This window comes from Salmo salar, chromosome 02, assembly GCF_965601325.2.
Source record: "Salmo salar chromosome 02, fSalSal1, whole genome shotgun sequence".
NCBI classification, from domain to species: domain Eukaryota; kingdom Metazoa; phylum Chordata; class Actinopteri; order Salmoniformes; family Salmonidae; genus Salmo; species Salmo salar.
The window spans coordinates 7122774-7699489 of record NC_138292.1 but is presented as its reverse complement, the minus strand read 5'-3'; the positions used below and the strand labels follow the sequence as shown (position 1 = coordinate 7699489).

The following is a 576716-nucleotide window of genomic DNA, read 5'->3' as shown; positions in this document are numbered from 1 at the left end:
CTCCCCACACGCTGACACATACTGGACTCTACCCACACACTGACACATACTGGACTCTACTCAGACACTGCACATACTGGACTCTACCCACACACTGACACATACTGGACTCTACCCACACACTGACACATACTGGACTCTACCCACACGCTGACACATCCTGGACTCTACCCACACACTGACACATACTGGACTCTTCCCACATGCTGACACATACTGGACTCTACCCACACGCTGACACATACTGGACTCTACCCACACACTGACACATACTGGACTCTACCCACACGCTGACACATACTGGACTCTACCCACACACTGACACATACTGGACTCTGCCCACACACTGACACATACTGGACTCTACCCACACACTGACACATACTGGACTCTACCCACACGCTGACACATACTGGACTCTACCCACACACTGACACATACTGGACTCTACCCACACGCTGACACATACTGGACTTTACCCACACGCTGACACATACTGGACTCTACCCACACGCTGACACATACTGGACTCTACCCACACACTGACACATACTGGACTCTACCCACACACACTGGACTCTACTCACACACTGACACATACTGGACTCTACCCACATACTGACACATACTGGACTCTACCCACACGCTGACACATACTGGACTCTACCCACACACTGACACATACTGGACTCTACCCACACACACTGGACTCTACCCACACACTGACACATACTGGACTCTACCCACAAACTGACACATACTGGACTCTACCCACAAACTGACACATTCTGGACTCTACCCACACATACTGGACTCTACCCACACACTGACACATACTGGACTCTACCCACACACTGACACATACTGGACTCTACCCACACACTGACACATACTGGACTCTACTCACACACTGACACATACTGGACTCTACCCACACACTGACACATACTGGACTCTACCCACACACTGACACATACTGGACTCTACCCACACGCTGACACATACTGGACTCTACCCACACGCTGACACATACTGGACTCTACCCACACGCTGACACATACTGGACTCTACCCACACGCTGACACATACTGGACTCTACCCACACGCTGACACATACTGGACTCTACCCACACGCTGACACATACTGGACTCTACCCACACGCTGACACATACTGGACTCTACCCACACACTGACACATACTGGACTCTACCCACACACACTGGACTCTACTCACACACTGACACATACTGGACTCTACCCACATACTGACACATACTGGACTCTACCCACATACTGACACATACTGGACTCTACCCACACGCTGACACATACTGGACTCTACCCACACACTGACACATACTGGACTCTACCCACACACTGACACACACTGGACTCTAATCACACACTGACACATACTGGACTCTACCCACACACACTGGACTCTACTCACACACTGACACATACTGGACTCTACCCACACACACTGGACTCTACCCACACACTGACACATACTGGACTCTACCCACATACTGACACATACTGGACTCTACCCACACATACTGGACTCTACACACACACTGACACATACTGGACTCTACCCACACGCTGACACATACTGGACTCTACCCACACGCTGACACATACTGGACTCTACCCACACACTGACACATACTGGACTCTACCCACACGCTGACACATACTGGACTCTACCCACACACTGACACATACTGGACTCTACCCACACGCTGACACATACTGGACTCTACCCACACGCTGACACATACTGGACTCTACCCACACGCTGACACATACTGGACTCTACCCACACACTGACACATACTGGACTCTACCCACACGCTGACACATACTGGACTCTACCCACACACTGACACATACTGGACTCTACCCACACACACTGGACTCTACTCACACACTGACACATACTGGACTCTACCCACATACTGACACATACTGGACTCTACCCACATACTGACACATACTGGACTCTACCCACACGCTGACACATACTGGACTCTACCCACACACTGACACATACTGGACTCTACCCACACACTAACACACACTGGACTCTAATCACACACTGACACATACTGGACTCTACCCACACACACTGGACTCTACTCACACACTGACACATACTGGACTCTACCCACACAAACTGGACTCTACCCACACACTGACACATACTGGACTCTACCCACATACTGACACATACTGGACTCTACCCACACATACTGGACTCTACACACACACTGACACATACTGGACTCTACCCACACACTGACACATACTGGACTCTCCCCACACGCTGACACATACTGGACTCTACCCACACACTGACACATACTGGACTCTACTCAGACACTGCACATACTGGACTCTACCCACACACTGACACATACTGGACTCTACCCACACACTGACACATACTGGACTCTACCCACACGCTGACACATACTGGACTCTACCCACACACTGACACATACTGGACTCTTCCCACATGCTGACACATACTGGACTCTACCCACACGCTGACACATACTGGACTCTACCCACACACTGACACATACTGGACTCTACCCACACGCTGACACATACTGGACTCTACCCACACACTGACACATACTGGACTCTGCCCACACACTGACACATACTGGACTCTACCCACACACTGACACATACTGGACTCTACCCACACGCTGACACATACTGGACTCTACCCACACACTGACACATACTGGACTCTACCCACACGCTGACACATACTGGACTTTACCCACACGCTGACACATACTGGACTCTACCCACACGCTGACACATACTGGACTCTACCCACACACTGACACATACTGGACTCTACCCACACACACTGGACTCTACTCACACACTGACACATACTGGACTCTACCCACATACTGACACATACTGGACTCTACCCACATACTGACACATACTGGACTCTACCCACACGCTGACACATACTGGACTCTACCCACACACTGACACATACTGGACTCTACCCACACACTGACACACACTGGACTCTAATCACACACTGACACATACTGGACTCTACCCACACACACTGGACTCTACTCACACACTGACACATACTGGACTCTACCCACACACACTGGACTCTACCCACACACTGACACATACTGGACTCTACCCACATACTGACACATACTGGACTCTACCCACACATACTGGACTCTACCCACACGCTGACACATACTGGACTCTACCCACACGCTGACACATACTGGACTCAACCCACACGCTGACACATACTGGACTCTACCCACACGCTGACACATACTGGACTCTACCCACACGCTGACACATACTGGACTCTACCCACACGCTGACACATACTGGACTCTACCCACACGCTGACATATACTGGACTCTACCCACACGCTGACATATACTGGACTCTACCCACACGCTGACACATACTGGACTCTACCCACACGCTGACACATACTGGACTCTACCCACAGGCTGACACATACTGGACTCTACCCACACACTGACACATACTGGACTCTACCCACACGCTGCCACATACTGGACTCTACCCACACGCTGACACATACTGGACTCCACCCACACACTGACACATACTGGACTCCACCCACACACACTGGACTCTACTCACACACTGACACATACTGGACTCTACCCACACACTGACACATACTGGACTCTACCCACACACTGACACATACTGGACTCTACCCACACGCTGACACATACTGGACTCTACCCACACACACTGGACTCTACCCACACGCTGACACATACTGGACTCAACCCACACACTGACACATACTGGACTCTACCCACACACTGACACATACTGGACTCTACTCACACACTGACACATACTGGACTCTACCCACACACTGACACATACTGGACTCTACCCACACACTGACACATACTGGACTCTACCCACACGCTGACACATACTGGACTCTACCCACACGCTGACACATAATGGACTCTACCCACACGCTGACACATACTGGACTCTACCCACACGCTGACACATACTGGACTCTACCCACACACTGACACATACTGGACTCTACCCACACACACTGGACTCTACTCACACACTGACACATACTGGACTTTACCCACACACTGACACATACTGGACTCTACCCACACGCTGACACATACTGGACTCTACCCACACACTGACACATACTGGACTCTACTCACACGCTGACACATACTGGACTCTACCCACACACTGACACATACTGGACTCTACCCACACGCTGACACATACTGGACTCTACCCACACGCTGACACATACTGGACTCTACCCACACGCTGACACATACTGGACTCTACCCACACGCTGAGACATACTGGACTCTACCCACACGCTGACACATACTGGACTCTACCCACATGCTGACACATACTGGACTCTACCCACATACTGACACATACTGGACTCTACCCACACGCTCACACATGCTGGACTCTACCCACACATTCACACATACTTACACTGACACCCCAACACACACCACATACTGGTCTCTACCCACACACTGACACATACTGGACTCTCACCACACGCTGACACATACTGGACTCTACCCACACACTGACACATACTGGACTCTACCCACACACACTGGACTCTACTCACACACTGACACATACTGGACTCTACCCACATACTGACACATACTGGACTCTACCCACATACTGACACATACTGGACTCTACCCACACGCTGACACATACTGGACTCTAATCACACGCTGACACATACTGGACTCTACCCACACGCTGACACATACTGGACTCTACCCACACGCTGACACATACTGGACTCTACCCACACGCTGACACATACTGGACTCTACCCACACGCTGACACATACTGGACTCTACCCACACGCTGACACATACTGGACTCTACCCACACGCTGACACATACTGGACTCTACCCACACGCTGACACATACTGGACTCTACCCACACGCTGACACATACTGGACTCTACCCACACGCTGCCACATACTGGACTCTACCCACACGCTGACACATACTGGACTCCACCCACACACTGACACATACTGGACTCCACCCACACACACTGGACTCTACTCACACACTGACACATACTGGACTCTACCCACACACTGACACATACTGGACTCTACCCACACACTGACACATACTGGACTCTACCCACACGCTGACACATACTGGACTCTACCCACACACACTGGACTCTACCCACACGCTGACACATACTGGACTCAACCCACACACTGACACATACTGGACTCTACCCACACACTGACACATACTGGACTCTACTCACACACTGACACATACTGGACTCTACCCACACACTGACACATACTGGACTCTACCCACACACTGACACATACTGGACTCTACCCACACACTGACACATACTGGACTCTACCCACACGCTGACACATACTGGACTCTACCCACACGCTGACACATACTGGACTCTACCCATACGCTGACACATACTGGACTCTACCCACACGCTGACACATACTGGACTCTACCCACACACTGACACATACTGGACTCTACCCACACATACTGGACTCTACCCACACGCTGACACATACTGGACTCTACCCACACGCTGACACATACTGGACTCAACCCACACGCTGACACATACTGGACTCTACCCACACGCTGACACATACTGGACTCTACCCACACGCTGACACATACTGGACTCTACCCACACGCTGACACATACTGGACTCTACCCACACGCTGACACATACTGGACTCTACCCACACGCTGACACATACTGGACTCTACCCACACGCTGACACAAACTGGACTCTACCCACACGCTGACACATACTGGACTCTACCCACACGCTGCCACATACTGGACTCTACCCACACGCTGACACATACTGGACTCCACCCACACACTGACACATACTGGACTCCACCCACACACACTGGACTCTACTCACACACTGACACATACTGGACTCTACCCACACACTGACACATACTGGACTCTACCCACACACTGACACATACTGGACTCTACCCACACGCTGACACATACTGGACTCTACCCACACGCTGACACATACTGGACTCTACCCACACGCTGAGACATACTGGACTCTACCCACACGCTGACACATACTGGACTCTACCCACATGCTGACACATACTGGACTCTACCCACATACTGACACATACTGGACTCTACCCACACGCTCACACATGCTGGACTCTACCCACACATTCACACATACTTACACTGACACCCCAACACACACCACATACTGGACTCTACCCACACACTGACACATACTGGACTCTCACCACACGCTGACACATACTGGACTCTACCCACACGCTGAAACATTCTGGACTCTACCCACACGCTGACACATACTGGACTCTACCCACACACTGACACATACTGGACTCTACCCACACGCTGACACATACTGGACTCTACCCACACGCTGACACATACTGGACTCTACCCACACGCTGACACATACTGGACTCTACCCACACGCTGACACAAACTGGACTCTACCCACACGCTGACACATACTGGACTCTACCCACACGCTGCCACATACTGGACTCTACCCACACGCTGACACATACTGGACTCCACCCACACACTGACACATACTGGACTCCACCCACACACACTGGACTCTACTCACACACTGACACATACTGGACTCTACCCACACACTGACACATACTGGACTCTACCCACACACTGACACATACTGGACTCTACCCACACGCTGACACATACTGGACTCTACCCACACACACTGGACTCTACCCACACGCTGACACATACTGGACTCAACCCACACACTGACACATACTGGACTCTACCCACACACTGACACATACTGGACTCTACTCACACACTGACACATACTGGACTCTACCCACACACTGACACATACTGGACTCTACCCACACACTGACACATACTGGACTCTACCCACACACTGACACATACTGGACTCTACCCACACGCTGACACATACTGGACTCTACCCACACGCTGACACATACTGGACTCTACCCACACGCTGACACATACTGGACTCTACCCACACGCTGACACATACTGGACTCTACCCACACACTGACACATACTGGACTCTACCCACACACACTGGACTCTACTCACACACTGACACATACTGGACTTTACCCACACACTGACACATACTGGACTCTACCCACACGCTGACACATACTGGACTCTACCCACACACTGACACATACTGGACTCTACTCACACGCTGACACATACTGGACTCTACCCACACACTGACACATACTGGACTCTACCCACACGCTGACACATACTGGACTCTACCCACACGCTGACACATACTGGACTCTACCCACACGCTGAGACATACTGGACTCTACCCACACGCTGACACATACTGGACTCTACCCACATGCTGACACATACTGGACTCTACCCACATACTGACACATACTGGACTCTACCCACACGCTCACACATGCTGGACTCTACCCACACATTCACACATACTTACACTGACACCCCAACACACACCACATACTGGACTCTACCCACACACTGACACATACTGGACTCTCACCACACGCTGACACATACTGGACTCTACCCACACGCTGAAACATTCTGGACTCTACCCACACGCTGACACATACTGGACTCTACCCACACACTGACACATACTGGACTCTACCCACACGCTGACACATACTGGACTCTACCCACACGCTGACACATACTGGACTCTACCCACACGCTGACACATACTGGACTCTACCCACACGCTGACACATACTGGACTCTACCCACACACTGACACATACTGGACTCTACCCACACGCTGACACATGCTGGACTCTACCCACACACTGACACATACTGGACTCTACTCACACATACTTAGCCCATCTTAGCTCAAACAACTACCTCTTCCCCTAATTTTTTATTTATTTATTTTGCTCCTTTGCACCCCAGTATTTCTACTTTGCACACTCATCTACTGTCAAATATACTCTTCCAGTGTTTTAATTGCTATATTGTATTTACTTCGTCACCATGGCCTTTTTATTGCCTTTACCTCCCTTATCTCACCTCATTTGCTCACATTGTATATAGACCTATTTTTCTACTGTATTATTGATTGTATGTTTGTTTTAATCCATGTGTAACTCTGTGTTGTTATATGTGTCGAACTGCTTTGCTTTATCTTGGCCAGGTCGCAGTTGTAAATGAGAACTTGTTCTCAACTTGCCTACCTGGTTAAATAAAGGTGAAATAAAAATAAAAAATAAAAATAAAATAAAAATACTTACACTGACACCCCAACACACACACACACACACACACACCACATACTGGACTCCACCCACACGCTGACACATACTTACACTGACACCCCAACACACACCACATACTGGACTCTACCCACACGCTCACACATGCTGGACTCTACCCACACATGCTGGACTCTTACCACACACTCACACATACTTACACTGACACCCCAAGACACACAAACACACCACATACGCTGTTGCTACTGTCTTATCTATCCTGTTGCTGTAAGGATCTATGTGTAGCTGGTGCAGAGGAGTCAGGCGCAGGACAGCAGAGATTAGTAAATATAGGTAACTTTACTCAAAGTCATCAAATACAAGAGAATTACTAAGCCCACAATACGGACCACAATACAACAAACAATCACTCACAAACAAACATGGGGACCAGAGGGTTAAATAATAAACAGGTAATTGGGTGAGTGAAACCAGGTGTGTAAGACTAAGACAAAACAAATGTAAAATGAAAAGTGGATCGGCGGTGGCTAGAAGTCCGGCGACGTCGACCGCCGCCCGAACAAGGAGAGGGACCGACTTCGGCAGAAGACGTGACAGTTGCCTAGTAACGTGACCCTAACCTATATGTACAGTACATAACTACGTCTTACCCCTGCACATCAACTCAGTACTGGTACTCCTTGTATATAGCCATGTTATTTTCTACTCCCTGTATATCGATAGCCATGTTATTTTCTACTCGTTATTGTTATTTGTTATTCACTGTGTATTTATTTAATCCTCGTGTCACTATTTCTATTTATTTTTGATAGTTTTTATCTTTTAACTCTGCATTGTTGGAAAAGGACCCGTAAGCATTTCACTGTTAGTCTACACCTGTTGTTTATCAAGCATGTCATTTTTTTTTTAATTAATTGATTAAATATCTTATCCCATCTTTATTTCCCTTAACTGTGCTCTCAGTATAGAAGCCTGGCAGTGTTGGCTGTGGCCAGAGGCAACAAGGATGGCTCTTTCCTCATGTCCAATGCACTTCAGAAGTTGAAAAAAGGGCAGCGATGTGTCTCTTGGAACCCTTTTCCCCTTGACCACTGGACTGGTGAGCAATATGCCTGTCATATGATACAAATGAGATATATGATTGGAAGATGCTATGTAACATAAAGAAGTACTCTAGGTTTGAGATGACACACGAGCCATGATAACATCAGAGTCCTGTTTTATGAAGTGGGATGTTTATTTAAGGCACCCGCCCTCAGTTGAATGCATTCAGTTGTACAACTGACTTGGTATCCCTTGGGGATATTGCATCAGAATAGAAGGTTCTGGATAATATGAGCCTTTGATTGAAATAACTGAGAGAAGAAATATATTTGATTAAATAAAAATGTATATCCCAAAATAGTTGTCTGATTTAACCCTTATCAATTAGTGATCCTGTTAGGGCTGCTAATAAAAAGTCAAGCAGCTGTCTGTCATATATGTTTGAAAAATTACGGCAGTTGAGGAATGTTGGGACGGGGATACAGAAAGGTGGATTTCTGAGGAGGAATTTGAGGAAGATGGTGATAAAAAATGGAGATTGGGTGTTGAAGAAGGTTGGTGTCAAGTGTGAACAGAGTGAGCTGCGTTCTGGATTGTGTTATTTCATAGTTGTGATGGCTTCCCTATTATTCTACAATGTAGAAAATAGTAAAAATAAAGAAAACCCCTTGAATGAGTAGGTGTGTCCAAATTTGGACTGGTACTGTGTGTGTGTGTGTGTGTGTGTGTGTGTGTGTGTGTGTGTGTATATATATATACACAACATACTACCGCAAAGTAGGTGGCGACATGCACGAACAAAATGTGTGAACGCCATGATGCCAAAGAAGAAGAAATGACACGCGAGATCTTCCTACTTCTCCCTCTAGGCTTCCGTATTTCCAAACGTGTTTGAAACTCGAAGGGTAAAATATATTCTAACCTGCCATCCTTTTGTCAAAATTTATAAGAAACTTTTTCTCTCGCTGCCTGTGTAAGTTCTCTCTTAGGTATGACTCTTGGGATGGAATTATCATGCTAGCGTAGCGTTATTTTACGAGTAGCCAGGCTGCAAGGCCCTGCTAGCTAGCGTTGGTAGCTACGCTAGCTGCCATGTAGCTACCTAACGTTAAATTGCGACGTTTTTATACTAATTCAGTTTTTAGTGTATGGTGTATTTTGCTTGTGCATTTTCTTAGGTAAATAAAACGCGGACAATGTAGGTGTTCAGCTGTGAACTAACCGGCTAGCATACACAGTGGCTAGCTAGCTAACGTTAGGAACCCTGCTATGGTGGGCTGTGTGCTAGTTTCCTCAAGTAATGGCATAACTTTTGGTTTTTCTAGCTAGTTTCGCGTATCCTGATTGTTCTAGCCAGATGTGTGTCTTGCACTGGTTGCTTTGTGACGGTTCTCTTCTCTCCATTTAACTTGGCTTAAATGAAATGTCGCCGTCCAATTATGTTAATGGTCGATGATTATGAAACCCTGAATCACAGTGTGCGACTGGGAATGGACATTTTTATATCGCGCGCCGTAAAAAGTTCTCTATCTGGTTTACACAAATTATATTTTTAAATGTGTCAGTATATGTTTGCGTTAAATCGACCAATGGCCTGTGTGTGCTCGACATTAAATGTATTTTGTGGCATGACGTTGTTTTGACTAGTATCAGTCACAGTAGGGTACCAAGTTTAACTCTGCTGGGTGCGGGCTGTTTCTTTTTGATTTGTGCAGCAGAACGACCAATCATGCTCAAGTATGCCAGCTATTACTCTTATGCCTATGGTGCATTTCCAATAGACTTTACCCCGGTGTTTGGACTGAAGTCATAAGACTTGTTTTTTCCACCTCTGAGGCCTGGCCCCAAAAAATCTAAAGGTCTTGGGCCGTGAACCTACTCAGACTTGGGGCCAGACCTGGGAAAGTTTGACTTGTTTTTTCCCGAACATGGTTAACACACCTCACGAAGTAACTGTTCCAAGTCCTTAGCCGTAGTGATGGAAACACGTTCCTTATTAGTAATACACCAGGGTGTATGGACTGGAGTAACAACACTGCCGTATTGGAAAAGCCCATATCTGACTCTCTGTGGACTGATGCATATCAAAGAAAAGGATTAAAGGCACGGACAGAAAGCACGGGGTGGCACAATTCTATCCAGGCGGAGCGGTCGGTGGTTCTCGTGCACATGGAAGCCGCTCAGCCAGAGAAAATAGGATTCTGCTCTTATTTTTCAAGGGGTGCCGTTGTTCACCAATCACAGTAGAACATGTAGCCTGCGTGGTGATACATCAACACTTACGTCCAACAGCGGGATCAGCTAACTTGCCTGCTGGCAAACACTTGTCAGTTTAGAGTCACGTTTAACAATACCATTCCCCCCCCCCACTAATCCATTTTTGGATTTATCGTTTCTGTTGCGTGTAAATACTTTATGAATGCTTATGGCGTTATAGCGTTTCTTCATTCGTACGTCGATAATGTTTATTTCGTTGCTATGGTCACAGTCTTTGGAACAGCTGCCGGAGACACTAGCCGCTTTGATTTCAGGGACAAGTGGTGTACTCAGAGGGGTACTAGGCCATATTCCGCTGTCCGAAAAGTGCTTAACTATGTCCATGGCTAATGTCATGCCCATCTTTATCAATGATGGTGTATGGTATGTCGAGATGTAGGCCTAATGATTGATGGGTTATTGCTAGATATTAAGTATCTACAGAAATTGGTTAATGCTGTGCCTTTCGGTTTTTTGTGGTTTGGGTATTCTGATGGTCTGAATACATGCCTGTTTCTGATATAGATTGGAGAGTTTCTGGCAAATGCACGATTTCATTCCAAGGACGCAGAGAAGAAATACTTTTGTATATATAGTGTATGTGGACACACCTTCAAATTAATGGATTTTGTCATTTCAGCCACACCCGTTGCAGACAGGTGTATAAAATCGAGCACGTGGCCGAGCAGCCGCACACGAACCTAAGATCACCATGCACAATGCCAAGTGTCGGCTGGAGTGGCGTAAAGCTCGCCGCCATTGGACTCTGGAGCAGTGGAAATGCTTCTCTGGCGCGATGAATCACGCTTCACCATCTGGCAGTCCGATGGACAAATCTGGGTTTGGCGGATGCCAGGAGAACCCTACCTGCCTCATTGCATAGTGCCAGCTATAAAGTTTGGGGGAGGAGGAATAATGGTCTGGGGCTGTTTTTCATGGTTCGGGCTAGGTCTCTTAGTTCCAGTGAAGGGAAATCTTAACACTATAGCGTACAATTTCATTCTAGATTATTCTGTGTTTCCAACTTTGTGGAAACAATTTGGGGAAGGCCTTTTCCTGTTTCAGCATGACAATGACCCCGTGTACAAAGGGAGGTCCATACAGAAATGGTTTGTCGTGTGGAAGAACTTGACTGGTCTGCACAGAGCCCTGACCTCAACACCGTTGAACACCTTTGGGATGAATTGGAATGCAGACTGCGAGGCAATCCTAATTGCCCGACCTCACCAATGCTCTTGTGGCTGAATGCAAGCAATTGCCCGCAGCAATGTGCCAACGTCTAGTGGAAATCCTTCCCAGAAGACTGGAGGCTGTTATATCAGCGAAGGGGGGACCAACTCCATATTAATGCCTGTGGTTTTGGAATGACATGTTCGACGAGCAGGTGTCCACATACTTTTGGTCATGTAGTGTATATGTGACTTAACGAAGGAGAATATTGCATGAAACTTGTGAACTTTTTAACACTTGATTGAATTGAATAGTTGTAACGTGAAGCCTGGAATTGTAGATTGGAAGCCTGCCATTATACTATGGTGAAGGCTCATACCTGATGCATTTAATGTATGCACAGCTGATTTGAGATGGAACAATCCGTGAAAGGGACATCCAGTTTAATGGTTGAACTTTGTCACTCCTGGAGACGACATACTAATCTTTCAGATGTTAGAATCTCCGACCTACCGTTGTTGCCTGTAGGCCTGTACATTTTTTTTAGGGTGTTTCCATTTTGTAGTGGCCTAGGTGTCGTATTGGGACCTTCAGATTTGTGCACAGCGTAATCCTTTCAGAACGTTTTCAGTTGCTGTTTTCATTCTCAAGGTGTCACCTGTTTTGGTGATGTTATAGTGGAATGGTCTGGAGAGCATTGGTGAGCTGGACACAGGACTGTTCTGCAATAATGCTATTATGTACCCCTCTGTCTACAGGTGCTGTTGTTTGTGCTGTTGTCGGAATGGCGGTGGTCATCCATTTACAGGGGCTCAGAATCACTGCAGGTTCTGAGGACGTTCGCCATTTCTTCACTGGCCTCAAAATCCCAGATGGTGGGGTGCACATTATTGGTGGGGAGAGTGAGGAGGCTTTCATAATCTTTGCTTCCGATGAAGACGCGAGGCGGGCGATGACCCGTTCGGAGGGATCCATCAAAGGTTCTCCGGTTCGCTTACGGCTGAGCAGCAAGTCAGAAATGCAGGCTGTTCTCAAGCAAAGTATAAAACCTGAGGTGACCAAAAAGAGGCCGTATAAGGAAGGTTCCAGAAGACCGGAAAGAGAAGGCAGGAATGAGGAATCTAGAAGAAAAGAGCGCGTGGAGATGGGCAGTAGATCAGTGTCTTACAGTAACGTACGTAGTCACGCCCGAAAGCCTTTCTCACAGCCAAGCAGTCAAGATTACTTGTATTTGTATATGCAAGACATGCCTTTTACTACGACCGAAGAGGAAGTGAGAAGATTCTTTGACGGATTAGTGGTGGAGGACATTATTATGATGAGAAATGACCGCGGCCAACAAAATGGGAAAGGAGTTGTCAAGTTCGAATCCAGACGGGATGCTAGAGAGGGTCTGAAAAGACATCGGCAATACCTTGGAACGAGGTTTGTGAAAGTCTATGCAAGCTCAGAAAAGCAGTGGGTTAAGGCAGGTGGTGCTAGGGAACCTCCAGACCGTGCTAGGTCTTACTCACCAGTGGCCGACAGGTCTACAAAGTCCAATTCTCCTGCCAATGAGGAGTTCTGTGTCTTGGTGGAAAACCTTCCCTACTTAGTGGAGAAGAGGGACATAAAGGAGATCTTCCATCATGCAGACCTCAAGTATGATCAGATCCTTCACCTCCTTGACAAGTATGGGTCAGAGACAAGGTCCGCATTTGTGCTGTTCAGAAGCCTGAGGGACTACGGTGCTGCCTTGACTCTTCACAAGCAGAAATTTCTGAAACGAATTGTGTACATCTCTCCTATCTCGAAAGAGAAAATGGTCGCCATGCTAGAATCTGGGGGAAATCTAATGGATGGTGCACCACCCTCTAAAAGGTCTTACAGAAGATCTCAGGAAAGGCTTCCAAGAGAGACCAAGAAGGATGTGTATGAATCTGATAAGATTTGCCTGTATGTGCGAAACCTGCCTTTCGACGTGCGCAAAGTTGAGATTGTGGACTTCTTCCTAGGCTTCAGGATCTCAGAGGAGACTGTTGTTTTGCTGCTTGACCATAAGGGCAATGGGCTTGGAGAGGCTTTTGTGATCTTTCAGACTGAGGAGGAGGCTATGAGGGCACAGTCTCTGAATGGACAAGGGTTTCTTGGAACAAATGTCATCCTGAAATGCATTTCTCTGGCTCAGATGTGTGAATTTGGTGGTGGTGAACCTGCAGTGACAGAGCAACAGATGGAGAGAAGCTCAGAGAGGTACTTGGCCAGGAACAGTGAGGCGATGTCCCATCTGGACACTGATTACAGGGTCAACCCTGATATAGGCCATCTTCCTATGAACGACCTGCAGGTTCATATTGATGGAGGCAGCAGTCTGGGTCTGGATTCTCACATGATGGAAAACCCTGTTCTGCTTGATAACAGGGGCAATGGCTCTGCTCATAGACATGAAGGCTATGGACCTTCTGCACCGCAGCAGTTTGATGATCCAACATCCTTGACACTGGTTAATATGCCTTTTTCTATCAGAATTGAAGAAATCTATAACTTTTTCTATGGATATCGTGTCATTCCTGGATCGGTCTCATTGCAGTATGACAATGGAGGGCGTCCCAAAGGCTCAGCAACGATTATTTTGGAATCTCGCTCGGAAGCGTTAATGGCAGTTGAGGAATTGAGTGGAAGACCAATAGGCAACAGAAAAGTAAAACTAGTTCTTGTGTGAAATTTGTCCTCCGTATAGAACATAAAATAACCTTTTTGGGCTTTAAAATGTGACGTTTTAGGAAGAACAACTCGGACTGTATTTGGTTAGTTTGGTGGTTCCAACAGATGGTGACTGAACAATTTTTGATTTTAAAAATACTGTGTGTGTGTGTGTGTGTGTGTATAGCCTTCTACTCCATGTGTAACGGACAAACCTTTTGTCTGTTTTTTCCCCCTTAAAGAATAACAATTGTTTTTGTATTTTGCCCATCGCTTGCTTGCTATGTAGCCTGTTTCTGAAGCTTTTTCTTTTAGTGAAATTTGCCTGAAATTGTATTTTCTTTAACAGCTGGGTGAAGGTAGAACTTAAATTTGCAACTATTATTTGTTGAAATGTTTATTGCATTATATAGTGTAAAAGTTGTCCATTAAACTTAGTGGAAATTCTTTGATTAAAATGCATACATGTTCTCCTTTTGTCGTCATCTAAGATGTTTTGTTGTATGATAAATTCGGTATTGCCCATGGTCCTATATATATTTTTTCCTGTGGTCTTTGGACTCGAATGCCATGTTATTTTGCTTTAGCTGGACACACACACACTCAAATGGTTAAGTATCTATATATGTTAGGTATTCCCCAACTCATACGCCAAGTTATGCAGGATTTAACACAAGCAAAGGGTGCGACTGTCTGCATTAACTCCCTTTTTATTTTATTCTGATGCAGATGTATACATTTTGGTTGTCAGGAGCAGTGAGAATAAAACGTTTAGAATGCAGGAGACTTTCACACTTAACTGAGAATCTGTGAATTGCACCTACATTACTTCCAGCTACCCAATTTCCAGAAGTAACCAAGAGTTGGACTACGGTGCACCATGTTAACTATTCTCACAGAAATTGTTTTCCACTTTAAACCTTGAAGTAATAACTGGGTGGTCGGTAGCCTAGCGGTTAGAGCATTGGGCCAGTAATCAAAAGGTCACTGGTTCGAATACCTTGGAGAAGGGCCCTAAGAATAAGAGTTGTCAAGAACTTCGGTTCATTCTGCTACCGCATGGTAAGCTTGGCCTCCCGAGTGGCGCAGTGGTCTAAGGAACTACATCTCAGTGCTTGAGGCATCACTACAGACACGAAGGTTTGAATCCAGGCTCTATCACACCCAGCCGTGATTGGAAGTCTCATGGGGCGGCGCATAATTGGACCAGCATCGTCCGAGTTTGGCCGGTGTAGGCCGTCATTGTAAATAAATATTTGTTCTTAACTGACTTGCCTAGTTAAAGGTTAAATATATATATTTTTAAAAGCGCCAAGAAGGGCACCAAAAGGCTCCTGAACAGCTTCTACCCCCAAGCCATAAGACTGCTGAGAAACTCGTACGAACACTTTCTCACATAGCACATGCTGCTGTAACTTTATCCTGATTGCCTAGTCTCTTTTACCCCTACCTACATGTACATATTACCTCAACTACCTCGTACCCCTGCACATTGACTCGGTAACGATACTCCTTGTATATATATATATATATATATATAGCCTCGTTATTTTATTGCGTTACTATTTACTTTTTTGTGCTAATCCCCCTTTTTAACTCTGCATTGTTGGGAAAGGGATCGTAAGTAAGCATTTCACGACAAAGGTGTCGATGTGCCCTTGAGCAAGGCACTATACCTTAATTTGCTCCAAGGGCGCCGTACTACTATGGCTGACCCTCTAATACAACACATTTCACTGCAATATACAAAAGTATATTTAAGCAATAAGGCCAGATAACTGAACAGACAGATTTGCCTTTGAAAATGTGCAGCATAACTAAGTTATTTTATCAAACAAGTATTGTAACGTGAATATACCGATACTTGAACGATAAAGCAGAAAAACTCCGTTTGTTATCAGTATGATATTCTAAGAATTTGTTCTGCACTGATTTCAATATGGAAAGATTGCTTCCGTACCCCGCCCGTCCCCTCTTTCGTGAATTTCGTTGAAAACGTTACTTTGCTGCGCGTCTCGTGTTGAACCTTTTTGGGGGTAACGACAGCAGAAGCAGCACCTCATCAGTGTGGCATCTCTCGGATGGGAAGGAACCCGTGTGTCGCCGAACATACAGGGTCAGGTAAATATGACCTAGAGACAATAATGGAAGCCTGCCAGGGTTTTCATAGTGAACAAAACTCGAGTAACTTTTTTTTGCCATGATAAGTACGGTCAGCATTATTCGAAAAAATGGCCAACGAGATAACTTGGCTAGCTAACGTTAGGTGGCAGCCATGGCTATTTAGCCAGCCGCCTAGCGGTGATGGTAATGCTAGTGCTAAAAGTTTTCACCGAGATAATGCATCAATTTAGTAGCTATCTCACGCGAAATGACTGTCACAACTTAATAACTAACTTAGTTAGCTAAGTTAAATTGATAAAACCCATAAATCAAAGTTGTTAAAGCATAGCTAGTTTCTCTAACGTTATCGGTTGGATTTCTAAGGGGTTTGTCAGTGCTAGCTAGATAGGCAAATTCAGCAGGAATTTACTTTTTGGAATTAGCTAATCAGCTGACTGGGAGAGTTTTTAGGGTAGTTTATCTCAATCTGTCAAATTATTTGTTGCTAGTTCATAAAAGACAACATTCACATCTTATGTAACTAGCCCAGGTCAAAACTTCCTAGAATAATAAACTTGTATCACCTTTTTATGGGGGCAAAATGAATCAATTCAAGTCAACACTTCAGCTTTTGCTATTGCAGTGCTGATGAGTGAGTGATGAAAGACCTGAGGTCATGTTTTTATAAAATGTGGTGGGTGACACGCAGCACTTTGAATTAGCTTAAGTGACAATCTGTGCTGTCATATCATACAACTGTCTCTCATTGTAGCTTGACAATCGGAGCAGGCAAGAGCACAAACAGATCTGGGACCAGACTAACTTTAAATAGACTTGACCATGACAAGTTAGATGGCTTCATAACACTTTGCTGTTACAGGATGGAGGTGTCAAGGAGGCGGATCTTACAGAAGCACCTGCAGCCAGCCAGACCACTGCGGCGCTGCAGCACTGACCAGGGTAAACTAACTGGACTAGTTCACTCTCTCATGTTCAACCTACACGTCTTGCTACTTTTTAAGTCTTTCTTGACCCAATTTTATGAAGTGTGATCCTCACAAACAGTCATGGACTAAGAACAAAATGAATGAATGTGTCGGCTAACAGACAGTATTCAAGATCGGATTCCCTACCTACCCTTCTACCCAAAGTGTGTTCTTGCTCCCTCCCTGTTATATTTAAAAGCATAGGATTGGTGTAGGCAAAGGTTGTCCGTTTCTACGATATTTCTTACTCAAGTCAATTCATTTTAAGTCCTTGAGGGGAAGTGAGTGAGTGAGTGAGTGCACACTTCAAAGAGAAGGGTAGAGAATCAGACTGCAGCCAGTGTCCCACTTTCTCTTTATACAGACCCCTGCTTTAGAAATGCTGAGCCATCTGTGTGTGGACAAGCAGGAGAAAAAACAGTGAGTGATGCATAGTTTTACCCAGAAAACTGACAATTACTTGCTCGGATAAGTAGTTAGTCTGTAGATAGTCTATAAGATTAATCTATTTCTTGCATTGACCATGTTTTTATCCTATGGAAAGATTAACAGTATTGGAGTGGAACAGTTTTTTGAAATCCTCCATCTCCAAACTCAGACTCTACAAAAAGACTCCACCCCAACTAAAGGTAAGCTATCTATCTATCTATCTATCTATCTATCTATCTATCTATCTATCTATCTATCTATCTATCTATCTATCTATCTATCTATCTATCTATCTATCTATCTATCTATCTATCTATCTATCTATCTATCTATCGAAGTGTGAGTTTCAATGTTTGAATTACTTTAGTCCATAGTTGTGTCCCAAATGGCACTCTATTCCCTATAGTACACTACTGTTGACCAAGGCTCAAAGGAAGTGCACTATATAGGGAATAGGGTGCCATTTGGGACACAGTCGACATGTTATCGTGTGTGTGTGGATGTTGACTGATTCAAGTGATTCTCTCTCCTAGTGAGGATATCTTACACTAGAGACTTCCTGATTCAACTGGCCAGTTCCCCCATTGCCAAAAGAAAACCGGACTTCTTACCAGAACATCCTGTTGTTTTGGAAAAGGCGGTAGCTCGTCATTTGTCTCATACTCAGTTATAGCTTGTTTAGTAGTTCATTTATTCAATCAGAGCAAATTCAGAAGTATCTCCTTTTGATTTACCTTTCGTATCACTTGCCAACCTGCTCTGTATTTTTACCTTTAACCTGTTCTCAGTGCCATAGCTTAACATGGCTTATTGCAAATTCCTGATATTGAATGTTCATTCATTTCCACAGAGAGAACCTGGTGTGCCAAGGTTGGAGAAGAGGTCTGATGAAAACAATGAAATGTAAGTAAAAATACAAGTGTGTCAATGAACATGCCTGGTGCGAAGATGCATTTGTAAAGAATAACTACAGTATTAGGTGAAGATTTTGGAGATTCTGTGAAATCGGACAAATGTTTTCCTTTACCACAGCTTCTGTAGAAGTCATTAAAGCTTTTTTTTGGTGCAATATCAATTTTAACACAATTTTAGAAAACATGAATGATTTATTAATCCTAAATGTTTGTGTGAATATTTTCTTGTTTAGGTTTGCCTAGGCTAACATGGAGCTGGGAAGTCTGGTTGCTGCTGCTGCTTTTCAACCCACACACCACTACAACTTGCTCTGCCATTGAGTGATATACCAACAACAACAAAAAAATCCCAGTTGAGCCCAGAACACCACAGGCATGGGATGCGTCCCAAATAGCACCCTATGTCCTATTTAGTGCACTACTTTTGACCAGGGCCGATAGGGTTCAGATCATAAACGGCCATGACCATGAGAGTTGTAAGCGAAGGGTATCATTTTTTTGTTTTTTGTTCCTTTGACAAATGTTGGTTCATGGTGGACACAAACCTGAAAATGTACCGTAACCTACATGTTTTAAATTGTGTGCTTCCGTCTAAAATAATAATGAGTGGTTGAATGATGTGCCTTAATGCTAACAAATGCTTACATATGGCATAATACTAATAACGCCTCAGTGGAGGCCATTGAATAACCTTACAACGACCTCCAAGACAAACACTATATTCATTTAACCCTTTCACTTTTTGATATTTATTTTACCTTTATTTAACTAGGTAAGTCAGTTAAGAACAAATTCTTATTTTCAATGACAGCCTAGGAACAGTGGGTTAACTGCCTTGTTCAGGGGCAGAACAACAGATTTGTACCTTGTCAGCTCGGGGATTCAAACTTGCAACCTTTCGGTTACTGGCCCAACACTCTAACCACTAGGCTACCCTGCCGCCCCATGTTGGAGTATGGGTGTTTTAGGTTTGATATTGTTACTGAAGTTTGATTATTGACTTATATCAACTAACTGAATGTTGAAGTATAGGCTACTGCCTGCTGCATAACATGTCTGTATTCCCCCATTGAAAACTGTTGCTTGAAATGATTAGGCTTCTAAGCCTGCCTTTGCACACTATCCTTCTGAGGGTCAGTCCTGTAGTCACATCAAATGGTACATCTCTCTCCCACTTCTCTGAGGGTCAGTCCTGTAGTCCCATCAAATGGTACATCTCTCTCTCCACTTCTCTGAGGGTCAGTCCTCTAGTCACATCAAATGGTACATCTCTCTCCCACTTCTCTGAGGGTCAGTCCTGTAGTCACATCAAATGGTACATCTCTCTCCCCACTTCTCTGAGGAAACGTGCACAGGCTTGACGTGCACATAAGGGATACTTTATTATGCAACTTGTGTTCGGAGACTGTTGTGGTTGTAGTGTGGAATGGGAAAATTGAGCGCCTGTTTATTTTTGAAGTGTATTTATTTGATTTATTCTTATTTTGTTATGAGCTATTTGCCTATCGAGGCTTAGTCATGATGGCGGGCTTCATTCCAAGATTTTGGCTGTTTGTTGATACAAGGCTGAGAGGACTTTCCTATGCTAATGTAAAGGGACAGTGCCAAAGTGTAACCATGTATTTTCAGCGATGCAGTAGGTTAAATAAGTGCCCTCCCCAATTGATTTTGACTTTCAAGTTGCACATTGTGAAGATAGGCTATTTAATTTAGTGTACTATGGTGCACATCCTCTCCTTGCTCCAAGACGTATGAGCTGATCTGGGATCTGCCCTAATAGCCCTGTACATTTCTCTGCTCTTATAAAAAAAATCATATTTGTATGACAAATGTTGTCTTGTGAAGTGTCATTTTACATCAAAAGCAGCTCAAATGCTGACTACCTCAAATTTGAACCTTGCATTATCAAAATCTGTAAAAATGAAACCTCGCCGTGTAATCCAGTTTACATGTAAGACTAAAACAGCAATTTTAGTCACACTGCGTAAACGAGAAACCAGAGACAATAACCATTCAAGTGGTTATTCACTAGTGTGAAAACTGCGCCAGTGGTGCGCACAGATCCTGTGTAACATCTCCCCTACTTGCGTTTTGATGTTCACGAGTTACGTCTACAGTGAGTCCAGTTACATGCACACAATACGATTATTGTGTATAGTCAGATTAATATAATAGTTCGTTTTAAATCGTTTACATGTTTTGCAAGAACGATTTTCCTAATCATGTTTGCATGGACGCATCTGAAATCAGGCTACCTGACGGGACTTCAATAAATTCCAAAAATTGCCAATAAACGTTCTACCACCGAGATCATGTTATTTTTACCAAGTCTATTTGATTCTGAGTTGGGACATAAAGTTTGTATGTGAACTATTTGTAAATTGCATAATTCCAGAGTCACTCGCGCATAAGAGGTGGGTTGCGCTACCGGTGCTAGCACATGCGCAGATCAGATACTCCGATTAAACTGTTTAGAGGTGATGATAATTCGAAAGATTGCTAAAAAACAAAAAGCAGCGTTTAATCGGCGTATGCTTCTATTTTGACTTTACGACGATTAAGATAAACAGATTAAAGTGTTTACTTGACTATTGCCATACTCGGCCAACTGCCACAATCCGTTTAATATCGAATTATTAGTGCGCATGTTAAGTACGCACTAGTGACACCTTCATATACAGTCAATGGCAGGGTCATCACTAGTTACCACAGCCACAAAGTCATAATTATGGCTAAACTCCGCCTATTTCTCAAATGTATCTTCTTAAAATCAGATGTTAAACCTAAACAGCACTGCTAACCTTTTAATGCCTAACATTTAAATTAAGACCAAAAACTAATTTTTGTTTTCATGAATTTTTAAGATGTACACAATTTTGACTTTGTGGCTGTGGTAACTTGTGACAACCCAATGTCACTGACAAGTTCCTTAGCACAGCTTTCAATTACTGCATCTTAACATTTTACTACATTGCAGATAGGTATTTAGGAAACGGGGCGCATCTAACGCAGCATCGTGCATATGCGAATCATCCACCTGCTACAGGTAATCTACATATATTCAATCGCTGTTTCTCTGACATATACCAGCCGGCATATTTTTGGTAGTAGTCGATGTTAGCCTACAGACTACGATATGGGATACATCACATCCTCGCAGAAACCGATGTTCGTATCACTAACTGGACCAGTAGTGAAGATATTTATGTCTGAATTTGCCAAATCCAACATTTGGAAATCAAGTTAATTTCATGTGTATGTTCCGGTGGTTGGGCTTCTTCCTTCTTTCAGGAATATGGCACCAGGACCAGGTTTCAGTGATGAAAAGAATGAGACATTGTGCGAGAGGTACAGTAACATCTAATAAGTCATGGTTGGACACGTCATTGTCTATAACTATATCATCAAAGTGATTTGATTAGTGTTGTCGTCTGTTCAACGTCAACATGAGAAATAACACCCTAATAAAGCTTTTACTTTTGTACTGTACATTTGACATTGACTTTTGACAGTAGGCTAACCACTCCCTTTAATCAGTGGACTATATTTGAGTTAATTCGTAAAATCAGGAAACGGCAGAGAGGAGTGTCATCCAGAGAAATTGACTTCCTGCACAGAAGCACGTACCGTTGAGCATTACATTACACCATACAAGGATAAAGGAAAATGACTCACAACCAGGCGATTATATTCTATTGACATACAGTAATACGAAGACAATGAGGACATGTTGAACCAAAACCAAGTATGCTTTATGAACACGGGCCCAGAAGTTTAGGAGGTAGTCAAATAAAAGACTGATCTTCCCTAAATGTTCTTGTATGATTAATTTTCTTAGTGAAAGCACTGTCTATGTACATAACCCACACCTGGATGGGATGAAAGAAGACATTCTCTACCACTTTAACCTGGGGACCTCCACACACAACCTGCCTGCCATGTTTGGAGACGTCAAAGTAAGATTACTGATTGATTCATTAGGATACTAGCTAGATTGCATCAGTAAATGGACATTCATAACATCTTATTTCCTGCATTCAATATGGTAATCTTTTCTGTATTCATCACACATTGGGCTGGTTTACCAGATACAGATTAAGCCTAGTCCTGGACTAAAAAACCCTTTCAATGGACGTTCACCATAGAACATGTGTTTTAATCCAGGACTAGCTTTATTGTATTGTTGTCTCTACCTTCTTGTCCTTTGTGCTGTTGTCTGTGCCCAATAATTGTTTGTACCATGTTTTGTGCTGCTACCATGTTGTTACCATGTTGTTGTCATTTGTTGCTACCATGCTGTGTTGTCATGTGTTCCTGCCATGCTATGTTGTTGTCTTAGATTTCTCTTTGTGTAGTGTTGTAGTGTCTCTCTTGTCGTGATGTGTGTTTTGTCCTATATTTTTATTTTTTATTTTTAATCCAAGCCCCATTTCCCGCAGGAGGCCTTTTGGTAGGCCATCATTCTAAATAAGAATTTGTTCTTAACAGACCTGCCTAGTTAAATAACGGTTAAATAAAATAAAAAATAAAGTAGGATTAATCTGGGTTCAGGAAAGCAGCCCTGTATTTCTATTGACTTTTTGTATTCCTTCCCAGAACGTTAACATTTACGTTGTCTGCTCTTATGTTCATGCCTCAGTTTGTGTGTGTTGGGGGCAGTCCCTGGAGAATGAAGTCCTTCATAGAGTACATTGCTGGAGAGCTGAGTCTGGAGGACCCCAAGGCTGAGTACCCCAACATCTGTGCAGGAACTGACCGCTACGCCATGTACAAGATTGGCCCCGTGCTGTCCGTCAGCGTACGTGAAGAAATACAATACCACTAGCCATTTTCAATCACTTCTGCTTTATTATAGTGTCACTAGATGTTAGTAGGTTTAACACGGGTTTCAATCACTTGTAGTTTATTATAGTGTCACTAGATGTTAGTAGGTTTAACACAGGTTGCGTCTCAAATGGTACTCTATATTGCACTACTTTGGACAAGGGCTCTGGACAAAGGCCGTCACTAGGTAATATGCTGCTATTTGGGATGTGTTAGTGTAGCAGTGTGTTCTGCCGAACAGACTGAATTGAGTGGCTTAATCAGTGTTGTCCTTCTAACACAACTGCGTTGCCATGAACTAGTGCAGACAAGGTCGTCACGCTATCTGACGTGAGACTGTGGTGGTGTAATGTGGTACATCTATGACATGACGTGTCTCTCTCTTTGTTTTTCAGCATGGCATGGGTATCCCCTCCATCGCCATCATGTTACACGAGCTCATCAAGCTCCTCTACCATGCTCGCTGCACTGATGTTACCATCGTTCGCATTGGGACCTCCGGTGGATTAGGTAGGCCTAGAGAGTTTTCTGTCTGGTTGTACTTCTCAAGTGCTTTGGATTTGATATTAATCCTTTCTGATTAACCACAGCACATCTGAATCCCACTGTAGTCAAACTAGTAATAACACTAATATGGGGTGTTTAAATCAATCAATTAAAGTCCTTTGATTAATTGAAATATGTGTCCCAAACGGCACCCTATTAACCTTCATTTAACCAGGCAAGTCAGCTAATTCTTATTTTAAATCACAGCCTACCCCGGCCCTGTGGGACTCCCAATCACAGCCAGATGTGATGCAGCCTGGATTCAAACCAGGGACTGCAGTGATGCCTCTTGCACTGAGATGCAGTGCCTTAGACCGCTGCGCCACTCGGGAGCCCAAAAGTATGGCCCAAAAGTAGTGTACTTCATAGGGAATAGGGTGCCATTTGGAACACAGACATAAAACAAGCCATATTTGCTGTACATTTTCCATCCACTCTGTTCCCCCTTCTCTCTCCAGGCCTCGAGCCTGGCACGGTTGTCGTCACCAAGCAGTCAGTAGACGCCACCTTCCTGCCCAGGTTGGAGCAGGTCATCCTGGGGAATGCTGTGGTGCGCAGCACGGACCTGGACCAAGGTCTGGCTGAAGAGCTGCTCCAGTGTAGCAAGGACCTGGGTCAATTTGAGACGGTCATCGGAAACACTATGTGTACAATGGATTTCTATGAAGGTGTCGGTTATTATACGCTACTTCACTTTTCTGCTTGTTGTCTGCCAATCTGTCTTTTTTTAAATGTTATGCTGTGTTAACATGATACCTGATCTGTCTGTGCCCCTGTCAACTCCATTGCTGTCCTTGTAAAGCCCAACATGTTAGGCATGACAATGAGTGAGTTGGCATGATGGCACAAACAGACTGGCCCTACTAGAGTTACTGTGTGTAGCTAGCTGGTATTTTGTGTGTCCAGGACAAGCGCGTCTGGATGGGGCCTTCTGCTCCTACACAGAGAAGGATAAACAGGACTACCTGACCAAGGCCTATGAGTCTGGGGTTCGAAACATCGAGATGGAGTCTTCCGTGTTTGCTGCCATGTGTAAACTCAGCGGTCTGAAAGGTACACCACTGGTGTAGTTGTAGCTATCCATGATGATAGTACAAGCCATATTAGCAGTGTTATTCACAGACATAAAGCTTTTTTAAACAAATATAAAAACCTTTGACTTTGTATGCATTAAAGATGAAATAAAGATGCATATATATTTGAATAGATGTATTAAATATATGTGTTTTACATCATATTCATTCACTTGAAGGTCCTAATGTTGAACCTTTTAGTAGGATCAAAGTTCAGTATTGTGTTGCTGGTAAATAAATAGGCTGGTCCTTGATCTGTTTGTATTGTCATGCCAACTGTCTCATGTTTGAGGAGTTGGCATGATACTGTAGCAGACTGGCACTCAGGACTAGTAAACAATCACTCTCTGTCCTCTGTCTCTGTGTCCATCTGAAGCGGCCGTGGTGTGTGTGACGTTATTGGACCGCCAGAAAGGTGACCAGCTGAGCAGCTCTCATGAAGTTCTCCACAGCTACCAACAACGTCCTCAGATACTGGTCGGTCACCTGATCAAGAAGATGCTCCAAGCCTCAGCCTCTAGCAGAAGCTAGGCTCTTGCATTTTAGCATTCTGATGTTATGTGACTTATGAAAGGCCTCTTGTACACAGGGTATACAAAACATGAAGATCACTTTCCTGATATTGAGTTACACCCCCCCCCCCCCCCCCCCGACAAAAAACGGTGCTCCAGGCAACTACTTCCATAACCCGTTCAAAGGCACATTTGTCTTGCCCATTCACCATCTGAATGGCACACATAGACAATCCATGTCTCAATTGTCACAAGGTTTAAAAATCCTTCTTTAACATGTCTCCTCCCCTTCATCTACACTGATTGAAGTGGATTTAACAAGTGACATCAATAAGGGATCATGGCTTTCACCTGGATTCACCTGGTCAGTCTGTCATGGAAAGAGCAGGTGTTCTTAATGTTTTGTATACTTGGTGTACGTGTAATTTAGGGCAGCACTGATTCACAGTCATTCATTCCATATAGCCTGGCTGCTTTCACTATGGACTTCGCAATCATTCTCAATAGCAATCATTGACCGTATAGAAGACAATATATATCTACAAAATCTATTGTTTCTGGATTGTAGTTAAGTATAACCAAATTGGTATAGTAATCATGAGAAACATCAAACACACCTCTTACTTGACACTACCTCTGTTTTATACCAAATAAACCAATGCTGGGTGAAGTAAAGTAACTTGTTCCAAAAGTTGTTGCTTTGTGTAACATTAGAAAATATATTATACACAGTTTGTTTTTTAAACTCCTTGATCTTTTTTTAACCCCAAGCCTTTAAGATGAAATGTTTTGTTTTAATTCACCAGTATGTATATTTTAGTTTTATATGCTGTAGCTATAGTAACGAGCAAGTTATGAATATTAAAGATAAGACTTCTCTGTACCACTTTAGCTACTTTGAAGACTTATCAGCACTGCATTGTACTGTACTATAAAATGTTGCTCTGAAACCATAATCATACATTCAACGTGTAGTCCTGTTACTGAGAAAATATGTAACTGAGTGCTTTTAATGTCAGCTAATGAGCAATAAAACCACAAATACTGTAAATATTTCAGTGTGATTAAAATGGGTTTATGTCATCAACATTAGGAAGCAGCTAATGGGGATCCTTAATAAATACAGATACAGAAGCCGTCCCTGTAGGGGAGGTTTCCCGGACACAGATTAGACCTGGACCTGGATGTAAAAGCAAGATCAGTGTAGAATCTCCATTGAAACTATCTTTATAGTCTAGGACTAGCTGTGTCCGGGAAACTGGCCCATAGTGTCGGGCAGGCCTTGGGATTTCTCTCATGCATATTTCAATTGATTGACATTGATCATTGATTGAATCATGCCCCTAGCAGCATTGCCTTGTCTCATTGATAAATGCACTAATTCTCTATACCAACATTGTGATGATGCTCCATGTTTTCTCTTTTTGGCTGTGTCTGAAGCCATTCTCAAAGTCTGGTAGCCTATAGCATACGTGAGCTAGGGGCGCGTTCAACTGGGACCTGTGAATGTGTTTAGGTCATGAATGCGTTCCATAGGTTTATAAAATCGAGCACACAGCCATGCAATCTCCATAGACAAACATTGGCAGTAGAATGGCCTTATTGAAGAGCTCAGTGACTTTCAATGTGGCACCGTCATAAGATGCCACCTTTCCAGCAAGTCAGTTTGTCAAATTGTTGCCCTGATAGAGCTAGCCTGGTCAACTGTTCAGTAAGTGCTGTTATTGTGAATTGGAAATGTCTAGGAGCAACAACGGCTCAGCCGCGAAGTGGTAGGACACACAAGCGCACAGAACGGGACCGCCAAGTGCCGATGCACGTCGAGTGTAAAAATTCTCTGTCCTCGGGTTGCAACACTCACTACCGAATTCCAAACTGCCTCTGGAAGCAACATCAGGACAAGAACTGTTCGTCGGGAGCTTCATGAAATGGGTTTCCATGGCTGAGCAGCCGCACACAAGCCTAAGATCACCATGTGTAATGCACGACCTCACTAATGCCCTAGTGGCTAAATGGAAGAAAGTCCCCGCAGCAATGTTCCAACATCTAGTGGAAAGTCTTCCCAGAAGAGTGGAGGCTGTTATAGCAGCAAAGGGGGGGACCAACTCCATATTCCATGATTTTGGAATGAGATGTTTGACCAGCAGGTGTCAGCATACTTTTGGTCATGTAGTGTATTTGTAAGTATTTAAACATTTCAAATAGAATACTTTAGACGTTTTTCCTCAAAATATACCTCTGTAATATTTTACATTTTACTATGCCTATTATATTGCTGTGGATGGAATGTCTGATCTCGATGAGAGATGCGCGTCAAAGGACGGAGGGTGGCCAAGCAATCTGCTCGTGCGCAGAGACGCTCATAATTCAACCACTCCCATCTTCCAGCTCGCTCCGCACCTCTCATCCTGATCTCAGCCCCCGGTCTTGTCTTTTTCGCTGACTCAGTGCCTTAAAACAACATTTTCGCCCCTCTGACCATAGCTGCAACACCCACAGACAGCCATGGCCAAAACTGCAATTGGTAAGGATGCGAGTACGATTTTTCAGCATTGATAATTGTTAGAGTTTGTTATAGGGATGGAGGCTGAGATCTGTGCGGACACCTGCATCATCCTCATTATTTTATTACAGTATATGGGCCCATAGGGACGGCAGACAAAAACTGCTCTTACAGATTGGACATTTTATGGATGATATGATTTTATATCAAGTGTAAGATTTATTCTGGTTAAGATGTTGGCGCGATAGTTTTTTTCTTATTTATAGCGGTTTTATTTACAACGCTGCACCTACTGCTGGTGATACGGCGGCGGCTCTAGAGGAAGCATAATGCAGAGAGACCCCACCCAATACGCCGGTCTGACTACCATTTCAACACAGTCTGACAGGCTGAGATATAATTCCTTTTTTAATTTATGTACTTTTATGAGTATACTCTTATAACGGTTATATCGCTTGTTTGAGCTCGAATATGATAGAGAATGAATTTTAGGTGAATGAAAGGGGCGTGCTGACAATGCATTGAATTCAGTGGTCATTTGTTGTGCTACAATAGTTAGTCATGTATTTGTTACCATAATTTGGCTGATATGTATTTAGGATCATTTGGCAGTTTTGTGTGTTTTATATTACAGTAAATGTGGGTTACATTAAAATATTAAACAAAAAGTATAAATGAATAAGGGCCTTGTCATTAATATCAGCCATGATATGCCAATGCAAAACAATAAGGCCTAGAGTATTTTGTTTTAGTGAAGGATTCTACACTGAATTAAACTGTTATATGTCAACATAACACACAATAAAGGGGGAGAGAAAACTATTTGTTGCTTTATGTCTTGACATTTTTCTGAGTTGTTTCTCAGTGGAACTGTAAAAGTGATTGATTATCCAAAAGAATTGATTCTCTTTTCTGTCTAGTCGGACAATAGAATTAGCCAACATTTAAAAGTCATAGGCCTACTTCCTGTTCTCTGATCTCTGTTTTACCTAGAAATATTTGCTCTTGGGGTTCCATAGTGCCGGAATGTATTCTATGTTCAGTAGGCTATGTTCAGTAGGGCCTACATTCTATTATGGAATGGAAATGGATTCATGCAGTTCCATTGGATCTTAGTGATTCTGATGACATGTGGCAGCAGGCTGTTTTGAGCAGTGGGCCGCCAGACAGCAGGCTGGGAGAGTGGTCAGCCCTGCAGCAATGGGCTGCTCCACACGCTGCTGGCCTTTGCAGCAGTTGGCTAATCAGTATTGACAATCTGCAGTCTTCTTCGGACAGAGCTCTTTCTCTAGCTCTCTGATGCTGTACCTTAGTGAAGTCAGGCCTACTAGGACCTAATACAGTAGGGTGATAGTTAAACAGTAGGTATTCATTTTGGTGTTGGTGTTGAGGTAGAGACTTTGTGTGTGCCATATGGAGCCCTGATCCAAAGCGAGTAGGGTGCCATTTTGAATTTGGACACAGCCTGTCTCTTCTAAATCCTTCCGTCACTATTGAAGTGTTGACTTCCTCGTAATAATGACAATTAAAACACTATTAAGAAAGAGTAGCATCTATCCTTTAGCTAATGCCCATTAGCTTACTGTTATCAGATCATGATAGAATTCATTAGTAGCGCTCAAGTTCAACAGAAATTCATGATCAGTTATGGGCAGCTCTGGCAAGGATTTTTATTATTTTACCTTTATTTAACCAGGCAAGTCAGTTAAGAACAAACTCTTATTTACAATGACAGCCTAGGAACAGTGGGTTAACTTCCTTGTTCAGGGGCAGAACGACAGATTTTTACCTTGTCAGCTTGGGGATTCGATCTAGCAACCTTTCAGGTGACTAGGTCAACGCTCTAACCACTAGGCTACCTGCCGCCCCAACCACTACCCACTAGGCTACCTACCTGCCGCTTTAATACTGTCAGTGTGAAGCAAGCCTGTATGAATGTCATAAGAATTTTCTATCCTAATGATAATAATTAACAATCAATAAGCTTTGACTAATTCCCAAGGTTTGTAAGACACTGGGTTAATAATAATTAGGCAAAGACTCAGCATCTGCAAAAGGTTCGTACAGTTTATTCAGAGAACGTTCTGAAGTACATTACACAAAGATGTTCATTTTATGCTCCCTCCCTGCTTACGCACATACCTACACACAAACAATAGATATCCTACGCACATACATACACATGAACAGTAGGTGAATTGTATCCCTCCCCAGACTTCTCACCACTGTTAATCACTACCCAGCGCTGTCTGTTCCTTTCCCCCGAGATTAGGGGGACCTTGAAGGTTACTCCCTGTTTTCTCCTAAGTCTCTCCAGGTCGGGTCACACACATGTCTACAGTTCCCTTAGGCCCACTAATACACACACACATTTCTCTTCCTTCCGGGTCTCTACTAGACCTTATGGGACTTACATTCAGTACTTTAATTATTCATTACACATGCTGCATAACTACTAATTACTAATCAGTTACGTTTCAGGGATGGATTCTTTATTAATTTACTTTGATTATATAATTTCCTTATCAATGATCAATGAATGTTCTGTATGGGCCACTCTGGCTCGGACAAGGCTTTAATACTTTCAGTGTGAAGCAAGCCTGTATGAATGTTCTGTATGGGCCGCTCTGGCTCGGACAAGGCTTTAATACTGTCAGTGTGAAGCAAGCCTGTATGAATGTTCTGTATGGGCCGCTCTGGCTCGGACAAGGCTTTAATACTGTCAGTGTGAAGCAAGCCTGTATGAATGTTCTGTATGGGCCACTCTGGCTCGGACAAGGCTTTAATACTGTCAGTGTGAAGCAAGCCTGTATGAATGTTCCGTATGGGCCGGTCTGGCTCGGAAAAGGCTTTAATTCTGTCGGTGTGAAGCAAGCCTGTATGAATGTTCTGTATGGGCCACTCTGGCTCGGAAAAGGCTTTAATTCTGTCAGTGTGAAGCAAGCCTGTATGAATGATCTTTATTCCACAGTCAATAAACAGCATAATGACAATGTTATCTCCTATAGGTGCCATTATAGTGACTTTGGTTGTGTCTAAAATGGCACCCTGTTCCCTATAGTGCTTTACTGTTGCACTATATAGAGAATAGTGTGCTAAATAGCACTATATAGAGAATAGGGTGCTAAAGCACTATATATAGAATAGAGTGCTAAAGCACTATGTAGAGAATAGTGTGCTAAATAGCACTATATAGAGAATAGGGTGCTAAAGCACCATATAGGGAATAGAGGGCCATTTTGGACTCCTCCACGTAGCAGTGTTAACAGTCTGGTGTGTTTCTATTCCCTCAGCATACAAAGAGAAGATGAAGGAGCTGTCTGTTTTCTCCCTCATCTGCTCCTGCTTCTATCCAGAGGCACGCAACAAGCTGGTCGTCTGTGAGTTCGAAGGTAAGAACCAGGTCACACGAGAGGTAAGAACCAATCAGGATAGGAAAGTTACTACAGATATTGCAGGAGTTAACTCTTGAAATTAGACATGTCTGTCGTAAGGACAACTTGGTTGCTGATTATCTCCCAAGGGTGGGCAGTTAATACGTTTTGCGTTTAGCCAGTTTGTTGCCCTGGCTCACAATTTGTTTTGAGTATTGTCTTGGTTGAGCTCGTTCCAAGGGACGAGAGTTATAGAAGCGTACGTGAGTTTTTCAAAAACACGTGAGTTTTAGGAAACTATAAGAAAAAAAAAGAGGAAAAATAAGATTGTAAAATAAAAATAAATAAAATAATATGTTCCAGTTTATATATATGTATATATATATATATATATATATATATATATATATATATATATATATATATATATATATATATATATATATATATATATATATATAATACCAGTCAGAAGTTTGACACACCTACTCATTCAAGGGTTTTTCAACAGGACAATGACCCAACACACCTCCAGGTAACCTCAAAGGCAAAGGGTCTCTACTTTGAAGAATCTTAAATATAAAATATATTTTGATTTATTTAACACTTTTGTGGTTACTACATGATTCAATGTGTTATTTCATAATTTAGATGTCTTCACTATTATTCTACAATGTAGAAAAGAGTAAAAATAAAGAAAAACCCTGGAATGAATGGGTGTGTCCAAACTTTTGACTGGTACTGAATAGATGGTACTGTACTGGTACTGTATATATGGTACTGTACTGGTACTGTATAGATGGAAATGTACTGGTACTGTATAGATGGTAATGTATAGATGGTACTGTACTGGTACTGTATAGATGGTACTGTACTGGTACTGTATAGATGGTACTGTACTGGTACTGTATAGATGGAAATGTACTGGTAATGTATAGATGATACTGTACTGGTACTGTATAGATGGTACTGTACTGGTACTGTATAGATGGTACTGTACTGGTACTGTATAGATGGAAATGTACTGGTACTGTATAGATGGTAATGTATAGATGGTACTGTACTGGTACTGTATAGATGGTACTGTACTGGTACTGTATAGATGGTACCGTACTGGTACTGTATAGATGGTACTGTACTGGTACTGTACAGATGGTAATGTACTGGTACTGTACTGGTACTGTATAGATGGTACTGTACTGGTACTGTATAGATGGTACTGTACTGGTACTGTACTGGTACTGTACTGGTACTGTATAGATGGTACAACCGCTGGTACTGTATAGATGGTACAACACTGGTACTGCACTGGTACTTTATAGATGGTACTGTACTGGTACTGTATAGATGGTACAACACTGGTACTGTATAGATGGCACTGTATAGATGGTACTGTATAGATGGTACTGTACTGGTACTGTACTGGTACTGTATAGATGGTACTGTACTGGTACTGTATAGATGGTACTGTATAGATGGTACTGTACTGGTACTGTATAGATGGTACTGTACTGGTACTGTATAGATGGTACTGTATAGATGGTACTGTACTGGTACTGTATAGATGGTAATGTACTGGTACTGTATAGATGGTACTGTACTGGTACTGTATAGATGGTACTGTACCGGTACTGTATAGATGGTACTGTACTGGTACTGTATAGATGGTACTGTATAGATGGTACTGTACTGGTACTGAATAGATGGTACTGTATAGATGGTACTGTACTGGTACTGTATAGATGGTACTGTACTGGTACTGTATAGATGGTACTGTATAGATGGTACTGTACTGGTACTGTATAGATGGTACTGTACTGGTACTGTATAGATGGTACTGTACTGGTACTGTATAGACGCGGAGTGTTAACTCCTTTAGTTGGCGCGCCCTGTTTTGATTTCTAGACAAATAAAATCCTTTAGTTGCTTGTATTTTGCTCCACTTTTTTGGTTTGCTTCCTGTCTTGAAGTTTGGTGTTGGTTTTCTTTTGTTTGCCTCTTCTTGGTGAATTTAGTGGGTCTCATGGTGGGTATCTTTCATGTTCCAGTTGTTGTTGCTAGTCAACTTTCAGTGGACACCCACATGAGTGCATTTCAGAACCCCTCCTTAAACTCCACCTGTTTCGTTTTGGTTGTTGGTCAGGGACTCTTTGTTCCCCCTTTTGTTGGAGTGACATTTTTGGTTTCCTTGCTGGGGAACGTAACACAACACTTTTTAATTCCAATGCGTCATCTTTCAGATCAAGTCAAAGCATTGTAGTCTGAATTTCACTGTACCTGATGCCATTTCAGCTCAATCCAGGAGCTGGGCCCTATATTGTATTTGTGGATATTTATTGTTTTGGATGTCCTCCTGAACTGAAGAACATGACTTTATTGTCCAAAGTACATGGATGTCCAACAGAGAACTGTCTCATGCTTAATTCCAACCCCTCAGAAAAACATCCACAAGACACACATGAAATGAAGTGGTTTCACATGCACCCATCTTCCCATATCTTTTGGACATGTCCTATATTACAACCCTCCTGGACAAACATAATCTCTAATCTCTACATAATGAAGTGGTTTCACATGCACCCATCTTCCCATATCTTTTGGACATGTCCTAAATTACAACCCTCCTGGACAAACATAATCTCTAATCTCTACATAATGAAGTGGTTTCACATGCACGCATCTTCCCATATCTTTTGGACATGTCCTATATTACAACCCTCCTGGACAAACATAATCTCTAATCTCTACATAATGAAGTGGTTTCACATGCACCCATCTTCCCATATCTTTTGGACATGTCCTAAATTACAACCCTCCTGGACAAACATAATCTCTAAACACAATCTCTAAATGTCTAAAAGACATGTTTAAAGTGGACATCCAAATAACATAACGTATCTCAGAATTTCTCCACAAGCACTCAACAATACTGACAAACTGCTCTCTAAAATCGTTTTAGCCGTGAGTAAGAATGCAATAGGAAGACACTGGCTATCACCTCAATTACCAACCATCCTGAACACAGAAGACCAGAACCCAGAACTTAGAAGACCAGACTCCAGAAGACCAGAACCCAGAAGACCAGAACCCAGAAGACCAGACCACAGAAACAAATTATAAACTTTTTCACTTGTTTTCAGACATGGAGGTGAAGCCAATCAACAAGCGGGCGTCGGGCCAAGCCTTTGAGGTGATTCTGAAGCCCCCCTCCCCGGTGTCAGATGCGGCCCACAGCATCGCTTCACCCCCCAAGAGGGAGGTGTCCCTAGAGGACATCCAGAAGAAATTGGAGGCAGCTGAGGACCGGAGGAGGGTGAGTAGTAGAACTATAGAACTAGAATGATAAAACTGCGGTACACTAAGAAAAAAGATCCCAAAAGTGTTCTTCGGCTGTCCCCTTAGTAGAACCCTTTTTGGTTCCGTGGTTCTACCCGCAACCAAAATGTCTGCTGTCTGATAGCACCTTTTTTTCCTTAGAGTGTATAAAATTCTAGATCTTTGAGTAGGCAACCCAAGGGCCCTGCATGTTGATATAATAATTAATATCCATATAATTAGAATCAACAGAACAGCTGTCCCATTCAAGTTCATATTCCGTGGTGGATGGATCGGCAGCCATATTGAATGTACGAGTCAAATTACTGTGGTCTGAGGTGCTTTGACCATTCTAGTGATGCCAACTCTATGGTGACATCCATGGTCTCTCTGTGGTCCAGTCCCAGGAGGCCCAGGTGCTGAGGGCCCTGGCAGAGAAGAGGGAGCATGAGAGGGATGTGCTGCTCAAGGCCATGGAAGAGAACAACAACTTCAGCAAAATGGCGGAGGAGAAGCTCACCATGAAGATGGAGCAAATCAAGGAGAACCGGGAGGCCCACCTTGCAGCCATGATGGAACGCCTGCAGGAGAAGGTGAGAGAAGACTGGCCAGCAGTACTGTAGTAGTAGTAATGGAGTAGTAGTAGTAGTAGTTGTAGCAGTAGTACTGTGTTAGTAGTAGTAGTAGTAGTAATGTAGTTGTAGTATAGTAGTCAGAGTAGTAGTATAAATAATGTAGTAGTATTGATGTAGTAGTAGTAGTAGTAGTAGTAGTAGTAGTAGTAGTAGTATTAGTAGTAGTAGTAGTAGTAGTAGTAGTAGTGTAGTAGTAGTAATAGAGTAGTAGTAGTAGTAGTAATAGAGTAGTAGGTGCAAGGGAGTAGTAGTAGTAATACTGTAGTAGTAGGAGTAGTAGTACTGTAGTAGTAGTCATGGAGTAGTAGTATTAGTACTATAGTAGTAATAGTAGTAGTAGTAATGAAGTAGTAGTAGTAGTAGTAGTAGTGGTAGTAGTGGTACTGTAGTAGTAGTAGTACTGTAGTAGTAGTCATGGAGTAGTCATAGTCATAGCCATGATGGAACGCCTGCAGGAGAAGGTGAGAGAAGACTGGCCAGCAGTACTGTAGTAGTAGTAATGGAGTAGTAGTAATAGTAGTTGTAGCAGTAGTACTGTGGTAGTAGTAGTAGTAGTAGTAATGTAGTTGTAGTAGTAGTAGTAGTAGTAGTAGTAGTAGTGGTGGTATTAGTAGTAGTACTATTGAAGTAGTAGTACTGTAGTAGTAGTAGTACTGCAGTAGTAGTAGTAGTTCTGTGGTAGTAGCAGTAATGGTGTAGCAGGGTAGTAATGTCTTAGTAATGTAAGATGGAGCAGATCAAGGAGAACCGCCAGGCCAACCTGGCAGCCATGATGGATCGCCTGCAGGAGAAGGTGTGATCTAGAATTAGAATGATAGAACTACAATTAAAATAGAGTCTTCATTCTAAGAGACCACTAGGGGTGCATCCTGACTGCATATGCTATAGCTCTAACTTCCTGTCCAGTGTGGATATCAACTTCCTCCTCTCTATCTGTGGTGTCTGTGTCCTGTGTTTCAGGAGAGACATGCAGCCGTGGTGCGCAGGAACAAAGAGCTGAGGGAAGAGCTGACAGCGTGAGCCCCACCTCTCCCCAACGTCCACCAACCACGTCCCTCCACCCAGCCTCACCCCTGGAAACTCCACAGCAGACACCAAGCCCTGGAGAGTGGAGGACTTCACTACCAACACACTACATCACCCACCTGACCCCTCCACACACACACACACACACACACACACACACTATCAGTATTAACAGTATTTTTAAATGGATAATTAATGATTTACTTTTTTTCGAAGGGGAAAAAATCAACATGAAAACATGGGTATTATTTTGTAAATACTTCATTTTTGTATCTATCTTGATGGGTAGACTAGGCTGATTGAGCGCAAACAAGTGTATCAAATGTACTGCGTTGTACAATTTCAAATGTTTAATTTGTTATCTAATTATTTATTGGTTCTTGAAATTTGAATGTACAATAATTTATTTGTGAAAGTATTTTTTGGTGTTGTGAGTTGGTTGTTAGCTGGCGTTTGTATTGTTTTCTGATGATGTCAGTTTCTGTGTCTTTGTGAAGAATGTTAACAGGTCGTGAACTCAGAATCCTGACAGCGCATCCCATTTTATCACCTCACACACACACACACACACACACACACACACACACACACACACACACACACACACACACACACACACACACACACACACACACACACACACACACACACACACACACACACACACACACACACACACGCTATGAACGCACATTAACAATCTGCCAAACTCTCGGCTTAAAATGTCCACATGTCCTGAAAGGATCTTGAGGTAGCTGGAACAAGAGAGGTGATTGGTCCTCTTTAACAATGTGTCTCCAGAAGGATCAACTGTTTATCACTTCCTCCAGACTGACCCCTGACTATATATGGCACCTGTTCCCTATAAAGTGCACTACTGTTGACCAGAGTAGTGCAGTTATAAGGGTATAGTGTTCCATTTGGGATGCAGGCCAGGTGATTAACTTTAGTTTACTCTAGTCTGATATGTCCACTGAGTCTGGAGACTTGAATGTTATGACATCATAGAGCCACCATACATGACATCCTGGCCAGTAGAATGTTCTAAAGCCCCCTTTCCTTTATCTTGATAGACTAACAGCGACACACGTTCACTCTAAGTCTACGTGTGTGTGTGTGTGTGTGTGTGTGTGTGTGTGTGTGTGTGTGTATGTGTGTGTGTGTGTTTCAAGTGAGGTGTCATATCATCAGCGTCCTCTCTCTGGTAGTTCCATAGACAGAGAATGGATGCTCCACATTCAGCCCACTAAAATGACCCTTTTTAGATATGTCACAACGATCTGCCAGCATCCTTCACAAGCTGACTACTACAGTACAAGTGTTCTCCCTCCATGTGTCTCAAGCTTCGCTGAATAAAGCTTTGGGGTTCTGTCAACATGACATGTACCATCTCATTATTTTCTGTGCTAAAGACAAGGAAACATGTAAACTGCCAAATAAAAGAACCAATGACTTAAACATATTGAGTGGCGTTGATGTTTTAGGAATGATTGTCCTGCTGTCGATAACAGACGTTGAGTAGGCTACTGTAAGTGATGTCAGTAGAACAGGGTTTCCCAAACTCGGCCCTGGGGACCCCAAGGGGTGCACCTTTTGGTTTTTGCCCAAGCACTACACAGCTGATTCAAATAATCAACTAATCAATCAGCGTTGATGATTTGAGTCAGCTGTGTAGTGCTAGGGGAGAAAACTGAACGTTCCCTTGGGGGCCCCAGGACCCAGTTTGAGAAACCCTGAAGTAGACTATCACCCTTCTTTTATTTCCTTTTCTTTTTAAATGCCCCCGATTGTAGCTGATTATTGGGACAAACAAAACAATGTAAATCACATTTGTCTTAATCTGGATTTATTGTGTTGAATGTAGAGCAACACTAGCAGAGTGGAGTTTGGTCCCACATCAAGGCATCAGGGACTGTTTACAGGCTTGCTGGGTTAGGTACTGTAACCCTGGGTTACTGTAGAATACATGGTGGGCAGCAAACCAATCAGGGAGGAGGAGGCAACTACCCATTAACCGAAAATGTCCGAAAATGGCTGATAAACAGAATTCTTTAATTGTTCAAATGTATTTCTGAGCATTCTTGGAATCTCTGAAATAACTTCAACTGCATTCTCAACTTCCTTCGCAATTTGATCTTCTATGGGTGGAGTTGTGTCGGGACAGAGATCTTTCTTTGGATCCACGAACGTCGCTGGTGGCAGACTGAGACAATCCACCTGTTTCTTATAGAAGTCCAGTTCAGTAGCAGTGAGCTCCCTTCTCCTACTGTAGAGTGTTAGAGAGGTGTAGGTCTTCCCATCCTCATCCCATCTCTCCAGGGTCAGGAGGCAGTCTGAGCACGTTGTCAGGAGAACCTCAGTAACAGGGATGGGGATCACTGAGGTCCATGTGCTATTGTCATGCAGAGTAAAGTTAGAGTCGATCCTGGAGCATCCGAATCCAAAAGCATTTTGATGCGAAATACCGAAGCCATAGAACTGGGCGATGTCAAGAATGTTGTTCTGGGTACTGACTGGGACAGAGACCTCTATCCAGGCACTGTGTAATAAGGTATACAGTATTTGTTCCCAGAAAGGACGGTCTGAACTCTCAGCAATATACACCCACTTCCCCAGAGTCTGCAAGATGGAAAGGCAGATAGACAATAACTGGGTTAGCTGACACAAACAACCCTGTCTCCCTAACCATGGGTGGACAGACAGACGACGGACAGACACACACACACATAGACAGACAGACAGACAGACAGACAGACACACAGAGACAGACACACACACAGAGACAGACACACACACAGAGACAGACACACACACACAGACAGACACAGAGACAGACAGACAGACACACACACACAGACAGACAGACAGACAGACGGACAGACGGACAGACGGACAGGTGGATGGACAGACCGACAGTACAGTTCAGTAGATAGTACCTGAGTGACACTGCTCAGCTCCAGTGGTCTCAGGAGATCCTCACAGGTTAAAGGGGCCGCCTGGGAGCCACTCACTGAGAGAAGGCCCAGGACAACGGTGACACACACAGCCAGCATCATATCTCAATATGTCTCACTCACTATAATGAATCTCCCTGTGTCTCTGTACAGTAAGTCTGTCTCACTCTACCTGTTGATGTTTCAGTAATGCTAAGGATAGTTCAAGTCTTTTATATGATCTAATGTTTGCTCTCCTCTGCCTTTCATGGTACAACAGATCAGCCAGTACAATGAGGTCGTTCTCCTATAGCTCCTCCCACTGTCCTGCTCTGCTGTCTGGGTCACAGTTCCACCACTGTTGCTTAATCTAAAAAGACTCCTAATCTCCTGTGGACAGACTACATCATTTAAAATGAGTATCTACAGCAAATAAGTAACATTTTAGTGCTGAGTTCGTGAAATTAACCTATTCTTAAACAAAACTTGAACTGAAGGGTCAACATAACATACTGACTGTAAAAACAACCTGAACTCAGGAGTCAACGTAACATACTGACTGTAAAAACAACCTGAACTCAGGAGTCAACGTAACATACTCTGTAAAAACAACCTGAACTCAGGGGTCAAACATAACATACTGACTGTAAAAACAACCTGAACTCAGGAGTCAACGTAACATACTGACTGTAAAAACAACCTGAACTCAGGAGTCAACGTAACATACTGACTGTCAAAACAACCTGAACTCAGGGGTCAACATAACATACTGACTGTCAAAACAACCTGAACTCAGGAGTCAACGTAACATACTGACTGTAAAAACAACCTGAACTCAGGAGTCAACGTAACATACTGACTGTAAAAACAACCTGAACTCAGGAGTCAACGTAACATACTGACTGTCAAAACAACCTGAACTCAGGGGTCAACATAACATACTGACTGTAAAAAAAACTAAAATTAAAAAACGAAATGTCTTAGTAATGTAAGATGGAACAGATCAAGGAGACTACCACACATTCTAAGAGACCACTAGGGGTGCATCCTGACTGCATATGCTATAGCTCTAACTTCCTGTCCAGTGTGGATATCAACTTCCTCCTCTCTATCTGTGGTGTCTGTGTCCTGTGTTTCAGGAGAGACATGCAGCCGTGGTGCGCAGGAACAAAGAGCTGAGGGAAGAGCTGACAGCGTGAGCCCCACCTCTCCCCAACGTCCACCAACCACGTCCCTCCACCCAGCCTCACCCCTGGAAACTCCACAGCAGACACCAAGCCCTGGAGAGTGGAGGACTTCACTACCAACACACTACATCACCCACCTGACCCCTCCACACACACACACACACACACACACACACACACACACACACACACACACACACACACACACACACACACACACACACACACACACACACACACATCACGTACACAGACACTCACTCACACACACACACACACACACACTCACACACACACACACTCACTCACACATGCACACAGACATTTCTACACACGCTATGAACGCACATTAACAATCTGCCAAACTCTCGGCTTTAAATGTCCACATGTCCTGAAATGATCTTGAGGTAGCTGGAACAAGAGAGGTGATTGGTCCTCTTTAACAATGTGTCTCCAGAAGGATCAACTGTTTATCACTTCCTCCAGACTGACCCCTGACTATATATGGCACCTGTTCCCTATAAAGTGCACTACTGTTGACCAGAGTAGTGCAGTTATAAGGGTATAGTGTTCCATTTGGGATGCAGGCCAGGTGATTAACTTTAGTTTACTCTAGTCTGATATGTCCACTGAGTCTGGAGACTTGAATGTTATGACATCATAGAGCCACCATACATGACATCCTGGCCAGTAGAATGTTCTAAAGCCCCCTTTCCTTTATCTTGATAGACTAACAGCGACACACGTTCACTCTAAGTCTACGTGTGTGTGTGTGTGTGTGTGTGTGTGTGTGTGTGTGTGTGATGTGTGTGTGTGTGTTTCAAGTGAGGTGTCATATCATCAGCGTCCTCTCTCTGGTAGTTCCATAGACAGAGAATGGATGCTCCACATTCAGCCCACTAAAATGACCCTTTTTAGATATGTCACAACGATCTGCCAGCATCCTTCACAAGCTGACTACTACAGTACAAGTGTTCTCCCTCCATGTGTCTCAAGCTTCGCTGAATAAAGCTTTGGGGTTCTGTCAACATGACATGTACCATCTCATTATTTTCTGTGCTAAAGACAAGGAAACATGTAAACTGCCAAATAAAAGAACCAATGACTTAAACATATTGAGTGGCGTTGATGTTTTAGGAATGATTGTCCTGCTGTCGATAACAGACGTTGAGTAGGCTACTGTAAGTGATGTCAGTAGAACAGGGTTTCCCAAACTCGGCCCTGGGGACCCCAAGGGGTGCACCTTTTGGTTTTTGCCCAAGCACTACACAGCTGATTCAAATAATCAACTAATCAATCAGCGTTGATGATTTGAGTCAGCTGTGTAGTGCTAGGGGAGAAAACTGAACGTTCCCTTGGGGGCCCCAGGACCCAGTTTGAGAAACCCTGAAGTAGACTATCACCCTTCTTTTATTTCCTTTTCTTTTTAAATGCCCCCGATTGTAGCTGATTATTGGGACAAACAAAACAATGTAAATCACATTTGTCTTAATCTGGATTTATTGTGTTGAATGTAGAGCAACACTAGCAGAGTGGAGTTTGGTCCCACATCAAGGCATCAGGGACATTTTACAGGCTTGCTGGGTTAGGTACTGTAACCCAGGGTTACTGTAGAATACATGGTGGGCAGCAAACCAATCAGGGAGGAGGAGGCAACTACTCATTAACCGAAAATGTCAGAAAATGGCTGATAAACAGAATTCTTTAATTGTTCAAATGTATTTCTGAGCATTCTTGGAATCTCTGAAATAAAATTAACTGCATTCTCAAATTCCTTCTCAATTTGATCTTCTAAGAGTGGAGTTGTGTCGGGACAGAGATCTTTCTTTGGATCCACGAACGTCGCTGGTGGCAGACTGAGACAATCCACCTGTTTCTTATAGAAGTCCAGTTCAGTAGCAGTGAGCTCCCTTCTCCTACTGTAGAGTGTTAGAGAGGTGAAGGTCTCCCCATCCTCATCCCATCTCTCCAGGGTCAGGAGGCAGTCTGAGCACGTTGTCAGGAGAACCTCAGTAACAGTGATGGGGATCACTGAGGTCCATGTGTTATTGTCATGCAGAGTAAAGTTAGAGTCGATCCTGTAGCATCCGAATCCAAAAGCATTTTGATGCGAAATACCGAAGCCATAGAACTGGGCGATGTCAAGAATGTTGTTCTGGGTACTGACTGGGACAGAGACCTCTATCCAGGCACTGTGTAATAAGGTATACAGTATTTGTTCCCAGAAAGGACGGTCTGAACTCTCAGCAATATACACCCACTTTCCCAGAGTCTGCAAGATGGAAAGGCAGATAGACAATAACTGGGTTAGCTGACACATACAACCATGTTTCCCTAACAATAGATGGACAGACAGAAGACGGACAGAGGGACAGACGCACGGAAATGCATACGGACGTACGGATGTACTGACAGACAGACAGATGACAGACAGACGGACAGACATACACAGACAGACGGACTGACAGACAGATGACGGAAAGACAGACCGATGACGGGCCAACAGACAGACAGACAGACAGTACAGTTCAGTAGATAGTACCTGATTGACACTGCTCAGCTCCAGTGGTCTCAGGAGATCCTCACAGGTTAAAGGGGCCGCCTGGGAGCCACTCACTGAGAGAAGGCCCAGGACAACGGTGACACACACAGCCAGCATCATATCTCAATATGTCTCACTCACTATAATGAATCTCCCTGTGTCTCTGTACAGTAAGTCTGTCTCACTCTACCTGTTGATGTTTCAGTAATGCTAAGGATAGTTCAAGTCTTTTATATGATCTAATGTTTGCTCTCCTCTGCCTTTCATGGTACAACAGATCAGATGTCAGGGACATTTACTGTTTGTACTGTCTGGCAGAGGAGGCTGGTATGAGGATCTATAGGAGGACGGGCTCATTGTAATGGCTGGAATGGGATAATTGGAACGGTATCAAACACATCAAGAATATGGAAACCATGTTTGACTCCGTTCCATTTTACTACATTCCAGCCATTACAATGAGGCCGTCCTCCTATAGCTCCTCCCTGCTCTGCTGTCTGGGTTCACAGTTCCACCACTGTTGCTAAATCTAAACAAGACAAAGTCCCACTCCTAATCTGGTGTGGACAGACTACATAACATAAAATAAGTATCTGACACAATTATGCAACATTTTAGTTCTGAGTTTCTGAAATCAAATCACATTTTTATTTGTCACATGGGCCGAATACAACCGGTGTAGTTGTATTATAGTGAAATGCTTACTTACAAGCCCTGAACCAACAATGCAGTTTTAAGAAAAATAAGTGTTATGTAAAAAATTGATTAATAAAAAATAGAAGTAACAAGTAATTAAAGAGCAGCAGTAAAATAATAATAGCAAGGCTATATACAGGGGGTACCAGTACAGTGTCAATGTGGAGGCTATATACAGGGGGTACCGGTACAGAGTCAATGTGGAGGCTATATACAGGGGGTACCGGTACAGTGTCAATGTGGAGGCTATATACAGGGGCGGTACCGGTGACAGAGTCAATGTGGAGGCTATATACAGGGTGTGTACCGGTAGCAGAGTCAATGTGGAGGCTATATACAGGGGGTACCGGTACAGAGTCAATGTGGAGGCTATATACAGGGGGGTACCGGTACAGAGTCAATGTGGAGGCTATATACAGGGGGTACCGGTACAGTGTCAATGTGGAGGCTATATACAGGGGGTACCGGTGCAGAGTCAATGTGGAGGCTATATACAGGGTGTACCGGTACAGAGTCAATGTGGAGGCTATATACAGGGGGTACCGGTACAGTGTCAATGTGGAGGCTATATACAGGGGGTACCGGTGCAGAGTCAATGTGGAGGCTATATACAGGGGGTACCAGTACAGTGTCAATGTGGAGGCTATATACAGGGTGTACCGGTACAGAGTCAATGTGGAGGCTATATACAGGGGGTACCGGTACAGTGTCAATGTGGAGGCTATATACAGGGGGTACCGGTGCAGAGTCAATGTGGAGGCTATATACAGGGGGTACCAGTACAGTGTCAATGTGGAGGCTATATACAGGGGGTACCGGTACAGAGTCAATGTGGAGGCTATATACAGGGGGTACCGGTACAGTGTCAATGTGGAGGCTATATACAGGGGGTACCGGTACAGAGTCAATGTGGAGGCTATATACAGGGGGTACCGGTACAGTGTCAATGTGGAGGCTATATACAGGGGGTACCGGAAAAGACTCAATGTGGAGGCTATATACAGGGGGTACCGGTACAGTGTCAATGTGGAGGCTATATACAGGGGGTACTGGTACAGTGTCAATGTGGAGGCTATATACAGGGGGTACCGGTACAGTGTCAATGTGGAGGCTATATACAGGGGGTACCGGTACAGAGTCAATGTGGAGGCTATATACAGGGGGTACCGGTACAGTGTCAATGTGGAGGCTATATACAGGGGGTACCGGTACAGAGTCAATGTGGAGGCTATATACAGGGGGTACCGGTACAGAGTCAATGTGGAGGCTATATACAGGGGGTACCGGTACAGAGTCAATGTGGAGGCTATATACAGGGGGTACCAGTACAGAGTCAATGTGGAGGCTATATACAGGGGGTACCGGTACAGAGTCAATGTGGAGGCTATATACAGGGGGTACAGGTACAGAGTCAATGTGGAGGCTATGTACAGGGGATACCGGTACAGAGTCAATTAAATTGACTATGCATAGATAATAAACAGAGAGTTAAAGAAGGGGGGGCAATGCAAATAGTTTGGGTAGCCATTTAATTAGCTCAGGGCTGCCCAACCCTCTTCCTAGAGATCTACCGTCCTGTGGGCTTTCAGTCCAACCGTAATTGAACACACCTGATTCTACTAATTAGCTGCTCAACAAGACCTTAACTAGCTAAATCAGATATGCTAAATTAGGGTTTGATTGAAAACCTACAGGACAGTAGATCTCCAGGAAAAGGGTTGGGCAGCCCTGGATTAGCTGTCCAGGAGTCTTATGGCTTGGGGGTAGAAGCTGTTTAGAAGCCTCTTGGACCTAGACTTGACGCTCCGGTACTGCTTGCCGTGCGGGAGCAGAGAGAACAGTCTATGATTAGGGTGTCTGGAGTCTTTGACAATTTTTAGGGCATTCCTCTGACACTGCCTGGTATAGAGGTCCTGGATGGCAGGAAGATTGGCCCCAGTGATGTACTGGGCCGTACGCACTACCATCTGTAGAGCCTTCGGGTCGGAGGCCGAGCAGTTGCCGTACCAGGTAGTGATGCAACCAGTCAGGATGCTCTCGATGGTGCAGCTATACATTTTTTTGAGGATCTGAGGACTCATGCCAAATCTTTTCAGTCTCCTGAGGGGGAATAGACTTTGTTGTGCCCTCTTCACGACTGTCTTGGTGGGTTTGGACCATGATAGTTTGTTAGTGATGTGGACACCAAGGAACTTGAAGCTCTCAACCTGCTCCACCACAGCCCCGAATGAACCCATTCTTTAACAAAACCTGAACTCAGGGTTCAACATAACATACTGACTGTAAAAACAACCTGATCTCAGGGGGCAACGTAACATACTGACTGTAAAAACAACCTGATCTCAGGGTTCAACATAACATACTGACTGTAAAAACAACCTGATCTCAGGGGGCAACGTAACATACTGACTGTAAAAACAACCTGATCTCAGGGGGCAACGTAACATACTGACTGTAAAAACAACCTGAACTCAGGGGGCAACGTAACATACTGACTGTAAAAACAACCTGAACTCAGGGGTCAAACATAACATACTGACTGTAAAAACAACCTGAACTCAGGGGTCAACATAACATACTGACTGTAAAAACAACCTGAACTCAGGGGTCAAACATAACATACTGACTGTAAAAACAACCTGAACTCAGGGGTCAACATAACATACTGACTGTAAAAACAACCTGAACTCAGGGGTCAACATAAGATGTAGACTGTAAAAACAACCTGAACTCAGGGGTCAACATAAGATGTAGACCGTAAAAACAACCTGAACTCAGGGGTCAACATAATATACTGACTGTAAAACAGACAATAATTGGGACTGTTACGTGTATTTGCTGGGTATGTGGCTAGATTATGAGGTCAGTCTGTAGACCAACACCCAGTGGGTTTTGTTGACCAGAGGTATGAAACCAGGTGCCTCCCGAGTGGCGCAGTGATCTAAAGCACTGAACTGCAGTGCTAGCTGCGTCATTAGAGATCCTGGTTCGAGTCCAGGCTCTGTCGCAGCCGGTGGCGAACAGTTGGCATTGTCCAGGTTAGGGGCCGGCAGGGTCCCATCGTGCAGTGCATCCACGCAGTGCACGCTGACACTATGTGTATGGTGTTTCCTCTGACACATTGGTGCTCCTGGCTTCCAGGTTAAGCGTGCATTGTGTCAAGAAGCAGCTTGGCTGGGTTGTGTTTTGGAGGACACGCCTCTCGACCTTCGCCTCTCCCGAGTCCGTACGGGAGTTGCAGTGATGGGACAAGACTGTAAATACCAAATGGATACTACGAAAAAGGGGAAGATATCTTTTTTTATAAAAAGAGGGTATGAAACCATAGTGGTAAACACTACTTCTGTTACGAGAAACAGGAAGTTGGCTCGGGACAGAGATCTTTCTGTGGATCCACGAACGTCGCTGGTGGCAGACTGAGACAATCCAACTGTTTCTTATAGAAGTCCAGTTCAGTAGCAGTGAGCTCCCTTCTCCTACTGTAGAGTGTTAGAGAGGTGTAGGTCTCCCCATCCTCATCCCATCTCTCCAGGGTCAGGAGGCAGTCTGAGCACGTTGTCAGGAGAACCTCAGTAACAGGGATGGGGATCACTGAGGTCCATGTGCTATTGTCATGCAGAGTAATGTTAGAGTCGATCCAGGAGCATCAGAATCCTCTGATCCGGAATACTGATGCCAAAGAAGTCTACGTCCTTTATCCAGGCACTGTGTAATAATGTATTCATTATTAGCTACTAGGAAGGACGGCCTGAACTCTCAACAATGGACACCCACTTCACCAGAGTCTGCTAGATGGAAAGGGAGAGAGACAATAACTGGGTTAGCTGACACATACAACACTGTCTCCCTAACTATGGGTGGACAGACAGACGGGCGGATTGGTGAACAGATGGACAGGCGGACGGACAGATGGACAGGCGGACGGACGGACAGACGGACAGGCAGACAGGCGGACGGACAGACAGACAGACAGTTATAATGTTTACTCTCCTGTGCCTTTTATGACACAACAAGTCAGGTTCTAGGAACATTTGCTGTTTGCTCCGTCAAGGTTTCCAGTTCTACAACGGTTGCTAAATCTAATCATCCCAAAGTCCCATTTACCCATTCCTGATCTCTTGTGGACAGACTATGTTACATAAATCGAGTATCTGACGCAATTTTTGTTCTGGGTTTTCCAAGATGAACCCATTCCTAAACGGCAAACACAGAGTGCAGTTGTTTCCAGCAGGGGGCAGTAAAACTTTTTGACTAGCTTATACTGAATTTAATTGTATTGACAATACCGTATTGCATTGAATAAAAGGGGCTTTTCAGATTCCTATAGTGCCTTTATTGAAGTCTTAAGTCTTGTGAGTATCTTGATCTGGTGCAGCACTTGTAATTCCAAGTCCAACATCCCAGTATTCTGAAGTCTAACATCCCAGTATTCTAAAGTCTAACATCCCAGTATTCTAAAGTCTAACATCCCAGTATTCTAAAGTCTAAACTATTAGTATTCTAAAGTCTAACATCCCAGTATTCTAAAGTCTAACATCCCAGTATTCTAAAGTCTAACATCCCAGTATTCTAAAGTCTAACATCGTAGTATTCTAAAGTCTAACATCGTAGTATTCTAAAGTCTAACATCCCAGTATTCTAAAGTCTAACATCGTTGTATTCTAAAGTCTAACATCCTGTCACGCTGGACAATACTGCCGCCCGCCGGAGGAGATAGAGGCAGCGAAGGCAGAACGGCGTTTCTGGGACGATCGGCTGGCTCGGCAAGAGGAGGAGAGGCAGCCCCAAGATTTTTTTGGGGGGGGCACACGGAAAGGTCGGCGGTGCCGAGGATGGAACCAGAGCCAGTCGGGTGAAGTTGGAGGTGAGCGAAGGGCGCGAAGCAGAGACAGTGAAGGAGTTGATGGGGTGATTGGAGGAGAGAGATATGAGAGAGTTGCTGTGTTGGTGCATGAGGCACGACATTTGCCCTATGGAGCGTGTCCTCGAATTGATGTCACCTGAGTCAGCTCTCCATACTCGTCCTGAGGTGCGTGCTAGCCGTCTGGTGAAGACTGTGCCAGCCCCACGCACCAGGCCTCCTGTGCACCTCCCCAGCCCTGCACGTCTTGTGCCTGCTCCCAGAGCCAGGCCTCCTGCATGTCTCCCCAGCCTGGTGAATCCTGTGCCGGCGCCCAGAGCCAGGCCTCCTGCATGTCTCCCCAGCCTGGTGAGTCCTGTGCCTGCGCCCAGAGCCAGGCCTCCTGCATGTCTCCCCAGCCTGGTGAGTCCTGTGCCTGCGCCCAGAGCCAGGCCTCCTGCAAGTCTCCCCAGCCTGGTGAGTCCTGTGCCTGCTCCCAGAGCCATGCCTCCTGCATGTCTTCCCAGCCTGGTGAGCCCTATGCCTCCTCCACGGACCAGGCCTCCAGTGGGTCTCCCCAGCCTGGGGAATCCGGCGCAGCCAGAGTCGCCCGCCTGTCCTCCGGCGCAGCCAGAGTCGCCCGCCTGTCCTCCGGCGCAGCCAGAGTCGCCCGCCTGTCCTCCGGCGCAGCCAGAGTCGCCCGTGGCGAGGGACCCCGCTCTAGAGGTGCCACCAAAGTGGGGCGAGCCAGTGGTGGAGCGGGGTCTGCGTCCCATTCCAGAGCCGCCACCGCGGAGGAATGCCCACCCAGACCCTCCCCTATAGGTTCAGGTTTTGCGTCCGGAGTCCGCACCTTTGGGGGGGGGGGTACTGTCACACCCTGACCTGAGAGCCTTTTTTATGTCTCTATTTAGGTTTGGTCAGGGTGTGAATTGGGTGGGCATTCTATGTCCTTTTTTATATGCTTTGTATTTTTTTGTTTTTGGCCTGGTATGGCTCTCAATCAGGGACAGCTGTACATCGTTGTCGCTGATTGGGAGTCATACTTAGACAGCCTGTTTTCCTTTGGGGTTTGTGGGTAGTTATTTTCTGTTTAGTAATTTGTTACCTGACAGAACTGTTTGGCTGTTGTCTTTTGTTTATTTTGTAAAGTGTTCTCTTTTTACATTAAGTTTCAAAGATGAGCACTAACCACACTGCGCCTTGGTCTACTCCATTCAACAGCCGTTACACATCCGAGCATTCTAAAGTGTAACATCCCAGCATTCTAAAGTCTAACATCCCAGTATTGTATAGCATGCTGTTTACCACCGTAATAAGAGGATAAGTTATTGTTTTCTCACCCAGGGTGGAGTCAGGTGCCATCTAGCAGGCCGTAGAACCCCCAGATACCCTGTAATGAACATGAACTCTCCCTGGCAGTCACAGAGGAGGCCTTTCTCCCAGCGTTTCATCAACACTCCAGTCCCCTATTGATGGGGCCAACAGTGGCTTTATATACTGTACAAACAGCAGCTAGGAGCCGCAGCACACTGACTCATTCTTCTTTGTGTGAGAACGTAGGGGGAGGCCCTGTCTGCTCCTTTGTGACGGTGTCTGTCAACAGTGTAGTTGTGCAGTTGGAGGCTGATGCCATTGTGGAGGCCAGTGCCTCTTATTGACTCAGGGCCTCGCCAGGCTTGTTCCCAGGGCCCAACCTGAGGGCTCATGAATAATGGAGACAGGATCCTCGGGGGCAGAGGGAGGTTGAGAGGAAGTTTGGCACACTAGTCACTATTTAGTGCACTACTTTTGACCAGGACCCATAGGGAATAGGGTGCCATTTGGGACAGAACATTTGACGAAGTGGGGTTATTTCAAATCTGAAGCTGCTGGTTTTAACTTTTTAAGCACATGAGTAATGGTGGGGTCACGTTCACTATCAGTGTGTCTGTTGCAACCTGGAGTCAGATAGCTGCAGTGGTCTGTGTGTATGCAGTGTATTTATGCATGTGCGTGTGTGCGTGCTCGGTGTTCATGCGTGTGTGTAACATACTATACATCTGGATGTTGATGTGCAGTTCCTTGCATATTCAAAGAGCTAAGACATCCCAAAGATTTGACAGTTGAGAAGCTATTTTTCCTTTCTGAGAACTCAAGGCAAGTTTATACAGCCTTTCACTTCAAATCAAAATCAAATCAAATGTATTTGTCACATACACATGGTTAGCAGGTGTTAATGCAAGTGTAGCGAAATGCTTGTGCTTCTAGTTCCGACCATGCAGTCATATCTAACAAGTAATCTACCAATTCCACAACAACTACCTTATACACACAAGTGTAAAGGAATGAATACGAATATGTACCGGTACATAAAAATATATAAATGAGTGATGGCCGAACGGCATAGGCAAGATGCAGTAGATGGTTTAGAGTACAGTATATACATATGAGATGAGCAATGTAGGGTATGAGAACATTATATAAAGTGGCATTGTTTAAAGTGGCTAGTGATACATTACATCATGATGGCAAGATGCAGTAGATGGTATAGCATACAGTATATACATATGAGATGAATAATGTAGGTTATGTAAACATGATCTAATATAAATAATATAAAGTGGCAAGTGATAAATTGATTACATCAATTTTTCCATTATTAAAGTGGCTAGTGATACATTACATCAGGATGGCAAGATGCAGTAGATGGTTTAGAGTACAGTATATACATATGAGATGAGTAATGTAGGGTAAGTAAACATTATATGATATAAAGTGGCTAGTGATAAATTGATTACATCAATTTTTCCATTATTAAAGTGGGTGGAGTTGAGTCAGTATGTTGGCAGCAGCCACTCAATGTTAGTGATGGCTGTTTAACAGTCCGATGGCCTTGAGATAGAAGCTGTTTTTCAGTCTCTCGGTTCCAGCTTTGATGCACCTGTACTGACCTCGCCTTCTGGATGATAGCGGGGTGAACAGGCAGTGGCTCGGGTGGTTGATGTCCTTGATGATCTTTTTGGCCTTCCTGTGACATCGGATGGTGTAGGTGTCCTGGAGGGCAGGTAGTTTGCACCTGGTGATGCGTTGTGCAGACCTCACTACCCTCTGGAGAGCCTTCCGGTTATGGGCGGAGCAGCTGCCGTACCAGGCGGTGATACAGCCCGACAGGATGCTCTCGATTGTGCATCTGTAAAAGTTTGTGAGTATTTTTGGTGACAAGCCAAATTTCTTCAGCCTCCTGAGGTTGAAGAGGCGCTGCTGCGCCTTCTTCACCACGCTGTCTGTGTGGATGGACCATTTCAGTTTGTCCGTGATGTGTACACCGAGGAACTTAAAACTCTCTACCCTCTCCACTACTGTCCCGTCAATGTGGATAGGGGGGGTGCTCCCTCTGCTGTTTCCTGAAGTCCACGATCATCTCCTTTGTTTGTTTACGTTGAGTGAGAGATTTTTTTCCTGACACCACACTTTGAGTGCCCTCACCTCCTCCCTGTAGGCTGTCTCGTCGTTGTTGGCAGTCAAGCCTACCACTGTAGTGTTATCTGCAAACTTGATGATTGAGTTGGAGGTGTGCATGGCCACGCAGTCGCAGGTGAACAGGGAGTACAGGAGAGGGCTGAGAACGCACCCTTGTGGGGCCCCAGTGTTGAGGATCAGCGGGGTGGAGATGTTGTTACCTACCCTCACCACCTGGGGGCGGCCCGTCAGGAAGTCCAGGACCCAGTTGCACAGGGCGGGGTCGAGACCCAGGGTCTCGAGCTTAATGACGAGTTTGGAGGGCACTATGGTGTTAAATGCTGAGCTGTAATCGATGAACAGCATTCTTACATAGGTATTCCTCTTGTCCAGATGGGTTAGGGCAGTGTGCAGTGTGATTGCGATTGCGTCGTCTGTGGACCTATTGGGTCGATAAGCAAATTGAATTGGGTCTAGGGTGTCAGGTAGGGCGGAGGTGATATGGTCCTTGACTAGTCTCTCAAAGCACTTCATGATGATGGAAGTGAGTGCTACAGGGCGGTAGTCATTTAGCTCAGTTACCTTAGCTTTCTTGGGAACAGCAACAATGGTGGTCCTCTTGAAGCATGTGGGGACAGCAGACTGGGATAAGGATTGACTGAATATGTCTGTAAACACACCAGCCAGCTGGTCTGCGCATGCTCTGAGGACGCGGCTGGGGATGCCGTCTGGGCCTGCAGCCTTGTGAGGGTTAACACGTTTAAATGTTTTACTCACGTTGGCTGCAGTGAAGGAGAGCCCACAGGTTTTGGTAGCAGGCCGTGTTAGTGGCACTGTATTGTCCTCAAAGTGAGCAAAAAAGTTGTTTAGTCTGTCTGGGAGCAAGGCATCGTGATCCGCAACTTGTCACAGCAACCACTTCCTGATCTGTGTGGACTGAGGGTTTGTCCTTTTCCCATTCACTTCTGTGAATGTTATTCTCCTCTTCACCTATGCCCTTCCCTTGTCCCTGCTCTGTGTATAGAGGAGTAATCCTTCCCTTGTCCCTGCTCTGTGTATAGAGGAGTAATCCTTCCCTTGTCCCTGCTCTGTGTATAGAGGAGTAATCCTTCCCCTGTCCCTGCTCTGTGTATAGAGGAGTAATCCTTCCCTTGTCCCTGCTCTGTGTATAGAGGAGTAATCCTTCCCCTGTCCCTGCTCTGTGTATAGAGGAGTAATCCTTCCCCTGTCCCTGCTCTGTGTATAGAGGAGTAATCCTTCCCCTGTCCCTGCTCTGTGTATAGAGGAGTAATCCTTCCCCTGTCCCTGCTCTGTGTATAGAGGAGTAATCCTTCCCCTGTCCCTGCTCTGTGTATAGAGGAGTAATCCTTCCCCTGTCCCTGCTCTGTGTATAGAGGAGTAATCCTTCCCCTGTCCCTGCTCTGTGTATAGAGGAGTAATCCTTCCCCTGTCCCTGCTCTGTGTATAGAGGAGTAATCCTTCCCCTGTCCCTGCTCTGTGTATAGAGGAGTAATCCTTCCCCTGTCCCTGCTCTGTGTATAGAGGAGTAATCCTTCCCCTGTCCCTGCTCTGTGTATAGAGGAGTAATCCTTCCCCTGTCCCTGCTCTGTGTATAGAGGAATAATCCTTCACCTGTAGACCAGGACCTTCCACCTAATCCTACAGGATTACTCTAGATGCTTTAGTACTTACTGCCTTTTATTTAGTTATGACAGGTCTGTGTCAACAATGTTACCTTCTCAACCCACAACGTGATGGAAAAAAATCTTTGTCCGGGGAAAGCCACTTGTCTAAACAGATAACTCTGAGAACGACAAATGTTTTTTATCAAATCAAATCAAATCAAATAAATTTTTATATAGCCCTTCGTACATCAGCTGATATTCTCAAAGTGCTGTACAGAAACCCAGCCTAAAACCCCAAACAGCAAGCAAAGCATGTGAAAGAAGCACGGTGGCTAGGAAAAACTCCCTAGGAAAAACTCCCTAGAAAGGCCAGAACCTAGGAAGAAACCTAGAGAGGAACCAGGCTATGAGGGGTGGCCAGTCCTCTTCTGGCTGTGCAGGGTGGATATTATAACAGAACATGGTCAAGATGTTAAAATGTTAAAATGTTCATAAATGACCAGCATGGTCAAATAATAATAATCATAGTAGTTGTCGAGGGTGCAACAAGCACCCTCTTTATAAATGACAACGTTGTGATTGATTTGAGTTGGTATGAAAGCAAAGATTGCAGTATGATTTAACCACAACTATTTATAGGAAGAGCCATGTTGCCCATATCTGGGCATGGAGTGCTGCCAATTGTGGAATATACACATGGCCTTGGCCTGATCTACAGATCACTTTGCATCCTAAATAACTCATTATTATATGAAGATCACAGTCAGTTACCCTAAATGCATCATGTCAGCTGTAAAGTCGAACAAGCCCACTTTCTCTCACAGGCATGGAGAATGTCCTTGAGATGTTGTTGCCAGCTCTGAGCTCCAGCAGGGGGCATGTGTTATGGTCCGTGCTCCCCAGTCTCAGCCATCTGTTGTCAGGCTCACACGGCCTTGGGACCTGCCCTCTCCTCACAGCCTCCAAGACGGGCGGCTGCTGCATGAAGGGGGACAAGATGCTCGTGTGTGTGTGTGTGTGTGTGTGTGTGTGTGTGTGTGTGTGTGTGTGTGTGTGTGTGTGTGTGTGTGTGTGTGTGTGTGTGTGTGTGTGTGTGTGTGTGTGTGTGTGTGTGTGTGTGTGTGTAGGGGGGGGGGGGGGCTGCTCCTCTCACTGAGACACTGCTTGTTCTGTGTCCATAACGCTGGGAGGTGCTGCAAGCTGCACATGGGACACTGCACTCACAAGGTTCCATTTTGGATGCAAACACAGAGAGCAGAGCAGTGCAGAGCCCCATTCATGAAGTGGAGGAGAGCAGGGCCCCAGTTATGGAGTGGAGGAGAGCAGGGCCCCAGTTATGGAGTGGAGGAGAGCAGGGCCCCAGTTATGGAGTGGCGGAGAGCAGGGCCCCAGTTATGGAGTGGAGGAGAGCAGGGCCCAGTTATGGAGTGGAGGAGAGCAGGGCCCCAGTTATGGAGTGGAGGAGAGCAGGGCCCCAGTTATGGAGTGGAGGAGAGCAGGGCCCCAGTTATGGAGTGGAGGAGAGCAGAGCCCCAGTTATGGAGTGGAGGAGAGCAGGCCCCAGTTATGGAGTGGAGGAGAGCAGGCCCCAGTTATGGAGTGGAGGAGAGCAGAGCCCCAGTTATGGAGTGGAGGAGAGCAGAGCCCCAGTTATGGAGTGGAGGAGAGCAGAGCCCCAGTTATGGAGTGGAGGAGAGCAGAGCCCCAGTGGAGGAGAGCAGAGCCCCAGTTATGGAGTGGAGGAGAGCAGAGCCCCAGTTATGGAGTGGAGGAGAGCAGAGCCCCAGTTATGGAGTGGAGGAGAGCAGAGCCCCAGTTATGGAGTGGAGGAGAGCAGAGCCCCAGTTATGGAGTGGAGGAGAGCAGAGCCCCAGTTATGGAGTGGGGGAGAGCAGAGCCCCAGTTATGGAGTGGAGGAGAGCAGAGCCCCAGTTAAGGAGTGGAGGAGAGCAGAGCCCCAGTTATGGAGTGCAGTCGGAGGAGGAGAGGGCTTGTCGTGAGAGTAGAGACGTGTGTACTTCCCTTTAATGCTCCTCTCAGATCTGCAACAGTAGGCCGAGATTCTTGTGATGAAAAACAACTGCTACAGTACTTAGAGAGTTGACCCTTGACCCTGACAACATGGGAAAGTGCCCCCTCCCCCAGCTGCTTGTTATATAAAGACTGACTGGCTCTGCTCTTGCCCAAGTCATGAGAATCACTGATAAATCACTGGGCGTGAGGCCTCCCACTGTCCCTCTGTCCCTCTGTCCCCCTGTCTCCCTGTCCCCCTGTCCCCCTGTCCCCCTGTCCAGCTGTCCCTGTCTCACATGGTAAAGACAGGGGCTCTTACTATAGAAGTCAACACTTTATCTTATACTTAAGATGTGCTCAATGTTTGTCTGTTTTGCAGCTGTATATCTTATACAGTATATCTTATATCTATTCCATAAACAAGGGATTCACTTTTCTATGTACAGGGTGTCTGTCATTACTATGATCCTCAAACAAATGTCGCACACATCACACACACAAAAAAAGTGGAAAACCCCTCCAATACAAAATTTGTTACATTTACATTTACATTTACGTCATTTAGCAGACGCTCTTATCCAGAGCGACTTACAAATTGGTGGATGCACCTTATTGGTCTGGAAATCAGGATATTGCAACACAAGACATAATGTGACAGCCAACTAATTTAATGTGACAGTCCCCACCCCCTGTCCCCCAATCACCCTCATCCTCCCCTTTCACTCCCTGCTGGGTAGTCAGCAGTCAGCCATGGGCTGAGTGAGGAGCACAGATGCGAAAGCACAGAGTGGTGACCCTAACTGTGGACTAATTGGATGGGTAGAACACTTACCTTTCATTAGACATGTGGCTAGTGTTAGACCCTGACAAACAACCACCGACCAACCCCACCATCTCAACAGATGACTGCACTTAATAATACATAACCAACACATTTAGGTCGGCAGGGAGGGAGGAGGAGGGGGAATGTCTGTGTTCTAATAACATAGTGTGATGATATGGGGGGTGTCTGTGTTCTAATAACATAGTGTGATGATATGGGAGGTGTCTGTGTTCTAATAACATAGTGTGATGATATGGGGGGTGTCTGTGTTCTAATAACATAGTGTGATAATATGGGGGGTGTCTGTGTTCTAATAACATAGTGTGATGATATGGGGGGTGTCTGTGTTCTAATAACATAGTGTGATGATATGGGAGGTGTCTGTGTTCTAATAACATAGTGTGATGATATGGGGGGTGTCTGTGTTCTAATAACATAGTGTGATGATATGGGGGTGTCTCTGTTCTAATAACATAGTGTGATGATATGGGGGTGTCTGTGTTCTAATAACATAGTGTGATGATATGGGGGGTGTCTGTGTTCTAATAACATAGTGTGATGATATGGGGGGTGTCTGTGTTCTAATAACATAGTGTGATGATATGGGGGTGTCTGTGTTCTAATAACATAGTGTGATGATATGGGGGTGTCTCTGTTCTAATAACATAGTGTGATGATATGGGAGGTGTTTGTGTTCTAATAACATAGTGTGATGATATGGGAGGTGTCTGTGTTCTAATAACATAGTGTGATGATATGGGGGGGTGTCTCTGTTCTAATAACATAGTGTGATGATATGGGGGGGTGTCTCTGTTCTAATAACATAGTGTGATGATATGGGGGTGTCTCTGTTCTAATAACATAGTGTGATGATATGGGAGGTGTTTGTGTTCTAATAACATAGTGTGATGATATGGGGGGTGTCTGTGTTCTAATAACATAGTGTGATGATATGGGGGGGGTGTCTGTTCTAATAACATAGTGTGATGATATGGGGGGTGTCTGTGTTCTAATAACATAGTGTGATGATATGGGGGGTGTCTGTGTTCTAATAACATAGTGTGATGATATGGGGGGTGTCTGTGTTCTAATAACATAGTGTGATGATATGGGGGGTGTCTGTTCTAATAACATAGTGTGATGATATGGGGGGTGTCTGTGTTCTAATAATATAGTGTGATGATATGGGGGGTGTCTGTTCTAATAACATAGTGTGATGATATGGGGGTGTCTGTGTTCTAATAACATAGTGTGATGATATGGGGGGTGTCTGTGTTCTAATAACATAGTGTGATGATATGGGGGGTGTCTGTGTTCTAATAACATAGTGTGATGATATGGGAGGTGTCTGTGTTCTAATAACATAGTGTGATGATATGGGGGGTGTCTGTGTTCTAATAACATAGTGTGATGATATGGGGGGTGTCTGTGTTCTAATAACATAGTGTGATGATATGGGGGGTGTCTGTGTTCTAATAACATAGTGTGATGATATGGGGGGTGTCTGTGTTCTAATAACATAGTGTGATGATATGGGGGTGTCTGTGTTCTAATAACATAGTGTGATGATATGGGGGGTGTCTCTGTTCTAATAACATAGTGTGATGATATGGGGGGTGTCTGTGTTCTAATAACATAGTGTGATGATATGGGGGGTGTCTGTGTTCTAATAACATAGTGTGATGATATGGGAGGTGTCTGTGTTCTAATAACATAGTGTGATGATATGGGGGGTGTCTGTGTTCTAATAACATAGTGTGATGATATGGGGGGTGTCTGTGTTCTAATAACATAGTGTGATGATATGGGGGGTGTCTGTGTTCTAATAACATAGTGTGATGATATGGGGGGTGTCTGTGTTCTAATAACATAGTGTGATGATATGGGGGGGTGTCTGTTCTAATAACAGTGTGATGATATGGGGGGTGTCTGTGTTCTAATAACATAGTGTGATGATATGGGGGGTGTCTGTGTTCTAATAACATAGTGTGATGATATGGGGGGTGTCTGTGTTCTAATAACATAGTGTGATGATATGGGAGGTGTCTGTGTTCTAATAACATAGTGTGATGATATGGGGGTGTCTGTTCTAATAACATAGTGTGATGATATGGGGGGTGTCTGTGTTCTAATAACATAGTGTGATGATATGGGGGGTGTCTGTGTTCTAATAACATAGTGTGATGATATGGGGGGTGTCTGTGTTCTAATAACATAGTGTGATGATATGGGGGGGGTGTCTGTGTTCTAATAACATAGTGTGATGATATGGGGGGTGTCTGTTCTAATAACATAGTGTGATGATATGGGGGGTGTCTGTGTTCTAATAACATAGTGTGATGATATGGGGGGTGTCTGTGTTCTAATAACATAGTGTGATGATATGGGGGGTGTCTGTTCTAATAACATAGTGTGATGATATGGGGGGTGTCTGTGTTCTAATAACATAGTGTGATGATATGGGGGTGTCTGTGTTCTAATAACATAGTGTGATGATATGGGGGGGTGTCTGTGTTCTAATAACATAGTGTGATGATATGGGGGGTGTCTCTGTTCTAATAACATAGTGTGATGATATGGGGGGTGTCTCTGTTCTAATAACATAGTGTGATGATATGGGGGGTGTCTGTGTTCTAATAACATAGTGTGATAATATGGGGAGGTGTCTGTGTTCTAATAACATAGTGTGATGATATGGGGGGTGTCTGTGTTCTAATAACATAGTGTGATGATATGGGGGGTGTCTGTTCTAATAACATAGTGTGATGATATGGGGGGGTGTCTGTGTTCTAATAACATAGTGTGATGATATGGGAGGTGTCTGTGTTCTAATAACATAGTGTGATGATATGGGGGATGTCTGTGTTCTAATAACATAGTGTGATGATATGGGGGGTGTCTCTGTTCTAATAACATAGTGTGATGATATGGGGGGGTGTCTGTGTTCTAATAACATAGTATGATGATATGGGAGGTGTCTGTGTTCTAATAACATAGTGTGATGATATGGGGGGTGTCTGTTCTAATAACAGTGTGATGATATGGGGGTGTCTCTGTTCTAATAACATAGTGTGATGATATGGGAGGTGTCTGTGTTCTAATAACATAGTGTGATGATATGGGGGGTGTCTGTGTTCTAATAACATAGTGTGATGATATGGGGGTGTCTCTGTTCTAATAACATAGTGTGATGATATGGGGGTGTCTGTGTTCTAATAACATAGTGTGATGATATGGGGGGTGTCTGTGTTCTAATAACATAGTGTGATGATATGGGGGGTGTCTGTGTTCTAATAACATAGTGTGATGATATGGGGGGTGTCTGTGTTCTAATAACATAGTGTGATGATATGGGGGGTGTCTGTTCTAATAACATAGTGTGATGATATGGGGGGTGTCTGTTCTAATAACATAGTGTGATGATATGGGGGGTGTCTGTGTTCTAATAACATAGTGTGATGATATGGGGGGTGTCTGTGTTCTAATAACATAGTGTGATGATATGGGGGGTGTCTGTTCTAATAACATAGTGTGATGATATGGGGGGGTGTCTGTGTTCTAATAACATAGTGTGATGATATGGGGGGTGTCTGTGTTCTAATAACATAGTGTGATGATATGGGGGTGTCTGTGTTCTAATAACATAGTGTGATGATATGGGGGGTGTCTGTTCTAATAACAAGTGTGATGATATGGGGGGTGTCTGTGTTCTAATAACATAGTGTGATGATATGGGAGGTGTCTGTGTTCTAATAACATAGTGTGATGATATGGGGGGTGTCTGTTCTAATAACATAGTGTGATGATATGGGGGGTGTCTGTGTTCTAATAACATAGTGTGATGATATGGGGGGGTGTCTGTTCTAATAACATAGTGTGATGATATGGGGGGTGTCTGTGTTCTAATAACATAGTGTGATGATATGGGGGGTGTCTGTGTTCTAATAACATAGTGTGATGATATGGGGGTGTCTGTGTTCTAATAACATAGTGTGATGATATGGGGGGTGTCTGTGTTCTAATAACATAGTGTGATGATATGGGGGGTGTCTGTGTTCTAATAACATAGTGTGATGATATGGGGGGTGTCTGTGTTCTAATAACATAGTGTGATGATATGGGGGGTGTCTGTGTTCTAATAACATAGTGTGATGATATGGGAGGTGTCTGTGTTCTAATAACATAGTGTGATGATATGGGGGGTGTCTGTGTTCTAATAACATAGTGTGATGATATGGGGGTGTCTCTGTTCTAATAACATAGTGTGATGATATGGGGGTGTCTGTGTTCTAATAACATAGTGTGATGATATGGGGGGTGTCTGTGTTCTAATAACATAGTGTGATGATATGGGGGGTGTCTGTGTTCTAATAACATAGTGTGATGATATGGGGGTGTCTGTGTTCTAATAACATAGTGTGATGATATGGGGGGTGTCTCTGTTCTAATAACATAGTGTGATGATATGGGAGGTGTCTGTGTTCTAATAACATAGTGTGATGATATGGGAGGTGTCTGTGTTCTAATAACATAGTGTGATGATATGGGGGGGTGTCTCTGTTCTAATAACATAGTGTGATGATATGGGGGGGTGTCTCTGTTCTAATAACATAGTGTGATGATATGGGGGTGTCTCTGTTCTAATAACATAGTGTGATGATATGGGAGGTGTCTGTGTTCTAATAACATAGTGTGATGATATGGGGGGTGTCTGTGTTCTAATAACATAGTGTGATGATATGGGGGGGTGTCTGTTCTAATAACATAGTGTGATGATATGGGGGGTGTCTGTGTTCTAATAACATAGTGTGATGATATGGGGGGTGTCTGTGTTCTAATAACATAGTGTGATGATATGGGGGGTGTCTGTGTTCTAATAACATAGTGTGATGATATGGGGGGTGTCTGTTCTAATAACATAGTGTGATGATATGGGGGGTGTCTGTGTTCTAATAACATAGTGTGATGATATGGGGGGTGTCTGTTTCTAATAACATAGTGTGATGATATGGGGGGTGTCTGTGTTCTAATAACATAGTGTGATGATATGGGGGGTGTCTGTGTTCTAATAACATAGTGTGATGATATGGGGGGTGTCTGTGTTCTAATAACATAGTGTGATGATATGGGAGGTGTCTGTGTTCTAATAACATAGTGTGATGATATGGGGGGTGTCTGTGTTCTAATAACATAGTGTGATGATATGGGGGGTGTCTGTGTTCTAATAACATAGTGTGATGATATGGGAGGTGTCTGTGTTCTAATAACATAGTGTGATGATATGGGGGGTGTCTGTGTTCTAATAACATAGTGTGATGATATGGGGGTGTCTGTGTTCTAATAACATAGTGTGATGATATGGGGGGTGTCTCTGTTCTAATAACATAGTGTGATGATATGGGGGGTGTCTGTGTTCTAATAACATAGTGTGATGATATGGGGGGTGTCTGTGTTCTAATAACATAGTGTGATGATATGGGGGGTGTCTGTGTTCTAATAACATAGTGTGATGATATGGGGGGTGTCTGTGTTCTAATAACATAGTGTGATGATATGGGGGGTGTCTGTGTTCTAATAACATAGTGTGATGATATGGGGGGTGTCTGTGTTCTAATAACATAGTGTGATGATATGGGGGGTGTCTGTGTTCTAATAACATAGTGTGATGATATGGGGGGGGTGTCTGTTCTAATAACAGTGTGATGATATGGGGGGTGTCTGTGTTCTAATAACATAGTGTGATGATATGGGGGGTGTCTGTGTTCTAATAACATAGTGTGATGATATGGGGGGTGTCTGTGTTCTAATAACATAGTGTGATGATATGGGAGGTGTCTGTGTTCTAATAACATAGTGTGATGATATGGGGGGTGTCTGTTCTAATAACATAGTGTGATGATATGGGGGGTGTCTGTGTTCTAATAACATAGTGTGATGATATGGGGGGTGTCTGTGTTCTAATAACATAGTGTGATGATATGGGGGGGTGTCTGTGTTCTAATAACATAGTGTGATGATATGGGGGGTGTCTGTTCTAATAACATAGTGTGATGATATGGGGGGTGTCTGTGTTCTAATAACATAGTGTGATGATATGGGGGGTGTCTGTGTTCTAATAACATAGTGTGATGATATGGGGGGTGTCTGTGTTCTAATAACATAGTGTGATGATATGGGGGGTGTCTGTGTTCTAATAACATAGTGTGATGATATGGGGGGTGTCTCTGTTCTAATAACATAGTGTGATGATATGGGGGGTGTCTGTGTTCTAATAACATAGTGTGATGATATGGGGGGTGTCTGTGTTCTAATAACATAGTGTGATGATATGGGGGGTGTCTGTGTTCTAATAACATAGTGTGATGATATGGGGGGTGTCTGTGTTCTAATAACATAGTGTGATGATATGGGGGGTGTCTGTTCTAATAACATAGTGTGATGATATGGGGGGTGTCTGTGTTCTAATAACATAGTGTGATGATATGGGGGGTGTCTGTGTTCTAATAACATAGTGTGATGATATGGGGGGTGTCTGTGTTCTAATAACATAGTGTGATGATATGGGGGGTGTCTGTGTTCTAATAACATAGTGTGATGATATGGGGGGTGTCTGTGTTCTAATAACATAGTGTGATGATATGGGGGGTGTCTGTGTTCTAATAACATAGTGTGATGATATGGGGGTGTCTGTGTTCTAATAACATAGTGTGATGATATGGGGGGTGTCTGTGTTCTAATAACATAGTGTGATGATATGGGGGGTGTCTGTGTTCTAATAACATAGTGTGATGATATGGGGGGTGTCTGTGTTCTAATAACATAGTGTGATGATATGGGGGGTGTCTGTGTTCTAATAACATAGTGTGATGATATGGGGGGTGTCTGTGTTCTAATAACATAGTGTGATGATATGGGGGGTGTCTGTGTTCTAATAACATAGTGTGATGATATGGGGGGTGTCTGTGTTCTAATAACATAGTGTGATGATATGGGGGGTGTCTGTTCTAATAACATAGTGTGATGATATGGGGGGTGTCTGTGTTCTAATAACATAGTGTGATGATATGGGGGGTGTCTGTGTTCTAATAACATAGTGTGATGATATGGGGGGTGTCTGTGTTCTAATAACATAGTGTGATGATATGGGGGGTGTCTGTGTCTAATAACAAGTGTGATGATATGGGGGGTGTCTGTGTTCTAATAACATAGTGTGATGATATGGGGGGTGTCTGTGTTCTAATAACATAGTGTGATGATATGGGGGGTGTCTGTGTCTAATAACATAGTGTGATGATATGGGGGGTGTCTGTGTTCTAATAACATAGTGTGATGATATGGGGGGGTGTCTGTTCTAATAACATAGTGTGATGATATGGGGGGTGTCTGTGTTCTAATAACATAGTGTGATGATATGGGGGGTGTCTGTGTTCTAATAACATAGTGTGATGATATGGGGGGTGTCTGTGTTCTAATAACATAGTGTGATGATATGGGGGGTGTCTGTGTTCTAATAACATAGTGTGATGATATGGGGGGTGTCTGTGTTCTAATAACATAGTGTGATGATATGGGGGGTGTCTGTGTTCTAATAACATAGTGTGATGATATGGGGGGTGTCTGTGTTCTAATAACATAGTGTGATGATATGGGGGGTGTCTGTTCTAATAACATAGTGTGATGATATGGGGGGTGTCTGTGTTCTAATAACATAGTGTGATGATATGGGGGGTGTCTGTGTTCTAATAACATAGTGTGATGATATGGGGGGTGTCTGTGTTCTAATAACATAGTGTGATGATATGGGGGGTGTCTGTGTTCTAATAACATAGTGTGATGATATGGGGGGTGTCTGTGTTCTAATAACATAGTGTGATGATATGGGGGGTGTCTGTGTTCTAATAACATAGTGTGATGATATGGGGGGTGTCTGTTCTAATAACATAGTGTGATGATATGGGGGGTGTCTGTGTTCTAATAACATAGTGTGATGATATGGGGGGGTGTCTGTTCTAATAACATAGTGTGATGATATGGGGGGTGTCTGTGTTCTAATAACATAGTGTGATGATATGGGGGGTGTCTGTGTTCTAATAACATAGTGTGATGATATGGGGGGTGTCTGTGTTCTAATAACATAGTGTGATGATATGGGGGGTGTCTGTGTTCTAATAACATAGTGTGATGATATGGGGGGTGTCTGTGTTCTAATAACATAGTGTGATGATATGGGGGGTGTCTGTGTTCTAATAACATAGTGTGATGATATGGGGGGTGTCTGTGTTCTAATAACATAGTGTGATGATATGGGGGGTGTCTGTGTTCTAATAACATAGTGTGATGATATGGGGGGTGTCTGTGTTCTAATAACATAGTGTGATGATATGGGGGGTGTCTGTGTTCTAATAACATAGTGTGATGATATGGGGGGTGTCTGTGTTCTAATAACATAGTGTGATGATATGGGGGGTGTCTGTGTTCTAATAACATAGTGTGATGATATGGGGGGTGTCTGTTCTAATAACATAGTGTGATGATATGGGGGGTGTCTGTGTTCTAATAACATAGTGTGATGATATGGGGGGTGTCTGTGTTCTAATAACATAGTGTGATGATATGGGGGGTGTCTGTTCTAATAACATAGTGTGATGATATGGGGGGTGTCTGTGTTCTAATAACATAGTGTGATGATATGGGGGGTGTCTGTGTTCTAATAACATAGTGTGATGATATGGGGGGTGTCTGTGTTCTAATAACATAGTGTGATGATATGGGGGGTGTCTGTTCTAATAACATAGTGTGATGATATGGGGGTGTCTGTGTTCTAATAACATAGTGTGATGATATGGGGGTGTCTGTGTTCTAATAACATAGTGTGATGATATGGGGGGTGTCTGTTCTAATAACATAGTGTGATGATATGGGGGGTGTCTGTGTTCTAATAACATAGTGTGATGATATGGGGGGTGTCTGTGTTCTAATAACATAGTGTGATGATATGGGGGGTGTCTGTGTTCTAATAACATAGTGTGATGATATGGGGGGTGTCTGTGTTCTAATAACATAGTGTGATGATATGGGGGGTGTCTGTGTTCTAATAACATAGTGTGATGATATGGGGGGTGTCTGTGTTCTAATAACATAGTGTGATGATATGGGGGGTGTCTGTGTTCTAATAACATAGTGTGATGATATGGGGGGTGTCTGGTTCTAATAACATAGTGTGATGATATGGGGGGTGTCTGTGTTCTAATAACATAGTGTGATGATATGGGGGGTGTCTGTGTTCTAATAACATAGTGTGATGATATGGGGGGTGTCTGTGTTCTAATAACATAGTGTGATGATATGGGGGGTGTCTGTGTTCTAATAACATAGTGTGATGATATGGGGGGTGTCTGTGTTCTAATAACATAGTGTGATGATATGGGGGGTGTCTGTGTTCTAATAACATAGTGTGATGATATGGGGGGTGTCTGTGTTCTAATAACATAGTGTGATGATATGGGGGGTGTCTGTGTTCTAATAACATAGTGTGATGATATGGGGGGTGTCTGTGTTCTAATAACATAGTGTGATGATATGGGGGGTGTCTGTGTTCTAATAACATAGTGTGATGATATGGGGGGTGTCTGTGTTCTAATAACATAGTGTGATGATATGGGGGGTGTCTGTGTTCTAATAACATAGTGTGATGATATGGGGGGTGTCTGTGTTCTAATAACATAGTGTGATGATATGGGGGGTGTCTGTGTTCTAATAACATAGTGTGATGATATGGGGGGTGTCTGTGTTCTAATAACATAGTGTGATGATATGGGGGGTGTCTGTGTTCTAATAACATAGTGTGATGATATGGGGGGTGTCTGTGTTCTAATAACATAGTGTGATGATATGGGGGGTGTCTGTGTTCTAATAACATAGTGTGATGATATGGGGGGTGTCTGTGTTCTAATAACATAGTGTGATGATATGGGGGGTGTCTGTGTTCTAATAACATAGTGTGATGATATGGGGGGTGTCTGTGTTCTAATAACATAGTGTGATGATATGGGGGGTGTCTGTTCTAATAACATAGTGTGATGATATGGGGGGTGTCTGTGTTCTAATAACATAGTGTGATGATATGGGGGGTGTCTGTGTTCTAATAACATAGTGTGATGATATGGGGGGTGTCTGTGTTCTAATAACATAGTGTGATGATATGGGGGGTGTCTGTGTTCTAATAACATAGTGTGATGATATGGGGGGTGTCTGTGTTCTAATAACATAGTGTGATGATATGGGGGGTGTCTGTGTTCTAATAACATAGTGTGATGATATGGGGGGTGTCTGTGTTCTAATAACATAGTGTGATGATATGGGGGGTGTCTGTGTTCTAATAACATAGTGTGATGATATGGGGGGTGTCTGTGTTCTAATAACATAGTGTGATGATATGGGGGGTGTCTGTGTTCTAATAACATAGTGTGATGATATGGGGGGTGTCTGTGTTCTAATAACATAGTGTGATGATATGGGGGGTGTCTGTGTTCTAATAACATAGTGTGATGATATGGGGGGTGTCTGTGTTCTAATAACATAGTGTGATGATATGGGGGGTGTCTGTGTTCTAATAACATAGTGTGATGATATGGGGGGTGTCTGTTCTAATAACATAGTGTGATGATATGGGGGGTGTCTGTGTTCTAATAACATAGTGTGATGATATGGGGGGTGTCTGTGTTCTAATAACATAGTGTGATGATATGGGGGGTGTCTGTGTTCTAATAACATAGTGTGATGATATGGGGGGTGTCTGTGTTCTAATAACATAGTGTGATGATATGGGGGGTGTCTGTGTTCTAATAACATAGTGTGATGATATGGGGGGTGTCTGTGTTCTAATAACATAGTGTGATGATATGGGGGGTGTCTGTGTTCTAATAACATAGTGTGATGATATGGGGGGTGTCTGTGTTCTAATAACATAGTGTGATGATATGGGGGGTGTCTGTGTTCTAATAACATAGTGTGATGATATGGGGGGTGTCTGTGTTCTAATAACATAGTGTGATGATATGGGGGGTGTCTGTGTTCTAATAACATAGTGTGATGATATGGGGGGTGTCTGTGTTCTAATAACATAGTGTGATGATATGGGGGGTGTCTGTGTTCTAATAACATAGTGTGATGATATGGGGGGTGTCTGTGTTCTAATAACATAGTGTGATGATATGGGGGGTGTCTGTGTTCTAATAACATAGTGTGATGATATGGGGGGTGTCTGTGTTCTAATAACATAGTGTGATGATATGGGGGGTGTCTGTGTTCTAATAACATAGTGTGATGATATGGGGGGTGTCTGTGTTCTAATAACATAGTGTGATGATATGGGGGGTGTCTGTGTTCTAATAACATAGTGTGATGATATGGGGGGTGTCTGTGTTCTAATAACATAGTGTGATGATATGGGGGGTGTCTGTGTTCTAATAACATAGTGTGATGATATGGGGGGTGTCTGTGTTCTAATAACATAGTGTGATGATATGGGGGGTGTCTGGTTCTAATAACATAGTGTGATGATATGGGGGGTGTCTGTGTTCTAATAACATAGTGTGATGATATGGGGGGTGTCTGTGTTCTAATAACATAGTGTGATGATATGGGGGGTGTCTGTGTTCTAATAACATAGTGTGATGATATGGGGGGTGTCTGTGTTCTAATAACATAGTGTGATGATATGGGGGGTGTCTGTGTTCTAATAACATAGTGTGATGATATGGGGGGTGTCTGTGTTCTAATAACATAGTGTGATGATATGGGGGGTGTCTGTGTTCTAATAACATAGTGTGATGATATGGGGGGTGTCTGTGTTCTAATAACATAGTGTGATGATATGGGGGGTGTCTGTGTTCTAATAACATAGTGTGATGATATGGGGGGTGTCTGTGTTCTAATAACATAGTGTGATGATATGGGGGGTGTCTGTGTTCTAATAACATAGTGTGATGATATGGGGGGTGTCTGTGTTCTAATAACATAGTGTGATGATATGGGGGGTGTCTGTGTTCTAATAACATAGTGTGATGATATGGGGGGTGTCTGTGTTCTAATAACATAGTGTGATGATATGGGGGGTGTCTGTGTTCTAATAACATAGTGTGATGATATGGGGGGTGTCTGTGTCTAATAACATAGTGTGATGATATGGGGGGTGTCTGTGTTCTAATAACATAGTGTGATGATATGGGGGGTGTCTGTGTTCTAATAACATAGTGTGATGATATGGGGGGTGTCTGTGTTCTAATAACATAGTGTGATGATATGGGGGGTGTCTGTGTTCTAATAACATAGTGTGATGATATGGGGGGTGTCTGTTCTAATAACATAGTGTGATGATATGGGGGGGTGTCTGTGTTCTAATAACATAGTGTGATGATATGGGGGGTGTCTGTGTTCTAATAACATAGTGTGATGATATGGGGGGTGTCTGTGTTCTAATAACATAGTGTGATGATATGGGGGGTGTCTGTGTTCTAATAACATAGTGTGATGATATGGGGGGTGTCTGTGTTCTAATAACATAGTGTGATGATATGGGGGGTGTCTGTGTTCTAATAACATAGTGTGATGATATGGGGGGTGTCTGTGTTCTAATAACATAGTGTGATGATATGGGGGGTGTCTGTGTTCTAATAACATAGTGTGATGATATGGGGGGTGTCTGTGTTCTAATAACATAGTGTGATGATATGGGGGGTGTCTGTGTTCTAATAACATAGTGTGATGATATGGGGGGTGTCTGTGTTCTAATAACATAGTGTGATGATATGGGGGGTGTCTGTGTTCTAATAACATAGTGTGATGATATGGGGGGTGTCTGTGTTCTAATAACATAGTGTGATGATATGGGGGGTGTCTGTTCTAATAACATAGTGTGATGATATGGGGGGTGTCTGTGTTCTAATAACATAGTGTGATGATATGGGGGGTGTCTGTGTTCTAATAACATAGTGTGATGATATGGGGGGTGTCTGTGTTCTAATAACATAGTGTGATGATATGGGGGGTGTCTGTGTTCTAATAACATAGTGTGATGATATGGGGGGTGTCTGTGTTCTAATAACATAGTGTGATGATATGGGGGGTGTCTGTGTTCTAATAACATAGTGTGATGATATGGGGGGTGTCTGTTCTAATAACATAGTGTGATGATATGGGGGGTGTCTGTGTTCTAATAACATAGTGTGATGATATGGGGGGTGTCTGTGTTCTAATAACATAGTGTGATGATATGGGGGGTGTCTGTGTTCTAATAACATAGTGTGATGATATGGGGGGTGTCTGTGTTCTAATAACATAGTGTGATGATATGGGGGGTGTCTGTGTTCTAATAACATAGTGTGATGATATGGGGGGTGTCTGTGTTCTAATAACATAGTGTGATGATATGGGGGGTGTCTGTGTTCTAATAACATAGTGTGATGATATGGGGGGTGTCTGTGTTCTAATAACATAGTGTGATGATATGGGGGGGTGTCTGTGTTCTAATAACATAGTGTGATGATATGGGGGGTGTCTGTGTTCTAATAACATAGTGTGATGATATGGGGGGTGTCTGTGTTCTAATAACATAGTGTGATGATATGGGGGGTGTCTGTGTTCTAATAACATAGTGTGATGATATGGGGGGTGTCTGTGTTCTAATAACATAGTGTGATGATATGGGGGGTGTCTGTGTTCTAATAACATAGTGTGATGATATGGGGGGTGTCTGTGTTCTAATAACATAGTGTGATGATATGGGGGGTGTCTGTGTTCTAATAACATAGTGTGATGATATGGGGGGTGTCTGTGTTCTAATAACATAGTGTGATGATATGGGGGGTGTCTGTGTTCTAATAACATAGTGTGATGATATGGGGGGTGTCTGTGTTCTAATAACATAGTGTGATGATATGGGGGGTGTCTGTGTTCTAATAACATAGTGTGATGATATGGGGGGTGTCTGTGTTCTAATAACATAGTGTGATGATATGGGGGGTGTCTGTGTTCTAATAACATAGTGTGATGATATGGGGGGTGTCTGTGTTCTAATAACATAGTGTGATGATATGGGGGGTGTCTGTGTTCTAATAACATAGTGTGATGATATGGGGGGTGTCTGTGTTCTAATAACATAGTGTGATGATATGGGGGGTGTCTGTGTTCTAATAACATAGTGTGATGATATGGGGGGTGTCTGTGTTCTAATAACATAGTGTGATGATATGGGGGGTGTCTGTGTTCTAATAACATAGTGTGATGATATGGGGGGTGTCTGTGTTCTAATAACATAGTGTGATGATATGGGGGGTGTCTGTGTTCTAATAACATAGTGTGATGATATGGGGGGTGTCTGTTCTAATAACATAGTGTGATGATATGGGGGTGTCTGTTCTAATAACATAGTGTGATGATATGGGGGGTGTCTGTGTTCTAATAACATAGTGTGATGATATGGGGGGTGTCTGTGTTCTAATAACATAGTGTGATGATATGGGGGGTGTCTGTGTTCTAATAACATAGTGTGATGATATGGGGGGTGTCTGTGTTCTAATAACATAGTGTGATGATATGGGGGGTGTCTGTGTTCTAATAACATAGTGTGATGATATGGGGGGTGTCTGTTCTAATAACATAGTGTGATGATATGGGGGGTGTCTGTGTTCTAATAACATAGTGTGATGATATGGGGGGTGTCTGTGTTCTAATAACATAGTGTGATGATATGGGGGGTGTCTGTGTTCTAATAACATAGTGTGATGATATGGGGGGTGTCTGTGTTCTAATAACATAGTGTGATGATATGGGGGGTGTCTGTGTTCTAATAACATAGTGTGATGATATGGGGGGTGTCTGTGTTCTAATAACATAGTGTGATGATATGGGGGGTGTCTGTGTTCTAATAACATAGTGTGATGATATGGGGGGTGTCTGTGTTCTAATAACATAGTGTGATGATATGGGGGGTGTCTGTGTTCTAATAACATAGTGTGATGATATGGGGGGTGTCTGTGTTCTAATAACATAGTGTGATGATATGGGGGGTGTCTGTGTTCTAATAACATAGTGTGATGATATGGGGGGTGTCTGTGTTCTAATAACATAGTGTGATGATATGGGGGGTGTCTGTGTTCTAATAACATAGTGTGATGATATGGGGGGTGTCTGTGTTCTAATAACATAGTGTGATGATATGGGGGGTGTCTGTGTTCTAATAACATAGTGTGATGATATGGGGGGTGTCTGTGTTCTAATAACATAGTGTGATGATATGGGGGGTGTCTGTGTTCTAATAACATAGTGTGATGATATGGGGGGTGTCTGTGTTCTAATAACATAGTGTGATGATATGGGGGGTGTCTCTGTTCTAATAACATAGTGTGATGATATGGGGGGTGTCTGTGTTCTAATAACATAGTGTGATGATATGGGGGGTGTCTGTGTTCTAATAACATAGTGTGATGATATGGGGGGTGTCTGTGTTCTAATAACATAGTGTGATGATATGGGGGGTGTCTGTGTTCTAATAACATAGTGTGATGATATGGGGGGTGTCTGTGTTCTAATAACATAGTGTGATGATATGGGGGGTGTCTCTGTTCTAATAACATAGTGTGATGATATGGGGGGGGTGTCTGTTCTAATAACATAGTGTGATGATATGGGGGGTGTCTGTGTTCTAATAACATAGTGTGATGATATGGGGGGTGTCTGTGTTCTAATAACATAGTGTGATGATATGGGGGGTGTCTGTGTCTAATAACATAGTGTGATGATATGGGGGGTGTCTGTGTTCTAATAACATAGTGTGATGATATGGGGGGTGTCTCTGTTCTAATAACATAGTGTGATGATATGGGGGGTGTCTGTGTTCTAATAACATAGTGTGATGATATGGGGGGTGTCTGTGTTCTAATAACATAGTGTGATGATATGGGGGGTGTCTGTGTTCTAATAACATAGTGTGATGATATGGGGGGGTGTCTGTTCTAATAACATAGTGTGATGATATGGGGGGTGTCTGTGTTCTAATAACATAGTGTGATGATATGGGGGGTGTCTGTGTTCTAATAACATAGTGTGATGATATGGGGGGTGTCTGTGTTCTAATAACATAGTGTGATGATATGGGGGGTGTCTGTTCTAATAACATAGTGTGATGATATGGGGGGTGTCTGTGTTCTAATAACATAGTGTGATGATATGGGGGGTGTCTGTGTTCTAATAACATAGTGTGATGATATGGGGGGTGTCTGTGTTCTAATAACATAGTGTGATGATATGGGGGGTGTCTGTGTTCTAATAACATAGTGTGATGATATGGGGGGTGTCTGTGTTCTAATAACATAGTGTGATGATATGGGGGGTGTCTCTGTTCTAATAACATAGTGTGATGATATGGGGGGTGTCTGTGTTCTAATAACATAGTGTGATGATATGGGAGGTGTCTGTGTTCTAATAACATAGTGTGATGATATGGGGGGTGTCTGTGTTCTAATAACATAGTGTGATGATATGGGGGGTGTCTGTGTTCTAATAACATAGTGTGATGATATGGGGGGTGTCTGTGTTCTAATAACATAGTGTGATGATATGGGGGGTGTCTGTGTTCTAATAACATAGTGTGATGATATGGGGGGTGTCTGTGTTCTAATAACATAGTGTGATGATATGGGGGGTGTCTGTGTTCTAATAACATAGTGTGATGATATGGGGGGGTGTCTGTGTTCTAATAACATAGTGTGATGATATGGGGGGTGTCTGTGTTCTAATAACATAGTGTGATGATATGGGGGGTGTCTGTGTTCTAATAACATAGTGTGATGATATGGGGGGGTGTCTGTGTTCTAATAACATAGTGTGATGATATGGGGGGTGTCTGTGTTCTAATAACATAGTGTGATGATATGGGGGGTGTCTGTGTTCTAATAACATAGTGTGATGATATGGGGGGTGTCTGTGTTCTAATAACATAGTGTGATGATATGGGGGGTGTCTGTGTTCTAATAACATAGTGTGATGATATGGGGGGTGTCTGTGTTCTAATAACATAGTGTGATGATATGGGGGGTGTCTGTTCTAATAACATAGTGTGATGATATGGGGGGGTGTCTGTGTTCTAATAACATAGTGTGATGATATGGGGGGTGTCTGTGTTCTAATAACATAGTGTGATGATATGGGGGGTGTCTGTGTTCTAATAACATAGTGTGATGATATGGGGGGTGTCTGTGTTCTAATAACATAGTGTGATGATATGGGGGGTGTCTGTGTTCTAATAACATAGTGTGATGATATGGGGGGTGTCTGTGTTCTAATAACATAGTGTGATGATATGGGGGGTGTCTGTGTTCTAATAACATAGTGTGATGATATGGGGGGTGTCTGTGTTCTAATAACATAGTGTGATGATATGGGGGTGTCTGTGTTCTAATAACATAGTGTGATGATATGGGGGGTGTCTGTTCTAATAACATAGTGTGATGATATGGGGGGTGTCTGTGTTCTAATAACATAGTGTGATGATATGGGGGGTGTCTGTGTTCTAATAACATAGTGTGATGATATGGGGGGTGTCTGTTCTAATAACATAGTGTGATGATATGGGGGGTGTCTGTGTTCTAATAACATAGTGTGATGATATGGGGGGTGTCTGTGTTCTAATAACATAGTGTGATGATATGGGGGGTGTCTGTGTTCTAATAACATAGTGTGATGATATGGGGGGTGTCTGTGTTCTAATAACATAGTGTGATGATATGGGGGGTGTCTGTGTTCTAATAACATAGTGTGATGATATGGGGGGTGTCTGTGTTCTAATAACATAGTGTGATGATATGGGGGGTGTCTGTTCTAATAACATAGTGTGATGATATGGGGGGTGTCTGTGTTCTAATAACATAGTGTGATGATATGGGGGGTGTCTGTGTTCTAATAACATAGTGTGATGATATGGGGGGTGTCTGTGTTCTAATAACATAGTGTGATGATATGGGGGGGTGTCTGTGTTCTAATAACATAGTGTGATGATATGGGGGTGTCTGTGTTCTAATAACATAGTGTGATGATATGGGGGGTGTCTGTGTTCTAATAACATAGTGTGATGATATGGGGGGTGTCTGTGTTCTAATAACATAGTGTGATGATATGGGGGGTGTCTGTGTTCTAATAACATAGTGTGATGATATGGGGGGGTGTCTGTGTTCTAATAACATAGTGTGATGATATGGGGGGTGTCTGTGTTCTAATAACATAGTGTGATGATATGGGGGGTGTCTGTGTTCTAATAACATAGTGTGATGATATGGGGGGTGTCTGTGTTCTAATAACATAGTGTGATGATATGGGGGGTGTCTGTTCTAATAACATAGTGTGATGATATGGGGGGTGTCTGTGTTCTAATAACATAGTGTGATGATATGGGGGGTGTCTGTGTTCTAATAACATAGTGTGATGATATGGGGGGTGTCTGTGTTCTAATAACATAGTGTGATGATATGGGGGGTGTCTGTGTTCTAATAACATAGTGTGATGATATGGGGGGTGTCTGTGTTCTAATAACATAGTGTGATGATATGGGGGGTGTCTGTGTTCTAATAACATAGTGTGATGATATGGGGGGTGTCTGTGTTCTAATAACATAGTGTGATGATATGGGGGGTGTCTGTGTTCTAATAACATAGTGTGATGATATGGGGGGTGTCTGTGTTCTAATAACATAGTGTGATGATATGGGGGGTGTCTGTGTTCTAATAACATAGTGTGATGATATGGGGGGTGTCTGTGTTCTAATAACATAGTGTGATGATATGGGGGGTGTCTGTGTTCTAATAACATAGTGTGATGATATGGGGGGTGTCTGTGTTCTAATAACATAGTGTGATGATATGGGGGGTGTCTGTGTTCTAATAACATAGTGTGATGATATGGGGGGTGTCTGTGTTCTAATAACATAGTGTGATGATATGGGGGGTGTCTGTGTTCTAATAACATAGTGTGATGATATGGGGGGTGTCTGTGTTCTAATAACATAGTGTGATGATATGGGGGGTGTCTGTTCTAATAACATAGTGTGATGATATGGGGGGTGTCTGTGTTCTAATAACATAGTGTGATGATATGGGGGGTGTCTGTGTTCTAATAACATAGTGTGATGATATGGGGGGTGTCTGTGTCTAATAACATAGTGTGATGATATGGGGGGTGTCTGTGTTCTAATAACATAGTGTGATGATATGGGGGGTGTCTGTGTTCTAATAACATAGTGTGATGATATGGGGGGTGTCTGTGTTCTAATAACATAGTGTGATGATATGGGGGGTGTCTGTTCTAATAACATAGTGTGATGATATGGGGGGTGTCTGTGTTCTAATAACATAGTGTGATGATATGGGGGGTGTCTGTGTTCTAATAACATAGTGTGATGATATGGGGGGTGTCTGTTCTAATAACATAGTGTGATGATATGGGGGGTGTCTGTGTTCTAATAACATAGTGTGATGATATGGGGGGTGTCTGTGTTCTAATAACATAGTGTGATGATATGGGGGGTGTCTGTGTTCTAATAACATAGTGTGATGATATGGGGGGTGTCTGTGTTCTAATAACATAGTGTGATGATATGGGGGGTGTCTGTGTTCTAATAACATAGTGTGATGATATGGGGGGTGTCTGTGTTCTAATAACATAGTGTGATGATATGGGGGGTGTCTGTGTTCTAATAACATAGTGTGATGATATGGGGGGTGTCTGTGTTCTAATAACATAGTGTGATGATATGGGGGGTGTCTGTGTTCTAATAACATAGTGTGATGATATGGGGGGTGTCTGTGTTCTAATAACATAGTGTGATGATATGGGGGGTGTCTGTGTTCTAATAACATAGTGTGATGATATGGGGGGTGTCTGTGTTCTAATAACATAGTGTGATGATATGGGGGGTGTCTGTGTTCTAATAACATAGTGTGATGATATGGGGGGTGTCTGTGTTCTAATAACATAGTGTGATGATATGGGGGGTGTCTGTGTTCTAATAACATAGTGTGATGATATGGGGGGTGTCTGTGTTCTAATAACATAGTGTGATGATATGGGGGGTGTCTGTTCTAATAACATAGTGTGATGATATGGGGGGTGTCTGTGTTCTAATAACATAGTGTGATGATATGGGGGGTGTCTGTGTTCTAATAACATAGTGTGATGATATGGGGGGTGTCTGTGTTCTAATAACATAGTGTGATGATATGGGGGGTGTCTGTGTTCTAATAACATAGTGTGATGATATGGGGGGTGTCTGTGTTCTAATAACATAGTGTGATGATATGGGGGGTGTCTGTGTTCTAATAACATAGTGTGATGATATGGGGGGTGTCTGTGTTCTAATAACATAGTGTGATGATATGGGGGGTGTCTGTGTTCTAATAACATAGTGTGATGATATGGGGGGTGTCTGTGTTCTAATAACATAGTGTGATGATATGGGGGGTGTCTGTGTTCTAATAACATAGTGTGATGATATGGGGGGTGTCTGTGTTCTAATAACATAGTGTGATGATATGGGGGGTGTCTGTGTTCTAATAACATAGTGTGATGATATGGGGGGTGTCTGTGTTCTAATAACATAGTGTGATGATATGGGGGGTGTCTGTGTTCTAATAACATAGTGTGATGATATGGGGGGTGTCTGTGTTCTAATAACATAGTGTGATGATATGGGGGGTGTCTGTGTTCTAATAACATAGTGTGATGATATGGGGGGTGTCTGTGTTCTAATAACATAGTGTGATGATATGGGGGGTGTCTGTGTTCTAATAACATAGTGTGATGATATGGGGGGTGTCTGTGTTCTAATAACATAGTGTGATGATATGGGGGGTGTCTGTGTTCTAATAACATAGTGTGATGATATGGGGGGTGTCTGTGTTCTAATAACATAGTGTGATGATATGGGGGGTGTCTGTGTTCTAATAACATAGTGTGATGATATGGGGGGTGTCTGTGTTCTAATAACATAGTGTGATGATATGGGGGGTGTCTGTGTTCTAATAACATAGTGTGATGATATGGGGGGTGTCTGTGTTCTAATAACATAGTGTGATGATATGGGGGGTGTCTGTGTTCTAATAACATAGTGTGATGATATGGGGGGTGTCTGTGTTCTAATAACATAGTGTGATGATATGGGGGGTGTCTGTGTTCTAATAACATAGTGTGATGATATGGGGGGTGTCTGTGTTCTAATAACATAGTGTGATGATATGGGGGGTGTCTGTGTTCTAATAACATAGTGTGATGATATGGGGGGTGTCTGTGTTCTAATAACATAGTGTGATGATATGGGGGGTGTCTGTGTTCTAATAACATAGTGTGATGATATGGGGGGTGTCTGTGTTCTAATAACATAGTGTGATGATATGGGGGGTGTCTGTGTTCTAATAACATAGTGTGATGATATGGGGGGTGTCTGTGTTCTAATAACATAGTGTGATGATATGGGGGGTGTCTGTGTTCTAATAACATAGTGTGATGATATGGGGGGTGTCTGTGTTCTAATAACATAGTGTGATGATATGGGGGGTGTCTGTGTTCTAATAACATAGTGTGATGATATGGGGGGTGTCTGTGTTCTAATAACATAGTGTGATGATATGGGGGGTGTCTGTGTTCTAATAACATAGTGTGATGATATGGGGGGTGTCTGTGTTCTAATAACATAGTGTGATGATATGGGGGGTGTCTGTGTTCTAATAACATAGTGTGATGATATGGGGGGTGTCTGTGTTCTAATAACATAGTGTGATGATATGGGGGGTGTCTGTGTTCTAATAACATAGTGTGATGATATGGGGGGTGTCTGTGTTCTAATAACATAGTGTGATGATATGGGGGGTGTCTGTGTTCTAATAACATAGTGTGATGATATGGGGGGTGTCTGTGTTCTAATAACATAGTGTGATGATATGGGGGGTGTCTGTGTTCTAATAACATAGTGTGATGATATGGGGGGTGTCTGTGTTCTAATAACATAGTGTGATGATATGGGGGGTGTCTGTGTTCTAATAACATAGTGTGATGATATGGGGGGTGTCTGTGTTCTAATAACATAGTGTGATGATATGGGGGGTGTCTGTGTTCTAATAACATAGTGTGATGATATGGGGGGTGTCTGTGTTCTAATAACATAGTGTGATGATATGGGGGGTGTCTGTGTTCTAATAACATAGTGTGATGATATGGGGGGTGTCTGTGTTCTAATAACATAGTGTGATGATATGGGGGGTGTCTGTGTTCTAATAACATAGTGTGATGATATGGGGGGTGTCTGTGTTCTAATAACATAGTGTGATGATATGGGGGGTGTCTGTGTTCTAATAACATAGTGTGATGATATGGGGGGTGTCTGTGTTCTAATAACATAGTGTGATGATATGGGGGGTGTCTGTGTTCTAATAACATAGTGTGATGATATGGGGGGTGTCTGTGTTCTAATAACATAGTGTGATGATATGGGGGGTGTCTGTGTTCTAATAACATAGTGTGATGATATGGGGGGTGTCTGTGTTCTAATAACATAGTGTGATGATATGGGGGGTGTCTGTGTTCTAATAACATAGTGTGATGATATGGGGGGTGTCTGTGTTCTAATAACATAGTGTGATGATATGGGGGGTGTCTGTGTTCTAATAACATAGTGTGATGATATGGGGGGTGTCTGTGTTCTAATAACATAGTGTGATGATATGGGGGGTGTCTGTGTTCTAATAACATAGTGTGATGATATGGGGGGTGTCTGTGTTCTAATAACATAGTGTGATGATATGGGGGGTGTCTGTGTTCTAATAACATAGTGTGATGATATGGGGGGTGTCTGTGTTCTAATAACATAGTGTGATGATATGGGGGGTGTCTGTGTTCTAATAACATAGTGTGATGATATGGGGGGTGTCTGTGTTCTAATAACATAGTGTGATGATATGGGGGGTGTCTGTGTTCTAATAACATAGTGTGATGATATGGGGGGTGTCTGTGTTCTAATAACATAGTGTGATGATATGGGGGGTGTCTGTGTTCTAATAACATAGTGTGATGATATGGGGGGTGTCTGTGTTCTAATAACATAGTGTGATGATATGGGGGGTGTCTGTGTTCTAATAACATAGTGTGATGATATGGGGGGTGTCTGTGTTCTAATAACATAGTGTGATGATATGGGGGGTGTCTGTGTTCTAATAACATAGTGTGATGATATGGGGGGTGTCTGTGTTCTAATAACATAGTGTGATGATATGGGGGGTGTCTGTGTTCTAATAACATAGTGTGATGATATGGGGGGTGTCTGTGTTCTAATAACATAGTGTGATGATATGGGGGGTGTCTGTGTTCTAATAACATAGTGTGATGATATGGGGGGTGTCTGTGTTCTAATAACATAGTGTGATGATATGGGGGGTGTCTGTGTTCTAATAACATAGTGTGATGATATGGGGGGTGTCTGTGTTCTAATAACATAGTGTGATGATATGGGGGGTGTCTGTGTTCTAATAACATAGTGTGATGATATGGGGGGTGTCTGTGTTCTAATAACATAGTGTGATGATATGGGGGGTGTCTGTGTTCTAATAACATAGTGTGATGATATGGGGGGTGTCTGTGTTCTAATAACATAGTGTGATGATATGGGGGGTGTCTGTGTTCTAATAACATAGTGTGATGATATGGGGGGTGTCTGTGTTCTAATAACATAGTGTGATGATATGGGGGGTGTCTGTGTTCTAATAACATAGTGTGATGATATGGGGGGTGTCTGTGTTCTAATAACATAGTGTGATGATATGGGGGGTGTCTGTGTTCTAATAACATAGTGTGATGATATGGGGGGTGTCTGTGTTCTAATAACATAGTGTGATGATATGGGGGGTGTCTGTGTTCTAATAACATAGTGTGATGATATGGGGGGTGTCTGTGTTCTAATAACATAGTGTGATGATATGGGGGGTGTCTGTGTTCTAATAACATAGTGTGATGATATGGGGGGTGTCTGTGTTCTAATAACATAGTGTGATGATATGGGGGGTGTCTGTGTTCTAATAACATAGTGTGATGATATGGGGGGTGTCTGTGTTCTAATAACATAGTGTGATGATATGGGGGGTGTCTGTGTTCTAATAACATAGTGTGATGATATGGGGGGTGTCTGTGTTCTAATAACATAGTGTGATGATATGGGGGGTGTCTGTGTTCTAATAACATAGTGTGATGATATGGGGGGTGTCTGTGTTCTAATAACATAGTGTGATGATATGGGGGGTGTCTGTGTTCTAATAACATAGTGTGATGATATGGGGGGTGTCTGTGTTCTAATAACATAGTGTGATGATATGGGGGGTGTCTGTGTTCTAATAACATAGTGTGATGATATGGGGGGTGTCTGTGTTCTAATAACATAGTGTGATGATATGGGGGGTGTCTGTGTTCTAATAACATAGTGTGATGATATGGGGGGTGTCTGTGTTCTAATAACATAGTGTGATGATATGGGGGGGTGTCTGTGTTCTAATAACATAGTGTGATGATATGGGGGGTGTCTGTGTTCTAATAACATAGTGTGATGATATGGGGGGTGTCTGTGTTCTAATAACATAGTGTGATGATATGGGGGGTGTCTGTGTTCTAATAACATAGTGTGATGATATGGGGGGTGTCTGTGTTCTAATAACATAGTGTGATGATATGGGGGGTGTCTGTGTTCTAATAACATAGTGTGATGATATGGGGGGTGTCTGTGTTCTAATAACATAGTGTGATGATATGGGGGGTGTCTGTGTTCTAATAACATAGTGTGATGATATGGGGGGTGTCTGTGTTCTAATAACATAGTGTGATGATATGGGGGGTGTCTGTGTTCTAATAACATAGTGTGATGATATGGGGGGTGTCTGTGTTCTAATAACATAGTGTGATGATATGGGGGGTGTCTGGTTCTAATAACATAGTGTGATGATATGGGGGGTGTCTGTGTTCTAATAACATAGTGTGATGATATGGGGGGTGTCTGTGTTCTAATAACATAGTGTGATGATATGGGGGGTGTCTGTGTTCTAATAACATAGTGTGATGATATGGGGGGTGTCTGTGTTCTAATAACATAGTGTGATGATATGGGGGGTGTCTGTGTTCTAATAACATAGTGTGATGATATGGGGGGTGTCTGTGTTCTAATAACATAGTGTGATGATATGGGGGGTGTCTGTGTTCTAATAACATAGTGTGATGATATGGGGGGTGTCTGTGTTCTAATAACATAGTGTGATGATATGGGGGGTGTCTGTGTTCTAATAACATAGTGTGATGATATGGGGGGTGTCTGTGTTCTAATAACATAGTGTGATGATATGGGGGGTGTCTGTTCTAATAACATAGTGTGATGATATGGGGGGTGTCTGTGTTCTAATAACATAGTGTGATGATATGGGGGGTGTCTGTGTTCTAATAACATAGTGTGATGATATGGGGGGTGTCTGTGTTCTAATAACATAGTGTGATGATATGGGGGGTGTCTGTGTTCTAATAACATAGTGTGATGATATGGGGGGGTGTCTGTGTTCTAATAACATAGTGTGATGATATGGGGGGTGTCTGTGTTCTAATAACATAGTGTGATGATATGGGGGGTGTCTGTGTTCTAATAACATAGTGTGATGATATGGGGGGTGTCTGTGTTCTAATAACATAGTGTGATGATATGGGGGGTGTCTGTGTTCTAATAACATAGTGTGATGATATGGGGGGTGTCTGTGTTCTAATAACATAGTGTGATGATATGGGGGGTGTCTGTGTTCTAATAACATAGTGTGATGATATGGGGGGTGTCTGTGTTCTAATAACATAGTGTGATGATATGGGGGGTGTCTGTGTTCTAATAACATAGTGTGATGATATGGGGGGTGTCTGTGTTCTAATAACATAGTGTGATGATATGGGGGGTGTCTGTGTTCTAATAACATAGTGTGATGATATGGGGGGTGTCTGTGTTCTAATAACATAGTGTGATGATATGGGGGGTGTCTGTGTTCTAATAACATAGTGTGATGATATGGGGGGTGTCTGTGTTCTAATAACATAGTGTGATGATATGGGGGGTGTCTGTGTTCTAATAACATAGTGTGATGATATGGGGGGTGTCTGTGTTCTAATAACATAGTGTGATGATATGGGGGGTGTCTGTGTTCTAATAACATAGTGTGATGATATGGGGGGTGTCTGTGTTCTAATAACATAGTGTGATGATATGGGGGGTGTCTGGTTCTAATAACATAGTGTGATGATATGGGGGGTGTCTGTGTTCTAATAACATAGTGTGATGATATGGGGGGTGTCTGTGTTCTAATAACATAGTGTGATGATATGGGGGGTGTCTGTGTTCTAATAACATAGTGTGATGATATGGGGGGTGTCTGTGTTCTAATAACATAGTGTGATGATATGGGGGGTGTCTGTGTTCTAATAACATAGTGTGATGATATGGGGGGTGTCTGTGTTCTAATAACATAGTGTGATGATATGGGGGGTGTCTGTGTTCTAATAACATAGTGTGATGATATGGGGGGTGTCTGTGTTCTAATAACATAGTGTGATGATATGGGGGGTGTCTGTGTTCTAATAACATAGTGTGATGATATGGGGGGTGTCTGTGTTCTAATAACATAGTGTGATGATATGGGGGGTGTCTGTGTTCTAATAACATAGTGTGATGATATGGGGGGTGTCTGTGTTCTAATAACATAGTGTGATGATATGGGGGGTGTCTGTGTTCTAATAACATAGTGTGATGATATGGGGGGTGTCTGTGTTCTAATAACATAGTGTGATGATATGGGGGGTGTCTGTGTTCTAATAACATAGTGTGATGATATGGGGGGTGTCTGTGTTCTAATAACATAGTGTGATGATATGGGGGGTGTCTGTGTTCTAATAACATAGTGTGATGATATGGGGGGTGTCTGTTCTAATAACATAGTGTGATGATATGGGGGGTGTCTGTTCTAATAACATAGTGTGATGATATGGGGGGTGTCTGTGTTCTAATAACATAGTGTGATGATATGGGGGGTGTCTGTGTTCTAATAACATAGTGTGATGATATGGGGGGTGTCTGTGTTCTAATAACATAGTGTGATGATATGGGGGGTGTCTGTGTTCTAATAACATAGTGTGATGATATGGGGGGTGTCTGTGTTCTAATAACATAGTGTGATGATATGGGGGGTGTCTGTTCTAATAACATAGTGTGATGATATGGGGGGTGTCTGTGTTCTAATAACATAGTGTGATGATATGGGGGGTGTCTGTGTTCTAATAACATAGTGTGATGATATGGGGGGTGTCTGTGTTCTAATAACATAGTGTGATGATATGGGGGGTGTCTGTGTTCTAATAACATAGTGTGATGATATGGGGGGTGTCTGTGTTCTAATAACATAGTGTGATGATATGGGGGGTGTCTGTGTTCTAATAACATAGTGTGATGATATGGGGGGTGTCTGTGTTCTAATAACATAGTGTGATGATATGGGGGGTGTCTGTGTTCTAATAACATAGTGTGATGATATGGGGGGTGTCTGTGTTCTAATAACATAGTGTGATGATATGGGGGGTGTCTGTGTCTAATAACATAGTGTGATGATATGGGGGGTGTCTGTGTTCTAATAACATAGTGTGATGATATGGGGGGTGTCTGTGTTCTAATAACATAGTGTGATGATATGGGGGGTGTCTGTGTTCTAATAACATAGTGTGATGATATGGGGGGTGTCTGTGTTCTAATAACATAGTGTGATGATATGGGGGGTGTCTGTGTTCTAATAACATAGTGTGATGATATGGGGGGTGTCTGTGTTCTAATAACATAGTGTGATGATATGGGGGGTGTCTGTGTTCTAATAACATAGTGTGATGATATGGGGGGTGTCTGTGTTCTAATAACATAGTGTGATGATATGGGGGGTGTCTGTGTTCTAATAACATAGTGTGATGATATGGGGGGTGTCTGTGTTCTAATAACATAGTGTGATGATATGGGGGGTGTCTGTGTTCTAATAACATAGTGTGATGATATGGGGGGTGTCTGTGTTCTAATAACATAGTGTGATGATATGGGGGGTGTCTGTGTTCTAATAACATAGTGTGATGATATGGGGGGTGTCTGTGTTCTAATAACATAGTGTGATGATATGGGGGGTGTCTGTGTTCTAATAACATAGTGTGATGATATGGGGGGGTGTCTGTTCTAATAACATAGTGTGATGATATGGGGGGTGTCTGTGTTCTAATAACATAGTGTGATGATATGGGGGGTGTCTGTGTTCTAATAACATAGTGTGATGATATGGGGGGTGTCTGTGTTCTAATAACATAGTGTGATGATATGGGGGGTGTCTGTGTTCTAATAACATAGTGTGATGATATGGGGGGTGTCTGTGTTCTAATAACATAGTGTGATGATATGGGGGGTGTCTGTGTTCTAATAACATAGTGTGATGATATGGGGGGTGTCTGTGTTCTAATAACATAGTGTGATGATATGGGGGGTGTCTGTGTTCTAATAACATAGTGTGATGATATGGGGGGTGTCTGTTCTAATAACATAGTGTGATGATATGGGGGGTGTCTGTGTTCTAATAACATAGTGTGATGATATGGGGGGTGTCTGTGTTCTAATAACATAGTGTGATGATATGGGGGGTGTCTGTGTTCTAATAACATAGTGTGATGATATGGGGGGTGTCTGTTCTAATAACATAGTGTGATGATATGGGGGGTGTCTGTGTTCTAATAACATAGTGTGATGATATGGGGGGTGTCTGTGTTCTAATAACATAGTGTGATGATATGGGGGGTGTCTGTGTTCTAATAACATAGTGTGATGATATGGGGGGTGTCTGTGTTCTAATAACATAGTGTGATGATATGGGGGGTGTCTGTGTTCTAATAACATAGTGTGATGATATGGGGGGTGTCTGTGTTCTAATAACATAGTGTGATGATATGGGGGGTGTCTGTGTTCTAATAACATAGTGTGATGATATGGGGGGTGTCTGTGTTCTAATAACATAGTGTGATGATATGGGGGGTGTCTGTGTTCTAATAACATAGTGTGATGATATGGGGGGTGTCTGTGTTCTAATAACATAGTGTGATGATATGGGGGGTGTCTGTGTTCTAATAACATAGTGTGATGATATGGGGGGTGTCTGTGTTCTAATAACATAGTGTGATGATATGGGGGGTGTCTGTGTTCTAATAACATAGTGTGATGATATGGGGGGTGTCTGTGTTCTAATAACATAGTGTGATGATATGGGGGGTGTCTGTGTTCTAATAACATAGTGTGATGATATGGGGGGTGTCTGTGTTCTAATAACATAGTGTGATGATATGGGGGGTGTCTGTGTTCTAATAACATAGTGTGATGATATGGGGGGTGTCTGTGTTCTAATAACATAGTGTGATGATATGGGGGGTGTCTGTGTTCTAATAACATAGTGTGATGATATGGGGGGTGTCTGTGTTCTAATAACATAGTGTGATGATATGGGGGGTGTCTGTGTTCTAATAACATAGTGTGATGATATGGGGGGTGTCTGTGTTCTAATAACATAGTGTGATGATATGGGGGGTGTCTGTGTTCTAATAACATAGTGTGATGATATGGGGGGTGTCTGTTCTAATAACATAGTGTGATGATATGGGGGGGTGTCTGTGTTCTAATAACATAGTGTGATGATATGGGGGGTGTCTGTGTTCTAATAACATAGTGTGATGATATGGGGGGTGTCTGTGTTCTAATAACATAGTGTGATGATATGGGGGGGTGTCTGTGTTCTAATAACATAGTGTGATGATATGGGGGGTGTCTGTGTTCTAATAACATAGTGTGATGATATGGGGGGTGTCTGTGTTCTAATAACATAGTGTGATGATATGGGGGGTGTCTGTGTTCTAATAACATAGTGTGATGATATGGGGGGTGTCTGTGTTCTAATAACATAGTGTGATGATATGGGGGGTGTCTGTGTTCTAATAACATAGTGTGATGATATGGGGGGTGTCTGTTCTAATAACAAGTGTGATGATATGGGGGGTGTCTGTGTTCTAATAACATAGTGTGATGATATGGGGGGTGTCTGTGTTCTAATAACATAGTGTGATGATATGGGGGGTGTCTGTTCTAATAACATAGTGTGATGATATGGGGGGTGTCTGTGTTCTAATAACATAGTGTGATGATATGGGGGGGTGTCTCTGTTCTAATAACATAGTGTGATGATATGGGGGGTGTCTGTGTTCTAATAACATAGTGTGATGATATGGGGGGTGTCTGTGTTCTAATAACATAGTGTGATGATATGGGGGGTGTCTGTGTTCTAATAACATAGTGTGATGATATGGGGGTGTCTGTGTTCTAATAACATAGTGTGATGATATGGGAGGTGTCTGTTCTAATAACATAGTGTGATGATATGGGGGGTGTCTGTGTTCTAATAACATAGTGTGATGATATGGGGGGTGTCTCTGTTCTAATAACATAGTGTGATGATATGGGGGGTGTCTGTGTTCTAATAACATAGTGTGATGATATGGGGGGGTGTCTGTGTTCTAATAACATAGTGTGATGATATGGGGGGTGTCTGTGTTCTAATAACATAGTGTGATGATATGGGGGGTGTCTGTGTTCTAATAACATAGTGTGATGATATGGGGGGTGTCTGTTCTAATAACATAGTGTGATGATATGGGGGGTGTCTGTGTTCTAATAACATAGTGTGATGATATGGGGGGTGTCTGTTCTAATAACATAGTGTGATGATATGGGGGGTGTCTGTGTTCTAATAACATAGTGTGATGATATGGGGGGTGTCTGTGTTCTAATAACATAGTGTGATGATATGGGGGGTGTCTGTGTTCTAATAACATAGTGTGATGATATGGGGGGTGTCTGTTCTAATAACATAGTGTGATGATATGGGGGGTGTCTGTGTTCTAATAACATAGTGTGATGATATGGGGGGTGTCTGTGTTCTAATAACATAGTGTGATGATATGGGGGGTGTCTGTTCTAATAACATAGTGTGATGATATGGGGGTGTCTGTGTTCTAATAACATAGTGTGATGATATGGGGGGTGTCTGTGTTCTAATAACATAGTGTGATGATATGGGGGGTGTCTCTGTTCTAATAACATAGTGTGATGATATGGGGGGTGTCTCTGTTCTAATAACATAGTGTGATGATATGGGGGGTGTCTGTGTTCTAATAACATAGTGTGATGATATGGGGAGGTGTCTGTGTTCTAATAACATAGTGTGATGATATGGGGGGTGTCTGTGTTCTAATAACATAGTGTGATGATATGGGGGGTGTCTGTGTTCTAATAACATAGTGTGATGATATGGGGGGTGTCTGTGTTCTAATAACATAGTGTGATGATATGGGGGGTGTCTCTGTTCTAATAACATAGTGTGATGATATGGGGGGTGTCTGTGTTCTAATAACATAGTGTGATGATATGGGGGGTGTCTGTGTTCTAATAACATAGTGTGATGATATGGGGGTGTCTCTGTTCTAATAACATAGTGTGATGATATGGGGGTGTCTGTGTTCTAATAACATAGTGTGATGATATGGGGGGTGTCTGTTCTAATAACATAGTGTGATGATATGGGGGGTGTCTGTGTTCTAATAACATAGTGTGATGATATGGGGGGTGTCTGTGTTCTAATAACATAGTGTGATGATATGGGGGGTGTCTGTTCTAATAACATAGTGTGATGATATGGGGGGGTGTCTGTGTTCTAATAACATAGTGTGATGATATGGGGGGTGTCTGTGTTCTAATAACATAGTGTGATGATATGGGGGGTGTCTGTGTTCTAATAACATAGTGTGATGATATGGGGGGTATCTGTTCTAATAACATAGTGTGATGATATGGGGGGTGTCTGTGTTCTAATAACATAGTGTGATGATATGGGGGGTGTCTGTGTTCTAATAACATAGTGTGATGATATGGGGGGTGTCTGTTCTAATAACATAGTGTGATGATATGGGGGGTGTCTGTGTTCTAATAACATAGTGTGATGATATGGGGGGGTGTCTGTGTTCTAATAACATAGTGTGATGATATGGGGGGTGTCTGTGTTCTAATAACATAGTGTGATGATATGGGGGGTGTCTGTGTTCTAATAACATAGTGTGATGATATGGGGGGTGTCTGTGTTCTAATAACATAGTGTGATGATATGGGGGTGTCTGTGTTCTAATAACATAGTGTGATGATATGGGGGTGTCTGTGTTCTAATAACATAGTGTGATGATATGGGAGGTGTCTGTTCTAATAACATAGTGTGATGATATGGGGGGTGTCTGTGTTCTAATAACATAGTGTGATGATATGGGGGGTGTCTCTGTTCTAATAACATAGTGTGATGATATGGGGGGTGTCTGTGTTCTAATAACATAGTGTGATGATATGGGGGGGTGTCTGTGTTCTAATAACATAGTGTGATGATATGGGGGTGTCTGTGTTCTAATAACATAGTGTGATGATATGGGGGGTGTCTGTGTTCTAATAACATAGTGTGATGATATGGGGGGTGTCTGTTCTAATAACATAGTGTGATGATATGGGGGGTGTCTGTGTTCTAATAACATAGTGTGATGATATGGGGGGGTGTCTGTTCTAATAACATAGTGTGATGATATGGGGGGTGTCTGTGTTCTAATAACATAGTGTGATGATATGGGGGGTGTCTGTGTTCTAATAACATAGTGTGATGATATGGGGGGTGTCTGTGTTCTAATAACATAGTGTGATGATATGGGGGGTGTCTGTGTTCTAATAACATAGTGTGATGATATGGGGGGTGTCTGTGTTCTAATAACATAGTGTGATGATATGGGGGGTGTCTCTGTTCTAATAACATAGTGTGATGATATGGGGGGTGTCTGTGTTCTAATAACATAGTGTGATGATATGGGGGGTGTCTGTGTTCTAATAACATAGTGTGATGATATGGGGGTGTCTGTGTTCTAATAACATAGTGTGATGATATGGGGGTGTCTGTGTTCTAATAACATAGTGTGATGATATGGGGGGTGTCTGTTCTAATAACATAGTGTGATGATATGGGGGGTGTCTGGTTCTAATAACATAGTGTGATGATATGGGGGGTGTCTGTGTTCTAATAACATAGTGTGATGATATGGGGGGTGTCTGTGTTCTAATAACATAGTGTGATGATATGGGGGGTGTCTGTTCTAATAACATAGTGTGATGATATGGGGGGTGTCTGTGTTCTAATAACATAGTGTGATGATATGGGGGGTGTCTGTGTTCTAATAACATAGTGTGATGATATGGGGGGTGTCTGTTCTAATAACATAGTGTGATGATATGGGGGGTGTCTGTGTTCTAATAACATAGTGTGATGATATGGGGGGTGTCTGTGTTCTAATAACATAGTGTGATGATATGGGGGGTGTCTGTGTTCTAATAACATAGTGTGATGATATGGGGGGTGTCTGTGTTCTAATAACATAGTGTGATGATATGGGGGGTGTCTGTGTTCTAATAACATAGTGTGATGATATGGGGGGTGTCTGTTCTAATAACATAGTGTGATGATATGGGGGGTGTCTGTGTTCTAATAACATAGTGTGATGATATGGGGGGTGTCTGTGTTCTAATAACATAGTGTGATGATATGGGGGGTGTCTGTGTTCTAATAACATAGTGTGATGATATGGGGGGTGTCTGTTCTAATAACATAGTGTGATGATATGGGGGGGTGTCTGTGTTCTAATAACATAGTGTGATGATATGGGGGGTGTCTGTGTTCTAATAACATAGTGTGATGATATGGGGGGTGTCTGTTCTAATAACATAGTGTGATGATATGGGGGGTGTCTGTGTTCTAATAACATAGTGTGATGATATGGGGGGTGTCTCTGTTCTAATAACATAGTGTGATGATATGGGGGGTGTCTGTGTTCTAATAACATAGTGTGATGATATGGGGGGTGTCTGTGTTCTAATAACATAGTGTGATGATATGGGGGGTGTCTGTGTTCTAATAACATAGTGTGATGATATGGGGGGGTGTCTGTTCTAATAACATAGTGTGATGATATGGGGGGTGTCTGTGTTCTAATAACATAGTGTGATGATATGGGGGTGTCTGTGTTCTAATAACATAGTGTGATGATATGGGGGGTGTCTGTGTTCTAATAACATAGTGTGATGATATGGGTGGTGTCTGTTCTAATAACATAGTGTGATGATATGGGGGGTGTCTGTGTTCTAATAACATAGTGTGATGATATGGGAGGTGTCTGTGTTCTAATAACATAGTGTGATGATATGGGGGGTGTCTGTGTTCTAATAACATAGTGTGATGATATGGGGGGTGTCTGTGTTCTAATAACATAGTGTGATGATATGGGGGGTGTCTCTGTTCTAATAACATAGTGTGATGATATGGGGGGTGTCTGTGTTCTAATAACATAGTGTGATGATATGGGGGGTGTCTGTGTTCTAATAACATAGTGTGATGATATGGGGGGTGTCTGTGTTCTAATAACATAGTGTGATGATATGGGGGGTGTCTGTGTTCTAATAACATAGTGTGATGATATGGGGGGTGTCTGTGTTCTAATAACATAGTGTGATGATATGGGGGGTGTCTGTTCTAATAACATAGTGTGATGATATGGGGGGTGTCTGTGTTCTAATAACATAGTGTGATGATATGGGGGGGTGTCTGTGTTCTAATAACATAGTGTGATGATATGGGGGGTGTCTGTGTTCTAATAACATAGTGTGATGATATGGGGGGTGTCTGTTCTAATAACATAGTGTGATGATATGGGGGGGTGTCTCTGTTCTAATAACATAGTGTGATGATATGGGGGGTGTCTGTGTTCTAATAACATAGTGTGATGATATGGGGGGTGTCTGTGTTCTAATAACATAGTGTGATGATATGGGGGGTGTCTGTGTTCTAATAACATAGTGTGATGATATGGGGGGTGTCTGTGTTCTAATAACATAGTGTGATGATATGGGGGGTGTCTGTGTTCTAATAACAGTGTGATGATATGGGGGGGTGTCTGTGTTCTAATAACATAGTGTGATGATATGGGGGGTGTCTGTGTTCTAATAACATAGTGTGATGATATGGGGGGTGTCTGTGTTCTAATAACATAGTGTGATGATATGGGGGTGTCTGTGTTCTAATAACATAGTGTGATGATATGGGGGGTGTCTGTTCTAATAACATAGTGTGATGATATGGGGGGTGTCTGTGTTCTAATAACATAGTGTGATGATATGGGAGGTGTCTGTGTTCTAATAACATAGTGTGATGATATGGGGGGTGTCTGTTCTAATAACATAGTGTGATGATATGGGGGGTGTCTGTGTTCTAATAACATAGTGTGATGATATGGGGGGGTGTCTCTGTTCTAATAACATAGTGTGATGATATGGGGGGTGTCTGTGTTCTAATAACATAGTGTGATGATATGGGAGGTGTCTGTGTTCTAATAACATAGTGTGATGATATGGGGGTGTCTGTGTTCTAATAACATAGTGTGATGATATGGGGGTGTCTGTGTTCTAATAACATAGTGTGATGATATGGGAGGTGTCTGTGTTCTAATAACTTAGTGTGATGATATGGGGGGTGTCTGTTCTAATAACATAGTGTGATGATATGGGGGGTGTCTGTGTTCTAATAACATAGTGTGATGATATGGGGGGTGTCTCTGTTCTAATAACATAGTGTGATGATATGGGGGGTGTCTGTGTTCTAATAACATAGTGTGATGATATGGGGGGTGTCTGTGTTCTAATAACATAGTGTGATGATATGGGGGGTCTCTGTGTTCTAATAACATAGTGTGATGATATGGGGGGGTGTCTGTTCTAATAACATAGTGTGATGATATGGGGGGTGTCTGTGTTCTAATAACATAGTGTGATGATATGGGGGTGTCTGTGTTCTAATAACATAGTGTGATGATATGGGGGGTGTCTGTGTTCTAATAACATAGTGTGATGATATGGGTGGTGTCTGTTCTAATAACATAGTGTGATGATATGGGGGGTGTCTGTGTTCTAATAACATAGTGTGATGATATGGGAGGTGTCTGTGTTCTAATAACATAGTGTGATGATATGGGGGGTGTCTGTGTTCTAATAACATAGTGTGATGATATGGGAGGTGTCTGTGTTCTAATAACATAGTGTGATGATATGGGGGGTGTCTGTGTTCTAATAACATAGTGTGATGATATGGGGGGTGTCTCTGTTCTAATAACATAGTGTGATGATATGGGGGGTGTCTGTGTTCTAATAACATAGTGTGATGATATGGGAGGTGTCTGTGTTCTAATAACATAGTGTGATGATATGGGGGGTGTCTGTGTTCTAATAACATAGTGTGATGATATGGGGGGTGTCTGTGTTCTAATAACATAGTGTGATGATATGGGGGGTGTCTGTGTTCTAATAACATAGTGTGATGATATGGGGGGTATCTGTTCTAATAACATAGTGTGATGATATGGGGGGTGTCTGTGTTCTAATAACATAGTGTGATGATATGGGGGGGTGTCTGTGTTCTAATAACATAGTGTGATGATATGGGGGTGTCTGTGTTCTAATAACATAGTGTGATGATATGGGTGGTGTCTGTTCTAATAACATAGTGTGATGATATGGGGGGGGTGTCTCTGTTCTAATAACATAGTGTGATGATATGGGGGGTGTCTGTGTTCTAATAACATAGTGTGATGATATGGGGGGTGTCTGTGTTCTAATAACAGTGTGATGATATGGGGGGGTGTCTGTGTTCTAATAACATAGTGTGATGATATGGGGGGTGTCTGTGTTCTAATAACATAGTGTGACGATATGGGGGGTGTCTGTGTTCTAATAACAGTGTGATGATATGGGGGGGTGTCTGTGTTCTAATAACATAGTGTGATGATATGGGGGGTGTCTGTGTTCTAATAACATAGTGTGATGATATGGGGGGTGTCTGTGTTCTAATAACATAGTGTGATGATATGGGGGGTGTCTGTGTTCTAATAACATAGTGTGATGATATGGGGGGTATCTGTTCTAATAACAGTGTGATGATATGGGGGGTGTCTGTGTTCTAATAACATAGTTTGATGATATGGGAGGTGTCTGTGTTCTAATAACATAGTGTGATGATATGGGGGGTGTCTGTTCTAATAACATAGTGTGATGATATGGGGGGTGTCTGTGTTCTAATAACATAGTGTGATGATATGGGGGGGTGTCTCTGTTCTAATAACATAGTGTGATGATATGGGGGGTGTCTGTGTTCTAATAACATAGTGTGATGATATGGGAGGTGTCTGTGTTCTAATAACATAGTGTGATGATATGGGGGTGTCTGTGTTCTAATAACATAGTGTGATGATATGGGGGGTGTCTGTGTTCTAATAACATAGTGTGATGATATGGGAGGTGTCTGTTCTAATAACTTAGTGTGATGATATGGGGGGTGTCTGTGTTCTAATAACATAGTGTGATGATATGGGGGGTGTCTGTGTTCTAATAACATAGTGTGATGATATGGGGGGTGTCTGTGTTCTAATAACATAGTGTGATGATATGGGGGGGTGTCTGTGTTCTAATAACATAGTGTGATGATATGGGGGTGTCTGTGTTCTAATAACATAGTGTGATGATATGGGGGGTGTCTGTGTTCTAATAACATAGTGTGATGATATGGGGGGTGTCTGTTCTAATAACATAGTGTGATGATATGGGGGGTGTCTGTGTTCTAATAACATAGTGTGATGATATGGGGGGTGTCTGTTCTAATAACATAGTGTGATGATATGGGGGGTGTCTGTGTTCTAATAACATAGTGTGATGATATGGGGGGTGTCTGTGTTCTAATAACATAGTGTGATGATATGGGGGGTGTCTGTGTTCTAATAACATAGTGTGATGATATGGGGGGTGTCTGTGTTCTAATAACATAGTGTGATGATATGGGGGGTGTCTGTGTTCTAATAACATAGTGTGATGATATGGGGGGTGTCTGTGTTCTAATAACATAGTGTGATGATATGGGGGGTGTCTGTTCTAATAACATAGTGTGATGATATGGGGGGTGTCTGTGTTCTAATAACATAGTGTGATGATATGGGGGGTGTCTGTGTTCTAATAACATAGTGTGATGATATGGGGGGTGTCTCTGTTCTAATAACATAGTGTGATGATATGGGGGGTGTCTGTGTTCTAATAACATAGTGTGATGATATGGGGGGTGTCTGTGTTCTAATAACATAGTGTGATGATATGGGGGGTGTCTGTGTTCTAATAACATAGTGTGATGATATGGGGGGTGTCTGTGTTCTAATAACATAGTGTGATGATATGGGGGGTGTCTGTGTTCTAATAACATAGTGTGATGATATGGGGGGTGTCTGTGTTCTAATAACATAGTGTGATGATATGGGGGGTGTCTGTGTTCTAATAACATAGTGTGATGATATGGGGGGTGTCTGTGTTCTAATAACATAGTGTGATGATATGGGGGGTGTCTGTGTTCTAATAACATAGTGTGATGATATGGGGGTGTCTGTGTTCTAATAACATAGTGTGATGATATGGGGGGTGTCTGTGTTCTAATAACATAGTGTGATGATATGGGGGGTGTCTGTTCTAATAACATAGTGTGATGATATGGGGGGTGTCTGTGTTCTAATAACATAGTGTGATGATATGGGGGGTGTCTGTGTTCTAATAACATAGTGTGATGATATGGGGGGTGTCTGTTCTAATAACATAGTGTGATGATATGGGGGGGTGTCTGTGTTCTAATAACATAGTGTGATGATATGGGGGGTGTCTGTGTTCTAATAACATAGTGTGATGATATGGGGGGTGTCTGTGTTCTAATAACATAGTGTGATGATATGGGGGGTGTCTGTTCTAATAACATAGTGTGATGATATGGGGGGTGTCTGTGTTCTAATAACATAGTGTGATGATATGGGGGGTGTCTGTGTTCTAATAACATAGTGTGATGATATGGGGGGTGTCTGTTCTAATAACATAGTGTGATGATATGGGGGGTGTCTGTGTTCTAATAACATAGTGTGATGATATGGGGGGGTGTCTCTGTTCTAATAACATAGTGTGATGATATGGGGGGTGTCTGTGTTCTAATAACATAGTGTGATGATATGGGGGGTGTCTGTGTTCTAATAACATAGTGTGATGATATGGGGGTGTCTGTGTTCTAATAACATAGTGTGATGATATGGGGGGTGTCTGTGTTCTAATAACATAGTGTGATGATATGGGGGTGTCTGTGTTCTAATAACATAGTGTGATGATATGGGGGGTGTCTGTTCTAATAACATAGTGTGATGATATGGGGGGTGTCTGTGTTCTAATAACATAGTGTGATGATATGGGGGGTGTCTGTGTTCTAATAACATAGTGTGATGATATGGGGGGTGTCTGTGTTCTAATAACATAGTGTGATGATATGGGGGGGTGTCTGTGTTCTAATAACATAGTGTGATGATATGGGGGGTGTCTGTGTTCTAATAACATAGTGTGATGATATGGGGGGTGTCTGTGTTCTAATAACATAGTGTGATGATATGGGGGGTGTCTGTTCTAATAACATAGTGTGATGATATGGGGGGTGTCTGTGTTCTAATAACATAGTGTGATGATATGGGGGGTGTCTGTGTTCTAATAACATAGTGTGATGATATGGGGGGTGTCTGTGTTCTAATAACATAGTGTGATGATATGGGGGGTGTCTGTGTTCTAATAACATAGTGTGATGATATGGGGGGTGTCTGTGTTCTAATAACATAGTGTGATGATATGGGGGGTGTCTGTGTTCTAATAACATAGTGTGATGATATGGGGGGTGTCTGTGTTCTAATAACATAGTGTGATGATATGGGGGGTGTCTGTGTTCTAATAACATAGTGTGATGATATGGGGGGTGTCTGTGTTCTAATAACATAGTGTGATGATATGGGGGGTGTCTGTGTTCTAATAACATAGTGTGATGATATGGGGGGTGTCTGTGTTCTAATAACATAGTGTGATGATATGGGGGGTGTCTGTGTTCTAATAACATAGTGTGATGATATGGGGGGTGTCTGTTCTAATAACATAGTGTGATGATATGGGGGGTGTCTGTGTTCTAATAACATAGTGTGATGATATGGGGGGTGTCTGTGTTCTAATAACATAGTGTGATGATATGGGGGGTGTCTGTGTTCTAATAACATAGTGTGATGATATGGGGGGTGTCTGTTCTAATAACATAGTGTGATGATATGGGGGGGTGTCTGTGTTCTAATAACATAGTGTGATGATATGGGGGGTGTCTGTGTTCTAATAACATAGTGTGATGATATGGGGGGTGTCTGTGTTCTAATAACATAGTGTGATGATATGGGGGGTGTCTGTGTTCTAATAACATAGTGTGATGATATGGGGGGTGTCTGTGTTCTAATAACATAGTGTGATGATATGGGGGGTGTCTGTGTTCTAATAACATAGTGTGATGATATGGGGGGTGTCTGTTCTAATAACATAGTGTGATGATATGGGGGGTGTCTGTGTTCTAATAACATAGTGTGATGATATGGGGGGTGTCTCTGTTCTAATAACATAGTGTGATGATATGGGGGGTGTCTGTGTTCTAATAACATAGTGTGATGATATGGGGGGTGTCTGTGTTCTAATAACATAGTGTGATGATATGGGGGGTGTCTGTGTTCTAATAACATAGTGTGATGATATGGGGGGTGTCTGTGTTCTAATAACATAGTGTGATGATATGGGGGGTGTCTGTGTTCTAATAACATAGTGTGATGATATGGGGGGTGTCTGTGTTCTAATAACATAGTGTGATGATATGGGGGGTGTCTGTGTTCTAATAACATAGTGTGATGATATGGGGGGTGTCTGTGTTCTAATAACATAGTGTGATGATATGGGGGGGTGTCTGTGTTCTAATAACATAGTGTGATGATATGGGGGGTGTCTGTGTTCTAATAACATAGTGTGATGATATGGGGGGTGTCTGTGTTCTAATAACATAGTGTGATGATATGGGGGGTGTCTGTGTTCTAATAACATAGTGTGATGATATGGGGGGTGTCTGTGTTCTAATAACATAGTGTGATGATATGGGGGGTGTCTGTGTTCTAATAACATAGTGTGATGATATGGGGGGTGTCTGTGTTCTAATAACATAGTGTGATGATATGGGGGGTGTCTGTGTTCTAATAACATAGTGTGATGATATGGGGGGTGTCTGTGTTCTAATAACATAGTGTGATGATATGGGGGGTGTCTGTGTTCTAATAACATAGTGTGATGATATGGGGGGTGTCTGTTCTAATAACATAGTGTGATGATATGGGGGGTGTCTGTGTTCTAATAACATAGTGTGATGATATGGGGGGTGTCTGTGTTCTAATAACATAGTGTGATGATATGGGGGGTGTCTGTGTTCTAATAACATAGTGTGATGATATGGGGGGTGTCTGTGTTCTAATAACATAGTGTGATGATATGGGGGGTGTCTGTTCTAATAACATAGTGTGATGATATGGGGGGTGTCTGTGTTCTAATAACATAGTGTGATGATATGGGGGGTGTCTGTGTTCTAATAACATAGTGTGATGATATGGGGGGGTGTCTGTGTTCTAATAACATAGTGTGATGATATGGGGGGTGTCTGTGTTCTAATAACATAGTGTGATGATATGGGGGGTGTCTGTGTTCTAATAACATAGTGTGATGATATGGGGGGTGTCTGTGTTCTAATAACATAGTGTGATGATATGGGGGGTGTCTGTGTTCTAATAACATAGTGTGATGATATGGGGGGTGTCTGTGTTCTAATAACATAGTGTGATGATATGGGGGGTGTCTGTGTTCTAATAACATAGTGTGATGATATGGGGGGTGTCTGTTCTAATAACATAGTGTGATGATATGGGGGGTGTCTGTGTTCTAATAACATAGTGTGATGATATGGGGGGTGTCTGTGTTCTAATAACATAGTGTGATGATATGGGGGGTGTCTGTGTTCTAATAACATAGTGTGATGATATGGGGGGTGTCTGTGTTCTAATAACATAGTGTGATGATATGGGGGGTGTCTGTGTTCTAATAACATAGTGTGATGATATGGGGGGTGTCTGTGTTCTAATAACATAGTGTGATGATATGGGGGGTGTCTGTGTTCTAATAACATAGTGTGATGATATGGGGGGTGTCTGTGTTCTAATAACATAGTGTGATGATATGGGGGGTGTCTGTGTTCTAATAACATAGTGTGATGATATGGGGGGTGTCTGTTCTAATAACATAGTGTGATGATATGGGGGGTGTCTGTGTTCTAATAACATAGTGTGATGATATGGGGGGTGTCTGTGTTCTAATAACATAGTGTGATGATATGGGGGGTGTCTGTGTTCTAATAACATAGTGTGATGATATGGGGGGTGTCTGTGTTCTAATAACATAGTGTGATGATATGGGGGGTGTCTGTGTTCTAATAACATAGTGTGATGATATGGGGGGTGTCTGTGTTCTAATAACATAGTGTGATGATATGGGGGGTGTCTGTTCTAATAACATAGTGTGATGATATGGGGGGTGTCTGTGTTCTAATAACATAGTGTGATGATATGGGGGGTGTCTGTGTTCTAATAACATAGTGTGATGATATGGGGGGTGTCTGTGTTCTAATAACATAGTGTGATGATATGGGGGGGTGTCTGTGTTCTAATAACATAGTGTGATGATATGGGGGGTGTCTGTGTTCTAATAACATAGTGTGATGATATGGGGGGTGTCTGTGTTCTAATAACATAGTGTGATGATATGGGGGGTGTCTTGTTCTAATAACATAGTGTGATGATATGGGGGGTGTCTGTGTTCTAATAACATAGTGTGATGATATGGGGGGTGTCTGTGTTCTAATAACATAGTGTGATGATATGGGGGGTGTCTGTGTTCTAATAACATAGTGTGATGATATGGGGGGTGTCTGTGTTCTAATAACATAGTGTGATGATATGGGGGGTGTCTGTGTTCTAATAACATAGTGTGATGATATGGGGGGTGTCTGTTCTAATAACATAGTGTGATGATATGGGGGGTGTCTGTGTTCTAATAACATAGTGTGATGATATGGGGGGTGTCTGTGTTCTAATAACATAGTGTGATGATATGGGGGGTGTCTGTGTTCTAATAACATAGTGTGATGATATGGGGGGTGTCTGTGTTCTAATAACATAGTGTGATGATATGGGGGGTGTCTGTGTTCTAATAACATAGTGTGATGATATGGGGGGTGTCTGTGTTCTAATAACATAGTGTGATGATATGGGGGGTGTCTGTGTTCTAATAACATAGTGTGATGATATGGGGGGTGTCTGTGTTCTAATAACATAGTGTGATGATATGGGGGGTGTCTGTGTTCTAATAACATAGTGTGATGATATGGGGGGTGTCTGTGTTCTAATAACATAGTGTGATGATATGGGGGGTGTCTGTGTTCTAATAACATAGTGTGATGATATGGGGGGTGTCTGTGTTCTAATAACATAGTGTGATGATATGGGGGGTGTCTGTGTTCTAATAACATAGTGTGATGATATGGGGGGTGTCTGTGTTCTAATAACATAGTGTGATGATATGGGGGGTGTCTGTGTTCTAATAACATAGTGTGATGATATGGGGGGTGTCTGTGTTCTAATAACATAGTGTGATGATATGGGGGGTGTCTGTGTTCTAATAACATAGTGTGATGATATGGGGGGTGTCTGTGTTCTAATAACATAGTGTGATGATATGGGGGGTGTCTGTGTTCTAATAACATAGTGTGATGATATGGGGGGTGTCTGTGTTCTAATAACATAGTGTGATGATATGGGGGGTGTCTGTGTTCTAATAACATAGTGTGATGATATGGGGGGTGTCTGTGTTCTAATAACATAGTGTGATGATATGGGGGGTGTCTGTGTTCTAATAACATAGTGTGATGATATGGGGGGTGTCTGTGTTCTAATAACATAGTGTGATGATATGGGGGGTGTCTGTGTTCTAATAACATAGTGTGATGATATGGGGGGTGTCTGTGTTCTAATAACATAGTGTGATGATATGGGGGGTGTCTGTGTTCTAATAACATAGTGTGATGATATGGGGGGTGTCTGTGTTCTAATAACATAGTGTGATGATATGGGGGGTGTCTGTGTTCTAATAACATAGTGTGATGATATGGGGGGTGTCTGTGTTCTAATAACATAGTGTGATGATATGGGGGGTGTCTGTGTTCTAATAACATAGTGTGATGATATGGGGGGTGTCTGTGTTCTAATAACATAGTGTGATGATATGGGGGGTGTCTGTGTTCTAATAACATAGTGTGATGATATGGGGGGTGTCTGTGTTCTAATAACATAGTGTGATGATATGGGGGGTGTCTGTGTTCTAATAACATAGTGTGATGATATGGGGGGTGTCTGTGTTCTAATAACATAGTGTGATGATATGGGGGGTGTCTGTGTTCTAATAACATAGTGTGATGATATGGGGGGTGTCTGTGTTCTAATAACATAGTGTGATGATATGGGGGGGTGTCTGTGTTCTAATAACATAGTGTGATGATATGGGGGGTGTCTGTGTTCTAATAACATAGTGTGATGATATGGGGGGTGTCTGTGTTCTAATAACATAGTGTGATGATATGGGGGGTGTCTGTGTTCTAATAACATAGTGTGATGATATGGGGGGTGTCTGTGTTCTAATAACATAGTGTGATGATATGGGGGGTGTCTGTGTTCTAATAACATAGTGTGATGATATGGGGGGTGTCTGTGTTCTAATAACATAGTGTGATGATATGGGGGGTGTCTGTGTTCTAATAACATAGTGTGATGATATGGGGGGTGTCTGTGTTCTAATAACATAGTGTGATGATATGGGGGGTGTCTGTGTTCTAATAACATAGTGTGATGATATGGGGGGTGTCTGTGTTCTAATAACATAGTGTGATGATATGGGGGGTGTCTGTGTTCTAATAACATAGTGTGATGATATGGGGGGTGTCTGTGTTCTAATAACATAGTGTGATGATATGGGGGGTGTCTGTGTTCTAATAACATAGTGTGATGATATGGGGGGTGTCTGTGTTCTAATAACATAGTGTGATGATATGGGGGGTGTCTGTTCTAATAACATAGTGTGATGATATGGGGGGTGTCTGTGTTCTAATAACATAGTGTGATGATATGGGGGGTGTCTGTGTTCTAATAACATAGTGTGATGATATGGGGGGTGTCTGTGTTCTAATAACATAGTGTGATGATATGGGGGGTGTCTGTGTTCTAATAACATAGTGTGATGATATGGGGGGTGTCTGTGTTCTAATAACATAGTGTGATGATATGGGGGGGTGTCTGTGTCTAATAACATAGTGTGATGATATGGGGGGTGTCTGTGTTCTAATAACATAGTGTGATGATATGGGGGGTGTCTGTGTTCTAATAACATAGTGTGATGATATGGGGGGTGTCTGTGTTCTAATAACATAGTGTGATGATATGGGGGGTGTCTGTTCTAATAACATAGTGTGATGATATGGGGGGTGTCTGTGTTCTAATAACATAGTGTGATGATATGGGGGGTGTCTGTGTTCTAATAACATAGTGTGATGATATGGGGGGTGTCTGTGTTCTAATAACATAGTGTGATGATATGGGGGGTGTCTGTGTTCTAATAACATAGTGTGATGATATGGGGGGTGTCTGTGTTCTAATAACATAGTGTGATGATATGGGGGGTGTCTGTGTTCTAATAACATAGTGTGATGATATGGGGGGTGTCTGTGTTCTAATAACATAGTGTGATGATATGGGGGGTGTCTGTGTTCTAATAACATAGTGTGATGATATGGGGGGTGTCTGTGTTCTAATAACATAGTGTGATGATATGGGGGGTGTCTGTGTTCTAATAACATAGTGTGATGATATGGGGGGTGTCTGTGTTCTAATAACATAGTGTGATGATATGGGGGGTGTCTGTGTTCTAATAACATAGTGTGATGATATGGGGGGTGTCTGTGTTCTAATAACATAGTGTGATGATATGGGGGGTGTCTGTGTTCTAATAACATAGTGTGATGATATGGGGGGTGTCTGTGTTCTAATAACATAGTGTGATGATATGGGGGGTGTCTGTGTTCTAATAACATAGTGTGATGATATGGGGGGTGTCTGTGTTCTAATAACATAGTGTGATGATATGGGGGGTGTCTGTGTTCTAATAACATAGTGTGATGATATGGGGGGTGTCTGTGTTCTAATAACATAGTGTGATGATATGGGGGGTGTCTGTGTTCTAATAACATAGTGTGATGATATGGGGGGTGTCTGTGTTCTAATAACATAGTGTGATGATATGGGGGGTGTCTGTGTTCTAATAACATAGTGTGATGATATGGGGGGGTGTCTGTGTTCTAATAACATAGTGTGATGATATGGGGGGTGTCTGTGTTCTAATAACATAGTGTGATGATATGGGGGGTGTCTGTGTTCTAATAACATAGTGTGATGATATGGGGGGTGTCTGTGTTCTAATAACATAGTGTGATGATATGGGGGGTGTCTGTTCTAATAACATAGTGTGATGATATGGGGGGTGTCTGTGTTCTAATAACATAGTGTGATGATATGGGGGGTGTCTGTGTTCTAATAACATAGTGTGATGATATGGGGGGTGTCTGTTCTAATAACATAGTGTGATGATATGGGGGGTGTCTGTGTTCTAATAACATAGTGTGATGATATGGGGGGTGTCTGTGTTCTAATAACATAGTGTGATGATATGGGGGGTGTCTGTGTTCTAATAACATAGTGTGATGATATGGGGGGTGTCTGTGTTCTAATAACATAGTGTGATGATATGGGGGGTGTCTGTGTTCTAATAACATAGTGTGATGATATGGGGGTGTCTGTGTTCTAATAACATAGTGTGATGATATGGGGGGTGTCTGTGTTCTAATAACATAGTGTGATGATATGGGGGGTGTCTGTGTTCTAATAACATAGTGTGATGATATGGGGGGTGTCTGTGTTCTAATAACATAGTGTGATGATATGGGGGGTGTCTGTGTTCTAATAACATAGTGTGATGATATGGGGGGTGTCTGTGTTCTAATAACATAGTGTGATGATATGGGGGGTGTCTGTGTTCTAATAACATAGTGTGATGATATGGGGGGTGTCTGTGTTCTAATAACATAGTGTGATGATATGGGGGGTGTCTGTGTTCTAATAACATAGTGTGATGATATGGGGGGTGTCTGTGTTCTAATAACATAGTGTGATGATATGGGGGGTGTCTGTGTTCTAATAACATAGTGTGATGATATGGGGGGTGTCTGTGTTCTAATAACATAGTGTGATGATATGGGGGGTGTCTGTGTTCTAATAACATAGTGTGATGATATGGGGGGTGTCTGTTCTAATAACATAGTGTGATGATATGGGGGGGTGTCTGTGTTCTAATAACATAGTGTGATGATATGGGGGGTGTCTGTGTTCTAATAACATAGTGTGATGATATGGGGGGTGTCTGTGTTCTAATAACATAGTGTGATGATATGGGGGGTGTCTGTGTTCTAATAACATAGTGTGATGATATGGGGGGTGTCTGTGTTCTAATAACATAGTGTGATGATATGGGGGGTGTCTGTGTTCTAATAACATAGTGTGATGATATGGGGGGTGTCTGTGTTCTAATAACATAGTGTGATGATATGGGGGGTGTCTGTGTTCTAATAACATAGTGTGATGATATGGGGGGTGTCTGTGTTCTAATAACATAGTGTGATGATATGGGGGGTGTCTGTGTTCTAATAACATAGTGTGATGATATGGGGGGTGTCTGTGTTCTAATAACATAGTGTGATGATATGGGGGGTGTCTGTGTTCTAATAACATAGTGTGATGATATGGGGGGTGTCTGTGTTCTAATAACATAGTGTGATGATATGGGGGGTGTCTGTGTTCTAATAACATAGTGTGATGATATGGGGGGTGTCTGTGTTCTAATAACATAGTGTGATGATATGGGGGGTGTCTGTGTTCTAATAACATAGTGTGATGATATGGGGGGTGTCTGTGTTCTAATAACATAGTGTGATGATATGGGGGGTGTCTGTGTTCTAATAACATAGTGTGATGATATGGGGGGTGTCTGTGTTCTAATAACATAGTGTGATGATATGGGGGGTGTCTGTGTTCTAATAACATAGTGTGATGATATGGGGGGTGTCTGTGTTCTAATAACATAGTGTGATGATATGGGGGGTGTCTGTGTTCTAATAACATAGTGTGATGATATGGGGGGTGTCTGTGTTCTAATAACATAGTGTGATGATATGGGGGGTGTCTGTGTTCTAATAACATAGTGTGATGATATGGGGGGTGTCTGTGTTCTAATAACATAGTGTGATGATATGGGGGGTGTCTGTGTTCTAATAACATAGTGTGATGATATGGGGGGTGTCTGTGTTCTAATAACATAGTGTGATGATATGGGGGGTGTCTGTGTTCTAATAACATAGTGTGATGATATGGGGGGTGTCTGTGTTCTAATAACATAGTGTGATGATATGGGGGGTGTCTGTGTTCTAATAACATAGTGTGATGATATGGGGGGTGTCTGTGTTCTAATAACATAGTGTGATGATATGGGGGGTGTCTGTGTTCTAATAACATAGTGTGATGATATGGGGGGTGTCTGTGTTCTAATAACATAGTGTGATGATATGGGGGGTGTCTGTGTTCTAATAACATAGTGTGATGATATGGGGGGTGTCTGTGTTCTAATAACATAGTGTGATGATATGGGGGGTGTCTGTGTTCTAATAACATAGTGTGATGATATGGGGGGTGTCTGTGTTCTAATAACATAGTGTGATGATATGGGGGGTGTCTGTGTTCTAATAACATAGTGTGATGATATGGGGGGTGTCTGTGTTCTAATAACATAGTGTGATGATATGGGGGGTGTCTGTGTTCTAATAACATAGTGTGATGATATGGGGGGTGTCTGTGTTCTAATAACATAGTGTGATGATATGGGGGGTGTCTGTGTTCTAATAACATAGTGTGATGATATGGGGGGTGTCTGTGTCTAATAACATAGTGTGATGATATGGGGGGTGTCTGTGTTCTAATAACATAGTGTGATGATATGGGGGGTGTCTGTGTTCTAATAACATAGTGTGATGATATGGGGGGTGTCTGTGTTCTAATAACATAGTGTGATGATATGGGGGGTGTCTGTGTTCTAATAACATAGTGTGATGATATGGGGGGTGTCTGTGTTCTAATAACATAGTGTGATGATATGGGGGGTGTCTGTGTTCTAATAACATAGTGTGATGATATGGGGGGTGTCTGTGTTCTAATAACATAGTGTGATGATATGGGGGGTGTCTGTGTTCTAATAACATAGTGTGATGATATGGGGGGTGTCTGTGTTCTAATAACATAGTGTGATGATATGGGGGGTGTCTGTGTTCTAATAACATAGTGTGATGATATGGGGGGTGTCTGTGTTCTAATAACATAGTGTGATGATATGGGGGGTGTCTGTGTTCTAATAACATAGTGTGATGATATGGGGGGTGTCTGTGTTCTAATAACATAGTGTGATGATATGGGGGGTGTCTGTGTTCTAATAACATAGTGTGATGATATGGGGGGTGTCTGTGTTCTAATAACATAGTGTGATGATATGGGGGGTGTCTGTGTTCTAATAACATAGTGTGATGATATGGGGGGTGTCTGTGTTCTAATAACATAGTGTGATGATATGGGGGGTGTCTGTGTTCTAATAACATAGTGTGATGATATGGGGGGTGTCTGTGTTCTAATAACATAGTGTGATGATATGGGGGGTGTCTGTGTTCTAATAACATAGTGTGATGATATGGGGGGTGTCTGTGTTCTAATAACATAGTGTGATGATATGGGGGGTGTCTGTGTTCTAATAACATAGTGTGATGATATGGGGGGTGTCTGTGTTCTAATAACATAGTGTGATGATATGGGGGGTGTCTGTGTTCTAATAACATAGTGTGATGATATGGGGGGTGTCTGTGTTCTAATAACATAGTGTGATGATATGGGGGGTGTCTGTGTTCTAATAACATAGTGTGATGATATGGGGGGTGTCTGTGTTCTAATAACATAGTGTGATGATATGGGGGGTGTCTGTGTTCTAATAACATAGTGTGATGATATGGGGGGTGTCTGTGTTCTAATAACATAGTGTGATGATATGGGGGGTGTCTGTGTTCTAATAACATAGTGTGATGATATGGGGGGTGTCTGTGTTCTAATAACATAGTGTGATGATATGGGGGGTGTCTGTGTTCTAATAACATAGTGTGATGATATGGGGGGTGTCTGTGTTCTAATAACATAGTGTGATGATATGGGGGGTGTCTGTGTTCTAATAACATAGTGTGATGATATGGGGGGTGTCTGTGTTCTAATAACATAGTGTGATGATATGGGGGGTGTCTGTGTTCTAATAACATAGTGTGATGATATGGGGGGTGTCTGTGTTCTAATAACATAGTGTGATGATATGGGGGGTGTCTGTGTTCTAATAACATAGTGTGATGATATGGGGGGTGTCTGTGTTCTAATAACATAGTGTGATGATATGGGGGGTGTCTGTGTTCTAATAACATAGTGTGATGATATGGGGGGTGTCTGTGTTCTAATAACATAGTGTGATGATATGGGGGGTGTCTGTGTTCTAATAACATAGTGTGATGATATGGGGGGTGTCTGTGTTCTAATAACATAGTGTGATGATATGGGGGGTGTCTGTGTTCTAATAACATAGTGTGATGATATGGGGGGTGTCTGTGTTCTAATAACATAGTGTGATGATATGGGGGGTGTCTGTGTTCTAATAACATAGTGTGATGATATGGGGGGTGTCTGTGTTCTAATAACATAGTGTGATGATATGGGGGGTGTCTGTGTTCTAATAACATAGTGTGATGATATGGGGGGTGTCTGTGTTCTAATAACATAGTGTGATGATATGGGGGGTGTCTGTGTTCTAATAACATAGTGTGATGATATGGGGGGTGTCTGTGTTCTAATAACATAGTGTGATGATATGGGGGGTGTCTGTGTTCTAATAACATAGTGTGATGATATGGGGGGGTGTCTGTGTTCTAATAACATAGTGTGATGATATGGGGGGTGTCTGTGTTCTAATAACATAGTGTGATGATATGGGGGGTGTCTGTGTTCTAATAACATAGTGTGATGATATGGGGGGTGTCTGTGTTCTAATAACATAGTGTGATGATATGGGGGGTGTCTGTGTTCTAATAACATAGTGTGATGATATGGGGGGTGTCTGTGTTCTAATAACATAGTGTGATGATATGGGGGGTGTCTGTGTTCTAATAACATAGTGTGATGATATGGGGGGTGTCTGTGTTCTAATAACATAGTGTGATGATATGGGGGGTGTCTGTGTTCTAATAACATAGTGTGATGATATGGGGGGTGTCTGTGTTCTAATAACATAGTGTGATGATATGGGGGGTGTCTGTGTTCTAATAACATAGTGTGATGATATGGGGGGTGTCTGTGTTCTAATAACATAGTGTGATGATATGGGGGGTGTCTGTGTTCTAATAACATAGTGTGATGATATGGGGGGTGTCTGTGTTCTAATAACATAGTGTGATGATATGGGGGGTGTCTGTGTTCTAATAACATAGTGTGATGATATGGGGGGTGTCTGTGTTCTAATAACATAGTGTGATGATATGGGGGGTGTCTGTGTTCTAATAACATAGTGTGATGATATGGGGGGTGTCTGTGTTCTAATAACATAGTGTGATGATATGGGGGGTGTCTGTGTTCTAATAACATAGTGTGATGATATGGGGGGTGTCTGTGTTCTAATAACATAGTGTGATGATATGGGGGGTGTCTGTGTTCTAATAACATAGTGTGATGATATGGGGGGTGTCTGTGTTCTAATAACATAGTGTGATGATATGGGGGGTGTCTGTGTTCTAATAACATAGTGTGATGATATGGGGGGTGTCTGTGTTCTAATAACATAGTGTGATGATATGGGGGGTGTCTGTGTTCTAATAACATAGTGTGATGATATGGGGGGTGTCTGTGTTCTAATAACATAGTGTGATGATATGGGGGGTGTCTGTGTTCTAATAACATAGTGTGATGATATGGGGGGTGTCTGTGTTCTAATAACATAGTGTGATGATATGGGGGGTGTCTGTGTTCTAATAACATAGTGTGATGATATGGGGGGTGTCTGTGTTCTAATAACATAGTGTGATGATATGGGGGGTGTCTGTGTTCTAATAACATAGTGTGATGATATGGGGGGTGTCTGTGTTCTAATAACATAGTGTGATGATATGGGGGGTGTCTGTGTTCTAATAACATAGTGTGATGATATGGGGGGTGTCTGTGTTCTAATAACATAGTGTGATGATATGGGGGGTGTCTGTGTTCTAATAACATAGTGTGATGATATGGGGGGTGTCTGTGTTCTAATAACATAGTGTGATGATATGGGGGGTGTCTGTGTTCTAATAACATAGTGTGATGATATGGGGGGTGTCTGGTTCTAATAACATAGTGTGATGATATGGGGGGTGTCTGTGTTCTAATAACATAGTGTGATGATATGGGGGGTGTCTGTGTTCTAATAACATAGTGTGATGATATGGGGGGTGTCTGTGTTCTAATAACATAGTGTGATGATATGGGGGGTGTCTGTGTTCTAATAACATAGTGTGATGATATGGGGGGTGTCTGTGTTCTAATAACATAGTGTGATGATATGGGGGGTGTCTGTGTTCTAATAACATAGTGTGATGATATGGGGGGTGTCTGTGTTCTAATAACATAGTGTGATGATATGGGGGGTGTCTGTGTTCTAATAACATAGTGTGATGATATGGGGGGTGTCTGTGTTCTAATAACATAGTGTGATGATATGGGGGGTGTCTGTGTTCTAATAACATAGTGTGATGATATGGGGGGTGTCTGTGTTCTAATAACATAGTGTGATGATATGGGGGGTGTCTGTGTTCTAATAACATAGTGTGATGATATGGGGGGTGTCTGTGTTCTAATAACATAGTGTGATGATATGGGGGGTGTCTGTGTTCTAATAACATAGTGTGATGATATGGGGGGTGTCTGTGTTCTAATAACATAGTGTGATGATATGGGGGGTGTCTGTGTTCTAATAACATAGTGTGATGATATGGGGGGTGTCTGTGTTCTAATAACATAGTGTGATGATATGGGGGGTGTCTGTGTTCTAATAACATAGTGTGATGATATGGGGGGTGTCTGTGTTCTAATAACATAGTGTGATGATATGGGGGGTGTCTGTGTTCTAATAACATAGTGTGATGATATGGGGGGTGTCTGTGTTCTAATAACATAGTGTGATGATATGGGGGGTGTCTGTGTTCTAATAACATAGTGTGATGATATGGGGGGTGTCTGTGTTCTAATAACATAGTGTGATGATATGGGGGGTGTCTGTGTTCTAATAACATAGTGTGATGATATGGGGGGTGTCTGTGTTCTAATAACATAGTGTGATGATATGGGGGGTGTCTGTGTTCTAATAACATAGTGTGATGATATGGGGGGTGTCTGTGTTCTAATAACATAGTGTGATGATATGGGGGGTGTCTGTGTTCTAATAACATAGTGTGATGATATGGGGGGTGTCTGTGTTCTAATAACATAGTGTGATGATATGGGGGGTGTCTGTGTTCTAATAACATAGTGTGATGATATGGGGGGTGTCTGTGTTCTAATAACATAGTGTGATGATATGGGGGGTGTCTGTGTTCTAATAACATAGTGTGATGATATGGGGGGTGTCTGTGTTCTAATAACATAGTGTGATGATATGGGGGGTGTCTGTGTTCTAATAACATAGTGTGATGATATGGGGGGTGTCTGTGTTCTAATAACATAGTGTGATGATATGGGGGGTGTCTGTGTTCTAATAACATAGTGTGATGATATGGGGGGTGTCTGTGTTCTAATAACATAGTGTGATGATATGGGGGGTGTCTGTGTTCTAATAACATAGTGTGATGATATGGGGGGTGTCTGTGTTCTAATAACATAGTGTGATGATATGGGGGGTGTCTGTGTTCTAATAACATAGTGTGATGATATGGGGGGTGTCTGTGTTCTAATAACATAGTGTGATGATATGGGGGGTGTCTGTGTTCTAATAACATAGTGTGATGATATGGGGGGTGTCTGTGTTCTAATAACATAGTGTGATGATATGGGGGGTGTCTGTGTTCTAATAACATAGTGTGATGATATGGGGGGTGTCTGTGTTCTAATAACATAGTGTGATGATATGGGGGGTGTCTGTGTTCTAATAACATAGTGTGATGATATGGGGGGTGTCTGTGTTCTAATAACATAGTGTGATGATATGGGGGGTGTCTGTGTTCTAATAACATAGTGTGATGATATGGGGGGTGTCTGTGTTCTAATAACATAGTGTGATGATATGGGGGGTGTCTGTGTTCTAATAACATAGTGTGATGATATGGGGGGTGTCTGTGTTCTAATAACATAGTGTGATGATATGGGGGGTGTCTGTGTTCTAATAACATAGTGTGATGATATGGGGGGTGTCTGTGTTCTAATAACATAGTGTGATGATATGGGGGGTGTCTGTGTTCTAATAACATAGTGTGATGATATGGGGGGTGTCTGTGTTCTAATAACATAGTGTGATGATATGGGGGGTGTCTGTGTTCTAATAACATAGTGTGATGATATGGGGGGTGTCTGTGTTCTAATAACATAGTGTGATGATATGGGGGGTGTCTGTGTTCTAATAACATAGTGTGATGATATGGGGGGTGTCTGTGTTCTAATAACATAGTGTGATGATATGGGGGGTGTCTGTGTTCTAATAACATAGTGTGATGATATGGGGGGTGTCTGTGTTCTAATAACATAGTGTGATGATATGGGGGGTGTCTGTGTTCTAATAACATAGTGTGATGATATGGGGGGTGTCTGTGTTCTAATAACATAGTGTGATGATATGGGGGGTGTCTGTGTTCTAATAACATAGTGTGATGATATGGGGGGTGTCTGTGTTCTAATAACATAGTGTGATGATATGGGGGGTGTCTGTGTTCTAATAACATAGTGTGATGATATGGGGGGTGTCTGTGTTCTAATAACATAGTGTGATGATATGGGGGGTGTCTGTGTTCTAATAACATAGTGTGATGATATGGGGGGTGTCTGTGTTCTAATAACATAGTGTGATGATATGGGGGGTGTCTGTGTTCTAATAACATAGTGTGATGATATGGGGGGTGTCTGTGTTCTAATAACATAGTGTGATGATATGGGGGGTGTCTGTGTTCTAATAACATAGTGTGATGATATGGGGGGTGTCTGTGTTCTAATAACATAGTGTGATGATATGGGGGGTGTCTGTGTTCTAATAACATAGTGTGATGATATGGGGGGTGTCTGTTCTAATAACATAGTGTGATGATATGGGGGGTGTCTGTGTTCTAATAACATAGTGTGATGATATGGGGGGTGTCTGTGTTCTAATAACATAGTGTGATGATATGGGGGGTGTCTGTGTTCTAATAACATAGTGTGATGATATGGGGGGTGTCTGTGTTCTAATAACATAGTGTGATGATATGGGGGGTGTCTGTGTTCTAATAACATAGTGTGATGATATGGGGGGTGTCTGTGTTCTAATAACATAGTGTGATGATATGGGGGGTGTCTGTGTTCTAATAACATAGTGTGATGATATGGGGGGTGTCTGTGTTCTAATAACATAGTGTGATGATATGGGGGGTGTCTGTGTTCTAATAACATAGTGTGATGATATGGGGGGTGTCTGTGTTCTAATAACATAGTGTGATGATATGGGGGGGTGTCTGTGTTCTAATAACATAGTGTGATGATATGGGGGGTGTCTGTGTTCTAATAACATAGTGTGATGATATGGGGGGTGTCTGTGTTCTAATAACATAGTGTGATGATATGGGGGGTGTCTGTGTTCTAATAACATAGTGTGATGATATGGGGGGTGTCTGTGTTCTAATAACATAGTGTGATGATATGGGGGGTGTCTGTGTTCTAATAACATAGTGTGATGATATGGGGGGTGTCTGTGTTCTAATAACATAGTGTGATGATATGGGGGGTGTCTGTGTTCTAATAACATAGTGTGATGATATGGGGGGTGTCTGTGTTCTAATAACATAGTGTGATGATATGGGGGGTGTCTGTGTTCTAATAACATAGTGTGATGATATGGGGGGTGTCTGTGTTCTAATAACATAGTGTGATGATATGGGGGGTGTCTGTGTTCTAATAACATAGTGTGATGATATGGGGGGTGTCTGTGTTCTAATAACATAGTGTGATGATATGGGGGGGTGTCTGTGTTCTAATAACATAGTGTGATGATATGGGGGGTGTCTGTGTTCTAATAACATAGTGTGATGATATGGGGGGTGTCTGTGTTCTAATAACATAGTGTGATGATATGGGGGGTGTCTGTGTCTAATAACATAGTGTGATGATATGGGGGGTGTCTGTGTTCTAATAACATAGTGTGATGATATGGGGGGTGTCTGTGTTCTAATAACATAGTGTGATGATATGGGGGGTGTCTGTGTTCTAATAACATAGTGTGATGATATGGGGGGTGTCTGTGTTCTAATAACATAGTGTGATGATATGGGGGGTGTCTGTGTTCTAATAACATAGTGTGATGATATGGGGGGTGTCTGTGTTCTAATAACATAGTGTGATGATATGGGGGGTGTCTGTGTTCTAATAACATAGTGTGATGATATGGGGGGTGTCTGTGTTCTAATAACATAGTGTGATGATATGGGGGGTGTCTGTGTTCTAATAACATAGTGTGATGATATGGGGGGTGTCTGTGTTCTAATAACATAGTGTGATGATATGGGGGGTGTCTGTGTTCTAATAACATAGTGTGATGATATGGGGGGTGTCTGTGTTCTAATAACATAGTGTGATGATATGGGGGGTGTCTGTGTTCTAATAACATAGTGTGATGATATGGGGGGTGTCTGTGTTCTAATAACATAGTGTGATGATATGGGGGGTGTCTGTGTTCTAATAACATAGTGTGATGATATGGGGGGTGTCTGTGTTCTAATAACATAGTGTGATGATATGGGGGGTGTCTGTGTTCTAATAACATAGTGTGATGATATGGGGGGTGTCTGTGTTCTAATAACATAGTGTGATGATATGGGGGGTGTCTGTGTTCTAATAACATAGTGTGATGATATGGGGGGTGTCTGTGTTCTAATAACATAGTGTGATGATATGGGGGGTGTCTGTGTTCTAATAACATAGTGTGATGATATGGGGGGTGTCTGTGTTCTAATAACATAGTGTGATGATATGGGGGGTGTCTGTGTTCTAATAACATAGTGTGATGATATGGGGGGTGTCTGTGTTCTAATAACATAGTGTGATGATATGGGGGGTGTCTGTGTTCTAATAACATAGTGTGATGATATGGGGGGTGTCTGTGTTCTAATAACATAGTGTGATGATATGGGGGGTGTCTGTGTTCTAATAACATAGTGTGATGATATGGGGGGTGTCTGTGTTCTAATAACATAGTGTGATGATATGGGGGGTGTCTGTGTTCTAATAACATAGTGTGATGATATGGGGGGTGTCTGTGTTCTAATAACATAGTGTGATGATATGGGGGGTGTCTGTGTTCTAATAACATAGTGTGATGATATGGGGGGTGTCTGTGTTCTAATAACATAGTGTGATGATATGGGGGGTGTCTGTGTTCTAATAACATAGTGTGATGATATGGGGGGTGTCTGTGTTCTAATAACATAGTGTGATGATATGGGGGGTGTCTGTGTTCTAATAACATAGTGTGATGATATGGGGGGTGTCTGTGTTCTAATAACATAGTGTGATGATATGGGGGGTGTCTGTGTTCTAATAACATAGTGTGATGATATGGGGGGTGTCTGTGTTCTAATAACATAGTGTGATGATATGGGGGGTGTCTGTGTTCTAATAACATAGTGTGATGATATGGGGGGTGTCTGTGTTCTAATAACATAGTGTGATGATATGGGGGGTGTCTGTGTTCTAATAACATAGTGTGATGATATGGGGGGTGTCTGTGTTCTAATAACATAGTGTGATGATATGGGGGGTGTCTGTGTTCTAATAACATAGTGTGATGATATGGGGGGTGTCTGTGTTCTAATAACATAGTGTGATGATATGGGGGGTGTCTGTGTTCTAATAACATAGTGTGATGATATGGGGGGTGTCTGTGTTCTAATAACATAGTGTGATGATATGGGGGGGTGTCTGTGTTCTAATAACATAGTGTGATGATATGGGGGGTGTCTGTGTTCTAATAACATAGTGTGATGATATGGGGGGTGTCTGTGTTCTAATAACATAGTGTGATGATATGGGGGGTGTCTGTGTTCTAATAACATAGTGTGATGATATGGGGGGTGTCTGTGTTCTAATAACATAGTGTGATGATATGGGGGGTGTCTGTGTTCTAATAACATAGTGTGATGATATGGGGGGTGTCTGTGTTCTAATAACATAGTGTGATGATATGGGGGGTGTCTGTGTTCTAATAACATAGTGTGATGATATGGGGGGTGTCTGTGTTCTAATAACATAGTGTGATGATATGGGGGGTGTCTGTGTTCTAATAACATAGTGTGATGATATGGGGGGTGTCTGTGTTCTAATAACATAGTGTGATGATATGGGGGGTGTCTGTGTTCTAATAACATAGTGTGATGATATGGGGGGTGTCTGTGTTCTAATAACATAGTGTGATGATATGGGGGGTGTCTGTGTTCTAATAACATAGTGTGATGATATGGGGGGTGTCTGTGTTCTAATAACATAGTGTGATGATATGGGGGGTGTCTGTGTTCTAATAACATAGTGTGATGATATGGGGGGTGTCTGTGTTCTAATAACATAGTGTGATGATATGGGGGGTGTCTGTGTTCTAATAACATAGTGTGATGATATGGGGGGTGTCTGTGTTCTAATAACATAGTGTGATGATATGGGGGGTGTCTGTGTTCTAATAACATAGTGTGATGATATGGGGGGTGTCTGTGTTCTAATAACATAGTGTGATGATATGGGGGGTGTCTGTGTTCTAATAACATAGTGTGATGATATGGGGGGTGTCTGTGTTCTAATAACATAGTGTGATGATATGGGGGGTGTCTGTGTTCTAATAACATAGTGTGATGATATGGGGGGTGTCTGTGTTCTAATAACATAGTGTGATGATATGGGGGGTGTCTGTGTTCTAATAACATAGTGTGATGATATGGGGGGTGTCTGTGTTCTAATAACATAGTGTGATGATATGGGGGGTGTCTGTGTTCTAATAACATAGTGTGATGATATGGGGGGTGTCTGTGTTCTAATAACATAGTGTGATGATATGGGGGGTGTCTGTGTTCTAATAACATAGTGTGATGATATGGGGGGTGTCTGTGTTCTAATAACATAGTGTGATGATATGGGGGGTGTCTGTGTTCTAATAACATAGTGTGATGATATGGGGGGTGTCTGTGTTCTAATAACATAGTGTGATGATATGGGGGGTGTCTGTGTTCTAATAACATAGTGTGATGATATGGGGGGTGTCTGTGTTCTAATAACATAGTGTGATGATATGGGGGGTGTCTGTGTTCTAATAACATAGTGTGATGATATGGGGGGTGTCTGTGTTCTAATAACATAGTGTGATGATATGGGGGGTGTCTGTGTTCTAATAACATAGTGTGATGATATGGGGGGTGTCTGTGTTCTAATAACATAGTGTGATGATATGGGGGGTGTCTGTGTTCTAATAACATAGTGTGATGATATGGGGGGTGTCTGTGTTCTAATAACATAGTGTGATGATATGGGGGGTGTCTGTGTTCTAATAACATAGTGTGATGATATGGGGGGTGTCTGTGTTCTAATAACATAGTGTGATGATATGGGGGGTGTCTGTGTTCTAATAACATAGTGTGATGATATGGGGGGTGTCTGTGTTCTAATAACATAGTGTGATGATATGGGGGGTGTCTGTGTTCTAATAACATAGTGTGATGATATGGGGGGTGTCTGTGTTCTAATAACATAGTGTGATGATATGGGGGGTGTCTGTGTTCTAATAACATAGTGTGATGATATGGGGGGTGTCTGTGTTCTAATAACATAGTGTGATGATATGGGGGGTGTCTGTGTTCTAATAACATAGTGTGATGATATGGGGGGGTGTCTGTGTTCTAATAACATAGTGTGATGATATGGGGGGTGTCTGTGTTCTAATAACATAGTGTGATGATATGGGGGGTGTCTGTGTTCTAATAACATAGTGTGATGATATGGGGGGTGTCTGTGTTCTAATAACATAGTGTGATGATATGGGGGGTGTCTGTGTTCTAATAACATAGTGTGATGATATGGGGGGTGTCTGTGTTCTAATAACATAGTGTGATGATATGGGGGGTGTCTGTGTTCTAATAACATAGTGTGATGATATGGGGGGTGTCTGTGTTCTAATAACATAGTGTGATGATATGGGGGGTGTCTGTGTTCTAATAACATAGTGTGATGATATGGGGGGTGTCTGTGTTCTAATAACATAGTGTGATGATATGGGGGGTGTCTGTGTTCTAATAACATAGTGTGATGATATGGGGGGTGTCTGTGTTCTAATAACATAGTGTGATGATATGGGGGGTGTCTGTGTTCTAATAACATAGTGTGATGATATGGGGGGTGTCTGTGTTCTAATAACATAGTGTGATGATATGGGGGGTGTCTGTGTTCTAATAACATAGTGTGATGATATGGGGGGTGTCTGTGTTCTAATAACATAGTGTGATGATATGGGGGGTGTCTGTGTTCTAATAACATAGTGTGATGATATGGGGGGTGTCTGTGTTCTAATAACATAGTGTGATGATATGGGGGGTGTCTGTGTTCTAATAACATAGTGTGATGATATGGGGGGTGTCTGTGTTCTAATAACATAGTGTGATGATATGGGGGGTGTCTGTGTTCTAATAACATAGTGTGATGATATGGGGGGTGTCTGTGTTCTAATAACATAGTGTGATGATATGGGGGGTGTCTGTGTTCTAATAACATAGTGTGATGATATGGGGGGTGTCTGTGTTCTAATAACATAGTGTGATGATATGGGGGGTGTCTGTGTTCTAATAACATAGTGTGATGATATGGGGGGTGTCTGTGTTCTAATAACATAGTGTGATGATATGGGGGGTGTCTGTGTTCTAATAACATAGTGTGATGATATGGGGGGTGTCTGTGTTCTAATAACATAGTGTGATGATATGGGGGGTGTCTGTGTTCTAATAACATAGTGTGATGATATGGGGGGTGTCTGTGTTCTAATAACATAGTGTGATGATATGGGGGGTGTCTGTGTTCTAATAACATAGTGTGATGATATGGGGGGTGTCTGTGTTCTAATAACATAGTGTGATGATATGGGGGGTGTCTGTGTTCTAATAACATAGTGTGATGATATGGGGGGTGTCTGTGTTCTAATAACATAGTGTGATGATATGGGGGGTGTCTGTGTTCTAATAACATAGTGTGATGATATGGGGGGTGTCTGTGTTCTAATAACATAGTGTGATGATATGGGGGGTGTCTGTGTTCTAATAACATAGTGTGATGATATGGGGGGTGTCTGTGTTCTAATAACATAGTGTGATGATATGGGGGGTGTCTGTGTTCTAATAACATAGTGTGATGATATGGGGGGTGTCTGTGTTCTAATAACATAGTGTGATGATATGGGGGGTGTCTGTGTTCTAATAACATAGTGTGATGATATGGGGGGTGTCTGTGTTCTAATAACATAGTGTGATGATATGGGGGGTGTCTGTGTTCTAATAACATAGTGTGATGATATGGGGGGTGTCTGTGTTCTAATAACATAGTGTGATGATATGGGGGGTGTCTGTGTTCTAATAACATAGTGTGATGATATGGGGGGTGTCTGTGTTCTAATAACATAGTGTGATGATATGGGGGGTGTCTGTGTTCTAATAACATAGTGTGATGATATGGGGGGTGTCTGTGTTCTAATAACATAGTGTGATGATATGGGGGGTGTCTGTGTTCTAATAACATAGTGTGATGATATGGGGGGTGTCTGTGTTCTAATAACATAGTGTGATGATATGGGGGGTGTCTGTGTTCTAATAACATAGTGTGATGATATGGGGGGTGTCTGTGTTCTAATAACATAGTGTGATGATATGGGGGGTGTCTGTGTTCTAATAACATAGTGTGATGATATGGGGGGTGTCTGTGTTCTAATAACATAGTGTGATGATATGGGGGGTGTCTGTGTTCTAATAACATAGTGTGATGATATGGGGGGTGTCTGTGTTCTAATAACATAGTGTGATGATATGGGGGGTGTCTGTGTTCTAATAACATAGTGTGATGATATGGGGGGTGTCTGTGTTCTAATAACATAGTGTGATGATATGGGGGGTGTCTGTGTTCTAATAACATAGTGTGATGATATGGGGGGTGTCTGTGTTCTAATAACATAGTGTGATGATATGGGGGGTGTCTGTGTTCTAATAACATAGTGTGATGATATGGGGGGTGTCTGTGTTCTAATAACATAGTGTGATGATATGGGGGGTGTCTGTGTTCTAATAACATAGTGTGATGATATGGGGGGTGTCTGTGTTCTAATAACATAGTGTGATGATATGGGGGGTGTCTGTGTTCTAATAACATAGTGTGATGATATGGGGGGTGTCTGTGTTCTAATAACATAGTGTGATGATATGGGGGGTGTCTGTGTTCTAATAACATAGTGTGATGATATGGGGGGTGTCTGTGTTCTAATAACATAGTGTGATGATATGGGGGGTGTCTGTGTTCTAATAACATAGTGTGATGATATGGGGGGTGTCTGTGTTCTAATAACATAGTGTGATGATATGGGGGGTGTCTGTGTTCTAATAACATAGTGTGATGATATGGGGGGTGTCTGTGTTCTAATAACATAGTGTGATGATATGGGGGGTGTCTGTGTTCTAATAACATAGTGTGATGATATGGGGGGTGTCTGTGTTCTAATAACATAGTGTGATGATATGGGGGGTGTCTGTGTTCTAATAACATAGTGTGATGATATGGGGGGTGTCTGTGTTCTAATAACATAGTGTGATGATATGGGGGGTGTCTGTGTTCTAATAACATAGTGTGATGATATGGGGGGTGTCTGTGTTCTAATAACATAGTGTGATGATATGGGGGGTGTCTGTGTTCTAATAACATAGTGTGATGATATGGGGGGTGTCTGTGTTCTAATAACATAGTGTGATGATATGGGGGGTGTCTGTGTTCTAATAACATAGTGTGATGATATGGGGGGTGTCTGTGTTCTAATAACATAGTGTGATGATATGGGGGGTGTCTGTGTTCTAATAACATAGTGTGATGATATGGGGGGTGTCTGTGTTCTAATAACATAGTGTGATGATATGGGGGGTGTCTGTGTTCTAATAACATAGTGTGATGATATGGGGGGTGTCTGTGTTCTAATAACATAGTGTGATGATATGGGGGGTGTCTGTGTTCTAATAACATAGTGTGATGATATGGGGGGTGTCTGTGTTCTAATAACATAGTGTGATGATATGGGGGGTGTCTGTGTTCTAATAACATAGTGTGATGATATGGGGGGTGTCTGTGTTCTAATAACATAGTGTGATGATATGGGGGGTGTCTGTGTTCTAATAACATAGTGTGATGATATGGGGGGTGTCTGTGTTCTAATAACATAGTGTGATGATATGGGGGGTGTCTGTGTTCTAATAACATAGTGTGATGATATGGGGGGTGTCTGTGTTCTAATAACATAGTGTGATGATATGGGGGGTGTCTGTGTTCTAATAACATAGTGTGATGATATGGGGGGTGTCTGTGTTCTAATAACATAGTGTGATGATATGGGGGGTGTCTGTGTTCTAATAACATAGTGTGATGATATGGGGGGTGTCTGTGTTCTAATAACATAGTGTGATGATATGGGGGGTGTCTGTGTTCTAATAACATAGTGTGATGATATGGGGGGTGTCTGTGTTCTAATAACATAGTGTGATGATATGGGGGGTGTCTGTGTTCTAATAACATAGTGTGATGATATGGGGGGTGTCTGTGTTCTAATAACATAGTGTGATGATATGGGGGGTGTCTGTGTTCTAATAACATAGTGTGATGATATGGGGGGTGTCTGTGTTCTAATAACATAGTGTGATGATATGGGGGGTGTCTGTGTTCTAATAACATAGTGTGATGATATGGGGGGTGTCTGTGTTCTAATAACATAGTGTGATGATATGGGGGGTGTCTGTGTTCTAATAACATAGTGTGATGATATGGGGGGTGTCTGTGTTCTAATAACATAGTGTGATGATATGGGGGGTGTCTGTGTTCTAATAACATAGTGTGATGATATGGGGGGTGTCTGTGTTCTAATAACATAGTGTGATGATATGGGGGGTGTCTGTGTTCTAATAACATAGTGTGATGATATGGGGGGTGTCTGTGTTCTAATAACATAGTGTGATGATATGGGGGGTGTCTGTGTTCTAATAACATAGTGTGATGATATGGGGGGTGTCTGTGTTCTAATAACATAGTGTGATGATATGGGGGGTGTCTGTGTTCTAATAACATAGTGTGATGATATGGGGGGTGTCTGTGTTCTAATAACATAGTGTGATGATATGGGGGGTGTCTGTGTTCTAATAACATAGTGTGATGATATGGGGGGTGTCTGTGTTCTAATAACATAGTGTGATGATATGGGGGGTGTCTGTGTTCTAATAACATAGTGTGATGATATGGGGGGTGTCTGTGTTCTAATAACATAGTGTGATGATATGGGGGGTGTCTGTGTTCTAATAACATAGTGTGATGATATGGGGGGTGTCTGTGTTCTAATAACATAGTGTGATGATATGGGGGGTGTCTGTGTTCTAATAACATAGTGTGATGATATGGGGGGTGTCTGTGTTCTAATAACATAGTGTGATGATATGGGGGGTGTCTGTGTTCTAATAACATAGTGTGATGATATGGGGGGTGTCTGTGTTCTAATAACATAGTGTGATGATATGGGGGGTGTCTGTGTTCTAATAACATAGTGTGATGATATGGGGGGTGTCTGTGTTCTAATAACATAGTGTGATGATATGGGGGGTGTCTGTGTTCTAATAACATAGTGTGATGATATGGGGGGTGTCTGTGTTCTAATAACATAGTGTGATGATATGGGGGGTGTCTGTGTTCTAATAACATAGTGTGATGATATGGGGGGTGTCTGTGTTCTAATAACATAGTGTGATGATATGGGGGGTGTCTGTGTTCTAATAACATAGTGTGATGATATGGGGGGTGTCTGTGTTCTAATAACATAGTGTGATGATATGGGGGGTGTCTGTGTTCTAATAACATAGTGTGATGATATGGGGGGGTGTCTGTGTTCTAATAACATAGTGTGATGATATGGGGGGTGTCTGTGTTCTAATAACATAGTGTGATGATATGGGGGGTGTCTGTGTTCTAATAACATAGTGTGATGATATGGGGGGTGTCTGTGTTCTAATAACATAGTGTGATGATATGGGGGGTGTCTGTGTTCTAATAACATAGTGTGATGATATGGGGGGTGTCTGTGTTCTAATAACATAGTGTGATGATATGGGGGGTGTCTGTGTTCTAATAACATAGTGTGATGATATGGGGGGTGTCTGTGTTCTAATAACATAGTGTGATGATATGGGGGGTGTCTGTGTTCTAATAACATAGTGTGATGATATGGGGGGTGTCTGTGTTCTAATAACATAGTGTGATGATATGGGGGGTGTCTGTGTTCTAATAACATAGTGTGATGATATGGGGGGTGTCTGTGTTCTAATAACATAGTGTGATGATATGGGGGGTGTCTGTTCTAATAACATAGTGTGATGATATGGGGGGTGTCTGTGTTCTAATAACATAGTGTGATGATATGGGGGGTGTCTGTGTTCTAATAACATAGTGTGATGATATGGGGGGTGTCTGTGTTCTAATAACATAGTGTGATGATATGGGGGGTGTCTGTGTTCTAATAACATAGTGTGATGATATGGGGGGTGTCTGTGTTCTAATAACATAGTGTGATGATATGGGGGGTGTCTGTGTTCTAATAACATAGTGTGATGATATGGGGGGTGTCTGTGTTCTAATAACATAGTGTGATGATATGGGGGGTGTCTGTGTTCTAATAACATAGTGTGATGATATGGGGGGTGTCTGTGTTCTAATAACATAGTGTGATGATATGGGGGGTGTCTGTGTTCTAATAACATAGTGTGATGATATGGGGGGTGTCTGTGTTCTAATAACATAGTGTGATGATATGGGGGGTGTCTGTGTTCTAATAACATAGTGTGATGATATGGGGGGTGTCTGTGTTCTAATAACATAGTGTGATGATATGGGGGGTGTCTGTGTTCTAATAACATAGTGTGATGATATGGGGGGTGTCTGTGTTCTAATAACATAGTGTGATGATATGGGGGGTGTCTGTGTCTAATAACATAGTGTGATGATATGGGGGGTGTCTGTGTTCTAATAACATAGTGTGATGATATGGGGGGTGTCTGTGTTCTAATAACATAGTGTGATGATATGGGGGGTGTCTGTGTTCTAATAACATAGTGTGATGATATGGGGGGTGTCTGTGTTCTAATAACATAGTGTGATGATATGGGGGGTGTCTGTTCTAATAACATAGTGTGATGATATGGGGGGGTGTCTGTGTTCTAATAACATAGTGTGATGATATGGGGGGTGTCTGTGTTCTAATAACATAGTGTGATGATATGGGGGGTGTCTGTGTTCTAATAACATAGTGTGATGATATGGGGGGTGTCTGTGTTCTAATAACATAGTGTGATGATATGGGGGGTGTCTGTGTTCTAATAACATAGTGTGATGATATGGGGGGTGTCTGTGTTCTAATAACATAGTGTGATGATATGGGGGGTGTCTGTTCTAATAACATAGTGTGATGATATGGGGGGTGTCTGTGTTCTAATAACATAGTGTGATGATATGGGGGGTGTCTGTGTTCTAATAACATAGTGTGATGATATGGGGGGTGTCTGTGTTCTAATAACATAGTGTGATGATATGGGGGGTGTCTGTGTTCTAATAACATAGTGTGATGATATGGGGGGTGTCTGTGTTCTAATAACATAGTGTGATGATATGGGGGGGTGTCTGTGTTCTAATAACATAGTGTGATGATATGGGGGGTGTCTGTGTTCTAATAACATAGTGTGATGATATGGGGGGTGTCTGTGTTCTAATAACATAGTGTGATGATATGGGGGGTGTCTGTGTTCTAATAACATAGTGTGATGATATGGGGGGTGTCTGTGTTCTAATAACATAGTGTGATGATATGGGGGGTGTCTGTGTTCTAATAACATAGTGTGATGATATGGGGGGTGTCTGTGTTCTAATAACATAGTGTGATGATATGGGGGGTGTCTGTGTTCTAATAACATAGTGTGATGATATGGGGGGTGTCTGTGTTCTAATAACATAGTGTGATGATATGGGGGGTGTCTGTGTTCTAATAACATAGTGTGATGATATGGGGGGTGTCTGTGTTCTAATAACATAGTGTGATGATATGGGGGGTGTCTGTGTTCTAATAACATAGTGTGATGATATGGGGGGTGTCTGTGTTCTAATAACATAGTGTGATGATATGGGGGGTGTCTGTGTTCTAATAACATAGTGTGATGATATGGGGGGTGTCTGTGTTCTAATAACATAGTGTGATGATATGGGGGGTGTCTGTGTTCTAATAACATAGTGTGATGATATGGGGGGTGTCTGTGTTCTAATAACATAGTGTGATGATATGGGGGGTGTCTGTGTTCTAATAACATAGTGTGATGATATGGGGGGTGTCTGTGTTCTAATAACATAGTGTGATGATATGGGGGGTGTCTGTGTTCTAATAACATAGTGTGATGATATGGGGGGTGTCTGTGTTCTAATAACATAGTGTGATGATATGGGGGGTGTCTGTGTTCTAATAACATAGTGTGATGATATGGGGGGTGTCTGTGTTCTAATAACATAGTGTGATGATATGGGGGGTGTCTGTGTTCTAATAACATAGTGTGATGATATGGGGGGTGTCTGTGTTCTAATAACATAGTGTGATGATATGGGGGGTGTCTGTGTTCTAATAACATAGTGTGATGATATGGGGGGTGTCTGTGTTCTAATAACATAGTGTGATGATATGGGGGGTGTCTGTGTTCTAATAACATAGTGTGATGATATGGGGGGTGTCTGTGTTCTAATAACATAGTGTGATGATATGGGGGGTGTCTGTGTTCTAATAACATAGTGTGATGATATGGGGGGTGTCTGTGTTCTAATAACATAGTGTGATGATATGGGGGGTGTCTGTGTTCTAATAACATAGTGTGATGATATGGGGGGTGTCTGTGTTCTAATAACATAGTGTGATGATATGGGGGGGTGTCTGTGTTCTAATAACATAGTGTGATGATATGGGGGGTGTCTGTGTTCTAATAACATAGTGTGATGATATGGGGGGTGTCTGTTCTAATAACATAGTGTGATGATATGGGGGGGTGTCTGTGTTCTAATAACATAGTGTGATGATATGGGGGGTGTCTGTGTTCTAATAACATAGTGTGATGATATGGGGGGTGTCTGTGTTCTAATAACATAGTGTGATGATATGGGGGGTGTCTGTGTTCTAATAACATAGTGTGATGATATGGGGGGTGTCTGTGTTCTAATAACATAGTGTGATGATATGGGGGGGTGTCTGTGTTCTAATAACATAGTGTGATGATATGGGGGGTGTCTTGTTCTAATAACATAGTGTGATGATATGGGGGGTGTCTGTGTTCTAATAACATAGTGTGATGATATGGGGGGTGTCTGTTCTAATAACATAGTGTGATGATATGGGGGGGTGTCTGTGTTCTAATAACATAGTGTGATGATATGGGGGGTGTCTGTGTTCTAATAACATAGTGTGATGATATGGGGGGTGTCTGTGTTCTAATAACATAGTGTGATGATATGGGGGGGTGTCTGTGTTCTAATAACATAGTGTGATGATATGGGGGGTGTCTCTGTTCTAATAACATAGTGTGATGATATGGGGGGTGTCTGTGTTCTAATAACATAGTGTGATGATATGGGGGGTGTCTGTTCTAATAACATAGTGTGATGATATGGGGGGTGTCTGTGTTCTAATAACATAGTGTGATGATATGGGGGGTGTCTGTGTTCTAATAACATAGTGTGATGATATGGGGGGTGTCTGTGTTCTAATAACATAGTGTGATGATATGGGGGGTGTCTGTGTTCTAATAACATAGTGTGATGATATGGGGGGTGTCTGTGTTCTAATAACATAGTGTGATGATATGGGGGGGTGTCTGTGTTCTAATAACATAGTGTGATGATATGGGGGGTGTCTGTGTTCTAATAACATAGTGTGATGATATGGGGGGGTGTCTGTGTTCTAATAACATAGTGTGATGATATGGGGGGTGTCTGTTCTAATAACATAGTGTGATGATATGGGGGTGTCTGTTCTAATAACATAGTGTGATGATATGGGGGGTGTCTGTGTTCTAATAACATAGTGTGATGATATGGGGGGTGTCTGTGTTCTAATAACATAGTGTGATGATATGGGGGGTGTCTGTGTTCTAATAACATAGTGTGATGATATGGGGGGTGTCTGTGTTCTAATAACATAGTGTGATGATATGGGGGGTGTCTGTGTTCTAATAACATAGTGTGATGATATGGGGGGTGTCTGTTCTAATAACATAGTGTGATGATATGGGGGGTGTCTGTGTTCTAATAACATAGTGTGATGATATGGGGGGTGTCTGTGTTCTAATAACATAGTGTGATGATATGGGGGGTGTCTGTGTTCTAATAACATAGTGTGATGATATGGGGGGTGTCTGTGTTCTAATAACATAGTGTGATGATATGGGGGGTGTCTGTGTTCTAATAACATAGTGTGATGATATGGGGGGTGTCTGTGTTCTAATAACATAGTGTGATGATATGGGGGGTGTCTGTGTTCTAATAACATAGTGTGATGATATGGGGGGTGTCTGTGTTCTAATAACATAGTGTGATGATATGGGGGGTGTCTGTGTTCTAATAACATAGTGTGATGATATGGGGGGTGTCTGTGTTCTAATAACATAGTGTGATGATATGGGGGGTGTCTGTGTTCTAATAACATAGTGTGATGATATGGGGGGGTGTCTGTTCTAATAACATAGTGTGATGATATGGGGGGTGTCTGTGTTCTAATAACATAGTGTGATGATATGGGGGGTGTCTGTGTTCTAATAACATAGTGTGATGATATGGGGGGTGTCTGTGTCTAATAACATAGTGTGATGATATGGGGGGTGTCTGTGTTCTAATAACATAGTGTGATGATATGGGGGGTGTCTGTGTTCTAATAACATAGTGTGATGATATGGGGGGTGTCTGTGTTCTAATAACATAGTGTGATGATATGGGGGGTGTCTCTGTTCTAATAACATAGTGTGATGATATGGGGGGTGTCTGTGTTCTAATAACATAGTGTGATGATATGGGGGGTGTCTGTGTTCTAATAACATAGTGTGATGATATGGGGGGTGTCTGTGTTCTAATAACATAGTGTGATGATATGGGGGGTGTCTGTGTTCTAATAACATAGTGTGATGATATGGGGGGTGTCTGTTCTAATAACATAGTGTGATGATATGGGGGGGTGTCTGTGTTCTAATAACATAGTGTGATGATATGGGGGGTGTCTGTGTTCTAATAACATAGTGTGATGATATGGGGGGTGTCTGTGTTCTAATAACATAGTGTGATGATATGGGGGGTGTCTGTGTTCTAATAACATAGTGTGATGATATGGGGGGTGTCTGTGTTCTAATAACATAGTGTGATGATATGGGGGGTGTCTGTGTTCTAATAACATAGTGTGATGATATGGGGGGTGTCTGTTCTAATAACATAGTGTGATGATATGGGGGGTGTCTGTGTTCTAATAACATAGTGTGATGATATGGGGGGTGTCTGTTCTAATAACATAGTGTGATGATATGGGGGGTGTCTGTGTTCTAATAACATAGTGTGATGATATGGGGGGTGTCTGTGTTCTAATAACATAGTGTGATGATATGGGGGGTGTCTGTGTTCTAATAACATAGTGTGATGATATGGGGGGGTGTCTGTGTTCTAATAACATAGTGTGATGATATGGGGGTGTCTGTGTTCTAATAACATAGTGTGATGATATGGGGGGTGTCTGTGTTCTAATAACATAGTGTGATGATATGGGGGGTGTCTGTGTTCTAATAACATAGTGTGATGATATGGGGGGTGTCTGTGTTCTAATAACATAGTGTGATGATATGGGGGGTGTCTGTGTTCTAATAACATAGTGTGATGATATGGGGGGTGTCTGTGTTCTAATAACATAGTGTGATGATATGGGGGGTGTCTGTGTTCTAATAACATAGTGTGATGATATGGGGGGTGTCTGTGTTCTAATAACATAGTGTGATGATATGGGGGGTGTCTGTGTTCTAATAACATAGTGTGATGATATGGGGGGTGTCTGTGTTCTAATAACATAGTGTGATGATATGGGGGGTGTCTGTGTTCTAATAACATAGTGTGATGATATGGGGGGTGTCTGTGTTCTAATAACATAGTGTGATGATATGGGGGGTGTCTGTGTTCTAATAACATAGTGTGATGATATGGGGGGTGTCTGTGTTCTAATAACATAGTGTGATGATATGGGGGGTGTCTGTGTTCTAATAACATAGTGTGATGATATGGGGGGTGTCTGTGTTCTAATAACATAGTGTGATGATATGGGGGGTGTCTGTGTTCTAATAACATAGTGTGATGATATGGGGGGTGTCTGTGTTCTAATAACATAGTGTGATGATATGGGGGGTGTCTGTGTTCTAATAACATAGTGTGATGATATGGGGGGTGTCTGTGTTCTAATAACATAGTGTGATGATATGGGGGGTGTCTGTGTTCTAATAACATAGTGTGATGATATGGGGGGTGTCTGTGTTCTAATAACATAGTGTGATGATATGGGGGGTGTCTGTGTTCTAATAACATAGTGTGATGATATGGGGGGTGTCTGTGTTCTAATAACATAGTGTGATGATATGGGGGGTGTCTGTGTTCTAATAACATAGTGTGATGATATGGGGGGTGTCTGTGTTCTAATAACATAGTGTGATGATATGGGGGGTGTCTGTGTTCTAATAACATAGTGTGATGATATGGGGGGTGTCTGTGTTCTAATAACATAGTGTGATGATATGGGGGGTGTCTGTGTTCTAATAACATAGTGTGATGATATGGGGGGTGTCTGTGTTCTAATAACATAGTGTGATGATATGGGGGGTGTCTGTGTTCTAATAACATAGTGTGATGATATGGGGGGTGTCTGTGTTCTAATAACATAGTGTGATGATATGGGGGGGTGTCTGTGTTCTAATAACATAGTGTGATGATATGGGGGGTGTCTGTGTTCTAATAACATAGTGTGATGATATGGGGGGTGTCTGTTCTAATAACATAGTGTGATGATATGGGGGGGTGTCTGTGTTCTAATAACATAGTGTGATGATATGGGGGGTGTCTGTGTTCTAATAACATAGTGTGATGATATGGGGGGTGTCTGTGTTCTAATAACATAGTGTGATGATATGGGGGGGTGTCTGTGTTCTAATAACATAGTGTGATGATATGGGGGGTGTCTGTGTTCTAATAACATAGTGTGATGATATGGGGGGTGTCTGTGTTCTAATAACATAGTGTGATGATATGGGGGGTGTCTGTTCTAATAACATAGTGTGATGATATGGGGGGTGTCTGTGTTCTAATAACATAGTGTGATGATATGGGGGGTGTCTGTGTTCTAATAACATAGTGTGATGATATGGGGGGGTGTCTGTGTTCTAATAACATAGTGTGATGATATGGGGGGTGTCTGTGTTCTAATAACATAGTGTGATGATATGGGGGGTGTCTGTGTTCTAATAACATAGTGTGATGATATGGGGGGGTGTCTGTGTTCTAATAACATAGTGTGATGATATGGGGGTGTCTGTGTTCTAATAACATAGTGTGATGATATGGGGGGTGTCTGTGTTCTAATAACATAGTGTGATGATATGGGGGGTGTCTGTTCTAATAACATAGTGTGATGATATGGGGGGTGTCTGTGTTCTAATAACATAGTGTGATGATATGGGGGGTGTCTGTGTTCTAATAACATAGTGTGATGATATGGGGGGTGTCTGTGTTCTAATAACATAGTGTGATGATATGGGGGGGTGTCTGTGTTCTAATAACATAGTGTGATGATATGGGGGGTGTCTGTGTTCTAATAACATAGTGTGATGATATGGGGGGGTGTCTGTGTTCTAATAACATAGTGTGATGATATGGGGGGTGTCTGTGTTCTAATAACATAGTGTGATGATATGGGGGGGTGTCTGTGTTCTAATAACATAGTGTGATGATATGGGGGGTGTCTGTTCTAATAACATAGTGTGATGATATGGGGGGTGTCTGTTCTAATAACATAGTGTGATGATATGGGGGGTGTCTGTGTTCTAATAACATAGTGTGATGATATGGGGGGTGTCTGTGTTCTAATAACATAGTGTGATGATATGGGGGGTGTCTGTGTTCTAATAACATAGTGTGATGATATGGGGGGTGTCTGTGTTCTAATAACATAGTGTGATGATATGGGGGGTGTCTGTGTTCTAATAACATAGTGTGATGATATGGGGGGTGTCTGTTCTAATAACATAGTGTGATGATATGGGGAGGTGTCTGTGTTCTAATAACATAGTGTGATGATATGGGGGGTGTCTGTGTTCTAATAACATAGTGTGATGATATGGGGGGTGTCTGTGTTCTAATAACATAGTGTGATGATATGGGGGGGTGTCTGTGTTCTAATAACATAGTGTGATGATATGGGGGGTGTCTGTGTTCTAATAACATAGTGTGATGATATGGGGGGTGTCTGTGTTCTAATAACATAGTGTGATGATATGGGGGGTGTCTGTGTTCTAATAACATAGTGTGATGATATGGGGGGTGTCTGTGTTCTAATAACATAGTGTGATGATATGGGGGGGTGTCTGTTCTAATAACATAGTGTGATGATATGGGGGGTGTCTGTGTTCTAATAACATAGTGTGATGATATGGGGGGTGTCTGTGTTCTAATAACATAGTGTGATGATATGGGGGGTGTCTGTTCTAATAACATAGTGTGATGATATGGGGGGTGTCTGTGTTCTAATAACATAGTGTGATGATATGGGGGGTGTCTGTGTTCTAATAACATAGTGTGATGATATGGGGGGTGTCTGTGTTCTAATAACATAGTGTGATGATATGGGGGTGTCTCTGTTCTAATAACATAGTGTGATGATATGGGGGGTGTCTGTGTTCTAATAACATAGTGTGATGATATGGGGGGTGTCTGTGTTCTAATAACATAGTGTGATGATATGGGGGGTGTCTCTGTTCTAATAACATAGTGTGATGATATGGGGGGTGTCTGTGTTCTAATAACATAGTGTGATGATATGGGAGGTGTCTCTGTTCTAATAACATAGTGTGATGATATGGGGGGTGTCTCTGTTCTAATAACATAGTGTGATGATATGGGGGGGTGTCTGTTCTAATAACATAGTGTGATGATATGGGGGGTGTCTGTGTTCTAATAACATAGTGTGATGATATGGGGGGTGTCTGTGTTCTAATAACATAGTGTGATGATATGGGGGGTGTCTGTGTTCTAATAACATAGTGTGATGATATGGGGGGTGTCTGTGTTCTAATAACATAGTGTGATGATATGGGGGGTGTCTGTGTTCTAATAACATAGTGTGATGATATGGGGGGTGTCTGTGTTCTAATAACATAGTGTGATGATATGGGGGGTGTCTGTGTTCTAATAACATAGTGTGATGATATGGGGGGTGTCTGTGTTCTAATAACATAGTGTGATGATATGGGGGGTGTCTGTTCTAATAACATAGTGTGATGATATGGGGGGTGTCTGTGTTCTAATAACATAGTGTGATGATATGGGGGGTGTCTGTGTTCTAATAACATAGTGTGATGATATGGGGGGTGTCTGTGTTCTAATAACATAGTGTGATGATATGGGGGGTGTCTGTGTTCTAATAACATAGTGTGATGATATGGGGGGTGTCTGTGTTCTAATAACATAGTGTGATGATATGGGGGGTGTCTGTGTTCTAATAACATAGTGTGATGATATGGGGGGTGTCTGTGTTCTAATAACATAGTGTGATGATATGGGGGGTGTCTGTGTTCTAATAACATAGTGTGATGATATGGGGGGTGTCTGTGTTCTAATAACATAGTGTGATGATATGGGGGGTGTCTCTGTTCTAATAACATAGTGTGATGATATGGGGGGTGTCTCTGTTCTAATAACATAGTGTGATGATATGGGGGGGTGTCTGTTCTAATAACATAGTGTGATGATATGGGGGGTGTCTGTGTTCTAATAACATAGTGTGATGATATGGGGGGTGTCTGTGTTCTAATAACATAGTGTGATGATATGGGGGGTGTCTGTTCTAATAACATAGTGTGATGATATGGGGGGTGTCTGTGTTCTAATAACATAGTGTGATGATATGGGGGGTGTCTGTGTTCTAATAACATAGTGTGATGATATGGGGGGTGTCTGTGTTCTAATAACATAGTGTGATGATATGGGGGGTGTCTGTGTTCTAATAACATAGTGTGATGATATGGGGGGTGTCTGTGTTCTAATAACATAGTGTGATGATATGGGGGGTGTCTGTGTTCTAATAACATAGTGTGATGATATGGGGGGTGTCTGTGTTCTAATAACATAGTGTGATGATATGGGGGGTGTCTGTGTTCTAATAACATAGTGTGATGATATGGGGGGTGTCTGTTCTAATAACATAGTGTGATGATATGGGGGGTGTCTGTGTTCTAATAACATAGTGTGATGATATGGGGGGTGTCTGTGTTCTAATAACATAGTGTGATGATATGGGGGGTGTCTGTGTTCTAATAACATAGTGTGATGATATGGGGGGTGTCTGTGTTCTAATAACATAGTGTGATGATATGGGGGGTGTCTGTGTTCTAATAACATAGTGTGATGATATGGGGGGTGTCTGTGTTCTAATAACATAGTGTGATGATATGGGGGGTGTCTGTGTTCTAATAACATAGTGTGATGATATGGGGGGTGTCTGTGTTCTAATAACATAGTGTGATGATATGGGGGGTGTCTGTGTTCTAATAACATAGTGTGATGATATGGGGGGTGTCTGTGTTCTAATAACATAGTGTGATGATATGGGGGGTGTCTGTGTTCTAATAACATAGTGTGATGATATGGGGGGTGTCTGTGTTCTAATAACATAGTGTGATGATATGGGGGGTGTCTGTGTTCTAATAACATAGTGTGATGATATGGGGGGTGTCTGTGTTCTAATAACATAGTGTGATGATATGGGGGGTGTCTGTTCTAATAACATAGTGTGATGATATGGGGGGTGTCTGTGTTCTAATAACATAGTGTGATGATATGGGGGGTGTCTGTGTTCTAATAACATAGTGTGATGATATGGGGGGTGTCTGTGTTCTAATAACATAGTGTGATGATATGGGGGGTGTCTGTGTTCTAATAACATAGTGTGATGATATGGGGGGTGTCTGTGTTCTAATAACATAGTGTGATGATATGGGGGGTGTCTGTGTTCTAATAACATAGTGTGATGATATGGGGGGTGTCTGTGTTCTAATAACATAGTGTGATGATATGGGGGGGTGTCTGTGTTCTAATAACATAGTGTGATGATATGGGGGGTGTCTGTGTTCTAATAACATAGTGTGATGATATGGGGGGTGTCTGTGTTCTAATAACATAGTGTGATGATATGGGGGGTGTCTGTGTTCTAATAACATAGTGTGATGATATGGGGGGTGTCTGTGTTCTAATAACATAGTGTGATGATATGGGGGGGTGTCTGTGTTCTAATAACATAGTGTGATGATATGGGGGGTGTCTGTGTTCTAATAACATAGTGTGATGATATGGGGGGTGTCTGTGTTCTAATAACATAGTGTGATGATATGGGGGTGTCTGTTCTAATAACATAGTGTGATGATATGGGGGGTGTCTGTGTTCTAATAACATAGTGTGATGATATGGGGGGTGTCTGTGTTCTAATAACATAGTGTGATGATATGGGGGTGTCTGTGTTCTAATAACATAGTGTGATGATATGGGGGGTGTCTGTGTTCTAATAACATAGTGTGATGATATGGGGGGTGTCTGTGTTCTAATAACATAGTGTGATGATATGGGGGGTGTCTTGTTCTAATAACATAGTGTGATGATATGGGGGGTGTCTGTGTTCTAATAACATAGTGTGATGATATGGGGGGTGTCTGTGTTCTAATAACATAGTGTGATGATATGGGGGGTGTCTGTGTTCTAATAACATAGTGTGATGATATGGGGGGTGTCTGTGTTCTAATAACATAGTGTGATGATATGGGGGGTGTCTGTGTTCTAATAACATAGTGTGATGATATGGGGGGTGTCTGTGTTCTAATAACATAGTGTGATGATATGGGGGGTGTCTGTGTTCTAATAACATAGTGTGATGATATGGGGGGTGTCTGTTCTAATAACATAGTGTGATGATATGGGGGGTGTCTGTGTTCTAATAACATAGTGTGATGATATGGGGGGTGTCTGTGTTCTAATAACATAGTGTGATGATATGGGGGTGTCTGTGTTCTAATAACATAGTGTGATGATATGGGGGGTGTCTGTGTTCTAATAACATAGTGTGATGATATGGGGGGTGTCTGTTCTAATAACATAGTGTGATGATATGGGGGTGTCTGTGTTCTAATAACATAGTGTGATGATATGGGGGGTGTCTGTGTTCTAATAACATAGTGTGATGATATGGGGCGGTGTCTGTGTTCTAATAACATAGGGAGACCGTCCAGGAAGACAGTCCAGGAAGGCCGTCCAGGGAGGCCGTCCAGGAAGACAGTCCAGGAAGGCCGTCCAGGGAAGCCGTTCAGGGAGACCGTCCAGGAAGCCGTTCAGGGAGACCGTCCAGGAAGACAGTCCAGGAAGGCCGTCCAGGAAGACAGTCCAGGGAAGCCGTTCAGGGAGACCGTCCAGGAAGCCGTTCAGGGAGACCGTCCAGGAAGACAGTCCAGGAAGGCCGTCCAGGGAGGCCGTCCAGGAAGACAGTCCAGGAAGGCCGTCCAGGGAAGCCGTTCAGGGAGACCGTCCAGGAAGCCGTTCAGGGAGACCGTCCAGGAAGACAGTCCAGGAAGGCCGTCCAGGGAGGCCGTCCAGGAGACCGTCCAGGGAGGCCGTCCAGGAGACCGTCCCAGGGAGGGCCGTCCAGGAGACCGTCCAGGGAGGCCGTCCAGGAGACCGTCCAGGGAGGCCGTCCAGGAGACCGTCCAGGGAGGCCGTCCAGGAGACCGTCCAGGAAGACAGTCCAGGGAGGCCGTCCAGGAGACCGTCTAGGGAGACCGTCCAGGGAGGCTGTCCAGGGAGGCTTTCCAGGGGAGGCTGTCTAGGGAGTCTGTCCAGTGAGGCAGTCCAGGGATGCTGTCCAGGGGAGGCTGTCTAGGGAGACTGTGTGTGTGCGTGTGTGTGTGCGTGTGCGTGTGTGCATGTGCATGTGTGCGCGTGTGTGTGTGTGTGTGCAGTTGCTCCTTGGAATCAACTCCAAGTGCCAACAAGTTAACAACTGAGCTGATGGACAGGCCAGGGAAACAGGTGCTCTCCTCCAAGGTGCTGCTGGGAACAGAACAGAGACAGACAGGGGAGAGACCTGCTCCAAGGTGCTGCTGGGAACAGAACAGAGACAGACAGGGGAGAGGACCTGCTCCAAGGTGCTGCTGGGAACAGAACAGAGACAGACAGGGGAGAGACCTGCTCCAAGGTGCTGCTGGGAACAGAACAGAGACAGACAGGGGAGAGACCTGCTCCAAGGTGCTGCTGGGAACAGAACAGAGACAGACAGGGGAGAGACCTGCTCCAAGGTGCTGCTGGGAACAGAACAGAGACAGACAGGGGAGAGACCTGCTCCAAGGTGCTGCTGGGAACAGAACAGAGACAGACAGGGGAGAGACCTGCTCCAAGGTGCTGCTGGGAACAGAACAGAGACAGACAGGGGAGAGACCTGCTCCAAGGTGCTGCTGGGAACAGAACAGAGACAGACAGGGGAGAGACCTGCTCCAAGGTGCTGCTGGGAACCGAACAGAGACAGACAGGGGAGAGACCTGCTCCAAGGTGCTGCTGGGAACAGAACAGAGACAGACAGGGGAGAGACCTGCTCCAAGGTGCTGCTGGGAACAGAACAGAGACAGACAGGGGAGAGACCTGCTCCAAGGTGCTGCTGGGAACAGAACAGAGACAGACAGGGGAGAGACCTGCTCCAAGGTGCTGCTGGGAACAGAACAGAGACAGACAGGGGAGAGACCTGCTCCAAGGTGCTGCTGGGAACAGAACAGAGACAGACAGGGGAGAGACCTGCTCCAAGGTGCTGCTGGGAACAGAACAGAGACAGACAGGGGAGAGACCTGCTCCAAGGTGCTGCTGGGAACAGAACAGAGACAGACAGGGGAGAGACCTGCTCCAAGGTGCTGCTGGGAACAGAACAGAGACAGACAGGGGAGAGACCTGCTCCAAGGTGCTGCTGGGAACAGAACAGAGACAGACAGGGGAGAGACCTGCTCCAAGGTGCTGCTGGGAACAGAACAGAGACAGACAGGGGAGAGACCTGCTCCAAGGTGCTGCTGGGAACAGAACTGAGACAGACAGGGGAGAGACCTGCTCCAAGGTGCTGCTGGGAACAGAACAGAGACAGACAGGGGAGAGACCTGCTCCAAGGTGCTGCTGGGAACAGAACAGAGACAGACAGGGGAGAGACCTGCTCCAAGGTGCTGCTGGGAACAGAACAGAGACAGACAGGGGAGAGACCTGCTCCAAGGTGCTGCTGGGAACAGAACAGAGACAGACAGGGGAGAGACCTGCTCCAAGGTGCTGCTGGGAACAGAACAGAGACAGACAGGGGAGAGACCTGCTCCAAGGTGCTGCTGGGAACAGAACAGAGACAGACAGGGGAGAGACCTGCTCCAAGGTGCTGCTGGGAACAGAACAGAGACAGACAGGGGAGAGACCTGCTCCAAGGTGCTGCTGGGAACAGAACAGAGACAGACAGGGGAGAGACCTGCTCCAAGGTGCTGCTGGGAACAGAACAGAGACAGACAGGGGAGAGACCTGCTCCAAGGTGCTGCTGGGAACAGAACAGAGACAGACAGGGGAGAGACCTGCTCCAAGGTGCTGCTGGGAACAGAACAGAGACAGACAGGGGAGAGACCTGCTCCAAGGTGCTGCTGGGAACAGAACAGAGACAGACAGGGGAGAGACCTGCTCCAAGGTGCTGCTGGGAACAGAACAGAGACAGACAGGGGAGAGACCTGCTCCAAGGTGCTGCTGGGAACAGAACAGAGACAGACAGGGGGAGAGACCTGCTCCAAGGTGCTGCTGGGAACAGAACAGAGACAGACAGGGGAGAGACCTGCTCCAAGGTGCTGCTGGGAACAGAACAGAGACAGACAGGGGAGAGACCTGCTCCAAGGTGCTGCTGGGAACAGAACAGAGACAGACAGGGGAGAGACCTGCTCCAAGGTGCTGCTGGGAACAGAACAGAGACAGACAGGGGAGAGACCTGCTCCAAGGTGCTGCTGGGAACAGAACAGAGACAGACAGGGGAGAGACCTGCTCCAAGGTGCTGCTGGGAACAGAACTGAGACAGACAGGGGAGAGACCTGCTCCAAGGTGCTGCTGGGAACAGAACAGAGACAGACAGGGGAGAGACCTGCTCCAAGGTGCTGCTGGGAACAGAACAGAGACAGACAGGGGAGAGACCTGCTCCAAGGTGCTGCTGGGAACAGAACAGAGACAGACAACTGTTGATTCAACTCTGGAGAAACATCTAGTTTTGCCCATGGTAAAGATCTGTCAGTGTCATGCTTTTCTTTCTCCAATTACTGGCTGAATGTTTCCTAGGTGAGGGGTGCCATTCAGGCTCCTTGAGCCAGTCAATTCACCTGGTTGCTCTTCAGAACAGGGAACTTCCTAGAAGTGCTTGGCAACTGAAGCAACAAGAGCCACTGGGGCCTCCAGTCCGATCAATGCTGTTGTTGACCCACACAGCTGACAGCATACAATGAACAACACACTCTGCCTAATGGCCCATGAGTCCTGTTACACACCAGTGAAGAAGGCGAGAGCTCTTGGGCTAATGGTTCCTGTGGCCCCTGACTGGGAGCTCAACAGGGGGGCTGAGGACCGACTGACAGGCTGGCTGCCTGGGAGTCTTGGTTTGAGCCCCAAATGGCACCCCTATAGGGATCTGGTCAAAAGTAATACATTTTATGGAGAATAGCGTGCTATTTGGGACGCATCCTTGAGGAGGTTAAAACGATTTATTGAGTGGTGATTGAAAATATATTCTGTGAGTTGTCTTAAAGCTGCAATATGTAACTTTTTGGGCTACTTGACCAAATTCACATAGAAAATGGAGTTATAGATATGTCATTTTTGTTGAAAGCAAGTCTAAGTGTTAGATCAGTTCTATGTGCGCTATTGCTATGCTTCCCGTTCTTAAGTTTCCAATTGGCTCATTGATCCCTCCCTCCTCTCCCTGTAACTATTCTCCAGGTCATTGCTGTAAATGAGAACCTGTTCTCAGTAAATTTACATTGTAAAATAAGGGTACAAAAAAATGTATGAAATAAAATAAAACATTTGGTCGTTTGCGTAAACTGAAATTAGGCAAACTATTAGAATTTGACCAGGAAATCGCTGAGCGATTTCTGCCTAGTCCATCTTTAACTAATGGTAGGCCTACATTTGGAGTCTACGGATTATATTTGTGTCGCCCATACTGGCATCCAGAGAGGCCCCGCCCTCATTGAACGAAAACAACAAAACATGTCACTCAAACGTTAGCTTCATTTTAATAGGCTTAGTACTTTCAGAGCCCGCCTATTCCCCACCCCTCTCATTTTAAGCTACATGGTCTGAAAATAAAACCCTGAGAACAAGGCTTGACCTTAAACAGTTGCGCAGACACGTCGCTTTCGCAGGATTTGCGGAGTTCACATTGAGGGACAGTCTATACAGAATATTGCTATTTGGGATTCTGGAGCAAAATGAGACGAAATCACAATTACAGCTGTTCATCTGATAGCGAATTTGATGACAATATAGAAGTGGAGAAGGACAGTGGTGACGAAAATGTGTATGTTGAAAATTCAGTTATGAAGAATAGGAAGAAACATTTTTTTTATTATAAAATCAATTTATTTGTCATTCTGATATAGGCCTAATGTGTATTTTTTGTGTGTGCTAATCTAAATCACGCATCTCTACACAGTGTATCTCTCTTGAAAAAAAGGCTATGCGTGACAGTAGCCTATCGTCACCAATATGTTATTGAAACTAAATGAAAATTACTTTGATTATTTCAGAAACCTTGACTCTCCGCATGACTTGATGTCACCCCCGAAAACCACTCAAACTCAAGCCAGAAAACGACGCAGAGGAGTGAGTATTACATTTCTCTTGCGTAATTACGCACCAAATATTGCCATTATTGAGGTTCACCATCACCTTGATATGCTGCCGGAGACCCCAACATCATATTATACCTCGCGCTCATCCACAGATTATTGAGAAACGGCGACGTGACCGAATCAACAACAGCCTGACTGATCTCAGAAGACTTGTGCCAAGTGCGTTTGAGAAGCAGGTAGGCTACAGTACAATTGCATATACCATACAAACCTATTGGATTCAGATTATATTAATCTCAGTAGTCAACTTCCGCCTTTTCTACATCTTTGGTTAGGACTGTGTTATTTTACAAGTAACACAATCTAATATTTTGTCATAGGGATCGTCAAAATTGGAAAAAGCTGAAATTTTGCAGATTACTGTGGATCATTTGAAGATGATACATGCTGCCAGCGGACAAGGTGAGTCAATACCAAAACAATACAAAGATTTGATTTATGATGAAAGCCTGTAAAAAATATGTTGTGATAGGGAAACTTCTAGAAAAACTTCTGCATATTTGTAGGGAACTAGGCATATCCTCCAAGCTCCAACACAGAATAAGAACCAAGTGTCTCCATGTCCTTTTGTTCCTCTAGTTCTGTAGTGCTCTGTATACTCCTATGTTTTGTAGTTCCTGTTCCTGACCCTCTGGCTCCCTCTCCTGGTAGTGTATTTTGAAGCCCATGCCCTGGCCAAGGACTACCGCAGCCTGGGCTTCAGGGAGTGTCTGTCAGAGACGGCCCGTTACCTAAGCATCATGGAGGGCTGGAACAGTGTTGAGCCACTCCGCGTACGCCTGGTCTCCCACCTCAACAACTACGCCTCTCAGAGTGACATCCACACTGGATTGACTGGACACCCTGGACAACTAGCCTGGGGCTCCGCTTTGAGGACTCCCTCCGCCCACCTGCAACACCCCCTCCTCTTACCACTCCCCCAGGGACAGACACTAGCCCCCCACAGTACCAGCAGCCCACCCTCCTCCTGCTCCATCTCCTCCTCCATGTCATCCCCCTGTTCTACTGATACCTCAGTTACCTCCAGACTCAGTGTGACGGCCCCCTCAGAGGCACTCAGGGTGCCCCCCAATGACAATCTACCCCTGGGGCTGGCCCTGCCAGTCTCAGCCTCCAAGCTCTCCCAACAACCACCCCTCCTCTCCTCCCTCTCCTCCCTGTCTGCCTTCTCCTTCAGTACTTTTCCCCTAGTGTCCCCGGCAGCCCTCAACTCAGCAGGCTCCTCCACAGCCCTGAGAAATCAGCCTTACAGGCCTTGGGGGACAGAGATCGGGGCCTTCTGAACTCTTGTGATCAGGACGGAATGCAACAGCTAAAATCCCCACCTCCCGCTAACCTGCCTCCGGCCAATCTGCCTCCCGCCAACACTCCACAAACCCAGCAGGAGTACCTGGCTGTCTCATCTGTTTTTTCCCTCTGGTAATGAGGGGGATGGGGTAGGCTAATGCCACCTCCCTTGGTCAGTACTGCTGTATAAAGGAACATAGATAACATAGTGTTCTATCCTATATGTTTTTATGAGTAATTAATGTTAAATGTTGTTGTGAGCCCAGGTATGGCCTCCAAGGTAGGAAAGGACTGACTATTGTTTCATGACCACTAACTGATTTCATTTAGTTTATTATCAGAGTGCACTAAGAGAAGGATTTTGGGGTATTTGTAGGTCAAATATAATATTGTAAAAATATAACTCCTGCAGCTTTGAAAGAGAACAAAGACATCCGCAACATAGCATAAATAGAGTTACACATGAACTGGATCTGCTAACACTTTAGTTATGTCTATATGGGATTGTCGAACATGCTTTATATAGAAAGCAAAGTTGAAAAAAAATGTTTTGTAATATTTTTGTACCAATAAACTGAGTTTGTAAGAAGAAACATATTTTTTTGATCAATGCTCAGGATCCATGTGTTTTACCTATAAACTGTTGTGGGGCTTAGAGTATGTTGTCCACTTCCCACATCACTTCAAATCAACTCAAATCATTTATCACTTTCCACTGAGTTTCTTTCTTGGTTTTAGGTGAATGAAGGAGAAGCATACAGATGTAGGATCTTCATTTGATCACTCTTCTGTTGCTGACCATTGTCCTACACAGCAGGAAATGCAAACTTATAGTGTATTTGAGTTTTAAAGACTTCTAAAGTGTGTAATTTCCACATTGAAATTTCAGACTTGATTTGCCCTACAAAAAAGGTATCAACACCTACAAAAATGTCCATTAATTATAATCCACATAATAATTCACATTTCCTGTTGCTGCAGGATTATTTTCCTGCTGTAACAAACTGGCTCAAATTAAGATCCTACATCTGCATGTACTATATATTTTATATATGAGAAAAGTGGTAGCTAACAGTAATATAGCTGAGACTTACTGTCTGGCTGACTGGCTGACTGACTGGCTGACTGGTTGTAATCTCTCATGGACAGATGCAAGATTTTGGTTCTGGGTTGACGAGATTAGGGTTGGTTGAGACACAGTCTCCTAACTTTGTTTTAGCGCCATTGTTGCCTCTATGAATACCTAGTAAGTGATTAAAAGGAAATCCTTGAGGAAATCATCAATGCACCTTGACTCCACTCATATCGGCTGGCCTGGTCTGACCCCACTAATATAGTCTGGTCTGACCCCACTAATATATTCTGGTCTGACCCCACTAATATAGTCTGGTCTGACCCCACTAATATATTCTGGTCTGACCCCACTAATATAGTCTGGTCTGAACCCACTAATACAGTCTGGTCTGACCCCACTAATACAGTCTGGTCTGACCCCACTAATATAGTCTGGTCTTACCCCACTAATATAGTCTGGTCTGACCCCACTAATATAGTCTGGCCTGACCCCACTAATATAGTCTGGTCTGAACCCACTAATATAGTCTGGTCTGACCCCACTAATATATTCTGGTCTGACCCCACTAATATGGTCTGGTCTGGGCAGGAGACTATAGTGGGACCAAGATTGAGGTATAGATGACAGCTGGATGACACATACTGAAGCCTGTAGACAACAGCAGATTACTTTTGACTAGGGCTTATGGGGTTCTTGTCAAAAGTAGTGTACAGTAGGGAATAGGTTGCCATTTGGGACTCAATCACTCAATGTGCCCTTTAGTTCCTGCTGTGGTAGTATGCAATTTATCCACTAGAGACCATTGGGTGGCAGTAGAAAACTAGTGATGGAGACTTGCTGCAGCCAAATCATTAGTGTAAGGTTTATAGCGTCCCAGCGGAAAGAAAAACATAATATCTCCAAAACTGAAACTTTTCAGGAAATGAAAAAGAGCCATATTCTACCATTTATAAACATACAATCACAAAACTTCAAAAGCTATTTTGAAATGTATTTTATTTGACCTGGAGTCATGAACTGTTCAGCGTACATAAAGGACAATCATGCTAATAACAGTAACCATGCAGGTACATCAAGAATTTTCTTCCCTCCCTGTTCTTTACAATCTGTTACTCAGTCACACAAACTTTGTTGGATGAAAATATGGAGTTTTTCTGTGAAAAATAAATAAAGACGTGGAATGTCGTTCAATATGGTGTTCACTGGCTCCATCTGCTGGCTCAATGGACCTCACTGCATTACAATAGAATAGAAAAGAATAGAACGGAATACAACAGAATAGAACACAATAGAACAAAACAGAATAGAACAGAACAAAACAAAATAGAACAGAAAGTAACAGAATTTAATAGAATTTGCAGGGTGGAGATAGAGCACCCCAGTATGAATCCTAATACCCATAAAAACTAGCGGTCAATCAAGGAAATGGTTCCAATAATTTCCCCACCATTCATTTTTCCCATAGGGGATTTTAGAAACACTTAAAATAAGAGCTGTGTTTCGTGTAGGCTTACCCTGGCGTGACGTTTTGATAACCGTGTAAATCTCTATTGGACAAGGTGACTTTTATCAATAAATGTGCCTGTATTTACCACCCAAAAAATGAAATGCTAACTAGCGGCTAATGTGTCTATCATAAACTACACATGCCATGATGATCTGGACGAGACTGCCGAAACGAAGCAAAGGTAAGAATCTCTGGATTAGCTATATATTGTTAGCTAAATGTAGTAATGAATAAATGAATTAATTGGAAAATTGTACTTAAATTGACAATTCTGTGAACTGTCTTTTACACTTTTTAAATTGACACAATACCTGTTAGCAAAGATGTCAGCTAGAGATGACGTGCAGGAGCTTGCAGGGATTTGTAGTCTTGCATGATACCGGAGCGCCAAGTCTAGGACCAAAAGGCTCCTCAACAGCTTCCACCTCCAAGCCATAAGACTGCTGAACAATTAATAAAATCGCCCGCCACCGGACAATTTACACTGACCCCCCCTCCCTTTTTGTGCACTGCTGCTACTCGCTGTTTAAACAAACACCTGTCTTCTGAAACTTGTTAAGTCGCTCTGGATAAGAGCGTCTGCTAAATGATGTAAATGTAAAATGTAAATGTATCTTGTTCTAAGAAATGAAGGCTATTCCATGCGGGAAATTGCCAAGAAACTGAAGATCTCGTACAATGGTGCTTTTCTTTGCAACTCTGCCTAGAAGGCCAGCATCCCAGAGTCGCCTCTTCACTGTTGACGTTGAGACTGGTGTTTTGCGGGTACTATTTAATGAAGCTGCCAGTTGAGGACTTGTGAGGTGTCCGTTTCTCAAACTAGACACTCTAATGTACTTGTCCACTTCTCAGTTGTGCACCCGGGCCTCCCACTTTCTAAGTGACCCCAAACTTTTGAATGGTAGTGTATATATTAAAATAAATTAAAAAAGTTACAAATATTTGTATTTATTTCATGTTTTTATGAATATCGCTAGCAATAATGGAATAAACAAAATGTGTATTACATACCCACAGTAGAAAAGAGGAGAATATATTATTTATAATAATATTTATAATAGGCTACCATTGCTCCAAGGGCCGCTGGCTGCTGGTAGGCTTTCTTGACTTCATTTTTGTCAACATGTTCTTGTTGTCTTTAATCTTTATTTAACCAGCTAAACAGCTGCTCTTAGTGAAAATGTTTTGGAGTTACCTTTCTAGCTAATTGGCTATGTTAGGGTTTACATGTTCTCTTCCAATTAGGCTATAATGTGTTGAGGTCAAAATAGTTTTTCATTATCTACCAAATCTATTCATTTGAAAATGTTGATTACTTCTTGACATGATCATTCACTTGATGATAAGACAAGATACAGTACGTGATGTTTTAAAATAGATTTTTGCTAACATGTGATTGGGGTTCCTTGGTCTCCGGTTTGCCTGGCAAGGGGTCCCTGGGTAAGAAAAGGCTGAAGACCCCTGCCAAAGACAGTGCAGTCTGGGCCCCTGCCCGAAAATAATTTATTCCCCGCCCCTCATCCTCTCTGTTTCCATGGAAGCACCAGATATAGCACTTGATTGGCTTGCATGGGTAAGCACGTGCTAGGGGAGGCTTCAAATATGACAACGGGCCCAGATGTAATTATTGTTTAGTCGAAGCTGTGTGCGTTTGTCAGTTAACTTGGTTTGTGTAGCGATTAGCTCAAATTTACAACATGGTCGAGGCATTCATTGGAACTTGGAAGATGACTTCCAGTGAGAATTTTGATGAATATATGAAGGCAATAGGTAAAGTCTTACTTACCTATAAACTGTTGTGGGGCTTAGAGTATGTTGTCCACTTCCCACATCACTTCAAATCAACTCAAATCATTTATCACTTTCAACTGAGTTTCTTTCTTGGTTTTAGGTGAATGAAGGAGAAGCATACAGATGTAGGATCTTCATTTGATCACTCTTCTGTTGCTGACCATTGTCCTACACAGCAGGAAATGCAAACTTATAGTGTATTTGAGTTTTAAAGACTTCTAAAGTGTGTAATTTCCACATTGAAATTTCAGACTTGATTTGCCCTACAAAAAAGGTATCAACACCTACAAAAATGTCCATTAATTATAATCCACATAATAATTCACATTTCCTGTTGCTGCAGGATTATTTTCCTGCTGTAACAAACTGGCTCAAATTAAGATCCTACATCTGCATGTACTATATATTTTATATATGAGAAAAGTGGTAGCTAACAGTAATATAGCTGAGACTTACTGTCTGGCTGACTGGTTGTAATCTCTCATGGACAGATGCAAGATTTTGGTTCTGGGTTGACGAGATTAGGGTTGGTTGAGACACAGTCTCCTAACTTTGTTTTAGCGCCATTGTTGCCTCTATGAATACCTAGTAAGTGATTAAAAGGAAATCCTTGAGGAAATCATCAATGCACCTTGACTCCACTCATATCGGCTGGCCTGGTCTGACCCCACTAATATAGTCTGGTCTGACCCCACTAATATATTCTGGTCTGACCCCACTAATATAGTCTGGTCTGACCCCACTAATATATTCTGGTCTGACCCCACTAATATAGTCTGGTCTGAACCCACTAATACAGTCTGGTCTGACCCCACTAATACAGTCTGGTCTGACCCCACTAATATAGTCTGGTCTTACCCCACTAATATAGTCTGGTCTGACCCCACTAATATAGTCTGGCCTGACCCCACTAATATAGTCTGGTCTGAACCCACTAATATAGTCTGGTCTGACCCCACTAATATAGTCTGGTCTGACCCCACTAATATAGTCTGGTCTGACCCCACTAATATAGTCTGGTCTGAACCCACTAATATAGTCTGGTCTGACCCCACTAATATATTCTGGTCTGACCCCACTAATATGGTCTGGTCTGACCCCACTAATACAGTCTGGTCTGACCCCACTAATATATTCTGGTCTGACCCCACTAATATGGTCTGGTCTGACCCCACTAATATATTCTGGTCTGACCCCACTAATATGGTCTGGTCTGACCCCACTAATACAGTCTGGTCTGAACCCACTAATATAGTCTGGTCTGAACCCACTAATATAGTCTGGTCTGACCCCACTAATATATTCTGGTCTGAACCCACTAATATGGTCTGGTCTGGGCAGGAGACTATAGTGGGACCAAGATTGAGGTGTAGATGACAGCTGGATGACACATACTGAAGCCTGTAGACAACAGCAGATTACTTTTGACTAGGGCTTATGGGGTTCTTGTCAAAAGTAGTGTACAGTAGGGAATAGGTTGCCATTTGGGACTTAATCACTCAATGTGCCCTTTAGTTCCTGCTGTGGTAGTATGCAATTTATCCACTAGAGACCATTGGGTGGCAGTAGAAAACTAGTGATGGAGACTTGCTGCAGCCAAATCATTAGTGTAAGGTTTATAGCGTCCCAGCGGAAAGAAAAACATAATATCTCCAAAACTGAAACTTTTCAGGAAATGAAAAAGAGCCATATTCTACCATTTATAAACATACAATCACAAAACTTCAAAAGCTATTTTGAAATGTATTTTATTTGACCTGGAGTCATGAACTGTTCAGCGTACATAAAGGACAATCATGCTAATAACAGTAACCATGCAGGTACATCAAGAATTTTCTTCCCTCCCTGTTCTTTACAATCTGTTACTCAGTCACACAAACTTTGTTGGATGAAAATATGGAGTTTTTCTGTGAAAAATAAATAAAGACGTGGAATGTCGTTCAATATGGTGTTCACTGGCTCCATCTGCTGGCTCAATGGACCTCACTGCTTTACAATAGAATAGAAAAGAATAGAACGGAATACAACAGAATAGAACACAATAGAACAAAACAGAATAGAACAGAACAAAACAAAATAGAACAGAAAGTAACAGAATTTAATAGAATTTGCAGGGTGGAGATAGAGCACCCCAGTATGAATCCTAATACCCATAAAAACTAGCGGTCAATCAAGGAAATGGTTCCAATAATTTCCCCACCATTCATTTTTCACATAGGGGATTTTAGATACACTTAAAATAAGAGCTGTGTTTCGTGTAGGCTTACGTGGCGTGACGTTTTGATAACCGTGTAAATCTCTATTGGACAAGGTGACTTTTATCAATAAATGTGCCTGTATTTACCACCCAAAAAATGAAATGCTAACTAGCGGCTAATGTGTCTATCATAAACTACACATGCCATGATGATCTGGACGAGACTGCCGAAACGAAGCAAAGGTAAGAATCTCTGGATTAGCTATATATTGTTAGCTAAATGTAGTAATGAATAAATGAATTAATTGGAAAATTGTACTTAAATTGACAATTCTGTGAACTGTCTTTTACACTTTTTAAATTGACACAATACCTGTTAGCAAAGATGTCAGCTAGAGATGACGTGCAGGAGCTTGCAGGGATTTGTAGTCTTGCATGATACCGGAGCGCCAAGTCTAGGACCAAAAGGCTCCTCAACAGCTTCCACCTCCAAGCCATAAGACTGCTGAACAATTAATAAAATCGCCCGCCACCGGACAATTTACACTGACCCCCCCTCCCTTTTTGTGCACTGCTGCTACTCGCTGTTTAAACAAACACCTGTCTTCTGAAACTTGTTAAGTCGCTCTGGATAAGAGCGTCTGCTAAATGATGTAAATGTAAAATGTAAATGTATCTTGTTCTAAGAAATGAAGGCTATTCCATGCGGGAAATTGCCAAGAAACTGAAGATCTCGTACAATGGTGCTTTTCTTTGCAACTCTGCCTAGAAGGCCAGCATCCCAGAGTCGCCTCTTCACTGTTGACGTTGAGACTGGTGTTTTGCGGGTACTATTTAATGAAGCTGCCAGTTGAGGACTTGTGAGGTGTCCGTTTCTCAAACTAGACACTCTAATGTACTTGTCCACTTCTCAGTTGTGCACCCGGGCCTCCCACTTTCTAAGTGACCCCAAACTTTTGAATGGTAGTGTATATATTAAAATAAATTAAAAAAGTTACAAATATTTGTATTTATTTCATGTTTTTATGAATATCGCTAGCAATAATGGAATAAACAAAATGTGTATTACATACCCACAGTAGAAAAGAGGAGAATATATTATTTATAATAATATTTATAATAGGCTACCATTGCTCCAAGGGCCGCTGGCTGCTGGTAGGCTTTCTTGACTTCATTTTTGTCAACATGTTCTTGTTGTCTTTAATCTTTATTTAACCAGCTAAACAGCTGCTCTTAGTGAAAATGTTTTGGAGTTACCTTTCTAGCTAATTGGCTATGTTAGGGTTTACATGTTCTCTTCCAATTAGGCTATAATGTGTTGAGGTCAAAATAGTTTTTCATTATCTACCAAATCTATTCATTTGAAAATGTTGATTACTTCTTGACATGATCATTCACTTGATGATAAGACAAGATACAGTACGTGATGTTTTAAAATAGATTTTTGCTAACATGTGATTGGGGTTCCTTGGTCTCCGGTTTGCCTGGCAAGGGGTCCCTGGGTAAGAAAAGGCTGAAGACCCCTGCCAAAGACAGTGCAGTCTGGGCCCCTGCCCGAAAATAATTTATTCCCCGCCCCTCATCCTCTCTGTTTCCATGGAAGCACCAGATATAGCACTTGATTGGCTTGCATGGGTAAGCACGTGCTAGGGGAGGCTTCAAATATGACAACGGGCCCAGATGTAATTATTGTTTAGTCGAAGCTGTGTGCGTTTGTCAGTTAACTTGGTTTGTGTAGCGATTAGCTCAAATTTACAACATGGTCGAGGCATTCATTGGAACTTGGAAGATGACTTCCAGTGAGAATTTTGATGAATATATGAAGGCAATAGGTAAAGTCTTACTTACCTATAAACTGTTGTGGGGCTTAGAGTATGTTGTCCACTTCCCACATCACTTCAAATCAACTCAAATCATTTATCACTTTCAACTGAGTTTCTTTCTTGGTTTTAGGTGAATGAAGGAGAAGCATACAGATGTAGGATCTTCATTTGATCACTCTTCTGTTGCTGACCATTGTCCTACACAGCAGGAAATGCAAACTTATAGTGTATTTGAGTTTTAAAGACTTCTAAAGTGTGTAATTTCCACATTGAAATTTCAGACTTGATTTGCCCTACAAAAAAGGTATCAACACCTACAAAAATGTCCATTAATTATAATCCACATAATAATTCACATTTCCTGTTGCTGCAGGATTATTTTCCTGCTGTAACAAACTGGCTCAAATTAAGATCCTACATCTGCATGTACTATATATTTTATATATGAGAAAAGTGGTAGCTAACAGTAATATAGCTGAGACTTACTGTCTGGCTGACTGGTTGTAATCTCTCATGGACAGATGCAAGATTTTGGTTCTGGGTTGACGAGATTAGGGTTGGTTGAGACACAGTCTCCTAACTTTGTTTTAGCGCCATTGTTGCCTCTATGAATACCTAGTAAGTGATTAAAAGGAAATCCTTGAGGAAATCATCAATGCACCTTGACTCCACTCATATCGGCTGGCCTGGTCTGACCCCACTAATATAGTCTGGTCTGACCCCACTAATATATTCTGGTCTGACCCCACTAATATAGTCTGGTCTGACCCCACTAATATATTCTGGTCTGACCCCACTAATATAGTCTGGTCTGAACCCACTAATACAGTCTGGTCTGACCCCACTAATACAGTCTGGTCTGACCCCACTAATATAGTCTGGTCTTACCCCACTAATATAGTCTGGTCTGACCCCACTAATATAGTCTGGCCTGACCCCACTAATATAGTCTGGTCTGAACCCACTAATATAGTCTGGTCTGACCCCACTAATATAGTCTGGTCTGACCCCACTAATATAGTCTGGTCTGACCCCACTAATATAGTCTGGTCTGAACCCACTAATATAGTCTGGTCTGACCCCACTAATATATTCTGGTCTGACCCCACTAATATGGTCTGGTCTGACCCCACTAATACAGTCTGGTCTGACCCCACTAATATATTCTGGTCTGACCCCACTAATATGGTCTGGACTGACCCCACTAATACAGTCTGGTCTGAACCCACTAATATAGTCTGGTCTGAACCCACTAATATAGTCTGGTCTGACCCCACTAATATATTCTGGTCTGAACCCACTAATATGGTCTGGTCTGGGCAGGAGACTATAGTGGGACCAAGATTGAGGTGTAGATGACAGCTGGATGACACATACTGAAGCCTGTAGACAACAGCAGATTACTTTTGACTAGGGCTTATGGGGTTCTTGTCAAAAGTAGTGTACAGTAGGGAATAGGTTGCCATTTGGGACTTAATCACTCAATGTGCCCTTTAGTTCCTGCTGTGGTAGTATGCAATTTATCCACTAGAGACCATTGGGTGGCAGTAGAAAACTAGTGATGGAGACTTGCTGCAGCCAAATCATTAGTGTAAGGTTTATAGCGTCCCAGCGGAAAGAAAAACATAATATCTCCAAAACTGAAACTTTTCAGGAAATGAAAAAGAGCCATATTCTACCATTTATAAACATACAATCACAAAACTTCAAAAGCTATTTTGAAATGTATTTTATTTGACCTGGAGTCATGAACTGTTCAGCGTACATAAAGGACAATCATGCTAATAACAGTAACCATGCAGGTACATCAAGAATTTTCTTCCCTCCCTGTTCTTTACAATCTGTTACTCAGTCACACAAACTTTGTTGGATGAAAATATGGAGTTTTTCTGTGAAAAATAAATAAAGACGTGGAATGTCGTTCAATATGGTGTTCACTGGCTCCATCTGCTGGCTCAATGGACCTCACTGCTTTACAATAGAATAGAAAAGAATAGAACGGAATACAACAGAATAGAACACAATAGAACAAAACAGAATAGAACAGAACAAAACAAAATAGAACAGAAAGTAACAGAATTTAATAGAATTTGCAGGGTGGAGATAGAGCACCCCAGTATGAATCCTAATACCCATAAAAACTAGCGGTCAATCAAGGAAATGGTTCCAATAATTTCCCCACCATTCATTTTTCACATAGGGGATTTTAGATACACTTAAAATAAGAGCTGTGTTTCGTGTAGGCTTACGTGGCGTGACGTTTTGATAACCGTGTAAATCTCTATTGGACAAGGTGACTTTTATCAATAAATGTGCCTGTATTTACCACCCAAAAAATGAAATGCTAACTAGCGGCTAATGTGTCTATCATAAACTACACATGCCATGATGATCTGGACGAGACTGCCGAAACGAAGCAAAGGTAAGAATCTCTGGATTAGCTATATATTGTTAGCTAAATGTAGTAATGAATAAATGAATTAATTGGAAAATTGTACTTAAATTGACAATTCTGTGAACTGTCTTTTACACTTTTTAAATTGACACAATACCTGTTAGCAAAGATGTCAGCTAGAGATGACGTGCAGGAGCTTGCAGGGATTTGTAGTCTTGCATGATACCGGAGCGCCAAGTCTAGGACCAAAAGGCTCCTCAACAGCTTCCACCTCCAAGCCATAAGACTGCTGAACAATTAATAAAATCGCCCGCCACCGGACAATTTACACTGACCCCCCCTCCCTTTTTGTGCACTGCTGCTACTCGCTGTTTAAACAAACACCTGTCTTCTGAAACTTGTTAAGTCGCTCTGGATAAGAGCGTCTGCTAAATGATGTAAATGTAAAATGTAAATGTATCTTGTTCTAAGAAATGAAGGCTATTCCATGCGGGAAATTGCCAAGAAACTGAAGATCTCGTACAATGGTGCTTTTCTTTGCAACTCTGCCTAGAAGGCCAGCATCCCAGAGTCGCCTCTTCACTGTTGACGTTGAGACTGGTGTTTTGCGGGTACTATTTAATGAAGCTGCCAGTTGAGGACTTGTGAGGTGTCCGTTTCTCAAACTAGACACTCTAATGTACTTGTCCACTTCTCAGTTGTGCACCCGGGCCTCCCACTTTCTAAGTGACCCCAAACTTTTGAATGGTAGTGTATATATTAAAATAAATTAAAAAAGTTACAAATATTTGTATTTATTTCATGTTTTTATGAATATCGCTAGCAATAATGGAATAAACAAAATGTGTATTACATACCCACAGTAGAAAAGAGGAGAATATATTATTTATAATAATATTTATAATAGGCTACCATTGCTCCAAGGGCCGCTGGCTGCTGGTAGGCTTTCTTGACTTCATTTTTGTCAACATGTTCTTGTTGTCTTTAATCTTTATTTAACCAGCTAAACAGCTGCTCTTAGTGAAAATGTTTTGGAGTTACCTTTCTAGCTAATTGGCTATGTTAGGGTTTACATGTTCTCTTCCAATTAGGCTATAATGTGTTGAGGTCAAAATAGTTTTTCATTATCTACCAAATCTATTCATTTGAAAATGTTGATTACTTCTTGACATGATCATTCACTTGATGATAAGACAAGATACAGTACGTGATGTTTTAAAATAGATTTTTGCTAACATGTGATTGGGGTTCCTTGGTCTCCGGTTTGCCTGGCAAGGGGTCCCTGGGTAAGAAAAGGCTGAAGACCCCTGCCAAAGACAGTGCAGTCTGGGCCCCTGCCCGAAAATAATTTATTCCCCGCCCCTCATCCTCTCTGTTTCCATGGAAGCACCAGATATAGCACTTGATTGGCTTGCATGGGTAAGCACGTGCTAGGGGAGGCTTCAAATATGACAACGGGCCCAGATGTAATTATTGTTTAGTCGAAGCTGTGTGCGTTTGTCAGTTAACTTGGTTTGTGTAGCGATTAGCTCAAATTTACAACATGGTCGAGGCATTCATTGGAACTTGGAAGATGACTTCCAGTGAGAATTTTGATGAATATATGAAGGCAATAGGTAAAGTCTTACTTACCTATAAACTGTTGTGGGGCTTAGAGTATGTTGTCCACTTCCCACATCACTTCAAATCAACTCAAATCATTTATCACTTTCAACTGAGTTTCTTTCTTGGTTTTAGGTGAATGAAGGAGAAGCATACAGATGTAGGATCTTCATTTGATCACTCTTCTGTTGCTGACCATTGTCCTACACAGCAGGAAATGCAAACTTATAGTGTATTTGAGTTTTAAAGACTTCTAAAGTGTGTAATTTCCACATTGAAATTTCAGACTTGATTTGCCCTACAAAAAAGGTATCAACACCTACAAAAATGTCCATTAATTATAATCCACATAATAATTCACATTTCCTGTTGCTGCAGGATTATTTTCCTGCTGTAACAAACTGGCTCAAATTAAGATCCTACATCTGCATGTACTATATATTTTATATATGAGAAAAGTGGTAGCTAACAGTAATATAGCTGAGACTTACTGTCTGGCTGACTGGCTGACTGACTGGCTGACTGGTTGTAATCTCTCATGGACAGATGCAAGATTTTGGTTCTGGGTTGACGAGATTAGGGTTGGTTGAGACACAGTCTCCTAACTTTGTTTTAGCGCCATTGTTGCCTCTATGAATACCTAGTAAGTGATTAAAAGGAAATCCTTGAGGAAATCATCAATGCACCTTGACTCCACTCATATCGGCTGGCCTGGTCTGACCCCACTAATATAGTCTGGTCTGACCCCACTAATATATTCTGGTCTGACCCCACTAATATAGTCTGGTCTGACCCCACTAATATATTCTGGTCTGACCCCACTAATATAGTCTGGTCTGAACCCACTAATACAGTCTGGTCTGACCCCACTAATACAGTCTGGTCTGACCCCACTAATATAGTCTGGTCTTACCCCACTAATATAGTCTGGTCTGACCCCACTAATATAGTCTGGCCTGACCCCACTAATATAGTCTGGTCTGAACCCACTAATATAGTCTGGTCTGAACCCACTAATATAGTCTGGTCTGACCCCACTAATATAGTCTGGTCTGAACCCACTAATATAGTCTGGTCTGACCCCACTAATATAGTCTGGTCTTACCCCACTAATATAGTCTGGTCTGACCCCACTAATATAGTCTGGCCTGACCCCACTAATATAGTCTGGTCTGACCCCACTAATATAGTCTGGCCTGACCCCACTAATATAGTCTGGTCTGAACCCACTAATATAGTCTGGTCTGACCCCACTAATATATTCTGGTCTGACCCCACTAATATATTCTGGTCTGACCCCACTAATATAGTCTGGTCTGAACCCACTAATATAGTCTGGTCTGACCCCACTAATATATTCTGGTCTGACCCCACTAATATGGTCTGGTCTGGGCAGGAGACTATAGTGGGACCAAGATTGAGGTATAGATGACAGCTGGATGACACATACTGAAGCCTGTAGACAACAGCAGATTACTTTTGACTAGGGCTTATGGGGTTCTTGTCAAAAGTAGTGTACAGTAGGGAATAGGTTGCCATTTGGGACTTAATCACTCAATGTGCCCTTTAGTTCCTGCTGTGGTAGTATGCAATTTATCCACTAGAGACCATTGGGTGGCAGTAGAAAACTAGTGATGGAGACTTGCTGCAGCCAAATCATTAGTGTAAGGTTTATAGCGTCCCAGCGGAAAGAAAAACATAATATCTCCAAAACTGAAACTTTTCAGGAAATGAAAAAGAGCCATATTCTACCATTTATAAACATACAATCACAAAACTTCAAAAGCTATTTTGAAATGTATTTTATTTGACCTGGAGTCATGAACTGTTCAGCGTACATAAAGGACAATCATGCTAATAACAGTAACCATGCAGGTACATCAAGAATTTTCTTCCCTCCCTGTTCTTTACAATCTGTTACTCAGTCACACAAACTTTGTTGGATGAAAATATGGAGTTTTTCTGTGAAAAATAAATAAAGACGTGGAATGTCGTTCAATATGGTGTTCACTGGCTCCATCTGCTGGCTCAATGGACCTCACTGCTTTACAATAGAATAGAAAAGAATAGAACGGAATACAACAGAATAGAACACAATAGAACAAAACAGAATAGAACAGAACAAAACAAAATAGAACAGAAAGTAACAGAATTTAATAGAATTTGCAGGGTGGAGATAGAGCACCCCAGTATGAATCCTAATACCCATAAAAACTAGCGGTCAATCAAGGAAATGGTTCCAATAATTTCCCCACCATTCATTTTTCACATAGGGGATTTTAGATACACTTAAAATAAGAGCTGTGTTTCGTGTAGGCTTACGTGGCGTGACGTTTTGATAACCGTGTAAATCTCTATTGGACAAGGTGACTTTTATCAATAAATTTGCCTGTATTTACCACCCAAAAAATGAAATGCTAACTAGCGGCTAATGTGTCTATCATAAACTACACATGCCATGATGATCTGGACGAGACTGCCGAAACGAAGCAAAGGTAAGAATCTCTGGATTAGCTATATATTGTTAGCTAAATGTAGTAATTAATTAATTAATTAATTGGAAAATTGTACTTAAATTGACAATTCTGTGAACTGTCTTTTACACTTTTTAAATTGACACAATACCTGTTAGCAAAGATGTCAGCTAGAGATGACGTGCAGGAGCTTGCAGGGATTTGTAGTCTTGCATGATACCGGAGCGCCAAGTCTAGGACCAAAAGGCTCCTCAACAGCTTCCACCTCCAAGCCATAAGACTGCTGAACAATTAATAAAATCGGCCGCCAACGGACAATTTACACTGACCCCCCCTCCCTTTTTGTACACTGCTGCTACTCGCTGTTTAAACAAAGACCTGTCTTCTGAAACTTGTTAAGTCGCTCTGGATAAGAGCGTCTGCTAAATGACGTAAATGTAAAATGTAAATGTATCTTGTTCTAAGAAATGAAGGCTATTCCATGCGGGAAATTGCCAAGAAACTGAAGATCTCGTACAATGCTGCTTTTCTTTGCAACTCTGCCTAGAAGGCCAGCATCCCAGAGTCGCCTCTTCACTGTTGACGTTGAGACTGGTGTTTTGCGGGTACTATTTAATGAAGCTGCCAGTTGAGGACTTGTGAGGTGTCCGTTTCTCAAACTAGACACTCTAATGTACTTGTCCACTTCTCAGTTGTGCACCCGGGCCTCCCACTCCTCTTTCTATTCCAGTTAGAGCCAGTTTGCGCTGTTCTGTGAAGGGAGTAGTACACAGCGTTGTACGAGATCTTCCGTTTCTTGGCAATTTCTCGCATGGAATAGCCTTCATTTCTCAGAACAAGAATAGACTGACGAGTTTCAGAAGAAAGGTCTTTATTTCTGGCCATTTTGATGATGCTCCAGACACTCAACTAGTCTAAAGAATGCCAGTTTTATTGCTTCTTTAATCATAACAACAGTTTTCAGCTGTGCTAACATAATTGTAAAAGGGTTTTCTAATGATCAATTAGCCTTTTAAAATGATCAACTTGGATTAGCTAACACAACGTGCCATTGGAACACAGAAGTGATGGTTGCTGATAATGGGCCTCTGTACGCCTATGTAGATATTCCATAAAAAAATCAGGCATTTCCAGCTACAATAGTCAATTACAACGTTAACAATGTCTACACTGTATTTCTGATCAATTTGATGTTATTTTAATGGACAAAAAAAGTGCTTGTCTTTCAAAAACAAGGACATTTCTAAGTGACCCCAAACTTTTGAATGGTAGTGTATATATTAAAATAAATAAAAAAAGTTAAAAATATTTGTATTTATTTCATGTTTTTATGAATATCGCTAGCAATAATGGAATAAACAAAATGTGTATTACATACCCACAGTAGAAAAGAGGAGAATATATTATTTATAATAATATTTATAATAGGCTACCATTGCTCCAAGGGCCGCTGGCTGCTGGTAGGCTTTCTTGACTTCATTTTTGTCAACATGTTCTTGTTGTCTTTAATCTTTGTTTAACCAGCTAAACAGCTGCCCTTAGTGAAAATGTTTTGGAGTTACCTTTCTAGCTAATTGGCTATGTTAGGGTTTACATGTTCTCTTCCAATTAGGCTATAATGTGTTGAGGTCAAAATAGTTTTTCATTATCTACCAAATCTATTCATTTGAAAATGTTGATTACTTCTTGACATGATCATTCACTTGATGATAAGACAAGATACAGTACGTGATGTTTTAAAATAGATTTTTGCTAACATGTGATTGGGGTTCCTTGGTCTCCGGTTTGCCTGGCAAGGGGTCCCTGGGTAAGAAAAGGCTGAAGACCCCTGCCAAAGACAGTGCAGTCTGGGCCCCTGCCCGAAAATAATTTATTCCCCGCCCCTCATCCTCTCTGTTTCCATGGAAGCACCAGATATAGCACTTGATTGGCTTGCATGGGTAAGCACGTGCTAGGGGAGGCTTCAAATATGACAACGGGCCCAGATGTAATTATTGTTTAGTCGAAGCTGTGTGCGTTTGTCAGTTAACTTGGTTTGTGTAGCGATTAGCTCAAATTTACAACATGGTCGAGGCATTCATTGGAACTTGGAAGATGACTTCCAGTGAGAATTTTGATGAATATATGAAGGCAATAGGTAAAGTCTTACTTTTTAAAATAAAGCTGTTTTTAATGAAAGATGTTGCATGTAGATCTAGAACCTTACTAAAGTTGGCTAGATAAATATCCCCTTGTTTCATAGGTGTGGGCTTTGCTACTCGGCAGATGGGGAATATGGCGAAGCCCAATTTGCAGTTCAGCATCGACGACGGTGTAATATCAATGAAATCCCAGAGCACTTTCAAAACTACAGAGACCAAGTTTAAATTGAATGAAGAATTCGACGAGATGACTGCAGATGACAGGAAAACCAAGGTGGGTGCAGAAGCCACACCATAGACATGCCGGTTGTTACAGTAGTGTGGTTTCCAATTGATTAATATATATATATATATATATATATTACTTTTTTTAAACTTAAGTTGGAGTCATGTGCCCTCCTTACACTACTCTATTTCCAGACTCTGATGACCTTTGAGAACGGAAAACTGGTGCAAAAACAGACTTGGGACGGCAAGACTACCACGCTCGAGCGGGAGTTGCAAGATGGAAAATTGATTGCGGTAAGGTTTAGTCTCTATTGCTTTTCCCATCTCTGCTTGGTTGGATATAAAATATGCGCTTTTGATACGAGTATTTTGGAATATGTCCACGGCTTGATATTACAATATTGTTCAATGTTGCATGTTGTCATCATTATGCAATACACGTTGTCATCCATCTCTTGCAAATTGCGTTCTCCCGGGGTACCAGCAAGGATGGCACGCGTTTTTACGCGCGAACGTGTTCAAAATGCCATTTAAAGTTTTGGCTGGGAAGCGTGGCTTGATGAGCACTTGCAGTCATGTGAAACACGCTAGTTAATTTTTTAAAACTAAAGGATTAATTGGTAATCGAGAATGCTAATAAAAGCAATGACTTACATAAACCCGGGATTGCTGATGCATGTGTTGGCATTGCCATTGCGAGGCTTTGCTGCCACCGGTTCGCCATATTGGCACTATCCAGTAGGAGCAGTCCTCCATAGGAATTAATGGAATTCTACAGTATTTTAATGGAATGTTTTTTTGGAGGGGGCTGTAGTGGGGACAGTAACATCCGTTTCCCTAAAGTATTTTATAATGCACTATTTTGCTCACATAATGTGTCTGTTCTAGAATAAATGACTATAGATTCCAACATATTTTATGATTGAGTACTAAGGTGGCTGCACAGTGGCATCAACACAGTTCCCCTGGTCAGTCATCCAGGGTTTATACACCGTTGTATAAAACCTGTTAACTTATCTACGCTCTGTTCATTGCCCAACATTGTCAGGTCCCTTTATATTTGACGTTTTAACTCCTACCCTGTCACATTTAGCTTACGTGATAATGCCCTTCAGTTTAAAGGAAGTTAGTGTGGTTTGGCTCATTCAGACTGCAGTTTAAGTGGAACTACAACGACTAATTGACGCACTCAGGATGATTTGGTGGTTTGTTCATCACTGAATGTGTCATTACATTTTGAGTTCTAGGTTCTGACATGTGGTCATTGCATGACCTAAAGCGTGTACTGCTCTCTTTTCCAGAAATGTGTAATGGATGATGTGGTGGCGCTGAGGACCTATGAGAAAGAGGTGTGATTCCAGTCTGCTGAATTGAAGACCCCCACCAGCAAATCAAAAACATGCATATTATCTGTTCAATACCTACAATGTTAAATTCACTGACTACTCAATTGGTACCAAAAGCCCATGAAGCTTTCAATAAAGTCAATTGTTGTGCTTTGTGAAAAGTGGTATTTCCTTCATTTCAATATATAGGCCAGTTTATCGAACTTAATCCATGTGGATTACAAACTGGCAAATCTCTGAAGGTCTATGCTGAGTACTTTGGTTGTAGGTGATGCTAACATTATACATTTCATTGTCAATTTTTGCCCAATAAATTGATGTTAGCTTACTTTGAGAGCAGTTACACTAAGTGTTCACTGCAAAATACAGCGACTTCACAATGTACCTATTTTGAGGACTGGTGACCAAGTAGAATGTCCAAAACGGACCTTTTGTCTACAATACTATGTAAAAAAAAAAAAATGACATGACTGACTAGTGGGGGAAATGATTCTTTATTGTGAAACTAGGCCATCACCACTCCTAAACCACTGAGGAATATGAAGTATTGCCACAATTGTCTGAGCAGTGGCATGGCAACTAAACCCTGGATGCCTTCATATTCAGCTTGCTGCTAACTAGACATTTACTGAACTTTAAAACCTGTATTGATGAATTTATTTTCCCTTTCAGGGCTGTTCTATGCTGTAAACTTTTCAGCACAATTCAGGTGCTTCTGAATTTGATTACTGGGATCAAGTGTCTGCCCAGTGGTGCTGTTATGACTGCATCAATGCCGTTTCTTCCAAGTGTCTCTAGGAAAGGTCCGACTTGAGTGTTCCTCTCACTTGGATGTCTCCCAAATGGCACTCTATAAAGCTAACAGTGCACTAGTTTTCACAAGCCTTAAGGGCCCTTGTCAAAATTTGGGATTCATCACTGCAAATGAATTTACCGTAGGAAACCTGCTGAATCCTAAATCCATTCATCGTGGGTGGGAAATAATTCACAAGCTTACCCAGGCTGGGTGCCAAAATGTAATTCTCAAACTACAAGTACAGGTGCCAAGTTGACTATTTTAAAAATGATTATGGGCTTACATTCTACATAGTAGTTCCTTTTTCCGTTTGGCTGTTCTGTTGTAGGCCTACCTCTGGGAGGAATTAGCCCTAACAGCTGATACTTAGGTTAGCATGTAAACCCAAGACCAGAAATGGTAACATTTCAAGACAGTTAAGTTTAGACGTGCCGGCGCTTCTATGGAATGGGGTGCTCATCTGGGTAGAGCAATGTAGTCAAAGTAAAGGTTATGCCGTCTCCCATAAGACTGACCAATATCGCCATACTGTTATGGGCTAACCAAATACAAATCTCCTGGAAAGATTGGTCCAAAGGAGATTGTCAACAGGTCCCAAAAAATGTAATTTCCAATAAGAATGCATAATACCAGAGGGAGTACTGTCCAGGCCTCTTCAAAGCCTTCCAGCACCCATTAGACATATGATGCCTTATGCTGCGTTCGTAACTAAGTGGGAGTTTACCACATACGACTGGGGGAAAATCCATTTGAACGGCCTTCCAACTGGTAATTACTAGTGGGAATCTCTATAATCCTGAGCTCTCACTTCTCCCACATGCTGACCTCTGACGTTAGATTATGGTTTACGTAGCTTGTTGGCCGTTAGCCAATCAGCGTTCCTCAACGAGTTCAAAGCACGTGAATGCATCCAACTGGTATTTATGGCTTCACAACTGGTAACATCCCACCTCCCGCTTGGTTTCGAACGCAGCATTAACAGTCTCTTGTTCATGAACGGAGTAAGTTCTGAGTATTAAAGTTGTAATACCACTGGATTAGTATTGCTGTTGCTGCCTAATGGAGCTAGACTGATGAATGAATGACGGGCACATTTTTGTATCTGGCTCTTTTGGTTGAGATGCAATTGTAAACCTTAACCTTTAATGCATCCCAAATGGCTCCCTATTCCCTACATAGTGCACTACTTTTGACCCGGGCCTAACCTTCTGCATCACAAATGTCTCCCTGTTCCCTGCATAGTGCACTACTTTTGACCAGAGCCCAATGCACTATAAAGGGAATCGGGTGTCATTTGGGATGCAGACCTTGAGAGAAGACCAACTGTCTTTTGCTTCATGGTCAGATTTTTCACACTTGATATCATGGCCTTTTTGAAACTAAGTGTTGATTTGTCATGATTGCGTCACTACAGTTGCAAGTTAGTTGGTTACACACACACACACACTTGATAGTTCAGTCAACACATCCGGGAGGGTTTCTTGAAAACCAAAAGCAACCTATTCCTCGAACATCGTGTTTGCTAAATGTATCAAGTATGCACATAACTATTGGATCAAAAAGCTCACACTCTCTTGCACACACTTTGAAACCAGCAGGGTTACAACTGAGGAGTAAATGTCATGGGGTCCCTTGGTATGCTGTTAATAGTCAAACACAAAAGGACAATCTATATGGAATGTGATGTCCTAGGTTACGTCCCAAATGGCACCCTATTTACTATATAGTGTACTACTTTTGTCCACAGCCCTATGGGTCCTGGTCATAAGTAGTGCACTACAACGGGAATAGTGTGCCATTTGAGGCAGACGAAGTATCAGAGTGGCTGGGGAGTGTATGGGGAGGTCTAGAGGGGAGGCCAAATCCCAGTTTAAGGTCTACGTTGTGACCTCTCCTCATCTGTAACAGGCTTATTGTTGTGGATGCAAAGACTTCATCCCAAATGGCAGCCAATTCCCTATATAGTGCACTACTTTTGACTAGGGCCCATAGGGGGGCCCATAGGGCTCTGCTCAAAAGAAATACACTAAATAGGGAATAGGGTGCCATTTAGGACACAGACACAGACTTCCAGTCTAAGCAAGTGCACCTAATTCCTTTAATTAGGGCTTTCTGGGGCAGTAGGTTGGGGCCAAATTCTCCGAAAGATTTGGGGGTTTTAGTGAATGATTATGACCATGGGTGGTGCTCCTGCAGCCTGCTCCTGCAGCAATCTGTCCTGATTAATGAAAAGCTGACCTAGCCAAGTTGAATAAGACCAAGGACACACACGCACATGTATGCACACTCACGCACACACACACACACACACACACACACATTTGCACACACTCCTCTGACATTTTTGTTACTCTTTCACTCCATTTTCCCTTTTCTTCTCCTTACCAGTCCCCTGTCCACCCCTACTCAACTTACCAGTCCCCTGTCTACACCTACTAAACTTACCAGTCCCCTGTCCACCCCACTCAACTTACCAGTCCCCTGTCCACCCCTACTCAACTTACCAGTCCCCTGTCCACCCCTACTCAACTTACCAGTCCCCTGTCCACCCCTACTCAACTTACCAGTCCCCTGTCCACCCCTACTCAACTTACCAGTCCCCTGTCCACCCCTACTCAACTTACCAGTCCCCTGTCCACCCCTACTCAACTTACCAGTCCCCTGTCCACCCCTACTCAACTTACCAGTCCCCTGTCCACCCCACTCAACTTACCAGTCCCCTGTCCAGCCCTACTCAACTTACCAGTCCCCTGTCCACCCCTACTCAACTTACCAGTCCCCTGTCCACCCCTACTCAACTTACCAGTCCCCTGTCCACCCCTACTCAACTTACCAGTCCCCTGTCCAGCCCTACTCAACTTACCAGTCCCCTGTCCAGCCCTACTCAACTTACCAGTCCCCTGTCCACCCCACTCAACTTACCAGTCCCCTGTCCACCCCTACTCAACTTACCAGTCCCCTGTCCACCCCTACTCAACTTACCAGTCCCCTGTCCAGCCCTACTCAACTTACCAGTCCCCTGTCCACCCCACTCAACTTACCAGTCCCCTGTCCACCCCTACTCAACTTACCAGTCCCCTGTCCACCCCTACTCAACTTACCAGTCCCCTGTCCACCCCTACTCAACTTACCAGTCCCCTGTATCATGAGAACACATTCAGGGACTTTCTATTACAATCTGATCTCCCAAAGAACGTCGGAACCCTGAGTGTCCCATTGTTACGGCTGAATAACCACATTGTTGTTAAGGTTAAGCTTACTTAGGGCAGTTCTTTGAAAATGGCCTTGTGCCTCAGATTTTTCTTTAGACGCTGTGGTAGTGGCAGGGGTCCTTTGAACAGATTTATTTTATTTGAGGCGTCAAAGAACTGATTGGCAAGTTCTTGGAAATTACTTGGCTAAGGAATTCTGAGATGAAGGCTGTAATGTAATTGAACTTATTAACTGTTTGCTTGCTGTAAAACGTTAAGAAAAGCAGTAGTGGTGGAAATAGAGGGCATATCAGATACATTCAATTTCACAATTCTCAAAGTGCAAAAAACACTGAGTTTAAATAGCCTACTATTGCTATATAAAATATACAGACAGTGGGAGATTTGCAGGACAAGGTGGTGCACACTGCACCCCCAGTCATCCATTGAAGGTGTGAGATGTAAGTCATTTCAAGGATATACCAGGCCTTAATGGAACAAAGATCTCCTCTCTCTCTCTGGTTATTCTTTGGCAATGATCTGAAAACAGGAGAGGTGAAAATAATATGGCTATTAGTGATGGGTTTGGATCTAAAGACCATAGTCGAATTCATTGTGATTGGACTGAAGAACAGTCAATAATACTATCTGGTACAGAAGGCTAGTCAGTGTATTTCCAATGCTCTGCGTCTTTCACTATAAGGGTAGCAGTGCTGCGCCCTAGTGGTACATAGAAGTGCACGGTGTTAATTTTGGCCAGGCTGGGAATGGGATGACGAAACAATTTTATTTATGAAATGTTGCTGTGAGTGTTTGGTTTATCATCGATATTGTTTACCTCTTTGAATACAGCATACTCGCAAAATATTTGCAATTATTATCACAGTAATGATGTTATTCCAGAAATCGTATATTTTCTTCACGGAAATGCTAACACCATTCCGGATGTGACGTTGGCGTTAAACATGGCTGATTTGGAGAACACAAACAGACAAGTCGATAAGAAAAACATGTCTTTTAATATTAGAGAGAAGCTAGATATAGGCGAAAATATGCTGAAATTACGCCATCAAGACACTTCGGAAAGCGGAAAGGGCACGGTCGAAACACGTACAACCTCGGAGTACTGTGAAAAGTTGCAGGGGTGGATGTGGCAGTACTACACGGCATATGTGAACTGGCAAAGTTGGCTGGCAGTGTCTTCTCCGTATTTTGCACCGCAACCAGTGCAACCATTCACCGCACCGGTCTGGCCAGCGGATTTCCCTAATTTTGATGCCCAGAACTGGTACAATAATCCATTTGGACTCCCCTTATCGACGTATCCAACCGCCATCCCCGCGGCTGGACTTCCGCCTGGGGAAACGGCTGGGAGTGGTGCTGTGTCCACTTCAGTACCAGCGCAGCAACAACCACAACAGAACGGCAATGCACAACGGCCAGGTAGCTAGCAGACAGATGTTGTTATTATTGTATTTGGTTAATGTGTCTACTATGATAACCTTAGCTATATAGCCAAAGAAGTGTTTGAGATAAAGCAAAATGACAGGCCTGTTAGTGATGAATTATGAAAATAGTGCCCTCTGTGGTCTGCTGAAGTTCAAACTATAGGTTCATCTGCTATAGGCCTGGGTTGCTAAAGACTCCCAACCGAGGCATATTAATTTTTGAAACAAGGAATTTCCTTTTGAAAAACAATAACCGTCATCAATGAATGTGTTTGCGATGTCTGTGGCTCGTTTGGTAGAGCATGGTGCTTGCAGCACCAGGGTTGTGGGTTTGATCCCCATGGGGGACCAGTACAGAAAATCAATATGAAAATGTATTTACTCACGACTTTAAGATGCTTTGGATAAAAGCATCTGGTAAATCAGTGGTTCCCAAACTTGGGGTCGGCAGGGGAGGCCCATAGATATTGTTGTAATTTTTTGGTCACTCAAATATCACATGAATTAACATTAGACATGGCAAAAAATGGGAAAACCTTTAAACCTGGAAAATGTTCTCCACCAACGAGGAGTGTGAACAGCTTGTGTCATGAACATTGCTTGTGCCCATAGAAATAGACATGGCGCGTGCGCACACAAGGGTGGCCCGGGATGTTCCCCAACGCTGGAAGGGGGGCCCCGAATGGAAAACGTTTGGTAACCCCTGGCGTCTGCTAAATGACTCAAATGTAAATGTGTTGTATGTTTGCAGGTCGAGAATACAGTATCCCCTCTCCTCTTCAAAGGTTCATGGCCGAAATGGTGGATTTCTTCATTCTGTTCTTCATCAAAGCAACCATTATTCTCAGCATCATGCATCTGAGTGGGATGAAGTGAGTTTAGTTTAATACAAATGTTTCTGTTCTTCTATTCCCTATAGTGCATTCCTTTAGACCAGAGCTCTATTGGGGGCCCCTCTATGGGCCCCTGATCAAAAGTAGTGCATTACAGGGAATAGTATTTTATTTCAACATCCTAGAAATTGATTTGTTTTGCACTCCCATCGGTGATGGTAAAGATTAGTCCAATGCATGCATACCTACTGTATATATAGTTATGATTGAAGAATCATTTGTAGCATGCATACCTACTGTATATATAGTTATGATTGAAGAATCATTTGTAGCATGCATACCTACTGTATATATAGTTATGATTGAAGAATCATTTGTAGCATGCATAACTACTGTGTATATAGTTATGATTGAAGAATCATTTGTAGCATGCATACCTACTGTATATATAGTTATGATTGAAGAATCATTTGTAGCATGCATAACTACTGTATATATAGTTATGATTGAAGAATCATTTGTAGCATGCATAACTACTGTATATATAGTTATGATTGAAGAATCATTTGTAGCATGCATACCTACTGTATATATAGTTATGATTGAAGAATCATTTGTAGCATGCATACCTACTGTATATATAGTTATGATTGAAGAATCATTTGTAGCATGCATACCTACTGTATATATAGTTATGATTGAAGAATCATTTGTATTTTTCTTTCTTTCAGGGACATTTCCAAGTTTGCCATGCATTTCATTGTGGAGGAAATAGATGAAGACACTTCCATGGAGGAACTCCAGAAGATGATGCTGGTCGCCCTGGTCTACCGGATATTAGTGTGTTTCTATGAGGTCAGGTGACAAATCAAACTGCTACTATGAACAGAAATCACATAGAATGTTTTTATTTTCTGCTTAAATGTCTCTGGGCTGTGAAATGACCCTTGACTGTTTTTGTCCTGACGTTGCAGTGTGATTGTTTTTTAACTATTTGATATGGATTCTGTGTATTTTATCATGTTTCTCCTGTCTGCAAATACAAGTTCCCTCTGTTGATAGTAGGGTTTTATTGATTGTCTCCTGTCAGATTGTGTGTATCTGGGGAGCAGGGGGCGCCACTCCAGGGAAGTTTCTCATTGGTCTCCGAGTGATCAGCTGTGATTCCTCCGTCCTGGTTCAACCCAACCGGGTCCTCGTGGTGCCTGCCACTAACGTCACTCTCTCTGCGTAAGTAGTGGATCACACCAACACCAACCCTCTCATCCATCCATGTGTTGTGAAATAATAAACCAGCTCATTTGGTTATTTGACACTTGATTTTTGAAGTGGTGATGAGGTGAAACATGACAAACATGACAATCTGGCCATTAGATGAAGTCCCTTGATGTTCTGCTCATCTGTTGTTTCTATCATCTCCGTGACTTTCACACATCTTCTTCCTGTGTCCCTCTTCAGATCCACAGTCCGAGCCTTGAACAAAAACTTCTCCATTGCCTTCTTGTTCCCAGCCTTCATCACAGTCTTCTTCTTCCAACACAACAGGACTGTGTATGACATGGTGGCTGGCACTATCGTTGTCAAGCGCACCGGAGCCAGATGACCATTCTGATTGGTTAAGGCCAAGCTAAAGCCTGGCTGGGACCTGGCTTCTATTTTATTTGAAGAGGTACATGTTGCTCTCAACCCTGCAGTACAGAGGAGGCTGGTGAGGGGAGGACGTCTCATAATAATGGCTGGAGTGGAGTGGATGGAATGGTATCAAACACATGGAAACCATAAATTCCGTTCCATCCATTACAGTGAGTCCGTCCTCCGATTGAAAGTGACACCACTACTCCAGCACTAACGCAGCCTAGTGTCACTAGGCTATGGGGAGACAACTGAACTGGGAACCACTCTGCCAAAACGATGAGGGGAGGCGAAAGCTCTGCATAAGCCTGAAGACAGAAAATACAGTATGACATCATCAGTATCTAGGTCCCTCTCACAGCTCTTGTATGTGACGTCAGAGTTTCTAGAACCATCTCTTGTTTTTCAGAGGAGGTATACGTTCTACCCTTTTAGATTTGTGCAATGGTAGTATGCAAATTAGCACCCGATCAGTTAGGAAGCACTGAGGAATGAACTTTTTTCAGGAAATGTTATTAAATGTTTTAATTTAATTGCCTTGGGTTTTCAAAATTAATTAAATGAAAATGTCATCTCTAGGATGAGAAAGTGGAAGACGAGAGAATAGTTATTTAGTAGTTTTAGCCTATCAGCATATTGATGCAGTTTTATAATTTGGCTTATTTTAAGATATTGCTTGGTAACAATCCAACACTCCTAGAATCACAACATGCTAATGGTTTGGTTGACATTGCCCTCGCGTCTTACTGCACTATGGGTACATTATTGTCTAATCATTATCTGGTTACAACGAGACACTTCTTTGGTTGTCATCAGACTATAAAATAGCTTTATTTTGGATCTGTTAACATAACAGAACACCTGGGCTGATTCAGTGTTGACTTTCAGTGTAGACTTTCACGTGTATTATCTCAATGCTCAAGAGGATATTTATTTAACCTTTATTTAACTAGGCAAGCCAGTTAAGAACAAATTCTTATTTACAAAGACGGCCTACACTGGCCAAGCCCAAACACGGACGAAGCTGGGCCAATTGCGCGCTGCCCTATGGGACTCCCAATCACGGCCGGATGTGATACAGCCTGGAATCGAACCAGGGTCTGTAGTGACGCCTCTAGCACTGAGATGCAGTGCCTTAGACCGCTGCGTCACTCTGGAGCCCCATATGGCGTGTTTTAGTTGATATTCTGTCTGATCTAACATGGAAAAACACATTTGTTACTTAGGACTGTATTTATGTTCGGAACTTCAGTCGTAATTGAATCGCTCTCTAAATTATTCCTTAAACTTTGTAAAATGAAATACTTTACCAAATAAATACCAGAAAGCTGGAGTGGCATGTTGTTCTCCATCACTTCATTAAGCAATTTTACCACAGCCTGCATTAATGAACTCAACAAGTATTAAGGGGTATGTTAATGATTGGTCTAATCTTGTTGTCTAAATGTACCCATGACCACCAAACTTGTCACCATGTTCAATTTAGCCACGGAGATGAAAACATTTTGAGTGCTTCAAGCGGACCGTATTATGATTGTGTCTGTCAGTAAATACATCTACCATATGAGGTGTCAATAGGGTTTCAATTCTGGTCATTTCCCCAAAATTTCCAGGTTTTCCAGAAATCCTAGTTTGAAGATTCCCGAATTCTGAAGGGAATAAGCAAGAAATCTGGAATCCTTTAGCCAGAATTTCTGGAAAAAACAGTAAATACCTCAGTATTGAGTCCAGATGTAGTATCACTTTTTCAGAATTAGATGTCAGCTAACTATGATTCTAATTTCTGTTTGTTGTTTTAAGTCCAACGTGACAGGCTCACCTGTCTTCCTAACATGTTACCTTTACATGGTTATCATTTTAATATATTTGCCTTTATTATAGAATATAAGTACTACAGTATTGCTATACATTTGTTAAAGTACAGTAACACTATAAAGAAAGTGGCCCGGTATAAAATGTAAGTCATTCAAAAACACTCTTAATTCAGTTGCTAGGCTACATCTAATACCATGGGATGATAGTACAGTATTGATGTATTTTATTAGCAATTTTATACATTAATTTATGAAATATGTTTGTGTACTAATTATTTTATTTTAGTAAATGAGCTTGGTGTATTAATTGGAATTGTCAGCACATTTCGGGGTGAGTTTGCACTTTTTATGGATTTTAATTCACATGAATAAAACTTTATTGATCATTATTTTACAGAGAATGGGTTTCAAATTTCATGGACCAGTCATGGCAACTGTTCAATTTCCTTGTCTGTGTGATGATATCGATATGTGCCAAAGCATTCTGTTATGAAGTGTAATCAACCCAACAATACCAAGACATATTATACTGTGTGTGTGCTGGATCGCTCAGGGCGTCCCGAACGGTGCAGCCTATGGGCCCTGGTCACTGAGTGAACTATCCTGTTTAAATAAATTGATTGACTAGAACCCTTGGCTAGTCCTGCCATGCAACAACACACCAGTGTTGCATTATTCCAGACCTGTCTACAGTTTTTTGGTCTTGTCTCGACGTTGGATAAGATTTTACTCGGTCTTGACTCCATGTCGGACACTAGCTCGGTTTCCATCCAATTTACGACAGATTTTCATACAAATATTCTAAAATCCAAATGAAGGAAACATTTGCATTTTCCCATCAGTGGTGTTTCCACCAAACTGACTTTTTTGTATTTTTTGAATTAATTCATTTTTATATTGAGTTTTTTTTACGTATTGTTTTTATTCATAATACAAAATTATCAACTTACATCGCTACATCTAACATGTCTAACAAAACACAGGTATAAACAAGAAAATACTAAATACATACATAAAATAAAATATATAAATAATTTAAAAAAAAAACACAATTCTAGGGCAAATCTAGGCCTTGGACGTGCGCTCTAGTCAACTGTTCGAAGATACTTTGCGGGTAGTCTAAATTTATGAAATTATTATGGATAAGATTGAGAATATTTTTAGTTGACAAACGGCAGTTAAGCATCGATCATCATGTCACCAGAATCAGACCCTCGATATTTATTGGAAAGGTGCATCCTTCACCACCCAGTTAAATTGGAAAGAACCGGGATGAACACTTTAATGCCGTTTTTTTCCAAATTACTCACAGATCAATAGCGCTAGAGAGAACGTATTTTATGACAATGTATATGTCCTCTACTATTAGCAATTGTAATTTCGTTTCTAGAATAAATGACAAAAAATCTAATAGACCAAGAACGGAATTTCAGCAAAATTACGCAGCCTGGTCTCAGATCATTTCGTATTATTCTGTACGTTGGTCGACGGGGCGGGAGAAACACAGCCTTGGGATGGAAGTAACAGCTGGCAAGAAGTGCACAATATCTGTCTTATTTCCATATTTCTGTTTAGTAATGCTTGTTACTTTCAACAAATGTACTATCAGCCATCATTTCATGTTTGTATCGAGTTCAATAATTCATGCTATAGGTTAAAAATGTATGAAAATGGACCATGCATCAACATCACAATGTTGCGCGAACACAACAATTTGCCTTACAATATGAATCAGACTAAAATGGATCACATAACAGCTATATTAACCATCATTTTCTCATCTCACTTTAATGGGAATGTAGTAAGATATCTTTCTCTCCATTTTCCATGACTATTCATACTAAGCCAATCAGGTGCACTCCAGCTGTCCTTGTCATGCACACTCCTCGTGTCTTCATAGAATAAACATTTTGATTATTTTCACAAACTCATCAGGCTTATCACATTTTCATGGCTTGACACAAGGTAATTAACCACCAGAATCATAAAAATATATATTTTTAATAACCCCTAACCTGTCGATAAAAGCTTATGTGAGAAGCTGATTCATCAAGTCAATTGATTAAGGCATAATTCTAATGACATCATATAGAATTTTCGAACATTCAGTCACTTGTTGATATTTCGCATTATAAAAGCAATATCAACTAGAGAAGACAATGGCCTGTGTTAAAACATTTACACAATTTTATTCCAGGTCATCAGTTAACATTGTGTTACTTTCGTCCCACCCATCTCTCCTGTAACTTCTCCCAGGCTAATGCCGCGTTCAAAAGAACTGGGAACTCAGAACTCAGAAATCTCTAACTACCGACTCACTGGGACAACAAAAAAAACTATCCCCGACTGGGAAAAATAGTTTTGAACGGTCATCCAACACAGAATTTCAATTTAGGAATTCGGGCCCCTTTCCAGAGCTCCAACTTTCTGACCTGAAGATCACGGACGTCATGATTTGACCTTGTATTTTTCAGAGTTCCACAACGCAACACAACACCCATGAATAGCTAGCATGATACTTGAAACCTATGCTGTCATTTAGTCACTAGAGGGGTTAAGAAAAGTACGTATGTTAGGAACCTTGAACAACTGAACAACTCTACAGCTCAAAACCACTTTTTGTTGATAACTTAGAAAAACATGGTCGGACTGGGCTGTTTTTTTTTTTTTTTTGCAGGGAGCTCGTCCTCCGCATTAGGTACATGCTTCTGTCTTATCTGAGAAAATGGGCGTGTTACTTTCACCCCATGTTACTTTCGTCCCGGCTTTCCCTTCATAATTTGTTTTATTTTAGACAAATAAACATGGTTTCCCGGGTCGTGGTGGGGGGGACTACACACCATATCATCGTGTGACTCCAAGTTTACTTTGATATGATGGTTATCATATCAATATTTGCGCAAAAAGGCGGTTCCACTGCCATTTCTAGCATAATTAATTTGACCAACAAAATAATATCCCACCATGTCGAAAAACACATTTTCTGTCAGCATTTGTAAAATTGTACCAAAACTTCCCTTTTCCATCACTTTTTTTTGAATTTACTGGCATAAAACCTGTGGATGGAAATGTGGTTAATGAGGACTTTTCTTTCCGAGACAAATTCCGTTTGACAAATAAAAATATTCTTGCTCTTATCCATAATAACTTCATCATGTAGACTAGCCTACCTGCACTGTATCTGCCAGCTGTTGGCTAGAGAGCACGTGCCAAGACCAGAGGAGGCACATTTGCTATTGAACGCAACAGTTTTTGTGACAAAAATATTGGTAGAGTTTAAAATGAGATGGAAACACATTGACCTTTAGATTTTTATTCGGTACATGAAAACTTAAGAGATAAAGTACATTTTGTGTGCACTACATCATCATGCACTGATTCTTATCCACAACAAGTCAGTTGGGTGGAAACACACCACTAGTGGGAAAATTAGCATATTTTCTTTATGTGAATTTTTGAATATTCACATATATTCACATGAAAATGAATGGTAACCTAACATGGTAACCTAGCAACCAGTTCGTCTTGTCAGGTTGCACCAGCGTGTTTCCCTGTTCTCAAGTTTTTTTTGTGTCTAGTCCTCCCGGTTCTGACCTTTCTGCCTTTCCTGAGCACAGGCTCATCAGTAGGTACAAGTACGCTGGTGAGCCGTACGGGGAGTTTCCAATCTCCCATTACTCGCACCCCTTTCCATGCTATCCTGTTGAGTGGTGACCGGTCCAAATCTTTCCGGGTGCTCATTGACTCTGGAGCTGACGAGAGCTTTATGGACACTACCCTGGTATCGTAGCACAACCCCCTCTCTGTTCCCATGGATGGCAGAGCGCTGGATGGGCGCTCTATTGGCAGAGTCACCCAGAGTACGGTTCCTATCAACCTGCGAGTATCAGGTAATCACAGTGAGTCTATGCAGTTCCTGCTCATCGAATCTCCTCATGTACTTCTGGTTTTCATGGCTCCAGAGGCACAATCCCCTGATTTGACTGGGGATACTGGTTCTATCATGGGTTGGAGCCCGTTCTGCCACGCGCATTGTCTGAAGTCGGCGCAGCCTGCCCCGGGACGTCTTCCTGCGGGCTTGGGAAAAGCCTTGGATCTGTCCCCGCGGAGTACCAGGAACTCTGGGAGGTTTTCAACAAGGCCCGCGCCTCATCTCTTCCTCCGTAGCGCAGTCGTAGGGTCGATATCGACCTTCTCCCAGCACAACACCGCCTCGGGTCCGGAGACCAAGACGATGGCAGGGTACATTGAGGACTCTCTTCTCGAAGTTGGACCTTCGGAAACGCCTACCATCTGGTTCGGATATGGGAAAGGAGACGAAAGGAAGACAGCCTTTAACACGGCTAGTGGGCACTACGAGTACCTTGTGATGCCATTTGGACTGACCAATGCTCCCACAGTATTCCAGGCCCTGGTCAACGATGTGCTCCATGACATGTTGAACCTTTTCGTGTTCGTCTACCACGACGACATCCTCATCCCCCCCCACCGTTCAGCTCAAAAGCAGGTCCTCCAGTGTCTCCTGGAGAACCAGCTTTTTGTGAAAGCAGAGAAATGTGAATTCCATCACTCCACTGTCTCCTTCCTGCAGGATTCTGACAAGGTGAGGGTCCCGTAAACTTTCCCCTGGTTTTATCGGCCCTTTCCCTATGTCAAATCCTTAGCCCCTCTACTGTTCGTCTTCTGTTGCCCCCGCACCCTCCGTATACATCCCACTTTTCATGTGTCTAGGATTAAACCTCTGTCTCTCAGCCCTTTTTCTCTTGTGTCTTCATCTGGGTCTTTTACTGAGTTGTGATTGGGCTTCCTTCCTTAATTGTAACATTACTGTCCTTTACTTTAATTGAAAAATATCCTCGAACTCTGTCATGCTTGTCTGAATTACCTTGATTCACGGGTAGGGAAGAGTGAGGGAAATTGTTCTAAAGTTACATGTTCCATTAGTAAGGGGAGACCGGGGGAAGTTGTAACATATTTAGTATTTTTATCTAGTATAGACCTGTTTGGGTTAGTGATCATGTAGAGTGGCTCCCTATTTGCCCTCAGCATGCATATTTTCAACATTCTATATGTCTAAAGAATCCGTATGTTCTGAAATATGAACATAGATATACTGAACACTTTGAACTTATGGTGGCAATTTGAAACCATAATAAGAGGGGGGTAGGGGCAAAAGGGGTGCACTATATAGGGTGCCATTTAGGATTCAGACCTGTCATTTCTCAGTACTTGTGGTTTCTCTTAACAGAAAAGAACAGAGGAGCATCCAAGCATTTCCAGTTCAAGATTTTCAAGACAAATGTTTATCGTTCATAAGTTGGAGGTCGTCATTACTAATCTACTGCTAGGGCTGGGTGGCTGAGTGGAGACTTGTTGATGGAGAGTAGGTCTGCGTCCCAAATGGCACTCTATATTTTTGTGCACTGCGGTTGACCATGGCCCATAGGATTGGGGCGCACTGGTTAAAAGTAGTGCACTAAAATGGGAATAGGGTGCCCATTTGGTGTAACGTCCGTCGTTCAAGGTAGACCAAGGCGCAGCGTGAGTTGAGTTCATAATCTTTTATTTTAAAGGTGAACCAGCAAAAAAACATAAACAACACAATGAACAAAAATGAACAAAAAGCTTCAAAATAGCTTCAAAATACATGCAACCAAACAAAGACAAGATCCCACAACTGACTGTGGGGAAAAAGGGCTGCCTAAGTATGATTCCCAATCAGAGACAACGATAGACAGCTGCCTCTGATTGGAAACCATACTGGGCCAATCAAAGGAAAAACCAACATAGAATTACAACACATAGAATGCCCACCCCATGTCACACCCTGACCTAACCAAACAGAGAAAAACCGTCTCTCTCAGGTCAGGGCGTGACATTTGGGATGTAGCCACAAGAGGCTATGCCCTAATTGATCCGAGGACAGTGAATGCTGTGGGACCGAGGCAAGCCTGGACGAGGCTCCAGATATGGAGATATTTTTATTTATTAGCCAGTTTAAAATAGATATTGATGTTCTGTCAGTGATGGTGCACCATTTTGATTGTTCAATTATGAATAAATGTATTGGAAAATGTGTGTGTTTGGCCGGTACCTGTTATTTTGCCCTCCATAAATTGTCTGTCAGACACGCAGTAGGGAGAGAGAGATCTGCCTCTCTGTTCCGTTGTAGAAATCCACAGTGTATTCCAAGAGGACAGATGAGAAAGCCGTTGAGGGTGTGTCCCCAAAATGGCACCATGTTCCCTTATCTGGCTACCCATCCTCATCACATCGGTTCTTCTGCATGATGAGTCTGGATTTGCCTCCCTCCCTGATGATTTTCTGGAATGTGAACACATTCTGACCATTGTGATTGGTCCCAGAAAACTAATGGGTTGGGCAAAAGGCGGCCCTACATGATATCAACTTTGATACTCTGACTGGTTAGAGACGATCCAATCGCTGATGAACGCCCCTCATTTTGAAGTCCCACAAACGACTTCTAGGGTGGCAGTTTCAGACTGTATGTCATGAACGATAGAGCAGAGGAGTTAAATTGAGGGTGAGTCATCAGGAACCATATTTCCTACATAGCACACTACCTTTGACCATAGCCCAATAGGAATAGGTCACCATTTGGGACACGTTTTAGGTTTGGTTAAGATATGAAGACAACCAGTTTTCTGTCCACGAGAGAGATTAAATGAAAGTCAGCTCTACTTCATCTATTTATCTCCCTGTTTTCATTATAATAAATGGCCTAGTGCATGGGGTAATAAGCAAGGGCATACACAATTGTGTTGTGTATTGTATGCTGGGTTGTAATGTGCTGCATTGAACACTACCCTCTGTTGTGTGAATCCAGTACTGCAACTAGGGACAACAGTGAAGGGCCTCTCAATGATTCATATGCCCCAAATGGCCCCCTATATTCCTGGGTAATGTTCATGATGCTGTTGACCTTAACAAGGGCCCCAGGACCAGTGGAAGCGAAATAGCCCCACAACATCAAAGATCCACCACCATATTTTACAGTAGGTATGGGTATTATTTTCTGCAGATCGTCGCTGTGATAAACCTTGTAACAAACATTTTGCCAATACATTTTTTTAAATTCTTTTTTTTACATGTATTGAAAGCAGTAACTCCCCTCAATGTACTCTGAACATGTAATGACTCCAGGACCAAGAACATTCATTCAAAATAGCTTCTGATGTTTCAAGATTGTATGTTCATTAAAGGAAAAATATGGCAGTTTCCTGAGAACCTCTTATCTCCAAAACAGAGAATTTTTCATCAGACTGCAACTAAATGTATCTCTCTTTCGACACAATACCCACCACTGGTGTGTGTGGCCAAAGAGCTTTATTTTCATGTCATCTGACCATAGCACCTCCTGGAGTTTGATAACTGGCATTGGCACTTGGATTGGAGCTGGTGGTATGGTCATATGACATGAACATAGAGCTCTCTGGCCACGCCCACCAGTGGTGGGTTTGGTGTTGAAAAACAGAAGCTTATGCAGAAAAGTACCTCATACCTACAGTAAATTATGGTGGTGGATCTGTGATGTTATGGCGCTATTTAGCTTCCACTGGTCCTGGGGCCCTTTAAGGTCAACGACATCGAACTTTACCAAGTAGCAGGACATTTTAGCCCAAAATGTTTTTGCCTCTGCCAGGAGGCTGACAGTTGGCCACAAGTAGATCTTCCAGCAAGATAACCCCAAGCAAGCATTCATCAAAATCCACAAAGAAATGGTTAGCCTAATTGACCACAAAATCAACATTTTGCAATGGCCATCTCAGTCTCTGGAATTGAACCCCATTGAAAACCTGTGGTTTGACTTAAAGAGGGCAGTCCATAAGCACAGACAAGGGGTATCAAGGATCTGGAAAGATAATGTGTGAAGGAATGGTCTAAGATTCCTCCCAATGTGTTTTACAATCTCATAAAACATTTTAGAAAAAGTCTCCCATAAGTGTTCATTTGGGTTGAGATCTGGTGACTGAGACGGCCATGGCATATGGCTTACATCGTTTTCATGCTCATCATATTATTTAGTGACCACTCGTGCCATGTGGATGTGGGCATTGTCATCCAATGGGGGCATAGCCGTGGTAGTAAAATAATGACCTGAGTGACAGAGTGAGGGTTTTGCATAGGCGCTTTGAGTTTTTGTTGTGGGACTAGAAAAAAATGTTCGGAATATATAAGAACTTCATTAACCGGTTCCCATGCTTTTAAAAATAATGGTTCTGTTCCCGGAACAGTATGGATCACTTTCGTTCCAGGTTTTATTTCTGTTCCTAGAAAAACGTTCTGTTCCCTGAACAGGTTCCAACCCCTGGTGTTAATTGCTTAATTAACTCAGGAACCCCACCTGTGTGGAAGCACCTGCTTTCAATATACATTGAATCCCTCATTTACTCAAGTGTTTCCATAGGAGAATTGGTTTAAGCTTAGGAAAATGCTAAAATTGTCACAGACACGACTCAAACATTTTTTTTTTACTTTATCTGTACTTCATCTACCCACAACTGCAGGATGGGAGTCTGGTTCACTGGAAGTTAAAAGGTTTGCTGACTGTCACTGATTCATAATGTCCCAAATACCCCCGATCTAATCCCTTTATAATCCACTACTTGTAACCAGGGCCCTGGGCAAAACTCTCTAAAATCAGGAGTCAAATCGATGTCTTCTTTCCAACAACTCACAATGTTCATACTAGATTTAACACAAGTCATTGTGTTTGCTCAACCGGGGGGGGACTCTTGAGTGACAACCTGTAATTCTGTTGAAATTGGTGATCAAATCGCTAGTTCCAGGGAGACGGGGCCTGGAAGGCTTATATGGACCAGTGTGGTGGTACAGGCTGGGAAGGCTGAGGGTTATATGGACCAGTGTGGTGGTACAGGCTGGGAAGGCTGAGGGTTATATGGACCAGTGTGGTAGGTACAGACTGGGAAGGCTGAGGGTTATATGGACCAGTGTGGTGGTACAGGCTGGGAAGGCTGCGCGTTATATGGACCAGTGTGGTAGGTACAGGCTGGGAAGGCTGAGGGTTATATGGACCAGTGTGGTGGTACAGGCTGGGAAGGCTGAGGGTTATATGGACCAGTGTCGTGATACAGACTGGAAAGGCTGAGGGTTATATGGACCAGTGTGGTGGTACAGGCTGGGAAGGCTGAGGGTTATATGGACCAGTGTGGTGGTACAGGCTGGGAAGGCTGAGGGTTATATGGACCAGTGTGGTGGTACAGACTGGGAAGGCTGAGAGTTATATGGACCAGTGTGGTGGTACAGGCTGGGAAGGCTGAGGGTTATATGGACCAGTGTGGTGGTACAGACTGGGAAGGCTGAGGGTTATATGGACCAGTGTGGTGGTACAGACTGGGAAGGCTGAGGGTTATATGGACCAGTGTGGTAGGTACAGACTGGGAAGGCTGAGGGTTATATGGACCAGTGTGGTAGGTACAGACTGGGAAGGCTGAGGGTTATATGGACCAGTGTGGTGGTACAGGCTGGGAAGGCTGAGGGTTATATGGACCAGTGTGGTGGTACAGGCTGGGAAGGCTGAGGGTTATATGGACCAGTGTGGTAGGTACAGACTGGGAAAGCTGAGGGTTATATGGACCAGTGTGGTGGTACAGGCTGGGAAGGCTGGGGGTTATATGGACCAGTGTGGTGGTACAGGCTGGGAAGGCTGAGGGTTATATGGACCAGTGTGGTGGTACAGACTGGGAAGGCTGAGAGTTATATGGACCAGTGTGGTGGTACAGGCTGGGAAGGCTGAGGGTTATATGGACCAGTGTGGTGGTACAGACTGGGAAGGCTGAGGGTTATATGGACCAGTGTGGTGGTACAGGCTGGGAAGGCTGAGGGTTATATGGACCAGTGTGGTGGTACAGGCTGGGAAGGCTGGGGGTTATATGGACCAGTGTGGTGGTACAGGCTGGGAAGGCTGAGGGTTATATGGACCAGTGTGGTGGTACAGACTGGGAAGGCTGAGAGTTAATTGGACCAGTGTGGTGGTACAGGCTGGGAAGGCTGAGGGTTATATGGACCAGTGTGGTGGTACAGGCTGGGAAGGCTGAGGGTTATATGGACCAGTGTGGTGGTACAGGCTGGGAAGGCTGAGGGTTATATGGACCAGTGTGGTGGTACAGGCTGGGAAGGCTGAGGGTTATATGGACCAGTGTGGTGGTACAGGCTGGGAAGGCTGAGGGTTATATGGACCAGTGTGGTGGTACAGACTGGGAAGGCTGATGGTTATATGGACCAGTGTGGTGGTACAGACTGAGAAGGCTGAGGGTTATATGGACCAGTGTGGTGGTACAGGCTGGGAAGGCTGAGGGTTATATGGACCAGTGTGGTGGTACAGGCTGGGAAGGCTGAGGGTTATATGGACCAGTGTGGTAGGTACAGACTGGGAAGGCTGAGGGTTATATGGACCAGTGTGGTAGGTACAGACTGGGAAGGCTGAGGGTTATATGGACCAGTGTGGTAGGTACAGACTGGGAAGGCTGAGGGTTATATGGACCAGTGTGGTAGGTACAGACTGGGAAGGCTGAGGGTTATATGGACCAGTGTGGTAGGTACAGACTGGGAAGGCTGAGGGTTATATGGACCAGTGTGGTGGTACAGACTGGGAAGGCTGAGGGTTATATGGACCAGTGTGGTGGTACAGACTGGGAAGGCTGAGGGTTATATGGACCAGTGTGGTGGTACAGGCTGGGAAGGCTGAGGGTTATATGGACCAGTGTGGTGGTACAGGCTGGGAAGGCTGAGGGTTATATGGACCAGTGTGGTAGGTACAGACTGGGAAGGCTGAGGGTTATATGGACCAGTGTGGTAGGTACAGACTGGGAAGGCTGAGGGTTATATGGACCAGTGTGGTAGGTACAGACTGGGAAGGCTGAGGGTTATATGGACCAGTGTGGTAGGTACAGACTGGGAAGGCTGAGGGTTATATGGACCAGACATTTAGTGGGTGCTAGAATAAAAGCTGTGTACGGTACTCACGCCTGGCAGCATGACATGTCCCCGTTGGTTTGACAATAGCAGTTCATGCAATCACTGGTCCTCCAGCGGGACCCAATATCATGCCACGTCCCATCCTTGTCGTAAAGACACTGCCTTATGCCTAGACAAGAAAACAATAAAAAAAATACATATTTGTTGTGATGTCATGCCATGTCCAAGAAACATCAGTGCATAACAATATGAAATGAGGTTAAAGGTCAGGTGGAGGACCACTGAAATAAAACCCTAAAATCACATCATTAATATTGCTATACGAGGGGTCCTTTTTTTTGGTTATTAAATATACAGGTGTTTTGTGTACTTGTGTGTGTACTTGTGTGTGTACTGTGTGTGTACTTGTGGGTATGTGGGTAGGTGTTAGCAGCTGGTTATCTTTGTCCTTTACCTGGTTCTGCTGGTTTAAACCAGCAGCCAGCATGGAAAAGTGGCAGCAGTACACACAGGATTACAGCTACAGCCAAGGACATCTTCCCAGGGAGAAAGAAGTGACACATTTCAACATTTGGCACTAGTAGGTCATTAACCCTACTCTAGATCTCTAGGTAACATATTTACCTTTCAGTATGTTGTTCCAATGTTACTTGCCTATTATGTAATTTAAATGTCCAATATTTATTAAGTCCATATTAAGACAAACAAATATCAATCACATGAAAATGAAAACCACATTACTTACAGTGCCTTCGGAAAGTATTTCTCCCCCTTTCCCTTTTTACACGTTTTGTTACGTTACAGCCTTATTCTGAAATGGATGAAATCATTTCTTCCCCTCATCAGTCTAAACACAATACCCCATAATGACAAAGAAAAAAACGTTTTTTATAAATGTTTGCAAATTCATAAAAAATCCAAAACAGAAATACCTTATTTACATAAATATTCAGCTCAGGTGCATCCTGTTTCCATTGATCATCCTTGAGATGTTTCTACAACTTGATTGGAGTCCACCTGTGGTAAATTCTATTGTTTGGACATGATTTGCAAAGGCACACACCTGTCTATATAAGGTCCACAGTTGACAATGCATGTCAGAGCAAAATTCAAGCCATGAGGTTGAAGGAGTTGTCCGTAGAGCTCTGAAAAAGGATTGTATTGAGACACAGATCAGGTGAAGGGTACCAAAACATTTCTGCAGCATTGAAGGTTCTCAAGAGCACTGTGGCCTCCATCATTCTTAAATGAAAGACGTTTGAAACCACCAAGATTCTTCCTAGATAAGGCTGCCCGGCCAAACTGAGCAATTGGGGGAGAAGGTCCTTGGTCAGGGAGGTGACCACGAACCCTATGGTCACTCTAACAGAGCTCCAGAGTTCCTCTGTGGAGCTGGGAGAACCTTCCAGAAGGACAACCATCTCTGCAGCACTCCACCAATCAGGCCTTTATGGTAGAGTGGCCAGAAGGAAGCCACTCCTCAGTGAAAGGCATATGACAGCCCGCTTGGAGTTTGCCAAAAGGCACCTAAAGGACTCAAACCATGAGAAACAAGATTCTCTGGTCTGATGAAACCAAGATTGAACTGTTTGACCTGAATGCCAAGCGTCACGTCTGGAGGATACCTGGCACCATCCCTACGGTGAAGCATGGTGGTGGCAGCATCATGCTGTGGGGATGTTTTTCAGCGGCAGGGACTGGGAGACTAGTCAGGATCGAGGGAAAGATGAACGGAGCAAAGTACAGAGAGATCCTTGATGAACACCTGCTCCAGAGCACTCAGGACCTCAGACTGGGGGCGAAAGTTAACCTTCCAACAGGACAACGACCCTAAACACACAGCCAAGACAACGCAAGAGTGGCTTCGGCACAAGTCTCTGAATGTCCTTGAGTGGCCCAACCAGAGCCCGGACTTGAACCTGATCGAACATCTCTGGAGAGAGAAGAACGGGAGAAACTCCCCAAATACAGTTGTGCCAGCTTGTAACGTCATACCCAAGAAGACTCGAGGTTGTAATCGCTGCCGAAGGTGCTTCAACAAAGTACTGAGAAAAGGGCTGAATGCTTATGTAAATGTCATATCTCCTCCCAGAGTGCTAAGAGCCTTGGCGTGACCCTGGACAACACCCTGTCGTTCTCCACCAACATCAAGGCGGTGACCCGATTCTGTAGGTTCATGCTCTACAACATTCGCAGAGTACGACCCTGCCTCACACAGGAAGCGGCGCAGGTCCTAATCCAGGCACTTGTCATCTCCCGTCTGGATTACTGCAACTCGCTGTTGGCTGGGCTCCCTGCCTGTGCCATTAAACCCCTACAACTCATCCAGAACGCCGCAGCCCGTCTGGTGTTCAACCTTCCCAAGTTCTCTCACGTCACCCCGCTCCTCCGCTCTCTCCACTGGCTTCCAGTCGAAGCTCGCATCCGCTACAAGACCATGGTGCTTGCCTACGGAGCTGTGAGGGGAACGGCACCTCCGTACCTTCAGGCTCTGATCAGGCCCTACACCCAAACAAGGGCACTCCGTTCATCCACCTCTGGCCTGCTCGCCTCCCTACCTCTGAGGAAGCACAGTTCCCGCTCAGCCCAGTCAAAACTGTTCGCTGCTCTGGCACCCCAATGGTGGAACAAGCTCCCTCACGACGCCAGGACAGCGGAGTCAATCACCACCTTCCGGAGACACCTGAAACCCCACCTCTTCAAGGAATACCTGGGATAGGATAAAGTAATCCTTCTAACCCCCCCCTTAAAAGATTTAGATGCACTATTGTAAAGTGGTTGTTCCACTGGATATTATAGGTGAATGCACCAATTTGTAAGTCGCTCTGGATAAGAGCGTCTGCTAAATGACTAAAATGTAAATGTAAATATTTAAGTGTTCATTTAATGTCATTATGGGATATTGTATGTAGATTGATGAGAAAAACAACAACAATTGAATACATTTCTGAGTAAGGCTGTACTGTAACAAATGTGGAAAAGGTAAAAGGGGCCGGAATACTTTCCGAATGCACTGTCTGTGTAAATTAGAAAGATTCTAATAACTCATACTTAACATGCAAAATTTGAAGAAATGTTCCATGATTCATAGGAATGTGGACTTGATTCAAAGGTAGATTCTGTAGGTTCTGTTCAAATGGAGAGAGAGTGCGTGAGAGAGAGTCAGAGAGAGAGAAGTATCAGTTATGTTGTTGTCTGAAGAGCTTTAACAGAGACTCTGAGCGGTGGATGTTTTAGACAGCAGCAGAGCAGATTCTAGCAGTGTAATGTCCAGGGACTGACTTTCATTTACACTGACAGATCAGTTGGTAAACTGTACACTTTGTATCAGACCTGGTTTACTATACAATATACTATTTAGGGTGTTTCAATTACTTTCAAAGACAAAACACAAGTTGGAAAGTATTGGCATGTATTTGAAAATACTCAAATACACAGTATTTATACAAATGTTTAAATACTCCCATGCATTTGAATCAGGTCTGTTTGGTATTTGATATAATGTATTTGGAAATAAATATTTGAAATACTTTTAAATAGTGTGATATTTATAGGAAAGTATTTGAAAATACTTTCAAATACTTCCAATAGAAGTAGATGATTCGGGCCACATTATTTGAAAATACTTAAATACACAGATAATTACTTTTTAAATAGCAAATACACATGTATTTGTGCCCAGGTCTGCTATGTACATATCTACAACAAAACATTACACAGTGACATCTCTCCAACAACTCACCATTTTTATACTGTGTTTGCTCAACTGGGGGGTAAGTGACACCTTGTAACTCCGGTGAAATTGGTGATCGCTAGTTCCAAGGAGAGGAGGCACATAGGCAATAGTTAAATGTGATATGGTGTTATCAAAAGAAAATAAATGAAAACTTTAATAAAAAGTTTTGCACGCAATGCTGTTCCTTCCCTTGTATGGTGGCAACATGATGACGATGTTGTTGAGGAGGATGATGATGCATTCATAATAATGATGGGCCCTGGTCAAAAGTAGGGCACTATAAATGGAATAGGGTGCCATTTGGGGCGTATATTTCACCTTCAAGCCTTGTCCTTTACCTTCTCTTGAAGAAGTAGAGATTTGAATTCTTCCCCCATTGTAACTCTCAATGAAACATATCCTGACATAAAGGAACAGAATGTCAATCTTCAACAGTCCTCCAGTCAGTGGTCTGTGGTATTCCTCCACTCTGAACAAATCTCTCCCCCTCTTCCTCTGACCATAGACTGCACTCTGGACTAAGATGTTGTGAGTAAGCAGCGACCTTCCATTTTTCAGCTGAATGGAGAGCGTCTTGGCTCCCAAACACATGGAAAAGGCATTAATATGTAGAAACTGGGCCTCTCAGGCTTGAATCCAGGCACATGCATACTGTTCCTTCTTGACTACTACTCATTGGATATTAGACTGGATTTGTTTATCCAGGTCAAACACAACCAAAGGTAAGATGGACAGAATCCACATCTGTAGTGTGGGGTTATAACGTATAGGCAGGCAGTAAGGAAGCAGGTGGGTGAAGGTGAGTTTAATAATAGACATGAAGAAAATACAAAACAGGAGAAGCGTACTGAACGTAACCAAAACCAATACTGCCTGATGACTGAGGGTTATAATGAAGGGAGAGTAATCAGGGTGGTGATGAAGTCCAGGTGTGCTTAACGATGGGGAGCAGGTGTGCGCAATGATGGTTGCCAGGTGTGAAAAATGTGGGATGCCAGGACCCGTGGTTAGTAGACCAGCGACTTCGAGCACCGGAGGAAGGGAGCAAGAGTAAGTGTGACGGGCTGCAATGTTCTTTCTCAGTGTTCTCACTGGTGACAGACTGTGTGTCCCAAATGACACCTGGGCCAAGAAACACAACCTGATGAGTCCAAATTGAGATTTTTGCTTCCAACCACCATGTCTTTGTGAGATGCAGAGTAGGTGAATGGACGATCTCCGCATGTGTAGTTCCCACCGTGAAGCATGGAGGAAGTGGTGTGATGGTGCTTTGCTGGTGACACTGTCTGTGATTTATTTAGAATTAAAGGCACACTTAACCAGCATGGCTGCCACAGAATTCTGCAGCAATACGCCATACCATCTGGTTTGCGCTTAGTGGGACTATCATTTGTTTTTCAACAGGACAATGACCCAACACACATCCAGGCTGAGTAAGGGCTATTTTACCAAGAAGGAGTGATGGAGATGATCTGGCCTCCACAATCACCTGACCTCAACCCAATTGAGATGGTTTGGGATGAGTTGGACCGCAGAGTGAAGGAAAAGCAGCCAACAGCATATGTGGGAACTCCTTCAAGACGGTTGGAAAAGCATTCCAGGTGAAGCTGGTTCACAGAATGCCAAGAGTGTGCAAAGCTGTCATCAAGGCAAAGGGTGGCTACTTTGTTGAGTCTCAAATATAAAATGTAACACTTTTTGGGCTACTATTTTGGGTTAATATTTCATAGTTTTGATGTCTTCACTATTATTCTACAATGTAGAAAATTGTAAGAATAAAGAAAAACCATTGAATGAGTAGGTGTGTCCAAACCTTTGACTGGTACTGTGTATGCATGTATATTATTGTACTGCTCTAGGGATATAATTATTGTTTGGATACTTGTTTCACTCTTTATGCGATGCGCACTGCAGAGAACACCGGAAGACGAAATTATCACAGTGAATGTCACGCCCTGACCATAGAGAGCCATTGTTTCTCTATGGTGTAGTAGGTCAGGGTGTGACTAGGGGGTGATCTAGTATGTCTATGTTGTGTTATAGTTTCTTTTTCTATGTTGGTGTTTTGTATGATTCCCAATTAGAGGCAGCTGGTAATCGTTGTCTCTAATTGGGGATCATATTTAAGTAGTTATTTTTCCCACCTGTGTTTGTGGGATTTTGTTTTTGTGTAGGTGCCTTTTTGCACTTCACTGTCTTCACGTTTCGTTTGGTCACTTATTGTTTTGTATTTTGCTGAAGTTTCACGTTATAATAAAGATGTGGAACGCTACTCACGCTGCGCCTTGGTCCAATCATTACGACGATCGTGACAGTGAATTGTGATGTTTGTTTATGTCAATTAATCCCATATGGGAAGGGTTGCCAACTGGCGATGTGACACACAAATAACATTTCATTCATTCAATACTCCATAATTCACATTATACAGGCCTTACTGAGGTTGAAATTGCTGCTCACGTCTCACAAAATAATGCCCTATTTCTAGAGAACAAAACTACTGTTCCTCACGCCATAGCTTGACACATCTATGATGTGACCGGTTTGGTTTTACTATTGCATCACCAGTATTACAAGCATTCATCAAATGTGTATTCACCAAAACCAGTTTCCCAGCAATATGACCTTAAGACCACCATTTTACTATGCTGAATTCAAGGCGAATGTTTCAATCAAAAGTTTATTCTTTATTCCCCAGGGTTCTATTCATTATTCTATATTCCCCAGGGTTCTATTCATTATTCTATATTCTCCAGTGGTGTGTGTGGTACAACACCAAAATGTATTTTTGTTTCTGCTGCTTGAAACTCAGGTGGTGGGGTGGGATCAGTGACACCTTCCCAATGGATCTGAGCTGGCCCTGGTCAAAAGTAGTGCATTATGGGCCCTGGTCAAAAGTAGTGCACAATATATAGTGAATTGCGTGCTATTTGGGAGACAACCCTGCTATTTTCATTAACTGCTGAATTCCCCAGCTTAGTCTCAATGGGCTCTATAAGCACGGCGGTGTCATGCTACAGCACCATTGAGGGCAGAGCCGCAGAGCCACCACATCTTTCTTAATGGAGTGGGAAGAACTGTGGCGCTGCCCTGTTGCCATGGCAGCAAGCACTTCTCTTGTTGGCATTTTCCCCAGCTACTGTTGACTGGCTTGCTGTTCCATCAGAATGCTCCCTTCCACGCCACAGAGACCGCTCTGCTCTCCGAGGGAGCACAGTGAAGCTTACCTTCTTCTCTGATGTAGTGACACTTCAGATGTTTCCCAAATGGCACCCTATTCCTTATAGGTCCCTGGTCAAAAGTAGTAGGGAATAGGGTGCCATTTGGAACGAAGACTCACTCTTAATCCCATTGCTGACACCAATGTCTGAATCACATTATTACTAACTAATACATGGTGCAGCCCGATAACCAGCTCTCATCTATCTGCTGTCATACCTTTCTGTAGGTACCGTGATGTTGTTTCAGAAGACTTCTGGATTGGATAAAAAAGTCTGAAACCATCTTATTTCTTATTTTTATATCTTGTGTGTTTTTATTCTACCTTATTTTCTAAAATTATTTGTAATATTACATAATTATTGATTACTGCATTGTTGGGTTTAGAGCTGGCAAGAAAGGCATTTCACTGTACTTGTGCACGTGACATTAAACCTTAACTGCCACTATGGTGGTCCTATGGGGCAAAGGGTCTGTTCAAATGAAGTTACAGTGCACACGCAAAACAATACCTTGAACAGTTTTGCAATGCTGTCCCTTCCCTGGTATGATGAGAATGTTTTTTGTTGTATTTTTTCACAAATCATTGTACAAATGTCTGTAAACAATGATTTGTTAAATAATAATAACACAACATTATTATCATCATTATACCAGGGAAGGAACAGCATTGCAAAACTGTTTATCACAAGTGTGTTTCCTTTTGATAACAGCATGTTACAACACATCACACTTTACTATTGTTTATGTAACCCCTCTTCTTATTGGACTTAACGATAGTGATCACCGATTTCACCACAACTACAAGATCACTTAAAAGCCATGCCCCTAGGTTGAGCAACTACAAGGACTTGTGTTAAATCTAGTATAAAATGGTGAGTTGTTGGAGAGAAGACATGGACTTGACTCCTGATCACACAGACCAGCTCTAGCATCTTGTTACTGAAGGTAAGAGACTGATGGAGTTTCCTTATCTTGTTGTGCTTATTGTCTGATGTTATGGCGAGGATTATTGAATGACACCTTGCTCTACAGCTCAACAGAACCTACAGAATCTACCTGTGAATCCAGTCTAAATTCCTGTCAATCATGGTAAGTTCCTTCTATCATTGCATGTTATGTATGAGTAATTACAATTAGAAATGACTTTAGGTTATTTTATTCCCCAGAGATCTAGAGGGTTAATGACCTATCACCTCCACATGTTCAAATGTGTCAGTTCACTATGCTAGTTTTTCATCTTTTAATGTTTAGACGGTTTGATGAAAGGTCTATGTTTTATTACCCAGAGATCCAGAGGAGGGTTAATGACCTATCACCTCCACATGTTAAAATGTTAAAGTTCATTTTGCTAGTTTTTCATCTTTAATGTTTAGACGGTTTGATGAAAGGCCTATGTTTTATTGCCCTCTGTCTACATCTATGTATCCTGTCTGTATATTCTCTTCATTGTGGTCAGCAAGTACTGTAAATGTAGCCTACTAGGAGAATAAAGGGGATTCAGATAACATGCTTTTCTTCTTTCTCCCTGGGAAGAGGTCCTTGGCTGTAGCTGTAATCCTGTGTGTACTGCTGCCACTTTTCCATGCTGGCTGCTGGTTTAAACCAGCAGAACCAGGTAAAGGACAAAGATAACCAGCTGTTAACACACACGCGCACACACACAACCATAGGGCTCTGGGCAAAAGTAAATGGTGTTGTAACATGCACGCACGCACGCACGCACACACACACACTCCTGTACACACTCCTGTACATTTATCAACCTAATAAAATAACCTCTTGTTCCAAATCATTATGTGATTTTAGGGTTTTATTTTTGTATTTTATTTTATGACCTGTAAAGGACATTTCATATTGTTATGCAATGATGTTTTTAATACACTTGAATCTTGAATCTCATTGAAAAAGACAACAAACACATTGATATGATATATTGAATAGGCATGTATTGTATAGGTATGAGGCAGTGTCTTTACAACAAGGATGGGACGTGGCATGATATTGGGTCCCGCTGGAGGACCAGTGATTGCATGAACTGCTATTGTCAAACCAACGGGGACATGTCATGCTGCCAGGCGTGAGTACCGTACACAGCTTTTATTCTAGCACCCACTAAATGTCTGGTCCATATAACCCTCAGCCTTCCCAGTCCTGTACCTACCACACTGGTCCATATAACCCTCAGCCTTCCCAGTCTGTACCTACCACACTGGTCCATATAACCCTCAGCCTTCCCAGCCTGTACCTACCACACTGGTCCATATAACCCTCAGCCTTCCCAGCCTGTACCACCACACTGGTCCATATAACCCTCAGCCTTCCCAGTCTGTACCACCACACTGGTCCATATAACCCTCAGCCTTCCCAGTCTGTACCTACCACACTGGTCCATATAACCCTCAGCCTTCCCAGCCTGTACCTACCACACTGGTCCATATAACCCTCAGCCTTCCCAGTCTGTACCACCACACTGGTCCATATAACCCTCAGCCTTCCCAGTCTGTACCTACCACACTGGTCCATATAACCCTCAGCCTTCCCAGCCTGTACCACCACACTGGTCCATATAACCCTCAGCCTTCCCAGCCTGTACCACCACACTGGTCCATATAACCCTCAGCCTTGCCAGTCTGTACCACCACACTGGTCCATATAACCCTCAGCCTTCCCAGCCTGTACCACCACACTGGTCCATATAACCCTCAGCCTTCCCAGCCTGTACCACCACACTGGTCCATATAACCCTCAGCCTTCCCAGCCTGTACCTACCACACTGGTCCATACAACCCTCAGCCTTCCCAGCCTGTACCACCACACTGGTCCATATAACCCTCAGCCTTCCCAGCCTGTACCACCACACTGGTCCATATAACCCTCAGCCTTCCCAGCCTGTACCACCACACTGGTCCATATAACCCTCAGGCTTCCCAGCCTGTACCACCACACTGGTCCATATAACCCTCAGCCTTCCCAGCCTGTACCACCACACTGGTCCTGATTAAAATGGCAGCAGTTTTATGGCGCCCAACCAATTGTGCTATTATGTGTTTTTTTGCGTTATTTATAACTTATTTTGTTCATAATGTTTCTGCAACCGTATCTTACGGCAAAAAAGAGCTTCTGGATATCAGGACAGCAATCACTCACCTCGGATTAGACAAAGATTTTTTCTACAACAAGGCCGACATCCTCGTTATTTGCAAGAGGAAGCGACGCAGGTACAGAGGACAAAGAGCCGGATGCCCTGTCAGGACCCGGAGAAGGCGAGTGGGAAAGCTGCCGTTACCGTCAATATTACTCGCCAACGTACAATCATTGGACAATAAATTAGACGAGGTACGATCACGAATATCCTACCAACGGGACATCAAAAACTGTAATATCCTATGTTTCACGGAATCGTGGCTGAATGATGACATGGATATTCAGCTAGCGGGATATACGCTGCACCGGCAAGATAGAACTGCACACTCCGATAAGACGAGGGGGAGCGGTCTGTGCATATTTGTAAACAACAGCTGGTGCACGAAATCTAAGGAAGTCTTTAGATTTTGCTCGCCTGAAGTAGAGTATATTGTGGTAAATTGCAGGCCACACTACTTGCCTAGGGAGTTTTCAGCTATACTTTTCGTGGCTGTTTATTTACCACCACAGACAGATGCTGGCACTAAGACCGCACTCAGTCAGCTGTATAAGGAAATAAGCAAACAGGAAACCACTCACCCAGAGGCGGCGCTCCTAGTGCCCGGAGACTTCAATGCTGGGAAACTAAAATCAGTTCTACCAAATTTCTATCAACATGTTAAATGTGCAACCAGAGGGAAAACAATTCTAGATCACCTGTACTCCACACACAGAGACGCGTACAAAGCTCTCCCTCGCCCTCCATTTTGTAAATCCGACCACAACTCTATCCTCCTGATTCCTGCTTACAAGCACAAATTAAAGCAGGAAGCACCAGTGACTCGGTCAATAAAAAAGTGGTCAGATGAAGCAGACGCTGAACTAAAGGACTGTTTTGCTATCACAGACTGGAACATGTTCCGGGATTCTTCCGATGGCATTGAGGAGTATACCACATCAGTCACTGGCCTTATCAATAAGTGCATCGAGGACATCGTCCCTACAGTGACTGTACGTATATACCCCAACCAGAAGCCATGGATTACAGGAAACATTCGCACTGAGCTAAAGGGTAGAGCTGCCGCTTTCAAGGTGCGGGACTCTAACCCGGAAGCTTACAAGAAATCCTGCTATGCTCTGCGACGAACCATCAAACAGGCAAAGCGTCAATACAATGCTACGATTGAATCATACTACACCGGCTCTGACGCTCGTCTTATGTGGCAGGGCTTGCAAACTATTACAGACTACAAAGGGAAGCACAGCCGCGAGATGCCCTGTGACACGAGCCTACCAGACAAGCTAAATCACTTCTCTGCTTGCTTCGAGGCAAGCAACACTGAGGCATGCATGAGAGCATCAGCTGTTCCGGACAACTGTGTGATCACGCTCTCCGTAGCTGATGTGAGTAAGACCTTTAAACAGGTCAACATACACAAGGCTGCGGGGCCAGACGGATAACCAGGACGTGTGCTCCGGGCATGTGCTGGCCAACTGGCAGGTGTCTTCACTGACATTTTCAACATGTCCCTGATTGAGTCTGTAATACCAACATGTTTCAAGCAGGCCACCATAGTCCCTGTGCCCAAGAACACAAAGGCAACCTGCCTAAATGACTACAGACGTGCTTTGAAAGGCAGGTAATGGCTCACATCAACACCATTAGCCCAGAAACCCTAGACCCACTCCAATTTGCATACCGCCCAAACAGATCTACAGATGATGCCATCTCTATTGCACTCCACACTGCCCTTTCCCACCTGGACAAAAGGAACACTTATGTGAGAATGCTATCCATTGACTACAGCTCAGCTTTCAACACCATAGTACCCTCAAAGCTCATCACTAAGCTAAGGATCCTGGGACTAAACACCTCCCTCTGCAACTGGATCCTGGACTTCCTGAGGGGTCGCCCCCAGATGGTGAGGGTAGGTAGCAACACATCTGCCACACTGATCCCCCAGGGGTGCGTGCTCAGTCCCCTCCTGTACTTCCTGTTCACCCACGACTGCATGGCCAGGCACGACTCCAACACCATCATTAAGTTTGCAGACGACACAACAGTGGTAGGCCTGATCACCGACGAGACAGCCTATAGGGAGTAGGTCAGAGACCTGGCCGGGTGGTGCCAGAAGAACAACCTATCCCTCAACGTAACCAAGACTAAGGAGATGATTGTGGACTACAGGAAAAGGAGGACCGAACACGCCCCCATTCTCATCAACGGGGCTGTAGTGGAGCAGGTTGAGAGCTTCAAGTTCCTTGGTGTCCACATCAACAACAAACTAGAATGGTCCAAACACACCAAGACAGTCTTGAAGAGGGCACGACAAAGCCTATTCCCCCCCAGGAAACTAAAAAGATTTGGCATGGGTCCTGAGATCCTCAAAAAGTTATACAGCTGCACCATTGAGAGCATCTTGACTGGCTGCATCACCGCTTGGTATGGCAACTGCTCGGCCTCTGACTAAAAGGCGCTACAGAGGGTAGTGCGTACGGCCCAGTACATCACTAGGGGCAAGCTCCCTGCCATCCAAGACCTCTATACCAGGCGGTGTCAGAGGCCCAAATTTGTTTTCAAAGACTCCAGTCACCCAAGTCATTGATTATTCTCTCTGCTTTCGCACGGGAAGTGGTACCAGAACGCCAAGTCTAGGTCCAAAAGGCTCCTTAACAGCTTCTACCCCCAAACCATAAGGACTCCTGAACAATTCATCAAATGGAGACCCGAACGATGTTTAATCTATGCATAGTCACTTTACAAATTACCTTCATTACCTCAACTAACCTGTACCCCCGCACATTCATTCGGTACCCACTGTACATAGCCTCGTTATTGTTATTTTATTGTGTTACTTCAGTTTATTTAGTAAATATTTTCTTAACTCTTATTTTCTTAAAACTGCATTGTTGGTTAAGGGCTTCTAAATAAGCATTTCACAGTAAGGTCTACACCTGTTGTATAAATTTGATTTGAGAATGAGTGAGTGAGTGATAGTCCATACATTTTCTATCAAAGTATTTGCTGATGTTGATTGTTTGATTGCAGATATTCTGAGCCCACAAGATTTCCTGATGATTGCGTGAAGGAGTTTGACCAAAAGGCATGTAAATACAACGTGTTCAAGAAAACTGATCGCTCCATTCCATGTCCTATCTACGGCGGTAAAGGGAAGTGATAGGTTTTCTTCCCCGTGCTCTCAATAAACAGGGAATGAAGAAGGAAAGGGAAAAGTACAGTTATTGTTTTATAGATTTAATTGACATAATTGTTAGCTTAGCTCTGCCATACTGTCTGGTAACTTTCTGTAACTGTAATGATTGAAAAGCCATAATGTAATATGTCTATCATTGAAGATCTGTTATCATCTGTGCTGACTGTGTCATGAGAAGAACCTGGGTTCAAAAACTATCTGAAACTGTGAGCATTTGATATGTCCTGCCTGGAGTGCCAGATGGGCGGAGTTTGCTATTTTGGGACAATTCTATTGGTTCATTAAGTCAGTGTTTCCCGACCCTGGTCCTCCAGTACCCCCAACAGTACAAATGTTTACTGCAAACCTGGACAAGCATACTTGACTCAACTTGTTAACTAATCATAAAGCTTTCAATGAGTTGAATGAGGTGTGTTTGTCCAGGGCTACAGTGTAAATGTGTTCTGTTGGGGGTGCTGGAGGACCAGGGTTGGGCTGTTCGGGGTACTGGAGGACCAGGGTTGGGCTGTTCGGGGTACTGGAGGACCAGGGTTGGGCTGTTCGGGGTACTGGAGGACCAGGGTTGGGCTGTTCGGGGTACTGGAGGACCAGGGTTGGGTTGTTCGGGGTACTGGAGGACCAGGGTTGGGCTGTTCGGGGTACTGCAGGACCAGGGTTGGGCTGTTCGGGGTACTGCAGGACCAGGGTTGGGCTGTTCGGGGTACTGGAGGACCAGGGTTGGGCTGTTCAGGGTACTGCAGGACCAGGGTTGGGCTGTTCGGGGTACTGCAGGACCAGGGTTGGGCTGTTCAGGGTACTGCAGGACCAGGGTTGGGCTGTTCGGGGTATGCAGGACCAGGGTTGGGCTGTTCGGGGTACTGCAGGACCAGGGTTGGGCTGTTCGGGGTACTGGAGGACCAGGGTTGGGCTGTTCGGGGTACTGGAGGACCAGGGTTGGGCTGTTCGGAGTACTGGAGGACCAGGGTTGGGCTGTTCGGGGTACTGCAAGACCAGGGGTGGGAAACACTGCATTTAGCCATGCAAGCTCAATCAATCAAGATGAAGTATTTGAAATGATTTCAAATACTATTTGAACCCAGGTCTGTTAAAGACACACAAGCTGCATAATGTACATGAAGTGTTGATATATAACCTTGAATAATAATAATAATAATAATACTGTTTGTTGTTAACGCTTTCTTATTAGTCCATAGCCATAAAGGTGGATATTGATATGCTGTTTCTTCTATGGTTCCTGACCCACAATACAGTTGCTTTGGATGCATTCTGTCATTTAATGTCAATAAATCTATACGATCAAGGTTGTCTTGTCCTTGGGGGTTATGTGTAGACACTCTAAAACCCTGGTCACATGACATAGGAGCTGACTTCATCTTCCTCTGTGGTGTCACATGGAGTAGTTCACTCTAAGCAGGTTTGGTGAAGTATTGCAGGCTCAGTTGAACATTTACTGAATTAACTAAGGGGTCATTATTGTGGTTAACTACTACTAACTAGGGCCACCAATGGGGCCAACCACCAACCACACTCCAGTTAGCTCTACTACATGTATTTGCATCACAGGAGGTTGGTGGCACCTTAATTGGGGAGGGTGGGCTCGTGGTAATGGCTGGAGTGGAATTAGTGGAATGGTATCAAATGCATCAAACATTCCATTAGTTCCGTTCCAGCCATTATTATGAGCCTTCCTTCACTCAGCAGCCTCCTGTGATTTACATGTGAGTCACCCTGCCTGCCCCCTGTGTTTCTGAATCTGTGCTACATGTCCGGACATGTCTACAACTGGGTTTAGGGAGAATTAAAGGTGCTGTCCTGCTGGGAGTAGAGTGTTAAGAGGAGAATTAAAGGTGCTGTCCTGCTGGGAGTAGACTGTTAAGAGGAGAATTAAAGGTGCTGTCCTGCTGGGAGTAGACTGTTAAGAGGAGAATTAATGGTGCTGTCCTGCTGGGAGTAGAGTGTTAAGAGGAGAATTAAAGGTGCTGTCCTGCTGGGAGTAGACTGTTAAGAGGAGAATTAATGGTGCTGTCCTGCTGGGAGTAGACTGTTAAGAGGAGAATTAAAGGTGCTGTCCTGCTGGGAGTAGACTGTTAAGAGGAGAATTAATGGTGCTGTCCTGCTGGGAGTAGAGTGTTAAGAGGACACTTGAGAGACAATATGACTGTAGAGATGACATGGCTGGACAATCTAGCACTTAAAGGTACAGCATTTTTCTGCTTTGCCATGTATTTATGACTACTCCTGCTTGCTTGGATTGAGGAAGCTAAGCTATTCTGTTGACAGTAGAAGCAGGTGTATAGAAGAGAATGTGTTCAGACAGGACATGCAGTCTGTTGCATGTATTCAGACAGGACATGCAGGGGGGGCATGTATTCAGACTGGACAGGCAGTCTGTAGCATGTATCCAGACAGAACAGGCAGTGTGGTGCATGTATTCAGACAGGACAGGCAGTGTGGTGCATGTATTCAGACAGGACATGCAGTGTGGTGCATGTATTCAGACAGGACATGCAGTCTGTACCATATATTTAGTCAGGACATGCAGTGTGGTGCATGTATTCAGACAGGACAGGCAGTCTGGTGCATGTATTCAGACAGGACATGCAGTGTGGTGCATGTATTCAGACAGGACAGGCAGTCTGGTGCATGTATTCAGACAGGACATGCAGTGTGGTGCATATATTCAAACAGGACATGCAGTGTGGTGCATGTATTCAGACAGGACAGACAGTGTGGTGCATGTATTCAGACAGGACAGACCTTGTGTTGCATGGCAAGTTCCTATATAATAACACTTTTTATTCTATAGTACAGTATTTCAGGCCTGTAGTACTTAAATCATCTCTGCTTCTCATGTCTCAATGCTGTTTGAACTTTAAAGGTTAAGGAGAAGACATCACACGGTATTTCCTTGGAGGAAACTGGACACTTTGGAGCGACTGATCTGATCTCACAACTGTTCTCAACGTCGAGAAGACAAATATCACAGTTTTACACACTTAAGGTGAGTTGAATACCTAAATGTGATGAGACCTTGGAGACACGTCCCAAATGGCAACCTATTCCCTATATAGTGTGCTACTTTTGACCGGAAGCCGCCCTACAGGGTGCTATTTAGGACACAGCCCATTAATGCCACTTCAGGCCAGAGAGGTATCAACAAAGTGCGTGGGATTAAATGATATTATTTTGTTATGGAGTTCTCTCAGTTCCGAGAGGAGGTGGGTCTGTCTATATGCCCTATTAAAGGTAAGGTTGTGTAACATGCCACAACAAAACAGCCATGGTTCTCCCGGTGATGACAAGGTGAAAGGTGTGAAAAAGGAAATGAGAAAGTGTGAAAAGAAAAATAAAGTATTCAGGGTGATTGTGGAGCGAGAGAGAGAGAGAGAGAGAGAGAGAGAGAAAGAGAGAGAGATGACTAGCTAGGCCTTGAAATAGAAGAATAACCTACGTCACAGAAAGTGTGTGGGGACAGGCTGCGTAGATAGAGAACAGGGAAGGAAATGCTTGTAGACAGACCATTTTTGTGTCCACAGTAACTGGTTCAACTGTGCCCGTCGTTCGCTATGGACATAGTCCCATGTTAGTTTAGAGCTGGAATGGCGAGAGCGAGCAGAGACCAGCTTACAGTATAACCAGGGCCCGTTTGTCACAAGCACACACACACACACACACACCTTTCTCATGGTTACAATTATGAATTTTCTATAAACATCATCCACAGACTGATCCAAGTCACCCTTGTTCACACATGTTGCCTGGTAAAGTCAGTACATATGTAGTTTCACCCTGCAGGAGCCATAGAAGTTGCTATTGTAGCAGCTACAGTAGACCTTTTAGTACAGCAACATCACCAATGGCATCCTATTCCCTGTATACTGTAGGGCACTACTTTGGACCAGAGCACTATAGGCCTATAATGGGAAAGGCACCATTTAGGACACAGATGTGTTTTAATGAAAATATTCAACCCTCATAACACTTGTGGCTGTGGGATGTCAGGTGTGCGTGCGTGCGTGCGTGCGTGCGTGCGTGCGTGCGTGCGTGCGTGCGTGCGTGTATGTCCCTGTCCTGTTCACAGTATTATTGCATGCAGACACAACTGACTCCCAGGGCTTGTTGACCCGTATTATGGAGACTCCTTGGAACTCATCCTTGTCTTCCTGAAACCTCACCTATAGGCCTCAGCACTGCTGTGGCTGTGTAATGCAGTGCAATATGTTTGACAAGGAATAGGGAGGCATGTTACTAAAATGACGTTTTTAGATACACATGGATAACAACTGTACAACTATAAAACTGGCCAGCACCCTCCTGTTCCAGGCATGGGCAACACATCACTCATCACCTATGTAATTCACTGTGTGTGTGTTGGGTGCTGTGGAGGGTGTGTGTTAGGGTGCTGTGGAGGGTGTGTGTTAGGGTGCTGTGGAGGGTGTGTGTGTGTGTTAGGGTGCTGTGGAGGGTGTGTGTTAGGGTGCTGTGGAGGGTGTGTGTGGGGGGGGTATGGGTGTGTGCATGATTGAAAGGTACATCTACAATCCCCATACATGGACATGGAGGAGAGATAGGGGAGGTCTGGAGGAGAGCTAGGGGAGAGCTAGGGGAGGTCTGGAGGAGAGCTAGGGGAGAGCTAGGGGAGAGCTAGGGGAGAGCTAGGGGAGGTCTGGGGAGAGCTAGGGGAGGTCTGGGGAGAGCTAGGGGAGGTCTGGGGAGAGCTAGGGGAGAGCTAGGGGAGAGCTAGGGGAGAGCTAGGGGAGGTCTGGGGAGAGCTAGGGGAGGTCTGGAGGAGAGCTAGGGGAGGTCTGGGGAGAGCTAGGGGAGGTCTGGGGAGAGCTAGGGGAGGTCTGGGGAGAGCTAGGGGAGGTCTGGGGAGAGCTAGGGGAGAGCTAGGGGAGGTCTGGGGAGAGCTAGGGGAGGTCTGGGGAGAGCTAGGGGAGGTCTGGAGGAGAGCTAGGGGAGGTCTGGGGAGAGATAGGAGAGGTCTGGGGGAGAGCTAGGGGAGGTCTGGAGGAGAGATACCCTCTCTCTCTCCCTCCTCCCTCCTTCGTGTGTGAGCATAGTCTGTTATGTGTGTGTGTGTGTGTGTCTGTCTGTACAAGCTATTCACTTACGTTCTATCTTCCACCCATCCCTCTTTTATCCCCTCCTCCCTCTCTTCCTCCCTTCTCTCTCTGCCTACTCCCTCTCTTCCTCCATTCTCTCTCTGCCTCCTCCCTTTCTCTCTCCCTCCTCCCTCTCTTCCTCCCTTCTCTCTCTTCTCCTCCCGCTCTCTCTCCCTCCTCCCTCTCTTCCTCCTTCTCTCTCTGCCTCCCCCTCTCTCTCCCTCCTCCCTCTCTTCCTCCCTTCTCTCTCTGCCTCCTCCCCCTCTCTCTCCCTCCTCCCTCTCTTCCTCCCTTCTCTCTCTGCCTCCCCCTCTCTCTCCCTCCTCCCTCCTTTCTCTCTCTGCCTCCCCCTCTCTCTCCCTCCTCCCTCCTCTGTGTGTGAGCGTAGTCTGGGCGCTCAGCCAAGTAGAATGTGTTTTTGAATGAATATCTGATGCGGCTGGCTGTGGGAGGAGCTATGTTACTGGAGTACTGGGAGAAAAGGAGGGAGGGAGCGTGGGAGATAGAGAGAGAGAGCGAATGAGAGAGAGAGATGGAGAGAGAGAAAGGGGGAAAGGGAGAGACAGAGAGAGAGAAAGGGAGAGACAGAGAGAGAGGTCTGACTGCCTTGCATAACACACGTTGGAGCAGCTTTGCACGCAGGACTTCATGTGATTCTTCAACCAGGGGGACTTCCTCTATCGCTGGCTCATCACAGAGCCTTACGGCTGGGTGTACATGTTCACCCTCTCTCCCGGACGGACCCTGCCTGGAGCCTGGAGGAAAACAGGGCTGGAGCAGAAAAATGACTGGCTCTGAAAAATAGACCTGCACAAAGGAGACGTAGAGAAAAAGGATTTCCCTATAGGAATACGTAGTGTAGAAGCTACACAGGCAAGAGGAAGCCTGACAATGCTCTGCCAGCTGTGGCTGTGTACAGCCTGGTAAGCTTTTCCCCTCTCCCTCGGCAAAGGCAGTGTTTCTTCTTGTTTTGTGCTTGATTTGTGGCATAGTATTTTGGACCCTGTTCCTCTCCACTCATGCGTTCATCATCACTGTCATTTCCTAATCCAGTAATGCCCCTAGAGGCTACAGAACATACACTGCATCTGGTTGGCTTTGGATCACATTACAATAAATAGATTTACAAAAGAGCAAGTCATACAGGTTTGTAGAGAGAGGTGTTTGCTTGTTTACAAGGGAATCCCTGCCTCTCTGTTTGTCTCTGTCTCTCTGTCTCCATCTGTCTGCGTCTGTCTGTCTGTAGTCTGACATTGTGTGATCTAGCTTAGTGAGGAGATGAGCGATGCAGGACGCTGGAGTCATTGTGAAAAGAAGACAAGCAGCCAGCTAGCCACAGCTCGCTCTCTCTCTCTCTCTAATACTGCGTTCATAACTAAATGGGAATATACCACATGCGACAGGGAAAAATCCAGTTGAACAGCCCTCCAACTGGTAATTACTAGTGCAAAACTCATCTATCATCCTGAGCTGCCACTTCACCCACATGCTGACCTCTGACGTCACCTACCAAGGAAATGACCTTCATAACAGCATTTTGGGTATTTAACTGTAACAACAAAACTTTTTAAAATAGAAATCAATCTGTTCATGTTTTTTTGAACACTATAATTTGTTTATAAGCATGATAGCTGTACTTTTAGTTCATGGTTTACGCAGCTTGTTGGCCATTAGCCAATCTGCGTTTCTTCACTTGTTTAAAGTATGTGAATGCATCCAACTGGTAAATTCCCACCTCCCACTTGGTTACGAACACAGCATTAGAGTCTCCTTCACACTCCTGGTCCGCCTTTTAAAGGGAGAGTCAGTCAGGGAATGGAAGGGTTTATTTGGAGTATTAAAGCTAGTAGCCCAATAGACACACACAGATGGTTAACCTTGTGTTTGGTACATTTATAGGAGATTTGTGGAGGAAAGATAATATCACAGATGGTTAACCTTGTGTTTGGTACATTTATAGGAGATTTGTGGAGGAAAGATAATATCACAGATGGTTAACCTTGTGTTTGGTACATTTATAGGAGATTTGTGGGGAAAGATAATATCTGATGGAGAGTGTAGACAGTCAGTTAGTCATTGTCAACCAGTCAGTCATTCAGCCAATCAGTCAGTCATTCAGCCAGTCAGCCAATCATTCAGCCAATCATTCAGTCAGCCAGTCAGTCTTAGTCACCCAGTCAGTCAGTCAGTCAGTCAGTCAGTCAGTCAGTCAGTCAGTGAGTCAATCAGTCTGATGGTCAGCCAGTCAGTCATTCAGTCAGTGAGTTAGTCAGCCAGCAAGCCAGCCAGTCATTAATTAATTAATTAATTCAGTCAGTCAGTCATTCAATCAGTTAGTTAGTCGGCCAGCCAGCCAGCCAGTCATTCAGTAAGTCAGTCAGCCAGCCAGCCAGTCAATTAATTAATTAATTATTTCATTTAGTCAGTCAGTCAGTCAGTCAGTTATTCATTCATTCATTCAGTCAGTTAGTCGGCCAGTCAGCCAGCCAGCCAGCCAGTCAGTCAGCCAGCCAGCCAGCCAGCCAGCCAGCCAGTCCTTCAGTCAGTCAATTAATTAATTAATTATTTCATTTAGTCAGTCAGTCAGTTATTCATCATTCAATCAGTCAGTTAGTCGGCCAGTCAGCCAGCCAGTAAGTCAGTCAGCCAGCCAGTCCTTCAGTCAGCCAGCCAGTCAGTCAGTCAGTCAGTGAGTCAGTCAGTCAGTCAGTTAATTCATTCATTCATTCATTTAGTCAGTCAGTCAGTCAGTGAGTCAATCAGTCTGATGGTCAGCCAGTCAGTCAGTCAGTCAGTCAGTCAGTCAGTCAGCCAGCCAGCCAGCCAGCCAACCAGTCAGCCAGCCAGTTAGTCAGTCAGACAGCTAGCCAGCCAGCCAGCCATTCAGTCAGCCAGCCAGTCATTAATTCATTCAGTCAGCCAGCCAGTTAGTCAGTCATTCATTAATTAATTAATTCAGTCATTCAGCCAGCCAGTCGTTCAGACAGTCAGCCGGCCAGCCAGCCAGTCATTCAGTGAGTCATATGTAGTGTAGTCTCTGTGACAACAGAGTCAGGTCACAGAAACACAGCAGGGCAACATGTTGTTTCATCGTCAATGTTTGGTTATTTCTTGGTTATTTGGTCGTCAAAGCTCATTTCTGGGAATAATGTACATAATGTGACCATGGCCCATAAGGCCAAGTGCACTATATAGGGAATAGTGTGCCATACGGGATGCAACCAGTCCCTCTCCAGGTCTGCCTAGCCAAAGGGCCCAAAGAGCTTCCTGTATTTGTGGACTGTGGGTTTTTTTCAATTTTATTTGAATTTTTTTATTTCACCTTTATTTAACTAGGTAGGCTAGTTGAGAACAAGTTCTCATTTGCAACTGCGACCTGGCCAAGATAAAGCATAGCAATTCGACACATACAACAACACAGAGTTACACATGGAATAAACAAAACATACAGTAAATAATACAGTAGAAAAAAGAAAACAAAAAGTCTATATACAGTGAGTGCAAATGAGGTAAGATACGGCAATAAATAGGCCATGGTGGCGAAGTAATTACAATATAGCAATTAAACACTGGAATGGTAGATGTGCAGAAGATGAATGTGCAAGTAGAGATACTGGGGTGCAAAGGAGCAAGATAAATAAATAAATACAGTATGGGGATGAGGTAGATAGATGGGCTGTTTACAGATGGGCTATGTACAGCTGCAGTGATCTGTGAGCTGCTCTGACAGCTGGTGCTTAAAGCTAGTGAGGGAGATATGAGTCTCCAGCTTCAGAGATTTTTGCAGTTTGTTCCAGTCATTGGCAGCAGAGAACTGGAAGGAAAGGCGGCCAAAGGAGGAATTGGCTTTGGGGGTGACCAGTGAGATATACCTGCTGGGGCACATGCTACGAGTGGGTGCTGCTATGGTGATGTCACGTCCTGACCAGTATAAGGTTAATTGGTATTGTAGTTTGGTCAGGACGTGGCAGAGGGCATTCGTTTTATGTGGTTCGGGGTGGTGTGTTTTGTTGAAGGGGCATTTGGTTTAAGTATTCCGGGGTTTTTGGGCACTGTTTGGTTTTCAGGTATTCTATGATTTTGTCTAGTATGTCTGTTTCTATGTTTGGTTAATTGGGTTTGGGACTCTCAGTTGAAGGCAGGTGTTGTCTATCTGCCTTTGATTGAGAGTCCCATATATGAGGGTGTGTTTGTTTGTTATTTGTGGGTGATTGTTCCGTGTATAGCGTCAAGCCTTACAGGACTGTTTATTGTCGGTGTGTTTCTTTTTGTATACGTGTTTATTTTGGGTTTGCCTTCTTTCCTTATAATAAAGAAGATGAGTATACACATACCTGCTGCGTTTTGGTCCTCCATTTCCAACGACAAGCGTGACAGGTGACCAGTGAGCTGAGATAAGGCCGGGCTTTACCTAGCAGAGACTTATAGATTGTAGCCAGTGGGTTTGGCGACGAGTATGAAGCGAGGGCCAACCAACGAGAGCGTACAGGTCGCAATGGTGGGTAGTGTATGGGGCTTTGGTGACAAAACGGATGGCACTGTGATAGACTGCATCCAGTTTGTTGAGTAGAGTGTTGGAGGCTATTTTATAGATGACATCACCGAAGTCGAGGATCGGTAGGATGGTCAGTTTTACGAGGGTGTGTTTGGCAGCATGAGTGAAGGATGCTTTGTTGCGATATAGGAAGCCGATTCTAGATTTAATTTTGGATTGGAGATGCTTAATGTGAGTCTGGAAGGACAGTTTACAGTCTAACCAGACACCTATGTATTTGTAGTTGTCCACGTATTCTAAGTCAGAACCGTCCAGAGTAGTGATGCTGGACGGGCGAGCAGGTGTGGGCAGTGATCGGTTGAATAGCATGCATTTAGTTTTACCTGCGTTTAAGAGCAGTTGGAGGCCACGGAAGGAGAGTTGTATGGCATTGAAGCTCGTCTGGAGGTTAGTTAACACAGTGTCCAAAGTTTAATACATGAAGTGCTCTCATTTGTGTTTCTTAATGGCCGTGTGTTTGTTGTTCTCAAGGTTGTAATAATAACTGTGGGAAATGGAGAAGGTTTCCTCCTTGGTTTCTGTGCTGCTTGCTATCCATGCCAGTGAGTGCCTGAGTCCCAAATGCCATCATACAGATACACTACATGACCAAAATTATGTGGACACCTGCTCTTCGAACATCTCATTCCAAAATCATGGGCATTCATATGGAGTTGGTCCCCCCCTTCACTGCCATGACAGCCTCCACTCTTCTGGGAAGGCTTTCCACTAGATGTTGGAACATTGCTGCAGGGACTTGCTTCCATTCAGCCACAAGAGCATTAGTGAGGTCGGGCACTGATGTTGGACGATTAGGCCTGGCTCGCAGTCGGCTTTCCAATTCATCCCAAAGGTGATCGGTAGGGTACAGGTCAGGTCTTTGTGCAGGCCAGTCAAGATCTTCCACACCGACCACGACAAACCATTTCTGTACAGACCTCGCTTTGTGCACAGGTGCATTGTCATGCTGAAACAGGAAAGGGCCTTCCCCAAATTGTTGCCACAAAGTTGGAAGCACAGAATCGTCTAGAATGTCATTGTATGTTGTAGCGATCGGGTCCTAGCCCGAACCATGAAAAACAGCCCCAGACCATGATTTCTCCTCCACCAAACTTTACAGTTGGCACTATGCATTGGAGCAGGTAATGCTGTCCTGGCATCCACCAAACCCAGATTTGTCCGTCGGACTACCAGATGGTGAAGTGTGATTCATCACTCCAGAGAACGCGTTTCCACTGTTCCAGAAACCAATGGCAGCAAGCTTTACACCACTCCAGCCGATGCTTGGCATTGCTCATGGTTATCTTAGGCTTGTGTGCGGCTGACAAACTGACTTGTTGGAAAGGTGGCATCCTATGACGGTGCCACGTTGAAAGTCACTGAGCACCTCAGTAAGGCCATTCTATTGCCAATGTTTGTCTATGGGGATTGCATGGCTGTGTGGTTGATTTTATACACCTGTCAGAAACGGGTGTGGCTGAAATAGCCGAATCCACTAATTTAAAGGCGTGTCCACATACTTTTGTATATATAGTGTATTCTATCTTAATTTGATCACTCTGTGGTCGCAAATGTGTAGGAAATGCACGTTTGTAGTGTATTCAATAAAGGCTTCTAAAGTTTGTAATTTCAACTTCAACAATGTATCAACCCCTACAAAAATGTCCATTAATTATAATCCACATAAAAATTCTGATTTTCTGTTGCCGCAGAATTATTTTCCTTCTGTGAAAAACTGGTCAAATTAAGATAGTACGTCTGTATAGTGCACTGTGGATCCTGGTCAAAAGTAGCCAGTCATTGGTAGTGAGTTGAGTTGAGTTGTAGTGAATGGAACAATGCTTGTTCCCATTCAGGACGTGTCTGCTGCCTCTGGGGCATGTGAGGAGAGACTCTCCATATAGCTGAGCGCAGGAGAGTTGTCCAAGGGGGCTGGGATCCACTGGTTGTCTTTAGCGTTGTCGGGCAGTGCGTGTGCGTGTGTTGCCCGACACTGTGTTGCCATGTGTCTCCCGGTGTGCTGTGAGAGTGTTGGACTGTAAACAGATGACTGTATTTACTCCAGTGGAAAGTGGGGCATGGTGTCTCCGTGTTGTGACTGTCCTGTAACCATGCCTCATAGATTGTTTTTGTGTTACCGCAGTGTTCATTGTCAAGGCTCGGGTTGTTGTGGTGTTGTCCTCGTGGTGTTATCATGGGATTGTCATGGTGATGGGGTTGTGCTGTAGCAGTGTCGTAGCGTGTGTGTCTGTGTGGAGCTAATCGACTATGTCTGTGTGAAGTGGAGGCTATATGGTCCTCTGATGCTACAGCCACCGCTTAATGTGGGTCAGGAAAAGCAGCTCTCTCTCTCCCTCCCTCTCTCTCTCCCTCCCTTCTCTCTTTCTCCCATCCTCTGCCACTTTCTGTTTTTCCTCTCTCCCTCCCTCTCGCTTTGTTTTTCTCTCTTTCTTCCCCTCCCTCTTTCTCTGTCACTCCATGTTTTTCGCTGCATCTCTCCCTCCCTGCCTGCCATCATGCTTTCTGTCTGTCTGCCTCTCTGTTTATCTCCTCTCTTTCTCCCTTTCTTCCTGCCTCTCTCCTCTCTTCCCTCTCAGGTGCACCTCTCATTTGTTACCTCTGGTACATCTAGCAGGCTTTATCAGGCTGTTCTGTTATAGATATAGAATGGTACATCTAGCAGGCTTTATCAGGCTGTTCTGTTATAGATATAGAATGGTACATCTAGCAGGCTTTATCAGGCTGTTCTGTTATAGATATAGAATGGTACATCTAGCAGGCTTTATCAGGCTGTTCTGTTATAGATATAGAATGGTACATCTAGCAGGCTTTATCAGGCTGTTCTGTTATAGATATAGAATGGTACATCTAGCAGGCTTTATCAGGCTGTTCTGTTATAGATATAGAATGGTACATCTAGCAGGCTTTATCAGGCTGTTCTGTTATAGATATAGAATGGTACAGCGGTCGGTGGAGGGGCAGGGCTTTATCAGGCTGTTCTGTTATAGATATAGAATGGTACATCTAGCAGGCTTTATCAGGCTGTTCTGTTATAGATATAGAATGGTACATCTAGCAGGCTTTATCAGGCTGTTCTGTTATAGATATAGAATGGTACATCTAGCAGGCTTTATCAGGCACACATGGAGGTTCACTGAGGTCTTCAGTCCAGTTGCCTGTATGTTTATTGTTGAATGTGTAGATGATGTGATGACCACTAGTGGTTCTGAGGGAAAGCCAGTGCCCCTGTGACAACAATTTTGGACCCCCTGTGGCCCCCCTAAATGTGGAGTATGAAATACTTTTTACATAACGAATTTTTGCTATCGTTCTTTTTTTTTTTACATCCGTTATTAGACAGTGGCAACGCGGAACACTAATTTAACCCACACATTTTCTAGAGGGACGGCTTTAGGCGGAACACAACAATATCGTACCACATGCAAAATGATATGACAACAATAACATCTAATGTAACTGGCCCCTCTAACAGTACAACTGGCCCCAGCTTGGCCCCCCCAGTTGAAATGGTCTAGAACCGCCACTGGTGATGACGTGAGGCAGGGGGTAATATACACAATACAACGTGACTTCATAGAACATCATGATGTGATTGTCAAATTATCCTTTCAATGGGGTGTGACTTGGGTGAAATGGATGGACACACACACACGCACACGTACGCACGCACATAAATACACACACACACAGGCCTCCCGAGTGGCGCAGTGGTCTAAGGTACTGCATCGCTAGCTGTGCCACTAGAGATTCTGGGTTCGAGTCCAGGCTCTGCCGCAGCCGGCCGTTACCGGGAGACTCATGGGGTGGCGCACAATTGGCCCAGCGTCGTCCGGTTTAGGGGAAGGTTTGGCCGGCAGGGATGTCCTTGTCCCATCGCGCACTAGCGACTCCTGTGGCGGGCTGGGCGCATTGCACGCTGACACGGTCGCCAGGTGTACGGTGTTTCCTCCGAAGTGGGCATTGTCTCAAGAAGCAGTGCGGCTTGGTTGGGTTGTGTTTTGGAGGACGCACGGCTCTCAACCTTTGCCTCTCCCGAGTCCGTATGGGAGTTGCAGCGATGGGACAAGACTGTAACTGCCAATTGGGGACCAGGAAATTGGGGAGAAAAAGGGGTTAAAAAAATAGATATAAATACACACACAGAACAACAACAACCAGGATGTCATTGGATCTGGTGTCTGGCTTGCTTTTCACACCTACCTTTTTCCACTCACAGTCTTTGAAGCAGGGGTTGGAACCGGTTCAGGAAACAGAACCAAAAACTGTGAAAAACAACAAATATTCAAGTAATGGAAATAGAACCAGCAACTAAAGAGATCTCTAGTGTTCCGGAACAGAACCGTTATTTTCAAATCGTGAGAATCGGTTAATAATGATATTTTTTGTTCCGGAAAATATTCTGTATTTAAGTAAAGTTCTGATGCTAGAAATAGCCTAAACTCATGCCATGATGTTCAGCGCTTCAAGCCAAGCCCGTTACATGTCCACCCCTCTTTCTCACTCTCTACTCACCCACATGTCATGCCTAAAGGGGCGCATATTAAAATATGGAATGTGATGATTGCATATATCCTTTGACGTGTGTCATGCACAGAGAGTAAGCATGTTGGAAATGTACATACATCATTCTTCTCTGTTGTTTCTACATGCTAGAACATAACAATTGTGTGTCTTCCTCTGTCTCCAGATTTAGAGCTGGCGGACGTTGTGGAGGCCGGTGGTTAGTCAGAGATGATTCCTCATGAAGTCCATGGAGCCATCCTCTCTGTCGCCTGGCAGACGTCCCTCTGCCCTCTCTAGACTACTGAGTCCAGGACACACAGTCACACAGTGAAGACCTGAAAGAGACCTGATAGAGCCCACGACAACACTGACAGAGAGAGAGATGTTTCCCATGCCAATAAAGCCCTTAAATTGAATTGAAATTGAGAGAGAAACAGAGATAGGGACAAAGAGAGAGAGAAACAGTAGGTTCACAAAACCTACTTGAGAGACAAACAAAGCGTTAAAACCAACCATGAAATCCAACCAGGAGAGGAGGCATGGCTGTCTACCTCCAAAGAAGCGTGAGATCCTAGCCCTGGAGCAGAAGCCTGTGGTGGTAACAGCAGCAGCTGAGATCCTGGCTCTGGAGCAGAGGCCTGTGGTGGTACCAGCAGCAGCTGCAGCCTCAGCAGACACTACCTTACACACAGAGAACCTGGCTTGGCTGGCTAATGTAGCCAGCGAACGCTGCAGATCCACAGAAACTCCCAGCCCCAGGTTTCATGTCTCATCGTCCTCCTCTTCATCCCCCTCCCCTTCTGCTACCTCTCTGTCTACGATCCCCCTGTCCTCTCTCTCCACTGTCTACCCCACTGGGGTGGGGCTCAGCCAACAGGGCGGGACAATCCAGTACGCCCAGCTGGCCCCTAACCTCCAGTTCATTAGCTCGGGGCCGTACACTGGCTACATCTCCTCTCAGATCATCCAGTCCCCTGCCACCAGTGTAGCCACCTCCACAGGGCAACAGCGCCACCATCTGGATGGCCACTGCTACACCGCCGCCCTCATCTCCCAGGCCACCAAGGTGTGTGTCTATTGTGTATGCATTCAGAAAGTATTCAGACCCCTTGACTTTTTCCACATTTTGTTACGTTATAGTCTTATTCTAAAATGTATTAAATTGTTTTTTCCCCTCATCAATCTACACACAATACCCCATAATGACAAAGCAAAAACTGTTTTGTTGAAATTTTAGCAAATTTATTAAAAATAAAAAACAGAAATATCAAATTTACACAAGTATTCAGACCCTTTACTCACTACTTTGTTGAAGCACCTTTGGCAGCAAATACAACCTCAAGTCTTCTTGGGTATGACGCTACATGCTTGGTACATCTGTATTTGGGGAGTTTCTCCCATTCTTCTCTGCAGAGCCTCTCAAGCTCTGTCAGGTTGGATTGGAGCATTGCTGCACAGCTATTTTCAGGTCTCTCCAGAGATGTTCGATCAGGTCTGAGGTCCTGAGCTATCTGGAGCAGGTTTTCATCAAAGAACTCTCTGCACTTTGCTCCATTCATCTTTCCCTCGATCCTGACTAGTCTTCCAGTCCCAGCTGCTGAAAAACATCTGCCACCACCATGCTTCACCGTAGGGATGGTGCCAGGTCTCCGGCAGACGTGACATTTGGCATTCAGGTCAAACAGTTCAATCTTGGTTTCATCAGACCAGAGAATCTTGTTTCTCATGGTTTGAGAGTCCTTTAGGTGCCTTTTGGCAAACTCCAAGCGGGCTGTCGTGTGCCTTTTATTGAGGTGTGGCTTCCGTCTGGCCACTCTACCATAAAGGCCTGATTGGTGGAGTGCTGCAGAGATGGATATCCTTCTGGAAGCTTCTCCCATCTCCACAGAGGAACTCTGGCGCTCTGTCAGAGTGACCATCGGGATCTTGGTCACCTCCCTGACCTAGGCCCTTCTCCCCCGATTGCTCAGTTTGGCGGGCAGCCAGCTCTAGGAAGAGTCTTGGTGGTTCCAAACTTCTTCCATTTAAGAATGATGGAGGCAACTGTGCCCTTGGGGACCTTCAATGCTGCAGACATTTTTTGGTACCCTTCCCCAGATCTGACAATTCCTTTGACCTCATGGATGCACTGTCAGCTGTGGGACCTTATATAGACAGGTGTATGCTTTTCCAAATCATGTCCAATCAATTGAATTTACCACAGGTGGACTCCAATAAAGTTGTAGAAACATCTCAAGGATGATCAATGGAAACAGGTTGCACCTGAGCTCAATTTTGAGTTTCATGGCAAAGGGTCTGAATACTTATGTAAATAAGGTGTTTATTACATTTATTTTTATACATTTACAAAAATGTATAAAAACCTGTTTTTGCTTTGTCATTATGGGGTATTGTGTTCAGATTTCAGATTTTTATTTTATTTAAGTCAAGGGGTCTGAATACTTTCCGAAGGCACCGTATATCAACGTTGCGGAGTAGTGAACTACATGGAGTTCAACTAGTAAGTTAACTACATTTTGCAGTATCTTGCTGGTAGTTGAACTAAATTACATTTTTTGATGTGTTTTCAGTAGTTAATGACTGTTTTGCCACGTAGCGGCGTAGCTAACTACTGGAACTTCACACAATGTTTTTTTTGCAAAAAAGAAAAGAGAATATGGGTAGACAATTTCCTTATTTTATTTGTTTGTGTCAGATCTGCCCAATTCTCACTTAAAAGATCATTTTTGTGTTTAATAGACTAAATTGTGATCTGTTTTTGCAATTTGTAGACTATGACATTTCAGATTTCAATATGATAATGCATCATTAAGTAGTCAACTACTTTTTCAAGGTGACTTTAAGGTTCAGTAAACTACACTACAGCTAGCCTTCAGAAAGTATATCTTAACTTCTTCCAGAGTGAAGTAATTGTTAGCTTGATAAACTATACTTTCAGAGTAGCTTCCCCAACTCTGGTATTTATTGTGTAATTATTATTATTATTATTTTTATTATTATATAATTATTTATGTTTTTATGTATTGCTTGGTGCGAACAAATATCCCCTTTGGGGCGATTAATGAAGCACTATGTTATGTTAAGGTTTGTGACCATCAGAACCAGCTCCAGATAGGGCTGCCGTCTGACCTGGCTGTGTCCGTTGGAGGGTCTACCGTCTCCCTGCCGACCTCCACCCACTTCACCAGTACCCACCAGTACATCCAGCTGGACAGCAGCAGCCCTCTGAGCGTCCCCTCCCCTACCCAGGTCCACCTCCAGCCTCTCCAGCTCCACACCCACCCTGGGGTGGGCCTCCTCCCCCACACCCTCACCCTCGCCCCCTCCCAGGTGCTGGTCCAGTATGCGGATGGGTTAGGGGTCAACAAAGCTGAGGGCGGACACACCAAGGTATTTATATTGTTTTTTTATTCAATACATTTTTAGATGTTGAACTGTTTGCGAGGAGAGCTTGACAAATAAAGATTGATTCGATTTGAAGGTGGTGCAGCTGAATGGAGAGCTGGAGAGGAGTTTCGGTAAACAGAGCTGTGCTGGCATCAAAGGAACCTCCTACTCTAACCAGAACAATCAGCAGGTTCACCATGGATATGAAGCTCGACACATCCTCATTCCCGCAGACTACACTACCCAGGATTCCACAGGACTACAAACCTCCCTGGTGCTGGTAGCAAATGCCCAGCCCCACCCCCACCCCCACCCTACCAGAGGTGCTGAGCAGGACAAGGTCCAGGTCCACCCATCACTAATACACAGTGAGGGAGGAGGTATCTGTCTAGGGAAACCTGTCTCTAGAACCTCCTCTTTCACCTCACTCAATTCCTCCGAGGCTCTGAAGGTCTCTTCTGCCCCTCACACGGTTATCCAGACCACCCACCACTCTGACCAGCATGTACACAGCCTGTACTCCACCACCCAGGCACCAATCATTGGCTACATCGCCAGGACAGGTAACCAGCATGGCGTCAGCTACGCCACCCTGCCGCAGCACCTGGTCATCCCGGACGGCCAGTCCCTCCAGTCTCTCCTGATACCCGTTAACGGAGTCGGTGACGTTACCACCACTACGGACCTTGAGGCTGCCTGCTCGGTGACCGCCAGGACAGCCAGCACCACCGCCAGCACCACCGTCTCTCAGCTGGCTCCAGCGACCGTATCCCTCCCCCGCCACACCTACCTCACCGCGTCCCCCTCCCCTGCCCCAGCCCTAGCTCCCGCCCCTGTCCAGGCCTCCCCCTCTGTCTCCTCTTCCCTTTCCTCCTCTCCAGCCCTAGCTCCCGCCCCTGTCCAGGCCTCCCCCTCTCTCTCCTCTTCCCTCTCCTCCTCTCCAGCCCTAGCTCCGGCCCCTGTCCAGGCCTCCCCCTCTCTCTCCTCTTCCCTCTCCTCCTCTCCAGCCCTAGCTCCGGCCCCTGTCCAGGCCTCCCCCTCTCTCTCCTCTTCCCTCTCCTCCTCTCCAGCTCTAGCTCCCGCCCCTGTCCAGGCCTCCCCGTCTCTCTCCTCTTCCCTCTCCTCTTCCCTCTCCTCCTCTCCAGCCCTAGCTCCGGCCCCTGTCCAGGCCTCCCCCTCTCCCTCCTCCTCTCCAACCACGCTCCCACCGTTCTTCATGCGTGGCTCCATCATCCAGCTGGCGGATGGGGAGCTGAAGCGAGTGGAGGACCTGAAGACGGAGGACTTTATCCAGAGTGCTGAGATCAGCAGTGAGCTGAAGATTGACTCCAGCACTGTGGAACGCATCGACACAGGCCAGACACCCAACGCTGTCATCATACAGTTCGGTGTCGGGGAACACAAAGCACAGGTAAGCTAGCAAAGCTTGTTGTTGTCTCCTTTCCCCGAGACTCAGTGCCAGTCTGTTTGTACTATCCTGCCAACGCCTTGTCACTCATACCGCAATGGTGTTGAAAAGAGTACAAACAGATCTGAGAACAGATCTGAGACCATGTTACCATAACCCCATCCTAATGTCAATATTTATGCCAATAACAGTTTATTGTGTATCCTTTGTGTGTTGTATTCCTCTGCAGGTGTGTGTGGAGGTGCTGTTAGAGTACCCGTTCTTTGTGTTCGGCCAGGGCTGGTCGTCCTGCTGCCCTGACCGGACCACTCAGCTGTTGGAGCTGAGCTGTGCCAAGCTGTGTGTTGGGGACGTGTGTGTCTCCCTGACCCTCAGGAGCCTGAGGGGTGGCGGCGGCTCTGTATCTGGGAGGAACCACAGCAGCCAGGGTCACGAGGTCAAGCTGAGGCACAGCCACAACACTGGGGACATCACACAGGGGTCTAACCGCCAGGGGAACAGTCAGGGGAATAGCCAGAGTAATGGTCAGAGTATTGATCAAATCAACAGTCCAATAAATAGTCAGAGCAACGGTCAGAGAGACGGTCAGAGCGACGGTCAGAGCGACGGTCAGAGCGACGGTCAGAGCGACGGTCAGAGCGACGGTCAGAGCGACGGTCAGAGAGACGGTCAGAGCGACGGTCAGAGCGACGGTCAGAGCGACGGTCAGAGCGACGGTCAGAGCGACGGTCAGAGTATGGACAAGGACTTTAGGAACAGTTTGAATGCTGCAGGCAGCAACAGTGTCTTCCTGGTGCAGGTGGGCAAAACAGACAGGTTGAATAAGGAGGACAGGTGCGTTCCCTGCTGTGTGGACCAGGTGACAGAATCTGGACTGAGACCCGGATCTGGACCAGGGGTCTACGGAACTGGAGTTGGACCCAGGAGTACCTCGAACCTGCAGGCTGTCTCAGGCAATGGAGAGATGAGAGACAGAGAAAATGTAGAGATAATAGGGAGAGACAATGGAGAAATGCGAGAGAGAGAACAGAATAGCCACATGCCCCCTCCGCCCCTCAAGACAGAAGTGGGTGAGGCAGACAAAGAAAAACCCTGGGGTCGTAAGAGGAGGTGGTCTGCTCCAGAGAGAGATCAGACAGAGCGGGCGGACGAGGAACCCCCTTTGACTCTGCCAAAACCCTCTTTTATAACTCAGCAGGTCAAACTCTCCATCGAGGGAAGGTCAAATGTTAGTCGTTGAAGGAGCTGGAGTGCTGTACGGGAGGTAGGGAACATAGTTTTATATGTTTGTAACGTTGTTAGTGTTGTTTGGTTTAATCTATCTATCCACATTAATGGAAAGGATTTGTTTACCTTGTATATACATGTTTTATGATTCTATTTCTATGGAAGGAACCTTGTTGTCTCTGTGTTTGACCCACTGTCTGCGAGGCCAGTCTCTCTCCAGAACACAGTTAGTGGCCCACTGCCTGGGAGGCCAGTCTCTCTCCAGAACACAGTGAGTGGCCCACTGCCTGGGAGGCCAGACTCTCTCCAGAATACAGTTAGTGGCCCACTGCCTGGGAGGCCAGTCTCTCTCCAGAACACAGTTAGTGGCCACAGTTAGTGAACACAGTTAGTGGCCCACTGCTTGGGAGGCCAGTCTCTCTCCAGAACACAGTTAGTGGCCCACTGCCTGGGAGGCCAGTCTCTCTCCAGAACACAGTTAGTGGCCCACTGCCTGGGAGGCCAGACTCTCTCCAGAACACAGTGAGTGGCCCACTGCCTGGGAGGCCAGTCTCTCTCCAGAACACAGTGTGTGGCACACTGCCTGGGAGGCCAGACTCTCTCCAGAACACAGTGAGTGGCCCACTGCCTGGGAGGCCAGACTCTCTCCAGAACACAGTGAGTGGCCCACTGCCTGGGAGGCCAGACTCTCTCCAGAACACAGTGAGTGGCCCACTGCCTGGGAGGCCAGACTCTCTCCAGAACACAGTGAGTGGCCCACTGCCTGGGAGGCCAGACTCTCTCCAGAACACAGTTAGTGGCCCACTGCCTGGGAGGCCAGACTCTCTCCAGAACACAGTGAGTGGCCCACTGCCTGGGAGGCCAGTCTCTCTCCAGAACACAGTGTGTGGCCCACTGCCTGGGAGGCCAGACTCTCTCCAGAACACAGTGAGTGGCCCACTGCCTGGGAGGCCAGACTCTCTCCAGAACACAGTGAGTGGCCCACTGCCTGGGAGGCCAGACTCTCTCCAGAACACAGTGAGTGGCCCACTGCCTGGGAGGCCAGACTCTCTCCAGAACACAGTGAGTGGCCCACTGCCTGGGAGGCCAGACTCTCTCCAGAACACAGTTAGTGGCCCACTGCCTGGGAGGCCAGTCTCTCTCCAGAACACAGTGAGTGGATACTGTAGCTAGCAGATGGTTGACCTGGAAAGGTTTGAATTTACTAAACCATGAGATTTGTCCTCTATATTGACCTATAAAGTGAATTATGCATGTGTGAGTTATATTAATTGATAGTACCTACCTACCTAGTTAGAATACAACCCTCTACTGCTCATCGTTACCCTCAGTCATCAGAACCCCCACCCCCCATATATTTGAGGACATGTTTTATGTGATGAAATGTAGTTTCTTTTTGTTGCCTCATGGCAACGATGTGCAGTTAGGCTACTTTAAAGGGCAATACAATGCTGAATGATAGACATGTAGATTCCCAGACAATGGACCCAGGGACATTCTATGAGCCAAAGCAACCTAATTGAGCAGTTAAGATCATACCCTCTGATTGTGAGGACAGTCCCAGCGAGGAAGAATGGACCTCAGAATCAGGTTTGAGAGGCAGTGAAATACTAGTTTAGGGAAACGCTTTCACTATCAGCTTTTCCATGGTGTTATAGTAAGTACCCTTATGGCACAGAACGCCTAAATCTTCCCCCAAAAAATAGGATGGAATATTTGTTTCAATGAAAAACCACAATGTGTGCAGTAAAGGATTACACATATACTGTATGTAGTGCATTCCTGAAGTAATCAGACCCCTTGACTTTTCATACATTTTGTTACATTACAGCCTTATTCTGAAATTGATTTTTCTTTTAAATCTTCATCAATCTACACACAATACCACATAATGACAAAGTGAAAACAGGTTTTTAGACATTTTTAACCGCTAAAAAACAGTAATACCTTATTTACGTAAGTATTCAAACCCTTTGCTATGAGACTCGAAATTGAGCTCAGGCAGTTAGGAAAGCTAAGGCTAGCTTTTTCAAACAGAAATTTGCATCCTGTAGCACAAACTCAAAAAAAGTTCTGGGACACTGTAAAGTCCATGGAGAATAAGAGCACCTCCTCCCAGCTGCCCACTGCACTGAGGCTAGAAAACAGTGTTACCACCGATAAATCCACTATAATTGAGAATTTCAATAAGCATTTTTCTACGGCTGGCCATGCTTTCCACCTGGCTACACCTACCCCGGTCAATTGCCCGGCACCCCCCACAGCAACTCTCCCAAGCCTTCCCCATTTCTCCTTCACCCAAATCCAGATAGTTGATGTTCTGAAAGAGCTGCAAAATCTGGACCCCTACAAATCAGCCGGGCTAGACAATCTGGACCCTCTCTTTCTAAAATTATCTGCCGAAATTGTTGCAACCCCTATTACTAGCCTGTTCAACCTCTCTTTCATATCGTCTGAGATTCCCAAAGATTGGAAAGCTGCCGCGGTCATCCCCCTCTTCAAAGGGGGAGACACTCTAGACCCAAACTGCTACAGACCTATATCTATCCTACCCTTCCTTTCTAAGGTCTTCGAAAGCCAAGTTAACAAACAGATCACCGACCATTTCGAATCCCACCGTGCCCACCGTACCTATGCAATCTGGTTTCAGAGCTGGTCATGGGTGCACCATAATCGCCATCGATAAGAGACATTACTGTGCAGCCGTATTCATCGACCTGGCCACGGCTTTCGACTCTGTCAATCACCACATTCTTATCGGCAGACTAAACAGCCTTGGTTTCTCAAATGACTGCCTCGCCTGGTTCACCAACTACTTCTCTGATAGAGTTCAGTGTGTCAGAGGGCCTGTTGTCTCAACCTCGGGCAGTCTCTACGGAGGTGCCACAGGGTTCAATTCTCGGGCCGACTCTCTTCTCTGTATACATCAATGATGTTGCTCTTGCTGCTGGTGATTCTCTGATCCACCTCTACACAGACGACACCATTCTGTATACTTCTGGCCCTTCTTTGGACACTGTGTTAACTAACCTCCAGACGAGCTTCAATGCCATGTGTAACCCTCTCACCAGGCTCGAATATGACTCTCACAATATTAACTTATGCAGAGTATCTCAGCAGCATGGGATGTTAGGTGAGAAGGACATCTCCAATAATAATTCCTATTGTAAACTATCTAGGGTTATGACAATAGGGTATTAACTTCAGATTAAATGATTATAGGTTTCTGTTATTGATTCAGGATAGACCATCCCATGCATTAAATTAAATTGAAACAATCAATGACTCCACCAAGGCAATATACATAACGTTCCATATGTGTATTAAAACATTTTTAAACACAAATACATTTTCAGACACAACATCAAAAGAAATAAAGAATCACCAATGAGTCGTGCACAACCCGTGTCCAAATTATTTCAAGTTTGCTTAAATAAACCGTTGGCGCGCGTGTGACACCCAAAAATATCCAGAAGCACCTCACGTTGTGGTTACTCACTGCTTGGTAGATATTCCCTCAGCGAAGTATGGCAGTTCCATGCAGGTTTCCTCACAAAGTCCAAGGCAAGCACAGCTACCCATGCAGACAGTACTCCTTAGCCGTAACCGATATCCCATGGGAACACGAACTCGTTAAGCTTCCCAAGCAATTATCTCCCGGTGTCACATGATGCTAGGCTAACCTCAATGCTGGCAAATACCTCCACGACGAGACGGTAACTTCAGTCTTTACTAAGTTTTAACAAAATTATAACAACTCTTTTATAAAATAAAACATGTATTTCCCTTCATATCCTAGTAGGTATGGGTTTTGTTCTAGTTCTGTCATCTTCTTTTATAATTTCTTTACCAACCGTTCTAAGGTAAAAACGTCCATCCTCTCATCAACGTCTTTTTCCCTCTCTTTTTTTCCCCAGGCCTCCCGTTAATCAGGTCAACTCCCATTGGCCACAACTTAACAAGCGACCTTATTGGTCAAAACTTACACTTCAAAGTAAAACAAACTATTCACTTATACATTAAATAAATATTTATTCAAAAGCATAATGCATTAACAACATTACAGTTTAGGAGCAATTCAATCATCTTTTAAATATATAACCAATTAATTATAACAAATAAACTCAATACCTGGTTCAAACAAGGGTATTACACATGCAACTCTCCTTCCGTGGCCTCCAACTGCTCTTAAATACAAGTAAAACTAAATGCATGCTCTTCAACCGATTGCTGCCCGCACCTGCCCGCCCGTCCAGCATCACTACTCTGGACGGTCCTGACTTAGAATATGTGGACAACTACAAATACATAGGTGTCTGGTTAGACTGTAAACTCTCCTTCCAGACTCACATTAAGCATCTCCAATCCAAAATTATATCTAGAATCGGCTTCCCATTTCGCAACAAAGCATCCTTCACTCATGCTGCCAAACATACCCTCGTAAAACTGACCATCCTACCGATCCTCGACTTTGGCGATGTCATTTACAAAATAGCCTCCAACACTCTACTCAACAAATTGGATGCAGTCTATCACAGTGCCCTCTGTTATGTTACCAAAGCCCCATATACTACCCACCATTGCGACCTGTACGCTCTCGTTGGTTGGCCCTCGCTTCATACTCATTGCCAAACCCACTGGCTCCAGGTCATCTACAAGTCTCTGCTAGGTAAAGCCTCGCCTTATCTCAGCTCACAGGTCACCATAGCAGCACCCACCCGTAGCACGCGCTCCAGCAGGTATATCTCACTAGTCACCCCCAAAGCCAATTCCTGCTTTGGCCGCCTTTCCTTCCAGTTCTCTGCTGCCAATGACTGGAACGAACTGCAAAAATCACTGAAGCTGGAGACTAATATCTCCCTCCCTAGCTTTAAGCACCAGCTGTCAGAGCAGCTCACAGATCACTGCACCTGTACATAGCCCATCTGTAATATAGCCCATCCAACTACCTCATCCCCATACTGTATTAATTTATTTATTTTGCTTCTTTGCACCCCAGTATCTCTACTTGCACATTCATCTTCTGCACATCAATCACTCCAGTGTTTAATTGGTATGTTGTAATTACTTCGCCACCATGGCCTATTTATTGCCTTACCTCCCTTATCTTACCTCATTTGCACACACTGTATAAATATGTTTTTTACTGTATTATTGACTGTATGTTTGTTTATTCCATGTGTAACTCTGTGTTGTTGTATGTGTCGAACTGCTTTGCTTTATTCTTGGCCAGGTCACAGTTGTAAATGAGAACTTGTTCTCAACTAGCCTACCTGGTTAAATAAAGGTGAAATAATTTTTTTATTAAAAAAACCCGATGGTCAATCTGACAGAGTGCCAGAGTTCCTCTGTGGAGATGGGAGAACCTTCCAGAAGGACATCCATCTCTGCAGCACTCCACCAATCAGGCCTTTATGGTAGACTGGCCAGACGGAAGTCACTCCTCAGTAAAAGGCACATGACAGCCCGCTTGGAGTTTGCCAAAAGGCACCTAAAGGACTCCGACCATGAGAAACAAGATTCTCTGGTCTGATGAAACCAAGATTAAATTTGTTGGCCTTAATGCCAAGCATCACGTCTGGAGGAAACTTGGTACCATCCCTACGGTGAAGCATGGTGGTGGCAGCATCATGCTGTGGGGATGTTTTTCAGCAGCAGGGACTGGGAGGCTAGTCAGGATCGAGGGAAAGATGAACGGAGCAAAGTACAGGGAGAGCTTTGATGAAAACCTACTCCAGAGCGCTCAGGACCTTAGACTGGGGGCGAAGGTTCACCTTCCAACAGGACAACAACCCTAAGCACAGAGCCAAGACAATGCAGGAGTGACTTCGGGACAAGTCTATGAATGTCCTTGAGTGGCCCAGCCAGAGCCTGGACTTGAACCCGATCAAACATCTCTGGAGAGACCGGAAAATAGCTGTACAGCAACGCACCCCATCCAACCTGACAGAGCTTGAGAGGCTCTGCAGAGAACAATGGGAGAAACTCCCCAAATACAGGTGTGCCAAGAAGACTTGATGCTGTAATCGCTGCCAAAGGTGCTTCAACAAAGTAGTGTGTAAAAGGTCTGAATACTTTTGTAAATGTGATATTTCATTTTTTTATTTTTTATAAATTAGCAAAAAAAACAAAAAGCAGTTTTGCTTTGTCATTATGGCGTGTTGTGTGTAGATTGATGAGGGGGAAAAAACTATTGAATACATTTTAGAATAAGGCTGTAACGTAACAAAATGTGGAAAAAGTCAAGGGGTCTGAACACTTTCCGAAGGCATTGTATGTTTCAATCATTTCGGTTTACAGAAATATGGGTGCGTATAATTTTGTTATTGGCCATATTCCACAAAGTGAATTTAAAGAGTAATCATATTGATTTGAACATCAACCAATGTCTACAGGACAGGGTTAGTAGTATCTTTGATAGCCAGGTTGTGTCCCAAATGGCACCCATTTCCTATATAGTGCCCTAACTTTGGGCTCTGGTCAGTTGTAGTGCACTATAAAGCTAAGAGGGTGCCGTTTGGGACGCATTCTTTGTGATTTAATGTCTTCATTCCCTTCTTGTTTTAGATATACTGTTGTAAGTTACATGCTAGCTTCATACTGTAGTAAGTTACCTGATAGCTTCATACTGTAGTAAGTTACCTGATATCTTCATACCTGATAGCTTCATACTGTAGTAAGTTACCTGATAGCTTCATACTGTAGTAAGTTACCTGATATCTTCATACCTGATAGCTTCATACTGCAGTAAGTTACCTGATAGCTTCATATTGTAGTAAGTTACCTGACAGCTTCATACTGTAGTAAGTTACCTGATAGCTTCATACTGTAGTAAGTTACCTGATAGCTTCATACTGTTGTAAGTTACCTGATAGCTTCATACTGTTGTAAGTTACCTGATAGCTTCATACTGTTGTAAGTTACCTGATAGCTTCATACTGTAGTAAGTTACCTGATAGCTTCATACTGTTGTAAGTTACCTGATAGCTTCATACTGTAGTAAGTTACCTGATATCTTCATACCTGATAGCTTCATACTGCTGTAAGTTACCTGATAGCTTCATATTGTAGTAAGTTACCTGATAGCTTCATACTGTTGTAAGTTACATGATAGCTTCATACCTGATAGCTTCATACTGTAGTAAGTTACCTGATAGCTTCATACTGTAGTAAGTTACCTGACAGCTTCATACTGTAGTAAGTTACCTGATAGCTTCATACTGTTGTAAGTTACCTGATAGCTTCATACTGTGGTAAGTTACCTGATAGCTTCATACTGTTGTAAGTTACCTGATAGCTTCATACTGTGGTAAGTTACCTGATAGCTTCATACTGTTGTAAGTTACCCGATAGCTTCATACTGTTGTAAGTTACCCGATAGCTTCATACTGTTGTAAGTTACCCGATAGCTTCATACTGTTGTAAGTTACCCGATAGCTTCATACTGTTGTAAGTTACCTGATAGCTTCATACTGTGGTAAGTTACCTGATATCTTCATACCTGATAGCTTCATACTGTAGTAAGTTACCTGATAGCTTCATACTGTAGTAAGTTACCTGATATCTTCATACCTGATAGCTTCATACTGCAGTAAGTTACCTGATAGCCCTCATACTGTTGTAAGTTACCTGATAGCTTCATACTGTTGTAAGTTACCCGATAGCTTCATACTGTAGTAAGTTACCCGATAGCTTCATACTGTAGTAAGTTATCTGATAGCTTCATACTGTTGTAAGTTACCTGATAGCTTCATACTGTAGTAAGTTACCTGATGGCTTCATACTGTACTAAGTTTCCTGATAGCTTCATACCGTTGTAAGTTACCTGATAGCTTCATACTGTAGTAAGTTACCTGATAGCTTCATACCTGATAGCTTCATACTGTAGTAAGTTACCTGATAGCTTCATACTGTAGTAAGTTACCTGACAGCTTCATACTGTAGTAAGTTACCTGATAGCTTCATACTGTAGTAAGTTACCCAATAGCGTCAAACATGATAGCTTCATACTGTAGTAAGTTACCTGATAGCTTCATAGTGTTGTAACCTACCTGACAGCTACATACCTGATAGCTTCATACTGTAGTAAGTTACCTGATAGCTTCATACTGTAGTAAGTTACATGATAGCTTCTCCTGCAGTGAGTTCTACTTCACCTTTTATCGGGGGCTTTCTGTGGTTCTTCTGGACGTTATACTACGTTTTACAGTGGTTCTTCTGGACGTTATACAACGTTTTACAGTGGTTCTTCTGGATGTTATACAACGTTTTACAGTGGTTCTTCTGGACGTTATACAACGTTTTACAGTGGTTCTTCTGGACGTTATACAACGTTTTACAGTGGTTCTTCTGGATGTTATACAACGTTTTACAGTGGTTCTTCTGGACGTTATACAACATTTTACAGTGGTTCTTCTGGACGTTATACAACGTTTTACAGTGGTTCTTCTGGACGTTATACAACGTTTTACAGTGGTTCTTCTGGACGTTGTTTTACAATGTTTTACACTGTAAAGTGGTGGAGGGAGAGCCACTGACATTGAACTACAGCTATAGTGAACCTGTCCAATTAACTTAGTTGTAATTGGGTTGTATGTGTTGTATGTGCAATACCTGAATTATAGATTGGTGTTTTTCCATGTTAAATCATTACAGACCGATGACCCTCTAAAATGTCTCTGATTCACTTTCATCAGTTATTTGTATGAATGACATCCCATGTAAAACTCAAACCTCAACTTGCAATATGTCACCTGAGAATACATTGTATCTTCACGTGACATGAATCATTAAAATGTATATTTTCATACTTTTAATTCAGGCAAATCAGAGTAATCATGGTACTATCAAGTGAAAAAGCTAGAGTCAAGATCATCAGTGATTATGGACCAGTGCCATAGGTTCAGCAGTAGATGAACCTGTGCACATGAATGTGGACATTACTCTACATTCTGTAACTACCTGGCCTCACTACCCACTCATGTGTACCTGTCTTACTTTAGACTGAATTCTCACAGGTGTCTCTCTTTTCTTTCAGTTTAAAATTATATATATTTTCTTATAGCCAAAATAAAGTATTTTACAGAACTCAGGAATTGTGTGTGTGTGTGTGTGTGTGTGTGTGTGTGTGTGTGATTATCATAAAACTGTTTATCATCAAAGAAAGCAATTGGATATTTTCAAATTCATTGAGAGGAGAGAGAGAGAGGAGGGAGAGAGAGGAGGGAGAGAGAGAGACAGAGAATAGAATGAATAGAGATTATTAGACTGTTGTTTGCATCTTGCCAATAATCAGGTGAACTGGCAGAGAAACAGACACCGCCCATTGACTGTTTTTTCCTGAGATATGTATGTGCTAAAATATAAACATTGTTGTAGATATTATACAAAATAGGATCATTGTTATTATTGTACAATCTGTAATTTAAAAAATGTTCATGCATTGGTCCGCAACCCCCAAGAAAGGTTGTGAAATAACTTTTTTGTGTACCTCATATGTAAGATACATTTATGTACAACAGGAGACAGGAAACAAGAGGACTAGAAGACTTCAAAGTTGCTTTTCTAACTGTGGTATTACGGTTTAATTTGTAGGATATACTCCAATCTGTTCTGTATGATCTATGGTCTCTTTCTTAGGAGAGTTTTTCCAGGTTTATGGACAAAATATTTCAGTTGTAATTTTTTTTAACATTTCATTTAGATTTGAACAAATTTGTTTAAAGAAACACAAAAGAACATGAACAAATGTATTGTCTCTGTATACTCAGAATAATAAATAACAGAGTCAACTGAAATTCTGTCTATCAACTGGCTCATCTGTCTTTCATCCATCTTTCAAGAGGAGCAACAGAGCAGCTGCTTACTCTAGCACTCTGTTTTTCCAGCCTGGTCTCATAGACTACACGTAACATAGTAAATGTAAATCCAAATTCTGAAAGATTCAATTTAGTATGATATGTTACATTTGGTTACATAAGACAGAAGGTTACTTAAGGCAAAAAACAAAAGTAGGATGTTTGGACAGGGTGGATGGGTAGGTGTAAAACATGAACATCAAGCAACCCAAAGGCTGTGAGTTTGAATAACATCACAGACAATTTTATCATTTTAGCTAATTAGCAACTTTGAAACTACTTACCAATTTTTTGCAACTACTTAGCATATTAGCTAACCCATACCCTAACCTAACTCCTAACCTTAACCCCTAACCTGGTTAACATTAGCCACCTAGCTAACATTAGCGTTAGCCACCTAGACACCTAGATAACCTTAGCCTCAACAAATTAGAATTCATAACATATCATACCTTTGCAAATTCGTAACATATTGTAATTCGTAACATATCCGACGAAATGAAAGATGGACATCCACAAATGAAAACCATGCCAAACGTTACATATCATACTAATTGGAGTGTCACGGATATAAGTTTACTATGTCTACCCCTGAGTCCAGGTTGGTATTTCTCTGTTTCTCCTCTTTCTGTCTACTGTGTACAGGGAAAGTAACACATGCATTTACATAAATATTGTTGTAGATTCAAACTTTTACATTTTAAATTAAATCAGCACAATTGAAATCAGGCATTAGGATGTGAAGTTCTAAACAGCCACAAGAAAGATCATGGCTGTCTGTCTGTCCGTCCCTCCGTCTATTTACTACTATGTGAACATGTGGCTGGCCTGCTGTGTGACTCTGATAAAGGTGGTCCTGCGACTGAGCTCCTTCAGTTTGGCAGCTCCTACGTAGGTGCAGGTGGAGCGCAGACCACCCAGAATGTCCCTGATGGTGGCCTCTACATCCCCCCTGTACGGTACCTCCACCGTCCTGCCCTCTGACGCTCTGCAGGAGGAGGAGGAGGAGGAGGAGAGGGGTATGGAGGGATTGAGGAAGAGGGTAAAACTTGTCAATAAATCCATGGTCTTTCCATTGGGTTGATCAGACACATTGATTTCTTAGTCTTCAACATCATCAACAGTTTTGTACTAAATAGACTAGAGCTAACTACTAAATTAACATTTTGTTAAGAAAATGTGTGTGCTTGCTTGTAAGTTACTGTTAGAAAAACTGAACGGATACTGTATTTATATAGTGTGGGCGGAAGGTAGGTGTCACAGCGGTCGATGAAAGGGGACCAAGGCGCAGCGTGTAGAGTGCTCATTCTTACTTTATTTTACGAGAACACTTAAACAAAATAACAGAACGACAGCCAACAGTTCCGTAAGGTACTTTGACAAAACGGAAAACAACTACCCACAAACCCCAAAGGAAAACAGGCTGCCTAAGTATGGCTTCCAATCAAAGACAACGAAAGACACCTGCCTCTGATTGGAAACCATACCCGGCCAAAGCATGGAAAACAAAACTTAGAAATAGAATACTAGAAAAACCCACATAGAAACAGAAAACCCAAAATACATACAAAACAAACCCCCCTGCCACGCCCTGACCATACTACTATGGCAAATGACCTCTTTCACTGGTCAGGACGTGACAGTCTGGGCTATGGTGGCGCACTGGAGGGAGAGTGCGCGGAGCAGGCACAGGGTACACTGGGCCTTGGAGGCACACTGGACGTCTGGCGCTTAGGGCTGGCACAACCCGTCCTGGCTCGATCTTAACCATAGCCCAGCAAGGGCGGGGAGCTGGAATAGGCTGCACTGGGTTGAGCTGGCGAACAGGGGTTACCGTGCGGAAAGCTGGCGCAGGATAACCTGGGCCGAGGAGACGCACTGGAGACCAGATACGTTGAAGTGGTGCTCTTCTCCCTGGCTGCCGGCCAACTCTAGCACGGCAACGGTGAGGAGCTTGCACCGAGCGCACCGGGCTGTGAGTGCGCATGGGCGACACCGTGCGCACCACCGCATAACACGGTGCTTCTACCGTCACTCGCTCCCCACGGTAAGCACAGAGAGTTGGCTCAGGTCTTAACCTTGCCTTCGCCAATCTACCCGTGTACCCCCCCCAAAACAAATTCGGCCTCTTCTTGCCTGCCTAGCCGTTCCTCCCAGTATCGTCGTTACGCCTTCACTGCCTCTATCTCCCACTGCGGACGGCGATACTCCCCAGGGCTTGTCCAGGGTCCTGCCCCATCTAAGATCTCCTCCCAGGTCCACTCCTCTGCTGGGTCCTGCTCTTCCTCCTCGAGAATGCACGCTGCTTGGTCTGTTGGTGGTGGGTAGTTCTGTCACAGCGGTCGATGAAAGGGGACCAAGGCGCAGCGTGTAGAGTGCTCATTCTTACTTTATTTTACGAGAACATTTAAATAACAGAACGACAGCCAACAGTTCCGCAAGGTACTCAGACAAAACGGAAAACAACTACCCACAAACCCCAAAGGAAAACAGGCTGCCTAAGTATGGCTTCCAATCAGAGACAATGAAAGACACTTGCCTCTGATTGGAAACCATACCCGGCCAAAACATGGAAAACAAAACATAGAAATAGAATACTAGAAAAACCCACATAGAAACAGAAAACCCAAAATACATACAAAACAAACCCCCTGCAACGCCCTGACCATACTACTATGGCAAATGGCCTCTTTCACTGGTCAGGACGTGACAGTAGGCTAGCGTAGGGGTTCCCAACCAGGGGTACAAGGACAACCGGGGGTACTTGAGAAGACTCATGAGACCATAGGCCTTCTGGTAAATAGGCCTTCTGGTAAAAGGGGGTACTTCAGGGGTACTCCAGGCAGAGCTAAATTCAGTTGGTGGTACAGTAACCAAAGAAGGCTGGGAACCACTGGCCTAGCGGTTAGATCATTGGGCCATTAACCGTAAGGTTGCTACTTTGAATCCCCGCCCCGGCAAGGTGAAAGAAATCTGTTGAAGTGCCCTTGAGCAAGGCACTTACCGTAAATTCCGGACTATAAGCCGCAACTTTTTTCCCACGCTTTGAACCTCGCGGCTTAAACAATGACGCGACTAATATATGGATTTTTCCCGCTTTCAATTTTTTTTTCTCATAAAAAACACATTCTGTGACTTGCTCAGTTTTTTGGCGGCATGAAGCTTTCATTAGACCAATGAAATTGCCGAACGGTTAAGGTCAAACAACTTTTTTGTTTACTGTTTAGATTAAATCGAGCGCCCTCAAACTTCCCATCATTCTGATTACGGTAGTCATTTTGTCACCCTCATCATGGCAAAGACACGGAGAAATGCATATGATGCAGCTTTCAAGTTGAAGGCGATTGATCTGGCTGTTGGAAAAGGAAATAGAGCTGCTGCACGGGAGCTTGGTCTTAATGAGTCGATGATAAGACGTTGGAAACAGCAGCGTGAGGAATTGACTCAGTGCAAAAAGACAACTAAAGCTTACTGCTAATTTTTTATTTTTTGTTACAAGCCGTGTTTCGTTAAAGCCTATTTATTTTTGTTACAAGCCGTGTTTCGTTAAAGCCTATTTATTTTTGTTACAAGCCGTGTTTCGTTAAAGCCTATTTATTTTTGTTACAAGCCGTGTTTCGTTAAAGCCTATTTATTTTTGTTACAAGCCGTGTTTCGTTAAAGCCTGTGTAAAGTTAATTTGTTTCAATGTACCGGTAGGCACCTGCGGCTTATAGACATGTGCGGCTTATTTATGTTCAAAATAATATATTTTTTTAAATTCAGTGGGTGCGGCTTATATTCAGGTGCGCTTAATAGTTCGGAAATTACGGTAACACTAATTTCTCCAGGGCCCTGGCTGTGACCTCACACTCCGAGGGCGTCTCAGGGAGAGTGAGATATGCCCCCCCAAAAAAAACAATTTCCAATTCACATGTTTAAAACAGGCCAGATATAAGCACCCACCAAATTAGTATTAATTTACCTGTACTCTGCCACTCCCCCTACATGTTTCTTCATGGCCGTGTCAGAGCTCATCCCATAGAACAGCTTGACCTTTCTGCCATTCCTCTCAATGACCTCCCCGGCACACTGGTCGTGGCCAGCCAGCATGCCCCCCAGCATCACAAAATCAGCTCCAGCGCCTAGAATCACACACACACAACCCTGTTGAGAGAGAGTTAGGCAAGGCAGCATCTTTGAGGGACACAACAAATGCATCCTATTACCAATATAGTGCACTACTTTGACCCGGGCCCTATAGAGAATAGAACACATACGCAATGTCACTATGATAGTATGATTTATCAAACCAGGACTCACCAAATGCCTTAGCCACATCGCCAGGACAGCTGCATCCGCCATCCTGGTGCGATAAAACAAAACATATTGAGCAAACATTGTGGAACGTTCAGTGGTTTAATCTCTCAAAGGGAAAGCTAGGCGGAACCCGAGCTCCAGCACCTTTAACCCCTGGGTTTGTTCAGATAGAAATGTTGTGTAGATACATGTATTGTGCAGGTGCGTTGCACCCTCCTGAATCTGACCCAAGAGGTCAGAATGTCAGAAGGTTCTTGAGGTCAGAGGTCACTCACTGAGATGATGTGACCCTTCAGGCCGTGGGCGGAGTCTGCACACTCTATGACAGCACTGAGCTGGGGGTATCCCACTCCCGTCTTAATACGCGTCGTACACACAGAACCTAGAGGGGAATCATGACGTGTCAGTTTGTCAGGAGCTGAATGCACTCAGCTGAAGTATTTTTCTCTCTTGAAGGGAGCCCTGGTGAACTCATGACTCCATATAGTGCTCTACTTATAGTGCACTATGTAGGGAAGAGGGTGCTAGAGTAACAGACGGAGTAACAGACAGAGTAACAGACAGGGCAACAGACAGTGTAACAGACAGTGTAACAGACAGTGTAACAAACAGTATAACAGACAGGGTAACAGAGTAACAGACAGAGTAACAGACAGAGTAACAGACCGTGTAACAGACAGTGTAACAGACAGGGTAACAGACAGGGTAACAGACAGGGTAACAGACAGGGTAACAGAGTAACAGACAGAGTAACCAACGGAGTAACCAACAGAGTATCAGAGTAACAGACAGATTAACAGACAGAGTAACAGAGTAACATATAAAGTAACAGAACAACAGACAGAGTAACAGACAGAGTAACAGGCAGGGTAACAGCCAGTGCAACAGACAGGGTAATAGACAGAATAACAGACAGGGTAACAGACAGAGTAACAGACAGAGTAACCAACAGAGTAACCGACAGAGTAACGGAGTAACAGACAGAGTATCAGACAGAGTAACAGAATAACAGACAGGGTAACAGACCTTATAACAGACCGTATAACAGACATGGTAACAGAGTAACCGACAGAGTAACTGACAGAGTAACAGAGTAACAGACAAAGTAACAGAGTAACAGACAAAGTAACAGAATAACAGACAGAGTAACAGAGTAACAGACAGAGTAACAGAGTACCGGAGTGACAGACAGAGTAACAGACAGAGTAACCAACTGAGTAACAGACAGAGTACCAGAGTACCAGAGTAACAGAGTAACAGACAGAGTAACAGACAGAGTAACAGAGTAACCAACTGAGTAACATACATAGTAACAGAGTAACAGAGTAACAGACAGAGTAACAGACAGAGTAACAGAGTAACCGACAGATCAACAGACAGAATAACAGAGTAATAGACAGAGTAACAGACAGAGTAACATACAGAGTAACATACAGAGTGACAGAGTAACATACAGAGTAACATAGTAACCAACAGAGTAACAGAGTAACCAACAGAGCAACAGACAGAGTAACAGACTAACCGACAGAGTAACAGACGGAGTAATAGAGTAACAGAGTACCGGAGCAACAGACAGAGTAACAGAGTAACATAGTAACAGACAGAGTAACCGATGGAGTACCAGAGTAACAGACAGAGTAACAGAGTACCAGAGTAACAGACAGAGTAACAGAGTAACAGACGGAGTACCAGAGTAGCAGACAGAGTAACAGAGTAACAGACAGAGTAACCGGCAGAGTAACAGAGAGTAACAGACGGAGTGATAGAGTACCAGACATAGTAACAGTGTAACAGAGTAGCAGAGAGTAACAGACAGAGTAACCAACAGAGTAACAGAGAGTAACCGATGGAGTACCAGAGTAACATACACAGTAACAGAGTAACAGACAGAGTACCAGACAGATTAACAGAGTAACAGACACAGTAGCAGAGTAACAGACAGAGTACCTGACAGAATAACTGAGTAACCGACAGAGTAACCGACAGAGTAACAGAGAGTAACAAACAGAGTAACAGACAGAGTAAGAGAGTAACCGACAGAGTAACCGACAGAGTAACAGAGAGTAACAAACAGAGTAACAGGCAGAGTAAGAGAGTAACCGACAGAGTAACCGACAGAGTAACAGAGAGTAACAAACAGAGTACCAGACAGAGTAAGAGAGTAACCGACAGAGTAACAGAGTAACAGACAGAGTAACTGACAGAGTAACAGAGAGTAACATACATAGTAATAGAGTAACAGACAGAGTAACTGACAGAGTAACAGAGAGTAACATACATAGTAATAGAGCACCAGACAGAGTAACAGAGTAACAGACAGAGTAACTGACAGAGTAACAGAGAGTAACATACATAGTAATAGAGTAACAGACAGTAACAAAGTAGCAGAGTAACACCCAGAGCAACTGACAAAGTAACAGACAGAGCAACTGACAGAATAACCGGGTAACAGAGAGCAACAGACAAAGTCCCAGAGTAACAGACAGTAACAGAGTAACAGACAGAGTGGCTGACAGAGTAACAGAGAGTAACAGACAGAGTAACAGAGTAACAGACAGAGTAACAGAGTAACATAGAGGGTACCATAGAGTAACAGACAGAGCAACAGACAGGGTAACAGAGCAACAGAGAGTAACAGGCAGAGTAACCGACAGAGTAACCGACAGAGTAACAGACGGAGCACCAGAGTAACAGACAGAGTAACAGTGTACCAGAGTAACAGACCCACCTGGCCCAATACCCACTTTAATGATGTCAGCTCCTGCCAGGATCAGCTCCTCCACCATCTCTCCTGTCACCACGTTGCCAGCCTGACCACAGTTAGAGACACACAGACGGACAGACGGACAGACGGACAGACGGACAGACGGACAGACGGACAGGCAGACATAGTCATAGCATTTAGAATACCTATACAGCTACCAAACCAACTAACTACCAAACAGGTGATAGTTTAACATTGCATGGCACATCACATTGCACATGTAAGAATATTTACAGTAATTAAAACGACATAAGCAAATGAAGTCTTCAAAAGCTGTTCAGCTGTGTTAACTTGATGGAACGGCCTCACCATGATAGTGTGTTGGGGAAACCTCCCCCTGACGGTTTTGACAAACTCCACAAAGTGTTCAGAGTAGCCGTTGGCCACGTCCAGACAGATGAATCTGATGTCAGAGACGGCCTTCAGGACGCTGCACAGCTTCTCCAGGTCGGCTTGACCGCTGCCTGAGCTGACCGCTATGTGCTGAGGGGGATGAGGACAGGGCAGCAGTGTGAGAGAACAACCAGGGTTGGAAGGATGCAGGTGCTACCGTAGAAATAGAATCGTTAGAACGGGTCTGGAGCCTCTGACCACGGCAATTTGACTGGAAAACTCATGGGGAAACTCAAAATGGCTACCAGTGCACACATTATGGCATCATTGACTTGTAAAGGGGTGGCCGTTCTAGCGATTATATTTCTATGGGTGCTACTATAAGCACTCCCATAACAAATCAGAGCACTAGTCCTTATAAGCATTAGAAACATTACCATGGGCCACCCACTATTTCCATAACAACTCCTGAATTCAATACATTATTCAAACCCTGGGGACACCACTGTTGCATGAGGTCATGAAAATGCTGTATGAAGACAATTCTAGCTGTCCTCCAAACATAGTTGTCTAGGATTATTACAAACCTCCAAACATTCTGGAAACTTGGCTGCAAAAGCCTTCCACTGCTCCACAGTGTAGTGCTTCTGCATGGCGGTGAAGAGAGTTTGCTAGAGGAGAATGTAGATGAACAAGAAGAACGGAAATTCACAGCGTTACTTAGTTCTCTGGCAACTGACCTTTCACAGGGCATCACCCTGGCAACCCTTTCACAGGGCATCACCCTGGCTACCCTTTCACAGGTCAACACCCTGGCAACCCTTTCACAGGTCATCAGGTTGTCAAGACTTCACTGAAGCAGAACTGGGGATGACTGGACTTTTTGTTGTTGTTACAGAGAAACAACAGAACCACTGGAGTTTTTCCTGGTCTGATCACGTGGTCAGTAGAAACTCCCTGACCCTTACCATGGCATGTGTCCAGCAGTGTTTCTGATGACCACACCAGGTGTGTGTCTCATATGGCACCCTACTGTCTGTATAGTGCACCACTATAGTGCATGAAGAATTAGTGCATGAAGAATTAACAGTGGTGGCGCCGGAGGGGAAAGCTGCTGTCTTATCGTCTCTTAACCAACCATGCTATTTTTTTATTTTTTTCACGTTGTTCGTAACTTGTTTTGTACATAATGTTGCTGCTACCGTCTCTTATGACCGAAAAGAGCTTCTGGACATCAGAACTGCGATTGCTCACCTCAAACTGGATGAAGAGTTCTTCCTCAATGAGTTGTATGGGAGGGATATACTACTACAGACACCAGACCAGGCCCAGATCCCCGTTATTCGCTGGAGAAGGAAACTGAGATTTTGCGGAAAGAGATCAGGGTGCCTTGTGAGGATCGGGTGATGAGTGGCTAATCTGCCCTTGCCTTCCATCCTGCTAGCTAACGTTCAATCGCTGGAAAATAAATGTGACAAACTGAAAGCACGTTTGTCCTTCCAACAGGACATTAAAAACTGTAATTTCTTATGTTTCACCGAATCTTGGCTGAATGACGACATTAAGAACATACAGCTGGCGGGTTATACACTCTATCGGCAGGACAGAACAACAGCCTCTGGTAAGACACCAGGCGGGGGCCTACACATTTATGTAAACAACAGCTGGTGCACAATATCTAAGGAAGTCTCTAGGTTTTGCTCGCCTGGGGTAGAGTATCTCATGATAAGCTGAAAACCTCACTCAATGCAAACAGGAAAACGCTCATCCAGAGGCGGTGCTCCTAGTGGCCGGGGACTTTAATGCAGGGAAACTTAAATCAGTTTTACCAAATTTCTATCAGCATGTTAATTGTGCATCCAGAGCTCTCCCTCACCTTCCATTTGGCAAATCTGACTATAATTCTATCTTCCTGATTCTTGCTTACAAACAAAAATTAAAGCAGGAAGCACCAGTGACTCGGTCTATAAAAAAGTGGTCAGATGAAGCAGATGCTAAACTACAGGACTATTTTGCTAGTGCAGACTGGAATATGTTCCAGGATTCTTCCAATGGCATTGAGGAGTACACTACATCAGTCACTGGCTTTATCAATAAGTGCATCGAGGACGTCGTCCCAACAGTGACTGTACGTACATACTCCAACCAGAAGCCATGGATTACAGGCAATATTCGCACTGAGCTAAAGGGTAGAGCTTCCACTTTCAAAGAGAGGGACTCTAACCCGGAAGCTTATAAGAAATCCCGCTATGCCCTCCCACGAACCATCAAACAGGCAAAGCGTCAATACAGGACTAAAATCGAATCGTAGTACACCGACGCTCGTCGGATGTGGCAGGGCCTGCAAACTATTACAGACTACAAAGGGAAGCACAACCGAGAGCTTCCCAGTGACACGGGCCTACCAGACGAGATAAATAACTTCTATGCTCGCTTCGAGGCAAGTAACACTGAAACATGCATGAGAGCATCAGCTGTTCCGGATGACTGTGTGATCACTCTCTCCTCATCCGATGTGAGTGAGACCTTTAAACAGGTCAACATTCACAAGGACGCAGGTCCAGACGGATTACCAGGACGTGTACTCCAAGCATGCGCTGACCAACTGGAAAGTGTCTTCCCTGACATTTTCAACCTCTCCCTGTCTGTAATACCAACATGTTTCAAGCAGACCACCTTAGTCCCTGTGCCCAAGAACACTAAGGTAACCTGCCTAAATGACTACCGACCCGTAGCACTTACATCTGTAGCCATGAAATGTTTTGAAAGGATGGTCATGGCTCACATCAACACCATTATCCCAGAAACCCTAGACCCACTCCAATTTGCATACCGCACCAACAGATCCACAGATGATGCAATCTCTATTGCACTCCACACTACCCTTTCACACCTAGACAAAAGGAACACCTATGTGAGAATGCTGTTCATTGACTACAGCTCAGCGTTCAACACCATAGTGCCCTCAAAGCTCATCACTAAGCTAAGGACCCTGGGACTAAACACCTCCCTCTGCAACTGGATCCTGGACTTCCTGACGGGCCGCCCCCAGGTGGTAAGGGTAGGTAACAACACATCTGCCACACTGATCCTCAACACGGGGGCCCCTCAGGGGTGTGTGCTCAGTCCCCTGCTGTACTCCCTGTTCACTCATGACTGCATGGCCAGGCACGACTCCAACACCATCATTAAGTTTGCTGATGACACAACAGTGGTAGGCCTGATCACCAACAACGATGACACAGCCTATAGGGAAGAGCTCAGAGACCTGACCGTGTGGTGCAAGGACAACAACCTCTCCCTCAACGTGATCAAGACAAAGGAGATGATTGTGGACTACAGAAAAAGGAGGACTGAGCATGCCCCCATTCTCATCAACGGGGCTGTAGTGGAGCAGGTTGAGAGCTTCAAGTTCCTTGGCGTCATCACCAACAAACTAACATGGTCCAAGCACACCAAGACAGTCGTGAAGAGGGCACGACAAAACCTATTCCCCCTCAGGAGACTGAAAAGATTTGGCATGGGTCCTCAGATCCTCAAAAGGTTTTACAGCTGCATTTAACCAGGTAGGCTAGTTGAGAACAAGTTCTCATTTGCAACTGCGACCTGGCCAAGATAAAGCGTAGCAATTCGACACATACAACAACACAGTTACACATGGAATAAACAAAACATACAGTAAATAATACAGTAGAACAAAAGAAAACAAAAAGTCTATATACAGTGAGTGCAAATGAGGTAAGATACGGCAATAAATAGGCCATGGTGGCGAAGTAATTACAATATAGCAATTAAACACTGGAATGGTAGATGTGCAGAAGATGAATGTGCAAGTGAAAGTGCACTACATAGAGAACAGAGGGTGCCATTTGGGATGCAAGCCAATAAATCACACATTTTATTCATGAACGCCTATCAAAACACCAAAAGGTACAAATGCACATCATAAAAAGTAAGAATCGAAGAGGAAACCACACAGGCATTTAGCACTAGGAGTTGTGGGTATACTGCCTAATGTCAGGACAGTTGACATAACATGAGAGAATTGGGAAGACCAGTTAAATTGTGGTAATGTATAACATACAGGTGATGTTTGCTGGATTTGCCCCCAGAGTGACAGCCTGTATTGAAACTGTTTGAGGGTTTAAAGAAGTTAGAACACTGGTTTTGAAGTAGATGACAATGGTGGCAACAAATAACCTATTATCCATCCTTCAATCTAATTCAATGACTAATCAACGAACCAATGGCTGCTAGTGAGTGTATGGCCATATGCTAAAAGCATAATATTGTGTCAACTACAGTAAAACGACACATAAAAAAAGCCTTGATCTCAATCCTCTGATGATGATGTCTCATTGTTTCCTCAGCCTGCCTCAGCCTGCCTGGGTTCATCATGAATCAGCCTGAATCAGCCTGCCTGTGTTCACCATGAATCAGCCTGAGCCTCAGCCTGCCTGGGTTAATCAGGAATCAGTCTGAACCTCAGCCTGCCTGGGTTCACCGTGAATCAGCCTGAATCAGCCTGTCTGGGTTAATCATAAAAAAATAAGCAAATAGAACTTCAGATGTAGGACAAAACAGATTATCAGTGTCTCTGTCTACATCCCAAATGGCACCCTATTCCCTATATAGTACTCTACTTTTGAGAGCCCTATGGTGCATTATATAGGGAATAGGGTGCCACTCAGTGTCACACTCAGTGTCCCCTATGGGCCCTGGTCAAAAGAAGTGAACTATATAGGGAATAGGGTGCCACTCAGTGTCACACTCAGTGTCCCCTATGGGCCCTGGTCAAAAGAAGTGAACTATATAGGGAATATAGTGCCATATGGGAATACGGTGCAAGCCTGACTCTCTCATGTCATGTACTGTAAAACAAATCTATATATAAAATAGAAACACCCACTAATCTAGTTGTTTCAACCAATCATTATTCAGTAACTGGTTCCACAGCCTTGTTTAAGTTTACTCAACTCTTCGGTCAAAGTGTTACCTGAACTTTTTTTAGTAGGCCCAACAATAGCTCTAATATGAGAAAAAGTGGGCAAAAAATTCAGCCAACTTAAAGAGATGGGTTTGCTTTATTTGTCTCATATGTTCATTCAACTATAAAGTATTATTTTTGGTATCTTACCTGAAAAAAAGGCACGCACACACACACACACACACACACACACACACACACACACACACACACACACACACACACACACACACACACACACACACACACACACACACACACACACACACACACACACAGTGCTTTTAAGAAACATAAATGTCTCATATCACGCCGTGTCATGTCTCATATCACGCCGTGTCATGTGTCATATCACGCCGTGTCATGTGTCATATCACGCCATTTCATGTGTCATATCACGCCATTTCATGTGTCATATCACACCATTTCATGTGTCATATCACACCATTTCATGTGTCATATCACACCATTTCATGTGTCATATCACGCCGTGTCATGTCTCATATCACGCCATTTCATGTGTCATATCACACCATTTCATGTGTCATATCACGCCATTTCATGTGTCATATCACACCATTTCATGTGTCATATCACACCATTTCATGTGTCATATCACGCCATTTCATGTGTCATATCACGCCATTTCATGTGTCATATCACTCCGTGTCATGTCTCATATCACACCATTTCATGTGTCATATCACGCCGTGTCATGTGTCATATCACGCCATTTCATGTGTCATATCACGCCATTTCATGTGTCATATCACACCATTTCATGTGTCATATCACACCATTTCATGTGTCATATCACGCCATTTCATGTGTCATATCACGCCATTTCATGTGTCATATCACACCATTTCATGTGTCATATCACGCCGTGTCATGTCTCATATCACGCCATTTCATGTGTCATATCACACCATTTCATGTGTCATATCACGCCATTTCATGTGTCATATCACACCATTTCATGTGTCATATCACACCATTTCATGTGTCATATCACGCCATTTCATGTGTCATATCACGCCATTTCATGTGTCATATCACGCCGTGTCATGTCTCATATCACACCATTTCATGTGTCATATCACGCCATTTCATGTGTCATATCACGCCATTTCATGTGTCATATCACTCCATTTCATGTGTTATATCACACCATTTCATGTGTCATATCACGCCATTTCATGTGTCATATCACACCATTTCATGTGTCATATCACACCATTTCATGTGTCATATCACGCCATTTCATGTGTCATATCACACCATTTCATGTGTCATATCACGCCGTGTCATGTCTCATATCACACCATTTCATGTGTCATATCACGCCATTTCATGTGTCATATCACGCCATTTCATGTGTCATATCACGCCATTTCATGTGTTATATCACGCCGTGTCATGTGTCATATCACGCCATTTCATGTGTCATATCACGCCAATTCATGTGTCATATCACGCCATTTCATGTGTCATATCACGCCATTTCATGTGTCATATCACGCCATTTCATGTGTCATATCACTCCATTTCATGTGTTATATCACACCATTTCATGTGTCATATCACGCCATTTCATGTGTCATATCACACCATTTCATGTGTCATATCACACCATTTCATGTGTCATATCACGCCATTTCATGTGTCATATCACGCCATTTCATGTGTCATATCACGCCATTTCATGTGTCATATCACACCATTTCATGTGTCATATCACGCCATTTCATGTGTCATATCACTCCATTTCATGTGTCATATCACACCATTTCATGTGTCATATCACGCCATTTCATGTGTCATATCACACCATTTCATGTGTCATATCACACCATTTCATGTGTCATATCACGCCATTTCATGTGTCATATCACGCCATTTCATGTGTCATATCACACCATTTCATGTGTCATATCACGCCGTGTCATGTGTCATATCACGCCGTGTCATGTCTCATATCACGCCATTTCATGTGTCATATCACGCCATTTCATGTGTCATATCACACCATTTCATGTGTCATATCACGCCATTTCATGTGTCATATCACGCCATTTCATGTGTCATATCACACCATTTCATGTGTCATATCACGCCATTTCATGTGTCATATCACCCCATTTCATGTGTCATATCACCCCATTTCATGTGTCATATCACACCATTTCATGTGTCATATCACACCATTTCATGTGTCATATCACGCCATTTTATGTGTCATATCACGCCATTTCATGTGTCATATCATGCCATTTCATGTGTCATATCATGCCATTTCATGTGTCATATGATGCCATTTCATGTGTCATATCATGCCATTTCATGTGTCATATCATGCCATTTCATGTGTCATATCATGCCATTTCATGTCATTACGGTATAGGTGTTGACAGGTGCTAGCCAGGCAGAACATTGTGAACTCTGTTATCATAATAAACATCTGGTCTGTAGGGAGAGAAAGATGTCTGTGCCAGGCAGGCAGTGGGAGAAGGCACACACACATTGACGTATGCACACACACACATACACAAAGACCAACATGCAGAGTCAAACACACACACAAGCATGCACGCACAGGCGCACACACACACACATTCCAGCCTTGCTATGGGAAGGTGACCTCCACACACACACAGGGAAGGTTACTGTGTTCTGCTGTAGCAAGCTAAGGAACCATAGAGTATGTTCTACACAGATATCCTCTACATCACCAGTTCTATATGGAATCCTATGGCATCTCTTTCACCACTGACCCTCCACAACTGACCAACCCAACTCAGCTGGCTTGGGCTAGTTAGTATGTCATTTGTGATTCAACGCAGATTTGAACATTGTACATAAGACTTAATGTTCTTGGCCCCCTTCGGAGCCCACCACGGCTCCACCTTTTCTGTGGTATCAAGGCAAAACTCATTAGACATCTACAACAACAGCAGCAGCAGCTATAAAGGCTGGTTTATAAAACCCCATCCTCTCCTTACCTCTGACCTGCTCTTCAGGCTGCTTCTCTTGGGTCTGAACAGGACATCTTTAAAGTCCAGCTTCACATCCACGTCTATCCTAGGCATGATGGCCTGTCACCTCCAGGATGGTCCAATCCCTGTCCCAGTCCAATAAATCAATAATTCTATAAATCACTAGATCAACATAGAGCCTGTGATCTGGTCTGCTGAGACCCAGACAGTAGCCAACCCTGAAACTCCAGATGCATCAAGTATTTATAGCATGCTAACACGCACTCCTCTCCCAGCAGCACCTATGGCTTTATTTGGCCTGCCCTCCACTCTCTCTCACACAGATAATTGAGGGCAGTGCAGAGGGAGAGGGACGCAGCCGCAGTTGCAGCACTAGTAGTAGTGGTATTGTCACTGGCCATCTGACACACATTTATGTCAGATGGACCTATCACTGCAGAGAACAGCACAGCTGCTGACAGAACCAGGAAGTGCTGGAGTCAGTCAGAGGGGATGGGGTGAGGTATATACACTAAAACATTCACAAGGTGGGAAACCCCCCAAAACATTTTTAGGGGTTACTGAAGGCCAAATTCTGTACATTACTTTGCATTAATTCTATGTGTTATTATCCTATGGATAAAATTATCATCGTCATCCTCTTCATTGTATCATTCTATTCATCATCCTCACCATGATCATCAACTATATAATCAAAATAACTTATCAAATATTGAGAAAACGTAAGAACCTGAATCGCACAAAGAAATAGGGTTTATTACCCAACCACACCACTAGGTGGGGAAAGAGAGTTTCTTTTCAAAAGGAAAAGGCTGGAGTACAAACTGTTCCAGTCCCACAAAGAAATGTGCTAGTAACTGTGGACTGTATTCAACAATTAGACATATTGATATCTTCACCCTGCATCCCATAGGCTACCCTAACTTTGAGGAATTCAACAAAAAGTTATTCAAATGAGCAGTTGTTCACCTGTTTACATTGTGTGTAGCCTAAAGTTTTTTTTACATTTGTCAAATGAATATTTAATTTCTCCCATTTTAAAGTATTGAATTGGTTATCTTTCAAAATCATCAAATTGTTGAAAATCCTAAACCTGGCCATAAGCCTTCCCTTTCACCATCTATTTCCTCAAGTCTATACAGCAGGTGATGAAGATAACCCAGACTGCCAGCATCTATAGGTTCATTGTACGTTCTATCCTGACAATGATTGGCACTGTATACTTTGGATTTAAATAAATGAAAATCAGAAACCTGGTCCCCAGGGCTGCGTTACCTCCTGTGTCCCCTTTTTGGTTATTGTGTTTTCGGTTTGTTTGTGGTTTGAATAACTTGCAATGGTTTCAGATGTGTTCCTGAGCCAGAGAACAGTCACTAATTAGAAAGAGGAAAATTACATTCTAAATCTAATGGAACCATGTCTATTAAATATCTATTAAATGTTTCAAATTTGCCAATTTTTTTTATGGTCTTAACTTCACTGAGCCTGCTCAACCCAGATCCAAAAGAACCCATCACTTTTCCACCATGTGACAGAAACATGGTTACTGACATGTCACTCTTGTAGTCTCTTGCTAGGCACATTGTCATGGCTGCTGGGTTGGGGACAAAAGTAATGCAATGTTAAATGAGCATGAGCCAAGCAGCCAGAGCAAGGCAGTTAACCCAGTGTTCCCCGGCGCCGATTCAGAGGGGTTGGGTTAAAACGCAGAAGACACATTTCAGTTGAATGCATCCAGTTGTACAACTGACTGGGTATCCCCCTCTTCCCCTTATGACAAAAACATAACTGGCCTTGTTCAAGGGGTCTCTGAGCAAAATACACTTTCACAATTGCCCCCAGTGTCCCCTAATCATCATTGGAAGTTGTCACTCAGATATCTGTCTTCAGGTTATCAGTAACAGCATTGCTCAGTGCAAACGCAACGCCATTAGGATCTCTATGACATCTTGAGACTAGTCCACAACTGATAGAAAATGCTCACAAATGAAACATTAAGTACAAAAAAAATATTTTATTCATACTTGAAAATAAATATGAAAGCTTGGTTTAATTTCAACTCATTAAAACATAGCTTTAAATACAGAACCTTAACTAAAGAAATCTTTGATCAACAAATTAAAATCCATTGTTCAGGTATATAGTGTAAATAGCTATTTTTTTTAAATGAAGCGCTTTGGTAGAAAATTCTTCTCCATTTCATTTAACCCTTATTTTACCAGTTAAGTTGACTGAGAACATTTTCTCATTTATAGCAACGACCTGGGGAATAGTTACAGGGGAAAGGAGGGGGATGAATGAGCCAATTGTAAGCTGGGGATGATTAGGTGGCCATGATGGTATGAGGGCCAGATTGGGAATTTAGCCAGGACACCAGGGTTAACACCCCTACTCTTACGATAAGTGCCATGGGATCTTTAGTGACCTCAGAGTCAGGACACCCGTTTAACGTCCCATCCGAAAGACGACACGCTACACAGGGCACTGTCCCCAAACACTGTCCTGGGTCATTGGGATATTTGTTTTTAGAGCAGAGGAAAGGGTGCCTCCTACTGGCCCTCCAACACCACTTCCAGCAGCATCCAGGGACAAACCATGCTTAGATTCTGAGCAAGCCAGCAGTGGGATACCGGGTGGTATGAGAAGCAATAATGTGACTTCTGTAGACTGGTACATTTTTTGAACTCGCTGCAGATCAGAAGATTAATTGAGTAACTCATCTGTGGAAGACAGTGGGAACATCCATCCCAACTGACACCCTATTCCCTATAGAGTGCACTACTTCATTACAGCCCTACGGGCCCTGATAAAAAATAAAATAAAGACTATTTAACTGGTCTGGTACACTCTTCTAGTCTAATGTAATGACTATTTCAACACTATGGTCAGAGACATCACATTTTGCTGATATACCGTTTGTATATGGCAGAGATAAAGATATCAAAGTACAATGGAGTGTAAAGTATACATATATTGAACAAAAAGCTTATTTCTCTCAAATTGTGCACAAATTTGTTAACATCCCTGTTAGTGAGCATTTCCCCTATGTCAAGATAATCAAGAAGCTGATTAAACAGCACAATCATTACACAGGTGCACCTTGTGCTGGGGACAATAAAAGATCGCTCTCAAATGTGCAGTTGTCACACAACACAATGCCATAGATGTCTCAAGTTGAGGGAGCGTGCAATTGGCATGCTGACTGCAGGAATGTCCACCAGAGCTGTTGCCAGAGAAATTCATGTTCAGAATGCTACTGTATGCAGTCATATAGCACCTCATGCAGTAGCACACTACTACTACTACTACACCAATACTGCAGTACTACTACACTACTGGTATACTACCCCTGGTATACAACTACTACAGCACTACTACTGGTATACTACTACTGGTATACTACTACAGCACTACCCCTGGTATACAACTACTACAGCACTACCCCTGGTATACAACTACTGCAGTACTACTGGTATACTACCCCTGGTATACTACCCCTGGTATACTACCCCTGGTATACGAACCCTGGTATACGACCCCTGGTATACTACCCCTGGTATATTCCTACTGCAGCACTACCCCTGGTATACAACTACTGGTATACTACTACAGCACTACCCCTGGTATACAACTACTGCAGCACTACTACTGGTATACAACTAGTGCAGCACTGCTACTGGTATACTACTACTGGTATACTACTACAGCACTACTCCTGGTATACAACTACTACAGCACTACCCCTGGTATATAACTACTGCAGCACTATCCCTGGTATACAACTACTACAGCACTACCCCTGGTATACAACTACTGCAGCACTACTACTGGTATACTACTACAGTAATACTACTGTATGCAGTCATATATAGGAAGTAGGAGGGAATAAACAGGAAATCCAAAACATTGAGAAAAACCTGGGAATGATAAGCCAAATTTTCCCACCCTAACTGGTAGTAAATCTATGTGTGACAGATCTTGTCTGTGCTGGTGTAGAACTCTCTAGAGGAACAGAGTTGAGTGGCCAGGTCTCTGGGAATATTGAAGGGGGCAGCACTGCTCACTGCCAGGGACAGCAGGTTGGCACAGGTGGGCAGGTAGATGTGCTGGACATGGTCCACCTCTGACCGACACACCGGGCACACCTGAAGGGAAGAGATCAAAAGATTTGATTAGAATATAATATGCTAATCTAACATTAAAACACTGTATATATGTGACTTGTGCGGAATCAAACAGACTATTGTTAAGATACAGTCCTATAGATCTGGATGAACTAGTCTATATAATCTTGGATTAACGTTGTCCACAGAGTAGCTGACAGTACTGCCCTACAGGCATTTAACCTACGACCTACAGGCTACAGAAGGTTCAGGACAGCCAATAAACCATGGGAAGAAGGGTAACTATAGATTCTGCAAACATTCCTCCCGTCTACCATACCCCTCCTCACCAAACAGTTCACTTCATTTGCTTAAAAAGGGAATAACAGTAGCAGCTCTTTTCATGAACTGCCAACCACCCTGACCTCTCTAAAAGGTTAACTTGGAGCTTCAAAGTTCATTCAGCACAGTGGAAGATACTTAAAGCACTAGAACATGGAGTTATGGTGTAACAGGGACTAGTGTTTAGTGCTGCCACCCCTGGAACACATAAAACCCATGGAGGCTGCGGTTCAAACCCCGACTGAGTCACATTCCATTCTGTCCTTCTCCTCCATTTCAATCACTTCTTCACTGTATCTATCAATACAGACTACAAAATACATCAACAATTATATACTGTACACACACAACCGGTCAAAAGTTTTAGAACACCTACTCATTCAAGGGTTTTTCTTTATTTTTTACTATTTTCTACATTGTAGAATAATAGTGACTCCATCAAAACTATGAAATAACACATATGGAATCACGTAGTAACCAAAAAAGTGTTAAACAAATCAAAATATAAAAAAGGGTGTATTCTTCAAATACACCCTTTGCCTTGATTACAGTTTTGCACACTCTTGGTATTCTCTCAACCAGCTTCATGAGGTAGTCACCTGGAATGCATTTCAATTAACAGGTGTGCCTTCTTAAAAGTTAATTTGTGGAATTTCTTTCCTTCATAATGCGTTTCAGTCACTCAGTTGTGTTGTGACAAGGTAGGGGTGGTATACAGAAGATAGCCCCATTTGGTAAAAGACCAAGTCAATATTATGGCAAGAACAGCTCAAATAAGCAAAGAGAAACGACAGTCCATCATTACTTTAACCCTTGTGTAGTCTTAACATTCTGTATACTCCCCTTGTCCTAAGAGTAAAAAAAAAAACTAAAATAAAGCAGCTTAATTGAATTTTAAACCCTAAATGTGTTTTGCTTGAAGAAACAACCTGTCATTCATCACAAACTTTGTGAATATCTGTTTTTGTTTATATATACACTTATGGACTGTACAATGAGTAATTCAACTAGAAAATACTAGTCTTCTCCCATTTTTTTAACCATTGCCCCCACCCACAAGGTGTAGAAACAACAATAAATAAGAATAAAATAAGATAGATACAAAACAAAAACGTGAAGAACATAAATCAATCAACTCTAATTAGCACATGTAGGACAGTATGCAAGTGTGTGTGCATGGACTTTACAGGTGTATTTCTCACATGTGCAGCACATAGTATTTGTTTACAGTCCTTCTTTGGGGGCAGAATTGGCATCTCCTTAACTTGCCACAAGCACTACAAAGGCTGCTGTGTGGGGGAGGCACTCCCTACTTTGAATGTGTGGGGTTACAAGTGCATGTTCCTCGCACACGTCTTGCAGGTCTTGACTCACGGTTATCAAATCGTAGCATTCTTGAGAAAGTGTGAAAGACTTTCAGTGGCATCGTGGCACGAAAAAAAAAAAAATGATAATAATATATATTTTTTAATTGCCCATGATACATGGTGCTCTGGGTTGTATTCTTCTCCATCTTCTTCTTCAGATACCACCTCCTCTTCTAAATCATTGTTCTCTTGTTCCTCCTGGACATCTGAAAAAATCTGATCCATGACCTGTTGGTCACTGAAACGTGCACTCATGGCTTCAGCAAAGAGAGAACTGGGGGGAACTGTCATGTGTAGCACCTTTATAGCCTCTGACTGCATTCCCCATTAGTAAACAATGCTTTCAAGAAATGTTTATTTTGTCTGAAATGGTTTTTATTTTGACTGTGAACTTGAGTCATGTGTGGGGTCGTGGAGGGGAGATGCTGCACATGCACAAGAAAGTTTTAGTTTTGTCTGAGTTCAATCAGTAGCACATAATCTCAATTTCTCATTGTGTGTGTGTGTGTGTGTGTGTGTGCGTGCGTGCGTGTGTGCGTGCGTGTCTTCGTGGTTTTTGTGGTGTGTAAATGATTTTATAACTGCCAGGTCAAAAATGACCCTAAGACAATCTTTGTACCCTGGTGGTGTACAGCTTTCATGGAAATATGAACAAAGGCGATGTTTCACTTTTTCTAATGTTGGAGTCACTCTAGGAAAAGTCATACAATTTCAAATTGAAAAAATATAATTTAGGGGGTTCTCTCTGCTGTTAAACATAGTGGTGGGTCATTTTCTACCCTTAAGACAACAAAAGTTAAGACATGAAGGTCAGTCAATACGGAAAATGTAAATAACTTTGAACGTTTCTTCAAGTGCAGTTGCAAAAACCATCAAGTGTTGTGATGAAACTGGCTCTCATGAGGACCGCCACAGGAAAGGAAGACCCAGAGTTACCTCTGCTGCAGAGGATAACTTCATTAGAGTTACCAGCCTCAGAAATTGCTGCCCAAATAAATGCTACAGAGTTCAAGTAACAGACACATCAACATCAACTGTTCAGAGGAGACTGTGTGAATCAGGCCTTCATGGTCGAATTGCTGCAAAGAAACCATTACTAAAGCACACCAATAAGAAGAAAACTTGCTTGGGCCAAGAAACACAAGCAATGGACATTAGACCGGTGGAAATCTGTCCTTTGGTCTGGAGTCCAAATAAGAGATTTTTGGTTCCAACCGCCGTGTCTTTGTGAGACGCAGAGTAGGTGAACGGATGATCTCCGCATGTGTGGTTCCCACCGTGAAGCATGGAGGAGGTGGTGTGATGGTGCTTTGCTGGTGACACTGTTGGCGATTTATTTAGAATTCAAGGCACACTTAACCAGCATGGCTACCACAGCATTCTGCAGTGTTACGCCTTCCCATCTGGTTTGCGCTTAGTGGGACTATCATTTGTTTTTCAACAGGACAATGACCCAACACCTCCAGGCTGTGTAAGGGCTATTTGACCAAGAAGGAGAGTGATGGAGTGCTGCATCAGTTGATCTGGCCTCCAAAATCACACGATCTCAACCAAATTGAGATAGTTTGGGATGAGTCAGACCGCAGTGTGAAAGAAAAGCAGCCTACAAGTGCTCAGAGTGTGTGGGAACTGCTTCAAGACTGTTGGAAAAGCATTCCAGGTTAAGCTGGTTGAGAGAATGCCAAGAGTGTGCAAAGCTGTCATCAAGGCAAAGGGTGACTATTTGAAGAATCTCAAATATAAAATATTTAGATTTGTTTAATACTTTTTTGGTTACTCCATGATTCCATATGTGTTATTTCATAGTTTTGATGGTTTCACTCTTAAGTAGAAATGTAAAAAACAGTAAAAATAAAGAAAAACCCTTGAATGAGTAAGTGTTCTAAAACTTTGGACCGGTAGTGAGTGAGTATGTATATATACTTATTTTAAACCATGGCGTTATGGTTACCTCTAGCTGGACGGCACAGTTGTGGCAGCACACCATGTGTCCACAGGGGCAGAAGGCAGCGTCCATCTCCTCTTCACAGCACAGCATACACAGCAGAGCATCCTGGAGCTGCTGCAGCTTCTCCTCCAGAACCCGGCTCCTCTGGCACTCCTCACAGCCTCCTTCCCCCACCCCAGGGGACCGCGACGGGCTCCGCTCGCCGGACACACAGTCCCCTCCCATGCCGGCGTTGTAGAGCGCCCTGCGACAGTGGTCGTAGACCTCCTTGGAGGTGCGTCGGATGTCGAAGACATACTTTTTGCCCAGGTCGATGTTCTCGTTGAGGAAGAGAGACGCCAGGTGACCCTTGAAGTCACGGCTGTACTGCATCATCACGTCATTCGTCACCGTGTCACACCTGAAGGACAAGTAAGATCACAGTTATTGACCAAAAACACTAAAATCAATATTATAAAATGTTATTACACTGTGAAACTGGAATGACTCCACATGTACACTAAAACTAAACTAAACTCATGGAAATTGTCAGAAAATGTACAACATATATTGTGCTGCATACTATCATTTCTTACTGTACATTGGCTCACAGCAGAGATGTGTTTACAAGAGGAAAATGTCACCCTGTGTGAGCATGTTGTTGGTACGTAAGCCATGCTACATGGTTGGTGGTTGCTGACCTGAAGAAGGCATGTTGTTGGTATGTAAGCCATGCGACATGGTTGGTGGTTGCTGACCTGTAGAAGGCATGTTGTTGGTATGTAAGCCATGCTACATGGTTGGTGGTTGCTGACCTGTAGAAGGCATGTTGTTGGTATGTAAGCCATGCTACATGGTTGGTGGTTGCTGACCTGAAGAAGGCATGTTGTTGGTATGTAAGCCATGCTACATGGTTGGTGGTTGCTGACCTGAAGAAGGCATGTTGTTGGTGTGTAAGCCATGCTACATGGTTGGTGGTTGCTGACCTGTAGAAGGCATGTTGTTGGTGTGTAAGCCATGCTACATGGTTGGTGGTTGCTGACCTGTAGAAGGCATGTTGTTGGTGTGTAAGCCATGCTACATGGTTGGTGGTTGCTGACCTGTAGAAGGCATGTTGTTGGTATGTAAGCCATGCTACATGGTTGCTGACCTGTAGAAGGCATGTTGTTGGTATGTAAGCCATGCTACATGGTTGCTGACCTGTAGAAGGCGTGGGTCTCTGTGATGGCCCGGTACAGGCCGCTGGCAGCTCTGGTGCTTGTCATCTTAAACAGCAGGACCACATCCTCACCACTGTCCTTAGTGATGGTCATGCACACATTCTTCCCTGACTGGGTGGCCATCTGGATGATGGGATAAATGATCCTAGAACAGAGGACAGAGAGTCATTGTAGGCTCTATATAACTTAATATCTAATGTCCAACAGGAGAGCATTGCCTTGTGTGTCTAGACCTGTAGACAGAACGACATAATCACATATTAACGGTGTCTACGCTAACAGAAGTATGCTGCCTTGAGTTTGTATAACCGGTCAGTGTTATATTGTCAACTTTGCTACATCTGTATACAACAACTGCACAGTAGAAAAAGACAGGCAGCCGACCTCAACTTTAGTTTTTAGTTTTTTTCAGTGCATCAACAAATAACATGTTTTGCATAAAGCACAGTCAGGTTAGTTAAGTGAATATACCTGTTGGTGGGGGGGAAGTCAGGTTAGTTTAGTGAATATACATGTTGGTGGGGGGGAAGTCAGGTTAGTTTAGTGAATATACCTGTTGGTGGGACTGAAGTCAGGTTAGTTTAGTGAATATACCTGTTGGTGGGGCTGAAGTCAGGTTAGTTTAGTGAATATACCTGTTGGTGGGGGGGAAGTCAGGTTAGTTTAGTGAATATACCTGTTGGTGGGACTGAAGTCAGGTTAGTTTAGTGAATATACCTGTTGGTGGGGCTGAAGTCAGGTTAGTTTAGTGAATATACCTGTTGGTGGGGGGGAAGTCAGGTTAGTTTAGTGAATATACCTGTTGGTGCAGGGGAAGTCAGGTTAGTTTAGTGAATATACCTGTTGGTGGGGGGGGAAGTCAGGTTAGTTTAGTGAATATACCTGTTGGTGGGGCTGAAGTCAGGTTAGTTTAGTGAATATACCTGTTGGTGGGGGTGAAGTCAGGTTAGTTTAGTGAATATACCTGTTGGTGGGGGGGAAGTCAGGTTAGTTTAGTGAATATACCTGTTGGTGGGGCTGAAGTCAGGTTAGTTTAGTGAATATACCTGTTGGTGGGGGGGAAGTCAGGTTAGTTTAGTGAATATACCTGTTGGTGGGGGTGAAGTCAGGTTAGTTTAGTGAATATACCTGTTGGTGGGGGTGAAGTCAGGTTAGTTTAGTGAATATACCTGTTGGTGGGGCTGAAGTCAGGTTAGTTTAGTGAATATACCTGTTGGTGGGGCTGAAGTCAGGTTAGTTTAGTGAATATACCTGTTGGTGGGGGGGAAGTCAGGTTAGTTTAGTGAATTTACCTGTTGGTGGGGGTGAAGTCAGGTTAGTTTAGTGAATATACCTGTTGGTGGGGCTGAAGTCAGGTTAGTTTAGTGAATCTACCTGTTGGTGGGGGGGAAGTCAGGTTAGTTTAGTGAATCTACCTGTTGGTGGGGGGTAAGTCAGGTTAGTTTAGTGAATATACCTGTTGGTGGGGCTGAAGTCAGGTTAGTTTAGTGAATATACCTGTTGGTGGGGGGGAAGTCAGGTTAGTTTAGTGAATATACCTGTTGGTGGGGGTGAAGTCAGGTTAGTTTAGTGAATATACCTGTTGGTGGGGGTGAAGTCAGGTTAGTTTAGTGAATATACCTGTTGGTGGGGCTGAAGTCAGGTTAGTTTAGTGAATATACCTGTTGGTGGGGCTGAAGTCAGGTTAGTTTAGTGAATATACCTGTTGGTGGGGGGGAAGTCAGGTTAGTTTAGTGAATTTACCTGTTGGTGGGGGTGAAGTCAGGTTAGTTTAGTGAATATACCTGTTGGTGGGGGTGAAGTCAGGTTAGTTTAGTGAATATACCTGTTGGTGGAGCTGAAGTCAGGTTAGTTTAGTGAATCTACCTGTTGGTGGGGGGGAAGTCAGGTTAGTTTAGTGAATCTACCTGTTGGTGGGGGGGAAGTCAGGTTAGTTTAGTGAATATACCTGTTGGTGGGGCTGAAGTCAGGTTAGTTTAGTGAATATACCTGTTGGTGGGGGGGAAGTCAGGTTAGTTTAGTGAATATACCTGTTGGTGGGGGGGAAGTCAGGTTAGTTTAGTGAATATACCTGTTGGTGGGGCTGAAGTCAGGTTAGTTTAGTGAATATACCTGTTGGTGGGGGTGATGTCAGGTTAGTTTAGTGAATATACCTGTTGGTGGGAGGGAAGTCAGGTTAGTTTAGTGAATATACCTGTTGGTGGGGGTGAAGTCAGGTTAGTTTAGTGAATATACCTGTTGGTGGGGGTGAAGTCAGGTTAGTTTAGTGAATATACCTGTTGGTGGGGGTGAAGTCAGGTTAGTTTAGTGAATATACCTGTTGGTGGGGCTGAAGTCAGGTTAGTTTAGTGAATATACCTGTTGGTGGGGCTGAAGTCAGGTTAGTTTAGTGAATATACCTGTTGGTGGGGGGGAAGTCAGGTTAGTTTAGTGAATTTACCTGTTGGTGGGGGTGAAGTCAGGTTAGTTTAGTGAATATACCTGTTGGTGGGGCTGAAGTCAGGTTAGTTTAGTGAATCTACCTGTTGGTGGGGGGGAAGTCAGGTTAGTTTAGTGAATCTACCTGTTGGTGGGGGGTAAGTCAGGTTAGTTTAGTGAATATACCTGTTGGTGGGGCTGAAGTCAGGTTAGTTTAGTGAATATACCTGTTGGTGGGGGGGAAGTCAGGTTAGTTTAGTGAATATACCTGTTGGTGGGGGTGAAGTCAGGTTAGTTTAGTGAATATACCTGTTGGTGGGGGTGAAGTCAGGTTAGTTTAGTGAATATACCTGTTGGTGGGGCTGAAGTCAGGTTAGTTTAGTGAATATACCTGTTGGTGGGGCTGAAGTCAGGTTAGTTTAGTGAATATACCTGTTGGTGGGGGGGAAGTCAGGTTAGTTTAGTGAATATACCTGTTGGTGGGGGGGAAGTCAGGTTAGTTTAGTGAATATACCTGTTGGTGGGGCTGAAGTCAGGTTAGTTTAGTGAATATACCTGTTGGTGGGGGTGAAGTCAGGTTAGTTTAGTGAATATACCTGTTGGTGGGGGGGAAGTCAGGTTAGTTTAGTGAATATACCTGTTGGTGGGGGGGAAGTCAGGTTAGTTTAGTGAATCTACCTGTTGGTGGGGCTGAAGTCAGGTTAGTTTAGTGAATCTACCTGTTGATGGGGCTGAAGTCAGGTTAGTTTCGTGAATCTACCTGTTGGTGGGGCTGAAGTCAGGTTAGTTTAGTGAATATACCTGTTGATGGGGCTGAAGTCAGGTTAGTTTAGTGAATATACCTGTTGGTGGGGCTGAAGTCAGGTTAGTTTAGTGAATATACCTGTTGGTGGGGGGGAAGTCAGGTTAGTTTAGTGAATTTACCTGTTGGTGGGGGTGAAGTCAGGTTAGTTTAGTGAATATACCTGTTGGTGGAGCTGAAGTCAGGTTAGTTTAGTGAATCTACCTGTTGGTGGGGGGGAAGTCAGGTTAGTTTAGTGAATCTACCTGTTGGTGGGGGGGAAGTCAGGTTAGTTTAGTGAATATACCTGTTGGTGGGGCTGAAGTCAGGTTAGTTTAGTGAATATACCTGTTGGTGGGGGGGAAGTCAGGTTAGTTTAGTGAATATACCTGTTGGTGGGGGGGAAGTCAGGTTAGTTTAGTGAATATACCTGTTGGTGGGGCTGAAGTCAGGTTAGTTTAGTGAATATACCTGTTGGTGGGGGTGATGTCAGGTTAGTTTAGTGAATATACCTGTTGGTGGGGGGGAAGTCAGGTTAGTTTAGTGAATATACCTGTTGGTGGGGGTGAAGTCAGGTTAGTTTAGTGAATATACCTGTTGGTGGGGGTGAAGTCAGGTTAGTTTAGTGAATATACCTGTTGGTGGGGGTGAAGTCAGGTTAGTTTAGTGAATATACCTGTTGGTGGGGCTGAAGTCAGGTTAGTTTAGTGAATATACCTGTTGGTGGGGCTGAAGTCAGGTTAGTTTAGTGAATATACCTGTTGGTGGGGGGGAAGTCAGGTTAGTTTAGTGAATTTACCTGTTGGTGGGGGTGAAGTCAGGTTAGTTTAGTGAATATACCTGTTGGTGGGGCTGAAGTCAGGTTAGTTTAGTGAATCTACCTGTTGGTGGGGGGGAAGTCAGATTAGTTTAGTGAATCTACCTGTTGGTGGGGGGGAAGTCAGGTTAGTTTAGTGAATATACCTGTTGGTGGGGCTGAAGTCAGGTTAGTTTAGTGAATATACCTGTTGGTGGGGGGGAAGTCAGGTTAGTTTAGTGAATATACCTGTTGGTGGGGGGGAAGTCAGGTTAGTTTAGTGAATATACCTGTTGGTGGGGCTGAAGTCAGGTTAGTTTAGTGAATATACCTGTTGGTGGGGGTGATGTCAGGTTAGTTTAGTGAATATACCTGTTGGTGGGGGGGAAGTCAGGTTAGTTTAGTGAATATACCTGTTGGTGGGGGGGAAGTCAGGTTAGTTTAGTGAATATACCTGTTGGTGGGGGTGAAGTCAGGTTAGTTTAGTGAATATACCTGTTGGTGCAGGGGAAGTCAGGTTAGTTTAGTGAATATACCTGTTGGTGGGGGGGGAAGTCAGGTTAGTTTAGTGAATATACCTGTTGGTGGGGCTGAAGTCAGGTTAGTTTAGTGAATATACCTGTTGGTGGGGGTGAAGTCAGGTTAGTTTAGTGAATATACCTGTTGATGGGGGGTAAGTCAGGTTAGTTTAGTGAATATACCTGTTGGTGGGGCTGAAGTCAGGTTAGTTTAGTGAATATACCTGTTGGTGGGGGTGAAGTCAGGTTAGTTTAGTGAATATACCTGTTGGTGGGGGTGAAGTCAGGTTAGTTTAGTGAATATACCTGTTGGTGGGGGGGAAGTCAGGTTAGTTTAGTGAATATACCTGTTGGTGGGGGTGAAGTCAGGTTAGTTTAGTGAATATACCTGTTGGTGGGGCTGAAGTCAGGTTAGTTTAGTGAATATACCTGTTGGTGGGGCTGAAGTCAGGTTAGTTTAGTGAATATACCTGTTGGTGGGGGGGAAGTCAGGTTAGTTTAGTGAATATACCTGTTGGTGGGGGTGAAGTCAGGTTAGTTTAGTGAATATACCTGTTGGTGGGGCTGAAGTCAGGTTAGTTTAGTGAATATACCTGTTGGTGGGGGGGAAGTCAGGTTAGTTTAGTGAATCTACCTGTTGGTGGGGCTGAAGTCAGGTTAGTTTAGTGAATATACCTGTTGATGGGGCTGAAGTCAGGTTAGTTTAGTGAATATACCTGTTGGTGGGGCTGAAGTCAGGTTAGTTTAGTGAATATACCTGTTGGTGGGGGGGAAGTCAGGTTAGTTTAGTGAATATACCTGTTGGTGGGGGGGAAGTCAGGTTAGTTTAGTGAATATACCTGTTGGTGGGGCTGAAGTCAGGTTAGTTTAGTGAATATACCTGTTGGTGGGGGTGAAGTCAGGTTAGTTTAGTGAATATACCTGTTGGTGGGGGGGAAGTCAGGTTAGTTTAGTGAATATACCTGTTGGTGGGGGGGAAGTCAGGTTAGTTTAGTGAATCTACCTGTTGGTGGGGCTGAAGTCAGGTTAGTTTAGTGAATCTACCTGTTGATGGGGCTGAAGTCAGGTTAGTTTCGTGAATCTACCTGTTGGTGGGGCTGAAGTCAGGTTAGTTTAGTGAATATACCTGTTGATGGGGCTGAAGTCAGGTTAGTTTAGTGAATATACCTGTTGGTGGGGCTGAAGTCAGGTTAGTTTAGTGAATATACCTGTTGGTGGGGGGGAAGTCAGGTTAGTTTAGTGAATATACCTGTTGGTGGGGGGGAAGTCAGGTTAGTTTAGTGAATATACCTGTTGGTGGGGCTGAAGTCAGGTTAGTTTAGTGAATATACCTGTTGGTGGGGGTGAAGTCAGGTTAGTTTAGTGAATATACCTGTTGGTGGGGGGGAAGTCAGGTTAGTTTAGTGAATATACCTGTTGGTGGGGGGGAAGTCAGGTTAGTTTAGTGAATATACCTGTTGATGGGGGGGAAGTCAGGTCAGTTTAGTGAATATACCTGTTGATGGGGCTGAAGTCCTCCTGACAGATGGATACCCCTTCAGGGCCGACCCCTATAGCCAGCCTCTGTCCCTCTGAGTCCCTGGCCCAGTGCCACTCCACCCCGTAGTTCTCCAGGGAGGACACCAGTTGTAGGGCCTGGTACTCTGCTGACGCCTGGCTCAGACCCTCTAGCTCACGGTGCTTCTCCTGGATGCTGCAGACGGACACGGCAGGACGGGACAGAAGAGTTACATTTTCTGCTTTTGTAATACTGTTCAATCACCTGGGGGGCCCACCCATAGAATTAAAATGTTTTCTCCATTCTATTTAAAATGCTGCCACCTAATAATCCCTGCTGGGTTTTCATTTTTTTGTCCCTCCACTGTGTAACGGCTGTCTGGAAGAGGGAACCAAGGTGCAGCAGAGGATGTGTTCATCATTAGAATTTTAATTCAAATAAACAAGAGAACACTACAAAATGAACAAAACGACAGCAAACAGTCCTGTTAGGAAAATACTCAAAACAGACACAATTACCCACAAAACCCAAAGGAAAAACATGCTCCTTATGTGTGACTCCCAATCAGCAGCAACGAGCTTCAGCTGTGCCTGATTGGGAGCCACACACATGGCCCAAAACAAAGAAATACCAAAACATAGAAAAAGGAACATAGAACGCCCACCCAATGTAACACCCTGGCCTAACCAAAATAAAGAACAAAAAAACCTTCTCTATGGCCAGGGCGTTACACACTGGTTGTTTTTTTTATTATATAATTATTTTTTTTATCTACAAAATAAAATGTACTAAAACTAAACTAAACACATGAGGAATGAGAACTGTACTTTAGTGCCCAGTAGTGAATGTACGTAGCTGCAGGGCTAGCTGAGTCAGCAGCCTGGTGTTTTATGGACAGATGTTGTGAATCCCATTTATATGCTGATTTGGGAGTACTTAGGCTCCTCCCACATCAAGGCAATAACAGAAGACCAAACCATAGTTTAGTCAGCTGTTCAGATGGCCTTCACAAATCAAAAAGGTAATACTTTTATCATCTTGTATCTACAGCAGTTCTACAAGTCAGCACAGAGAAGTACTTAGTAGGAAATGGAATGCAGGTGGAGTCAAGTTAGTCATTGCTGTGCTAACCTGTTGATGGTTGCCAGGTCAGGCTCCTGTCTGAAGATCTGGCTGGAGCAGTACTTGGCTGTGTTCTGGTTGTAGTCTCCGTACTCAGCCTGGGCTAGGAGGGCACACAGCTCCGTGGCCTGCTCAGCTTCCATCTGCAGGCTGCCACTGTCCAGCTCCTCCTTTATGTGCAGGAAGAACATATGTCTGGAGGAGAGAGGGAGAGGGATGTGTAAAGGCTTATATGATGGACATGAGGAAGAACGAGAATACAACTTCACAAAACTACAGTGATAATGGGGAAACTAATTAGACATTTTTGCCTCGTCAAAAGAGGACATTGCACTGAAAATAGGAACGAAGATAATCCTCTTTGTAGGCCCTAAATCTAGGTTGAAGATACCCAGGTTAGAACAATGTAATAACTACTATCACTGGTCCCTTTGTCTAGAATTCTTCCTCATTTATGCAAAGAGTTATGGGATATTAGAATCCTCTTGTTGTTATCTTCAACATAGCCCTAAAAGAGGAAGAACAAGAATACAGCTAAACTGATGATGGTAAACTAGCCCTCTGTGCCTCCTCAAAACAGGAAGTTGCACTGAATATAGGAATGAAGATAGGCTTCTTTATAAAATGACATTTCTCTCATGCCTGCTATGAGCGCTTGACCTTTCTGTCCACAGGGTCAGCTATCCATCTTATCTCTCCAGCGAGGAATGTGGGCGGCAGAATTGCTGGTACAGACAGGTCACAACCCCAGACAGTCCCATGCTACCAGGTGATAAACAGGAAACCATTCCAAAACTACAAACTAAACAAACTCAGACTACAACACTGTTGTTGTGTCAGTCTGTGCTTCACTCCAATGTATACTACTACGGTGTAATGGCGCAGTGTCGGCGGTGTAACGGAGCAGTGTCGGCGGTGTAAAAGCAAAGTCATAATGAAAGTCCTGAACCGTGCATCTGAAAATGTCAAAGCATGCTTATGTGTTGTTAAAGTTTTTGAGATGAAGAACAGCGCGGGCCGCTCCGGGGGAACAGCGCGGGCCGCTCCGGGGGAACAGCGCGGGCCGCTCCGGGGGAACAGCGCGGGCCGCTCAGGGGAACAGTGTGGGGTACTAAGGTTGTTGATGGGTTAAGGCATTCCTACAGTATTTGTGTGGTCAAAGTTGAGTTGGTAGGACATGGTACATTTTGGGATCAGTTTCAGATATCCACTGACCATTAGTCTCTTGTATAACATTAACATCACATATCCTCTGGTATAACATAACCTATCCACTGGTCTCTGGTATAACATCACATATGCACTGGTATAACATCACATATCCACTGGTCTCTGGTATAACATCACATATCCACTGGTCTCTGGTATAACATCACCTATCCACTGGTCTCTGGTATAACATCACATATCCACTGGTCTCTGGTATAACATCACATATCCACTGGTATAACATCACATATCCACTGGTCTCTGGTATAACATCACATATCCACTGGTCTCTGGTATAACATCACATATCCACTGGTCTCTGGTATAACATCACATATCCACTGGTCTCTGGTATAACATCACATATCCACTGGTCTCTGATATAACATCACATATCCACTGGTCTCTGGTATAACATCACATATCCACTGGTATAACATCACATATCCACTGGTCTCTGGTATAACATCACATATCCACTGGTATAACATCACATATCCACTGGTCTCTGGTATAACATCACCTATCCACTGGTCTCTGGTATAACATCACATATCCACTGGTATAACATCACATATCCACTGGTCTCTGGTATAACATCACATATCCACTGGTCTCTGGTATAACATCACATATCCACTGGTATAACATCACATATCCACTGGTATAACATCACATATCCACTGGTCTCTGGTATAACATCACATATCCACTGGTATAACATCACATATCCACTGGTCTCTGGTATAACATCACATATCCACTGGTCTCTGGTATAACATCACATATCCACTGGTATAACATCACATATCCACTGGTATAACATCACATATCCACTGGTCTCTGGTATAACATCACATATCCACTGGTATAACATCACATATCCACTGGTCTCTGGTATAACATCACCTATCCACTGGTCTCTGGTATAACATCACATATCCACTGGTATAACATCACATATCCACTGGTATAACACCACATATCCACTGGTCTCTGGTATAACATCACATATCCACTGGTATAACATCACCTATCCACTGGTCTCTGGTATAACATCACATATCCACTGGTATAACATCACATATCCACTGGTCTCTGGTATAACATCACATATCCACTGGTATAACATCACATATCCACTGGTCTCTGGTATAACATCACATATCCACTGGTCTCTGGTATAACATCACCTATCCACTGGTATAACATCACCTATCCACTGGTCTCTGGTATAACATCACCTATCCACTGGTATAACATCACATATCCACTGGTCTCTGGTATAACATCACCTATCCACTGGTCTCTGGTATAACATCACATATCCACTGGTATAACATCACATATCCACTGGTCTCTGGTATAACATCACATATCCACTGGTCTCTGGTATAACATCACATATCCACTGGTATAACATCACATATCCACTGGTCTCCGGTATAACATCACATATCCACTGGTCTCTGGTATAACATCACATATCCACTGGTCTCTGGTATAACATCACATATCCACTGGTATAACATCACCTATCCACTGGTCTCTGGTATAACATCACATATCCACTGGTATAACATCACATATCCACTGGTCTCTGGTATAACATCACATATCCACTGGTATAACATCACATATCCACTGGTCTCTGGTATAACATCACATATCCACTGGTCTCTGGTATAACATCACATATCCACTGGTCTCCGGTATAACATCACATATCCACTGGTATAACATCACATATCCACTGGTCTCTGGTATAACATCACATATCCACTGGTATAACATCACATATCCACTGGTATAACATCACATATCCACTGGTCTCTGGTATAACATCACATATCCACTGGTATAACATCACATATCCACTGGTCTCTGGTATAACATCACCTATCCACTGGTCTCTGGTATAACATCACATATCCACTGGTATAACATCACATATCCACTGGTATAACACCACATATCCACTGGTCTCTGGTATAACATCACATATCCACTGGTATAACATCACCTATCCACTGGTCTCTGGTATAACATCACATATCCACTGGTATAACATCACATATCCACTGGTCTCTGGTATAACATCACATATCCACTGGTATAACATCACATATCCACTGGTCTCTGGTATAACATCACATATCCACTGGTCTCTGGTATAACATCACCTATCCACTGGTATAACATCACCTATCCACTGGTCTCTGGTATAACATCACCTATCCACTGGTATAACATCACATATCCACTGGTCTCTGGTATAACATCACCTATCCACTGGTCTCTGGTATAACATCACATATCCACTGGTATAACATCACATATCCACTGATATAACATCACATATCCACTGGTCTCTGGTATAACATCACATATCCACTGGTCTCTGGTATAACATCACATATCCACTGGTATAACATCACATATCCACTGGTCTCCGGTATAACATCACATATCCACTGGTCTCTGGTATAACATCACATATCCACTGGTCTCTGGTATAACATCACATATCCACTGGTATAACATCACCTATCCACTGGTCTCTGGTATAACATCACATATCCACTGGTATAACATCACATATCCACTGGTCTCTGGTATAACATCACATATCCACTGGTATAACATCACATATCCACTGGTCTCTGGTATAACATCACATATCCACTGGTCTCTGGTATAACATCACATATCCACTGGTCTCCGGTATAACATCACATATCCACTGGTATAACATCACATATCCACTGGTCTCTGGTATAACATCACATATCCACTGGTCTCTGGTATAACATCACATATCCACTGGTATAACATCACATATCCACTGGTCTCTGGTATAACATCACATATCCACTGGTCTCTGGTATAACATCACATATCCACTGGTCTCCGGTATAACATCACATATCCACTGGTCTCTGGTATAACATCACATATCCACTGGTCTCTGGTATAACATCACATATCCACTGGTCTCCGGTATAACATCACATATCCACTGGTCTCCGGTATAACATCACATATCCACTGGTATAACATCACATATCCACTGGTCTCTGGTATAACATCACATATCCACTGGTCTCTAGTATAACATCACATATCCACTGGTCTCTGGTATAACATCACATATCCACTGGTATAACATCACATATCCACTGGTCTCTGGTATAACATCACATATCCACTGGTCTCTGGTATAACATCACATATCCACTGGTCTCCGGTATAACATCACATATCCACTGGTCTCTGGTATAACATCACATATCCACTGGTCTCTGGTATAACATCACATATCCACTGGTCTCTGGTATAACATCACATATCCACTGGTCTCCGGTATAACATCACATATCCACTGGTCTCCGGTATAACATCACATATCCACTGGTATAACATCACATATCCACTGGTCTCTGGTATAACATCACATATCCACTGGTCTCTGGTATAACATCACATATCCACTGGTCTCTCGTTACAGCCATAACATTAACATCCAGTAGCTGATTTGGTTCTGGGTGCTGAGATTAGGCTAGATATCCACATATCTGCTGCAATGAATCTACAGTACGTAGCCTACAGTGGGTACATGAATCTACAGTACGTAGCCTACAGTGGGTATATGAATCTACAGAATGTAGCCTACAGTGGGTACATGAATCTACAGTATGTAGTCTACAGTGGGTACATGAATCTACAGTACGTAGCCTACAGTAGGTACATGAATCTACAGTACATAGCCTGCAGTGGGTACATGAATCTACAGTATGTAGCCTACAGCGGGTACATGAATCTACAGTACATAGCCTACAGAGGGTATATGAATCTACAGTATGTAGCCTACAGTGGGTACATGAATCTACAGTATGTAGTCTACAGTGGGTACATGAATCTACAGTACGTAGCCTACAGTGGGTACATGAATCTACAGTACATAGCCTAGAGTGGGTATATGAATCTACAGTACGTAGCCTACAGTGGGTACATGAATCTACAGTACGTAGCCTACAGTGGGTACATGAATCTACAGTACGTAGCCTACAGTGGGTACATGAATCTAAAGTACGTAGCCTACAGTGGGTACATGAATCTACAATACGTAGCCTAAAGTGGGTACATGAATCTACAGTACGTAGACTACAGTGGGTACATGAATCTACAGTACGTAGCCTACAGTGGGTACATGAATCTACAGTATGTAGTCTACAGTGGGTACATGAATCTACAGTACGTAGCCTGCAGTGGGTACATGAATCTACAGTACGTAGCCTACAGTGGGTACATGAATCTACAGTACGTAGCCTACAGTGGGTACATGAATCTACAGTACGTAGCCTACAGTGGGTACATGAATCTACAGTACGTAGCCTACAGTGGGTATATGAATCTACAGTACGTAGCCTACAGTGGGTACATGAATCTACAGTACGTAGCCTACAGTGGGTATATGAATCTACAGTACGTAGCGTCACAGGCTACGTACTGGGGACATCAACAACAGGTATAGGCCACCTACCTACAGTGGGTATATTCATGTATGTTTCATGGCTCTAGTTCTACATTACGTAGCCTACAGTAGGTATATTCATGTATGTTTCATGGCTCTAGTTCTACATTACGTAGCCTACAGTGGGTATATTCATGTATGTTTCATGGCTCTAGTTCTACATTACGTAGCCTACAGTAGGTATATTCATGTATGTTTCATGGCTCTAGTTCTACATTACGTAGCCTACAGTGGGTATATTCATGTATGTTTCATGGCTCTAGTTCTACATTACGTAGCCTACAGTAGGTATATTCATGTATGTTTCATGGCTCTAGTTCTACATTACGTAGCCTACAGTAGGTATATTCATGTATGTTTCATGGCTCTAGTTCTACAGATGTAGCCTACAGTAGGTATATTCATGTATGTTTCATGGCTCTAGTTCTACATTATGTAGCCTACAGTAGGTATATTCATGTATGTTTCATGGCTCTAGTTCTACAGATGTAGCCTACAGTAGGTATATTCATGTATGTTTCATGGCTCTAGTTCTACATTATGTAGCCTACAGTAGGTATATTCATGTATGTTTCATGGCTCTAGTTCTACAGATGTAGCCTACAGTAGGTATATTCATGTATGTTTCATGGCTCTAGTTCTACATTACGTAGCCTACAGTAGGTATATTCATGTATGTTTCATGGCTCTAGTTCTACAGATGTAGCCTACAGTGGGTATATTCATGTATGTTTCATGGCTCTAGTTCTACAGCCTATCAAGTCCTAACTGGCTCCCGTCACAGACACTGTAGGTAGAGGATTGACTGTCAGAGACACTGTAGGTAGAGGACTGACTGTCAGAGACACTGTAGGTAGAGGGCTGACTGTCAGAGACACTGTAGGTTGAGGACTGACTGTCAGAGACACTGTAGGTAGAGGACTGACTGTCAGAGACACTGTAGGTACATGACTGACTGTCAGAGACACTGTAGGTACAGGACTGACTGTCAGAGACACTGTAGGTAGAGGACTGACTGTCAGAGACACTGTAGGTAGAGGACTGACTGTCAGAGACACTGTAGGTACAGAACTGACTGTCAGAGACACTGTAGGTACAGGACTGACTGTCAGAGACAATGTAGGTAGAGGACTGACTGTCAGAGACACTGTAGGTAGAGGACTGACTGTCAGAGACACTGTAGGTAGAGGACTGACTGTCAGAGACACTGTAGGTAGAGGACTGACTGTCAGAGACACTGTAGGTAGAGGAGTGACTGTCAGAGACACTGTAGGTACAGGACTGACAGTCACAGACAAGACACTGTAGGTAGAGGACTGACTGTCAGAGACACTGTAGGTAGAGGACTGACTGTCAGAGACACTGTAGGTAGAGGACTGACTGTCAGAGACACTGTAGGTAGAGGACTGACTGTCAGAGACACTGTAGGTACAGGACTGACTGTCAGAGACACTGTAGGTAGAGGACTGACTGTCAGAGACACTGTAGGTAGAGGACTGACTGTCAGAGACACTGTAGGTAGAGGAGTGACTGTCAGAGACACTGTAGGTAGAGGACTGACAGTCACAGACAAGACACTGTAGGTACAGGACTGACTGTCAGAGACACTGTAGGTAGAGGACTGACTGTCAGAGACACTGTAGGTACAGGACTGACTGTCAGAGACACTGTAGGTAGAGGACTGACTGTCAGAGACACTGTAGGTAGAGGACTGACTGTCAGAGACACTGTAGGTAGAGGAGTGACTGTCAGAGACACTGTAGGTACAGGACTGACAGTCACAGACAAGACACTGTAGGTACAGGACTGACTGTCAGAGACACTGTAGGTAGAGGACTGACTGTCAGAGACACTGTAGGTACATGACTGACTGTCAGAGACACTGTAGGTACATGACTGACTGTCAGGGACACTGTAGGTACATGACTGACTGTCAGAGACACTGTAGGTACATGACTGACTGTCAGAGACACTGTAGGTACAGGACTGACTGTCAGAGACACTGTAGGTACAGGACTGACTGTCAGAGACACTGTAGGTAGAGGACTGACTGTCAGAGACACTGTAGGTAGAGGACTGACTGTCAGAGACACTGTAGGTAGAGGACTGACTGTCAGAGACACTGTAGGTACAGAACTGACAGTCACAGACAAGACACTGTAGGTAGAGGACTGACTGTCAGAGACACTGTAGGTAGAGGACTGACTGTCAGAGACACTGTAGGTAGAGGACTGACTGTCAGAGACACTGTAGGTAGAGGACTGACTGTCAGAGACACTGTAGGTACAGGACTGACTGTCAGAGACACTGTAGGTAGAGGACTGACTGTCAGAGACACTGTAGGTAGAGGAGTGACTGTCAGAGACACTGTAGGTAGAGGACTGACAGTCACAGACAAGACACTGTAGGTACAGGACTGACTGTCAGAGACACTGTAGGTAGAGGACTGACTGTCAGAGACACTGTAGGTACAGGACTGACTGTCAGAGACACTGTAGGTAGAGGACTGACTGTCAGAGACACTGTAGGTAGAGGACTGACTGTCAGAGACACTGTAGGTAGAGGACTGACTGTCAGAGACACTGTAGGTAGAGGAGTGACTGTCAGAGACACTGTAGGTACAGGACTGACAGTCACAGACAAGACACTGTAGGTACAGGACTGACTGTCAGAGACACTGTAGGTAGAGGACTGACTGTCAGAGACACTGTAGGTACAGGACTGACTGTCAGAGACACTGTAGGTAGAGGACTGACTGTCAGAGACACTGTAGGTAGAGGACTGACTGTCAGAGACACTGTAGGTACAGGACTGACTGTCACAGACAAGACACTGTAGGTACAGGACTGACTGTCACAGACAACACACTGTAGCAGCTGTTTTGACAAATGGTTTTACTCATTATGAATTTTAAATGGAAACTACCAACTCTCAACAACACATTCTCCCATGGTTCCTCTCAGCTGTAGTACAGATGAAGTGCTGAATGCTCTCTGGAACGGTTGGTATGTGAACTCTGCCCTGCAAGTTTATATCAGCAGAACATCCTATTTAAACAGCTTGTATGCAGCACAATGTGATAAAGCAGTGTGTGTGTGTTTAGCTAGTGGGGCTCTCAGCTGTAGCCAACAGGATGGATGCCTGCTTGGATTAACAATGGCTAGTGCCGTGTGTTCTCACTCTCAGCCAGCCAGGAGGTAGGGGGTGGCTGGATGTGTGTTCTCACTCTCAGCCAGCCAGGAGGTAGGGGGTGGCTGGATGTGTGTTCTCACTCTCAGCCAGCCAGGAGGTAGGGGGTGGCTGGATGTGTGTTCTCACTCTCAGCCAGCCAGGAGGTAGGGGGTGGCTGGATGTGTGTTCTCACTCTCAGCCAGCCAGGAGGTAGGGGGTGGCTGGATGTGTGTTCTCACTCTCAGCCAGCCAGGAGGTAGGGGGTGGCTGGATGTGTGTTCTCACTCTCAGCCAGCCAGGAGGTAGGGGGTGGCTGGATGTGTGTTCTCACTCTCAGCCAGCCAGGAGGTAGGGGGTGGCTGGATGTGTGTTCTCACTCTCAGCCAGCCAGGAGGTAGGGGGTGGCTGGATGTGTGTTCTCACTCTCAGCCAGCCAGGAGGTAGGGGGTGGCTGGATGTGTGTTCTCACTCTCAGCCAGCCAGGAGGTAGGGGGTGGCTGGATGTGTGTTCTCACTCTCAGCCAGCCAGGAGGTAGGGGGTGGCTGGATGTGTGTTCTCACTCTCAGCCAGCCAGGAGGTAGGGGGTGGCTGGATGTGTGTTCTCACTCTCAGCCAGCCAGGAGGTAGGGGGTGGCTGGATGTGTGTTCTCACTCTCAGCCAGCCAGGAGGTAGGGTGTGGCTGGATGTGTGTTCTCACTCTCAGCCAGCCAGGAGGTAGGGGGTGGCTGGATGTGTGTTCTCACTCTCAGCCAGCCAGGAGGTAGGGGGTGGCTGGATGTGTGTTCTCACTCTCAGCCAGCCAGGAGGTAGGGGGTGGCTGGATGTGTGTTCTCACTCTCAGCCAGCCAGGAGGTAGGGTGTGGCTGGATGTGTGTTCTCACTCTCAGCCAGCCAGGAGGTAGGGTGTGGCTGGATGTGTGTTCTCACTCTCAGCCAGCCAGGAGGTAGGGGGTGGCTGGATGTGTGTTCTCACTCTCAGCCAGCCAGGAGGTAGGGGGTGGCTGGATGTGTGTTCTCACTCTCAGCCAGCCAGGAGGTAGGGGGTGGCTGGATGTGTGTTCTCACTCTCAGCCAGCCAGGAGGTAGGGGGTGGCTGGATGTGTGTTCTCACTCTCAGCCAGCCAGGAGGTAGGGGGTGGCTGGATGTGTGTTCTCACTCTCAGCCAGCCAGGAGGTAGCGGGTGGCTGGATGTGTGGGACTGTGCATGCTAAGCCTGCAGGATGCATGGCTCTCATTGTCAGTGAGTGTGGAGCTGCATGTGGACTGCTGACAGACCGAGGGCCTCTCCCTCTCTTTTTTGCCCAACTCTTTCTGGGCCAGCAGAGCAGTGCTTAGAGACGACTTACATAAGCCTCCTGTTGAATTGATTCAACAAATCAAACGTTGTTACGAGTCATGATTCCCAAGGTGTGTTCTTTTACTTTTGGAATCATCTGAAGGCTGAGTGATTTAGTAGCACTATGTTTACCACAATATTCATAAAATGTTTATTCTGAACTTATTGTGCGACAGCCTATACTTTGTTGTTATCTGCGATACATGGTTCATGTTCCATCGTTTGCAGAGTTTCCTTGTGTCAACCCAACTCAAGCAAAGGCTGAGAACACACCAATAGCGTGTTAGACCATCCAGCAGACAAGGTAAAATAAGAAGAAAATCGGTTGACGAACGCTTGAGCAAGGCACTGAACCCTCAACACATTTCACTGCATCCATCTGGTGAATGTGACAAAAACATGTATTTTTTGTTATAAAAATGTACACTTTCTAATCTTGCCACCTACATGACTGTATATTAGCTTGCATATTAGCCTGCATATTAGCCTGCATGCTCACATTAGGCGTATTTTCCCGTGTTAGGTTTTGAGAATGAATAATTTAATCTACGTAGTCCTACTGTACACTAAGAAATGCTATGAATGTCCACGTAGATCACAGGATTTAGGCTACACCATGACATAGGATTAAGAGCATTTGTCATTTTCCTTTAAATTGACTTTCTCAATCCTTTGTTTAGCCAGAGAAGTTGTCCTTACTGCTTATGTTAAGGGTTCAGACATACTTTCCCACACCTGTCAGTTATGCAGTGTGTCTTTTCTGAAGTTGAGCATTTCAGATATGCCGTGTTATTAGTACAGGCCTCGTGTCCGCTGTGTTATTACTACAGGCCTCGTGTCAGCTGTGTTATTACTACAGGCCTCGTGTCAGCTGTGTTATTACTACAGGCCTCGTGACAGCTGTGTTATTACTACAGGCCTCGTGTCAGCTGTGTTATTACTACAGGCCTCGTGTCAGCTGTGTTATTACTACAGGCCTCGTGTCAGCTGTGTTATTACTACAGGCCTCGTGTCAGCTGTGTTATTACTACAGGCCTCGTGTCCGCTGTGTATTACTACAGGTCTCGTGTCCGCTGTGTTATTACTACAGGCCTCGTGTCCGCTGTGTTATTACTACAGGCCTCGTGTCCGCTGTGTTATTACTACAGGCCTCGTGTCCGCTGTGTTATTACTACAGGCCTCGTGTCCGCTGTGTTATTACTACAGGCCTCGTGTCCGCTGTGTTATTACTACAGGCCTCGTGTCAGCTGTGTTATTACTACAGGCCTCGTGTCAGCTGTGTTATTACTACAGGGCTCGTGTCAGCTGTGTTATTACTACAGGCCTCGTGTCCGCTGTGTTATTACTACAGGGCTCGTGTCAGCTGTGTTATTACTACAGGGCTCGTATCAGCTGTGTTATTACTACAGGCCTCGTGTCCGCTGTGTTATTACTACAGGCCTCGTGTCAGCTGTGTTATTACGACAGGCCTCGTGTCCGCTGTGTTATTACTACAGGCCTCGTGTCCGCTGTGTTATTACTACAGGCCTCGTGTCAGCTGTGTTATTACTACAGGCCTCGTGTCAGCTGTGTTATTACTACAGGCCTCGTGTCAGCTGTGTTATTACTACAGGGCTAGCCTACTGTATATACTGTGACAGTCTCTTCTCAAGACCAAACTATACTGAACAAAATTAAAAACACAACAGTTTCAACAATTTTAACTTGTTACAGTTCATATAAGGCAATCAGTCAATTGAAATGAATTCATTAGGTCCTAATCTATGGATTTCACATGACTGGGCAGGGGAGCAGCCATGGATGGGACTGTGAAGGCATAGGCCCACCCTCTGGGGAGCCTGGCCCAGCCAATCAGAATAAGTTTACCCCCACAAAAAGGCTTTATTGAAGACAGAAATACTCTTCAGTTTCATCAGCTGTCCGGGTGGCTGGTCTCAGACAATCCCGCAGGTGAAGAAGCCAGATGTGGTCCTGGACTGGCGTGTTACACATGGTCTGCGGTTGTGAGGCCAGTTGATTGTACTGATAAATTCTCTAAAACAACACTGCAGAAGGCTTGTGGTAGAGAAATTAACATTCAATTCTCTGGCAACAGCTCTGGTGGACATTCCTGCAGTCAGCATGCCAATTGCACACTCCCTCAACTTGAGACATGGCATTGTGTTGTGTAACAGAACTGCACATTTTAGAGTGGTCTTTTATTGTCCCCAGCACATGGTGCACTTATGTAATGATCATGCCATTTAATCAGCTTCTTGATATGCCACACCTGTCAGGTGGATGGATTATCTTGGCAAAGGAGAAATGCTCACTGAGAGGGATATATACAAATTTCTGCACAAAATTTGAAAGAAATACGTTTTTTTGTCGGTATGGAAAATTTATAGGATCTTTTATTTCATGCTGCGTTGATATTTGTTCAGTATAGTTAGCCTACATATGGGCTGTCAGTGTGGAATTTAAGACTTAATTCAACACTGTCATTCTGTCCAAGTATCCTCCTGTAGCAACAGCCCAGTGTGTTAAAGTAACCCTCTGACTGACTGCAGCATCCTCCTGTAGCAACAGCTCAGTGTGTTAAAGTAACCCTCTGACTGACTGCAGGATCCTCCTGTAGCAACAGCCCAGTGTGTTAAAGTAACCCTCTGACTGACTGCAGCATCCTCCTGTAGCAACAGCCCAGTGTATTAAAGTAACCCTCTGACTGACTGCAGGATCCTCCTGTAGCAACAGCCCAGTGTGTTAAAGTAACCCTCTGACTGACTGCAGGATCCTCCTGTAGCAACAGCCCAGTGTATTAAAGTAACCCTCTGACTGACTGCAGCATCCTCCTGTAGCAACAGCCCAGTGTGTTAAAGTAACCCTCTGACTGACTGCAGGATCCTCCTGTAGCAACAGCTCAGTGTGTTAAAGTAACCCTCTGACTGACTGCAGGATCCTCCTGTAGCAACAGCTCAGTGTGTTAAAGTAACCCTCTGACTGACTGCAGGATCCTCCTGTAGCAACAGCCCAGTGTATTAAAGTAACCCTCTGACTGACTGCAGGATCCTCCTGTAGCAACAGCCCAGTGTGTTAAAGTAACCCTCTGACTGACTGCAGGATCCTCCTGTAGCAACAGCCCAGTGTATTAAAGTAACCCTCTGACTGACTGCAGCATCCTCCTGTAGCAACAGCCCAGTGTGTTAAAGTAACCCTCTGACTGACTGCAGGATCCTCCTGTAGCAACAGCTCAGTGTGTTAAAGTAACCCTCTGACTGACTGCAGGATCCTCCTGTAGCAACAGCTCAGTGTGTTAAAGTAACCCTCTGACTGACTGCAGGATCCTCCTGTAGCAACAGCTCAGTGTATTAAAGTAACCCTCTGACTGACTGCAGGATCCTCCTGTAGCAACAGCTCAGTGTATTAAAGTAACCCTCTGACTGACTGCAGGATCCTCCTGTAGCAACAGCTCAGTGTGTTAAAGTAACCCTCTGACTGACTGCAGGATCCTCCTGTAGCAACAGCTCAGTGTGTTAAAGTAACCCTCTGACTGACTGCAGGATCCTCCTGTAGCAACAGCCCAGTGTATTAAAGTAACCATCTAACGGCACTTGGCTCAGGGCCAAGCTATAAATAGACATTATAAAACTGTTGAAGCAGAAAAATATTCCCAAAGGATTGTGGTCCGCATGCAGCTTGTGTCTCAACTCTAAATTGATGTTGGAGTTCTTGTGAATTTCCTTTCACTTTAAAAGGTTGTAGTGGCACTCCTTTCAGGAGTTGACTTTAAAGCAACAATTGGCTGACTGTCTGTAGCCTGGTTACAAACCCCTGCCCATGATTCTGCTGCCTGACCCCTGACCTCATTTCTGGAGTGAATACTGTACACACACACCTCATAGTGACATGATCCCGATCCCTTTAATGAGAATGGGTTGGTTGGTCACTGGAGGACGATATGCAGTATTGAAAGTCTTTGTTATTGGTCACATACACCTGGTTAGCAGATGTTATTGGTCACATACACATGGTTAGCAGATGTTATTGCGAGTGTAGCGAAATGCTTGTGCTTCTAGTTGACAGTGCAGCAGTATCTAACAAGTAATATCTAACAATTCCACAATAACGTCCTAATACACACAAATCTAAGTAACGGGATGGAATAAGATACCTCCCGATAAAATCAATATAGCTAATGTAGTGATGAGGAGAGACCAGATACATCAAATAAAAGTCATACAGTAGGCTCCTGAACTACCCTGAGGACTAGGGTTGCAAAGGGTCGCAAACTTTCCAGTAAATTTCTGGAATTTTTCAATGGGAAGTTAAGCCATTTTGCTTAAATTCATCAAAAAAATGGTAGCTTATAACTGTGAACCTTTTTTGTGGGATACACAAAAGGCAATTCTAGGTCTTGTGGCATATTTTGGTTAAACTATCCCCAATTCAATGGAATTGCAACCCTCTGCATGCACAGAGCATTCTTCCATCACATGTACAGCTGATTCTCAAGATATTGCACACTAATGAGCTCACACTACTACACTGTCTGAGCCAAGGACTACATGCTTTCTGGTAAGTTTTGATTACAATACTGGGTGGGGTGAATATATTTTATATGACATACATGATTTTTGTTAACTAGTAAATAGTAGCCTACAGCAAAGTGTGTTTAAATAACTTCTAACTTGTTAACAATTTAGGCTAGTTAGTTTTTGCTATCATGTGGGTTTTAGCTTGCTTGAGCCTGCTAACTGAGGATTGTTAATTCACCTGTTTCCATACATGTTTCATGTTAAAACATTTATCTTACAAAGGAGTGTTTAATCTAACGGTGTAACTATTTCACTGCAGCTAATGTAGAAGGAAAAGCTGAGTACATTTGCAAATACTGTGGCAAATCATATGTGAAGAATGCGACAAAGATGGAGAATCATCTGGCCAAGTGCATAAAGTTCCCTCAGCGCTCACAACAAGCAACCTCTGACCAAAGTCCCTCTACTTCTATTTGAGGTGAAAATGATGAATCAGACACCTTATCGATAGCAACAGCTCATGGTCCTCCTGGAATCAGAAGTTTGTTTTTACTCAATGGAGGAACGTAGTCAGAGAAATGCTGATGAATGTCTTGCTCGAGCTGTGTATACAAACTGGTTCACCTCTGATGCTCACAGGCAATGTGTATTGGAAGAGATTTCTGAATGTTCTTCTCCCAGCATACACCCCTCCAACCAGACATGCTTTATCTACTCATTTGCTGGATGCAGAGTTCAACATAGTTCAAGTGAAGGTCAAGCAAATCATAGAGAAAGCAGACTATTACAATCATCTCTGATGGGTGGTTGAATGTTTGTGGCCAAGAAATAATGAACTACATCAGCTCCACCCCTCAACCAGTATTCTACAAGAGCACAGACACAAGGAACAACAGACACACCGGTCTCTACATTTCAGATGAGCTGAAGGCAGCCATCAATGACCTTGGACCACAGAAGGTATTTGCACTGGTGACAGACAATGCTGCAAACATCTTGGTTTAAAGTGGAGGAGTCCTACCCTCACATCACACCCACTGGCTGTGCTGCTCATGAATTGAATCTGCTCCTCAAGGACATCATAGCACTGAAAACAATGGATACACTCTACAAGGAAATGGTTAGGTATGTGAAGGGTCATCAAGTTATAGCAGCAATCTACCTCACCAAGCAAAGTGAGAAGAATAGGAGCACCACATTGAAGCTGCCCAGCAACACCCATTGGGGTGGTGGTGTCATGTTTGACAGTCTCCTGGAGGGGAAGGAGTCTCTCCAAGAAAAGGCCATATCACAATCTGCCTATATGGACAGCCCCATCAAGAGGATCCTCCTGGATGATGTATTTTGGGAGAGAGGGGTAAGCAGCCTGAAACCTATTGCAGTAGCCATTGCACGGATTGAGGGAGACAATGCCATCCTGTCTGATGTTCAGACTCTGCTTGCAGATGTAAGAGAAGAAATCCATACTGCCCTGCCCACTTCACTGTTGCTCCAAGCAGAGGAAACTGCAGTTCTGAAATACATCAAAAAGCGTGAAGACTTCTGCCTGAAGTCCATACACGCCGCAGCATATATGTTGGACCCCAAGTATGCTGGCAAGAGCATGGTGCAGAGATCAACAAGGCCTATGGTGTCATCACTACCATGTCTTGCCACCTTGGCCTGGATGAGGGCAAGGTTATTGGTAGTCTGGTGAAGTACACTTCCAAGCAAGGGCTTTGGGATGGAGATGCAATATGGCAATCGTGCCAACATTTCCACCAGGTGGCTGATGCGATGGGACTTTGTGTATCTGAGGCCCTTTCCCATGTTGCCTCCATCATCCTCCAAATCCCACCAACATCAGCCGCCTCAGAGCACAATTGGTCCTTGTTTGGGAACACACACACACACCAAAGCACGCAACAGGCTGACCAATACAAGGGTTGAAAAATTGGTGGGCATCCGGGCAAATTTGAGGCTTTTTGAGTCCGACAACGAGCCATCCTCAACAAGGTTGGAAAGTGACAGTGAAGCTGAGGCCTCAGAGTCTGATGTTCAAGAGGTGGACATTGAGGAGGTCCAGGGAGAAGACATGGAAGCCTGAGAGGAAGACAACCAAAGATTTAGTTTCTAGACTATCATTTTACAGATGCATGTTGAAAACATTTTTGGGAGATGCGATGGATCATTTAATGTTCCCTTTATTTTGTTGTTCAGTGAAATCCTCCCATGTGAAGAGTCAACTCATTTAATTAAAGTTCAATTTGTAACTAAATGATTTTTATTTTAGAAGGATTTAATCATTTGCAATTATGTCTACTTATGATAAGGTAAAAGGTTTATGTTTCTGTTTCCATATGATATGGTAAATATATCCAATGCAAAAAAACACATCTAAATATAAATGATATTCATATTAATTAGCATATATTTCTGTGAATTCCCATATATTCCCATTAATTCCCACTGAAAGTTTCCACCTCTGAATATTCCCCAAAATATGCAACCCTACTGAGGACTCATCCTGAATAAAAGTCACATACAGTAGGCTCCTGAACTAGCCTGAGGACTCATCCTGAATAAAAGTCACATACAGTAGGCTCCTGAACTAGCCTGAGGACTCATCCTGAATGTAACTCTGCTGCTCTATCGATCGCTCCACACATTAGAAGAAACAGTAGTGGGCGTGGTGTTTGGCCAGAGCGATGTGGATGGTAGTCAGGCCACTCCCCTTCATGGCACAGTGCCCTGAATCTTGTCAGTCGATTCACGGTGTCAAGGTCACCCAGGGCAAACCAAACTGATTTGACATGTCCGGGTTAACATGTCATTTGAAGCTATGCCCTAGTAGTAGGCTACTTTTTTGGGGGAAATCATTTTGTTATTGAAGGAAATACACTAGGCTCTAGTATTACCCTGGCTGGCAGGCATAGCATTGTAGGTACCCTGGCATAGTACTGTAGGTACCCTGGCTGGCTGGTATAGTACTGTAGGTACCCTGGCTGGCTGGTATAGTACTGTAGGTAACCTGGCTGGCTGGCATAGTACTGTAGGTACCCTGGCTGGCTGGTATAGTACTGTAGGTAACCTGGCTGGCTGGTATAGTACTGGCTGGTTGGCATAGTACTGTAGGTACCCTGGCTGGCTGGTATAGTACTGTAGGTACCCTGGCTGGCAGGCATAGCATTGTAGGTACCCTGGCTGGCTGACATAGTACTGTAGGTACCCTGGCAGGCATAGTACTGTAGGTAACCTGGCTGGCTGGTATAGTACTGGCTGGCTGGCATAGTACTGTAGGTAACCTGACATAGTACTGTAGGTACCCTGGCTGGCAGGTATAGTACTGTAGGTAACCTGGCTGGCTAGCTGGTATAGTACTGTAGGTACCCTGGCTGGCTGGCATAGTACTGTAGGTACCCTGGCTTGCTGGCTGGTATAGTACTGTAGGTACCCTGGCTGGCTGGTATAGTACTGTAGGTACCCTGGCTGGCTGGCATAGTACTGTAGGTACCCTGGCTGGCTGGCATAGTACTGTAGGTACCCTGGCTGGCTGGCTGGTATAGTACTGTAGGTACCCTGGCTTGCTGGCAGGCATAGTACTGTAGGTACCCTGGCTGGCTGGCTGGCTGGTATAGTACTGGCTGGCTGGTATAGTACTGTAGGTACCCTGGCTGGCTGGCTGGTATAGTACTGGCTGGCTGGTATAGTACTGTAGGTACCCTGGTATAGTACTGTAGGTAACCTGGCTGGCTGGCATAGTACTGTAGGTAACCTGGCTGGCTGGTATAGTACTGGCTGGTTGGCATAGTACTGTAGGTACCCTGGCTGGCTGACATAGTACTGTAGGTACCCTGGCAGGCATAGTACTGTAGGTAACCTGGCTGGCTGGTATAGTACTGGCTGGCTGGCATAGTACTGTAGGTAACCTGGCATAGTACTGTAGGTACCCTGGCTGGCAGGTATAGTACTGTAGGTAACCTGGCTGGCTAGCTGGTATAGTACTGTAGGTACCCTGGCTGGCTGGCATAGTACTGTAGGTACCCTGGCTTGCTGGCTGGTATAGTACTGTAGGTACCCTGGCTGGCTGGTATAGTACTGTAGGTACCCTGGCTGGCTGGTATAGTACTGTAGGTACCCTGGCTGGCTGGTATAGTACTGTAGGTACCCTGGCTGGCTGGTATAGTACTGTAGGTACCCTGGCTGGCTGGCATAGTACTGTAGGTACCCTGGCTGGCTGGCTGGTATAGTACTGTAGGTACCCTGGCTTGTTGGCAGGCATAGTACTGTAGGTACCCTGGCTGGCTGGCTGGTATAGTACTGGCTGGCTGGTATAGTACTGTAGGTACCCTGGCTGGCTGGCTGGCTGGTATAGTACTGGCTGGCTGGTATAGTACTGTAGGTACCCTGGTATAGTACTGTAGGTAACCTGGCTGGCTGGCATAGTACTGTAGGTACCCTGGCTGGCTGGCTGGTGGATAGTACTGGCTGGCTGGTATAGTACTGTAGGTACCCTGGCATAGTACTGTAGGTACCCTGGCTGGCTGGTATAGTACTGTAGGTACCCTGGCTGGCAGGCATAGTACTGTAGGTACCCTGGCTGGCTGGCATAGTACTGTCGGTACCCTGGCTGGCTGGTATAGTACTGTAGGTACCCTGGTATAGTACTGTAGGTAACCTGGCATAGTACTGTCGGTACCCTGGCTGGCTGGTATAGTACTGGCTGGCTGGTATAGTACTGTAGGTACCCTGGCTGGCTGGTATAGTACTGTAGGTACCCTGGTATAGTACTGTAGGTACCCTGGCTTGCTGGCAGGTATAGTACTGTAGGTACCCTGGCATAGTACTGTAGGTACCCTGGCTTGCTGGCTGGTATAGTACTGTAGGTACCCTGGCTGGCTGGTATAGTACTGTAGGTACCCTGGCTGGCTGGTATAGTACTGTAGATATCCTGGCTGGTATAGTACTGTAGGTACCCTGGCTGGCTGGTATAGTACTGTAGATATCCTGGCTGGTATAGTACTGTAGGTACCCTGGCTGGCTGGCATAGTACTGTAGGTACCCTGGCTGGCTGGTATAGTACTGTAGGTACCCTGGCTTGCTGGCAGGTATAGTACTGTAGGTACCCTGGTATAGTACTGTAGGTACCCTGGCATAGTACTGTAGGTACCCTTGCTTGCTGGCAGGTATTTTACTGTAGGTTATTTGAATTCCATGTTTTATTTTTGTGAGCTCAATATGCATATTCCACAGTTTCTCTAGAGATATATCAGATCCAGACTGAACTGTGCGATGTGGTAGGGAGTTGTAGTTTCTCTAGAGATATATCAGATCCAGACTGAACTGTGCGATGTGGTAGGGAGTTGTAGTTTCTCTAGAGATATAGTTTCCAACAGGCCAATATTCTACATAGTTTAGCGCATCAAAACGTGGTAATTAGCTATAATGACTATAATCCATTGAGCATCTACTTGTCCAGTACGTGTGTTTTTTGTGTGTTTTTTTTTACACCTGCTACAGAAGAGGCAAAAGAATGCGTTGTCTTGAGGGGATATAGAGAGCAGCTGTTGCAGTATGCCTTACTTACTTTGAAAAACTACTGAAATAGTCATTTTGTTAGAAAGCATAGGGAGGAGCTCTATAGAGATGAGACGATGACTTGGAATTAAATAATAAAGTAATCAAATAAAACAAATGTAATAAACACAACTGAAATATTTTATTAAAGTAAAGTAACATGAATAAGTGATGGTTAATAAGTGATCAGCAGTAATGGGCAGTCACTAGCATCATGGGACTTTAATTCATTGTTTTATTCTGTGTTACAGCATTCATCCCAAATCATCGAAACCGTGATTACATTTATTTTTTAAAACAGGCCTCAAAAAGCAATAAGCACTCAGCACAGTGGAGTGTGCAAAGTGCACATTTTGGGATAAGGGTAGAAAATTCAAAAGGCACTCGCACATCTGAGCAATCTTATTTGCAGGTGCATGGTAACAGTTGAACAAGATGAAGGAAAAAGGAAACCGCACACTGCTCTTGATAGTATCACTGATATTTAATAAGCTTACGTATCCGCCTCACGGCCTTCGTCAGAGCTTTTGTGAATCTTTTTAAGGGTAGAGAAATTGGGACACGACCCTACTGCACCCATAGGAACGTAGTGCACTATAAAGAGAATAGGGTGCCATCTGGGATTCACCCAGAGTCATGTTATACACTGTTACAACGCCCATAGAGCACATTGACATGTCGGTTAGGGATAGAACCTGCTGGACACACTGGCATGCACGGTAACTAACTCGCTGCTGACGAGTCACCAGACACTGTTTGCATACGGGAGGTCAAACTTCCCCCTGATGGGGAGAGAAGCCAGTAAGTCACATTATCTATTGATCCTAAATGAGGACTATGGGCTGAAAGATTACAGGTTGACTGAAATAGCAGGGTTTTAATGATTGATAGGGTGGGTTTTAACTCAATTGTATCTGATCCATTCTGTTCTGTCACTACATTTGTTAATCTTATTGCATTTAAAAAGAAAATACATGACATCTAATGTTTGCAGTACCATTAGCTACAATAGGCAGAGTGCCTTACTCCAAATAGGTCCCCTACAAGGTGTACAATAAACATACCTTGTCTGTTCTTGCAGGGTCAGATGGGGCTCCACAAAGAACTTGACTCTGAGCTTCAGTCTGCAGGGAGCCAGGTTATCCATCTGTTGTGAGATCCTGTTCCTCAGATTCAACCACAAACTCTCCCCTTTGCTTCCACAGAACTGAAGCCCAAAGTAATCCACCTCTATTATTCCCAGTTTCCGACAGACCTGTGAGTCAAAACAATAGAACAAACCACTTCACTAAAGAAGTCAATGCCCCATCAAGACTGGTAGTTAAATACAACGTTCCATGTACTACGCTGTTGTTAAATTGTTACAAGCGTACAAGTTACATTTTTATTCAAATTCTCAAAATATTTACAGAATTCAAAATGATTAAAACTGCATTAATTTGCAACCCCAACACACAGACACTAACAACATGGAATAAAATAGACTTAACATGGATACATTTGAATGATAATAACTGTAACGGTACCTTGTGTAAACAGTCCTCTCCATTAGCCTTTTGATCAACATCCACCTCCATCACCACCGAGTCCGGTCGCGTTATATGGCAAAGCATTTTTGTTCCTCTGTATGTTTGCAATAGTTGTCCTATAATAGTTCAATCTATCGATGCACTTACACCTCACAATAAACCCAAACATTCAAACTTTACAGTCCATGGACCGATCAGGCCGTGTCCAAAAATACAACGGTGGGGTTTTATAGTCTCGGAGGGTGAAGCACCGTCCCCTTCATTCAACAAACTTCTCAACAACCAATCAGGTCAAACACACAGACGTAAACACGGTTTGTGTCGCCATCTACCGGGTTGTTCATTCTAACCATGTTACCTTTCATTCGTACAAAACCGTTTTTAGAAGCTATACTACACACACAAATATTCATGAAAACTCACAATAATTTTATCCTCAAAATATTGTGAAATTAGTTTTTGTAACATTTTGCTGTACCTAATGAATGACTTCCTGTGTTCTATGTGGAAGAATGTGGCGTGCGCATAGCTGCGCAACCCTGATTCACCTCAACAACCCTGATTCAGCTCAACAACCCCACTGCGTCTGGAAAACAGCTGAGCAAAGACCAAACAACAGCCATCTATCAGACTTTAGCTACTTATAGAAGTATACAGTCTGATCATTGACCCGTAGCTTGACATGGCACTTGAGGAATATTCACAAAGAAGCTAACTAATACAGTTAATGCGACGACAAAACAACGTATTTGCAGCTTGGAAGAAACCAGGAAGATGTTTGAGAATTTCAAAGAGAGGTTGCAGACGGTGCAGCAAGATTTCACAACGGGGTTTGTATTAAAGCTACTTTTATAGCTAATGCTTCATTCATGGCCCTATGTCTTGTGACCCTGCCTGTTCTGACATTGCTGTATTAGCAATTTAAAAAAACATCTACGTTAATTAGCTAGCTAGTTTCTCCCTCTTTGCCAGCATGGCTGAAAGGCTATCTAGCTGGATGTAACTGTGTGGGACGAAACCATCGAACAAGTTTTTCGTAGCTAGCTAATACTAAACACAAAACACTGGCAAAACACTACCAGGCTGGCAGTAAATGAAAACCATTAATTTAGATACTGCCAAAGCTTATTGATACAGTTAGCTAACGACAGCTAGCTAAGTTGATTACATTCAGCTGCCCATCATGTGATGGAAGTGAGCGAGACAGGACATTCTGGACTGGAACCTGATGCCGGAAGCAGAAAACGTCTCTATTCCCTATATAGTGCACTACTTTGGGTTCTGATATAAATTAGTGCACTATATAGGGAATATAGGGTGCCATTTAGGAAACAAAGTGTCTACTAATCCAATGAATATTTACATTGCTGTGACAGCTGTCCCATATATACATTTTGTTTTACCTGCTCCCATCTTTATAATTTCCCTTCAGGATAAAGACTCTGAGTGATAAATCAAAAGAGGCTAAAGTAAAGCAGAAACAGAGGTAAGGCAGGCATGTATCCATGGTGTCTCAGAGTTGGAGTGATAAATAAATATAAACTTTATTTTATTTTAACGTAACTGAGTGATGATCTAATATCAGGTTGACCTTTAAGATCATAATGAATAAAGACTATATGGACAGAGAGGACCTGATCTTAGATCAGCACTTTAAGGCGCTTTATGAATACGACCCAGGAGTACCAGTCAAATCATCAGACGCTTTATGAATACGGCCCAGGAGTACCAGTCAAATCATCCATTTACATCCACTTTCATTCTCTTATATCCTCTTCATAGTCTATTTCCCTTAATGACTCATTTCCTGTCTCTCAACAGACATGGACATCTGACACAGTTTTCTGCTGGAGTAGAACTGCTCAGTCGGTAGGTGTTGCTCTCATTGGATACGTCCAAATCAGAGCATTGGGCACTACTTTTGACCAGGCCCCACAGGTCTCTTTGGACCAGGCCCCACAGGGTCTAAATTAGTGCACAATATAGGGAATAGTGTGCCATTTGTGATGCAGACATTGAAACACTCAGTGGTCTGAATACATGTACAGTAGCATAATGTCAAGGGAAGAAAACACAAGGCCTTATTTGTTTCATTAGTTTCTTGTGTTTCGAAGGTACGAAGACACCTGGGTGACTCTCCACAGAAAAGCTAAAGATTGTGCGAAAGCTGGAGAGGTTTGTATGAACTGTAGCTCAATGTATTAATTAGACTTGCATTGAATTACGCATCAAGAATAATAATACATGGGAACATCTCACATTCTCTCTCTCATCTTCTCTCTCTCTCTCTCTCGCGTCTGTCTTCGCTCTCTCTCATCTTCTCTCTCGTCTATCTTTCTCTCTTGTCTTCTCTCGTCTTCTCTTTTCTCTCTCTCTGTATGTCTCTCTATCTCTCAGACAGTGGATGGAGAGGTGGTGATGCTGTCTGCACACTGGGAGAAGAGAAGAGCAGCAGTGGTGGAACTACAAGAACAACTACAGCAGATCCCAGGCTTCCTCACAGACCTGGAGACATGCACCAATCGCATCGGTGAGTGTGCACCATCACTATGTCTTGAGTTTAGATTCTTCACTCTTCTGCTCAAGTGTGTACTTGCACACTCTTTCTCGCATGGAAACTCTCCAGACAATGCTTACACCAAGTGCACACTTGGGGGGTAAAAGGGTGGAAAGACAGGACGTAGCCGACGTATCATAGACTGCACCAGGAAACCTTTAGGACCAGTCAACATATTATAGTCGAGAAATGTCACAATTCCCTGAATTACTGAATGTCATTGCCACTCTTTATTCTTTTTACATTTGGCCTTTTGTTGCCATTGTGTAGAATAGGTTGAGGTCAGAGGTGTTTATGACGGGCTGAGCTGTGTTCATCTTGAGAGAGCGGTGATACTGTAGGGCACCAGCTGGCATGGCCTGCCTGTTAACTGTGGAGCTTCAGCTGGCAGTGGGGTAATAACAGCTACTAGTGCCAACATGGTGAAGGGGGGGTAGGTAGGCAACAACAGAGACAATGGGAAGAGATGAAGCCGTTTTTACACATGGCTAGTTTGAAACACAACACGTTTATAGTCTAAGGAGACGGATCTGACATCAAATCTGACTTCAGAATCAGATTCCCAAGCCACCTCCGTAGGTAGCTTGAACTTCTTCCAGGTCATATACCATACAGCACGGAGTAGTCTTTGATACAGTCTGTAGTATTCCATGCATCGACCTATACTAGTATGTATCGGTCTTCTCTAAACAGGTCATATACCATACAGCACGGAGTAGTCTTTGATACAGTCTGTAGTATTCCATGCATCGACCTATACTAGTATGTATCGGTCTTCTCTAAACAGGTCATATACCATACAGCACGGAGTAGTCTTTGATACAGTCTGTAGTATTCCATGCATCGACCTATACTAGTATGTATCGGTCTTCTCTAAACAGGTCATATACCATACAGCACGGAGTAGTCTTTGATACAGTCTGTAGTATTCCATGCATCGACCTATACTAGTATGTATCAGTCTTCTCTAAACAGGTCATATACCATACAGCACGGAGTAGTCTTTGATACAGTCTGTAGTATTCCATGCATCGACCTATACTAGTATGTATCGGTCTTCTCTAAACAGGTCATATACCATACAGCACGGAGTAGTCTTTGATACAGTCTGTAGTATTCCATGCATCGACCTATACTAGTATGTATCAGTCTTCTCTAAACAGGTCATATACCATACAGCACGGAGTAGTCTTTGATACAGTCTGTAGTATTCCATGCATCGACCTATACTAGTATGTATCAGTCTTCTCTAAACAGGTCATATACCATACAGCACGGAGTAGTCTTTGATACAGTCTGTAGTATTCCATGCATCGACCTATACTAGTATGTATCAGTCTTCTCTAAACAGGTCATATACCATACAGCACGGAGTAGTCTTTGATACAGTCTGTAGTATTCCATGCATCGACCTATACTAGTATGTATCGGTCTTCTCTAAACAGGTCATATACCATACAGCACGGAGTAGTCTTTGATACAGTCTGTAGTATTCCATGCATCGACCTATACTAGTATGTATCGGTCTTCTCTAAACAGGTCATATACCATACAGCACGGAGTAGTCTTTGATACAGTCTGTAGTATTCCATGCATCGGCCTATACTAGTATGTATCGGTCTTCTCTAAATAGTTTCTAGTTTTGTACATTGTTCATGGAATTGGAACCCTCCTCCCCTGCCCTGTCTTGAATAGTCAGTAGTGACGGGGACTCCTCCCCTGCCCTGTCTTGAATAGTCAGTAGTGACGGAGACTCCTCCCCTGCCCTGTCTTGAATAGTCAGTAGTGACGGGGACTCCTCCCCTGCCCTGTCTTGAATAGTCAGTAGTGACGGGGACTCCTCCCCTGCCCTGTCTTGAATAGTCAGTAGTGACGGGGACTCCTCCCATGCCCTGTCTTGAATAGTCAGTAGTGACGGAGACTCCTCCCTTGCCCTGTCTTGAATAGTCAGTAGTGACGGGGACTCCTCCCCTGCCCTGTCTTGAATAGTCAGTAGTGACGGGGACTCCTCCCCTGCCCTGTCTTGAATAGTCAGTAGTGACGGGGACTCCTCCCCTGCCCTGTCTTGAATAGTCAGTAGTGACGGGGACTCCTCCCCTGCCCTGTCTTGAATAGTCAGTAGTGACGGGGACTCCTCCCCTGCCCTGTCTTGAATAGTCAGTAGTGACGGGGACTCCTCCCCTGCCCTGTCTTGAATAGTCAGTAGTGACGGGGACTCCTCCCCTACCCTGTCTTGAATAGTCAGTAGTGACGGGGACTCCTCCCCTGCCCTGTCTTGAATAGTCAGTAGTGACGGAGACTCCTCCCCTGCCCTGTCTTGAATAGTCAGTAGTGACGGGGACTCCTCCCCTGCCCTGTCTTGAATAGTCAGTAGTGACGGGGACTCCTCCCCTGCCCTGTCTTGAATAGTCAGTAGTGACGGGGACTCCTCCCCTGCCCTGTCTTGAATAGTCAGTAGTGACGGGGACTCCTCCCCTGCCCTGTCTTGAATAGTCTGTAGTGACGGAGACTCCTGCCCTGTCTTGAATAGTCAGTAGTGACGGGGACTCCTCCCCTGCCCTGTCTTGAATAGTCAGTAGTGACGGGGACTCCTCCCCTGCCCTGTCTTGAATAGTCAGTAGTGACGGGGACTCCTCCCCTGCCCTGTCTTGAATAGTCAGTAGTGACGGGGACTCCTCCCCTGCCCTGAATAGTCAGTAGTGACGGGGACTCCTCCCCTGCCCTGAATAGTCAGTAGTGACGGGGACTCCTCCCCTGCCCTGTCTTGAATAGTCAGTAGTGACGGGGACTCCTCCCCTGCCCTGTCTTGAATAGTCAGTAGTGACGGGGACTCCTCCCCTGCCCTGAATAGTCAGTAGTGACGGGGACTCCTGCCCTGTCTTGAATAGTCAGTAGTGACGGAGACTCCTCCCCTGCCCTGTCTTGAATAGTCAGTAGTGACCGAGACTCCTCCCCTGCCCTGTCTTGAATAGTCAGTAGTGACGGGGACTCCTCCCCTGCCCTGTCTTGAATAGTCAGTAGTGACGGAGACTCCTCCCCTGCCCTGTCTTGAATAGTCAGTAGTGACGGAGACTCCTCCCCTGCCCTGTCTTGAATAGTCAGTAGTGACGGGGACTCCTCCCCTGCCCTGTCTTGAATAGTCAGTAGTGACGGGGACTCCTCCCCTGCCCTGTCTTGAATAGTCAGTAGTGACGGAGACTCCTCCCCTGCCCTGTCTTGAATAGTCAGTAGTGACGGGGACTCCTCCCCTGCCCTGTCTTGAATAGTCAGTAGTGACGGAGACTCCTCCCCTGCCCTGTCTTGAATAGTCAGTAGTGACGGAGACTCCTCCCCTGCCCTGTCTTGAATAGTCAGTAGTGACGGGGACTCCTCCCCTGCCCTGTCTTGAATAGTCAGTAGTGACGGGGACTCCTCCCCTGCCCTGTCTTGAATAGTCAGTAGTGACGGGGACTCCTCCCCTGCCCTGTCTTGAATAGTCAGTAGTGACGGGGACTCCTCCCCTGCCCTGTCTTGAATAGTCAGTAGTGACGGGGACTCCTCCCCTGCCCTGTCTTGAATAGTCAGTAGTTACGGGGACTCCTCCCCTGCCCTGTCTTGAATAGTCAGTAGTTACGGGGACTCCTCCCCTGCCCTGTCTTGAATAGTCAGTAGTGACGGGGACTCCTCCCCTGCCCTGTCTTGAATAGTCAGTAGTGACGGGGACTCCTCCCCTGCCCTGTCTTGAATAGTCAGTAGTGACGGGGACTCCTCCCCTGCCCTGTCTTGAATAGTCAGTAGTGACGGGGACTCCTCCCCTGCCCTGTCTTGAATAGTCAGTAGTGATGGAGACTCCTCCCCTGCCCTGTCTTGAATAGTCAGTAGTGACGGGGACTCCTCCCCTGCCCTGTCTTGAATAGTCAGTAGTGACGGAGACTCCTCCCCTGCCCTGTCTTGAATAGTCAGTAGTGACGGAGACTCCTCCCCTGCCCTGTCTTGAATAGTCAGTAGTGACGGAGACTCCTCCCCTGCCCTGTCTTGAATAGTCAGTAGTGACGGAGACTCCTCCCCTGCCCTGTCTTGAATAGTCAGTAGTGACGGAGACTCCTCCCCTGCCCTGAATAGTCAGTAGTGACGGGGACTCCTCCCCTGCCCTGAATAGTCAGTAGTGACGGGGACTCTTCCCCTGCCCTGTCTTGAATAGTCAGTAGTGACGGGGACTCCTCCCCTGCCCTGTCTTGAATAGTCAGTAGTGACGGAGACTCCTCCCCTGCCCTGTCTTGAATAGTCAGTAGTGACGGAGACTCCTCCCCTGCCCTGTCTTGAATAGTCAGTAGTGACGGAGACTCCTCCCCTGCCCTGTCTTGAATAGTCAGTAGTGACGGAGACTCCTCCCCTGCCCTGTCTTGAATAGTCAGTAGTGACGGAGACTCCTCCCCTGCCCTGAATAGTCAGTAGTGACGGGGACTCCTCCCCTGCCCTGAATAGTCAGTAGTGACGGGGACTCTTCCCCTGCCCTGTCTTGAATAGTCAGTAGTGACGGGGACTCCTCCCCTGCCCTGTCTTGAATAGTCAGTAGTGACGGGGACTCCTCCCCTGCCCTGTCTTGAATAGTCAGTAGTGACGGAGACTCCTCCCCTGCCCTGTCTTGAATAGTCAGTAGTGACGGGGACTCCTCCCCTGCCCTGTCTTGAATAGTCAGTAGTGACGGGGACTCCTCCCCTGCCCTGTCTTGAATAGTCAGTAGTGACGGGGACTCCTCCCCTGCCCTGTCTTGAATAGTCAGTAGTGACGGAGACTCCTCCCCTGCCCTGTCTTGAATAGTCAGTAGTGACGGGGACTCCTCCCCTGCCCTGTCTTGAATAGTCAGTAGTGACGGGGACTCCTCCCCTGCCCTGTCTTGAATAGTCAGTAGTGACGGAGACTCCTCCCCTGCCCTGTCTTGAATAGTCAGTAGTGACGGAGACTCCTCCCCTGCCCTGTCTTGAATAGTCAGTAGTGACGGAGACTCCTCCCCTGCCCTGTCTTGAATAGTCAGTAGTGACGGAGACTCCTCCCCTGCCCTGTCTTGAATAGTCAGTAGTGACGGAGACTCCTCCCCTGCCCTGTCTTGAATAATCAGTAGTGACGGAGACTCCTCCCCTTCCCTGTCTTGAATAATCAGTAGTGACGGAGACTCCTCCCCTGCCCTGAATAGTCAGTAGTGACGGGGACTCCTCCCCTGCCCTGTCTTGAATAGTCAGTAGTGACGGGGACTCCTCCCCTGCCCTGTCTTGAATAGTCAGTAGTGACGGAGACTCCTCCCCTGCCCTGTCTTGAATAGTCAGTAGTGACGGAGACTCCTCCCCTGCCCTGTCTTGAATAGTCAGTAGTGACGGAGACTCCTCCCCTGCCCTGAATATTCAGTAGTGACGGGGACTCCTCCCCTGCCCTGAATAGTCAGTAGTGACGGGGACTCCTCCCCTGCCCTGAATAGTCAGTAGTGACGGGGACTCCTCCCCTGCCCTGTCTTGAATAGTCAGTAGTGACGGGGACTCCTCCCCTGCCCTGTCTTGAATAGTCAGTAGTGACGGAGACTCCTCCCCTGCCCTGTCTTGAATAGTCAGTAGTGACGGAGACTCCTCCCCTGCCCTGTCTTGAATAGTCAGTAGTGACGGAGACTCCTCCCCTGCCCTGTCTTGAATAGTCAGTAGTGACGGGGACTCCTCCCCTGCCCTGAATAGTCAGTAGTGACGGGGCTCCTCCCCTGCCCTCAATAGTCAGTAGTGATTGGGGCTCCTCCCCTGCCCTGTTTTGAATAGTCAGTAGTGACGGGGACTCCTCCCCTGCCCTGTTTTGAATAGTCAGTAGTGACGGGGACTCCTCCCCTGCCCTGTCTTGAATAGTCAGTAGTGACGGGGACTCCTCCCCTGCCCTGAATAGTCAGTAGTGACGGGGACTCCTCCCCTGCCCTGAATAGTCAGTAGTGACGGAGACTCCTCCCCTGCCCTGTCTTGAATAGTCAGTAGTGACGGGGACTCCTCCCCTGCCCTGAATAGTCAGTAGTGACGGAGATCCATCAGGATAATAATCTGTCTCTGTTGTAGTGGACCCTGTGATTGGTCACTGACCATAGGGTGTGTTGTCCTAATGCCATTGATTTCCTGCTGATTCGCCAGATGTCTCCAAGCCTGAGCCCAAAACTGCCAAGCCCAAAATCTGGACATTAGAGTACACAACCCTTAGATTTGTAGTTTAGTTTAACTCACTGTTCATCGCTGGTTGTGCTGTAATCCGTGTTAGATAGTAGTTGGACTGTTTAGAACTCTGAGGACTTTCATTCCATCATTCTAGAATGGGTGTCTCCTGTCTCAGCCAATGAGTTGCACATGATGTGAATTCTAGCGAGCACATGGGAAATTCCAGTATGAACAAACTGAGACGTGTGTTCTAGGAAGGTGAAAGAAGTTGAATAGAATTCAGTGGATCTTTAACTTTATTTGGAATATTTACATTTGTAAGATTTGTTCCTGCTCTGTATAGAGTTCCAGATAATGCCTCAAATATGGCACGTTTCCTTTTTAGTTGACTTTGACTTTGGACAGTGATAGTGGTTGGGCTCCCGAGTGGTACAGCGGTCTGAGGTGAGGTGAGGGTTTGGCCGTCATTGTAAATAAGAATTTGTTAACTGACTAACCTAGTTAAATAAAAATGTTATAAATAAATAAATAGTGCTCTAAGTACAAACAGTTTCCCTATATGACCACCAGATGCCAGTGTTCACTTGTGTTTTAGTAGTGTAGTGAATAATAGTTCCTTCCTTTTGTCTTTTATTGGAATTATTCACATGATAATATTATACAGACTCTGGCGACAGTCTCCCAGCAGCGGTTATAGACACGCGACAGTCTCCCAGCAGCGGTTATAGACACGCGACAGTCTCCCAGCAGCGGTTATAGACACGCGACAGTCTCCCAGCAGCGGTTATACAGACTCTGGCGACAGTCTCCCAGCAGCGGTTATACAGACACTGGCGACAGTCTCCCAGCAGCGGTTATAGACACGCGACAGTCTCCCAGCAGCGGTTATAGACACGCGACAGTCTCCCAGCAGCGGTTATAGACACGCGACAGTCTCCCAGCAGCGGTTATACAGACTCTGGCGACAGTCTCCCAGCAGCGGTTATACAGACTCTGGCGACAGTCTCCCAGCAGCGGTTATACAGACTCTGGCGACAGTCTCCCAGCAGCGGTTATAGACACGCGACAGTCTCCCAGCAGCGGTTATACAGACGCGCAACAGTCTCCCTGCAGCAGATGGACAGACTGGCAACAGTCTCCCAGCAGCAGATGGACAGACTGGCAACAGTCTCCCAGCAGCGGTTATACAGACTCTGGCGACAGTCTCCCAGCAGCGGTTATACAGACTCTGGCGACAGTCTCCCAGCAGCGGTTATACAGACTCTGGCGACAGTCTCCCAGCAGCGGTTATACAGACTCTGGCGACAGTCTCCCAGCAGCGGTTATAGACACGCGACAGTCTCCCAGCAGCGGTTATACAGACGCGCAACAGTCTCCCTGCAGCAGATGGACAGACTGGCAACAGTCTCCCAGCAGCAGATGGACAGACTGGCAACAGTCTCCCAGCAGCAGATGGACAGACTGGCAACAGTCTCCCAGCAGCAGATGGACAGACTGGCAACAGTCTCCCAGCAGCAGATGGACAGACTGGCAACAGTCTCCCAGCAGCAGATGGACAGACTGGCAACAGTCTCCCAGCAGCAGATGGACAGACTGGCAACAGTCTCCCAGCAGCAGATGGACAGACTGGCAACAGTCTCCCAGCAGCAGATGGACAGACACAACAATGAGATAAAGCTTCACAGCACAATGATGTTGTCATGACAATAGTTCCATCAGGTAGCCTAGCAGTAAAAAGCGTTGGGTCATTAACTGAAAGGTTGCTGGTTTCAATCTGCCGATGTGCCCTTGAGCAATGCACTTAACCCTAATAGCTGCTGTAGGTCACTCTGGGTGACTAAAATAACTAAATGTAACATGTTCCCTCTGCCACATACAGCCCACCTGGAGGCGGACTTTGAGGAGCTGGAGAGCCGGCTGATGTACCTGGACAACCTGTGTGGTCAGTGTGAGCAGCAGCGCTTCAGACACTTCCAGGTCCTGCAGCTGGAGAACTACAAGAAGAAAAAGAGGTATGTTTTCCGTTCTCTCTGACCTCAGGATTTTACAACATAATAACATTGTGGTAATTCGTCCTGGCTGATACTCCACTTAATTAGACAACCATCCGCCAACTTTATATCCCTGAATTATTGTCTGATATAAAAACAGGTTCACCACTTGATGCACCACTGTGCTGCGTCCAGATGGATGTTTCAGTATTATAGCATCATATCATACCGCCCCAGGCAAAACAACACTAACATTACATTTCTGATAGTCCTGGGCTATCTATCTATCAGATGTTTTATGGTGGATATCTCTATTTAGTTCAACAGCAACATTCCTCTGTAGAAAAGCCTTTACAACAATCTTCCATCAGCATTGTCCTCTTATCTGTAATGTTGGATTCTTTTCCTGTACGCCTTGAGGTTCTCGTTACGGTGTGATGCTGCCTGACGGTTTACCTATATGCACAAAGCTGCTTCTTCAATTCCACTGTTGTTGTGCCGTCAAACTGACAGGTCTATTTGATCACATGTCCACTAGACGAGAGTCATCATTTTAAGTGCCCAGTGCAGGTCTTCATTTGTAAATGCTGGAACAAAAAGTGAGTGTTAGCGTGGGCTGACCTGGGGAGTTCTGGGGTAGCAGAATAATTCACCTTTATAATAAAGCATTGCATGCACATCACCGCATTTGCGTATTGTCATAGAGCAGTAGAGTAGAGACACTTACAGACGTTGCACACATGGGGACCATTTTTAGTAGCCCAGGGTCTGGGGAAGATGTTGGCCTTTTATAAACACATTACATGAAATTCTACGTCTTTTTACATGACTGGAGACTTTGACAGAATCTTGTTTTTATACAGCACAAATGATGGAAACGGCAGGCTACTATGACACTGACAAACTGAGAATCAGAGATCAATAAAAACCTCCGTGTCTTGAATCCATCACTAGCCCAGGCCTAGGTGTGTGGAGACATGTTGAAGGTTACAATATGAGGAGAAAATTATAGTCCTTTTTTTATGTAACCTTTTATTTAACTAGGCAAGTCAGTTAAGAACAAAATTCTTATTTACAATGACGGTCTACACCGGCCAAACCTGGACGACGCTGGGCCAATTGTGCGCCATCCTATGGGACTCCCAATCACGACCGGATGTGATACAGCCTGGATTCGAACCAGGGACTGTAGTGATGCCGCTTGCACTGAGATGTAGTGCCTTAGACCGCTGCATCACTCGGGAGCCCAGTTTCACTGAATCACTCACTGATGAGCAGCTCACTCTCTGGTGATTGACGACGCGCTCGTGCCAAAAGCTTCTCTCTCTTTTGTAAAACAATATTTGGAAGTTGATCTAATATGTTGGTAGCCTACAGAGTGTTTTCAGCAGGAGCCATTTGCTTTCCAAACTGTGTTTTCCCGCGATTGTATTTGAAATATTGCGAAATGCCTGTTTTGTCTGGGTGCTGTGTTCTCACTGACAGGTTTGCCGTTCCCGACTGTAGGCTACAATCCACAGCTATTGGTCCTCTGTGTCTTTGTCCTGGTGTAGTATTCTGAATTATTACATTTAACATTACATTACATTTTCTGAACAGACAGCAGTAATTCTATAACTTTGGCAAATGTATTTCCATTAATCAGGGGTGCTGCAGTTCGTTCAGAACCCTTCGCGTGGCTATGATCTATAAGGAAATAAATGATGAAGTGCAACGCTGGAGAGATGAGAGTTGCAGGCTCATGTCGAGTAGAGAGAGCGAGATAACAACTAGAAGGAGATTCACTTTCAATGATTTATGTGAGACATAATGAAGCGCTTCTCACACCGCCGCCGCCACGTGTTGGTCTCAAACGGGTTACAATGTTGCACAAACCGTAAACCCGGACCGGCCCAACCCAAATCAACTCTTTACAATCTACTTTTATACATTACGTTTTTTGTGGGGGCAGGAGAATGAACTGAGGCAACTCGAATTAACTTTGATCGGCTTTTATTAGAATGTTTACATTGCAAAATGATTTGTCATGCCTGGAGAGGTACCGGATCCGGCCAAATAGGTTCCGGAACAAAACAGTCGAAAACGAGGAGGTGCCGGATCCTGATCCGGCTCAAATTAAGCACTGGCCCAATGTCATCTGTTGAAAGGAAACCAACATGCCTGTTATTCATGTCGGACCTTGGCATTATAGTGCTTATAGTCGTCCAGGTTTGGCCGGGGTAGGCCGTCATGGTAAATAAGAATTTGTTCTTAACTGACTTGCCTAGTTAAAGGTTATATCAAATAAAAAAAGATTTGTTTTTAGTTGTACTTTGCCATTAAACAGGCTCCTATAGCCCTGGCTGTTAAGTGATGTGTAAACCCAGGCAGCTGAAAGACTTTGTTTCTGGCCTTGATTCACAGATGGAAGGTTATTGTTAATCTGGGGGTATAGACTAGAGGAGAGGAGCTGATGGGAGGTTATTGTTAACCTCTTACATCTAGACGTTCCGCTAGCGGAACACCACTCCAATATCCAATGATTGGGCGTGGCGCGAAATACAAACTCCTCGAAAATCCGAAAACTTCAATTTTTTAAACATATGACTATTTTACACAATTTTAAAGACAAGACTCTCCTTTATCTAAACACACTGTCCGATTTCAAAAAGGCTTTACAATGAAAGCAAAACATTAGATTATATCAGCAGAGTACCCAGCCAGAAATAATCAGACACCCATTTTTCAAGCTAGCATATAATGTCACAAAAACCAAAACCACAGCTAAATGCAGCACTAACCTTTGATCTTCATCAGATGACACTCCTAGGACATTATGTTATACAATACATGCATGTTTTGTTCAATCAAGTACATATTTATATCAGAAACCAGCTTTTTACATTAGCATGTGACGTTCAGAACTAGCATTCCCACCGAACACTTCCGGTGAATTTACTAAATTACTCACGATAAACGTTCACAAAAACATAACAATTATTTTAAGAATTATAGATACAGAACTCCTTTAGGCAATCGCGGTGTCCGATTTTAAAATAGCTTTTCGGTGAAAGCACATTTTGCAATATTCTGAGTAGATAGCTCGCCATCACGGGCTAGCTAATTTGACACCCACCAAGTTTGGTACTCACCAAACTCAGATTTACTATAAGAAAAATTGGATTACCTTTGCTGTTCTTCGTCAGAATGCACTCCCAGGACTTCTACTTCAATAACAAATGTTGGTTTGGTTCCAAATAATCCATAGTTATATCCAAATAGCGGCGTTTTGTTCGTGCGTTCAAGACACTATCCGAAGGGTGACGCGCGGACGCGTATCGTGACAAAATATTCCATTACCGTACTTCGAAGCATGTCAAACGCTGTTTAAAATCCATTTTTATGCGATTTTTCTCGTAAAATAGCGATAATATTCCCACCGGGAAACCCTGTTTTCGTTCAAAGACTCAAAGTTGAAAATGGAGTCGTCTCGTGCACGCTCGCACCCATCTCATTGTTCTCACATCGACCACTTACCAAATGCGCTACTGTTTTTCAGCCAGAGACTGCGAAGTCATCATTCAACGTTCTGGCGCCTTCTGAGAGCCTATGGGAGCCTTAGAAAATGTCACGTTACAGCAGAGATCCTTTGTTTTGGATAGAGATGACAAAGAAGGCCAAGAAATGGTCAGACAGGGTACTTCCTGTACAGAATCTTCTCAGGTTTTGGCCTGCCATTTGAGTTCTGTTACACTCACAGACACCATTCAAACAGTTTCAGAAACTTTGGAGTGTTTTATATCCAAAGCTACTAATTATATGCATGTTCTAGTTTCTGGGCAGGAGTAATAATCAGATTAAATCGGGTACGTTTTTTTAATCCGGCCGTGAAAATTCTGCCCCCTATCCATAACAAGTTAATCTGAGGGTATAGACTAGAGAGGAGCTGAACTCTGCTGTATCTGAATGAAGTTTTAGAATGAGCATCATGTAATTATGGACTCACTGTAGCAGCACTTTGCAGTTGTTGTTAAATGAAAAGCATGTTACAATTGAAATGTCTTACTGTTATTTCTGGTCCTACAGTTTGTCTTCATAGATAGTCAAGGAACAAGCTGTAAAGACTCTGAACTGGCACAGAGCGTGAGTGACAATAGTGAAAAGACTGCTTCTAACAGTTGTTCCTCTTTTCCTTCACAGGAAAGAGCTGGAGTCTCTCAAAGGTAAGAACCCCTCTAAACAGAACGGTATTCTGTACAGTCAGTAAGGTCCCCCTCTAAACAGAACGGTATTCTGTACAGTCAGTAAGGTCCCCTCTAAACATAACAGTATTCTGTACAGTCAGTAAGATCCCCCTCTAAACAGAACAGTATTCTGTACAGTCAGTAAGGTCCCCTCTAAACAGAACGGTATTCTGTACAGTCAGTAAGAACCCCTCTAAACAGAACGGTATTCTGTACAGTCAGTAAGATCCCCCTCTAAACAGAACGGTATTCTGTACAGTCAGTAAGGTCCCCCTCTAAACATAACAGTATTCTGTACAGTCAGTAAGAACCCCCTCTAAACAGAACGGTATTCTGTACAGTCAGTAAGGTCCCCTCTAAACAGAACGGTATTCTGTACAGTCAGTAAGAACCCCTCTAAACAGAACAGTATTCTGTACAGTCAGTAAGGTCCCCTCTAAACAGAACAGTATTCTGTACAGTCAGTAAGATCCCCCTCTAAACAGAACGGTATTCTGTACAGTCAGTAAGATCCCCCTCTAAACAGAACAGTATTCTGTACAGTCAGTAAGAACCCCTCTAAACAGAACGGTATTCTGTACAGTCAGTAAGATCCCCCTCTAAACAGAACGGTATTCTGTACAGTCAGTAAGGTCCCCTCTAAACAGAACGGTATTCTGTACAGTCAGTAAGAACCCCTCTAAACAGAACAGTATTCTGTACAGTCAGTAAGATCCCCTCTAAACAGAACAGTATTCTGTACAGTCAGTAAGGTCCCCTCTAAACAGAACGGTATTCTGTACAGTCAGTAAGGTCCCCTCTAAACAGAACGGTATTCTGTACAGTCAGTAAGGTCCCCTCTAAACATAACGGTATTCTGTACGGTCAGTAAGGTCCCCCTCTAAACAGAACAGTATTCTGTACAGTCAGTAAGATCCCCCTCTAAACAGAACAGTATTCTGTACAGTCAGTAAGATCCCCCTCTAAACAGAACAGTATTCTGTACAGTCAGTAAGATCCCCTCTAAACAGAACGGTATTCTGTACAGTCAGTAAGGTCCCCCTCTAAACAGAACGGTATTCTGTACAGTCAGTAAGGTCCCCCTCTAAACAGAACAGTATTCTGTACAGTCAGTAAGGTCCCCCTCTAAACAGAACAGTATTCTGTACGGTCAGTAAGGTCCCCTCTAAACAGAACGGTATTCTGTACGGTCCCCTCTAAACAGAACGGTATTCTGTACAGTCAGTAAGGTCCCCTCTAAACAGAACAGTATTCTGTACAGTCAGTAAGATCCCCTCTAAACAGAACAGTATTCTGTACAGTCAGTAAGGTCCCCTCTAAACAGAACAGTATTCTGTACAGTCAGTAAGGTCCCCCTCTAAACAGAACGGTATTCTGTACAGTCAGTAAGGTCCCCTCTAAACAGAACAGTATTCTGTACAGTCAGTAAGATCCCCCTCTAAACAGAACGGTATTCTGTACAGTCAGTAAGGTCCCCTCTAAACAGAACAGTATTCTGTACAGTCAGTAAGGTCCCCTCTAAACAGAACAGTATTCTGTACGGTCAGTAAGGTCCCCTCTAAACAGAACAGTATTCTGTACAGTCAGTAAGATCCCCTCTAAACAGAACAGTATTCTGTACAGTCAGTAAGGTCCCCTCTAAACAGAACAGTATTCTGTACAGTCAGTAAGGTCCCCTCTAAACAGAACAGTATTCTGTACAGTCAGTAAGGTCCCCTCTAAACAGAACAGTATTCTGTACAGTCAGTAAGGTCCCCTCTAAACAGAACAGTATTCTGTACGGTCAGTAAGATCCCCTCTAAACAGAACAGTATTCTGTACAGTCAGTAAGGTCCCCTCTAAACAGAACGGTATTCTGTACAGTCAGTAAGATCCCCCTCTAAACAGAACGGTATTCTGTACAGTCAGTAAGGTCCCCTCTAAACAGAACGGTATTCTGTACAGTCAGTAAGAACCCCTCTAAACAGAACAGTATTCTGTACAGTCAGTAAGATCCCCTCTAAACAGAACAGTATTCTGTACAGTCAGTAAGGTCCCCTCTAAACAGAACAGTATTCTGTACAGTCAGTAAGGTCCCCTCTAAACAGAACGGTATTCTGTACAGTCAGTAAGGTCCCCTCTAAACATAACGGTATTCTGTACGGTCAGTAAGGTCCCCTCTAAACAGAACAGTATTCTGTACAGTCAGTAAGATCCCCCTCTAAACAGAACAGTATTCTGTACAGTCAGTAAGATCCCCCTCTAAACAGAACAGTATTCTGTACAGTCAGTAAGATCCCCTCTAAACAGAACGGTATTCTGTACAGTCAGTAAGGTCCCCCTCTAAACAGAACGGTATTCTGTACAGTCAGTAAGGTCCCCCTCTAAACAGAACAGTATTCTGTACGGTCAGTAAGGTCCCCTCTAAACAGAACGGTATTCTGTACAGTCAGTAAGGTCCCCCTCTAAACAGAACAGTATTCTGTACAGTCAGTAAGGTCCCCCTCTAAACAGAACAGTATTCTGTACGGTCAGTAAGGTCCCCTCTAAACAGAACGGTATTCTGTACGGTCCCCTCTAAACAGAACGGTATTCTGTACAGTCAGTAAGGTCCCCTCTAAACAGAACAGTATTCTGTACAGTCAGTAAGATCCCCTCTAAACAGAACAGTATTCTGTACAGTCAGTAAGGTCCCCTCTAAACAGAACAGTATTCTGTACAGTCAGTAAGGTCCCCCTCTAAACAGAACGGTATTCTGTACAGTCAGTAAGGTCCCCTCTAAACAGAACAGTATTCTGTACAGTCAGTAAGATCCCCCTCTAAACAGAACGGTATTCTGTACAGTCAGTAAGGTCCCCTCTAAACAGAACAGTATTCTGTACAGTCAGTAAGGTCCCCTCTAAACAGAACAGTATTCTGTACGGTCAGTAAGATCCCCTCTAAACAGAACAGTATTCTGTACAGTCAGTAAGATCCCCTCTAAACAGAACAGTATTCTGTACAGTCAGTAAGGTCCCCTCTAAACAGAACAGTATTCTGTACAGTCAGTAAGGTCCCCTCTAAACAGAACAGTATTCTGTACAGTCAGTAAGGTCCCCTCTAAACAGAACAGTATTCTGTACAGTCAGTAAGGTCCCCTCTAAACAGAACAGTATTCTGTACGGTCAGTAAGATCCCCTCTAAACAGAACAGTATTCTGTACAGTCAGTAAGGTCCCCTCTAAACAGAACGGTATTCTGTACAGTCAGTAAGATCCCCCTCTAAACATAACAGTATTCTGTACAGTCAGTAAGAACCCCTCTAAACAGAACGGTATTGTCAGTAAGATGTCCTGTAAACATGCAGCCTATAAAATCATAGCTGCAGCCTATATTGTAAATGCTATAGTAGGATTTTGTGAAAAGCCTGTTTTCTTTTTATGATAATTTCAGTTTCACATCGTCTCCAGGATATCTTCATGATGTCTTGAGGCTTGGGAAATGAACATGGCAGTAGCCGTATCTGTCGTTTCAGCTTTCACTCAGAGTTTTTCCCCACATCTGATGTGTAATTGGTCTCCTAGACCCCAGTTAACATCAAACAGCATGTTGGGTTGTTCCAGTCATTATTTCCAAGCTAGACATGAATTCACCTCGGAGGGCGTCTTTGAGAGAGCAGATAGAATCCCTTTGGCACAAGCTGCGTCACATTAACCTCTACGTCATAATGAACCTCTCAGCACATCTATCCTGGTCCTGGAAGGAGTCTTCATGCTACAGAGCAACATTACTTCACCTCCCTTTTTACTTCCTACCGGATCATAATATGATGGATCTCCACTAAAAGGGCCTGTCACTCTCGCTAAATGGGATGCAGGTCAATTCAAGACAGAACTCCCAGTTTGTAGCGGTTTTGTGTGTGTGACAGGCGTTGTGAATCAGACGTCCTCTGGCAGACAGACCTGAAAGAGAACATCATCATGACTGTGGTTTTGTGTGTGTGACAGGCGTTGTGAATCAGACGTCCTCTGGCAGACAGACCTGAAAGAGAACATCATCATGACTGTGGTTTTGCTCAACATCTCAACGTAATTGATGTGCTCGCTCATTAGTTTAATGACATCATAACGTGAACCCCCCAGGGAATAAAACGTTTCACAGCTTTATACACAGTATCTTCACAGAATAGCTAGTTGTGACGTCATGGAAGAGAACATGATGAGATTCCCTTGTTGGCGGCAGATTACGGGCTCCCAGGTGCATCCCAAAGGGCACCCTGTTCTCTATATAGTGCACTGCTTTTGACCAGAGGTCCTGGTCGTTCACTAAATAGGGAATAGTGTCATTTGGGACGCAGACACAGTGAGAGTCAGGGAGGGGAGGAGAGATGGATCAACCTGACTGAAGCTCTGCCTGACAGTGATGTGTCCAGAAAAGAGTTTGATGCTAGAAGCTTCATGCTGTCCAGTGTCTATAATGAATCATTCATGAGCCATTCAATAACCACTTTAGTTGTGTGTGTGTGTGTGTGTGTGTGTGTGTGTGTGTGTGTGTGGTACCAGAAAAGAGAATAGCGATTTGGATGTTGCTATGCAGAGTTGCATTCTCAGGATATGAATAATGGAAGGTGGTTAATGAGTGTATCTGTTGTGGTCTTTTAAACAGGTAGGCTGTTCTCTGTAAAATATTATTGTCCATGGATATTCTCATCTGGAAATGTTACAAGGTAGAATAAATATCATTTTTGTATAGTTAATATTCATATGTGGCTTTTATTATTTATATTTGTGGCTTTTATTTCGTATTAACATATACATTAAACTGAATGGGCCAGAATAGCAGTAAGACACAAGATTTTAGCTTTGTGGGGTACATTTCCTTGAAATTCTCCTCGCCTCAATATGCATGACATTAATTTCCTGTTGTAGCCAGGATGGGAACTGCTTAGAACACCCCACCACCTTGCTATTTTTAGTTGGAGTGATCTAGCACATTAGATACACCACAGAGATAATGTTACAGTAAGGAAATAAAGAAAGGAATTAGATAGTAGTTTGTCTCCTTCAGCATGCAAGGTAAACAACACGTCTTTTGTAATACATGTTGAGGCATAAATTGCGGATCTTTTCAGAGATTTACCCAATACCCTATATAGTGCACTATTTCTGGCCTGGGCCCTGGTCAATAGGGTGCCATTTTGGGATGCTACCTTGAAGCAGTGTGGTCTTGTTCAGTACTGCAGGAGCAGAGCCTTTCTAGTAGAAAGAGAGAGCTGCTGAGCTAATGTGAGGAATTCAAACTAAAGGCTTGTGTCTTAACCACAGACGGAACGGGCGTGGCCGTGTCTTAACCACAGACGGAACGGGCGTGACCGTGTCTTAACCACAGACGGAACGGGCGTGACCGTGTCTTAATCACAGACGGAACGGGCGTGGCCGTGTCTTAACCACAGACGGAACGGGCGTGACCGTGTCTTAACCACAGACGGAACGGGCGTGGCCGTGTCTTAACCACAGACGGAACGGGCGTGACCGTGTCTTAACCACAGACGGAACGGGCGTGGCCGTGTCTTAACCACAGACGGAACGGGCGTGGCCGTGTCTTAACCACAGACGGAACGGGCGTGGCCGTGTCTTAACCACAGACGGAACGGGCGTGACCGTGTCTTAACCACAGACGGAACGGGCGTGACCGTGTCTTAACCACAGACGGAACGGGCGTGACCGTGTCTTAACCACAGACGGAACGGGCGTGACCGTGTCTTAACCACAGACGGAACGGGTGTGAGAGACTGTTCTGAGCTCAGTCACAGAATCTATTTCGTTGTCAGGGATCTTAACCAAAGACATGGAAGTATTGTGGTTCCTTTTTATAGAAACTCATCTAGCTAGGTGCTTTTCTAATGCAGTAGGTGTGTCAATCCCTCCTCCACAGTAGTCTCTGTAGAGATCAATCTCAATCAATATCTCTTAAGAGCTTCTCTTCAGCAAAACACCATTTTAACTCAACTTGGAAGAGCACTGTACGTTAAATGTATATTTTCTATAACAAATGCCTAAGATAAGGTTAATTACATGATCATTTGTGGTACAGGAGCTCAGTGGTTCCCAAACCTTTTCACACAGGGTCCCCCTGCCATCATTGGAGAACGTGACTCGTCTATTTCTATGGGCATAACCACTGGCCATGATACATTGTTCACACGCCTCTTGTTGTCGGAGAGAACATTTTGCAGTTTTAAAGCAAATTTCGTGCAATTCTACACACTTTGCCATGTGTTCATATGTTATCTGAGTGACTGGAACATTATAACAAAATCAAAGGGCTAAAAAAACCTAGCTAAAACAACTTTAGCTGACATGGGCTAGTTGACCTGGACATTTCTGAACCTGGAGGTTATAAATAGCTCTCTAAGGCAGTGGTCTAAGGATGATCAAAGGAAATTGGATGCACCTGAGCTCAATTTGGAGTGTCATAGCAAAGAGGTGTGAATGAGATATTTCTGTATTTCATTTTCAATAAATTTGGAAAAATCTCTCAACATGTTTTCACTTTGTCATTATGGGGTATAGATGGGTGAGGGGAAAAACATCTATTTAATCCGTTTTGAATTCAGGCTGTAACACAACAAAATGTGGCATGTCAAGGGGTGTGAATACTTTCTGAAGGCACTGTGGCCTACCACTTCATGGCTGAGCCGTTGTTGCTCCTAGATATTTTCACTTCACAATAACAGCACTTAAAGTTGACTGGGGGAGGTCTAGCAGGGTAGACATTTGATGAACTGGGGGGGGGGGGGGCAACAACAGGGGGGGGCGACAACAAGGTAATTGGCAGGTTGTTTAGTGCACTACTTCCAAAAGCAGTGCACTATGTAGGGAAGAGGGTGGCATTTATGATACAGCCTAGGTTTCCCACTATCTGTCTTTATTATTAGAAGCCACTCCCCCTCTTGTGAGTAGTGAGTGGTACACTCCCAGGCAGCCCTCCACCTCTTGTGAGTAGTGAGCGGTACACTCCCAGGCAGCCCTCCCCCCTGGGGGGGGCCTCCCGGCGCCCTCCCCCCGTGAGTAGTGAGTGGTACACTCCCAGGCAGCCCTCCCCCTCTTGTGAGTAGTGAGTGGTACACTCCCAGGCAGCCCTCCCCCTCTTGTGAGTAGTGAGTGGTACACTCCCAGGCAGCCCTCCCCCTCTTGTGAGGAGTGAGTGGTACACTCCCAGGCAGCCCTCCCCCTCTTGTGAGGAGTGGGTGGTACACTCCCAGGCAGCCCTCCCCTCCTCTACCCTCACCACTACAGCAGTGTCTCCTCAGCCTGGCAGTACTGCACATGCTCCCTCACAGCATCGCGGTGTGTGTGTTTGGCAGCACAGAAGCATTATCCGTCCGAGCGAGGTAGTGTGTAACCACTCTGTCGATGCAGAATGGGGGGTTAGCTGTAGTGGTGGGGGTGTAGCATAGCTGAGCGTCTGGTCTCGCTCTCCGCTCAGGGTCTGGCCTGGGTCGTCACAATCACCAGGACACCGGTCATGTCCTCTCCAGGGAACAGCTCCAGGAACTCCTGTAGGTTACGATGCTTTTCTCCTCTCTCTGTCTCTCTCTGTCTCTCTCTGTCTCTCTCTGTCTCTCTCTGTCTCTCTCTGTCTCTCTCTGTCTCTCTGTCTCTCTGTCTCTCTGTCTCTCTCTCTGTCTCTCTCTCTGTCTGTCTCTCTGTCTCTCTCTCTGTCTCTCTCTCTGTCTCTCTCTCTGTCTCTCTGTCTCTCTCTCTGTCTCTCTCTCTGTCTCTCTCTGTCTCTCTCTGTCTCTCTCTGTCTCTCTCTCTCTCTCTCTCTCTCTCTCTCTCTGTCTCTGTCTCTGTCTCTCTCTGTCTCTGTCTCTCTCTCTGTCTCTCTCTGTCTGTCTCTCTCTCTGTCTCTCTGTCTCTCTCTCTGTCTCTCTCTCTGTCTCTCTCTGTCTCTCTCTGTCTCTCTCTCTCTGTCTCTCTCTCTCTCTCTCTCTCTGTCTCTCTCTCTCGTTTTCTTCTCTCTGTTATGTCTGTATCTCTCCATTTTCCTCTATCTTTTTATGTCTCTCTCTCCATGTCCCTCTCTTCATGTCTCTCTCTCTCCCTCTGTCTGTGTATTAGTTATTCTCCTCATGTTTAAAGTGGAATGTCTATTTGGTGATGCTTTGATGTTGGTGATCTGTGTTACTGCCACGGTATTCTTTCAGTAGGACTTTACTTACTGCAGCCTGGGTTGTGTGTGACTCAGTCATATGATGAACCCATGCTGTTACGCTCTGCTCCTTATTGCCCCAACAGTTTGTCTGTTGTCAGGAAACAGAAAAGGTCAGGATGGATCTAAGTGTTAGTGACGTAGGTAACAGGAGCAATTCTACCAGTCAATAACTCCTCTATAAATGCAGTGATTACCAGTTACTTGACTATTAAATAGTCCCTTAATATACATCACTGGTCAGGAATGTGCAGCAACGTTCTTACATAACATGTAGAGCTGATATGCCACATTAGAATCTAATTAGAATGCCCCCACGCAGGCATAGACGGTCCGGGGTATCTGCTCTGGTGCTCACTGGACTGTGAACGGTGTGTTCCACTGCTCCGGGCGACTTGTCGTGTTGCTATGGGTGATTTTCAGGCAGAGATGGGACACCTGTCTGAAATGTGGGTCTTTTTGTTGTTGTTTTACTACTTAAATCAGTCTTGGCAGCGGGAGCCGGGTGAGGAGGGTAATTCGCTCGCTATGGGTAGAAATGCAGCACTGGAGAAGTAATAGCAGGAAAATGGCTTAAAGTGTCAGTCTATTCACTCCTTACTTTTACGCTCCCTTCAGAGGGTATTGATTTCTCTACCTCTTAACCATTATAGTAAAGAGGCAGTGATTTAGAGTAAGACCAGCAGTAGGGTTGCGTCCCAAATGGTACCCTATTCCCTATATAGCGCACTACTTTTGATCAGGTCTCTGGTAGAAAGTAGTGCACTATAGAGGGTAACATTTGGGATGCACGCTATGGCTGCTATTGCGGAGATCAATGGCTTGCTGAGGTAAGCAGTGCTGTCTGAAACCGCTATGATTGGATTAGCTGTGAGTACCTGACGGGAGGTGGGACGGGAGGTGGGACGGGAGGTGGGACGGGAGGTGGGACGGGAGGTGGGACGGAGGTGGGACGGGAGGTGAGACGGAACGGGAGAAAGGTCCATGATGTAAAAATGGTTTATTGGCTAATTAGAGGAGAGCATTGTTCCAAACACTCGTCTGTCATTCTACTGTCATATCTGAAGAGCAGGCTGCCCACACCTGACCAGCTGTGTGTGTGTGTGTGTGTGTGTGTGTGTGTGTGTGTGTGTGTGTGTGTGTGTGTGTGTGTGTGTGTGTGTGTGTGTGTGTGTGTGTGTGTGTGTGTGTGTGTGTGTGTGTGTGTGTGTGTGTGTGTGTGTGTGTGTGTGTGTGTGTGTGTGTGTGTGTGTGTGTGTGTGTTATTATTTTATTTTTTTATTTTTCCTTTATTTAACCAGGTAGGCTAGTTGAGAAGAAGTTCTCATTTACCACTGCGACCTGGCCAAGATAAAGCAAAGCAATGCAGTGTGTGTGCCAGTGTAGCCTGACTTGGCAGCCCACAGTAGCCTGACTTGGCAGCCCACAGTAGCCTGACTTGGCAGCCCACAGTAGCCTGACTTGGCAGCCCACAGTCGCCTGACTTGGCAGCCCACAGTCGCCTGACTTGCGCCCACGCGCCGCGGCAGCCCACGTGCCGCGGCGCCCCGTCGCCGACTTGGCAGCCCACAGTCGCCTGACTTGGCAGCCCACAGTCGCCCTGGACTTGGCAGCCCACAGTCGCCTGACTTGGCAGCCCACAGTCGCCTGACTTGGCAGCCCACAGTCGCCTGACTTGCGCCCACGCGCCGACGGCAGCCCCGCGCCTGCTGGCAGCCCACGGGTGAGATGAGGGTAGTATACAGCAACCTAACATGAGAGCTGAGGCTGGGGCCAGTGCTCTGCCTCCCCCTCTCAGATCATAGCTAATATAATAGCTTTACGTCTATGGCTCAGACCCTTTAGAACAGTGGTCAAAACCGCAGTCAAAGTTATCATTAACCTAATAAAACCAGTTCAGTAGGAATGAGGTTTGTGCAATAGGCCTAATACATTATCCACATCATATGATGTGGCTATATGCAATGCCTGCCAATATTGTTCCTCTCAGACCATATTATATTTCGAAACTTAAGCTTTAATAACCGAATATATCAGTTGGTGTAGAACATGCTGAGCATAAATTAAAAATAATTGTATTTTATTGGACTGATGGTACATGCATCTGATGGTCATGGTGCTTTCAAGACAACTGGATACTCTGAAAAAACGAGGCCAAATAATGACGTCAGTGAACTTCAGGTCGGTAAGTCGGAGCTCTAGAAAGATGCCAGAGTTTTTTTCCAGAGTTCCCAGTTGTTTTGAACGTACTGTCGTCGGAAGTCAGACATTTCCAATTTCCCAGTTGTCTTGAACACGGCATTAGTCTCAGCGGAGGGAGGGAGGGAGGGAGAGAGCAGCAGAGGGTCCGCCTCTCACGGTCCCTGCTCTCTCTTTCATTACCTCTAGTATCAAACTTTGCTGGGGTCGTGGAAGCTGTAGGTAGGCACTGTGATTTGAACTATCTGATTGACCAGCGCAGTAGGCACCGTCGATTTAGCCACAGATCTCAGAGTCCACCGGGTTGGAGGAGTTTGTCTTTTCAGACAAATGAAATGGTTCATAATGTGAACACTTTGCCTACCTGGTGCATCAAGTGCACCGACCGCCAACAGCACAACACGAAGAAAACAAAAAGGAACGCAAGCCTTTATGCCTTTATCATTGGCTTTTCTACTGAAATGTTTGGTGATCCACTAGGAATGCCTTGAAGATGGCGATCGACAGGTTGGTGACCACTGCTTTATAATATATAGGAATGTAATGCACTGTAGGGCTCTTCACAAGTCTATCAGTTGATATGACTGAATTCACTAGGCTTTACAGAACGTCACCACTGGTAGCCCTCTGACATAGCCCTCTGACATAGCCCTCTGACATAGCCCTCTGACATAGCCCTCTGACATAGCCCTCTGAAACCCCCCTGACATAGCTTGGTATTAAATATCATCACATTTCTCTGAACATTTGATCTTGGTTCCTATTTATAGTGGTGACTCATGACTTGGAGAATGTTTAACAGTGGAATTAACAGCAGTAATATGTTTAACTGTGGAATTAGAGCAGTAATAGAATGTTTATAACTGTGGAATTAGAGCAGTAATAGAATGTTTAACTGTGGAATTAGGAGCAGTAATAGAATGTTTATAACTGTGGAATTAGAGCAGTAATAGAATGTTTATAACTGTGGAATTAGGAGCAGTAATAGAATGTTTATAACTGTGGAATTAGGAGCAGTAATAGAATGTTTATAACTGTGGAATTAGGAGCAGTAATAGAATGTTTATAACTGTGGAATTAGGAGCAGTAATAGAATGTTTATAACTGTGGAATTAGGAGCAGTAATAGAATGTTTATAACTGGAATTAGGAGCAGTAATAGAATGTTTATAACTGTGGAATTAGGAGCAGTAATAGAATGTTTATAACTGTGGAATTAGGAGCAGTAATAGAATGTTTATAACTGTTGAATTAGGAGCAGTAATAGAATGTTTATAACTGTGGAATTAGGAGCAGTAATAGAATGTTTATAACTGTGGAATTAGGAGCAGTAATAGAATGTTTATAACTGTTGAATTAGGAGCAGTAATAGAATGTTTATAACTGTGGAATTAGGAGCAGTAATAGAATGTTTATAACTGTGGAATTAGGAGCAGTAATAGAATGTTTATAACTGTGGAATTAGGAGCAGTAATAGAATGTTTATAACTGTTGAATTAGGAGCAGTAATAGAATGTTTATAACTGTGGAATTAGGAGCAGTAATAGAATGTTTATAACTGTTGAATTAGGAGCAGTAATAGAATGTTTATAACTGTTGAATTAGGAGCAGTAATAGAATGTTTATAACTGTGGAATTAGGAGCAGTAATAGAATGTTCATAACTGTGGAATTAGGAGCAGTAATAGAATGTTCATAACTGTGGAATTAAGAGCCGTCCTAGAAGGCCGTGAGCCTTCTCGATTTAGATAAAGAACCCCCATCTCTCCTCTAAGATTCATTCAACTCAATTAACAATTCTAATCTATGCGCCTCCTTCTATAACCTCTATGGGCGAGGTGGGCGTGACAGTCCCACTCTATTCAACAGCCAGTGGAACAGTGTGGCGCGAAATACAAAAACCTCAAATGCAATAATATCAATTTTTCAAACATACGACTATTTTACACCATTTTAAAGATAAGACTCTCGTTAATCTAACCACATTGTCCGATTTCAAAAAGGCTTTACAGCGAAAGCAAAACATTAGATTATGTTGGGAGAGTACATAGACCAAAATAATCACACAGCCATTTTCCAAGCAAGCATATATGTCACAAAAACCCAGAACACAGCTAAATGAAGCACTAACCTTTGATGATCTTCATCAGATGACACTCCTAGGACATTATGTTATACAATACATGTATGTTTTGTTCAATCAAGTTCATATTTATATCCAAAAACAGCTTTTTACATTGGCGTGTGATGTTCAGAACATGCATTCCCACTAAAAACTTTGGTGAATTTACTAAATTACTCATCATAAACGTTGACAAAATACATAATTATTTTAAGTATTATAGATACAGAACACCTTTATGCAATCGCTATGTCAAATTTTAAAATTGCTTTTCGGCGAAAGCACATTTTTCAATATTCTGAGTACATAGCTAAGCCATCACGGCTAGCTATTTTGACACCCGCCAAGTTTGGGCACACTAAACTCAGAATTAGTATTAGAGATATTGTATTACCTTTGCTGATCTTTGTCAGAATGCACTCCCAGGACTGCTACTTCCACAATAAATGTTGTTTTTGTTCCAAATAATCCATAGTTATGTCCAAATACCTTCGTTTTGTTTGTGCGTTCAGGTCACTATCCAAAGGGTAACGCGTGAGCGCATTTCGAGACAAAAAAATTCAAAATGTTCCATTACCGTACTTAGAAGCATGTCAAATGCTGTTTAAAATCAATTTTTATGGTATTTTTCTCGTAAAATAGCGATAATATTCCAACCGGACAATAGTGTATTCATTCAAAGAGGAAAAGAAAAAAACCGCGTGCTCGTGTGAATGCGCATATCCAATCTCTTTGTCACCAGGCAGACCACTGAGAAGCTGAGCTACTATAGTCTGCCCAGAGACAGAAGACGCCTCAATCCGCTTTCTGAAGGCTTTAGAGAGCCAATGGAAGCCTTAGAAAGTGCAACGTAACCGCACGGATACTGTAGTTTCGATAGAGAATCAAAAGAAGAACTACAAATTCTCAGACAGGCCACTTCCTGCTTGGAATTTTCTCAGATTTTTGCCAGTCATAGGAGTTCTGTTATACTCAGACACCATTCAAACAGTTTTAGAAACTTCAGAGTGTTTTCTATCCAAATCTACTAATAATATGCATATTCTCGTTTCTGGGCAAGAGTAGTAACCAGTTTAAATTGGGTACGTTTTTTTTATCCGGCCGTGAAAATACTGCCCCCTATCCCAAACAGGTTAAGGAGATTATTTGACATGGTGGGGAAGTAAGATGTTGGGTGTTACTTTCACTAAGAGGAACCTCGATATACTTCTCCTTCCCTGGGGGTCAATAGAGGTTGGAGGGCTCATCATAATACATTTATCCTGCTGGGGAGATTAGTATCCATCTCTCCTACCCTGGGGGTCATTTGAGAGGTTGGAGGGCTCATCATAATACATTTATCCTGCTGGGGAGATTAGTATCCATCTCTCCTTCCCTGGGGGCCAATAGAGAGGTTGGAAGGCTCATCATAATAAATGTATCCTGCTGGGGAGATTAGTCTCCGTCTCTCCTTCCCTGGGGGCCAATAGAGAGGTTGGAGGGCTCATCATAATACATTTATCCTGCTGGGGGTATTTAGGCTCTGATCAAAAGTATTGCACTATAGGGAATCTCTTCCACTGTCTGATATATATTTTGTCACCCCGAGCTCTCTCTCAAAGCTATTGACACCCCTTCTTGCTCCCAGAAGGCCATTGACATCCCTTCTCTCTCTCAGAAAGCCATTGGCATCCCTTCTCTCTCTCAGAAAGCCATTGACATCCCTTCTCTCTGTCAGAAAGCCATTGACATCCCTTCTCTCTCTCAGAAAGCCATTGACATCCCTTCTCTCTCTCAGAAAGCCATTGACATCCCTTCTCTCTCTCAGAAAGCCATTGGCATCCCTTCTCTCGCTCAGAAAGCCATTGGCATCCCTTCTCTCTCTCAGAAAGCCATTGGCATCCCTTCTCTCTCTCAAAGCCATTGGCATCCCTTCTCTCTGTCAGAAAGCCATTGGCATCCCTTCTCTCTGTCAGAAAGCCATTGGCATCCCTTCTCTCTGTCAGAAAGCCATTGACATCCCTTCTCTCTGTCAGAAAGCCATTGGCATCCCTTCTCTCTGTCAGAAAGCCATTGGCATCCCTTCTCTCTCTCAGAAAGCCATTGACATCCCTTCTCTCTCTCAGAAAGCCATTGGCATCCCTTCTCTCTGTCAGAAAGCCATTGGCATCCCTTCTCTCTCTCAGAAAGCCATTGACATCCCTTCTCTCTGTCAGAAAGCCATTGGCATCCCTTCTCTCTCTGTCAGAAAGCCATTGACATCCCTTCTCTCTGTCAGAAAGCCATTTGACTTCCGCTATGAGAAACAAGAGAACGTCACGGGTCACAGCTGCAGCTTGTGGGTCACATCTAAAAATACATTCCTCAGTTGTTGCAGCATGCACAAATAAATAAATAAATGCAACTGGTTAACCATTTGTCAAGCAACATTTGCATAATGTTACCTATGGGAGGCCATCATGTTGCCTATGGGATGTTGCCTATGGGATGTTGCCTATGGGATGTTGCCTATGGGATGTTGCCTATGGGATGTTGCCTATGGGATGTTGCCTATGGGATGTTTGCTATGGGATGTTGCCTATGGGAGGCCATCATGTTGCCTATGGGATGTTGCCTATGGGATGTTGCCTATGGGATGTTGCCTATGGGATGTTGCCTATGGGATGTTGCCTATGGGATGTTGCCTATGGGGAGGCCGTCATGTTACCTACGGGGAGGCCGTCATGTTGCCTACGGGGAGGCCGTCATGTTACCTACGGGGAGGCCGTCATGTTACCTACGGGGAGGCCGTCATGTTACCTACGGGGAGGCCGTCATGTTACCTACGGGGAGGCCGTCATGTTGCCTACGGGGAGGCCGTCATGTTACCTACGGGGAGGCCGTCATGTTGCCTACGGGGAGGCCGTCATGTTACCTACGGGGAGGCCGTCATGTTGCCTACGGGGAGGCCGTCATGTTACCTACGGGGAGGCCGTCATGTTACCTACGGGGAGGCCGTCATGTTGCCTACGGGGAGGCCGTCATGTTGCCTACGGGGAGGCCGTCATGTTGCCTACGGGGAGGCCGTCATGTTGCCTACGGGGAGGCCGTCATGTTGCCTACGGGGAGGCCGTCATGTTACCTACGGGGAGGCCGTCATGTTGCCTACGGGGAGGCCGTCATGTTGCCTACGGGGAGGCCGTCATGTTGCCTACGGGGAGGCCGTCATGTTGCCTACGGGGAGGCCGTCATGTTGCCTACGGGGAGGCCGTCATGTTGCCTACGGGGAGGCCGTCATGTTGCCTACGGGGAGGCCGTCATGTTGCCTACGGGGAGGCCGTCATGTTGCCTACGGGGAGGCCGTCATGTTGCCTACGGGGAGGCCGTCATGTTGCCTACGGGGAGGCCGTCATGTTGCCTACGGGGAGGCCGTCATGTTGCCTACGGGGAGGCCGTCATGTTGCCTACGGGGAGGCCGTCATGTTGCCTACGGGGAGGCCGTCATGTTGCCTACGGGGAGCCCGTCATGTTGATGTTTTGTGGATGAAGAGTTGTGGTGTTGCAATATGTGATATAAGGAGAGTGGTATTTCTAGTGAATCAGAGGCTGGTTCTGTTGAGTTGCTGTTCACCATGTGGCAGATAGAATGCATGTCTCTGATCACAGGTAGCTTCCCAGATGGAAGCCTAGTCCCTAGAAATGGCACCCTAGTCCGTGTATTTCCTATGGGCCCTGGTCCAAAAGTAGTGCACTATAAAGGGAATAGGGAGCCGTTTGGGGGACAGACAGTTATTGTGGGGCCCTGCCTGGCTGGGCCAGGCAGGGCCCAGCTGGCTGACTTCCTGCCCACCTGGGACTAGTAGATTTGACACATCCAGCCCACTGGAGTGACTGACTGACTGTGTTCAAATGCTTTGGTAGATTCTGACAACGAGAAATGACCTACCTGAAAATCCTGAGCCTCTAATTGGCACCTTGGCTGGCATTGTCATCTACAAGACCCTGCTAGGTAAAGTTCCCCCTTATCTCAGCTCACTGGTCACCATAGTAGCACGCGCTCCAGCAGGTATATCTCTCTGGTCACCCCCAAAGCCAATTCCTCCTTCGGCCGCCTCTCCTTCCAGTTCTCTGCTGCCAATGACTGGAACGAACTACAGAAATCTCTGAAACTGGAAACACTATTCTCCCTCACTAGCTTTAAGCACCAGCTGTCAGAGCAGCTCACAGATTACTGCACCTGTACATAGCCCATCTATAATTTAGCCCAAACAACTACCTCTTCCCCTACTATATTTATTTATTTTGCTCCTTTGCACCCCATTATTTCTATTTCTACTTTGCACTTTCTTCAACTACAAATCTACCATTCCAGTGTTTTACTTGCTATATTGTATTTACTTTGCCACATGGCCTTTTTTGCCTTTACCTCCCTTATCTCACCTCATTTGCTCACATTGTATATAGACTTATTTTTCTACTATATTATTGACTGTCTATTTGTTTTACTCCATGTGTAACTCTGTGCTGTTGTATGTGTCAAACTGCTTGCTTTATCTTGGCCAGGTCGCAATTGTAAATGAGAACTTGTTCTCAACTTGCCTACCTGGTTAAATAAAGGTGAAATTTTAAAAAATTATACATTTCAAGGATTTGTGAGAATCCAATGATTCAGGGTTGAAATTCTTATTTTCAACGAGGCAGCATTTCTGGGATGAACTTTGTCAGAAAATAAAGAAACTACTTAGTTCCTGAATCTGCTGTTACTTGACTCCACATGGATGTCAGTTCTTGTAAAGGCAGCTAATGATGAGTAGAGCTTGATCTAGGACAAAAGATTCACTGCAACAATATGCGTCTTTTAAAGGATGTAGCACCTCTAGCCGTAACACAGACACTCCTATGGTGCCATAAAAGTAACACAGCCACTTCCTGCTGTTCTGAGAAGTTGGTAGGTGCTTCCTGTCTTTAAGACCGAGAGAGACACATGGCTCACAGTGGGGACTAGTGCTAACTGGGACGATAGTCACGATACATGTCTGGCTTCACATAACACAACAGTCCTGTTGTTTTCTCATCTGGAGGACACACCCCTGGGCAGGCAAGTAAATAATTAGCCTACAATGTGGGTGATATCAATTTTACATTTGAGTCATTTAGCAGGTGCTCTTATCCAGAGCGATTTTCATCTTAAGGTAACTCGGTGAGACAACCATGTATCTCAGTCACAGTAAGTCTGTATGTAGCCTCGCTACTTTTATAGCCTTGCTACTGTATATAGCCTGTCTTTTTACTGTTGTTTTATTTCTTTACCTAACTATTGTTCACCTAATACCTTTTTTGCACTATTGGTTAGAGCCTGTAAGTAAGCATTTCACCTGTTGTATTCGGAGCACGTGACAAATAAACTTTGATTTGATTTAAAACCGTTCCTCAATAAAGCAGCTGTCAGCAAAGTCAGTGCTTGTAAGAAAATACAAATGTGACTCTAAAGTTAAGGGTGTTAGTTCCTCTGCTGTTGTTACTATCCTGTAGTATTGTAGTGGTATCTTGTTAGTATCCTGGTACTGTTGTATTTTAGCAGTATCTTGTTAGTGTACTGTAGTGGTATCTTGTTGGTATCCTGTAGTACTGTAGCGGTATCTTGTTGGTATCCTGTAGTACTGTAGTGGTATCTTGTTGGTATCCTGTAGTACTGTAGCGGTATCTTGTTGGTATCCTGTAGTACTGTAGGGGTATCTTGTTGGTATCCTGTAGTACTGTAGCGGTATCTTGTTGGTATCCTGTAGTACTGTAGGGGTATCTTGTTGGTATCCTGTAGTACTGTAGCGGTATCTTGTTAGTATCCTGTAGTACTGTAGCGGTATCTTGTTGGTATCCTGTAGTACTGTAGGGGTATCTTGTTGGTATCCTGTAGTACTGTAGCGGTATCTTGTTGGTATCCTGTAGTACTGTAGCGGTATCTTGTTGGTATCCTGTAGTACTGTAGGGGTATCTTGTTGGTATCCTGTAGTACTGTAGCGGTATCTTGTTAGTATCCTGTAGTACTGTAGCGGTATCTTGTTAGTATCCTGGTACTGTAGTATTTTAGCAGTATCTTGTTAGTATCCTGGTACTATCACAAGAAGGGTTGTTTGATCTGGATCACAAGAAAGGGTTGTTAGCTGAGATAAAGAGGTCACAGAATAGTCTCTCTGGCCAGACTCAGGGCTCTGTGAGAAGACTCTACCGTAAGGATGGTGTCTCTGGCCAGACTCAGGGCTCTGTGAGGAGACGCTACAGTAAGGATGGTGTCTCTGGCCAGACTCAGGGCTCTGTGAGGAGACGCTACAGTAAGGATGGTGTCTCTGGCCAGACTCAGGGCTCTGTGAGGAGACGCTACAGTAAGGATGGTGTCTCTGGCCAGACTCAGGGCTCTGTGAGGAGACGCTACAGTAAGGATGGTGTCTCTGGCCAGACTCAGGGCTCTGTGAGGAGACGCTACAGTAAGGATAGTGTCTCTGGCCAGACTCAGGGCTCTGTGAGGAGACGCTACAGTAAGGATGGTGTCTCTGGCCAGACTCAGGGCTCTGTGAGGAGACGCTACAGTAAGGATGGTGTCTCTGGCCAGACTCAGGGCTCTGTGAGGAGACGCTACAGTAAGGATGGTGTCTCTGGCCAGACTCAGGGCTCTGTGAGGAGACGCTACAGTAAGGATGGTGTCTCTGGCCAGACTCAGGGCACTGTGAGGAGACGCTACAGTAAGGATGGTGTCTCTGGCCAGACTCAGGGCTCTGTGAGGAGACGCTACAGTAAGGATGGTGTCTCTGGCCAGACTCAGGGCTCTGTGAGGAGACGCTACAGTAAGGATGGTGTCTCTGGCCAGACTCAGGGCTCTGTGAGGAGACGCTACAGTAAGGATGGTGTCTCTGGCCAGACTCAGGGCTCTGTGAGGAGACGCTACAGTAAGGATGGTGTCTCTGGCCAGACTCAGGGCTCTGTGAGGAGACTCTACCGTAAGGACGGTGTCTCTGGCCAGACTCATTTATCTTATGATATCTGTAGGATGATGTTGATCATTATTATAGTGAGAAGACATTTATCTTATCTGTAGGATGATGTTGATCATTGTTATAGTGAGAAGACATTTATCTTATCTGTAGGATGATGTTGATCATTATTATAGTGAGAAGACATTTATCTTATCTGTAGGATGATGTTGATCATTATTATAGTGAGAAGACATTTATCTTATCTGTAGGATGATGTTGATCATTGTTATAGTGAGAAGACATTTATCTTATGATAGCTGTAGGATGATGTTCATCATTATTGTAATAAGAAGACATTTTATCTTATGATATCTGTAGGATGATGTTGATCATTATTGTAATAAGAAGTAAAACTGATGTAAAACTCTAACTACAGGTTGCATCCCAAACTGTATGTATGTTGTCAATGGATTTGGGGTCACTAGAAAAGAGCGGAGGCTACTCTGACAAAAAACTGCCACTTTCCATGGAGCTTAACAGGAATACCAAACAATGACTTGTTTATATTCAGTAACATCAACTAATACAACATCTGTGTTAATGTACACAGTGACCTACACAGTAACTTATACAGTAACTTATACAGTGACCTACACAGTGACTTACAAAGTGACCTATAGATTGACCTACACAGTGACCTATACAGTGCAGATTTGTGAAACATGTTTCCATAAAATAATGGATGACTGAGGCTTTATAATTTGACTGTGGCTAGTCCTTATGTCTATCCAAAGGGTATTACTGACCTCCATAGAGATGTACTAGAGCTCATCTCCTATCTTTTCAATGGCTGCTTCTGTGAGAGCAAGTCAACCCTCTATCCACCTCTATGTTTACGTGTCCTCTACTTCCTGTTCCTTTACTTGTCCTGTACTTCCTGTTTCCCCCCAGCCGAGCTGGACTCTGAGCACGCCCAGAAGGTGCTGGACATGGAACACGCCCAGCAGGGGAAGCTGAAGGAGAGGCAGAAGTACTTTGAAGAAGCTTTCCAACAGGACATGGATCAGTACCTCTCTACTGGCTACCTGCAGATCACCGACAGAAGAGGTGAGCTGGCACCGAGAACACACAGTTGTTTGGCTCCCAAATGGCACCCTGTTCCCTTTTATAGTGCACTGCTTTGGACCATAGCACTACGGGCCCTGGGAAGTAGTGCACTACGGGTCTTTAGGAAATAGGGTTCCATTTGGAACACTCTCTGTTGATACGGCAGGGTAGCCTAGTGGTTAGAGCGTTGGACTAGTAACCGAAAGTTTGCAAGATCGAATCCCCGAGCTGACAAGGTAAAAATCTGTCGTTCTGCCCCTGAACAAGGCAGTTAACCCACTGTTCCTAGGCCGTCATTGAAAATAAGAATTTGATCTTAACTGACCTGCCTAGTTAAATAAAGGTAAAATAAAAAAAATGAAAAAATAAACGTTGCAGAAGGTCAAAGAAAGGCTCTTTTAAAAAGGTTGACTTGTGTTTTAAGATATTTTCTGTATTAACTTTCGTGTGGTGTAACTGCTGTGTTGTAGTTCAAAGTGTTTTGGTGTAGATTCTATGACTTTTCCCTCGTCTTGTTCTGCTGTCTAATGCTGGGACGTTGAGCTTTACAATAACCAGTGACGCTACGCCGGTTAATTGACTGTTTCCTATGTCTTTTATTGTGCTTCCCCTTCCTGCTTTCATCATACTTGAGGTATGATAGTGCTGTCTGTCTGTGTGTCTCATGTCAGAGCTGGGTTGTCTGTAACAGTGACGTGTGCGTGCGTGTGTGCGTGCGTGTGTGTGTGCGTGTGTGTGTGCGTGTGTATCTTCAGTGTTATGCTGTTGTACTGTCTGTCAGACTGAGGTTCTCAATTCGTCATTCCGCCTCTCTTTCAACCATATTGGAGGATAAGTTCCAAGATTCCTTGAGAGAAATCAAGGCAGGATGGGACTGAGTAACAGTACCGGTAAAAGTAGCGGAGTCGTGCAGCTGCAGTGTGATGTGACGCTGGTTGTGTGTCGCTCCACAGGGCCAATAGGTAGCATGTCTTCCATGGAGGTGAACGTTGACGTTCTGGAACAGATGGACTTGATGGACGTGTCGGACCACGAAGCCCTCGACGTCTTTCTCAACTCTGGAGGAGAAGACAACAGCCTGAGCTCCTCACTCACCTCAGGTAGTTATCAACACCGTGCACTATGTAGGGAATAACCAACTCAGTGGCCTTGTGGTTAGTGTTCTCCCTGAAATCGGAAGATTGGGAGTAGCTTCACGCTACAGAAACAGGAGATAGACTAGTGTCCTGTCCAGGGGGTGTACTGGTACATCAAGCTGTCTCACTACAGAAACAGGAGATAGACTAGTGTCCTGTCCAGGGGGTGTACTGGTACATCAAGCTGTCTCACTACAGAAACAGGAGATAGACTAGTGTCCTGTCCAGGAGGTGTACTGGTACATCAACCTGTCTCACTACAGTAACAGGCTTGCAGAAGGCTTGCTACTTATTTGTACAAATTTATGTAGGGAATAGGGTGCAATTTGGGATGACCATTTGTTGATATCATGTAGCCACCAACGGTACAGAGACAGTATGGCTAATGCTGTCATGTAGCCACCAACGGTACAGACACAGTATGGCTAATGCTATCATGTAGCCACCAACGTTAGAGACACGGTATGGCTAATGCTATCATGTAGCCACCGACGGTACAGACACGGTATGGCTAATGCTATCATGTAGCCACCAACGGTACAGACACAGTATGGCTAATGCTATCATGGATCCACCAACGGTACAGACACAGTATGGCTAATGCTATCATGTAGCCACCAATGGTACAGACACAGTATGGCTAATGCTATCATGTAGCCACCAACGGTACAGACACAGTATGGCTAATGCTATCATGTAGCCACCAACGGTACAGAGACCGTATGGCTAATGCCATCATGTAGCCACCAACGGTACAGACACAGTATGGCTAATGCTATCATGTAGCCACCAACGGTACAGACACAGTATGGCTAATGCTATCATGTAGCCACCAACGGTACAGAGACCGTATGGCTAATGCTATCATGTAGCCACCAACGGTACAGACGCAGTATGGCTAATTCTATCATGTAGCCACCAACGGTACAGACGCAGTATGGCTAATTCTATCATGTAGCCACCAACGGTACAGACACAGTATGGCTAATGCTATCATGTAGCCACCAACGGTACAGACACAGTATGGCTAATGCTATCTAACCAGTAGAACAACAGTACATTTCTTTGCTGTGCTTTGTGCTGTTTTGCTTGTGTCCATTTAGTCATGTTATTAAGTGCGTTGCTAGCGAGCCACTTTCTTATGAACGCATGGTATCAAAGCATGCGCGTCACCGTGGGGATAACAGAGTTGTGTTGTCATGGGAAGGTGGTCATGAGTTCAAACAAAACAGAGATTATATACTGCAGCACACTAGAATCACATGATGGAGCATGTGGTTGAGTCCCAAATGGAACCCTGTATCCCATATATGGGCAGAGCTGTGATGTTGGACTGATCCCCTCCCTCCTGTCTCCCAGGTCCAGACCCTGAGTCGTTGTCCTCTGAGATCTCCCTGCGGGTGCCCACCCTGGCGGAACTGAGGAACAAGCCGTCTTCCTTCTCCTCCACGGAGCCAGGCTCAGCCAGCCAGGACACCAGCCAGGACACCAGCCTGGGGGAGTGCCAGGAGGGGGAGGGCAGCGAGGCCAGCGGAGACGGAGACCAGCCTCTGGTACTGCCAGACGAGGAGGAAGTGCAGGCTGACACAGCCCTGGTGTCGTTGCCCGAGGTGGAAAAGTTCAAGAACTCTGACGACAGCGACTCGCAGGCCTCTTAGGAGCCGTCACAGAGCTGCCGCTTGGCTGAGAACGGCACTAGGGGGTATAGGGTAGCTCCTAGACGCTGATCTGGGGGACCGTTTTGCATTTTTCCCCGTTTTTTTATAAATGAAATGTAGCTTCCTTCCTTGTATCCAATTATATCTAAGTAAATAATAATAAAGTTGTTTAAAATGTTCAAGGTACTGCATTCTTCATGAGTTCAAACAAAACAGAGATTATACACTGCAGCACACTAGAATCACATGATGGAGCATGTGGCTGAGTTCCAAATAGAACCCTGTATCCCATATATGGGCAGAGCCGTGAGTTTAAACCAAAGGTTTGAAGACGATAACTAGAATAGCTTGGTGGTTCTTAAACACAGAGACGTTTGGCAGGATGCTTGGAGGGTACAGACACACGGCACTGAGAACAACACATTTGGATAGACACTGTCAAACCTTTTTATTCAACCTTAATGGGTACTAACAAATAAAATAGAAAATAAAACAGTCATTGTCCAACTTGAATCAGCATGGAAGGAAAACAGTATCAGAGATAATAAATTAGACGGTCGGCTGTAATGGGCCTGTTGTAAAAAACAACCAAAACATCAAACTGTATATATGTGAACTTTGAAAATGGATTGTTTTTGTAAGGGGTCTCAACAAGCTGATTTAAAGGACTCTTGTCTCGAGGCTGGAGTGCAACAACAGGAGTTACTCCTTCTGTACATAGTAGATTTTAGAATTTTATTCTTCTTCTACTTATTTTCCCTTTTCTTAAAAAAGTAAAGGTAAAAAACGAGGGGATTCAAACTATGCTGTACTTCAGTGATATAAGAAGCACTTCTCCATACATGTTACCAGGGCAACCCTGGCCCCATACAACTAATGTCCAATACAGTTGACACAAGGGTTGTGATACAATATATTATTTTTTGGTCTGCACAAAAAACATTTACACAACCATTTCACTGTCTCCACAACGCTTGTGTAATTCTATATTTGTTTTGTATCACAACCGTTGAGTGTATACGGGGCCACAGATGAAGTAACGGGTGGGGGGGTGGGAGTAAGGCTTTTCCTTCATAAATCCCCTACTCCATAAATCCCCTACTCCATAAATCCCCTACTCCATAAATCCCCTACTCTATAAATCCCCTACTCCATAAATCCCCTACTCCATAAATCCCCTACTCCATAAATCCCCTACTCCATAAATCCCCTACTCCATAAATCCCCTACTCTATAAATCCCCTACTCCATAAATCCCCTACTCTATAAATCCCCTACTCCATAAATCCCCTACTCTATAAATCCCCTACTCTATAAATCCCCTACTCCATAAATCCCCTACTCCATAAATCCCCTACTCCATAAATCCCCTACTCTATAAATCCCCTACTCCATAAATCCCCTACTCTATAAATCCCCTACTCCATAAATCCCCTACTCCATAAATCCCCTACTCCAAAACACCATTCCATTCCTTAAAAGGCTCAGGTACATGTATCTTTAGACATTGACATTGTTTTATATGTACAATGCTGTTGTGGTTTTCAGTTTTTCTTCTTTGATAAAACACCTGGACTGTGACTCTCTCAAATGGCACCCTATTCCCTATATAGTGCCCTTGGGGCTCTGGTCAAAACTAGTGCTCTAAATAGGGGATAAGCTGCCATTTGGAACGCAGTCCCAGAGACCCAAGAGTTGCAGGTCAAGAGCCTATAAGGGTCTAGAGTGGATAACTTGGTCACAAAACAAAAACTATCGGCACCAGAAGTGATTGAAAATGATTAGTATGCATTTTGTTTAGGCACAGTGTTTCACACCAAAATGGTCAGATGAGCGGTGTGAAGCCCACGAGGACCGTTCCACTCTTGGCCAATTCTCTAAATAATTAGAACATCAATGATCTGAGAAGGGGCCCTGTTTTATACTGAGGCCAGGGTCGTATTCACTAGGAACCAAACAGAAGCAAAAGGGCCAAAACGGGGAGGGACTACCTGAACATGTCCAATAAGGAACGCTTGTTTTTTGTTTTTCTGTTGCAAAACGTTTTGCTACGTTTAGCACTAATAAATACGACCCAATTTTGCGCTCCGCTGGAAAAAACTTTATCGTATTCATGTATTACAAACCCCTGAAGAGCCTTATTACTGGTTGGAGTCTAACGCAAAACTGTGTGTAGAATCAACTTATTGGTAACAAGTTCTAAAAACGTGTTCACAGTTCAGGATGCAGTCCAATGGCTTTGAGCAAAACAGAAATGATCATTATTATTATTACTACTACACCAATGACAGTATAAATTGAGCACCAAGATGTAGCACCAGGGAAGTGAAGTCTGTAGGTAATAACAGTAGGTGTAGCTAGGAGGATATTGTGATATCTAGATACAATATACAGTATTGGACGAAGGGCTGGAGTCAATCCATATCGCTGAAGATCCGTGCTAACATTTTAAAGGTAATTTCCAATCGAGCTGAGATATGCAGCGAACGCGGGAACGTTGCCTTCAAATTTCAATTGAGCTGTAACGCGGATCCTCCGATACGGAACTGAAACCAGCCATTAATGCCTCTTAAAAAGAACATGTTTTTTTACGCTAGTGCAAAAGCCGTGGTTTAAGGAGCACATTCTCCACACTGAGCAGAGAGAAATGTACCGTCGTGAAGCACTGGTCCTGTTGGAATACTTCAGAAGTCCTTCCTTTCTACCTTCCTTCCTTCCTTTGAAGTAATCACAGGTGCGAATTGGTTGGATTGGTGACAGTAATTGGGTGGTAGTAACCTAACCACTTGTAAATCTGTGTTTACCTCAAAGAACCCAGGAAGGAAGGATGTGAAGTATTGGAGCGCGGCCCATGATGGGAGTTATTTAGAGCTGAGGGCGGTCTTGGGCAGGGTGGAGGAGGGGAGGCGGGTGAGGGACACAGTGATGGAGGTTCTGTTTCGGGTGCTGCGTTTGGCCGGGGTGGACGTCTCACCGAGGCCCTGAAGTCCTCTCGTCCCTCTCCTCTTCTCAGCACCGCTCCTCTCCAGCACTCTCCCACACACCCTGCTCACCAGATGGTTGATTTGGTCCTGAGAGGAAGAGGAATTGGAATCAGGAGAAGAAGAATGTTGGTTGACATTGAAGAGTGGGTGTAGTAATTGACGACCTCCTACTTCCTAATAATGGAGGTCTGGACTATGAATGTATTGATTGTGTTGAGCTGAACTGCTTTCATGTTCTGAGAATTTTCACATCTCCTGGTTAAACAAGGTTACATCAAATGTTGGAAAGAATTTAGACCAGTGTGCTGTAGTAGTGTGTGCTGTAGTAGTGTGTGCTGTAGTAGTGTGTACTGTAGTAGTGTACTGTAGTAGTGTACTGTAGTTGTGTACTGTAGTTGTGTACTGTAGTTGTGTGTAGTGTACTGTAGTAGTGTGCTGTAGTTGTGCACTGTAGTAGTGTGTAGTGTACTGTAGTAGTGTGTAGTGTACTGTAGTTGTGCACTTTAGTAGTGTGTAGTGTAGTTGTGTAGTGTACTGTAGTACTGTACTGTAGTAGTGTACTGTAGTAGTGTGTAGTGCACTGTAGTAGTGTACTGTAGTGTAGTAATGTAGTAGTAGTGTACTGTAGTAGTGTGTAGCGCACTGTAGTAATGTGCTGTAGTAGTGTACTGTAGTTGTGTACTTTAGTAGTTTGTAGTGTAGTGTACTGTAGTAGTGTGTAGTGCACTGTAGTACTGTACTGTAGTTGTGTACTTTAGTAGTTTGTAGTGTAGTGCACTGTAGTACTGTACTGTTGTAGTGTGCTGTAGTGTACTGTAGTGCACTGTAATAGTGTACTGTAGTTGTGCACTTTAGTAGTGTGTAGTGTACTGTAGTAGTGTAGTGCACTGTAGTGCTGTAGTATACTGTAGTTGTGTACTTTAGTAGTGTAGTGTACTGTAGTAGTGTGTACTGTAGTTGTGTACTGTAGTGTGTAGTGTACTGTAGTAGTGTAGTGCACTGTAGTAGTGTACTGTAGTAGTGCGTAGTGCACTGTAGTAGTGTACTGTAGTAGTGTGCTGTAGTAGTGTGTAGTGCACTGTAGTAGTGTACTGTAGTTTGTAGTGTAGTGCACTGTAGTACTGTACTGTAGTAGTGTGTACTGTAGTGTGAAGTGTACTGTAGTAGTAGCGTACTGTAGTAGTAGTGTAGTGTACTGTAGTAGTGTGTAGTGTACTGTAGTAGTGTGTAGTGCACTGTAGTACTGTAGTTGTGTACTTTAGTAGTTTGTAGTGTAGTGTGTAGTGTAGTGCACTGTAGTACTGTACTGTTGTAGTGTACTGTAGTGCACTGTAGTAGTGTACTGTAGTTGTGCACTTTAGTAGTGTGTAGTGTACTGTAGTAGTGTAGTGCACTGTAGTACTGTAGTGTACTGTAGTAGTGTGTACTGTAGTTGTGTACTGTAGTGTACTGTAGTGTGTTATGCCTTCCCTGTAGCTCAGTTGGTAGAGCATGGTGTTTGCAACACCAGGGTTGTGGGTTCGATTCCCACGGGGGGCCAGCACAGAAAAAAAAAAAAAAAAAAAAAAAAAAAGTATGAAATTGTATGAAATGTATGCGTTCACTACTGTAAGTCGCTCTGGATAAGAGCGTCTGCTAAATGACTAAAATGTAAATGTAAAATGTAAAAAATGTAGTGTACTGTAGTTGTGTGTAGTGTACTGTAGTTGTGTAGTAGTGTGTAGTGTACTGTAGTAGTGTGCTGTAGTAGTGTGTAGTGCACTGTAGTAATGTACTGTAGTTTGTAGTGTGTAATGTAGTGCACTGTAGTAGTGTGAAGTGTACTGTAGTAGTACTGTACTGTAGTAGTGTGTAGTGCACTGTAGTAGTGTACTGTAGTAGTGCACTGTAGTAGTGTACTGTAGTTTGTAGTGTAGTGCACTGTAGTACTGTACTGTAGTAGTGTGTACTGTAGTTGTGTGTAATGTAGTGCACTGTAGTAGTGTGAAGTGTACTGTAGTAGTAGTGTACTGTAGTAGTAGTGTACTGTTGTAGTGTGTAGTGTACTGTAGTAGTGTGTAGTGCACTGTAGTACTGTACTGTAGTGGTGTGCTGTAGTAGTGTGCTGTAGTAGTGTACTGTAGTTTGTAGTGTGTAGTGTAGTGCACTGTAGTACTGTACTGTAGTAGTGTGTAGTGTACTGTAGTAGTGTGTAGTGCACTGTAGTACTGTACTGTAGTTGTGTACTTTAGTAGTTTGTAGTGTAGTGTGTAGTATAGCGCACTGTAGTAGTGTACTGTAGTTGTGCACTTTAGTAGTGTACTGTAGTAGTGTAGTGCACTGTAGTACTGTAGTATACTGTAGTTGTGTACTGTAGTAGTGTGTACTGTAGTGTGTAGTGTACTGTAGTTGTGTGTAGTGTACTGTAGTTGTGTGTAGTGTACTGTAGTTGTGTAGTAGTGTGTAGTGTACTGTAGTAGTGTGTAGTGCACTGTAGTAGTGTACTGTAGTAGTGTGCTGTAGTAGTGTGCTGTAGTAGTGTGTAGTGCACTGTAGTAGTGTACTGTAGTTTGTAGTGTGTAGTGTAGTGCACTGTAGTACTGTACTGTAGTAGTGTGTACTGTAGTTGTGTGTAATGTAGTGCACTGTAGTAGTGTGAAGTGTACTGTAGTAGTAGTGTAGTGTACTGTATTAGTGTGTAGTGTACTGTAGCAGTGTGTAGTGTAGTGTACTGTAGTAGTGTGTAGTGTACTGTAGCAGTGTGTAGTGCACTGTAGTAGTGTGTAGTGCACTGTAGTAGTGTACTGTAGTTGTGTACTTTAGTAGTGTACTGTAGTAGTGTGCTGTAGTAGTGTGCTGTAGTAGTGTGTAGTGCACTGTAGTAGTGTACTGTAGTTTGTAGTGTGTAGTGTAGTGCACTGTAGTACTGTACTGTAGTAGTGTGTACTGTAGTTGTGTGTAATGTAGTGCACTGTAGTAGTGTGAAGTGTACTGTAGTAGTAGTGTAGTGTACTGTATTAGTGTGTAGTGTACTGTAGCAGTGTGTAGTGTAGTGTACTGTAGTAGTGTGTAGTGTACTGTAGCAGTGTGTAGTGCACTGTAGTAGTGTGTAGTGCACTGTAGTAGTGTACTGTAGTTGTGTACTTTAGTAGTGTACTGTAGTAGTGTGTAGTGTACTGTAGTAGTGTGTAGTGTACTGTAGTTGTGTACTGTAGTAGTGTACTGTAGTGGTGTGTTGTGTACTGTAGTAGTGTGTAGTGGTGTGTAGTGTACTGTAGTTGTGTACTGTAGTTGTGTACTGTAGTAGTGTGTAGTGTACTGTAGTAGTGTGCTGTAGTAGTGTAATGTAGTGGTGTGTCGTGTACTGTAGTAGTGTGTAGCGTACTGTAGTAGTGTGTAGTGTACTGTAGTTGTGCACTTTAGTAGTGTGTAGTGTACTTTAGTAGTGTACTTTAGTAGTGTACTGAAGTATACTTTAGTAGTGTGTACTGTAGTACTGTACTGTAGTAGTGGGTAGTATACTGTAGTAGTGTGTAGTGCACTGTAGTAATGTGCTGTAGTAGTGTACTGTAGTTGTGTACTTTAGTCGTTTGTAGTGTAGTGTACTGTAGTAGTGTGTAGTGCACTGTAGTACTGTACTGTAGTTGTGTACTTTAGTAGTTTGTAGTGTAGTGTGTAGTGCACTGTAGTACTGTACTGTAGTAGTGTGCACTGTAGTTGTGTGTAATGTAGTGCACTGTAGTAGTGTGAAGTGTACTGTAGTAGTAGTGCACTGTAGTAGTGTGTAATGTACTGTAGTAGTGTGTAGTGTACTGTAGTAGTGTGTAGTGTACTGTAGTTGTGTACTGTAGTAGTGTGTAGTGTACTGTAGTAGTGTGTAGTGGTGTGTAGTGTACTGTAGTGGTGTGTCGTGTACTGTAGTAGTGTGTAGTGTACTGTAGTAGTGTGTAGTGTACTGTAGTAGTGTGTAGTGTACTGTAGTTGTGTGTAGTGTACTGTAGTTGTGTGTAGTGTACTGTAGTTGTGTGTAGTGTAGTGTACTGTAGTAGTGTGTAGCGTACTGTAGTAGTGTGTAGTGTACTGTAGTGGTGTGTAGTGTACTGTAGTAGTGTGCAGTGTACTGTAGTAGTGTGTAGCGTACTGTAGTGGTGTGTAGTGTACTGTAGTGGTGTGTAGTGTACTGTAGTAGTGTTTAGTGTACTGTAGTAGTGTGTAGCGTACTGTAGTAGTGTGTAGTGTACTGTAGTAGTGTGTAGCGTACTGTAGTAGTGTGTAGCGTACTGTAGTAGTGTGTCGTGTAGTGTACTGTAGTTGTGTGTAGTGTAGTGTACTGTAGTAGTGTGTAGTGTACTGTAGTAGCGTAGTGTGTAGCGTAGTGTACTGTAGTAGTGTGTAGTGTGTAGCGTACTGTAGTAGTGTGTCGTGTAGTGTACTGTAGTTGTGTGTAGTGTAGTGTACTGTAGTAGTGTGTAGTGTACTGTAGTAGCGTAGTGTGTAGCGTAGTGTACTGTAGTAGTGTGTAGTGTACTGTAGTACCTCGTCGTAACGGTACATCATTTTGAGGCCTCGGCAAGACTTGTGTTTCTGTACGTACAGCAGGACACACTCCAGACAGAACACCACGTTCTCACTCTCCTGAACCACCTGCAGGGACATGAGGAGCATGCCATCAGGACATAGAATAAACACAACATTTTCCCTCCTGAACCACCTGCAGGGACATGAGGAGCATGCCATCAGGACAGAATAAACACAACATTTTCCCTCCTGAACCACCTGCAGGGACATGAGGAGCATGCCATCAGGACATAGAATAAACACAACATTTTCCCTCCTGAACCACCTGCAGGGACATGAGGAGCATGCCATCAGGACATAATAAACACAACATTTTCCCTCCTGAACCACCTGCAGGGACATGAGGAGCATGCCATCAGGACAGAATAAACACAACATTTTCCCTCCTGAACCACCTGCAGGGACATGAGGAGCATGCCATCAGGACAGAATAAACACAACATTTTCCCTCCTGAACCACCTGCAGGGACATGAGGAGCATGCCATCAGGACATAGAATAAACACAACATTTTCCCTCCTGAACCACCTGCAGGGACATGAGGAGCATGCCATCAGGACAGAATAAACACAACATTTTCCCTCCTGAACCACCTGCAGGGACATGAGGAGCATGCCATCAGGACATAGAATAAACACAACATTTTCCCTCCTGAACCACCTGCAGGGACATGAGGAGCATGCCATCAGGACAGAATAAACACAACATTTTCCCTCCAGGGACAATAAAGTAAGACCGGTCTTTCTACAAGACATTTACGATTGAGCTCACATCTGCAGACTTAACCATCGATGCCATCTCCACGAACATCGGGGAAATGGCCTTTCAGAAGGCTCCTTGTTGGCCGTGCAGTGCGCTTGTCGACAACGTGCCTTTGATTGAATCCCTGCCTATGTTTGTGCCCAACCTTCCCTGCCCAGTAAAGACTCACCATGGAGAGGTAGCAGAGGTGTTGGCACACCTGGCAGCGTCGGTCCGAGGGGTCGAGCCTCAGCCACTGGCGCTGGATCCTCCTGCTCTCTGACGAGGCCTGGTTGTCATGGCTACAGTAGCGGGCAACAGACCGCAGCCCGGCGTCAAACAGATCCCTGCGCTGTCTCAACTCTGTATCCCTGGAACAGGTAGAGCAGACTGGTGTATCGTCTGTAATCAATGGCTACTGTTTCCTTTTTTTAAAGTTGTAGAAAGGGTCAATTTGCAATAGGTAACGTACTTTTAAATGAATGATGATTGATTCTTGAGAGTGGTTCCATTTCTCCAGCCTCATCCCACAGCTGTTTATTCAACAGGTGGTGGGGTGAGTAGCCTTACATTCTATGTATGATGGGACTGTGATAAAATCAAATGTATTTATATAGCCCTTCTTACATCAGCTGATATCACAAAGTGCTGTACAGAAACCCAGCCTAAAACCCCAAACAGCAAGCAATGCAGGTGTAGAAGCACGGTGGCTAGGAAAAACTCCCTAGAAAGGCCAGAACCTAGGAAGAAACCTAGAGAGGAACCAGGGTCTGAGGGGAGGCCAGTCCTCTTCTGGCTGTTCGGGTGGAGATTATAACAGAACATGGCCAAGATGTTCAAATGTTCATAGATGACCAGCAGGGTCAAATAATAATAATCACAGTGGATGTCGAGGGTGCAGCATGTCAGCACCTCAGGAGTAAATGTCAGTTGGCTTTTCATAGCCGATCATTCAGAGTATCTCTACCGCTCCTGCTGTTTCTAGAGAGTTGAAAACAGCAGGTCTGGGACAGGTAGCACGTCTGGTGATCTACAATGATACTGTGATCTACAATGATACTGTGATCTACAATGATACTGTGATCTACAATGATACTGTGATCTACAATGATACTGTGACCTACAATGATACTGTGACCTACAATGATAATTCTGCTATTAATACTGTGATCTGGAATGATAATACTGCTATTGATACTGTGATCTGGAATGATAATACTGCTATTGATACTGTGATCTGGAATGATAATACTGCTATTGATACTGTGATCTGGAATGATAATACTGCTATTGATACTGTGATCTGGAATGATAATACTGCTATTAATACTGTGATCTGGAATGATACTACTGCTATTGATACTGTGATCTGGAATGATAATACTGCTATTGATACTGTGATCTGGAATGATAATACTGCTATTGATACTGTGATCTGGAATGATACTACTGCTATTGATACTGTGATCTGGAATGATACTACTGCTATTGATACTGTGATCTGGAATGATACTACTGCTATTGATACTGTGATCTGGAATGATACTACTGCTATTGATACTGTGATCTGGAATGATAATACTGCTATTGGTTAAATAGTTAAACCCACCTGAGGTCTTTGAGAAGTGAGGTCATGGTACTCAGAATGACACCATTCTCCCGTTTAGATTCTGACATTGCGATCTGGTATAGCAACTTCTCCATGGAGAAGGACCTCTCTATGCGTCGACATTTCAGCTCCTGGGGAGGAGAGGTAAGAGATATTTCAACATTTGATATGACAGGGTCTTTTGACAACATATCCCAGTTCAGATGAATGGATGTGCTCAGTTTGGTAAACCCTCGCAAATCCCTCCTTTCATGCAGTAGATGTGTATGTAACTGAAATCCATGTGGATAACAGAATCTTTGATACTGAATTGACCAGCGGAACACCGGGTACACAGAGGCACTCTCTACCCTCAGTTTGTCCACTCTATCTGAACTGACTGACTGATAGACAGACTGACTGACTGACTGACTGACTAAACTATGTGTTGACTTTGCCAGGAAGCTGGTTAAGTCAGACTTTAGAGTCTGGTTACCACCCCTTCGTGAGGAGCTTTCAGGACTGGAACTCAGTCAAACTGGCCACCCCAAGATGTACAGGAGCATGGAGAGGTACAGGACGGGTACAGGAGTTCATACTCTATGTGGTCAGACTCCTAAACGAAAATGGATTTTCGTTAATTTTAGCAAAGACATTTATATCACTTTGAAATTGTCTTGAATAACAATATATATATATTTTTATTGTAACAGAAAAGTAATGAAGATTTTTTTTATGGAGAACTGTGTTTAAGAATCTGTATTAATGTTGAAGACCAATACATTAACCAAACTGATCTTGCAACTTTATCTGTGAAAACAACATTTATCATGCCGATGCCAACGACTAGTAACACTATACTAAATACTACAGCAACGTTAGCATGGCAGGTAACATTATAATCCATTATGTACTGAATTAAACTATACTCTTCTTTCAACTAATAGCTTTTCCTTCAAGTATTGATACGACGGGGGGCTCCAACCTTGGCAGCCTGGTATCCCGTGTTCAGCCACTGGGGGGTGGCGAAGTGCACTGTCTCGGAGACGCTGTAGCCGCAGCACACCTTGGAGACGAACGCTGCCGGGAAACAGACGACGAACTGGCCACTCTGCTGGACGGTCCGGTGCACTTTGACCCCCGCTCGACACAGCACCTCCGGAGAGATCTGGAGGGAGGGAGGGAGAGAGGGCATGTATTACATGACGACCAAGTCTACATCCCAAATGGCATCCTCTTCCAGATGTAGTGCACTACTTACACCCTGTTCCCTATATAGTGCACTACTTACATTCTGTTCCCTATATAGTGCAGTTCTTGCACCCTGTTCCCTATATAGTGCAGAACTTTTCACCAAAGCCCAGTGTGTATGTGTGTGGACAGTGTTTATGTAGTCCATGATGTACTGTATGTGTGGACAGTGTTTATGTAGTCCATGTTTGTACTGTATGTGTGTGGACAGTGTTTATGTAGTCCATGTTTGTACTGTATGTGTGGACAGTATTTCTGTAGTCCATGTTTGTACTGTATGTGTGTGGACAGTGTTTCTGTAGTCCATGTTTGTACTGTATGTGTGGACAGTGTTTATGTAGTCCATGTTTGTACTGTATGTGTGTGGACAGTGTTTATGTAGTCCATGTTTGTACTGTATGTGTGTGGACAGTGTTTATGTAGTCCATGTTTGTACTGTATGTGTGTGGACAGTGTTTATGTAGTCCATGTTTGTACTGTATGTGTGTGGACAGTGTTTATGTACTCCATGTTTGTACTGTATGTGTGGACAGTGTTTATGTAGTCCATGTTTGTACTGTATGTGTGGACAGTGTTTCTGTAGTCCATGTTTGTACTGTATGTGTGGACAGTGTTTATGTAGTCCATGTTTGTACTGTATGTGTGGACAGTGTTTATGTAGTCCATGTTTGTACTGTATGTGTGTGGACAGTGTTTATGTAGTCCATGTTTGTACTGTATGTGTGTGGACAGTGTTTATGTAGTCCATGTTTGTACTGTATGTGTGGACAGTGTTTATGTAGTCCATGTTTGTACTGTATGTGTGGACAGTGTTTCTGTAGTCCATGTTTGTACTGTATGTGTGTGGACAGTGTTTATGTAGTCCATGTTTGTACTGTATGTGTGTGGACAGTGTTTCTGTAGTCCATGTTTGTACTGTATGTGTGGACAGTGTTTATGTAGTCCATGTTTGTACTGTATGTGTGGACAGTGTTTATGTAGTCCATGTTTGTACTGTATGTGTGGACAGTGTTTATGTAGTCCATGTTTGTACTGTATGTGTGGACAGTGTTTATGTAGTCCATGTTTATACTGTATGTGTGTGGACAGTGTTTCTGTAGTCCATGTTTGTACTGTATGTGTGGACAGTGTTTCTGTAGTCCATGTTTGTACTGTATGTGTGGACAGTGTTTATGTAGTCCATGTTTGTACTGTATGTGTGTGGACAGTGTTTCTGTAGTCCATGTTTGTACTGTATGTGTGTGGACAGAGTTTATGTAGTCCATGTTTGTACTGTATATGTGTGGACAGTGTAGTCCATGTTTGTACTGTATGTGTGGACAGTGTTTCTGTAGTCCATGTTTGTACTGTATGTGTGGACAGTGTTTCTGTAGTCCATGTTTGTACTGTATGTGTGTGGACAGTGTTTCTGTAGTCCATGTTTGTACTGTATGTGTGGACAGTGTTTATGTAGTCCATGTTTGTACTGTATGTGTGTGGACAGTGTTTATGTACTCCATGTTTGTACTGTATGTGTGGACAGTGTTTATGTAGTCCATGTTTGTACTGTATGTGTGGACAGTGTTTCTGTAGTCCATGTTTGTACTGTATGTGTGGACAGTGTTTATGTAGTCCATGTTTGTACTGTATGTGTGGACAGTGTTTATGTAGTCCATGTTTGTACTGTATGTGTGTGGACAGTGTTTATGTAGTCCATGTTTGTACTGTATGTGTGTGGACAGTGTTTATGTAGTCCATGTTTGTACTGTATGTGTGGACAGTGTTTATGTAGTCCATGTTTGTACTGTATGTGTGGACAGTGTTTCTGTAGTCCATGTTTGTACTGTATGTGTGTGGACAGTGTTTATGTAGTCCATGTTTGTACTGTATGTGTGTGGACAGTGTTTCTGTAGTCCATGTTTGTACTGTATGTGTGGACAGTGTTTATGTAGTCCATGTTTGTACTGTATGTGTGGACAGTGTTTATGTAGTCCATGTTTGTACTGTATGTGTGGACAGTGTTTATGTAGTCCATGTTTGTACTGTATGTGTGGACAGTGTTTATGTAGTCCATGTTTATACTGTATGTGTGTGGACAGTGTTTCTGTAGTCCATGTTTGTACTGTATGTGTGGACAGTGTTTCTGTAGTCCATGTTTGTACTGTATGTGTGGACAGTGTTTATGTAGTCCATGTTTGTACTGTATGTGTGGACAGTGTTTCTGTAGTCCATGTTTGTACTGTATGTGTGGACAGTGTTTCTGTAGTCCATGTTTGTACTGTATGTGTGTGGACAGTGTTTCTGTAGTCCATGTTTGTACTGTATGTGTGGACAGTGTTTATGTAGTCCATGTTTGTACTGTATGTGTGTGGACAGTGTTTCTGTAGTCCATGTTTGTACTGTATGTGTGGACAGTGTTTCTGTAGTCCATGTTTGTACTGTATGTGTGGACAGTGTTTATGTAGTCCATGTTTGTACTGTATGTGTGGACAGTATTTCTGTAGTCCATGTTTGTACTGTATGTGTGGACAGTGTTTATGTAGTCCATGTTTGTACTGTATGTGTGGACAGTGTTTATGTAGTCCATGTTTGTACTGTATGTGTGTGGACAGTGTTTATGTAGTCCATGTTTGTACTGTATGTGTGGACAGTGTTTATGTAGTCCATGTTTGTACTGTATGTGTGGACAGTGTTTATGTAGTCCATGTTTGTACTGTATGTGTGTGGACAGTGTTTATGTAGTCCATGTTTGTACTGTATGTGTGGACAGTATTTCTGTAGTCCATGTTTGTACTGTATGTGTGGACAGTGTTTCTGTAGTCCATGTTTGTACTGTATGTGTGGACAGTGTTTATGTAGTCCATGTTTGTACTGTATGTGTGTGGACAGTGTTTATGTAGTCCATGTTTGTCCTGTATGTGTGTGGACAGTGTTTATGTAGTCCATGTTTGTACTGTATGTGTGGACAGTGTTTATGTAGTCCATGTTTGTACTGTATGTGTGGACAGTGTTTATGTAGTCCAGGTTTGGACAGTGTTTATGTAGTCCATGTTTGTACTGTATGTGTGTGGACAGTGTTTATGTAGTCCATGTTTGGACAGTGTTTATGTAGTCCATGTTTGTACTGTATGTGTGGACAGTGTTTCTGTAGTCCATGTTTGTACTGTATGTGTGGACAGTGTTTCTGTAGTCCATGTTTGTACTGTATGTGTGGACAGTGTTTATGTAGTCCATGTTTGTACTGTATGTGTGTGGACAGTGTTTCTGTAGTCCATGTTTGTACTGTATGTGTGGACAGTGTTTATGTAGTCCATGTTTGTACTGTATGTGTGGACAGTGTTTCTGTAGTCCATGTTTGTACTGTATGTGTGGACAGTGTTTCTGTAGTCCATGTTTGTACTGTATGTGTGGACAGTGTTTATGTAGTCCATGTTTGTACTGTATGTGTGTGGACAGTGTTTCTGTAGTCCATGTTTGTACTGTATGTGTGGACAGTGTTTATATAGTCCATGTTTGTACTGTATGTGTGTGGACAGTGTTTATGTAGTCCATGTTTGTACTGTATGTGTGTGGACAGTATTTCTGTAGTCCATGTTTGTACTGTATGTGTGGACAGTGTTTCTGTAGTCCATGTTTGTACTGTATGTGTGGACAGTGTTTATGTAGTCCATGTTTGTACTGTATGTGTGTGGACAGTGTTTATGTACTCCATGTTTGTACTGTATGTGTGGACAGTGTTTATGTAGTCCATGTTTGTACTGTATGTGTGGACAGTGTTTCTGTAGTCCATGTTTGTACTGTATGTGTGGACAGTGTTTATGTAGTCCATGTTTGTACTGTATGTGTGGACAGTGTTTATGTAGTCCATGTTTGTACTGTATGTGTGTGGACAGTGTTTATGTAGTCCATGTTTGTACTGTATGTGTGTGGACAGTGTTTATGTAGTCCATGTTTGTACTGTATGTGTGGACAGTGTTTATGTAGTCCATGTTTGTACTGTATGTGTGGACAGTGTTTCTGTAGTCCATGTTTGTACTGTATGTGTGTGGACAGTGTTTATGTAGTCCATGTTTGTACTGTATGTGTGTGGACAGTGTTTCTGTAGTCCATGTTTGTACTGTATGTGTGGACAGTGTTTATGTAGTCCATGTTTGTACTGTATGTGTGGACAGTGTTTATGTAGTCCATGTTTGTACTGTATGTGTGGACAGTGTTTATGTAGTCCATGTTTGTACTGTATGTGTGGACAGTGTTTATGTAGTCCATGTTTATACTGTATGTGTGTGGACAGTGTTTCTGTAGTCCATGTTTGTACTGTATGTGTGGACAGTGTTTCTGTAGTCCATGTTTGTACTGTATGTGTGGACAGTGTTTATGTAGTCCATGTTTGTACTGTATGTGTGTGGACAGTGTTTCTGTAGTCCATGTTTGTACTGTATGTGTGTGGACAGAGTTTATGTAGTCCATGTTTGTACTGTATATGTGTGGACAGTGTAGTCCATGTTTGTACTGTATGTGTGGACAGTGTTTCTGTAGTCCATGTTTGTACTGTATGTGTGGACAGTGTTTCTGTAGTCCATGTTTGTACTGTATGTGTGTGGACAGTGTTTCTGTAGTCCATGTTTGTACTGTATGTGTGGACAGTGTTTATGTAGTCCATGTTTGTACTGTATGTGTGTGGACAGTGTTTATGTACTCCATGTTTGTACTGTATGTGTGGACAGTGTTTATGTAGTCCATGTTTGTACTGTATGTGTGGACAGTGTTTCTGTAGTCCATGTTTGTACTGTATGTGTGGACAGTGTTTATGTAGTCCATGTTTGTACTGTATGTGTGGACAGTGTTTATGTAGTCCATGTTTGTACTGTATGTGTGTGGACAGTGTTTATGTAGTCCATGTTTGTACTGTATGTGTGTGGACAGTGTTTATGTAGTCCATGTTTGTACTGTATGTGTGGACAGTGTTTATGTAGTCCATGTTTGTACTGTATGTGTGGACAGTGTTTCTGTAGTCCATGTTTGTACTGTATGTGTGTGGACAGTGTTTATGTAGTCCATGTTTGTACTGTATGTGTGTGGACAGTGTTTATGTAGTCCATGTTTGTACTGTATGTGTGGACAGTGTTTATGTAGTCCATGTTTGTACTGTATGTGTGGACAGTGTTTATGTAGTCCATGTTTGTACTGTATGTGTGGACAGTGTTTATGTAGTCCATGTTTGTACTGTATGTGTGGACAGTGTTTATGTAGTCCATGTTTGTACTGTATGTGTGTGGACAGTGTTTCTGTAGTCCATGTTTGTACTGTATGTGTGGACAGTGTTTCTGTAGTCCATGTTTGTACTGTATGTGTGGACAGTGTTTATGTAGTCCATGTTTGTACTGTATGTGTGGACAGTGTTTATGTAGTCCATGTTTGTACTGTATGTGTGGACAGTGTTTCTGTAGTCCATGTTTGTACTGTATGTGTGTGGACAGAGTTTATGTAGTCCATGTTTGTACTGTATATGTGTGGACAGTGTAGTCCATGTTTGTACTGTATGTGTGGACAGTGTTTCTGTAGTCCATGTTTGTACTGTATGTGTGGACAGTGTTTCTGTAGTCCATGTTTGTACTGTATGTGTGTGGACAGTGTTTCTGTAGTCCATGTTTGTACTGTATGTGTGGACAGTGTTTATGTAGTCCATGTTTGTACTGTATGTGTGTGGACAGTGTTTCTGTAGTCCATGTTTGTACTGTATGTGTGGACAGTGTTTCTGTAGTCCATGTTTGTACTGTATGTGTGGACAGTGTTTATGTAGTCCATGTTTGTACTGTATGTGTGGACAGTATTTCTGTAGTCCATGTTTGTACTGTATGTGTGGACAGTGTTTATGTAGTCCATGTTTGTACTGTATGTGTGGACAGTGTTTATGTAGTCCATGTTTGTACTGTATGTGTGTGGACAGTGTTTATGTAGTCCATGTTTGTACTGTATGTGTGGACAGTGTTTATGTAGTCCATGTTTGTACTGTATGTGTGGACAGTGTTTATGTAGTCCATGTTTGTACTGTATGTGTGTGGACAGTGTTTATGTAGTCCATGTTTGTACTGTATGTGTGGACAGTATTTCTGTAGTCCATGTTTGTACTGTATGTGTGGACAGTGTTTCTGTAGTCCATGTTTGTACTGTATGTGTGGACAGTGTTTATGTAGTCCATGTTTGTACTGTATGTGTGTGGACAGTGTTTATGTAGTCCATGTTTGTACTGTATGTGTGTGGACAGTGTTTATGTAGTCCATGTTTGTACTGTATGTGTGGACAGTGTTTATGTAGTCCATGTTTGTACTGTATGTGTGGACAGTGTTTATGTAGTCCATGTTTGTACTGTATGTGTGGACAGTGTTTCTGTAGTCCATGTTTGTACTGTATGTGTGGACAGTGTTTATGTAGTCCATGTTTGTACTGTATGTGTGGACAGTGTTTCTGTAGTCCATGTTTGTACTGTATGTGTGGACAGTGTTTATGTAGTCCATGTTTGTACTGTATGTGTGGACAGTGTTTATGTAGTCCATGTTTGTACTGTATGTGTGTGGACAGTGTTTATGTAGTCCATGTTTGTACTGTATGTGTGGACAGTGTTTCTGTAGTCCATGTTTGTACTGTATGTGTGGACAGTGTTTATGTAGTCCATGTTTGTACTGTATGTGTGTGGACAGTGTTTCTGTAGTCCATGTTTGTACTGTATGTGTGGACAGTGTTTATGTAGTCCATGTTTGTACTGTATGTGTGGACAGTGTTTCTGTAGTCCATGTTTGTACTGTATGTGTGGACAGTGTTTCTGTAGTCCATGTTTGTACTGTATGTGTGGACAGTGTTTATGTAGTCCATGTTTGTACTGTATGTGTGTGGACAGTGTTTCTGTAGTCCATGTTTGTACTGTATGTGTGGACAGTGTTTATGTAGTCCATGTTTGTACTGTATGTGTGGACAGTGTTTCTGTAGTCCATGTTTGTACTGTATGTGTGGACAGTGTTTATGTAGTCCATGTTTGTACTGTATGTGTGTGGACAGTGTTTATGTAGTCCATGTTTGTACTGTATGTGTGTGGACAGTATTTCTGTAGTCCATGTTTGTACTGTATGTGTGGACAGTGTTTCTGTAGTCCATGTTTGTACTGTATGTGTGGACAGTGTTTATGTAGTCCATGTTTGTACTGTATGTGTGGACAGTGTTTATGTAGTCCATGTTTGTACTGTATGTGTGTGGACAGTGTTTCTGTAGTCCATGTTTGTACTGTATGTGTGTGGACAGTGTTTATGTAGTCCATGTTTGTACTGTATGTGTGGACAGTGTTTATGTAGTCCATGTTTGTACTGTATGTGTGGACAGTGTTTCTGTAGTCCATGTTTGTACTGTATGTGTGGACAGTGTTTATGTAGTCCATGTTTGTACTGTATGTGTGGACAGTGTTTCTGTAGTCCATGTTTGTACTGTATGTGTGGACAGTGTTTCTGTAGTCCATGTTTGTACTGTATGTGTGGACAGTGTTTATGTAGTCCATGTTTGTACTGTATGTGTGTGGACAGTGTTTCTGTAGTCCATGTTTGTACTGTATGTGTGGACAGTGTTTATGTAGTCCATGTTTGTACTGTATGTGTGGACAGTGTTTATGTAGTCCATGTTTGTACTGTATGTGTGTGGACAGTGTTTCTGTAGTCCATGTTTGTACTGTATGTGTGGACAGTGTTTATGTAGTCCATGTTTGTACTGTATGTGTGTGGACAGTGTTTATGTAGTCCATGTTTGTACTGTATGTGTGTGGACAGTGTTTCTGTAGTCCATGTTTGTACTGTATGTGTGGACAGTGTTTATGTAGTCCATGTTTGTACTGTATGTGTGGACAGTGTTTCTGTAGTCCATGTTTGTACTGTATGTGTGGGACAGTGTTTATGTAGTCCATGTTTGTACTGTATGTGTGTGGACAGTGTTTCTGTAGTCCATGTTTGTACTGTATGTGTGGACAGTGTTTATGTAGTCCATGTTTGTACTGTATGTGTGGACAGTGTTTCTGTAGTCCATGTTTGTACTGTATGTGTGGACAGTGTTTCTGTAGTCCATGTTTGTACTGTATGTGTGGACAGTGTTTATGTAGTCCATGTTTGTACTGTATGTGTGTGGACAGTGTTTCTGTAGTCCATGTTTGTACTGTATGTGTGGACAGTGTTTATGTAGTCCATGTTTGTACTGTATGTGTGGACAGTGTTTATGTAGTCCATGTTTGTACTGTATGTGTGTGGACAGTGTTTATGTAGTCCATGTTTGTACTGTATGTGTGGACAGTGTTTATGTAGTCCATGTTTGTACTGTATGTGTGGACAGTGTTTATGTAGTCCATGTTTGTACTGTATGTGTGTGGACAGTGTTTATGTAGTCCATGTTTGTACTGTATGTGTGGACAGTATTTCTGTAGTCCATGTTTGTACTGTATGTGTGGACAGTGTTTCTGTAGTCCATGTTTGTACTGTATGTGTGGACAGTGTTTATGTAGTCCATGTTTGTACTGTATGTGTGTGGACAGTGTTTATGTAGTCCATGTTTGTCCTGTATGTGTGTGGACAGTGTTTATGTAGTCCATGTTTGTACTGTATGTGTGGACAGTGTTTATGTAGTCCATGTTTGTACTGTATGTGTGGACAGTGTTTATGTAGTCCATGTTTGGACAGTGTTTATGTAGTCCATGTTTGTACTGTATGTGTGTGGACAGTGTTTATGTAGTCCATGTTTGGACAGTGTTTATGTAGTCCATGTTTGTACTGTATGTGTGGACAGTGTTTCTGTAGTCCATGTTTGTACTGTATGTGTGGACAGTGTTTCTGTAGTCCATGTTTGTACTGTATGTGTGGACAGTGTTTATGTAGTCCATGTTTGTACTGTATGTGTGTGGACAGTGTTTCTGTAGTCCATGTTTGTACTGTATGTGTGTGGCCAGAGTTTATGTACTGTCCATGTGTGGACAGTGTTTATGTAGTCCATGTTTGTACTGTATGTGTGGACAGTGTTTCTGTAGTCCATGTTTGTACTGTATGTGTGGACAGTGTTTCTGTAGTCCATGTTTGTACTGTATGTGTGGACAGTGTTTATGTAGTCCATGTTTGTACTGTATGTGTGTGGACAGTGTTTCTGTAGTCCATGTTTGTACTGTATGTGTGGACAGTGTTTATATAGTCCATGTTTGTACTGTATGTGTGTGGACAGTGTTTATGTAGTCCATGTTTGTACTGTATGTGTGTGGACAGTATTTCTGTAGTCCATGTTTGTACTGTATGTGTGGACAGTGTTTCTGTAGTCCATGTTTGTACTGTATGTGTGGACAGTGTTTATGTAGTCCATGTTTGTACTGTATGTGTGGACAGTGTTTATGTAGTCCATGTTTGTACTGTATGTGTGTGGACAGTGTTTCTGTAGTCCATGTTTGTACTGTATGTGTGTGGACAGTGTTTATGTAGTCCATGTTTGTACTGTATGTGTGGACAGTGTTTATGTAGTCCATGTTTGTACTGTATGTGTGGACAGTGTTTCTGTAGTCCATGTTTGTACTGTATGTGTGGACAGTGTTTATGTAGTCCATGTTTGTACTGTATGTGTGGACAGTGTAGTCCATGTTTGTACTGTATGTGTGGACAGTGTTTATGTAGTCCATGTTTGTACTGTATGTGTGTGGACAGTGTTTCTGTAGTCCATGTTTGTACTGTATGTGTGGACAGTGTTTATGTAGTCCATGTTTGTACTATATATGTGGACAGTATTTATGTAGTCCATGTTTCTACTGTATGTGTGTGGACAGTGTTTCTGTAGTCCATGTTTGTACTGTATGTGTGGACAGTGTTTATGTAGTCCATGTTTGTACTGTATGTGTGTGGACAGTGTTTATGTAGTCCATGTTTGTACTGTATGTGTGTGGACAGTGTTTCTGTAGTTCATGTTTGTACTGTATGTGTGTGGACAGTGTTTATGTAGTCCATGTTTGTACTGTATGTGTGGACAGTGTTTCTGTAGTCCATGTTTGTACTGTATGTGTGGACAGTGTTTATGTAGTCCATGTTTGTACTGTATGTGTGGACAGTGTAGTCCATGTTTGTACTGTATGTGTGGACAGTGTTTATGTAGTCCATGTTTGTACTGTATGTGTGTGGACAGTGTTTATGTAGTCCATGTTTGTACTGTATGTGTGGACAGTGTTTATGTAGTCCATGTTTGTACTGTATGTGTGGACAGTGTTTATGTAGTCCATGTTTGTACTGTATGTGTGTGGACAGTGTTTATGTAGTCCATGTTTGTACTGTATGTGTGGACAGTATTTCTGTAGTCCATGTTTGTACTGTATGTGTGGACAGTGTTTCTGTAGTCCATGTTTGTACTGTATGTGTGGACAGTGTTTATGTAGTCCATGTTTGTACTGTATGTGTGTGGACAGTGTTTATGTAGTCCATGTTTGTCCTGTATGTGTGTGGACAGTGTTTATGTAGTCCATGTTTGTACTGTATGTGTGGACAGTGTTTATGTAGTCCATGTTTGTACTGTATGTGTGGACAGTGTTTATGTAGTCCATGTTTGGACAGTGTTTATGTAGTCCATGTTTGTACTGTATGTGTGTGGACAGTGTTTATGTAGTCCATGTTTGGACAGTGTTTATGTAGTCCATGTTTGTACTGTATGTGTGGACAGTGTTTCTGTAGTCCATGTTTGTACTGTATGTGTGGACAGTGTTTCTGTAGTCCATGTTTGTACTGTATCTGTGGACAGTGTTTATGTAGTCCATGTTTGTACTGTATGTGTGTGGACAGTGTTTCTGTAGTCCATGTTTGTACTGTATGTGTGGACAGTGTTTATGTAGTCCATGTTTGTACTGTATGTGTGGACAGTGTTTCTGTAGTCCATGTTTGTACTGTATGTGTGGACAGTGTTTCTGTAGTCCATGTTTGTACTGTATGTGTGGACAGTGTTTATGTAGTCCATGTTTGTACTGTATGTGTGTGGACAGTGTTTCTGTAGTCCATGTTTGTACTGTATGTGTGGACAGTGTTTATATAGTCCATGTTTGTACTGTATGTGTGTGGACAGTGTTTATGTAGTCCATGTTTGTACTGTATGTGTGTGGACAGTATTTCTGTAGTCCATGTTTGTACTGTATGTGTGGACAGTGTTTCTGTAGTCCATGTTTGTACTGTATGTGTGGACAGTGTTTATGTAGTCCATGTTTGTACTGTATGTGTGGACAGTGTTTATATAGTCCATGTTTGTACTGTATGTGTGTGGACAGTATTTCTGTAGTCCATGTTTGTACTGTATGTGTGTGGACAGTGTTTATGTAGTCCATGTTTGTACTGTATGTGTGGACAGTGTTTATGTAGTCCATGTTTGTACTGTATGTGTGGACAGTGTTTCTGTAGTCCATGTTTGTACTGTATGTGTGGACAGTGTTTATGTAGTCCATGTTTGTACTGTATGTGTGGACAGTGTAGTCCATGTTTGTACTGTATGTGTGGACAGTGTTTATGTAGTCCATGTTTGTACTGTATGTGTGTGGACAGTGTTTCTGTAGTCCATGTTTGTACTGTATGTGTGGACAGTGTTTATGTAGTCCATGTTTGTACTATATATGTGGACAGTATTTATGTAGTCCATGTTTCTACTGTATGTGTGTGGACAGTGTTTCTGTAGTCCATGTTTGTACTGTATGTGTGGACAGTGTTTATGTAGTCCATGTTTGTACTGTATGTGTGTGGACAGTGTTTATGTAGTCCATGTTTGTACTGTATGTGTGTGGACAGTGTTTCTGTAGTTCATGTTTGTACTGTATGTGTGTGGACAGTGTTTATGTAGTCCATGTTTGTACTGTATGTGTGGACAGTGTTTCTGTAGTCCATGTTTGTACTGTATGTGTGGACAGTGTTTATGTAGTCCATGTTTGTACTGTATGTGTGGACAGTGTTTATGTAGTCCATGTTTGTACTGTATATGTGTGGACAGTGTTTCTGTAGTCCATGTTTGTACTGTATGTGTGGACAGTGTTTATGTAGTCCATGTTTGTACTGTATGTGTGGACAGTGTTTATGTAGTCCATGTTTGTACTGTATGTGTGTGGACAGTGTTTATGTAGTCCATGTTTGTACTGTATGTGTGTGGACAGTGTTTCTGTAGTCCATGTTTGTACTGTATGTGTGGACAGTGTTTATGTAGTCCATGTTTGTACTGTATGTGTGGACAGTGTTTCTGTAGTCCATGTTTGTACTGTATGTGTGTGGACAGTGTTTCTGTAGTCCATGTTTGTACTGTATGTGTGTGGACAGTGTTTATGTAGTCCATGTTTGTACTGTATGTGTGGACAGTGTAGTCCATGTTTGTACTGTATGTGTGGACAGTGTGTATGTAGTCCATGTTTGTACTGTATGTGTGGACAGTGTGTATGTAGTCCATGTTTGTACTGTATGTGTGGACAGTGTAGTCCATGTTTGTACTGTATGTGTGGACAGTGTGTATGTAGTCCATGTTTGTACTGTATATGTGGACAGTGTTTATGTAGTCCATGTTTGTACTGTATGTGTGGACAGTGTTTATGTAGTCCATGTTTGTACTGTATGTGTGTGGACAGTGTTTATGTAGTCCATGTTTGTACTGTATGTGTGGACAGTGTGTATGTAGTCCATGTTTGTACTGTATGTGTGGACAGTGTAGTCCATGTTTGTACTGTATGTGTGGACAGTGTGTATGTAGTCCATGTTTGTACTGTATATGTGGACAGTGTTTATGTAGTCCATGTTTGTACTGTATGTGTGGACAGTGTTTATGTAGTCCATGTTTGTACTGTATGTGTGTGGACAGTGTTTATGTAGTCCATGTTTGTACTGTATGTGTGTGGACAGTGTTTATGTAGTCCATGTTTGTACTGTATGTGTGGACAGTGTTTATATAGTCCATGTTTGTACTGTATGTGTGTGGACAGTATTTCTGTAGTCCATGTTTGTACTGTATGTGTGGACAGTGTTTATGTAGTCCATGTTTGTACTGTATGTGTGTGGACAGTATTTCTGTAGTCCATGTTTGTACTGTATGTGTGTGGACAGTGTTTCTGTAGTCCATGTTTGTACTGTATGTGTGAGGACAGTGTTTATGTAGTCCATGTTTGTAATGTATGTGTGTGGACAGTGTTTCTGTAGTCCATGTTTGTACTGTATGTGTGGACAGTGTTTATGTAGTCCATGTTTGTACTGTATGTGTGGACAGTGTAGTCCATGTTTGTACTGTATGTGTGTGGACAGTGTTTATGTAGTCCATGTTTGTACTGTATGTGTGGACAGTGTTTATGTAGTCCATGTTTGTACTGTATGTGTGTGGACAGTGTAGTCCATGTTTGTACTGTATGTGTGGACAGTGTTTCTGTAGTCCATGTTTGTACTGTATGTGTGGACAGTGTTTATGTAGTCCATGTTTGTACTGTATGTGTGGACAGTGTTTCTGTAGTCCATGTTTGTACTGTATGTGTGTGGACAGTGTTTCTGTAGTCCATGTTTGTACTGTATGTGTGGACAGTGTTTATGTAGTCCATGTTTGTACTGTATGTGTGTGGACAGTGTTTCTGTAGTCCATGTTTGTACTGTATGTGTGGACAGTGTTTCTGTAGTCCATGTTTGTACTGTATGTGTGGACAGTGTTTATGTAGTCCATGTTTGTACTGTATGTGTGGACAGTATTTCTGGAGTCCATGTTTGTACTGTATGTGTGGACAGTGTTTATGTAGTCCATGTTTGTACTGTATGTGTGGACAGTGTTTATGTAGTCCATGTTTGTACTGTATGTGTGTGGACAGTGTTTATGTAGTCCATGTTTGTACTGTATGTGTGGACAGTGTTTATGTAGTCCATGTTTGTACTGTATGTGTAGACAGTGTTTATGTAGTCCATGTTTGTACTGTATGTGTGTGGACAGTGTTTATGTAGTCCATGTTTGTACTGTATGTGTGGACAGTATTTCTGTAGTCCATGTTTGTACTGTATGTGTGGACAGTGTTTATGTAGTCCATGTTTGTACTGTATGTGTGTGGACAGTGTTTATGTAGTCCATGTTTGTCCTGTATGTGTGTGGACAGTGTTTATGTAGTCCATGTTTGTACTGTATGTGTGTGGACAGTGTTTATGTAGTCCATGTTTGGACAGTGTTTATGTAGTCCATGTTTGTACTGTATGTGTGTGGACAGTGTTTATGTAGTCCATGTTTGGACAGTGTTTATGTAGTCCATGTTTGTACTGTATGTGTGGACAGTGTTTCTGTAGTCCATGTTTGTACTGTATGTGTGGACAGTGTTTATGTAGTCCATGTTTGTACTGTATGTGTGTGGACAGTGTTTCTGTAGTCCATGTTTGTACTGTATGTGTGGACAGTGTTTCTGTAGTCCATGTTTGTACTGTATGTGTGAACAGTGTTTATGTAGTCCATGTTTGTACTGTATGTGTGTGGACAGTGTTTCTGTAGGCCATGTTTGTACTGTATGTGTGGACAGTGTTTATGTAGTCCATGTTTGTACTGTATGTGTGTGGACAGTGTTTATGTAGTCCATGTTTGTACTGTATGTGTGGACAGTGTTTCTGTAGTCCATGTTTGTACTGTATGTGTGGACAGTGTTTCTGTAGTCCATGTTTGTACTGTATGTGTGGACAGTGTTTATGTAGTCCATGTTTGTACTGTATGTGTGTGGACAGTGTTTCTGTAGTCCATGTTTGTACTGTATGTGTGGACAGTGTTTATATAGTCCATGTTTGTACTGTATGTGTGTGGACAGTGTTTATGTAGTCCATGTTTGTACTGTATGTGTGTGGACAGTATTTCTGTAGTCCATGTTTGTACTGTATGTGTATGGACAGTGTTTATGTAGTCCATGTTTGTACTGTATGTGTGGACAGTGTTTATGTAGTCCATGTTTGTACTGTATGTGTGGACAGTGTTTCTGTAGTCCATGTTTGTACTGTATGTGTGGACAGTGTTTATGTAGTCCATGTTTGTACTGTATGTCTGGACAGTGTAGTCCATGTTTGTACTGTATGTGTGGACAGTGTTTATGTAGTCCATGTTTGTACTGTATGTGTGTGGACAGTGTTTCTGTAGTCCATGTTTGTACTGTATGTGTGGACAGTGTTTATGTAGTCCATGTTTGTACTATATATGTGGACAGTATTTCTGTAGTCCATGTTTGTACTGTATGTGTGTGGACAGTGTTTCTGTAGTCCATGTTTGTACTGTATGTGTGTGGACAGAGTTTATGTAGTCCATGTTTGTACTGTATGTGTGTGGACAGTGTAGTCCATGTTTGTACTGTATGTGTGGACAGTGTTTCTGTAGTCCATGTTTGTACTGTATGTGTGGACAGTGTTTATGTAGTCCATGTTTGTACTGTATGTGTGGACAGTGTTTCTGTAGTCCATGTTTGTACTGTATGTGTGTGGACAGTGTTTCTGTAGTCCATGTTTGTACTGTATGTGTGGACAGTGTTTATGTAGTCCATGTTTGTACTGTATGTGTGTGGACAGTGTTTCTGTAGTCCATGTTTGTACTGTATGTGTGGACAGTGTTTCTGTAGTCCATGTTTGTACTGTATGTGTGGACAGTGTTTATGTAGTCCATGTTTGTACTGTATGTGTGTGGACAGTGTTTCTGTAGTCCATGTTTGTACTGTATGTGTGGACAGTGTTTATGTAGTCCATGTTTGTACTGTATGTGTGGACAGTGTTTATGTAGTCCATGTTTGTACTGTATGTGTGGACAGTGTTTCTGTAGTCCATGTTTGTACTGTATGTGTGGACAGTGTTTATGTAGTCCATGTTTGTACTGTATGTGTGGACAGTGTAGTCCATGTTTGTACTGTATGTGTGGACAGTGTTTATGTAGTCCATGTTTGTACTGTATGTGTGTGGACAGTGTTTCTGTAGTCCATGTTTGTACTGTATGTGTGGACAGTGTTTATGTAGTCCATGTTTGTACTATATATGTGGACAGTATTTATGTAGTCCATGTTTCTACTGTATGTGTGTGGACAGTGTTTCTGTAGTCCATGTTTGTACTGTATGTGTGGACAGTGTTTATGTAGTCCATGTTTGTACTGTATGTGTGTGGACAGTGTTTATGTAGTCCATGTTTGTACTGTATGTGTGTGGACAGTGTTTCTGTAGTTCATGTTTGTACTGTATGTGTGTGGACAGTGTTTATGTAGTCCATGTTTGTACTGTATGTGTGGACAGTGTTTCTGTAGTCCATGTTTGTACTGTATGTGTGGACAGTGTTTATGTAGTCCATGTTTGTACTGTATGTGTGGACAGTGTAGTCCATGTTTGTACTGTATGTGTGGACAGTGTTTATGTAGTCCATGTTTGTACTGTATGTGTGTGGACAGTGTTTCTGTAGTCCATGTTTGTACTGTATGTGTGGACAGTGTTTATGTAGTCCATGTTTGTACTATATATGTGGACAGTATTTATGTAGTCCATGTTTGTACTGTATGTGTGTGGACAGTGTTTCTGTAGTCCATGTTTGTACTGTATGTGTGGACAGTGTTTATGTAGTCCATGTTTGTACTGTATGTGTGGACAGTGTTTCTGTAGTCCATGTTTGTACTGTATGTGTGTGGACAGTGTTTCTGTAGTCCATGTTTGTACTGTATGTGTGTGGACAGTGTTTATGTAGTCCATGTTTGTACTGTATGTGTGGACAGTGTAGTCCATGTTTGTACTGTATGTGTGGACAGTGTGTATGTAGTCCATGTTTGTACTGTATGTGTGGACAGTGTGTATGTAGTCCATGTTTGTACTGTATGTGTGGACAGTGTAGTCCATGTTTGTACTGTATGTGTGGACAGTGTGTATGTAGTCCATGTTTGTACTGTATATGTGGACAGTGTTTATGTAGTCCATGTTTGTACTGTATGTGTGGACAGTGTTTATGTAGTCCATGTTTGTACTGTATGTGTGGACAGTATTTCTGTAGTCCATGTTTGTACTGTATGTGTGGACAGTGTTTATGTAGTCCATGTTTGTACTGTATGTGTGTGGACAGTGTTTATGTAGTCCATGTTTGTCCTGTATGTGTGTGGACAGTGTTTATGTAGTCCATGTTTGTACTGTATGTGTGTGGACAGTGTTTATGTAGTCCATGTTTGTGACTGTATGTGTCGTGGACAGTGTTTATGTAGTCCATGTTTGTACTGTATGTGTGTGGACAGTGTTTCTGTAGTCCATGTTTGTACTGTATGTGTGGACAGTGTTTATGTAGTCCATGTTTGTACTATATATGTGGACAGTATTTCTGTAGTCCATGTTTGTACTGTATGTGTGGACAGTGTTTCTGTAGTCCATGTTTGTACTGTATGTGTGTGGACAGTGTTTATGTAGTCCATGTTTGTACTGTATGTGTGTGGACAGTGTTTATGTAGTCCATGTTTGTACTGTATGTGTGGACAGTGTTTCTGTAGTCCATGTTTGTACTGTATGTGTGTGGACAGTGTTTCTGTAGTCCATGTTTGTACTGTATGTGTGGACAGTGTTTATGTAGTCCATGTTTGTACTGTATGTGTGTGGACAGTGTTTCTGTAGTCCATGTTTGTACTGTATGTGTGGACAGTGTTTCTGTAGTCCATGTTTGTACTGTATGTGTGGACAGTGTTTATGTAGTCCATGTTTGTACTGTATGTGTGGACAGTGTTTCTGTAGTCCATGTTTGTACTGTATGTGTGGACAGTGTTTATGTAGTCCATGTTTGTACTGTATGTGTGGACAGTGTTTATGTAGTCCATGTTTGTACTGTATGTGTGTGGACAGTGTTTCTGTAGTCCATGTTTGTACTGTATGTGTGGACAGTGTTTATGTAGTCCATGTTTGTACTGTATGTGTGTGGACAGTGTTTCTGTAGTCCATGTTTGTACTGTATGTGTGGACAGTGTTTATGTAGTCCATGTTTGTACTGTATGTGTGGACAGTGTTTATGTAGTCCATGTTTGTACTGTATGTGTGTGGACAGTGTTTCTGTAGTCCATGTTTGTACTGTATGTGTGTGGACAGTGTTTATGTAGTCCATGTTTGTACTGTATGTGTGGACAGTGTTTATGTAGTCCATGTTTGTACTGTATGTGTGGACAGTGTTTATGTAGTCCATGTTTGTACTGTATGTGTGGACAGTGTTTATGTAGTCCATGTTTGTACTGTATGTGTGGACAGTGTTTATGTAGTCCATGTTTGTACTGTATGTGTGTGGACAGTGTTTATGTAGTCCATGTTTGTACTGTATGTGTGGACAGTGTTTATGTAGTCCATGTTTGTACTGTATGTGTGGACAGTGTTTATGTAGTCCATGTTTGTACTGTATGTGTGGACAGTGTTTATGTAGTCCATGTTTGTACTGTATGTGTGGACAGTGTTTCTGTAGTCCATGTTTGTACTGTATGTGTGGACAGTGTTTATGTAGTCCATGTTTGTACTGTATGTGTGGACAGTGTTTATGTAGTCCATGTTTGTACTGTATGTGTGGACAGTGTTTATGTAGTCCATGTTTGTACTGTATGTGTGTGGACAGTGTTTATGTAGTCCATGTTTGTACTGTATGTGTGGACAGTGTTTATGTAGTCCATGTTTGTACTGTATGTGTGGACAGTGTTTATGTAGTCCATGTTTGTACTGTATGTGTGTGGACAGTGTTTATGTAGTCCATGTTTGTACTGTATGTGTGTGGACAGTGTTTATGTAGTCCATGTTTGTACTGTATGTGTGGACAGTGTTTATGTAGTCCATGTTTGTACTGTATGTGTGGACAGTGTTTCTGTAGTCCATGTTTGTACTGTATGTGTGGACAGTGTTTCTGTAGTCCATGTTTGTACTGTATGTGTGGACAGTGTTTATGTAGTCCATGTTTGTACTGTATGTGTGTGGACAGTGTTTCTGTAGTCCATGTTTGTACTGTATGTGTGGACAGTGTTTATGTAGTCCATGTTTGTACTGTATGTGTGGACAGTGTTTCTGTAGTCCATGTTTGTACTGTATGTGTGGACAGTGTTTCTGTAGTCCATGTTTGTACTGTATGTGTGGACAGTGTTTATGTAGTCCATGTTTGTACTGTATGTGTGTGGACAGTGTTTCTGTAGTCCATGTTTGTACTGTATGTGTGGACAGTGTTTATGTAGTCCATGTTTGTACTGTATGTGTGTGGACAGTGTTTATGTAGTCCATGTTTGTACTGTATGTGTGGACAGTGTTTCTGTAGTCCATGTTTGTACTGTATGTGTGGACAGTGTTTCTGTAGTCCATGTTTGTACTGTATGTGTGGACAGTGTTTATGTAGTCCATGTTTGTACTGTATGTGTGGACAGTGTTTATGTAGTCCATGTTTGTACTGTATGTGTGTGGACAGTGTTTCTGTAGTCCATGTTTGTACTGTATGTGTGGACAGTGTTTCTGTAGTCCATGTTTGTACTGTATGTGTGGACAGTGTTTATGTAGTCCATGTTTGTACTGTATTGTGTGGACAGTGTTTCTGTAGTCCATGTTTGTACTGTATGTGTGTGGACAGTGTTTATGTAGTCCATGTTTGTACTGTATGTGTGTGGACAGTGTTTATGTAGTCCATGTTTGTACTGTATGTGTGTGGACAGTGTTTATGTAGTCCATGTTTGTACTGTATGTGTGGACAGTGTTTATGTAGTCCATGTTTGTACTGTATGTGTGGACAGTGTTTCTGTAGTCCATGTTTGTACTGTATGTGTGGACAGTGTTTATGTAGTCCATGTTTGTACTGTATGTGTGGACAGTGTTTTGTAGTCCATGTTTGTACTGTATGTGTGGACAGTGTTTATGTAGTCCATGTTTGTACTGTATGTGTGTGGACAGTGTTTCTGTAGTCCATGTTTGTACTGTATGTGTGGACAGTGTTTATGTAGTCCATGTTTGTACTGTATGTGTGGACAGTATTTATGTAGTCCATGTTTGTACTGTATGTGTGTGGACAGTGTTTCTGTAGTCCATGTTTGTACTGTATGTGTGGACAGTGTTTATGTAGTCCATGTTTGTACTGTATGTGTGGACAGTGTTTATGTAGTCCATGTTTGTACTGTATGTGTGTGGACAGTGTTTCTGTAGTCCATGTTTGTACTGTATGTGTGGACAGTGTTTATGTAGTCCATGTTTGTACTGTATGTGTGGACAGTGTTTGTAGTCCATGTTTGTACTGTATGTGTGGACAGTGTTTATGTAGTCCATGTTTGTACTGTATGTGTGGACAGTGTTTATGTAGTCCATGTTTGTACTGTATGTGTGGACAGTGTTTATGTAGTCCATGTTTGTACTGTATGTGTGGACAGTGTTTATGTAGTCCATGTTTGTACTGTATGTGTGGACAGTGTTTATGTAGTCCATGTTTGTACTGTATGTGTGGACAGTGTTTATGTAGTCCATGTTTGTACTGTATGTGTGGACAGTGTTTATGTAGTCCATGTTTGTACTGTATGTGTGGACAGTGTTTATGTAGTCCATGTTTGTACTGTATGTGTGGACAGTGTTTATGTAGTCCATGTTTGTACTGTATGTGTGTGGACAGTGTTTCTGTAGTCCATGTTTGTACTGTATGTGTGGACAGTGTTTATGTAGTCCATGTTTGTACTGTATGTGTGTGGACAGTGTTTATGTAGTCCATGTTTGTACTGTATGTGTGTGGACAGTGTTTATGTAGTCCATGTTTGTACTGTATGTGTGTGGACAGTGTTTATGTAGTCCATGTTTGTACTGTATGTGTGGACAGTGTTTATGTAGTCCATGTTTGTACTGTATGTGTGGACAGTGTTTATGTAGTCCATGTTTGTACTGTATGTGTGTGGACAGTGTTTCTGTAGTCCATGTTTGTACTGTATGTGTGGACAGTGTTTATGTAGTCCATGTTTGTACTGTATGTGTGGACAGTGTTTCTGTAGTCCATGTTTGTACTGTATGTGTGTGGACAGTGTTTCTGTAGTCCATGTTTGTACTGTATGTGTGGACAGTGTTTATGTAGTCCATGTTTGTACTGTATGTGTGGACAGTGTAGTCCATGTTTGTACTGTATGTGTGGACAGTGTGTATGTAGTCCATGTTTGTACTGTATGTGTGGACAGTGTTTATGTAGTCCATGTTTGTACTGTATGTGTGGACAGTGTTTATGTAGTCCATGTTTGTACTGTATGTGTGTGGACAGTGTTTATGTAGTCCATGTTTGTACTGTATGTGTGGACAGTGTTTATGTAGTCCATGTTTGTACTGTATGTGTGGACAGTGTTTATGTAGTCCATGTTTGTACTGTATGTGTGGACAGTGTTTCTGTAGTCCATGTTTGTACTGTATGTGTGGACAGTGTTTATGTAGTCCATGTTTGTACTGTATGTGTGTGGACAGTGTTTATGTAGTCCATGTTTGTACTGTATGTGTGGACAGTGTTTCTGTAGTCCATGTTTGTACTGTATGTGTGGACAGTGTTTATGTAGTCCATGTTTGTACTGTATGTGTGGACAGTGTTTCTGTAGTCCATGTTTGTACTGTATGTGTGGACAGTGTTTCTGTAGTCCATGTTTGTACTGTATGTGTGGACAGTGTTTATGTAGTCCATGTTTGTACTGTATGTGTGTGGACAGTGTTTCTGTAGTCCATGTTTGTACTGTATGTGTGGACAGTGTTTCTGTAGTCCATGTTTGTACTGTATGTGTGGACAGTGTTTATGTAGTCCATGTTTGTACTGTATGTGTGTGGACAGTGTTTCTGTAGTCCATGTTTGTACTGTATGTGTGGACAGTGTTTATGTAGTCCATGTTTGTACTGTATGTGTGGACAGTGTTTCTGTAGTCCATGTTTGTACTGTATGTGTGGACAGTGTTTATGTAGTCCATGTTTGTACTGTATGTGTGGACAGTGTTTATGTAGTCCATGTTTGTACTGTATGTGTGTGGACAGTGTTTATGTAGTCCATGTTTGTACTGTATGTGTGGACAGTGTTTATGTAGTCCATGTTTGTACTGTATGTGTGGACAGTGTTTATGTAGTCCATGTTTGTACTGTATGTGTGGACAGTGTTTCTGTAGTCCATGTTTGTACTGTATGTGTGGACAGTGTTTCTGTAGTCCATGTTTGTACTGTATGTGTGGACAGTGTTTATGTAGTCCATGTTTGTACTGTATGTGTGGACAGTGTTTATGTAGTCCATGTTTGTACTGTATGTGTGTGGACAGTGTTTATGTAGTCCATGTTTGTACTGTATGTGTGGACAGTGTTTCTGTAGTCCATGTTTGTACTGTATGTGTGGACAGTGTTTCTGTAGTCCATGTTTGTACTGTATGTGTGTGGACAGTGTTTCTGTAGTCCATGTTTGTACTGTATGTGTGGACAGTGTTTCTGTAGTCCATGTTTGTACTGTATGTGTGTGGACAGTGTTTATGTAGTCCATGTTTGTACTGTATGTGTGTGGACAGTGTTTATGTAGTCCATGTTTGTACTGTATGTGTGGACAGTGTTTATGTAGTCCATGTTTGTACTGTATGTGTGGACAGTGTTTCTGTAGTCCATGTTTGTACTGTATGTGTGGACAGTGTTTATGTAGTCCATGTTTGTACTGTATGTGTGGACAGTGTTTATGTAGTCCATGTTTGTACTGTATGTGTGGACAGTGTTTATGTAGTCCATGTTTGTACTGTATGTGTGGACAGTGTTTATGTAGTCCATGTTTGTACTGTATGTGTGGACAGTGTTTATGTAGTCCATGTTTGTACTGTATGTGTGGACAGTGTTTATGTAGTCCATGTTTGTACTGTATGTGTGTGGACAGTGTTTATGTAGTCCATGTTTGTACTGTATGTGTGGACAGTGTTTCTGTAGTCCATGTTTGTACTGTATGTGTGGACAGTGTTTATGTAGTCCATGTTTGTACTGTATGTGTGTGGACAGTGTTTCTGTAGTCCATGTTTGTACTGTATGTGTGGACAGTGTTTATGTAGTCCATGTTTGTACTGTATGTGTGGACAGTGTTTATGTAGTCCATGTTTGTACTGTATGTGTGTGGACAGTGTTTCTGTAGTCCATGTTTGTACTGTATGTGTGGACAGTGTTTATGTAGTCCATGTTTGTACTGTATGTGTGTGGACAGTGTTTATGTAGTCCATGTTTGTACTGTATGTGTGGACAGTGTTTCTGTAGTCCATGTTTGTACTGTATGTGTGGACAGTGTTTCTGTAGTCCATGTTTGTACTGTATGTGTGGACAGTGTTTATGTAGTCCATGTTTGTACTGTATGTGTGTGGACAGTGTTTCTGTAGTCCATGTTTGTACTGTATGTGTGGACAGTGTTTATGTAGTCCATGTTTGTACTGTATGTGTGTGGACAGTGTTTATGTAGTCCATGTTTGTACTGTATGTGTGTGGACAGTATTTCTGTAGTCCATGTTTGTACTGTATGTGTGTGGACAGTATTTCTGTAGTCCATGTTTGTACTGTATGTGTATGGACAGTGTTTATGTAGTCCATGTTTGTACTGTATGTGTGGACAGTGTTTATGTAGTCCATGTTTGTACTGTATGTGTGGACAGTGTTTCTGTAGTCCATGTTTGTACTGTATGTGTGGACAGTGTTTATGTAGTCCATGTTTGTACTGTATGTGTGGACAGTGTTTATGTAGTCCATGTTTGTACTGTATGTGTGGACAGTGTAGTCCATGTTTGTACTGTATGTGTGGACAGTGTTTATGTAGTCCATGTTTGTACTGTATGTGTGGACAGTGTTTATGTAGTCCATGTTTGTACTGTATGTGTGGACAGTATTTATGTAGTCCATGTTTGCACTGTATGTGTGTGGACAGTGTTTCTGTAGTCCATGTTTGTACTGTATGTGTGGACAGTGTTTATGTAGTCCATGTTTGTACTGTATGTGTGGACAGTGTTTATGTAGTCCATGTTTGTACTGTATGTGTGTGGACAGTGTTTATGTAGTCCATGTTTGTACTGTATGTGTGTGGACAGTGTTTATGTAGTCCATGTTTGTACTGTATGTGTGGACAGTGTTTCTGTAGTCCATGTTTGTACTGTATGTGTGGACAGTGTTTATGTAGTCCATGTTTGTACTGTATGTGTGGACAGTGTAGTCCATGTTTGTACTGTATGTGTGGACAGTGTTTATGTAGTCCATGTTTGTACTGTATGTGTGTGGACAGTGTTTCTGTAGTCCATGTTTGTACTGTATGTGTGGACAGTGTTTATGTAGTCCATGTTTGTACTGTATGTGTGGACAGTGTTTATGTAGTCCATGTTTGTACTGTATGTGTGTGGACAGTGTTTCTGTAGTCCATGTTTGTACTGTATGTGTGGACAGTGTTTATGTAGTCCATGTTTGTACTGTATGTGTGTGGACAGTGTTTATGTAGTCCATGTTTGTACTGTATGTGTGTGGACAGTGTTTCTGTAGTCCATGTTTGTACTGTATGTGTGTGGACAGTGTTTATGTAGTCCATGTTTGTACTGTATGTGTGGACAGTGTTTATGTAGTCCATGTTTGTACTGTATGTGTGTGGACAGTGTTTCTGTAGTCTATGTTTGTACTGTATGTGTGTGGACAGTGTTTATGTAGTCCATGTTTGTACTGTATGTGTGGACAGTGTTTATGTAGTCCATGTTTGTACTGTATGTGTGTGGACAGTATTTCTGTAGTCCATGTTTGTACTGTATGTGTGGACAGTGTTTATGTAGTCCATGTTTGTACTGTATGTGTGGACAGTGTTTTTGTAGTCCATGTTTGTACTGTATGTGTGGACAGTGTTTATGTAGTCCATGTTTGTACTGTATGTGTGGACAGTGTTTCTGTAGTCCATGTTTGTACTGTATGTGTGTGGACAGTATTTCTGTAGTCCATGTTTGTACTGTATGTGTGGACAGTGTTTATGTAGTCCATGTTTGTACTGTATGTGTGGACAGTGTTTATGTAGTCCATGTTTGTACTGTATGTGTGTGGACAGTGTTTCTGTAGTCCATGTTTGTACTGTATGTGTGTGGACAGTATTTCTGTAGTCCATGTTTGTACTGTATGTGTGGACAGTGTTTCTGTAGTCCATGTTTGTACTGTATGTGTGTGGACAGTGTTTATGTAGTCCATGTTTGTACTGTATGTGTGGACAGTGTTTATGTAGTCCATGTTTGTACTGTATGTGTGTGGACAGTGTTTCTGTAGTCCATGTTTGTACTGTATGTGTGTGGACAGTGTTTATGTAGTCCATGTTTGTACTGTATGTGTGGACAGTGTAGTCCATGTTTGTACTGTATGTGTGGACAGTGTGTATGTAGTCCATGTTTGTACTGTATGTGTGGACAGTGTGTATGTAGTCCATGTTTGTACTGTATGTGTGGACAGTGTTTATGTAGTCCATGTTTGTACTGTATGTGTGGACAGTGTTTATGTAGTCCATGTTTGTACTGTATGTGTGTGGACAGTGTTTATGTAGTCCATGTTTGTACTGTATGTGTGGACAGTGTGTATGTAGTCCATGTTTGTACTGTATGTGTGGACAGTGTAGTCCATGTTTGTACTGTATGTGTGGACAGTGTGTATGTAGTCCATGTTTGTACTGTATATGTGGACAGTGTTTATGTAGTCCATGTTTGTACTGTATGTGTGGACAGTGTTTATGTAGTCCATGTTTGTACTGTATGTGTGTGGACAGTGTTTATGTAGTCCATGTTTGTACTGTATGTGTGTGGACAGTGTTTATGTAGTCCATGTTTGTACTGTATGTGTGGACAGTGTTTATGTAGTCCATGTTTGTACTGTATGTGTGTGGACAGTGTTTCTGTAGTCCATGTTTGTACTGTATGTGTGTGGACAGTGTTTCTGTAGTCCATGTTTGTACTGTATGTGTGGACAGTGTTTATGTAGTCCATGTTTGTACTGTATGTGTGTGGACAGTGTTTCTGTAGTCCATGTTTGTACTGTATGTGTGGACAGTGTTTATGTAGTCCATGTTTGTACTGTATGTGTGGACAGTGTTTCTGTAGTCCATGTTTGTACTGTATGTGTGGACAGTGTTTATGTAGTCCATGTTTGTACTGTATGTGTGGACAGTGTTTATGTAGTCCATGTTTGTACTGTATGTGTGTGGACAGTGTTTATGTAGTCCATGTTTGTACTGTATGTGTGTGGACAGTGTTTCTGTAGTCCATGTTTGTACTGTATGTGTGGACAGTGTTTATGTAGTCCATGTTTGTACTGTATGTGTGGACAGTGTTTATGTAGTCCATGTTTGTACTGTATGTGTGGACAGTGTTTATGTAGTCCATGTTTGTACTGTATGTGTGGACAGTGTTTATGTAGTCCATGTTTGTACTGTATGTGTGGACAGTGTAGTCCATGTTTGTACTGTATGTGTGGACAGTGTTTATGTAGTCCATGTTTGTACTGTATGTGTGGACAGTGTTTATGTAGTCCATGTTTGTACTGTATGTGTGGACAGTGTTTATGTAGTCCATGTTTGTACTGTATGTGTGTGGACAGTGTTTATGTAGTCCATGTTTGTACTGTATGTGTGGACAGTGTTTATGTAGTCCATGTTTGTACTGTATGTGTGGACAGTGTTTATGTAGTCCATGTTTGTACTGTATGTGTGGGACAGTGTTTATGTAGTCCATGTTTGTACTGTATGTGTGGACAGTGTTTCTGTAGTCCATGTTTGTACTGTATGTGTGGACAGTGTTTATGTAGTCCATGTTTGTACTGTATGTGTGTGGACAGTATTTCTGTAGTCCATGTTTGTACTGTATGTGTGGACAGTGTTTATGTAGTCCATGTTTGTACTGTATGTGTGGACAGTGTTTATGTAGTCCATGTTTGTACTGTATGTGTGTGGACAGTGTTTCTGTAGTCCATGTTTGTACTGTATGTGTGGACAGTGTTTATGTAGTCCATGTTTGTACTGTATGTGTGGACAGTGTTTATGTAGTCCATGTTTGTACTGTATGTGTGGACAGTGTTTCTGTAGTCCATGTTTGTACTGTATGTGTGGACAGTGTTTCTGTAGTCCATGTTTGTACTGTATGTGTGGACAGTGTTTATGTAGTCCATGTTTGTACTGTATGTGTGTGGACAGTGTTTATGTAGTCCATGTTTGTACTGTATGTGTGTGGACAGTGTTTCTGTAGTCCATGTTTGTACTGTATGTGTGTGGACAGTGTTTATGTAGTCCATGTTTGTACTGTATGTGTGGACAGTGTTTCTGTAGTCCATGTTTGTACTGTATGTGTGGACAGTGTTTATGTAGTCCATGTTTGTACTGTATGTGTGGACAGTGTTTATGTAGTCCATGTGTTTGTACTGTATGTGTGGACAGTGTAGTCCATGTTTGTACTGTATGTGTGGACAGTGTTTATGTAGTCCATGTTTGTACTGTATGTGTGGACAGTGTTTATGTAGTCCATGTTTGTACTGTATGTGTGTGGACAGTGTTTCTGTAGTCCATGTTTGTACTGTATGTGTGGACAGTGTTTATGTAGTCCATGTTTGTACTATATATGTGGACAGTATTTATGTAGTCCATGTTTGTACTGTATGTGTGTGGACAGTGTTTCTGTAGTCCATGTTTGTACTGTATGTGTGGACAGTGTTTATGTAGTCCATGTTTGTACTGTATGTGTGTGGACAGTGTTTATGTAGTCCATGTTTGTACTGTATGTGTGTGGACAGTGTTTCTGTAGTCCATGTTTGTACTGTATGTGTGTGGACAGTGTTTATGTAGTCCATGTTTGTACTGTATGTGTGGACAGTGTTTATGTAGTCCATGTTTGTACTGTATGTGTGTGGACAGTGTTTCTGTAGTCTATGTTTGTACTGTATGTGTGTGGACAGTGTTTATGTAGTCCATGTTTGTACTGTATGTGTGGACAGTGTTTATGTAGTCCATGTTTGTACTGTATGTGTGTGGACAGTATTTCTGTAGTCCATGTTTGTACTGTATGTGTGTGGACAGTGTTTATGTAGTCCATGTTTGGACTGTATGTGTGGACAGTGTTTATGTAGTCCATGTTTGTACTGTATGTGTGGACAGTGTTTATGTAGTCCATGTTTGTACTGTATGTGTGGACAGTGTTTCTGTAGTCCATGTTTGTACTGTATGTGTGTGGACAGTATTTCTGTAGTCCATGTTTGTACTGTATGTGTGTGGACAGTGTTTATGTAGTCCATGTTTGTACTGTATGTGTGTGGACAGTATTTCTGTAGTCCATGTTTGTACTGTATGTGTGTGGACAGTGTTTCTGTAGTCCATGTTTGTACTGTATGTGTGTGGACAGTGTTTATGTAGTCCATGTTTGTACTGTATGTGTGGACAGTGTTTATGTAGTCCATGTTTGTACTGTATGTGTGTGGACAGTGTTTCTGTAGTCCATGTTTGTACTGTATGTGTGTGGACAGTGTTTATGTAGTCCATGTTTGTACTGTATGTGTGGACAGTGTTTATGTAGTCCATGTTTGTACTGTATGTGTGTGGACAGTGTTTATGTAGTCCATGTTTGTACTGTATGTGTGGACAGTGTTTATGTAGTCCATGTTTGTACTGTATGTGTTGGACAGTGTTTATGTAGTCCATGTTTGTACTGTATGTGTGGACAGTGTGTATGTAGTCCATGTTTGTACTGTATGTGTGGACAGTGTTGTAGTCCATGTTTGTACTGTATGTGTGGACAGTGTTTATGTAGTCCATGTTTGTACTGTATGTGTGGACAGTGTTTATGTAGTCCATGTTTGTACTGTATGTGTGGACAGTGTTTATGTAGTCCATGTTTGTACTGTATGTGTGTGGACAGTGTTTCTGTAGTCCATGTTTGTACTGTATGTGTGTGGACAGTGTTTATGTAGTCCATGTTTGTACTGTATGTGTGTGGACAGTGTTTCTGTAGTCCATGTTTGTACTGTATGTGTGGGACAGTGTTTATGTAGTCCATGTTTGTACTGTATGTGTGGACAGTGTTTCTGTAGTCCATGTTTGTACTGTATGTGTGGACAGTGTTTATGTAGTCCATGTTTGTACTGTATGTGTGGACAGTGTTTATGTAGTCCATGTTTGTACTGTATGTGTGTGGACAGTGTTTATGTAGTCCATGTTTGTACTGTATGTGTGGACAGTGTTTCTGTAGTCCATGTTTGTACTGTATGTGTGTGGACAGTGTTTATGTAGTCCATGTTTGTACTGTATGTGTGGACAGTGTTTATGTAGTCCATGTTTGTACTGTATGTGTGTGGACAGTGTTTCTGTAGTCCATGTTTGTACTGTATGTGTGGACAGTGTTTATGTAGTCCATGTTTGTACTGTATGTGTGTGGACAGTGTTTCTGTAGTCCATGTTTGTACTGTATGTGTGGACAGTGTTTATGTAGTCCATGTTTGTACTGTATGTGTGGACAGTGTTTATGTAGTCCATGTTTGTACTGTATGTGTGGACAGTGTTTATGTAGTCCATGTTTGTACTGTATGTGTGGACAGTGTTTTGTAGTCCATGTTTGTACTGTATGTGTGGACAGTGTTTATGTAGTCCATGTTTGTACTGTATGTGTGGACAGTGTTTATGTAGTCCATGTTTGTACTGTATGTGTGGACAGTGTTTATGTAGTCCATGTTTGTACTGTATGTGTGTGGACAGTGTTTATGTAGTCCATGTTTGTACTGTATGTGTGTGGACAGTGTTTATGTAGTCCATGTTTGTACTGTATGTGTGGACAGTGTTTATGTAGTCCATGTTTGTACTGTATGTGTGTGGACACTGTTTCTGTAGTCCATGTTTGTACTGTATGTGTGTGGACAGTGTTTATGTAGTCCATGTTTGTACTGTATGTGTGTGGACAGTGTTTCTGTAGTCCATGTTTGTACTGTATGTCTGGACAGTGTTTATGTAGTCCATGTTTGTACTGTATGTGTGGACAGTGTAGTCCATGTTTGTACTGTATGTGTGGACAGTGTGTATGTAGTCCATGTTTGTACTGTATGTGTGGACAGTGTGTATGTAGTCCATGTTTGTACTGTATGTGTGGACAGTGTAGTCCATGTTTGTACTGTATGTGTGGACAGTGTGTATGTAGTCCATGTTTGTACTGTATATGTGGACAGTGTTTATGTAGTCCATGTTTGTACTGTATGTGTGTGGACAGTGTTTATGTAGTCCATGTTTGTACTGTATGTGTGGACAGTGTTTATGTAGTCCATGTTTGTACTGTATGTGTGTGGACAGTGTTTCTGTAGTCCATGTTTGTACTGTATGTGTGTGGACAGTGTTTATGTAGTCCATGTTTGTACTGTATGTGTGTGGACAGTGTTTCTGTAGTCCATGTTTGTACTGTATGTGTGGACAGTGTTTATGTAGTCCATGTTTGTACTGTATGTGTGGACAGTGTTTCTGTAGTCCATGTTTGTACTGTATGTGTGGACAGTGTTTCTGTAGTCCATGTTTGTACTGTATGTGTGGACAGTGTTTATGTAGTCCATGTTTGTACTGTATGTGTGGACAGTGTTTATGTAGTCCATGTTTGTACTGTATGTGTGGACAGTGTTTATGTAGTCCATGTTTGTACTGTATGTGTGGACAGTGTTTATGTAGTCCATGTTTGTACTGTATGTGTGTGGACAGTGTTTATGTAGTCCATGTTTGTACTGTATGTGTGGACAGTGTTTATGTAGTCCATGTTTGTACTGTATGTGTGGACAGTGTTTATGTAGTCCATGTTTGTACTGTATGTGTGGACAGTGTTTATGTAGTCCATGTTTGTACTGTATGTGTGTGGACAGTGTTTCTGTAGTCCATGTTTGTACTGTATGTGTGGACAGTGTTTATGTAGTCCATGTTTGTACTGTATGTGTGTGGACAGTATTTCTGTAGTCCATGTTTGTACTGTATGTGTGGACAGTGTTTCTGTAGTCCATGTTTGTACTGTATGTGTGGACAGTATTTATGTAGTCCATGTTTGTACTGTATGTGTGTGGACAGTGTTTATGTAGTCCATGTTTGTACTGTATGTGTGGACAGTGTTTATGTAGTCCATGTTTGTACTGTATGTGTGTGGACAGTGTTTCTGTAGTCCATGTTTGTACTGTATGTGTGTGGACAGTGTTTCTGTAGTCCATGTTTGTACTGTATGTCTGGACAGTGTTTATGTAGTCCATGTTTGTACTGTATGTGTGGACAGTGTAGTCCATGTTTGTACTGTATGTGTGGACAGTGTGTATGTAGTCCATGTTTGTACTGTATGTGTGGACAGTGTGTATGTAGTCCATGTTTGTACTGTATGTGTGGACAGTGTAGTCCATGTTTGTACTGTATGTGTGGACAGTGTGTATGTAGTCCATGTTTGTACTGTATATGTGGACAGTGTTTATGTAGTCCATGTTTGTACTGTATGTGTGGACAGTGTTTATGTAGTCCATGTTTGTACTGTATGTGTGTGGACAGTGTTTATGTAGTCCATGTTTGTACTGTATGTGTGTGGACAGTATTTCTGTAGTCCATGTTTGTACTGTATGTGTGGACAGTGTTTATGTAGTCCATGTTTGTACTGTATGTGTGTGGACAGTGTTTATGTAGTCCATGTTTGTACTGTATGTGTGGACAGTGTTTATGTAGTCCATGTTTGTACTGTATGTGTGTGGACAGTGTTTATGTAGTCCATGTTTGTACTGTATGTGTGGACAGTGTTTATGTAGTCCATGTTTGTACTGTATGTGTGGACAGTGTTTATGTAGTCCATGTTTGTACTGTATGTGTGTGGACAGTATTTATGTAGTCCATGTTTGTACTGTATGTGTGTGGACAGTGTTTATGTAGTCCATGTTTGTACTGTATGTGTGGACAGTGTTTCTGTAGTCCATGTTTGTACTGTATGTGTGTGGACAGTGTTTATGTAGTCCATGTTTGTACTGTATGTGTGGACAGTGTTTATGTAGTCCATGTTTGTACTGTATGTGTGGACAGTGTTTATGTAGTCCATGTTTGTACTGTATGTGTGGACAGTGTTTATGTAGTCCATGTTTGTACTGTATGTGTGTGGACAGTGTTTATGTAGTCCATGTTTGTACTGTATGTGTGTGGACAGTGTTTCTGTAATCCATATTTGTACTGTATGTGTGGACAGTGTTTATGTAGTCCATGTTTGTACTGTATGTGTGTGGACAGTATTTCTGTAGTCCATGTTTGTACTGTATGTGTGTGGACAGTGTAGTCCATGCTTGTACTGTATGTGTGTGGACAGTGTAGTCCATGTTTGTACTGTATGTGTGTGGACAGTGTAGTCCATGTTTGTACTGTATGTGTGGACAGTGTGTATGTAGTCCATGTTTGTACTGTATGTGTGGACAGTATTTCTGTAGTCCATGTTTGTACTGTATGTGTGGACAGTGTTTATGTAGTCCATGTTTGTACTGTATGTGTGAACAGTATTTCTGTAGTCCATGTTTGTACTGTATGTGTGTGGACAGTTTCTGTAGTCCATGTTTGTACTGTATGTGTGGACAGTGTTTATGTAGTCCATGTTTGTACTGTATGTGTGGACAGTATTTCTGTAGTCCATGTTTGTACTGTATGTGTGGACAGTGTTTATGTAGTCCATGTTTGTACTGTATGTGTGGACAGTATTTCTGTAGTCCATGTTTGTACTGTATGTGTGTGGACAGTATTTATGTAGTCCATGTTTGTACTGTATGTGTGGACAGTGTTTATGTAGTCCATGTTTGTACTGTATGTGTGGACAGTATTTCTGTAGTCCATGTTTGTACTGTATGTGTGTGGACAGTATTTATGTAGTCCATGTTTGTACTGTATGTGTGTGGACAGTGTTTATGTAGTCCATGTTTGTACTGTATGTGTGTGGACAGTATTTCTGTAGTCCATGTTTGTACTGTATGTGTGGACAGTATTTCTGTAGTCCATGTTTGTACTGTATGTGTGTGGACAGTATTTCTGTAGTCCATGTTTGTACTGTATGTGTGGACAGTATTTCTGTAGTCCATGTTTGTACTGTATGTGTGTGGACAGTGTTTATGTAGTCCATGTTTGTACTGTATGTGTGGACAGTATTTCTGTAGTCCATGTTTGTACTGTATGTGTGGACAGTATTTCTGTAGTCCATGTTTGTACTGTATGTGTGGACAGTGTTTATGTAGTCCATGTTTGTACTGTATGTGTGGACAGTGTTTATGTAGTCCATGTTTGTACTGTATGTGTGAACAGTATTTCTGTAGTCCATGTTTGTACTGTATGTGTGTGGACAGTTTCTGTAGTCCATGTTTGTACTGTATGTGTGGACAGTGTTTATGTAGTCCATGTTTGTACTGTATGTGTGGACAGTATTTCTGTAGTCCATGTTTGTACTGTATGTGTGGACAGTGTTTATGTAGTCCATGTTTGTACTGTATGTGTGGACAGTATTTCTGTAGTCCATGTTTGTACTGTATGTGTGTGGACAGTATTTATGTAGTCCATGTTTGTACTGTATGTGTGGACAGTGTTTATGTAGTCCATGTTTGTACTGTATGTGTGGACAGTATTTCTGTAGTCCATGTTTGTACTGTATGTGTGTGGACAGTATTTATGTAGTCCATGTTTGTACTGTATGTGTGTGGACAGTGTTTATGTAGTCCATGTTTGTACTGTATGTGTGTGGACAGTATTTCTGTAGTCCATGTTTGTACTGTATGTGTGGACAGTATTTCTGTAGTCCATGTTTGTACTGTATGTGTGTGGACAGTATTTCTGTAGTCCATGTTTGTACTGTATGTGTGGACAGTATTTCTGTAGTCCATGTTTGTACTGTATGTGTGTGGACAGTGTTTATGTAGTCCATGTTTGTACTGTATGTGTGGACAGTATTTCTGTAGTCCATGTTTGTACTGTATGTGTGGACAGTATTTCTGTAGTCCATGTTTGTACTGTATGTGTGGACAGTGTTTATGTAGTCCATGTTTGTACTGTATGTGTGGACAGTGTTTATGTAGTCCATGTTTGTACTGTATGTGTGTGGACAGTATTTCTGTAGTCCATGTTTGTACTGTATGTGTGGACAGTGTTTATGTAGTCCATGTTTGTACTGTATGTGTGTGGACAGTGTTTATGTAGTCCATGTTTGTACTGTATGTGTGGACAGTATTTCTGTAGTCCATGTTTGTACTGTATGTGTGGACAGTGTTTATGTAGTCCATGTTTGTACTGTATGTGTGGACAGTGTTTATGTAGTCCATGTTTGTACTGTATGTGTGGACAGTATTTCTGTAGTCCATGTTTGTACTGTATGTGTGGACAGTGTTTATGTAGTCCATGTTTGTACTGTATGTGTGGACAGTGTTTATGTAGTCCATGTTTGTACTGTATGTGTGGACAGTGTTTCTGTAGTCCATGTTTGTACTGTATGTGTGGACAGTGTTTATGTAGTCCATGTTTGTACTGTATGTGTGGACAGTGTTTCTGTAGTCCATGTTTGTACTGTATGTGTGGACAGTGTTTATGTAGTCCATGTTTGTACTGTATGTGTGTGGACAGTGTTTATGTAGTCCATGTTTGTACTGTATGTGTGTGGACAGTGTTTATGTAGTCCATGTTTGTACTGTATGTGTGGACAGTGTTTATGTAGTCCATGTTTGTACTGTATGTGTGTGGACACTGTTTCTGTAGTCCATGTTTGTACTGTATGTGTGTGGACAGTGTTTATGTAGTCCATGTTTGTACTGTATGTGTGTGGACAGTGTTTCTGTAGTCCATGTTTGTACTGTATGTCTGGACAGTGTTTATGTAGTCCATGTTTGTACTGTATGTGTGGACAGTGTAGTCCATGTTTGTACTGTATGTGTGGACAGTGTGTATGTAGTCCATGTTTGTACTGTATGTGTGGACAGTGTGTATGTAGTCCATGTTTGTACTGTATGTGTGGACAGTGTAGTCCATGTTTGTACTGTATGTGTGGACAGTGTGTATGTAGTCCATGTTTGTACTGTATATGTGGACAGTGTTTATGTAGTCCATGTTTGTACTGTATGTGTGTGGACAGTGTTTATGTAGTCCATGTTTGTACTGTATGTGTGGACAGTGTTTATGTAGTCCATGTTTGTACTGTATGTGTGTGGACAGTGTTTCTGTAGTCCATGTTTGTACTGTATGTGTGTGGACAGTGTTTATGTAGTCCATGTTTGTACTGTATGTGTGTGGACAGTGTTTCTGTAGTCCATGTTTGTACTGTATGTGTGGACAGTGTTTATGTAGTCCATGTTTGTACTGTATGTGTGGACAGTGTTTCTGTAGTCCATGTTTGTACTGTATGTGTGGACAGTGTTTCTGTAGTCCATGTTTGTACTGTATGTGTGGACAGTGTTTATGTAGTCCATGTTTGTACTGTATGTGTGGACAGTGTTTATGTAGTCCATGTTTGTACTGTATGTGTGGACAGTGTTTATGTAGTCCATGTTTGTACTGTATGTGTGGACAGTGTTTATGTAGTCCATGTTTGTACTGTATGTGTGTGGACAGTGTTTATGTAGTCCATGTTTGTACTGTATGTGTGGACAGTGTTTATGTAGTCCATGTTTGTACTGTATGTGTGGACAGTGTTTATGTAGTCCATGTTTGTACTGTATGTGTGGACAGTGTTTATGTAGTCCATGTTTGTACTGTATGTGTGTGGACAGTGTTTCTGTAGTCCATGTTTGTACTGTATGTGTGGACAGTGTTTATGTAGTCCATGTTTGTACTGTATGTGTGTGGACAGTATTTCTGTAGTCCATGTTTGTACTGTATGTGTGGACAGTGTTTCTGTAGTCCATGTTTGTACTGTATGTGTGGACAGTATTTATGTAGTCCATGTTTGTACTGTATGTGTGTGGACAGTGTTTATGTAGTCCATGTTTGTACTGTATGTGTGGACAGTGTTTATGTAGTCCATGTTTGTACTGTATGTGTGTGGACAGTGTTTCTGTAGTCCATGTTTGTACTGTATGTGTGTGGACAGTGTTTCTGTAGTCCATGTTTGTACTGTATGTCTGGACAGTGTTTATGTAGTCCATGTTTGTACTGTATGTGTGGACAGTGTAGTCCATGTTTGTACTGTATGTGTGGACAGTGTGTATGTAGTCCATGTTTGTACTGTATGTGTGGACAGTGTGTATGTAGTCCATGTTTGTACTGTATGTGTGGACAGTGTAGTCCATGTTTGTACTGTATGTGTGGACAGTGTGTATGTAGTCCATGTTTGTACTGTATATGTGGACAGTGTTTATGTAGTCCATGTTTGTACTGTATGTGTGGACAGTGTTTATGTAGTCCATGTTTGTACTGTATGTGTGTGGACAGTGTTTATGTAGTCCATGTTTGTACTGTATGTGTGTGGACAGTATTTCTGTAGTCCATGTTTGTACTGTATGTGTGGACAGTGTTTATGTAGTCCATGTTTGTACTGTATGTGTGTGGACAGTGTTTATGTAGTCCATGTTTGTACTGTATGTGTGGACAGTGTTTATGTAGTCCATGTTTGTACTGTATGTGTGTGGACAGTGTTTATGTAGTCCATGTTTGTACTGTATGTGTGGACAGTGTTTATGTAGTCCATGTTTGTACTGTATGTGTGGACAGTGTTTATGTAGTCCATGTTTGTACTGTATGTGTGTGGACAGTATTTATGTAGTCCATGTTTGTACTGTATGTGTGTGGACAGTGTTTATGTAGTCCATGTTTGTACTGTATGTGTGGACAGTGTTTCTGTAGTCCATGTTTGTACTGTATGTGTGTGGACAGTGTTTATGTAGTCCATGTTTGTACTGTATGTGTGGACAGTGTTTATGTAGTCCATGTTTGTACTGTATGTGTGGACAGTGTTTATGTAGTCCATGTTTGTACTGTATGTGTGGACAGTGTTTATGTAGTCCATGTTTGTACTGTATGTGTGTGGACAGTGTTTATGTAGTCCATGTTTGTACTGTATGTGTGTGGACAGTGTTTCTGTAATCCATATTTGTACTGTATGTGTGGACAGTGTGTATGTAGTCCATGTTTGTACTGTATGTGTGGACAGTATTTCTGTAGTCCATGTTTGTACTGTATGTGTGGACAGTGTTTATGTAGTCCATGTTTGTACTGTATGTGTGAACAGTATTTCTGTAGTCCATGTTTGTACTGTATGTGTGTGGACAGTTTCTGTAGTCCATGTTTGTACTGTATGTGTGGACAGTGTTTATGTAGTCCATGTTTGTACTGTATGTGTGGACAGTATTTCTGTAGTCCATGTTTGTACTGTATGTGTGGACAGTGTTTATGTAGTCCATGTTTGTACTGTATGTGTGGACAGTATTTCTGTAGTCCATGTTTGTACTGTATGTGTGTGGACAGTATTTATGTAGTCCATGTTTGTACTGTATGTGTGGACAGTGTTTATGTAGTCCATGTTTGTACTGTATGTGTGGACAGTATTTCTGTAGTCCATGTTTGTACTGTATGTGTGTGGACAGTATTTATGTAGTCCATGTTTGTACTGTATGTGTGTGGACAGTGTTTATGTAGTCCATGTTTGTACTGTATGTGTGTGGACAGTATTTCTGTAGTCCATGTTTGTACTGTATGTGTGGACAGTATTTCTGTAGTCCATGTTTGTACTGTATGTGTGTGGACAGTATTTCTGTAGTCCATGTTTGTACTGTATGTGTGGACAGTATTTCTGTAGTCCATGTTTGTACTGTATGTGTGTGGACAGTGTTTATGTAGTCCATGTTTGTACTGTATGTGTGGACAGTATTTCTGTAGTCCATGTTTGTACTGTATGTGTGGACAGTATTTCTGTAGTCCATGTTTGTACTGTATGTGTGGACAGTGTTTATGTAGTCCATGTTTGTACTGTATGTGTGGACAGTGTTTATGTAGTCCATGTTTGTACTGTATGTGTGAACAGTATTTCTGTAGTCCATGTTTGTACTGTATGTGTGTGGACAGTTTCTGTAGTCCATGTTTGTACTGTATGTGTGGACAGTGTTTATGTAGTCCATGTTTGTACTGTATGTGTGGACAGTATTTCTGTAGTCCATGTTTGTACTGTATGTGTGGACAGTGTTTATGTAGTCCATGTTTGTACTGTATGTGTGGACAGTATTTCTGTAGTCCATGTTTGTACTGTATGTGTGTGGACAGTATTTATGTAGTCCATGTTTGTACTGTATGTGTGGACAGTGTTTATGTAGTCCATGTTTGTACTGTATGTGTGGACAGTATTTCTGTAGTCCATGTTTGTACTGTATGTGTGTGGACAGTATTTATGTAGTCCATGTTTGTACTGTATGTGTGTGGACAGTGTTTATGTAGTCCATGTTTGTACTGTATGTGTGTGGACAGTATTTCTGTAGTCCATGTTTGTACTGTATGTGTGGACAGTATTTCTGTAGTCCATGTTTGTACTGTATGTGTGTGGACAGTATTTCTGTAGTCCATGTTTGTACTGTATGTGTGGACAGTATTTCTGTAGTCCATGTTTGTACTGTATGTGTGTGGACAGTGTTTATGTAGTCCATGTTTGTACTGTATGTGTGGACAGTATTTCTGTAGTCCATGTTTGTACTGTATGTGTGGACAGTATTTCTGTAGTCCATGTTTGTACTGTATGTGTGGACAGTGTTTATGTAGTCCATGTTTGTACTGTATGTGTGGACAGTGTTTATGTAGTCCATGTTTGTACTGTATGTGTGTGGACAGTATTTCTGTAGTCCATGTTTGTACTGTATGTGTGGACAGTGTTTATGTAGTCCATGTTTGTACTGTATGTGTGTGGACAGTGTTTATGTAGTCCATGTTTGTACTGTATGTGTGGACAGTATTTCTGTAGTCCATGTTTGTACTGTATGTGTGGACAGTGTTTATGTAGTCCATGTTTGTACTGTATGTGTGGACAGTGTTTATGTAGTCCATGTTTGTACTGTATGTGTGGACAGTATTTCTGTAGTCCATGTTTGTACTGTATGTGTGGACAGTGTTTATGTAGTCCATGTTTGTACTGTATGTGTGGACAGTGTTTATGTAGTCCATGTTTGTACTGTATGTGTGGACAGTGTTTCTGTAGTCCATGTTTGTACTGTATGTGTGGACAGTGTTTATGTAGTCCATGTTTGTACTGTATGTGTGGACAGTGTTTCTGTAGTCCATGTTTGTACTGTATGTGTGGACAGTGTTTATGTAGTCCATGTTTGTACTGTATGTGTGGACAGTGTTTATGTAGTCCATGTTTGTACTGTATGTGTGGACAGTGTTTCTGTAGTCCATGTTTGTACTGTATGTGTGTGGACAGTATTTATGTAGTCCATGTTTGTACTGTATGTGTGTGGACAGTGTTTCTGTAGTCCATGTTTGTACTGTATGTGTGGACAGTGTTTCTGTAGTCCATGTTTGTACTGTATGTGTGTGGACAGTATTTATGTAGTCCATGTTTGTACTGTATGTGTGTGGACAGTGTTTCTGTAGTCCATGTTTGTACTGTATGTGTGTGGACAGTGTTTATGTAGTCCATGTTTGTACTGTATGTGTGGACAGTATTTCTGTAGTCCATGTTTGTACTGTATGTGTGTGGACAGTGTTTATGTAGTCCATGTTTGTACTGTATGTGTGGACAGTATTTCTGTAGTCCATGTTTGTACTGTATGTGTGGACAGTGTTTATGTAGTCCATGTTTGTACTGTATGTGTGGACAGTGTTTCTGTAGTCCATGTTTGTACTGTATGTGTGTGGACAGTGTTTATGTAGTCCATGTTTGTACTGTATGTGTGGACAGTGTTTCTGTAGTCCATGTTTGTACTGTATGTGTGGACAGTATTTCTGTAGTCCATGTTTGTACTGTATGTGTGGACAGTGTTTATGTAGTCCATGTTTGTACTGTATGTGTGTGGACAGTGTTTATGTAGTCCATGTTTGTACTGTATGTGTGTGGACAGTGTTTATGTAGTCCATGTTTGTACTGTATGTGTGGACAGTATTTCTGTAGTCCATGTTTGTACTGTATGTGTGGACAGTATTTCTGTAGTCCATGTTTGTACTGTATGTGTGTGCTGTGTATCCTGCAGTCTCACCATGATGTTGTTCTCCAACATCTCCAGTCCTGGGGTTCCATTAGCCTGCAGCAGTGTGTGAACCACCTTGTCCAGCTTCACTTTCTCCTCAGCAGGAATACAGTACCTAGACCCCAGGTCACATGGGTTATTAGGATCTAATTGTGTACCACTATATGATAACATGTTGGAGTTAGTGGACACATGTCATAGTACTAGTAAATAATAATAATATCCTTGTCTGGCAATGAAACTTTATTTTTATTGTAGTTTTATAGCATTTTATTTGAGCCTAACAATTACTTTGAGGGGAATTTTATAAGGGGAAAGATTTGCTTTTGGAATTTTCGAAATATTTTCAATATTATTCATTTCCATGTTGGCTCTATACCCGGAAATGCCATTGTCTGGAGAAAAGGATCCCAATTTCAAACTCCAAAATTATATTATATATATTTTTTAACTGGCAATAATTAATATTAACTGAAAAAGGATCTTGTGTAGTTATTTGCAATAGCCCTTATCTCGAAACTGTGATTCCTAAAAGATGTGTCTGGAGATTTGGTCAACTCAAATCAGGAATGAGCAGGGACAGCTCTACCATAATGACCTCTTCATGTTCTCATTACATGTAGTGCAACAAGACCACTCATAGTCTGGAAAGTTCTCCACTATCTGATATATTTTAAACAAACAATATAGAAATCACCATATTCAAAACCCTAAAAAAGATTTTGGTCTAACGTCAACTCCGTCAGAGTGCAGAAAGAATAATTTAATATACTTTACAAATTTAAAATACTTTGAGGCAAAAATGTCTGTTTTGAGTATCTGTTGTCAACTCCGTCACTGATGGCTAAACCCCTTAAGAACTTTTTTTATTTTTATTATAAAAATATATTTTAATCACTCTTCTGTAACACATGCTTAAACTATTGACATATTTGCTGTGATGTTTGTACTAAGGGATCATTTTTCCTTTATAAATGTTGTTTTATGTTCTGAATCTCGAAAAACATGCCAAAACGCTAACAAAATGTTTTATGTTCTGAATCTAGAAAAACATGCCAAAATGCTAACAAAATCAGGCCTGGAGCATTATATAGCGTTATAAAATGAAACAAAAATACATTTGGAGATTTGTATTTCATATTTGAATAATGTAATGAAAAAGAAAAAAGTTTATATTGTCTGGTCTTTCAAGAATTCCATATATATATATATATATTATAAACTGGGTGGTTCGAGCCCTGAATGCTGATTGGCTGACAGCCGTGGAATATCAGACCGTATACCACAGGTATGACAAAACATTTTACTGTTCTAATTATGTTGCGAACCAGTTTATAATATCAATAAGGCAATGCGTCGTGCCTAAGAACAGCCCTTAGCTGTGGTATATTGGCCATATACCACACCCTCTCGTGCCTTATTGCTTAAATATATACCATTTAGCAGATGCTTTTATCCAATAGAGACTTACAGTCATGCTGCATACATTTTACATATGGATGTCCCAGAGAATCAAACCCACTATCCTGGCGTTGTGAGCGCCATGCTCTACCTACTGAGCCATACAGCGTTTCCTTCATACTGTACTGACCACGCTCAGGGAGTTCTATTAAATCAATCTCCATTAGTTCTATTTCATCAGGCTTGACTAACTGATGCTGAGCTCGTTCTCCATTGGTTGTGGCAGGTGGTGAACCTGAGTGACCGTAGGATTAAACTGGGAGAGGGCAGTGAGCAGTGAACCACTACTTACCAAATGCAGTCAGCACCAGTGTGTAAGTAATCAATGTATGGAAGGCGATGATGGTCTCGCGACCAGCATGAGGTAGAGAAGACCATGCCGATGTTCAGCCAAGGAATGGTCACTCCTGTAGAACCACAAAGGAAGACATAGTAGACTGTCAAGCTTTTCTAGTCAGTTCAAGCTCACTTAATACATAGCAGAATGCAATTGAATTGTGTCACCAAAAATTAGGATATACTGTATAAAACAAAAAAACTAGCACAACATACTTTCAAGGAACTGTTGTAGTTAAGCTGATGGGAGTCCTTCAGTTCACTCTGCAGCTACTTACAACTGTCTGTATTACAATACACTTGACTGTCATCCTGTGTAAAAGGAGAGGGTCATAGGTATAGATGATTACCTGGCACAGCACCAAGATGGCGTAAGATGGATCCTGAATTATTGGGAAGGACTGTAAGGTTCCATCCATGTCTTGAGTGGAGACAAGAGAACAGAACACATATTTTATGCATGTCCTGTGGCGGATGAATCAGAATTAGTTGGGTAACATAGATAATTAAGATGTCTTATCTGCATAATATGCTTATGTGATATACTTGTTATTAGAATGTATCCCTTTGGACTCTGGTGTTGGCAGTTACACTTCTTCCCTCAGCTGGGGCTCAGTCACTTGGGGCCCAGAGAGGGAAGAGGTCAGGCTTGTCTTTTACATGTCTCTGGTGCTATGCAGAATATCAGAAAGGGAAGAGGACAGGATGGAACATTGTCTTCATCTGTGAATGTGTCTTTACCTACTCTTAAACCATGTGAAGGAATGGCGTGATTAATGGGGAACCAATTACTTGTCTTCACAATGTCTGTGCGCAAGTCACTCCCTCCTTTGGCATTGGGGGGAGGTGTATGGCAGTGTATGGAACCATTGTATGTCCTCTCTGATGTTGCACTTATCCTGGGATAGTGTATGACCTAGAGACTCACTCCCCTCAGTGAGCTTGTCCAGGAGTGGGGTCAAGAAGGGGTTTTACTTGAGATGGGAGTATCTAGAGTTGACAATTGAGTTATGCCATTGGATGAGCTAATGTTTCTGTTCTATACCGTACCAGGAAGAGACGGTTCCAGTTTGGAGTAGAAGGGCCAGACACTGGTCTGTACAATGAAAACTGTTGACATAGCAGATGCTATCTGCTATGTATTATAGATATCTTTCATACAAATCTTAACCTTGTGACCATTCTATGTATCTGTTGTTCATCATGTAGGTTGAGAGGGGTGTATCTTGGCTATAAAAGATCTTTGTACTTTTGTGTTGTCACTCTCAACGGTTCATTAGAAATAGGGAATCGTTGAAAGTCAGTGCTATTGCAAAGCTCTTATTATTAAAGATGTAGTTTAAGTATAACTCTGACTGGTGTGTGGAGTTTGTTTCTCCTCATTTGGTAAAACAGAAATTAACCACCACAGTCCTTACAGGGTTGTAAAATTCCCCCTAACTTTCCAAAAATTCCCAGGTTCTCCAGAAATCCCAGTTGGAAGATTCCAGGAATCAGGAGGGAATAAGCAGGAAATTCAAAATCCTCCATTCATGTGATAGGATAATGCTGTTAGGCCCTTACTTTGAAAACGTCTCAGACTTTCCAACTGGGAAGCCACTCCCATGAGTTTTAGTGTCCACTTTCCCACAGTGCACTGCAACATGACATTCCCTCTGCTCCACGATGTTCCAGTACTCCTGCTGCAATCACAGACAGAAACATTATTGCATTAATGTAGATGAAAAAACAAGTAGTGACAGTAGATCACACAGTGGGATGGCTGACAAGAAAGACAAAAGGAGAGAAGAAATATGTCAATGACCTGATCAGTCATCTCCATTCTACTTATGGTCCCAGTGAGTTATACTACTTATGGTCCCAGTGAATTATACTACTTATGGTCCCAGTGAATTATACTACTTATGGTCCAAGTGAATTATACTACTTATGGTCCCAGTGAATTATACTACTTATGGTCCCAGTGAGTTATACTACTTATGGTCCCAGTGAATTATACTACTTATGGTCCCAGTGAATTATACTACTTATGGTCCCAGTGAGTTATACTACTTATGGTCCCAGTGAATTATACTACTTATGGTCCCAGTGAATTATACTACTTATGGTCCCAGTGAATTATACTACTTATGGTCCCAGTGAATTATACTACTTATGGTCCCAGTGAATTATACTACTTATGGTCCCAGTGAGTTATACTACTTATGGTCCCAGTGAATTATACTACTTATGGTCCCAGTGAATTATACTACTTATTCATTATGACTATATGGTTGCGTCCCAAATAGCAGGGCCCTGACCAAAACTAGTGCACTAAGGGCCGATTCAGACTTGAAATAAGTAGACTTAACATGGATTTATGTCAATAAGTCAAATGTGTATTTTTTTTATTTAAGTCCATGTTAAGTCAACTTCTCTGAAACCTGAATAGGGCCTTAAGTAGCGCAACCTACGTAGCAGGTATATAACAGTTTGGGATATGTAGACCTTACCTCCACCTCAGCCGTCCCAGGCTCCTTGTTGAAACACATGTTCATAGTATTCCTGGCTGTCCTGTAGAACGTAGTGAGAGAAACCGACTTCCCCTGCCATAGAGAAACACAAAGAGAGGGAGGGGTAAGACCTTATGGTCCCTTTCAAGTTCCCTGATATACAGTCAATGTAAAGATTATCACAGCAAATCATGAACACAAACAAAGAGTGTACGAGCTTATGGACTGAGGTGTTTTGATATACTGCCAATCGAATGACACAGAAACACAACCAAAGAGACTAGTAAGACCATACAGGAAGTAGTCTTTTAAGCCCCTTGATACTGTCTCCGTCCCCAATGACATGCTACTTCTGAACAGGCTCTGGTCAAAAGTACTGCATTAGAAAAGGGAAAAGGAATGTGATTTGGGACGCACCCACTGTCAATGTAACGATTATCACAGCCAATCAGATGGGAGTGTTAGTTGAACAGCCAGACAAAAACAAAAAGCTTTTCTCTGAGAGGGTGAAAACTACATGATACATGTGGATGTCACTGTGCTGCATGACATCATCTTCCTTCCTCTCCCCGCTGCTGCTGCAGCCTCAGCACATTCTGAAGGGGAGTCTTCCATCCAGACGCTTTTCTCAGGTTGCCTCCCATATGGCACCCGTTTCCCTTATCCAAATGGCTAACTATTCCCTTATATAGAGTACTACTTTCGATCGGAGCCCTAAGGGCCCTGGTTAAAAGTAGTGCACTAGACAGGGAATTGGGCACCATTTGGGACATAAGCTCAGATACATGACAAACAGCCGGGCAGGGACAGCCTGTATGAATGTGCCAGGAAAATCCCTGGTTGGTTGGACTACAGTCAGTCACTGTAAGCTTTCCCACATGTGTGGAGGAGATTACTGTATTTCTTATTATGGCCCAATATATTGATTTCATATGGGCCCAGCTATGCTGGCATTCACAGACAGAATACTCCCTACGAGCCAGGTTTAAAAAGTAAGAAGTCAAACTGAGAGATGAAACGCTATAAGTAACTGATACTACAGAAGAACTAACTGATACTACAGGAGAACTGATACTACAGCAGAACTAACTGATACTACAGGAGAACTGACTGATTCTACAGGAGAACTGACTGATTCTACAGGAGAACTGACTGATACTACAGGAGAACTAACTGATACTACAGGAGAACTAACTGATACTACAGGAGAACTGATACTACAGCAGAACTAACTGATACTACAGGAGAACTGACTGATTCTACAGGAGAACTGACTGATACTACAGGAGAACTAACTGATACTACAGGAGAATTAACTGATACTACAGGAGAACTGACTGATACTACAGGAGAACTGACTGATACTACAGGAGAACTAACTGATACTACAGGAGAACTAACTGATACTACAGGAGAACTAACTGATACTACAGGAGAACTGACTGATACTACAGGAGAACTAACTGATACTACAGGAGAACTAACTGATACTACAGGAGAACTAACTGATACTACAGGAGAACTAACTGATACTACAGGAGAACCGTAACTGATATTACAGGAGAACTGAACTGATACTACAGGAGAACTACTGATACTACAGGAGAACTGACTGATACTACAGGAGAACTAACTGTTACAGGGCTGACTGACTACAGGAGAACTAACTGATACTACAGGAGAACTGGCTGATACTACAGGAGAATAACTGTCTACAGCTGATGACTGACACGGAGAACTAACTGATACTACAGGAGAACTAACTGATACTACAGGAGAACTACTGATACTACAGGAGAACTAACTGATCTACAGGAGAACTAACTGATACTACAGGAGAACTAACTGATACTACAGGAGAACTAACTGATACTACAGGAGAACTGACTGATACTACAGGAGAACTAACTGATACTACAGGAGAACTAACTGATACTACAGGAGAACTGACTGATACTACAGGAGAACTGACTGATACTACAGGAGAACTAACTGATACTACAGGAGAACTAACTGATACTACAGGAGAACTAACTGATACTACAGGAGAACTAACTGATACTACAGGAGAACTGACTGATACTACAGGAGAACTGACTGATACTACAGGAGAACTAACTGATACTACAGGAGAACTAACTGATACTACAGGAGAACTGTAACTGATACTACAGGAGAACTGACTGATACTACAAAAGAACTGTAACTGATACTACAGGAGAACTAACTGATACTACAGGAGAACTGTAACTGATATTACTGGAGAACTAACTGATACTACAGGAGAACTAACTGATATTACAGGAGAACTAACTGATACTACAGGAGAACTAACTGATTCTACAGGAGAACTAACTGATTCTACAGGAGAATTAACTGATTCTACAGGAGAATTAACTGATTCTACAGGAGAATTGACTGATTCTACAGATTAACTGACTGATACTACAGATGAACTGACTGATGCTACAGGAGAACTGACTGATACTACAGGAGAACTGACTGATACTACAGGAGAACTAACTGGTACTACAGGAGAACTGACTGATACTACAGGAGAATTAACTGATACTACAGGAGAACTAACTGATACTACAGGAGAACTAACTGATACTACAGGAGAACTAACTGATGCTACAGGAGAACTAACTGATACTACAGGAGAACTAACTGATGCTACAGGAGAACTGACTGATACTATAGGAGAACTAACTGATACTACAGGAGAACTGACTGATACTACAGATGAACTGACTGATACTACAGGAGAACTAACTGATACTACAGGAGAACTAACTGATACTACAGGAGAACTAACTGATTCTATAGGAGAACTGACTGATACTACAGGAGAACTAACTGATACTACAGGAGAACTGTAACTGATATTACAGGAGAACTGACTGATACTACAGGAGAACTGACTGATACTACAGGAGAACTAACTGATACTACAGGAGAACTGTAACAGATACTACAGGAGAACTGTAACAGATACTACAGGAGAACTAACTGATACTACAGGAGAACTGACTGATACTACAGGAGAACTGTAACAGATACTACAGGAGAACTAACTGATACTACAGGAGAACTAACTGATACTACAGGAGAACTGACTGATACTACAGGAGAACTGACTGATGCTACAGGAGAACTGACTGATACTACAGGAGAACTGACTGATACTACAGGAGAACTGACTGATGCTACAGGAGAACTAACTGATACTACAGGAGAACTGACTGATACTACAGGAGAACTGACTGATACTACAGGAGAACTGTAACAGATACTACAGGAGAACTAACTGATACTACAGGAGAACTGACTGATACTACAGGAGAACTGACTGATACTACAGGAGAACTAACTGATACTACAGGAGAACTAACTGATACTACAGGAGAACTAACTGATACTACAGGATAATTAACTGATACTACAGGAGAACTAACTGATACTACAGGAGAACTAACTGATACTACAGGAGAACTGTAACTGATACTACAGGAGAACTGATACTACAGGAGAACTAACTGATACTACAGGAGAATTAACTGATACTACAGGAGAACTAACTGATACTACAGGAGAACTAACTGATACTACAGGAGAACTGTAACTGACACTACTGATAAGAGAACTGTGAGCAACAGAAGATCATCATGGAGCATCAAGACAGAAATACTGGCAGTGATAAGTTGACATGGGGTGACGTGTTGTCAAAATGAGGTGTGTGTGCGTGTGTGTCTGATCGTGTGTGTGGCCTCTGTGCTTGCAGATGTGCAATGACCTATATTAGATGTGAGAGCAACTGAACCAGGGATATTGTAGTTCTGCTTCCAGGCACTAACAGCTATACACACTGTATTGACAGTGCTGCATTGTATTCAATCTGCCCACTCACAGCTACCACAGAGCTCATTAACCAATAGACTTAACCAATAATATTTACACAAGCATTGTGCATTTTGTAGTGCCTCCACTATGCTTGGGTAATTATTTGTGTCCAGAAAAACTGTCCGTTGTATCACATTTGTTGTGCCAAATGTGTTGTACATCAGTTGTTCAACCTGAGTGTGTACAGGGCCAGAGAAAGGGGATAACATGACCTACCCTGTATATACACTTGTGCTGGTCACTAAGAAACTCTTTCTCCTCCTCTGCTCCTCCTCTTCCTCCTTTCTTCTCCTGAGAGAACAGTCTCCTCCTGCTGGACCTCAGCCACATGTCCTTCTCCTGTTTCTTCCCCTCTTTCGCTCCTTCCTCCAGGTTCCTGGGCAGGCCGTTCCTCCGGATCACCCCGTTTACCAGGCCATTCTTGGGCTCACAGCGGGGCAGCTGGAGCAGGCTCTGTTGGGAGTCATCTGAGTGGCCCTCCAGGGGCCCTTTCTTCTTCTCCAGCCTCCCCTTCTCCTCCAGCACCTCCCTCTCCAGGCGGATGCGCTCAGCGGGGTCCAGGGAGTCGTAGGACAGTAGGTACTGACAATAGGCCTCCTGCAGCTTGGCCAGACGATCCTGTGGTCGGGTGGTAGGATATTATTACGTTGCAGTTGACAGTTGACAGAGAGGGCAGTGTTAACATCAAATGTCAAAGTGCTGTACTTAGCTATGCAGCTAGCTGGGCTGGCTGTTGGTTTTCATCAGAAGTCAATCTCAAATAAAAAAGTAGGATGAAAACAAAATGACCCACTTCAGTGTAGATGAAACACTACAAGACACAGATGCTGGAAGGAATTGTTTGTTACAGAACAGCATCATGGTCAACACAAGAGGCTGAATACCAAATGGCCCCCTATTCCCTATATAGTAGGCCAGAGCCTTATGGGCCCTGGTCAAAAGCAGTCTACTGTATAGAGAATATGGTGCCATTTATGCAGCCTTGAAGCAGTACAGTACCTGTGCAGTCTTGGGGATACGGAGCTGGTCGGCTAGCTTATTCCATTTCTTCATGTCGCTGACCTGCTGCATGCCGCCCATGTCGTTGATGAGCTGAAAGAACCGGGCCAGGTCCAACTCACATCCTCCTGGCAGGGAGGGAGGGAGGGAGAGGGAGGATATGGAGGAAGAGGCGGGAGTAAAGGAGAGAGAGGGAGGATATGGAGGAAGAGGAGGGAGTGAAGGAGGGTGAGAGGGAGGGAGTGAAGGAGGGAGAGAGGGAGGGAGGTTAGGGAGGGAGTGAAAGAGGGTGAGAGGGAGGATAAGGAGGAAGAGGAGGGAGTGAAGGAGAGAGAAAGGGAGGGAGGATAGGGAGGGAGTGAAAAGGGAGAGAGGGAGGGAGTGAAGGAGGGAGAGAGGGAGGGAGGATAGGGAGGGAAGGAGAGAGGGAGGGAGTGAAGAAGGGTGAGAGGGAGGGAGGTTAGGGAGGGAGTGAAGGAGGGAGCGAGGGAGGATAAGGAGGAAGAGAAGGGAGTGAAGGAGGATGAGACAGAACACAGAACAAGGAGGTTAAAACAACGTTCTTTAATCCTGGTTCTGTGAAACCACATGGCTTAATAATGATTGGTTGATTTGTTGTATTAGTACCGGGCTGTTAGTGCTGGGCTGGAACAAAAGCATGCACACCCTGTGGGCGCCCATGACCAAGATAGAAGAACATGGGTTAAAATGGATGTACTGTATGCATCTGGGAGAATATAGAGAGGACCAACGGGGCTGATAAACATGGATTCTGAAAAAGCAGCAACGTTCACTACATTTACAATAAGCTTTCAAACTAGTTACAGCCAAATGTTCTAGATGAGAGGCTGTGGATGTTTGATGAATGAATGACTTGGCTCTGTTAGCCAGGACAGCCTGGTTTAGACAGCCATGATCCTGTCTGATGTTGAGGCCCACTCTGACAGAGCGGAGGCCTGTAGGTATTGGAGCCTGAGAGCGAGAATTTCTGTGTCCCAAATGGCACCCTATTCCCTATATAACTCCTTTGGGCCCTGGTCAAAAGTAGTGCACTACATAGGGAATAGTGTGCCATTTGAGACACAGACAGAGTGTAATATCTCTGCTCCTTCGTTCCTCTACTCTCCCTCACCATGGGTGTCTGCTGCCTGTAAAATCCCCTTACAGACGTTCCCCATTTGTCACACTCACTCACTCACTCACTCACTCACTCACTCACTCACTCACGCTGCTACTGGTCTGGGGGTTGTCAGTGTGTGTGTGTGTGTATGTGACTGTGTGTGAGCTACACTAGCCGTGTGTGTGTGTGTGTGTGTGTGTGTGTGTGTGTGTGTGTGTGTGTGTGTGTGTGTGTGTGTGTGTGTGTGTGTGTGTCAGGGATCCTGACAACCCCCATCTCTCCCAGTGTAATCTCATCAAAGCTGCCACCTGGCAGAGGAACTGTAATCCTTCCTCACTAGGTAAGGTCAGAGTCAAGGTCTCACTTACAAACACACTAAGAGCAATCAGCAGCAGCCAATGGGCAGGATGGTCAGGATGAGAGGTGGTTCAGAGGTCAGGATGAGAGGTGGTTCAGAGGTCAGGATGAGAGGTGGTTCAGAGGTCAGGATGAGGGGGGGTCAGAGGTCAGGATGAGAGATGGGTCAGAGGTCAGGATGAGAGGGGGCTCAGAGGTCAGGATGAGAGGTGGTCAGGATGAGAGGTGGGTCAGAGGTCAGGATGAGAGATGGGTCAGAGGTCAGGATGAAGTCAGGATGAGAGATGGGTCAGAGGTCAGGATGAGAGATGGGTCAGAGGTCAGGATGAGAGACGGGTCAGAGGTCAGGATGAGGGGGGGTCAGAGGTAATTTGGGAGAAGCCTTTTAACTATACAGTTCCCTCAGAAGGAAACCTCTAGCAGCACACTGAATTAACAAGAGGAAACTTCAAACTGGAAATCTTGATAGATAGCCACTCTATGTAGAGTTGACATATGTGATAGAATAAGATGAAACTGTATTAGAATAACATGAAACTGTACTAGAATAAGGTGAAACTGTATTAGAATAACATGAAACTGTACTAGAATAAGACGAAACTGTATTAGAATAACATGAAACTGTACTAGAATAACATGAAACTGTATTAGAATAACATGAAACTGTACTAGAATAAGATGAAACTGTACTAGAATAACATGAAACTGTATTAGAATAACATGAAACTGTACTAGAATATCATGAAACTGTACTAGAATAAGATGAAACTGTACTAGAATAACATGAAACTGTACTAGAATAACATGAAACTGTACTCGAATAACATGAAACTGTACTCGAACAACATGAAACTGAACTAGAATAAGATGAAACTGTACTAGAATAAGATGAAACTGTACTAGACTATCATGAAACTGTACTAAAATAACATGAAACTGTACTAGAATATCATGAAACTGTACTAGAATAACATGAAACTGTATTAGAATAAGATGAAACTGTACTAGAATAACATGAAACTGTACTAGAATAACATGAAACTGTACTAGAATAACATGAAACTGTACTAGAATATCATGAAACTGTACTAGAATAACATGAAACTGTACTAGAATAACATGAAACTGTACTAGAATAACATGAAACTGTACTAGAATAACATGAAACTGTATTAGAATAAGATGAAACTGTACTAGAATAACATGAAACTGTACTAGAATAAGATGAAACTGTATTAGAATAAGATGAAACTGTACTAGAATAACATGAAACTGTACTAGAATATCATGAAACTGTACTAGAATAACATGAAACTGTACTAGAATAACATGAAACTGTACTAGAATAACATGAAACTGTACTAGAATAACATGAAACTGTATTAGAATAACATGAAACTGTACTAGAATAACATGAAACTGTACTAGAATATCATGAAACTGTACAAGAATATCATGAGACTGTATTAGAATAAGATGAACCTGTACTAGAATAAGATGAACCTGTACTAGAATATCATGAAACTATACTAGAATATCATGAAACTGTACTAGAATAAGATGAAACTGTACTAGAAATAGATGAAAATGTACTAGAATAAGATGAAACTGTATTAGAATAACACGAAACTGTACTAGAATAACATGAAACTGTACTAGAATATCATGAAACTGTACTAGAATAACATGAAACTGTATTAGAATAAGATGAAACTGTACTAGTATAAGATGAAACTGTACTAGAATAAGATGAAACTGTACTCGAACAACATGAAACTGAACTAGAATAAGATGAAACTGTATTAGAATAACATGAAACTGTACTAGAATATCATGAAACTGTACTAGAATAACATGAAACTGTATTAGAATAAGATGAAACTGTACTAGAATAACATGAAACTGTACTAGAATAACATGAAACTGTACTCGAACAACATGAAACTTTACTAGAATAAGATGAAACTGTACTAGAATAAGATGAAACTGTACTAGAATATCATGAAACTGTACTAGAATAACATGAAACTGTACTAGAATAACATGAAACTGTACTAGAATAACATGAAACTGTACTAGAATAACATGAAACTGTACTAGAATAACATGAAACTGTATTAGAATAAGATGAAACTGTACTAGAATAACATGAAACTGTACTAGAATATCATGAAACTGTACTAGAATAACATGAAACTGTACTAGAATAACATGAAACTGTATTAGAATAAGATGAAACTACTAGAATAACATGAAACTGTACTAGAATAACATGAAACTGTATTAGAATATCATGAAACTGTACTAGAATAACATGAAACTGTATTAGAATATCATGAAACTGTACTAGAATAACATGAAACTGTACTAGAATAACATGAAACTGTACTAGAATAACATGAAACTGTACTAGAATATCATGAAACTGTACTAGAATATCATGAGACTGTACTAGAATAAGATGAACCTGTACTAGAATATCATGAAACTATACTAGAATATCATGAAACTATACTAGAATATCATGAAACTGTACTAGAATAACATGAAACTGTACTAGAAATAGATGATAATGTACTAGAATATCATGAAACTGTATTAGAATAAGATAAAACTGTACTAGAATAACATGAAACTGTACTAGAATAACATGAAACTGTACTAGAATATCATGAAACTGTACTAGAATAACATGAAACTGTACAAGAATATAATGCAACTGTACTAGAATAACATGACACTACTAGAATATCATGAAACTGTACTAGAATAAGATGAAACTGTACTAGAATAACATGACACTGTACTAGAGTAACATGAAACTGTACTAGAATAACATGAAACTGTACTAGAATAACATGATGTGGTGGAACTATTTGTAGCTCCCTTAAATGTCTTTGACATTAAACCTTAGTGACAGTCAGTCCCAAATGGAACCCTTTTCCCTATTTAGTGCATTACTTTTGACCAGGGTCCATAGGGCCCCCATAGGGCTCTGGTCAAATGTAGTGTACTATGTAGCAAATAGGGTACCATTTGAGACGCACCCTAAGTATCAGTCCTACAGAAATGTACCTATGAGCGGGGGGTCCTCCATGGAGATGCCCTGGGCCTGGAGGTGTTTCCTGATGCAGGCCAGCCGGAGTACATTGGGCCCCCAGCGCCGACCCAGCTTATGGATGTGCTGCACCTGGGTCACAAACCTCATGTCCTCTTTCAGCTTGCACTCTGGCCTCCAGTCCTGAGGGGGCGCCACCCTGCACAGCCCATAGCTCTCTGCCTGCCCCCGCACCGCTTCCACATACACCAGGGGGTCGTGGAACTCCTCCAGGCTAGGTCTGAACACTGGCACCTCGGTTAGGGACAGGGGCGGGGGTGGTGCTGCACCTCTCTTCTCCCCACTCTCCCGCTCTCCCCACTCTTCCCGATCTCCCCGCTGCCTCTCTGCTGCTTTAGGCTCTGCTGCTGGTTTAGCTGGGCTGCTGGTGCCTGGTTTCACCTTGGCTGCTGAGGTAGAGGAAGTGGAGGTGGAAGTGCCCTTGGAAGTGACATGGGAAGTGTTCTTGGAAGTGCCCTGGAAAGTTTTCTTAGTAGTAGTGTTCTTAGCTGGTGGTGTAGTGTTAGCAGTAGTAGTATTAGCAGTAGGGGGTATGGGCTGTGCTTGTCGGGTCAACATCAGCTTGCCAGCGGAGGCTCGTTTGGGTCTTTGCTCCGAGGAGGAAGGTCGGGATGACGTGACCTTACCAAGATGGCCGCCGGACACCGCCACAGCCTTCTCCTGGACATTGACCTTCCTGCTGCTTCGCGTCTCCGGGGCATTGACCTGCAGTCTAACCTTTTTGACCTCCGGCAAAGACTCCGGTGTCTCTGTTGGACACTCCTCAGCCGGGAGCCCCAGACGTCTCTTGGAGTGCCTGACGCCCTCACGCCCCTGCAGTACCTGCTTACCGCCACATCGGCGTGGGTGAAGCTGCCCGTTGACTCGTTGTAGGAAACATCTGCCGGCTGCCTTGTTGGATTGTACCTCCTGTTTGTTGGGAGTCTTTGCATCGCCGCTTGAGAGTTTTCCTGAGTTGGACTGTGGTGGGCGTGGGTGGCGGCGGGCACTGCCACTGGGAGAGCGCCGTTGGTTTTTCAGGGGTTGGCGAGCTTTGGAGGAGGCTCTTTTGTCCAGGGTGAGTTTGGCCTCTTTGAGAAGTCTGGCTTCTTTGAGAAGTCTGGCTTTGGTGTAGGGGATGTGGCCCCTGGGAAGCGCTGTGGCTGTGGACTTCACAGTTCTGGACGGCAGTGGTCGGGAGGCCGGGGGCTTTTTGGCACAGGAGTTGCGTACGGTAGCTGAAGATACCCGCGACAGCCTGTTCACTTTAGAAACCTGCAATAGACACAAGGATGATTATCAAAAATAAGTACATTTTGGAAATCTCACATCATCATTTATACCTAGCTCCATCATCATTTATACCTAGCTCCATCATCATTTATACCTAGCTCCATCATTTATACCTAGCGCCATCATCATTTATACCTAGCTCCATCATCATTTATACCTAGCTCCATCATCATTTATACCTAGCTCCATCATTTATACCTAGCTCCATCATCATTTATACCTAGCTCCATCATTTATACCTAGCTCCATCATCATTTATACCTAGCTCCATCATCATTTATACCTAGCTCCATCATCATTTATACCTAGCTCCATCATCATTTATACCTAGCTCCATCATCATTTATACCTAGCTCCATCATTTATACCTAGGTCCAGCATGTCTTCTCCTTCTATATCTATAGCTGCTCGGTCCACGTTTTAAGCTGATCATATACAGTAGTGGAACATTACAGACTTCAGATCTCCTCTCTTACTGAGGTGTAGTTGATTAGTTCCAGACCAAGGTGGACAGGACACCAGACAATCTGTCACCTGTTGTATTGCCAAGGACAGGGAGAGGTTTCTGGCATCCCTCCTATACAACAGCAGATGCACAAAGGAGATCAGGACTGTGTCCCAAATGGCATCCTAATCCCTATATAGTTGCCTACTTTTGTCCAGAGCCCATAGGGCACCAATCAAAAGTAGTGCACTACATAGGGAATAGGGTGCCATTTGGATCAGAGACTGAATGAAGACCCAAATTGATATGTGTTTCAAATAGCACTCATGCTAAATATTCATAATGACGTATGTCTGCCAAGGTTATGTACAGGAAGCCAGTAACTGTCAGTATTATTCCTCTACATAAAGGAGTCTGTGTGTCGGGGAGGGGCTGAGTGTTGCTGGGAAGAATGAGGGAACCATCCCACTCCGCCCACCAGAGGGCATCACTGCTCCCAGTTGCCATACAGAACAATGTGACTATGTCAGCAGTGTAGTGGTGGAGTTTCCACCATACTGCTTCCTTAAACCTTACAGATCAGATTTGTAAACGTTGATGGGTTAGTTACGGCCGAGGGGAAGTCTGGTTTGAGAGAGAGAGAGAGAGAGAGAGAGAGAGAGAGAGAGGAGAGAGAGAGAGAGAGAGAGAGACAGAGAGAGAGAGAGAGAGAGAGAGAGAGAGAGAGAGAGAGAGAGAGAGAGAGAGAGAGAGAGAGAGAGAGAGAGAGAGAGAGAGAGAGAGGTCAGCATGTCTGTAGCCAACAGGAAGCTGTACCAGGAGGACAGGAAATGTAAACCCTCCAGCAGCGACAGAATACTGGGGCCAACACTAACAGACTGGCACGCTGGCATCAGACACACACTTAATCTGTCCCGAAAGGCACCCTATTCCCTATATAGTACACCACTTTTGTCCAGAGCCCTATAGGCCTTGGTCAAGGGTAGTACACTACATCGAGAATATTCAATAGAGTGCCATTTGGGATTCAGCCCAGGTACTCTCCATCCCAGCCCATCTGTGTCTCCCTGGTGTACCTGCTTTGGGTGCTCCTGGGTGGGCCTGCTGTGGCGAAGACTGTAGGTGGTGCTGGAGGTCCTGGCTGGGGGTCCTGTAGAGGTCCTGTGGTTCTCCCTCCGGGCCTCTCCCCTCTCAGCCCTCTCTCTGGCCTGGATAGCCTCTCTCCCTCTGGGCCTCAGGAAGAGCTCCTTCCCCCGTAAGGACCTGCAGTGGCCATTCAACACTGGAACACAGAATGAGAACGATGAAATGTATGGACTGTTTACACTGTTTTCAACATCAGTTTTACAACTTTTCTGTTTACTCTATCCTTACATTAACCTTGAACGTGTTGTGGCCAAAGCCACATCCACACTGAATGTGTGTGCAGCTATTATTAACAAACCATAAATACCACACTAAATGGACAAACAAAAGTAGGCTAGCTATTCAAACTATGCAGAAGCTTCTCAGATAAACCATATTTCACACTTGAATAATATACGGAAGACAATGCCTAAGCTGATAACTATGATAGCAGTGTCAGTCTATCTGTCATGTGTGTTAAGAGCTATCCTACTGGGCACAGACGTCAATTCAACGTCTAATCCACGTTGGTTCAACGTCATTTCATTGAATTGACGTGGAAACAACATTGATTCAACCAGTGTGTTCTCAGTGGGATGCAACTGTCAATCCGTTATGATATGTCTATATTTGTTTTATGTCTGTTACAGTTACAGGTACATTATTATTCCAAAGTAACTTGAAAAGACGGTACGTTGAAAAGACGGTGCTTTGAAAAGACGGTACCTTGAAAAGACGGTGCTTTGAAAAGACGGTGCATTGAAAAGACGGTACGTTGAAAAGACGGTACGTTGAAAAGACGGTACGTTGAAAAGACGGTGCTTTGAAAAGACGGTGCTTTGAAAAGACGGTACGTTGAAAAGACGGTGCTTTGAAAAGACGGTACGTTGAAAAGACGGTACGTTGAAAAGACGGTGCGTTGAAAAGACGGTACGTTGAAAAGACGGTACGTTGAAAAGACGGTGCGTTGAAAAGACGGTGCTTTGAAAAGACGGTACGTTGAAAAGACGGTGCTTTGAAAAGACGGTGCGTTGAAAAGACGGTGCGTTGAAAAGACGGTGCTTTGAAAAGACGGTGCGTTGAAAAGACGGTACGTTGAAAAGACGGTGCTTTGAAAAGACGGTACGTTGAAAAGACGGTACGTTGAAAAGACGGTGCTTTGAAAAGACGGTGCGTTGAAAAGACGGTACGTTGAAAAGACGGTGCTTTGAAAAGACGGTACGTTGAAAAGACGGTACGTTGAAAAGACGGTACGTTGAAAAGACGGTGCTTTGAAAAGACGGTGCGTTGAAAAGACGGTGCTTTGAAAAGACGGTACGTTGAAAAGACGGTGCTTTGAAAAGATGGTGCGTTGAAAAGACGGTACGTTGAAAGTACGTTGAAAAGACGGTACGTTGAAAAGACGGTGCGTTGAAAAGACGGTACGTTGAAAAGACGGTGCGTTGAAAAGACGGTGCGTTGAAAAGACGGTACGTTGAAAGTACGTTGAAAAGACGGTACGTTGAAAAGACGGTGCTTTGAAAAGACGGTGCTTTGAAAAGACGGTACGTTGAAAAGACGGTACGTTGAAAAGACGGTGCTTTGAAAAGACAGTACGTTGAAAAGACGGTACGTTGAAAAGACGGTACGTTGAAAAGACGGTGCTTTGAAAAGACGGTACGTTGAAAAGACGGTGCTTTGAAAAGACGGTACGTTGAAAAGACGGTGCGTTGAAAAGACGGTACGTTGAAAAGACGGTACGTTGAAAAGACGGTGCTTTGAAAAGACGGTACGTTGAAAAGACGGTGCTTAATCAAATCAGTTAAAAAGCTTTCAGTGACTCACTGTGGTGCTCCCAGAAGTGTCATTCTAACAAACACCTATTTGAACAGTGACAAATACCATTTCTTTATGACGCTTTAATTTCAACGGCACTCAATATCTCTTTGAAACTAGGAACAAAATACATCTAGTACCACCCAAGGTTATATTAAAATCTAAAATCCATCCATTCAAATATCCTGCAGCTTTCAAACTCCAAGTAGTGTTATGATAGGCCTACTGAAAAGAAAGTGTCCAATGTTGGAAAGTAAGATTATAGTGAAACAGAGAAATAGTGTTTGTTGGGTCAGTTAATCAGTGAAAGCGGTGCTCTATATCTGCCTGAGGGAGCTGTATTTTACGCTAAGCAGTTGGCCTCCCGCCAGTGCAGCATATTAAAGTGTCCTACTTGGCACAAGCTCTAGCTGGGAGAAGTCTCTGGTTCCCTCAACGTGTGTAGGACCAACACTCTGGCTCCGGGTAACGTTTGGCTTTCCCACAGAGCACTTTTCAGCACCCACACACACACACACCCTCTGTATACAGTACACACACTCGCACACACAAACAAATGCTCTCACACACACTCATACACACAAACAAATGCTCTCACACACACTCATACACACAAACAAATGCTCACACACACATCCCTTCCTCAACTCTGGCCAGGCTGATTTAAGTGTATGTCCAACATGTAGACAAGCACTCCTCCTCCTCCTTCATCCATCCATCATAGTTGACAGAATAAACATGAGCTCAACTTTTGACCTCCACAGTAAGTTTCTCTCTCTCTGTAAGATGGGGTCAGAGCTGTGTGTGGAGGGAGTCTGGTTGCTCCAGGATTCCAGCTGAGTTGACGGCAGTCTCTGGTTTCACCCCCCCCCCCCCCTTCCATACATACTACTGACTGTCTGCACAAGACCTAGCATGTTCACATCCGTCCCAAGACACACTTCCTCAAACACTGTACTCCACTCTGGCTGTGTCCCAAATGGCAGACTATTACCTTTATAGTAACCAGGGCCCATAGGTCAAAAACTAAGGGCTCTGGTTAAAAGTAGTGCACTATTTAACCTTTATTTAACTAGGCAAGTCAGTTAAGAACAAATTCTTATTTTCAATGACAGCCTAGGAACAGTGGGTTAACTTCCTTGTTCAGGGACAGAACAACAGATTTTTACCTTGTCAGCTCGGGAATTCGATCTTGCAACCTTTCGGTTACTGGCCCAACGCTCTAACCACTAGGCTACCTGCCGGCTACCTGCCACACTATAGAGGGAATAGGCTGATGGGACCTGGTTAAACGTAGTGCACTATGAAGGGAATAGGGTGCCATTTGTGACTCGGACTCTGTAGGCCCATAGAACAACTGAGGGCAGAGGAGAGGAGGTCTATATGTGTCCAACCATAGGTTCTATATGGACCTCTATATGTCCAACCATAGGTTCTATATGGACCTCTATATGTCCAACCATAGGTTCTATATGGACCTCTATGTGTCCAACCATAGGTTCTATATGGACCTCTATGTGTCCAACCATAGGTTCTATATGGACCTCTATATGTCCAACCATAGGTTCTATATGGACCTCTATATGTCCAACCATAGGTTCTATATGGACCTCTATGTGTCCAACCATAGGTTCTATATGGAACTATATATGTCCAACCATAGGTTCTATATGGACCTCTATGTGTCCAACCATAGGTTCTATATGGACCTCTATATGTCCAACCATAGGTTCTATATGGACCTCTATGTGTCCAACCATAGGTTCTATATGGACCTCTATGTGTCCAACCATGGGTTCTATATGGACCTCTATATGTCCAACCATAGGTTCTATATGGACCTCTATATGTCCAACCATAGGTTCTATATGGACCTCTATGTGTCCAACCATAGGTTCTATATGGAACTCTATATGTCCAACCATAGGTTCTATATGGAACTCTATGTGTCCAACCATGGGTTCTATATGGACCTCTATGTGTCCAACCATGGGTTCTATATGGAACTCTATGTGTCCAACCATAGGTTCTATATGGACCTCTATGTGTCCAACCATAGGTTCTATATGGACCTCTATGTGTCCAACCATAGGTTCTATATGGAACTCTATATGTCCAACCATAGGTTCTATATGGACCTCTATGTGTCCAACCATAGGTTCTATATGGACCTCTATTTGTCCAACCATGGGTTCTATATAGAACTATATTTGTCCAACCATAGGTTCTATATGTACCTCTATATGTCCAACCATAGGTTATATATGGAACTCTATATGTCCAACCATGGGTTCTATATGGACCTCTATGTGTCCAACCATAGGTTCTATATGGAACTCTATATGTCCAACCATGGGTTCTATATGGAACTCTATGTGTCCAACCATAGGTTCTATATGGAACTCTATATGTCCAACAATGGGTTCTATATGGACCTCTATGTGTCCAACCATAGGTTCTATATGGAACTCTATATGTCCAACCATAGGTTCTATATGGAACTATATATGTCCAACCATAGGTTCTATATGGAACTCTATATGTATACTGTACAAACATTGCTACACCTTTAAGATGCATGGCCCTGGGTGAGGTCTGGGTGAGAGCTGCTGCTCCTTTAAGACCCATGGCCCTGGGTGAGAGCTGCTGCACCTTTAAGACCCATGGCCCTGGGTGAGAGCTGCTGCTCCTTTAAGACCCATGGCCCTGGGTGAGAGCTGCTGCACCTTTAAGACCCATGGCCCTGGGTGAGAGCTGCTGCTCCTTTAAGACCCATGGCCCTGGGTGAGGTCTGGGTGAGAGCTGCTGCTCCTTTAAGACCCATAGCCCTTTTGTGAGAGCTGCTGCTCCTTTAAGACCCATGGCCCTGGGTGAGGTCTGGGTGAGAGCTGCTGCTCCTTTAAGACCCATAGCCCTTTTGTGAGAGCTGCTGCTCCTTTAAGACCCATGGCCCTGGGTGAGGTCTGGGTGAGAGCTGCTGCACCTTTAAGACCTATGGCCCTGGGTGAGGTCTGGGTGAGAGCTGCTGCTCCTTTAAGACCCATGGCCCTGGGTGAGAGCTGCTGCACCTTTAAGACCCATGGCCCTGGGTGAGAGCTGCTGAACCTTTAAGACCCAGGCCCTGGGTGAGCTCTGGGTGAGGACTGTGTATACTTTGCTTCAGTTGAAGTGAATAACGCCTGGTGCTATGCATACAGGTTGTGTGTGTGTGTGTGTGTGTGTGTGTGTGTGTGTGTGTGTGTGTGTGTGTGTGTGTGTGTGTGTGTGTGTGTGTGTGTGTGTGTGTGTGTGTGTGTGTGTGTGTGTGTGTGTGTGTGTGTGTGTGTGTGTGTGTGTGTGTAAAGGGAGGATGATGGAGCTCTGTTTGTGGACGCGGATCATTGAGTACATGGTTTGTAGTGCACTACTTTTGGCCTGGGTCCTGGTTAAAAGTAGTGCACTATAGATTTGGGATGCTCCCCATCAACTCATGGTGTGAGAGGAGACAGAGCTGTAATTAACTAGGCTTCTTCTGATTGGTGAGGGAGAATTATACAGTATGGGCCTCTAGGCTCTGTTACTAGGTAGAGTAGAACGACGTCTGGGAAAGAGTGAGTGACGTAACTGGCTGACTGAGTTATTGTGAGCAAACCAAGCAAACGACTAAGTGAGTGAGTGAGTGAGTGAGTGAGTGAGTGAGTGAGTGACTGACTGACTGACTGACTGACTGAACAAGAAGGTGAACAAAACAACATGGAGAGCAGTAGTGACTACCAAAACAACATGGAGATCAGTAGTGAGTACCAAAACAACATGGAGAGCAGTAGTGACTACCAAAACAACATGGAGATCAGTAGTGAGTACCAAAACAACATGGAGAGCAGTAGTGACTACCAAAACAACATGGAGATCAGTAGTGAGTACCAAAACAACATGGAGATCAGTAGTGAGTACTAAAACAACATGGTAGATCAGTAGTGACTACCAAAACAACATGGAGAGCAGTAGTGGGTACCAAAACAACATGGAGATCAGTAGTGACTACCAAAACAACATGGTAGATCAGTAGTGAGTACTAAAACAACATGGTAGATCAGTAGTGAGTACTAAAACAACATGGAGATCAGTAGTGAGTACCAAAACAACATGGAGAGCAGTAGTGACTACCAAAACAACATGGAGATCAGTAGTGAGTACCAAAACAACATGGAGATCAGTAGTGAGTACTAAAACAACATGGTAGATCAGTAGTGACTACCAAAACAACATGGTAGATCAGTAGTGACTACCAAAACAACATGGAGATCAGTAGTGAGTACCAAAACAACATGGAGAGCAGTAGTGACTACCAAAACAACATGGAGATCAGTAGTGAGTACCAAAACAACATGGAGATCAGTAGTGAGTACTAAAACAACATGGTAGATCAGTAGTGACTACCAAAACAACATGGTAGATCAGTAGTGACTACCAAAACAACATGGAGATCAGTAGTGACTACCAAAACAACATGGAGATCAGTAGTGAGTACCAAAACAACATGGTAGATCAGTAGTGAGTACCAAAACAACATGGAGATCAGTAGTGTGTACCAAAACAACATGGTAGATCAGTAGTGAGTGCCAAAACAACATGGTAGATCAGTAGTGACTTCCAAAACAACATGGAGATCAGTAGAGACTACCAAAACAACATGGAGAGCAGTAGTGAGTACCAAAACAACATGGAGATCAGTAGTGAGTACCAAAACAACATGTTAGATCAGTAGTGACTACCAAAACAAAAAGGAGATCAGTAGTGAGTACCAAAACAACATGGTAGATCAGTAGTGGGTACCAAAACAACATGATAGATCAGTAGTGGGTACCAAAACAACATGGTAGATCAGTAGTGTGTTCTAAAACAACATGGTAGATCAGTAGTGAGTACTAAAACAACATGGTAGATCAGTAGTGGGTACCGAAACAACATGGTAGATCAGTTGTGTGTACCAAAACAACATGGTAGATCAGTAGTGAGTACTAAAACAACATGGTAGAGCAGTAGTGACTACCAAAACAACATGGTAGATCAGTAGTGAGTACCAAAACAACATGGTAGATCAGTAGCGAGTACCAAAACAACATGGTAGATCAGTAGTGGGTACCAAAACAACCTGGTGGATCAGTAGTGACTACCAAAACAACATGGTAGATCAGTAGAGACTACCAAAACAACCTGGTGGATCAGTAGTGAGTACCAAAACAACATGGTAGAGCAGTAGTGACTACCAAAACAACCTGGTGGATCAGTAGTGAGTACCAAAACAACATGGTAGATCAGTAGAGACTACTAAAACAACATGGAGATCAGTAGTGAGTACTAAAACAACATGGAGATCAGTAGTGGGTACCAAAACAACATGGAGATCAGTAGTGAGTACTAAAACAACATGGAGATCAGTAGTGAGTACTAAAACAACATGGAGATCAGTAGTGAGTATCAAAACAACATGTTAGATCAGTAGTGACTACCAAAACAACATGGTAGATCAGTAGTGAGTACTAAAACAACATGGAGATCAGTAGTGAGTATCAAAACAACATGGTAGATCAGTAGTGAGTATCAAAACAACATGTTAGATCAGTAGTGACTACCAAAACAACATGGTAGATCAGTAGTGAGTACTAAAACAACATGGAGATCAGTAGTGACTACCAAAACAACATGGAGATCAGTAGTGAGTATCAAAACAACATGGAGAGCAGTAGTGACTACCAAAACAACATGGAGATCAGTAGTGAGTACCAAAACAACATGGTAGATCAGTAGTGACTACCAAAACAACATGGTAGATCAGTAGTGAGTACCAAAACAATATGGTAGATCAGTAGTGGGTACCAAAACAACATGATAGATCAGTAGTGGGTACCAAAACAACATGGTAGATCAGTAGTGAGTACTAAAACAACATGGAGATCAGTAGTGACTACCAAAACAACATGGAGATCAGTAGTGAGTACCAAAACAACATGGTAGATCAGTAGTGACTACCAAAACAACATGGAGATCAGTAGTGAGTATCAAAACAACATGGTAGATCAGTAGTGAGTATCAAAACAACATGTTAGATCAGTAGTGACTACCAAAACAACATGGTAGATCAGTAGTGAGTACTAAAACAACATGGAGATCAGTAGTGACTACCAAAACAACATGGAGATCAGTAGTGAGTATCAAAACAACATGGAGAGCAGTAGTGACTACCAAAACAACATGGAGATCAGTAGTGGGTACCAAAACAACATGGTAGATCAGTTGTGGGTACCAAAACAAAAAGGAGATCAGTAGTGAGTACCAAAACAACATGGTAGATCAGTAGTGGGTACCAAAACAACATGATAGATCAGTAGTGGGTACCAAAACAACATGGTAGATCAGTAGTGTGTTCTAAAACAACATGGTAGATCAGTAGTGAGTACTAAAACAACATGGTAGATCAGTAGTGGGTACCGAAACAACATGGTAGATCAGTTGTGTGTACCAAAACAACATGGTAGATCAGTAGTGAGTACTAAAACAACATGGTAGAGCAGTAGTGACTACCAAAACAACATGGTAGATCAGTAGTGAGTACCAAAACAACATGGTAGATCAGTAGCGAGTACCAAAACAACATGGTAGATCAGTAGTGGGTACCAAAACAACATGGAGATCAGTAGTGAGTACTAAAACAACATGGAGATCAGTAGTGAGTACTAAAACAACATGGAGATCAGTAGTGAGTATCAAAACAACATGTTAGATCAGTAGTGACTACCAAAACAACATGGTAGATCAGTAGTGTGTTCTAAAAAAACATGGTAGATCAGTAGTGAGTACTAAAACAACATGGTAGATCAGTAGTGGGTACCGAAACAACATGGTAGATCAGTTGTGTGTACCAAAACAACATGGTAGATCAGTAGTGAGTACTAAAACAACATGGTAGAGCAGTAGTGACTACCAAAACAACATGGTAGATCAGTAGTGAGTACCAAAACAACATGGTAGATCAGTAGCGAGTACCAAAACAACATGGTAGATCAGTAGTGGGTACCAAAACAACATGGAGATCAGTAGTGAGTACTAAAACAACATGGAGATCAGTAGTGAGTACTAAAACAACATGGAGATCAGTAGTGAGTATCAAAACAACATGTTAGATCAGTAGTGACTACCAAAACAACATGGTAGATCAGTAGTGAGTACTAAAACAACATGGAGATCAGTAGTGAGTATCAAAACAACATGGTAGATCAGTAGTGAGTATCAAAACAACATGTTAGATCAGTAGTGACTACCAAAACAACATGGTAGATCAGTAGTGAGTACTAAAACAACATGGAGATCAGTAGTGAGTATCAAAACAACATGGAGATCAGTAGTGAGTACTAAAACAACATGGAGATCAGTAGTGAGTATCAAAACAACATGGAGAGCAGTAGTGACTACCAAAACAACATGGAGATCAGTAGTGAGTACCAAAACAACATGGTAGATCAGTAGTGACTACCAAAACAACATGGTAGATCAGTAGTGAGTACCAAAACAATATGGTAGATCAGTAGTGACTACCAAAACAACATGGTAGATCAGTAGTGGGTACTAAAACAACATGGTAGATCAGTAGTGGGTACCAAAACAACATGGTAGATCAGTTGTGGGTACCAAAACAAAAAGGAGATCAGTAGTGAGTACCAAAACAACATGGTAGATCAGTAGTGGGTACCAAAACAACATGATAGATCAGTAGTGGGTACCAAAACAACATGGTAGATCAGTAGTGTGTTCTAAAACAACATGGTAGATCAGTAGTGAGTACTAAAACAACATGGTAGATCAGTAGTGGGTACCGAAACAACATGGTAGATCAGTTGTGTGTACCAAAACAACATGGTAGATCAGTAGTGAGTACTAAAACAACATGGTAGAGCAGTAGTGACGACCAAAACAACATGGTAGATCAGTAGTGAGTACCAAAACAACATGGTAGATCAGTAGCGAGTACCAAAACAACATGGTAGATCAGTAGTGGGTACCAAAATAACCTGGTGGATCAGTAGTGACTACCAAAACAACATGGTAGATCAGTAGAGACTACCAAAACAACCTGGTGGATCAGTAGTGAGTACCAAAACAACATGGTAGAGCAGTAGTGACTACCAAAACAACATGGAGATCAGTAGTGACTACCAAAACAACATGGTAGATCAGTAGTGACTACCAAAACAACATGGTAGATCAGTAGTGATTACCAAAACAACATGGTAGATCAGTAGTGAGTACTAAAACAACATGGAGATCAGTAGTGAGTACTAAAACAACATGGAGATCAGTAGTGGGTACCAAAACAACATGGAGATCAGTAGTGAGTACTAAAACAACATGGAGATCAGTAGTGAGTACTAAAACAACATGGAGATCAGTAGTGAGTACTAAAACAACATGGAGATCAGTAGTGGGTACCAAAACAACATGGAGATCAGTAGTGAGTACTAAAACAACATGGAGATCAGTAGTGAGTACTAAAACAACATGGAGATCAGTAGTGAGTACTAAAACAACATGGAGATCAGTAGTGAGTATCAAAACAACATGTTAGATCAGTAGTGACTACCAAAACAACATGGTAGATCAGTAGTGAGTACTAAAACAACATGGAGATCAGTAGTGAGTATCAAAACAACATGGTAGATCAGTAGTGAGTATCAAAACAACATGTTAGATCAGTAGTGACTACCAAAACAACATGGTAGATCAGTAGTGAGTACTAAAACAACATGGAGATCAGTAGTGAGTACTAAAACAACATGGAGATCAGTAGTGAGTACCAAAACAACATGGAGATCAGTTGTGACTTCCAAAACAACATGGAGATCAGTAGTGAGTACCAAAACAACATGGAGATCAGTAGTGAGTACCAAAACAACATGGAGATCAGTAGTGACTACCAAAACAACATGGAGATCAGTAGTGACTACCAAAACAACATGGAGATCAGTTGTGTGTACCAAAACAACATGGAGATCAGTAGTGAGTATCAAAACAACATGTTAGATCAGTAGTACCATGTCCATTGGAGACCTTCTTCCCCGGCGTTGTTTTGTTTTTCCGCTGTGAGGACGGACAGGAAGTTGAGTTGTGGCTGTGAGCTGACATCCTGTCGTCACACTCCTCCTCTTCATCATCTTCATCCTCCAGATCCACATCATCCTGGGCACTCCCAAAGTACGCCATGTTGCCTGGCAACGCAGCCGAGCCTGAGAGGGAGGATGGGAGGGAGGAGAGTAGAGAGGGGGAGCACAGACAGAGGGATGGGCATGGAGGAAGAGAGGGACAGAGAGATGGAAACAGATGCCTTTAGAAAGGAGTCTGCAGCACACAACTGAACCGATATTACCACTAGCCGTAGCAACAAGAACATTCATTTATTGCAACTCAAAAGAATCAACACAATTTGACGTAGAGATACTCAACACAATGATGAAGACCTCTTATTGCAGTATGACAAGGTTTGAGGCCATTGTTGCCATGGAAAATGCCAGATGTGCTTCAATCATCCTCTGACCAGGAAATCAGCTGTCATTTTCTGTTTATTTTCCAATTCTACATGATTAATCAGCACCGTTGGGCGACACCCAGCAGGTGATCACACGGCAACACCGACACAGTGTGTTTAGTGCTTTACTCATCTCCTTCCACCCTGCCCACCTCCCTCCTCATCTCCATCCACACTACCCACCTCCCTAGTCATAGTTCCATCCATACTACCCACCTCCCTCCTCATCTCCATCCATACTACCCACCTCCCTCCTCATCTCCATCCACACTACCCACCTCCCTAGTCATAGTTCCATCCACCCTGCCCACCTCCCTCCTCATCTCCATCCACACTACCCACCTCCCTAGTCATAGTTCCATCCATACTACCCACCTCCCTCCTCATCTCCATCCATACTACCCACCTCCCTCCTCAACTCCATCCACACTACCCACCTCCCTCCTCAACTCCATCCACACTACCCACCTCCCTCCTCATCTCCATCCACACTACCCACCTCCCTCCTCAACTCCATCCACACTACCCACCTCCCTCCTCATCTCCATCCATACTACCCACCTCCGTCCTCATAGTTCCATCCATACTACCCACCTCCCTCCTCATCTCCATCCATACTACCCACCTCCGTCCTCATAGTTCCATCCATACTACCCACCTCCCTCCTCATCTCCATCCATACTACCCACCTCCGTCCTCATAGTTCCATCCATACTACCCACCTCCCTCCTCATCTCCATCCATACTACCCACCTCCCTCCTCATAGTTCCATCCATACTACCCACCTCCCTCCTCATCGTTCCATCCATACTACCCACCTCCCTCCTCATAGTTCCATCCATACTACCCACCTCCCTCCTCATAGTTCCATCCATACTACCCACCTCCCTCCTCATCTCCATCCATACTACCCACCTCCCTCCTCATAGTTCCATCCATACTACCCACCTCCCTCCTCATAGTTCCATCCATACTACCCACCTCCCTCCTCATAGTTCCATCCATACTACCCACCTCCCTCCTCATAGTTCCATCCATACTACCCACCTCCCTCCTCATAGTTCCATCCATACTACCCACCTCCCTCCTCATAGTTCCATCCATACTACCCACCTCCCTCCTCATAGTTCCATCCATACTACCCACCTCCCTCCTCATAGTTCCATCCATACTACCCACCTCCCTCCTCATAGTTCCATCCATACTACCCACCTCCCTCCTCATAGTTCCATCCATACTACCCACCTCCCTCCTCATAGTTCCATCCATACTACCCACCCCCTCCTCATTCCATCCATACTACCCACCTCCCTCCTCATAGTTCCATCCATACTACCCACCCCCTCCTCATCTCCATCCATACTACCCACCCCCTCCTCATAGTTCCATCCATACTACCCACCTCCCTCCTCATAGTTCCATCCATACTACCCACCTCCCTCCTCATAGTTCCATCCATATACCCACCTCCCTCCTCATCCCCCACTACCCACCTCCCTCCTCATCTCCATCCATACTACCCACCTCCCTCCTCATAGTTCCATCCATACTACCCACCTCCCTCCTCATAGTTCCATCCATACTACCCACCTCCCTCCTCATAGTTCCATCCATCTACCCACCTCCCTCCTCATCTCCATCCATACTACCCACCTCCCTCCTCATCTCCATCCATACTACCCACCTCCCTCCTCATCTCCATCCATACTACCCACCTCCCTCCTCATAGTTCCATCCATACTACCCACCTCCCTCCTCATAGTTCCATCCATACTACCCACCTCCCTCCTCATAGTTCCATCCATACTACCCACCTCCCTCCTCATAGTTCCATCCATACTACCCACCTCCCTCCTCATAGTCTCCATCCATCACTACCCACCTCCCTCCTCATCCATCCACGACCCACCTCCCTCCTCATTCCATCCACTACCCACCTCCCTCCTCATCTCCATCCATGACTACCCACCTCCCTCCTCATCTCCATCCATACTACCCACCTCCCTCCTCATAGTTCCATCCATACTACCCACCTCCCTCCTCATAGTTCCATCCATACTACCCACCTCCCTCCTCATAGTTCCATCCATACTACCCACCTCCCTCCTCATAGTTCCATCCATACTACCCACCTCCCTCCTCATAGTTCCATCCATACTACCCACCTCCCTCCTCATAGTTCCATCCATACTACCCACCTCCCTCCTCATATTTCCATCCATACTACCCACCTCCCTCCTCATAGTTCCATCCACACTACCCACCTCCCTCCTCATAGTTCCATCCATACTACCCACCTACCTCCTCATAGTTCCATCCACACTACCCACCTCCCTCCTCATAGTTCCATCCATATTACCCACCTCCCTCCTCATATCCATCCATACTACCCACCTCCCTCCTCATAGTTCCATCCATACTACCCACCTCCCTCCTCATAGTTCCATCCATACTACCCACCTCCCTCCTCATAGTTTCATCCATACTACCCACCTCCCTCCTCATAGTTCCATCCATACTACCCACCTCCCTCCTCATAGTTTCATCCATAATACCCACCTCCCTCCTCATCTCCATCCATACTACCCACCTCCCTCCTCATAGTTCCATCCATACTACCCACCTCCCTCCTCATAGTTCCATCCATACTACCCACCTCCCTCCTCATAGTTCCATCCATACTACCCACCTCCCTCCTCATAGTTCCATCCATACTACCCACCTCCCTCCTCATCTCCATCCATACTACCCACCTCCCTCATCATAGTTCCATCCATACTACCCACCTCCCTCCTCATAGTTCCATCCATACTACCCACCTCCCTCCTCATAGTTCCATCCATACTACCCACCTCCCTCCTCATAGTTCCATCCATACTACCCACCTCCCTCCTCATAGTTCCATCCATACTACCCACCTCCCTCCTCATAGTTCCATCCATTCTACCCACCTCCCTCCTCATAGTTCCATCCATACTACCCACCTCCCTCCTCATCTCCATCCATACTACCCACCTCCCTCCTCATAGTTCCATCCATACTACCCACCTCCCTCCTCATAGTTCCATCCATACTACCCACCTCCCTCCTCATAGTTCCATCCATACTACCCACCTCCCTCCTCATCTCCATCCATACTACCCACCTCCCTCCTCATCTCCATCCATACTACCCACCTCCCTCCTCATAGTTCCATCCATACTACCCACCTCCCTCCTCATAGTTCCATCCATACTACCCACCTCCCTCCTCATCTCCATCCACACTACCCACCTCTCTCCTCATAGTTCCATCCATACTACCCACCTCCCTCCTCATAGTTCCATCCATACTACCCACCTCCCTCCTCATCTCCATCCACACTACCCACCTCCCTCCTCATAGTTCCATCCATACTACCCACCTCCCTCCTCATCTCCACACAGGACGAGACCCGTAATCATCTGCACAATCCACAATGGCACGAAAGCCAAAACACACAGCTCAGGTACTCACACATATCAACGGACATTGTAACAATACTCGACAGCCCAATGGAAACCAAAGGGAACATTATACAAGTACTAATCAGTGGGAATAGGGGCCAGATGTGCGTAATAAAAGTTCCGGAGGGATCCGTGACACACATTTATACTGACTCTACACACGTTCGCACACTGACACTCCAACACACACACAACATGCACACACATTTATACTGACTCTACACACACACAGTGTCACGCCCTGACCTTAGAGAGCCTTTTTTATTCTCTATTTTGTTAGGTCAGGGTGTGACTTGGGTGGGCATATCTATGCTTCTATTTCTTTGTTGGCCTAGTATGGTTCCCAATCAGAGGCAGCTGTTTATCATTGTCTCTGATTGGGGATCATACTTAGGCAGCCCTTTTTCCCACCTGTGATTGTGGGATCTTGTTTGTGTTTAGTTGCTTTCTGCACTGCATGTAGCTTTACTTTTGTTTTTGTATTTTTGTTGTTTTTCCCGGTGTCATTGTAAATAAAAACAATACCACGCTGCACCTTGGTCTCATTCCAACAACGGGCGTAACACACAGTCACATACAATCATAATTTACACTGCTGCTACTCTGTTTATCATATATCCTGATGCCTAGTCACCGTACCCCTATACATATCTACCTCTATCACTCCAGTATCCCTGCACATTGTTAATATGGTACTGAACTGACCCTGTATATAGTCACCTTACCCCTATACATATCTACCTCTATCACTCCAGTATCCCTGCACATTGTTAATATGGTACTGACCCTGTATATAGTCACCTTACCCATGTACATATCTACCTCTATCCCTCCAGTATCCCTGCACATTGTTAATATGGTACTGACCCTGTATATAGTCACCTTACCCCTATACATATCTACCTCTATCACTCCAGTATCCCTGCACATTGTTAATATGGTACTGACCCTGTATATAGTCACCTTACCCCTATACATATCTACCTCTATCACTCCAGTATCTCTGCACGTTGTTAATATGGTATTGAACTGACCCTGTATATAGTCACCTTACCCATATACATATCTACCTCTATCACTCCAGTATCCCTGCACATTGTTAATATGGTATTGAACTGACCCTGTATATAGTCACCTTACCCCTATACATATCTACCTCTATCACTCCAGTATCCCTGCACATTGTTAATATGGTATTGAACTGACCCTGTATATAGTCACCTTACCCCTATACATATCTACCTCTATCACTCCAGTATCCCTGCACATTGTTAATATGGTATTGAACTGACCCTGTATATAGTCACCTTACCCATATACATATCTACCTCTATCACTCCAGTATCCCTGCACATTGTTAATATGGTATTGAACTGACCCTGTATATAGTCACCTTACCCCTATACATATCTACCTCTATCACTCCAGTATCTCTGCACGTTGTTAATATGGTACTGACCCTGTATATAGTCACCTTACCCCTATACATATCTACCTCTATCACTCCAGTATCCCTGTACATTGTTAATATGGTACTGACCCTGTGTATAGTCACCTTACCCCTATACATATCTACCTCTATCACTCCAGTATCCCTGCACATTGTTAATATGGTATTGAACTGACCCTGTATATAGTCACCTTACCCCTATACATATCTACCTCTATCACTCCAGTATCTCTGCACGTTGTTAATATGGTAGCTGACCCTGTATATAGTCACCTTACCCCTATACATATCTACCTCTATCACTCCAGTATCCCTGTACATTGTTAATATGGTACTGACCCTGTAAATAGTCACCTTACCCATATACATATCTACCTCTATCACTCCAGTATCTCTGTACATTGTTAATATGGTATTGAACTGACCCTGTGTATAGTCACCTTACCCCTATACATATCTACCTCTATCACTCCAGTATCCCTGCACATTGTTAATATGGTACTGAACTGACCCTGTATATAGTCACCTTACCCCTATACATATCTACCTCTATCACTCCAGTATCCCTGTACATTGTTAATATGGTACTGACCCTGTAAATAGTCACCTTACCCATATACATATCTACCTCTATCACTCCAGTATCTCTGTACATTGTTAATATGGTATTGAACTGACCCTGTATATAGTCACCTTACCCCTATACATATCTACCTCTATCACTCCAGTATCCCTGCACATTGTTAATATGGTATTGAACTGACCCTGTATATAGTCACCTTACCCCTATACATATCTACCTCTATCACTCCAGTATCCCTGCACATTGTTAATATGGTATTGAACTGACCCTGTATATAGTCACCTTACCCCTATACATATCTACCTCTATCACTCCAGTATCCCTGCACATTGTTAATATGGTATTGAACTGACCCTGTATATAGTCACCTTACCCCTATACATATCTACCTCTATCACTCCAGTATCCCTGTACATTGTTAATATGGTATTGAACTGACCCTGTATATAGTCACCTTACCCCTATACATATCTACCTCTATCACTCCAGTATCTCTGCACGTTGTTAATATGGTACTGAACTGACCCTGTATATAGTCACCTTACCCCTATACATATCTACCTCTATCACTCCAGTATCCCTGTACATTGTTAATATGGTACTGAACTGACCCTGTATATAGTCACCTTACCCCTATACATATCTACCTCTATCACTCCAGTATCTCTGTACATTGTTAATATGGTACTGAACTGACCCTGTATATAGTCACCTTACCCCTATACATATCTACCTCTATCACTCCAGTATCCCTGTACATTGTTAATATGGTATTGAACTGACCCTGTATATAGTCACCTTACCCCTATACATATCTACCTCTATCACTCCAGTATCCCTGCACATTGTTAATATGGTACTGAACTGACCCTGTATATAGTCACCTTACCCCTATACATATCTACCTCTATCACTCCAGTATCTCTGCACGTTGTTAATATGGTATTGAACTGACCCTGTATATAGTCACCTTACCCCTATACATATCTACCTCTATCACTCCAGTATCCCTGCACATTGTTAATATGGTACTGACCCTGTATATAGTCACCTTACCCCTATACATATCTACCTCTATCACTCCAGTATCTCTGCACATTGTTAATATGGTACTGAACTGACCCTGTATATAGTCACCTTACCCCTATACATATCTACCTCTATCACTCCAGTATCCCTGTACATTGTTAATATGGTACTGACCCTGTATATAGTCACCTTACCCCTATACATATCTACCTCTATCCCTCCAGTATCCCTGCACATTGTTAATATGGTATTGAACTGACCCTGTATATAGTCACCTTACCCCTATACATATCTACCTCTATCACTCCAGTATCTCTGCACGTTGTTAATATGGTATTGAACTGACCCTGTATATAGTCACCTTACCCCTATACATATCTACCTCTATCACTCCAGTATCTCTGCACGTTGTTAATATGGTACTGAACTGACCCTGTATATAGTCACCTTACCCCTATACATATCTACCTCTATCACTCCAGTATCCCTGCACGTTGTTAATATGGTATTGAACTGACCCTGTATATAGTCACCTTACCCCTATACATATCTACCTCTATCACTCCAGTATCCCTGCACATTGTTAATATGGTACTGAACTGACCCTGTATATAGTCACCTTACCCCTATACATATCTACCTCTATCACTCCAGTATCCCTGCACATTGTTAATATGGTATTGAACTGACCCTGTATATAGTCACCTTACCCCTATACATATCTACCTCTATCACTCCAGTATCTCTGCACGTTGTTAATATGGTACTGAACTGACCCTGTATATAGTCACCTTACCCCTATACATATCTACCTCTATCACTCCAGTATCTCTGCACGTTGTTAATATGGTATTGAACTGACCCTGTATATAGTCACCTTACCCCTATACATATCTACCTCTATCACTCCAGTATCCCTGTACATTGTTAATATGGTACTGAACTGACCCTGTATATAGTCACCTTACCCCTATACATATCTACCTCTATCACTCCAGTATCTCTGCACATTGTTAATATGGTACTGAACTGACCCTGTATATAGTCACCTTACCCCTATACATATCTACCTCTATCACTCCAGTATCCCTGCACATTGTTAATATGGTATTGAACTGACCCTGTATATAGTCACCTTACCCCTATACATATCTACCTCTATCACTCCAGTATCCCTGCACGTTGTTAATATGGTATTGAACTGACCCTGTATATAGTCACCTTACCCCTATACATATCTACCTCTATCACTCCAGTATCTCTGCACGTTGTTAATATGGTATTGAACTGACCCTGTATATAGCTTCTTACCTTCTCCTGTTCTTTTTATTTCTTATTTTTATATCTCCTGTGTTTTTGTTCTACCTTGTTATTTTTAGTACTACATTGATATTGATTACTGCATTGTTGGTTTTAGAGCTTGCAAGAAAGGCATTTCACTGTACTTGTGCACATAACATTAAAACACATCTGGACACACCACATGTCTATAGGACACTCTGTATTAACAGCCCCTGGGCCATGACACTAACCAACCAACCCTGGAGGCATCAGCTGAACCTAATGACAGGAAGCATCCCAAATGGCACCCTATTCCCTACATAGTGCACCACTTTTGATCAAGACCCATATGGCTCTGGTCAAAAGTAGTGTACTTCAGTCTGTATGTGCCCTTGTCAAAAGTAGTGCACTATTTTTTTTTTTTTTTTTTTTACATTTTAGTCATTTAGCAGACGCTCTTATCCAGAGCGACTTACAGTAGTGAATGCATACATTTCATACAATTTCATACATTTTTTTCTGTGCTGGCCCCCCGTGGGAATCGAACCCACAACCCTGGTGTTGCAAACACCATGCTCTACCAACTGAGCTACAGGGAAGGCTATGTAGGGAATAGGGTGCCATTTGGGACGTAGACAGCTCCCTCCGTCCCCCCGACCTCCCTCTAGTCCACCATGACGATGATCCTCACTGAGAGAAGACCCCAGGCTACTGCCCTCCTCACAATGGAGAGCCTGTTCAGCCTACTCAGCCCTCATCTCGGCCCAAGGGCAAATGAATGGCCATTTATCCTCTCTGAAGGTCAGCGGGTCCATGGCACTGCCTGCCTGCCGCTTGGGCTGCCATGTGATCGTGCATTGGGGAGATAGTAGGCTATGCAGAGTTGCATGGTGGGCTAGTAATTGATTGCAGTTAGGCTATGCATTTGGGCTAGTGTGAATGCGTACGGGCATTGGGGAAAGATTCCATTGAGTTGCATGGGCTAGACCAAGATAATCGATCAGAAAGGCAATCATGATAATAGAGTTGCATGGGATAGACCAAGATAATCAATCAGAAAGGCCATCATGACAATAGAGTTGCATGGGAGAGAAAAACGCTAAGCTTTAATGCCAGTGTACTGCTTTCCATAATGCTACATGTTGAACTATGACACTAGACATAAGACTAGTCTGAGCAGCAGGTGGGCAGGTCTTTAATGTTTCTGGTGGTATGTGAGCTGGTTGGTATTGTAGTGTACTGTCAGCTGGTTGGTATTGTAGTGTACTGTTAGTGAGAGCTAGTTGGTATTGTAGTGTACTGTGAGTGTGAGCTGGTTGGTATTGTAGTGTACTGTGAGCTGGTTGGTACTGTAGTGTACTGTGAGCTGGTTGGTATTGTAGTGTACTGTTAGTGTGGGCTGGTTGGTATTGTAGTGTACTGTGAGCTGGTTGGTATTGTAGTGTACTGTGAGCTGGTTGGTATTGTAGTGTACTATTAGTGTGAGCTGGTTGGTATTGTAGTGTACTGTTAGTGTGAGCTGGTTGGTATGTAGTGTACTGTGAGCTGGTTGGTATTGTAGTGTACTGTGAGTGTGAGATGGTTGGTATTGTAGTGTACTGTGAGCTGGTTGGTATTGTAGTGTACTGTGAGTGTGAGCTGGTTGGTATTGTAGTGTACTGTGAGTATGAGCTGGTTGGTATTGTAGTGTACTGTGAGTGTGAGCTGGTTGGTATTGTAGTGTACTGTGAGCTGGTTGGTATTGTAGTGTACTGTGAGCTGGTTGGTATTGTAGTGTACTGTGAGTGTGAGCTGGTTGGTATTGTAGTGTACTGTGAGCTGGTTGGTACTGTAGTGTACTGTGAGCTGGTTGGTATTGTAGTGTACTGTTAGTGTGAGCTGGTTGGTATTGTAGTGTACTGTGAGCTGGTTGGTAATGTAGTGTACTGTGAGCTGGTTGGTATTGTAGTGTACTATTAGTGTGAGCTGGTTGGTATTGTAGTGTACTGTTAGTGTGAGCTGGTTGGTATGTAGTGTACTGTGAGCTGGTTGGTATTGTAGTGTACTGTGAGTGTGAGATGGTTGGTATTGTAGTGTTCTGTGAGCTGGTTGGTATTGTAGTGTACTGTGAGCTGGTTGGTATTGTAGTGTACTGTGGGCTGGTTGGTATTGTAGTGTACTGTGGGCTGGTTGGTATTGTAGTGTACTGTGAGTGTGAGCTGGTTGGTATTGTAGTGTACTGTGAGTGTGAGCTGGTTGGTATTGTAGTGTACTGTGAGCTGGTTGGTATTGTAGTGTACTGTGAGTGTGAGCTGGTTGGTACTGTAGTGTACTGTGAGTGTGAGCTGGTTGGTATTGTAGTGTACTGTGAGCTGGTTGGTATTGTAGTGTACTGTGAGTGTGAGCTGGTTGGTATTGTAGTGTACTGTGTGCTGGTTGGTATGTAGTGTACTGTGAGCTGGTTGGTATTGTAGTGTACTGTGAGCTGGTTGGTATTGTAGTGTACTGTGAGTGTGAGCTGGTTGGTACTGTAGTGTACTGTGGGCTGGTTGGTATTGTAGTGTACTGTGAGTGTGAGCTGGTTGGTATTGTAGTGTACTGTGTGCTGGTTGGTATGTAGTGTACTGTGAGCTGGTTGGTATTGTCGTGTACTGTGAGCTGGTTGGTATTGTAGTGTACTGTGAGTGTGAGCTGGTTGGTATTGTAGTGTACTGTGAGTGTGAGCTGGATGGTATTGTAGTGTACTGTGAGTGTGAGCTGGTTGGCATTGTAGTGTACTGTGAGTCTGAGCTGGTTATTATTGTAGTGTACTGTGAATGTGAGCTGGTTGGTATTGTAGTGTACTGTGAGCTGGTTGGTATTGTAGTGTACTGTGAGCTGGTTGGTATTGTAGTATACTGTGAGCTGGTTGGTATTGTAGTGTACTGTGAGCTGGTTGGTATTGTAGTGTACTGTGAGCTGGTTGGTATTGTAGTGTACTGTGGGCTGTGGGCTGGTTGGTATTGTAGTGTACTGTGAGTGTGGGCTGGTTGGTATTGTAGTGTACTGTGAGTGTGAGCTGGTTGGTATTGTAGTGTACTGTGAGTGTGAGCTGGTTGGTATTGTAGTGTACTGTGAGTGTGAGCTGGTTGGTATTGTAGTGTACTGTGAGTGTGAGCTGGTTGGTATTGTAGTGTACTGTGAGTGTGAGCTGGTTGGTATTGTAGTGTACTGTGAGTGTGAGCTGGTTGGTATTGTAGTGTACTGTGAGTGTGAGCTGGTTGGTATTGTAGTGTACTGTGAGCTGGTTGGTATTGTAGTGTACTGTGAGCTGGTTGGTATTGTAGTGTACTGTGAGTGTGAGCTGGTTGGTATTGTAGTGTACTGTGAGCTGGTTGGTATTGTAGTGTACTGTGAGTGTGAGCTGGTTGGTATTGTAGTGTACTGTGAGTGTGAGCTGGTTGGTATTGTAGTGTACTGTGAGCTGGTTGGTATTGTAGTGTATTGTGAGCTGGTTGGTATTGTAGTGTACTGTGAGCTGGTTGGTATTGTAGTGTACTGTGGGCTGGTTGGTATTGTAGTGTACTGTGAGCTGGTTGGTATTGTAGTGTACTGTGAGCTGGTTGGTATTGTAGTGTACTGTGAGCTGGTTGGTATTGTAGTGTACTGTGAGCTGGTTGGTATTGTAGTGTACTGTGAGCTGGTTGGTATCTTAGTATACTGTGAGCTGGTTGGTATCGTAGTATACTGTGAGCTGGTTGGTATTGTAGTGTACTGTGAGCTGGTTGGTATTGTAGTGTACTGTGAGCTGGTTGGTATTGTAGTATACTGTGAGCTGGTTGGTATTGTAGTATACTGTGAGCTGGTGGGTATTGTAGTGTACTGTGAGCTGGTTGGTATTGTAGTGTACTGTGAGCTGGTTGGTATTGTAGTGTACTGTGAGCTGGTTGGTATTGTAGTGTACTGTGAGTGTGAGCTGGTTGGTATTGTAGTGTACTGTGAGCTGGTTGGTGTTGTAGTATACTGTGAGCTGGTTGGTATTGTAGTGTACTGTGAGCTGGTTGGTATTGTAGTGTACTGTGAGTGTGAGCTGGTTGGTATTGTAGTGTACTGTGAGCTGGTTGGTATTGTAGTGTACTGTGAGCTGGTTGGTATTGTAGTGTACTGTGAGTGTGAGCTGGTTGGTATTGTAGTATACTGTGAGCTGGTTGGTATTGTAGTGTACTGTGAGCTGGTTGGTATTGTAGTGTACTGTGAGTGTGAGCTGGTTGGTATTGTAGTGTACTGTGAGCTGGTTGGTATTGTAGTGTACTGTGAGTGTGAGCTGGTTGGTATTGTAGTGCACTGTGAGCTGGTTGGTATTGTAGTACACTGTGAGCTGGTTGGTATTGTAGTGTACTGTGAGCTGGTTGGTACTGTAGTGTACTGTGAGCTGGTTGGTATTGTAGTGTACTGTGAGCTGGTTGGTATTGTAGTGTACTGTGAGCTGGTTGGTATTGTAGTGTACTGTGAGCTGGTTGGTATTGTAGTGTACTGTGAGTGTGAGCTGGTTGGTATTGTAGTGTACTGTGAGTGTGAGCTGGTTGGTATTATAGTGTACTGTGAGTGTGAGCTGGTTGGTATTGTAGTGTACTGTGAGCTGGTTGGTACTGTAGTGTACTGTGAGCTGGTTGGTATTGTAGTGTACTGTGAGCTGGTTGGTATTGTAGTATACTGTGAGCTGGTTGGTATTGTAGTATACTGTGAGCTGGTGGGTATTGTAGTGTACTGTGAGCTGGTTGGTATTGTAGTGTACTGTGAGCTGGTTGGTATTGTAGTGTACTGTGAGCTGGTTGGTATTGTAGTGTACTGTGAGTGTGAGCTGGTTGGTATTGTAGTATACTGTGAGCTGGTTGGTATTGTAGTGTACTGTGAGCTGGTTGGTATTGTAGTGTACTGTGAGCTGGTTGGTATTGTAGTGTACTGTGAGTGTGAGCTGGTTGGTATTGTAGTGTACTGTGTGCTGGTTGGTATGTAGTGTACTGTGAGCTGGTTGGTATTGTAGTGTACTGTGAGCTGGTTGGTATTGTAGTGTACTGTGAGTGTGAGCTGGTTGGTACTGTAGTGTACTGTGGGCTGGTTGGTATTGTAGTGTACTGTGAGTGTGAGCTGGTTGGTATTGTAGTGTACTGTGTGCTGGTTGGTATGTAGTGTACTGTGAGCTGGTTGGTATTGTCGTGTACTGTGAGCTGGTTGGTATTGTAGTGTACTGTGAGTGTGAGCTGGTTGGTATTGTAGTGTACTGTGAGTGTGAGCTGGATGGTATTGTAGTGTACTGTGAGTGTGAGCTGGTTGGCATTGTAGTGTACTGTGAGTCTGAGCTGGTTATTATTGTAGTGTACTGTGAATGTGAGCTGGTTGGTATTGTAGTGTACTGTGAGCTGGTTGGTATTGTAGTGTACTGTGAGCTGGTTGGTATTGTAGTATACTGTGAGCTGGTTGGTATTGTAGTGTACTGTGAGCTGGTTGGTATTGTAGTGTACTGTGAGCTGGTTGGTATTGTAGTGTACTGTGGGCTGTGGGCTGGTTGGTATTGTAGTGTACTGTGAGTGTGGGCTGGTTGGTATTGTAGTGTACTGTGAGTGTGAGCTGGTTGGTATTGTAGTGTACTGTGAGTGTGAGCTGGTTGGTATTGTAGTGTACTGTGAGTGTGAGCTGGTTGGTATTGTAGTGTACTGTGAGTGTGAGCTGGTTGGTATTGTAGTGTACTGTGAGTGTGAGCTGGTTGGTATTGTAGTGTACTGTGAGTGTGAGCTGGTTGGTATTGTAGTGTACTGTGAGTGTGAGCTGGTTGGTATTGTAGTGTACTGTGAGCTGGTTGGTATTGTAGTGTACTGTGAGCTGGTTGGTATTGTAGTGTACTGTGAGTGTGAGCTGGTTGGTATTGTAGTGTACTGTGAGCTGGTTGGTATTGTAGTGTACTGTGAGTGTGAGCTGGTTGGTATTGTAGTGTACTGTGAGTGTGAGCTGGTTGGTATTGTAGTGTACTGTGAGCTGGTTGGTATTGTAGTGTATTGTGAGCTGGTTGGTATTGTAGTGTACTGTGAGCTGGTTGGTATTGTAGTGTACTGTGGGCTGGTTGGTATTGTAGTGTACTGTGAGCTGGTTGGTATTGTAGTGTACTGTGAGCTGGTTGGTATTGTAGTGTACTGTGAGCTGGTTGGTATTGTAGTGTACTGTGAGCTGGTTGGTATTGTAGTGTACTGTGAGCTGGTTGGTATCTTAGTATACTGTGAGCTGGTTGGTATCGTAGTATACTGTGAGCTGGTTGGTATTGTAGTGTACTGTGAGCTGGTTGGTATTGTAGTGTACTGTGAGCTGGTTGGTATTGTAGTATACTGTGAGCTGGTTGGTATTGTAGTATACTGTGAGCTGGTGGGTATTGTAGTGTACTGTGAGCTGGTTGGTATTGTAGTGTACTGTGAGCTGGTTGGTATTGTAGTGTACTGTGAGCTGGTTGGTATTGTAGTGTACTGTGAGTGTGAGCTGGTTGGTATTGTAGTGTACTGTGAGCTGGTTGGTGTTGTAGTATACTGTGAGCTGGTTGGTATTGTAGTGTACTGTGAGCTGGTTGGTATTGTAGTGTACTGTGAGTGTGAGCTGGTTGGTATTGTAGTGTACTGTGAGCTGGTTGGTATTGTAGTGTACTGTGAGCTGGTTGGTATTGTAGTGTACTGTGAGTGTGAGCTGGTTGGTATTGTAGTATACTGTGAGCTGGTTGGTATTGTAGTGTACTGTGAGCTGGTTGGTATTGTAGTGTACTGTGAGTGTGAGCTGGTTGGTATTGTAGTGTACTGTGAGCTAGTTGGTATTGTAGTGTACTGTGAGTGTGAGCTGGTTGGTATTGTAGTGTACTGTGAGCTGGTTGGTATTGTAGTGTACTGTGAGTGTGAGCTGGTTGGTATTGTAGTGTACTGTGAGCTGGTTGGTATTGTAGTACACTGTGAGCTGGTTGGTATTGTAGTGTACTGTGAGCTGGTTGGTACTGTAGTGTACTGTGAGCTGGTTGGTATTGTAGTGTACTGTGAGCTGGTTGGTATTGTAGTGTACTGTGAGCTGGTTGGTATTGTAGTGTACTGTGAGCTGGTTGGTATTGTAGTGTACTGTGAGTGTGAGCTGGTTGGTATTGTAGTGTACTGTGAGTGTGAGCTGGTTGGTATTATAGTGTACTGTGAGTGTGAGCTGGTTGGTATTGTAGTGTACTGTGAGCTGGTTGGTACTGTAGTGTACTGTGAGCTGGTTGGTATTGTAGTGTACTGTGAGCTGGTTGGTATTGTAGTATACTGTGAGCTGGTTGGTATTGTAGTATACTGTGAGCTGGTGGGTATTGTAGTGTACTGTGAGCTGGTTGGTATTGTAGTGTACTGTGAGCTGGTTGGTATTGTAGTGTACTGTGAGCTGGTTGGTATTGTAGTGTACTGTGAGTGTGAGCTGGTTGGTATTGTAGTATACTGTGAGCTGGTTGGTATTGTAGTGTACTGTGAGCTGGTTGGTATTGTAGTGTACTGTGAGTGTGAGCTGGTTGGTATTGTAGTGTACTGTGAGCTGGTTGGTATTGTAGTGTACTGTGAGTGGGAGCTGGTTGGTATTGTAGTATACTGTGAGCTGGTTGGTATTGTAGTATACTGTGAGCTGGTTGGTATTGTAGTGTACTGTGAGCTGGTTGGTATTGTAGTGTACTGTGAGCTGGTTGGTATTGTAGTGTACTGTGAGCTGGTTGGTATTGTAGTGTACTGTGAGTGTGAGCTGGTTGGTATTGTAGTGTACTTTGAGTGTGAGCTGGTTGGTATTGTAGTGTACTGTGAGTGTGAGCTGGTTGGTATTGTAGTGTACTGTGAGCTGGTTGGTACTGTAGTGTACTGTGAGCTGGTTGGTATTGTAGTGTACTGTGAGCTGGTTGGTATTGTAGTGTACTGTGAGCTAGTTGGTATTGTAGTGTACTGTGAGCTGGTTGGTATTGTAGTGTACTGTGAGTGTGAGCTGGTTGGTATTGTAGTGTACTGTGAGCTGGTTGGTATTGTAGTGTACTGTTAGTGTGAGCTCATTGGTATTGTAGTGTACTGTGAGCTGGTTGGTATTGTAGTGTACTGTGAGCTGGTTGGTATTGTAGTGTACTGTGAGCTGGTTGGTATTGTAGTGTACTGTGAGTGTGAGCTGGTTGGTATTGTAGTGTACTTTGAGTGTGAGCTGGTTGGTATTGTAGTGTACTGTGAGTGTGAGCTGGTTGGTATTGTAGTGTACTGTGAGCTGGTTGGTACTGTAGTGTACTGTGAGCTGGTTGGTATTGTAGTGTACTGTGAGCTGGTTGGTATTGTAGTGTACTGTGAGCTAGTTGGTATTGTAGTGTACTGTGAGTGTGAGCTGGTTGGTATGTAGTGCACTGTGAGCTGGTTGGTATTGTAGTGTACTGTGAGCTGGTTGGTATTGTAGTGTACTGTGAGTGTGAGCTGGTTGGTATTGTAGTGTACTGTGAGCTGGTTGGTATTGTAGTGTACTGTTAGTGTGAGCTCGTTGGTATTGTAGTGTACTGTGAGCTGGTTGGTATTGTAGTGTACTGTGAGCTGGTTGGTATTGTAGTGTACTGTGAGTGTGAGCTGGTTGGTATTGTAGTGTACTTTGAGTGTGAGCTGGTTGGTATTGTAGTGTACTGTGAGTGTGAGCTGGTTGGTATTGTAGTGTACTGTGAGCTGGTTGGTACTGTAGTGTACTGTGAGCTGGTTGGTATTGTAGTGTACTGTGAGCTGGTTGGTATTGTAGTGTACTGTGAGCTAGTTGGTATTGTAGTGTACTGTGAGTGTGAGCTGGTTGGTATGTAGTGCACTGTGAGCTGGTTGGTATTGTAGTGTACTGTGAGCTAGTTGGTATTGTAGTGTACTGTGAGTGTGAGCTGGTTGGTATTGTAGTGTACTGTGAGCTGGTTGGTATTGTAGTGTACTGTTAGTGTGAGCTGGTTGGTATTGTAGTGTACTGTGAGCTGGTTGGTATTGTAGTGTACTGTGAGCTGGTTGGTATTGTAGTGTACTGTGAGCTGGTTGGTATTGTAGTGTACTGTGAGCTGGTTGGTATTGTAGTGTACTGTGAGCTGGTTGGTATTGTAGTGTACTGTGAGCTGGTTGGTATTGTAGTGTACTGTGAGCTGGTTGGTATTGTAGTGTACTGTGAGCTGGTTGGTATTGTAGTGTACTGTGAGCTGGTTGGTATTGTAGTATACTGTGAGCTGGTTGGTATTGTAGTGTACTGTGAGCTGGTTGGTATTGTAGTGTACTGTGAGTGTGAGCTGGTTGGTATTGTAGTGTACTGTGAGCTGGTTGGTATTGTAGTGTACTGTGAGCTGGTTGGTATTGTAGTGTACTGTGAGTGTGAGCTGGTTGGTATTGTAATATACTGTGAGCTGGTTGGTATTGTAGTGTACTGTGAGCTGGTTGGTATTGTAGTGTACTGTGAGTGTGAGCTGGTTGGTTTTGTAGTGTACTGTGAGCTGGTTGGTATTGTAGTGTACTGTGAGTGTGAGCTGGTTGGTATTGTAGTATACTGTGAGCTGGTTGGTATTGTAGTGTACTGTGAGCTGGTTGGTATTGTAGTGTACTGTGAGCTGGTTGGTATTGTAGTATACTGTGAGCTGGTTGGTATTGTATTGTACTGTGAGCTGGTTGGTACTGTAGTGTACTGTGAGCTGGTTGGTATTGTAGTGTACTGTGAGCTGGTTGGTATTGTAGTGTACTGTGAGTGTGAGCTGGTTGGTATTGTAGTGTACTGTGAGTGTGAGCTGGTTGGTATTGTAGTGTACTGTGAGTGTGAGCTGGTTGGTATTGTAGTGTACTGTGAGCTGGTTAGTACTGTAGTGTACTGTGAGCTGGTTGGTATTGTAGTGTACTGTGAGCTGGTTGGTATTGTAGTGTACTGTGAGCTAGTTGGTATTGTAGTGTACTGTGAGTGTGAGCTGGTTGGTATGTAGTGTACTGTGAGCTGGTTGGTATTGTAGTGTACTGTGAGCTGGTTGGTATTGTAGTGTACTGTGAGTGTGAGCTGGTTGGTATTGTAGTGTACTGTGAGCTGGTTGGTATTGTAGTGTACTGTTAGTGTGAGCTGGTTGGTATTGTAGTGTACTGTGAGCTGGTTGGTATTGTAGTGTACTGTGAGCTGGTTGGTATTGTAGTGTACTGTGAGCTGGTTGGTATTGTAGTGTACTGTGAGCTGGTTGGTATTGTAGTGTACTGTGAGCTGGTTGGTATTGTAGTGTACTGTGAGTGTGAGCTGGTTGGTATTGTAGTGTACTGTGAGTGTGAGCTGGTTGGTATTGTAGTGTACTGTGAGTGTGAGCTGGTTGGTATTGTAGTGTACTGTGAGCTGGTTGGTATTGTAGTGTATTGTGAGCTGGTTGGTATTGTAGTGTACTGTGAGCTGGTTGGTATTGTAGTGTACTGTGGGCTGGTTGGTATTGTAGTGTACTGTGAGCTGGTTGGTATTGTAGTGTACTGTGAGCTGGTTGGTATTGTAGTGTACTGTGAGCTGGTTGGTATTGTAGTGTACTGTGAGCTGGTTGGTATTGTAGTGTACTGTGAGCTGGTTGGTATCTTAGTATACTGTGAGCTGGTTGGTATCGTAGTATACTGTGAGCTGGTTGGTATTATAGTGTACTGTGAGCTGGTTGGTATTGTAGTGTACTGTGAGCTGGTTGGTATTGTAGTATACTGTGAGCTGGTTGGTATTGTAGTATACTGTGAGCTGGTGGGTATTGTAGTGTACTGTGAGCTGGTTGGTATTGTAGTGTACTGTGAGCTGGTTGGTATTGTAGTGTACTGTGAGCTGGTTGGTATTGTAGTGTACTGTGAGTGTGAGCTGGTTGGTATTGTAGTGTACTGTGAGCTGGTTGGTGTTGTAGTATACTGTGAGCTGGTTGGTATTGTAGTGTACTGTGAGCTGGTTGGTATTGTAGTGTACTGTGAGTGTGAGCTGGTTGGTATTGTAGTGTACTGTGAGCTGGTTGGTATTGTAGTGTACTGTGAGCTGGTTGGTATTGTAGTGTACTGTGAGTGTGAGCTGGTTGGTATTGTAGTATACTGTGAGCTGGTTGGTATTGTAGTGTACTGTGAGCTGGTTGGTATTGTAGTGTACTGTGAGTGTGAGCTGGTTGGTATTGTAGTGTACTGTGAGCTGGTTGGTATTGTAGTGTACTGTGAGTGTGAGCTGGTTGGTATTGTAGTGTACTGTGAGCTGGTTGGTATTGTAGTACACTGTGAGCTGGTTGGTATTGTAGTGTACTGTGAGCTGGTTGGTACTGTAGTGTACTGTGAGCTGGTTGGTATTGTAGTGTACTGTGAGCTGGTTGGTATTGTAGTGTACTGTGAGCTGGTTGGTATTGTAGTGTACTGTGAGTGTGAGCTGGTTGGTATTGTAGTGTACTGTGAGTGTGAGCTGGTTGGTATTATAGTGTACTGTGAGTGTGAGCTGGTTGGTATTGTAGTGTACTGTGAGCTGGTTGGTACTGTAGTGTACTGTGAGCTGGTTGGTATTGCAGTGTACTGTGAGCTGGTTGGTATTGTAGTATACTGTGAGCTGGTTGGTATTGTAGTATACTGTGAGCTGGTGGGTATTGTAGTGTACTGTGAGCTGGTTGGTATTGTAGTGTACTGTGAGCTGGTTGGTATTGTAGTGTACTGTGAGCTGGTTGGTATTGTAGTGTACTGTGAGTGTGAGCTGGTTGGTATTGTAGTATACTGTGAGCTGGTTGGTATTGTAGTGTACTGTGAGCTGGTTGGTATTGTAGTGTACTGTGAGTGTGAGCTGGTTGGTATTGTAGTGTACTGTGAGCTGGTTGGTATTGTAGTGTACTGTGAGTGTGAGCTGGTTGGTATTGTAGTATACTGTGAGCTGGTTGGTATTGTAGTATACTGTGAGCTGGTTGGTATTGTAGTGTACTGTGAGCTGGTTGGTATTGTAGTGTACTGTGAGCTGGTTGGTATTGTAGTGTACTGTGAGCTGGTTGGTATTGTAGTGTACTGTGAGTGTGAGCTGGTTGGTATTGTAGTGTACTTTGAGTGTGAGCTGGTTGGTATTGTAGTGTACTGTGAGTGTGAGCTGGTTGGTATTGTAGTGTACTGTGAGCTGGTTGGTACTGTAGTGTACTGTGAGCTGGTTGGTATTGTAGTGTACTGTGAGCTGGTTGGTATTGTAGTGTACTGTGAGCTAGTTGGTATTGTAGTGTACTGTGAGTGTGAGCTGGTTGGTATGTAGTGCACTGTGAGCTGGTTGGTATTGTAGTGTACTGTGAGCTGGTTGGTATTGTAGTGTACTGTGAGTGTGAGCTGGTTGGTATTGTAGTGTACTGTGAGCTGGTTGGTATTGTAGTGTACTGTTAGTGTGAGCTCGTTGGTATTGTAGTGTACTGTGAGCTGGTTGCTATTGTAGTGTACTGTGAGCTGGTTGGTATTGTAGTGTACTGTGAGTGTGAGCTGGTTGGTATTGTAGTGTACTTTGAGTGTGAGCTGGTTGGTATTGTAGTGTACTGTGAGTGTGAGCTGGTTGGTATTGTAGTGTACTGTGAGCTGGTTGGTACTGTAGTGTACTGTGAGCTGGTTGGTATTGTAGTGTACTGTGAGCTGGTTGGTATTGTAGTGTACTGTGAGTGTGAGCTGGTTGGTATTGTAGTGTACTGTGAGCTGGTTGGTATTGTAGTGTACTGTGAGCTGGTTGGTATTGTAGTGTACTGTGAGTGTGAGCTGGTTGGTATTGTAATATACTGTGAGCTGGTTGGTATTGTAATATACTGTGAGCTGGTTGGTATTGTAGTGTACTGTGAGCTGGTTGGTATTGTAGTGTACTGTGAGTGTGAGCTGGTTGGTTTTGTAGTGTACTGTGAGCTGGTTGGTATTGTAGTGTACTGTGAGTGTGAGCTGGTTGGTATTGTAGTATACTGTGAGCTGGTTGGTATTGTAGTGTACTGTGAGCTGGTTGGTATTGTAGTGTACTGTGAGCTGGTTGGTATTGTAGTATACTGTGAGCTGGTTGGTATTGTATTGTACTGTGAGCTGGTTGGTACTGTAGTGTACTGTGAGCTGGTTGGTATTGTAGTGTACTGTGAGCTGGTTGGTATTGTAGTGTACTGTGAGTGTGAGCTGGTTGGTATTGTAGTGTACTGTGAGTGTGAGCTGGTTGGTATTGTAGTGTACTGTGAGTGTGAGCTGGTTGGTATTGTAGTGTACTGTGAGCTGGTTAGTACTGTAGTGTACTGTGAGCTGGTTGGTATTGTAGTGTACTGTGAGCTGGTTGGTATTGTAGTGTACTGTGAGCTAGTTGGTATTGTAGTGTACTGTGAGTGTGAGCTGGTTGGTATGTAGTGTACTGTGAGCTGGTTGGTATTGTAGTGTACTGTGAGCTGGTTGGTATTGTAGTGTACTGTGAGTGTGAGCTGGTTGGTATTGTAGTGTACTGTGAGCTGGTTGGTATTGTAGTGTACTGTTAGTGTGAGCTGGTTGGTATTGTAGTGTACTGTGAGCTGGTTGGTATTGTAGTGTACTGTGAGCTGGTTGGTATTGTAGTGTACTGTGAGCTGGTTGGTATTGTAGTGTACTGTGAGCTGGTTGGTATTGTAGTGTACTGTGAGCTGGTTGGTATTGTAGTATACTGTGAGCTGGTTGGTATTGTAGTATACTGTGAGCTGGTTGGTATTGTAGTGTACTGTGAGTGTGAGCTGGTTGGTATTGTAGTGTACTGTGAGCTGGTTGGTATTGTAGTGTACTGTGAGCTGGTTGGTATTGTAGTGTACTGTGAGCTGGTTGGTATTGTAGTATACTGTGAGCTGGTTGGTATTGTAGTGTACTGTGAGCTGGTTGGTATTGTAGTGTACTGTGAGTGTGAGCTGGTTGGTATTGTAGTGTACTGTGAGCTGGTTGGTATTGTAGTGTACTGTGAGCTGGTTGGTATTGTAGTGTACTGTGAGTGTGAGCTGGTTGGTATTGTAATATACTGTGAGCTGGTTGGTATTGTAGTGTACTGTGAGCTGGTTGGTATTGTAGTGTACTGTGAGTGTGAGCTGGTTGGTTTTGTAGTGTACTGTGAGCTGGTTGGTATTGTAGTGTACTGTGAGTGTGAGCTGGTTGGTATTGTAGTATACTGTGAGCTGGTTGGTATTGTAGTGTACTGTGAGCTGGTTGGTATTGTAGTGTACTGTGAGCTGGTTGGTATTGTAGCATACTGTGAGCTGGTTGGTATTGTATTGTACTGTGAGCTGGTTGGTACTGTAGTGTACTGTGAGCTGGTTGGTATTGTAGTGTACTGTGAGCTGGTTGGTATTGTAGTGTACTGTGAGTGTGAGCTGGTTGGTATTGTAGTGTACTGTGAGTGTGAGCTGGTTGGTATTGTAGTGTACTGTGAGTGTGAGCTGGTTGGTATTGTAGTGTACTGTGAGCTGGTTAGTACTGTAGTGTACTGTGAGCTGGTTGGTATTGTAGTGTACTGTGAGCTGGTTGGTATTGTAGTGTACTGTGAGCTAGTTGGTATTGTAGTGTACTGTGAGTGTGAGCTGGTTGGTATGTAGTGTACTGTGAGCTGGTTGGTATTGTAGTGTACTGTGAGCTGGTTGGTATTGTAGTGTACTGTGAGTGTGAGCTGGTTGGTATTGTAGTGTACTGTGAGCTGGTTGGTATTGTAGTGTACTGTTAGTGTGAGCTGGTTGGTATTGTAGTGTACTGTGAGCTGGTTGGTATTGTAGTGTACTGTGAGCTGGTTGGTATTGTAGTGTACTGTGAGCTGGTTGGTATTGTAGTGTACTGTGAGCTGGTTGGTATTGTAGTGTACTGTGAGCTGGTTGGTATTGTAGTGTACTGTGAGTGTGAGCTGGTTGGTATTGTAGTGTACTGTGAGTGTGAGCTGGTTGGTATTGTAGTGTACTGTGAGTGTGAGCTGGTTGGTATTGTAGTGTACTGTGAGCTGGTTGGTATTGTAGTGTATTGTGAGCTGGTTGGTATTGTAGTGTACTGTGAGCTGGTTGGTATTGTAGTGTACTGTGGGCTGGTTGGTATTGTAGTGTACTGTGAGCTGGTTGGTATTGTAGTGTACTGTGAGCTGGTTGGTATTGTAGTGTACTGTGAGCTGGTTGGTATTGTAGTGTACTGTGAGCTGGTTGGTATTGTAGTGTACTGTGAGCTGGTTGGTATCTTAGTATACTGTGAGCTGGTTGGTATCGTAGTATACTGTGAGCTGGTTGGTATTATAGTGTACTGTGAGCTGGTTGGTATTGTAGTGTACTGTGAGCTGGTTGGTATTGTAGTATACTGTGAGCTGGTTGGTATTGTAGTATACTGTGAGCTGGTGGGTATTGTAGTGTACTGTGAGCTGGTTGGTATTGTAGTGTACTGTGAGCTGGTTGGTATTGTAGTGTACTGTGAGCTGGTTGGTATTGTAGTGTACTGTGAGTGTGAGCTGGTTGGTATTGTAGTGTACTGTGAGCTGGTTGGTGTTGTAGTATACTGTGAGCTGGTTGGTATTGTAGTGTACTGTGAGCTGGTTGGTATTGTAGTGTACTGTGAGTGTGAGCTGGTTGGTATTGTAGTGTACTGTGAGCTGGTTGGTATTGTAGTGTACTGTGAGCTGGTTGGTATTGTAGTGTACTGTGAGTGTGAGCTGGTTGGTATTGTAGTATACTGTGAGCTGGTTGGTATTGTAGTGTACTGTGAGCTGGTTGGTATTGTAGTGTACTGTGAGTGTGAGCTGGTTGGTATTGTAGTGTACTGTGAGCTGGTTGGTATTGTAGTGTACTGTGAGTGTGAGCTGGTTGGTATTGTAGTGTACTGTGAGCTGGTTGGTATTGTAGTACACTGTGAGCTGGTTGGTATTGTAGTGTACTGTGAGCTGGTTGGTACTGTAGTGTACTGTGAGCTGGTTGGTATTGTAGTGTACTGTGAGCTGGTTGGTATTGTAGTGTACTGTGAGCTGGTTGGTATTGTAGTGTACTGTGAGTGTGAGCTGGTTGGTATTGTAGTGTACTGTGAGTGTGAGCTGGTTGGTATTATAGTGTACTGTGAGTGTGAGCTGGTTGGTATTGTAGTGTACTGTGAGCTGGTTGGTACTGTAGTGTACTGTGAGCTGGTTGGTATTGCAGTGTACTGTGAGCTGGTTGGTATTGTAGTATACTGTGAGCTGGTTGGTATTGTAGTATACTGTGAGCTGGTGGGTATTGTAGTGTACTGTGAGCTGGTTGGTATTGTAGTGTACTGTGAGCTGGTTGGTATTGTAGTGTACTGTGAGCTGGTTGGTATTGTAGTGTACTGTGAGTGTGAGCTGGTTGGTATTGTAGTATACTGTGAGCTGGTTGGTATTGTAGTGTACTGTGAGCTGGTTGGTATTGTAGTGTACTGTGAGTGTGAGCTGGTTGGTATTGTAGTGTACTGTGAGCTGGTTGGTATTGTAGTGTACTGTGAGTGTGAGCTGGTTGGTATTGTAGTATACTGTGAGCTGGTTGGTATTGTAGTATACTGTGAGCTGGTTGGTATTGTAGTGTACTGTGAGCTGGTTGGTATTGTAGTGTACTGTGAGCTGGTTGGTATTGTAGTGTACTGTGAGCTGGTTGGTATTGTAGTGTACTGTGAGCTGGTTGGTATTGTAGTGTACTGTGAGTGTGAGCTGGTTGGTATTGTAGTGTACTTTGAGTGTGAGCTGGTTGGTATTGTAGTGTACTGTGAGTGTGAGCTGGTTGGTATTGTAGTGTACTGTGAGCTGGTTGGTACTGTAGTGTACTGTGAGCTGGTTGGTATTGTAGTGTACTGTGAGCTGGTTGGTATTGTAGTGTACTGTGAGCTAGTTGGTATTGTAGTGTACTGTGAGTGTGAGCTGGTTGGTATGTAGTGCACTGTGAGCTGGTTGGTATTGTAGTGTACTGTGAGCTGGTTGGTATTGTAGTGTACTGTGAGTGTGAGCTGGTTGGTATTGTAGTGTACTGTGAGCTGGTTGGTATTGTAGTGTACTGTTAGTGTGAGCTGGTTGGTATTGTAGTGTACTGTGAGCTGGTTGGTATTGTAGTGTACTGTGAGCTGGTTGGTATTGTAGTGTACTGTGAGTGTGAGCTGGTTGGTATTGTAGTGTACTTTGAGTGTGAGCTGGTTGGTATTGTAGTGTACTGTGAGTGTGAGCTGGTTGGTATTGTAGTGTACTGTGAGCTGGTTGGTACTGTAGTGTACTGTGAGCTGGTTGGTATTGTAGTGTACTGTGAGCTGGTTGGTATTGTAGTGTACTGTGAGTGTGAGCTGGTTGGTATTGTAGTGTACTGTGAGCTGGTTGGTATTGTAGTGTACTGTGAGCTGGTTGGTATTGTAGTGTACTGTGAGTGTGAGCTGGTTGGTATTGTAATATACTGTGAGCTGGTTGGTATTGTAGTGTACTGTGAGCTGGTTGGTATTGTAGTGTACTGTGAGTGTGAGCTGGTTGGTTTTGTAGTGTACTGTGAGCTGGTTGGTATTGTAGTGTACTGTGAGTGTGAGCTGGTTGGTATTGTAGTATACTGTGAGCTGGTTGGTATTGTAGTGTACTGTGAGCTGGTTGGTATTGTAGTGTACTGTGAGCTGGTTGGTATTGTAGTATACTGTGAGCTGGTTGGTATTGTATTGTACTGTGAGCTGGTTGGTACTGTAGTGTACTGTGAGCTGGTTGGTATTGTAGTGTACTGTGAGCTGGTTGGTATTGTAGTGTACTGTGAGTGTGAGCTGGTTGGTATTGTAGTGTACTGTGAGTGTGAGCTGGTTGGTATTGTAGTGTACTGTGAGTGTGAGCTGGTTGGTATTGTAGTGTACTGTGAGCTGGTTAGTACTGTAGTGTACTGTGAGCTGGTTGGTATTGTAGTGTACTGTGAGCTGGTTGGTATTGTAGTGTACTGTGAGCTAGTTGGTATTGTAGTGTACTGTGAGTGTGAGCTGGTTGGTATGTAGTGTACTGTGAGCTAGTTGGTATTGTAGTGTACTGTGAGTGTGAGCTGGTTGGTATGTAGTGTACTGTGAGCTGGTTGGTATTGTAGTGTACTGTGAGCTGGTTGGTATTGTAGTGTACTGTGAGTGTGAGCTGGTTGGTATTGTAGTGTACTGTGAGCTGGTTGGTATTGTAGTGTACTGTTAGTGTGAGCTGGTTGGTATTGTAGTGTACTGTGAGCTGGTTGGTATTGTAGTGTACTGTGAGCTGGTTGGTATTGTAGTGTACTGTGAGCTGGTTGGTATTGTAGTGTACTGTGAGTGTGAGCTGGTTGGTATTGTAGTGTACTGTGAGTGTGAGCTGGTTGGTATTGTAGTGTACTGTGAGTGTGAGCTGGTTGGTATTGTAGTGTACTGTGAGCTGGTTGGTATTGTAGTGTATTGTGAGCTGGTTGGTATTGTAGTGTACTGTGAGCTGGTTGGTATTGTAGTGTACTGTGGGCTGGTTGGTATTGTAGTGTACTGTGAGCTGGTTGGTATTGTAGTGTACTGTGAGCTGGTTGGTATTGTAGTGTACTGTGAGCTGGTTGGTATTGTAGTGTACTGTTAGTGTGAGCTCGTTGGTATTGTAGTGTACTGTGAGCTGGTTGGTATTGTAGTGTACTGTGAGCTGGTTGGTATTGTAGTGTACTGTGAGCTGGTTGGTATTGTAGTGTACTGTGAGTGTGAGCTGGTTGGTATTGTAGTGTACTTTGAGTGTGAGCTGGTTGGTATTGTAGTGTACTGTGAGTGTGAGCTGGTTGGTATTGTAGTGTACTGTGAGCTGGTTGGTACTGTAGTGTACTGTGAGCTGGTTGGTATTGTAGTGTACTGTGAGCTGGTTGGTATTGTAGTGTACTGTGAGCTAGTTGGTATTGTAGTGTACTGTGAGTGTGAGCTGGTTGGTATGTAGTGCACTGTGAGCTGGTTGGTATTGTAGTGTACTGTGAGCTGGTTGGTATTGTAGTGTACTGTGAGTGTGAGCTGGTTGGTATTGTAGTGTACTGTGAGCTGGTTGGTATTGTAGTGTACTGTTAGTGTGAGCTCGTTGGTATTGTAGTGTACTGTGAGCTGGTTGGTATTGTAGTGTACTGTGAGCTGGTTGGTATTGTAGTGTACTGTGAGTGTGAGCTGGTTGGTATTGTAGTGTACTTTGAGTGTGAGCTGGTTGGTATTGTAGTGTACTGTGAGTGTGAGCTGGTTGGTATTGTAGTGTACTGTGAGCTGGTTGGTACTGTAGTGTACTGTGAGCTGGTTGGTATTGTAGTGTACTGTGAGCTGGTTGGTATTGTAGTGTACTGTGAGCTGGTTGGTATTGTAGTGTACTGTGAGCTGGTTGGTATTGTAGTGTACTGTGAGCTGGTTGGTATTGTAGTGTACTGTGAGTGTGAGCTGGTTGGTATTGTAATATACTGTGAGCTGGTTGGTATTGTAGTGTACTGTGAGCTGGTTGGTATTGTAGTGTACTGTGAGTGTGAGCTGGTTGGTTTTGTAGTGTACTGTGAGCTGGTTGGTATTGTAGTGTACTGTGAGTGTGAGCTGGTTGGTATTGTAGTATACTGTGAGCTGGTTGGTATTGTAGTGTACTGTGAGCTGGTTGGTATTGTAGTGTACTGTGAGCTGGTTGGTATTGTAGTATACTGTGAGCTGGTTGGTATTGTATTGTACTGTGAGCTGGTTGGTACTGTAGTGTACTGTGAGCTGGTTGGTATTGTAGTGTACTGTGAGCTGTGAGCTGGTTGGTATTGTAGTGTACTGTGAGTGTGAGCTGGTTGGTATTGTAGTGTACTGTGAGTGTGAGCTGGTTGGTATTGTAGTGTACTGTGAGTGTGAGCTGGTTGGTATTGTAGTGTACTGTGAGCTGGTTAGTACTGTAGTGTACTGTGAGCTGGTTGGTATTGTAGTGTACTGTGAGCTGGTTGGTATTGTAGTGTACTGTGAGCTAGTTGGTATTGTAGTGTACTGTGAGTGTGAGCTGGTTGGTATGTAGTGTACTGTGAGCTGGTTGGTATTGTAGTGTACTGTGAGCTGGTTGGTATTGTAGTGTACTGTGAGTGTGAGCTGGTTGGTATTGTAGTGTACTGTGAGCTGGTTGGTATTGTAGTGTACTGTTAGTGTGAGCTGGTTGGTATTGTAGTGTACTGTGAGCTGGTTGGTATTGTAGTGTACTGTGAGCTGGTTGGTATTGTAGTGTACTGTGAGCTGGTTGGTATTGTAGTGTACTGTGAGCTGGTTGGTATTGTAGTGTACTGTGAGCTGGTTGGTATTGTAGTGTACTGTGAGTGTGAGCTGGTTGGTATTGTAGTGTACTGTGAGTGTGAGCTGGTTGGTATTGTAGTGTACTGTGAGTGTGAGCTGGTTGGTATTGTAGTGTACTGTGAGCTGGTTGGTATTGTAGTGTACTGTGAGCTGGTTGGTATTGTAGTGTACTGTGAGCTGGTTGGTATTGTAGTGTACTGTGGGCTGGTTGGTATTGTAGTGTACTGTGAGCTGGTTGGTATTGTAGTGTACTGTGAGCTGGTTGGTATTGTAGTGTACTGTGAGCTGGTTGGTATTGTAGTGTACTGTGAGCTGGTTGGTATTGTAGTGTACTGTGAGCTGGTTGGTATCTGTAGTATACTGTGAGCTGGTTGGTATCGTAGTATACTGTGAGCTGGTTGGTATTATAGTGTACTGTGAGCTGGTTGGTATTGTAGTGTACTGTGAGCTGGTTGGTATTGTAGTATACTGTGAGCTGGTTGGTATTGTAGTATACTGTGAGCTGGTGGGTATTGTAGTGTACTGTGAGCTGGTTGGTATTGTAGTGTACTGTGAGCTGGTTGGTATTGTAGTGTACTGTGAGCTGGTTGGTATTGTAGTGTACTGTGAGTGTGAGCTGGTTGGTATTGTAGTGTACTGTGAGCTGGTTGGTGTTGTAGTATACTGTGAGCTGGTTGGTATTGTAGTGTACTGTGAGCTGGTTGGTATTGTAGTGTACTGTGAGTGTGAGCTGGTTGGTATTGTAGTGTACTGTGAGCTGGTTGGTATTGTAGTGTACTGTGAGCTGGTTGGTATTGTAGTGTACTGTGAGTGTGAGCTGGTTGGTATTGTAGTATACTGTGAGCTGGTTGGTATTGTAGTGTACTGTGAGCTGGTTGGTATTGTAGTGTACTGTGAGTGTGAGCTGGTTGGTATTGTAGTGTACTGTGAGCTGGTTGGTATTGTAGTGTACTGTGAGTGTGAGCTGGTTGGTATTGTAGTGTACTGTGAGCTGGTTGGTATTGTAGTACACTGTGAGCTGGTTGGTATTGTAGTGTACTGTGAGCTGGTTGGTACTGTAGTGTACTGTGAGCTGGTTGGTATTGTAGTGTACTGTGAGCTGGTTGGTATTGTAGTGTACTGTGAGCTGGTTGATATTGTAGTGTACTGTGAGTGTGAGCTGGTTGGTATTGTAGTGTACTGTGAGTGTGAGCTGGTTGGTATTGTAGTGTACTGTGAGTGTGAGCTGGTTGGTATTGTAGTGTACTGTGAGTGTGAGCTGGTTGGTATTGTAGTGTACTGTGAGCTGGTTGGTACTGTAGTGTACTGTGAGCCTGGTTGGTACTGTAGTGTACTGTGAGCTAGTTGGTATTGTAGTGTACTGTGAGTGTGAGCTGGTTGGTATGTAGTGTACTGTGAGCTGGTTGGTATTGTAGTGTACTGTGAGCTGGTTGGTATTGTAGTGTACTGTGAGTGTGAGCTGGTTGGTATTGTAGTATACTGTGAGCTGGTTGGTATTGTAGTGTACTGTGAGCTGGTTGGTATTGTAGTGTACTGTGAGTGTGAGCTGGTTGGTATTGTAGTATACTGTGAGCTGGTTGGTATTGTAGTATACTGTGAGCTGGTTGGTATTGTAGTGTACTGTGAGCTGGTTGGTATTGTAGTGTACTGTGAGCTGGTTGGTATTGTAGTGTACTGTGAGCTGGTTGGTATTGTAGTGTACTGTGAGCTGGTTGGTATTGTAGTGTACTGTGAGTGTGAGCTGGTTGGTATTGTAGTGTACTTTGAGTGTGAGCTGGTTGGTATTGTAGTGTACTGTGAGTGTGAGCTGGTTGGTATTGTAGTGTACTGTGAGCTGGTTGGTACTGTAGTGTACTGTGAGCTGGTTGGTATTGTAGTGTACTGTGAGCTGGTTGGTATTGTAGTGTACTGTGAGCTAGTTGGTATTGTAGTGTACTGTGAGCTGGTTGGTATTGTAGTGTACTGTGAGTGTGAGCTGGTTGGTATTGTAGTGTACTGTGAGCTGGTTGGTATTGTAGTGTACTGTTAGTGTGAGCTCGTTGGTATTGTAGTGTACTGTGAGCTGGTTGGTATTGTAGTGTACTGTGAGCTGGTTGGTATTGTAGTGTACTGTGAGCTGGTTGGTATTGTAGTGTACTGTGAGTGTGAGCTGGTTGGTATTGTAGTGTACTTGGTGGAGCTGGTTGGTATTGTAGTGTACTGTGAGTGTGAGCTGGTTGGTATTGTAGTGTACTGTGAGCTGGTTGGTACTGTAGTGTACTGTGAGCTGGTTGGTATTGTAGTGTACTGTGAGCTGGTTGGTATTGTAGTGTACTGTGAGCTGGTTGGTATTGTAGTATACTGTGAGCTGGTTGGTATTGTAGTGTACTGTGAGCTGGTTGGTATTGTAGTGTACTGTGAGCTGGTTGGTATTGTAGTGTACTGTGAGCTGGTTGGTATTGTAGTGTACTGTGAGCTGGTTGGTATTGTAGTGTACTGTGAGTGTGAGCTGGTTGGTATTGTAATATACTGTGAGCTGGTTGGTATTGTAGTGTACTGTGAGCTGGTTGGTATTGTAGTGTACTGTGAGTGTGAGCTGGTTGGTTTTGTAGTGTACTGTGAGCTGGTTGGTATTGTAGTGTACTGTGAGTGTGAGCTGGTTGGTATTGTAGTATACTGTGAGCTGGTTGGTATTGTAGTGTACTGTGAGCTGGTTGGTATTGTAGTGTACTGTGAGCTGGTTGGTATTGTAGTATACTGTGAGCTGGTTGGTATTGTATTGTACTGTGAGCTGGTTGGTACTGTAGTGTACTGTGAGCTGGTTGGTATTGTAGTGTACTGTGAGCTGGTTGGTATTGTAGTGTACTGTGAGTGTGAGCTGGTTGGTATTGTAGTGTACTGTGAGTGTGAGCTGGTTGGTATTGTAGTGTACTGTGAGTGTGAGCTGGTTGGTATTGTAGTGTACTGTGAGCTGGTTAGTACTGTAGTGTACTGTGAGCTGGTTGGTATTGTAGTGTACTGTGAGCTGGTTGGTATTGTAGTGTACTGTGAGCTAGTTGGTATTGTAGTGTACTGTGAGTGTGAGCTGGTTGGTATGTAGTGTACTGTGAGCTGGTTGGTATTGTAGTGTACTGTGAGCTGGTTGGTATTGTAGTGTACTGTGAGTGTGAGCTGGTTGGTATTGTAGTGTACTGTGAGCTGGTTGGTATTGTAGTGTACTGTTAGTGTGAGCTGGTTGGTATTGTAGTGTACTGTGAGCTGGTTGGTATTGTAGTGTACTGTGAGCTGGTTGGTATTGTAGTGTACTGTGAGCTGGTTGGTATTGTAGTGTACTGTGAGCTGGTTGGTATTGTAGTGTACTGTGAGCTGGTTGGTATTGTAGTGCACTGTGAGCTGGTTGGTATTGTAGTGTACTGTGAGCTGGTTGGTATTGTAGTGCACTGTGAGCTGGTTGGTATTGTAGTGTACTGTGAGCTGGTTGGTATTGTAGTGCACTGTGAGCTGGTTGGTATTGTAGTGTACTGTGAGCTGGTTGGTATTGTAGTGTACTGTGAGCTGGTTGGTATTGTAGTGTACTGTGAGCTGGTTGGTACTGTAGTGCACTGTGAGTTGGTTGGTATTGTAGTGTACTGTGAGCTGGTTGGTATTGTAGTGTACTGTGAGCTGGTTGGTATTGTAGTGTACTGTGAGCTGGTTGGTATTGTAGTGTACTGTGAGCTGGTTGGTACTGTAGTGCACTGTGAGTTGGTTGGTATTGTAGTGTACTGTGAGCTGGTTGGTATTGTAGTGTACTGTGAGCTGGTTGGTATTGTAGTGTACTGTGAGTTGGTTGGTATTGTAGTGTACTGTGAGCTGGTTGGTACTGTAGTGTAACGTTGTGTGGGCCACTGACTGTAAGTGATTTATTAGCTGGTTGACTGGGTTCTCCGTCTCCCTGCCACAGGAAAGGCTACTATATTCTACAGGCCTTTAGGCTGTTTTTCTGCTTACGTCCCAAATGGCACCCAATTTCCTTTATAGTGCACTACTTTTGAACAGGGCCCATAAGGCTCTGGTGAAAAGTAGTGCACTACATAGGGAATAGTGTGCCATTTGGCATGCCAATATGGAAAATATTTAAGTAATATAGAGGCAAGGATAGAAACAGCTGCTAATAAAGCTGGTGGTTTTCTTCCCTTTTCCTCTATAATAAATTAGTATATAGTGTTCCAGGAAACACATTATTATTCCAATAATGCAAATAAAGACACATTATTTACCAACGGTAAAGTACAGCAGGACTCATTCATTCACTTCCTGGTCTACAACAGTGGTGTGTTACATGCACCTGGTCTACAATAGTGTTGTGCTAGATGTAACTAACCTTGGTGGTGCCCTGGGGAGTGAAGTTAAATGTAGAGTAAACTAGTGTTAGATTCAGGTACACCAAAAGCGCAGAATGGAAAATGTGACATACATAAGGGATCTTTAGTCATTTTCTGTTCATTTCCTGATGATTGTACATGTTGAATCACCACCGTTTGTCGACACCCAGCAGGTGATCTATCGCACACGGCTGTCATTCGTTATAGTATGTCTTGTCCTTAACTGCTCTGTGGAAGAGCTTTGGTTTTCTGTCAACAGAGGCTTAACAACCCAGCAGGGGTCTATAACATAACGGGTTTGTCAATCAGTCAGTCAGTCAGCCAGCCAGCTAGCCACCCAGTCATCCAGTAGGTCAGCCAGCCAGCTAGCCATTCAGTCCGCCAGTCAGTCCGCCAGCCAGTCAGCCAGCCAGCCAGCCGGTCAGCCAGTCAGGTACACTAATTCACCAGGGCTCAGAGGGAGACAGGCTGAAGAGAGAGAGAGAGGCTGATTTGTTTACAGCAGCAGTCTGTCTGTCAGTCTGTCTCAGGAGAGCTCCTCTAACAGGCCTGCTGTTTCCTGGCTGCCTAGAGATGTCTGATAACAGGCCTGCTGTCTCCATGAATACACAGCAGGGTTTGTTACACAGTGTACTGTGACTATACAAGTGTGAAGATGCTCTTTCTGCACAAGAGAGATGTGCTTATTTGCTCATGGTGGCGCAATGTGCAGGATGACGGGATGCCATAGCTCTCCGTTGTTCATGACAGCTAGTATTATAGGTCAATAAACAAAGAGACATGTATTATTTTCTTCCTCACAACAATGATGTGAAAGTAGAGTACACTGGGGGATAAATCATATATATGTCCGACTATAGACTATGCATCCAGGCTGCATCACATCCGGTCTGTGACTGGGAGTCCCACAGGGTGGCGCACAGCATCGTCCGGGTTTGGCCGGGGTAGGCCGTCATTGTAAATAAGAATTTGTTCTTAACAGACTTGCCTAGTTAAATAAAGGTTAAATAAAATAAATAAAAAATACAGCGAATACAGAGTTCTGGTGTCTTCAGGATTCTACTGTCATTTATGTTCTCCTACAGTCAGTTTGTACACATCACAATATCTCAGGCCTGGATTATGTTCAGTATTATTTGGCAGATGACTTAGTGAAAATCACTACACAATACTGTACATGCAGCCTATGCATTGACTGACTGTATTCGATTGAACATCTATCAAATGGAGATGAATTCATATTCTGACTTGACATGCTCAACATTTAAATGCTTGTTCTTGGATTTTCTGCAGCTTTCCAAGTTAAATACATGTAAATAAAGGAGCTTTCATCGTGTATGAAAAAACGGACTACTTTTTCCAGCTAGACTTTTAGTCTGAAATCCAGTGAGCATATGAAGTCATGTCTGTGTGAAAGATCAGTTGGTCGGTTGGAAAGCACTGCTTTAAAACACAACGATTACATCCCAAATGGCACCCTATTCCCTATATAGTGCACTAGTCAGAAGTAGTATATAGGGAATAAGGTGCAACTTGGGACGCATCCAACAGCTAGTGCTGCTGCTGTTCCATTGACACTCCACTACTATACTGTTCCATTGACACTCCACTACTATACTGTTCCATTGACACTCCACTACTATACTGTTCCATTGACACTCCACTACTATACTGTTCCATTAACACTCCACTGCTATACTGTTCCATTGACACTCCACTACTATACTGTTCCATTGACACTCCACTACTATACTGTCTCATTGACACTCCACTACTATACTGTTCCATTGACACTCCACTACTATACTGTCTCATTGACACTCCACTACTATACTGTTCCATTGACACTCCACTACTATACTGTTCCATTGACACTCCACTACTATACTGTTCCATTGACACTCCACTACTATACTGTTCCATTGACACTCCACTACTATTCTGTTCCATTAACACTCCACTACTATACTGTTCCATTGACACTCCACTACTATACTGTTCCATTGACACTCCACTACTATACTGTTCCATTGACACTCCACTACTATACTGTTCCATTGACACTCCACTACTATACTGTTCCATTGACACTCCACTACTATACTGTTCCATTGACACTCCACTACTATACTGTTCCATTGACACTCCACTACTATACTGTTCCATTGACACTCCACTACTATACTGTTCCATTGACACTCCACTACTATACTGTTCCATTGACACTCCACTACTATACTGTTCCATTAACACTCCACTACTATACTGTTCCATTGACACTCCACTACTATACTGTTCCATTGACACTCCACTACTATACTGTTCCATTGACACTCCACTGCTATACTGTTCCATTGACACTCCACTACTATTCTGTTCCATTAACACTCCACTGCTATACTGTTCCATTGACACTCCACTACTATTCTGTTCCATTAACACTCCACTACTATACTGTTCCATTGACACTCCACTACTATACTGTTCCATTGACACTCCACTACTATACTGTTCCATTGACACTCCACTACTATACTGTTCCATTGACACTCCACTACTATACTGTTCCATTGACACTCCACTACTATACTGTTCCATTGACACTCCACTACTATACTGTTCCATTGACACTCCACTACTATACTGTTCCATTGACACTCCACTACTATACTGTTCCATTGACACTCCACTACTATACTGTTCCATTGACACTCCACTACTATACTGTTCCATTGACACTCCACTACTATACTGTTCCATTGACACTCCACTACTATACTGTTCCATTGACACTCCACTACTATACTGTTCCATTGACACTCCACTACTATACTGTTCCATTGACACTCCACTACTATACTGTTCCATTGACACTCCACTACTATACTGTTCCATTGACACTCCACTACTATACTGTTCCATTGACACTCCACTACTATACTGTTCCATTGACACTCCACTACTATACTGTTCCATTGACACTCCACTGCTATACTGTTCCATTGACACTCCACTACTATACTGTTCCCATTGACACTCCACTACTATACTGTTCGCATTAGACACTCCACTACTATACTGTTCCATTGACACTCCACTGACTATACTGTTCCATTGACACTCCACTACTATACTGTTCCATTGACACTCCACTACTATACTGTCTCATTGACACTCCACTGCTATACTGTTCCATTGACACTCCACTACTATACTGTTCCATTGACACTCCACTGCTATACTGTTCCATTGACACTCCACTACTATACTGTTCCATTGACACTCCACTACTATACTGTCTCATTGACACTCCACTACTATACTGTTCCATTAACACTCCACTACTATACTGTTCCATTGACACTCCACTACTATACTGTTCCATTGACACTCCACTACTATACTGTTCCATTGACACTCCACTACTATACTGTTCCATTGACACTCCACTGCTATACTGTCTCATTGACACTCCACTACTATACTGTTCCATTGACACTCCACTACTATACTGTTCCATTGACACTCCACTGCTATACTGTTCCATTGACACTCCACTACTATACTGTTCCATTGACACTCCACTGCTATACTGTTCCATTGACACTCCACTACTATACTGTTCCATTGACACTCCACTACTATACTGTCTCATTGACACTCCACTGCTATACTGTTCCATTGACACTCCACTACTATACTGTTCCATTGACACTCCACTACTATACTGTCTCATTGACACTCCACTACTATACTGTCTCATTGACACTCCACTGCTATACTGGCTTAATAAAGCATAATAAAGGAAATGGTTTAAATCATCCCAGATAATGAACAGGACTTACTGTTAGTTGAGGGGTTGAGACTAGGAAAAGAAAAGGTACTCTTTAAGGAAGCATTTCATTATGATTGAATGCCATTAACCCAGTTTAACCTAACTGGCAAAGCACAGTGATGAACTGTGAGATTGATGTATGGATGGATGATGTGTAGTTGATGTGTGGTTGATGTATAGATGGATGATGTATGGATGGATGATGTGTGGTTGATGGATGATGTGTGGTTGATGTATGGATGGATGATGTGTGGTTGCTGTATAGATGGATAATGTATGGATGGATGATGTGTGGTTGATGTAGGGATGGATGATGTGTTGTTGATGTATGGATGGATGATGTGTGGTTGATGTATAGATGGATAATGTATGGATGGATGATGTGTGGTTGATGTAGGGATGGATGATGTGTGGTTGATGTATGGATGGATGATGTGTGGTTGATGTATGGATAGATGATGTGTGGTTGATGTATGGATGGATGATGTGTGGTTGATGTATAGATGGATAATGTATGGATGGATGATGTGTGGTTGATGTATGGATGGATGATGTGTGGTTGATGTATGGATGGATGATGTGTGGTTGATGTGTAGAAGGATGATGTGTGGTTGATGTATAGATGGATGATATGTGGTTGATGTATAGATGGATAATGTATGGATGGATGATGTGTGGTTGATGTATAAATAGATAATGTATGGATGGATGATGCGTGGTTGATGTATAGATGAATGATGTGTGGTTGATGTATAGATGGATAATGTATGTATGGATGATGTGTGGTTGATGTATAGATGGATAATGTATGGATGGATGATGTGTGGTTGATGTATAGATGGATAATGTATGGATGGATGATGTGTGGTTGATGTATGGATGGATGATGTGTGGTTGATGTATGGATGGATAATGTATGGATGGATGATGTGTGGTTGATGCATGTTTCATGGTAGGCTGTATATACTGTATATAATAACACAACCAGTGTAACACTAGACCAATCAGCAGAGGTATCGATGATGACACCTGCATTGCTTGCTGTTTGGGGTTTTAGGCTGGGTTTCTATACAGCACTTTGAGATATCAGCTGATCTAAGAAGGGCTATATAAATACATTTGATTTGAATGTATTCTCTGATTTGGTATGTAAGTTTCAGTGTTTGTCTGGTTTGACTGGCTATTCCAACCCCTTCATCACTAGATGAATGAGATAAGCCACTGAGACATATTCAGGGCTGTCTGGAACCTGAAGCTGTCACTAACTGTTTCAGGGGGAAAACAGATTTGTGTTTGAGGTTGAGGTTGAGGTTAGGAGGATGCCAACCCACAGTATAATGGACTGTAATTCAGATCCACCCTGGGACTGGAGCCAGGCCAGACACTCTAAATACTAAGCCCAGTTACAGGCCACTTAAAGGGAACACCATCATAAAACCAGAACTGTGTCCCTAGTGGCACCCTATTCCCTACATAGTGCACTACTTACTGCGTTAGCCTATGACATTGAAGCATTACTTCTCGTGAGCTCATTTGTTCCGCATTCGACCAATAAGCTTACACGACAGGTTGCCAAGTCAGCCCACAACTAAAACTGTTGAACACGTGTACCATCCACGTCACAGCAGTATATGAGGGAACACACACACACACACACACACACACACACACACACACACACACCACACACACACACACACACACACACACACACAGCACATAACTGAACTTTGCAATCCACATGTGTTCATTTGTGTAAAATGGGATTGGACATGAAAGTGCACAAAATGTCACACCTTGATCTGTTTTTCACCTGTCTTGTGCTTGTCTCCACCCCCCACCAGGTGTCTCCCATTTGTCCCCATTATCTCCTGTGTATTTATTGCTGCGTTTTCTGTTTGTCTGTTGCCAGTTCGTCTTGTCCTGTCAAGTCCTACCAGCGTGTTCCCTGTGTTTTCCTGTGCTCTAGTTTTTTGTTTCTCCTAGTCTTCCCAGTTCTGACATTTCTGCCTGTCCTGACCCCGATCCTGCCTGTTGTCCTGTACCTGTCCTGACCCTGGTCATGCCTGTTGTCCTGTACCTGTCCTGACCCTGATCACGCCTGTTGTCCTGTACCTGTCCTGACCCTGATCCTGCCTGTTGTCCTGTACCTGTCCTGACCCTGATCCTGCCTGTTGTCCTGTACCTGTCCTGACCCTGATCCTGCCTGTTGTCCTGTACCTGTCCTGACCCTGATCCTGCCTGTTGTCCTGTACCTGTCCTGACCCTGATCCTGCCTGTTGTCCTGTACCTGTCCTGACCCTGATCATGCCTGTTGTCCTGTACCTGTCCTGACCCTGATCCTGCCTGTTGTCCTGTACCTGTCCTGACCCTGATCCTGCCTGTTGTCCTGTACCTGTCCTGACCCTGATCATGCCTGTTGTCCTGTACCTGTCCTGACCCTGGTCATGCCTGTTGTCCTGTACCTGTCCTGACCCTGATCCTGCCTGTTGTCCTGTACCTGTCCTGACCCTGATCCTGCCTGTTGTCCTGTACCTGTCCTGACCCTGATCCTGCCTGTTGTCCTGTACCTGTCCTGACCCTGGTCCTGCCTGTTGTCCTGTACCTGTCCTGACCCTGGTCATGCCTGTTGTCCTGTACCTGTCCTGACCCTGATCATGCCTGTTGTCCTGTACCTGTCCTGACCCTGATCCTGCCTGTTGTCCTGTACCTGTCCTGACCCTGATCCTGCCTGTTGTCCTTTACCTGTCCTGACCCTGATCCTGCCTGTTGTCCTGTACCTGTCCTGACCCTGATCCTGCCTGTTGTCCTGTACCTGTCCTGACCCTGATCCTGCCTGTTGTCCTGTACCTGTCCTGACCCTGATCCTGCCTGTTGTCCTGTACCTGTCCTGACCCTGATCCTGCCTGTTGTCCTGTACCTGTCCTGACCCTGATCCTGCCTGTTGTCCTGTACCTGTCCTGACCCTGATCATGCCTGTTGTCCTGTACCTGTCCTGACCCTGATCATGCCTGTTGTCCTGTACCTGTCCTGACCCTGGTCATGCCTGTTGTCCTGTACCTGTCCTGACCCTGATCCTGCCTGTTGTCCTGTACCTGTCCTGACCCTGATCCTGCCTGTTGTCCTGTACCTGTCCTGACCCTGATCCTGCCTGTTGTCCTGTACCTGTCCTGACCCTGATCCTGCCTGTTGTCCTGTACCTGTCTGACTCTGATTTGGATTAGGACTCTTGCCTGTCTTGACTTACATTTCCCCTGCTCCTTGTTCTATAATAAACTCTGAGACTCGTACTATCCGTCTCCTGTATCTGGGTGTTAGTCTGAGCCGCGATACAGAAGCCCTTTATACTGTGGTAGGTCTCCCTTGTAAAAGAGGTATTCTGACCTCTATGGAACTTCCTGGATAAGTCAAAGTTCCATAAAAACTAAAGGTTGCAGGCCACTCACCTCGTAAACAGAGGAAGGTGAGGAAGTCCTCGGTCTTGGGCTTGCGTCTGGTGAGGTCGCTGAGGGGAGAGGTGGGGCTGGGGGGCAAGAGGGTCTCAGACAGCTTGACCGGCGTGGCACTGGGGGAGCTGGGCTGAGACTGGGCAAACTTCCTTTGAGCCTGCAGCCGTGGTCTGGCAAGGGAGAGAAGAGACATTTTTACATTTACATTCTATGGGCCCTGGTAGTAAACTAGTGCACTGAATAGGGAATAGGGTGTCATTTGGGACTCAGGTTAAGAAAAGATGAGACAGATATCAATATTACCCGGTTACAAATATCCAATTGATTCATTGAGCCAATAAATGGAAGTAATTAGAATATCCCTGCCTTCAGTTGATAAGCTCTCTCTCTCTTCAGTTGATAAGCTCTCTCTCTCTTCAGTTGATAAGCTCTCTCTCTCTCTTCAGTTGATAAGCTCTCTCTGTCTTCAGTTGATAGGCTAGCTCTCTCTTCAGTTGATAAGCTCTCTCTCTTCAGTTGATAAGCTCTCTCTCTTCAGTTGATAAGCTCGCTCTCGCTCTCTTCAGTTGATAAGCTCTCTCTCTCTCTTCAGTTGATAAGCTCTCTCTCTCTTCAGTTGATAAGCTCTCTCTGTCTTCAGTTGATAAGCTAGCTCTCTCTTCAGTTGATAAGCTCTCTCTCTTCAGTTGATAAGCTCTCTCTCTCTCTTCAGCTGATAAGCTCTCTCTCTTCAGTTGATAAGCTCGCTCTCTCTTCAGTAGATACGCTCGCTCTCTCTTCAGTTGATAAGCTCGCGCTCTCTTCAGTTGATAAGCTCTCTCTCTCTCTTCAGCTGATAAGCTCTCTCTCTTTTCAGGTGATAAGCTCTCTCTCTCTCTTCAATTGATAAGCTCTCTCTCTCTCTTCAGTTGATAAGCTCTCTCTCTCTTCAGTTGATAAGCTCTCTCTCTCTCTCTCTCTTCAGTTGATAAGCTCTCTCTCTCTCTTCAGTTGATAAGCTCTCTCTCTTCAGTTGATAAGCTCTCTCTCTCTCTTCAGTTGACTAACCGGTGTCTGTATGTAGCCTCGCTACTTTTATAGCCTTGCTACTGTATATAGCCTGTCTTTTTACTGTTGTTTTATTTCTTTACTTACCTATTGTTCACCTAATACCTTTTTTGCACTATTGGTTAGAGCCTGTAAGTAAGCATTTCACTGTAAGGTCTACCTACACCTGTTGTATTCGGCGCACGTGACAAATAAACTTTGATTTGATAAGCTCTCTCTCTCCCTTCAGTAGATAAGCTCGCTCTCTCTTCAGTTGATAAGCTCGCTCTCTCTTCAGTTGATAAGCTCGCTCTCTCTTCAGTTGATAAGCTCGCTCTCTCTTCAGTTGATAAGCTCTCTCTCTCTTCAGTTGATAAGCTCTCTCTCCCTTCAGTTGATAAGCTCGCTCTCTCTTCAGTTGATAAGCTCGCGCTCTCTTCAGTTGATAAGCTCTCTCTCTCTCTTCAGTTGATAAGCTCTCTCTCTCTTTCTTCAGTTGATAATCTCTCGCTCTCTCTCTCTTCAGTTGATAAGCTCTCTCTCTCTTCAGTTGATAAGCTCTCTCTCTTCAGTTGATAAGCTCTCTCTCTCTCTCTTCAGTTGATAAGCTCTCTCTCTCTCTCTCCAGTTGATAAGCTCTCTCTCTCTCTTCAGTTGATAAGCTCTCTCTCTCTCTCTTCAGTTGATAAGCTCTCTCTCTCTCTTCAGTTGATAAGCTCGCTCTCTCTCTCTTCAGTTGATAAGCTCTCTCTCTGTCTTCAGTTGATAAGCTCTCTCTCTGTGAGCTCAGCATCTCCTTCCTGACTAAATTAGGTCAATACTACCCCCAGAGCTCTGGTCAAAAGTAGTGCACTATGCAGGGAATAGGGTGCCATTTGAAACACAGACACTGTCTTTTGGTGGGCTTTGTTTTCAGCACCACAGAAACACAGACTGTCACAAACACTGCCTGTTCTTTTAGATGTTTTTGAATATGATAAAAACAGTTGTAAAATCTTTGGTAGTTGTTTTATTAGATCTAGACTTGGCAGAGTGGAGCAACAGGACAGTTGGCTGTCACACAGCCCGGTCTGATTGGCTGCCAATAGGAGACAGCCGGTGGACAGCAGGAGGACACTACACAACGTCCCTTCTTACCAGCCCCTCCCTGGTCCAAACAGTAACACAGTACCCGAACCACAACAGTCCAATCCTCCTGTTCTCGTACACACTCAGATCACAACACTATAACATGTTGCTGTTCTGAGTAAAACAAGCTTTTATTTTGGGTTCTGATAGGGTAAGACTGTTGAACTAAGCTTATGAGGCATTTATAACTTATATTATTCAAGAATCAATAAATATATATCATTCATGTAAGGCCAAATATATATGTACCAATCCCAGATTGCCCCTTTAACACAGTATAACCACATTGTAATACAGGGAGGGGTCACCTCTTTCTGACTGGATCGTCCCCTGAATACTCGCTGCTGCCGTCGTTGCTTTGAGACGAGCAGCGTGAGCACTCAGCTTTACCGTTGACTGCCAGTATCCCTGCCTTTTGTCCTGACCGGCAGCCATGGCTGTGTGGGAAAGAGCCTGTTGGTCAGGGAGAGGGACATCAATTACAATCAACACTAACTCACATTTCAAAGGTGCAAAATCAAATTTGTTTTTAAAAGAGAAAGTAGGAAAGTGTCAGGGGTGGGATTCAATCCCATGTCGCGCACAGCCCTTTCACTTTTTAACGATGCAAAGTTATATTCCATGACACAAAAGCATTATCCCAAACCATCAAGCAATCTGGCTTGGCAAGAAAACAGCCTTTCAACATTCTCAAATGTGTTTCTGTTCATTCTAAACAGACAGATGGTGTTACTGAATGTGATTATGGTTTAACATCTTTTTATCAGTACCAATACCAATTAAACATTTCTGATATACTTTTTAAGCACTTGTTTGCTATACTTGGCTGATGCATTTACTACTGTAATAATACTGTCTACAGCCAGAAAACTATCCAAGTTGAACAAAACCAAAAGCCCTGTCATTGTTCACCCTTCTTCTAAGTCAGGGGTGGGCAAACGTTTTGGCCCAAGGGCCACATCGGGATTTTGAAATTCAACGGAGGGACGCATTTTTTGGGGGACCAATTGTTTGTTAAAATCAATTTGCGGGGGCCTCCCAAGTCTAAGGCATCACTACAGACCGGGTTCTATCCCAGGCTGGTCGTGACTGGGAGACCCATGAGGCGGCGCACAATTGGCCCAGCATCGTCCGGGTTAGGAGAGGGTTTGGCAGGCCGAGATTTCCTTGTACCATCGCGCTCTAGCGACTCCTGTGGCGGGCCGGACGCATGCAGGCTGACACAGTCGCCAGGTGTACGGTGTTTCCTCTGACACATTGGTGCGGCTGGCTTCCGGGTTAAGCAGGCATTGTGTCAAGAAGCAGTGCGGCTTGGTTGGGTTGTGTTTTGGAGGACGCACGGCTCTCAACCTTTGCCTCTCCCGAGTCCGTATGGGAGTTGCAGCGATGGGACAAGACTGTAACTACCACACTGGACACAATGAAATTGTGGAGAAAAAAGGGGGCCGGATTGAAGTGCCCGTGCGGGCCGTAATTTGCCCCCCCCCTTGTTCTAAATTGTTGAACGTTGTTCATCGTTGTTGAGGACATAAATACATGCAGCGAGCACAGAAACAGAAGTCGTCAGTCGGTGTTGCTGTACTTGGGTCTGCTCAAAGTGGCTGTGTCCCAAATGGCACCCTATTCCATATTTAGTGCAAGGCCAATATGTCTCTGGTAAAAAGTAGCGCTCTATATAGGGCATAGGGTGCCATTTGTCAGGGAATGGCTCGTTCCTGTACCAGAACACCAGGTACAGCTGGTGATTTGCCTGCGGTCCCATTGATAATGAACTGAGGGACACTGAGCTGAATGTTAGAGCGTTGCAATGCTGTAAGATTGACAATCAGACTGATTCTGTCTGTCTGTGTGCATGTGTGTGTGTGTGTGTGTGTGTGTGTGTGTGTGTGTGGTTTGCCTATGCGTGCATGCGTGCCTGTGTGTGTGTGTGCGTGTGTCTCTCTCTGCATGTGTGTGTGTGTGCACGTGCCAGTGTATGTTTGTGTGTGTGCGCAAGGTCTGCGTGTATGTGTCTCTCTCTGCGCCGTGTGTGTGTGTGTGTGTGTGTGTGTGTGTGTGTGTGTGTGTGTGTGTGTGTGTGTGTGTGTGTGTGTGTGTGTGTGGCGTGCGTGCGTGCGTGCGTGCGTGCGTGCGTGCGTGTGTGCGTGTGTGTGTGTGTACATGTGTGTGTACATGTGTGTGTACATGTGTGTGTAGGAGAGCCCATTAGAGAGAAATTAATCAGACAGGAAGTCCACAGTAAAAGCCACAGAAGGGGGCATTATCCAATACATAATGTACTTTACTAACAGATAGTCACTGTAATCATGGCAGAATTATAATATTCCTAATGGCCCATTGAACTGTCTAGAGAAATAAGCCAACTGAAATTAGCACGGCACTAGTGTAACACTGGCAATGGGAATCTTGCATAGCTTTTGTCCAGAGGATGATTAATGTTTGCATGCTGGTAGTGACTGAGATTTAGTGTTCATCAGCTTATTATGTCTGACAGTATGTTGACTATGTTTGATGTATATTTTTATTTAACCTTTATTTAACCTTTATTTAACTAGGCAAGTCAGTTAAGAACAAATTCTTATTTACAATGACGGCCTACCCTGGTGAAAACCCGGACGACACTGTGCGCCGCCCTATGGGATTCCCAATCACGGCCGGTTGTGATACAGCCTGGATTCGAACCAGGGTGTCTGTAGTGAAGCCTCAAATATTATTCTATCTGTGGTGTAAAGAAGCATGCTTCTGAGGCACAGTCGATGGTGCTCTGGGCTTCAGGCCAGAAGGTTGAGGGTTCAAGCTGTACTCCCCTGCCTGTTTCATTTCATTGGTGTTACTGTACAAATGACTGGCATAATCAATCATTCAAATGTATTTATGAAGCCCTTTTTTACATCAGCAGATGTCACAAAGTGCTTATACAGAAACCCAGTCTTAAACCCCAAACAGCAAGCAATGCAGGTGTAGAAGCACGGTGGCTAGGAAAAACTCCCTAGAAAGGCAGGAACCTAGGAAGAAACCTAGAGAGGAACCAGGGTCTGAGGGGAGGCCAGTCCTCTTCTGGCTGTGCCGGGCGGAGATTAGAAGAGTACAAGTGGATGAGTACAAATGAATAGGGAAAAGGAGGAAGTGATTTGTACAGAAATCTAATCTAATCTAGTCTGCTTTGAGAATTAATCTGAAACATTTGCACTTTTTGAGAATTCAAAAAATCTATATTTTAGATATTAGATATTTGTGTGAAAATAGGATATCTTCTGTGCAGGAATTCCATGCATTGCCTCTTAGCGGTGTTAAGTGCAGAGAAACACGTTAAACCCAGAGATAATAATAGCCTCCTCCATGCATAGGGAGAATCCTGCTGAGGTTCAGAAGTGGCCTGGAGTGGCACCGTGGAGAGGCTGAGCACAGCACTTCCATATCCTGACTCAAATGCCAATCAGTCACAAACATCAGAAGAGAGCCTGAACAGAAAGTGAACAAAGAGAAAAAGAGGGTGCATGCATCCCAAATGGCACACTATTCACTACATAGTGCACTACTTTGGACCAAGGCCCCTAGGGAAAAGGACCTAAATAGGGAAAAGGGTGCCATTTGGGATGCATACAGGGAAAAGAGGAATTCCCCTCCCAACTTGTCACTGTGGGTAAACAGCCAGAGAAGACATGTTACTGTAGAGAAGAGAAGCCAAAATGGAAGCATCTACTTGTGTATGCAGCGTTCACTTCCTGCTCCATTTGTGTTATTCCCAGATGAGTGTATCTTATCTTTAGAGCCTGTCTGAATAGCATGATGCTTTTCCTACTGTTAGTTTGTGTCTAGGTGTGCATTCCAAACGGCACCCTGTTCCTGTTATAGTGAACCAGGACTCTACGGGTAGTGGTCAAAAGTAGTGCACTACATATGGGGAATAGGTTTCCATTTGAGATGCATCCTAAGCGTTTAGAGCCTGTCTGACTCTGAATGCGTTGGTGTTTGGTTAGAAAGGCTGAATCATTTCATCTTCGCTTTCGCATAAAACAGTCTAAAGCCTTTCTCCTGCCAGCTCAGAATACTCTATATCCATCCATCTGTGGTGTTGACCTGGATAGGCCAGGCCATCTGGTGTTTATCTGGATAGGCCAGGTCATCTGGTGTTTATCTGGATAGGCCAGGCCATCTGGTGTTTATCTGGATAGGCCAGGTCATCTGGTGTTTATCTGGATAGGGCAGGCCATCTGGTGTTTATCTGGATAGGCCAGGTCATCTGGTGTTTATCTGGATAGGCCAGGCCATCTGGTGTTTATCTGGATAGGCCAGGTCATCTGGTGTTTATCTGGATAGGCCAGGTCATCTGGTGTTTATCTGGATAGGGCAGGTCCTGTGGTGTTTATCTGGATAGGCCAGGTCATCTGGTGTTTATCTGGATAGGCCAGGCCATCTGGTGTTTATCTGGATAGGCCAGGTCCTGTGGTGTTTATCTGGATAGGCCAGGTCCTGTGGTGTTTATCTGGATAGGCCAGGCCATCTGGTGTTTATCTGGATAGGCCAGGTCCTGTGGTGTTTATCTGGATAGGCCAGGTCCTGTGGTGTTTATCTGGATAGGCCAGGTCCTGTGGTGTTGACCTGGATAGGCCAGGTCCTGTGGTGTTTATCTGGATAGGCCAGGTCATGTGGTGTTTATCTGGATAGGCCAGGCCATCTGGTGTTTATCTGGATAGGCCAGGTCATCTGGTGTTTATCTGGATAGGCCAGGCCATCTGGTGTTTATCTGGATAGGCCAGGCCATCTGGTGTTTATCTGGATAGGCCAGGCCATCTGGTGTTTATCTGGATAGGCCAGGTCATCTGGTGTTTATCTGGATAGGCCAGGTCATCTGGTGTTTATCTGGATAGGGCAGGTCCTGTGGTGTTTATCTGGATAGGCCAGGTCATCTGGTGTTTATCTGGATAGGCCAGGCCATCTGGTGTTTATCTGGATAGGCCAGGTCCTGTGGTGTTTATCTGGATAGGCCAGGTCCTGTGGTGTTTATCTGGATAGGCCAGGCCATCTGGTGTTTATCTGGATAGGCCAGGTCCTGTGGTGTTTATCTGGATAGGCCAGGTCCTGTGGTGTTGACCTGGATAGGCCAGGTCCTGTGGTGTTTATCTGGATAGGCCAGGTCCTGTGGTGTTTATCTGGATAGGCCAGGCCATCTGGTGTTTATCTGGATAGGCCAGGTCCTGTGGTGTTTATCTGGATAGGCCAGGTCCTGTGGTGTTTATCTGGATAGGCCAGGTCCTGAGGTGTTCATCTGGATAGGCCAGGTCCTGTGGTGTTTATCTGGATAGGCCAGGCCATCTGGTGTTTATCTGGATAGGCCAGGTCCTGTGGTGTTTATCTGGATAGGCCAGGTCCTGTGGTGTTTATCTGGATAGGCCAGGTCCTGAGGTGTTCATCTGGATAGGCCAGGTCCTGTGGTGTTTATCTGGATAGGCCAGGTCCAGAGGTGTTTATCTGGATAGGCCAGGACCTGTGGTGTTTATCTGGATAGGCCAGGTCCTGTGGTGTTTATCTGGATAGGCCAGGTCCTGAGGTGTTTATCTGGATAGGCCAGGTCATCTGGTGTTTATCTGGATAGGCCAGGTCCTGTGGTGTTTATCTGGATAGGCCAGGTCCTGTGGTGTTTATCTGGGTAGGCCAGGTCCAGTGGTGTTTATCTGGATAGGCCAGGTCCTGTGGTGTTTATCTGGATAGGCCAGGTCCTGTGGTGTTTATCTGGATAGGCCAGGTCCTGTGGTGTTTATCTGGATAGGCCAGGTCCTGAGGTGTTTATCTGGATAGGCCAGGTTGGAAAACTATAATATTGTACTGTATGAACAGGGGGCTATTTCACAAGGAGGTATATCATGGTATTTGTGAATACCAAAATGAACCTATTCTTTCTCACTTCTTATGGTAAGAAATTCTAGCCTCATGAAACCAGACTAAGCGCTGCACTCACGTTTCGTTAAGTGAAACAGAATTTGATCTCACGAGGTCTTGCTGGCTTGATGTGGCTAAAGAAACTAACTGTGCTGGAGAACCATTTAGTAACAAGTATGCTGTGGATGTGGTAGAAAGAGAAACGGTCAACACAATTGTCATTTCTAAGGCAATGCAGGCTATTGTTGAAGGCCCACTGACAATGGCTTCCTCCCAAATGGAACCCTATTCTCCAATAGGGCTCTGGTCAAAAGTAGTGCACTACATAGGGAATAGGGTGCCATTTGGGATGTAGCCATTGTGACAATAACAGCTACAGGCGAGAGACTCACCGTTGATGTTTCCTGTGCCGAGGCCATCTGTCACCTTGTTCCTCTGGGTGTTCTTAAACTCCTTCAGAGAAAGGTAGAGCACCTTCCTCACCTCGCGTTCCTCTAACCACGGGATACCATCACTGTCGTCCTGAGAAAGGAAGGGGGACACTCAGGGTTAGCGATGACCGCTTACTGTAGCAAACGCCAAGGGCTCAGAGAGGGAAGAACATCATAACTGTTTTCACAACTTCTATCTGTCCCAAACTGGCACCCTATTCCTTATATAGTGCACTACTTATCCCCATAGGCCCTGGTCTAAGGTAGTGCACTATATAGGGAATAGGGCGCCATATTGGGCTGAAACCTTTTACATTCAGTGAATGGAACTGATGTCTTCTGACAGTGAGATGGGAAAAACTGCAGAAGTTAACAATGTTCTGCAGTGTTTAGGGCCTAACACACACACACACACACACACACACACACACACACACACACACACACACACACACACACACACACACACACACCCCGCAGCTGGGCCAGGTAAGAGCCAACAATTAGTCATATAATATAATGGTTTCATTTGTCCCTTTCAAAGCAAGTCCTGCAGGCTCTAGTTTTATCTGATCTTGATTGTTGTCCATTCGTGTGGTCAAGTGCTGCTAGGAAAGACCTAGTTAAGCTGCAGCTGCCCAGAACAGAGCGGCACGTCTTGCTCTTCACTGTAATCTGAGGGATAATATCCATACTATGCATGTCAGTCTCTCTTGGTTAAGAGTTGAAGAGACTGAATGCATCAATTCTTCTTTTTCTAAGAAACATTCATTTGTTGAAAATGACAAATTGTTTGCATAGTCAACTTAGACACAGCTCTGACACACACACTTTTCAGTCCCCAAATCCAGAACACGTTCAAGAAAGTGTACAGTATTATATAGAGCCATGATTACATCCATTCCATCTCATATTGCTCAAATAAACAGCAAACCTGGTTTCATAAAACTGATAAAGCAACACCTCACAACACCTCTATTGATATGTGACATTTTAAATGTATGTAGTTCTGTCCTTGTCTATTAATGTTCTGTATTATGTTTCATGTTCTGTGTGGACCCCAGGAAGAGGAGCTGCTGCTTTCTCAACAGCTAATAGGGATCCTAATAAAATACAAATACCAATACCTGTCACCTTGAGCTGAGCCTGTCCTACACAGAGTCCCTTTCAGTTGTCGGGGTGCGTCCCAAACGTCAGCCTATTCCCTATATAGTGCACTACTTTTTTTTACCAAAGCTCTTTGGACCTTGGTCAAAATTAGTGCACTATGTAGGGAATAGGCTACTATTTGGAACACAACCTTGCTCCACACATCTCCTCCCTTCGGACCTTAGATGTGGAAATTACCCAGAGACCTTTTCAGGAACAAAGCATTGAAGCAATACCCTGGGTAAGATGTATGGCAGGCAGTCGGGCAGCCTCCCTGTGTGTGACTACAGAGCTGGGCTATGTCCAAAATGGAACCCTGTTCCCTATATAGGGCCACTACTGACCCATAAGGCTCTGGTCAAAAGTAGTGCACTTAAATGGTAATAGGGTAACATTTGGGATGTAGTATCCCTCGTCTGTTTGTTCTATAAATCACAGGCTTTCATCTCTCAGCCTGCGTCCCAAATCACACCCAGGGCTCTGGTCAAAAGTAGTGCACTATGTAGGGAATAGGATTCCATTTGGGATGCACTGACTCAGACAGACACAGTTTGAAATAGTATTTGTTCAGCTGGAGAGCACCTGGCTGAAATGTCTAAGACACATCAAATCAAAGAGACTGGACATAGCTGTTCAAAAGGAAAACAAGGAACCAAACTGAACGTGGGGTTTTCTCTCTCTCTCAACTAGTCAACGTTCATCTAGGTACTGACAAAATGGAAATGAACCCAGAACCACATGTACAGTAATGCATGCATCATATAGACTAATGTGTCCTTCGGCCGTGTGTCGGTCTTCACACTCAAGTCCCTTCACCACAGTAGTAAGTCTAACTAGGCACGAGTCAAGGCCAGACAGTCTATACTGTATAACATGTACAAAGAGAGAGTCATTACAAACACTTGATATGAAAATGCTGTTGAACTTGAAATCATCTGTTAGAGAGTTAGCCGCAGGGTACGTGTCAGAGAGGGTTTCCAACAGGCTGAATTGTGTTATTATTGCACACACTGCCTGTCGGTGAACTGTAGTGGCCGTATCCCAAATCGCATCCTATTCCCTATATAAGACACTACTGTTGACCAGGGACAATAGAGCTCTCTGGCTGCCATTTGGGACGTAAGCCATAGTGTTTGAACAGCATACATTCCTCCCCCAGAAGCTGTTCCTGTGTGGATCTCCCCTCTTCCTGTTCCACATATGTAGACTATTCCAGCTGAACTGCGTGACCCACATCTCTACACACACACACACACCGACATGCACGCACATTCACACAAACAGACGTACACACACGCAGTCGCACACACACACGGACAGACGCGGCACACACACACACACCACACACACTCACACCAAACACGGACGCACACATTCACAGGGAAAATCCCACTTAGCACTGTGTCTAAAAATTCCTTTCACGTTTACTGTAGCAGTGCTGCTGCAGTGAAGGAGTTTCTTGGAGTGAAGGAGCCGCGCCGCGACGACCATGAATCAGAGTCACACACACACACCCACACACAGACACACAACCACCACCACACACACACACACACAGACACACACACACACACACACACACACACACACACACACACACACACACACACAGCACACACACACACACACACACACACACACACACACACACACACACACACACACCCCCGCGCTAATAAAAACCCTTCTGGCCTTTAGCCAATAGGTCAAGTTCTTCCCAACACAGAGAGATAATAGCAGCCTACTGAATGTCACAGCAGAAATGAGTGGCTTACCAGGAGCTTCTTCAGGATTTTCTCTTATCAAGATTGCATTGTGTTTTTTAGGCTATCTTCACATGTACAGTGCTGTGTAGACGTGTGTTTTAGCGTCTGCTAAATGGGATACATTATACATTGTTTTCTCCCAAAGCGCTCTTATAAGAGTGAGACATCAAGTCATGTGATCTCAACCTGGTCTCAGAGCATTTCGTATTATTCTGTACGTAAATCAGAGACACTCCATTTAGTATGACACGTTAAGTTTCGTATGCTATGTATTAATTTGTGGATGACCATTACATATTCGTATGATACTGAATGTTACGAATTTGGAAAATGTACAATGTTACAAATTTTCAAAACGTATGGTATGTTACGAATTCTGGCTAGGTGGCTAACGTTCTCTAGGCTCAGGGTTAGGGTTAAGTTTAGGAGTTAGGTTAAAGGGTTAAGTTTAGGGGAAGGGTTAGCTAACATGCTAAGTAGTTGCAAAATAGTTAAAAAGTAGTAAGTAGTTGAAAAGTTGCAATTTAGCTAAAATGCTAAAGTTGTCCATGATGAGATTCGAACTCGCAACATTTGGGTTGCTAGACGTTCTCGTTATACGCCCACCCAACCACCTTACTTTTGTTTTTGCCTTAATCTGTCTTATGTAACCATACCAATCGTAATATTTAATACAAATGCAGTGTCCCGGATTTACATTTTATTATGTTACGTTTAGTCTATGACACCAGGCAGGTAATCTTCACACTTACAATACTGTGTCTGTGTAATAATAATTTAAAAAATGTTAAGCGCTTTTCACGACGCCCTTAGTCACTTTACATACACAACAAAATCAGCAGGATAAAATATAAGTAAGTATATAGAAGTACACTAAACATGATGACAGACTAACCAGGGAGAACACTAAACATGATGACAGACTGACCAGGGAGAACACTAAACATGATGACAGACTGACCAGGGAGAACACTAAACATGATGACAGACTAACCAGGGAGAACACTAAACATGATGACAGACTGACCAGGGAGAACACTAAACATGATGACAGACTGACCAGGGAGAACACTAAACATGATGACAGACTAACCAGGGAGAACACTAAACATGATGACAGACTAACCAGGGAGAACACTAAACATGATGACAGACTAACCAGGGAGAACACTAAACATGATGACAGACTGACCAGGGAGAACATTAAACATGATGACAGACTGACCAGGGAGAACACTAAACATGATGACAGACTGACCAGGGAGAACACTAAACATGATGACAGACTGACCAGGGAGAACACTAAACATGATGACAGACTGACCAGGGAGAACACTAAACATGATGACAGACTGACCAGGGAGAACACTAAACATGATGACAGACTGACCAGGGAGAACACTAAACATGATGACAGACTAACCAGGGAGAACACTAAACATGATGACAGACTAACCAGGGAGAACACTAAACATGAAGACAGACTGACCAGGGAGAACACTAAACATGATGACAGACTGACCAGGGAGAACACTAAACATGATGACAGACTGACCAGGGAGAACACTAAACATGATGACAGACTGACCAGGGAGAACACTAAACATGATGACAGACTAACCAGGGAGAACACTAAACATGATGACAGACTGACCAGGGAGAACACTAAACATGATGACAGACTGACCAGGGAGAACACTAAACATGATGACAGACTGACCAGGGAGAACACTAAACATGATGACAGACTGACCAGGGAGAACACTAAACATGATGACAGACTGACCAGGGAGAACACTAAACATGATGACAGACTAACCAGGGAGAACACTAAACATGATGACAGACTGACCAGGGAGAACACTAAACATGATGACAGACTGACCAGGGAGAACACTAAACATGATGACAGACTAACCAGGGAGAACACTAAACATGATGACAGACTAACCAGGGAGAACACTAAACATGATGACAGACTAACCAGGGAGAACACTAAACATGATGACAGACTGACCAGGGAGAACACTAAACATGATGACAGACTGACCAGGGGAGAACACTAAACATGATGACAGACTGACCAGGGAGAACACTAAACATGATGACAGACTAACCAGGGAGAACACTAAACATGATGACAGACTAACCAGGGAGAACACTAAACATGATGACAGACTGACCAGGGAGAACACTAAACATGATGACAGACTAACCAGGGAGAACACTAAACATGATGACAGACTGACCAGGGAGAACACTAAACATGATGACAGACTGACCAGGGAGAACACTAAACATGATGACAGACTGACCAGGGAGAACACTAAACATGATGACAGACTGACCAGGGAGAACACTAAACATGATGACAGACTGACCAGGGAGAACACTAAACATGATGACAGACTGACCAGGGAGAACACTAAACATGATGACAGACTGACCATGGAGAACACTAAACATGATGACAGACTGACCAGGGAGAACACTAAACATGATGACAGACTGACCAGGGAGAACACTAAACATGATGACAGACTGACCAGGGAGAACACTAAACATGATGACAGACTAACCAGGGAGAACACTAAACATGATGACAGACTAACCAGGGAGAACACTAAACATGATGACAGACTAACCAGGGAGAACACTAAACATGATGACAGACTAACCAGGGAGAACACTAAACATGATGACAGACTAACCAGGGAGAACACTAAACATGATGACAGACTGACCAGGGAGAACACTAAACATGATGACAGACTAACCAGGGAGAACACTAAACATGATGACAGACTGACCAGGGAGAACACTAAACATGATGACAGACTAACCAGGGAGAACACTAAACATGATGACAGACTAACCAGGGAGAACACTAAACATGATGACAGACTGACCAGGGAGAACACTAAACATGATGACAGACTAACCAGGGAGAACACTAAATATGATGACAGATTGACCAGGGAGAACACTAAACAAGATGACAGACTGACCAGGGAGAACACTAAATATGATGACAGACTAACAAGGAAGTGAACTAAACATGATGACAGACGAACCAGGAAGTGAACTAGACTTAGGATAAAAGCTAAAACAAGAGAATCCGGGTAAGCCTGTGGGAAGAGGTGTGTCTTTAGTGTGGATTATAATATGTGTGGGGATTGTGAGGTTCTGACATGGAAGGAGGTCCAGAGTAGTGGAGCTGCACTGCTTAAAGCCTGCATTCCCATGGAGGGGAGCTTGGTGGTGGGATGGTGAGGAGGCCAGTGGCCTGGTCTCCCATGGAAGGGGAGCCTGGTGGTGGGATGGTGAGGAGGCCAGTGGCCTGGTCTCCCATGGAGGAGAGCCTGGTGGTGGGATGGTGAGATGGCCTGGTCTCCCATGGAGAGGAGCCTGGTGGTGGGATGGTGAGGAGGCCAGTGGCCTGGTCTCCCATGGAGAGGAGCCTGGTGGTGGGATGGTGAGGAGGCCAGTGGCCTGGTCTCCCATGGAGAGGAGCCTGGTGGTGGGATGGTGAGGAGGCCAGTGGCCTGGTCTCCCATGGAGAGGAGCTTGGTGGTGGGATGGTGAGGAGGCCAGTGGCCTGGTCTCCCATGGAGAGGAGCCTGGTGGTGGGATGGTGAGGAGGCCAGTGGCCTGGTCTCCCATGGAGAGGAGCCTGGTGGTGGGATGGTGAGGAGGCCAGTGGCCTGGTCTCCGATGGAGGAGAGCCTGGTGGTGGGATGGTGAGGAGGCCAGTGTCAGAGGAGTGCACTGAACAGGTTGGAATGTAGGGGTGCAGCAGGTCAGTAAGGTATATGGGCGCCAGTCCATTGAGCATTTTCTAGGTGAGCATGAGCAGTCCTGTGTTGAACTAGGAGCCAGTGGAGTTTGATGCGGGTGGGGGTGATGTGGTCCTCATGCAGCTGAATTTGGAATATGTTGAAGTCTGTCCAGTGTTTTGGCGGGGAGTCCGTAGAGAATGGCATCGCAGTAGTCCAGTCGTGAATGAGGGTTTCAGCAGTGGGGTCAACGAGAGAGTAGATGTGTGTTTTAGCGTCTGCTAAATGGTATACATTATAGGTTGTTTTCTCCCAAAGCACTCTTAGAAGAGTGAGACGTCAAGTCATGTGATCCTTACATTTATAGCATTGTGTAGGTGTTTCTGTCCCAGAGCATCCTTCAGTTCACCCAGGCATGTACACTGAACCACATCAACTCCTTCAGGGAGGACCTAACTAACCCACAGCCTGTTTTATTTATCAACACTTTGCACTTGATCTCATGAAACGCCACACAGCTATAAATAACCATCGCCCCTGAATCACCCCTTGAGAAGTCCACTGAAAGTCTGCGTTCCAACTAGCACCCTATTCCATGTGTACTGTATAGACCCTGAGCAAAAGTAGTGCACTATATAGGGAATAGGATGCATTTGGGATGCAACCTTGTACGGATTGCTCAGCCGTAGACGATCCAGTACTTTTACATGTCATGCAATCCAGTACTTTTACATGTCATGCTTTTCAGGGTTTTACAGATGTGGGATACTGTCTGACATACCAGTGGAGCTAGTTATCTGGCGGATATCATGGAGGGAAACAATCCTGCATTTCAGGCTGTTCAACACTGTTCAACAACACTGACTAGACTGAGGCTGCATCGCAAATGGCACCCTGTTCCTTATTTAGTGCGCTACTTTTCACCAGCAGTACACTAAATAGGAAATAGAGGGTGCCATTTGAGAGTGAAGAAGTCACTAGACTGACAGTCCCCCAGAGACTGAAGTCAAAGTGCTAAACGTGCTGCTCAGACCCTATCTCTCTCTCTTTTCTCTCTCTCTCTCTCTTTTCCTCTCTCTCTCTTTTCTCTCTCTCTCTCTCTCTCTCTCTCTCTTTCTCTCTCTCTCTCTCTCTCTCTCTCTCTTTTCTCTCTCTCTCTCTCTCTCTCTCTCTTTTCTCTCTCTCTCGCTCTCTCTTTTCTCTCTCTCCTCTCTCTCTTCTCTCTCTCTCTCTTTTCTCTCTCTCTCTCTCTTTTCTCTCTCTCTCTCTCTCTCTCTCTCTTTTCTCTCTCTCTCTCTCTCTTTTCTCTCTCTCTCTATCTCTCTCTCTCGCTCTCTCTTTCTTTTCTCTCTCTCTCTCTCTCTTTTCTCGCTCTCTCTATCTCGCTCTTTCTTTTCTCTCTCTCTCTCTCTCTTTTCTCTCTCTCTTCTCTTTCTCTCTCTCTGTGGGTTAGAAGATCTTAATCATCAAATACAGACAGAGACAGACAGACAGACAGTCCCTCCCCCTGAGCCGAAGCAGAGACTGGGGTCAAATACAGTCCTGTTCATCCTTATTTTCTTTAAAGGTATTTTCAAGATTTATTAAGACAGATTGGAAATAATAGGGGGCTACATTTACATGTAGCAGACGCTCTTATCCAGAGCGAATTACAGGAGCAATTAGGGTTAAATGCCTTGCTCAAGGGTACAGACAGAGTGGTAGGTACCACTCAGCCACCTCTCTACATTGTAGGTCCTGATTGATACATGATGAATAGGGAACTGTAAAGACCATGTTGTAAGGACCATAGTGAGTCCAATCTTTGTCTTTCTACTCTCTACTTCAGATTAGGTTTGGGGTCAATTCCTTCCTGTCAATATAGGATTCAAATGCAATTCGTGAACTGAAAATGACTAATAATTGTCACAAAATATGTGAATTTAATGTAAATTCCCTGTCCCTGAGTTAACGGAGTTGGAATGAGATTGAGCCCCGGCCCTGTGCCAGTTTCTTTTGGCCCAGTGTATCTGCACATGTTCCTGTGGCAGCTGAAGAGTTAAGGGTGCTGCTGCTGAGCCAAAATGACAGACCTGGCCTAATTTCACCAGCCTTAACAGAACTGGATCTTTCCAGTCCACACAGTGTGAGAGCACAGCACACACCGCTCAGTCAGAATCAACTGCCACACACAGACACTGTAATGTAGTTTCATGCAGAGACAGATGTGAAAGGATTTTCCCAAATTACACCCTATTCCCTATATAGTGCCATCGGGCTCTGGTCAAATGTTTATGGAATTGCAGGGTGGAATTGCAGGGTGCACAACATGTGAAGGTAAACTAATACAGCCACGAACTCACTCTCTGCCATGTGTACAGGACACAAAACCCCACTGCAGATTTAGAAGCATTTACAGTGTATTCACTACACTGTCCCTCCATATCTATCTAACAGTTTGCACTTTTGGGACTATTGAACAAAGTCAAGCATAACCCAAGTACATCTTGAATTGACAATCTATTTGACCCAGGTGTGATCAATTAGTTCCATATGGGTTCACAATGTGACACATCTAGGATTTGTCATTGTTAGTTTAGTAAAGAGGGTGAATGATTTGATTTAATCTGGGCCTCGATATAATCTGGGCCTGTATATAGCCTCGCTACTGTTATTTTATTCTCGCTCTTTAATTATTAGTTATTTTTCTATTTTCTTCTTTTAAGTTTAAATGTTTCATTTATGTATTTTTGTTGCTTCAGTTTATTTTAGTAAATACTTTCTTAACACTTATTTTTCTTAAAACTGCATTGTTGGTTAAGGGCTTGTAAGTAAGCATTTCACTGTAAGGTCTACAGTGAATAGGTCTACACCTGTTGTATTCAGCACACGTGACAAATAAAATTTGTTTAGATTTGATTTGACTATACAATACAACACAACCATGAGAGTCTCCGTCTGCCTCCCAGACGGAACACTAGTCCCTATAAAGTGAGGGCACTACGTTTCACCAAAGCTGGCTCTGGTCAAAAGTAGTGCACTATGATGGGAATAGGGTGCCATTTGGTCCTGTCCTACTCACACTACACTTTTACCACACGGAGTCCTGCTGATCCACGACGACTGGTCTGCCGAAGTAACAGTACGAGGGGGCTATAACTGACTTCTTCCGTCGCGACGTCCCTCTAAGGCCCTTCTGCTAGCTTGCTAGCCCCGGCCCGCTAGCTGCCTGAACCACCGTGTCTCCGGCCCGCCAAGCCACTCACTGGACCCCTATGATCACCCAGCTACGCATGCCTCTCCCTAATATCAATATGCCTTGTCCATCACTGTTTTGGTTAGTAATTATTGCCTTATTTCACTGTAGAGCCTCTAGCCCTGCTCAATACGCCTTAGTTAACCCTTTAGTTCCACCTCCCACACATGTTGTGACCTCACCTGGTTTAAATGATGTTTCTAGAGACAATATCTCTCTCATCGTCACTCTATGCCTAGGTTTACATCCACTGTATTCACATCCTACCATACCTTTGTCTGTACATTATGCATTGAATCTATTCTACCGTGCCCAGAAACCTGCTCCTTTTACTCTCTGTTCCAAACGTACTAGACGACCAGTTCTTATAGCCTTTAGCCGTACCCTTATCCTACTCCTCCTCTGTCTCTCTGGTGATTTACAGGTTAATCCAGGCCCTGCAGTGCCTAGCTCCACTCCCATTCCCCAGGCGCTCTCATTTGTTGACTTCTGTAACTGTAAAAGCCTTGGTTTCTTGCATGTTAACATTAGAAGCCTCCTCCCTAAGTTTGTTTTATTCACTGCCTTAGCACACTCCGCCAACCCGGATGTCCTAGCCGTGTCTGAATCCTGGCTTAGAAAGACCACCAAAAACCCTGAAATTTCCATCCCTAACTATACCATTTTCCGACAAGATAGAACTGCCAAAGGGAGCAGAGTTGCAATCTACTGCAGAGATAGCCTGCAGAGTTCTGTCTTACTATCCAGGTCTGTGCCAAAACAATTTGAGCTTCTACTTTTAAAAATCCACCTCTCCAGAAACAAGTCTCTCACCATTGCCGCTTGCTATAGACCACCTTCTGCCCCCAGCTGTGCCCTGGACATCATATGCGAATTGACTGCCCCCCATCTATCTTCAGAGCTCGTGCCGTTAGGTGACCTAAACTGGGACATGCTTAACACCCCGGCCATCCTACAATCTAAGCTAGATGCCCTCAATCTCACACAAATTATCACTGAACCCACCAGGTACAACCCCAAATCCGTAAACACGAGCCGTCCAAATACACGTCCGTAATGGGTCTGCGGTCAAACGTCCACCCCTCATCACTGTCAAACGCTCCCTAAAACACTTCAGCGAGCAGGCCTTTCTAATCGACCTGGCCCGGGTATCCTGGAAGAATATAGACCGCATTCCATCAGTAGAGGATGCCTGGTTATTCTTTAAAAGTGCTTTCCTCACCATCTTAAAACCTGTTAGGGCTAGGGGGCAGCATTTGCACGTCTGGATAAAAAAATGTACCCGATTTAATCTGGTTACTAATCCTACCCAGTAACTAGAATATGCATATACTTATTATATATGGATAGAAAACACTCTAAAGTTTCTAAAACTGTTTGAATGGTGTCTGTGAGTATAACAGAACTCATTTGGCAGGCAAAACCCTGAGACATTTTCTGACAGGAAGTGGATACCTGATGTGTTGTATTACCTTTAAACCTATCCCATTGAAAAGCACAGGGGCTGAGGAATATTTTGGCACTTCCTATTGCTTCCACTAGATGTCACCAGCCTTTACAAAGTGTTTTGAGTCTTCTGGAGGGAGATCTGACCGAACAAGAGCCATGGAACGATGATGTCCCATTAGACACCTGGCGAACATATTGATATAGACATTTAGATGGTGAACATATTGATATAGACATTTAGATGGTATAGATATAGACATTTAGATGGTGAACATATAGATATAGACATTTAGATGGTGAACATATAGATATAGACATTTAGATGGTATAGATATAGACATTTAGATGGTGAACATACGGATATAGACATTTAGATGGTGAACATATAGATATAGACATTTAGATGGTGAACATACGGATATAGACATTTAGATGGTGAACATATAGATATAGACATTTAGATGGTGAACATATTGATATAGACATTTAGATGGTATAGATATAGACATTTAGATGGTGAACATATTGATATAGGCATTTAGATGGTGAACATACGGATATAGACATTTAGATGGTGAACATATAGATATAGACATTTAGATGGTGAACATATTGATATAGACATTTAGATGGTGAACATATAGATATAGACATTTAGATGGTGAACATATTGATATAGACATTTAGATGGTGAACATATTGATATAGACATTTAGATGGTGAACATATTGATATAGGCATTTAGATGGTGAACATATTGATATAGACATTTAGATGGTGAACATATTGATATAGACATTTAGATGGTGAACATATAGATATAGACATTTAGATGGTGAACATATTGATATAGGCATTTAGATGGTGAACATATAGATATAGACATTTAGATGGTGAACATATTGATATAGACATTTAGATGGTGAACATATAGATATAGACATTTAGATGGTATAGATATAGACATTTAGATGGTGAACATATTGATATAGACATTTAGATGGTGAACATATAGATATAGACATTTAGATGGTGAACATATTGATATAGACATTTAGATGGTGAACATATTGATATAGGCATTTAGATGGTGAACATATTGATATAGACATTTAGATGGTATAGATATAGACATTTAGATGGTGAACATATAGATATAGACATTTAGATGGTGAACATATTGATATAGACATTTAGATGGTGAACATATAGATATAGACATTTAGATGGTATAGATATAGACATTTAGATGGTGAACATATTGATATAGGCATTTAGATGGTGAACATATTGATATAGACATTTAGATGGTGAACATATAGATATAGACATTTAGATGGTGAACATATTGATATAGACATTTAGATGGTGAACATATTGATATAGACATTTAGATGGTGAACATATTGATATAGACATTTAGATGGTGAACATATTGATATAGACATTTAGATGGTGAACATATTGATATAGGCATTTAGATGGTATAGATATAGACATTTAGATGGTGAACATATAGATATAGACATTTAGATGGTGAACATATTGATATAGGCATTTAGATGGTATAGATATAGACATTTAGATGGTGAACATATAGATATAGGCATTTAGATGGTATAGATATAGACATTTAGATGGTGAACATATTGATATAGGCATTTAGATGGTGAACATATAGATATAGACATTTAGATGGTGAACATATTGATATAGACATTTAGATGGTATAGATATAGACATTTAGATGGTGAACATATTGATATAGACATTTAGATGGTGAACATACGGATATAGACATTTAGATGGTGAACATATTGATATAGACATTTAGATGGTGAACATATTGATATAGACATTTAGATGGTGAACATATTGATATAGGCATTTAGATGGTGAACATATTGATATAGACATTTAGATGGTGAACATATAGATATAGACATTTAGATGGTGAACATATTGATATAGACATTTAGATGGTGAACATATTGATATAGGCATTTAGATGGTATAGATATAGACATTTAGATGGTGAACATATTGATATAGGCATTTAGATGGTGAACATATGGATAGACATTTAGATGGTGAACATATAGATATAGGCATTTAGATGGTGAACATATTGATATAGGCATTTAGATGGTGAACATATGGATAGACATTTAGATGGTGAACATATAGATATAGACATTTAGATGGTGAACATATAGATATAGACATTTAGATGGTATAGATATAGACATTTAGATGGTGAACATATTGATATAGACATTTAGATGGTGAACATATATAGATATAGACATTTAGATGGTGAACATATTGATATAGACATTTAGATGGTGAACATATAGATATAGACATTTAGATGGTGAACATATGGATAGACATTTAGATGGTGAACATATTGATATAGGCATTTAGATGGTGAACATATGGATAGACATTTAGATGGTGAACATATTGATATAGACATTTAGATGGTGAACATATGGATAGACATTTAGATGGTGAACATATTGATATAGGCATTTAGATGGTGAACATATAGATATCGACATTTAGATGGTATAGATATAGACATTTAGATGGTGAACATATTGATATAGGCATTTAGATGGTATAGATATAGACATTTAGATGGTGAACATATTGATATAGGCATTTAGATGGTGAACATATTGATATAGGCATTTAGATGGTGAACATATAGATATCGACATTTAGATGGTATAGATATAGACATTTAGATGGTGAACATATTGATATAGGCATTTAGATGGTATAGATATAGACATTTAGATGGTGAACATATTGATATAGGCATTTAGATGGTGAACATATTGATATAGGCATTTAGATGGTGAACATATTGATATAGGCATTTAGATGGTGAACATATAGATATAGACATTTAGATGGTGAACATATAGATATAGACATTTAGATGGTATAGATATAGACATTTAGATGGTATAGATATAGACATTTAGATGGTGAACATATGATATAGACATTTAGATGGTCATAGATATAGACATTTAGATGGTATAGATATAGACATTTAGATGGTGAACATATAGATATAGACATTTAGATGGTGAACATACGGATATAGGCATTTAGATGGTGAACATACGGATATAGACATTTAGATGGTGAACATATAGATATAGACATTTAGATGGTGAACATATAGATATAGACATTTAGATGGTGAACATATTGATATAGACATTTAGATGGTGAACATATTGATATAGACATTTAGATGGTGAACATATAGATATAGACATTTAGATGGTATAGATATAGACATTTAGATGGTGAACATATAGATATAGACATTTAGATGGTATAGATATAGACATTTAGATGGTGAACATATTGATATAGGCATTTAGATGGTATAGATATAGACATTTAGATGGTGAACATATTGATATAGACATTTAGATGGTATAGATATAGGCATTTAGATGGTGAACATATTGATATAGACATTTAGATGGTGAACATATAGATATAGACATTTAGATGGTATAGATATAGACATTTAGATGGTGAACATATTGATATAGGCATTTAGATGGTGAACATATTGATATAGACATTTAGATGGTGAACATATAGATATAGACATTTAGATGGTGAACATATTGATATAGACATTTAGATGGTGAACATATTGATATAGACATTTAGATGGTGAACATATTGATATAGACATTTAGATGGTGAACATATTGATATAGACATTTAGATGGTGAACATATTGATATAGGCATTTAGATGGTATAGATATAGACATTTAGATGGTGAACATATAGATATAGACATTTAGATGGTGAACATATTGATATAGGCATTTAGATGGTATAGATATAGACATTTAGATGGTGAACATATAGATATAGGCATTTAGATGGTATAGATATAGACATTTAGATGGTGAACATATTGATATAGGCATTTAGATGGTGAACATATAGATATAGACATTTAGATGGTGAACATATTGATATAGACATTTAGATGGTGAACATATTGATATAGATATTTAGATGGTGAACATATAGATATAGACATTTAGATGGTGAACATATTGATATAGGCATTTAGATGGTGAACATATAGATATAGGCATTTAGATGGTGAACATATTGATATAGGCATTTAGATGGTGAACATATTGATATAGGCATTTAGATGGTATAGATATAGACATTTAGATGGTGAACATATTGATATAGGACATTTAGATGGTGAACATATAGATATAGACATTTAGATGGTGAACATATTGATATAGACATTTAGATGGTGAACATATTGATATAGACATTTAGATGGTGAACATATAGATATAGACATTTAGATGGTGAACATATTGATATAGACATTTAGATGGTGAACATATTGATATAGACATTTAGATGGTGAACATATTGATATAGACATTTAGATGGTGAACATATTGATATAGACATTTAGATGGTGAACATATAGATATAGACATTTAGATGGTATAGATATAGACATTTAGATGGTGAACATATAGATATAGACATTTAGATGGTATAGATATAGACATTTAGATGGTGAACATATTGATATAGGCATTTAGATGGTATAGATATAGACATTTAGATGGTGAACATATTGATATAGACATTTAGATGGTATAGATATAGGCATTTAGATGGTGAACATATTGATATAGACATTTAGATGGTGAACATATAGATATAGACATTTAGATGGTATAGATATAGACATTTAGATGGTGAACATATTGATATAGGCATTTAGATGGTGAACATATTGATATAGACATTTAGATGGTGAACATATAGATATAGACATTTAGATGGTGAACATATTGATATAGACATTTAGATGGTGAACATATTGATATAGACATTTAGATGGTGAACATATTGATATAGACATTTAGATGGTGAACATATTGATATAGACATTTAGATGGTGAACATATTGATATAGGCATTTAGATGGTATAGATATAGACATTTAGATGGTGAACATATAGATATAGACATTTAGATGGTGAACATATTGATATAGGCATTTAGATGGTATAGATATAGACATTTAGATGGTGAACATATAGATATAGGCATTTAGATGGTATAGATATAGACATTTAGATGGTGAACATATTGATATAGGCATTTAGATGGTGAACATATAGATATAGACATTTAGATGGTGAACATATTGATATAGACATTTAGATGGTGAACATATTGATATAGACATTTAGATGGTGAACATATAGATATAGACATTTAGATGGTGAACATATTGATATAGACATTTAGATGGTGAACATATAGATATAGACATTTAGATGGTGAACATATTGATATAGGCATTTAGATGGTGAACATATTGATATAGGCATTTAGATGGTATAGATATAGACATTTAGATGGTGAACATATTGATATAGGAATTTAGATGGTGAACATATTGATATAGACATTTAGATGGTGAACATATTGATATAGACATTTAGATGGTGAACATATTGATATAGACATTTAGATGGTGAACATATAGATATAGACATTTAGATGGTGAACATATTGATATAGGCATTTAGATGGTGAACATATAGATATAGACATTTAGATGGTGAACATATTGATATAGACATTTAGATGGTGAACATACGGATATAGACATTTAGATGGTGAACATATTGATATAGACATTTAGATGGTGAACATATGGATATAGACATTTAGATGGTGAACATATTGATATAGACATTTAGATGGTGAACATATAGATATAGACATTTAGATGGTGAACATATTGATATAGACATTTAGATGGTATAGATATAGACATTTAGATGGTGAACATATTGATATAGACATTTAGATGGTGAACATACGGATATAGACATTTAGATGGTGAACATATTGATATAGACATTTAGATGGTGAACATATTGATATAGACATTTAGATGGTGAACATATTGATATAGGCATTTAGATGGTGAACATATTGATATAGACATTTAGATGGTGAACATATAGATATAGACATTTAGATGGTGAACATATTGATATAGACATTTAGATGGTGAACATATTGATATAGGCATTTAGATGGTATAGATATAGACATTTAGATGGTGAACATATTGATATAGGCATTTAGATGGTGAACATATGGATAGACATTTAGATGGTGAACATATAGATATAGGCATTTAGATGGTGAACATATTGATATAGGCATTTAGATGGTGAACATATGGATAGACATTTAGATGGTGAACATATAGATATAGACATTTAGATGGTGAACATATAGATATAGACATTTAGATGGTATAGATATAGACATTTAGATGGTGAACATATTGATATAGACATTTAGATGGTGAACATATATAGATATAGACATTTAGATGGTGAACATATTGATATAGACATTTAGATGGTGAACATATAGATATAGACATTTAGATGGTGAACATATGGATAGACATTTAGATGGTGAACATATTGATATAGGCATTTAGATGGTGAACATATGGATAGACATTTAGATGGTGAACATATTGATATAGACATTTAGATGGTGAACATATGGATAGACATTTAGATGGTGAACATATTGATATAGACATTTAGATGGTGAACATATAGATATAGACATTTAGATGGTGAACATATTGATATAGACATTTAGATGGTGAACATATTGATATAGACATTTAGATGGTGAACATATTGATATAGGCATTTAGATGGTGAACATATTGATATAGGCATTTAGATGGTGAACATATAGATATCGACATTTAGATGGTATAGATATAGACATTTAGATGGTGAACATATTGATATAGGCATTTAGATGGTATAGATATAGACATTTAGATGGTGAACATATTGATATAGGCATTTAGATGGTGAACATATTGATATAGGCATTTAGATGGTGAACATATTGATATAGGCATTTAGATGGTGAACATATAGATATAGACATTTAGATGGTGAACATATAGATATAGACATTTAGATGGTATAGATATAGACATTTAGATGGTATAGATATAGACATTTAGATGGTATAGATATAGACATTTAGATGGTATAGATATAGACATTTAGATGGTGAACATATAGATATAGACATTTAGATGGTGAACATACGGATATAGGCATTTAGATGGTGAACATACGGATATAGACATTTAGATGGTGAACATATAGATATAGACATTTAGATGGTGAACATATAGATATAGACATTTAGATGGTGAACATATTGATATAGACATTTAGATGGTGAACATATTGATATAGACATTTAGATGGTGAACATATAGATATAGACATTTAGATGGTATAGATATAGACATTTAGATGGTGAACATATAGATATAGACATTTAGATGGTATAGATATAGACATTTAGATGGTGAACATATCTATATAGGCATTTAGATGGTATAGATATAGACATTTAGATGGTGAACATATTGATATAGACATTTAGATGGTATAGATATAGGCATTTAGATGGTGAACATATAGATATAGACATTTAGATGGTATAGATATAGACATTTAGATGGTATAGATATAGACATTTAGATGGTGAACATATGATATAGACATTTAGATGGTGAACATATAGATATAGACATTTAGATGGTGAACATATTGATATAGACATTTAGATGGTGAACATATTGATATAGACATTTAGATGGTGAACATATAGATATAGACATTTAGATGGTGAACATATTGATATAGACATTTAGATGGTGAACATATTGATATAGACATTTAGATGGTGAACATATTGATATAGACATTTAGATGGTGAACATATTGATATAGACATTTAGATGGTGAACATATTGATATAGGCATTTAGATGGTGAACATATTGATATAGACATTTAGATGGTGAACATATTGATATAGACATTTAGATGGTGAACATATTGATATAGACATTTAGATGGTGAACATATTGATATAGACATTTAGATGGTGAACATATTGATATAGACATTTAGATGGTGAACATATTGATATAGACATTTAGATGGTGAACATATTGATATAGACATTTAGATGGTGAACATATAGATATAGACATTTAGATGGTATAGATATAGACATTTAGATGGTGAACATATTGATATAGGCATTTAGATGGTATAGATATAGACATTTAGATGGTGAACATATTGATATAGACATTTAGATGGTATAGATATAGACATTTAGATGGTGAACATATTGATATAGACATTTAGATGGTGAACATATTGATATAGACATTTAGATGGTGAACATATTGATATAGACATTTAGATGGTGAACATATTGATATAGACATTTAGATGGTGAACATATTGATATAGACATTTAGATGGTGAACATATTGATATAGACATTTAGATGGTGAACATATTGATATAGACATTTAGATGGTGAACATATTGATATAGACATTTAGATGGTATAGATATAGACATTTAGATGGTGAACATATTGATATAGACATTTAGATGGTGAACATATTGATATAGGCATTTAGATGGTGAACATATGATATAGACATTTAGATGGTGAACATATAGATATAGACATTTAGATGGTGAACATATTGATATAGGCATTTAGATGGTGAACATATTGATATAGGCATTTAGATGGTGAACATATTGATATAGACATTTAGATGGTGAACATATTGATATAGACATTTAGATGGTGAACATATTGATATAGGCATTTAGATGGTGAACATATAGATATAGACATTTAGATGGTGAACATATTGATATAGGCATTTAGATGGTGAACATATTGATATAGACATTTAGATGGTGAACATATTGATATAGACATTTAGATGGTGAACATATTGATATAGACATTTAGATGGTGAACATATTGATATAGACATTTAGATGGTGAACATATGATATAGACATTTAGATGGTGAACATATTGATATAGACATTTAGATGGTATAGATATAGACATTTAGATGGTGAACATATAGATATAGACATTTAGATGGTGAACATATTGATATAGACATTTAGATGGTGAACATATGATATAGACATTTAGATGGTGAACATATTGATATAGACATTTAGATGGTGAAGATATAGACATTTAGATGGTGAACATATTGATATAGACATTTAGATGGTGAACATATAGATATAGACATTTAGATGGTGAACATATTGATATAGACATTTAGATGGTGAACATATAGATATAGACATTTAGATGGTGAACATATTGATATAGACATTTAGATGGTGAACATATTGATATAGACATTTAGATGGTGAACATATAGATATAGACATTTAGATGGTGAACATATTGATATAGACATTTAGATGGTGAACATATTGATATAGACATTTAGATGGTGAACATATTGATATAGACATTTAGATGGTGAACATATAGATATAGACATTTAGATGGTGAACATATTGATATAGACATTTAGATGGTGAACATATTGATATAGACATTTAGATGGTATAGATATAGACATTTAGATGGTGAACATATTGATATAGGCATTTAGATGGTGAACATATTGATATAGACATTTAGATGGTGAACATATTGATATAGACATTTAGATGGTGAACATATTGATATAGACATTTAGATGGTGAACATATTGATATAGACATTTAGATGGTGAACATATAGATATAGACATTTAGATGGTGAACATATAGATATAGACATTTAGATGGTATAGATATAGACATTTAGATGGTGAACATACGGATATAGACATTTAGATGGTGAACATATAGATATAGACATTTAGATGGTGAACATACGGATATAGACATTTAGATGGTGAACATATAGATATAGACATTTAGATGGTGAACATATTGATATAGACATTTAGATGGTGAACATATGATATAGACATTTAGATGGTGAACATATTGATATAGGCATTTAGATGGTGAACATATTGATATAGACATTTAGATGGTGAACATATAGATATAGACATTTAGATGGTGAACATATTGATATAGACATTTAGATGGTGAACATATAGATATAGACATTTAGATGGTGAACATATTGATATAGACATTTAGATGGTGAACATATTGATATAGACATTTAGATGGTGAACATATTGATATAGACATTTAGATGGTGAACATATTGATATAGACATTTAGATGGTGAACATATTGATATAGACATTTAGATGGTGAACATATTGATATAGACATTTAGATGGTGAACATATTGATATAGACATTTAGATGGTATAGATATAGACATTTAGATGGTGAACATATTGATATAGACATTTAGATGGTGAACATATTGATATAGGACATTTAGATGGTGAACATATTAGATATAGACATTTAGATGGTGAACATATAGATATAGACATTTAGATGGTGAACATATGGATATAGACATTTAGATGGTGAACATATAGATATAGACATTTAGATGGTGAACATATTGATATAGACATTTAGATGGTGAACATATTGATATAGACATTTAGATGGTGAACATATAGATATAGACATTTAGATGGTGAACATATTGATATAGACATTTAGATGGTGAACATATTGATATAGACATTTAGATGGTGAACATATAGATATAGACATTTAGATGGTGAACATATTGATATAGACATTTAGATGGTGAACATATTGATATAGACATTTAGATGGTGAACATATAGATATAGACATTTAGATGGTGAACATATAGATATAGACATTTAGATGGTATAGATATAGACATTTAGATGGTGAACATATTGATATAGGCATTTAGATGGTGAACATATTGATATAGGCATTTAGATGGTGAACATATTGATATAGACATTTAGATGGTGAACATATTGATATAGACATTTAGATGGTGAACATATAGATATAGACATTTAGATGGTGAACATATTGATATAGACATTTAGATGGTGAACATATAGATATAGACATTTAGATGGTGAACATATAGATATAGACATTTAGATGGTGAACTAGATATAGACATTTAGATGGTGAACATATTGATATAGCCATTTAGATGGTATAGATATAGACATTTAGATGGTATAGATATAGACATTTAGATGGTGAACATATTGATATAGACATTTAGATGGTGAACATAGGATATAGACATTTAGATGGTGAACATATAGATATAGACATTTAGATGGTATAGATATAGACATTTAGATGGTGAACATATAGATATAGACATTTAGATGGTGAACATATTGATATAGACATTTAGATGGTATAGATATAGACATTTAGATGGTGAACATATTGATATAGGCATTTAGATGGTGAACATATTGATATAGGCATTTAGATGGTGAACATATTGATATAGACATTTAGATGGTGAACATATTGATATAGACATTTAGATGGTGAACATATAGATATAGACATTTAGATGGTGAACATATTGATATAGACATTTAGATGGTGAACATATTGATATAGACATTTAGATGGTGAACATATTGATATAGACATTTAGATGGTGAACATATTGATATAGGCATTTAGATGGTGAACATATTGATATAGACATTTAGATGGTGAACATATTGATATAGACATTTAGATGGTGAACATATTGATATAGACATTTAGATGGTGAACATATTGATATAGACATTTAGATGGTGAACATATTGATATAGACATTTAGATGGTGAACATATTGATATAGACATTTAGATGGTGAACATATTGATATAGACATTTAGATGGTATAGATATAGACATTTAGATGGTGAACATATAGATATAGACATTTAGATGGTGAACATATTGATATAGACATTTAGATGGTATAGATATAGACATTTAGATGGTGAACATATTGATATAGACATTTAGATGGTGAACATATAGATACATTTAGATGGTGAACATATTGATATAGACATTTAGATGGTGAACATATAGATATAGACATTTAGATGGTGAACATATAGATATAGACATTTAGATGGTGAACATATTGATATAGACATTTAGATGGTGAACATATAGATATAGACATTTAGATGGTGAACATATTGATATAGACATTTAGATGGTGAACATATTGATATAGACATTTAGATGGTGAACATATAGATATAGACATTTAGATGGTATAGATATAGACATTTAGATGGTGAACATATTGATATAGGCATTTGAGATGGTGAACATATAGATATAGGCATTTAGATGGTGAACATATTGATATAGACATTTAGATGGTGAACATATTGATATAGACATTTAGATGGTGAACATATTGATATAGACATTTAGATGGTGAACATATTGATATAGACATTTAGATGGTGAACATATTGATATAGACATTTAGATGGTATAGATATAGACATTTAGATGGTGAACATATAGATATAGACATTTAGATGGTGAACATATTGATATAGACATTTAGATGGTATAGATATAGACATTTAGATGGTGAACATATTGATATAGACATTTAGATGGTGAACATATTGATATAGGCATTTAGATGGTGAACATATTGATATAGACATTTAGATTGTGAACATATAGATATAGACATTTAGATGGTGAACATATTGATATAGGCATTTAGATGGTGAACATATTGATATAGACATTTAGATGGTGAACATATTGATATAGACATTTAGATGGTGAACATATAGATATAGACATTTAGATGGTGAACATATTGATATAGGCATTTAGATGGTGAACATATTGATATAGGCATTTAGATGGTGAACATATTGATATAGACATTTAGATGGTGAACATATTGATATAGACATTTAGATGGTGAACATATTGATATAGACATTTAGATGGTGAACATATTGATATAGACATTTAGATGGTGAACATATTGATATAGACATTTAGATGGTATAGATATAGACATTTAGATGGTGAACATATTGATATAGACATTTAGATGGTATAGATATAGACATTTAGATGGTGAACATATAGATATAGACATTTAGATGGTATAGATATAGACATTTAGATGGTGAACATATTGATATAGACATTTAGATGGTGAACATATGATATAGACATTTAGATGGTGAACATATGGATATAGACATTTAGATGGTGAACATATGGATATAGACATTTAGATGGTGAACATATAGATATAGACATTTAGATGGTGAACATATAGATATAGACATTTAGATGGTGAACATATAGATATAGACATTTAGATGGTGAACATATTGATATAGACATTTAGATGGTGAACATATTGATATAGACATTTAGATGGTGAACATATAGATATAGACATTTAGATGGTGAACATATAGATATAGACATTTAGATGGTGAACATATTGATATAGACATTTAGATGGTGAACATATAGATATAGACATTTAGATGGTGAACATATAGATATAGACATTTAGATGGTATAGATATAGACATTTAGATGGTGAACATATTGATATAGGCATTTGAGATGGTGAACATATAGATATAGGCATTTAGATGGTGAACATATTGATATAGACATTTAGATGGTGAACATATTGATATAGACATTTAGATGGTGAACATATAGATATAGACATTTAGATGGTGAACATATAGATATAGACATTTAGATGGTGAACATATAGATATAGACATTTAGATGGTGAACATATAGATATAGACATTTAGATGGTATAGATATAGACATTTAGATGGTGAACATATAGATATAGCCATTTAGATGGTATAGATATAGACATTTAGATGGTATAGATATAGACATTTAGATGGTGAACATATTGATATAGACATTTAGATGGTGAACATACGGATATAGACATTTAGATGGTGAACATATAGATATAGACATTTAGATGGTATAGATATAGACATTTAGATGGTGAACATATTGATATAGACATTTAGATGGTGAACATATTGATATAGACATTTAGATGGTGAACATATTGATATAGACATTTAGATGGTATAGATATAGACATTTAGATGGTGAACATATAGATATAGACATTTAGATGGTGAACATATTGATATAGACATTTAGATGGTATAGATATAGACATTTAGATGGTGAACATATTGATATAGGCATTTAGATGGTGAACATATTGATATAGGCATTTAGATGGTGAACATATTGATATAGACATTTAGATTGTGAACATATAGATATAGACATTTAGATGGTGAACATATTGATATAGGCATTTAGATGGTGAACATATTGATATAGGAATTTAGATGGTGAACATATTGATATAGACATTTAGATGGTGAACATATAGATATAGACATTTAGATGGTGAACATATTGATATAGGCATTTAGATGGTGAACATATTGATATAGGCATTTAGATGGTGAACATATTGATATAGGCATTTAGATGGTGAACATATTGATATAGACATTTAGATGGTGAACATATTGATATAGACATTTAGATGGTGAACATATTGATATAGACATTTAGATGGTGAACATATTGATATAGACATTTAGATGGTGAACATATTGATATAGACATTTAGATGGTATAGATATAGACATTTAGATGGTGAACATATTGATATAGACATTTAGATGGTATAGATATAGACATTTAGATGGTGAACATATAGATATAGACATTTAGATGGTGAACATATTGATATAGACATTTAGATGGTATAGATATAGACATTTAGATGGTGAACATATTGATATAGACATTTAGATGGTGAACATATAGATATTTAGATGGTGAACATATTGATATAGACATTTAGATGGTGAACATATAGATATAGACATTTAGATGGTGAACATATAGATATAGACATTTAGATGGTGAACATATTGATATAGACATTTAGATGGTGAACATATAGATATAGACATTTAGATGGTGAACATATTGATATAGACATTTAGATGGTGAACATATTGATATAGACATTTAGATGGTGAACATATAGATATAGACATTTAGATGGTGAACATATAGATATAGACATTTAGATGGTGAACATATAGATATAGACATTTAGATGGTGAACATATAGATATAGACATTTAGATGGTATAGATATAGACATTTAGATGGTGAACATATTGATATAGGCATTTGAATGGTGAACATATAGATATAGGCATTTAGATGGTGAACATATTGATATAGACATTTAGATGGTGAACATATTGATATAGACATTTAGATGGTGAACATATTGATATAGACATTTAGATGGTGAACATATTGATATAGACATTTAGATGGTGAACATATTGATATAGACATTTAGATGGTATAGATATAGACATTTAGATGGTGAACATATAGATATAGACATTTAGATGGTGAACATATTGATATAGACATTTAGATGGTATAGATATAGACATTTAGATGGTGAACATATTGATATAGGCATTTAGATGGTGAACATATTGATATAGGCATTTAGATGGTGAACATATTGATATAGACATTTAGATTGTGAACATATAGATATAGACATTTAGATGGTGAACATATTGATATAGGCATTTAGATGGTGAACATATTGATATAGGAATTTAGATGGTGAACATATTGATATAGACATTTAGATGGTGAACATATAGATATAGACATTTAGATGGTGAACATATTGATATAGGCATTTAGATGGTGAACATATTGATATAGGCATTTAGATGGTGAACATATTGATATAGACATTTAGATGGTGAACATATTGATATAGACATTTAGATGGTGAACATATTGATATAGACATTTAGATGGTGAACATATTGATATAGACATTTAGATGGTGAACATATTGATATAGACATTTAGATGGTATAGATATAGACATTTAGATGGTGAACATATTGATATAGACATTTAGATGGTATAGATATAGACATTTAGATGGTGAACATATAGATATAGACATTTAGATGGTATAGATATAGACATTTAGATGGTGAACATATTGATATAGACATTTAGATGGTGAACATATAGATATAGACATTTAGATGGTGAACATACGGATATAGACATTTAGATGGTGAACATATAGATATAGACATTTAGATGGTGAACATATAGATATAGACATTTAGATGGTGAACATATAGATATAGACATTTAGATGGTGAACATATAGATATAGACATTTAGATGGTGAACATATTGATATAGACATTTAGATGAAGAACATATTGATATAGACATTTAGATGGTGAACATATAGATATAGACATTTAGATGGTGAACATATAGATATAGACATTTAGATGGTGAACATATTGATATAGACATTTAGATGGTGAACATATAGATATAGACATTTAGATGGTGAACATATAGATATAGACATTTAGATGGTATAGATATAGACATTTAGATGGTGAACATATTGATATAGGCATTTGAATGGTGAACATATAGATATAGGCATTTAGATGGTGAACATATTGATATAGACATTTAGATGGTGAACATATTGATATAGACATTTAGATGGTGAACATATAGATATAGACATTTAGATGGAGAACATATAGATATAGACATTTAGATGGTGAACATATAGATATAGACATTTAGATGGTGAACATATAGATATAGACATTTAGATGGTATAGATATAGACATTTAGATGGTGAACATATAGATATAGCCATTTAGATGGTATAGATATAGACATTTAGATGGTATAGATATAGACATTTAGATGGTGAACATATTGATATAGACATTTAGATGGTGAACATACGGATATAGACATTTAGATGGTGAACATATAGATATAGACATTTAGATGGTATAGATATATACATTTAGATGGTGAACATATTGATATAGACATTTAGATGGTGAACATATTGATATAGACATTTAGATGGTGAACATATTGATATAGACATTTAGATGGTATAGATATAGACATTTAGATGGTGAACATATAGATATAGACATTTAGATGGTGAACATATTGATATAGACATTTAGATGGTATAGATATAGACATTTAGATGGTGAACATATTGATATAGGCATTTAGATGGTGAACATATTGATATAGGCATTTAGATGGTGAACATATTGATATAGACATTTAGATTGTGAACATATAGATATAGACATTTAGATGGTGAACATATTGATATAGGCATTTAGATGGTGAACATATTGATATAGGAATTTAGATGGTGAACATATTGATATAGACATTTAGATGGTGAACATATAGATATAGACATTTAGATGGTGAACATATAGATATAGACATTTAGATGGTGAACATATTGATATAGACATTTAGATGAAGAACATATTGATATAGACATTTAGATGGTGAACATATAGATATAGACATTTAGATGGTGAACATATAGATATAGACATTTAGATGGTGAACATATTGATATAGACATTTAGATGGTGAACATATAGATATAGACATTTAGATGGTGAACATATAGATATAGACATTTAGATGGTATAGATATAGACATTTAGATGGTGAACATATTGATATAGGCATTTGAATGGTGAACATATAGATATAGGCATTTAGATGGTGAACATATTGATATAGACATTTAGATGGTGAACATATTGATATAGACATTTAGATGGTGAACATATAGATATAGACATTTAGATGGAGAACATATAGATATAGACATTTAGATGGTGAACATATAGATATAGACATTTAGATGGTGAACATATAGATATAGACATTTAGATGGTATAGATATAGACATTTAGATGGTGAACATATAGATATAGCCATTTAGATGGTATAGATATAGACATTTAGATGGTATAGATATAGACATTTAGATGGTGAACATATTGATATAGACATTTAGATGGTGAACATACGGATATAGACATTTAGATGGTGAACATATAGATATAGACATTTAGATGGTATAGATATATACATTTAGATGGTGAACATATTGATATAGACATTTAGATGGTGAACATATTGATATAGACATTTAGATGGTGAACATATTGATATAGACATTTAGATGGTATAGATATAGACATTTAGATGGTGAACATATAGATATAGACATTTAGATGGTGAACATATTGATATAGACATTTAGATGGTATAGATATAGACATTTAGATGGTGAACATATTGATATAGGCATTTAGATGGTGAACATATTGATATAGGCATTTAGATGGTGAACATATTGATATAGACATTTAGATTGTGAACATATAGATATAGACATTTAGATGGTGAACATATTGATATAGGCATTTAGATGGTGAACATATTGATATAGGAATTTAGATGGTGAACATATTGATATAGACATTTAGATGGTGAACATATAGATATAGACATTTAGATGGTGAACATATTGATATAGGCATTTAGATGGTGAACATATTGATATAGGCATTTAGATGGTGAACATATTGATATAGGCATTTAGATGGTGAACATATTGATATAGACATTTAGATGGTGAACATATTGATATAGACATTTAGATGGTGAACATATTGATATAGGCATTTAGATGGTGAACATATTGATATAGGAATTTAGATGGTGAACATATTGATATAGACATTTAGATGGTGAACATATAGATATAGACATTTAGATGGTGAACATATTGATATAGGCATTTAGATGGTGAACATATTGATATAGGCATTTAGATGGTGAACATATTGATATAGGCATTTAGATGGTGAACATATTGATATAGACATTTAGATGGTGAACATATTGATATAGACATTTAGATGGTGAACATATTGATATAGACATTTAGATGGTGAACATATTGATATAGACATTTAGATGGTGAACATATTGATATAGACATTTAGATGGTATAGATATAGACATTTAGATGGTGAACATATTGATATAGACATTTAGATGGTATAGATATAGACATTTAGATGGTGAACATATAGATATAGACATTTAGATGGTGAACATATTGATATAGACATTTAGATGGTATAGATATAGACATTTAGATGGTGAACATATTGATATAGACATTTAGATGGTGAACATATAGATATTTAGATGGTGAACATATTGATATAGACATTTAGATGGTGAACATATAGATATAGACATTTAGATGGTGAACATATAGATATAGACATTTAGATGGTGAACATATTGATATAGACATTTAGATGGTGAACATATAGATATAGACATTTAGATGGTGAACATATTGATATAGACATTTAGATGGTGAACATATTGATATAGACATTTAGATGGTGAACATATAGATATAGACATTTAGATGGTGAACATATAGATATAGACATTTAGATGGTGAACATATAGATATAGACATTTAGATGGTGAACATATAGATATAGACATTTAGATGGTATAGATATAGACATTTAGATGGTGAACATATTGATATAGGCATTTGAATGGTGAACATATAGATATAGGCATTTAGATGGTGAACATATTGATATAGACATTTAGATGGTGAACATATTGATATAGACATTTAGATGGTGAACATATTGATATAGACATTTAGATGGTGAACATATTGATATAGACATTTAGATGGTGAACATATTGATATAGACATTTAGATGGTATAGATATAGACATTTAGATGGTGAACATATAGATATAGACATTTAGATGGTGAACATATTGATATAGACATTTAGATGGTATAGATATAGACATTTAGATGGTGAACATATTGATATAGGCATTTAGATGGTGAACATATTGATATAGGCATTTAGATGGTGAACATATTGATATAGACATTTAGATTGTGAACATATAGATATAGACATTTAGATGGTGAACATATTGATATAGGCATTTAGATGGTGAACATATTGATATAGGAATTTAGATGGTGAACATATTGATATAGACATTTAGATGGTGAACATATAGATATAGACATTTAGATGGTGAACATATTGATATAGGCATTTAGATGGTGAACATATTGATATAGGCATTTAGATGGTGAACATATTGATATAGACATTTAGATGGTGAACATATTGATATAGACATTTAGATGGTGAACATATTGATATAGACATTTAGATGGTGAACATATTGATATAGACATTTAGATGGTGAACATATTGATATAGACATTTAGATGGTATAGATATAGACATTTAGATGGTGAACATATTGATATAGACATTTAGATGGTATAGATATAGACATTTAGATGGTGAACATATAGATATAGACATTTAGATGGTATAGATATAGACATTTAGATGGTGAACATATTGATATAGACATTTAGATGGTGAACATATAGATATAGACATTTAGATGGTGAACATACGGATATAGACATTTAGATGGTGAACATATAGATATAGACATTTAGATGGTGAACATATAGATATAGACATTTAGATGGTGAACATATAGATATAGACATTTAGATGGTGAACATATAGATATAGACATTTAGATGGTGAACATATTGATATAGACATTTAGATGAAGAACATATTGATATAGACATTTAGATGGTGAACATATAGATATAGACATTTAGATGGTGAACATATAGATATAGACATTTAGATGGTGAACATATTGATATAGACATTTAGATGGTGAACATATAGATATAGACATTTAGATGGTGAACATATAGATATAGACATTTAGATGGTATAGATATAGACATTTAGATGGTGAACATATTGATATAGGCATTTGAATGGTGAACATATAGATATAGGCATTTAGATGGTGAACATATTGATATAGACATTTAGATGGTGAACATATTGATATAGACATTTAGATGGTGAACATATAGATATAGACATTTAGATGGAGAACATATAGATATAGACATTTAGATGGTGAACATATAGATATAGACATTTAGATGGTGAACATATAGATATAGACATTTAGATGGTATAGATATAGACATTTAGATGGTGAACATATAGATATAGCCATTTAGATGGTATAGATATAGACATTTAGATGGTATAGATATAGACATTTAGATGGTGAACATATTGATATAGACATTTAGATGGTGAACATACGGATATAGACATTTAGATGGTGAACATATAGATATAGACATTTAGATGGTATAGATATATACATTTAGATGGTGAACATATTGATATAGACATTTAGATGGTGAACATATTGATATAGACATTTAGATGGTGAACATATTGATATAGACATTTAGATGGTATAGATATAGACATTTAGATGGTGAACATATAGATATAGACATTTAGATGGTGAACATATTGATATAGACATTTAGATGGTATAGATATAGACATTTAGATGGTGAACATATTGATATAGGCATTTAGATGGTGAACATATTGATATAGGCATTTAGATGGTGAACATATTGATATAGACATTTAGATTGTGAACATATAGATATAGACATTTAGATGGTGAACATATTGATATAGGCATTTAGATGGTGAACATATTGATATAGGAATTTAGATGGTGAACATATTGATATAGACATTTAGATGGTGAACATATAGATATAGACATTTAGATGGTGAACATATTGATATAGGCATTTAGATGGTGAACATATTGATATAGGCATTTAGATGGTGAACATATTGATATAGGCATTTAGATGGTGAACATATTGATATAGACATTTAGATGGTGAACATATTGATATAGACATTTAGATGGTGAACATATTGATATAGACATTTAGATGGTGAACATATTGATATAGACATTTAGATGGTGAACATATTGATATAGACATTTAGATGGTATAGATATAGACATTTAGATGGTGAACATATTGATATAGACATTTAGATGGTATAGATATAGACATTTAGATGGTGAACATATAGATATAGACATTTAGATGGTGAACATATTGATATAGACATTTAGATGGTATAGATATAGACATTTAGATGGTGAACATATTGATATAGACATTTAGATGGTGAACATATAGATATAGACATTTAGATGGTGAACATACGGATATAGACATTTAGATGGTGAACATATAGATATAGACATTTAGATGGTGAACATATTGATATAGACATTTATATGGTGAACATATTGATATAGACATTTAGATGGTGAACATATAGATATAGACATTTAGATGGTGAACATATTGATATAGACATTTAGATGGTGAACATATTGATATAGACATTTAGATGGTGAACATATAGATATAGACATTTAGATGGTGAACATATTGATATAGACATTTAGATGGTGAACATATTGATATAGGCATTTAGATGGTGAACATATTGATATAGGCATTTAGATGGTATAGATATAGACATTTAGATGGTGAACATATTGATATAGGAATTTAGATGGTGAACATATTGATATAGACATTTAGATGGTGAACATATTGATATAGGCATTTAGATGGTGAACATATTGATATAGACATTTAGATGGTGAACATATTGATATAGGCATTTAGATGGTGAACATATTGATATAGGCATTTAGATGGTGAACATATAGATATAGACATTTAGATGGTATAGATATAGACATTTAGATGGTGAACATATAGATATAGACATTTAGATGGTATAGATATAGACATTTAGATGGTGAACATATAGATATAGACATTTAGATGGTATAGATATAGACATTTAGATGGTGAACATATTGATATAGACATTTAGATGGTATAGATATAGACATTTAGATGGTGAACATATTGATATAGGCATTTAGATGGTGAACATACTGATATAGGCATTTAGATGGTGAACATACGGATATAGGCATTTAGATGGTGAACATACGGATATAGACATTTAGATGGTGAACATACGGATATAGACATTTAGATGGTGAACATATAGATATAGGCATTTAGATGGTGAACATATAGATATAGGCATTTAGATGGTGAACATATTGATATAGACATTTAGATGGTGAACATATTGATATAGACATTTAGATGGTGAACATATTGATATAGACATTTAGATGGTGAACATATTGATATAGACATTTAGATGGTGAACATATTGATATAGACATTTAGATGGTATAGATATAGACATTTAGATGGTGAACATATAGATATAGACATTTAGATGGTGAACATATTGATATAGACATTTAGATGGTGAACATATTGATATAGACATTTAGATGGTATAGATATAGACATTTAGATGGTGAACATATTGATATAGGCATTTAGATGGTGAACATATTGATATAGGCATTTAGATGGTGAACATATTGATATAGACATTTAGATTGTGAACATATTGATATAGACATTTAGATGGTATAGATATAGACATTTAGATGGTGAACATATTGATATAGGCATTTAGATGGTGAACATATTGATATAGGCATTTAGATGGTGAACATATTGATATAGACATTTAGATGGTGAACATATAGATATAGACATTTAGATGGTGAACATATTGATATAGGCATTTAGATGGTGAACATATTGATATAGGAATTTAGATGGTGAACATATTGATATAGACATTTAGATGGTGAACATATAGATATAGACATTTAGATGGTGAACATATTGATATAGGCATTTAGATGGTGAACATATTGATATAGGCATTTAGATGGTGAACATATTGATATAGGCATTTAGATGGTGAACATATTGATATAGACATTTAGATGGTGAACATATTGATATAGACATTTAGATGGTGAACATATTGATATAGACATTTAGATGGTGAACATATTGATATAGACATTTAGATGGTGAACATATTGATATAGACATTTAGATGGTGAACATATTGATATAGACATTTAGATGGTGAACATATTGATATAGACATTTAGATGGTATAGATATAGACATTTAGATGGTGAACATATTGATATAGACATTTAGATGGTATAGATATAGACATTTAGATGGTGAACATATAGATATAGACATTTAGATGGTGAACATATTGATATAGACATTTAGATGGTATAGATATAGACATTTAGATGGTGAACATATTGATATAGACATTTAGATGGTGAACATATAGATATAGACATTTAGATGGTGAACATACGGATATAGACATTTAGATGGTGAACATATAGATATAGACATTTAGATGGTGAACATATGATATAGACATTTAGATGGTGAACATATAGATATAGACATTTAGATGGTGAACATATAGATATAGACATTTAGATGGTGAACATATTGATATAGACATTTAGATGGTGAACATATAGATATAGACATTTAGATGGTGAACATACGGATATAGACATTTAGATGGTGAACATATAGATATAGACATTTAGATGGTGAACATATTGATATAGACATTTAGATGGTGAACATATAGATATAGACATTTAGATGGTATAGATATAGACATTTAGATGGTGAACATATTGATATAGGCATTTGAATGGTGAACATATAGATATAGGCATTTAGATGGTGAACATATTGATATAGACATTTAGATGGTGAACATATTGATATAGACATTTAGATGGTGAACATATTGATATAGACATTTAGATGGTGAACATATTGATATAGACATTTAGATGGTATAGATATAGACATTTAGATGGTGAACATATAGATATAGACATTTAGATGGTGAACATATAGATATAGACATTTAGATGGTGAACATATTGATATAGACATTTAGATGGTGAACATATAGATATAGACATTTAGATGGTGAACATATAGATATAGACATTTAGATGGTGAACATATAGATATAGACATTTAGATGGTGAACATATAGATATGGACATTTAGATGGTGAACATATTGATATAGGCATTTAGATGGTGAACATATGGATAGACATTTAGATGGTGAACATATTGATATAGACATTTAGATGGTATAGATATAGACATTTAGATGGTGAACATATAGATATAGGCATTTAGATGGTATAGATATAGACATTTAGATGGTGAACATATTGATATAGACATTTAGATGGTATAGATATAGGCATTTAGATGGTGAACATATAGATATAGACATTTAGATGGTATAGATATAGACATTTAGATGGTATAGATATAGACATTTAGATGGTATAGATATAGACATTTAGATGGTGAACATATAGATATAGACATTTAGATGGTGAACATATTGATATAGACATTTAGATGGTGAACATATTGATATAGACATTTAGATGGTGAACATATAGATATAGACATTTAGATGGTGAACATATTGATATAGACATTTAGATGGTATAGATATAGACATTTAGATGGTGAACATATTGATATAGGAATTTAGATGGTGAACATATTGATATAGACATTTAGATGGTGAACATATTGATATAGGCATTTAGATGGTGAACATATTGATATAGGCATTTAGATGGTATAGATATAGACATTTAGATGGTGAACATATTGATATAGGAATTTAGATGGTGAACATATTGATATAGACATTTAGATGGTGAACATATTGATATAGGCATTTAGATGGTGAACATATTGATATAGACATTTAGATGGTGAACATATTGATATAGGCATTTAGATGGTGAACATATTGATATAGGCATTTAGATGGTGAACATATAGATATAGACATTTAGATGGTATAGATATAGACATTTAGATGGTGAACATATAGATATAGACATTTAGATGGTATAGATATAGACATTTAGATGGTGAACATATAGATATAGACATTTAGATGGTATAGATATAGACATTTAGATGGTGAACATATTGATATAGACATTTAGATGGTATAGATATAGACATTTAGATGGTGAACATATTGATATTGGCATTTAGATGGTGAACATACTGATATAGGCATTTAGATGGTGAACATACGGATATAGGCATTTAGATGGTGAACATACGGATATAGACATTTAGATGGTGAACATATAGATATAGGCATTTAGATGGTGAACATATTGATATAGACATTTAGATGGTGAACATATTGATATAGACATTTAGATGGTGAACATATTGATATAGACATTTAGATGGTGAACATATTGATATAGACATTTAGATGGTGAACATATTGATATAGACATTTAGATGGTGAACATATTGATATAGACATTTAGATGGTATAGATATAGACATTTAGATGGTGAACATATAGATATAGACATTTAGATGGTGAACATATTGATATAGACATTTAGATGGTATAGATATAGACATTTAGATGGTGAACATATTGATATAGGCATTTAGATGGTGAACATATTGATATAGGCATTTAGATGGTGAACATATTGATATAGACATTTAGATTGTGAACATATTGATATAGACATTTAGATGGTATAGATATAGACATTTAGATGGTGAACATATTGATATAGGCATTTAGATGGTGAACATATTGATATAGGCATTTAGATGGTGAACATATTGATATAGACATTTAGATTGTGAACATATAGATATAGACATTTAGATGGTGAACATATTGATATAGGCATTTAGATGGTGAACATATTGATATAGGCATTTAGATGGTGAACATATTGATATAGGAATTTAGATGGTGAACATATTGATATAGACATTTAGATGGTGAACATATAGATATAGACATTTAGATGGTGAACATATTGATATAGGCATTTAGATGGTGAACATATTGATATAGGCATTTAGATGGTGAACATATTGATATAGGCATTTAGATGGTGAACATATTGATATAGACATTTAGATGGTGAACATATTGATATAGACATTTAGATGGTGAACATATTGATATAGACATTTAGATGGTGAACATATTGATATAGACATTTAGATGGTGAACATATTGATATAGACATTTAGATGGTATAGATATAGACATTTAGATGGTGAACATATTGATATAGACATTTAGATGGTATAGATATAGACATTTAGATGGTGAACATATAGATATAGACATTTAGATGGTGAACATATTGATATAGACATTTAGATGGTATAGATATAGACATTTAGATGGTGAACATATTGATATAGACATTTAGATGGTGAACATATAGATATAGACATTTAGATGGTGAACATACGGATATAGACATTTAGATGGTGAACATATAGATATAGACATTTAGATGGTGAACATATTGATATAGACATTTAGATGGTGAACATATAGATATAGACATTTAGATGGTGAACATATAGATATAGACATTTAGATGGTGAACATATAGATATAGACATTTAGATGGTGAACATATAGATATAGACATTTAGATGGTGAACATACGGATATAGACATTTAGATGGTGAACATATAGATATAGACATTTAGATGGTGAACATATTGATATAGACATTTAGATGGTGAACATATAGATATAGACATTTAGATGGTATAGATATAGACATTTAGATGGTGAACATATTGATATAGGCATTTGAATGGTGAACATATAGATATAGGCATTTAGATGGTGAACATATTGATATAGACATTTAGATGGTGAACATATTGATATAGACATTTAGATGGTGAACATATTGATATAGACATTTAGATGGTGAACATATTGATATAGACATTTAGATGGTGAACATATTGATATAGACATTTAGATGGTGAACATATTGATATAGACATTTAGATGGTGAACATATTGATATAGACATTTAGATGGTATAGATATAGACATTTAGATGGTGAACATATAGATATAGACATTTAGATGGTGAACATATAGATATAGACATTTAGATGGTGAACATATTGATATAGACATTTAGATGGTGAACATATAGATATAGACATTTAGATGGTGAACATATAGATATAGACATTTAGATGGTGAACATATAGAAATAGACATTTAGATGGTGAACATATAGATATAGACATTTAGATGGTGAACATATTGATATAGACATTTAGATGGTGAACATATAGATATAGACATTTAGATGGTATAGATATAGACATTTAGATGGTGAACATATAGATATAGACATTTAGATGGTGAACATATAGATATAGACATTTAGATGGTGAACATATTGATATAGACATTTAGATGGTGAACATATAGATATAGACATTTAGATGGTGAACATATAGATATAGACATTTAGATGGTGAACATATAGAAATAGACATTTAGATGGTGAACATATAGATATAGACATTTAGATGGTGAACATATTGATATAGACATTTAGATGGTGAACATATAGATATAGACATTTAGATGGTGAACATATAGATATAGACATTTAGATGGTGAACATATAGAAATAGACATTTAGATGGTGAACATATAGATATAGACATTTAGATGGTGAACATATTGATATAGACATTTAGATGGTGAACATATAGATATAGACATTTAGATGGTATAGATATAGACATTTAGATGGTGAACATATAGATATAGACATTTAGATGGTGAACATATAGATATAGACATTTAGATGGTGAACATATTGATATAGACATTTAGATGGTGAACATATAGATATAGACATTTAGATGGTGAACATATAGATATAGACATTTAGATGGTGAACATATAGAAATAGACATTTAGATGGTGAACATATAGATATAGACATTTAGATGGTGAACATATTGATATAGACATTTAGATGGTGAACATATAGATATAGACATTTAGATGGTGAACATACGGATATAGACATTCAGATGGTGAACATATAGATATAGACATTTAGATGGTGAACATATTGATATAGACATTTAGATGGTGAACATATAGATATAGACATTTAGATGGTATAGATATAGGCATTTAGATGGTGAACATACGGATATAGACATTTAGATGGTGAACATATTGATATAGGCATTTAGATGGTATAGATATAGACATTTAGATGGTGAACATATTGATATAGACATTTAGATGGTGAACATATTGATATAGACATTTAGATGGTGAACATATTGATATAGACATTTAGATGGTGAACATATTGATATAGACATTTAGATGGTATAGATATAGACATTTAGATGGTGAACATACGGATATAGAAATTTAGATGGTGAACATATAGATATAGACATTTAGATGGTGAACATATAGATATAGACATTTAGATGGTATAGATATAGACATTTAGATGGTGAACATATTGATATAGACATTTAGATGGTGAACATATAGATATAGACATTTAGATGGTGAACATATAGATATAGACATTTAGATGGTGAACATATAGATATAGACATTTAGATGGTGAACATATAGATATAGACATTTAGATGGTGAACATATAGATATAGACATTTAGATGGTGAACATATAGATATATAGACATTTAGATGGTGAACATATGGATAGACATTTAGATGGTGAACATATTGATATAGGCATTTAGATGGTATAGATATAGACATTTAGATGGTGAACATACGGATATAGACATTTAGATGGTATAGATATAGACATTTAGATGGTGAACATACGGATATAGACATTTAGATGGTATAGATATAGACATTTAGATGGTGAACATATAGATATAGACATTTAGATGGTGAACATATTGATATAGGCATTTAGATGGTATAGATATAGACATTTAGATGGTGAACATACGGATATAGACATTTAGATGGTATAGATATAGACATTTAGATGGTGAACATACGGATATAGACATTTAGATGGTATAGATATAGACATTTAGATGGTGAACATATAGATATAGACATTTAGATGGTATAGATATAGGCATTTAGATGGTGAACATATAGATATAGACATTTAGATGGTGAACATACGGATATAGACATTTAGATGGTGAACATATAGATATAGACATTTAGATGGTGAACATATAGATATAGACATTTAGATGGTGAACATATAGATATAGACATTTAGATGGTGAACATATTGATATAGACATTTAGATGGTGAACATATTGATATAGACATTTAGATGGTGAACATATTGATATAGACATTTAGATGGTGAACATATTGATATAGGCATTTAGATGGTGAACATATAGATATAGACATTTAGATGGTGAACATATTGATATAGACATTTAGATGGTGAACATATAGATATAGACATTTAGATGGTGAACATATTGATATAGACATTTAGATGGTGAACATATTGATATAGACATTTAGATGGTGAACATACGGATATAGACATTTAGATGGTGAACATACGGATATAGACATTTAGATGGTGAACATACGGATATAGACATTTAGATGGTGAACATATAGATATAGGCATTTAGATGGTGAACATATTGATATAGACATTTAGATGGTGAACATATAGATATAGACATTTAGATGGTGAACATATTGATATAGACATTTAGATGGTGAACATATTGATATAGACATTTAGATGGTGAACATATTGATATAGACATTTAGATGGTGAACATATAGATATAGACATTTAGATGGTATAGATATAGACATTTAGATGGTGAACATATTGATATAGACATTTAGATGGTGAACATATAGATATAGACATTTAGATGGTATAGATATAGACATTTAGATGGTGAACATATTGATATAGGCATTTAGATGGTGAACATATTGATATAGACATTTAGATGGTATAGATATAGACATTTAGATGGTGAACATATAGATATAGACATTTAGATGGTGAACATATTGATATAGACATTTAGATGGTGAACATATTGATATAGACATTTAGATGGTGAACATATTGATATAGACATTTAGATGGTGAACATATTGATATAGACATTTAGATGGTATAGATATAGACATTTAGATGGTGAACATACGGATATAGAAATTTAGATGGTGAACATATAGATATAGACATTTAGATGGTGAACATATAGATATAGACATTTAGATGGTATAGATATAGACATTTAGATGGTGAACATATTGATATAGACATTTAGATGGTGAACATATTGATATAGACATTTAGATGGTGAACATATAGATATAGACATTTAGATGGTGAACATATAGATATAGACATTTAGATGGTGAACATATAGATATAGACATTTAGATGGTGAACATATAGATATAGACATTTAGATGGTGAACATATAGATATATAGACATTTAGATGGTGAACATATGGATAGACATTTAGATGGTGAACATATTGATATAGACATTTAGATGGTGAACATATAGATATAGACATTTAGATGGTGAACATATTGATATAGACATTTAGATGGTGAACATATTGATATAGGCATTTAGATGGTGAACATATTGATATAGGCATTTAGATGGTATAGATATAGACATTTAGATGGTGAACATATTGATATAGGAATTTAGATGGTGAACATATTGATATAGACATTTAGATGGTGAACATATTGATATAGGCATTTAGATGGTGAACATATTGATATAGGCATTTAGATGGTGAACATATTGATATAGACATTTAGATTGTGAACATATAGATATAGACATTTAGATGGTGAACATATTGATATAGACATTTAGATGGTGAACATATAGATATAGACATTTAGATGGTGAACATATGATATAGACATTTAGATGGTGAACATATAGATATAGACATTTAGATGGTGAACATATAGATATAGACATTTAGATGGTGAACATATTGATATAGACATTTAGATGGTGAACATATAGATATAGACATTTAGATGGTGAACATACGGATATAGACATTTAGATGGTGAACATATAGATATAGACATTTAGATGGTGAACATATTGATATAGACATTTAGATGGTGAACATATAGATATAGACATTTAGATGGTATAGATATAGACATTTAGATGGTGAACATATTGATATAGGCATTTGAATGGTGAACATATAGATATAGGCATTTAGATGGTGAACATATTGATATAGACATTTAGATGGTGAACATATTGATATAGACATTTAGATGGTGAACATATTGATATAGACATTTAGATGGTGAACATATTGATATAGACATTTAGATGGTATAGATATAGACATTTAGATGGTGAACATATAGATATAGACATTTAGATGGTGAACATATAGATATAGACATTTAGATGGTGAACATATTGATATAGACATTTAGATGGTGAACATATTGATATAGACATTTAGATGGTGAACATATTGATATAGACATTTAGATGGTGAACATATTGATATAGACATTTAGATGGTATAGATATAGACATTTAGATGGTGAACATACGGATATAGAAATTTAGATGGTGAACATATAGATATAGACATTTAGATGGTGAACATATAGATATAGACATTTAGATGGTATAGATATAGACATTTAGATGGTGAACATATTGATATAGACATTTAGATGGTGAACATATTGATATAGACATTTAGATGGTGAACATATAGATATAGACATTTAGATGGTGAACATATAGATATAGACATTTAGATGGTGAACATATAGATATAGACATTTAGATGGTGAACATATAGATATAGACATTTAGATGGTGAACATATAGATATATAGACATTTAGATGGTGAACATATGGATAGACATTTAGATGGTGAACATATTGATATAGACATTTAGATGGTGAACATATAGATATAGACATTTAGATGGTGAACATATTGATATAGACATTTAGATGGTGAACATATTGATATAGGCATTTAGATGGTGAACATATTGATATAGGCATTTAGATGGTATAGATATAGACATTTAGATGGTGAACATATTGATATAGGAATTTAGATGGTGAACATATTGATATAGACATTTAGATGGTGAACATATTGATATAGGCATTTAGATGGTGAACATATTGATATAGGCATTTAGATGGTGAACATATTGATATAGACATTTAGATTGTGAACATATAGATATAGACATTTAGATGGTGAACATATTGATATAGACATTTAGATGGTGAACATATAGATATAGACATTTAGATGGTGAACATATGATATAGACATTTAGATGGTGAACATATAGATATAGACATTTAGATGGTGAACATATAGATATAGACATTTAGATGGTGAACATATTGATATAGACATTTAGATGGTGAACATATAGATATAGACATTTAGATGGTGAACATACGGATATAGACATTTAGATGGTGAACATATAGATATAGACATTTAGATGGTGAACATATTGATATAGACATTTAGATGGTGAACATATAGATATAGACATTTAGATGGTATAGATATAGACATTTAGATGGTGAACATATTGATATAGGCATTTGAATGGTGAACATATAGATATAGGCATTTAGATGGTGAACATATTGATATAGACATTTAGATGGTGAACATATTGATATAGACATTTAGATGGTGAACATATTGATATAGACATTTAGATGGTGAACATATTGATATAGACATTTAGATGGTATAGATATAGACATTTAGATGGTGAACATATAGATATAGACATTTAGATGGTGAACATATAGATATAGACATTTAGATGGTGAACATATAGATATAGACATTTAGATGGTGAACATATAGATATAGACATTTAGATGGTGAACATATTGATATAGACATTTAGATGGTATAGATATAGACATTTAGATGGTGAACATATTGATATAGACATTTAGATGGTATAGATATAGACATTTAGATGGTGAACATATAGATATAGACATTTAGATGGTGAACATATTGATATAGACATTTAGATGGTATAGATATAGACATTTAGATGGTGAACATATTGATATAGACATTTAGATGGTGAACATATAGATATAGACATTTAGATGGTGAACATACGGATATAGACATTTAGATGGTGAACATATAGATATAGACATTTAGATGGTGAACATATGATATAGACATTTAGATGGTGAACATATAGATATAGACATTTAGATGGTGAACATATAGATATAGACATTTAGATGGTGAACATATTGATATAGACATTTAGATGGTGAACATATAGATATAGACATTTAGATGGTGAACATACGGATATAGACATTTAGATGGTGAACATATAGATATAGACATTTAGATGGTGAACATATTGATATAGACATTTAGATGGTGAACATATAGATATAGACATTTAGATGGTATAGATATAGACATTTAGATGGTGAACATATTGATATAGGCATTTGAATGGTGAACATATAGATATAGGCATTTAGATGGTGAACATATTGATATAGACATTTAGATGGTGAACATATTGATATAGACATTTAGATGGTGAACATATTGATATAGACATTTAGATGGTGAACATATTGATATAGACATTTAGATGGTATAGATATAGACATTTAGATGGTGAACATATAGATATAGACATTTAGATGGTGAACATATAGATATAGACATTTAGATGGTGAACATATTGATATAGACATTTAGATGGTGAACATATAGATATAGACATTTAGATGGTGAACATATAGATATAGACATTTAGATGGTGAACATATAGATATAGACATTTAGATGGTGAACATATAGATATGGACATTTAGATGGTGAACATATTGATATAGGCATTTAGATGGTGAACATATGGATAGACATTTAGATGGTGAACATATTGATATAGACATTTAGATGGTATAGATATAGACATTTAGATGGTGAACATATAGATATAGGCATTTAGATGGTATAGATATAGACATTTAGATGGTGAACATATTGATATAGACATTTAGATGGTATAGATATAGGCATTTAGATGGTGAACATATAGATATAGACATTTAGATGGTATAGATATAGACATTTAGATGGTATAGATATAGACATTTAGATGGTATAGATATAGACATTTAGATGGTGAACATATAGATATAGACATTTAGATGGTGAACATATTGATATAGACATTTAGATGGTGAACATATTGATATAGACATTTAGATGGTGAACATATAGATATAGACATTTAGATGGTGAACATATTGATATAGACATTTAGATGGTATAGATATAGACATTTAGATGGTGAACATATTGATATAGGAATTTAGATGGTGAACATATTGATATAGACATTTAGATGGTGAACATATTGATATAGGCATTTAGATGGTGAACATATTGATATAGGCATTTAGATGGTATAGATATAGACATTTAGATGGTGAACATATTGATATAGGAATTTAGATGGTGAACATATTGATATAGACATTTAGATGGTGAACATATTGATATAGGCATTTAGATGGTGAACATATTGATATAGACATTTAGATGGTGAACATATTGATATAGGCATTTAGATGGTGAACATATTGATATAGGCATTTAGATGGTGAACATATAGATATAGACATTTAGATGGTATAGATATAGACATTTAGATGGTGAACATATAGATATAGACATTTAGATGGTATAGATATAGACATTTAGATGGTGAACATATAGATATAGACATTTAGATGGTATAGATATAGACATTTAGATGGTGAACATATTGATATAGACATTTAGATGGTATAGATATAGACATTTAGATGGTGAACATATTGATATTGGCATTTAGATGGTGAACATACTGATATAGGCATTTAGATGGTGAACATACGGATATAGGCATTTAGATGGTGAACATACGGATATAGACATTTAGATGGTGAACATATAGATATAGGCATTTAGATGGTGAACATATTGATATAGACATTTAGATGGTGAACATATTGATATAGACATTTAGATGGTGAACATATTGATATAGACATTTAGATGGTGAACATATTGATATAGACATTTAGATGGTGAACATATTGATATAGACATTTAGATGGTGAACATATTGATATAGACATTTAGATGGTATAGATATAGACATTTAGATGGTGAACATATAGATATAGACATTTAGATGGTGAACATATTGATATAGACATTTAGATGGTATAGATATAGACATTTAGATGGTGAACATATTGATATAGGCATTTAGATGGTGAACATATTGATATAGGCATTTAGATGGTGAACATATTGATATAGACATTTAGATTGTGAACATATTGATATAGACATTTAGATGGTATAGATATAGACATTTAGATGGTGAACATATTGATATAGGCATTTAGATGGTGAACATATTGATATAGGCATTTAGATGGTGAACATATTGATATAGACATTTAGATTGTGAACATATAGATATAGACATTTAGATGGTGAACATATTGATATAGGCATTTAGATGGTGAACATATTGATATAGGCATTTAGATGGTGAACATATTGATATAGGAATTTAGATGGTGAACATATTGATATAGACATTTAGATGGTGAACATATAGATATAGACATTTAGATGGTGAACATATTGATATAGGCATTTAGATGGTGAACATATTGATATAGGCATTTAGATGGTGAACATATTGATATAGGCATTTAGATGGTGAACATATTGATATAGACATTTAGATGGTGAACATATTGATATAGACATTTAGATGGTGAACATATTGATATAGACATTTAGATGGTGAACATATTGATATAGACATTTAGATGGTGAACATATTGATATAGACATTTAGATGGTATAGATATAGACATTTAGATGGTGAACATATTGATATAGACATTTAGATGGTATAGATATAGACATTTAGATGGTGAACATATAGATATAGACATTTAGATGGTGAACATATTGATATAGACATTTAGATGGTATAGATATAGACATTTAGATGGTGAACATATTGATATAGACATTTAGATGGTGAACATATAGATATAGACATTTAGATGGTGAACATACGGATATAGACATTTAGATGGTGAACATATAGATATAGACATTTAGATGGTGAACATATTGATATAGACATTTAGATGGTGAACATATAGATATAGACATTTAGATGGTGAACATATAGATATAGACATTTAGATGGTGAACATATAGATATAGACATTTAGATGGTGAACATATAGATATAGACATTTAGATGGTGAACATACGGATATAGACATTTAGATGGTGAACATATAGATATAGACATTTAGATGGTGAACATATTGATATAGACATTTAGATGGTGAACATATAGATATAGACATTTAGATGGTATAGATATAGACATTTAGATGGTGAACATATTGATATAGGCATTTGAATGGTGAACATATAGATATAGGCATTTAGATGGTGAACATATTGATATAGACATTTAGATGGTGAACATATTGATATAGACATTTAGATGGTGAACATATTGATATAGACATTTAGATGGTGAACATATTGATATAGACATTTAGATGGTGAACATATTGATATAGACATTTAGATGGTATAGATATAGACATTTAGATGGTGAACATATAGATATAGACATTTAGATGGTGAACATATAGATATAGACATTTAGATGGTGAACATATTGATATAGACATTTAGATGGTGAACATATAGATATAGACATTTAGATGGTGAACATATAGATATAGACATTTAGATGGTGAACATATAGAAATAGACATTTAGATGGTGAACATATAGATATAGACATTTAGATGGTGAACATATTGATATAGACATTTAGATGGTGAACATATAGATATAGACATTTAGATGGTATAGATATAGACATTTAGATGGTGAACATATAGATATAGACATTTAGATGGTGAACATATAGATATAGACATTTAGATGGTGAACATATTGATATAGACATTTAGATGGTGAACATATAGATATAGACATTTAGATGGTGAACATATAGATATAGACATTTAGATGGTGAACATATAGAAATAGACATTTAGATGGTGAACATATAGATATAGACATTTAGATGGTGAACATATTGATATAGACATTTAGATGGTGAACATATAGATATAGACATTTAGATGGTGAACATATAGATATAGACATTTAGATGGTGAACATATAGAAATAGACATTTAGATGGTGAACATATAGATATAGACATTTAGATGGTGAACATATTGATATAGACATTTAGATGGTGAACATATAGATATAGACATTTAGATGGTATAGATATAGACATTTAGATGGTGAACATATAGATATAGACATTTAGATGGTGAACATATAGATATAGACATTTAGATGGTGAACATATTGATATAGACATTTAGATGGTGAACATATAGATATAGACATTTAGATGGTGAACATATAGATATAGACATTTAGATGGTGAACATATAGAAATAGACATTTAGATGGTGAACATATAGATATAGACATTTAGATGGTGAACATATTGATATAGACATTTAGATGGTGAACATATAGATATAGACATTTAGATGGTGAACATACGGATATAGACATTCAGATGGTGAACATATAGATATAGACATTTAGATGGTGAACATATTGATATAGACATTTAGATGGTGAACATATAGATATAGACATTTAGATGGTATAGATATAGGCATTTAGATGGTGAACATACGGATATAGACATTTAGATGGTGAACATATTGATATAGGCATTTAGATGGTATAGATATAGACATTTAGATGGTGAACATATTGATATAGACATTTAGATGGTGAACATATTGATATAGACATTTAGATGGTGAACATATTGATATAGACATTTAGATGGTGAACATATTGATATAGACATTTAGATGGTATAGATATAGACATTTAGATGGTGAACATACGGATATAGAAATTTAGATGGTGAACATATAGATATAGACATTTAGATGGTGAACATATAGATATAGACATTTAGATGGTATAGATATAGACATTTAGATGGTGAACATATTGATATAGACATTTAGATGGTGAACATATAGATATAGACATTTAGATGGTGAACATATAGATATAGACATTTAGATGGTGAACATATAGATATAGACATTTAGATGGTGAACATATAGATATAGACATTTAGATGGTGAACATATAGATATAGACATTTAGATGGTGAACATATAGATATATAGACATTTAGATGGTGAACATATGGATAGACATTTAGATGGTGAACATATTGATATAGGCATTTAGATGGTATAGATATAGACATTTAGATGGTGAACATACGGATATAGACATTTAGATGGTATAGATATAGACATTTAGATGGTGAACATACGGATATAGACATTTAGATGGTATAGATATAGACATTTAGATGGTGAACATATAGATATAGACATTTAGATGGTGAACATATTGATATAGGCATTTAGATGGTATAGATATAGACATTTAGATGGTGAACATACGGATATAGACATTTAGATGGTATAGATATAGACATTTAGATGGTGAACATACGGATATAGACATTTAGATGGTATAGATATAGACATTTAGATGGTGAACATATAGATATAGACATTTAGATGGTATAGATATAGGCATTTAGATGGTGAACATATAGATATAGACATTTAGATGGTGAACATACGGATATAGACATTTAGATGGTGAACATATAGATATAGACATTTAGATGGTGAACATATAGATATAGACATTTAGATGGTGAACATATAGATATAGACATTTAGATGGTGAACATATTGATATAGACATTTAGATGGTGAACATATTGATATAGACATTTAGATGGTGAACATATTGATATAGACATTTAGATGGTGAACATATTGATATAGGCATTTAGATGGTGAACATATAGATATAGACATTTAGATGGTGAACATATTGATATAGACATTTAGATGGTGAACATATAGATATAGACATTTAGATGGTGAACATATTGATATAGACATTTAGATGGTGAACATATTGATATAGACATTTAGATGGTGAACATACGGATATAGACATTTAGATGGTGAACATACGGATATAGACATTTAGATGGTGAACATACGGATATAGACATTTAGATGGTGAACATATAGATATAGGCATTTAGATGGTGAACATATTGATATAGACATTTAGATGGTGAACATATAGATATAGACATTTAGATGGTGAACATATTGATATAGACATTTAGATGGTGAACATATTGATATAGACATTTAGATGGTGAACATATTGATATAGACATTTAGATGGTGAACATATAGATATAGACATTTAGATGGTATAGATATAGACATTTAGATGGTGAACATATTGATATAGACATTTAGATGGTGAACATATAGATATAGACATTTAGATGGTATAGATATAGACATTTAGATGGTGAACATATTGATATAGGCATTTAGATGGTGAACATATTGATATAGACATTTAGATGGTATAGATATAGACATTTAGATGGTGAACATATAGATATAGACATTTAGATGGTGAACATATTGATATAGACATTTAGATGGTGAACATATTGATATAGACATTTAGATGGTGAACATATTGATATAGACATTTAGATGGTGAACATATTGATATAGACATTTAGATGGTATAGATATAGACATTTAGATGGTGAACATACGGATATAGAAATTTAGATGGTGAACATATAGATATAGACATTTAGATGGTGAACATATAGATATAGACATTTAGATGGTATAGATATAGACATTTAGATGGTGAACATATTGATATAGACATTTAGATGGTGAACATATTGATATAGACATTTAGATGGTGAACATATAGATATAGACATTTAGATGGTGAACATATAGATATAGACATTTAGATGGTGAACATATAGATATAGACATTTAGATGGTGAACATATAGATATAGACATTTAGATGGTGAACATATAGATATATAGACATTTAGATGGTGAACATATGGATAGACATTTAGATGGTGAACATATTGATATAGACATTTAGATGGTGAACATATAGATATAGACATTTAGATGGTGAACATATTGATATAGACATTTAGATGGTGAACATATTGATATAGGCATTTAGATGGTGAACATATTGATATAGGCATTTAGATGGTATAGATATAGACATTTAGATGGTGAACATATTGATATAGGAATTTAGATGGTGAACATATTGATATAGACATTTAGATGGTGAACATATTGATATAGGCATTTAGATGGTGAACATATTGATATAGGCATTTAGATGGTGAACATATTGATATAGACATTTAGATTGTGAACATATAGATATAGACATTTAGATGGTGAACATATTGATATAGACATTTAGATGGTGAACATATAGATATAGACATTTAGATGGTGAACATATGATATAGACATTTAGATGGTGAACATATAGATATAGACATTTAGATGGTGAACATATAGATATAGACATTTAGATGGTGAACATATTGATATAGACATTTAGATGGTGAACATATAGATATAGACATTTAGATGGTGAACATACGGATATAGACATTTAGATGGTGAACATATAGATATAGACATTTAGATGGTGAACATATTGATATAGACATTTAGATGGTGAACATATAGATATAGACATTTAGATGGTATAGATATAGACATTTAGATGGTGAACATATTGATATAGGCATTTGAATGGTGAACATATAGATATAGGCATTTAGATGGTGAACATATTGATATAGACATTTAGATGGTGAACATATTGATATAGACATTTAGATGGTGAACATATTGATATAGACATTTAGATGGTGAACATATTGATATAGACATTTAGATGGTATAGATATAGACATTTAGATGGTGAACATATAGATATAGACATTTAGATGGTGAACATATAGATATAGACATTTAGATGGTGAACATATAGATATAGACATTTAGATGGTGAACATATAGATATAGACATTTAGATGGTGAACATATAGATATAGACATTTAGATGGTGAACATATAGATATAGACATTTAGATGGTGAACATATTGATATAGGCATTTAGATGGTGAACATATGGATAGACATTTAGATGGTGAACATATTGATATAGACATTTAGATGGTATAGATATAGACATTTAGATGGTGAACATATAGATATAGACATTTAGATGGTATAGATATAGACATTTAGATGGTGAACATATAGATATAGACATTTAGATGGTATAGATATAGACATTTAGATGGTGAACATATTGATATAGGCATTTAGATGGTATAGATATAGACATTTAGATGGTGAACATATTGATATAGACATTTAGATGGTATAGATATAGGCATTTAGATGGTGAACATATAGATATAGACATTTAGATGGTATAGATATAGACATTTAGATGGTATAGATATAGACATTTAGATGGTATAGATATAGACATTTAGATGGTGAACATATAGATATAGACATTTAGATGGTGAACATATTGATATAGACATTTAGATGGTGAACATATTGATATAGACATTTAGATGGTGAACATATAGATATAGACATTTAGATGGTGAACATATTGATATAGACATTTAGATGGTATAGATATAGACATTTAGATGGTGAACATATTGATATAGGAATTTAGATGGTGAACATATTGATATAGACATTTAGATGGTGAACATATTGATATAGGCATTTAGATGGTGAACATATTGATATAGGCATTTAGATGGTATAGATATAGACATTTAGATGGTGAACATATTGATATAGGAATTTAGATGGTGAACATATTGATATAGACATTTAGATGGTGAACATATTGATATAGGCATTTAGATGGTGAACATATTGATATAGACATTTAGATGGTGAACATATTGATATAGGCATTTAGATGGTGAACATATTGATATAGGCATTTAGATGGTGAACATATAGATATAGACATTTAGATGGTATAGATATAGACATTTAGATGGTGAACATATAGATATAGACATTTAGATGGTATAGATATAGACATTTAGATGGTGAACATATAGATATAGACATTTAGATGGTATAGATATAGACATTTAGATGGTGAACATATTGATATAGACATTTAGATGGTATAGATATAGACATTTAGATGGTGAACATATTGATATTGGCATTTAGATGGTGAACATACTGATATAGGCATTTAGATGGTGAACATACGGATATAGGCATTTAGATGGTGAACATACGGATATAGACATTTAGATGGTGAACATATAGATATAGGCATTTAGATGGTGAACATATTGATATAGACATTTAGATGGTGAACATATTGATATAGACATTTAGATGGTGAACATATTGATATAGACATTTAGATGGTGAACATATTGATATAGACATTTAGATGGTGAACATATTGATATAGACATTTAGATGGTGAACATATTGATATAGACATTTAGATGGTATAGATATAGACATTTAGATGGTGAACATATAGATATAGACATTTAGATGGTGAACATATTGATATAGACATTTAGATGGTATAGATATAGACATTTAGATGGTGAACATATTGATATAGGCATTTAGATGGTGAACATATTGATATAGGCATTTAGATGGTGAACATATTGATATAGACATTTAGATTGTGAACATATTGATATAGACATTTAGATGGTATAGATATAGACATTTAGATGGTGAACATATTGATATAGGCATTTAGATGGTGAACATATTGATATAGGCATTTAGATGGTGAACATATTGATATAGACATTTAGATTGTGAACATATAGATATAGACATTTAGATGGTGAACATATTGATATAGGCATTTAGATGGTGAACATATTGATATAGGCATTTAGATGGTGAACATATTGATATAGGAATTTAGATGGTGAACATATTGATATAGACATTTAGATGGTGAACATATAGATATAGACATTTAGATGGTGAACATATTGATATAGGCATTTAGATGGTGAACATATTGATATAGGCATTTAGATGGTGAACATATTGATATAGGCATTTAGATGGTGAACATATTGATATAGACATTTAGATGGTGAACATATTGATATAGACATTTAGATGGTGAACATATTGATATAGACATTTAGATGGTGAACATATTGATATAGACATTTAGATGGTGAACATATTGATATAGACATTTAGATGGTATAGATATAGACATTTAGATGGTGAACATATTGATATAGACATTTAGATGGTATAGATATAGACATTTAGATGGTGAACATATAGATATAGACATTTAGATGGTGAACATATTGATATAGACATTTAGATGGTATAGATATAGACATTTAGATGGTGAACATATTGATATAGACATTTAGATGGTGAACATATAGATATAGACATTTAGATGGTGAACATACGGATATAGACATTTAGATGGTGAACATATAGATATAGACATTTAGATGGTGAACATATTGATATAGACATTTAGATGGTGAACATATAGATATAGACATTTAGATGGTGAACATATAGATATAGACATTTAGATGGTGAACATATTGATATAGACATTTAGATGGTGAACATATAGATATAGACATTTAGATGGTGAACATACGGATATAGACATTTAGATGGTGAACATATAGATATAGACATTTAGATGGTGAACATATTGATATAGACATTTAGATGGTGAACATATAGATATAGACATTTAGATGGTATAGATATAGACATTTAGATGGTGAACATATTGATATAGGCATTTGAATGGTGAACATATAGATATAGGCATTTAGATGGTGAACATATTGATATAGACATTTAGATGGTGAACATATTGATATAGACATTTAGATGGTGAACATATTGATATAGACATTTAGATGGTGAACATATTGATATAGACATTTAGATGGTGAACATATTGATATAGACATTTAGATGGTATAGATATAGACATTTAGATGGTGAACATATAGATATAGACATTTAGATGGTGAACATATAGATATAGACATTTAGATGGTGAACATATTGATATAGACATTTAGATGGTGAACATATAGATATAGACATTTAGATGGTGAACATATAGATATAGACATTTAGATGGTGAACATATAGAAATAGACATTTAGATGGTGAACATATAGATATAGACATTTAGATGGTGAACATATTGATATAGACATTTAGATGGTGAACATATAGATATAGACATTTAGATGGTATAGATATAGACATTTAGATGGTGAACATATAGATATAGACATTTAGATGGTGAACATATAGATATAGACATTTAGATGGTGAACATATTGATATAGACATTTAGATGGTGAACATATAGATATAGACATTTAGATGGTGAACATATAGATATAGACATTTAGATGGTGAACATATAGAAATAGACATTTAGATGGTGAACATATAGATATAGACATTTAGATGGTGAACATATTGATATAGACATTTAGATGGTGAACATATAGATATAGACATTTAGATGGTGAACATATAGATATAGACATTTAGATGGTGAACATATAGAAATAGACATTTAGATGGTGAACATATAGATATAGACATTTAGATGGTGAACATATTGATATAGACATTTAGATGGTGAACATATAGATATAGACATTTAGATGGTATAGATATAGACATTTAGATGGTGAACATATAGATATAGACATTTAGATGGTGAACATATAGATATAGACATTTAGATGGTGAACATATTGATATAGACATTTAGATGGTGAACATATAGATATAGACATTTAGATGGTGAACATATAGATATAGACATTTAGATGGTGAACATATAGAAATAGACATTTAGATGGTGAACATATAGATATAGACATTTAGATGGTGAACATATTGATATAGACATTTAGATGGTGAACATATAGATATAGACATTTAGATGGTGAACATACGGATATAGACATTCAGATGGTGAACATATAGATATAGACATTTAGATGGTGAACATATTGATATAGACATTTAGATGGTGAACATATAGATATAGACATTTAGATGGTATAGATATAGGCATTTAGATGGTGAACATACGGATATAGACATTTAGATGGTGAACATATTGATATAGGCATTTAGGTGGTATAGATATAGACATTTAGATGGTGAACATACGGATATAGACATTTAGATGGTATAGATATAGACATTTAGATGGTGAACATATAGATATAGACATTTAGATGGTGAACATATTGATATAGGCATTTAGATGGTATAGATATAGACATTTAGATGGTGAACATACGGATATAGACATTTAGATGGTATAGATATAGACATTTAGATGGTGAACATACGGATATAGACATTTAGATGGTATAGATATAGACATTTAGATGGTGAACATATAGATATAGACATTTAGATGGTATAGATATAGGCATTTAGATGGTGAACATATAGATATAGACATTTAGATGGTGAACATACGGATATAGACATTTAGATGGTGAACATATAGATATAGACATTTAGATGGTGAACATATAGATATAGACATTTAGATGGTGAACATATAGATATAGACATTTAGATGGTGAACATATTGATATAGACATTTAGATGGTGAACATATTGATATAGACATTTAGATGGTGAACATATTGATATAGACATTTAGATGGTGAACATATTGATATAGGCATTTAGATGGTGAACATATTGATATAGACATTTAGATGGTGAACATATTGATATAGACATTTAGATGGTGAACATATAGATATAGACATTTAGATGGTGAACATATTGATATAGACATTTAGATGGTGAACATATAGATATAGACATTTAGATGGTGAACATATTGATATAGACATTTAGATGGTGAACATATTGATATAGACATTTAGATGGTGAACATACGGATATAGACATTTAGATGGTGAACATACGGATATAGACATTTAGATGGTGAACATACGGATATAGACATTTAGATGGTGAACATATAGATATAGGCATTTAGATGGTGAACATATTGATATAGACATTTAGATGGTGAACATATAGATATAGACATTTAGATGGTGAACATATTGATATAGACATTTAGATGGTGAACATATAGATATAGACATTTAGATGGTGAACATATTGATATAGACATTTAGATGGTGAACATATTGATATAGACATTTAGATGGTGAACATATTGATATAGACATTTAGATGGTGAACATATAGATATAGACATTTAGATGGTATAGATATAGACATTTAGATGGTGAACATATTGATATAGACATTTAGATGGTGAACATATAGATATAGACATTTAGATGGTATAGATATAGACATTTAGATGGTGAACATATTGATATAGGCATTTAGATGGTGAACATATTGATATAGACATTTAGATGGTATAGATATAGACATTTAGATGGTGAACATATAGATATAGACATTTAGATGGTGAACATATTGATATAGACATTTAGATGGTGAACATATTGATATAGACATTTAGATGGTGAACATATTGATATAGACATTTAGATGGTGAACATATTGATATAGACATTTAGATGGTATAGATATAGACATTTAGATGGTGAACATACGGATATAGAAATTTAGATGGTGAACATATAGATATAGACATTTAGATGGTGAACATATAGATATAGACATTTAGATGGTATAGATATAGACATTTAGATGGTGAACATATTGATATAGACATTTAGATGGTGAACATATAGATATAGACATTTAGATGGTGAACATATAGATATAGACATTTAGATGGTGAACATATAGATATAGACATTTAGATGGTGAACATATAGATATAGACATTTAGATGGTGAACATATTGATATAGACATTTAGATGGTGAACATATAGATATATAGACATTTAGATGGTGAACATATGGATAGACATTTAGATGGTGAACATATTGATATAGACATTTAGATGGTGAACATATAGATATAGACATTTAGATGGTGAACATATTGATATAGACATTTAGATGGTGAACATATTGATATAGGCATTTAGATGGTGAACATATTGATATAGGCATTTAGATGGTATAGATATAGACATTTAGATGGTGAACATATTGATATAGGAATTTAGATGGTGAACATATTGATATAGACATTTAGATGGTGAACATATTGATATAGGCATTTAGATGGTGAACATATTGATATAGACATTTAGATGGTGAACATATTGATATAGGCATTTAGATGGTGAACATATTGATATAGACATTTAGATGGTGAACATATAGATATAGACATTTAGATGGTATAGATATAGACATTTAGATGGTGAACATATTGATATAGACATTTAGATGGTATAGATATAGACATTTAGATGGTGAACATATTGATATAGGCATTTAGATGGTGAACATACTGATATAGGCATTTAGATGGTGAACATACGGATATAGGCATTTAGATGGTGAACATACGGATATAGACATTTAGATGGTGAACATATGGATATAGGCATTTAGATGGTGAACATATTGATATAGACATTTAGATGGTGAACATATTGATATAGACATTTAGATGGTGAACATATTGATATAGACATTTAGATGGTGAACATATTGATATAGACATTTAGATGGTGAACATATTGATATAGACATTTAGATGGTATAGATATAGACATTTAGATGGTGAACATATAGATATAGACATTTAGATGGTGAACATATTGATATAGACATTTAGATGGTATAGATATAGACATTTAGATGGTGAACATATTGATATAGGCATTTAGATGGTGAACATATTGATATAGGCATTTAGATGGTGAACATATTGATATAGACATTTAGATGGTGAACATATAGATATAGACATTTAGATGGTGAACATATTGATATAGGCATTTAGATGGTGAACATATTGATATAGGAATTTAGATGGTGAACATATTGATATAGACATTTAGATGGTGAACATATAGATATAGACATTTAGATGGTGAACATATTGATATAGGCATTTAGATGGTGAACATATTGATATAGGCATTTAGATGGTGAACATATTGATATAGGCATTTAGATGGTGAACATATTGATATAGACATTTAGATGGTGAACATATTGATATAGACATTTAGATGGTGAACATATTGATATAGACATTTAGATGGTGAACATATTGATATAGACATTTAGATGGTGAACATATTGATATAGACATTTAGATGGTGAACATATTGATATAGACATTTAGATGGTATAGATATAGACATTTAGATGGTGAACATATTGATATAGACATTTAGATGGTATAGATATAGACATTTAGATGGTGAACATATAGATATAGACATTTAGATGGTGAACATATTGATATAGACATTTAGATGGTATAGATATAGACATTTAGATGGTGAACATATTGATATAGACATTTAGATGGTGAACATATAGATATAGACATTTAGATGGTGAACATACGGATATAGACATTTAGATGGTGAACATATAGATATAGACATTTAGATGGTGAACATATTGATATAGACATTTAGATGGTGAACATATTGATATAGACATTTAGATGGTGAACATATAGATATAGACATATAGATGGTGAACATATTGATATAGACATTTAGATGGTGAACATATTGATATAGACATTTAGATGGTGAACATATAGATATAGACATTTAGATGGTGAACATATAGATATAGACATTTAGATGGTGAACATATAGATATAGACATTTAGATGGTGAACATATTGATATAGACATTTAGATGGTGAACATATAGATATAGACATTTAGATGGTGAACATATAGATATAGACATTTAGATGGTATAGATATAGACATTTAGATGGTGAACATATTGATATAGGCATTTGAATGGTGAACATATAGATATAGGCATTTAGATGGTGAACATATTGATATAGACATTTAGATGGTGAACATATTGATATAGACATTTAGATGGTGAACATATAGATATAGACATTTAGATGGTGAACATATAGATATAGACATTTAGATGGTGAACATATTGATATAGACATTTAGATGGTGAACATATAGATATATAGACATTTAGATGGTGAACATATGGATAGACATTTAGATGGTGAACATATTGATATAGACATTTAGATGGTGAACATATAGATATAGACATTTAGATGGTGAACATATTGATATAGACATTTAGATGGTGAACATATTGATATAGGCATTTAGATGGTGAACATATTGATATAGGCATTTAGATGGTATAGATATAGACATTTAGATGGTGAACATATTGATATAGGAATTTAGATGGTGAACATATTGATATAGACATTTAGATGGTGAACATATTGATATAGGCATTTAGATGGTGAACATATTGATATAGACATTTAGATGGTGAACATATTGATATAGGCATTTAGATGGTGAACATATTGATATAGACATTTAGATGGTGAACATATAGATATAGACATTTAGATGGTGAACATACGGATATAGACATTCAGATGGTGAACATATAGATATAGACATTTAGATGGTGAACATATTGATATAGACATTTAGATGGTGAACATATAGATATAGACATTTAGATGGTATAGATATAGGCATTTAGATGGTGAACATACGGATATAGACATTTAGATGGTGAACATATTGATATAGGCATTTAGGTGGTATAGATATAGACATTTAGATGGTGAACATACGGATATAGACATTTAGATGGTATAGATATAGACATTTAGATGGTGAACATATAGATATAGACATTTAGATGGTGAACATATTGATATAGGCATTTAGATGGTATAGATATAGACATTTAGATGGTGAACATACGGATATAGACATTTAGATGGTATAGATATAGACATTTAGATGGTGAACATACGGATATAGACATTTAGATGGTATAGATATAGACATTTAGATGGTGAACATATAGATATAGACATTTAGATGGTATAGATATAGGCATTTAGATGGTGAACATATAGATATAGACATTTAGATGGTGAACATACGGATATAGACATTTAGATGGTGAACATATAGATATAGACATTTAGATGGTGAACATATAGATATAGACATTTAGATGGTGAACATATAGATATAGACATTTAGATGGTGAACATATTGATATAGACATTTAGATGGTGAACATATTGATATAGACATTTAGATGGTGAACATATTGATATAGACATTTAGATGGTGAACATATTGATATAGGCATTTAGATGGTGAACATATTGATATAGACATTTAGATGGTGAACATATTGATATAGACATTTAGATGGTGAACATATAGATATAGACATTTAGATGGTGAACATATTGATATAGACATTTAGATGGTGAACATATAGATATAGACATTTAGATGGTGAACATATTGATATAGACATTTAGATGGTGAACATATTGATATAGACATTTAGATGGTGAACATACGGATATAGACATTTAGATGGTGAACATACGGATAAAGACATTTAGATGGTGAACATACGGATATAGACATTTAGATGGTGAACATATAGATATAGGCATTTAGATGGTGAACATATTGATATAGACATTTAGATGGTGAACATATAGATATAGACATTTAGATGGTGAACATATTGATATAGACATTTAGATGGTGAACATATAGATATAGACATTTAGATGGTGAACATATTGATATAGACATTTAGATGGTGAACATATTGATAAAGACATTTAGATGGTGAACATATTGATATAGACATTTAGATGGTGAACATATAGATATAGACATTTAGATGGTATAGATATAGACATTTAGATGGTGAACATATTGATATAGACATTTAGATGGTGAACATATAGATATAGACATTTAGATGGTATAGATATAGACATTTAGATGGTGAACATATTGATATAGGCATTTAGATGGTGAACATATTGATATAGACATTTAGATGGTATAGATATAGACATTTAGATGGTGAACATATAGATATAGACATTTAGATGGTGAACATATTGATATAGACATTTAGATGGTGAACATATTGATATAGACATTTAGATGGTGAACATATTGATATAGACATTTAGATGGTGAACATATTGATATAGACATTTAGATGGTATAGATATAGACATTTAGATGGTGAACATACGGATATAGAAATTTAGATGGTGAACATATAGATATAGACATTTAGATGGTGAACATATAGATATAGACATTTAGATGGTATAGATATAGACATTTAGATGGTGAACATATTGATATAGACATTTAGATGGTGAACATATAGATATAGACATTTAGATGGTGAACATATAGATATAGACATTTAGATGGTGAACATATAGATATAGACATTTAGATGGTGAACATATAGATATAGACATTTAGATGGTGAACATATTGATATAGACATTTAGATGGTGAACATATAGATATATAGACATTTAGATGGTGAACATATGGATAGACATTTAGATGGTGAACATATTGATATAGACATTTAGATGGTGAACATATAGATATAGACATTTAGATGGTGAACATATTGATATAGACATTTAGATGGTGAACATATTGATATAGGCATTTAGATGGTGAACATATTGATATAGGCATTTAGATGGTATAGATATAGACATTTAGATGGTGAACATATTGATATAGGAATTTAGATGGTGAACATATTGATATAGACATTTAGATGGTGAACATATTGATATAGGCATTTAGATGGTGAACATATTGATATAGACATTTAGATGGTGAACATATTGATATAGGCATTTAGATGGTGAACATATTGATATAGACATTTAGATGGTGAACATATAGATATAGACATTTAGATGGTATAGATATAGACATTTAGATGGTGAACATATTGATATAGACATTTAGATGGTATAGATATAGACATTTAGATGGTGAACATATTGATATAGGCATTTAGATGGTGAACATACTGATATAGGCATTTAGATGGTGAACATACGGATATAGGCATTTAGATGGTGAACATACGGATATAGACATTTAGATGGTGAACATACGGATATAGGCATTTAGATGGTGAACATATTGATATAGACATTTAGATGGTGAACATATTGATATAGACATTTAGATGGTGAACATATTGATATAGACATTTAGATGGTGAACATATTGATATAGACATTTAGATGGTGAACATATTGATATACGACATTTAGATGGTGACATATGATATAGACATTTAGATGGTGAACATATTGATATAGACATTTAGATGGTATAGATATAGACATTTAGATGGTGAACATATTGATATAGGCATTTAGATGGTGAACATATTGATATAGGCATTTAGATGGTGAACATATTGATATAGACATTTAGATGGTGAACATATTGATATAGACATTTAGATGGTGAACATATTGATATAGACATTTAGATGGTGAACATATTGATATAGGCATTTAGATGGTGAACATATTGATATAGACATTTAGATGGTGAACATATTGATATAGACATTTAGATGGTGAACATATAGATATAGACATTTAGATGGTGAACATATTGATATAGGCATTTAGATGGTGAACATATTGATATAGGCATTTAGATGGTGAACATATTGATATAGACATTTAGATGGTGAACATATTGATATAGACATTTAGATGGTGAACATATTGATATAGACATTTAGATGGTGAACATATTGATATAGACATTTAGATGGTGAACATATTGATATAGACATTTAGATGGTGAACATATTGATATAGACATTTAGATGGTATAGATATAGACATTTAGATGGTGAACATATCTGATATAGACATTTAGATGGTATAGATATAGACATTTAGATGGTGAACATATAGATATAGACATTTAGATGGTGAACATATTGATATAGACATTTAGATGGTATAGATATAGACATTTAGATGGTGAACATATTGATATAGACATTTAGATGGTGAACATATAGATATAGACATTTAGATGGTGAACATACGGATATAGACATTTAGATGGTGAACATATAGATATAGACATTTAGATGGTGAACATATTGATATAGACATTTAGATGGTGAACATATTGATATAGACATTTAGATGGTGAACATATAGATATAGACATTTAGATGGTGAACATATTGATATAGACATTTAGATGGTGAACATATTGATATAGACATTTAGATGGTGAACATATTGATATAGACATTTAGATGGTGAACATATAGATATAGACATTTAGATGGTGAACATATAGATATAGACATTTAGATGGTGAACATATTGATATAGACATTTAGATGGTGAACATATAGATATAGACATTTAGATGGTGAACATATAGATATAGACATTTAGATGGTATAGATATAGACATTTAGATGGTGAACATATTGATATAGGCATTTGAATGGTGAACATATAGATATAGGCATTTAGATGGTGAACATATTGATATAGACATTTAGATGGTGAACATATTGATATAGACATTTAGATGGTGAACATATAGATATAGACATTTAGATGGTGAACATATAGATATAGACATTTAGATGGTGAACATATTGATATAGACATTTAGATGGTGAACATATAGATATATAGACATTTAGATGGTGAACATATGGATAGACATTTAGATGGTGAACATATTGATATAGACATTTAGATGGTGAACATATAGATATAGACATTTAGATGGTGAACATATTGATATAGACATTTAGATGGTGAACATATTGATATAGGCATTTAGATGGTGAACATATTGATATAGGCATTTAGATGGTATAGATATAGACATTTAGATGGTGAACATATTGATATAGGAATTTAGATGGTGAACATATTGATATAGACATTTAGATGGTGAACATATTGATATAGGCATTTAGATGGTGAACATATTGATATAGACATTTAGATGGTGAACATATTGATATAGGCATTTAGATGGTGAACATATTGATATAGACATTTAGATGGTGAACATATAGATATAGACATTTAGATGGTATAGATATAGACATTTAGATGGTGAACATATTGATATAGACATTTAGATGGTATAGATATAGACATTTAGATGGTGAACATATTGATATAGGCATTTAGATGGTGAACATACTGATATAGGCATTTAGATGGTGAACATACGGATATAGGCATTTAGATGGTGAACATACGGATATAGACATTTAGATGGTGAACATATGGATATAGGCATTTAGATGGTGAACATATTGATATAGACATTTAGATGGTGAACATATTGATATAGACATTTAGATGGTGAACATATTGATATAGACATTTAGATGGTGAACATATTGATATAGACATTTAGATGGTATAGATATAGACATTTAGATGGTGAACATATAGATATAGACATTTAGATGGTGAACATATAGATATAGACATTTAGATGGTGAACATATTGATATAGACATTTAGATGGTGAACATATTGATATAGGCATTTAGATGGTGAACATATTGATATAGGCATTTAGATGGTGAACATATTGATATAGACATTTAGATTGTGAACATATAGATATAGACATTTAGATGGTGAACATATTGATATAGGCATTTAGATGGTGAACATATTGATATAGGAATTTAGATGGTGAACATATTGACATAGACATTTAGATGGTGAACATATAGATATAGACATTTAGATGGTGAACATATAGATATAGACATTTAGATGGTGAACATATTGATATAGGCATTTAGATGGTGAACATATTGATATAGGCATTTAGATGGTGAACATATTGATATAGGCATTTAGATGGTGAACATATTGATATAGACATTTAGATGGTGAACATATTGATATAGACATTTAGATGGTGAACATATTGATATAGACATTTAGATGGTGAACATATTGATATAGACATTTAGATGGTGAACATATTGATATAGACATTTAGATGGTGAACATATTGATATAGACATTTAGATGGTATAGATATAGACATTTAGATGGTGAACATATTGATATAGACATTTAGATGGTATAGATATAGACATTTAGATGGTGAACATATTGATATAGACATTTAGATGGTGAACATATTGATATAGACATTTAGATGGTATAGATATAGACATTTAGATGGTGAACATATAGATATAGACATTTAGATGGTGAACATATTGATATAGACATTTAGATGGTATAGATATAGACATTTAGATGGTGAACATATTGATATAGACATTTAGATGGTGAACATACGGATATAGACATTTAGATGGTGAACATATAGATATAGACATTTAGATGGTGAACATATTGATATAGACATTTAGATGGTGAACATATTGATATAGACATTTAGATGGTGAACATATAGATATAGACATTTAGATGGTGAACATATTGATATAGACATTTAGATGGTGAACATATTGATATAGACATTTAGATGGTGAACATATAGATATAGACATTTAGATGGTGAACATATAGATATAGACATTTAGATGGTGAACATATTGATATAGACATTTAGATGGTGAACATATAGATATAGACATTTAGATGGTGAACATATAGATATAGACATTTAGATGGTATAGATATAGACATTTAGATGGTGAACATATTGATATAGGCATTTGAATGGTGAACATATAGATATAGGCATTTAGATGGTGAACATATTGATATAGACATTTAGATGGTGAACATATTGATATAGACATTTAGATGGTGAACATATAGATATAGACATTTAGATGGTGAACATATAGATATAGACATTTAGATGGTGAACATATAGATATAGACATTTAGATGGTATAGATATAGACATTTAGATGGTATAGATATAGACATTTAGATGGTGAACATATAGATATAGCCATTTAGATGGTATAGATATAGACATTTAGATGGTATAGATATAGACATTTAGATGGTGAACATATTGATATAGACATTTAGATGGTGAACATACGGATATAGACATTTAGATGGTGAACATATTGATATAGACATTTAGATGGTGAACATATAGATATAGACATTTAGATGGTGAACATATTGATATAGGCATTTAGATGGTGAACATATTGATATAGACATTTAGATGGTGAACATATTGATATAGACATTTAGATGGTGAACATATTGATATAGGCATTTAGATGGTGAACATATTGATATAGGCATTTAGATGGTGAACATATTGATATAGACATTTAGATGGTGAACATATTGATATAGGCATTTAGATGGTGAACATATGGATAGACATTTAGATGGTGAACATATTGATATAGACATTTAGATGGTATAGATATAGACATTTAGATGGTGAACATATAGATATAGACATTTAGATGGTATAGATATAGACATTTAGATGGTGAACATATAGATATAGACATTTAGATGGTATAGATATAGACATTTAGATGGTGAACATATTGATATAGGCATTTAGATGGTATAGATATAGACATTTAGATGGTGAACATATTGATATAGACATTTAGATGGTATAGATATAGACATTTAGATGGTATAGATATAGACATTTAGATGGTATAGATATAGACATTTAGATGGTATAGATATAGACATTTAGATGGTATAGATATAGACATTTAGATGGTATAGATATAGACATTTAGATGGTGAACATATAGATATAGACATTTAGATGGTGAACATATTGATATAGACATTTAGATGGTGAACATATTGATATAGACATTTAGATGGTGAACATATTGATATAGACATTTAGATGGTGAACATATAGATATAGACATTTAGATGGTGAACATATTGATATAGACATTTAGATGGTATAGATATAGACATTTAGATGGTGAACATATTGATATAGGAATTTAGATGGTGAACATATTGATATAGACATTTAGATGGTGAACATATTGATATAGGCATTTAGATGGTGAACATATTGATATAGGCATTTAGATGGTATAGATATAGACATTTAGATGGTGAACATATTGATATAGGAATTTAGATGGTGAACATATTGATATAGACATTTAGATGGTGAACATATTGATATAGGCATTTAGATGGTGAACATATTGATATAGACATTTAGATGGTGAACATATTGATATAGGCATTTAGATGGTGAACATATTGATATAGGCATTTAGATGGTGAACATATAGATATAGACATTTAGATGGTATAGATATAGACATTTAGATGGTGAACATATAGATATAGGCATTTAGATGGTGAACATATTGATATAGGCATTTAGATGGTGAACATATTGATATAGACATTTAGATGGTGAACATATTGATATAGGCATTTAGATGGTGAACATATGGATAGACATTTAGATGGTGAACATATTGATATAGACATTTAGATGGTATAGATATAGACATTTAGATGGTGAACATATAGATATAGACATTTAGATGGTATAGATATAGACATTTAGATGGTGAACATATAGATATAGACATTTAGATGGTATAGATATAGACATTTAGATGGTGAACATATTGATATAGGCATTTAGATGGTATAGATATAGACATTTAGATGGTGAACATATTGATATAGACATTTAGATGGTATAGATATAGGCATGTAGATGGTGAACATATAGATATAGACATTTAGATGGTATAGATATAGACATTTAGATGGTATAGATATAGACATTTAGATGGTATAGATATAGACATTTAGATGGTATAGATATAGACATTTAGATGGTGAACATATAGATATAGACATTTAGATGGTGAACATATTGATATAGACATTTAGATGGTGAACATATTGATATAGACATTTAGATGGTGAACATATTGATATAGACATTTAGATGGTGAACATATAGATATAGACATTTAGATGGTGAACATATTGATATAGACATTTAGATGGTATAGATATAGACATTTAGATGGTGAACATATTGATATAGGAATTTAGATGGTGAACATATTGATATAGACATTTAGATGGTGAACATATTGATATAGGCATTTAGATGGTGAACATATTGATATAGGCATTTAGATGGTATAGATATAGACATTTAGATGGTGAACATATTGATATAGGAATTTAGATGGTGAACATATTGATATAGACATTTAGATGGTGAACATATTGATATAGGCATTTAGATGGTGAACATATTGATATAGACATTTAGATGGTGAACATATTGATATAGGCATTTAGATGGTGAACATATAGATATAGACATTTAGATGGTATAGATATAGACATTTAGATGGTGAACATATAGATATAGACATTTAGATGGTATAGATATAGACATTTAGATGGTGAACATATAGATATAGACATTTAGATGGTATAGATATAGACATTTAGATGGTGAACATATTGATATAGACATTTAGATGGTATAGATATAGACATTTAGATGGTGAACATATTGATATAGGCATTTAGATGGTGAACATACTGATATAGGAATTTAGATGGTGAACATACGGATATAGGCATTTAGATGGTGAACATACGGATATAGACATTTAGATGGTGAACATATAGATATAGGCATTTAGATGGTGAACATATTGATATAGACATTTAGATGGTGAACATATTGATATAGACATTTAGATGGTGAACATATTGATATAGACATTTAGATGGTGAACATATTGATATAGACATTTAGATGGTGAACATATTGATATAGACATTTAGATGGTATAGATATAGACATTTAGATGGTGAACATATAGATATAGACATTTAGATGGTGAACATATTGATATAGACATTTAGATGGTATAGATATAGACATTTAGATGGTGAACATATTGATATAGGCATTTAGATGGTGAACATATTGATATAGGCATTTAGATGGTGAACATATTGATATAGACATTTAGATTGTGAACATATTGATATAGACATTTAGATGGTATAGATATAGACATTTAGATGGTGAACATATTGATATAGGCATTTAGATGGTGAACATATTGATATAGGCATTTAGATGGTGAACATATTGATATAGACATTTAGATTGTGAACATATAGATATAGACATTTAGATGGTGAACATATTGATATAGGCATTTAGATGGTGAACATATTGATATAGGAATTTAGATGGTGAACATATTGATATAGACATTTAGATGGTGAACATATAGATATAGACATTTAGATGGTGAACATATTGATATAGGCATTTAGATGGTGAACATATTGATATAGGCATTTAGATGGTGAACATATTGATATAGGCATTTAGATGGTGAACATATTGATATAGACATTTAGATGGTGAACATATTGATATAGACATTTAGATGGTGAACATATTGATATAGACATTTAGATGGTGAACATATTGATATAGACATTTAGATGGTGAACATATTGATATAGACATTTAGATGGTGAACATATTGATATAGACATTTAGATGGTATAGATATAGACATTTAGATGGTGAACATATTGATATAGACATTTAGATGGTATAGATATAGACATTTAGATGGTGAACATATAGATATAGACATTTAGATGGTGAACATATTGATATAGACATTTAGATGGTATAGATATAGACATTTAGATGGTGAACATATTGATATAGACATTTAGATGGTGAACATATAGATATAGACATTTAGATGGTGAACATACGGATATAGACATTTAGATGGTGAACATATAGATATAGACATTTAGATGGTGAACATATTGATATAGACATTTAGATGGTGAACATATAGATATAGACATTTAGATGGTGAACATATAGATATAGACATTTAGATGGTGAACATATTGATATAGACATTTAGATGGTGAACATATAGATATAGACATTTAGATGGTGAACATACGGATATAGACATTTAGATGGTGAACATATAGATATAGACATTTAGATGGTGAACATATTGATATAGACATTTAGATGGTGAACATATTGATATAGACATTTAGATGGTGAACATATAGATATAGACATTTAGATGGTGAACATATTGATATAGACATTTAGATGGTATAGATATAGACATTTAGATGGTGAACATATTGATATAGGAATTTAGATGGTGAACATATTGATATAGACATTTAGATGGTGAACATATTGATATAGGCATTTAGATGGTGAACATATTGATATAGGCATTTAGATGGTATAGATATAGACATTTAGATGGTGAACATATTGATATAGGCATTTAGATGGTGAACATATTGATATAGGCATTTAGATGGTGAACATATTGATATAGACATTTAGATTGTGAACATATTGATATAGACATTTAGATGGTATAGATATAGACATTTAGATGGTGACCATATTGATATAGGCATTTAGATGGTGAACATATTGATATAGGCATTTAGATGGTGAACATATTGATATAGACATTTAGATTGTGAACATATAGATATAGACATTTAGATGGTGAACATATTGATATAGGCATTTAGATGGTGAACATATTGATATAGGAATTTAGATGGTGAACATATTGATATAGACATTTAGATGGTGAACATATAGATATAGACATTTAGATGGTGAACATATTGATATAGGCATTTAGATGGTGAACATATTGATATAGGCATTTAGATGGTGAACATATTGATATAGACATTTAGATGGTGAACATATTGATATAGACATTTAGATGGTGAACATATTGATATAGACATTTAGATGGTGAACATATAGATATAGACATTTAGATGGTGAACATATTGATATAGACATTTAGATGGTATAGATATAGACATTTAGATGGTGAACATATTGATATAGGAATTTAGATGGTGAACATATTGATATAGACATTTAGATGGTGAACATATTGATATAGGCATTTAGATGGTGAACATATTGATATAGGCATTTAGATGGTATAGATATAGACATTTAGATGGTGAACATATTGATATAGGAATTTAGATGGTGAACATATTGATATAGACATTTAGATGGTGAACATATTGATATAGGCATTTAGATGGTGAACATATTGATATAGACATTTAGATGGTGAACATATTGATATAGGCATTTAGATGGTGAACATATAGATATAGACATTTAGATGGTATAGATATAGACATTTAGATGGTGAACATATAGATATAGACATTTAGATGGTATAGATATAGACATTTAGATGGTGAACATATAGATATAGACATTTAGATGGTATAGATATAGACATTTAGATGGTGAACATATTGATATAGACATTTAGATGGTATAGATATAGACATTTAGATGGTGAACATATTGATATAGGCATTTAGATGGTGAACATACTGATATAGGAATTTAGATGGTGAACATACGGATATAGGCATTTAGATGGTGAACATACGGATATAGACATTTAGATGGTGAACATATAGATATAGGCATTTAGATGGTGAACATATTGATATAGACATTTAGATGGTGAACATATTGATATAGACATTTAGATGGTGAACATATTGATATAGACATTTAGATGGTGAACATATTGATATAGACATTTAGATGGTGAACATATTGATATAGACATTTAGATGGTATAGATATAGACATTTAGATGGTGAACATATAGATATAGACATTTAGATGGTGAACATATTGATATAGACATTTAGATGGTATAGATATAGACATTTAGATGGTGAACATATTGATATAGGCATTTAGATGGTGAACATATTGATATAGGCATTTAGATGGTGAACATATTGATATAGACATTTAGATTGTGAACATATTGATATAGACATTTAGATGGTATAGATATAGACATTTAGATGGTGAACATATTGATATAGGCATTTAGATGGTGAACATATTGATATAGGCATTTAGATGGTGAACATATTGATATAGACATTTAGATTGTGAACATATAGATATAGACATTTAGATGGTGAACATATTGATATAGGCATTTAGATGGTGAACATATTGATATAGGAATTTAGATGGTGAACATATTGATATAGACATTTAGATGGTGAACATATAGATATAGACATTTAGATGGTGAACATATTGATATAGGCATTTAGATGGTGAACATATTGATATAGGCATTTAGATGGTGAACATATTGATATAGGCATTTAGATGGTGAACATATTGATATAGACATTTAGATGGTGAACATATTGATATAGACATTTAGATGGTGAACATATTGATATAGACATTTAGATGGTGAACATATTGATATAGACATTTAGATGGTGAACATATTGATATAGACATTTAGATGGTGAACATATTGATATAGACATTTAGATGGTATAGATATAGACATTTAGATGGTGAACATATTGATATAGACATTTAGATGGTATAGATATAGACATTTAGATGGTGAACATATAGATATAGACATTTAGATGGTGAACATATTGATATAGACATTTAGATGGTATAGATATAGACATTTAGATGGTGAACATATTGATATAGACATTTAGATGGTGAACATATAGATATAGACATTTAGATGGTGAACATACGGATATAGACATTTAGATGGTGAACATATAGATATAGACATTTAGATGGTGAACATATTGATATAGACATTTAGATGGTGAACATATAGATATAGACATTTAGATGGTGAACATATAGATATAGACATTTAGATGGTGAACATATTGATATAGACATTTAGATGGTGAACATATAGATATAGACATTTAGATGGTGAACATACGGATATAGACATTTAGATGGTGAACATATAGATATAGACATTTAGATGGTGAACATATTGATATAGACATTTAGATGGTGAACATATTGATATAGACATTTAGATGGTGAACATATAGATATAGACATTTAGATGGTGAACATATTGATATAGACATTTAGATGGTATAGATATAGACATTTAGATGGTGAACATATTGATATAGGAATTTAGATGGTGAACATATTGATATAGACATTTAGATGGTGAACATATTGATATAGGCATTTAGATGGTGAACATATTGATATAGGCATTTAGATGGTATAGATATAGACATTTAGATGGTGAACATATTGATATAGGCATTTAGATGGTGAACATATTGATATAGGCATTTAGATGGTGAACATATTGATATAGACATTTAGATTGTGAACATATTGATATAGACATTTAGATGGTATAGATATAGACATTTAGATGGTGAACATATTGATATAGGCATTTAGATGGTGAACATATTGATATAGGCATTTAGATGGTGAACATATTGATATAGACATTTAGATTGTGAACATATAGATATAGACATTTAGATGGTGAACATATTGATATAGGCATTTAGATGGTGAACATATTGATATAGGAATTTAGATGGTGAACATATTGATATAGACATTTAGATGGTGAACATATAGATATAGACATTTAGATGGTGAACATATTGATATAGGCATTTAGATGGTGAACATATTGATATAGGCATTTAGATGGTGAACATATTGATATAGGCATTTAGATGGTGAACATATTGATATAGACATTTAGATGGTGAACATATTGATATAGACATTTAGATGGTGAACATATTGATATAGACATTTAGATGGTGAACATATTGATATAGACATTTAGATGGTGAACATATTGATATAGACATTTAGATGGTGAACATATTGATATAGACATTTAGATGGTATAGATATAGACATTTAGATGGTGAACATATTGATATAGACATTTAGATGGTATAGATATAGACATTTAGATGGTGAACATATAGATATAGACATTTAGATGGTGAACATATTGATATAGACATTTAGATGGTATAGATATAGACATTTAGATGGTGAACATATTGATATAGACATTTAGATGGTGAACATATAGATATAGACATTTAGATGGTGAACATACGGATATAGACATTTAGATGGTGAACATATAGATATAGACATTTAGATGGTGAACATATTGATATAGACATTTAGATGGTGAACATATAGATATAGACATTTAGATGGTGAACATATAGATATAGACATTTAGATGGTGAACATATTGATATAGACATTTAGATGGTGAACATATAGATATAGACATTTAGATGGTGAACATACGGATATAGACATTTAGATGGTGAACATATAGATATAGACATTTAGATGGTGAACATATTGATATAGACATTTAGATGGTGAACATATTGATATAGACATTTAGATGGTGAACATATAGATATAGACATTTAGATGGTGAACATATTGATATAGACATTTAGATGGTATAGATATAGACATTTAGATGGTGAACATATTGATATAGGAATTTAGATGGTGAACATATTGATATAGACATTTAGATGGTGAACATATTGATATAGGCATTTAGATGGTGAACATATTGATATAGGCATTTAGATGGTATAGATATAGACATTTAGATGGTGAACATATTGATATAGGAATTTAGATGGTGAACATATTGATATAGACATTTAGATGGTGAACATATTGATATAGGCATTTAGATGGTGAACATATTGATATAGACATTTAGATGGTGAACATATTGATATAGGCATTTAGATGGTGAACATATAGATATAGACATTTAGATGGTATAGATATAGACATTTAGATGGTGAACATATAGATATAGACATTTAGATGGTGAACATATAGATATAGACATTTAGATGGTATAGATATAGACATTTAGATGGTGAACATATAGATATAGACATTTAGATGGTATAGATATAGACATTTAGATGGTGAACATATAGATATAGACATTTAGATGGTATAGATATAGACATTTAGATGGTGAACATATTGATATAGACATTTAGATGGTATAGATATAGACATTTAGATGGTGAACATATTGATATAGGCATTTAGATGGTGAACATACTGATATAGGAATTTAGATGGTGAACATACGGATATAGGCATTTAGATGGTGAACATACGGATATAGACATTTAGATGGTGAACATATAGATATAGGCATTTAGATGGTGAACATATTGATATAGACATTTAGATGGTGAACATATTGATATAGACATTTAGATGGTGAACATATTGATATAGACATTTAGATGGTGAACATATTGATATAGACATTTAGATGGTGAACATATTGATATAGACATTTAGATGGTATAGATATAGACATTTAGATGGTGAACATATAGATATAGACATTTAGATGGTGAACATATTGATATAGACATTTAGATGGTATAGATATAGACATTTAGATGGTGAACATATTGATATAGGCATTTAGATGGTGAACATATTGATATAGGCATTTAGATGGTGAACATATTGATATAGACATTTAGATTGTGAACATATTGATATAGACATTTAGATGGTATAGATATAGACATTTAGATGGTGAACATATTGATATAGGCATTTAGATGGTGAACATATTGATATAGGCATTTAGATGGTGAACATATTGATATAGACATTTAGATTGTGAACATATAGATATAGACATTTAGATGGTGAACATATTGATATAGGCATTTAGATGGTGAACATATTGATATAGGAATTTAGATGGTGAACATATTGATATAGACATTTAGATGGTGAACATATAGATATAGACATTTAGATGGTGAACATATTGATATAGGCATTTAGATGGTGAACATATTGATATAGGCATTTAGATGGTGAACATATTGATATAGGCATTTAGATGGTGAACATATTGATATAGACATTTAGATGGTGAACATATTGATATAGACATTTAGATGGTGAACATATTGATATAGACATTTAGATGGTGAACATATTGATATAGACATTTAGATGGTGAACATATTGATATAGACATTTAGATGGTATAGATATAGACATTTAGATGGTGAACATATTGATATAGACATTTAGATGGTATAGATATAGACATTTAGATGGTGAACATATAGATATAGACATTTAGATGGTGAACATATTGATATAGACATTTAGATGGTATAGATATAGACATTTAGATGGTGAACATATTGATATAGACATTTAGATGGTGAACATATAGATATAGACATTTAGATGGTGAACATACGGATATAGACATTTAGATGGTGAACATATAGATATAGACATTTAGATGGTGAACATATAGATATAGACATTTAGATGGTGAACATATTGATATAGACATTTAGATGGTGAACATATAGATATAGACATTTAGATGGTGAACATATAGATATAGACATTTAGATGGTGAACATATTGATATAGACATTTAGATGGTGAACATATAGATATAGACATTTAGATGGTGAACATATAGATATAGACATTTAGATGGTGAACATACGGATATAGACATTTAGATGGTGAACATATAGATATAGACATTTAGATGGTGAACATATTGATATAGACATTTAGATGGTGAACATATTGATATAGACATTTAGATGGTGAACATATAAATATAGACATTTAGATGGTGAACATATTGATATAGACATTTAGATGGTATAGATATAGACATTTAGATGGTGAACATATTGATATAGGAATTTAGATGGTGAACATATTGATATAGACATTTAGATGGTGAACATATTGATATAGGCATTTAGATGGTGAACATATTGATATAGGCATTTAGATGGTATAGATATAGACATTTAGATGGTGAACATATTGATATAGGAATTTAGATGGTGAACATATTGATATAGACATTTAGATGGTGAACATATTGATATAGGCATTTAGATGGTGAACATATTGATATAGACATTTAGATGGTGAACATATTGATATAGGCATTTAGATGGTGAACATATAGATATAGACATTTAGATGGTATAGATATAGACATTTAGATGGTGAACATATAGATATAGACATTTAGATGGTGAACATATAGATATAGACATTTAGATGGTATAGATATAGACATTTAGATGGTGAACATATAGATATAGACATTTAGATGGTATAGATATAGACATTTAGATGGTGAACATATAGATATAGACATTTAGATGGTATAGATATAGACATTTAGATGGTGAACATATTGATATAGACATTTAGATGGTATAGATATAGACATTTAGATGGTGAACATATTGATATAGGCATTTAGATGGTGAACATACTGATATAGGAATTTAGATGGTGAACATACGGATATAGGCATTTAGATGGTGAACATACGGATATAGACATTTAGATGGTGAACATATAGATATAGGCATTTAGATGGTGAACATATTGATATAGACATTTAGATGGTGAACATATTGATATAGACATTTAGATGGTGAACATATTGATATAGACATTTAGATGGTGAACATATTGATATAGACATTTAGATGGTGAACATATTGATATAGACATTTAGATGGTATAGATATAGACATTTAGATGGTGAACATATAGATATAGACATTTAGATGGTGAACATATTGATATAGACATTTAGATGGTATAGATATAGACATTTAGATGGTGAACATATTGATATAGGAATTTAGATGGTGAACATATTGATATAGACATTTAGATGGTGAACATAATGATATAGGCATTTAGATGGTGAACATATTGATATAGGCATTTAGATGGTATAGATATAGACATTTAGATGGTGAACATATTGATATAGGAATTTAGATGGTGAACATATTGATATAGACATTTAGATGGTGAACATATAGATATAGACATTTAGATGGTGAACATATTGATATAGACATTTAGATGGTGAACATATAGATATAGACATTTAGATGGTGAACATATTGATATAGGCATTTAGATGGTGAACATATTGATATAGGAATTTAGATGGTGAACATATTGATATAGACATTTAGATGGTGAACATATAGATATAGACATTTAGATGGTGAACATATTGATATAGGCATTTAGATGGTGAACATATTGATATAGGCATTTAGATGGTGAACATATTGATATAGGCATTTAGATGGTGAACATATTGATATAGACATTTAGATGGTGAACATATTGATATAGACATTTAGATGGTGAACATATTGATATAGACATTTAGATGGTGAACATATTGATATAGACATTTAGATGGTGAACATATTGATATAGACATTTAGATGGTGAACATATTGATATAGACATTTAGATGGTATAGATATAGACATTTAGATGGTGAACATATTGATATAGACATTTAGATGGTATAGATATAGACATTTAGATGGTGAACATATAGATATAGACATTTAGATGGTGAACATATTGATATAGACATTTAGATGGTATAGATATAGACATTTAGATGGTGAACATATTGATATAGACATTTAGATGGTGAACATATAGATATAGACATTTAGATGGTGAACATATAGATATAGACATTTAGATGGTGAACATACGGATATAGACATTTAGATGGTGAACATATAGATATAGACATTTAGATGGTGAACATATTGATATAGACATTTAGATGGTGAACATATAGATATAGACATTTAGATGGTGAACATATAGATATAGACATTTAGATGGTGAACATATAGATATAGACATTTAGATGGTGAACATATAGATATAGACATTTAGATGGTGAACATATAGATATAGACATTTAGATGGTGAACATATTGATATAGACATTTAGATGGTGAACATATAGATATAGACATTTAGATGGTGAACATACGGATATAGACATTTAGATGGTGAACATATAGATATAGACATTTAGATGGTGAACATATTGATATAGACATTTAGATGGTGAACATATAGATATAGACATTTAGATGGTATAGATATAGACATTTAGATGGTGAACATATTGATATAGGCATTTGAATGGTGAACATATAGATATAGGCATTTAGATGGTGAACATATTGATATAGACATTTAGATGGTGAACATATTGATATAGACATTTAGATGGTGAACATATTGATATAGACATTTAGATGGTGAACATATTGATATAGACATTTAGATGGTATAGATATAGACATTTAGATGGTGAACATATAGATATAGACATTTAGATGGTGAACATATAGATATAGACATTTAGATGGTGAACATATAGATATAGACATTTAGATGGTGAACATATTGATATAGACATTTAGATGGTGAACATATTGATATAGACATTTAGATGGTGAACATATTGATATAGACATTTAGATGGTGAACATATTGATATAGACATTTAGATGGTGAACATATTGATATAGACATTTAGATGGTGAACATATTGATATAGACATTTAGATGGTGAACATATTGATATAGACATTTAGATGGTATAGATATAGACATTTAGATGGTGAACATATTGATATAGACATTTAGATGGTATAGATATAGACATTTAGATGGTGAACATATAGATATAGACATTTAGATGGTGAACATATTGATATAGACATTTAGATGGTATAGATATAGACATTTAGATGGTGAACATATTGATATAGACATTTAGATGGTGAACATATAGATATAGACATTTAGATGGTGAACATATAGATATAGACATTTAGATGGTGAACATATTGATATAGACATTTAGATGGTGAACATATAGATATAGACATTTAGATGGTGAACATATAGATATAGACATTTAGATGGTGAACATATTGATATAGACATTTAGATGGTGAACATATTGATATAGGCATTTAGATGGTGAACATATTGATATAGACATTTAGATGGTGAACATATTGATATAGGCATTTAGATGGTGAACATATGGATAGACATTTAGATGGTGAACATATTGATATAGACATTTAGATGGTATAGATATAGACATTTAGATGGTGAACATATTGATATAGACATTTAGATGGTAATAGATATAGGCATTTAGATGGTGAACATATTGATATAGGCATTTAGATGGTATAGATATAGACATTTAGATGGTGAACATATTGATATAGACATTTAGATGGTGAACATATAGATATAGACATTTAGATGGTGAACATATAGATATAGACATTTAGATGGTGAACATATTGATATAGACATTTAGATGGTGAACATATTGATATAGGCATTTAGATGGTGAACATATTGATATAGACATTTAGATGGTGAACATATTGATATAGGCATTTAGATGGTGAACATATGGATAGACATTTAGATGGTGAACATATAGATATAGACATTTAGATGGTGAACATATTGATATAGACATTTAGATGGTGAACATATTGATATAGGCATTTAGATGGTGAACATATTGATATAGGCATTTAGATGGTATAGATATAGACATTTAGATGGTGAACATATTGATATAGGAATTTAGATGGTGAACATATTGATATAGACATTTAGATGGTGAACATATAGATATAGACATTTAGATGGTGAACATATTGATATAGACATTTAGATGGTGAACATATAGATATAGACATTTAGATGGTGAACATATTGATATAGGCATTTAGATGGTGAACATATTGATATAGGAATTTAGATGGTGAACATATTGATATAGACATTTAGATGGTGAACATATAGATATAGACATTTAGATGGTGAACATATTGATATAGGCATTTAGATGGTGAACATATTGATATAGGCATTTAGATGGTGAACATATTGATATAGGCATTTAGATGGTGAACATATTGATATAGACATTTAGATGGTGAACATATTGATATAGACATTTAGATGGTGAACATATTGATATAGACATTTAGATGGTGAACATATTGATATAGACATTTAGATGGTGAACATATTGATATAGACATTTAGATGGTGAACATATTGATATAGACATTTAGATGGTATAGATATAGACATTTAGATGGTGAACATATTGATATAGACATTTAGATGGTATAGATATAGACATTTAGATGGTGAACATATAGATATAGACATTTAGATGGTGAACATATTGATATAGACATTTAGATGGTATAGATATAGACATTTAGATGGTGAACATATTGATATAGACATTTAGATGGTGAACATATAGATATAGACATTTAGATGGTGAACATACGGATATAGACATTTAGATGGTGAACATATAGATATAGACATTTAGATGGTGAACATATTGATATAGACATTTAGATGGTGAACATATAGATATAGACATTTAGATGGTGAACATATAGATATAGACATTTAGATGGTGAACATATAGATATAGACATTTAGATGGTGAACATATAGATATAGACATTTAGATGGTGAACATATTGATATAGACATTTAGATGGTGAACATATAGATATAGACATTTAGATGGTGAACATACGGATATAGACATTTAGATGGTGAACATATAGATATAGACATTTAGATGGTGAACATATTGATATAGACATTTAGATGGTGAACATATAGATATAGACATTTAGATGGTATAGATATAGACATTTAGATGGTGAACATATTGATATAGGCATTTGAATGGTGAACATATAGATATAGGCATTTAGATGGTGAACATATTGATATAGACATTTAGATGGTGAACATATAGATATAGGCATTTAGATGGTGAACATATTGATATAGACATTTAGATGGTGAACATATTGATATAGACATTTAGATGGTGAACATATTGATATAGACATTTAGATGGTGAACATATTGATATAGACATTTAGATGGTATAGATATAGACATTTAGATGGTGAACATATAGATATAGACATTTAGATGGTGAACATATAGATATAGACATTTAGATGGTGAACATATTGATATAGACATTTAGATGGTGAACATATTGATATAGACATTTAGATGGTGAACATATTGATATAGACATTTAGATGGTGAACATATTGATATAGACATTTAGATGGTGAACATATTGATATAGACATTTAGATGGTGAACATATTGATATAGACATTTAGATGGTGAACATATTGATATAGACATTTAGATGGTATAGATATAGACATTTAGATGGTGAACATATTGATATAGACATTTAGATGGTATAGATATAGACATTTAGATGGTGAACATATAGATATAGACATTTAGATGGTGAACATATTGATATAGACATTTAGATGGTATAGATATAGACATTTAGATGGTGAACATATTGATATAGACATTTAGATGGTGAACATATAGATATAGACATTTAGATGGTGAACATATAGATATAGACATTTAGATGGTGAACATATTGATATAGACATTTAGATGGTGAACATATAGATATAGACATTTAGATGGTGAACATATAGATATAGACATTTAGATGGTGAACATATTGATATAGACATTTAGATGGTGAACATATTGATATAGGCATTTAGATGGTGAACATATTGATATAGACATTTAGATGGTGAACATATTGATATAGGCATTTAGATGGTGAACATATGGATAGACATTTAGATGGTGAACATATTGATATAGACATTTAGATGGTATAGATATAGACATTTAGATGGTGAACATATAGATATAGACATTTAGATGGTATAGATATAGACATTTAGATGGTGAACATATAGATATAGACATTTAGATGGTATAGATATAGACATTTAGATGGTGAACATATTGATATAGGCATTTAGATGGTATAGATATAGACATTTAGATGGTGAACATATTGATATAGACATTTAGATGGTATAGATATAGGCATTTAGATGGTGAACATATTGATATAGGCATTTAGATGGTATAGATATAGACATTTAGATGGTGAACATATTGATATAGACATTTAGATGGTGAACATATAGATATAGACATTTAGATGGTGAACATATAGATACAGACATTTAGATGGTGAACATATTGATATAGACATTTAGATGGTGAACATATTGATATAGGCATTTAGATGGTGAACATATTGATATAGACATTTAGATGGTGAACATATTGATATAGGCATTTAGATGGTGAACATATGGATAGACATTTAGATGGTGAACATATTGATATAGACATTTAGATGGTATAGATATAGACATTTAGATGGTGAACATATAGATATAGACATTTAGATGGTATAGATATAGACATTTAGATGGTGAACATATAGATATAGACATTTAGATGGTATAGATATAGACATTTAGATGGTGAACATATTGATATAGGCATTTAGATGGTATAGATATAGACATTTAGATGGTGAACATATTGATATAGACATTTAGATGGTATAGATATAGGCATTTAGATGGTGAACATATAGATATAGACATTTAGATGGTATAGATATAGACATTTAGATGGTATAGATATAGACATTTAGATGGTATAGATATAGACATTTAGATGGTGAACATATAGATATAGACATTTAGATGGTGAACATATTGATATAGGCATTTAGATGGTGAACATATTGATATAGACATTTAGATGGTATAGATATAGACATTTAGATGGTGAACATATTGATATAGGCATTTAGATGATGAACATATAGATATAGACATTTAGATGGTGAACATATAGATATAGACATTTAGATGGTGAACATATTGATATAGACATTTAGATGGTGAACATATTGATATAGACATTTAGATGGTGAACATACGGATATAGACATTTAGATGGTGAACATATAGATATAGACATTTAGATGGTGAACATATTGATATAGACATTTAGATGGTGAACATATAGATATAGGCATTTAGATGGTGAACATATAGATATAGACATTTAGATGGTGAACATATAGATATAGACATTTAGATGGTATAGATATAGACATTTAGATGGTGAACATATTGATATAGACATTTAGATGGTGAACATATAGATATAGACATTTAGATGGTATAGATATAGACATTTAGATGGTGAACATACGGATATAGACATTTAGATGGTGAACATATAGATATAGGCATTTAGATGGTGAACATATTGATATAGACATTTAGATGGTGAACATATAGATATAGACATTTAGATGGTGAACATATTGATATAGACATTTAGATGGTGAACATATAGATATAGACATTTAGATGGTGAACATATTGATATAGACATTTAGATGGTGAACATATAGATATAGACATTTAGATGGTGAACATATAGATATAGACATTTAGATGGTGAACATATTGATATAGACATTTAGATGGTGAACATATTGATATAGACATTTAGATGGTATAGATATAGACGTTTAGATGGTATAGATATAGACATTTAGATGGTGAACATATAGATATAGACATTTAGATGGTGAACATATTGATATAGACATTTAGATGGTGAACATATAGATATAGACATTTAGATGGTGAACATATAGATATAGACATTTAGATGGTGAACATATAGATATAGACATTTAGATGGTGAACATATTGATATAGACATTTAGATGGTATAGATATAGACGTTTAGATGGTATAGATATAGACATTTAGATGGTGAACATATAGATATAGACATTTAGATGGTGAACATATTGATATAGACATTTAGATGGTGAACATATTGATATAGACATTTAGATGGTGAACATATAGATATAGACATTTAGATGGTGAACATATAGATATAGACATTTAGATGGTGAACATATAGATATAGACATTTAGATGGTATAGATATAGACATTTAGATGGTGAACATATTGATATAGGCATTTGAATTGTGAACATATAGATATAGGCATTTAGATGGTGAACATATTGATATAGACATTTAGATGGTGAACATATTGATATAGACATTTAGATGGTGAACATATAGATATAGACATTTAGATGGTGAACATATAGATATAGACATTTAGATGGTGAACATATAGATATAGACATTTAGATGGTGAACATATAGATATAGACATTTAGATGGTATAGATATAGACATTTAGATGGTGAACATATAGATATAGCCATTTAGATGGTATAGATATAGACATTTAGATGGTATAGATATAGACATTTAGATGGTGAACATATAGATATAGCCATTTAGATGGTGAACATACGGATATAGACATTTAGATGGTGAACATATTGATATAGACATTTAGATGGTGAACATATAGATATAGACATTTAGATGGTGAACATATTGATATAGGCATTTAGATGGTGAACATATTGATATAGACATTTAGATGGTGAACATATTGATATAGACATTTAGATGGTGAACATATTGATATAGGCATTTAGATGGTGAACATATTGATATAGGCATTTAGATGGTGAACATATTGATATAGACATTTAGATGGTGAACATATTGATATAGGCATTTAGATGGTGAACATATGGATAGACATTTAGATGGTGAACATATTGATATAGACATTTAGATGGTATAGATATAGACATTTAGATGGTGAACATATAGATATAGACATTTAGATGGTATAGATATAGACATTTAGATGGTGAACATATAGATATAGACATTTAGATGGTATAGATATAGATATTTAGATGGTGAACATATTGATATAGGCTTTTAGATGGTATAGATATAGACATTTAGATGGTGAACATATTGATATAGACATTTAGATGGTATAGATATAGGCATTTAGATGGTGAACATATAGATATAGACATTTAGATGGTATAGATATAGACATTTAGATGGTATAGATATAGACATTTAGATGGTATAGATATAGACATTTAGATGGTGAACATATAGATATAGACATTTAGATGGTGAACATATTGATATAGACATTTAGATGGTGAACATATTGATATAGACATTTAGATGGTGAACATATAGATATAGACATTTAGATGGTGAACATATTGATATAGACATTTAGATGGTATAGATATAGACATTTAGATTGTGAACATATTGATATAGGAATTTAGATGGTGAACATATTGATATAGACATTTAGATGGTGAACATATTGATATAGGCATTTAGATGGTGAACATATTGATATAGGCATTTAGATGGTATAGATATAGACATTTAGATGGTGAACATATTGATATAGGAATTTAGATGGTGAACATATTGATATAGACATTTAGATGGTGAACATATTGATATAGGCATTTAGATGGTGAACATATTGATATAGACATTTAGATGGTGAACATATTGATATAGGCATTTAGATGGTGAACATATTGATATAGGCATTTAGATGGTGAACATATAGATATAGACATTTAGATGGTATAGATATAGACATTTAGATGGTGAACATATAGATATAGACATTTAGATGGTATAGATATAGACATTTAGATGGTGAACATATAGATATAGACATTTAGATGGTATAGATATAGACATTTAGATGGTGAACATATTGATATAGACATTTAGATGGTATAGATATAGACATTTAGATGGTGAACATATTGATATAGGCATTTAGATGGTGAACATACTGATATAGGCATTTAGATGGTGAACATACGGATATAGGCATTTAGATGGTGAACATATAGATATAGGCATTTAGATGGTGAACATATTGATATAGACATTTAGATGGTGAACATATTGATATAGACATTTAGATGGTGAACATATTGATATAGACATTTAGATGGTGAACATATTGATATAGACATTTAGATGGTGAACATATTGATATAGACATTTAGATGGTATAGATATAGACATTTAGATGGTGAACATATAGATATAGACATTTAGATGGTGAACATATTGATATAGACATTTAGATGGTATAGATATAGACATTTAGATGGTGAACATATTGATATAGGCATTTAGATGGTGAACATATTGATATAGGCATTTAGATGGTGAACATATTGATATAGACATTTAGATTGTGAACATATTGATATAGACATTTAGATGGTATAGATATAGACATTTAGATGGTGAACATATTGATATAGGCATTTAGATGGTGAACATATTGATATAGGCATTTAGATGGTGAACATATTGATATAGACATTTAGATTGTGAACATATAGATATAGACATTTAGATGGTGAACATATTGATATAGGCATTTAGATGGTGAACATATTGATATAGGAATTTAGATGGTGAACATATTGATATAGACATTTAGATGGTGAACATATAGATATAGACATTTAGATGGTGAACATATTGATATAGGCATTTAGATGGTGAACATATTGATATAGGCATTTAGATGGTGAACATATTGATATAGACATTTAGATGGTGAACATATTGATATAGACATTTAGATGGTGAACATATTGATATAGACATTTAGATGGTGAACATATTGATATAGACATTTAGATGGTGAACATATTGATATAGACATTTAGATGGTGAACATATTGATATAGACATTTAGATGGTATAGATATAGACATTTAGATGGTGAACATATTGATATAGACATTTAGATGGTATAGATATAGACATTTAGATGGTGAACATATAGATATAGACATTTAGATGGTGAACATATTGATATAGACATTTAGATGGTATAGATATAGACATTTAGATGGTGAACATATAGATATAGACATTTAGATGGTGAACATATTGATATAGACATTTAGATGGTGAACATATAGATATAGACATTTAGATGGTGAACATATAGATATAGACATTTAGATGGTGAACATATTGATATAGACATTTAGATGGTGAACATATTGATATAGACATTTAGATGGTGAACATATAGATATAGACATTTAGATGGTGAACATACGGATATAGACATTTAGATGGTGAACATATAGATATAGACATTTAGATGGTGAACATATTGATATAGACATTTAGATGGTGAACATATAGATATAGACATTTAGATGGTATAGATATAGACATTTAGATGGTGAACATATTGATATAGGCATTTGAATGGTGAACATATAGATATAGGCATTTAGATGGTGAACATATTGATATAGACATTTAGATGGTGAACATATTGATATAGACATTTAGATGGTGAACATATTGATATAGACATTTAGATGGTGAACATATTGATATAGACATTTAGATGGTATAGATATAGACATTTAGATGGTGAACATATAGATATAGACATTTAGATGGTGAACATATAGATATAGACATTTAGATGGTGAACATATTGATATAGACATTTAGATGGTGAACATATAGATATAGACATTTAGATGGTGAACATATAGATATAGACATTTAGATGGTGAACATATAGATATAGACATTTAGATGGTGAACATATTGATTTAGACATTTAGATGGTGAACATATTGATATAGACATTTAGATGGTATAGATATAGACATTTAGATGGTGAACATATAGATATAGACATTTAGATGGTGAACATATAGATATAGACATTTAGATGGTGAACATATTGATATAGACATTTAGATGGTGAACATATAGATATAGACATTTAGATGGTGAACATATAGATATAGACATTTAGATGGTGAACATATAGATATAGACATTTAGATGGTGAACATATAGATATAGACATTTAGATGGTGAACATATTGATATAGACATTTAGATGGTGAACATATAGATATAGACATTTAGATGGTGAACATACGGATATAGACATTCAGATGGTGAACATATAGATATAGACATTTAGATGGTGAACATATTGATATAGACATTTAGATGGTGAACATATAGATATAGACATTTAGATGGTATAGATATAGGCATTTAGATGGTGAACATACGGATATAGACATTTAGATGGTGAACATATTGATATAGGCATTTAGATGGTATAGATATAGACATTTAGATGGTGAACATACGGATATAGACATTTAGATGGTATAGATATAGACATTTAGATGGTGAACATATAGATATAGACATTTAGATGGTGAACATATTGATATAGGCATTTAGATGGTATAGATATAGACATTTAGATGGTGAACATACGGATATAGACATTTAGATGGTATAGATATAGACATTTAGATGGTGAACATACGGATATAGACATTTAGATGGTATAGATATAGACATTTAGATGGTGAACATATAGATATAGACATTTAGATGGTATAGATATAGGCATTTAGATGGTGAACATACGGATATAGACATTTAGATGGTGAACATATTGATATAGACATTTAGATGGTGAACATATTGATATAGACATTTAGATGGTGAACATATTGATATAGACATTTAGATGGTATAGATATAGACATTTAGATGGTGAACATATTGATATAGACATTTAGATGGTATAGATATAGACATTTAGATGGTGAACATATAGATATAGACATTTAGATGGTGAACATATTGATATAGACATTTAGATGGTATAGATATAGACATTTAGATGGTGAACATATTGATATAGACATTTAGATGGTGAACATATAGATATAGACATTTAGATGGTGAACATACGGATATAGACATTTAGATGGTGAACATATAGATATAGACATTTAGATGGTGAACATATTGATATAGACATTTAGATGGTGAACATATAGATATAGACATTTAGATGGTGAACATATAGATATAGACATTTAGATGGTGAACATATTGATATAGACATTTAGATGGTGAACATATAGATATAGACATTTAGATGGTGAACATACGGATATAGACATTTAGATGGTGAACATATAGATATAGACATTTAGATGGTGAACATATTGATATAGACATTTAGATGGTGAACATATTGATATAGACATTTAGATGGTGAACATATAGATATAGACATTTAGATGGTGAACATATTGATATAGACATTTAGATGGTATAGATATAGACATTTAGATGGTGAACATATTGATATAGGAATTTAGATGGTGAACATATTGATATAGACATTTAGATGGTGAACATATTGATATAGGCATTTAGATGGTGAACATATTGATATAGGCATTTAGATGGTATAGATATAGACATTTAGATGGTGAACATATTGATATAGGAATTTAGATGGTGAACATATTGATATAGACATTTAGATGGTGAACATATTGATATAGGCATTTAGATGGTGAACATATTGATATAGACATTTAGATGGTGAACATATTGATATAGGCATTTAGATGGTGAACATATAGATATAGACATTTAGATGGTATAGATATAGACATTTAGATGGTATAGATATAGACATTTAGATGGTGAACATATAGATATAGACATTTAGATGGTGAACATATAGATATAGACATTTAGATGGTATAGATATAGACATTTAGATGGTGAACATATAGATATAGACATTTAGATGGTATAGATATAGACATTTAGATGGTGAACATATAGATATAGACATTTAGATGGTATAGATATAGACATTTAGATGGTGAACATATTGATATAGACATTTAGATGGTATAGATATAGACATTTAGATGGTGAACATATTGATATAGGCATTTAGATGGTGAACATACTGATATAGGAATTTAGATGGTGAACATACGGATATAGGCATTTAGATGGTGAACATACGGATATAGACATTTAGATGGTGAACATATAGATATAGGCATTTAGATGGTGAACATATTGATATAGACATTTAGATGGTGAACATATTGATATAGACATTTAGATGGTGAACATATTGATATAGACATTTAGATGGTGAACATATTGATATAGACATTTAGATGGTGAACATATTGATATAGACATTTAGATGGTATAGATATAGACATTTAGATGGTGAACATATAGATATAGACATTTAGATGGTGAACATATTGATATAGACATTTAGATGGTATAGATATAGACATTTAGATGGTGAACATATTGATATAGGCATTTAGATGGTGAACATATTGATATAGGCATTTAGATGGTGAACATATTGATATAGACATTTAGATTGTGAACATATTGATATAGACATTTAGATGGTATAGATATAGACATTTAGATGGTGAACATATTGATATAGGCATTTAGATGGTGAACATATTGATATAGGCATTTAGATGGTGAACATATTGATATAGACATTTAGATTGTGAACATATAGATATAGACATTTAGATGGTGAACATATTGATATAGGCATTTAGATGGTGAACATATTGATATAGGAATTTAGATGGTGAACATATTGATATAGACATTTAGATGGTGAACATATAGATATAGACATTTAGATGGTGAACATATTGATATAGGCATTTAGATGGTGAACATATTGATATAGGCATTTAGATGGTGAACATATTGATATAGGCATTTAGATGGTGAACATATTGATATAGACATTTAGATGGTGAACATATTGATATAGACATTTAGATGGTGAACATATTGATATAGACATTTAGATGGTGAACATATTGATATAGACATTTAGATGGTGAACATATTGATATAGACATTTAGATGGTATAGATATAGACATTTAGATGGTAAACATATTGATATAGACATTTAGATGGTATAGATATAGACATTTAGATGGTGAACATATAGATATAGACATTTAGATGGTGAACATATTGATATAGACATTTAGATGGTATAGATATAGACATTTAGATGGTGAACATATTGATATAGACATTTAGATGGTGAACATATAGATATAGACATTTAGATGGTGAACATACGGATATAGACATTTAGATGGTGAACATATAGATATAGACATTTAGATGGTGAACATATTGATATAGACATTTAGATGGTGAACATATAGATATAGACATTTAGATGGTGAACATATAGATATAGACATTTAGATGGTGAACATATAGATATAGACATTTAGATGGTGAACATATTGATATAGACATTTAGATGGTGAACATATAGATATAGACATTTAGATGGTGAACATACGGATATAGACATTTAGATGGTGAACATATAGATATAGACATTTAGATGGTGAACATATTGATATAGACATTTAGATGGTGAACATATTGATATAGACATTTAGATGGTGAACATATAAATATAGACATTTAGATGGTGAACATATTGATATAGACATTTAGATGGTATAGATATAGACATTTAGATGTTGAACATATTGATATAGGAATTTAGATGGTGAACATATTGATATAGACATTTAGATGGTGAACATATTGATATAGGCATTTAGATGGTGAACATATTGATATAGGCATTTAGATGGTATAGATATAGACATTTAGATGGTGAACATATTGATATAGGAATTTAGATGGTGAACATATTGATATAGACATTTAGATGGTGAACATATTGATATAGGCATTTAGATGGTGAACATATTGATATAGACATTTAGATGGTGAACATATTGATATAGGCATTTAGATGGTGAACATATAGATATAGACATTTAGATGGTATAGATATAGACATTTAGATGGTGAACATATAGATATAGACATTTAGATGGTGAACATATAGATATAGACATTTAGATGGTATAGATATAGACATTTAGATGGTGAACATATAGATATAGACATTTAGATGGTATAGATATAGACATTTAGATGGTGAACATATAGATATAGACATTTAGATGGTATAGATATAGACATTTAGATGGTGAACATATTGATATAGACATTTAGATGGTATAGATATAGACATTTAGATGGTGAACATATTGATATAGGCATTTAGATGGTGAACATACTGATATAGGAATTTAGATGGTGAACATACGGATATAGGCATTTAGATGGTGAACATACGGATATAGACATTTAGATGGTGAACATATAGATATAGGCATTTAGATGGTGAACATATTGATATAGACATTTAGATGGTGAACATATTGATATAGACATTTAGATGGTGAACATATTGATATAGACATTTAGATGGTGAACATATTGATATAGACATTTAGATGGTGAACATATTGATATAGACATTTAGATTGTATAGATATAGACATTTAGATGGTGAACATATAGATATAGACATTTAGATGGTGAACATATTGATATAGACATTTAGATGGTATAGATATAGACATTTAGATGGTGAACATATTGATATAGGAATTTAGATGGTGAACATATTGATATAGACATTTAGATGGTGAACATATTGATATAGGCATTTAGATGGTGAACATATTGATATAGGCATTTAGATGGTATAGATATAGACATTTAGATGGTGAACATATTGATATAGGAATTTAGATGGTGAACATATTGATATAGACATTTAGATGGTGAACATATTGATATAGGCATTTAGATGGTGAACATATTGATATAGACATTTAGATGGTGAACATATTGATATAGGCATTTAGATGGTGAACATATTGATATAGGCATTTAGATGGTGAACATATTGATATAGACATTTAGATGGTGAACATATTGATATAGACATTTAGATGGTGAACATATTGATATAGACATTTAGATGGTGAACATATTGATATAGACATTTAGATGGTGAACATATTGATATAGACATTTAGATGGTGAACATATTGATATAGACATTTAGATGGTGAACATATTGATATAGATATTTAGATGGTATAGATATAGACATTTAGATGGTGAACATATTGATATAGACATTTAGATGGTATAGATATAGACATTTAGATGGTGAACATATAGATATAGACATTTAGATGGTGAACATATTGATATAGACATTTAGATGGTATAGATATAGACATTTAGATGGTGAACATATTGATATAGACATTTAGATGGTGAACATATAGATATAGACATTTAGATGGTGAACATACGGATATAGACATTTAGATGGTGAACATATAGATATAGACATTTAGATGGTGAACATATTGATATAGACATTTAGATGGTGAACATATAGATATAGACATTTAGATGGTGAACATATTGATATAGGCATTTAGATGGTGAACATATTGATATAGACATTTAGATGGTGAACATATAGATATAGACATTTAGATGGTGAACATATTGATATAGGCATTTAGATGGTGAACATATTGATATAGGCATTTAGATGGTGAACATATTGATATAGGCATTTAGATGGTGAACATATTGATATAGACATTTAGATGGTGAACATATTGATATAGACATTTAGATGGTGAACATATTGATATAGACATTTAGATGGTGAACATATTGATATAGACATTTAGATGGTGAACATATTGATATAGACATTTAGATGGTGAACATATTGATATAGACATTTAGATGGTGAACATATTGATATAGACATTTAGATGGTATAGATATAGACATTTAGATGGTGAACATATTGATATAGACATTTAGATGGTATAGATATAGACATTTAGATGGTGAACATATAGATATAGACATTTAGATGGTGAACATATTGATATAGACATTTAGATGGTATAGATATAGACATTTAGATGGTGAACATATTGATATAGACATTTAGATGGTGAACATATAGATATAGACATTTAGATGGTGAACATACGGATATAGACATTTAGATGGTGAACATATAGATATAGACATTTAGATGGTGAACATATTGATATAGACATTTAGATGGTGAACATATAGATATAGACATTTAGATGGTGAACATATAGATATAGACATTTAGATGGTGAACATATAGATATAGACATTTAGATGGTGAACATATAGATATAGACATTTAGATGGTGAACATATTGATATAGACATTTAGATGGTGAACATATAGATATAGACATTTAGATGGTGAACATACGGATATAGACATTTAGATGGTGAACATATAGATATAGACATTTAGATGGTGAACATATTGATATAGACATTTAGATGGTGAACATATAGATATAGACATTTAGATGGTATAGATATAGACATTTAGATGGTGAACATATTGATATAGGCATTTGAATGGTGAACATATAGATATAGGCATTTAGATGGTGAACATATTGATATAGACATTTAGATGGTGAACATATTGATATAGACATTTAGATGGTGAACATATTGATATAGACATTTAGATGGTGAACATATTGATATAGACATTTAGATGGTATAGATATAGACATTTAGATGGTGAACATATAGATATAGACATTTAGATGGTGAACATATAGATATAGACATTTAGATGGTGAACATATTGATATAGACATTTAGATGGTGAACATATTGATATAGACATTTAGATGGTGAACATATTGATATAGACATTTAGATGGTGAACATATTGATATAGACATTTAGATGGTGAACATATTGATATAGACATTTAGATGGTATAGATATAGACATTTAGATGGTGAACATATTGATATAGACATTTAGATGGTATAGATATAGACATTTAGATGGTGAACATATAGATATAGACATTTAGATGGTGAACATATTGATATAGACATTTAGATGGTATAGATATAGACATTTAGATGGTGAACATATTGATATAGACATTTAGATGGTGAACATATAGATATAGACATTTAGATGGTGAACATATAGATATAGACATTTAGATGGTGAACATATTGATATAGACATTTAGATGGTGAACATATAGATATAGACATTTAGATGGTGAACATATAGATATAGACATTTAGATGGTGAACATATTGATATAGACATTTAGATGGTGAACATATTGATATAGGCATTTAGATGGTGAACATATTGATATAGACATTTAGATGGTGAATATATTGATATAGGCATTTAGATGGTGAACATATGGATAGACATTTAGATGGTGAACATATTGATATAGACATTTAGATGGTATAGATATAGACATTTAGATGGTGAACATATAGATATAGACATTTAGATGGTATAGATATAGACATTTAGATGGTGAACATATAGATATAGACATTTAGATGGTATAGATATAGACATTTAGATGGTGAACATATTGATATAGGCATTTAGATGGTATAGATATAGACATTTAGATGGTGAACATATTGATATAGACATTTAGATGGTATAGATATAGGCATTTAGATGGTGAACATATAGATATAGACATTTAGATGGTATAGATATATACATTTAGATGGTATAGATATAGACATTTAGATGGTATAGATATAGACATTTAGATGGTGAACATATAGATATAGACATTTAGATGGTGAACATATTGATATAGACATTTAGATGGTGAACATATTGATATAGACATTTAGATGGTGAACATATTGATATAGGCATTTAGATGGTGAACATATTGATATAGACATTTAGATGGTATAGATATAGACATTTAGATGGTGAACATATTGATATAGGCATTTAGATGATGAACATATAGATATAGACATTTAGATGGTGAACATATAGATATAGACATTTAGATGGTGAACATATTGATATAGACATTTAGATGGTGAACATATTGATATAGACATTTAGATGGTGAACATACGGATATAGACATTTAGATGGTGAACATATAGATATAGACATTTAGATGGTGAACATATTGATATAGACATTTAGATGGTGAACATATAGATATAGGCATTTAGATGGTGAACATATAGATATAGACATTTAGATGGTGAACATATAGATATAGACATTTAGATGGTATAGATATAGACATTTAGATGGTGAACATATAGATATAGACATTTAGATGGTATAGATATAGACATTTAGATGGTGAACATACGGATATAGACATTTAGATGGTGAACATATAGATATAGGCATTTAGATGGTGAACATATTGATATAGACATTTAGATGGTGAACATATAGATATAGACATTTAGATGGTGAACATATTGATATAGACATTTAGATGGTGAACATATTGATATAGACATTTAGATGGTGAACATATAGATATAGACATTTAGATGGTGAACATATTGATATAGACATTTAGATGGTGAACATATTGATATAGACATTTAGATGGTGAACATATAGATATAGACATTTAGATGGTGAACATATTGATATAGACATTTAGATGGTGAACATATTGATATAGACATTTAGATGGTATAGATATAGACGTTTAGATGGTATAGATATAGACATTTAGATGGTGAACATATAGATATAGACATTTAGATGGTGAACATATTGATATAGACATTTAGATGGTGAACATATTGATATAGACATTTAGATGGTGAACATATAGATATAGACATTTAGATGGTGAACATATAGATATAGACATTTAGATGGTGAACATATTGATATAGACATTTAGATGGTATAGATATAGACGTTTAGATGGTATAGATATAGACATTTAGATGGTGAACATATAGATATAGACATTTAGATGGTGAACATATTGATATAGACATTTAGATGGTGAACATATTGATATAGACATTTAGATGGTGAACATATAGATATAGACATTTAGATGGTGAACATATAGATATAGACATTTAGATGGTGAACATATAGATATAGACATTTAGATGGTATAGATATAGACATTTAGATGGTGAACATATTGATATAGGCATTTGAATTGTGAACATATAGATATAGGCATTTAGATGGTGAACATATTGATATAGACATTTAGATGGTGAACATATTGATATAGACATTTAGATGGTGAACATATAGATATAGACATTTAGATGGTGAACATATAGATATAGACATTTAGATGGTGAACATATAGATATAGACATTTAGATGGTGAACATATAGATATAGACATTTAGATGGTGAACATATAGATATAGACATTTAGATGGTATAGATATAGACATTTAGATGGTGAACATATAGATATAGCCATTTAGATGGTATAGATATAGACATTTAGATGGTATAGATATAGACATTTAGATGGTGAACATATAGATATAGCCATTTAGATGGTGAACATACGGATATAGACATTTAGATGGTGAACATATTGATATAGACATTTAGATGGTGAACATATAGATATAGACATTTAGATGGTGAACATATTGATATAGGCATTTAGATGGTGAACATATTGATATAGACATTTAGATGGTGAACATATTGATATAGACATTTAGATGGTGAACATATTGATATAGGCATTTAGATGGTGAACATATTGATATAGGCATTTAGATGGTGAACATATTGATATAGACATTTAGATGGTGAACATATTGATATAGGCATTTAGATGGTGAACATATGGATAGACATTTAGATGGTGAACATATTGATATAGACATTTAGATGGTATAGATATAGACATTTAGATGGTGAACATATAGATATAGACATTTAGATGGTATAGATATAGACATTTAGATGGTGAACATATAGATATAGACATTTAGATGGTATAGATATAGACATTTAGATGGTGAACATATTGATATAGGCATTTAGATGGTATAGATATAGACATTTAGATGGTGAACATATTGATATAGACATTTAGATGGTATAGATATAGGCATTTAGATGGTGAACATATAGATATAGACATTTAGATGGTATAGATATAGACATTTAGATGGTATAGATATAGACATTTAGATGGTATAGATATAGACATTTAGATGGTGAACATATAGATATAGACATTTAGATGGTGAACATATTGATATAGACATTTAGATGGTGAACATATTGATATAGACATTTAGATGGTGAACATATAGATATAGACATTTAGATGGTGAACATATTGATATAGACATTTAGATGGTATAGATATAGACATTTAGATTGTGAACATATTGATATAGGAATTTAGATGGTGAACATATTGATATAGACATTTAGATGGTGAACATATTGATATAGGCATTTAGATGGTGAACATATTGATATAGGCATTTAGATGGTATAGATATAGACATTTAGATGGTGAACATATTGATATAGGAATTTAGATGGTGAACATATTGATATAGACATTTAGATGGTGAACATATTGATATAGGCATTTAGATGGTGAACATATTGATATAGACATTTAGATGGTGAACATATTGATATAGGCATTTAGATGGTGAACATATTGATATAGGCATTTAGATGGTGAACATATAGATATAGACATTTAGATGGTATAGATATAGACATTTAGATGGTGAACATATAGATATAGACATTTAGATGGTATAGATATAGACATTTAGATGGTGAACATATAGATATAGACATTTAGATGGTATAGATATAGACATTTAGATGGTGAACATATTGATATAGACATTTAGATGGTATAGATATAGACATTTAGATGGTGAACATATTGATATAGGCATTTAGATGGTGAACATACTGATATAGGCATTTAGATGGTGAACATACGGATATAGGCATTTAGATGGTGAACATATAGATATAGGCATTTAGATGGTGAACATATTGATATAGACATTTAGATGGTGAACATATTGATATAGACATTTAGATGGTGAACATATTGATATAGACATTTAGATGGTGAACATATTGATATAGACATTTAGATGGTGAACATATTGATATAGACATTTAGATGGTATAGATATAGACATTTAGATGGTGAACATATAGATATAGACATTTAGATGGTGAACATATTGATATAGACATTTAGATGGTATAGATATAGACATTTAGATGGTGAACATATTGATATAGGCATTTAGATGGTGAACATATTGATATAGGCATTTAGATGGTGAACATATTGATATAGACATTTAGATTGTGAACATATTGATATAGACATTTAGATGGTATAGATATAGACATTTAGATGGTGAACATATTGATATAGGCATTTAGATGGTGAACATATTGATATAGGCATTTAGATGGTGAACATATTGATATAGACATTTAGATTGTGAACATATAGATATAGACATTTAGATGGTGAACATATTGATATAGGCATTTAGATGGTGAACATATTGATATAGGAATTTAGATGGTGAACATATTGATATAGACATTTAGATGGTGAACATATAGATATAGACATTTAGATGGTGAACATATTGATATAGGCATTTAGATGGTGAACATATTGATATAGGCATTTAGATGGTGAACATATTGATATAGGCATTTAGATGGTGAACATATTGATATAGACATTTAGATGGTGAACATATTGATATAGACATTTAGATGGTGAACATATTGATATAGACATTTAGATGGTGAACATATTGATATAGACATTTAGATGGTATAGATATAGACATTTAGATGGTGAACATATTGATATAGACATTTAGATGGTATAGATATAGACATTTAGATGGTGAACATATAGATATAGACATTTAGATGGTGAACATATTGATATAGACATTTAGATGGTATAGATATAGACATTTAGATGGTGAACATATAGATATAGACATTTAGATGGTGAACATATTGATATAGACATTTAGATGGTGAACATATAGATATAGACATTTAGATGGTGAACATATAGATATAGACATTTAGATGGTGAACATATTGATATAGACATTTAGATGGTGAACATATTGATATAGACATTTAGATGGTGAACATATAGATATAGACATTTAGATGGTGAACATATAGATATAGACATTTAGATGGTGAACATACGGATATAGACATTTAGATGGTGAACATATAGATATAGACATTTAGATGGTGAACATATTGATATAGACATTTAGATGGTGAACATATAGATATAGACATTTAGATGGTATAGATATAGACATTTAGATGGTGAACATATAGATATAGGCATTTGAATGGTGAACATATAGATATAGGCATTTAGATGGTGAACATATTGATATAGACATTTAGATGGTGAACATATTGATATAGACATTTAGATGGTGAACATATTGATATAGACATTTAGATGGTGAACATATTGATATAGACATTTAGATGGTATAGATATAGACATTTAGATGGTGAACATATAGATATAGACATTTAGATGGTGAACATATAGATATAGACATTTAGATGGTGAACATATTGATATAGACATTTAGATGGTGAACATATAGATATAGACATTTAGATGGTGAACATATAGATATAGACATTTAGATGGTGAACATATAGATATAGACATTTAGATGGTGAACATATTGATATAGACATTTAGATGGTGAACATATTGATATAGACATTTAGATGGTATAGATATAGACATTTAGATGGTGAACATATAGATATAGACATTTAGATGGTGAACATATAGATATAGACATTTAGATGGTGAACATATTGATATAGACATTTAGATGGTGAACATATAGATATAGACATTTAGATGGTGAACATATAGATATAGACATTTAGATGGTGAACATATAGATATAGACATTTAGATGGTGAACATACGGATATAGACATTCAGATGGTGAACATATAGATAGACATTTAGATGGTGAACATATTGATATAGACATTTAGATGGTGAACATATAGATATAGACATTTAGATGGTATAGATATAGGCATTTAGATGGTGAACATACGGATATAGACATTTAGATGGTGAACATATTGATATAGGCATTTAGATGGTATAGATATAGACATTTAGATGGTGAACATACGGATATAGACATTTAGATGGTATAGATATAGACATTTAGATGGTGAACATATAGATATAGACATTTAGATGGTGAACATATTGATATAGGCATTTAGATGGTATAGATATAGACATTTAGATGGTGAACATACGGATATAGACATTTAGATGGTATAGATATAGACATTTAGATGGTGAACATACGGATATAGACATTTAGATGGTATAGATATAGACATTTAGATGGTGAACATATAGATATAGACATTTAGATGGTATAGATATAGGCATTTAGATGGTGAACATACGGATATAGACATTTAGATGGTGAACATATTGATATAGGCATTTAGATGGTGAACATATAGATATAGACATTTAGATGGTGAACATACGGATATAGACATTTAGATGGTATAGATATAGACATTTAGATGGTGAACATATAGATATAGACATTTAGATGGTGAACATATAGATATAGACATTTAGATGGTGAACATATAGATATAGACATTTAGATGGTGAACATATTGATATAGACATTTAGATGGTGAACATATTGATATAGACATTTAGATGGTGAACATATTGATATAGGCATTTAGATGGTGAACATATTGATATAGACATTTAGATGGTGAACATATTGATATAGACATTTAGATGGTGAACATATAGATATAGACATTTAGATGGTGAACATATTGATATAGACATTTAGATGGTGAACATATAGATATAGACATTTAGATGGTGAACATATTGATATAGACATTTAGATGGTGAACATATAGATATAGACATTTAGATGGTGAACATATTGATATAGGCATTTAGATGGTGAACATATTGATATAGGCATTTAGATGGTATAGATATAGACATTTAGATGGTGAACATATTGATATAGGAATTTAGATGGTGAACATATTGATATAGACATTTAGATGGTGAACATATTGATATAGGCATTTAGATGGTGAACATATTGATATAGACATTTAGATGGTGAACATATTGATATAGGCATTTAGATGGTGAACATATTGATATAGGCATTTAGATGGTGAACATATAGATATAGACATTTAGATGGTATAGATATAGACATTTAGATGGTGAACATATAGATATAGACATTTAGATGGTATAGATATAGACATTTAGATGGTGAACATATAGATATAGACATTTAGATGGTATAGATATAGACATTTAGATGGTGAACATATTGATATAGACATTTAGATGGTATAGATATAGACATTTAGATGGTGAACATATTGATATAGGCATTTAGATGGTGAACATACTGATATAGGCATTTAGATGGTGAACATACGGATATAGGCATTTAGATGGTGAACATATAGATATAGGCATTTAGATGGTGAACATATTGATATAGACATTTAGATGGTGAACATATTGATATAGACATTTAGATGGTGAACATATTGATATAGACATTTAGATGGTGAACATATTGATATAGACATTTAGATGGTGAACATATTGATATAGACATTTAGATGGTATAGACATAGACATTTAGATGGTGAACATATAGATATAGACATTTAGATGGTGAACATATTGATATAGACATTTAGATGGTATAGATATAGACATTTAGATGGTGAACATATTGATATAGGCATTTAGATGGTGAACATATTGATATAGGCATTTAGATGGTGAACATATTGATATAGACATTTAGATTGTGAACATATTGATATAGACATTTAGATGGTATAGATATAGACATTTAGATGGTGAACATATTGATATAGGCATTTAGATGGTGAACATATTGATATAGGCATTTAGATGGTGAACATATTGATATAGACATTTAGATTGTGAACATATAGATATAGACATTTAGATGGTGAACATATTGATATAGGCATTTAGATGGTGAACATATTGATATAGGAATTTAGATGGTGAACATATTGATATAGACATTTAGATGGTGAACATATAGATATAGACATTTAGATGGTGAACATATTGATATAGGCATTTAGATGGTGAACATATTGATATAGGCATTTAGATGGTGAACATATTGATATAGACATTTAGATGGTGAACATATTGATATAGACATTTAGATGGTGAACATATTGATATAGACATTTAGATGGTGAACATATTGATATAGACATTTAGATGGTGAACATATTGATATAGACATTTAGATGGTATAGATATAGACATTTAGATGGTGAACATATTGATATAGACATTTAGATGGTATAGATATAGACATTTAGATGGTGAACATATAGATATAGACATTTAGATGGTGAACATATTGATATAGACATTTAGATGGTATAGATATAGACATTTAGATGGTGAACATATAGATATAGACATTTAGATGGTGAACATATTGATATAGACATTTAGATGGTGAACATATAGATATAGACATTTAGATGGTGAACATATAGATATAGACATTTAGATGGTGAACATATTGATATAGACATTTAGATGGTGAACATATTGATATAGACATTTAGATGGTGAACATATAGATATAGACATTTAGATGGTGAACATATAGATATAGACATTTAGATGGTGAACATACGGATATAGACATTTAGATGGTGAACATATAGATATAGACATTTAGATGGTGAACATATTGATATAGACATTTAGATGGTGAACATATAGATATAGACATTTAGATGGTATAGATATAGACATTTAGATGGTGAACATATAGATATAGGCATTTGAATGGTGAACATATAGATATAGGCATTTAGATGGTGAACATATTGATATAGACATTTAGATGGTGAACATATTGATATAGACATTTAGATGGTGAACATATTGATATAGACATTTAGATGGTGAACATATTGATATAGACATTTAGATGGTATAGATATAGACATTTAGATGGTGAACATATAGATATAGACATTTAGATGGTGAACATATAGATATAGACATTTAGATGGTGAACATATTGATATAGACATTTAGATGGTGAACATATAGATATAGACATTTAGATGGTGAACATATAGATATAGACATTTAGATGGTGAACATATAGATATAGACATTTAGATGGTGAACATATAGATATAGACATTTAGATGGTGAACATATTGATATAGACATTTAGATGGTGAACATATTGATATAGACATTTAGATGGTATAGATATAGACATTTAGATGGTGAACATATAGATATAGACATTTAGATGGTGAACATATAGATATAGACATTTAGATGGTGAACATATTGATATAGACATTTAGATGGTGAACATATAGATATAGACATTTAGATGGTGAACATATAGATATAGACATTTAGATGGTGAACATATAGATATAGACATTTAGATGGTGAACATACGGATATAGACATTCAGATGGTGAACATATAGATATAGACATTTAGATGGTGAACATATTGATATAGACATTTAGATGGTGAACATATAGATATAGACATTTAGATGGTATAGATATAGGCATTTAGATGGTGAACATACGGATATAGACATTTAGATGGTGAACATATTGATATAGGCATTTAGATGGTATAGATATAGACATTTAGATGGTGAACATACGGATATAGACATTTAGATGGTATAGATATAGACATTTAGATGGTGAACATATAGATATAGACATTTAGATGGTGAACATATTGATATAGGCATTTAGATGGTATAGATATAGACATTTAGATGGTGAACATACGGATATAGACATTTAGATGGTATAGATATAGACATTTAGATGGTGAACATACGGATATAGACATTTAGATGGTATAGATATAGACATTTAGATGGTGAACATATAGATATAGACATTTAGATGGTATAGATATAGGCATTTAGATGGTGAACATACGGATATAGACATTTAGATGGTGAACATATTGATATAGGCATTTAGATGGTGAACATATAGATATAGACATTTAGATGGTGAACATACGGATATAGACATTTAGATGGTATAGATATAGACATTTAGATGGTGAACATATAGATATAGACATTTAGATGGTGAACATATAGATATAGACATTTAGATGGTGAACATATAGATATAGACATTTAGATGGTGAACATATTGATATAGACATTTAGATGGTGAACATATTGATATAGACATTTAGATGGTGAACATATTGATATAGGCATTTAGATGGTGAACATATTGATATAGACATTTAGATGGTGAACATATTGATATAGACATTTAGATGGTGAACATATAGATATAGACATTTAGATGGTGAACATATAGATATAGACATTTAGATGGTGAACATATAGATATAGACATTTAGATGGTGAACATATTGATATAGACATTTAGATGGTGAACATATAGATATAGACATTTAGATGGTGAACATATTGATATAGACATTTAGATGGTGAACATATTGATATAGACATTTAGATGGTGAACATATTGATATAGACATTTAGATGGTGAACATATTGATATAGACATTTAGATGGTGAACATATAGATATAGACATTTAGATGGTATAGATATAGACATTTAGATGGTGAACATATTGATATAGACATTTAGATGGTGAACATATAGATATAGACATTTAGATGGTATAGATATAGACATTTAGATGGTGAACATATTGATATAGGCATTTAGATGGTGAACATATTGATATAGACATTTAGATGGTATAGATATAGACATTTAGATGGTGAACATATAGATATAGACATTTAGATGGTATAGATATAGACATTTAGATGGTGAACATATTGATATAGGAATTTAGATGGTGAACATATTGATATAGACATTTAGATGGTGAACATATTGATATAGGCATTTAGATGGTGAACATATTGATATAGGCATTTAGATGGTATAGATATAGACATTTAGATGGTGAACATATTGATATAGGAATTTAGATGGTGAACATATTGATATAGACATTTAGATGGTGAACATATTGATATAGGCATTTAGATGGTGAACATATTGATATAGACATTTAGATGGTGAACATATTGATATAGGCATTTAGATGGTGAACATATTGATATAGGCATTTAGATGGTGAACATATAGATATAGACATTTAGATGGTATAGATATAGACATTTAGATGGTGAACATATAGATATAGACATTTAGATGGTATAGATATAGACATTTAGATGGTGAACATATAGATATAGACATTTAGATGGTATAGATATAGACATTTAGATGGTGAACATATTGATATAGACATTTAGATGGTATAGATATAGACATTTAGATGGTGAACATATTGATATAGGCATTTAGATGGTGAACATACTGATATAGGCATTTAGATGGTGAACATACGGATATAGGCATTTAGATGGTGAACATATAGATATAGGCATTTAGATGGTGAACATATTGATATAGACATTTAGATGGTGAACATATTGATATAGACATTTAGATGGTGAACATATTGATATAGACATTTAGATGGTGAACATATTGATATAGACATTTAGATGGTGAACATATTGATATAGACATTTAGATGGTATAGATATAGACATTTAGATGGTGAACATATAGATATAGACATTTAGATGGTGAACATATTGATATAGACATTTAGATGGTATAGATATAGACATTTAGATGGTGAACATATTGATATAGGCATTTAGATGGTGAACATATTGATATAGGCATTTAGATGGTGAACATATTGATATAGACATTTAGATTGTGAACATATAGATATAGACATTTAGATGGTGAACATATTGATATAGGCATTTAGATGGTGAACATATTGATATAGGAATTTAGATGGTGAACATATTGATATAGACATTTAGATGGTGAACATATAGATATAGACATTTAGATGGTGAACATATTGATATAGGCATTTAGATGGTGAACATATTGATATAGGCATTTAGATGGTGAACATATTGATATAGACATTTAGATGGTGAACATATTGATATAGACATTTAGATGGTGAACATATTGATATAGACATTTAGATGGTGAACATATTGATATAGACATTTAGATGGTGAACATATTGATATAGACATTTAGATGGTATAGATATAGACATTTAGATGGTGAACATATTGATATAGACATTTAGATGGTATAGATATAGACATTTAGATGGTGAACATATAGATATAGACATTTAGATGGTGAACATATTGATATAGACATTTAGATGGTATAGATATAGACATTTAGATGGTGAACATATAGATATAGACATTTAGATGGTGAACATATTGATATAGACATTTAGATGGTGAACATATAGATATAGACATTTAGATGGTGAACATATAGATATAGACATTTAGATGGTGAACATATTGATATAGACATTTAGATGGTGAACATATTGATATAGACATTTAGATGGTGAACATATAGATATAGACATTTAGATGGTGAACATATAGATATAGACATTTAGATGGTGAACATACGGATATAGACATTTAGATGGTGAACATATAGATATAGACATTTAGATGGTGAACATATTGATATAGACATTTAGATGGTGAACATATAGATATAGACATTTAGATGGTATAGATATAGACATTTAGATGGTGAACATATTGATATAGGCATTTGAATGGTGAACATATAGATATAGGCATTTAGATGGTGAACATATTGATATAGACATTTAGATGGTGAACATATTGATATAGACATTTAGATGGTGAACATATTGATATAGACATTTAGATGGTGAACATATTGATATAGACATTTAGATGGTATAGATATAGACATTTAGATGGTGAACATATAGATATAGACATTTAGATGGTGAACATATAGATATAGACATTTAGATGGTGAACATTTTGATATAGACATTTAGATGGTGAACATATAGATATAGACATTTAGATGGTGAACATATAGATATAGACATTTAGATGGTGAACATATAGATATAGACATTTAGATGGTGAACATATTGATATAGACATTTAGATGGTGAACATATTGATATAGACATTTAGATGGTATAGATATAGACATTTAGATGGTGAACATATAGATATAGACATTTAGATGGTGAACATATAGATATAGACATTTAGATGGTGAACATATTGATATAGACATTTAGATGGTGAACATATAGATATAGACATTTAGATGGTGAACATATAGATATAGACATTTAGATGGTGAACATATAGATATAGACATTTAGATGGTGAACATACGGATATAGACATTCAGATGGTGAACATATAGATATAGACATTTAGATGGTGAACATATTGATATAGACATTTAGATGGTGAACATATAGATATAGACATTTAGATGGTATAGATATAGGCATTTAGATGGTGAACATACGGATATAGACATTTAGATGGTGAACATATTGATATAGGCATTTAGATGGTATAGATATAGACATTTAGATGGTGAACATATAGATATAGACATTTAGATGGTGAACATATTGATATAGGCATTTAGATGGTATAGATATAGACATTTAGATGGTGAACATACGGATATAGACATTTAGATGGTATAGATATAGACATTTAGATGGTGAACATACGGATATAGACATTTAGATGGTATAGATATAGACATTTAGATGGTGAACATATAGATATAGACATTTAGATGGTATAGATATAGGCATTTAGATGGTGAACATACGGATATAGACATTTAGATGGTGAACATATTGATATAGGCATTTAGATGGTGAACATATAGATATAGACATTTAGATGGTGAACATACGGATATAGACATTTAGATGGTATAGATATAGACATTTAGATGGTGAACATATAGATATAGACATTTAGATGGTGAACATATAGATATAGACATTTAGATGGTGAACATATAGATATAGACATTTAGATGGTGAACATATTGATATAGACATTTAGATGGTGAACATATTGATATAGACATTTAGATGGTGAACATATTGATATAGGCATTTAGATGGTGAACATATTGATATAGACATTTAGATGGTGAACATATTGATATAGACATTTAGATGGTGAACATATAGATATAGACATTTAGATGGTGAACATATTGATATAGACATTTAGATGGTGAACATATAGATATAGACATTTAGATGGTGAACATATTGATATAGACATTTAGATGGTGAACATATAGATATAGACATTTAGATGGTGAACATATTGATATAGACATTTAGATGGTGAACATATTGATATAGACATTTAGATGGTGAACATATTGATATAGACATTTAGATGGTGAACATATTGATATAGACATTTAGATGGTGAACATATAGATATAGACATTTAGATGGTATAGATATAGACATTTAGATGGTGAACATATTGATATAGACATTTAGATGGTGAACATATAGATATAGACATTTAGATGGTATAGATATAGACATTTAGATGGTGAACATATTGATATAGGCATTTAGATGGTGAACATATTGATATAGACATTTAGATGGTATAGATATAGACATTTAGATGGTGAACATATAGATATAGACATTTAGATGGTGAACATATTGATATAGACATTTAGATGGTGAACATATTGATATAGACATTTAGATGGTGAACATATTGATATAGACATTTAGATGGTGAACATATTGATATAGACATTTAGATGGTATAGATATAGACATTTAGATGGTGAACATACGGATATAGACATTTAGATGGTGAACATATAGATATAGACATTTAGATGGTGAACATATAGATATAGACATTTAGATGGTATAGATATAGACATTTAGATGGTGAACATATTGATATAGACATTTAGATGGTGAACATATAGATATAGACATTTAGATGGTGAACATATAGATATAGACATTTAGATGGTGAACATATAGATATAGACATTTAGATGGTGAACATATAGATATAGACATTTAGATGGTGAACATATTGATATAGACATTTAGATGGTGAACATATAGATATATAGACATTTAGATGGTGAACATATGGATAGACATTTAGATGGTGAACATATTGATATAGACATTTAGATGGTGAACATATTGATATAGACATTTAGATGGTGAACATATTGATATAGACATTTAGATGGTGAACATATTGATATAGACATTTAGATGGTGAACATATTGATATAGACATTTAGATGGTGAACATATTGATATAGACATTTAGATGGTGAACATATTGATATAGACATTTAGATGGTATAGATATAGACATTTAGATGGTGAACATATAGATATAGACATTTAGATGGTGAACATATTGATATAGGCATTTAGATGGTGAACATATAGATATAGGCATTTAGATGGTGAACATATTGATATAGACATTTAGATGGTGAACATATTGATATAGACATTTAGATGGTATAGATATAGACATTTAGATGGTGAACATATAGATATAGACATTTAGATGGTGAACATATTGATATAGACATTTAGATGGTGAACATATTGATATAGACATTTAGATGGTATAGATATAGACATTTAGATGGTGAACATATAGATATAGACATTTAGATGGTGAACATATTGATATAGACATTTAGATGGTGAACATATTGATATAGACATTTAGATGGTGAACATATTGATATAGACATTTAGATGGTGAACATATTGATATAGACATTTAGATGGTATAGATATAGACATTTAGATGGTGAACATATAGATATAGACATTTAGATGGTGAACATATTGATATAGACATTTAGATGGTGAACATATTGATATAGACATTTAGATGGTATAGATATAGACATTTAGATGGTGAACATATAGATATAGACATTTAGATGGTGAACATATTGATATAGACATTTAGATGGTGAACATATTGATATAGACATTTAGATGGTGAACATATAGATATAGACATTTAGATGGTATAGATATAGACATTTAGATGGTGAACATATAGATATAGACATTTAGATGGTGAACATATTGATATAGGCATTTAGATGGTGAACATATAGATATAGGCATTTAGATGGTGAACATATTGATATAGACATTTAGATGGTGAACATATTGATATAGACATTTAGATGGTGAACATATTGATATAGACATTTAGATGGTATAGATATAGACATTTAGATGGTGAACATATAGATATAGACATTTAGATGGTGAACATATTGATATAGACATTTAGATGGTGAACATATAGATATAGACATTTAGATGGTGAACATATTGATATAGACATTTAGATGGTGAACATATTGATATAGACATTTAGATGGTGAACATATTGATATAGACATTTAGATGGTGAACATATTGATATAGACATTTAGATGGTGAACATATTGATATAGACATTTAGATGGTGAACATATAGATATAGACATTTAGATGGTGAACATATAGATATAGACATTTAGATGGTGAACATATAGATATAGACATTTAGATGGTATAGATATAGACATTTAGATGGTGAACATATTGATATAGGCATTTGAATTGTGAACATATAGATATAGGCATTTAGATGGTGAACATATTGATATAGACATTTAGATGGTGAACATATTGATATAGACATTTAGATGGTGAACATATAGATATAGACATTTAGATGGTGAACATATAGATATAGACATTTAGATGGTGAACATATAGATATAGACATTTAGATGGTGAACATATAGATATAGACATTTAGATGGTATAGATATAGACATTTAGATGGTGAACATATAGATATAGCCATTTAGATGGTATAGATATAGACATTTAGATGGTATAGATATAGACATTTAGATGGTGAACATATTGATATAGACATTTAGATGGTGAACATACGGATATAGACATTTAGATGGTGAACATATTGATATAGACATTTAGATGGTGAACATATAGATATAGACATTTAGATGGTGAACATATTGATATAGGCATTTAGATGGTGAACATATTGATATAGACATTTAGATGGTGAACATATTGATATAGACATTTAGATGGTGAACATATTGATATAGGCATTTAGATGGTGAACATATTGATATAGGCATTTAGATGGTGAACATATTGATATAGACATTTAGATGGTGAACATATTGATATAGGCATTTAGATGGTGAACATATGGATAGACATTTAGATGGTGAACATATTGATATAGACATTTAGATGGTATAGATATAGACATTTAGATGGTGAACATATAGATATAGACATTTAGATGGTATAGATATAGACATTTAGATGGTGAACATATAGATATAGACATTTAGATGGTATAGATATAGACATTTAGATGGTGAACATATTGATATAGGCATTTAGATGGTATAGATATAGACATTTAGATGGTGAACATATTGATATAGACATTTAGATGGTATAGATATAGGCATTTAGATGGTGAACATATAGATATAGACATTTAGATGGTATAGATATAGACATTTAGATGGTATAGATATAGACATTTAGATGGTATAGATATAGACATTTAGATGGTGAACATATAGATATAGACATTTAGATGGTGAACATATTGATATAGACATTTAGATGGTGAACATATTGATATAGACATTTAGATGGTGAACATATAGATATAGACATTTAGATGGTGAACATATAGATATAGACATTTAGATGGTATAGATATAGACATTTAGATGGTGAACATATAGATATAGACATTTAGATGGTGAACATATTGATATAGGCATTTAGATGGTGAACATATAGATATAGGCATTTAGATGGTGAACATATTGATATAGACATTTAGATGGTGAACATATTGATATAGACATTTAGATGGTGAACATATTGATATAGACATTTAGATGGTATAGATATAGACATTTAGATGGTGAACATATAGATATAGACATTTAGATGGTGAACATATTGATATAGGCATTTAGATGGTGAACATATAGATATAGGCATTTAGATGGTGAACATATTGATATAGACATTTAGATGGTGAACATATTGATATAGACATTTAGATGGTGAACATATTGATATAGACATTTAGATGGTATAGATATAGACATTTAGATGGTGAACATATAGATATAGACATTTAGATGGTGAACATATTGATATAGACATTTAGATGGTGAACATATAGATATAGACATTTAGATGGTGAACATATTGATATAGACATTTAGATGGTGAACATATTGATATAGACATTTAGATGGTGAACATATTGATATAGACATTTAGATGGTGAACATATTGATATAGACATTTAGATGGTATAGATATAGACATTTAGATGGTGAACATATAGATATAGACATTTAGATGGTGAACATACGGATATAGACATTTAGATGGTGAACATATAGATATAGACATTTAGATGGTGAACATATTGATATAGACATTTAGATGGTGAACATACGGATATAGACATTTAGATGGTGAACATATAGATATAGGCATTTAGATGGTGAACATATAGATATAGACATTTAGATGGTGAACATATTGATATAGACATTTAGATGGTGAACATATAGATATAGACATTTAGATGGTGAACATATAGATATAGACATTTAGATGGTGAACATATTGATATAGACATTTAGATGGTATAGATATAGGCATTTAGATGGTGAACATACGGATATAGACATTTAGATGGTGAACATATTGATATAGGCATTTAGATGGTATAGATATAGACATTTAGATGGTGAACATACGGATATAGACATTTAGATGGTGAACATATAGATATAGACATTTAGATGGTGAACATATTGATATAGACATTTAGATGGTGAACATATAGATATAGACATTTAGATGGTGAACATATAGATATAGACATTTAGATGGTATAGATATAGACATTTAGATGGTGAACATATAGATATAGACATTTAGATGGTGAACATATTGATATAGACATTTAGATGGTGAACATATTGATATAGACATTTAGATGGTGAACATATAGATATAGACATTTAGATGGTGAACATATAGATATAGACATTTAGATGGTGAACATATTGATATAGACATTTAGATGGTGAACATATTGATATAGACATTTAGATGGTGAACATATAGATATAGACATTTAGATGGTGAACATATAGATATAGACATTTAGATGGTGAACATATAGATATAGACATTTAGATGGTGAACATATAGATATAGACATTTAGATGGTGAACATATTGATATAGACATTTAGATGGTGAACATATTGATATAGACATTTAGATGGTGAACATATAGATATAGACATTTAGATGGTGAACATATAGATATAGACATTTAGATGGTATAGATATAGACATTTAGATGGTGAACATATTGATATAGGCATTTGAATTGTGAACATATAGATATAGGCATTTAGATGGTGAACATATTGATATAGGCATTTAGATGGTGAACATATTGATATAGACATTTAGATGGTGAACATATTGATATAGACATTTAGATGGTGAACATATAGATATTTAGATGGTGAACATATAGATATAGACATTTAGATGGTGAACATATAGATATAGACATTTAGATGGTGAACATATAGATATAGACATTTAGATGGTATAGATATAGACATTTAGATGGTGAACATATAGATATAGCCATTTAGATGGTATAGATATAGACATTTAGATGGTATAGATATAGACATTTAGATGGTGAACATATTGATATAGACATTTAGATGGTGAACATACGGATATAGACATTTAGATGGTGAACATATTGATATAGACATTTAGATGGTGAACATATAGATATAGACATTTAGATGGTGAACATATTGATATAGGCATTTAGATGGTGAACATATTGATATAGACATTTAGATGGTGAACATATTGATATAGACATTTAGATGGTGAACATATTGATATAGGCATTTAGATGGTGAACATATTGATATAGGCATTTAGATGGTGAACATATTGATATAGACATTTAGATGGTGAACATATTGATATAGGCATTTAGATGGTGAACATATGGATAGACATTTAGATGGTGAACATATTGATATAGACATTTAGATGGTATAGATATAGACATTTAGATGGTGAACATATAGATATAGACATTTAGATGGTATAGATATAGACATTTAGATGGTGAACATATAGATATAGACATTTAGATGGTATAGATATAGACATTTAGATGGTGAACATATTGATATAGGCATTTAGATGGTATAGATATAGACATTTAGATGGTGAACATATTGATATAGACATTTAGATGGTATAGATATAGGCATTTAGATGGTGAACATATAGATATAGACATTTAGATGGTATAGATATAGACATTTAGATGGTATAGATATAGACATTTAGATGGTATAGATATAGACATTTAGATGGTGAACATATAGATATAGACATTTAGATGGTGAACATATTGATATAGACATTTAGATGGTGAACATATTGATATAGACATTTAGATGGTGAACATATAGATATAGACATTTAGATGGTGAACATATTGATATAGACATTTAGATGGTATAGATATAGACATTTAGATTGTGAACATATTGATATAGGAATTTAGATGGTGAACATATTGATATAGACATTTAGATGGTGAACATATTGATATAGGCATTTAGATGGTGAACATATTGATATAGGCATTTAGATGGTATAGATATAGACATTTAGATGGTGAACATATTGATATAGGAATTTAGATGGTGAACATATTGATATAGACATTTAGATGGTGAACATATTGATATAGGCATTTAGATGGTGAACATATTGATATAGACATTTAGATGGTGAACATATTGATATAGGCATTTAGATGGTGAACATATTGATATAGGCATTTAGATGGTGAACATATAGATATAGACATTTAGATGGTATAGATATAGACATTTAGATGGTGAACATATAGATATAGACATTTAGATGGTATAGATATAGACATTTAGATGGTGAACATATAGATATAGACATTTAGATGGTATAGATATAGACATTTAGATGGTGAACATATTGATATAGACATTTAGATGGTATAGATATAGACATTTAGATGGTGAACATATTGATATAGGCATTTAGATGGTGAACATACTGATATAGGCATTTAGATGGTGAACATACGGATATAGGCATTTAGATGGTGAACATATAGATATAGGCATTTAGATGGTGAACATATTGATATAGACATTTAGATGGTGAACATATTGATATAGACATTTAGATGGTGAACATATTGATATAGACATTTAGATGGTGAACATATTGATATAGACATTTAGATGGTATAGATATAGACATTTAGATGGTGAACATATAGATATAGACATTTAGATGGTGAACATATTGATATAGACATTTAGATGGTATAGATAGACATTTAGATGGTGAACATATTGATATAGGCATTTAGATGGTGAACATATTGATATAGACATTTAGATTGTGAACATATTGATATAGACATTTAGATGGTATAGATATAGACATTTAGATGGTGAACATATTGATATAGGCATTTAGATGGTGAACATATTGATATAGGCATTTAGATGGTGAACATATTGATATAGACATTTAGATTGTGAACATATAGATATAGACATTTAGATGGTGAACATATTGATATAGGCATTTAGATGGTGAACATATTGATATAGGAATTTAGATGGTGAACATATTGATATAGACATTTAGATGGTGAACATATAGATATAGACATTTAGATGGTGAACATATTGATATAGGCATTTAGATGGTGAACATATTGATATAGGCATTTAGATGGTGAACATATTGATATAGACATTTAGATGGTGAACATATTGATATAGGCATTTAGATGGTGAACATACTGATATAGGCATTTAGATGGTGAACATACGGATATAGGCATTTAGATGGTGAACATATAGATATAGGCATTTAGATGGTGAACATATTGATATAGACATTTAGATGGTGAACATATTGATATAGACATTTAGATGGTGAACATATTGATATAGACATTTAGATGGTGAACATATTGATATAGACATTTAGATGGTATAGATATAGACATTTAGATGGTGAACATATAGATATAGACATTTAGATGGTGAACATATTGATATAGACATTTAGATGGTATAGATAGACATTTAGATGGTGAACATATTGATATAGGCATTTAGATGGTGAACATATTGATATAGACATTTAGATTGTGAACATATTGATATAGACATTTAGATGGTATAGATATAGACATTTAGATGGTGAACATATTGATATAGGCATTTAGATGGTGAACATATTGATATAGGCATTTAGATGGTGAACATATTGATATAGACATTTAGATTGTGAACATATAGATATAGACATTTAGATGGTGAACATATTGATATAGGCATTTAGATGGTGAACATATTGATATAGGAATTTAGATGGTGAACATATTGATATAGACATTTAGATGGTGAACATATAGATATAGACATTTAGATGGTGAACATATTGATATAGGCATTTAGATGGTGAACATATTGATATAGGCATTTAGATGGTGAACATATTGATATAGACATTTAGATGGTGAACATATTGATATAGACATTTAGATGGTGAACATATTGATATAGACATTTAGATGGTGAACATATTGATATAGACATTTAGATGGTATAGATATAGACATTTAGATGGTATAGATATAGACATTTAGATGGTATAGATATAGACATTTAGATGGTGAACATATTGATATAGACATTTAGATGGTATAGATATAGACATTTAGATGGTGAACATATAGATATAGACATTTAGATGGTGAACATATTGATATAGACATTTAGATGGTATAGATATAGACATTTAGATGGTGAACATATTGATATAGACATTTAGATGGTGAACATATAGATATAGACATTTAGATGGTGAACATACGGATATAGACATTTAGATGGTGAACATATAGATATAGACATTTAGATGGTGAACATATTGATATAGACATTTAGATGGTGAACATATAGATATAGACATTTAGATGGTGAACATATAGATATAGACATTTAGATGGTGAACATATTGATATAGACATTTAGATGGTGAACATATTGATATAGACATTTAGATGGTGAACATATAGATATAGACATTTAGATGGTGAACATACGGATATAGACATTTAGATGGTGAACATATAGATATAGACATTTAGATGGTGAACATATTGATATAGACATTTAGATGGTGAACATATAGATATAGACATTTAGATGGTATAGATATAGACATTTAGATGGTGAACATATTGATATAGGCATTTGAGATGGTGAACATATAGATATAGGCATTTAGATGGTGAACATATTGATATAGACATTTAGATGGTGAACATATTGATATAGACATTTAGATGGTGAACATATTGATATAGACATTTAGATGGTGAACATATTGATATAGACATTTAGATGGTATAGATATAGACATTTAGATGGTGAACATATAGATATAGACATTTAGATGGTGAACATATAGATATAGACATTTAGATGGTGAACATATTGATATAGACATTTAGATGGTGAACATATAGATATAGACATTTAGATGGTGAACATATAGATATAGACATTTAGATGGTGAACATATAGATATAGACATTTAGATGGTGAACATATTGATATAGACATTTAGATGGTGAACATATTGATATAGACATTTAGATGGTGATAGATATAGACATTTAGATGGTGAACATATAGATATAGACATTTAGATGGTGAACATATAGATATAGACATTTAGATGGTGAACATATTGATATAGACATTTAGATGGTGAACATATAGATATAGACATTTAGATGGTGAACATATAGATATAGACATTTAGATGGTGAACATATAGATATAGACATTTAGATGGTGAACATATAGATATAGACATTTAGATGGTGAACATATTGATATAGACATTTAGATGGTGAACATATAGATATAGACATTTAGATGGTGAACATACGGATATAGACATTCAGATGGTGAACATATAGATATAGACATTTAGATGGTGAACATATTGATATAGACATTTAGATGGTGAACATATAGATATAGACATTTAGATGGTATAGATATAGGCATTTAGATGGTGAACATACGGATATAGACATTTAGATGGTGAACATATTGATATAGGCATTTAGATGGTATAGATATAGACATTTAGATGGTGAACATACGGATATAGACATTTAGATGGTATAGATATAGACATTTAGATGGTGAACATATAGATATAGACATTTAGATGGTGAACATATTGATATAGACATTTAGATGGTGAACATATTGATATAGACATTTAGATGGTGAACATATAGATATAGACATTTAGATGGTGAACATACGGATATAGACATTTAGATGGTGAACATATAGATATAGACATTTAGATGGTGAACATATTGATATAGACATTTAGATGGTGAACATATAGATATAGACATTTAGATGGTATAGATATAGACATTTAGATGGTGAACATATTGATATAGGCATTTAGATGGTGAACATATGATATAGACATTTAGATGGTGAACATATGGATATAGACATTTAGATGGTGAACATATTGATATAGACATTTAGATGGTGAACATATTGATATAGACATTTAGATGGTGAACATATTGATATAGACATTTAGATGGTGAACATATGATATAGACATTTAGATGGTGAACATATTGATATAGACATTTAGATGGTGAACATATAGATATAGACATTTAGATGGTGAACATATTGATATAGACATTTAGATGGTGAACATATAGATATAGACATTTAGATGGTGAACATATTGATATAGACATTTAGATGGTGAACATATAGATATAGACATTTAGATGGTGAACATATTGATATAGACATTTAGATGGTGAACATATTGATATAGACATTTAGATGGTATAGATATAGACATTTAGATGGTGAACATAGATATAGACATTTAGATGGTGAACATATAGATATAGACATTTAGATGGTGAACATATTGATATAGACATTTAGATGGTGAACATATAGATATAGACATTTAGATGGTGAACATATAGATATAGACATTTAGATGGTGAACATATAGATATAGACATTTAGATGGTGAACATATAGATATAGACATTTAGATGGTGAACATATTGATATAGACATTTAGATGGTGAACATATTGATATAGACATTTAGATGGTGAACATACGGATATAGACATTTAGATGGTATAGATATAGACATTTAGATGGTGAACATATTGATATAGACATTTAGATGGTGAACATATAGATATAGACATTTAGATGGTATAGATATAGACATTTAGATGGTGAACATATAGATATAGACATTTAGATGGTGAACATATTGATATAGGCATTTAGATGGTATAGATATAGACATTTAGATGGTGAACATATTGATATAGACATTTAGATGGTATAGATATAGACATTTAGATGGTGAACATATAGATATAGACATTTAGATGGTGAACATATAGATATAGACATTTAGATGGTATAGATATAGACATTTAGATGGTGAACATATTGATATAGACATTTAGATGGTGAACATATTGATATAGACATTTAGATGGTGAACATATTGATATAGACATTTAGATGGTGAACATATTGATATAGACATTTAGATGGTGAACATATGGATATAGACATTTAGATGGTGAACATATTGATATAGACATTTAGATGGTGAACATATTGATATAGACATTTAGATGGTGAACATATAGATATAGACATTTAGATGGTGAACATATTGATATAGACATTTAGATGGTGAACATATAGATATAGACATTTAGATGGTGAACATATCGATATAGACATTTAGATGGTGAACATATTGATATAGACATTTAGATGGTGAACATATTGATATAGACATTTAGATGGTGAACATAGATATAGACATTTAGATGGTGAACATATGGATATAGACATTTAGATGGTGAACATATGATATAGACATTTAGATGGTGAACATATAGATATAGACATTTAGATGGTGAACATATTGATATAGACATTTAGATGGTGAACATATAGATATAGACATTTAGATGGTGAACATATTGATATAGACATTTAGATGGTGAACATATAGATATAGACATTTAGATGGTATAGATATAGACATTTAGATGGTGAACATATGGATATAGACATTTAGATGGTGAACATATAGATATAGACATTTAGATGGTACTAGATATAGACATTTAGATGGTGAACATATTGATATAGACATTTAGATGGTGAACATATTGATATAGACATTTAGATGGTATATGATATAGACATTTAGATGGTGAACATATTGATATAGACATTTAGATGGTGAACATATTGATATAGACATTTAGATGGTATAGATATAGACATTTAGATGGTGAACATATGATATAGACATTTAGATGGTGAACATATTGATATAGACATTTAGATGGTGAACATATTGATATAGACATTTAGATGGTGAACATATAGATATAGGCATTTAGATGGTGAACATACGGATATAGACATTTAGATGGTGAACATATTGATATAGACATTTAGATGGTGAACATACGGATATAGACATTTAGATGGTGAACATATAGATATAGACATTTAGATGGTGAACATATTGATATAGACATTTAGATGGTGAACATACGAGATAGACATTTAGATGGTGAACATATCGATATAGACATTTAGATGGTGAACATATGGATATAGACATTTAGATGGTGAACATATTGATATAGACATTTAGATGGTGAACATATGATATAGACATTTAGATGGTGAACATATGATATAGACATTTAGATGGTGAACATATGATATAGACATTTAGATGGTGAACATATTGATATAGACATTTAGATGGTGAACATATTGATATAGACATTTAGATGGTGAACATATGATATAGACATTTAGATGGTGAACATATAGATATAGACATTTAGATGGTGAACATATAGATATAGACATTTAGATGGTGAACATATTGATATAGACATTTAGATGGTGAACATACGGATATAGACATTTAGATGGTGAACATATTGATATAGACATTTAGATGGTGAACATATTGATATAGACATTTAGATGGTGAACATATTGATATAGACATTTAGATGGTATAGATATAGACATTTAGATGGTGAACATATGATATAGACATTTAGATGGTGAACATATTGATATAGACATTTAGATGGTGAACATATTGATATAGACATTTAGATGGTGAACATATAGATATAGACATTTAGATGGTGAACATATGATATAGACATTTAGATGGTGAACATATTGATATAGACATTTAGATGGTGAACATATTGATATAGACATTTAGATGGTGAACATAGATATAGGCATTTAGATGGTGAACATATTGATATAGGCATTTAGATGGTGAACATATTGATATAGACATTTAGATGGTGAACATATGATATAGACATTTAGATGGTGAACATATTGATATAGACATTTAGATGGTGAACATATGATATAGACATTTAGATGGTGAACATATTGATATAGACATTTAGATGGTGAACATATAGATATAGACATTTAGATGGTATAGATATAGACATTTAGATGGTGAACATATAGATATAGACATTTAGATGGTGAACATATTGATATAGACATTTAGATGGTGAACATATTGATATAGACATTTAGATGGTGAACATATAGATATAGACATTTAGATGGTGAACATATTGATATAGACATTTAGATGGTGAACATATTGATATAGACATTTAGATGGTGAACATATGGATATAGACATTTAGATGGTGAACATATAGATATAGACATTTAGATGGTGAACATATTGATATAGACATTTAGATGGTGAACATACGGATATAGACATTTAGATGGTGAACATATAGATATAGACATTTAGATGGTGAACATATTGATATAGACATTTAGATGGTGAACATATTGATATAGACATTTAGATGGTATAGATATAGACATTTAGATGGTGAACATATTGATATAGACATTTAGATGGTGAACATATTGATATAGACATTTAGATGGTGAACATATTGATATAGACATTTAGATGGTGAACATATTGATATAGACATTTAGATGGTATAGATATAGACATTTAGATGGTGAACATATAGATATAGACATTTAGATGGTGAACATATAGATATAGACATTTAGATGGTGAACATATGATATAGACATTTAGATGGTGAACATATGGATATAGACATTTAGATGGTGAACATATTGATATAGACATTTAGATGGTGAACATATGATATAGACATTTAGATGGTGAACATATTGATATAGACATTTAGATGGTGAACATATGATATAGACATTTAGATGGTATAGATATAGACATTTAGATGGTGAACATATTGATATAGACATTTAGATGGTGAACATATAGATATAGACATTTAGATGGTGAACATATTGATATAGACATTTAGATGGTGAACATATTGATATAGACATTTAGATGGTGAACATATTGATATAGACATTTAGATGGTGAACATATTGATATAGACATTTAGATGGTATAGATATAGACATTTAGATGGTGAACATATGATATAGACATTTAGATGGTGAACATATAGATATAGACATTTAGATGGTGAACATATAGATATAGACATTTAGATGGTGAACATATGATATAGACATTTAGATGGTGAACATATAGATATAGACATTTAGATGGTGAACATATGATATAGACATTTAGATGGTGAACATATTGATATAGACATTTAGATGGTGAACATATTGATATAGACATTTAGATGGTATAGATATAGACATTTAGATGGTGAACATATAGATATAGACATTTAGATGGTGAACATATAGATATAGACATTTAGATGGTGAACATATTGATATAGACATTTAGATGGTGAACATATAGATATAGACATTTAGATGGTGAACATATTGATATAGACATTTAGATGGTGAACATATGATATAGACATTTAGATGGTGAACATATAGATATAGACATTTAGATGGTGAACATATTGATATAGACATTTAGATGGTGAACATATAGATATAGACATTTAGATGGTGAACATATTGATATAGACATTTAGATGGTGAACATATAGATATAGACATTTAGATGGTGAACATATTGATATAGACATTTAGATGGTGAACATATAGATATAGACATTTAGATGGTGAACTAGATATAGACATTTAGATGGTGAACATATAGATATAGACATTTAGATGGTGAACATATTGATATAGACATTTAGATGGTATAGATATAGACATTTAGATGGTGAACATATGATATAGACATTTAGATGGTATAGATATAGACATTTAGATGGTGAACATATTGATATAGACATTTAGATGGTGAACATATTGATATAGACATTTAGATGGTATAGATATAGACATTTAGATGGTGAACATACGGATATAGACATTTAGATGGTGAACATATAGATATAGACATTTAGATGGTGAACATATGGATATAGACATTTAGATGGTGAACATATAGATATAGACATTTAGATGGTGAACATATTGATATAGACATTTAGATGGTGAACATATAGATATAGGCATTTAGATGGTGAACATATTGATATAGACATTTAGATGGTGAACATATTGATATAGACATTTAGATGGTGAACATATTGATATAGACATTTAGATGGTGAACATATTGATATAGACATTTAGATGGTGAACATATTGATATAGACATTTAGATGGTATAGATATAGACATTTAGATGGTGAACATATAGATATAGACATTTAGATGGTGAACATATGGATATAGACATTTAGATGGTGAACATATTGATATAGACATTTAGATGGTGAACATACGGATATAGACATTTAGATGGTGAACATATGATATAGACATTTAGATGGTGAACATATTGATATAGACATTTAGATGGTGAACATATAGATATAGACATTTAGATGGTGAACATATGATATAGACATTTAGATGGTGAACATATTGATATAGACATTTAGATGGTGAACATATTGATATAGACATTTAGATGGTGAACATATTGATATAGACATTTAGATGGTGAACATATTGATATAGACATTTAGATGGTGAACATATGATATAGACATTTAGATGGTGAACATATTGATATAGACATTTAGATGGTGAACATATGATATAGACATTTAGATGGTGAACATATTGATATAGACATTTAGATGGTGAACATATTGATATAGACATTTAGATGGTGAACATATTGATATAGACATTTAGATGGTGAACATATAGATATAGACATTTAGATGGTGAACATATTGATATAGACATTTAGATGGTGAACATATTGATATAGACATTTAGATGGTGAACATATTGATATAGACATTTAGATGGTGAACATATTGATATAGACATTTAGATGGTGAACATATGATATAGACATTTAGATGGTGAACATATAGATATAGACATTTAGATGGTGAACATATTGATATAGACATTTAGATGGTGAACATATAGATATAGACATTTAGATGGTGAACATATTGATATAGACATTTAGATGGTGAACATATTGATATAGACATTTAGATGGTGAACATATTGATATAGACATTTAGATGGTATAGATATAGACATTTAGATGGTGAACATATAGATATAGACATTTAGATGGTGAACATATTGATATAGACATTTAGATGGTGAACATATTGATATAGACATTTAGATGGTGAACATATTGATATAGACATTTAGATGGTGAACATATAGATATAGACATTTAGATGGTGAACATATAGATATAGACATTTAGATGGTGAACATATTGATATAGACATTTAGATGGTGAACATATTGATATAGACATTTAGATGGTGAACATATTGATATAGACATTTAGATGGTGAACATATTGATATAGACATTTAGATGGTGAACATATGATATAGACATTTAGATGGTGAACATATTGATATAGACATTTAGATGGTGAACATATGATATAGACATTTAGATGGTGAACATATTGATATAGACATTTAGATGGTGAACATATAGATATAGACATTTAGATGGTATAGATATAGACATTTAGATGGTGAACATATAGATATAGACATTTAGATGGTGAACATATTGATATAGACATTTAGATGGTGAACATATAGATATAGACATTTAGATGGTGAACATATTGATATAGACATTTAGATGGTGAACATATTGATATAGACATTTAGATGGTGAACATATAGATATAGACATTTAGATGGTGATAGATATAGACATTTAGATGGTGAACATATAGATATAGACATTTAGATGGTGAACATATTGATATAGACATTTAGATGGTGAACATATTGATATAGACATTTAGATGGTATAGATATAGACATTTAGATGGTGAACATATAGATATAGACATTTAGATGGTGAACATATTGATATAGACATTTAGATGGTGAACATATTGATATAGACATTTAGATGGTGAACATATAGATATAGACATTTAGATGGTATAGATATAGACATTTAGATGGTGAACATATAGATATAGACATTTAGATGGTGAACATATTGATATAGGCATTTAGATGGTGAACATATAGATATAGGCATTTAGATGGTGAACATATTGATATAGACATTTAGATGGTGAACATATTGATATAGACATTTAGATGGTATAGATATAGACATTTAGATGGTGAACATATTGATATAGACATTTAGATGGTGAACATATTGATATAGACATTTAGATGGTGAACATATAGATATAGACATTTAGATGGTGAACATATTGATATAGACATTTAGATGGTGAACATATAGATATAGACATTTAGATGGTATAGATATAGACATTTAGATGGTGAACATATTGATATAGACATTTAGATGGTGAACATATGATATAGACATTTAGATGGTGAACATATAGATATAGACATTTAGATGGTGAACATATTGATATAGACATTTAGATGGTGAACATACGGATATAGACATTTAGATGGTATAGATATAGACATTTAGATGGTGAACATATTGATATAGGCATTTAGATGGTGAACATATAGATATAGACATTTAGATGGTGAACATATTGATATAGACATTTAGATGGTGAACATATTGATATAGACATTTAGATGGTATAGATATAGACATTTAGATGGTGAACATATAGATATAGACATTTAGATGGTGAACATATTGATATAGACATTTAGATGGTGAACATATAGATATAGACATTTAGATGGTGAACATATTGATATAGACATTTAGATGGTGAACATACGGATATAGACATTTAGATGGTGAACATATAGATATAGACATTTAGATGGTGAACATATAGATATAGACATTTAGATGGTGAACATATTGATATAGACATTTAGATGGTGAACATATTGATATAGACATTTAGATGGTGAACATATAGATATAGACATTTAGATGGTGAACATATTGATATAGACATTTAGATGGTGAACATATAGATATAGGCATTTAGATGGTGAACATACGGATATAGACATTTAGATGGTGAACATATTGATATAGGCATTTAGATGGTATAGATATAGACATTTAGATGGTGAACATACGGATATAGACATTTAGATGGTGAACATATAGATATAGACATTTAGATGGTGAACATATGGATATAGACATTTAGATGGTGAACATATTGATATAGACATTTAGATGGTGAACATATGGATATAGACATTTAGATGGTGAACATATAGATATAGACATTTAGATGGTGAACATATTGATATAGACATTTAGATGGTGAACATATTGATATAGACATTTAGATGGTGAACATATTGATATAGACATTTAGATGGTGAACATATAGATATAGACATTTAGATGGTGAACATATTGATATAGACATTTAGATGGTGAACATATAGATATAGGCATTTAGATGGTGAACATATGGATATAGACATTTAGATGGTGAACATATTGATATAGGCATTTAGATGGTATAGATATAGACATTTAGATGGTGAACATATGGATATAGACATTTAGATGGTATAGATATAGACATTTAGATGGTGAACATATAGATATAGACATTTAGATGGTGAACATATTGATATAGGCATTTAGATGGTATAGATATAGACATTTAGATGGTGAACATATTGATATAGACATTTAGATGGTATAGATATAGACATTTAGATGGTGAACATATAGATATAGACATTTAGATGGTGAACATATAGATATAGACATTTAGATGGTATAGATATAGGCATTTAGATGGTGAACATACGGATATAGACATTTAGATGGTGAACATATTGATATAGACATTTAGATGGTGAACATATTGATATAGACATTTAGATGGTGAACATATTGATATAGACATTTAGATGGTATAGATATAGACATTTAGATGGTGAACATATAGATATAGACATTTAGATGGTGAACATATAGATATAGACATTTAGATGGTGAACATATTGATATAGACATTTAGATGGTATAGATATAGACATTTAGATGGTGAACATATAGATATAGACATTTAGATGGTGAACATATTGATATAGACATTTAGATGGTGAACATATAGATATAGACATTTAGATGGTGAACATACGGATATAGACATTTAGATGGTATAGATATAGACATTTAGATGGTGAACATATAGATATAGACATTTAGATGGTGAACATATTGATATAGACATTTAGATGGTGAACATATTGATATAGACATTTAGATGGTGAACATATTGATATAGGCATTTAGATGGTGAACATATTGATATAGACATTTAGATGGTGAACATATTGATATAGACATTTAGATGGTGAACATACGGATATAGACATTTAGATGGTATAGATATAGACATTTAGATGGTGAACATATAGATATAGACATTTAGATGGTATAGATATAGGCATTTAGATGGTGAACATATTGATATAGACATTTAGATGGTGAACATATTGATATAGACATTTAGATGGTGAACATACGGATATAGACATTTAGATGGTGAACATATTGATATAGACATTTAGATGGTATAGATATAGACATTTAGATGGTGAACATATAGATATAGACATTTAGATGGTGAACATATTGATATAGACATTTAGATGGTGAACATATAGATATAGACATTTAGATGGTGAACATATAGATATAGACATTTAGATGGTGAACATATAGATATAGACATTTAGATGGTGAACATATTGATATAGACATTTAGATGGTATAGATATAGACATTTAGATGGTGAACATATGGATATAGACATTTAGATGGTGAACATATTGATATAGACATTTAGATGGTGAACATATTGATATAGACATTTAGATGGTGAACATATTGATATAGACATTTAGATGGTGAACATATTGATATAGACATTTAGATGGTGAACATATTGATATAGACATTTAGATGGTATAGATATAGACATTTAGATGGTGAACATATTGATATA

General features: G+C 40.2%; 12 protein-coding genes, 2 long non-coding RNA genes and 1 other non-coding gene across 19 annotated transcripts; 10 read left to right on the top strand and 5 right to left on the bottom strand.

The window, feature by feature from the left end:
* The first annotated feature begins 10227 nt into the window (after nt 1-10227).
* On the top strand, nt 10228-16035 carry LOC106592236 (RNA-binding protein 12B-like). Of its 4 annotated transcripts, none has more exons than XM_082959496.1 (2): nt 10228-10361; nt 13641-16035. In XM_082959496.1, exon 2 carries the CDS (start codon nt 13667-13669, stop codon nt 15581-15583), a length of 1917 nt encoding a protein of 638 aa, XP_082815622.1. In that variant the 5' UTR covers nt 10228-10361; nt 13641-13666; the 3' UTR covers nt 15584-16035. The 4 variants fall into 4 exon arrangements, with proteins under 4 accessions (XP_082815622.1, XP_082815616.1, XP_082815619.1 ...); XM_082959490.1 differs by having other exon boundaries at nt 10277-10361; nt 12353-16035; XM_082959493.1 differs by having other exon boundaries at nt 10298-10429.
* Nucleotides 16036-17559: 1524 nt separating this feature from the next.
* LOC106594172 (uncharacterized protein C8orf88) lies at nt 17560-20476 on the top strand. The gene is made up of 7 exons (XM_045719238.2): nt 17560-17685; nt 18548-18627; nt 19018-19073; nt 19198-19282; nt 19616-19722; nt 19933-19985; nt 20230-20476. The coding sequence occupies exons 2-7, from the start codon at nt 18549-18551 to the stop codon at nt 20237-20239; spliced, it is 390 nt and encodes a 129-aa protein (XP_045575194.2). The 5' UTR covers nt 17560-17685; nt 18548; the 3' UTR covers nt 20240-20476.
* Nucleotides 20477-22778: 2302 nt separating this feature from the next.
* On the top strand, nt 22779-28004 carry LOC106594171 (uridine phosphorylase 1). The gene is made up of 8 exons (XM_014185537.3): nt 22779-23042; nt 23288-23344; nt 23835-23952; nt 24636-24794; nt 25216-25330; nt 25825-26034; nt 26273-26419; nt 26816-28004. The coding sequence occupies exons 2-8, from the start codon at nt 23292-23294 to the stop codon at nt 26968-26970; spliced, it is 957 nt and encodes a 318-aa protein (XP_014041012.2). The 5' UTR covers nt 22779-23042; nt 23288-23291; the 3' UTR covers nt 26971-28004.
* A 1312-nt stretch (nt 28005-29316) lies between these two features.
* On the top strand, nt 29317-39262 carry LOC106597001 (stathmin-2). The gene is made up of 5 exons (XM_082959448.1): nt 29317-29475; nt 32748-32846; nt 35969-36141; nt 36545-36736; nt 37739-39262. Exons 1-5 carry the CDS (start codon nt 29457-29459, stop codon nt 37796-37798), a joined length of 543 nt encoding a protein of 180 aa, XP_082815574.1. The 5' UTR covers nt 29317-29456; the 3' UTR covers nt 37799-39262.
* A 371-nt stretch (nt 39263-39633) lies between these two features.
* Nucleotides 39634-42175, bottom strand: LOC123727781 (uncharacterized). The gene is made up of 2 exons (XR_014379805.1): nt 40741-42175; nt 39634-40423 (listed from the first exon to the last, which is right to left on the bottom strand). It is a non-coding gene; the product is annotated as an uncharacterized LOC123727781 (long non-coding RNA).
* A 1231-nt stretch (nt 42176-43406) lies between these two features.
* On the bottom strand, nt 43407-44823 carry LOC123743209 (uncharacterized). Its single transcript, XR_006770032.2, has 2 exons — nt 44467-44823; nt 43407-44196 (listed from the first exon to the last, which is right to left on the bottom strand). It is a non-coding gene; the product is annotated as an uncharacterized LOC123743209 (long non-coding RNA).
* Nucleotides 44824-140612: 95789 nt separating this feature from the next.
* On the top strand, nt 140613-143006 carry LOC106606170 (hairy/enhancer-of-split related with YRPW motif protein 1-like). The gene is made up of 5 exons (XM_082959444.1): nt 140613-140792; nt 141022-141097; nt 141219-141302; nt 141447-141528; nt 141778-143006. Exons 1-5 carry the CDS (start codon nt 140704-140706, stop codon nt 142407-142409), a joined length of 963 nt encoding a protein of 320 aa, XP_082815570.1. The 5' UTR covers nt 140613-140703; the 3' UTR covers nt 142410-143006.
* Nucleotides 143007-159244: 16238 nt separating this feature from the next.
* On the top strand, nt 159245-161153 carry LOC123743210 (fatty acid-binding protein, adipocyte). Its single transcript, XM_045719240.2, has 4 exons — nt 159245-159414; nt 159520-159692; nt 159839-159940; nt 160948-161153. Exons 1-4 carry the CDS (start codon nt 159342-159344, stop codon nt 160999-161001), a joined length of 402 nt encoding a protein of 133 aa, XP_045575196.1. The 5' UTR covers nt 159245-159341; the 3' UTR covers nt 161002-161153.
* Nucleotides 161154-165927: 4774 nt separating this feature from the next.
* LOC145859551 (protein FAM8A1) lies at nt 165928-169486 on the top strand. Its single transcript, XM_082959437.1, has 5 exons — nt 165928-166422; nt 167179-167299; nt 167992-168115; nt 168351-168490; nt 168719-169486. The coding sequence occupies exons 1-5, from the start codon at nt 165945-165947 to the stop codon at nt 168861-168863; spliced, it is 1008 nt and encodes a 335-aa protein (XP_082815563.1). The 5' UTR covers nt 165928-165944; the 3' UTR covers nt 168864-169486.
* Nucleotides 169487-189464: 19978 nt separating this feature from the next.
* LOC106606171 (uncharacterized) lies at nt 189465-196262 on the top strand. The gene is made up of 5 exons (XR_006759659.2): nt 189465-189568; nt 189656-189712; nt 190157-190238; nt 190580-190700; nt 194796-196262. It is a non-coding gene; the product is annotated as an uncharacterized LOC106606171 (transcript).
* Nucleotides 196263-200569: 4307 nt separating this feature from the next.
* Nucleotides 200570-224237, top strand: LOC106597954 (ataxin-1). The gene is made up of 5 exons (XM_045696891.2): nt 200570-200989; nt 209309-210190; nt 212209-212514; nt 212606-213922; nt 214149-224237. Exons 2-5 carry the CDS (start codon nt 209639-209641, stop codon nt 215157-215159), a joined length of 3186 nt encoding a protein of 1061 aa, XP_045552847.2. The 5' UTR covers nt 200570-200989; nt 209309-209638; the 3' UTR covers nt 215160-224237.
* Nucleotides 224238-224702: 465 nt separating this feature from the next.
* LOC123727778 (GMP reductase 1) lies at nt 224703-240706 on the bottom strand. The gene is made up of 8 exons (XM_045696886.2): nt 240389-240706; nt 232987-233070; nt 232376-232549; nt 232031-232112; nt 229578-229684; nt 229306-229348; nt 228968-229127; nt 224703-225991 (listed from the first exon to the last, which is right to left on the bottom strand). The coding sequence occupies exons 1-8, from the start codon at nt 240473-240475 to the stop codon at nt 225811-225813; spliced, it is 918 nt and encodes a 305-aa protein (XP_045552842.1). The 5' UTR covers nt 240476-240706; the 3' UTR covers nt 224703-225810.
* A 1675-nt stretch (nt 240707-242381) lies between these two features.
* Nucleotides 242382-278605, bottom strand: LOC106596795 (E3 ubiquitin-protein ligase MYLIP-A). Of its 2 annotated transcripts, XM_045696876.2 has the most exons (7): nt 278324-278598; nt 277862-278052; nt 256484-256669; nt 255350-255547; nt 249322-249486; nt 248146-248542; nt 242382-244527 (listed from the first exon to the last, which is right to left on the bottom strand). In XM_045696876.2, exons 1-7 carry the CDS (start codon nt 278408-278410, stop codon nt 244345-244347), a joined length of 1407 nt encoding a protein of 468 aa, XP_045552832.1. In that variant the 5' UTR covers nt 278411-278598; the 3' UTR covers nt 242382-244344. The 2 variants fall into 2 exon arrangements, with proteins under 2 accessions (XP_045552832.1, XP_082815543.1); XM_082959417.1 differs by lacking the exons at nt 242382-244527; nt 248146-248542 and adding an exon at nt 248590-249221 and having other exon boundaries at nt 278324-278605.
* A 311-nt stretch (nt 278606-278916) lies between these two features.
* dtbp1 (Dysbindin) lies at nt 278917-316748 on the top strand. Its single transcript, NM_001140605.1, has 10 exons — nt 278917-279156; nt 279759-279812; nt 280148-280195; nt 280441-280501; nt 280724-280856; nt 288918-289050; nt 293209-293231; nt 313620-313775; nt 314729-314875; nt 316271-316748. The coding sequence occupies exons 1-10, from the start codon at nt 279101-279103 to the stop codon at nt 316567-316569; spliced, it is 1110 nt and encodes a 369-aa protein (NP_001134077.1). The 5' UTR covers nt 278917-279100; the 3' UTR covers nt 316570-316748.
* Nucleotides 316749-316992: 244 nt separating this feature from the next.
* LOC145863951 (protein Jumonji) lies at nt 316993-445386 on the bottom strand. Its single transcript, XM_082968539.1, has 19 exons — nt 445383-445386; nt 443851-444000; nt 437887-438031; nt 435422-435594; nt 395289-395480; nt 384357-384562; nt 381521-382817; nt 376969-377096; nt 376186-376587; nt 372067-372159; nt 371138-371256; nt 369925-369995; nt 369531-369645; nt 367787-367892; nt 327424-327606; nt 326460-326590; nt 325041-325221; nt 324069-324176; nt 316993-319640 (listed from the first exon to the last, which is right to left on the bottom strand). The coding sequence occupies exons 1-19, from the start codon at nt 445384-445386 to the stop codon at nt 319431-319433; spliced, it is 4014 nt and encodes a 1337-aa protein (XP_082824665.1). The 3' UTR covers nt 316993-319430.
* Between the last annotated feature and the right edge of the window lie 131330 nt (nt 445387-576716).

Coding starts and splice junctions, on each gene's coding strand:
- LOC106606170 (XM_082959444.1), top strand. CDS start 140,704: ATGAGACGAAATCACAATTACAGCTGTTCATCTGATAGCGAATTTGAT. Junction 140,793..141,021: donor GACAGTGGTGACGAAAATGT/GTATGTTGAAAA, acceptor TGATTATTTCAG/AAACCTTGACTCTCCGCATG. Junction 141,303..141,446: donor CAAGTGCGTTTGAGAAGCAG/GTAGGCTACAGT, acceptor ATTTTGTCATAG/GGATCGTCAAAATTGGAAAA.
- LOC106594172 (XM_045719238.2), top strand. CDS start 18,549: ATGGAGGTGTCAAGGAGGCGGATCTTACAGAAGCACCTGCAGCCAGCC. Junction 19,283..19,615: donor AGACTCCACCCCAACTAAAG/GTAAGCTATCTA, acceptor TCTCTCTCCTAG/TGAGGATATCTTACACTAGA. Junction 19,723..19,932: donor CTGTTGTTTTGGAAAAGGCG/GTAGCTCGTCAT, acceptor TCATTTCCACAG/AGAGAACCTGGTGTGCCAAG.
- LOC106597001 (XM_082959448.1), top strand. Junction 32,847..35,968: donor GGTCGTCTGTGAGTTCGAAG/GTAAGAACCAGG, acceptor ACTTGTTTTCAG/ACATGGAGGTGAAGCCAATC. Junction 36,142..36,544: donor CAGCTGAGGACCGGAGGAGG/GTGAGTAGTAGA, acceptor TCTGTGGTCCAG/TCCCAGGAGGCCCAGGTGCT.
- LOC123727778 (XM_045696886.2), bottom strand. CDS start 240,475: ATGCCTAGGATAGACGTGGATGTGAAGCTGGACTTTAAAGATGTCCTG. Junction 233,071..240,388: donor GCCTGAAGAGCAGGTCAGAG/GTAAGGAGAGGA, acceptor ATTCTCCTCTAG/CAAACTCTCTTCACCGCCAT. Junction 232,550..232,986: donor AGTTTCCAGAATGTTTGGAG/GTTTGTAATAAT, acceptor CATCCCCCTCAG/CACATAGCGGTCAGCTCAGG.
- LOC106596795 (XM_045696876.2), bottom strand. CDS start 278,410: ATGCTTTGCCATATAACGCGACCGGACTCGGTGGTGATGGAGGTGGAT. Junction 256,670..277,861: donor ACCCTGCAAGAACAGACAAG/GTATGTTTATTG, acceptor TCTCTCCTCCAG/ACATATGTTCTTCCTGCACA. Junction 255,548..256,483: donor GACCTGGCAACCATCAACAG/GTTAGCACAGCA, acceptor GTCCGTCTGCAG/CATCCAGGAGAAGCACCGTG.
- LOC106597954 (XM_045696891.2), top strand. CDS start 209,639: ATGAAATCCAACCAGGAGAGGAGGCATGGCTGTCTACCTCCAAAGAAG. Junction 210,191..212,208: donor TCATCTCCCAGGCCACCAAG/GTGTGTGTCTAT, acceptor TGTTATGTTAAG/GTTTGTGACCATCAGAACCA. Junction 213,923..214,148: donor TCGGGGAACACAAAGCACAG/GTAAGCTAGCAA, acceptor ATTCCTCTGCAG/GTGTGTGTGGAGGTGCTGTT.
- LOC145859551 (XM_082959437.1), top strand. CDS start 165,945: ATGGCTGATTTGGAGAACACAAACAGACAAGTCGATAAGAAAAACATG. Junction 168,116..168,350: donor TATTAGTGTGTTTCTATGAG/GTCAGGTGACAA, acceptor GTCTCCTGTCAG/ATTGTGTGTATCTGGGGAGC. Junction 168,491..168,718: donor ACTAACGTCACTCTCTCTGC/GTAAGTAGTGGA, acceptor GTCCCTCTTCAG/ATCCACAGTCCGAGCCTTGA.
- dtbp1 (NM_001140605.1), top strand. CDS start 279,101: ATGTTTGAGAATTTCAAAGAGAGGTTGCAGACGGTGCAGCAAGATTTC. Junction 280,857..288,917: donor GACATGCACCAATCGCATCG/GTGAGTGTGCAC, acceptor TGCCACATACAG/CCCACCTGGAGGCGGACTTT. Junction 289,051..293,208: donor AACTACAAGAAGAAAAAGAG/GTATGTTTTCCG, acceptor TTTCCTTCACAG/GAAAGAGCTGGAGTCTCTCA.
- LOC123743210 (XM_045719240.2), top strand. CDS start 159,342: ATGGTCGAGGCATTCATTGGAACTTGGAAGATGACTTCCAGTGAGAAT. Junction 159,415..159,519: donor TGAATATATGAAGGCAATAG/GTAAAGTCTTAC, acceptor CTTGTTTCATAG/GTGTGGGCTTTGCTACTCGG. Junction 159,693..159,838: donor CAGATGACAGGAAAACCAAG/GTGGGTGCAGAA, acceptor CTCTATTTCCAG/ACTCTGATGACCTTTGAGAA.
- LOC106592236 (XM_082959490.1), top strand. CDS start 13,565: ATGGTCTGGAGAGCATTGGTGAGCTGGACACAGGACTGTTCTGCAATA.
- LOC106594171 (XM_014185537.3), top strand. CDS start 23,292: ATGGCACCAGGACCAGGTTTCAGTGATGAAAAGAATGAGACATTGTGC. Junction 23,345..23,834: donor AATGAGACATTGTGCGAGAG/GTACAGTAACAT, acceptor TAATTTTCTTAG/TGAAAGCACTGTCTATGTAC. Junction 26,420..26,815: donor TAAACTCAGCGGTCTGAAAG/GTACACCACTGG, acceptor GTCCATCTGAAG/CGGCCGTGGTGTGTGTGACG.
- LOC145863951 (XM_082968539.1), bottom strand. Junction 376,588..376,968: donor GTATCCCCAAGACTGCACAG/GTACTGTACTGC, acceptor ACCCGACCACAG/GATCGTCTGGCCAAGCTGCA. Junction 372,160..376,185: donor AGCACAAGTGTATATACAGG/GTAGGTCATGTT, acceptor TCTCTATGGCAG/GGGAAGTCGGTTTCTCTCAC.